Here is a 576,716-nt window from a genome sequence, read left to right as displayed (position 1 = left end):
TGCTCTGCAGAAATGGCGGAACAAGGTGTTGGTTTTGCCACAACATTGAAAGCCCTTAAAGTGACTCTTGGTGTGCGCTGGAGCGCCCTGCTGTGAACGATTATATCAAGAATTGTAATTACATGCCATTGTTGAACAGTGGTAGAAAAATTTACCTTTGGTGGTTGTGGTGCTGGCGCCACAACACTATAAGTCCTCACAGTTACTCTGGGTGGGCACAGGAACGGGCCCTCCTGTGAAATATTAGATCAAGAATTGTAATAACATGTCCCTGTTAAACAGGGGCAGAAAAATTGGGCCTTAGGCGCTGGTGCCACGACACTGCAACCTCTCCCATATACTCTAGTTTTAGTGCAGGAATTAGCCCTGCTGCAAAGCATTGCATCAAAAATTGTAATTAAATGCCCCTGTTAAACAGAGGCAGAAAAATTGGGCTGATGGCATCACCCAGAACCAGAAATGTTCTTCCAACATATCAGCGGAGGAGGAAGAGGATAGACAATCAACATAATAGGACAGTCACTCAGCATCAGCATAGGCAGTCTTGAAGGGATGTGATATTTCAAAAAAAATTATTCGGTTACATCAGCTTCAGGTGCTTGGTAGCTGTGGGTGATCCAAGACTGATTCATCTTGATGAAGGTCAGTCGATCAACTGATTCGGTGGACAGGCGCACCCTGTGATCGGTAACAAAGCCTCCAGCAGCACTGAAGGTGCGTTCCGAAAGAACGCTGGATGCAGGACAGGCCAGTAGCTCAATTGCATACTGTGCAAGCTCTGGCCAGTGATCCATCCTCAAGACCCAGTAAGCCAGAGGATTTTTGGTGGGAAAGGTGTCCAAGTCTGACCTTGCCCCTAGGTATTCCTGCACCATGTAAATCAGACGCTGGCGATGGTTGCTGGAACCGATCATACCTTGGGGCGGCGGACTAAAAAACTTATCTGAAAGCATCGGTCAGACGGCCACCTTCTCCACCGCTCCTTCTGACCGATGCCTCAGCAACACGTTGTCCAGTACCAGGAGTTTGTAACCTCCCAGTCTCTGGGAACGCGTTGCACAGACCTTTCTGCAAGGCCTCCCGGAGATGTCTCATCCTCTGCTCCCTCTGCGATGGCAAGATAAGGTCGGCAACCTTACCCTTGTACCGTGGATCAAGGAGAGTGGCCAGCCAGTAATGGTCCCTCTTCTTGATCCGAAGAATACGAGGATCCTTCCACAGGCTTTGCAGGATCAGGGAGGCCATGCAGCGTAGGTTAGCTGAGACATTCGGTCCGGAGTCCTCTGGGTCACTAAGGGCAACATGATCCGCAGCTACCTCCTCCCAGCCACGTACAAGTCCACGGGTTTCTTGGGACTGTAAATCATCCCTACAAGACTGCTGCTGCTGCTGATGCTGAGTGCCAGCATCCACCTCCATGCTGACACAATCATCCTCCTCCTCCTCTTCGTCCTCCTCATCCTCTTCCTGTGTGATGGGTGGCACAGCAGGAACACTGTCTGGATAAAAGGGGGCCTTGAGAGGCAAGGAAGTCCTCCCCTTCCTGCCTCTGTTCTGCCTCAAGTGCCCTGTCCATTATTCCACGCAGCGTATGCTCCAAGAGGTACAGTGTCACTGATGCATGCACTGTCACTGCTCACCATCCTTGTGGCCTCCTCAACCGGTGACAGGACAGTGCATGCATCCCTGATCATGCCCCACTGGCGTGGTGAGAAAAAACCGAGCTCCCCTGACCTTGTCCTGGTGCCGTAGTCGCACAGGTACTCATTGATGGCCCTCTGCTGCGTGTGCAGCCGCTGCAGCATGGCCAACGTTGAGTTCCACCTGGTGGGCATGTCACATATAAGGCGGTTCTTGGGCAGGTTCAACTCCTTTTGGAGCTCAGCCAGCCGAGCACAGGCATTAAATGATCAGCAGAAATGCACACAGACTTTCCTGGCCTGCTTCAGGACATCCTGTAAGCCCGGGTACCTGCCCAAGAACCACTGCACCACCAGGTTCAGGACGTGAGGTACACAGGGCACATGGGTCAGTTGTCCCTGTCAGAGGGCAGAGAGGAGGTTGGTGCCATTGTCGCAAACCACCATTCCTGGCTTAAGCTGGCGTGGCGTCAACCACCTCTCTGCCTGCCCCTGCAGAGCTGACAAAACATCCGCCCCAGTGTGGCTCCTGTCTCCCCCAAACAAACCAGCGCAAGCACGGCATGGCATCATTTTGCCTGCGTACTTGCATAGCCCCTGGAACGCCTACGGAGCACCGCTGGTTCTGAGGACAGAGCACTGGAAGAGGCCATGGAGGAAGAAGAGGGGGTGGAGGAGAGAGGTGTGTCACAACCAATAGTAGCATTTTGGAGGCGTGGTGGCGGAACAACCTCCAACACTACTGCACCTTGTCCTGCATCCTTCCCAGCTGCCAGAAGAGTGTCCCAATGGGCCGTGAAAGACAGGTAACATCCCTGTCCATGCCTGCTGGACCATGAGTCAGCGGTAATATGCACCTTACCGCTGACCGCCCTGTCCAGCGAGGCAAGGACATTGCTTTCCACATGCCGGTAGAGAGCCGGAATCGCCTTCCGTGAGAAAAAGTGGCGTTTGGGGACCTGCCACTGAGGAACCGCACATTGTACAAACTCACGCAAGGGGGCCGAGTCTACCACCAACTGAAAAGGCAGCAGTTGAAGTGCTAGCAATTTAGCCAAGCTAGCATTCAACCGCTGGGCATGTGGATGGCTGGGAGTGAACTTCTTTCGCCAGTCCAGCAGCTGGGGCAGGGACATTTGCCTGCTATAATCGGACATGAGTGTACTGCTAGCAGAGTGCCCGGAAGCACTTGGCTGTGACACACCTAATTCTACAACTTCATTCCTCTCAGAGCACGTTTCAGAGAGGACTGAAGGTCTAGTGGGGTTGGAGATGCCAGCTGATGAGGAGCAAGGAGAGGTCCGTTTTGTTCTTTGGTGTGGGTCTTTGAGGTACGCTTGCCAACGAGCTGCATGGCAGGTCAACATATGTCTGGTCAAGCATGTGGTGCCCAAGCGGCTGATGTTTTGGCCACGCGAGATACGCTTGAGACATATGTTGCAAATAGCAGCGGTGCGATCTGATGCACTCGTCTCAAAAAAGGCCCACACCAAAGAACTTTTAGAATAATGCGCAGAGGCAGCGCCCTGCACAGGTGGAGCTCTGCGGTGTGATTCAGTCGGTGTGCTGCCCATAAGCTGGCCCCCGGAGGGTATCCTGCCTCATTGGACATGTGCCTCCTCCTCCTCCTCCTCTCTCCTACCATGCACCCACGTGGAGTCAGTGCCCTCATCATCCCCTCCCTTTTCATCGCTGGAGCAAACCTGGCAGTATGCTGCAGCTTGTGGAACATGACTGCCAGATTGCTGTCCTTCTTGAGCATCCCCTCTCTCTGCATTCACGCTACTGCCTTCCTCTAGCTGAGTATCATCATCAGAGCCTACAAAACACTGGGCATCCTCCTGGAGCATGTACCCAACACTGTGCTCAAAGAGTTCAGGAGACTCCTCAGGAGGACGTGGTGGGTCTAGGGAAGGAGTCACTGATGATGAAATTGAGAGGAGGGAAGACGATGCGTTGGCAGCTGCTTTGCTAGTACCCTGAGACTGGGTGAGAGAGGATGAGGAGGATGAAGAGGGCTTGGTCATCCACTCTACCAAGTCGTTGGCATGTTGCGGCTCAACATGTCCAGCTGCCGAAAAGGACAAGCGTGTCCCATGGTCATGTGCTGATGATGACGATGCACCGCATCCACGACCAGCACTGTTGTCTCTAGACACAGAGCCTGCTTGCCCTCTTTTATCGCCTCGCACCTGTTTGCCTCTCCTTGCTGGCCTTCCAGATATGGTAATGGCCTGAAGGGAGTTGGGAAAAACAGCAATTGGGTAGTGTATATTGTGCTGGAGGCACACACAACTTCCATTAACTCCTGCAGATGGCTCAAATAGAGAAGAGCTATGTAGGTGGATATAGCGGTGTATACTGGGTTCAGAACACGCAGACAGCATGCACAAGCTCCTACCGCTGACTGCAAGCTCTATTTAAAACGAGCAAGATAGTTTGCTATATAGGTGGATATAGCGGTGTATACTGGGTTCAGAGCACGCAGACAGCACGCACAAGCTCCTAATACTGACTGCAAGCTCTATTATAAAAGATAGATATATCGCTAGCTATATAGGTGAATATAGCGGTGTATACTGCGGTCAGGGCACGCAGACAACAACCACTACAGAAGAGCAAGAACGAAAAATCGGCCGATAACGATCGGCGTATACTGTGTTGAAGGTACACAGAACACCCACTAACTGCTTCAGACGCCAACACACTACACAAGGCCGCCGCGCTGGCAGCCTTATATAGTGTGGGGCGTGTACTACACAGCCTGAGCTATGATTGGCCACAGGCATCCTGCCTGTGGCCAATCATGGCTCTCCTCGCTGCCGGCGCTGTAATTGGCCAAGCATGCGGGGTCACAGTGCATGCTTGGCCAATCATGAGCCAGCAATGCACTGCGCCATCGCAGTGCATTGTGGGCCGCCACACGAATTTCGAGTCGAACATGAAGCTCATCCCTACTTGACACACAGTAGTTCATGGATGGGATTGCTTGCAGGTATTTAACTTACAGTCTTGAGGTCCCAACACATGTTTGCTTAAATAGGGCAGGAATGATCCTATGAGAAAAAAATTAAAATGATTTAAAAAGGAAAATCTTTAGAAAATGTAAATTTAGAAATGTTAAAACACATAACAAAACAGTGATGGTGGTTGGAAAAATGGCTGGGTGTGGACCAAAGACTGGCACTCATTATCACAAGTCAGGTTACTGCTACTGCTACTGCTACTCGTGGTTCTACTGCCATATGGTCTTTCTTTTCCTTGCTACAGACTGCTTTGTTTCAGGACTGGGAGGTATAGGCATCACCCTAATTCAGCACCTACATAGCTAATCTGTATCCAGCCTTTCCATCAACCTTACTTTTTAGCTGTGCCCAAACATAAACCTGTTACCTGTGAAATAGGTTCATTTATTAGCCCAAGCTCCAGGCAAGTGGATTCCTGCATCTCCAACGTCAACTTATATCTGACTAAGCTTATTTGGTGCCCACCCTGAACTTTTGCGAGTCCTTATTTCTGATATTGCCTGTTAACTGTGTACAGTATTCTGCCCCTATTGCTGGTCAGCTGCCATCTGCATAGATGTACCTGAGGACAGCAGCCTGGTACTCCCACAGGAAAGTTCTTTACTGTTTGCGGGATGCTTTGGTTAAGATCTGGTGGGTGTGCTTAGACTCAGCTCTTTGGTCCTTCTTAGCCCTTGTACACACGGTCGGACATTCCGATGGAAAATGTCCGATCGGACCGTGTTGTCGGATAATCCGGCCATGTGTGGGCTCCATCTGACTTTTTCGCTCAAACTGTCTTGCCTATACAGGGTCACACCAAATTCCAACTGTCCAACTGTACAACACCTACGACGGGACTAGAAAAAGGAAGTTCAATACCCAGTAGCCAATAGCTTCCATCTCGTAGTTGAATCTGAGCATGCGTGAGTTTTGGCGTGTCGGAATTGCATACACACAATCGGAAATTCGGACAGCTAAATTCCGATGGAGCCTACACACGGTCGCATTTTCCGATGAAAAGCTCTCATCGGTCTTTTGCTGGCCAAAATTCCAATCGTGTGTATGCGGCATAAGACTTTATTTTAAAATGTGACTGCTCTCTGAAAAGTTGTAAGTCAGCCATTAAGTTTGGGAGGGAAAAAAGGGCGTCAGTGATGTAAAAAAAAAGGATCTGCATTTGATAATGTATGTTCAGTTGAGCTCACAGTTATCCAATGGATATTCATTTTGTCCCTTATTTGTCAAAACAGACCTTTAATTACGGACGAGAAAAGTAAGGAAGATAGAGGTCATCCTTGCCTTGTACCCTTATGTATTTTTAAAAGGACGCAAGAGAATGCATTGACGTTAAACCTTGAAGCAGGGCTGATACAGAGGGCAAGTAACCAACTCATCATATGAGGCCTGGTTCACACCTATGCGTTTTTTTGTGCTTTTTGCAGAAATGCACTACAGTCCATTTAACATGATTTCCTATGGGACACATTCACATCTACAGTATGTGTTTGTTTTTTGTTTTTTTGTTTTTTTTGTTTTTATGTTTTTTTACAGCTAGTGGGTTTGAAAAAGTCAGAGACTTTTTTTTTAAAAAACACAAAATTTATGCTTTTTGGTTCAATATACTTTATTTTATACAATGGAAAAGCGGAACACTATTTCAATGGTATGGACCCCAAAGCCAAGTGGTCTTCAAATGTTTCTAAACATTTTATGGAAGTGTATGGAGAGAATATGTTTTCCTTTTTCTTTTGTCGTGTGAAGACACCAAAAGGCCCCTGGAACAGGAAGTGTGGTCATTTTTTAGGTTAATGTCCAGAATGCCTTTCATTCAAAATCACAGCTGGGACCTCAGTCTTGCAAGAACCTAGCTGAGCACCATTGTTTTGCCTTAATTGGATTAGGGTGGAAGAGAATTGAGACCCATTTGTCTCGTAATTGGAGCAAATTGTGTTGCAGACAAAATCTACTTGAAGCAATTTTGCAACAGATTTTTGCCCACCTTACTCGCAGAGATCAAGCCAATACATGCATTATTAATCCAATAATCAGCCCAACAACAATACATATATATACTGTATATTATATAAAATAGAGTGTTACGTGTAATCAGTTGTTATACCTCCATTACACCATACAGGACCTGAGCGATACATTCCACAAGTGATAAAAAGCAATAATCAATTCTAATGTGGTAAAGTGCCTGCACTTCATACCCTTCAAGTTGCAACCCAGTGTCTCAACTCAATCAAAAGATTTGATAACGGGTTGATGTTTGGGGCTCTGTATCTTTACATTTCCACAGTAAAATCCTACCATATTGTAAAATATCATAGAGGGGCCTGTGCATAACACATTTGTATTGTAAACGTATTGGTCCAATGGGAGATTTTGTTTTTAACCCATTTAGTAGTGCAAAAATTTCAGTTTGTAGCCAATGGGTTGGTATTTGGGGGTTCTGTTTCTTTAAATTTACACAGTAAAATCATACCATATTGTAATATATCATAGAGGGGGGTGTGCATGACACATCTGCATTGTAAACGCATTGGTCCAATGGGAGATTTTGTTTCTGACCTATTTTGAAGTATTGCAAAATTGTCACTTTGTAGCCAATGGGTTGAGATTTGGGCCTCTGTATCTTTAAATTTCCGCAGTAAAATCATACCATATTTTAAGACATCATAGAGGGGGGTGCGTATGACACATCTGCATTGTAAATGTATTGGTCCAATGGGAGATTTTATTTTTGACCCATTTTGAAGTATTACAAAAATTTCACTGTGTAACCAATGGGTTGATATTTGGGTCTCTGTATCTTTACATTTCTGCTATAAAATCATACCATATTGTAAATGTTATAGAGTGATGTATGTGTGATAACTCTGTGTAACCATTATTTTATATATTACATTATGTTATATATTGTGCTATCTAGCTTTTCCCTGTTGAATATCCCACCAAAAAAACATGTCTGATGCCTTGACCACTGATTTGGAACTGTCTGATGGTTTGACTCCAGTGCAGTGGCGGGTGGCGGTATATTTCTTTCTTGAGGGGGGGGGGGCAGCAAAGAATGTACCCACAAATTAATTTGCTATTGTCACACAACTGGGTGGGCTTGGGGCGAGGTGCTCTGCGTCCTGAGCCCACCCTTTTTTTGAAGCCTATTAGAGCCTCTGACTCTAATCACGTGCTTAAAAAAAAAATTGAAATCCATGCATCCGGCGCCCTGCATGTAGATTAGAAGGCTGGACGCATGGACGGGGGTGCGGCGCCCTGCATTGTGGGCCGCAACTGATGCTTATTGTAAATTCCTGGCACTTTATCTCGCCCGGTTGCTGCATGTTCTAAGTACAGCCTGCCATGCAAGTGAAGTGAAACTTTTGAGTTAGGAAAATAGTTTGCATACATGGGGAAATGCAGAATTCAAAGAAGTATGTGTTTACAAGAGTATGGCCATGTACAACCATTCACTTATATGGCAGGCTGTATACAGCACCTGCAACTCTCCGGCTGAAGGGAAGTGCAGGGAATTTATGCTAGGCATGGAAAATGTCTATAATCTCAGTGTGCATGAACCCTAATTGTCTACCAACACAGTTTTCTTTTAAACTCACATATGCTTATATCTGTCCAAATGATTAGCTTTCACAACAGATTAAAGCCTAAGTGCAGTGAAAATCAAAAACAGAAAAATCAGATGCATACAGATTACAGATAATACTTTAGTAAAACTAAAAGAATGCTGGGAAATGGATTGAAAATTATGAGAAAAAATTGTAGGTTTTAGTAAACCCAAAAATAAAAATAATCTTATTGTGGAAATCTGGAGTAATTTCCTGTCTTATCCAAAGCACTAATTATCATACAGAAATAATATTTAACTATTAAGACAATAAGGTTTGGTATGATGTTCCAGCCCAGGACCCATGTATTTCCAGTTTCTGTATTCAGAGTGTCTTGTTTTATGAAAAATTACATTTAATGAAGCAGAAATGTCACTGCATAATTAGTGCACTTCTCGTCGTCTTAGGGAAACTCATATACAACGAATACGGTAATACAAAGGATCTAACAGGTCATTAGCAAGTGTGGTGAAATATTCAGTAATAAAAAAACGGGCCTTTCTCAACCCAAAATTGAAATGTACATAAATCATTTTAGAACAAGAAAATTCTTATAAATGAACATGTATTGTACATCTTTTTGAGAGCATTTTGATCATTAGATCAATTGTTTTGTCATAACATAAGCAGTACTAAGCTGGAAGTAAAAAGTTGTCTGGCTATAAAGGAAACACCAGCCTTTGTGGACCTGATTAGGAGTATAACTGAATTCCTCTGAGCTTTGATACAAAATATAAACCAGTGCATACACATTATAGGGTGTAGGGGTCTTGGTATTAAAAACGTACTATCCAATAAATCAACAATTTTTAAAAAACGCTTATGACATGAAAAACAGCTTTGATTAAGGCAGAACTATAGCTAAAACGTTTTATTTTTCATTTTCGATAGAGTAAGGGAAGGTTATAGCCCCTGTCAGATTTTTCTTTTGCTATCTGTGTCCCTTTGCTGAGATTTCCCTTCACTTCCTGTCCCATAGTCAAACAGGAAGTGAGAGGAAATCCCTGCAAACTAAAGGAATTCTTTGGGGACCCCCAGGTCACCATAACCAGTGTCCCCATTGTAAGATTCCCCTCTGTTACTTTTCTGGGGACAACTTAAATAATGGGATTTTCTTTTACTTTCACTTTCAGGGATAATGGTAAACGGGACAAATAGTGAGGTTGAATATCCTTAACAGGGGTACCGATAGCAAAAAACACCAGAAAATCAGATTACAACACACACACATACAAAATGGACATTTAAATATTGCAAGGCTATTTAAAACAACTGAACATATTCAGCAAATAAGCAAAAAATATGGGAATTTGGTCACACCACATGGACATATAGTTCTTAAGCCCACTACTGCGTCAAAGTACCCTATTAATAGTGGGTCCTACACTATTTACCTGTGTTATAGGAGGAGTCCTTTAGTTCTCCCATATAGAGGAGTGTATTTCTCCCATGGTTGAGATGCAGGATCTTTCATTCTATGAATAGTGTAGATTCCCCATCTTGGGACCACTGTACCACATATGGTTGAACTGCGAGGAATATCTGGATACACATTATTGCAGTCCATGGGGAGGAATTATGGCATGCTGTAGGAAAATGCACTATATTTGTATGACTATTTAAGATAAATTTTGTCACTCAATTTAGATGGCAGCAATTCAAGTCTGCTATCTCCAGATGAAGAGGACCATGTCCATGAAATGCATTGAGCAGAAAGACTTGCTATAAATCACTGCAGTGGTTTAAAATGACTGTTTTGTAATTGTATTTTATTATATGTTTACTTCTTTAACCACTTAATAACTGCGCCATACTTATCCATGCTCAGCCATCCATCCATATTCAGCAATACTCATCCATCCATCCATGTTCAACCATCCCATCCACCCCCATCCATACTCAGCCGTACTCAGCCGTGCTCATACCCAGCCATACTCAGCCATACCAAGCCATACTCATTCATGCTCAGTCATCCCATCCATACTCAGCCATCCCCATCCACGGCTCATCTAACCCCATTCATACTCATCCATGCCACATCAGTTCTCATCCATGCCACTAGAGTGCCTCACAAAAGTGTAATGGATAGTCAAATTAGATTTGAAACTTATGCCCCTAGAACACCTGATGGTGCTCCCTGCATGTAGGGCCTTTCTATGTGGCCAGGCTGTGTAAAAGTCTCCCACATGTGGTATCACCGTACTCAGAAGAAGTAGGAGAGTCTATTTTGGGATGTACATGCTATGTGTTAGAAATATTGTACAAATGGACACCTTTGTGTAAAAAAAAAATGCGTTTTAATTTTCTTTACTCATTTTCCAAAAACTTGTAGAAAAAAATGACATGTTCAAAAGACTCATTAAGCCTCATAGATTACACATTTGGTTGTTTTCTTTCCAAAATGGGGTAATTTTTGGGGCGTTTCCATTGTCCTGGTGCTCCAGGGCCTTCAGAAATGCAAGAGGTAGTCAAGAAATGATATGTGTAATTTATGCTCCAAGAACGCCTGATGGCGCTCCCTGCATGTTGGGCCTCTGTATGTGGCCACACTGTGTAAAAGTCTCACACATGTGGTATAACTATACTCAGGAAAAGTAGTAGAATGTGTTTTGAGGTGTAATCTGTGCTATGCATATGCTGCGTGTGAGAAATAATTAACAATTTTGTGGAAAAAAAAATCTTGATTATGCTATGAATTGTGGGGAAAAAAATAGAACTTCAAAAAAACTCAACATCCCTCTTACTAAATACCTTTGAATGTCTACTTTCCAAAAAGGGGTAATTTGGGGGGGCGGGGGGGGGGGGTTATTTGTACTTTCCTGGCTTGTTAGAGTCTCAAGAAATTAGATAGGCCGTCAGTAGTCCAGATGTGATCAATTTTCAGAGATTGGCACCACAGCTTGTGGACTCTACAACTTTCACAAAGACCAAATAGCATAAACTGATTTGGGTTATTTTTACCAAAGATATGTAGCAGTATACATTTTGGCCAAAATAAATAAAGAAAATTACTAATTTGCAAAATGTTATAACAAAAACAATTTTTATACAGAATTTTCTGTCTTTTTTTTTCTTTTATAGCTCAAAAAATAAAAAAACAGCAGTGATTAAATACCACCTAAAGAAAGCTCTATTTGTGTGAAAAAAGGACAAAAAAATTCATATACGTACAGTGTTGCATGAGTAATTGTCATTCAAAATGTGAGAGCCCTGAAAGCTGAAAATTGGTCTGGTCTGGTTAGGAAGGGGGTTTAAGTGCCCAGTGGGTAAGTGGTTAAACAAAATTAAATAAAATATTACAAATTTCACTAAAACGTTCTGCCTCAAAAGTCCCATATGTTACAACAGATACTTCTTTGATACACCAGATTTAGGGATGTGGCATGCAAATTGAACTATCTTTGATCGACTTACAGTGTAAACATAATTGTCAGTTAGCAGTACTTTCCACATGCGCTATCACAGGAGAGGAGAGCTGGTAACTGGCAGTCCTGACAGGAGACATGCACACTAATAATCAGGGCACTGATTATCAGTGCAGCTCCAGCGGTGCCAACCAGTGCCATCAATGTTGTCCCTCGGTGGTGGCCATCAGTACCACCTATCAGTGCCCATCAGTACTGTCTATCACTGCCCATCAGTGCAGCCTAACAGTACCCATCAGTCCCGCCTATTAGTGCCCATCAGTGCCGCCTATCATTGTTGGATATCATTGTAGCCTCATCAGTGCCGCCTCATTAATGCTCATCAGTACTGCCTCATTAGTGCCCATCAGTGCTGCCTCATCAGCGACAAATTAATTATTTGCTAAATTTTCTAACAAACTAAGAAAATGTTTTTTGTTTAGTTTTTTCCCAAATTTTGCATTTGTTTAGCAAAAAATTTAAAGAGGGATTTCACTGTGAAAAAAAATATTAAAAGCCAGCAGCTACAAATACTGCAGCTGCTGACTTTTAATAAATGGACACTCACCTGTCCCAGGATCCAGCGATGTCGGCAGCCGAGGCCGATCGATCGCTCGGCTCTCGGCTGCTGCCGCCACCATTCTAGGTGAGGGAATCAGGAAGTGAAGCGCTGCGGCTTCACTTCCCGGTTCCCTACTGCGCATGCGCGAGTCGCGCAGCGCAATAGGAATTGTCCGCGCTGTCTCTGGGACCCGTATGTGTCCCAGCAGACAGCGCGCAGGGACAGGAAGAGACATGGACTCCTGTGGGAGTCTATGCCCGGAAGTGGGTGTAAATACCTGTCTTTGACAGGTATCTGCACCCCCCTCCCCCCTGAAAGGTGCCAATTGTGACACCGGAGGGGGGGAGGGTTCCGATGAGCGGACATTCCATTTTAGGGTGGAATCCCGCTTTAAAAACCCAGTGGTGATTAAATACTACCAAAAGAAAGCTCTATCTGTCTCAAAAAAATGATTAAAATGTCATATGGGTACAGTGTTACATGAGCACGCAATTATCATTCAAAGTGCGAAAACACTGAAAGTTGAACATTCGCCTGGTCGGGAAGAGGGTATAAGTGCCCAACAAGCAAGTAGTTAATAACTACTGGCTTTTTTTAATTTTTTGCTATATTAAGAAATAAAACCTGAAAACGTTGGGGAAAAAAAAGCTTTTATTCGTTTTTCTTATAAAACTTTGCAAACAAATAATCTTTATTTATACATTTAGGTCAAAATGTGGGTATTTTGTTATATTTCCTTGATGAGAAAAAACAAAAAGGTGTATACTATTTAGTCTGTATAAAAGATATAGATTCTACAAATATACAGTATACCGTATATACTCGAGTATAAGCCGAGATTTTCAGCCCTTATTTTTAGGCTGAAAGTGCCCCCCTCGGCTTATACTCGAGTCACCGCCGTCTGCCTACCTGATCAGGCATGTCATGTAGACAGACGGTGGCCAGCGTGTCATAAAAACATACAGCGACCATTCCAGTATTTAAAAGCCGCGCCTCCTACTCGTCTGATAGGCAGAACACTCAATTTCCCAGCAGTCAGTTTTCAGCCTATCACGGACATCCCCTCATCCTCATACCTCAGACGAGGATGAGCGGATGTCCGTGATAGGCTGAAAACTGACTGCTGGGAAATTGAGTGTTCTGCCTATCACAGACGAAGAGGAGGCGCGGCTTTTGAATACTGGAATGGCCGCTGTATGTTTTTATGACACGCTGATCGGTGGCTGCAGATGGGCACACGGAGGCATGCACAGGACACAAAGGATGAAGATTAGCACAGGTAGGCTGCAATGGACACAGGGAGGTATACACAGGACACAGTGAGGTAGGCAGATCTGCACAGGACACAGGGAGGTATACACAGGACACAGTGAGGTAGGCAGATCTGCACAGGACACAGGGAGGCATGCAATAGACACAGTGAGACATGCAGCTGCAGATGGGCATTGTTGACCCTCTTTGCCACTTACAGTAGCTGCTGCATTTCCCACCCCCGGCTTATACTCGAGTCAATACGTTTTCACAGTTTTTTTGTGGTAAATTAGGGGCCTCGGCTTATATTCGGATCGACCTATACTCGAGTATATACGGTATCTGGATATTTATCAATCCTAGTGTACTGACTGCCTATCTCATTTCCTGATGCTATAAAATGCCAGGACAGTCCAAATACCCCACAAATGACCCCTTGTTGGAAAGTAGAGAAGTCAAGGCATTTAGTGAGAGTTTTTTGCAGTTGTAATTTTTTTTAGCACAATTTTTTGTAAAATGAAGAATTTGAATATATTTTTTTCACAAAGTTGTAATTTTAACAAGTTATTTCTCACACAGAGCATAGGCATACTAACAATTACACCCCAAAACGCATTCTGCTACATGTTGGAGACTTTATCACAGCCTAGATGCATAGAAGGGCAAAAAATCCAAGAAGGACCCTTGGGCTTTCAAGAAGCAGGATTTATGCATCTATTTTTCTGACTACCTATCATATTTCTTGAGTCCCCAACGTGTCAGGACAGGAGAAACTCCCACACAATGACTACATTTTGAAAAGCAAATACCCTAATATATCTTCTAAGAGGCATAATGAGTCTTTTGAAAAGGTCATTTTTTTGCCACAGGTTTTTGGGAAAAAAAGGAAAGAACATGAACATGCATTTTTTTTTTTTTTTTTTGCACAAAGTTGTCAATTAATAAGATATTTCTAGCAAACAGTATAGACAAATTTAGAATTTTCACCCCAAAACACACTTCTCCCAAGTATGTTGATACCACATGTGTGAGACTTCTTCAATTTTTGGACTGATTATGTACTGGACATTGTATCTTGGGTATCACAAAAATCAACATGGAAAACAAAATCTACATAGAAAATTTACAACATCTACATAGAAAACAGTTTACTGTAATGGTCGCCTCTGTGTGAGTGTTCAGGCAATATAGCTTATTGTAACAGCACCCATAACAGTCTCCATTCTTACAAGCCAAACAAGCCTAGCTTACCAGTACGTGGCTGATCCCAGGAATACCATGTTACATAGTTAGTCTGGTTGAAAATAGACACAGGTCCATCTAGTTCAACCAATTAAGAACAAAAATAAAAATAAAGAAACAACTATTTACAATTGTATATATACACAATCCTATACCCACAGCTGATCAGATATTCCCTGGATCAACATTACCTATCAATATTAGTATCCAGCTATATTTACATTTAGGAAAGAATTCAGGCCTTTTTTAAAAAGCAATCTACTATGATGGACGGCTCTTGAGGGAGTCTATTCCACATCTTCACAACTCTTACTATGAAGAAGCCTTTCCATATTTGGAGAAGAAATCTCTTCTTCTACAGATGTTGTTACGTACCTGCTGGATGAGCCTGATGTGCAGTGGGAAGGCTGTCTCGTACAACCCCGGCTCAAGGGCCACCAGTGTTGCAGCAGTGGCCGCAAGAGCCTGTGTATGGGTGCCTGGTTCATCTTTGGTCTTGTCAGTTCAGCTGGTGCAGCAGGAAAAAGGAAGCAGGCTGGTAAGCGCAGAGCTGGGGAGACACTGAATACGTAGTCAGACAAGCCGGTTTGGTAACAGATGATCGGATGTAGTTATAGACAACAGGCAGAGAATGGTCAGGATATAGGCAAAGTTTGGCAACAGGATATCAAGCAGTGTAGAGCTGAGCGTGGTTACAAGGCAGGCCAGGGTCAGGATAGCAGAGATCAATCATAGTCAAACAAGCTGGGTTGTCAAACACAGGAAACAGATCGGAAGCAGATCGGAAACAGGAAGTCACGGGAACAGGTATGAGCTGCAGATCAGACACAGTGCTGCTGAGGTGTGTAAATAAGGCAGCCTGTTGCCAATCAATGAAATTAGTTTGCACTTTTTAACATTTTAACCCCTAGGTGGCAGATCCATGACAGATGTAAAGAGTGCCCCCCTTGTCCTGATGACCCTAAAGTGAATAATTGACTAGGACTTGAATTTCACAGGAACATAGTCAGCAGGATGTGCAGATGAGTCAGTTTAGGTGGCAGGCAGAGACGTGGTCTATAAACAGGCTAGGTTAGTACAGGCGGCAGGCAGAGGCAACATTGCACTGGTGTGGCGGTGATCAGAAACACTTTTTTTGGCTGCATTGGTCTGGTGACATTGTTACTGGTGTGGTGGTCATCAAGAACATTGTGACAGGCTGTACTATTAGGCATCCCCATGCAGGCAGTCAAATCTATGTCTACTAGAACAAAACGGCAGACACCACTGCTAAAAAGTGTTCAGGCCTTGCACAGATGTTGCTTCTCAGGTGTATCAGGTGTATGCTTACCTCTCTGACCTTGACCTATTCGATTAAGTGCAGTCTGCTTTACATCCCCTATATAGCACTGAAACTGACTTGGTAAAAATCACAAATGATCTCCTCATGGCAGCTGATTCTGGTCTCATAACTATTTTCAACCTTCTTGGTTTGAGTGCAGCTTTTGATATTTCTCACAACATCCTCCTTAAAATTAGCCTCCATTGGATTCACTGAGACACCCCTGAACTGGTTTAAATCTTATCTCTCTGGTCGTACTCTAGTCATCCAACTCAAACCTTTCAAATCTCAACCATCTCTCCTCTCTACTGGTATTCCCCAAGGTTCTGTATTGGGGCCCCTTCTCTTCATGATCTATCTTCTTCCTCTTAGTCTCATATTTTTAAATTTAACATCCAGTTCCATTGCTATGTGGATGACACCCATCTCTACCTGTCCACTAAACCTACTACTACCCTTCCTCCCAAATCCCTTAGCAATTGTTTACAAGAAATCAAATCCTGTCTCTCTTCCAATTTTCTCATATTGAACAATGAGAAAACCGAGGTTCTCCTAATTGGTATGAAATCCAGGAGGGGGTACTATGACGGGGGTATTGTGACAGGAGAGTGCAGTATGACAGGATATTGTGACAGGGGGGCAGTATGATAGGAGAAGGGTATCTGGGAAGTGTGACAGGAATGAGGAGTGTGATAAGAGGGGCACTATGAAATGAGCGGGGCAGTGTGACAAGAAGGGGCAGTATGACAGGGCATTGTGACAAGAAGAGGACAGTGTGACAGGAAAAGGGTACCTGGGAAGTGTGACAGGAGGCAGACAGTGTGAAAGAAGGGCAGCAGTGTAATAAGAGGGGGCAGTGTGATGAGGGAGTACTATAAAAGGAGGGGTGCAGTGTAACAATGTATGACAAGGGTAGTGTGACAGGAGGGGAGGAAAGTATTACAGAATAGGGCAGTGTGATGAGGGGGCAGAATGATGGAGGGGCAGTGTGACAGGAGGGGTTTAGTTTGCAGGGGGGATGTTGTGACAAGGGGGCAGTGTGATAGGTTGGGGACAGTATGAGGGGGCAGTGTAACAGGTGGTGGGGCAGTGTGATAAGAGGTGGGCAGTCTGAAAGGTGAGGAGGGCAGTGTGAAAGGTGGGTAGTGCGATAAGAGTGGGCATTGTTACAGTAGGACACATAGTTTTGATGATGACTTCTCTCACAGTTCCATATGATACAATGAACACAGCCTTTGTACATGCTGCTTTCTCTGTAGTGTCCATGGGATGTCCCACCAATAGGGATGAGCTTTGTGTTCGAGTCGAACATACGTTCGACTCGAACATCGGCTGTTCGCCCGTTCGGCGAATTCCGAACGTTATGGGCCGTTCGCGCCAAATTCGTGTGGCGCTGATGGCCCACAATGCACTGTCATCGCAGTGCATTGCTGGCTCATGATTGGCCAAGCATGCACTGTGACCCCGCATGCTTGGCCAATCACAGCGCCAGCAGCGAGGAGAGCCATGATTGGCCACAGGCAGGATGCCTGTGGCCAATCATGGCTCAGGCTGTGTAGTACACGCCCCACACTATATAAGGCCGCCAGCGCGGCGGCCTTGTGTAGTGTGTTGGCGTCTGAAGCAGTTAGTGGGTGTTCTGTGTACCTTCAACACAGTATACACCGATCGTTATCGGCCGATTTTCGATCTTGCTCTTCTGTAGTGGTTGTTGTCTGCGTGCCCTGACCGCAGTATACACCGCTATATTCACCTCACCTATATAGCTAGTGATCTATCTTTTATAATAGAGCTTGCAGTCAGTAGTGTTAGGAGCTTGTGCGTGCTGTCTGCGTGCTCTGTACCCAGTACACACCGCTATATCCACCTACATAGCTCTTCTCTATTTGAGCCCACTTGACATCTGCAGGAGTTATTAGAAGTTGTGTGTGCCTCCAGCACAGCACAGTTTACATCTGTATATACCCCTTTATCTCTGGTGTTCTATAATAAAGGCATCTGCAGGAGTTAGTGGGTGTTTTGTGCCTCCAGCACAATATACACCTGTATCTATCCTTTATTGCTGTTCTCTAATAGAGCCATCTGCAGGGCTTAGTGGGTGTTGTGTGACTCCATTACAGTATACACCTTTATCTCTGGTGTTCTATAATAAAGGCATCTGCAGGAGTTAGTGGGTGTTGTGTGCCTCCAGCACAATATACACTACCCAACTGCTGTTTTACCCAACTCCCTTCAGGCCATTACCATGTCTGGAAGGCCAGCAAGGAGAGGCAGACAGGCGCGAGCCAATAAATGAGGGCAAGCAGGCTCTGTGTCTAGAGACAACAGTGCTGGTCGTGGACGCGGTGCATTGTCATCAGCACGTGGCCATGGGACACGCTTGTCCTTCTTTTCGGCAGCTGGACATGTTGAGCCACAACATGCCAACGACTTGGTAGAGTGGATGACCAAGCCCTCTTCATCCTCCTCATCCTCTCACCCAGTCTCAGGGTACTAGCAAAGCAGCTGCCAACGCATCGTCTTCCCTCCTCTCAATGTCATCATCAGTGACTCCTTCCCTAGACCCACCGCATCCTCCTGAGGAGTCTCCTGAACTCTTTGGGCACAGTGTTGGGTACATGCTCCAGGAGGATGCCCAGTGTTTTGTAGGCTCTGATGATGACACTCAGCTAGAGGAAGGCAGTAGCGTGAATGCAGAGAGAGGGGATGCTCAAGAAGGACAGCAATCTGGCAGTAATGTTCCACAAGCTGCAGCATATTGCCAGGTTTGCTACAGCGATGAAGAGGGAGGGGGATGATGAGGGCACTGACTCCACGTGGGTGCCTGGTAGGAGAGAGGAGGAGGAGGAGGAGGCACATGTCCAACGAGGCAGGATGCCCTCCGGGGGCCAGCTTAGGGGCAGCACACCGACTGAATCACACCGCAGAGCTCCGCCTGTGCAGGGCGCTGCCTCTGCGTGGTATTCTAAAAGTTCTTTGGTGTGGGCCTTTTTTGAGACGAGTGCATCAGATCGCACCGCTGCTATTTGCAACATATGTCTCAAGCGTATCTCAAGCGTGGCCAAAACATCAGCCGCTTGGGCACCACATGCTTGACCAGACATATGTTGACCTGCCATGCAGCTCGTTGGCAAGCGTACCTCAAAGACCCAAACCAAAGAACAAAACGGACCTCTCCTTGCTCCTCATCAGCTGGCATCTCCAACCCCACTAGACCTTCAGTCCTCTCTGAAACGTGCTCTGAGAGGAATGAAGGTGTAGAATTAGGTGTGTCACAGCCAAGTGCTTCCGGGCACTCTGCTAGTGGTACACCCACGTCCGATTATAGCAGGCAAATGTCCCTGCCCCAGCTGCTGGACCGGCGAAAGAAGGTTACTCCCAGCCATCCACATGCCCAGTGGTTGAATGCTAGCTTGGCTAAATTGCTAGCACTTCAACTGCTACCTTTTCAGTTGGTGGTAGACTCGGCCCCCTTGCGTGAGTTTGTACAATGTGCGGTTCCTCAGTGGCAGGTCCCCAAACGCCACTTTTTCTCACGGAAGGCGATTCCAGCTCTCTACCGGCATGTGGAAGGCAATGTCCTTGCCTCGCTGGACAGGGTGGTCAGTGGTAAGGTGCATATTACCGCTGACTCATGGTCCGGCAGGCATGGACAGGGATGTTACCTGTCTTTCACGGCCCATTGGGTCACTCTTTTGGCAGCTGGGAAAGATGCAGGACAAGGTGCAGTAGTGTTGGAGGTTGTTCCGCCACCACGCCTCCAAAATGCTACTATTGATTGTGACACACCTCTCTCCTCCACCCCCTCCTCTTCTTCCTCCATGGCCTCTTCCAGTGCTCTGTCCTCAGAACCAGCGGTGCTCCGTAGGCGTTCCAGGGGCTATGCAAGTACGCAGGCAAAACGATGCCATGCCGTGCTTGCGCTGGTTTGTTTGGGGGACAGGAGCCACACTGGGGTGGATGTTTTGTCAGCTCTGCAGGGGCAGGCCAAGAGGTGGTTGACGCCACGCCAGCTTAAGCCAGGAATGGTGGTTTGTGACAATGACACCAACCTCCTCTCCGCCCTCCGACAGGGACAAGTGACCCATGTGCCCTGTGTAGCTCACGTCCTTAACCTGGTGGTGCAGCGGTTCTTGGGCAGGTACCCCGGCTTACAGGATGTCCTGAAGCAGGCCAGGAAAGTCTGTGTGCATTTCCGCCGATCATTTAATGCCTGTGCTCGGCTGGCTGAGCTCCAAAAGGAGTTGAACCTGCCCAAGAACCGCCTTATATGTGACATGCCCACCAGGTGGAACTCAACGTTGGCCATGCTGCAGCGGCTGCACACGCAGCAGAGGGCCATCAATGAGTACCTGTGCGACTACGGCACCAGGACAGGGTCAGGGGAGCTCGGTTTTTTTCTCACCACGCCAGTGGGGCATGATCAGGGATGCATGCACTGTCCTGTCACCATTTGAGGAGGCCACAAGGATGGTGAGCAGTGACAGTGCATGCATCAGTGACACTGTACCTCTTGTCCACCTCTTGGAGCATACTCTGCGTGGAATAATGGACAGGGCACTTGAGGCAGAACAGAGGCAGGAAGAGGAGGACTTCCTTGCCTCTCAAGGCCCCCTTTATCCAGACAGTGTTCCTGCTGTGCCACCCATCACACAGGAAGAGGATGAGGAGGAGGAAGAGGAGGAGGAGGATGATTGTGTCAGCATGGAGGTGGAGGCTGGCACTCAGCATCAGCAGCAGCAGTCTTGTAGGGATGATTTACAGTCCCAAGAAACACGTGGACTTGTACGTGGCTGGGAGGAGGTAGCTGCGGATCATGTTGCCCTTAGTGACCCAGAGGACTCCGGACCGAATGACTCAGCTAACCTACGCTGCATGGCCTCCCTGATCCTGCAAAGCCTGCGGAAGGATCCTCGTATTCTTCAGGCCACTCTCCTTGATCCACGGTACAAGGGTAAGGTTGCCGACCTTATCTTGCCATCGCAGAGGGAGCAGAGGATGAGACATCTCCGGGAGGCCTTGCAGAAAGGTCTGTGCAATGCGTTCCCAGAGACTGGGAGGTTACAAACTCCTGGTACTGGACAACATGTTGCTGAGGCATCGGTCAGAAGGAGCGGTGGAGAAGGTGGGCGTCTGACTGATGCTTTCAGACAATTTTTTAGTCCGCAGCCCCAAGGTATGATCGGTTCCAGCAACCATCACCAGCGTCTGATTTACATGGTGCAGGAATACCTAGGGGCAAGGTCAGACTTGGACACCTTTCCCACCGAAAATCCTCTGGCTTACTGGGTCTTGAGGATGGATCACTGGCCAGAGCTTGCACAGTATGCAATTGAGCTACTGGCCTGTCCTGCATCCAGCGTTCTTTCGGAACGCACCTTCAGTGCTGCTGGTGGCTTTGTTACCGATCACAGGGTGCGTCTGTCCACCGAATCAGTTGATCGACTGACCTTCATCAAGATGAATCAGTCTTGGATCACCCATAGCTACCAAGCACCTGAAGCTGATGTAACCGAATAATTTTTTTGAAATATCACATCCCTTCAAGACTGCCTATGCTGATGCTGAGTGACTGTCCTGTTATGTTGATTGCCTATCCTCTTCCTCCTCCGCTGATATGTTGGAAGAACATTTCTGGTTCTGGGTGATGCCATCAGCCCAATTTTTTTGCCCCTGTTTAACAGGGGCGTTTAATTACAATTTTTGATGCAATGCTTTGCAGCAGGGCTAATTCCTGCAATAAAACTAGAGTATATGGGAGAGGTTGCAGTGTCGTGGCACCAGCACCAGTGCCTAAGGCCCAATTTCTCTGCCCCTGTTTAACAGGGACATGTAATTACAATTCTTGATATAATATTTCACAGGAGGGCCCGTTCCTGTGCCCACCCAGAGTAACTGTGAGGACTTATAGTGTTGTGGCACCAGCATCACAACCACCAAAGGTAAATTTTTCTACCACTGTTCAACATTGGCATGTAATTACAATTCTTGATATAATCGTTCACAGCAGGGCGCTCCAGTGCCCACCAAGAGTCACTTTGAGGGCTTACAATGTTGTGGCAAAACCAACACCTTGTTCCGCCATTTCTGCAGAGCATATATATATTTCAAACATCCAACTTACAAACATCTCCTACTTGCAAACGGAAGGAGACAACAGCAAGTGAGATGAAAAAAGATGGACGACAAAACAAATTATACAGGGGTGATAACCCTTCCCTATGTTTACCAAAAAGCTTTAAAATCGTTTTTTTGACTGGAGCTACACTTTAAACATGTACCAGTTGAAAATTACAAACAGATTCAACTTAACACAACAAACCTACACAGTCCCTGTCTTGTTTGCACCGCCTGTATACTGCTGTTCTGAGTATATAGGGCCTGTGTACGGGGTTCCCGTTAATATGCGTACAAGACCCAAAGGGGCTGGTAATGGGCAGGGAGGGCTACCCATGCCATTTTTCTCAATGATTTTCAACCATATTGCAGGAACCAGATATAACATTAAAACCGCAAGCAGTTTTAAATGATGTTATTTCCGTTTAATGTCATTTTGTGCAGGGACTGTTCTAAACACGGGAAACACGTGGCACTTCACAGGCATACTACAGACACCCCCCCCAGGCACCATATTGAAAGGAATATTTCACTTTTTTTTCACTTTAATCGTCATTAAAATCAGTGCTCCCGCCAAAACGGCCATTTTTAAAAACATTTTAGGCATTGACCCATGTCCCCTGGGGCAGGAGTCAGGTCCCCAAACCCTTTTTAGGACAGTATCTTGCATATTAGCCGTTAAAATTAGCATTTTTAATTTCGATTGTTCGAGTCCCATAGACTTCAATGGGGTTCTAAAGTTCGTACGAATTTGGGGTCCGTCGAAAGTTCTGGTGCGAACTGAACCGGGGGGTGTTTGGCTCATCCCTACCCGCCAACTAGCAGTTCACTTCCTGAGTGTATACAGTGGAGAGGGAAGGGTCCTCTGACCCGAGCAGGTATCAGTAAGCCTGTACAAGCAGACTGACTCACTTGTGCACTGAAACTGATGCATGCTCGGGTCAGGCCCCTTCCCTCTCCACTGTATACACCCGGGAAGTGAACTGCTAGCTGAAGGGACATCCCGTGAACATCACAGAGCTGCCAATCGCCCACCCCCTCCTTGCCCTTCACTGTATGGTTAGCTGCCAGCCGGAGGTACAGGGGGAGATGCCGGGTTACACTTTGAATGACAATTGCGCGGTCATGCAACACTGTACCCAAATTAAATTTTTATAATTTTCTTCCCACAAATAGAGCTTTCTTTTGGTGGTAATTTATCACTGCTGGGTTTTTAATTTTTTGCTAAAAAATAAATAAAAAAAGACTGAAAAATGTTTAAAAAAAAAAAGTTTGTCTTAGTTTCTGTCAGTAAATTTTGTAAATAAGTAATTTTCTTCCTTCATTGATGTGCGCTGATGAGGCTGCACTGATGGCCACTAATAGGCTGCACTGATGGACACTGATTAGGTGGCACTTGTGAGGAGGAACTAATATGCTGCACTTATGGGCACTGATAGGTGGCACTGGTGGGCACTGATAGGCGGCACTTATGAGCAATTCCAGGTGGCACGGATGGGCAACACTGACTGGCATCACTGATGGACATTGATTGGTGTCATTGCTGTATACTGATTGGTGGCACTGATTGGTGGCAATGATGGGGCTACAGTGATAGGGCACTGATGATCAGTGTCCTGTTTACTTTTACACACTTAGCTGCGAGGAGATGCTGCTCGTTGGCTCTCCTCACTTCAAACACAGAGTGTGAAGCATGGAGAGCCAAAAAATTGCACTTCTGTGTTTACACGTGATCGGCTGTGACAGCCGATCACAAGGTTAAAGAACCGAGTCATTGGCTCTTTACCCAAATTAGGGTCACACCGTATCCTAGGAACACATTGCAACCTGCGAATGCTGCGTGCGTGCCCCCCACCCCTGTGGGCGCACAGTAGCAGTGATACTGGGGCAACATCATGTGATGGTGCCCCAGAATGAGAGAGGATCCCGATCGCTGTCATTTTACAATACGGTGGGCAGGAGGTAGTTAATCACATCACTCCTGTCCTTCAGCACCTTCACTGTCTTCCAGAAAAATATCTTAATGATTTCAAGATTCTTATTGATTTCAGGCTCCTATAAATAAAATGTATTATTGTTATTATTATGTCAGATTGGGATCAGTGGCTGGGTCATTGAATCCACTGTATCCCAACAGACATGCATCCCAGCACAGTTAACATGGTCTTCACACAGAGCATGCATTAATATGCCCCATGTGAATGAGGTCTTATGATGACACTAGGACTAATGCTCTGGTCCAGTGACACTGTGGCTGGCTGCACAAAACCTCAAGTTGAGTCACATTTTTACTGCCCATTAGCTGCTTCCCTTTAGCTGGGAATGTAAAGGCCACAATGAGTTAATGAGACCTTTGCTTTTTTTTTTTGCTTTTTTTAAATTATTTTTTACTTTTATTTTAATTTTTTACATTTAAAAAAAGATTTCTGTCACTAGACCAGTGCAGTGTCACTATGGTGGTATTATATTGCTCTGATCAATGATCAGAGACACTGTATGCTGCAATGGCATAAACTGTCAATGATCACTAACCAGAGCAGCACAATGTCACCATAGTGACACTGCACTGCTTTGGTGACAGTGATTAGTGCAGGTTATTGTTATATTTTTTTTCCCTTTTTCACAGTTGATTGATACTGAGCAGAGACTTCATAGGCTGCATTGAAGACTATGTTTACACTGTGATTGTTGTGATTGGCTACAGCGATCACATGGTACAGCAACCCTGTTCCCCTATCTGATATCCGCTGTCCAGTGGACACAGCAATCACAGATTGTGCCATTGCGAGGCTGTGCATGAGCACTCAAAAGGGAAGTATGTATGAGCATGTCCTCCCAGAATGCCACTTGTTATGCCCAATCCAATCTACAGTGGCTAAGCAGAAAGCCGTTAAAGTGGAACTAATTTTTATTTTTTTTTTAAAAAGCCAGCAGCTACAAATACTGCAGCTGCTGACTTTTAAAATAGTGACACTTACCCGCCCAGCGCGCCCGCGATGTCGGCACCCGAAGCCGATCTCTTGATCGTCTCTCGGGTGCTGCCGCCGCCATCTTGGGCATGGGAATCAGGAAGTGGAGCCTTTCGGCTTGATTTCCCGGTTCCCTACTGCGCATGCGCGAGTCGCGCTGCACAATAAGGATAGTCCCCGCTGTCTCTGGGATCCGTGTGTGTTTCCCAGCAGGCAGCGGGGGACTTTCGGAAAGGGGCATAGATTCTGCGGAAAGGGGTGTGCCTTCTGCAGAATATACGCCGGAAGTGGGTGCAGATACCTGTACTGTACAGGTACCTGCACCCCCCTCCCCCCTGAAAGGTGCCAATTGTGAAGCCGGAGGGGGGGGAGGATTCCAATGAGCAGAAGGTCCACTTTAGGGTGGACCTCCGCTTTAAATTCATTAGCCTCAATTCACAAAGCTAAAACACTTGGATAAAGACAGTCATTTAAAAAAAAAGTGACAGTTATTTTTGAGCTTTAGCATTGTGTGAAGATCCCTAAACTGAGCCTATTGTGATAAGATCTGTGACAACATGGCCCTTTGGGTAACGTGTCACCAATTCTTGCCGTAGTAGCATAGTTCCTTGATGTTTTGTTCTTAGAAAATGTAACACCTTCCAAAGAACATGAAGAGTAAAGCAAAGAGATGGAGATTCTCATAACGGCCACAAGTAAGTGGCTGAAGCTGCAAACTCATAAAAAGCATGCCACTGAGGCCTCCAAGAGCTGCATGGATTTAAAAAAAAAAACATAATTTTTAGATGGATGTATTCTTGTTCATTACATTTCTGAGAAATACTAATTGCCAGAATCAATGGTTTGTATCCAAAATCCACATCAACTGTCAAATCATTTTCTTTGCAACAGACAAGCAAAATGTCACTAGAAACAAATAATTCATCTACATTTAATGACCTCCTATGCTTAAGTCTTTTTTTTTTTTTTTTTTTGCTCCGTTCATTACACTCTGCCCTTTAATGTGCATCTTCAACATCTGGAATCTAAATGATATGTTAAAAAAATAATAATTCTGTAGCTCAGCTGCATGAACTACAGAACACATAAATTGCAAGCTTACATTACTCACATTTGAGTTAATGACACATCCGTTACGCCCTGCGCATTATAAAATTCCTACTTTCACACTGTGAGGACACTTGCAGGCACGCAACACACTCTGCTAAATTTCAGTGTAATGGTCTGGAAGCTTTATTGTCAATTGATGCTTTAGTTTATGTTTGCTTTTGGCCCACAGTAGGAGGACAAGCATTTTATCTTCAGGAGTTTCCAACACCGAGCTCAATCAACCAACATCATTCTCCCTGCTGTGATTTTTGTGAAGCAATCTTTAGCATCCTGAATACGGATGTCTATTTTCTTTTATTGTTGCCTTATAATGAAGAAGCAATTGGTTCACAAGAATAATACAGATTTCTAGAATGTAGCATATGAAAGGTGAACTGATTGAAGAAAAAATTGCCTTTAACAATGTATGAAACTTTGGTATAATAGAATATCGTTTATTTTAACATATGGATAAATGCAAGAAAAAAAATGTGTCCTTCCAGGACCTCTTCCGCATGTGAACCCACAACATCATGGACACGTTTTAACTAGTGCTGAGCAAATTGGCTGATGTTTGAATTACACAGAGTTTAGTGAATTTCTCAACAAATTGTGAGAATTTTATCTTTCAGGTGAATTGAAAAAAGTCAAAAGGAGACCGCCTATGCACTCCTGTGCCTACAGCAGGGGTACCCAACCGATTACCCGTGGGTCACATGTGTCTCCTGGTGCCCTCTGAGGTGGCCCACCACCACCTGCTCTTTACTGGTGGGTCGGCAAGCCCAGTGTGCAGGTTCCCGACCCGCCATCCCAGCAGAGCCTCAATGTGAAGAATAGAGCCGGTGGTATAGGAGCATGTGGCTGCAGTAGAGAGCAGAGCCTCTTCTGGTATAGCACCGGGTCCTGTCACAGGCAGAGTGATACCAAATGTACACCTCCTCCAGGGATAGCAGCCGACAGCGATACCCACCTTGGGGGACAGCAGCAGCCACCAGCCATAAATGCCCTGGGGGACAGCAGCAGCTACCAGCCATACCCACCCTTGGGGACAGCAGCAGCCATCAGCCATACCCACCGGGGGGACAGCAGCAGCCCCCAGCCATACCCACCTGGGGGACAGCAGCAGCCCCCAGCCATACCCGCCTGGGGGACAGCAGCAGCCTCCAGCCATACCCGCCTGGGTGACAATAGCAGCCTCCAGCCATACCCACCTGGGGGACAGCAGCAGCCCCCGGCCATACCTGCCTGGAGGACAGCAGCAGTCAGCCATGCTTGCCTAGGTGACATCAGCAGCCAGCGATATATATGCAGGGATCCTGAGGAAGAAGTGACGATTGAGGTCAGTTTTTAATTAGAATTAAACAGCAATGGCGAAATCTGTTCTCTACATTGGTACACTAGCTACACTGGGCTACTTTCAAAATAATCCACAGGTGCAGTGCACTTGCAGGTTACCTGCACTGAGTCATAGACTTCTGTTATTATTACCAGTGGGTTTGGTGTGCTTTCAGAAAGTGCACCACACCTGCAAGATATAATAGGATTCTATGGCAAAGTGCAGCTAACCTGCAGGAAAGCCACAGGTACACTGCGCTGCACCCACAGTGTGGGTAAACTACAGCACATCAGTGTGAAAGTAGCCTTAGGCCCCTTTACACAATCGGTCCAATTGAGTCCCCCTTTTATTTATAGGCAGACTCAATCAGACCCTTAAACCTGCTGCCCTGCAATCCGATATGTTAAAAAAATATATTATGGCAATAATACAAAAACCCAATTCGATTCATACATGGTAATGATACAAAATCAAACAATATGCATGATTGAACATATAAAAATACAATATAGACAGTATAATCTGGGATCTCTCCTAATCCTCATCATTGATGATACACAAGATTATACAATAAGGCAATACAGGGTCCAATGGATCACATACATACACCCATACCCATTTCAAATACTTTATGTGTATTACCTCAGATAATAGGTTCCATGGGTGTCCGTGTCAATCCTTCTTGGGATGTTTTAACTAGTATCTATGATAGGGATCTATGAGGCCCCACAATGGGGCATTATTGTGTGTGTGTGTATGTATGTGATCCATTGGACCCTGTATTGCCTTATTGTATAATCTTGTGTATCATCAATGTTGGAGATTAACCACCTCGCGCCCGCCCTATAGCCGATTTACGGCCTTAGAGCAGGCGCTTTCCTGCAATTGGCCGTCCCTAGACGTCCTATTGTTTACTTACGCAATGCGCGCCGCCGCGGGCGCGCATCGCGGAAGTTCTGTGTTCGCCGTGTCCCCCGGGGACAGGCAAACACAGATCGCTGTAAACGGCCAATCGCAGCGGCCGTTTACAACGTGATCGGCGTGTCCAATGGGAGATGATCTCATATGTAAACATATGAGATCATCTCTCAGCGCCGCTCTCCCTCCTCACACAGACAGCGTGTGAGAGGGGAGAGATGAACGGCTGCAGCAGCCGTCAGTGCACAGAGAGAAAAAAAAAAGTGTAAAAAAAAAAGTGCCATCCTCCCCCAGTGCCATCCTCCCCCAGTGCAATCCTGCCCCAGTGCCATCCTGCCCCAGTGCCATCCTGCCCCAGTGCCACTAACCCCAGTGCAATCCACCCCAGTGCAATCCACCCCACCCCAGTGCCACCTGCCCCCAGTGCTATCTGTCCCCAGTGCCACCTGTTGTCAGTGCCACGTATAAGTGGCATCTGTCATCAGTGCCACGTGTCATTAGTGCCACATAGGGCCATCTGTCATCAGTGCCACGTATTAGTGCCATCTTTCATCAGTGCCACGTATCAGTGCCATTTGTCATCAGTGCCACCTGTCAGTGTCACGTGCCATCTGTTGTCAGTGTCATCAATGCTACTTATCAGTGCCATCTGTAATCAGTGTCACGTGTCATCGGTGCCACGTATTAGTGCCATCTGTCGGTGGCACGTATTAGTGCCACATATTAGTGCCACGTGTCATCAGTGCCACGTATTAGTGCCACGTGTCATCAGTGCCACGTATTAGTGCCACGTGTCATCAGTGCCACGTATTAGTGCCACGTGTCATCAGTGCCACATATTAGTGTCATCTGTCATCAGTGCCACATATTAGTGCCATCTAGGGATGAGCTTCGTGTTCGAGTCGAACGTAAGTTCGACTCGAACATTGGTCGTTCGTGCGTTCGCCGAATTCCGAACGTTTGGGCCGTTCGCGGCAAAATTCGTGTGGCCCACAATGCACTGCGATGGCGCAATGCATTGCTGGCTCACGATTGGCCAAGCATGCACTGTGACCCCGCATGCTTGGCCAATCGCAGCGCCAGCAGCGAGGAGAGCCATGGTTGGCCACAGGCATCCTGCCTGTGGCCAATCATAGCTCAGGCTGTGTAGTGCACGCCCCACACTATATAAGGCCGCCTTTGAGGCAGCCTCGTGTAGTGTGTTGGCGTCTGAAGCAGTGGGTGTTCTGTGTACCTTCAACACAGTTACACACCAATCGTTTTTGGCTGATTTACTATCTTGCTCTTGTGTAGTGGTTACTGTCTGTGCCCTGACCGCAGTATACACCACTATATTCACCTCACCTATATAGCTAGTGATCTAGCTTTAATAATAGAGCTTGCAGTCAGTAGTGTTAGTGCGTGCTGTCTGCGTGCTCTGTACCCAGTACATCCACCTACATAGCTGTTCTCTATTTGAGCCCAATTGCCATCTGCAGGAGTTATTGGAAGTTGTGTGTGCTTCCAGCACAGCACTGTATACATCTGTATATACCCCTTTAACTCTGCTGTTTTCTGGTTATTGTCTGCGTGCCCTGACCGCAGTATACACCGTGATATTCACCTCACCTATATAGCTAGTGGTCCATCTTTAACAATAGCGCTTGCAGTCAGTAGTGTCACTCAGGAGATAGTGCGTGCTGTCTGCGTGCTCTGTACCCAGTACATACCGCTATAATCCACCTACATAGCTGTTCTCTATTTGGGCCCAATTGTCATCTGCAGGAGTTATTGGAAGTTGTGTGTGCTTCCAGCACAGCACAGTATACATCTGTATATACCCCTTTAACTCTGCTGTTCTATAAAAAAGGCATCTGCAGGAGTTAGTGGGTGTTGTGTGCCTACAGCACAATATAAACTACCCAACTACTGTTTTACCCAACTCCCTTCAGGCCATTACCATGTCTGGAAGGCCAGCAAGGAGAGGCAGACAGGCGATAAAAGAGGGCAAGCAGGCTCTGTGTCTAGAGACAACAGTGCTGGTCGTGGACGCGGTGCATTGTCATCAGCACGTGGCCATGGGACATGCTTGTCCTTCTTTTCTGCAGCTGGACATGTTGAACCGCAACATGCCAACGACTTGGTAGAGTGGATGACCAAGCCCTCTTCATCCTCCTCATCCTCTCTCACCCAGTCTCAGGGTAGTAGCAAAGCAGCTGCCAACGCATCGTCTTCCCTCCTCTCAATGTCATCATCAGTGACTCCTTCCCTAGACCCACCACGTCCTCCTGAGGAGTCTCCTGAACTCTTTGAGCACAGTGTTGGGTACATGCTCCAGGAGGATGCCCAGTGTTTGGTGGGCTCTGATGATGACACTCAGCTAGAGGAAGGCAGTAGCGTGAGCGCAGAGAGAGAGGATGCTCAAGAAGCACAGCAATCTGGCAGTCATGTTCCACAAGCTGCAGCATACTGCCAGGTTTACTACAGCGATGAAGAGGGAGGGGATGATGAGGGCACTGACTCCACGTGGGTGCCTGGAAGGAGGGAGGAGGAGGAGGAGGCACATGTCCAACGAGGCAGGATGCCCTCCGGGGGCCAGCTTAGGGGCAGCACACCGACTGAATCACACCGCAGAGCTCCGCCTGCGCAGAGCGCTTCCTCTGCGCGTTATTCTAAAAGTTCTTTGGTGTGGGCCTTTTTTGAGACGAGTGCATCAGATCGCACCACTGCTATTTGCAACATATGTCTCAAGCGTATCTCACGTGGCCAAAACATCAGCCGCTTGGGCACCACATGCTTGACCAGACATATGTTGACCTGCCATGCAGCTCGTTGGCAAGCGTACCTCAAAGACCCACACCAAAGAACAAAGCGGACCTCTCCTTGCTCCTCATCAGCTGGCATCTCCAACCCCACTAGACCTTCAGTCCTCTCTGAAACCTGCTCTGAGAGGAATGAAGGTGTAGAATTAGGTGTGTCACAGCCAAGTGCTTCCGGGAACTCTGCTAGTGGTACATCCACATCCGATTATAGCAGGCAAATGTCCCTGCCCCAGCTGCTGGACCGGCGGAAGAAGTTTACTCCCAGCCATCCACATGCCCAGCGGTTGAATGCTAGCTTGGCTAAATTGCTAGCACTTCAACTGCTGCCTTTTCAGTTGGTAGACTCGGCCCCCTTCCGTGAGTTTGTACAATGTGCGGTTCCTCAGTGGCAGGTTCCCAAACGCCACTTTTTCTCACGGAAGGCGATTCCGGCTCTCTACCGGCATGTGGAAGGCAATGTCCTTGCCTCGCTGGACAGGGCGGTCAGCGGTAAGGTGCATATTACCGCTGACTCATGGTCCAGCAGGCATGGACAGGGACGTTACCTGTCTTTCACGGCCCATTGGGTCACTCTTCTGGCTGCTGGGAAGGATGCAGGACAAGGTGCAGTAGTGTTGGAGGTTGTTCCGCCACCACGCCTCCAAAATGCTACTATTGGTTGTGACACACCTCTCTCCTCCACCCCCTCCTCTTCTTCTTCCTCCATGGCCTCTTCCAGTGCTCTGTCCTCAGAACCAGCGGTGCTCCGTAGGCGTTCCAGGGGCTATGCAAGTACGCAGGCAAAACGATGCCATGCCGTGCTTGCGCTGGTTTGTTTGGGGGACAGGAGCCACACTGGGGCGGATGTTTTGTCAGCTCTGCAGGGGCAGGCCAAGAGGTGGTTGACGCCACGCCAGCTTAAGCCAGGAATGGTGGTTTGCGACAATGGCACCAACCTCCTCTCCGCCCTCCGACAGGGACAACTGACCCATGTGCCCTGTGTAGCTCAAGTCCTTAACCTGGTGGTGCAGCGGTTCTTGGGCAGGTACCCCGGCTTACAGGATGTCCTGAAGCAGGCCAAGAGAGTCTGTGTGCATTTCCGCCGATCATTTAATGCCTGTGCTCGGCTGGCTGAGCTCCAAAAGGAGTTGAACCTGCCCAAGAACCGCCTTATATGTGACATGCCCACCAGATGGAACTCAACATTGGCCATGCTGCAGCGGCTGCACACGCAGCAGAGGGCCATCAATGAGTACCTGTGCAACTACGGCACCAGGACAGGGTCAGGGGAGCTTGGTTTTTTCTCACCACGCCAGTGGGGCATGATCAGGGATGCATGCACTGTCCTGTCACCGTTTGAGGAGGCCACAAGGATGGTGAGCAGTGACAGTGCATGCATCAGTGACACTGTACCTCTTGTCCACCTCTTGGAGCATACGCTGCGTGGAATAATGGACAGGGCACTTGAGGCAGAACAGAGGCAGGAAGAGGAGGACTTCCTTGCCTCTCAAGGCCCCCTTTATCCAGACAGTGTTCCTGCTGTGCCACCCATCACACAGGAAGAGGGTGAGGAGGAGGAAGAGGAGGAGGAGGATGATTGTGTCAGCATGGAGGTGGAGGCTGGCACTCGGCATCAGCATCAGCAGCAGCAGTCTTATAGGGATGATTTACAGTCCCAAGAAACACGTGGACTTGTACGTGGCTGGGAGGAGGTAGCTGCGGATCATGTTGTCCTTAGTGACCCAGAGGACTCCGGACCGAATGCCTCAGCTAACCTACGCTGCATGGCCTCCCTGATCCTGCAAAGCCTGCGGAAGGATCCTCGTATTCTTCGGATCAAGGAGAGGGACCATTACTGGCTGGCCACTCTCCTTGATCCACGGTACAAGGGTAAGGTTGCCGACCTTATCTTGCCATCGCAGAGGGAGCAGAGGATGAGACATCTCCGGGAGGCCTTGCAGAAAGCTCTGTGCAACGCGTTCCCAGAGACTGGGAGGTCACAAACTCCTGGTCCTGGACAACGTGTTGCTGAGGCATCAGTCAGAAGGAGCGGTGGAGAAGGTGGCCGTCTGACTGATGCTTTCAGACAATGTTTTAGTCCGCAGCCCCAAGGTATGATTGGTTCCAGCACCCATCGCCAGCGTCTAATTTACATGGTGCAGGAATACCTAGGGGCAAGGTCAGACTTGGACACCTTTCCCACCGAAAATCCTCTGGCTTACTGGGTCTTGAGGATGGATCACTGGCCAGAGCTTGCACAGTATGCAATTGAGCTACTGGCCTGTCCTGCATCCAGCGTTCTTTCGGAACGCACCTTCAGTGCTGCTGGTGGCTTCGTTACCGATCACAGGGTGCGCCTGTCCACCGAATCAGTTGATCGACTGACCTTCATCAAGATGAATCAGTCTTGGATCACCCACAGCTACCAAGCACCTGAAGCTGATGTAACCGAATAATTTTTTTTGAAATACCACATCCCTTTAAGACTGCCTATGCTGATGCTGAGTGACTGTCCTGTTATGTTGATTGTCTATCCTCTTCCTCCTCCGCTGATATGTTGGAAGAACATTTTTGGTTCTGGGTGATGCCAGCAGCCCAATTTTTCTGCCCCTGTTTAACAGGGGCGTTTAATTACAATTTTTGATGCAATGCTTTGCAGCAGGGCTAATTCCTGCAATAAAACTAGAGTATATGGCAGAGGTTGCAGTGTGATGGCACCAGTGCCTAAGGCCCAATTTTTCTGCCCCTGTTTAACAGGGGCGTTTAATTACAATTTTTGATGCAATGCTTTGCAGCAGGGCTAATTCCTGCAATAAAACTAGAGTATATGGCAGAGGTTGCAGTGTGATGGCACCAGTGCCTAAGGCCCAATTTTTCTGCCCCTGTTTAACAGGGACATGTAATTACAATTCTTGATATAATATTTCACAGGAGGGCCCCTTCCTGTGCCCACCCAGAGTAACAGTGAGGACTTATAGTGTTGTGGCACCAGCACCACAACCACCAAAGGTCAATTTTTCTACCACTGTTCAACAATGGCATGTAATTACAATTCTTGATATAATCGTTCACAGCAGGGCGCTCCAGCGCCCACCAAGAGTCACTTTGAGGGCTTACAATGTTGTGGCAAAACCAACACCTTGTTCCGCCATTTCTGCAGAGCATATAGGGCAGGCCCCTACTTTCAAACATCCAATTTACAAACATCTCCTACTTGCAAACGGAAGGAGACAACAGCAAGTGAGATGAAAAAAGATGAACGACAAAACAAATTATACAGGGGTGATAACCCTTCCCTATGTTTTCCAAAAAGCTTAAAAATAGTTTTTTTGACTGGAGCTACACTTTAAAAATGTACCAGTTGAAAATTACAAACAGATTCAACTTAACACAACAAACCTACACAGTCCCTGTCTTGTTTGCACCGCCTGTATACTGCTGTTCTGAGTATATAGGGCCTGGGGGCCACACGCATTTCCTTTTTTTAATATGGGTACGGGGTTCCCCTTAATATGCGTACAAGACCCAAATAGGCTGGTAATGGGCAGGGAGGGCTACCCATGCCATTTTTCTGAATGATTTTCAACCATATTGCAGGAACCAGATATAACATTAAAACCGCAAGCAGTTTTAAATGGTGTTATTTCCGTTTAATGTCATTTTGTGCAGGGACTGTTCTAAACATGGGAAACACGTGACACTTCACAGGCATACTACAGACACCCCCCAGGCACCATATTTAAAGGAATATTTCATTTTTTTTTTTTCACTTTAATTGTCATTAAAATCAGTGCTCATGTGTTCTAGGAGCATAAATTACACATCTAACTTGTTACACATCTAACACATGAGCACAGTGAGTCAGGTCGCCAAACCCTTTTTAGGACAGTATCTTGCATATCAGCCGTTAAAATTAGCACTTTCCATTTCGAACGTTCGAGTCCCATAGACTTCAATGGGGTTCTAACGTTCGTTACGAACGCGGGGTCCGTTCGAAAGTTCTGGTGCGAACCGAACCGGGGGGTGTTCGGCTCATCCCTAGTGCCATCTGTCATCAGTGCCACGTGTCATCAGTGCCACGTATAAGTGTCATCCTTGCCACGTATCAGTGCCATCTGTCATCAGTGTCACGTGTCATTGTCCTGGTATTTCAAAAGTGTAATAAGTAGTCAACAAGTTAGATGTGTAATTTATGCTCCTAGAACACATGACGGTGCTCCCTGCATGTTGGGCCTCTCTATGTGGCCAGGCTGTGAAAAAGTCCCACACATGTGGTATTGTAATACTCAGGAGGAGTAGCAGAATATTTTTGGGGGTGTCATTTGTGGTATACACATGCCATGTGAGAGAAATAACCTATTACAATGACAATTTTGTGGCGAAAAATAAAAAAAATGAAAAATCTTAATTTTGCAAAGAATTGTGGGAAAAAAATGACAACATCAAAAAGCTCACCATGCCTCTTACTAAATACCTTGGAATGTCTACTTTCCAAAAAGGAGTCATTTGGGGGGTATTTGTACTTTCCTGACTTGTTCGGGTCACAAGAAGCGAGATAGGCCACCAGTACATCAGATGTGATCAATTTTGTGGGATTCGCACCACAGCTTGTAGACTCTATAACTTTCACAAAGACCAAATAATATCCACTAATTTGGGTTATTTTTACCAAAGATATGTAGCAGTATAAATTGTGGCCAAAATGTATGAAGAAAAATTAATAATTTGCATAATTCTGTCACAGAAACAAAGAAATATGTGTTTTTTTTCAAAATTTTCGGTCTTTTTTCATTTATAGCGCAAAAAATAAAAACCCCAGAGGTGATCAAATACCACCAAAAGAAAGCTCTATTTGTGGGAAAAAAAGGACACAAAATTCATTTGGGTACAGTGTTGCATGACTGAGTAATTGTCATTCAAAGTGTGAGAGCACCAAAAGCTGAAAATTGGTCTGGTCAGGAAGGGTGTTTAAGTGCCCAGTAAGCAAGTGGTTAAGAGAGGCCCCCAGATTATATTGTCTATATTGTATTTTGTTATGTTCAACCATGCATATTGATCCATTTTGTATCATTGCCATGTATGAATCGAATTGGGTTTTTGTATTATTACCAAAATATACCCTGGCTATGAACTATTAAATATGAATTTTACTCAATTATAATTATTTACCTTGTACCCACAAGTTTCAAGTAAAGTCCCGATTTCCCCCTCTCCGCCCCCCCCCCCTCCTTTTTTACTTCCCTTATTTCCCAGTTTTCTCAATAATGATAGATATGGAGGTGCTTGACCCCACCAGGCCATTTCCTCATTTAAAGTCCCAAATTCCAATTCCTTTCTTATAATATACAGATGTCTCTGAAATCGCCCCCAAAGTCGGGACTGACATGCGGGAATGAAATCGTGCAAGTTCAGCTGAACTTGCACGATTTCATTCCTGCTGTCAGTGTGAACCTGGGCTGAGACACAGTTGCTAAACTGTGCAGACCTCATCTTTGGGACCCCTGAAGCAGGCAGGAACTTTTGACCCCTTTCACACTGGGACTGCGACACTCGTTTTAGAGCTGTTTAAGCAGCGGTTTTCGACCGCCAGAGGGGCGCGTTTAACCCCAAAAGAAGGGGTAAAAAATGCCCGTGCTGCAGCACTTCCGAAATGCTTTTCAATGGGCGGGGCATTTTGGGAGCGCTGTATACAGCGCTCCCAAAACACCCCAAACATGCTGCGTGCAGAATGTTTCCTAATGTCCTGCAAGCGCACTGCCCCAGTGTGAAAAGACACACTGATATGAATGGGAGGTGGTTTTCAGTCATTATTTAGAGGCGATTTCTAGTGCTAAAACACCTGAAAACCGCCTCAGTGTGAAAGGGCTCCTATACTGATACTGGTGATGAGATGAGCATTTATTACTGTTCCAGAAATTGATGGACTAATTTTGTGAGTATTTCCTTGCTGATGATAAAAAAAATGTAAAAATAAAAAAATTTCTGTTTGCCTGTTTTTGAAAATAAACGTTTGCTGTTACCAATACTGCTACATTATAATTGGGTACAGTTAGGTGTACCATACCTAAGACCACATGGAAGAGGTGGTGTTGGGCATGGTTTACTCAGAACCCGGTATGGTTGGATTCTGTGTAAGAAAAGAGCATTCCTGAACACAACTTTCAAAAGATCACTGAGCATATAAGCAGGGAATGTTGTGGTCTGACTGGCAAAGGTGATGATGTAAGGGTACATAGGAATGTACATAGGAATGTTTTTTTATAGCACAGTGTGAGTGGAGACCAAAGGGAGAGTGTGGAGGGGAAAAAACAAAATCTGGTAATGTTCAGTTCAACTATGTCCACTGTGAGCACACCCTAGTGCAGTGATGGTGAACCGTGACACCCCGGCTGTTTCGGAACTACATTTCCCATGATGCTCAACCACACTGCAGAGTGCTTGAGCGTCATGGGAAATGTAGGTCCAAAACATCCGGGGTGCCAAGGTTCACCATCACTGCCCTAGAGTGAGAATTGTTGACATACTGTGCAGAATACCGCATTGCAAGTCAGTAACAGGGAAAGGCCAACCGCTAGGAGAGCAATACAGGTAACTAGACTTTTGCCCTTTGTTTTTTTTTTGTTTTTTTTTTGCGGGGGGGGGGGGGGGGGAGTGGAACAACCTCCAGGGTTCAGTTTTCTTTAAATCTGTGCATGGTGTTACAAAACCAACACAGACTACACAGACAGCCTCAGCAATAGTATATTTTGGCAGCACGTATTTGCCTTAGAATATACATACTAAATCTTTTCTCCTGTACAATAAATTTTGTTACAAACAGCAGCAGGACCTCAATCTCCTGTTATTTATTATTTCAGTTCAAAGTTTTTTTGTTTTTTTTTGTTCTTTTTTTAGCAGTGACAAGTGTTTTTCATCAAGCAGTACTAGGTCTGCCTAAATAGGCATAATTTGTAGCCAACGGGCCCAAATGTAGAATATGAAGCCATAGGAAAGCCTCTTCCTAAAAAATTACAGCTAAAGCCCTTAGGTATTGGTAAAAATTGACCAGTGACACCATAGTTTGATAGCACACTTTGTGAGCGCTCTTTTTTGACAGCACTGTGCCACATCATTAAAAAAAACATATAAAAAGGTTAATGTTACAGCCATCAAGTATGGTTGTGTTTGAAGGCAGTGCAAATTTGCTGCAGTTAGATCTGGATGCAGCAATACCATGATACACAAAAGAAGATTAATGCTTTCCTTTAAAAATAAAAATCAGCAAAGAAAGAGAGCAGATAAAAATAGCATGTGTGTCTTAAAGTGGTTGTAATTTTAAACCTTTATACTGTATATACTCAATGAGGTGAATGGTTTCAGGTGATACACAGGGTGACAGGGACAAAACATAACCTCCTACATAAGTTGTACCTGTTTATCTGATGTCTTATTTTCTCTACATTCAAAGTCCAGAATTTATAAGCTTGTCTGAGCTGTCAGAAAAAAGGGGGGCAGAGAGCTGAAATGACACTCTGCATAGCTCAGTGAGGAGAGCTCTGAGAGCTGATTCACACCACACAGGGGAACAAAGCTGAGGCTGTCAATCTAGTGGAGATCCCTCCTCTGTCACCATTTTTTCTTGGGCCGCGTACACACGCGGGGACTGTTCGCCCAACTTTGTCCGTCAAACAGTTTCGGCAAACAGTCCGCTCAAAATTAGCATGGACGGACATGGCCACACACGACGGACGAACAGTTTGCTGAAACCGTGCGCGATGACGTGAACGGCACGTACGACGGGACGAAAAATACGACGTCCTATACACTGCATTATAACTTTCGGCGTGTAAATCCTTTCTGAGCATGCGCGGAACTTAGTTTGACGAACAAGCCTACACACGAGGGGACTGTTCGCTGAAACAAGGTTTCAGCGGACAGTTTTTCGGAATTTCCGAAAAACCTTGTTCAGCGGACTGTTCGCTGAAACTGTCCGCTGAAAGCCCACACACGAGCGGACTGTTTGCCGAAACACTGTTCAGCGGACAAAGTTGGGCGAACAGTCCCCGCGTGTGTACGCGGCCTTGGTGTCAGAAAAACTTGTCAGAAGTGATAGCAGAGGTAAGAAGCAGCAGACAGAAATGACACTTAGCACACTTAAAGTGGAAGTAAACCCACTTTTTTAACTTTTACCTACAGGAAAGCCTATAATAAGGCTTACCTGTAGGTAAAAAAAATATCTCCTAAACCTGTACGGTTTAGGAGATATTCCCCTCGGTATGCGCCGCTGACTGCAGCGGCGCATGCGCACAAGGGGGTTCTCTCCACGAAAATCCGGCAGCGCTTGTCCGGCCGGATTTAAATCTCCCGCGCGCATGCGCGGGAGTGACGATATCGCGGCTCCGGCCACTCACAGCGCCGGAGCCGCGATACCCGGAAGAGACGCCAAGGGAGCATGTCGGCTTCCTCGGCGTGGATCGGGCGAGATGTCGGGGCCTCGTTCTAAGGTAAGTATTTCATAATGAGCTAGTATGCGGTGCATACTAGCTCATTATGCCTTTTGCTTTGCAGGTTTTTAAAAAAAAAAAATAAAAATGCGGGTTTACTACCGCTTTAATTGAGACAAGTACATGCTATAGAGGGATATGCTTTGTTCATTTTTCAAGTCTGATGTTTACAACCACTTTAAGTTGGAGATAAACCTATAAACAATTCTCCCTGGCACCTCTCAACATTTTGAGATGGGAATGAGGGACACCTACTAGCAAACGTATGTAAGCATAGGACATGTCTCCTGCCACACCCACTTAAACGAGAAATAACCCCAAAAAAGTACCATATTTATTGGCGTATAACACGCACTTTTTTCCAACTAAAATGAGGGGAAAATTGTGGGTGCGTGTTATACACCGATCCCCCGCCGATTGCAAGCTCTTCTGCCTTTTCTGACGGTCTCAGCAGCTTTCAGCTATTTTCGTCCGCTCTCGGCTATTTTTGGCCGTTCTCGGCGGCTTTCGGAAGCTGCCAAGAACAGCCGAAAATAGCCAAGAATGGCCGAGTGCGGCCGAGAGCTACCGAGCGCCAGTGAGATACACAGGAAATCCACTCTGTATCTCGGCGGTGCCATTTTTAAATGGAAAGCCTGCAAAAGAAACTGACAAGGCTGCAAATGACTGACAAGGCTGCAATGGAAGGCTGCTAATGACGTAAGGCTGCAATGGAAGGCTGATAATGACATGCAAGGCTGCAATGGAAGGCTGCTAATGACATTCAAGGCTGCAATAGAATGCTGCAAATAACCGACAAGGCTGCAATGCAAGGTTGCAAATGACACTGACAAGGCTGCATTGATGGGCATTTAATTGTAAGTTTTTTTTCCTTAAACTTCCCTCCTAAAAGTTTTTATCTTTAAAATTCCCTCCTAAACTTGGGGTGCGTGCTATACGCCGATAAATACGGTAATTAAATCCACAAGGGCTTTTTACCAATACTATTCCATTATATTGTCTTTTAAAATTTACAAATGTAGCAATTTAGATGAAAGGTTTAGCCCTGGGAAACTCTTTTTTTGAAAGATAAAAAGTGCATTTTATATACAATTATATAGATCAGACCAAAAGGAGGGACAAATGAGGGGGGGAGAGGGACAGAGGGACATTGCTCCAAATCAGGGACAGTTCCTCAAAATCAGGGACAGTTTGGAACTATGCTGGCATGCCCCTCAATACAACAATAGAAGCAAAGGGTGGCATTTGGCACTATTCCTCACAGATTCCACCTACCACCAAGCCTGTTCAATAAGAGGATCAGGCAGCCTCTTTACACAGATGAATGGCAAATAAAATTGTCCCCACAAGAAAACAATCCTTTAAAGCATGGGTAGGGAACCTTTTTGGCTGAGAGAGCCATGAACGCTACATATTTTAAAATGTAATTCCGTGAGAGCCATACAATATGTTTAAAACGAAAAACAAGTAAATGTGTGCATTTTATGTAAGACCAACACTTTTAAAGTACAGTACGTCTCTGAATTAAACAATCAGGTGTTCTTTATTTATTAAATCACACAAAGAAATGTGGCAAAGTTGTCGAACATGACATGACCTCTGAATTATTTTTAATAACGTTGTTATGCTGTTGCTAACCAATGATGAATAAAGTACTTCTTACCATTAATGAGACTTCTGGTGCTGCATGGTTTTGCTGGTGGCTTTGTAGTCTGGTTGATACGTGGTGAGGTTAAGCTTCATGCAGGCGTTGAGACTTCCATCCGTTAAACGTGATCATAATTTTGATTAATTATAACTGTAATATCCTCATGTCCCCCGCTGTAATGTCCACATATCCCCCGCTGTAATGTCCACATATCCCCCGCTGTAATGTCCACATATCCCCCGCTGTAATGTCCACATATCCCCCGCTGTAATATCCACATCTCCCCCACTGTAATATCCACATCTCCCCCACTGTAATATCCACATCTCCCCCACTGTAATGTCCGTGTCATCTCTCCCACCATAATGTCCACATCTCCCCCACTGTAATATCCACGTCATCTCCCCCACTGTAATATCCATGTCATCTCCCCCACTGTAATATCCACATCATCGCCTCCACTGTAATGTCCACATCTCCCCCCCCCCACTGTAATGTCCACATCTCCCCCCACTGCAATGTCCACATCTCCCCCACTGCAATGTCCACATCTCCCCCCACTGCAATGTCTACATCTCCCCCCCACTGTAATGTCCACATCTCCCCCCCACTGTAATGTCCACATCTCCCCCCCACTGTAATGTCCACATCTCCCCCCCACTGTAATGTCAACATCTCCCCCCACTGTAATTTCAACATCTCCCCCCACTGTAATGTCAACATCTCCCCCCACTGTAATGTCAACATCTCCCCCCACTGTAATGTCAACATCTCCCCTCACTGTAATATGAACATCTCCCCCCACTGTAATATGAACATCTCCCCACACTGTAATATCCATGTCATCTCCCCCACTGTAATATCCATGTCATCTCCCCCACTGTAATATCCACGTCATCTCCTCCACTGTAATGTCCACATCTCCCCCCCACTGTAATGTCCACATCTCCCCCCCACTGTAATGTCCACATCTCCCCCCCACTGTAATGTCCACATCTCCCCCCCACTGTAATGTCCACATCTCCCCCCACTGCAATGTCCACATCTCCCCCCACTGCAATGTCCACATCTCCCCCCCACTGTAACATCAACATCTACCCACACTGTAATGTCAACATCTCCCCCCCACTGTAATGTCAACATCTCCCCCCACTGTAATATCCACATCTCCCCCCACTGTAATATCCACATCTCCCCACTGTAATATCCACATCTCCCCACTGTAATATCCACATCTCCCCACTGTAATATCCACATCTCCTGCAATGTAATATCCACATCTCCCGTACGATATTCTGCTTGCTTACCACTACACAAGCAGGCAGATCCACGAGCAGTTGAGGCGGGTGATGACGTCAGCACACCTATTACCTAGGCCGCCGCTGGGTGTACCAAGATGGCTGCCCTCCAGAGCTAGGCCGAAGCCATGCCCTTTCCTATGGGCTCAATCCATGGATCGGTACACCACGTGATCCGCGGATTGAGAGGGGAGAGCCAGATGTGGCCATCAAAAGAGCCACATCTGGTTTGTGAGCCATAGGTTCCCGACCCTGGCTTTAAAGTGTATGTAAAATCTCACAATGAACTTATATGCTTATTTTTGTTCTGTTAAAGGTCTTATGTTATATCTGTTTGATACATGCAGGAAAAAAAATCTGTTGATCCTGACAGAAATATTTAGAGCTTGTAACATCCTGTGGTTTCTGTGCATGCTGCACTGTTATCATTTAGAATTGCTTCCAGCTCTCTCTGTACTCTACAGAACTCCCTCTTCAACCATGTTGTGCAAATAAGTAGAGGTGGAGGTGTTCTGTTGTTCTAACACACCTCCTTTCTAGGATGACAATACTGCTCCCCTGTGATACAGTACAAAGATTCACAAATTTTCCATAAGCTCAACACCACCCTCTCCCCCACACCTGCCACCCCTATCCACAACATAACCCTTGGCTGTGGCTACCCTAACTATCAGCCATTCGTGGCAAGGCTCCTACCTGCTCCATTGCCACACTTACCATCAACACCACCAATACCTGGCAATGTCCTTAACATGCTAATACCACATGGCAAGGCCCTCAACATGCTTACACCTGCCTAAGGTGTATACTGTCATCCTGTCATTGTTAGTATCTCCAGGCAAGACGTTAAACACCCTCTCCATAGGTCCTGGTAACCCCTTCATGAGAACAATTTTGTCTGTGTGAGGCCCTTCCATATGCAACAGTCCCTGTCCCATAGCCCCAGAGCTACTGATGGCTGTACTAGCACATTATGAAATACTTACCTTAGAATGAAACCCTCCAGTGGCACGCTGTCACCGCTGACAGGACTTCCATCTTCCCCTGGCCTTTCCTCCAGGCTCGCAGACTCCGGCTGTATGAGTGGCCGGAGCCCCGATTACATTACTCCCGTGCATGTGAGTGGGAGCCCTCGGCTCCGGCACAAACATCCAGAGCCACATGTGCCGGTAACGTGTGCATTCAGGGTTACGTGCACGTTTAGGAGATATTCATTTTACCTACAGGTAAAGCCTTATTATGGGCTTACCTGTAGGTAAAAGTCACAAAGTAGACTTTACTAGCACCTTAATTGAACAAACTGATGTTAGAAGCTATTTGACTACCATGCCCAGCTGCACCAGATTTTGCACTCTCCAGTTTTTGTAAAGCTCCCCCACATTGATCCCTGCTGAGAACACCCTCAGGGTTATGTTATGTGTAAGCTCACCTGCTACCAGTGCACTTACTACCAACTGTTCTAGTCCAATGCTGCTCAACTGGATGGAAGCAAGAACAAGGACCCATCTGCCACTGTGGTGACACGGCTTCTTCTCCACTGTTCTTAGTTCGCATAGAAACAGAGTGTATCCAGAGCAACACCATGGTTATTTTTACTCCTGTAGTAAAATGTGTCACATCAGGGATTCAGCAGGCAAAAAGCTTTTCTACAAATGTGTGGCAATATTTAAATCCAAGCCTCTGTAAACTGTCATCGCAATGCAACAACAATGGGAAACACTAGAAGGGACTGTTGCTGAGATTGGTACTAATCTATAAACATAGGCTTTGGTTTCTTATTTTTATGTACATGAGAACCATTGATTCTCATATCATCTTCTACAACCAGCTCTTGGTGGTCATCTATTGCATACAACAGATTCTCTGGATAGATTAAACAAAAAATTGGGACGTTAATAGAAGTAAATTAGAAAACACGACACTAACTGAAAACAACATTCCACCAAACCAAGCTTCAAGAAGATATTTTTATCTCATGTAGGAACAAAATTGTGTGAATTGCATACTGATAATATCAATAATAAAATTTTTGCTCTTTTTTTTATATTTTGGAATTCATGGATTCTTGTCTGGAGCACTACAGCCACAGAATCAAAGACAGCTTCAGGTCAGTGCTTTCTTTGTTGTATCTGCTATGATACTGATTTCTTGAAGCTCCAGAGGTTATCTTTGTCTGAAGATGAGCCACAAAGGCTCTTACTGTATACATACCATATAACAGCAAGGTAAGCTGCAATCCCTTATATACTGTATGGAAATGGCTTATTTCAAGCATAAAAACACACCTGTTACCATGTAAGCTGAGCATGGTTGAGAAGTGATGTGACTGTCATTCATTTCAGGTACTTATGAAGCGTTTACACAGAGCTTCACTTATATATTGCACATCCATATCAGTCCCTGCACTCAAGGAGCTTACAATATAAGGTCCCTAACTCACATTTATACATACACATACTAGGGCCAATGTTACAGGATGCAATTAACCTACTAATATGTTTTTGGAGTGTGGGAGGAAACTGGAGTATCTGGATGAAACCCATGCAGGCACAGGGAGAACTCCAGGCAGGTAGTGTCGTGGTTGGGATTCACCCTGGCAACGCTGATGCTGCTAGGCAGAAGCGCTAACCACTTAGCCCCTGTGCTGCTCTTTTGTTGCAACTAGTCATGTAGTAATTGTTGTTTCATTGTAACGTTTGGCAGCATTTTTTGCTGTTCATGGAAAATCAACCCCTTCACATGCCCAAAATACAGCAGCAAAATATGCAAATGTTTTGTTGCAAATAGGAAAGAAATCCATTTGCTTGGCGGCATGACACCGCTACAGAATTGGCCATTCTTAGGATTGTCTCTATTGAAGACATTGTGGGAATCAGTATGCTACCCACTTTTATCGTTAAAAAAACAAATCTGAAAATGGGCTGACCAACTGCATGGGTTAACCACTTATTTAGGTCTAGGGGATTGTAATAGCACTTCCCCAGCAGACAGTGCTCCTCCATGCTCTGGCAGTGAGCTGCTCCTCAATGCCCTTATGTCCAATACAGGGCTCTAAAGGCTGTGTCAGACTTGATGACATCAAGACCTTAGACTGCCGAAGCATGAGGGTGAAGACATTGTGGGCAGCGGTCTATTAGGTAATCAGGTTTACACTTCCATGCCCCCTAGACCTACTATCAGTTAAGTCTTGCAGTGTAGGTGCAGCCCCACTGCAAGGGAAATATTTTAGGTTTCATGGAGTTTGGCTTCAAAGTTGATATTTAGGCTTCTTGCACACTAGGAGCTAAAAAAATAACAGAAAAACGCTGGATAAAAAATGCCCAACATTAGCATTTTTTGCCAGTGTTTTTCCATTTTTGTGCCGGCCTCTTGTGGCATTTAGCAATGTATAGCGGTCTGTTTAGGAGCAGACGGTCCCCCACATCCTTAACAACCGATGACTCATCAGCTGTCAACGGGATTCCTGGGGAACCTTACACTCAAAATGTTTTACATTGGCGTGGGGTCCCCCCTAAAATCCATACCAGACCCATACCCGAGCATGCAGGAAATGGGGGATTAGTGAACGCCCCCCTCATGAGCCATATAATTCCACATGCCCTCAACATGGGGGAGTGCCTTGGAGCAGGGGGGCTTCCCCCAAAGCACCTTGTCCCCATGTTGATGGAGACAAGGGCCTCTTCCCCAAAACACTGGCTGGTGGTTGTGGGTAGTCAGCAGGCAGGGAGCTTACCGGAATATGAAACCCCCCTTTTAAAGGAGGCCCCCCAGATCCCAGCCTCCCCATGTGAATGAGCAGGGGTACATAGTACTCCTCATTCACCAAAAAAATAGTAAAAGTGAGTATAAACAAAGACACAGTTTTTGACAAGTCCTTTATCAAATAATAAAAAATAAATTGTCCCCCAGCGTAGATCCAAAGTCAATCACAATGAATGCTAGCTGTGAAAATGGGAGGGGGGGGGGTCCACACTCGATGCTGACTCCTGCCAGTTGAAAGCTCTGCTTCATAGTCCACTAAACATTCCACTAAATAAACGAAGGGGCCACTTTTAAATGTGAGTGCTATGTGGTTTAATAAAATTAGAAACCTTTTTAAAGGATTTTATGCAATGCTGTGATTCTCTTTCATTTCGGGTTATGTCTCTCTGGAGAGATCGATTATATAAAAGTGAAGGAAAGTCGGGAGTGGCTGTTTTCTGAATTTGCAAACCATTGCGCCATGAAAAGGAAAGGAAACTACCTGTTGGACGTCAAGATTAATTACAACTGAGGAAATATTAGATCATCAATCACAGGTCTGAAGAGTATTGGACCCTGCTAAGGGAGAATGCGTGTTTGCTGGTTCCTCATCATCAGCCACTAGCATCGGCGAGTGCTCTCGATCATAAGCAGTGGAGGATACATTACTTGGCATGGAGTTTATATTCTGAAGAATTTGCTACTTACACTTGTAGGCGTGAACAACTACCAGTGACCTTCTTTTTTTGATACATATTGTTATTTTTGACACTTAATATTTTTTTTATTTTTTCGGCATTATATTTTGGGACACTTTATGGGCTTTTGTGTTTTTTTTGGGGTTTGATATAGATATATTCACAGACCTAAGGAGATGTTTATGTGGGTTCAGTTACCCACTCTTTTATCACATGTTGGTGTGGTCGCACATCACTAAATATTTTTCATTTTTCTTTATCACATTTTTTCGATATTATTATCACTGTTGCTAGAAATTTCAGAGAGTTTATAGGATTGTGTTGGGTTAAAATTCCCTTTATTTTTGGATGAATTAGTATAACACACACACACCTGGGCACAGCGCTGTCTTTTTACACACTTTTTCCATGTTAAGATTTCTCAATCAGATAGCAGCAGGACAGGATTAATGAATTAGTATCACCTTGGTGCAGTCTAACCCCTTTTCTTATACCAGATACCACACATTATGACTGACTGCTTATACACTCCTCACCAGTTCTTGGTTAACCGTGCCGAGTTAACCTTTTGTAAGAGCCTTACTTTGTATCCCTTATGTGCTTTACAGGCTTCTTCTGATATGCCATATGTTACCAAGCACCCCTTGAATAACTTCAGACCAGGCTTAGAAGGTTTTAAAGCTTTTACTGAAACTTCTCTTGAGCTTAGTACAAATGCCATTACATCCCTCACTAACTAGCTGAGACTGCCCAGGAGTACCTTAGAAGATATGATCCATAACTGGTGTCCTCCAACCACTTGGCAGATGCTCCAGTGTTCTGTGAGAATACCAAGCGCAGCAGCTCCTCTTCAGTGACCCATGTGCAGCAGTGGCTCAAGACCCCTGGACCCAGCCTTCTTCTTCTTCAAATAAGCGCAGGGAAGGAAAGCAGGACCCAAAAAGCCCAGAAAAGGTCCAAAACCCAGTTAAGCCCTTCCTGGCCTGGGCAGGCTAACTATCTTACTAAACAAAAACCCTCATTTTGTGCAACCTGAACCTACCTATAAGTTGCATATGTACCATAAGTTAATTCAATCACTTCAATCACTTACATAAGCACAAAGTGTAGGAGTTTGAGTTTTGAAGCCACTGATTAAAAATGTTTTCAGGTAAGATAGCAGAGATTAAAAAAAGGGGGAAATCCACACCATAAAAAGTAGTGGAAATGAGCAAGCACAAAACGTGTTGAAACATCTACCTTGTCCCAAGGACCTGTACTTTGAAATGTGTAATCCTGATTAGTTAGTGGTCAATACAGGGCACATATATGGAGCTATGTGAGCTGTACATAAATATATATTTATATGCGATGTTGCCAATGTTTCTAATTTGCTTATATAAGGCCTCTTTAACAAGGGCTGGATCGGTCAGAGCAGAATCCAACTGCTCAGCTGGGGATCTCTCCGCTGATCTCCGCTGAGCAGGCGGATGACAGGTCTGTGTTTGCTCCGCTATGCAGAGCAAACAAGGACAGAGCCCACTCTCCTCTATGGGGCGGTCAGATGGAAACAGACAGCTGGTGCTTTATCGGTCCGGGGGGATGGCAGACAGACCCGACCACAGAGCCCCCTCCCCATCACTCCAGTCCATCAGCCCGCCAGCCTACACTAACCCCCCCGACGCTCGAGCCCACCACCATACACCATTGACAACAATGACCAACTCCCCCGCTCGCCCTCACACCCGCCAAGCCCCCGTCAGCCCTGCACTTATCCCGTGCAGATAAGGGCTGCGGTGGCCGTTTCCCCCTTCCGTCTCCTCAGTGTCCCAACTGTCGCTTCAACTGCTGGCCGATCGGTTCTTTGGACTCCCGGCCAATGGGGTCTTAGAAATCCAGGCCAATGGCCAGGAGGAGAAAGGGGAAGACATTAGCAAATATTAATTTGCTAATGACACACAACAGGGTGGGCTCAGGGCACAGGGCTCTGGGCCCTGAGCCCACCCTTTTTAAAGCCAATTACAGCCTCAGGCTCTAATCATGTGCTTCTACAAAAAGAAAAAAATCCATAGAAATCCACGCATCCGACACCCTGCATGTAGATTAGGGGGCCGGACGCATTGGTTAGGGGGGGGCAGCGCCCGTGTGCCCCTAATGAGCGGCCGCCGCTGTCCGATTGTCATCCGATCTGACCCGCTCGACAGATGCTGAACATATTACCATATGTCTGTTTAAAGCTAATTTTGTTGGATCAGATGCCTGGCAGATATCAGTGGACACATCTCCATTGACATCCGCCACACCATAGAGGACAATAGGTGGTCCGATCGGGTCCACCTGAAAACGGACAGGCAGACCCAATCAATCCGCTGGTGTGAAAGGGACCTAAAGATTTTAAATTGCAGTAATACGATACTGTTTACATTTTTTACATACTGGTCTGTAATCTCATGGCACCCTTAAAATCAAATTAATCTTATTTCCTCTTTAATTTGGGGAATAATTTAAAAATAGCTAATAAAGTTTAACTTGTAACGTGTACCTCAAAAAAGAAAAAAAGAAAAAGCAATAGTGTTTCTTTTCAGGATTCAAATCACATTTATTGAAATATAACCATTCAAGTGTACTGAGAGCTAGTGATGGCCGAACGGTTCGCCCGGCGGTCGTTTCGCGGCGAATTTCCGACATTCGCGGTCCGCACGTTCGAACGCCTTTTTCCGTCGTTCGCCGCGGCGGACTTACGTGTTTAATGTATACAAGAACTTTAACCTTTGGTGACACGTTTATCATGTGATACAGGACAGCCAATTGAGACATGACAGCACATGGACACTTGTACATTCCCCCTAACCTATAAATACACCCGATCCGGTGGCCATTTTACATTCTTTCTTCTGTTACGATAGGGACAGGTTCCTGTGTGGAGTAGGGAGAGATAAACCACTAGCTATTTGGTACACAAAAGTTCTTTTCAGGACTGGTATAGGTGTTAGGTGTTGATAGGTTTGCTGTGCTGCTGATTCTTGCAGCAGCCTGAGTGTCTTTTGTTAGTTTAGAGAAAGGGAAAGGACGGTGTATGCTACAGGGACAGCCAGATTAGTCTTTCATCATCATCATCATCATCATCATCATTAGCTGTTACTATCAAGGTCCACAAAAGAGCTGTTCCAGTAACCACTAATCGTTCTCTTTTTTTGCCAATTTGTATAGGGACAGGAAGGAAGCAGTGTTGTCAGGCAGTGAGGGTAATTTTAAAGACTTGCTGTTATTATTAGTTCCACAAAGGTTCTTTTCAGGACTGGTATCAGTGGTACAGTAATAGGCTTGTACATGTATAATATTCTTTCTTCCAAATATAGAAAGGATATTATACTTGACTGCTGCCCTTCTGCTGCAGTCTGCTAAACATTCACAACTCACTTGTTCCACAAAAGTTCTTATAAGGACTGGTAACTTGGTATAGGGTGCTACGGTACATAGGCTTGAGTGCGGTACAGTCTGCTGTTCTGTAAGGACCGCTATCGGTCCACAATAGATAGGGTTGACGTGCACCACTGCTGACCGCTGCCCTATACTGCAGCAGTCCTTCAGCGGTATAGGGACTGACGTACAGTCTGCTAATCACTAACACACAACCTGCTTGTTCCACAAAAGTTCTTATAAGGACTGGTAACTTGGTATAGGGTGCTACGGTACATAGGCTTGAGTGCGGTACAGTCTGCTGTTCTGTAAGGACCGCTATCGGTCCACAATAGATAGGGTTGACGTGCACCACTGCTGACCGCTGCCCTATACTGCAGCAGTCCTTCAGCGGTATAGGGACTGACGTACAGTCTGCTAAACACTAATACACAACCTGCTTGGTCCACAAAAGTTCTTATAAGGACTGGTAACTTGGTATAGGGTGCTACGGTACATAGGCTTGAGTGCGGTACAGTCTGCTGTTCTGTAAGGACCGCTATCGGTCCACAATAGATAGGGTTGACGTGCACCACTGCTGACCGCTGCCCTATACTGCAGCAGTCCTTCAGCGGTATAGGGACTGACGTACAGTCTGCTAAACACTAATACACAACCTGCTTGGTCCACAAAAGTTCTTATAAGGACTGGTAACTTGGTATAGGGTGCTACGGTACATAGGCTTGAGTGCGGTACAGTCTGCTGTTCTGTAAGGACCGCTATCGGTCCACAATAGATAGGGTTGACGTGCACCACTGCTGACCGCTCACCTATACTGCAGCAGTCCTTCAGCGGTATAGGGACTGACGTACAGTCTGCTAATCACTAACACACAACCTGCTTGTTCCACAAAAGTTCTTATAAGGACTGGTAACTTGGTATAGGGTGCTACGGTACATAGGCTTGAGTGCGGTACAGTCTGCTGTTCTGTAAGGACCGCTATCGGTCCACAATAGATAGGGTTGACGTGCACCACTGCTGACCGCTGCCCTATACTGCAGCAGTCCTTCAGCGGTATAGGGACTGACGTACAGTCTGCTAAACACTAATACACAACCTGCTTGGTCCACAAAAGTTCTTATAAGGACTGGTAACTTGGTATAGGGTGCTACGGTACATAGGCTTGAGTGCGATACAGTCTGCTGTTCTGTAAGGACCGCTATCGGTCCACAATAGATAGGGTTGACGTGCACCACTGCTGACCGCTGCCCTATACTGCAGCAGTCCTTCAGCGGTATAGGGACTGACGTACAGTCTGCTAAACACTAATACACAACCTGCTTGGTCCACAAAAGTTCTTATAAGGACTGGTAACTTGGTATAGGGTGCTACGGTACATAGGCTTGAGTGCGGTACAGTCTGCTGTTCTGTAAGGACCGCTATAGGTCCACAATAGATAGGGTTGACGTGCACCACTGCTGACCGCTCACCTATACTGCAGCAGTCCTTCAGCGGTATAGGGACTAAGAGTTTTGTCACAGGGTCATTTAAAAAATGACATGCAGAGGAAGAGGCAGGCCCTTCCGCAGGGGTGGTAGGGGTAGGGCAGGAGCAACAGGCTTGAGCCAAAGTGGGAAGTTGCAGAAGGTGCGTTCAATTACTTTAAAGGATGCACCAGACTTGGTTGAGTGGCTCGCTCAGCCTTACTCTTCTGCACCCTCCTCATCCTCTCGATCTGCACCCTCTTCTTCACTCTCTGCTATGTGCACCCCCAAAGACACTACCACCAACAACACGACCACCACCACCACCACCACATACCTTCCGCTTGAGTCACTGGAATTATTTTCCGATCCATATCAAGAGGACATTTCTGATGCGCAGCCACTCTTGGTATTGGATCAGGAAGAGGAGGTAGCAACAAGCGCTACTCAGCAGTCTGACGCCAGTACCCAGATCAGCCCAAGGAGGAGGTTGGTCCCCGGTGTTGCTGCCTACTCCGAGATCTCTACTTATAGCGGTGGGGAAGGTGACGTTGATGATGACGTGTCTAGTGATGTCACGTGGGTGCCCACAAGAGAGGAAGAGGAGGGGAGTTCAGAGGGAGATATGGACCAGCAGATAGGGAGGAGAAGCAGCAATGACTTACATTGCACAGCAGGGACAAAGCAGACTGCAAATGTATCAGGAGCGAGTCATCGACCATGTACGGTCACATCTGGCGCTCCCAGGACACCGGCACATGGCTCCGCAGTGTGGGCTTTTTTTAACGTGTCCGCTGCTGACAATAGCGTTGCCATCTGCAATCTTTGCAGTCAACGCGTTAGTCGCGGTAAGCCCAATACTCACCTAGGGACGACCGCCTTAAGAAGGCACATGAGCAGCCATCACCGAGCCCAGTGGGAGCAACGGAACACACAAAGCCACACTGCAGGCTCTCACCGTCCAGCCTCGTCTTCTACTTCTCCTTCTCCTCTCTCCTCACAATTGTCCTCCACTCCACCTTCCATCACGCCAAGCTCACATTTTTCTGCAAAAAGGCAGGCTTCCGTGGGCCTAATGTTTGAGCGTAAAAAAATGATGATGCCGGATAACCCTCTTGCCCAACGGTTGGCGGCTGGCTTGTCAGAACTCATAGCCCGCCAACTACTGCCATATAAACTGGTGGACTCGGAGGCCTTTCGCAAATTTGTGGCCATTGGAACACCACAATGGAAGGTCCCAGGAAGGAAGTATTTCTCAGAGAAGGGCATCCCAGAGCTATATGGCCATGTTCAGCGGCAAGTGAATGTATCTCTGGCACACAGTGTCGGTGCCAAGATACATCTGACCACAGACACGTGGTCTAGCAAACACGGGCAGGGAAGGTATATCAGTTTTACTGCCCACTGGGTGAACCTTCTGACGGCCGTCAAGCATGTAACCCGTGGCACCCGTGTAGATTTGGTTTTACCGCCACGGATTGCATGCAGGCCTGACTCTTCTTCTCCTCCTCCTACTCCATCCTCCTCCCTCTCCTCCTCAGCTGCCTCCTCCTTTTCCGCTGCTAGCGTCTCTTCCACTGCACCGCCCAAGCTCCCCAGAACCTATTCCACATGCCAGGTGAGACGTTGCCATGCCGTGCTGCGTCTGTTGTGCCTGGAAGCAAAGAGCCACACTGGCCCGGCACTCCTTTCAGCTTTGCGTTCACAGGCAGATGAGTGGCTAACACCGCTCAATTTGACAGTTGGTAAAGTGGTGTGTGACAACGGTGCCAATCTGCTTAGCGCATTGAAACAGGGCAAAATCACGCACGTGCCGTGCATGGCACACGTCTTAAACTTGGTCGTGCAGCGATTCCTTGTCAAATACCCTGGGGTCCAGGACATCTTGCGGCAGGCAAGGAAAATCTCGGCCCATTTCAGAAGATCTTACACGGCCATGGCTCGCCTTGCTGACATTCAGCGGCGACACCATCTGCCGGTCAGACGTCTTATTTGCGATTGCCCGACGCGATGGAACTCAACCTTCTATATGCTTGATAGGCTGCTCCAGCAGAAACGTGCAGTTAACGTCTACCTGTATGAACTCTGCGAAAGAAACGGTTCTGGGGAGCTGGGTTTTTTTTCACCGCGCCAGTGGCTGCTCATGCGCGACACATGCAGACTTCTGCGGCCATTTGAGGAGATCACCAAACTGGTCAGTCGCAGCCATGGCGCCATCAGTGACATGGTACCTTATGCCTTCTTTCTGGAGCGTGCATTGCGTCGTGTCATTGATCAGGCTGTGGAGGAGCAGGAGCGGGAAGATGAGGAAGTCGCAATGCTGGATGAATTCCCAGGGGGGGCTACTCTATCTGAGACAAGTCAACAACAGGAGTCTGATGAGGAGTCAGAGGAGGATGGTGCCGGGGCGGATGAGCAGGAGCAAGAAGAGCATGCTTTAAACCTTTCTGGGATCCCTGTTGTGCGAGGATGGGGAGAGGAGAATGAAGAGGACGACATTATCCTGGATGATGAGCAGGAGCCAGGCCACCACACCGCTTCCACTTTAGTGCAAATGGGGGCCTTCATGCTCCAGTGTTTTAATAGGGACCCCCGTATAAAAAGCATGAGGGTCAAGGACCAGTACTGGGTGGCAACGTACTTAGACCCCCGGTACAAACACAAAATGGCGGAAATGTTACCGCCGTCGCAGAGGGCTGTCAGAATGCAGCACTTCCAGGCCTTGCTTCGAGAAATGCTGCATTCTGCTTTTGCGTGCGCTGGCAGAGGAGCAATTCCCACTCCCAGAGAAGGATTTGCGGGTACCAATCCAACAGCGCCTGCAAGAAGAGGCCGGTTTGAAGATGTGTTGGTGACTTCGGATATGAGGTCATTCTTTCAGCCGACCCATCGACAGGTGTCATCCGGATCCAGCATCAGGGAACGCCTAGACCGTCAGGTGTCCGACTACATTGGGTTAACGGCCGATGTGGACGCTCTGAGGAGTGATGAACCCCTAGACTACTGGGTGGGCAGGCTTGACCTCTGGCCAGAGCTTGCCCAATTTGCAATCGAACTGTTGGCTTGCCCCTCATCCAGTGTCCTGTCCGAAAGGACGTTCAGCGCAGCAGGGGGGATTGTGACCGATAAGCGTACTCGCCTAGCTCACCACAGTGTTAACTACCTCACATTTCTAAAAATGAATGAGGCATGGATCTCGGAGGAATTCAACACATGTGACCAGTAGACCATGTATATGTCTATAAACTATTTTTTTAATCAAGCACACAGACCTTCTTAATTCATTTGGCTCACTTCCTTGACCCAAAAAAGCACACCGTACTATATGCCCCTACCCTCCTCTTTGAAGAGGTTGAGCGGTGTCATATTTCTACTGGGGCTGCTTATGATATCCCTGTGCTGTGCTGACTTCCTCCTGGGGGTTCTTATTATGAAGGGATCACACTATCCCTGTGCTGTGCTGACTTCCTCCTGGGGGTTCTTATTATGAGGGGATCACACCATCCCTGTGCTGTGCTGACTTCCTCCTGGGGCTGCTTACGGTGCTGCTGTCAGTGCTGTATGTCACGGTGCTGCTGTCAGCGCTGTATGTCACGGTGCTGCTGTCAGCGCTGTATGTCACGGTGCTGCTGTCAGCGCTGTATGTCACGGTGCTGCTGTCAGCGCTGTATGTCACGGTGCTGCTGTCAGCGCTGTATGTCACGGTGCTGCTGTCAGCGCTGTATGTCACGGTGCTGCTGTCAGCGCTGTATGTCACGGTGCTGCTGTCAGCGCTGTATGTCACGGTGCTGCTGTCAGCGCTGTATGTCACGGTGCTGCTGTCAGCGCTGTATGTCACGGTGCTGCTGTCAGCGCTGTATGTCACGGTGCTGCTGTCAGCGCTGTATGTCACGGTGCTGCTGTCAGTGCTCTGTATTACGGTGCTGCTGTCAGATGCCTCTATCACGGTGCATGTGTCATTCCGGTATGTCACGCTGCTGGTGATCATCTCCTGCACCCTCTTCTTTGCCTACCCTGGTCCCTGACCTTCCCTCTCCTCCATTGCCTTCATTAGCTCCATAGTCCTGAATTGTTAGAACAATTTCCCAAATAAAATAAAAATGCTTGTAGTTATCGATCCCAAATTCACCTCATACATGTATTATGTCATTGTCCAGATGGTGGGACTACGTTTTACCCCCTAATAATTACCACGTGGCCGCAAATTCGACATGAAGGTTTGCAAAGTTCGCCTCCCATTGAAGTCAATGGGGCCCGCGGCGAACGGTCGGTTTCGCGAACGTTTGGGTCCGTTCGCATTTCGCGTTCGCGAAACGTCCCGTCGGAAGTTCGTCCATCACTACTGAGAGCAATGCATTTACATTTTCTTTCTGCTTAAAGCCAGCTTATTAAGGAGGAACCCATTGCTATGGGAGCAATAATTCTGGCTTCAGTCCCAACCACCTATTTTAGTGATTTTTTTCCAGTAAGTACATTTTTGTATGAAGCAATCTTTTAGTGACTTTACCACAGTGTAATTGTCATCACTTAAATGCTGACATTCAGTGCTGACCTGTGGTGCATTATAACAAAGCAGAAATCCATTTTAAGTCTTTCCTTTGGAATACTGTAGATACTCCTCTCTGTTAGTAGTTAGCACAGGAGATAAAACCCAGTGCAGTGGAGAAAAGGTTTTTCATGGTATATGAGAACAGCATACCAGTACCAAGAGAACTAACCATTCAAAATGTATTTTTCTTACTATACATTTGGTTACATAAGCTTATTTGCAGGACTAGAATATTTGAAGAAAGAAAGATTTAAGATACTATACGCAGAAACTTAAAAACCTAAGTGACCAGCCACAAATCTGAGCAGGGAAAAAGTTCTCTGCCAAACCACAAACTCCATTGGGTTCCATTGGGAGTCGAACATGAGAAACCAAAAGTCCCCATTTTGAAGGCTTATATGCAAGTAATTGCCCATAAAAAGGGTATGGGTGTCCAAGTACCGCCCTGGGGGACACTCGTTTTTAAAGGAGCTTAAAGTGAAACAATAAAAATTAAAAATTCCTTTAGGCTGGATTCACACCTATGTGAATTGGATGTGGATTTCACCACATCCAATTTGCATGACAGGAGATTGTGACCGGCTCTCTATGGAGCCAGTTCTTATATCTCCGTTGCAGCCCTGGCGCGGCTTGCACAGGAACACTGTGGGGGTTATTTATTAAAACTGCAGAGTGCAAAATCTGGTGCAATTCTGCATAGAAACCAATTAGTTTCCAGGTTTTTTTGCCAAAGCTTACGTGAACAAGCTGAAGTTAGAAACTGATTGACTACCATGAACAACTGCACCGGATACTGGATAATCCAGTTTCCGTAAATCTCCCCTTTTGTGTCTTTGGCTTTGTTTCAGGGCCGAATTCTGGCAAAAAATGTGGCCCTGATTCATCCCTGAAACAGAGAACAGGGATGCACCGGACCCTTGCTGTGAGCCGCATTGGTATTAGGTCTGAATCCAACCTCAAATATAGTGCCTGGAGGATCCCCTTAGTCTACCTGTAAAGTGGCACATCTGTAGCATGTATAGAACATGCTGCAGAAAAAATGAAATTTCTAAAGAAAAAAACAAGTCAAATTACATTTAAATTGACTCGTGGTTGCAATTGCACCCGGCTATTTAAAATAAAATAAAATGGCGTGGGGTCCCTCCAAAATCCATACCAGACCCTTATTTGAGCACTCAGCCTGGTATACCAGGAAAGGGGGGGAATGAGCCCTCCTGAACCATACCAAGCCACATGCCCTCAACATAGGGGTGGGTGCTTTGGGGCAGTATGCATCATTCAGTGACGTCACTCACTATGCCCCTTAGCTATATAAGAACTATTAAACGCCGCAACCTGCAGTAGGCAGTTAGCCTTCATTGACAGTGGAACGTTTCTTTTTCATTTTTTTTTTTTCAATAAAGAAATTGTCAAAAACCTGTCTACTGTTTCTATTTATTTTTGACACTTTTTTTGGTGAATGGGTAGGGGTACAAGGTACCCCATACTCATTCCCATGGGGGGCGAGATCTGGGGGCCCCCTTGTTAAAGGAGGCTTCCAGATTCCGATAAACCCCCTGCCAGCAGATCCCCACAACCACAGTCCTGGGTTTTGAGAAAGAGGCCCGTGTCCCCATCAACATGGAGACAAGGTGCTCCCCCATGTTGAGGGCATGTGGACTGGTATGGTTCAGTAGGGGGCACATACTCTCTCCCCCTTTTCCTGGCCTGCCAAGCTGCATGCTTGGATAACGGTTTTGGGCGGGACTCCATGCCAAAAGGCCTGGAATGAACTGGGGGGTACCCCATGCTTTTTTTTTTTTACTTTATTATTGCCAGCAATGTTTTTTTTTTCAGCTGTCAGCGGTGAATCCCATTGACAGCTGATGACTCGTCGGTTGTTAAGGACGCCGCGGCCAACTTCCCAGCCCCGCTCCTCAATAACCAGCTATTCACAGTGCCCTGATTGGGCAAAGATTTGCTCAATTAGGGCTTAGAATGCACTATGCAGTGTGCAGTGCTTTGCAGGGCGTTCGGTGGGGCGAACACCTGCCGAACGCCCTGTATATTCAGGCAAACAGGCGATGTTCAGACCAAACTTTTGCTCAGCCTGAACCGTTCGCCCAACTCTAGTTAATATTCCTGGTTTAGAGGGCACCATAAATACCAAGCACTGATGCAACTCCTGCTGGTTTTGGAAGTGCTACCATTTTTGGTCCTGTAAAAACTAGGTGAGGACAAGGTTGCCCTTAGTTTAGGCCTTGTTCACACAGGTTACAGCTTTTCTAAGACCGGTGTGTACCGCAGGCTTTTGCAAAACATTTCTAAGGCCGCGTACACACGGGCGGATTGTCTGCCCAACTAAGTTCGTCAGACAATCCGACAGACAGTCCGTTCAAAATTTGAATGAACGGACTTGACCACACACGATGAGCAGACAGTCCGCTGAAAGCGTGCGTAATGACGTGTACAGCACGTACGACGGGACTAGAAAAACGACGTCCTATACACTGCAATGCAACCTTCGGGCGTGTAAATCCTTTCTGAGCATGCGCCATACTTAGTCCGTCCAACTTGCCTACACACGAGCGGACTGTCCGCTGAAACCAAGTTTGGATGGACAAAACCAAGTTTGAACGGACAAAATTACGGAAATTCCGTAAGACTTTGTTCGTCAGACAGTCCGCTGAAAAAGTCCGCTGAAGCCCACACACGAGCGGATTGTCCGCTGAAACACGGTTCAGCGGACTAAGTTGGACAGACAATCCGCCCGTGTGTACGCGGCCTAAAGCTTTCTTAAAGCTGTGAACAGCTTTGTTGAAGCTTTGCTGTCAGAGCTGTTTTTGTATTTTTTTTGTACGTAGGTTTATAAAATAATTTTAGGCCTAAAATTTACTTAAAACCTCAAAACATTATATATTTTCTGAAAGCAGAGACCATGAAGAAGAAAAAATGGTGATAGTTCCAATTTTTTTTTTTAAAAGATGAGGTTGTGCTGAATAAATAGATATCCAGCATGTCATGTCTTAAAATTGCATGCACCTGTGAAACAGTAACAAACTTCCGTACTCCTAAATCTCTCATAGTTGATGCCTTAAAATACCCTACAGGTCATCAACTTAGAATTAACTGTGAAAATAGGCCTAAAATGATTGCTGCCACTCTAGTTTAATGTAGAATGCAGCCACACTGATTTCAGTGAGCAAACTAAATCTACCTATTACAATACAGCTCCACAAATAGAGTGAGCACACTAAACCTATTTATCTAATCCTAGCACATATCTAGGAGGGTGTTCTTTAATGTGTGTATGTGTGTGTATATATATATATATATATATATATATATATATATATATATATATATATATATATATATTATACATACCCCCATGATAATGGGTTTAGGGATTATTATGTCACAGGCAATGCTAAATATAAAGATGAAGTAATACATTTCTTACAAAAGATCTAAACCATAACTATTACCTAAATGAAAGATTAAGTCCATTTGTGTGGGAAGAAAACAAATCGCACATTTCATCTCTTTTACGATTACATTTCCTCTCCCTCTCCATTAACAGTGCTGAGGAGAAAAGACAAGCAGCTAACATGTAATTTGGATATTGCTACACTTATTTGGGGTGGGCTCATTTTTTGAGTGGCTTGACCTTAATCTCCCCTTGGCAGTTTTATTCCTAACAGAATACTTGCCATACTTGTGTAAGAGCTTGTCTTAATCTGCATGTTGATAAGCAGAGTATGGATTATGCTCTTATCTTCACTTGCATTGTCACAATAAAAAAAACAGAGCAACTGAACAATGCGCTACATATGATGGAAACATATGCAGAATTCACAGCTGAAGAATTGCTTTTTGGAAACCTACATGTTAGAATAAAAGAAGTAATAAATATTGGAAAATGAGGATCATGGAAACACAGCTCCTGATTTGGCAGTTAAACTCAAATACAATGAAGGTAGATGCAAAACAGTGAAAGGAGCAGGCAGTTTTAGGCCTCTTTCACGGGCGACTGGGGATAAAAAACAGGTAAGTGGTCCATGGTTTTATTGACTTCCCCAACCCACCCAACTAAAGGCTAAACAACAGCTGGAGGGGGCTGCTCTACAAATGTTATACAACATGCAAAGTTGACAGGCAGCACCACCTGTCAATCTCTGTAATTACAGTCAATGGAACTGTGCTGCAACCATGAGCTAAATGCCCGACTCATGGTTGAGGTGTATAAACTGCTATTCAGCAGGACAAAAAAAATGGCACCCAGGATGGCAGCAGGATTACCTACTGAACACCTGACATTGCTTAACCACTTTCAGACCGGACCATTTTGCTGGTAAATGACCAGAGGTCTTTTTACACTTTGGCACTGCGCTGCTTTAACTGGTAATTGCGCGGTCATGCAATGTTGTACCCAAACAAAATTTGCGTCCTTTTCTTCCCACAAATAGAGCTTTCTTTTGATGGTATTTGATTGCCTCTGCGATTTTTATTTTTTGCGATATAAACGTAAAAAGACCGCAAATTTTGAAAAAAAATGATATTTTCTACTTTTTGTTATTAGAAAAATCCAATAAACTCAATTTTAGTCATACATTTAGGCCAAAATGTATTCAGCCACATGTCTTTGGTAAAAAAAAAGTCAATAATTGTATATTTATTGGTTTGCGCAAAAGTTGTCACATCTACAAACTAAGGTACGTTTTCTGGAATTTACGCAGCTTTTAGTTTACGACTGCCTATCTCATTTCTTGAGGTGCTAAAATGGCAGGGCAGTACAAAACCCCCCCAAATGACCCCATTTTGGAAAGTAGACCCCCTAAGGAAATTGATAAGAGGCATGTTGAGCCCATTGAATATTTTATTTTTTTGCCTCAAGCGATTGAATAATGACAAAAAAAAAATTTTTTTTTTTTTTTACACAAAGTTGTCACTAAATGATATATTGCTCACACATGCTATGGGCGTATGTGAAATGACACCCCAAAATAAATTCTGCTGCTTCTCCTGAGTATGGGGATACCACATATGTGGGACTTTTTGGGAGCCTAGCCGCGTACGGGGCCCCGAAAACCAAGCACCGCCTTCAGGCTTTCTAAGGGCGTAAATTTTTGAGTTCACTTCTCACTACCTATTACAGTTTTGAAGGCCATAAAATGCCAAGATGGCACAAAACCCCCACAAATGACCCCATTTTAGAAAGTAGACACCCCAAGCTATTTGCTGAGAGGCATGTTGAGTTCATGGAATATTTTATATTTTGCCACAAGTTGCGGGAAAATTACAAACTTTTTTTTTTTTTTTTTTTTTTTAACAAAGTTGTCACTAAATGATATATTGCTCATGCATGCCATGGGCATATGTGAAATGACACCCCAAAATAAATTCTGCTGCTTCTCCTGAGTACGGGGATACCACATATGTGGGACTTTTTGGGAGCCTAGCCGCGTACGGGGCCCCGAAAACCAAGCACCGCCTTCAGGCTTTCTAAGGGCGTAATTTTTTGATTTCACTCCTCACTACCTATTACAGTTTTGAAGGCCATAAAATGCCAAGATGGCACAAAACCCCCACAAATGACCCCATTTTAGAAAGTAGACACCCCAAGCTATTTGCTGAGAGGCATGTTGAGTCCATGGAATATTTTATATTTTGCCACAAGTTGCGGGAAAATTACAAACTTTTTTTTTTTTTTTTTTTTTTCACAAAGTTGTCACTAAATGATATATTGCTCACGCATGCCATGGGCATATGTGAAATGACACCCCAAAATAAATTCTGCTGCTTCTCCTGAGTATGGGGATACCACATATGTGGGACTTTTTGGGAGCCTAGCCGCGTACGGGGCCCCGAAAACCAAGCACCGCCTTCAGGCTTTCTAAGGGCGTTACAGTTTTGAAGGCCATAAAATGCCAAGATGGCACAAACCCCCCCCCAAATGACCCCATTTTGGAAAGTAGACACCCCTAAATTTAGGGGTACACTAGTGAGACTAGGTAATAAATGGCGGGTGCCCTGAAACTATAAAAAAATAACTAACCAACCAGCGTCACCTGTAACAGTTATATGGTGATCACTGGTGAAAGGGTTAACTAGGGGGCAATTAGGGGGCTTTATGCGGTAGTATATGGGGGTCCCTGGCGCTATAAAAAGCTGCAGCGAACCTAAATACCTACCTGCCTAACTAGCGTCACCTGTGACACTAATACAGCGATCAGAAAAACGATCGCTTATTAGGCTGGGTTCACACTGGAGCGATGCGGGAACGCCACGAATGCGCGGCGGGTTCCCGCATCGCATGCCTCCCGGCGGCAGTTCACACTGCCCTATGCGAACTGCTGGGAGTGTCAGTGAAATGTTACTGACACCCCCAGATCAGTTCGCATATCGCAGTGCGATCTGCAAACTCGGATCGCATGGTGTGAACACCCATGCGATCCGATTCTGCTGCGGGCCAAAAAAAGGGTCCCGTGCGAATTTGCGGCGGGTGCGGCGGGTGCGGCGAATGGCTGAACTCGAATCGCACAGAGATCGGATGTGATTTGCACTGCAGTGCGGTGCGAATCACATCCGTTCTCATAAACCGCTGCAATGTGAACCCAGCCTTAGTGACACTGGCGACGGGGGGTGATCACGGGGTTAAACCTTTATTGGGGGGGTTAGGGGGGTACCTTAGAACTAAAGGGGGCTAACCCTAACTGCCCTAACAGTTATTAGTCACAAATGACACCCGCCGGGTGATCAGGGGGTTAAACCTTTATTAGGTAATAAATGGCGGGTGCCCTGAAACTATAAAAAAATAACTAACCAACCAGCGTCACCTGTAACAGTTATATGGTGATCACTGGTGAAAGGGTTAACTAGGGGGCAATCAGGGGGCTTTATGCGGTAGTATATGGGGGTCCCTGGCGCTATAAAAAGCTGCGGCGAACCTAAATACCTACCTGCCTAACTAGCGTCACCTGTGACACTAATACGGCGATCAGAAAAATGATCGCTTATTAGGCTGGGTTCACACTGGAGCGATGCGGAAACGCCGCGAATCCGCGGCGGGTTCCCGCATCGCATGCCTCCCGGCGGCAGTTCACACTGCCCTATGCGAACTGCTGGGAGTGTCAGTGAAATGTTACTGACACCCCCAGATCAGTTCGCATATCGCAGTGCGATCTGCAAACTCGGATCGCATGGTGTGAACACCCATGCGATCCGATTCTGCTGCGGGCCAAAAAAAGGGTCCCGTGCGAATTTGCGGCGGGTGCGGCGGGTGTGGCGGGTGCGGCGGGTGCGGCGAATGGCTGAACTCGAATCGCACAGAGATCGGATGTGATTTGCACTGCAGTGCGGTGCGAATCACATTCGTTCTCATAAACCGCTGCAATGTGAACCCAGCCTTAGTGACACTGGCGACGGGGGGTGATCACGGGGTTAAACCTTTATTGGGGGGGTTAGGGGGGTACATTAGAACTAAAGGGGGCTAACTCTAACTGCCCTAACAGTTATTACAGTCACAAATGACACCAATGCAAAAAAAAAAAAAAATGACATTGGTGTCACTGTGACTGGGGGGCAGGGGTAATTGGGGGGGTGATCGGGGGGTAAAGGGGGGGTGTGAGTGTGCCTGGCATGTTCTACTGTGTGTGTGAGTGTTGGTGCAACTTACTGATCCGCTCTCCTCCGTGTCGGAACGAAAAATACCGACACGGAGGAGAGAATACATCACTTCCTCTCCTGTGTTTACATTACAGGAGAGGAAGTGATGTCACCGGGGATTTCTATTCGTCGGGAGCGATCGCGAGGGGGTGGCCATGAATGAATGGCCGTCCCCTCGTCCGGGATCGCTCCCGTACGAATACCGACCGCCGCAGGCACCGGGCGGGGGCCCGATCGGGCCCCCGACCCGCGGGAGGCAAGGGACGTACATGTATGTCCTTATGCCTGCCCGTGCCATTGTACCGACGTACATCGGCGTGCGGCGGTCGGCAACTGGTTAACTGTGTTCTGAAATGCGAACCATCTCAGAGCTTTGGCTAGTAGGAACCTAGCCTTAGGAATCAGAGTAATGATTTCTGACTAAAAGGAGGCATCAGTGAAACCCATATGAAATATGACCATTGATAGAGGCCTTTTATAAAAATGTACAGTATCTCACAAAAGTGAGTACACCCCTCACATTTTTGTAAATATTTTATTATACCTTTTCACGTGACGACCCTGAAGAAATTACATTTTGCTACAATGTAAAGTAGTGAGTGTACAGCCATTAACGTCTAAACTGCTGACAACAAAAGCATAAGTGAAAATGTCCAAATTGGGCCCAAAGTGTCAATATTTTGTGTGGCCACCATTATTTCCCAGCACAGCCTTAACTCTCTTGGGAATGGAGTTCACCAGAGCTTCACAGGTTGCCACTGCCACTCTTCTACTCCTGCATGACGACCTCACAGAGCTGGTGGATGTTAGAGACCTTGCGCTCCTCCACCTTCCATTTGAGGATGCCCCACAGATGCTCAATAGGATTTAGGTCTGGAGACATGCTTGGCCAGTCCATCACCTTTACCCTCAGCTTCTTTAGCAAGGCAGTGGACACCTTGGAGGTGTGTTTGGGGTCGTTATCACATTTGAATACTGCCATGTGGCCCAGTCTCAGAAGGAAGAGGATAATGCTCTGCTTCAGTATGTCACAGTACATGTTGGAATTCATGGTTCCCTCAATGAGCTGTAGCTCCCCAGGACCAGCAGCACACATGCAGCCTCAGACATTGACACTCCCATCACCATACTTGACAGTAGGCAAGTCACACTTGTCTTTGTACTCACCTGGTTGCCGCCACGCTCGCTTTACACCATCTGAACCAAATACGTTTATCTTGGTCTCATTAGAGCAAAGAGCATGGTTCCAGTAATCCATGTCCTTAGAAAACAGTTTTCGGGCTTTCTTGTGCATCGTCATTAGAAGAAGCTTCCTTCTGGGACGACAGCCATGCAGACCAATTTCATGCATTGTGCAGCGTATGGTCTGAGCACTGACAGGCTGACCCCCACCCCTTCAACCTCTGCAGCAATGCTGGTAGTGCTCATATATCTATTTCCCAAAGACAACCTATGGATATGATGCTGAATATATGCACTCAACTTCTTTGGTCGACCATGGTGAGGCCTGTTCTGAGTGGAACCTGTCCTGTTATACTGCTGTATGGTCTTGGCCACCATGCTGCAGCTCAGTTTTTAGGATCTTGGCAATCTTCTTATAGCCTTGGCCAGAGCAACAATTCTTTTTTCAGATCATCAGAGAGTTCTTTGCCATGAGGTGCCATGTTAAACTTCTAGTATCAGAGAGTGAGAGCGATAACACCACATTTCACACACCTGCTCCCCATTCACACCTGAGACCTTGTAACACTAACGAGTCACATGACACCGGGAAGGGAAAATGGCTAATTGGGCCCAATTTGGACATTTTCACTTAGGGGTGTACTCACTTTTGTTGCCAGCGGTTTAGACATTAATGGATGTGTGTTGAGTTACTTTGAGAGTACAGCAAATTTACACTGTTATAGGAGCTGTACACTCACTACTTTACATTGTAGCAAATTGTCATTTCTTCAGTGTTGTCACATGAAAAAATAACTGTATTTATCGGTATATAACACGCACTTTTTTCCCCCTAAAATCAGGGGGAAATCGGGGGTGCATGTTATACGCCGACCCCCTGCTGTTGCTACCTCTTTCTGCCGTTCTCTGCGGCTTGCATGTATTTTCGGCCACACTCGGCCATTCTCGGCTATCTTCGGCCATTGTTGGCTATTTTCAGCCACACTCGGCGGTTCGGAAAGCCGAAAGCCGCCGAGAATGGCCGAGTGTGGCTGAAAATAGCCGAGAAAGGCAGAGTGCGGCCGAAAATAGCCGAAAACCGCCGTGAACGGCCGAGAACTACCGGCACCATTTTTAAACGGCAAATGACTGACAAGGCTGCAAATGCAAGGCTGCATACGACTGACAAGGCTGCATATGACTGACAAGGCTGCAAATGCAAGGTTGCAAATGACTGACAAGGCTGCAATGGAAGGCTGCAATGCAAGGCTACAAACGACTGACAAGGCTGCAATGGAAGGCTGCAATGCAAGGCTACAAACGACTGACAAGGCTGGAAATGACTGACAAGGCTGCAAATGACTGACAATGCTGCAAATGACTGACAAGGCTGCAATGCAAAGCTGCAAATGACACTGACAAGGCTGCATTGATGGGCATTTAAATGTAAGTTTTTTTCCTTACACTTCCCTCCTAAAAGTTTTTTTCTTTTAAATTCCCTCCTAAACATGGGGTGCGTGTTATACGACGGTGCGTGTTATACACCGATAAATACGGTAATAAAATATTTACAAAAATGTGAGGGGTGTACTCACTTTTGTGAGATACTGTATTTCAGAGTGATCATAGCATTAGACAACTGTGAACTCTTTAGCACAAAACACATGAATAGGAACACAGTATCTGTAACCTGTTTAGCTGTTTAGAACGGACATTCTTTTTAAAGAGCCCATGCCCAAATCACTCTTTTTTTTAAAAATTGCCCAGGTCTCATCTGATACAGATCTTAGGCCGCGTACACATGGGCGGACTGTTCGCCCAACTTTGTCTTCGTCAAACAATCCGACAAACAGTCCGCTCAAAATTTGCATGAACGGACTTGACCACACACGATGAACGAACAGTCCGCTGAAAGCATGCGCGATGACGTGAACGGCACGTACGACGGGACGAGAAATACGACGTCCAATACACTGCAATGCAACCTTCGCCGTGTAAATCCTTTCTGAGCATGCGCGAAACTTAGTTTGTCGAACGAGCCTACACACGAGCGGACTGTCCGCTGAAACCAAGTTTCAGCGGACTGTCTTACGGAAATTCCGAAAAACTTTGTTCGTCAGACTGTCCGCTGAAACTGTCCGCTGAAGCCCACACACGAGCGGACTGTCCGCTGAAACACTGTTCAGCGGACAAAGTTGGGCGAACAGTCCGCCTGTGTGTACGCGGCCTTAGAGAAAACAATGGTAAGAGCATCTATTGGCAAAAGTCAGGCAACCTGATTCTTTGAAATGTTTGTTAAAAACAGAATCCAAATACTTTATACTATAAACCCCGTTGGAAGTTGTAGTTGCCAACAGTGAGCATATCTCCTAAATTTAAACCATTTCCATTACACAAATCAATCAAAAATTAAACTGATGAATCAATCAAGAAAAAGATCACAACTCACATGTGCGTTAAACAAAAATGCAGGCGTGACTTTACCTTTTCCCTTGTAGGCACACTCTTACTGAAGGTCACCTGAGGCCAGGAGATGCACACTGCTGGGGTTAGGAGCGCACCTTCTATGGTTGTGGACCCTTCAACTGACTGCTGCAGATGGAACTCTGGGTGGTTCAGGAAAGCAGCTCCACCTAAACACCGACATGGACCAAACAGGAAGCTAGAGCGTAAGATTCCCCAGGGCATGGAATCTAAGAGCCAGAACTATTTAGAGCTATCTTCGGGCCAGTCACATGACTCGCGGCCACTTTACAGCTCCGGGACAAAGCTTCTGCGGGAGGCCACATGATCTCCCCGGATGACATCAGAGGGAAATCTTGGCCCCTTCCACAGAAGCCATGTATCGATGCTGTAAAGTGGCCGCGAGTCACGTGACCTGAAGATAGCTCTGAATAAGTATCTACAATGCTTGTTTTTAGAAAGGCCTTACATAGTGTGGTATGCCAGCCTCTCATAGAGGGGCTGGCAGTAATTTATAAATTAGACTTAACAAACACTTTAAATGCCCAGGTGTGGGGACATGCTCTCTAAAGCTGAGACACAGACCTGAGAGGTAAGCAGACAGAGTCAGAGCATGAAACATTACTGAAGATTCATGCCTGTACCCCTTCTCTTACAAGGCCACTCCCTCCCCCACTTGGGACTAGGCTTGGAGGAGAACTTCAAATGAATCTTCCTCAGAAGACGAGGCACAAAGACCTCAGATGCAGGAATCCAAGACCTCTCCTCAGGGCCAAAACCTTTCCAATCCACGAGATATTAAAGAACACCTTTACACAAGCGAGAATTTAAAATTTGTCTAACCTCGTATACTTGATTATTCTCAGAGACCAGAGCTGAGATAGGGAGAGGATGGGAGAACTTATTGAGAACTAAAGGTTTCAGAAGGGATACATGAAAGGAGTTTGACATCTTGAGACTTTTAGGGATCTGGAGTTTAAAACAAACAGGGTCCAGCTTGGAAATGATAGTGTAAGAACCAATGAATCTTGGGGCACATTTCAGAGCAAGAACTCGGAGTCTGATGTTTCTGGTGGAAAGCTAGTCTTTTGTACAGCAAAACCCTTGAATTTGTTAGCAGCTGTCTGGAGGAAATCATGAACTTTAGCCCAAATGGAATTGAAGAACAGGTCATAGGACGAGGGCACTGAGGATGTCTTCCATAACCGTGACAAAGGGTGTTTTCTGACCTTAACATGATTATAATGAGAGAACGCTACCTTAGGGAGTAGTGAGGACCAAACATCATGATGAGCCGAGACTAAAGTACTGAGAAAGACTTCTAACTCCTGATTTACCCTCTCCATCTGTCCATTGGATTGAGGATGGTAAAAAGAGGTAATATCCAAGGTAATGTTGAGGGATTTGCAAAAGGCTCTCCAAAAGCGAGAAGTGAATTGAACACCTCTGTCAGAAACATTATGGGAAAACAACATGAGAAGGAGTTCCATGTAGGTGAAAAAAATTTCTAACAAAAATGGAAACCAAGGTAGGAGTAGAAGGGAGACCAGGAAGAGGAACAAAATGAGCCATCTTGGAGAATCGATCAATTACCACCCAAATGACCGTATTATACTTAGAAGGTGGAAGATCAGTGATAAAGTCCATGGCAATGTGAGACCAGGGCTCTTTAGGAATGGGCAAAGGCATGAGAAGACCAAAAGGAGCTTGCGTGGCAGATTTAGACTGGGCACAGTCATGACAAGCCTTAACATAGTCTTTAACATCAGAATGAAGAGTTGGCCACCAGTAGTGGCGGTTGATGAAAAAGAAAGATCGGAAAGCCCCAGCATGACCTGCCACCTCGGAATCGTGACCCTAACAAAGGATCTTAGTTCTTAACTTGGTTGGAATGAAGGTCTTGCCAGAATAAATTTTTGAGTCCAAGGTAGAATGGGCAAGAATGCATGAAGTAGGAATGATTGTCTCAGGTTCAGAGGTGGGCTCCTCATCCCGAATGTCAATTGACCTAGAGAGTGTATCAGCCCACCTGTTGCAGGAACCAGGTTTGTACATAATAGTGGAATTAAAATGAGAAAAGGAAAGACTCTCCCTGGCCTATCTGGGATTCAGTCATTTGCCATTCTGTAAGTACTTCAGATTTTAGTGGTCAGTAAAAATTGTTATGGAATGCGGGGAACCCTCCATGAGATGACGCAACTCCTCCAATGCCAATTTAATTGCAAGAAGTTCCCCATCACCAATAGCATAATTTTTCTCTGCCTAAGAATTTTTTGGGAGAAAAATGCACCTGGTTGATGTTTTACCGCAAAGAATTGAAGAAGACCAGCTCCCACCCCCGTCGAGGAAGTGTCCATTTTAAAAAAAATGGATCCCCAGGGTTAGGTTGCCTCAACAAAGGTTCAGAAACAAAGGCCTGTTTCAAGTTATGAAACTCAGAGACAACTTCAGGAGGCCAATCCTTGGCATTTGCACACTTCTTGGTCAAGGTGATATTAGACGCAGCAATGGAAGAGTAATTCTTAATGAACTGCCTGTAATAATTAGTGAACCCAAGAAAGTGCTGTGTGGCCTTGAGGCTGGCAGGAAGAGGCCAGTTTGTAATGCCCAAGACCTTTAGAGGATCCATACGAAGACCCAAACTAGAGACCAAGCATCCCAAAAACAGAACCTCAGACCATTCAAAAGAACATTTCTCCAGCTTCGCATACAGATTATTTTCTCGAAGGCGCTGAAGTACAATCTGGACATAGTTTCTGTGAACAAGCAGATTTTCCAAAAAGATAAGAATCAAGATAGATGACAACAAATTTATAAAGCAGATCCCTGAAGATTTTGTTGACAACGTTTTGGAACACAGCTGGAGCATTACACATACCAACAGCCATAACCAAGTATTCATAATGCCCATCTCTAGTGTTAAACGCCATTTTCCATTGATCACCCTCCCATACCTGGATCAGATTGCATGCGCCCCTGAGATCCAACCCAGTGAAAATGAAGGCACCTTTCAATCTGTTGAACAATTCTGATATTAAGGGTAAGGGGTATCAAAGTCAATGGCACAGTCAAAAGGCCTGTGAGGAGGAAGTACCTGAGCTGATTTTTTACAGAATACATCCCGGAACTCACTATATGTAGCAGGAAGAGCAGAAGATACTAATGGGGTGGCCACAGGAAGTGTCTCCTTTGAGGTAAGCTTGTGTAGGCAGGATGAGAAACAAGAGGGATCCCAAGCCAGGATCTGCCCAACTGTCCAGTCAATGTGTAAAGAATGAAGCTGTAACCAAGGAAGGCCCAATACAATGGGGGTTGAGGCCTTGGGTATAACAAGAAAGGATATCCACTCCTGGTGGAGTACCCCTACAGACATCTTAACAAGGAGGGTCTGGAAGCAAATAGGCCCCCCAGGAAGAAGAGTGCCATCAATTGCCAAGGACAACAGCGGAGTGGTGAGATGTGAAAAAGGAATTTTTACGGAAGATGCAGTTCCCCTGTCCATGAAATTGTCAATGGCTCCAGAATTCAGGTAGGCCGAGACTATATGATCAAAAGCATTGACACGGAGGAGCACAGAAAGAAGGAGATGGGATGATGAATATCCCATACGGAATATGTCCAATACGCCACCTTCCAAATGAGAAAGCAGGTGTCCCGAAAATGACCTTTGCTCCCACAGTAGAAACACAAGCCTAGAGTTCTGTACCTAGCACATTCTTCAGGGGATAACCTAGTTCAGTCCAGCTGCATAGGTTCCACAGCTGACAAGGGATGCTCCACGTATCAAGGAGAGGGGAGCTTGAGCTGGCTAGGGTCCATGGAGTGTTGGTGTCTTTTTTGCAGGGTTCCCTCCTGGAAGGGAATATTGATCTGAATGCATAGGCAGATGACATCATCCAGACCAGGGGGAATGGTTTTTCCCACCAACTCATCCATTACTCTGTCAGAGAGGCCTTGTAAAAAGGTTGCAACTAAGGACATTATTCCAGCTCAGCTCAGCAGTTATAATGCGAAAGTGAAGGGGATACTGTCCCACTGAAGCAGACTCTTAGTGGAGAGGTAAAAGGACACTAGCCACTGAAGAGACACAACCTGGTTCCTCAAAAATATTCAGAAAGAGCTTCAGGAAGTTAGACAAGCTGGAATCCACCGGATCATTCTTCTCACACAGAGAGGCAGCCCAGGCTAAAACCTCATTTGTCAGGAGGGAAATTATATAGGCTACCTTTGCCCAATCAGAGGGAAAGTTTTGAGGCTGGCGTTCAAAATGAATGGTGCACTAAGGAACCCCCTGTAGGCCTTGGAGTCACCAGAGAAACAAGAAGGAGCTGGTAGATGCTACAAATTTGTGGCAACGGCCATAACCAGAATAGCTACCACCACTGGCTGCAACTGGTTGTTGAACCTGGGATCCAAGAGAGGCCGAAAGCCATTCAAAACAGGAGGCCAAATCTTGCAGGAATTGCATCACTTGGGACTGATTAGACTCCTGTGTTTGGAGTCTGTTGACTATGCCCTGCATCTGATCAACGGCAAGTAGCGGCACATCAGTCAGGTCCATGGCCAAGCAAACTGTCAGGTCACCTGAGGCCAAGTGACAAATGGACACAGCCGGGATTAGGAGCATACCGCTAAGGTTGTGGACCCTTTGGCTGACTGCTGCGGATGGAACTCTGGGTGGTTCGAGAAAGCAGCTCCACCTGAACACCAACACAGACCAAACAGGAAGGTAGAGTGTAAGATTCCCCAGGGCGTGGAATCTAAGAGCCAGCAGGTTTTCACCAGAGCCTCTAGTGGTGAGGATGGATTTGGCTGTAGCTGACTCCAGGTCATGGCCCCCGGGATCTCTCTGCTCTGGCTCATGGACTGGCTCTGGTGGACAAAGTAGAAGCAGCAGTACAGGGTTAAATACAGGCTAGTCAGGAGAACAAGCCAAGGTCGGGGCAACTAGCAGACAGGGATGGGCAGGAAGGCACGCCAAAATCAGGGTCACTAGCGGACAGCAATGGTCAGGACACACCAAGGTTGGTACATGGAAGTCAGATATAAACATACAGCAGGATGCCACACCAAAAGCCTAAACACAAACTTTGCTCGGCAAGGTTGGCTTGCAGTCCGTGGAGTTAAATAGTGTTTCCTGTTGAGAGGCTGGGGTGGAGCCATACTGAGAATTCATACTTAAATGCTCAGGTGTGGGGGCACACTCTCTAGACAAAGACCTGAGTAGTAAGCAGACAGTCAGAGCATAAAACATTACTGCAGATACATGACACTTCCACAGTCCCCAATCCATCTCCTGATAGAACAGAGCCTTGGGGCACTCTGTACATGCTCAGTTTGGCATGTATCGCTAGAGAGTTTTTGTTTTTTTTCTTGGGAGGGTGCATGTGATCAGCACAGGGCCAATCAGCACCTGTGAGACATCAAATGTGGACTTCTGTGAAAAACATTTCCCACACTCAGGGCAGGAATACATTTTTTCCCATGTGTGAGACAAAATCTGATTTTTGTACAAAAAGATTTCCGCATTCAGAACAGGAATATGGCTTTTTCTTTTTGGCTTTTTTTTGTGAAATCTTTGATGTGTGCAAAAGATGTGACTTTTATGAGCATTAAGTTTGGATTTACAAGGGAAACATTTCCCACAGGAATATGGCTTCTCACCTGTGTGAGATTTCTTATGCTCATTAAGACGGTATTTTAAACTGAAACATTTCCCGCACTCAGGGCAGGAATACAGCTGCCTGATTTACATGGATAACATTTCCCACACTCAGTACATGAAAAGCTCTTATCAGTTGAATAGACTGCACCATCCCTCAGTGTCTGAGGTTCCTCAGGATAAGAGGAATACGATGATCCAGCACCGTCCCTCATAGTCTGAGGTTCCTCAGGATAAGAGGAATACGATGGTCCGACACTGTCCCTCATAGTCTGAGGTTCTTGAGGATAAGAGGAATACAAAGGACCATCTACACTGTGTGGTGCCACATGGACATTTGATGTAGCCAGGTTTTCTCCTGGACTATACTTTGTGATGTCCTCATCTTCTACTTTACAGTCTGGAGATAAAGTGAGATAATCCTCAGAAAATCCACAATCAGGGGTCCTACAGCCTCATAGGGCAGTCAGAGGAGAATGAAAACTCCTCCTACAAGCTATAACCAGTGCTCAGCCAGGCACTGATAGAAGTCACAAAACTGCTATATACCGCTGATGAGAAAAGGTATTTAGCAGTTTATTTTTAAAATAATTGCATTTTCATGTTCTGTGTATTGCAAGTGACCAGATATAGTGAATGCAGGGTCCTGTTTTTTTTAAATGTTTATATATCTGGGTGATTTATATCATTGTAGGTGCTAGCATCTGACTTATGGGTAAGATTGACATGAAGTAGTAGATAAATTGTGGATGTGTATGGATTGTTTTTGGAAAATACGGATATCATTTAGTCTCACTTTAAATCTCAACTAATATAAATATGCAATGCATATTGTAAAGCACAATGGTCCTCAAAGTATCAACAAAAAAAAAATTAAGATTATTGTTTATATAACCTTCCCATTATACCAGCAGTACATTCCAGGCATACAAATAAATTCAGAATAGTAGAAGATAAAAGCCATTCATATAATCTATAAAATTGCACCGTTGAAGCTGAAGTTATGTGCATCTCTCTGCTGAGCTGAACAAAAGATACTTGAGGAAATTTAAGTTGCTAGACTGAGACAATTATATTACCTATGAAACAATTATATACCTATTAAGCAGCAATTCATATTACAACCGTTCCACATGAATAAATATCAACCCCTGTGTCCCATCATATCTTCTGAATTCTGCATCATTACACTGGCTCATCTGCCACAAATTAACTGATTAATGGCCAGCTTGACCACTTCCAAATGACCATGGAATTTCTGTCTAGAATTTTTTTTTTTTTATTTAACTTAAACATCAAATGTTAACAAGTACAGAGATTGTAGGCAAGAACATTTCGTCCTGAGGGCTTGAACTTATCAAAGAAACAATTCGGTGCCTCTCATACTAAAGTGGCAGTACTAAGAACTGACAATCAGAGCCTACCTTTAAGATGCCAACAATTTCCAAAGAAGGTTTGAATCTATTCAGGGACCATAGGAAATCACAGCAGTTCTCCAAAGTCAAAACAGAAGTTCACACAATTGCATATCATTTTTATCAATTATTTTTGGAAAGCAAGTATTTTTTTTATTTTTTTTTTAATGGTAAATGCGTCCACTTCCTCTTTCCTCAGCTAGACGAGGCTTGGGTTTCCCTCAGCTGCACACAGCCATATTATTTCACACATACAGGAGCCTTCAGGACATTCTCCCTGCAGTCTTCTAATTTCACGTATGTGCAGTGGCGTCTCAGCAGGGGACCAGCTGTGAGTGCTTAGAAAGTTACAGCCATCTCCCAAATCCAAGATGGTGGTGCAGGAAAAAAAAAAAAGCTGTGACGTCTTTGAGTTTTAAGAAGACAGTACTGGACATTATGAGCTGGTAAGTATGTGTTATTTAAAGTCAACAGCCACAGCACTTGTTTTAATTTGGCTAGGTAAAGATACTCTTTAAATTTTATCAAATAAACAAGTCATAAATCTCAAAGGATTTTGCGCTAGGTCAAAAAACAAATGTGCAGACAACCACTTATCCAACTGTGATAGTGGAGAGTGACAGACTGCCTGCTGGGATCTATTTCTGTTTCTCATAATACAAGTTATGTCAAGGTACTTTTAATACTTTTAAATGAAGAAGGAAGGTTTAAAATGGGCTCTCTATGTTTATGTTTATTTTCTCATCAGTTGCTGAATTTGGAGCTGTTGCGGTGTAGCCATCGTTTGCCTCTGATGCCGGTATTCCATGTGTTTCCATATGCACTAATGACATATTTCATATGTGCACTCAATCATGTTTATATGCAAGTTTGGGCTACATTGAATACATTTAAAAATATTTTCTATTTACTATGTAGGAACATTAATGTACATATATGCATTTCCAACACGTATATGTGTGTGTACATTTCTATGCATGTATTATTTGCTACATATTATTTATGGTCCCACATGCATCCATGTACACCATTAAATACATATTTGATCATATCTACCAATTGATTCATCTGGTTTTGGTGTTATGATTCATACAAAGTCCCACCATTCCCCCCCCCCCCCCTTTTTCTATGATTCAGGGATGGAGACATACAAATAGGGATGGGCAAATGGTTTGGCCCGAGCATAAGTTTGGGCCAAACTTTGGTTGTTCGGATGTTCTGCGAACAGCAAACAATATGTGGTGTCCATACCAGACCCTTATCCGAGCATGCAACCTGGCAGGCCGCAGGAAAAGAGGGGGCGACGAGAGAGTGCCCCCCCTCCTGAACCGTACCAGGCCACATGCCCTCAACATGGGGAGAGTGCTTTGGGGTAGCCCCCTAAAGCACCTTGTCTCCATGTTGAAGAGGACAAGGGCCTCATCCCCACAACCCTTGCCCGTGGGGGTCTGTGGGCGGAGGGCTTATCGGAATCTGGAAGCCCCTTTTAACAAGAGGACCCCCAGATCCTGGCCGCTCCTGTGTGAAATGTTAACAGAGTACAAATGTACCCCTACCATTTCACAAAAGTTGTCAAAATGTTAATAATGACAAGACACAGCTTGGGGACAAGTCCTTTATTAAAAAATAAAAATGTCCCACAATGTCCATTCAACTTCTTATAATGCTCCGCCGACGGACTGAAAAAGAAAAGAAAATCCGCCACCGATCCTCCTCTATGGGAGGATCCCACCATGTGACACTTATTTGCTGATGACAATTCTTATATAACTGAGGTCTGGGCCACCCAGTGACGTACCCGGGTGACCCCACCCCCTCTGCTGCCACAGTGTCAGCGTCACATAGCGGGAGCTTTTCATGGATCCTGAAAGTTTTATTTTGTCTTCTATAAATGGTTGATCTGGCAGGAAAGGGAGGGCATAGTTGAGCTCTCTTGATGAGAGCTCTTTACAGCCTGTTAGCTGTAATAACTCCTCATTGGAACAATGGTCAGGGGCAAGATGGAGGAATATTTCTCCTGAAAGAAGAAGAATTAACACAGGGACACATCTATCATGCTTACTGTAAGTTAAGTCCCTTGTGCTGATATTTCTGTTTTCATTTTAGTTAAACTTAGGCTTTAAGAGCTTCTGAAGATGTAGTTTTATCTTGATATATTAAATACTAAGTTCACATTTATGAAAAAATAATAAATGCACATATTTCTGCAGGTTAATAAAATGTTCATTCATTATTTTTTTCAGGGGTGCCTTCATAGCATTGCACCCACAATCCACTACAGACACTTCCTACAGCTTTGTGTCCATACCTACAGTATGTATGGGCTGTCAGTTTCAGAGCTGTAGGAAGTGGGAATGGACTATATGCACACTGATCAGCATGCTCAAAGTCCACTAAAATGCAGTGGCTGCTGGTAGTTCATTCCTTCCCAGATCCCTGTGAATAATTTACATGGATGTGTGGGATTTTAAACGTGACAATGGTTGCAGGGGAGAGGTACCTTCAATGGTTGGTGTCATTGTGTATATCCATAGATTTGGATGTCATCAGCACATCAGTATGCTTCATTTATTATTCACATATAAAAGTGACTTTTCTGAGCCTACAAGCCTGCCATTGTCATTTCTGAAAAATACTAGTCGTCTACCTGTTATACTGTTATACTTTTCTGCATACTTATTTACTGAACATAATGAAACAAGAGAGTCAGTATATCAGTCAGGCAATGCAGCAGCCTTCATATTTCTCCCAGGAAAGTTTTTCTTTAAAGTGGCTGTAAAGACTCAAGGTCCTTTACCTTCATTTATTTTTTGCATGAAGGTAAAAAAACCTTCTTTTCTGTGTGCAGCAGCACCCTTCTTATACTTACTTGAGCCCTATCTCGATCGAGCAATGTGAAAAAGAGCAGTGGCTCTCCCTGGTCTCTTCCTTCTCTTCTGAGTCAGCAGCAGAAGACATTGACTCCCACAACTATCAATCACAGCCAGTGAGCCAATGAGGAGAGAGTGAGGGCAGGACCAAGCTGAGCTCCATGTGTAAATGGACACACAGCAGTGGCATGGGAGTGAGCCTGCTCGGGTACCCCCAGCTTTCTATGGGGCACTCAGCAGAAAGGGGGAGCCAGGAGCAGAACCTGAGAAGAGGAGGATCAGGGCTGCTCTGTTCAAAACCACTGCACAGAGCAGGTAAGTATAACATGTTTATTTAAAAAAACTAAAAAAAATTCCCCTCACTTTATCTCAGTTGTTATAAATACCCGTTTGCTCCATCGAGCTCTTACCTGTGTGGCCTGTTAGGCCACCACTAAAAAATAAAACTCTCCCGACTGGGCTCTGTTCTGCACATGCACAGAAGAATCTCTATTCATTCCTACATAAGGGCTATTCATTATGACCATTTGTAGAAATGCATAGAGATTCTTTAGCACATTGGTGGGAGAAAAGGTTATCCAGGAGACTTCTGGAGGGGGAAACGTGTCCACCAGACCCCACAGCAATGATCTTAGAGATGCTGGGACAGATAATATCATATAATACCTGGAAGGACATTTAAAGGGTAAGGCTCCATGCACACTGAAGCTCATAAACGGCTGTTTTTGGGAGGTTGAGCATTTTTTTTAATAGCCCATAATCTCCCCTCAATGTTATGGATGTTTATCAGCAGTGGAGTTTATGGGCTGTTTTCTAAACGCCATAAAATCGCGTTCAGGGGTAGTTTTTCTGACCATAAAAACCGCCAAACTCTCAAACGCAGATAAACATCTATAAACGCTCAAAAACGTGGCTCACCAGTGTTTAAAATTTTTGATCCGATGAAAAAAGGAAAAAAAACATTCTTCAAAAAAAAAAAAATGCTAAAAAACGCAAACGTGGAAAACATTAAAAAAACGCTAAAATACTATTGCAAAAATGTTAACCATTGAAAGGCTCCCTGCAAAGCTACGGGCATTTTTATAACATTATTTTAACGTCCAGTGTGCATGGAGCCTAATTGAACAAAGTACCAGTAATCTTTTTTATTGGCATAAAACCCATAGCATAATTAAATAATTCTTATATAATATAATATTTTTTATTTAAAAAATATATTAGCACAAAGCAGTTCAGTTAGTGATATATAGCAACAAAATTAAGTCAAAACCAAAAAAAGAAGACTACTGTAATATAAGAGATAAATCACTATTGCTTGGGCAGCAGTGCTAGACAGCTTTCATGAAAAAAACCTCAGATGTCTTTTGAATTAAACAGTACATGAATCTATCCATGATCCATCATATGCCAACTAAAGCTAAATGCTTAAAGAACAAGCCAGCTTGAATTCTACTTTTTTTTTTCTCTGTCTGTATGTGCTGCCTCGTTTTCTGGGTGGCTTTATTAAAATTGTAATCTTTAGTATAGTAGAATAGTTTCTTGGCAACATCTTCCAATTTGAAAGAACAGGAATACCATCAAAGATTCAATGTGGCAGTAGAGTTGGTGCCCCCCCAAAGCATTTACAGAATATAATGCTCATTTTGTCTAGGAAGAAATTTGAAAAAGATAGCTTAAACACCCTTATTCATGGCACCACAGTCTTGGCATCAACAAGAGGTGCAATGATACAACTGATCAGGATCATGTACCAAGCAGCCACTGCTTATCCTGCATTGTACGTAATGTAGTAGAGGGTCCACCTGACATGAAACACGACTGGAGCCCCAAGTAATGCAGAACTGTGTATTAAAGTTAGTAATCCAGAACTGTGTATTAAAGTTAGTAATCCTCTATATTAGATTCCTCCTTGACAAAACAAGCATTTTATTCTGCATATGCTGGTGGGGAAAGGGAACACACATTTTGTTACACCAATATTTCGTTTTCCTCATGTGAGCCTGTTGTACCATGTACCAGGGGTGGACTGACAACTCATGGGGCCCCCAGGCAATCCGAGATTATGGGGCCACACAGTATACACACACACACAGTATAAAATCACACAGTATACACATACATGTGCACACAGTATACACAGACATGTTTCTATTGGCTGAGAAGGTACTGGAGAGGTAGGGCAGCTGTAATCTCAATTTAGACCAAAGGGATGTCGGTAAGGGACAGTTCTGAGACAGATGTAAAAAAAACACAGATTTTTACACACTGTCCCTGGTTTTACTGAGGCTGACAACCCTGATAGGGGCCCCCTAGTGGCTCGGGGCCCTCAGGCAGTGCCCAAGTGGCCCAATGGCCCCTGCCATGTACTTGTATACAAAAAATCTTGAATGCACGTTCATAAAAAAGCACATTAGAAAGAGAACCACCAGTTCTAAAACAGAAGGCACCGACATACTGCAGTTGTAAACCAACCCTTTTTAGAACTGGAGGTTGCATTACTTCTCTTTTTTCACCCTTGTGATCCAGCCAGTAAGTCTTTTTTTAACTTATTTTAACAGACCAACAAAAGTGGAAGAGGATTGGAAGTGGAGGATTGAAACAAACCATTTAACACTGACAGGGATGTTTACGATGATCAGCTTTTATTCATTTATGTAAAACGTTACCCCCAAAGTCAATAAACTGTTGCTGTAACTGCTTATAAAGTATCGGCCATGTATAGCCAGCTTTAGATGCGCTAGTATATTTTAAATGGACCTGACTGGCCATACATTATACAATTTTCTTGTTCATTTCCTTTGGCTTTACCTTCAATTATAAAAATAAACAAACTGGAAGGGACAGGAACCTAGTGTAAAGACCAGTTTTTATCACCTCAATAACATTTTTGGTAATCCACAAGGTCAGGGATCTGCAATTAGCGGGCCTCCAGCTGTTGCAAAACTACAAGTCCTATCATGCCTCTGCCTCTGGGTGTCATGCTTGTGGCTTTCAGAGTCTTGCTATGCCTCATGGGAATTGTAGTTCCGCAACAGCTGGAGGTCCGATAAATTGCATATCCCTGCACTAGGTGCTTGATCCTTCCTGTTTGTTTTTGTATATTTACTTTGGATTCCACTGTTCGAAGAGGGCTGCATCTGCCAAGCATTTAGATTTGTTGTCCCATAGTCCTATCCAACTGTGGAGGACCTCTTAGCGCTGAAAGTGACTGCTTTATGATGTGTTACCTTCAATTATGTAGTGCAAGGGCGTGACTTATTGCATGCAAAGTGAAAGTGTTTGGATTTGACCTTATATTACATGGTTTTGGTAAATCTAAAGGAAAATTATACAAGAACATTGTATAATGTATGGCCAGCTTAAAGCCTCGTACACATGATCGGATTTTCCGCAGACAAAGCGCCAGACTTTTGTCCCAAGGGTGTGTGCCGTGAACTTGTCTTGCATATAAAACGGTACACAATTGTCGGCCAACAAACATAAACGTAGTGACGTACTACATGGAATTTCAGCTCTTGAGCGCCACCATTTGGGTGCATTCTGCTAATGTTGTGTTTGGGAAGCATTGATCCAGAGCATGTGTGTTTGTACTTTGGACTTTTGTGTGACAGACTTGTGTACACACGATAGGAAAATCTGCCAACAGACCGTTGTCCACCGAAAATTTACTAGCCTGCCATCCAACATTTGTTGTCCGGAACCGTCGGTAGCGGCGGAGGCAATCAGGTCCTGCACACTGTTGGGTATGGAGACGAGTGAGGCTAAGATGGCCCCCACTCGTCTCTATACCACAGGAGGGTGGAAGCGACGTCAAAACGTCACTTCCGTCCATACCTCTTAAAGCAACATTTTTTCAATGTAATTTTTTCAAATACATTTTATTTATTTTTTTGCATTTAAGTCCAAATAAGTCCAAATATGAGATCTGAGGACTTTTTGACCCCCACATCTCATATTTAAGAGGACCTGTCATGGTCTATTTTCTATTACAAGGGATGTTTACATTCCTTGTAATAGGAATAAAAGTGAACCAGATTTATTTATTTTTTTAAACGGTGTAAAAATAAATAAGATAAAATAAAACAAACATTTAAAAAACAATTGGGTTAATTTTACTGTTGTCTTATTTTTTTATTCAAAAAAGTGATTTTTTTTCAAAAAAAAGTGCGCCTGTAAGATCGCTGCGCAAATATGGGGTGAAAAAAGTATTGCAATGACCGCCATTTTATTCTCTAGGGTGTTAGAAAAAAAATACATTGTTTGGGGTTTCTAAGAAATTTTCTACCAAAAAAAACCTGTTTTAAACATGTAAACACCAATTCTGAAAAAGAGGCTCGGTCCTTAAGTGGTTAAGGCAACTTTGTGAAAAGTTCAACAGCTTTCATGCCACTTCTGTTGGCAAATATGACAGATCACATCAAGACACCCTACCACCAAGCTATTTTAAAATGTGTTTAAAGAAGATTTTAGAATTTAGAATTTTAGAAGGCAGACAGTGAGCAAGGGTCTTGTCAGAAGTATTGTGGTCTGTGATCTCCCTGTAGCTCAGGGGTGCCCAACCATTTTAAGAGCGAGGGCCACTTAAGCCACTTGGTAACCAGTCGCGGGCTGCAATGAGGGGAGCGGGCAGATAACAGGTCACGGCTACACTATAGGCCAGGGGTAGGGAACCTCGGCTCTCCAGTTGTTTTGAAACTACAACTCCCATGAGACATTGCAAGACCCTAACAATCACAGGCATGACTCCTAGAGGCAGAGGCATGATGGGATTTGTAGTTTCAAAACAGCTGGAGAGCCAAGGTTCCCTACCCCTGCTATAGGCCCTCCGATCCAATCCACCATGATGGAAGGGGGCAAACTCCCTTCTATTTTTTTTATCAGATTTTTAGGACCGGATTGGAGGCAGGCGGGAGTAAACGGACAAAAGTCTGTTTACATCTGCCGCTCTGTAGAGGTGAATTGAGGGTCCGATTGGGTAGAGCTGATCGTGTGAAAAGGGCCTAAACTGCTTTCACACTGATGATTACCCACACCGCGGGTGCAGGGTAGTGCTGTGGGTTAACTGAACTTTGCCATAGACTCTGCCTGTGGCAAAAACCGGCGCTGTACAGGAAGCATCGGCTTATGGGCTCTGCTCTTCAGCCGTTTTCTTCCTCTACCACCAGCTTCATTCACAACACCGATGCTGTGGTATGACGGGTCGGCAACCTGCGATCTGGGCTTGCTAACCCGCCATTCCAGAGCAGGAGGTTGCGGGCCACATCAAAGGGCTCCACGGGCCACTGGTTGGCCACCCCTGCTGTAGCTGATCTTTCTCACATTACTGACACATGACTTACCATACCTTGTTCTACCATTGGTAGTGGCAGGGTTTTGCTTCTTCATGTCCCCAGAGCCTCGAGCAAGAAAACAGTGGGAAGTACAATAGTGACATCACCATATCCCACACCAAATCTCCTAAGACCAGCAGTCACAGGTCCAGTGCCTTAGATCACACATTGCAAATATACTACTCTGAGGTTGTAGGTACAGGGATGCCTAGGCACCAGGCATGTACTGGCCATTGGGACTACAGGAAGTTTCCCGGTGGGCTGATGGCTCAGTGGGCCGGTTTCAGTGACATAGTAATGGCTGCGAGGCTCGCCCTCAACTTCACGCAGTGATGTGAGAAAGATGAGAAAAATACAGAGGAGAATAAGTGAAATAATAAAAGAGGCTAGTGAGGACTCCTTATGTTATGCTACTTATGTTTTTTTGCACAATTACGTATAGTTTTATATACTGTTTTTGTGCTTGTTTGCAAAATTAAAGTGGGCTGGTCTGGATGAAGTCCAGGGCCAAATTTTTGTCCCAGTCCAGCCCTGCTAAGCACTCTAACAAACTAGGAAGTGCACTGCTATTTTTCCAGAGGAATTCAAGACAATGGGTGAATTTGTCAGGGTATGGATTGGGAACAATTAAAATGTCTAAATACTGTCTAAATACCTAGAAAAATCCTCCAATGTAGCATGCCTTTGCTTTTTGAATTCAGACTGAAAATCACAGAATTGCCTAGTACAAGGCCAGCATGTTTCCATTTGCAAATGATAACCTGTTATTGTAGAAACAATGTATAATGTGTAGAATTAGATATGTAAGAAATGGTTATAAATATAATAACAGACATTATTTTCATACTTTATATTCACAAATGGAAATTCGAGTTGTTTTTAATGGTAAGTTTAATATAAAATATATATATTTATTTAGCTGTTTAGCCCTCAAATCATGGTTATATAATATCATGTGCACTAGAATAGCACAGTATCCACATGACTCTATGCGGTGGTACATTTGACCTTTCTCTCTAATTAACTGCTCAGAACTGAGTAAATAAGCTGAGACCTGTAAATCTGCAATATAAATAACAAGTGTGTTTGTTTCAAGGAGAAAAAAAAAATGAAGGAGCATGAACTTGTGTCTGCTCTGTCTGCTCCACATATATTGATTTCTCATGTACATTGTCGCAAATGAAAAATAGCAAGTCAGAGCTATGTTTCACTGATGTTCAGAGAAACATGGTTGCAGGAGACCGGAACCAATAATGCAATAAATATATCAGTAAAAACAAGCTGAACGCCTGGTACCATGTAAAGTTATTGAACTTCACTGCAATATTCGGCCTTTCCCTTTGAATTTGGACCTGAAACTGAGCCAAAGATGCACAGGACCCCTGTGCAATTTGCTCCACAGCTGCCACGGAGATGTGTGAACCGGCCCCATTGAGAGCCGGACACACTCTCCTGTCATGAGAATTGGGTGCAGTGAAATCCGCATCCAATTCACACTAGTGTGAACCCAGCCTTAAACTCTGCTAGATTTTCAATGCACTCGCTTCATAGAGGTTTTTTGTTTAATATATTGTATATAACACAATACAAGTGGTCCCCATAGAGAGAAAATATCACAAGGTGTTGAAAGTGTCTGTTGTCAGACCTTTCCCTATAGAGTGTCCTGTACAATTAAAACAAAAGGGCAACACTTCTAGATTGTATCAAACGTAGCATGATGACCAATGATTTTGTGCATGTTACAAAACAAGAAACTATACTAAGAAAAGTCAAATTGACATGAAAAAAAATAAAAAATAAAAATAAACAAATTCAGAAACAAAGACAAAAGTGGACATGTTTGCCCATAGTAACCAGATGATAAATTCTTGCATGTGTTTGGAGGAGCTCCTGGTACATAATTTCATCTCACTTGAAGGACCTTTTGAAACATTTAATGTTTCAGATATAGCCAAAGCGTTTCAAGGTAAAAGCATCTCCCTTCTTCAGGGCTTAAGCAGTCGATATTAAAAAAATCACGACAGGATGCACTAAGGGACCTGAATTCACACCTATGCAGTTTTAGTGCTTTTTTGCATTTTGCAGATTTGGACTACAGAACTTGTTTCATAGGAAACCATGGTAAATTGACTGTAGTGCAAATTTTCAAAATGCAAAAAGCACTAAAACTACATAGGTGTGAATCCAGACTTATAGCTTAATGAAGACTAGCATCTCATTGATGGCATTTAAGGCAGTGCTCCCTTTGTCACTCTCAGAGAGGTATTAGCCTAGGATCAGAACTAGGTCCACCCACACTATATTTTATTCACAGAAGTGCTTGTTTGCTATTGATCTGTCTCACTTTAAAGTGGTTCTAAAGTCAAAAAGTTGTTTTATCTTCATGCATTCTCTGCATCAGGGTTGCCAATAAATTCACAGGCAGCTCTCTCTCTCTCCCCTCACCCCTTGCTCTCTTCTCCCTCTCTCTCCCTACCTTAATCTCTTTTCCCTCTTGCAACCCACTTTCTTTCCCCCTCTTCTCCCTTGTGCTTTGTCTCTGCCCCGTTGCTCTCTTTCTTCCCCCACTCTCTTCTCCCTGTCACTCTCTCTTCCCCTCCCCCCACACCCCCCTTGCTCTCTCTCCCTCCCCACACCCCCCTTGCTCTCTCTCCCTCCTTATAACCCCCTCATTCTCCTCTCCCTCTCTTGCCCCACCTTGCCCCCCTGCCATATTATTCTTACCCCCCCCCCCCCGCCCTCTTCTCTCTTTCTGTCTCCTTTCTCACCATGCTCAGTGTTTGCCATTTCTTACATTTTTTCCCCCCCAGGATGCCCTAGATCTTCATAATGCTAGCCATGCTTCAAATCTTTTCAAATTATTTTGACTTTTCAAATCTAAAGCTTGGCAGATAATGTGTTATGGTTGTTGTTAATGTTTACATATTATTTATATTGTTTAAATATAGATTGGTTTTATTTCTAAGAGGAGTTTCAATCACATTTTAGGTTATCAGTAAAAAATGTGCTGTGTCAGTAAATTTTCCCTGTTCTGTAAGTAAAGATGTGGGAGTGGTTTGGCAACCTTGCTCTGCATTAAGGTAAAAAACGTGCTCCCCCTCTTAATCCTTAGAGATGAGCCTTGTCTGTATGCAGTAAACTTTGTAAATAATTGTGCACATAAAATCAAATAAAAACAAGTAATGATAGTGTGCATGTGTGAGAGATCCGAGAGGGCCGGTTGAGCCCTGAGCTCCACATCTCCCCAGACCAACAGAGCCTACAGCTTCATACAGCACTACCTAGGACTGCACACAGAAAGGGGATCGTTCCCCCAAAATGCTGGAGAACACCCCCGGATGATTAAATCGGCCATCAGGCGTGAACCTAGGGCCGCATTGTGAAACCTACACCTGAGCCTGATCTGCTGCAACACAGCCTCATGCTCCCAACATGGAAGGAGCCCCAGAACACAGGCAAGTTCTCGCCCCAGCCAATTTGAACTACACCCCAGTCATTCATGGGAGCTGCCAGCAGGCTCTGACACCCTCACCCACTTCCACAGAATCCCTCATTGGCCGAAATGACCATGATTGGCCTCAGTGACCATGCTTTCTACCCTGCGGGGCCTAATGTTCCCTACTTCACTGATTTTCCAACCTCAGCCCTTCCGGTCCAGGGTCACAGCTTTAATGCGGCTGACCTATATTACAAATTGTCAGCCCTCCTGAAAAGGGGATTGTCAACTACAGCAGCAAAAATCACTGGGGACATGTGATCCGATCTACAAAACATAAGCTCCCAGATGGAAGCAATTGAAAATAAACTGGAGCATACCGCTGCGGTTTCTAACCAAAACTCTGATCTGATCCAAACCCTCCATGAACAACTGGACACTGCATTATTGTGCATAGATGACCTAGAAAACAGATCCAGAAGGTACAATTTCAGGATCAGGGGCTTACCAGAGACAATCACAGATGTTACAGCGACAACCCAATACCTAATAAAAACCCTGATACCAAACAGCACGCAACACCGTCTGGAGCTGGACAGAGCCCATAGAACCCTGGAACCCCCCAGGAAGGATGGTTCCCCCAGAGACATCATAGCCAAACCCCACTATTATGCAGTAAAAGAGTCAGTCATCTTCCGGTTCTGGCACCACATGGAGAGGAGCTAGGTGATTACAGCTGCCACCACGCACCCCCAAATGCTGCATACTGAACTGTCATCGCCCAAGGCAGTGGCGGTGTGTCCATAAATGGCACAGGAGCACCGCCCCCTCTCTCTTATCACCATAGATAGATTCATGCATTGCACCCCGGGGGCTGGCATCGCGTCGATCGTTGTTGCGGTGTGTCAGTCTGACACCCCGCAACACCGATTTAGGTAAAGAGTCTCTGATGGAGACTCTTTACCATGTGATCAGCCATATCCAATCATGGCTGATCACGATGTAAATAGGAAGAGTCGGTGAATGGCTTTTCTTCACTCGCGTCTGACAGATGCGAGTAGAGGAGAGATCCAATCATGGCTGATCACGATGTAAATAGGAAGAGTCGGTGAATGGCTTTTCTTCACTCGCGTCTGACAGATGCGAGTAGAGGAGAGACGATCAGTGGCTCTCCAGACAGGGGGGTCTGTGCTGATTGATTATAACCGCAGCCCCCCCTCGGATCCCATCCAGGACCACCAGATTCCCGCCCAGGACCACCAGGATGGCCATCCACACTGGACCACCAGTTATGCCCCCCTAGACCCCCAGGGAAATTCACATCTGTGCCCAGGCAGCTGACAATCAATGTCCAGGCAGCTGCCAATCAGTGCCCACTGACAATGCCTACCACTGAAAGTGCCACTAGGGATGCCCATCAGTGCCTCATATCAGTGCCACGTATCAGTGCCCAGCAGTGCTGCCTATCAGTGCCCAGCAGTGCCGCCTATCAGTGCCACCCATAAGTACCCATCTTTTCAGCCTCTTAAAGGAGAATTGTACAAAAAAACAAGATTGGTTAAACCCACAAGTGCTTTTTTTACCACTACTATTGCTTTATACTGGCTTTTGGAATTGACAAATGCAGCAATTTAGAAATTGGATGAAAGGTTTAGCACTCAGAAACACTTTTTGATAGATAAAAAGTGCATTTTATTTACAGCTATATAGATCAGACCAAAACGAGGGACAAATGAGGAGGAAAGAGGGACAGAGGGACATTGCTCCAAATCAGGGACAGTCCCTGAAAATCAGAGACAGTTGGACGCTATGCATATTTATAAATAATAACCAGTTGTGGACCGCCTACCACCTTTTTATTGTGGCAGGCAGGGCGGCCCTGCTGCAGCGGATCACATACATGTACGTGAACCGGCATTTCCAGGTAGGGGTTGTGTGCATGCTCCCACCGCCCTGTCTGTGCTCTGATTCGGGTACAGCACAAGCCAAGCAGCCTCCAGAAGCCAATGATTTATGGCCAGGACCTGCTGGTTGCCTTGGCAAATCACAGTAGTGAGCACTGTGTTTATTAAGAAAGGGCTCTGTACATGGTCCAGAGATGTGGCTGGTTTTGAAAAATCAGCCACATCTATTAGTAAAAGCAGCACATAATACACACAACACACTTGTTAGGCACACAGGTAACCCCTTGATTGCCCCTAGATGTTAACCTCTTAGCAGCCAGTGTTATTAGTACAGTGATAGTATAAAGTATTGGCACTGATCACTGTATTAGTGTCACTGGTGACGTCAGTGTCAGTTAGTCAGTTCCCCTCCCAGTTAGGGGAACTGACTAACTGACACTGACATCACCAGTGACATTAATACAGGTAGTGGGACTATCACAGTCCCACTATAAGTCGCTGATCCCCGCCATTACTACAATAAAAAAAAGAAATAAAAATGACAGTAAATATAGCATCATTTGTAGATGCTATATAGCTTTCACGCAAACCAATCAATATACACCTATTGATATATTTTTTTACCAAAGACATGTAGCAGAATACATTTTGACCTAAATTTATGAAGAAATTCGATATTTTTTTACTTTTTTTTATTGGATGTGTTTTTTAACAGAAAGTCAAAAATATTTTGTTTTTCTTTTTTTCATTTATATTTTTATTTTTATAATAAAAAAATTAAAAACCCAGTGGTGATCAAATACCACCAAAAGAAAGCTCTATTTGTGTGAAAAAAATTATAACAAGGACGTTTGTGTACAGCGTTGCATGACTGCACAATTGCCAGTTAAAGTAGCGCAGTGTCGAATAGAAAAAAAATGCACTGGTCATGAAGGGGGTAAAACCTTTTGGAGCTCAAGTGGTTGAACAATTAAAAAAAAAGAAATAAAAAAAAAAATATATATATATATATATATATATATATATATATATATATATATATATATATATATATATATATATATATATATTTAAACATTTTTAGCCTACGATTAAGCCAGAGCAATGTTTGTTTTAATTAGGACAGTGTAGCAAATCACATTCTTAATGTCCTTTAAAAAAATGAAAAGAATTATTTATGTATACAAATTCATTTTAGACTTACTGTCAAGTTAACCAATGAATGCTGACACCACTAAATTTTGACTGGGCATCAAGGTATTAGTGACCCCGATCATGAAAGGGTTAAATCAATACATTTTACAAATCAAGCAAAAGCCCTAATAATAAGCATGGGGATGGGTGTGATGTGTGTCAGCAAAATAAACTCTAGGTGCCTGAGGGATGCAACACTTTTAGTACTGCATGTACAAATCAATATGGCTGCTAATTCACAGCTAAACCAATTATAAGCACAGGACATGTTTCAGCTGCATGCGTGACTTCCAGATTTTCTAATTCCATGTTTAAGAGTAGGGATGACCTGAACAGACAAAAAATGAGTGCAAACACCATTAAAGTCTATGGGACAGGAACGTGAAAAATCAAAAGTGTTCATTCTAAAGGCCAAGTTATTGCCATAAAAAGTGTTTGGGGACCTGGGTCCTGCCCCGGGGGGATATCAATACAAAAAAACAGTTTTTAAAACAGCCGTTTTTTCAGGATCAGTGATTTTAATATTGCTTAAAGTGAAGCAATAAAAATTAAATTTTCATTTAAATTTCATGCCTGGGGGGAGGGGGGGGGGTCCCCTTAGTCTGCCTGTAAAGTTGCACATATTTCCCATGTTTATGACAGTTCCACAGCAAAATTACAATTTTAAAGGACAAAATGTAATTTAAAATTGCTTCCGGCTGTAATGTATTGTCGGATCACAGCAATATATATGGGTTCCCCCCAGTCCATTATCAGACCCTGTGAGTCTGGTATGGATATTAAGCACTTGCCGACCCCCGCACACTGATATATGTCGGCACAATGGCAAATGGGCATCCCTGTACGTCAACTTCAAGAGTCGGAGGCACGCGCGCATTCCCGTCGCGTACAGCATGACCATGCCCGCAATCACCCGTGCTCCCAGTGATCGTGTCACGGAGCCTCAGAACGGGGAAGTAAACAAGGCATTTCCCCTTCCTGTCTTATGATATGACAGAGATCACTGCTCCCTGTCATCGGAAGCAATGATCGCTGTCATATGACTAGTAGCCCATCCCCCCACAGTTAGAATCACCCCCTAGGACACACTTAACCCCTTCATCGCCCCCTAGTAGTTAACCCCTTCACTGCCAGTGTCATTTACACAGTAAGCAGTGCATTTTTATATATGACTGTATAAATGAAAATGGTCCCAAAATAGTGGGCAGCTCGCTGTCATTACTAATAAAAAATAATATAAAAATGAAAATGCCATAAAACTATCCCCTATTATGTAGACGCTATATCTTTTGCGCAAACCAATCAATATATGCTTATTGCTAATTTTTTTAAATCAAAAATATGTAGAAGAATAGTTCTCTTTATATATTTTGGGGGATATTTATTAGAGCAAAAAGTAAAAAATAATGTGATTTTTACAAAATTGTCGCACTTTCTTTGTTTATAGCGCAAAAAATAAAAAATGCAGAAGTGATCAAATACCGCCAAAAGAAATAAAGAACAATAAAAACTGCGCCACCAATAAGTCCACCAAGGTCCACCATAGACCAAAGAATGATGGTTTAAATGTTCAAAAATGAACAGTGAAGACAGCAAATAAAGTTTCTTATATTGGTGTCCTTATTAGGATTGAATGAATCACCACCGTGCTCCACAACATAAGTGAAAACCGCCACCAATTGGAAAGATGCTTACCAGAGGGTAAGCACAAACAGCATTTGGCTATAACCCAGCTGCCGCCTTGGTATCCAAATTAGATCCCTCTAGGAAACCTTCTCAGGGTAATCAGGGTGCTGGACTCAGTATGTCATATGATCTGTGAGATCGCGGGGCATATAAGAAAGAAGGGGACCATAGCGTGATACTGCAACAAAGATAGATTTATTATAAAAAGTAAGTTGTACTTACAAACATCCAGATATTAAAAGAATTGTAGGAAAAACGACGGCCGGCATTCTAGGAGCCCTTCCTCCTTTGGAAATGACGCAGTGACGTCACTGCACGCCCACCTGGCGATGTCCACCGGCCACCCGCGATCGCTCCGGAGAGAGACAAAATAGAGATCGATGTAAACAGACAGATCTCCATTCTGTCAGGAGAGAGGAAAAGATCTGTTGTTCATACTAGTATGAACAGTGATCGGTCTCCTCCTCCAGGCAGTCCTATCCCCCCAGTCCTAGCCCGTGCCTCTGACACTCAAAGCCAATCAGCCTGCTCGGATTGGCAGTGGTTGTTACTCCAATACGAGCAGGCTCTGCATTCATTGATATAATACATTGCTCGTCTGGATTGGCTCAACAGTGTATATTGTATGTACACAGTACTACCGCACATTCAGCGAGCATCCGGAGGGCTGACATCCAGTGGGCGGCTGGTGTATAAGACGACTCCCGATTTATACCCAGCGTATAAGACGACCCCCGCTTTTTGGCCAGATTTTTTTCCTTCTTAAATGCTGGAAAATACGGTACTCACTTTTGTGAGATACTATATATATATATATATATATATATATATATATATATATATACTGTATGTATATATATTAGAGCTGCACGATTAATCGTCAAGAATCGTTATGGCGATCTTCTTGATTAAAGTGTTTCACAATTCTTTCTATGCAAAGAATTTTCTCTGCTCTTCTGAAGCCACAGCCAAAGAGGAAAACTGGGCAGTCTGCCAAGAATCAAAATCATTCTTTATCAGTTGAACTTAAGAATAAACATTGTAACAATTTGTCAATGGAATAGACTTTGTGTGTAAGTGAAAAAAGTTTAACCACTTAAACACTAAACCTTTTTCTGACATTTGTTGGTTTCAAGTTAAAATCACAATTTGTGCTAGAAAATTACTTAGAACCCCAAACATTATATATATATTTTTTTTGTAGACACCCTATAAAATAAAATGGTGGTTGTTGCAATATTTTCTGTCACATTGTATTTGCGCAGCGGCCTTTCAAATACAATTTTTTTTTTTTTTAAATGACTTTAATAAAAAAAAAAAAAAAAACTAACTAACTAGAGATTATATATATATATATATACTGTACTATACTATACTATATATGTACTAGACTGTATATATATCAAATGCACTGCCTATATTGACTTGAATAGAGAGTCTACACTGAATATCTAGTCTACGCTAAATGCAGAGTGTGCATATATATATATATATATATATATATATATATATATATACTTATACAGTATATATATATATCAAATACACTGCCACTAACTAACCGGCCTGCCTAATCTAGCTCAAACTATGTCCATCCACACGCTATACACGGCTGCTATGTAGTCTCCCTGAGCCATGATTGGCCAATTATGGCTCTCTGAGCACAGCGTGCTGTGATTGGCCAAAGCATGGAGGTCAGGTGCATGCTTTGGCCAATCATCATACAGCAATGTACTGCGATCCTGCAGTGCATTATGGGGTGTTCTGCAGCGCTCAAATTTCTCGCGAATGCCCCATATGTTTGGTTTGTTTTAGAACAAACAAACTCCCGATGTTTGAAATGAACTTAGGCTCCACTCGAACTGCGGCTCATCCCTATTTAGGAGCTATCATTGAAATGCATTCTCTATTCATACTGAAAACTATTTTAAATGATACAGCCTTGCTTTAGTCATTATAGTTCTTTATATTTTACATCTTGCAGTGTCACATTCAATCCCTAGATAGGAAACTATTCAGTCAATTACCATTGGAAGATGGTTGACATAATATAAGCGATCTTGTTTTCATCTAACACATATATATCCCCTTGTCTGAACATATAGCAGAAATATTTTTTATCAATAATAATTCTATGTATCAGTAAACTTTTTATGGATACTGCATAACAGTGGGAAATTAAGCAGTAATGTGAAATAAATCAAGTTTTTGTCTAGCACTGGGCCCCTGTTTGTGTATTAGATTTATGACCCAGAAATATTGATTATTGACAGAATGCGTTGACATGTATGTATTTCTCTAGTAATGGGAATGGTTAAATAATGCAATACTAACCAATGCAATAAAAAATATTTAAGCGTATCAGTAACATTCAGGGGGTCAAAGCCTTTCATAAACGAAAGCGTGATGGAAAAAAAAAGAAATACTTATAGACATATTTTCATTTTAATAGGCCATTCAATTACAATTTCAGACTATAACAAGCCAACAGATTTGGACCAACAGTTTTTTTTTTTTTTATTTGAGCCCTTTTATTTATAGGGTATATGAAAGTAAGCAAACAAAAGGTTAACCTCTATGCAAGGAGAAAAAATACAGTAATAAATCCCAAGGACATCAAGCTTTTTTTCCAAATCTGCAAAGAAATTTATTGCCAGGGGTTCAAACTGAATTGTAGACTTAAAAAGCATTTAAGTGATTTCAAAGCATTTCATATATGGCATACTTTCAGCGACAACCTGTCTTAGGGTACATGTATAATATGTTTTTAGCCATTGAACTATCTATCAAAATGACATTTTTACATTTCTAACTGAATTTCACTTGTAAGATGTCTACTTCAGCTGTAGAAGAGCCATGTGGTTTGTGTCATTTTATGGCTGTTTTTACACACCCGACATGTGCCGGATCTTCTTCTGCTTTCATTGCAGGCCATTGAGCAAACTTTATTGCCGCGTACACACGACCCGTCTTTCCGTCAGAATAAACTCTGATGGTTTTTCCGACAGAGTTCAGATGGAGTTCTGCTGAAACGGTCTTGCGTAAACATGATCACACCAATCGTCTAGAACGCGGTGACGTACAACACGTATGACGGGATTTGAAAAAGGAAGTTCAATAGCCAGTAGCCAATAGCTGCCCATGCATCGTTTTTGAAACAGCATACAGACGAATGGTTTTCCCGATAGGAATTGATTCCATCTGAAAGATTTAAAACATGTTCTATTTCTCGGTTCGTCAGAATAAAAAAAAAAAAAAAAGTCAGATGAGGCCCAAACACGATCGTAATATCCGATGAAAAGATTCCGTCAGACCTTTTCTGCCGGAAAGAACAACCGTGTGTACACGGCATATGACTACAATGTGCCAAATGCTTCTCGCTCACCTATTTGTTTGTGTAAACAAAGCAGCAGCACACAAAATTACCAACTTTCATGAATATAAAAGGCCAAAAGTGCTGTGCTAACAAAACAAGCAAGGTGCAATTATAATGAAAAGTCTGAAATAAAATATATATACTTATGCTGTGGTAGTATTGTAGCTGCCCAAAAATCAACAAAATGATGTATATATATTGATATGATCAACTTTTAAACAGTCCACCTAAAGCCTTATATACACTACTACCCCAGTGGGCTGAATGAAAAAAAACTGACAAGGTCAGGAGGCATTTGTTCTCCTTTTAATAGCTGGGAACAGCTCAGGCACCTTGCTTAATTGGGTTCATTTTCCATCCAGGAAACAGCTCCACGATAAATACATGCAGCCCATAAAAGGATACAAAATATATGACAAATAACTCTCTCTCTATATGGAGATCTAAGGCACTTTATTAAAACACTGAAAAAACACTCACAAATTATGATTAAAAGCAAATGCAGAACATCAGTACGCAGAATGGGATCACTCTTGCAGCTCACCGCTCCCTGTGGAGTACAGTTGTCAGCTCTGAAACTTGGTGTCAGAAACCATGAATCAGACTGAGACAGAAGTATAACTAAGGGTCCTTTCACACGGGGCGGATCAGTTCTGATCCGCCCCGTGGATGTCCGTTTGCTCAGCGGGGATCACTCCGCCGATCCCCGCTGAGCAGGGAGATGACAGGTCTGTCTCCGCACACTGTGCAGGGACGGACCTGTCACAGCGCCGCTCTCCCCTATGGGAGATCGGATGACGACGGACCGCAGTGCCCGTCGTCACCCGATCCGATCCGCAGACGGATGGAAAAATAGCTTTTTCCTCCGTCACACTTTTTCGGATCGGAGCGGGTCGGATGTCAGCGGACATGTCACCGCTGACATCCGACGCTCCATAGAGCTCTATGGAGCACCCGTTCAGGTCCGCCTGAAAAACTGACAGGCGGGCCTGAACGGGACGTTAGTGTGAAAGGGGCCTAAATCACACTTGTTTAATAATAATAAAACAAGTAAACAGAGTAAATGTAGTCAAAACATGGGCAGAGTTCAGGAACTGTAACGGATAGTCAGACAAGCCAAAACGTCAGGGAGCCAGAGAACAGCGTAGTAGAACAGCAAACAGGATCTGGAGACAAAAGGAATGTCAGCCAAGTAAGTCTTTAACAGGCGAGCGTGTCTAGAGATGTGACCAATGCGCAGGCAGAGATCATCTGTGCTGGACGGCTTAAGTAGGCAGGACTGACGAGCAGGATATCATCAACAGGTGAGTCACTGTGGAGAGATAAAAGATGGCAATTACCCGTACGTGCCTGCCTTCCAGCGGGTGGGGGATCCGATTGGGCCCCCTCATGCTGGCTGCGGCAGTCCATTTCGCTTCAGGAGCGATCCGGGATGAGGGAATGGCCGTTGGTTTCTGGCCATCCCCTCGCAATCGCTCCTGGCAAATGAGAAGCTTCCCCTGCATGTGTAGTGTAAACACAGGCAGGAGGAAGTGATGTCACTCTCCTCATGGCGGTCTTTTTGACCGGACGGCGAGGAGAGAAGACATCACAGTAAGTGCACCAACACTACACTGACACATAGGTACACATAGGCACACTTTCACCCCCAGTCACCCCCCCCCCCCATCACCCCCCGCCACCCCCCCTCCCAGTCACAGTGTCACTGATTTCAGTGATCATTTATTTACTGGTCACTGCATTTAGTGTCAGTTGTGACTGTAAAAAGTGTCAAGGCAGTTAGTGTTAGGCCCAGGGTAGCCCCCTACCCCCCCATAAAGATTTAACCGCCTAATTGCCCCCAGGTAACCCTTTCACCGCCTTTTGCCAGTGTCACTAAGCAATCGTTTTTCTGATCGCTGCATTAGTTTCCCTGGTGCCGCTAGGTAGCTAGTTATTTTTTAGGTTCACCGCCAGGTTTTTATAGTGTTAGGTACCCCCATATACTACCTAATAAAGGATTTAACCCCGATTGCCCCTAGAGTTAACCCTTTCCCCAGCAATCACCATATAAGTGTCACTGGTGACGCTGGTTAGCCAGTTAGTTATTTCGTTATTTAGGTTCCCCGTCAGGTTTTTATATAGCGTCAGGGACACCATATACTACCTAATAAAGGTTTTAACCCCCTGATTGCCCCTAGAGTTAATCCTTTCACCAGTGATCACCGTATAAGTGTCACTGGTGACGCTGGTTAGCCAGTTAGTTATTTAGGTTCCCCGTCAGGTTTTTATATAGTGTCAGGTACCCCCATATACTACCTAATAAAGGTTTTAACCCCCTAGTTGCCCCTAGTTAACCTTTTCACCAGTGGTCACCGTATAAGTGTTACGGGTAACGCTGGTTAGTTAGTTTGCTTTTTATAGCATCAGAGAACCCGCCATTTATTACCCAATAAAGGTTTAACCCCCTGATCACCCGGCAGGTGATATCAATTAGGTTTTAGGGTCAGATAGGGTCTGCGTCTCCCCAGGCAGTGCTAGGCTAGTGCCAGTACCGCTAACACCCACGCGCAAAGCATAAACCTCCCGTAGTGGTATAGAATCTGAACAGATCAATATCCGATCTGATCAGATCTATACTAGCGTCCCCAGCAGTTTAGAGTTCCAAAAAATGCATTGTTAGCAGGATCAGCCCAGATACCTGCTAGCACCTGCATTTTGTCCCTCCGCCCAGCCCACCCAAGTGCAGTATCGATCGATCACTGTCACTTACAAAACACTAAACACATAACTGCAGCGTTCGCAGAGTCAGGCCTGATCCCTGTGATCGCTAACTGTTTTTTTGGTAGCGTTTTATACAGTCGCTGACAGCCTAGGTGCTTTTTTACCTGTGAATCTCACTAGTGTACCACTAAATTTAGAGCCCAAAATGGCAAAGCGAAGGTACACTAGTGAAGAGGCCTACACATTTATGAGCATGACAGATAGTGAAGAGGAAGTCACTCATCTAACAGATTTAGGCTCAGTGAAATAAAAAATGAATGCCCTTAGAAATCCTGAAGGCAGTACTTGGTTTTTGGGGTCCCGTACGTGGCTAGGCTCCCATAAAGTCCCCCATATGTGGTATCCCCATACTCAGGAGAAGCAGCAGAATGTATTTTGGGGTGTAATTTCACATATGCCTATAGCATGTGTGAGCAATATATCATTTAGTGACAACTTTGTGCAAAAATAATAAAAGTTTGTAATATTCCCGCAACTTGTGGCAAAATATAAAATATTCCATGGACTCAACATGCCTCTCAGCAAATAGCTTGGGGTGTCTACTTTCCAAAATGGGGTCATTTGGGGGGGGGGGGGTTGAGCTATTTTGGCATTTTATGGCCCTCAAAACTGTGATAGGTAGTGAGGAGTGAAATCAAAAATTTGCACCCTTAGAAATCCTGAAGGCGGTGATTGGTTTTCGGGGTGCCGTACGTGGCTAGGCTCCCAAAAAGTCCCACCCATGTGGTATCCCCATACTCGGGAGAAGTAGCGGAATATATTTTGGGGTGCAATTCCACATATAACTATGGCATGTGTGAGCAATATATCATTTAGTGACAACTTTTTGTAAACCATTTATTTATTTTTTGTCATTATTCAATCACTTGGAACAAAAAAAAATATTCAATGGGCTCAACATGCCCCTCAGCAATTTCCTTGGGGTGTGTACTTTCCAAAATGGGGTCATTAGGGGGTGTTTTGTACTGCCCTGCCATTTTAGCACCTCAAGAAATGAGATAGGCAATCATAAATTAAAAGCTGTGTAAATTCCAGAAAATGTACTCTAGTTTGTAGACGCTATAACTTTTGCGCAAACCAATAAATATACGCTTATTGACACAAAGACTAGTGGCTTAATAAATTTTGTCCTAAATGTATGACTAAAATTGAGTTTATTCAATTTTTCTTATAACAAAAAGTAGAAAATATCTTTTTTTTTCAAAATTGACGGTCTTTTTCCATTTTTATCGTAAAAAATAAAAATCACAGAGGCAATCAAATACCATCAAAAGAAAGCTCTATTTGTGGGAAGAAAAGGACGCAAATTTCATTTGGGTACAACATTGCATGACCGCGCAATTACCAGTTAAACAGTGCAGTGTGAAATTGTAAAAAGATCTCTGGTCCTTAGGCTGACAATTGGTCCGGGGCTTAAGTGGTTAAAGAAGACATATTGTTAGGATTAAGTTCGCCTGCTGGTGCCACTATCCTGCTTTGGGCTGTTTGTTGCAGTTCCAGTGTCCACCAGCAGGTGTCACCCATGAGCCAGCAGGCTGGTGTAATCAAGCTAATTAATGTTCAGCTGCCTGGGGGCTACTTAAGGCTTCTCCGCCTTTCCCTGGTGCGTCACGATTCTGGTCCTTTCCTTGCCGGCTGTGCCTAGCTTGCGCCAGTCTGTACCTCTCTGCCTTGCTTCTATTTGAGTACCCTGTTGAGATCCCCGTTCTTGCAACCTTGCATTCCCTTATCCTTGTCCTTTAGATGGTTTTTGTATATAGTTAGTAGTTAGGTTCCTTTGTTATTTGTCTTTTGGGTTTTGTTTATGTTCACATTTACTGTGTGCTGTGTTTGCTGTGTTAATGGTTTGCTGTGTTTCACTATAAATAAATATCACTTTAATATATATATCCTTTGTTTGGTCTCAGTTCCCTTGTATAGCTACGAGTCTGGTCCCCCTAGTCACTAATCCTGACACATATCGTATAAACTTTATGACTTGGCTTGTGCAATGTAAAATTGTATACTTTTGTCTAACTCTGACCTTCTGTATCTCAACAAGCATCAGGGAGGCAATGACTGCAGAAGGTGAAGCTTAACCACTTCAATACCAGGCACTTAGACACCTTCCTGCCCAAGCCAATTTTCAGCTTTCAGTGCTGTAGCAATTTGAATGACAATTGCGCGGTCATGCTACATTGTACCCAAACAATTTTTTTATAATTTTGTTCCCACAAATAGAGTTTTCTTTTGGTGGTATTTGATCACCTCTGCGATTTTTATTTTTTGCGCAACAAATAAAAAAAGACGGAACATTTAGAAAAAAAAACTAGTTTTTCTGTTAACATTTTTTGGAAATAAGTACGTTTTCTTCTTCAATGATGGGCACTGATATGGCTGCACTGACGGGCACTGATAAGGCGGCACTGATGGGTACTGATGAGGTGGCACTGACGGCACTGATGATGGGAACTGACTGATGGGCACTGATATGTGGCACTGGTATGTGGCACTGATGGGCACTCATAGGTGGCACTGATGGACACTCATATGCGGCACTGATGGGCACTCATGGCCAGCACTGATGGGTATTTATGGGTGGCACTGATAGGTGGGCACTGATGGGCAGGGATGGGTGGCACTGATGACACTGATGGGTGGCATTGCTGGGCATCACTGTTTTTATTTTGGTACATGATGGTGCCATTTGTGGGCACTGACTGGCACAGATTGGGCATCATTTGCACATGCGGATGGCTATGGGAAACATACCTGGCCATCCACATGTTGCCCACTTCCCTGGTGGTCCAGGCAGCTTCCCTGGTGGATAAACAATCAGCGCAGATCCCCCCTGTCAGGAGAGCCGCCGATCGGCTCTCCTCTACTTGTGTCTGTCAGACACGAGTCAGGAAAAGCCGATCACCAAGCAGACTTGATATTCTCAGCGTGCCTATGCGCCTTCTGTGACATCACTGCTGTGGGGAAAGGTGTCCTGAAGTCAGTTGTGTAATCGTTCACTGTTCTCATCCCGTGACTTACATGTTCCGCTCACATGCGTTTTGTCAAAGTCCCTCTGGTGCCATTTACATCACACAGGTTGCCTTTCTACCCATCCTGCTGACCACCATCCAGCCGTGGCATCCACCTGGAGCTGGCAGGTTTTGCCAGCAGCCAGTACACTCCCTCTCTGGGAACTTAATTTTCTCCCCTCCATTTACTTGGATGGTGATTGATGTTCAAACCATCTCCAGGCAAGCCTCCCAGATGATTGTTTCCCCCTTATACACTCTGAGGTCACTGGTAACGTTCACTACCATTTATTTTAAACTTTGACTGTTCAACCATTTTTTCACTTTATGGAATAAATAGTATTGTTTATGCATACAGTACTGTGTTGGAATTTATTTGATCTTTCTTTCAGAGAGCTGCATTTTGTGGCTTTTCATTTAGGCTGCTGTACCCATGCAAACATGAAGCACAAGAAATGCTTATGTTTGAACCTAACCTTATTCTTATTTGCATGGTCAACTTACCCCTACCTCCAATCTAACGTAGGCAAGAATGATATGAACCCTGTCTAGCAGCCTCCTGGAAAATCTATGACACATATCTCAGGAGACATCAGTTGAAGCATCACATAGCGCTGGAAGGCAAACCTCATAGCGTCTCATTAGGCGCCAGCTGCAGCCAGAGAGATACAGACAGCTTCTGATGATGTGAGAAAGGAAGATGGCAGTGCAGGTCCAGATGTGCAGCAGCGGAGCAATGGATTTTAGCAGAACACAGTTAGATTTTCCTGCTATGTGAATAAGTTTTTGGAGAATAACCCTCCATAAGCCATAACCCTCAATTACTGGGGACTGCATTTTTCTTTACATATAGTGTTTAGTTCCTCTTTATCGCCTAACTTCACATTTAATATCCCTTTAACTATTTTGTGTGAGCCAAGCTATATATGGTACAAAGCGTTGTGTTATGGCAGTGAGATGAGAATTCCTATCTCACTATCGGAACAAAAATTAGTCAGGATGGGCACTGCCCAGCCAATCGGAGGAAGCTTTGCATTCATTTATTGAATGCAAAGCTTCCCATGAATCGCTGAGCAGCACCCAGATTGACACAATTTTGTTGTAGGAGCGGGACAGGAAGTCCTCATCTCACTGCAGGAACACAGTGCTGTATACTGAATGTACTGTAGCTAGGACTATATACAGTTAATACAGCACTCCCAGAAAGTGCACCTTCTAATGCTGTCCATTGTTTGGACCAGCTGGGCCCAAACACACTATTTAATGTGGAGTTAAGCTTTAAATGTAAAATTGGCACCAGCAAAAAAAAAAAAAGATAAGTCCACTTAATCATTGGGTGTGGTGGCTGATTCATTTTTTTTTTAAAGCTTTTTTCCCTCTCTTTTCACCCGGTCACCTAGCCAGCAACTTCCTGTAGTAGATCGCCCCCACTCTGGATAAAGGAGCACAGGAGCACCTTTGAACAGCAACATTTTTAATCTGGGAGGGAAGGTGGAGTGTTAGATATACCAGCAGGTTTAGATACATTAACAACTTGAAGCCAAACTCCAGCTCACACTTTTTAAGCAGTTACAGCAACAGTTTTTTTTTTTTTTTACTTTTGGGATAAAGGTTTTTATAAATAAATAAAAGTTGATCATTGTAAGCATCCCTGTCAGTGTTAAATAGTTTGTCTCAGCCTTCTAACGGCTACATCTTCAGGACAACTGGTTCTTTTTTAAAACAACATACTTTCCAGCCAGATCACCAGGTGAAAAAAAAAAGAAAGAAAGCCTTAAAAAAAGAAAACCAATGCAGCCATCACATCTAAGAATTGGTAAGCTGCAATATAATAATTGTTTGCTTTTGAGTTTAATACTGCTTTAAAACACATACCTAAACTTGTGTACAGTATGCCAAGGATGGGTCCTGGGTGCCAAGGATGGGTCCTGGACAGGTGCTATGTGGCACCAATATTTGGGTTGTGGTCCCTTTAAGGGAAATGTTTTGGGTACTCAGGGTCTCACCCATCATGAGGAATTCCAGGCTAGTCAAGTAAAGGAGAGGACTGACTCACAGTCCTCTTGGCATTAGTAGTGGCTTATTTGTGACCCAGGATTTGGGAGGTACGGAGGAACATTGGGGTGGGAAAAGGACCTCCATTCCTGACTACGGGGACTCTGGTCCTTACAGGGGAGGAAAGCAGCCGCCAGGAAGCAGCACATAAGGCAGGAAGCTCCTAGTGCTAGGGGGTGGAGTAGTAGTTGAGAGAAGATATGATTGTGTGCTGCATGTGTGCTGAAAACTGACAAACATCAGAAGCTGGACGATGCTTAAAATAAATGTCTGTTGCATGTGATCCCGAGGTGCTTCACCTGACAAAAGATATTTATAGTATCTAACAAAAGTGAGTACATCCCTCGCATTTTTTGTAAATATTTTATTATATCTTTTCATGTGACAACACTGAAGAAATGACACTTTGCTACAATGTAAAGTAGTGAGTGTACAGCTTGTATAGCAGTTTACATTTGCTGTCCCCTCAAAAAAACTCAACACACAACCATTATTGTCTAAACTGCTGGCAAAAAAAGTGCGTACATCCCTAAGTGAAATGTCCAAATTGGGCCAAAAGTGTCAATATTTTGTGTGACCATCATTATTTTCCAGCACTGCCTTAACAATCTTGGCCATGGAGTTCACCAGAGCTTCCCAGGTTGCCACTGGAGTCCTCTTCCACTCCTCCATGAAGAAATCACGGAGTTGGTGCATGTTAGAGACCTTGCACTCCTCCACCTTCCGTTTGAGGATGCCCAACAGATGCTCAATAGGGTTTAGGTCTGGAGACATGATTGACCAGTCCATCACCTTTACCCTCAGCTTCTTTAGCAAGGCAGTGGTCGTCCCGGAGGTGTGTTTGGGGTCGTTATCATGTTGGAATACTGCCCTGCGGCCCAGTCTCCAAAGGGAGGGGATCATGCTCTGCTTCACTATGTCACAGTACATGTTGGCATTCATGGTTCCTTCAATGAACTGTAGCTCCCCAGTGCCCGCAGCACTCATGCAGCCCCAGACCACTCTCACCACCATGCTTGACTATAGGCAAGGCATATTTGTCTTTGTACTCCTCACCTGGTTAACGCCACACATGCTTGACACCATCTGAACCAAATAAGTTTATCTTTGTCTCATCAGAACACAGGACATGGTTCCAGTAATCCATGTCCTTAGTCTGCTTGTCTTCAGCAAACTGTTTTTCTTGTGTATCATCTTTAGAAGAGGCTTCCTTCTGTTACAACAGCCATGCAGACCAATTTGATGCAGTGTAATCTGAGTATGATCTGAGCACTGACAGGCTGACCCCTCACCCCTTCAACCTCTGCAGCAATGCTGGCAGCATTCTTTATAAGTTTACGTAAACGGATGACCCTGCCCCCACTGACAACACAGAGAAAGCCATAGGGAAGTCCCTGTGCGTCAAAAGAGGGCGGAGTCACCTGGGAATGTCATTGCGTGGCTCCGCCCTCAGTTATAAAAGAACTGTCACCTGCGAGCACACGTCATATGGCGGGAGCCTCCCATTGAGGCGGGTTGGCCTTGGTTTTTCTTTTCTTTTTTCTTTTTCGGTCCGTCAGCGGAGCGTGAGAAGAAGAAGATGAATGGACTTCGTGGGACATTTTTATTTTTTAATAAAGGACTTGTCCCAAGCCGTGTCTTGTCATTTTTAACATTTTGACACTTCTCTTTGTGAAATAGTAGGGGTACATTTGCACCCTGTTACCATTTCACACAGGGGAGGCCAGGATCTGGGGTCCCCTTGTTAAAGGGGGCTTCTTGATTCCGATAAGCCCCCCGCCCGCAGACCCCCACAAGGGTTGTGGGGATGAGTCCCTTGTCCCCATCAACATGGGGACAAGGTGTTTTGAGGGGCTACCTCAAAGCACCCTCCCAATGTTGAGGGCATGTGGCCTGGTACGGTTCAGGAGGGGGGGAGCTCTCTCGTCCCCCCTCTTTTCCTGCGGCCTGCCAGGTTGCATGCTCGGATAAGGATCTGGTATGGATTTTTGGGGGGACCCCATGCCATTTTTTTTTTAAATGTTGGTGCGGGGTTCCCCTTAAAATCCATACCAGACCTTCGGGTTTGGTATGGATTTTGAGGGGGATTCCCACGCATTTTTTTTTTAAATTTTGGTTCGGGGTTCCCCTGTGGGTAAATCCCCATGCCGTTTTTATCAATTAACTTTTATGTGTATTCCAGACCGACAATTCATTATAGACGCGAGTAGTTTTAAATTACTTTTTTTTTCCTTTAGAAATGTAATTTTGCTGCTAGACTGTTCTAAACACGGCAAACATGCGACCCCTTTATAAGCATACTATAGACACCCCCCAGGTATGAAATTTAAAGGAATATTACACTTTTATTGTTTCACTTTAAGCATTATTAAAATCACTGCTCCCAAAAAAACGGGCATTTTTTAAACTTTTTTTTGCATTGAAACATGTCCCCTGGGGCAGGACCCAGGTCCCAAAACACTATTTATGACACTACCATGCATATAAGCCTTTAAAATTAGCACCTTTGATTATTCATGTACGTGTTCCATAGACTTTAACGGTGTTTGTGCATTCAAACACATTTTTTGCCTGTTCGCATGTTCTGGTGCGAACTGCATGGGGGGGGGGTGTTCGGCTCATCCCTAGCCATGACCAATGTGACATCATTGTGGCTCCGGCCAATCACATAGGCGGAGCCTGAGAACCAGGAAAAGACTCCTGGAGACATGTCACTGGTCACAGCGGTGTGAGGGGATCGCTGCAATAGCGTTGATCTAAGGTAAGTCTAAGGTAAGTATTTCATAATGAGGTAGTATGCGATGCATCCTAGCTCATTATGCTTTTGTCTTGCAGGTTTTTTTTTGTTTTTGTTTTTGCTTTTTCAGTTTACAACCGCTTTAATACAAGAAAGAACTTTACTCACTTTGGAAACCACAGCTGCTTAATTTTTTTTCAAATAACAAACATGTCATACTTACCTCTAGGGATGAGCCCGATGTTCAAGTTGAACGTAAATTTGACTCGAACATCGGGTATTCGCCTGTTCGTCGAATAGCGAACAATGTGGGGTTTTCGTGGCAAATTCGAAAGCCGCTGAACACCCTTTAAAAGTCTATGGGACAAATCAAAAGTGCTAATTTTAAAGGCTTATATGCAAGTTATTGTCATAAAAAGTGTTTGGGGACCTTGGTCCTGCCCCAGGGGACATGTATCAATGCATAAAAAAAGTTTTAAAAATGACAGTTTTTTTTGGGAGCAGTGATTTTAATAATGCTTAAAGTGAAACAATAAAAGTGAAATATTCCTTTAAATTTCATACCTGGGGGGTGTCTATAGTACGCTTGTAAATGTTTCCCGTGTTTAGTGTTCAGTCCCTGCACAAAATGACAGGCTCTAAAGGAAGAAAATTCATTTAAAAGTACTTGCGGCTATAATGAATTGTCGGGTCCCGGCAATACCGATATAATAAGTCATTGAAAAAAACTGCATGGGATCCCCCCAGTCTTTTACCAGTCCCTTCAGGTCTGGAATGGATACTAAGGGGAACCCCGCGCCAAAATTAGTAAAAAATGGCGTGGGGGTCCCCCCAAAAATCCATACCAGACCCTTATCTGAGCATGCAACCTGGCAGGCACAGGAAAAGAGGGGGGATGAGAGAGCACCCCCCTCCTGAACCGTACCAGGCTACATGCCCTCAACATGGGGAGGGTGCTTTGGTTTAGCCCCCCCAAAGCACCTTGTCCCCATGTTGATGGGGACAAGGGCCTCATCCCCACAACCCTTGCCCGGTGGTTGTGGGGGTCTGCGGGCGGGGGGCTTATCGGAATCTGAAAACCCCCTTCTGGGGGACCCCCAGATTATGGCCTCCCCCTGTGTGAAATGGTAACGGGGTACAAATGTACCCCTACCAATTCACAAAAAGTGTCAAAATAAAAATGATAAGACACAGCTTGGGACAAGTCCCTTCTTAAAATGATGTAAACGGGTGGCCCCGCCCCCTCTGACAACACAGGGAAAGCCATAGGGAAGTCCCCGTGCATCAGAGGGGGGCGGGGTCACCCGGGAATGTCATTGTGTGGCCCCAAGCTCAGTTATAAAGGAACTGTCACCTGAGAAGACACGTCATATGGTGGGAGCCTCTCATGGCCGGGTTGGCCGTGGCTTTTTTTTTCTTTTTTCTTTTTCGGTCCGTCAGCGAAGCGAGAGAAGAAGAAGATGAATGGACTTTGTGGGATATTTTTATTTTTTAATAAAGGACTTGTCCCAAGCCGTGCCTTGTAATTTGTAAAATTTTGACACTTTTCTGGTAGGGGTACATTTGCACCCTGTTACCATTTCACACAGGGGGAGACCAGGATCTGGGGGTCCCCTTGTTAAAGGGGGCTTCCAGATTTCGATAAGCCCCCCGCCTGCAGACCCAAAAAAAACACCGGGCAAGGGTTATGGGGATGAGGCCCTTGTCCCCATCAACATGGGGAAAAGGTGCTTTGGGGGGCTACCCCAAAGCACCCTCCCCATGTTAAGGGCATGTGGCCTGGCACTGTTCAGGAGGGGGGAGCGCTATCTCATAGGATAAGGGTCTGGTATGGATTTTTGGAGGGACCCCCTTGCCACTTTTTTTTTATTTTGGCGCTGGGTTCCCCTTAACCACTTCCCGCCTGGTTTATAGCAGAATGAAGTCCGGGCGGCAGTTCAGTTATCCTGACTGGGCGTCATATGATGTCCTTCAGGATAACAGCCGCCGCTCGCCCGTGGGAGCGCACATTGCTGCGATCGGTGGTGCGGTGTGTCAGTCTGGTAAGCCACTACACTGATCTTGGTAAAGAGCCTCCAACGGAGCCTCTTTACCATTTGATCAGCCGTGTCCAATCACGGAAGATCACAGTGTAAACAGAAAGAGCCGGTGATCGACTTTTCCTCTGATAGACACGAGTAGAGAAGAGACGATCACCTGACAGGGGGGTCTGCGCTGATTGTTAATCAGCGAAGCCCCCCCCCATGGATACCCACCCACGGATGCCCACTCAGGACCACCATCATGCCGCTCAGGACCACCAGGGAAGGGGCAACATGTGAATGGCTAGGTATGCACACCATGGCCACCCACATATGAAAAAAAAATGCACAATACATGCCAATCAGTGTCCACAAATGGCACTGACTGGCAACATTATGGTCCAGCTAAAGAAAAAGTGATGCCCAGCAATGCCACCCATCAGTGTCATCAGAACCAGCCATCTGTGTCATCAGTGCCACACCTCTCAGTGCTCATCCATGCCCATCAGTGCCACCCATAAATACCCACCAGTGCCACTTATGAGTGCCCATCAGTGCCGCCTATCAGTGCCGCCTATCAGTGCCCATCATCAGTGCTCATCAATGCCACCTCATCGGTGCCCATCGTTGCCACCTTATCAGTGCCCATCAGTTCAGCCATATCAGTGGCCGTCATTGAAGAAGAAAACTTACTTATTTACCAAAAAATTTAACAGAAACAAACTAAATTTTTTTCTAAATTTTCTCTATTTTTTTATTTGTTGCGCAAAAAGTAAAAATCGCAGAGGTGATCAAATACCACCAGAAGAAAGCTCTATTTGTGGGAACAAAATGATAAAAAATTAGTTTGGGTACAGTGTAGCATAAAAGTGCAACTGTAATTTTAATTGTGAAAGTTCTGAAAGCTGAAAATTGGCTTGGGCAGGAAGGTGCGTAAGTGCCCGATATTGAAGTGGTTAATATCCATACCAGATCTGAAGGGCCTGGTATGGAATTTGGGGGGGCCCCATGCGCTTTTTTTCATTTTGGTTTGGGGTTCCCCTTAATATTCATACCAGACCCAAAGCGACTCGTAATGGACTGGGGGATCCCATGCCGTTTCTTTCAATTCTTTTATCTGCATTGCCGGGGCCAATAATTCATTATAGCCGTGAGTACTTTTAAATTACTTTTTTTCCTTTAGAAATTCCATTTTGTGCAGGGACTGTTCTAAACATAGGAAACATGCGCCACTTTACAGGCATACTCTAGACACCCCCGAGGTACGAAATGTAAAGGAATATTTCACTTTTATTGTATCACTTTAAGCATTATTAAAATCACTGCTCCCAAAAAAACTGCCATTTTTAAAACTTTTTTTTGCATTGATACATGTCCCCTGGGGCAGGTCTCGGGTCCCCAAACACTTTTTATGACAATAACTTGCATATAAGCCTTCAAAATTAGCATTTTAATTATTCATGTTTGTGTCCCATAGACTTTAATGGTGTTCGCGTGTTCGAACAAATTTTTTGCCTGTTTGCATGTGCCGCTGAAAACCGAACCGGGGGGTGTTCAGCTCATTCCTACTTACCTCCACTGTGCAGCTCGTTTTGCACAGAGTGGCCTGATCCTTGACTTCTGTGGTTCCCCCGGAGGCTCTCGCGGCTCCTCCCTGCATCGTATAACCCCTTAGGAGAAGCACTCTCCTAGGTGGTTATCTTGCGGGCACGCTTCCGAATCCAGCATTTGCATCCATAGACGCAGAATGCCGGACTCGGCCCCGCCCCCGATGCTCCGGCGGCATTGGATTTGATTAACAATGGCTGCACTGCTAGCAATCTATCCAATCAAGAGCCAAGACAACGGGCGGAGGGGAAGAGCGTGTCTTCAGCGTGTGAATCACGGGACTCAGGTGAATAAAATGGGTGGGCTGGGGGGCCGGTCAGCATCAAACGTTTTTTCACCTTGATGCATTAAGGTGAGAAAACATGAAGGTTTACAACCCCTTTAAGCTTATGATTATTTCTTCTTGCACCAAAACTTCCTACTCACCTATATTGCTTGGCAGACTTCTGGCATTGGGGAACAAACACTTTAATTGTGTTGTTTAGCTTGTGTGCCTAGCTGCGGGACAAAGCTTGTGGGGAAAACAGTATTCCCACGGCTCCTACAAGAGTAGCGCTACATTTTGATAAGATGACAAAACGTTTCTGAAGTTGAAACTGTGCAGCTTTATTGCCGGTGCCTGCGGTTTGACTGGCATATTTGTTATTGATGTTTGCATGCGCACTGGAGCCGCCACTCACGGCATATTGCCGTTGACAGCGGTGCGCTCAGTGGGCCTGCGAGCCGCTGTCTACGGCACATGCGCCGTAGACAGCGGTGCCTGTGTTTTGGCAAATATATTTCTTGGACCTACAGGCAAGCCTTAATCTAGGCTTACCTGTAGGTCAAAGTGGTTTGTAAGGGTTTACAACTACTTTAAGAGTGGATAGAACATACTGTACTCAAACCAGTCCGTTACCTTGGAAAAGTGAGGGGGTGAGGAGGGAGGAGCAGAGGAGTGCCTTGCCTTCCTAAGCTATGGGGCTGTGTGTCTTTATTGATGCACACAGTGTAGGGAAACCCAACTCTTGTTCATACATGCAGTCTCTATATGCATCCATAGGATTCTGCAAGAGAAAGCAATCATGGAATCACCTTAAAGGGGCGTTTTAAAAGTCAGCAGCTACAAACAGCTGCTGAATTTTAATAAGGACACTTACCTGTCCAGAGAGCCTGCGATGTCCGCCGCCCAATGCCGAGTCATCCATCGGATCGGCTGCCGGCGCCATCTTAACGAAGGGGAACAGGCAGTGGAGCCTTGCAGCTTCACTGCCCATTTCCTACTGCACATGCGCGAGTCGTGCAGCGTTTTGTGAATAGCCCCGTTTTTTTCTGGGACACACACATGTCCCAGAAGGCAACGGGGCCACTTGCCGAAGAGGAGGAAGCGCCGTGGAATAGGGAGAGGCAGATTAGGAAGACTGCCTAGCAACAGCGGTTTCAGGAAAGTTAAAAAAAAATATTATTTTTTTTTATATTTTTTAGTAAAAAAAAAAAGTAAGAATTTTAATGACATTTTTATGTTAGGGTGGCCCTCCACTTTAAGACAAGGATTAAAATATAAAGAAGCTGCATTCTTAGTAAGTGATTAATTCACGTTTTTGTATTTTTTTTTTCACAATTTTACATTTTTTTTTTTTCACAACATTATGGGAGGGGAGCTTTGGTGAAAGATGTTTGAGAGAGAGAAAGGGACTAAGGATACTGTATATAGAGCCATGAAGGGGATTGGTTGCAGTAATTGCTCTCCCTCGACACTGATCACCCTCCCTGCCCACATCAAATTTCCCCTGCTACCTGGACCCCATACAGGAGGACCAGTAGTACCCACTTAGCGGTGGCCCTACCTGTTAGGGAGATTCACCTTCTCTATTTGTCCTTTTTCTCATTATCACTGAGGATGGATTCACACCTATGCATTTTTAGTGCCTTTTGCATTTCGCAGATTTGCACTACAGAACAAGTTCCATAGGAAACCATGTTACATGGACTGTAGTGCAAATCTGCAAAATGCAAAAAGCACTAAAACTGCATAGGTGTAAATCCAGCCTGAGTGTGAAAGTGAAAAAAAAAAAGACATATTTTGGGTTTTCACAAGAATAGGAATAGAGGGGAAGTCTTCCAATACGGACATTAGTTCTGGTCACCAGGAATGCCCTTTGGAGCGAATTTTGGAGAGAAATTTGGAGGGATTTCCTCTTGTTTTGGCTATAGGATAGGAAGTGAAGGGAAATATCCCCACTGGAACACAGATGGCAAAAAACAAAACAAAAAAAAAACCTGGTTATAATATAAGCCTCCTATATTCAATAAAAATAGTTTATTCTTTAGTTTTACTTTAAATTTAAAGAAGTTAACACACATTAACAGATTTCCCGGGTGTGATTGGGCCCTGCAATTGAAAATGTAACCTCAGCCTCTATAATTATATCATCATTTACTTATGTAAAAAAGATACAGAATTTCGTGATTGTTCTGGTTACTAACCATGATATACATTATGAAACTATGCAGTGATGTAAGTTTGACTTTCATAACACTGAAAAACTTTCAGTGCAGTGATCAGACAAGGTGCAGTCGGTAATTCCTCGGTAATTCCTCCGATGATGACAGCTTGGAGGAGTTCTGTAGGCAATGGAAATCACAAACTTGCTGGTGCTTCAAGGAAACAATATGATTGCATAACATCCTTTTCCTGTAGAAAGAAGCCTTCGCAGGCTCAGTCCATGAGTCACAGCTGTCAGATGAACGTCCCTGGAAAATACACCCATTTCCAGTAGATCTTGTTCTGCAGTACCGACAACCTCCACCTATCATCGATCTCCTTCCCAACCCAAAGCTGGACTGAGAAGTCCTTCCATCAGAACCAATCCTGGGGAGAAGGGACACCAGCACCCCCTGCATCACTGTGTATGTGCTCGTCCCCAACACTTACTACAGAGTGCAACTTCTATACAACATAAGAACAAAAAACAAAGTATACTTCTCGTACTAACTATACTCTGTATTTCTAAAAACTGATGGGTTTTAAAGTATTACAAAAGGCAACATTTTTTATTTTATTTTTATTTTGCATAGAGTGGAGAGGGGTTAGTACATCTGTCAGGCCTTTATAATCTAGGTACCCATTAAGGAAATGCACCCTCTCTACTTGTCTCAATCACCAAACATGAAAGTGAAGGAATTTTTGGTGGTCACCAGAACAGGAATAGAAGGTGTGACCTTAGGAGATGCTGTCAGTGCAAAATTGGCAGTTTGGGGGGGGGGGGGGGGGGACGACACAGGGTGTGCACATTTGCGTAGAGAAAGACTGCAAAGCATAGATGTGGAGTGGAGAAAACTGCTTGTGCAGCTTTCTCCAGGTTTTGGTATTGGGCTCTGTAGTTTTGAGAGTCCATAGTGTCTTGGGTGGGATGGGATCTCCAACCCTGTGTCCATATTTTGTAGATGACCAGCAGGTCTTCATGGCTCCCAGTTGGAGACTGCTGCACCCCAAGAGAGACAAAGGGTCCCCAGGAGTCAGAGGGGCTGCAGGAGGCAGCCAGAACGTGTGTGACTGCAAATAGCAGTAAACGGCCTGGGGACTAAGGCCAGATCGGAGATGTGAGCGCTAAAGTAAAGCCGACCACATTGAAGAATCCTGTGGTCTGTGTGAACAGGATAAAGAGCCAGATGGACTAGTATTTTCTGTTGCATATATTTGCTGGAGAAGAACCCCTACATGAGAAACCTTTATGTTACAGACTTTTATTTGGCTTTTTAATAAAAATGGGCTACCATGCCCTAAAATATAGTTCCTGACTGGCTCGAATCACTGACAAATGCATCTACCATGAGAGATAATGGTCCCCCATGTTACAAAGGGAAATCTTCCAATGGGGACATTAGTTCTGGTGACCTCAATGACAACCACAGGAATTTACCTAATTTTCAGGTATGGCTACAGCAATGAACAAAAACCTGACAGGAGTTCTAACCCTCACTTACACTATCCAAAATGAAGAACCTGTGCCTTCAGTTTCACTTGAACTGTTTAGTGTAAGCTCAGTGTTAGCTCAATATATAGAAAAAGGTTTGCATGTTGTTGAGGAAATATTTAGAAAATTGAGCAACCCTAATGTAAAATGGGGTGCTGTATACTAAGAGACTCTCCCAAAGAGAGATGAAGGCTTCTTAGCTGAAACGCGCCAACGTGTAGCCTGTAAACGCTTACCCATGTAACTAACAAAGTACTTTTATTCAAGAGCACCCGAGTTGTCAGCCTTCCTGATTTAAATCTGCCAAAGAAAAAGTCTCAGACAATCAATCCCAAAATAATAAATTAATCAGCACAACTTCAGTGTATGTTTTGACCTATGATATTACCACACTTCCTACTGATCAGCCCTACTGATCAATAGGAAGGATGCCCCTCCTTTCATTGGTGATCAGTAGGAAAAATGCCCCCAGCCCTAACCCTGGTACATTGGTGATTAATTGGAATAATGCCCCCCCCCTACTCTGGCAATCGATAAGTGGAATGCCCCCCCCCCCCCACACTGATGATCAGTAGGAAGAATACTGCCCCTTAAATTGATAAACATTGGAGATCAGTAGGCAGAATGCCCCCCCCCCCAATACATTTTTGATCAGTAGGAAAAATCCCCCCAGCCCCCCCCCCCCCCCCCTGGTACATTGGTGATCGATAGAAGTAATGCCCTCCCCCTTGCATTGGTGATCAATAGGAAGAATGCTCCCCCTAACATTGGTAATCAGTCGGAAGAATGCTCCTCCTTACACTGGTGATCAGTAGGAATAATGATCCTCCTTACACTGGTGATCAATAGGAATTGTACTTTCAGTGCAATTTCAAGTGCAGTTTGCACTTGCACTTGTAGTGCAAAGTGGATTTGCCTTTTTCGTAAATAACTCCCCTTATGATCATATACATTAGCTCATGAAAAGATACATACAATCACATACATATACACTAATAGGTTAGATCCAATATAAGAGGCATATGCTTGGCCTGTTGTCTGTAAATCAATGCATTTCGCCAGGTGATTGGCTTCCTCAGCACCCGGACAGGTAAGGAATCAATAACATAGAATAGTACAACATTAGTACTAGAATACACACAAAGAGTCAATAAACAACACAATACAAATACTTCTTATATATATATATGTGGAATTGCGCATTCAAACCAGCAAGTACAGAAGCCGAATGTCCACCAAACAACACCTGGGATGGGCACAGGGGTATCACAAGCAGAATTACCCCCAACATATACAGAAGAATGGTGGCAGCTAGTCTGTTAATCTATGTATTCAAAATAGATTGAGTATGTCCATACAGCTCATGCTCATATGATTATCAGAATCATTTGTGTGGACCATGTATATATGACTTACTTAAATAGAAACCTCCCCCAAAAAATAAAAAGGAGATGATGAGAAGGACGCAGCGGGGTGATTGCCTTATAAAGGTAATATTATGCTTCTTCAAAAGGGCCAATCATATAAATCATTCTACGCTGACACTAGAGATGAAAGGGATATATCTTAGTGAGTGGTGTAAACCTCCACATATCAATACTAGCTATAGAAAAGTAGGTATGAAAGGTTACTTACAATCAATTAATTTATCCCAATATATAAGCCAATTTGATCAGGAAATTTAATATGGGATAAGCTACGCCAACTGAAATATTCACTGGATTTTTTTTTTCTCTAAATGATTTGGATGAGGTCATTAACCACTTCAGCCCGGAAGGATTTGCCCCTTAATAATCAGGCCTTTTTTGCGATACGGCACTGCGTTGATTTAACTGACAACTGTATGGTCGTGCGGCGTTGTACCCAAACAAAATGTATATTATTTTTTCTGACAAATAAAGCTTTCTTTTGGTGGTATTTGATCACCTCTGTGTTTTTTTATTTTTTGCGCTATAAACAAAAAGACTGACAATTTTGAAAAAAAAAAAACCTTTATTTTTTACTTTTTGCTATAATAAATATCCCCCCCCCCCCCCCAAGAAAAAAATATATAAAAAAACAATTTTTTTCCTCAGTTTAGGCCAATATGTATTCTTCTACATATTTTTGGTTAAAAAATTGCAATAAGCATATATTGATTGGTTTGCGCAAAAGTTATAGCGTCTACAAAATAGGGAATAGATTTTTTTTATTATTTTTTTTTCACTAGTAATGGTGGCGATTTGCGATTGTAAGCGGGACTAGAACACTGTGACGGACAGATCAGATACTTTTTTGGGACTAGTGACATTTATACAGCAAACAGAGCTAAAAATATCCACTGATTACTGTATAAATGTCACTGGCAGAGAAGAGGTTAACACTAGGGGGCGATCAAGGGGTTAACTCTGTTTCGTGGGCGTGTTCTAACTGTAGGGGGTATGGGCTACCTAGGACAGGACAGAGATTGCTGCTGGGATGACTGGGAACAGAAGATCTCGGACGTGTCACTAGACAGAACAGGGAATTGCCTTGTTTACATAGACATCCCACATAGGCGATCGCAGGTTGCTGGTGGACATTTAGTCCGCGGGACCCGCGGACACGTGCTTACTAGCCTCTCTGCACAAACTGACATACACCTATGGCAGTTTGTGCAGGAGAGCTAACCTGCTGCAGTATGACGGCGGCTAGAGGTTAAAGTTTGCTTATATCAGAAGGGAGAATGCTCCTCTTTCCTACATGCAGAGGGACCATGGAGCACAAATGTAGCCACCTTCTACCAGAAAGTCAGATCACAGGAGTCAGAAAAAAAAATGTAGGAAATTGGAGGGTGTAGATCAGCCTTTCTCAACCTTTTAAACACAGAGGAACCCTTGAAATAGTTCTCTGGTCTCAGGGAACCCCTGCTAAAAATGAGAAATCTACACCTCATGATACATTAGTGTGGTGGTCATTGGGAAGAATTACCTCCTTACAGATAGCTAAAAAGATCAATGGTGTGAGTGGGAACTTATCTGAGAGGCAGAAATTTCCCAATGCTGAAGGAACCCCTAGCAACCTCTGGAGGAACCCTAGTTGAGAATCACTGGTGTAGGGAGTAAGGCTTTCGTACTATGTGCAGAGTGGCTTGCAGCAGGGTGTGGTGCATCCCTGTTCTCCATTTCAGGGGCGAATTAGATCCAAAATTTTTACCTGAATTTGGACCTGAAACGGAGCCAAAGACCCACAGGACTCTTCTGCAGTGCACTCTGCAGCCACCCCAGAGATGTGTGAACCAGCTCCATTGAGAGCCCGTCAGTCTCCTGTCATGCCAATTGGATGTGGAAAAAATCTGCATCCAATTCGCATAAGTGTAAACCTAGCCTAAGCATGGGCTTGGGTGAGTTCGGAATTGAACCCCCCAGAAAGCCAGCACTGCCCACCGCCAATCATAGGCAGTGTGTGTATGTGCAGCTGCTGGTTGGGAAATGCAACACTGCCCATGATTGGCTGCATGCAGTGACGGCTTCCTGGGTTTGATTCGAACGTGCCCAAGCCCATCACTAGTAGAGAGCAATAGAAGGGGCTTTGTTGAATAGATTTTTTTTTTTTAACCAGAGTTTAGGGCAGGAAGTCATGGCAGCTCCTCTTTGGTTGCTTTCCCACTGCGCTGTTGCAAAAACGCATATGCTGTGTTTTCAGGCCTGATTCACACCTATGCTTTTTTTTTGTGCGTTTTCAGTTTTGCAGAAACACACTACAGTCTATTGAACATGGTTTCCTATGGATGTAGTTCACATCTGTGCATTTTATGGGAAGGGACAGGGATTTTTTTTTCTGGTTTTTGGTTCCATACACTTCAGTGGATTAAAAGCGTGTATTGAAAAATGCAAAATGCACCCGGAATATGCAAACTGCAACCTGCATAGTTGTGAAAAAGGCCTTTAGTGAGTTTTTTTGTGTGCGTCCAGTACCCAGCATACACCTGTGAAACTTGGATAGGTGGCTAGAAAAAAAAACTGCAGCGAAAACGCAAAACTGGTGCAATTTTGCTGCATTTCGGCTCCATGCACTCCAGGTTTAAAACAAAAAAAAAAAAACTCCAGTTCCCTTGGCAGAAAAAAAAAATCGCTCAAATAGAGCATTTATGTACATAGTTTAGACGAGTTCAGCGTTTTTTTTTTTTTTTCGTTTTGTTTTTTTGCCAGAAAGCTCCCAGCATAAACTCAAACCAGAAGGCTTTTATTTCCTGCCTCTTAAACGCTGAGCTCATAATATGTCCTAATATGCTCCGCTCCTGTCAGTGTCTCCAGCACACAGCCGCGCACATGGACGAGCAGGGAGCGCGCACGTGTACAGGGATGCCGGGGATGCGGCGCTGGGTGTAGCCGGGGATCCGGGGGAGGTGCCGCAGGAGCGGGCAGAGAAGAGACGAGCAAGGCACAGTAAAGTGGCATGGAAAGTGTATGGGGGACCGGCGGCGGGGCTGCCACTGCCATGTGTGTCCTATGGATGACAGTACAGGAGCTTCCCTGAGCCGGACTGGGTGCTAGAGACCCGGACAGAACGACAGGTAAGAGCACCGTGTCCTAGGGACCCCCTGTGTGTACCTGTGTGCGATCTGTCTGTCCGATCTGTACCTGTGTGCGATCTGTCTGTCCGATCTGTACCTGTGTGCGATCTGTCTGTCCGATCTGTACCTGTGTGCGATCTGCCTGTCCGATCTGTACCTGTGTGCGATCTGCCTGTCCGATCTGTACCTGTGTGCGATCTGCCTGTCCGATCTGTACCTGTGTGAGGATGGACAAGTTCTTTGATCACTGGATTACAGTCCAGCCACTTTCCTCCTCCATACAGCAGGCTGCCACTGTATCATCCCCTCCTCATACCAGGACAGTGCTGTGATTGAATGACATGACAACTTCTAATGACTCGAGCCTCCAATGTGTAACCCTGTCTGGATCAGTAAGGTGTGTGTGTCAGGAGCAGTGACAGGTCAGTTTGGGGAATGAGGAGATTTGTAGTAGGGTGGGATGAGGAATCAGAGGGTACACTATTAATAATGTGTACACCCCTCCTTCCCCTATACCTGTACGATGCAGCATATTGATATCGCCATACAAGCACATTTACCTTAAGTGCCAACAATGACCCAACTTTATGATGTTTGAGTCCACTCTTCCCTCTGATTATATTCCATCAGGTCCTGTGTGTCATGTGTCTGGCTTTGCCTGAGAAAATGCATGGAATCATAAGAACAAATCAGTTATCTTCTACTGGTGATTGCTGTGATGGACTGCTTGTTGCACTCTGTCTCCAGTCCTTCAACATCTCCATCTCCAATCTTTATCCCTAAATGTCTCCAGCCCTTCAACATCTCCATCTCCAATCTTTATCCCTAAATGTCTCCAGCCCTTCAACATCTCCATCTCCAATCTTTATCCCTAAATGTCTCCAGCCCTTCAACATCTCCATCTCCAATCTTCATCCCTAAATGTCTCCAGCCCTTCAACATCTCCATCTCCAATCTTCATCCCTAAATGTCTCCAGCCCTTCAACATCTCCATCTCCAATCTTCATCCCTAAATGTCTCCAGCTCTTCAACATTTCCATCCTTAAATGTGTCTGGTCCTTAAACATATCCAATCTCCATCCTTAAATGTCTCCAGCCCTTCAACATCTCCATCCTTATATGTCTCGGGTCTTTAAACATCTCCATCTCCTATCTCCATCCTTAAATGTGTCTGATCCTTAAACATCTCCAATCTCCATCCTTGAATGTCTCTGGTCCTTAAACATCTCCATCTCCTATCTCCATCCTTGAATGTCTCTGGTCCTTAAACATCTCAATCTCCTATCCCCATTCTTAAATGTCTCCAGTCCTTAAACATCTCCATCTCCTATCCCCATTCTTAAGTGTCTCCAGTCCTTAAACATCTCCATCTCCTATCTCTCATCTCTATCCTTAAATGTGTCTGGTCCTTAAACATCTCCAATCTCCATCTTTAAATGACTCCGGTCCTTAACATCTCCATCTCCTATCTCCATCCTTAAATGTCCTTTAAACATCTCCAGTCCCTGTCCTTAGACATCTCCAGTCCTTAAACGTCTCCCATCCGGAATTGCTGACTTTATTAAAAAAAAAAGGAGCTTGTGTATGGTTGGGGGCTCATTCACAGCATATGCACTGAAACTCCTATAGAAGAAAAATAAATGTGTTTCAAGAAGCTTAGTTTTACACCATCCCATTGCATTCACGTGCATTTACAAAGAGAAAAAAAAAGAATGCTGCATTTTTCACATTGGAACACACTACAGACGCATGCAACTAAAAAAATAAATAAATAAATAAATAAAAAAGCTGTACAGCAAATGCATTACAACACATGTAAAGATGCATGTGGAAAGGCACACTGAACACAGGGATTGCTATGTAAATGAGCGCCTAACCCCTGCTTTTAAATGCCTTCTCTATGCTTTGCGTTGGCATCCATGAATCGTAGCCATTTGTTTAGAGCTGACTTCTCCCCAACATGCTACAGAGAACATTGAGACCATTCACATCGGCCCCTGTCCCTGAACAGGGGTACTGTCTCATTTCCCCACCACGGACACTTCTCTACGGATGTGATGTGACAAGTTTTAGTGTCCCTGGGTTTCTGTGTTGTGCTCATGTCATTTCAAGCATCTTTGGATGATCTGGAATAAAAGGGATCATATGAAGCAGTGTTAATTGCTTTTGCCGTGCATGACTTTTATTGCTCTATACAAGTGAATGCACAGTAAATGCATCTCCTATACATTTCACATGTAAGCCTTTTCTCCTTGCTGCTGCTTCCTTAGCTTTTGAAAGGAGTAAACATCTTTTCTTCTGCCTTGTTTTTGTCTGTATTGGAATAGTTCTAAATATGTATGCTTTCCAGAGAGAACAGTGGTATCGGGGTTCTTTTCACTCATTAGAAAGCACAGAAGACTCTGCATGCTTTATGCCGCTGTCATTAGCCTCTAGGTGCTTCACCTCATTGCTCTTCTGATCTTTTATTCTAATCCAATCGATGTGCAATTTAACCCAAACTATCAGATCTGCAAACTATTGAGAGCCATCACTGCCCTTCTGATCAATTTAGACCCAGTTTTAATCGGATATGATCAAGCTGAGCTGATTGGCCAGAGCAAAATATCAATCAGTTTTGCATCTGTTGGCAGCATTGAGATACTTTGTTCAAGGAAATGATCGTATTTCAATCAGATTACAGGAAAATGATCGTATTTCAATCAGATTACATGGTGGAAACAGAGATACGAATGACATCTTATGATTATGATAAGTTATGATCTTACCTTAACGATCAATCAAAATCCACTTCCCTGTACATGGCATATTGATTAATTGGGTTGTCGACTATAGATCAGTTATTCCTCTCAAGAGACTGATCAGAAAAGAAATCGATCACTTATCAAAGTGTGTCTGGCCATGATTAGGTCTAGGACATACTGCCAGTATTTTTTTTTATTCTGTTTGTAAACAGTAGTCCGAAGGGCATCACGTTCAGGAAATATTTACTAAAACAATCTGACCACCAAAACAGAAAAGGAAAAGGACCTTTTTCATATTTTTTTTTTTTTTTTTTTTTACCAGACCTAATTGGACACAAGGGTAGGCAGGTCATCTGCCTATCAGGTCTACCTGAAAAACGAACAGCGGTGATCGAAACACCCGTGTGAAAGGGGACTAGGGTTTCTTTCACACAGGTGGTAGGTGGGCATTAAAAACAGGCAACTGGGTCACAGTTTCACCACACTTAAACCCCCCCCCCCCCAAGACATCAGTGGGAGCTGTTCACATGCTGCAGCAAATCAATGGGGCTGTATCACAACCACAAGCCAAACGCTTGGCTGACAGTTGTGACGCATTAGCCCCATTAGGCTTGCTTCACATGTATGCAAATTGGATGCACTTTTTTAACCATATCCAATTGGCATAACGTGTGAATTGGGTTGGTTTTCAAGGGATCCGAGTCACACATGTCCAGGGTAGCCGCGGTGCAGTCCCTGTGCGATTTTTGGGTCCGGTTCAGGTGCGAATTCAAGTAAAAATTTGCACCTGAACCGGTAAACAAAACTGCACCGGACTCTGGACTACAAACCACTGCCAGACACGTTGGAACACACACACACACACACACACACACACACACACACACACCATTTAGAAGTTGCCTAGCCTGACGGTGGCTGCTTAGCTGCCCCATGGATCGATTTCAGAGCATGGGTTACTGTGAACCCAGCCTTATGATGGTCATACAAGCTTTGAGAAATTATAATTTTCTTTCCGATCAGTCTCTCCAGAATAATAATAATTGATCTATGGTCGACAGCCCATTGGATCAATATGCCACTCACTGGAAAGTGAATTTTGATTGATAGTTGAATGTTACAATTGAAAGTTTTTTGCATGTCTGTTTTCAACATGCAGTCTCGTAATCAGATTAATTCGCCCTGACCTAGTGATTCAGTTTGATCAAATCCAATTTAAATTGATCAGAAGTTTATGCCTACTTGTTTGTTGACAAAATCGCACATATTAAAATCAAAGCATGTATGGCCACCATTGAGTCCTTTCCAATCCTCTGAACAGATCCCATGCTGAATCGCAGCAGAACAAAACAAATGTCTCTTTTGTTACATCTGTATGTTCAGGTTTTACATCCAGACTGAAACCACATCTATGTTAGGCTGGTCTGTGGCCATATGGATGTAAATAGACTTGCATCTGTTTACAGTTTGGTCCATGGCCATGCAGATGTAAATAGATATGTGTCTGTTTACATCCTTATACCTCCAAAGCGTCACATTTAGGTCCCAAAACAACAGAAAAGGACACAAACCCTTTCCATTTTTTTTTCCAGGCCTAGATGGACTTGGAGGTAGTCAAATGTAAATGGACTTTTGTTTAAACCACCTGACAAACTGACAGGTATATGAAATCAGAATGCTCATCTAAAAGGGCCCTTAAGCCCGTACACACGATCAGAAAATCAAACGAAAAATAGAGATTTTAAAGCGATCGCACAATAATCAGATCGTTAGTACAGAGCTTTTGAGAGCCGTTCATGGCAGTTCAGCCGATATTATTTTATCGGACATGAACGAAAAATGTTTCCATATGATGCCAGGTTGCATAGATTTCGTTTAATCAGTACAGCTATCGTTCAAAAATGCAACACAAATGCATTACAACCCATGACATCGCTTCCCAATTTTTATTCTGTCGTACGAGAATTTTCATGACATTGTATATCTCAATAGCAACACTGGCTCGAGGATATGCACCTCAAGATGCTGACAGTTTGGGGTTGATTTACTAAAGCTGGAGAGTGCAAAGTCTTGTGCAGCTCTGCACAGAAACCAATCAGCTTCCACGTTTTAGGCTGGATTCACACCTATGCATTTTTAGTGCTTTTTGCATTTTTCAGATTTGCACAACAGAACGTATTCCATAGGAAACCATGGTGGATGGACTGTAGTGCAAAAAGCACAAAAACTGCAAAGGTGTGAATCCAGCCTTATTGTCAAAGCTTAATTGAACAAGCTGAAGTTAGAAGCTGATTGGCTACCATCTACAGCTGCTTTAGATTGAGTGAACCATCTCCCCCTTAGGCTACTTTCACACTTTACAGCGCTAAAAATAGCACCTGCAAAGCGCCTGTGAAGCGCGACTCCTCTCTGCAGTGTGAAAGCCCTTGGGCTTTCACACTGGATCGGTGCGCTGGCAGGGCGCTCAAAAAAGGCCTACAAACCGCATCTTTGAGGCGCTGTAGGAGCAGTGTACACAGCTACAGCGGCCCTTTGCGGGCACTTTTAAGCCTTTTTTGGGTGTCAGCGGGTGTTAAAAGCGCCAAAAAGCAGCGCAAAAACAATGGTAAAGTGCTGCTAAAAATAGGGGCACTGTACCTCCGACACACGCTGCCCCAGTGTGAAGGTGCACTTAGTGTCCAGGGCTGTTAGTCCATCCCTGTATGTATGTAAAAAATGCTTGGATGTCCACAGTGTAAAGTCTGTCACTGATTTGTACATGTGACTGTGCGCAACACCAGAAATATTCTCATTTATTTTATGGTGTACAGCCCTCTGCATCTTTGTGAATGAGCCCTTCAGCTATATATAAACTATCCTACTTTTGGTTTATTTAAATGCAGGAAAATTTATCTAGAAGTATTCCTAAACGTTATGCTTCCCAGATCAAGTTCTCCTACGCTTCACTGTGTATGTATTTACATGCGTTTTAGTAAGTTCCTAAGACCTGCATCTAAATTTGTGGTTCTTCAAACCTGCTTTTGACCATTAAGAGGGGCTTTCGCTCTTCCTTTTTCATTTTGAATTTATTTTTTATTTATTTTTTTCTTGCGTATGTTATTGAGAGACATTTTAACATAAAAAGGTGGATGGACCCAGAACTTCCTGGTAAACAGGAGCAGAATTGTGAATTTTGGGCAGGGAGAGCTCGCAGTTTGATTATTCAAAACATATACTGTAGAAAGCCAAAAACTGGCCTAACAGGCTCCACCCATAACCAAAATATCACTTTGTATTGGACCTACATTTTAACTGTACACAGTATTATCCTAAATGTTTGGTAGTAATTTGTAGACCATATGGTGTTTGTATGCGCATGTTTTTACAATATACTGTAGGAAAGCCGTGTATACCATTTTTAATCCTATAGGATACCTGCTTTCAGAGAATAGATGACTTGGTAGTATTTTGTACAGTTTGAATTCTATACTGTTTAGTTTGGTAAGGGTATGCAAAAGTATTAAAATTGTCCTGGAGTAGGAAACATGAGAAGGACCATAGCACAGAAAGGGTTAGTGCCTGTTGCATTAATAAAGTGATCTGTTTTGTACTGTAGACAGTTGTTTTAGTTGCTCTCCTCGGCATTTACATTATCTTTGTGGGGTGAAAATCAGAGTGTGCTAGGAAAAAAATAAAAAAATAAAAGAGAGAGTGTTTTCGGGGAAACCTGTGGCATTCATCAAATATTTTCTCCAGGCAGATGCTTCCAGCTCTGTTGCTTTCAGCAAAGCTGTCTTTTAAATGTGTAGAAACCCTCCCTGGAGAGCCATTGCCATACTACAGTTGTCAGGACACCTCCTTATGATTCTGTGATGGTCTCCCTCTGATGACAGTCAATCACAAACGCAGCAGCATATCATCAGAAATAACATCGCTAGATGGAATAGAAGCTCTGACAATACCACCGTAGAGGCTATAGTCTAAAGACAAATTGCCGCTGTTTCTAGTGGAAACTTGCTGTAGGAAAGTCAATGTCTGCTGCTTGCTAGGGAAACCGGTTATAAAAAAAAATACAGCGGCCACCATTCCTGCTCTCTTTTTGACAATGGTTGTTGACTGGCTGTTATACTAATAAGTAGTATAATACTAAGAATGCAAATCAGGAAAGTTAGGAAACTATCAGAATATTTAATCTGAAAGCTTGTTTCAGATCAGTGACTTGTTGTATTAAAGAGTGAACAAGGCTTATCGCCGAAACGAGTCTGCTGCTGACTGTACTCACTGCGAAGGCTTGAAAATAAATACGCTTAATGGTATGGAGTTGCCGGTTGCTTTTATTCGATGACCGTTTGTCTGTTGGTGTGTGGGAGGACACTTCAGCTTCGACACCCTGACTGCAAACTTCCAAAGTAAGACTTTGTTTCCCACTGCTCTGAGCCATACAATCTTTGATCAAATTAAAGAAAGAGGGTCCGACTTGACAGCCAGGCAACTAGCGACTTAAAGGCAAGCAATACCCTTTATAACAAGTATGTGCCTATCCTTCCTGTCTCTTGAAGTAGGTGACATTTGGAAGAAAATTATGTCAAAAGCACACTGCAGTCAAGTATAAAAAAGACTGTATTTTCCCATTGAAACCCCTGAACACTGGCCCTGACTGAGATCACAATACTCCCCCTGACAATGCCTTATCTCCTGTCCTCTCCAGAAGGACAGCAGTGTCTTTGTTCAGGGATGACCCAAGTTGACCATCTGGACTAGGCTGGGATGCTGGCTCAGAGATAACCCAGTTCATGTGTACTTGGTGCCTGTACATTTTTTTTTTTTTTTTTTTGGCTGTGTTCTCTATCAGATACAGATTAGTTTCGTGTTGTAGCCACTCATCTGTTGATTTGCTACAAAGTTACAATGTTTTAGTCTGATCACTGGGGGAGATGAGACTGAAAAATGCTTCTTGCTGCTTACAGTGGACAGGTGACCTATCCGCCTAGGAAAAACCATCTACCAGCACTTAGTTATATTAAAGTGGAAATCCCATGATAAAACTAAAATCCCTGCATCTATAGCTACCAGCATTCTAACACTAACCTTTCTAGCCCTGAAAATAAACTCCCTATACATACCTTTTCTGCAGGCAATCTGACCCAATCTCCAGCAGTGGAAGCTCTGTAGAGGAAGCACACTGACAACTTCTGTGAAGTGAATAGGAAGTGACGTCACCCATAGAGTTAACTATGGGGCTTCTGTTTTCAGATGTTTCCTCTTTACCCGCCTCTACAGTGAAGCTGTGGCTTACAGATCAGTGTGAGATCAGAGCCTCCGCCACTGGAGATCAGGTCAGATTGCCTTTAGAAAAGGTATGTATAACTAGTTTTTCTTTTCAGGGCTAGAGAGGTTAGTGTTAGAATGTTGGTAGCTATAGATGCAGGGATTATAGTTTTATCATGGACTTCCACTTTAAAGCCTTTTTAAAAAATAACAAACATGGTATACTTGCCTGCTCTCTGCAGTTGGTTTTGCACAGAGCAGCCCAGATCCTCCTCTTCTCGGGTCCCTTGCTGGTACTCCTAGCCCCATCCATCCTGCTGAATGCCCTCCAGCAAGTAGCTTGCAGTGGGGGCACAGAGTAGGCTCCCTCCCATGTTGCGGTTCTGTGTCCGTTCTCTGCCCCCTTTCTCTCCTCATTGGCTCACTGACTGTAATTGACAGCAGTGGGAGCCAATGGCCCCCACTGCTCTCAGAGCCTCCTGCGAGACTAGGAAGAGGGTAGAGAGGCGATTCAGCTGGTCACAACACTGGAATGGGGGAACAACTAGTGGTAAAAAAAATAAAAAATTCTTAATGCAGGGAATGCATTAAGGTAAAAAACTTTAAACTTTACAATCATTTTAAAACCTAACTCTGGGATAAGCTAACAAGAAACAAGAGTCATGTGTATTCTTACCTGAACAATGGTGTGCTTTGTGTATTTTTTCCAGATCTGTGCAGTAATCCAGTGTGAAACGTTGCCTCTGTTCAGAAGCTTCCTATAATAAAGACCGGTCAGTGCTATACTCTCTATTTGTGCAGGGTGACTGGTCTTGTCTCCGCTCTCTCCTGTAGTTTTCTGAAGGCAGCCTGTAGTGGGTGCAGCAAGTAGACACCGCCGCTCGCCAGTGATCTCTGCTTGCTTCCAGGTCCTGTGCTGAGTAGCCAGCCTGATGCATTGTAAATACAGGAGATTGGCCGCTCATCATGGGCACCATTCAGAGAATGCTTGGGATTTTCTAAAAGAATGCAATGTATTCTTTGATTGGATGAGTTAGAAAGTGGGACATCATTGACCTGCTTCTCAATAAATTGCATGTAGATAGCTTGTGTAAATGGACGTTTTCTGCCTACTTGACAGCTCCACCAAACTCTGCGCCCAACAAACTCTATGTGAAAAAACAATGGAGCAAAACTCTGTACAGGAGCCTGAAGGTTTCATAGAACTCCAGTTGAACTAAAGTGCTGCATCTGCTGTTGACATAGGCAGGTTTCAATGGAGGTTGATGTTAGTGAAGGTCTTATTACGTTGCTTCAACCTCTATCTGGCACTGCCTAGGTAAAGGATAGGTGTTTTTTTGAACGTGTTCACAGAGAGAGCTCTACTTCGTTTCCTTTAGCCAGAACAAAAGCGCGTGCTAGCATACGGCCTGTGAAAGCCCATCCACATTTAGCCTGGAGTGGATCAGCCACTTATCTAATAGCACACATGTTATATAGTTCCTAGAGTGCTGTGTAAGCTGGAGAAGCACAAAGACTGGAGTGCATTATTGTGCACTGTTGGAGTCTATGTAAAGCCTTGTAGCCAGTATACAAATGCTGACTGCAAACTTATAATATTCTAGGGTGAAAAGAACCTCTCCTCGATTACACAGTCTGCAAGTCTTCTGCTAGAAATGAGACTGATTTCTGTTTAAAAAAAAAAAAAAAAGAATATCTATCTATCATACAGTATCTCACAAAAGTGAGTACACCCCTCACATTTTTGTAAATATTTTATTGTATCTTTTCATGTGACAACACTAAAGAAATAACACTTTGCTACAATGTAAAGTAGTGAGTGTACAGCTTGTATAACAGTGTAAATTTGCTGTCCCCTCAAAATAACTCAACACACAGCCATTAATGTCTAAACTGCTGGAAACAAAAGTGAGTACAAATGTCCAAATTGGGCCCAAAGTGTCAATATTTTGTGTGGCCACCATTATTTTCCAGCACTGCCTTAACCCTCTTGGGCATGGAGTTTCACCAGAGCTTCACAGGTTGCCACTGGTGTCCTCTTCCATTCCTCCATGACAACATCATGGAGCTGGGGGATGATGGAGACCTTGCACTCCTCCACCTTCCATTTGAGGATGCCCCACAGATGCTCAATAGGAGTTTATGTCTGGACACATGCTTGACCAGTCCATCACCTTTACCCTCAGCTTCTTTAGCAAGGCAGTGGTCATCTTGGAGGTGTGTTTGGGGACATTATCATGTTGGAATACTGCCCTGCGGCCCAGTCTCTGAAGGTTGGGGATTATGCTCTGCTTCAGTATGTCACAGTACATGTTGGCATTCATTATTCCCTCAATGAACTGTAGCTCCCCAGTGCCGGCAGCACTCATGCAACCCCAGACCATGACACTCTCACCACCATGCATGACTGTAGGCAAGACACACTTGTCTTTGTACTCCTCACCTGGTTGCCACCACACACGGTTGACATCATCTGAACTAAATAAGTTTATCTTGGTCTCATAAGACCACAGGACATGGTTCCAGTGATTAATGGTACGTAGTCTGCTCTTCTTCAGAAAACTGTTTGTGGGCTTTCTTGTGCATCATCTTTAGGAGAGGCTTCCTTCTGGGATGACAGCTATGCAGACCAATTTATATTATAATATAATTCTTTATGTGAGCCTGTATGAAGATAGCTGGTATTACACGAACAATTAGGAGCTCATTTAAAAAGCAGCAGTATTTCTGCACACTGCATATTTAAAAAGCTCCCAGTTTCGGGAGTCTTTTTAAAAGAAAAACAAAAAAACAAAAAACAGAGCAGAGCCCATTTTTGTGACCTGCCAAAGTCCCATGACCAGCTCTCCTCCAATCATGGAGTGCTCTGCTCCACTGAGCAAAGTAAACTTTGTTGGGCTTTGCCAGCTATGCACCACAGGTGAGGTGGAATGGGCTGAGGTGTGCGATAAATGCTCTCTAATATAAATGAGCCCCTAATGCCAAACAGTGAATGGCTCACCCTAGATGAGTTAGTGTTGCAGCCTCATGTTATAGAGGCCATCCTTTATTCTTATTGCATCCAGTTTGCCATTGGCTGTATGATTTTGAGGAAGTAATGTCATTGCCAAAAATTGCCAAAAAGGACTGAAGTTCTTTAGAGTTTTACACTTCTGTAGTGTTATGGGCTCACTTTATTATATTAAAGTGTTACTAAACCCATAACAGTAAAAATCAATCTGTTTGTGCAGTAAAGCATGCTTGTTATACTCACTGTGGAACCTAAGGGGTTAGTCCTCTGCATTGTTCAAAAAGCCTGTTTGATCCTGTCTTCTCTGATCCTCCCCTTTTACTCTCCCCAATCCATCTGCTGATAGTACAGCGCCCTAGGAGTCACTCTGCAGATGCTCAGTTTGGTATGTATTGCTAGACAGTTTTTTTGTTTTCTTGGGAGGGTGCATATGATTAGCACAGGGTCAGAGGTCCTGCCATCTCATAGGACAGTCATAGGAGAATGAAAACTCCTACAAGCTTTAACCAGACACTGATAAAGTCATACTGCTGATGAGAAAAGTTATTTAACAGTTTTATATTTACTAAAAGAATTGCATTTCCATGTTATGTGTGCTGTGGGTGACCAGATTTAGCTATTGCAGGGTCCTGGGTTTAGTAACACTTTAATTTTCTATACTTAGTATTATCAATACTTTTGGTACAGACGTCCTTAAAGGAACCTTTTGCTTTGCCGATGTTTACAGAAACTGCTGTCAAATTGGAACCTCTCTGCTTATAAGAAACCCACAGGTGATAACTGGTGAACAAAAACTATACTCTAGTTATTCTCCTGAAACGCATTTATTATTTCTCAGAGGGCCTCCGCCGTGCCTCTTACTCAACACCAAGAAGATGAAATCATAAAGATGAAAAGTGTTGATCACAGACGTCAAAGACATCTCTAGCTATTATGTGACAATCCTTGTACTCTGCAGGGCAGTAAGCATATGACAGCAGCCGAAAGAGGTGTTTAGAGGTGAGGGCTTTGTGGTTAATTTTTGACAAAAAGACAACATTTGCACATGAGCTACAGTGCTCTTTAGTCTGTTTAGGTTGCATGTTTTTGGGAAAGGAGCAGATTTTGAATGTATTACTGTGATTACATGCTTGGAAAATGGAAAGAATTGGGCCTGTTCTGTTATTGGCATGCCTAGTATTCGATCCGCATTACATTAGAGACTATCAGATTGTGTGTGTGTGTGTAAAAAAAAAAAAAAAAATATATATATATATATATATCTATCATAGCTATGGCCAGCCACAGTTTAAAAAAAAAATAAAAAAATAATAAATTAAACGTGGCTGGCGTTTTTGCATTATGGTCGATGGGACCGATTTTGCATTGCGGTCGATGGGAAGCAGCATGCCATTATCAGCACTTTGTTTTTTTCGCAATACACTTATAACCCTTTTTCAGCCCATATATCGTAACATCCCTAGTTTTTGGCATATTGATGTATTACCTAAAGATTTGTATTGTACTGATACGAGAACATATAAAATGTTTCTTTTTTTTGTAAATTTCGATTATAAGAATTGGGCATTTGCCAGTAATGTCTGCAATAACGTTTTATATCTAGATCTTGTCTGTGCAATCACCAATCCTCCTTACATTTCAAGTCTTGCCATTTTTCAAATAGAACGGATCAACACAGAATTAATATTTTATTCCCAGATGTGAGTGATGATTATTGAACTGTTAGCATTACACATATCATGGTTGGTTTGTCACAGCTTCAGTTAGTATCTCCCTAACAGATGGTAGGTGCTGTCATATTACTTTAACAGTAATGTTTTATCACACTGACAAAGTATGAGGCACTTGGTGCAAGGTATTCAGTTTAGTTTCATTTTTAATAATTTTTCAGCTAGAGAGGCCTGCAGTACATTGCAAATCAAACCCGGAGCGATTGATTACAGGGCTCTCTGGCAATGAAACAACCGAACCAAGAGACTTGGCCAAGGTCACTAAATGATTATAGAGGAGTGCAGGAGAAAAAGGGTACTCGCCTCTGCACTGTTATGCCCTGGGTGACCAAATGTGTAAGTTATAGATAAATTCTTTGTTATAGGCTTGTCGGCTAAATGTTTTTTCTCTGTGGAAGGACTAAATGGTCGCTCCAGCTTTGCAGCCACTAATTTCACATTATGAGTAGAACATTAGTGCTAAATGTCATTGGCAATTTATGGGTGGTTATATTTAGCATATGCCCAGCCATTTCACAGCCACTACCACTCCTACCAGTCACTAGCTTGGCCATTACTAAGCTGCTATACAGGCAACTTGTGTTACTGTCCTCTCTTTTTCCTGTCAATTATAAACCTGCTAAGGCTAGGGATTAAATTGCAGGAGAACTGCACTTGGGTCCACCCAGTTGGCATTAGCATGCTTTATCTTAAAGTTGTATCTCGCTTGGCATTATCAGATTGGCGTGCATTTCATCCTGGTGCAGACTAACTGAAAAAACTCCTTGACGACCAGGTTATTGAGAGGTATTTGTGAAGCAGTAGTCATGAAAGTGTATTGGGTTCTGGCAGTTTTGGTTATTTCCCACATAGTGACTGACTTTCCTGTCTTTGCCCCTGTACACGCGGTCGGAGATTTCCACAACCAAATCCGTCGGATTTTGCCAGTCAGATTTTGTCCGCCGGATCTTGTCCGAAACTGTTGCATACACACGGTCGGACAAAGTTGGTGAAAAATCCGATCTTTCAGAACGTGATGACGTAATTTCGTTACGACGGGACTACATTCAGGCTAGTAGCCAATAGCTTTGATGTAGGAATTTGATCTGAGCATGCGTGGCACTTGGTCCGATCAAAATTCTCTACACATGATCGGAGTATGTCCGACCGGCCCAGTTGGTCGGGAAATATTTCCAATATGTTGGAAAATTGGGTCCGACTGATATTCCGACGGAATCAGTCTGATGCATACCACACACAGTCGGATTATCCAACGACACGGTCCGATAGGACACATTCCGACGGATTCTCTGACCGTGTGTACAAGGGCTAAGAGTCAGTTTGGAAAGCAAATTGAGCATTGATTGTGTAGGAAGATCCAGCTCCTTGGTCTTTGACTGGCGCAGGTAGCAAGTCCTTGAAGATTGAACCTTACCTGATTAGAAAGGAGAGTGTTGGCAAAGGTTGGCAACTGGCAGCATATAAAAGAGGAGCGTAGCAGAACACCAGTATGGTCTAGTGTGAGCAGATATGACAAGTCCCAGTGGACTGGGGAAAGTGTGTGTCTTGGGGACACGTTTTCTCTTGTGAGGCCTGTTGTAGATGTTACTCATGCAGAATACACTGTGCGCAGGGCAGGCTGGGCTAATTCTGTTAAAAAGACGTTTGTCCTGTTCTGTAGAAGCAGGATTTGCAGGGAATTCTCCTGTATTGGATAAAAATATAGAGAGCACTGTGCCAAATTGTGGGTGATGGAGAACCATGCTCCATGCTCGTCATCTGATGTTGGTGGCTTGCTTAACATGCTTTTATGCAGGATGGCACAGGTCACTCGGGATAATACCTTTCTGGTCAGGCTTTGCAAAGTCTATAGGTAAGTAATTAAAACAAAGCTCAACTTTTCTACACTGCACCGGGATTTGTAAATGACTGGTCTCTTGACTGCATTGTTAATTTTTTTTAATAATGGTGAGGTAACCCATAAATTTTTTAATTGTGCATCATTCAACTACCTATGTGGTTATATGCAGGTTGGTTAGCGTGGCTCCTGGGGTTTTAAAGCTGGCTCCTAGTTCTGTGTGATATTTGTCCAGGCCTAGGGTGTCTTAAGAATCTTGACAGGCAGTGATAGCCTGACATCAGGAAGGGACCTTACAAAATGGAAAATAAGTGGACAATGCACACATAGATTAAAGTCATGGGTAAGTACGTCAAAGACTATTACTATGCTGTGTTTTTTTTATTTTATTTTTTTTTTATATAATTTTCCAGGATTTGGTGAATCAATTGATAGTGCTGCTATGTAATTCAACTGTCTTGTCAGGGCATCAAAGAAAATACCTATCGATTTGTGGGAGAGACTGTTATTTTAGACAGAGCTATGTCAGAACACAGGTTAGCTCCTCTGCAGCTCTGCATTCCTAGATTTGGTAGTGACATCAAAGGGAATGCTGGACCAGCTTTGCTTATACAGGGAGGATACAATGAGCATCACCCTGTCACTAATAAGCTACGAGAAGGCAATACTATTAGATGCAGAACTGCTAACATTATTGTATTATACTCATTAGTTGTTGTTATTTTATGGTAGGCAACGAGTTAAGTTGTATAAGGGGACATAGTTGTAAATGGGACAATAAATAAACAGAATAGGAAGATATCTGGCGCACTGGCAAATAACAGTACAATCTTAGTATATAGGCTCAGTACATGGATGGGGGCCTGTGAAACTCCAAATGTGCCCAGGTGCTTGATTTAGTGGCTGCTGCTTGCTGAAAAGCTAGAAGGAGCTCTGCATGTGGATACATGAGAAAAGAAGCAGCGCTTTCTAAGTGTAGCATAAAATAACTGCTTTTATTAAAAAACAAAGTGACAACAGTAAAAAGGAAAAGCTCTCATTTAGATCCCAGGTGACCTACCATGAAGTGCTGAGATCCACCAGCACAGCTGAGAGCTTTGCTCCAACTCCACCACAGCTGGACCAGACTGGCTCTCCAAAGCGGTGTTACCAGGGCCGTATCATGAAATCAGTGGGCCTGTGTGCAAAATCCAAAGTGGGCCCCCTGTGCAGTGTGAAAGGAAATGCGAAGCACCCCGCTGCAAAAAGTGGGCTTGGCATAAGTTGTATTAAATATTGGGTGTGGCTTAAAGGGGTGTGGTAAAATGCCGTCTGAGATGACTTGCATAGTTCAGAATGTGGTAATGTTAAATAGCGAGTACCTGGGTCCTGGCCCTGCTGAGTGGAGTGGTGCACATGCTTCTGCAAAGTAGTAGTTTTAAAACGTCCCATATACATTTATCTAGAGATACATTGCACATTTTCATATTGAGGTTGAGCTCAGTCTGGTTTTTATTTCTTTTGTTCTTTTCTCTTATCTACATTAACACTACACAAAACACCATGAAACCAATGGTTTGCTGAGAACCAGTGTGCACCGATTATCAGGTATCTTTGAGAAGAGAGAAGAGAAGTACTGCTTTTCAAGTGTAGCATAAAAGTACTAAAAAAAAAAAAAAAAAAATCCCGTAGAGCTTTCTTCAATCGTCGGTTTGGCATATTTCCCCTGAGGAAGCTAATGGTTTGGTGAAACCAAACTTTTTTTTTTTTTTACAGTTGTGGTTTATATGTGAATTGCTTGGCACCGCAATAATCCCCTGCTTTCCTCTTCCAATTTTTGAATTTATTTTCTTTGGGATGAGGCGCCTTATCTAAAATGGACCACCGCCACTCTCTCTTTTCATAAAAAATACTAACTTTATCAATCACTTGCCGACCACCTTTTAGCCAAAATGACAGCTACAGCGTGGTCATCCAGTTCTGGTAGGGCATCTATTGACATCCTCCTAGAACCGCGCCCGCTGCGGCACACACCTGTTGTGCTCTGTGATCACTGTGTCCTTCGGACACAGCTATTTACAGATTGTGATAGAGAGCTAATCACAGTGATTCTTTACCACATGATCAGCTGTATCCAATAACTGCTGATCAAGATGTAAACACACTTGCTGGTTATTGGCATTCCTTTCCTCATGGAGGAGAGAGCCAGTAACTGGCTAGTTTGAAAGGGAACATCTGCAGTGATAATCAGAGCACTGATTATCAGTTGAGCACATACAGTGCAGCATATCAGTGTAGATTCATCAGTGCCCACCAGTGCCACTTCATCAGCGTAGCCTATTAGTACCCATCAGTGCAGCCTCATCAGCGTCCATCAGTGCAGCATGAATTTTGTTTTTATATATGTATTTTGAAAAAAGCCATAAAATACATTTGTTAAAAAAATGAGTTTTTTTTGTTTCCACATATATTTAAAAATAAAAAACCCAGGCCTGATTAAATACCACCAAAACAAAGCTCTATTTATGGGGAAAAAATTATACAGATTTCATATGGGTACAGTGCTACATGACCACGCAATTGTGATTCAAAAATGTGACAGTGCTAAAAGCTTAAAATTGGCCTGGGCAGGAAGGGGGAAAAGTGCCCAGTAGGCAAGTGTTTAAACAACAAAGTGGCAACTTACAACAGTAAGACGGGAAAGTTCTCATCTAGGTAACACCCAGTGGCATACCACCCATGTGTGCAGGGTATGCGGTGCACATGGACTCCCAAGGCCAGGGGCACCCACAGTGCCCTGTCACACCCTGCCCACATGGAGTAACAAAAATTCAATGTGCACACAGGCGGCCACCGCATTTGCTGGCGCCCAGACTATTTATACAGCCACTGCTGCCCACAGCCACTGAGGTGCCTGGCCAGAGGTGGAGTGATCTGCAGCCTTGTATGGTGCATCGGGGCCCAGGACGTGTCTTCTGACATGGGGAAATCCTGCCCACTGCCCCACCCTTTCGTGAGACATGCTGCCCAGACTGCTGTGGTGGGGGGCTGCCAGGATGACACTATTGTAAGGGGAGAGTAGGGAGGGGCGGCGTATGGTAGCCATGGAGAAAGCATATAGGGGTGGAAGGCTGCAGTCTCCTCATGCTGTGTTTGGAGGACTGGTGGTAGCCCCATCTACTGGGACTTGTAGTCCCCCCTGTGGTGGACTGAGATATGACAGCTTCCTATGCTGGGACTTATAGTGCCCTAGACTATGGGGAAACAGGGGAATCCTCAGCCTTCCAGAGGGCACTACAAGTCCCAGCATAGTGGGCTACCATTCTTCAGTCCTCTATAGTCTAGGGCACTACAAGGTTGAGATGGGGGAGGAGATTTGTGCTTGGAAAGGGGAGGTGGAGGTAAGGGTTTGTACTGAGAGGAAGGATTTGTACTGGAAGGGGTTATATGAGGGTGAGGATTTGTGCTGGAAGTGGGGATTTTTGCTGGTAGGGGGAAGATGGAGGGGTAAAAGAATTTAAGAATGGAAGGGTTTTAGGGGGGAGATTTATCTTGTAAGGGGGGTAGGAGGATATGGGGAGTGAGGATTTGTGCTAGAAGGGGGTATATGGGGGTGAGGAATTTGCCCTGAGCACTGGATATCCTTCTCCTAGCATTGCCATACTCTATAAATTGCAAGGGCGCAGGTGTGAGTAGGGAAAGCTGGGTGCTGACTGGATTGGAAGCTGCTCCAGCTTGTACTGACGTGGTGGTGACTGTGACAGCCGAGAACTCGTGAGTACCTGGTGGCCCTGATGAGTGGAGTGGCACAACACACATACATGTTTCTTTGGTAAGAGAGCCCCCCAACTAGCCCAAGTGAATAGAGTTGCAGTGGGAGTACCTAGGTCCTGGCCCTGCTAAGTGGAGTCACTCAGCAGGGCCAGGACCCAGGTACCCCCACTTCCACTCTATACACCTGGGCTGGGGGTGGGGTCTCTCTTACCAACAGGGCCCCCCATATAATATACATTTATTTAGGGATAATTTGCAAAATTTTTCATATTGAGGTTGAGCTCAATACGGTTTTTATTCCGTTTTTTCTTTTTTCATGTATGTATGCACCAACAGTTCCCTCATAATATAATTGAATATAAGGTCATCATTTTTCAAGTTTTCTTTTTTTTCTCTCATTTACTCTATCTTAAGGACACACATTGTTCCTTTTTTTTTCTAGAGTATTGTAGATAATATCTGGTCCCTGTGATGCTGCATTCTATTTTGTTTAAATTGCTCATCTTGGTGGACACTGGCTAGGGATGGTAAGTATGGAACAAGCCTTAAAGTGTAAGTAAACCCCCCCCCCCCCCCCTATCTTTTTCAGCCAAGGAAGCTGCCATCTTTGCCTCTGTTTAATCTACAATTGCCATTATGCGGCACATGTGATCAGTTATGAAACTAGCTATTGGATGGTTCGATAGTTTGGTTGAGAGCACAACCAATGGAGTGTTACTTTTTCAGCACGTGCCGTAAATGAAACTGTTTTTATGGATGGGTTTACTTCTGCTTTAAAGGAAATCTATGGTCACAACATACACTTTCATTTTATAACATCAGCATTGTAATAGCAATACAAAGAAAAATCATACTCGACAATCCAATATAAGCTTGCTTCGAAAATCCCCTTTCATGTTGTGAGTTCTGCCTGTCTGCTGGCCATCTCTTTTCACAACTTCCTGGATTCCCTGCAATGCTTTGCAGATTCTCTGCTGTTTACATTCAGTTTCTAAGGACTACATATCCCATGGTATCTTGCCTGCTGAAGCACAAGAACAAATAAACGGGGAGCTGAATACAGATATTCTAAGGGTCACTGAAATTATTAATGGGCACACTAGCTCTGGTTCAGCAGCACCCCACACAATGTGGACGCCCCTTAGGAATGGGGGGAAGAACTCGGAAATGAGATGGTAAATGGAAAAAAAAAGAACTCAGAACTGAGAATCCATACACATACAGTCAAATGTAGGGGCCAAACATGTCCAAGAGTCCAATGTTTTTAATGGTAAAATTGGTTCATGGCAGAAAAAAAGCCAATGGGTTTCAGGGGCTAAACAGCCTCCTCATTTTTTCAGGGCTTAATAATTTTGACTGTGTTCAAATGGAATCAAACTGGGCAAATACTACACAGATTTGTGATTTACTGCTTGGAGCAGTTCCAGAAGGGTGTGCTAAGCCAGTGTAATTAAGTACAGCCTTTGCATTTGAATTATGTGACACATTAATGCCTATTCATAGGGCATAGTGAATATTTGTCACTGCCTTCAAGGGAGTAAATGTGTGGGTATATGCAAATAGTTCTCAAACTTCAATATCATTCAGATTTTTTTTTTTTTAAAGTAAGCCTAAAAATATTTGACTTGGTATAGAGTTTTCCAAGGATTCCTTTTCTGGCTGTGCCCTTTTTGTAAAGGAGCTTTTAGAGCCATTTCTTCTTCCAAAAAACAAAATGAAGAGTCAGATGCAGAGAAATGATTGCGATTTGTATGTATGATGGGAAATGTCTCAGCCATAATCTGATAACTGAAGATATTATGAGAGCTGGTGGGTGTGTGTATCGGTGTCTGAGGCCGCGTACACACGGGCGGACTGTTCGCCCAACTTTGTCCGCTGAACAGTGTTTGGGCGGACAGTCCGCTCGTGTGTGGGCTTTCAGCGGACAGTTTCAGCGGACAGTTTGACGAACAAGGTTTTTCGGAAATTCCGTAAAACTGTCCGCTGAAACCTTGTTTGAGCGAACAGTCCGCCCGTGTGTAGGCTTGTTCGTCAAACTAAGTTCCGCGCATGCTCAGAAAGGATTTACACGCCGAAAGTTATAATGCAGTGTATAGGACGTCGTATTTTTCGTCCCGTCGTACGTGCCGTTCACGTCATCGCGCACGGTTTCAGCAAACTGTTCGTTCGTCGTGTGTGGCCATGTCCGTCCATGCTAATTTTGAGCGGACTGTTTGCCGAAACTGTTGGACGGACAAAGTTGGGCGAACAGTCCGCGCGTGTGTACGCGGCCTGAGAGGTAGCTACAACTAACAGAACTATAGCAAGAACAAAGAAGAGATTGATAAATATGCAGTGTTCCTATCCTCTTTGCCAGTACTTGCTTCAAAGCCCTAAGGTCTTTCACAGAATATTAAACCTGTCTCTGCTAGTGTCTTGTTTCTATCTATTCTGAATGAAACTAGCCATTACATACACTGCAGTCAGACAATGGTAAAAGTTCCCCATCAGCAAACTGGCCTACGGTTGCAAAGTCCACTTTCTGGGGGCCTTATTTTTTAAATATATCTAAAGCCCAGACCTCTTTTTTTTTTTTTTTTTTTTTTTTTTTAATAAGGCTAGGTTCACAGTATCGCATCATGTGAGAGAAACATTCTGCTGTTTTAGCAGATGCGCAGGAGTGCCATTAATTCTTAATGGCACTCCCACGCATCAAGCTAACACCCGCATTTTCGTGCATGCAAAACCACATGGTGGTTCTGTGCAGCACAATTTTCAGAAAGGATCTGGGACTTCATTACCTGCATTTCTGCGGGTATGGCAGCCTACTAAAATGGACGAGCTGCCATACATTCAGAATGCAGCTTGCTTCCATTTATTTATTCTATTTGTCTTCACTTCAATGCTGTAGCAGGACAAGTAGAGAGGGTGTACCTCCTTAACCACCTCAATACAGGGCACTTACACCCCCTTCCTGACCAGACCAATTTTCAGCTTTCAGTGCTCTCACAGTTTGAATGACAATTACTCAGTCATGCAACACTGTATCCATATGAAACCTGCGTCCTTTTTTCCACACAAATAGAGCTTTCTTTTAGTGGTATTTAATCACTAGTGGGTTTTTTATTTTTTGTGCTATAAATAAAATAAAATGTAAATTTTGTGGAAAAAAATGCCTTTTTCTTTGTTTCTGTCAAATCATATAGCCGATCACATGGTAAACACATTCTGCTACTCCTCCCGAGTATGGTGATACCACATGTGTAGGACTTTTATACAGCCTGGCCACATAGAGAGGCCGAACATTGAAGTAGTACGTTCAGGCATTCTAGGAGCATAAATGACACATCTCATTTAATTCCTACCTATCACACTTTTGAAGGTCCTGGACCACCAGGACAGTGAAATTACCCACAAAATGACCCCATTTTGGAAAGCAAACACCCCAACGTATATTCTATGAGACATGGGCTGCAAATAGGTACTCGGGTACTCTGATGGCCTGGTGACAGGTACTCGGGTACTCTGATGGCCTGGTGACAGGTACTCGGGTACTCTGATGGCCTGGTGACAGGTACTCGGGTACTCTGATGGCCCGGTGACATGTACTTGGGGTACTCTGATGGCCTGGTGACAGGTACTCGGGGTACTCTGATGGCCTGGTGACAGGTACTCGGGTACTCTGATGGCCCGGTGACAGGTACTCGGGTACTCTGATGGCCCAGTGACAGGTACTTGGGTACTCTGATTGCCCGGTGACAGGTACTTGGGGTACTCTGATGGCCCGGTGACAGGTACTTGGGGTACTCTGATGGCCCGGTGACAGGTACTCGGGGTACTCTGATGGCCTGGTGACAGGTACTCGGGGTACTCTGATGGCCTGGTGACAGGTACTCTGATGGCTTGGTGACTGGTATTTGGTACTCATATGGACTGTGACAGGTACTCGGGTACTAAGATGAACTGTGATAGGTATTTAGATGAACTGTGACAGGTACTCGGGTACTCAGATGGACTGGGACAGGTACTTGGGTACTCAGATGGACTGGGACAGGTACTTGGGTACTCAGATGGACTGGGACAGGTACTCGGGTACTCAGATGGACTGGGACAGGTACTCGGGTACTCAGATGGACTGGGACAGGTACTCGGGTACTCAGATGGACTGGGACAGGTACTCGGGTACTCAGATGGGCTGGGACAGGTACTCGGGTACTCAGATGGGCTGGGACAGGTACTCGGGTACTCGGATGAACCGTGACAGAAACTCGGGTACCCGGATGAACCGCGACAGGTACTCGGGTACCCGGATGAACCGCGACGGGTACTCGGGTACCCGGATGAACCGCGACAGGTACTCGGGTACTCGGATGAACCGCGGCAGGTACTCGGGTACTCGGATGAACCGCGACAGGTACTCGGGTACTCGGATGAACCGCGACAGGTACTCGGGTACTCGGATGAACCGCGACAGGTACTCGGGTACTCGGATGAACCGCGACAGGTACTCGGATGAACCGTGACAGGTACTCGGGTACTCGGATGAACCGTGACAGGTACTCGGGTACTCGGATGAACCGTGACAGGTACTCGGATGAACCGTGACAGGTACTCGGGTACTCGGATGAACCGTGACAGGTACTCGGGTACTCGGATGAACCGTGACAGGTACTCGGATGAACCGTGACAGGTACTCGGATGAACCGTGACAGGTACTTGGGTACCCTGATGGGCCGTGACAGGTACTCGGGTACCCGGATGAATTGCGACAGGTACTCGGGGACCCGGATGAATTGCGACAGGTACTCGGGGACCCGGATGGGCCGTGACAGGTACTCGGGGACCCGGATGGGCCGTGACAGGTACTCGGGGACCCGGATGGGCCGTGACAGGTACTCGGGGACCCGGATGGGCCGTGACAGGTACTCGGGGACCCGGATGGGCCGTACCCTGATGGGCAGTGACTCGGGTACCCTGATGGGCCGTGACAGGTACTCGGGGACCCGGATGGGCCGTGACAGGTACTCGGGGACCCGGATGGGCCGTGACAGGTACTCGGCGACCCGGATGGGCCGTGACAGGTACTCGGGGACCCGGATGGGCCGTGACAGGTACTCGGGGACCCGGATGGGCCGTGACAGGTACTCGGGTACCCTGATGGGCCGTCACTCGGGTACCCTGATGGGCGGTGACAGGTACTCGGGTACCCTGATGGGCGGTGACAGGTACTCGGGTACCCGGATGGGCGGTGACAGGTACTCGGGTACCCGGATGGGCGGTGACAGGTACTCGGGTACCCGGATGGGCCGTACCCTGATGGGCAGTGACTCGGGTACCCTGATGGGCCGTGACGGGTACTCGGGTACCCTGATGGGCCGTGACGGGTACTCGGGTACCCTGATGGGCCGTGACGGGTACTTGGGTACTCTGATGGGCCGTGACGGGTACTCTGATGGGCCATAAAAAGGTACTTGGGTACTCTGATGGGCCGTGACAGGTACTCGGGTACTCTGATGGGCCGTGACAGGTACTCGGGTACTCTGATGGGCCGTGACAGGTACTATGAGGGGTGGTGACAGGTCCTCTTTATTGGGGGGGGGGGCAGTCAGTGTGCTTGATGTGTACTGTAGGCGATAACGAGATGTTACCGCAATCTCCTCCTCACACACGATCGGTGTGTGAGGAGGAGAATCCGGTAACATCTCGTTACCATGGTTTGTTTCGATTTTAGTGATCGGCTGTGAAAGGATCACAGCCGATCATGTGGGTAAACAGCCGGCCAATGTCTGTTTACCAGCGTCGGTGACGAGCAGTGTTCCCGGGGAACACGCCGCCACTGACGTGCATGCGCAGCGCGCTCACGATCGCATGCATGCGCCGTGTACAGTCGGGGTGTGACCATCTGGGATCGGCCGTGACTTCATCACGGCCGATCACGTGGTAAACAGCCATAACCAATGGCTGTTCACCCCCTTCGGTGGCGAACGGTGTCTCTGTGACACGCTGCCACCGAAGAAACAGAGATGCGCGTGCACGATCGCGCGCATTCCCTGTTTAAACGGGAGGTCGTCATATGACAGCCTCCCGCCACAATAGGTGCGCCGCCTGGCCATCATTTGACAGCCGGCGTTCAGCAACTAGTTAAGGAAGACATAGCAAAAAAAATAAAAAAGTTGACAGCAGTGCCAACCCTTCATCACTCTATCCCAGTGGTTCTCGAAACTGTGGCCCGCAGGCCAAATGTGGCCCTTTGCTTGCCTTTATCCAGCCCTTAGGACACTATTTCTCACACTGATACCAAAGATGTGATACTAGTGGACACCAATGATGAGGTGCTATTCTTTCACTGACACTAAAAATCGGACACTGCTCTTCTCATGAGCACCATCAATGGGACACTATTCCTTCCATTAATACCATGTTCTACTCCCACTGGCCACAGTCTGATCTCTTTCTCAAGTCTAAAGGGCAGTAAACTGGTCCTTTGTTTAGAAATTATGAAGGCCCCTGCTCTAACCAAATCTAAAAAAAAGTTTTGCTTTTCATTATAGTTTAACTGCCGGATTAGGTACTTCTCTGACATAGTCAAATATAAAATATATAGTGAAGCATGTAGTCTGATATGTAATCATAGTGGCATGTTTATCCTGAGAGGATATCTCCTTCAAGTGATCTATGTACATTAGATTTGACAGGCACAGATAATGATCATTTTGCCTATAGGCTACCTTTGAGCACCTCCAATGATTTCAAGAGGCTTTTGTGCATAAAAAAGTCAGTTTGGAATGGTATAACTTGTTGTAACCATCTCTTTGGAAGTAATGTTGACTTCCACATTCATAGGACACATCTTGTATTCCCATTTTGGCAGAGGAGCAACTCCTGGCAAACAGCTAAATAAATAATTGAAATAAAGATATATTTAATGAAATAAACAGTGCACTGACCTAGTGTAACATCCTCAATAATACATTAATTTATTATTTTATTGTACTATCAAAAGGACTTGGTGTAACTGTATATCAGAAGTTATCCATAGATTCCAAAATATCTCCAACCAGTAGGCTCAACTCTCCAACCGTTATTGTTTTTTTTTATTACCAACATAAATGCTGGCTCAGCATCCTGGCTGACACATTTTAACCGCTTCCTGCCCACCCTATAGCCGAATGACGTCCTCGTGTTTACTTCCGCAATGCGCGCCAGGGACGTTTTGTTTGCCGTGTCCCCCGGAGACAGGCAAACACAGATCGCTGTAAACGGCCAATCACAGCGGCCGTTTACAGCGCGATTGGCGTGTCCAATGTGAGATGATCTCATATGTAAACATATGAGATCATCTCTCAGCGCCGCTCTCCCTCCTCACACAGACAGCATGTGAGAGGGGAGAGATGAACGGCTGCAGCGGCCGTAAGTGGGGAAATTATTATTATTATTTTTTTAAAGTGCCATCCACCCCAGTGCTACCTGCCCCCAGTGCCACCTGTTAGTGCTATCTGTCGTCAGTGCCACCTGTTGTCAGTGCCATTTGTCCCCAGTGACATCTGTCATCAGTGCCACATAGTGCAATCTATCATCAGTGCCACATATCAGTGCCATTTGTCATCAGTGCCACCTGTCAGTGTCACGTGCCATCTGTTGTCAGTGTCACGTGTCATCAATGTGACTTATCAGTGCCATCTGTCATCAGTGTCACGCGTCATCGGTGCCACGTATTAGTGCCATCTGTCATTGGTGCCACGTATTAGTGCCATCTGTCATCAGTGCCACATATTAGTGCCATCTGTCATCAGTGCCATCTGTCATCAGTGCCACGTGTCATTAGTGCCACGCATAAGTGTCATCATTGCCACGTATCAGTGCCATCTGTCATCAGTGTCACGTGTCATTGTCCTGGTGCTCCAGGGCCTTCAAAAGTGTAATAGGTAGTCAACAAGTTAGATGTGTAATTTTATGCTCCTAGAACACCTGATGGCGCTGCCTGCATTTTGGGCCTCTCTATGTGGCCAGGCTGTGAAAAAGTCCCACACATGTGGTATTGTAAAACTCAGGAGGAGTAGCAGAATTGTTTTGGGGGTGTCATTTGTGGTATACACATGCCATGTGAGAAAAATAACCTATTACAATGACGATTTTGTGGAAACAAAAATTAAAAAATGAAAAATCTTAATTTTGCAAAGAATTGTGGGAAAAAATGCCAACATCAAAAAGCTCACCATGCCTCTTACTAAATACCTTGGGATGTCTACTTTCCAAAAAGGGGTCATTTGGGGGGTATTTGTACTTTCCTGGCTTGTTCGGGTCACAAGAAGCGAGATAGACCAGCAGTACATCAGATGTGATCAATTTTGTATGATTCGCACCACAGCTTGTAGACTCTCTAACTTTCACAAAGACCAAATAATATCCACTAATTTGGGTTTTACCAAAGATATGTAGCAGTATAAATTGTGGCCAAAATTTATGAAGAAAAATTAATAATTTGCATAATTTTGTCACAGAAACAAAGAAATATGTGTTTTTTTTTTTCAAAATTTTCTGTCTTTTTTCATTTATAGCGCAAAAAATAAAAATCCCAGAGGTGATCAAATACCACTAAAAGAAAGCTCTATTTGTGGGAAAAAAAGGACAAAAAATTAATTTGGGTACAGTGTTGCATGACTGAGTAATTGTCATTCAAAGTGTGAGAGCACCAAAAGCTGAAAATTGGTCTGGGCAGGAAAGGTGTTTAAGTGGCCTGTAAGCAAGTGGTTAAGGGCGCACCCTCAAAATGCTTACATAAGAATACATTACTGAGGCAGTGCTTATGTTGGTAGTAAATCATTGCCCGTCAGACACTTATGTTTATTGGTCAGATGTTTTGGATTTTATGGATGACTTTTGATATGCGTTTACACTTACACTGAGTCCTCATGTAAGTACAAAAATGAAATTCAAGTTTTATTGAGGCTCTTCCACTATGCTGGTGTGCTTTCTGTTTATCTTAAAATGTATACAAAGGATTTCTGGAGAGAGCTGCAATGTCATGGATCCCATTCATTATTCAGTTGATCTGAGAAAGACATTTAGGGATATTATTGACTGTATTTGTATCCGTTCCAACTTCAGTGCAAACAGATTTTGTTTTGTTATGACATATACAGTGGGTATAGAAAACAAATCGACCTATTTAAAATAATTGTATTTTGTTGCTTTGCAGCCTGAAATGAAGACAGACACAGTTTGTGTTTTCTCCAGCTGTATTTACTCAGCGCAACTTATTATATCCAAGTGAAATACATAACACCATTATGTCAGAAAAAAATAGAATCGCTGAGTTGGAAAAGGGATCCCCCTTCCTAAAAATGACTTGTAAACTCAATCAGGTGTAGCTAATCCCCTTCTCAATGGCACACAAAGCCATTTGGCTGTGCTTATTTTGATTAGCCCAGCATGAAAAGAGCTTTCCTGGAGCATTTCAGTCCCTAGTTGTGCAACAGAAGCAAACAGTCGACTATAAGTGGCAAGGCACTGTCAAAAGATCTCTGGGATAGAGTTGTGGCCAGACACAAGTCAGGAGATGGATGCAAAAAAAAATAAAAAATCAAAGGCTTTATCAATGCCTAGAAGCACAATAAAGTCTATTAAAGCGGGATTCCGCTGACCTATCCTTTTTTTTTTTTTTTTTTTCCTGTGTCATTGTAATTCGTTTGTCATGTAATTCTAGTACTCACTACTTGTAGTTTTATTCTTCTCGGCTTGCCGATTTCTTGTGCAAATGTAAGTTCTAAAACTTCCTCCCGGCTGTTTCCATTTTGCTTTTGGGCATTTGAAGCCCACAAGCATTTAGTTCCGGGATTCCCAGCATTCACTGCTCGATCCTGTGCATGCTCATTGACACCAGCGAGCAGCGCCGTAAGATTTCGGGTTGCCATCACAACGGCGGCGGAAGTTCCCGCCCTGTTGTGATGGCAACCAAATAAATACTTGCCTGTGTAGTGTCATATTTTGCTCCCCATCATAGAATGCTCCGGAAGTGACGTTGTGGCCAGAAATTTTGCACTGCGCATGCGCGATGTGTTCCAAATGCTTGCACCATGCGTTCCAGAGGATTTCCGACAATGTAGTTCAGTGAAATTGTCAGATAATGTCACGGGAGTGAGGGGAGGTAATCGTGACATTAACTTTAGACAGAGCAGAGAGCGGCGGAGAGAGAGCAGGTAACTGTGGCTCAGGGAGGGGATTACCTCCCCTCACTTCTCTGACATTATCTGACGGTTTCACTGGTCTGCATTGTCGCAAATCATTTGTAACGCATGGCGCAAGTGTTTGGAACGCATGCGCAGTGCTAAATTTGTGGCCGCAATGTCACTTCCGGAGCATTCTATGATGGGGAGCAAAATATGACACTACACCTGCCCACTTCTAAAATGGCTTTTTCTGACACGCCCTCGTCACGTGACCGGCGTCTTGGTTCCGAAATCTCAAGAGATTTCGGCATGACGCCGTTCCCCACTGATTCCTGGGAAGACTCTAACAAAACTCCCAGGGGGCTTTGCGAGGCCGGGGAAAGGCGATAAACACGCCTACTCCCACGGGAGGAGAGCCCGGAAGTCAGGAAACTAATTACTACTAAAAGGTAATTACAGCATTTATTATTTTTTTTAAAGGTCATTTGAGCATCTATGGTACTAAGGGAATTAAATTATATCAACTTGAAAAATTGAGTACAAGACCGCTTTAAGAAGTGGAAGATATTTTTTACACAGACCCTCCCTGAATCAGGCTGTCCCTTCAAACTCGAAAGCCAGGAGGAAACTGGTCAGAGAGACTACCACAGAGGTCTCAAACTGGTGGCCCTCCAGCTGTTGCAAAACTACAAGTCCCATCATGCCTCTGCCTGTGGGAGTCATGCTTGTAACTATCAGTCTTACAATGCCTCATGGGACTTGTAGTTTCACAACAGCTAGGGGGCCACCAGTTTGAGACCCCTGGACTACCAAGAGGCCTACAGCAACTCTGAAGTAGTTGCAGGAACTTATGGCTAATGCCAAGTACACACGAATGGACTTTCCGTCAGAATAAACTCTGACCATCTGGTCTTTCCGACGAAGTTCCGACCGAATGGACTTGCCTACACGCGATCACACCAAAGTCTGTTTGTTTCTAATGCGATGACATGTGACAGGAGTAGAAAAGGATGTCCAGTAGCCATTAGCTGCCCTTGCATCGTATTTGGTCCGTCGGAATACCATACAGATGAGCGGTTTTCCCGATAGGAATTGATTCCATTGGAAAGATTTAAAACATGTTCTATTTCTAGGTCCGTCAGAATTTATGAAGAAAAAAGTCCATTGAAGCCCACACACGATCAGAACATCTGACGAAATGATTCCATCTGACCTTTTCTGCTGGAAAGTCCGGTCGCGTGTACGCGGCATTAGAATGGTCATTATCACAACAATATCACAAATTTTCCACAAATGTGGCTTGTATGGGAGAGTTGCAAGAAAAATTCCATTCCTCAAGAAAGGCCACATGTGACTGAGGTTTGCCAAAAATGCACCTTAAAGATTCCGAGGCCACATGGAAAAAGGTGTTATGGTCAGATGAGACTAATATTAAATTATTTGGCCTCAACACCAAATGATATGTCTAGCAGAAATCCAATACAGCTCACCATCCAAATAATACAAATCATATAGTAAATCATGGAGGTGGAAATATCCTGTTATGGGGGGTGTTTCTCTGCAGCAGGGACTTGGGCACTTGTCAGGATAGAAGGAAAAATGGATGGGACAAAATACTGTCAAATACTTGAGGGAAATCTGCTGCCCTCTGCCACAAAGTTGTCAATGTAAAGAAGGTTTACCTTCCAACATGACATTGACCCAAAGCACACAGCAAAAATTACCACACTGTGGTTGAAGGAGAAAAAGGTGAATGTCCTTGTATGGAATAGTCAGAGCCCAGACTTAAACCCCATTGATCCAGGACGCTGTAAATATGAAGCAGCAAAATAGCAGAGGGATTTTCAGAGGCGTGTTACGTACAAGCTTAGCTTGACAGATTTGCAAATCTTTTGAGGTGTAAAATATTAAACATATTAGTTATTTAACAATTAATATTATGATTTAAATGAAGGTCCCCATGAAATTGTTATAATACTCGATGAGGCCATTTGTTAATGAAAGTATAGCTATGCAGCAATTTTTTTTTTTTCATTTTTTGTTAAAAAAAAAAAATGGTATATTAGACTTGTCTAGTTCCAAAGGGAAATGGGACATTCACACAAACTCTCTCTGCACTTTACTTTCCCATTGTATATGGATGAGAACGCAGCAGTAAGCAACAGAGTATGTTTTGCCATTTATAATGATCGCCATTCATTTGATAAAGCTCACATATGAAATAAACGCAGCTGTTTTCAGCCACCTTTATTGACGTTCTGCATAATCCTTTTCTGTGTGTATTCAGTATTTAGTTGCTTTGAGAGTAAATGTAGTCTTTGGTGGGATTGGATTTTTTTAATAACTGTTTAAAAAAAATCATTAAATATAGCAAATTTAAAACACTGCATGGGATGGAATTATATTTTATTTCCCTTCTCAGTGAAAATAATTATTACCTTTCTTTGTTCATTTTACCTTTTGGAGATCCTAATACATAAAATGTGTGCATAAACAGAAATGTAAGAAAAATATTAAAATTCAAATACAGGCTTAACACTGGATAGCCAGAAACATGCTTATATCGTTGGCATTGTTATGCAATTCTATAATACTTATGTAAAGGTTTTTTTTCTATATATAGTTTGTCCATTTCTGCTTTGAACCCCTTAAAGTTTCTGCTGAATATTGATTGGCATGCTGTTAATTGGGCTCCACGTTGTCCTAGAAGCTGAACATCCAGTGCCCTGTGGGATTGCTTTCTTGGCAGAGGGGCCTGTTAGGGCATTACTTGTATTGGTGGTGGATTGGCCCAATATTGCATATGACTTTCAGCACAAAATGAAGTAGTGAATACAGAAGTGTATACTGGAACATTTGGGTTAGTGCACACTGTTAGATTCACAGATTTAAGGAGGGGATGGATGTGCAGGTGCTTTTGGCAATGCACAAATGCCTGCGATTACCATGTTTTGGTGGTAGAGATATTAATTATGCATGGGGAAAAAAGGAAGTTTAATCACTTGCTAGCTTCCAATATTTGTTAAAGTAACCCGTTCACCATATAATACCTATAAACATGCCCATTAAAAGTTGGTATTCAGCACTTATTCTCAATGTATTGTACCAGTCTGTTTTTCCATTTTCAGTAATGATCTCTGCAGGTTTCTCTCCACTACATTGTGCAGGCAGTCCCATCAATGACTTGCTATCATTCAGTGCCCTTGCTGAAGAAAATAAATGGAAACCTTTGAGTTCCTGAGGTCTGTCTCACAAAATGGTTTCCATCCTACAAAGCTTTCTACTTCCCAACAATACATGAAACGTTGCAGGTGGCTCAGAAGTGCTGATAACTGAAACATGGGAAAACTGATTGATAAAACACAGGGAGCTTCAGTAAGTTCTCAGTGCCTACTTTTATTGGATATGTGAAGACTGCAATGTGTACTGTGGTAACAGGGTCACTTGAAGTCTCTTTCAGTGATTATTCAAATATCACGGCTGCTATACAACTATTATAAGCTGCTTCATCTTTCAAAATGTATGCAATGCTGTCATGTTTTATTTACACACCCCTATCACATTGCATACCTTGTTGGGTAAGTAATATCAGTGTTCAATATTGTGACTGTAGCGCCTTCTTCTAGTTTAAAGTGGTGGTCTGTGCATTGGCGAAAAAATGAAAAACCAGCAGCTACACCTACTGCAGATGCTGGCTTTTAATAATTGGACACTTGCCTGTCCTGGAGTCCAGCGATGTTGGCACCACAACTGATATTTCCATCAGCTGTTGGGTGCTGCCGCCGCCATTGCATTAAGGGAACCTGGCACTGTAGCCTTACAGCTTCACGCTGGGAACCCTACCGCGCATGCGGCTCCGCTCCTCTCTACTACTGGCCCGGCGACAAAGGGAAGAGGAGGGAGCCGAGCTGTGACGTCAATATTCGTGGCTGTGGCTCCCGAAAGTGGGAACAGGATACCTATCAAACACAGGTATCCTGCCCCCCCCCCCACAAAAGTTGCCAATTGTGGCACCAGAGGGGGGAGGAAACAAATGAGCAGAAGTTCCACTTTTGGGTGGAACTCCGCTTTTAATTTTTTGCCTCACTGTAGTGAGTAGAGCAGTAATTGCTTTTGTCTGTTCGGGGTTTCCTAAACAGTTTCATTACTTCCACCTGCCTCTGAAAAAAGTTTCAGAGCACGGGACAATAAGAATCGAATATTTATCATGTCACAACAACCCCTGAAAGGCAGTATTCAGAAGGTAGCTGGGAAGGTGTTAAATGTGTAGGAGGCTGGAGCTGAGTGTTCTTTTCCTTCCTTGATGGTGCTAGTTCTCTTGGGGCTGCTGCTCCTTGATGCAGCTTCAACAAGACAGGAAACTGCAGTCTGGGCTGAGAGCCTGGAGAATATTGGAAGCGAATTGCCTTTGCTGGTGGGCATTGCATTGAAATCCTGATGTGGAGATGGATCTCATTTGTCTCCCTCATTGAGGATCTACCTGCAGATGCTGGGTGGCAGACAGCTCCTGGGATACTGTAAGCAATGACCTTGCTGGGGACTATTAGGTGTGCAAGCGCCAGAAGGGAACTTCCAGAAGTGGCTCTATGGACTGCTGCTGTAGGGTCCTAGGTATACTAACCATTTCCTTCTACCTCCAGAAAAGCTGCATTTTAAAGAGTTATGCCCCGTACACACGAGAGGGATTAAGTCTGACAGACCTCCAAAGGAGTTCCGCCGGAGTTCCGCCGGAGTTCCGACGGAGTTCTGGCGGACTTTTCGACCGAACGGACTTGACCACACACCATCACACCAAACTCCGACGGAGTCGAACGTGATGACGTACGACTGGATTCGACGTAGGAAGTTCCTAGACAGTAGCCAATAGCTGCCCTAGCGTCGGTTTTAGTCCGTCGGAGTAGCACACACACGAGCGGATTTTTCAAAGGGGACCGGGTCCGGCGGAGTTCCGTCGGGAAAATTTAAAGCATGCTTCATTTCTAAAGTCCGTCAGACTTTAGCTTCGCTAAAGTCCGTTGCAGCCCACACACGATCGGATAGTCCGCCGGACTCAGTCCGTCGGAGTTTGGATGTCGAAAAGTCCGCTCGTGTGTACGGGGCATTAGAGATACGTTTTGTCCTCCTCCTGTTGCTACTGGTCGGTTTGGAGTATGTTGTGACCTTTAATCCCCTTTCATGTTGAAGTTCTTTAGCAATAAATACTAAAAATACATCCCCTAGACCAGGGATCTGCAATTAGTGGACCTCCAGCTGTTTCAAAACTACAAGTCTCATCATGCCTCTGCCTCTGGGTGTCATGCTTGTGGCTGTCAGTCTTGCTATGCCTCCATGGGACTTGTAGTTCTGCAACAGCTGGAGGTCCGCTAATTGCTTATCCCTGCCCTAGACTAAGCCTAAAATATCAGTGTGCATGGAACTCAGTTTGTGTGACTGGCAGCCTCTGTTCTACTGTGAGAGACCTGGGTACATTCTCGTGGCCCCTTCGGGGGTAAGCGCTATAGATCTTTGCAGCTTTCTTTAAATCTTGTTGTGCTTTTCTCCCTCTGAGCTGTCTAGCTGTCCAATATGACCGCAACTCACTCTTTTTAGTTATGCCCATGAGGAGAAATAGGCCCAGAAAGGTCTTAAATTCGAAAACCGTAATAGGTTTCCATTCTCTGGCAAGGGTCAAATGGGGATTAACAACAAGGAATTGACCAGCATACAAATTGCTTTGAATTTCTGGTTGGCCAGTGAATAGGGGAAGTACGGGTGCTGCAGAAGTGGTGGGCTCCCAATTAGGATTGGCAAATGCAGCAGGAAGGGCACTATGGGCTTGATGGGCCTGTCTTTGTCTTCTTTGTAGCTGTGGAACACTAGTTGTTGTGCTAGCCACGTCACCAGCTTGAACTGTACTTATGGGACTTGCCACATCACCACGTGATACTGCAGTGCTGGTTTGACTGCAACCAGGGTGTACTGGCTGCTGGTGCTTGCTGTGACACAAATACGGCGATCGATTAGTAAAACTGGCGATGGGGTGAATGGGTTATCTGGGGCACGATCTTTATTATGTGGGTTTAGAGGGGTACCCTAGACCTAATGGGGTCTACTACTAATTGCCCTAACACTTATTTCAGTCACACCAAAAAAAAATCTGAAAACTGCAATTGGCGACACAGTGACAGGGAGTAAAGGGGTTAACTGGGGGGGGGGGGGGGGGTCGGGGACGATAGTGGGGTAGCAAGTGTACCCATGTGTACTGGTGTTAGTGTAGTATTGTGCAACTCATGGTAAGCTGTCTTCTCTCCTTTCACTGGAATCGAAAAGACTCCATGGGGGGGAGATGACGTCACTTCCTCCTGTCTGTGTTTACACTTACACAGGGGAAGTATTTCATTTGTTAGGACTGATCAGCAGGTCCAGACCATAAAACATTGGCTGGGACCTGAGGACTGATCAGTCCTCTAATGAATCCGACTGCCACAGGCATGTGCACCCCCCCCACGGGGATGGAGGGACGTACAGGTACACCCATTTACCCACCCGTGCCATTCTGCCAACGCCAACTGGTTAAAATAAATTAAATTATTATTTAATGATTATATTAAAGCTGGTATAGTTTGTGTGTGTATATGTGTGTTGTTTTTTTTTTTTTTTTTTGTCTTACCTAAAGTCCCACACTTAAAAATAAAAAATAAAAAATTGTCACTATTAGTGCACTGCATTACAAGGCAGCACCTGGCAGCTTGAGAACCCCCAAGAGCAGGGGTCTCCAGATGTGTGGCCTTTTGATAGCCTTTATCTGGCCCTTGGAGCACTATTCCTCCCACTGATATGAGGCACTATTCCTCCCACTGACAGCCAACAATAGGGTAATATTTCTTCCTCTGATACCAATGACAGGATACTATTCCTCCTCCTAATATGGGCAAGACTCCTCCTGTTACTGCTGGGTCCTGGGCATTTTCTGCCCCCACTGGGCACAATAAACTGGCCCTTTGTTTGGAAAAGTTTGAAGGCCCCTGCCCTAGAGGCTTGTGAATAGATTTATAATTGTAACATTGGATTGATAAAATGTTACCTTATGTAGAGCAAAGATGACCTCCTGCACTATGAAAGCTAAGCTCAAAAGAAGTAAGGAGAGGAGGACAAGGGTCCAGTCACCAGTAGACCTGCAGTCTCTCTGCAGCCAATCTTTTCCCTCATTACTGACTTACCCCAACGTGTTGCGCTGTGTTCTTGTATGGAGGCCACCATCTTGTTAGAGGAAAAGGGCTTTGCTTCTTCATGTCAGAGCATTTTCACTGATAATTGGTGACCTGATGACTAGTGAAGTAATGATCAAGAAGCAGAAAGAAGCAGCTCCGGCTTAAAGAATAACTAAAACAGAAGCTGGAATAGAATAGCCTTACAATATAGGTTCTCAGAACAGCTTGCTTTCAAGTAAGCCCTCCAGAGACCTGTGAATAGCACAGTCGTCACATCAACAAACCTGCCTTCAAATCTTATCAGACTAACATACCTTGGATGACTTCATACTACAGAAAAATCGCTTACACAATCACGTCAGGAAAAGCAGGTGTGTAGCCAACACATTACCATTAGGGCTCATTCCCAACGATTAAGTCAGTGAACAAATGTACGTTATGACGTATTTATCTGCTCTTCATTAATGATGCCCAACTATTGGAGCGGGTCACCAATAGACCAAGCCAGACTGAGAATCGGACATGTACCTTTTTTTTTTTTTTTTTTTTTACTCGGCACCTCAAAGCTCAGTAGTTTGGTACCATTCATTGTGGGATGCACATGGGAGGTGCTTTGCTTTATCGCATTGTAGTGCTATTGAAAATAAGTGCCATCAGAATGTACTAATGGGTGCATGGTGTTTTGTCATGCATTGTGGTAACATTTGTTAGCCCTTATAGTTAAAATTTAGTACAATGTGTATACCTAAGGTATAAGACTACTTTCACAGAAGTATTAAAGGAATTAAGCCAATGTTCCTGATTGCTCAAGAGTGCCCCTTTAACATTTTAACACAGAACACATCAGGATAAAAAAAAATGATTTATGCTGTTTAATTTTTATCTTCTTTAGGCCCATTTCAGACACTAAAGCCTCATTGACATTGTTCTCTTCCCCCCTGATTAGAACAGAGTGACACTCGGTCGTGTAAGCACTGGGCGTGCTCCTTCTTCTGTTGCTATTAATGGTTATAGAAAAATTTGTAGAAGCGTGAGGCAAACTCCTCAGTCCCTTATTCCTTTAGGATGGCAATTTACACTATATGGCCAGAGAAGTCATTCATATCAGATTGAAACTGCCTTCCCCAGTGAAGAACTAAGGATGCATCGATACCAAATTTTTTATGGGTATGAGTGCCGATACTTTTAGTACTTGCGAATACCTACCACTACACTTTAGCTGTCAGCAATGGTACAAGGCTTTGAAAAGTTATTTACAAATTAAATAATTTTTTTTTTACTTTTTGCGCTTTTTTCGATGTGAAATGTGTTTTTATATATGTTAAAGGTGTAAAAATATTAACGAACAAACCAAGCAAAAAAAAGTTTTATTTATTAAAAGTTTATAAAAAGAAGTGAAAAAAAAAACAGCAGGAAAATAATAATTAAATGGAGAAGGAGAATAAGGAGTTAGTTAAGGCTGACAAGAGTACATTAGGATTAGGAACATTTTAATTTTAAAAAAACAAAAAAAAACCTGTTTTTATCTTTCTGTTTCAGTGGCTTAACAATGTTGTTGATAAACATTGCCCAGCTTTTTTTTTTTTTTTTTGACAGCTCCAATTGCCTGAACTTCATTTACACTTCAGCTGTCAACAGGGTAACCCCACTGACAGCTGAGTGAGTCACCCAGGGATGCGGCAGCCCCACTCCTTAACAACTGATAATTGCCTGATTTATATATATATATATATATAATTTTATATTTTTTTACTGACAAGTGAAATAACCGAACCTGAACATATCGGTTTCAGGTATCGGAGCACTTGCGTGAGTACCGATACTCATGCAAATGCTTTGTATCGGTATCGGTGCAGCCCTAAAAAAGGAATTAGGCTTTTAGGTACCTCCCTCTCACTTCTCCCTGTATCACCAATGTCTAAATCCTTATTTATGCATGTCTTTATAAGGACACTTTGGTTTCATTATCATTACTTAATAAGGACATTTTGATTTAATTGTTCTGTGTTAGGTAGAGCTTCACAATTCTGGGCAAAATGCAAATCACAATTTGTTTTGCTTAGAATAAAGATCACGATTCTTTCACGATTCTCGCAGCATGAAATCTTTCATGCTATACAAAAAAAATGGGGCTAACTTTACTGGTAATTTTTTATTTATTTTTTCTCATTTAAGTAATTTTTTCCCCAAAAAATTGCATTTGAAAGATCGCTGCGCAAATACAGTGTGATATAAAATATTGCAACAACCACCATTTTATTCTCCAGGGTCCCTACTATATATAGTGTGTGTGTGTGTGTGTGTGTGTGTGTGTGTGTGTGTGTATGTATGTGTGTGTATGTATGTGTGTGTATGTATGTGTGTGTGTGTGTATATATATATATATATATATATATATATATATATATATATGTGTATATATAATGTGTTTGGGGGTTCTAAGTTATTTTCTAGCAAAAAAATAAAAAATTAGTTTAACTTGAAAACAACAAATGGCAGAAAAGGATTTAGTGTTTTTAAGTGGTTAAACTTTCCTCATTTACACACAGAAATCTATTCCTTTGACAAATTATTACAATGTTTAGACTAAACTGTGTAAATAGCTCTCTTTTTTTGCTTTGTAAATGTAATTGGGAAAGGTGGTTGTTTTTATTTGATCATGTAAATGATTGTTATGGCAGACTCAGAAAAGCAAACAAAATTGTGTTAATGCTATTGACAACCTGTATTTTATGTGTCATTTTTATTTTGCCCATAGCTCTACTTTCATTTTCAGTGCTGACTGGAGTGTACCTATATCTACAATGTATTTTTTCTATAAATGTTGCAATAATGTATGGTTAGATCCTGTATTTTTTACTCCAAGACATGTATTAAAAGTATGGCAAGTAATTTTTAGGCTCATAGAATGTAAACTTTTATAGTAAGAACTAATTTCTAACCACAGCAGCATTGACTGACAGCACTCATAACGTTATTCAGCCAACTCTGGGCAAGCCACTTGAGAGGTGTAATTTAAAATTGCATTTAGCAGCTTTTAGCATTTAATAACTTTATACTTCAAGACAATCATTTTAAAAATCAATGTCCTTCATGTAATTGCTTTAAACCCAGTTTAGCCACTCTCCCGGCCTTGGTGTGTGTATTGATGCTCTAGCAGGGAACCTTTTGTACTTTCTGCAGCTATAACTATGTTCTCTAACTCTGTTACCAGAGCCCAATAGCTTACATTTTTGTGGGAATTGTTGTATTATTATTGTGACAAATCATACCAATGTATCTTTGAACCTGGAATCAAACCTCGAGGCTAGCTTTACATTCCCTGAAATTGTTACTGGCAAATGGTTATCAAACTTGTATAGATATTTCAGTATTGAATGAAAGCAGACAAAAATGATGCCATTGTTTTTTTAATAGAATCCCACATGGTTGAAGTATAGGAAGCATATATTGTGTCAGGTGACACCAGATCCAGAAATAATACTAATATATGTGATTAGGTTGTCCGTGCCTGGCAATAGGTAAATTAGTGTAGGGATTTTGGCATTGAAAGGTGACTCTCAAACTAACCTTCCATCATCTGAGTCCTTAGTGCAACCTAACCCCCAAAGTAGAGTAACTTTACCCCTCTTACTTTGTTTGCTGGGTTTATCATCAATATACTCACACCCCTAGCAAATCCAGTGTTGTTCTGATGTCATCTACCATGGCACACCAGGTCCCACGCCACCATCTGCCATTGACATCCTCAGGAGCCGGCTATTTTCTTGTGTTTAGGCAGCCGGCTCCCTAAAGACATGTCACCAGGTCTTCCCTTCTCAAAACCGCTGTGTGGAAGCCCATGGAGCAGGGTTGATGTCCAACCTAGATGAGAAAGGAGGCATGGTGCAGAGCAGAATGAGGCGGGGAAAAAAGGTAAACACACACACACACACACACACACAAAGTAAGGGCAGGAGAGGTTTATAATTATGTAAAGTGCTATTTTGCTGTCAAGGTCTCCTTATCTTTCTCCCTATTATTACACCTTTAAAGCAAACCTAGTGTTATAGATTTTCCAAGTGAAATGCATACATGTTACATAATGTGTAAGAGTAACAATTACAGCTATTTATTATTTTGCATACAAACAATAATACTGCCCCTGACGCCGCCTTCTTTTTCCTTTCTCTCCAGAACACCAGTGCCATCTTTGCATCAGTATCTACTTTTTGTATTAATATGCAGGCCCATAGTCTTTTTATTCTTGGTTACAGTCATGGCCCTGCATTTCTGTCAGATAATTTTTTTGTTGCAATTACTACCAAATGTTTAGGCATTATTATGTTTATTTCTTTTGTTTGTGTTGGTATGACACAAAAAAGTGGAGAAACACAAAGCCAAATCTGACCCTTTCCAAAAACTCAAAAATGGACTGGACAAAATCATTGTCGCCAATTATAGGAAATCATTGCATTCCAAGTTTGTGATGCTCCTGCAATTTGCAATTAAACTCACCTGTAGTGATTAACAGGTGCTGCCAATCACATCGGCAGCCAGATAAAATGGTGAAAAATTGACTCAACCTTTCTGTTGTCTCTGTGTGCCACAGGGAGCATGAAGAAAACAAAGAGAAGCAAAGAATTGTCTGAGTAATTGAGAACAAAAATTGTGGAAAAGCATGGATAATCTCAAGGTTACATGTCCCAGAGGTCTTAAGCCCCATACACACTATCAGATTATCTGCTGAGTTTTTCCTTCAGATTTACCAAAACCATGTAGTAGAAGGGCCTGCCTGATTGCATACACATTGAAACGCCTAAGGTTTATCCTCCTATTATATGGTTTTGGTAAATCTGAAGGAAAAACTCAGCAGAATATCTGATAGTGTGTATGGGGCTTTAATGTTCCTGTGTCCACTGTGCGCAACTTTATCAAGAAGTTTACAGCCCATGGTACTGTAGCTAATCTCCTTGGATGTGGATGAATAAGGAAAAATTGATAACCTGAAGAAGCCAGAATTCTTTTGGGAGGATGTGCTCTGGACAGACAAATCAAAATTACAACTTTTTGGTAAAGCCCATCATTCTACTGTTTGTACTGTAGAAAAAAAAATGAGACCTTTAAAGATACCCCACCTTTTTGGGGTTTCTTTTTGGCTTGAGGCACTGGATCTCTTGACTGTCATCATTATGACATTATGAAATCTGAAGACTACCAAAAAAATCTGGGGTGCAATGTAGGGCCCAGTGTCTGAAATAAAAAATAAAAAACAATTGCTCCTAGGATAAACAGTGAAATAACAAAAACTAAGTGCAGCAGCTGTTTCATCTAGTGATAAAGGTGAAAATGATATCTTACGAAATGGGTTAATCCTACAAACAAAACAGCGCCAGCAAGGTGCCTAATAATATATAGTAAATATATAATAAAGGTAAATGGTGAAATGATCCTCTACAAAAAAGGAATTAACATTTAACAATCCAATCAATATTAACAATGGGTGTAAGATATGTATCCAGTGAAAAAAAGTCCAACAAAAGGCTGATATATGTAGCAAAAAAAGGTGAAGTGAATGTCCTTGCTCAGATATGAATGTGCTCTATATCCCATAGTGAAAGAAACAACAAGGGTTGGTACTCCCTGCCGATTCATAAACAGGTGAAATTCCTACTCGCCAAGTGGAGTTGACCCTTATTACCATATAGCAAGAGAGGTCAAATGCACTTTGTGGTCTCAAAGACCCGTGGAAACAGGAACTGCCCCCCGATGGTAACTGATCCGTGGACCCAAGGAACAGCCCAGAGATGAATCCTCCGCTCCCCTTCACTCTGCAAGGTCCAACCAAAAATTAGATCTCAGAGATCACAGGCTCCACTCACGGACTCCAGCTGATAATTCCCTTCCACTGTCCATGCCTCAGATGGACAAATGGCATTTAAAAATAAAATAAACATAGACTCCACATAGCGTAAACCAGCATGGTTTATTGAAAAACTTTAAATGTGTTTAAAAACAGTTCTCAGCAAAAATGATGGTAACAACAGCTTGCTATAATCACTGATGGGACATAAAGGTCCTTACAATTTCTCCAAACAGTGGTAATTTTACTGCATATCATCTAACATTTGCTGTCAAGCATCTAAAGCTTGCTCCAAGACACCGTATGTCCTAGCTTGACGTGTTTCGCCATAGTAAATGACGTCATCAGAAGCTAAGGTGTGTGATTAACCTTATATAACCTTTAGGTAGAGTTTATAAAGAAACTCCACTACTATACTTTACCCTCATGGATGAATATGACCAAGTGGCTACCTACTAGATAATTCCTAGGTTACACTTCCATTCTTACGTTTTATTTAAAATTGGAAATAAAAATAGGAACATGTAGATGTAGTTTGCCCAAATTAATTTAAAAAGGGATTGGAATAATTGCCTTTCCTAAATGGATCCATACATACCACCGCCATCTAGTGGCGTTAATATATATGACACCCCAAAATTCCTAAAAAAAACTACAAAAAAAAACTCCCTCCATAGAAATCCTCCCAAAATAAATGAGCTCATACAAGGTTTAATTAATTTGTTATATCAGAAATTAACTAGAGCCAACAAATCCTAACTATTATCGCTAGCCTGCGTGCAGTGCGACCAAGATATTGCTGGCCACACGGACAAGCCAGAAGGTAGGTTACTCTGACATGTAATCAGTTTTGTATTGGATATTTTTTTTAAAGTGACATTTGATTAGAATGAGTGAGTGCGTCTAATTCTATTTTTAATCATTCTGCATTTGCCACAGGAATTAAAAAACTTTTTGGTCCAAAAAGGTACAAAGCCTACTAGGTGGATCAGGTACATTCAGCACCAGTCGAATTGGCCAGTGCCTATTAACAATTTTTTTCAAATTGATTATAATTATTATTAAAATTGGTAATAAATACTGCGTCATAATTATTTTCAGTTTTTTTTATTTTATCCTTTAATATATCATCCCTATCCATGTCATAGACTTTTTTTTGCTTTGGATCTTGCAAAGGCTTTTCCTTATAACCTTTCTCCCTAAACCCCTCTAATAATAGATCTGCTTGAAATCTTCATTATCTCTACAGTTACGCCATACACTCATCAATTGTCCCTCGGGTATCCCCCAATCCACTGAGGATGGTGACAATTCTGTGTGGGGATATACCCATTTCTATCAGTGGATTTAAATTGTGTCTTGGTATACAGAATACAGAAAGTTGGGTTACCGTCAGAGGTCATGGGTCTTACAGCAGGCCAATGACCCAAAGCACACGTCAAAAAGCACCCAGAAATGGTTTAAGAAAAAGCGCTGGAGAGTACTGAACTTTCCAGCAATGAGTCCAGATCTAAATACAATAGCGCACCTGTGGAGAGATCTCAAAACAGCAGTTGGGGAAAAAGGAGCCCTTTCAATCTGAGAGACCTGGAACTTGAGTTGGCGAAAGAAGAGTTGACCAAAATCCCAATAGAGAGGTGTAAGAAACTCATTGGTGGTTACAGGAAGCGCTTGATTTCAGTTATTTTTTCCAAGGGCTGTGCTACCAAATATTAAATTGAGGGTGCCGATCGGTTTTATCCAGTCCGTTTTTGGAGTTTTGCATGGAATGTTTCAGATTTGGCTTTTTGTTTCTCCACTTTTTTGTGTCATACCAATAAAAAAAAATAAAAAAGAATAAACATGAGAGAGAATCTTTAAACATTTATAATTGCAACAATTTTCTGTGGGCGAAGTGGTGCATTATCTGACAGAAATGCAGGGGTCCCAATATTTTTGGCCATGAATGTATGTGTGGAAGAGTCTTTCACAGGTCAGCCCCCTGATCTCTTCTTGTTGTAGTGTACAAGCTAAGTAAGGACTAAGTGAAGATTGGTGAAGGAGAGCCTGACAATGGTTTTCCACCTTTAGCATTGCTATTGCTGTATGTGGTATTGTATTAGGAATATATATTTCTGCAGATTTCGAAAATTTACAGTTACATCTTTTATTTTTTATTTTATACACATGTCCTCTCTTTTTTTGACTATATATTTAGATTTGTACATCATCTAGATTCTTTGATTCTTTTGCCTTTACAAGTTATTTCTTCCTTGTGTGCTGTATCGTGAACTTCCCTCTCAACATCCCTCGGTGGTTCAGGGTCCCAGTGTTGGGGTCTTAGCCCAACCCCGGGCCGCAGTGCATTTGTTCCATTTCAATGGAAGAGTCTGCTGGACGATCAAGCAAGTAATTAAAGATGGAGCAGATTGCTTATGGCAGCACAGCTGAATCAATCCCCTCGGGTACCCCCCTCACTCTAATGTTGCGTCTGCAGCCCCTGTTGTCTAGATCCTACATATGGCAGTGAAGGTCAAATAGATGTGATAGTTGGGTGTCATAAGTCCTTTGGACTTGCCTGATAGCTTCCGCATGGACTTGTGAGGTCTTGTCTACGTCCATAAGGCGGTTTGCCACAGCTTGAATGTATGTCTGATTTAAGTACCAATTTGGCAGCCGTAAGTGTGATCTTAATGTCCAGAGCTACTTTTTGTAAATCAAGCAGACTGCGAGGTTGATTCGGATGGTGGCAGTGTGACGTCTCTATCCATTTGTGAGTCAGATCCGCTGCTTGGTGAGCCCAGAGTCAAGCCTGAGAAGCCACATACTTCTCAGAATGCTGAGTCCAGAACAGCGTCCTTACGGTTTCTTTCGATGTGCTGGATTTCTTTCGATGTGTGGGGGCTCTGAGGCACTTCGGTTGGGCTTGCCCATGGCTAGTGGCGGTTAGGGGCTTCTCGAAAAGCAAGATTATATACTCAGTGTGCAGAAGCTCTTGTCTCAAGTGCCCATCTTGGTTCCTGGCTAAACCAAGCCCCCCCAGTAGGGACCTTCTTTATATTGTAGGCTTATTGAGGACAAGAACTGATGTGAATGTACAAGTATGTAAAGCACTGCACACATTGTTGGCACTATATAAATGCATGTAATTACCTGTAATTAATATTAATTATATATTATATATTAATAGTTTGTGATGCTGAAAAATATGTGCTTGTTTAATATGCAGTGACATTTATGGCTTCTACATACCAACAATTTGGCAAGGGTTCAAATTTTTCTAGAAAACACAAACATTTTACTTGGGCATACATTGTCTTTTGGTGGACTTTTATCCAGAGGGTTGGTAATACGTAATTTTGCTTAACGTTTTTTTTTTTTTTTTTTTCTCTTGGATCCTTTCAAAACAGACATTCCTGAAGCTAGGTTTAATGCTTTTGCAGCAGGAAGCTGGCATAACTCTCCTTCTTTGATAGAAAATCTTTACTTTTTAAGTAAGTTGAATCACTCCCACACAGAATCCTTTGACAATCAGCTGGCCATTGTTTAACCTCTTAAGCCCTGATTAAGTTCTACTAAAAACATCATTGTGTCAGAATTTACAAGAAAATCTGTGATGGTATAGAGAAATAACAGAATGTGAAGCCAATTAATGATTTTAAAGGAAAAGCTGGAAATAAATACAATACCTCCCAACTTTCTGAGATTGGGAAAGAGAAACATATTACCAAAAGTATGTAGGCATAGGACAGACACCCATTAAAAGGAGAAGTAATAGACAAAATATGATTGGTTAAAGTAGAACTACAGGAAAAACTTTTTTCATTTTGGATACAGTAAGGTGAGGGTTATAACCACTGCCAGATTTTCTTTCCCAACTGTGTGTCATTGCAGAGATTTCCCTTAATTTCCTGTCCATAGCCAAACAGGAAGTAAGAGGAAATCCCTGCAAATTAAGGGATTTCCTTGCGGACCCCCAGATCACCAGAACCAGTGTATTCATTGGAAGGTTTCCCCTCTATTACTTTTCAGGGGACAACCCAAAATTTGGGATTTTCTTTTACTTTCACTTTCAATGATAATGGTAAACAGAACAAATAGAGAGGGGGAATCTCCTTAATGGGGGCACAGAAAGCAATATGAACTGACAAGCATTCTACTCCCTCTCCATTTTATCCAAAGCGAAAAAAATATTTAGACTTTACTTATACTTTAAATCCACAGGTTCTCTTTTACCACTGCTGTTCTTTTTATAGTTGCTGTTGAAACTTACAGACGTAGCAATTTAGAAATAGGATGAAAGGGTTAGCACTGGAAAGTCTTCCTCGTGGCCATTATAATGAAGTTTATAAATAATATGACAGGACACTTCTACCACACATCTTGCATGGAGCATGACAACGTGCATATGTGCAACACCTGGTGTAGTGTAACAGTAGTGGGGATGGAAGCTCCTACGTCAGCATTAAGGGCTGGTTCACACTATTCCTGAGCGACTCAGTAGAGTGAGATTTTTCAGCCCATTCATTTGAATGAGCTGAAATTGCACTGGATCACGCAAAAAGTATTGTATGCAGTACTTTTGAAAAATGCACTGCACAAAATCGCATGGAATCACAGTACTATGCTATCCAGGGCCGCTGTTAGAAATCATGGGGCCCCGTACAGCCTACCTGACAGGGCCCCCTTCAACCACGCCCTTACCCCCACCCCTGACCCCGACTTGAAGTGAAATGCAGGTTTGTTGTCGTTTACATATGCGTGTAAAGCCAAAACATGTTTGCAATTAGTAAGCATGAAGGAGCAGGGGGCAGTTTACATTTCTTTTTAATTTAATTTTATTAATTACAAATAAAAAAAATCTTACACTGTATCTTTACATTTTTTATTGTCATGTTTGCTTTCACAGGGGATGGACAACATTCCTTGTGATAGCAAGGGCCATAACAGGTCCTCTTTATAAGGAGATGTGAGGTCTTTTAGACCCCATATCTGTCCTCTGGCCTCCAAAGCATCTGCTCAAGCTAAGATCAGTTTGATCATATGCTTGTTCAAGAGCATATCATGATGATTGAGTCTATTATTGATCATATTGAGATATCATCAACCTTCCAATCCAGCAAGGATGGGAAGCAATTAAAGGAGATTGGTTTGGGGGGCAGTAAAAATGCAGCTCCGCTGCACGTTTACTGCTCCTCCAAATTATTTTTTAAAGTAGCATGTTTCTTATTATCATCAGGTTACAATTATCACACAGGCATCACAGTAAGCAGGGGCTCTATCATGAAGTTATCATGAATATATCATGACTTTATGTCACTTGGCTGTTGAGTGCTGGCTTAGTTCACTTATGGCTGTATTGCATATAACAGACTGTAACAGTACAACCATAACAAAGTCAGCACCCAAAAGCAATGTAACACAGAGCCATGACAGAGATGCTGTGCTGCCTGTGTGATGATTGTAACCTGCTGTGAGATATATAATAGGACACAGTGAGTATTCTTTCCTCTATTTCCCACTCACTGTGTCCAGTGCAGCCACGATCTTCTCCTGCTCTTCCCTGTCAGCCATTCAGCTTCTTCACATCTGGGGAGGAATGCAGCCGGGAGCCGAACGGAGAATGACAATATCACTCTGCCAGCCGGGACTAATAAAATAGTGGGGCGGCATGATGTATATGCGCCCCGAAAATAAAGAAATAGTCCCTCTGTTGTGCTCCCCTCCTGAGCCCCTGCATTGACCAGATGAGGCCCAGGAAAACAATTTACCCACTCTGTAAGCAAGTGGAAGCAGGGAAGAGTTTAGAAAATGTTTTTTTTAAAATGCAGTAACAAATTGTTTATGATGCCCGGGCCCCACTGTGTAGCTGATCTGGGCGGGCCCAGTACATCAGGGCTGATTGTACTGCCCAATCAACGGCCCTGATGCTATCTGGTGCAGGCAAACGCACTGAATTTACAATCTGTGTTTTGGGTGTCATTAGGAATATATTCACACTTTCAGCAGATCACCCACCCAGTGTGATTTGAACACAGATTTCCCACTCCATGTTCAGATGTGAATGAGCCCTAAAGTATTACTTCTTTTAGGAACTTATTGATTTTTATATACAGTAGTCTTGCCATTACTCTGAGCACTTTTGTGTTGGGCTTAATGTACTTAGCAGCACTAAATAGGAGACCAACACGTTATCTTGCATACTAGTAAATTTGAATTCTGTACTATGACAACATGTGCTTGCATTATCTTGGGGTTATACTATCAACACTTCTGGAAAACTTCTTGTGCTATTTTATCTTTCAAAACATTTTTATTGAGGCATGAGTATACATCAGATACATTAGATTAATTTATTTTAATGAACAGTCTGTTGAAGGTAAAATAGACATTTAGTTGGAGTGGGTGGTTCTTCTTGGCGTTGAGTTATCCGTCGCAAGGTGGGTATTTTTTGAACACTGGTGTGGGGACAGCCGCCCTTTACGGGCTAAGAAAAAGGTGGTCCTATAGGGGTCAGAGGGGGCGGAGCTGACCCATAGTAGGCTGACATGGTGAGGATCCAGGAAAGGAAAGTTACGGTAAGTATGGATAACAATTTTCCTTATTATTGAGTGAAGTTCAGGTCAATCCATTTTAATGATGGATTGGAGCCTTTCTAAAACTTGATGTAGAGATGGTGGATTGGACAAATCCAATTTTGTAAAATAGTTTTCTTTTTTTTTTTCACAAGAAAAATGTTTATTCCAATCTAGTTTACAGTACAAGCGATGCATAGACACAGTTAGTTACACGTATGTTACGGCATAGGTTGTCACAAGGTAATTGGTTTGTTCACATATACAGGAGAAATATGTTTAGAACTATTGCGTATCATTGCTCTGAAGTACAGGTTTAGAGACAGCAGGCTGCAGCAAAGCCAGTCAAGGAAGTCTTAGGGGTAGGGGTGGGAAGGGGCAGGATGTATGAGCGATGAGGAAAAACCTAAACTTCATGATTGGTTTTGCTTAACAGGAACAGTACATAAATATTCAGGAGATCCTATGAATGGTTCATAATCATGGAGCAGGTACATCAGCAATACCTCAAATGTTGTCTGCTACCTCAGTGCCCCATGCATCTATCCATCCCAACCATATCTTGTCAAATTTTTTAGGGCAGTTGCCATTGGTATATGTGAGTTTGTATAATGGGAGCATTGAGTTCATTGCTAGGCGCCATAACGATACCTTAGGAGGTGTAGCATCCTTCCAGTGGAGGAATATCTCTCTGGAGCGTAGAACGGGGCATAGCTAAAAAACAACTTGGTATATGTGCCCCGTACACTAGGCCTGAAAATATTAAACAACGTCGCCTTGGGGCTATTTCCCACATCTAAGGAGATGATCTAATCCAGGGTATCAGCTATTCCCGACCAGTAGTCCCCTGTGCGGGGGCAGGACCATACCATGTGAAAGGAGGCAGACTCGACCACATCTGGGACAGGCCACTGGGGCACCGGGATTCATGATTGTCAGTCGTTTTGCGGTGTAATAGGCCCTGTGGAGGAACTTGACATGCATAAATCGATCTCTAGCTGATATTGCATTAGTAATAAAGGAGGATACACGTTTCCCATTTGTCTTCTGACAGGTCGGAAATGTCCACGCTCCATTTGTCCAGGGTTTTTTCAAGCTTCTTTGTAGGGGCTATGGACAAATGAAAATATAGAGAAGATATCTATGATCTTGGCAGTAAGTAGTCCCTCCACAGGGTCTGATTCTAGCTTAAGGAGAGGTGGGAACTGTTTCCTATAGGCATGTTGGAGCTGGTAATATCGGAATAGCATCCATCCCAGTAGTGAGTAGGCATCCCTAAGGTCAGAGAAGGTTCCTAGTTTACCACCCACAATGATGTCTTGCAGCTTTACTATTCCCTTCCTCGCCCAGATCTGGGGATCTGGAACAGAATTCATGTGTGGTAGTCTGGGGTTGCTCCAGAGGGGGATAGGAGAGGAGAACATCTAGGGGGGAGCTAAAACGAGTCCTGGCCCTATTCCATACTGTAATTGTCACGCTCATCAATTCCGTAATGCCAGGGTGTGATCTCGTCCCTCTAAACACTACATTGCTGAGGGAGGAGTAGGAGCCCATGATGGCTTCCAAGGTCACCGCTGGGTTATCGTGTGGTTGGGAGAACCACCATTTAACAGTCACCAGAACAGCCACCCAGAAGTAGACCTGAAAGTCTGGTAAAGACAGGCCCCCCTGGGTAATGGGAAGCTGTAGGGTGGTGATAGCCACTCGTGGGGGCCTTCTGTTCCAGACAAAGGAAGAGATTATACTTTTTAGCTTTGCAAAGAATGAGGCGGGAGGGATCAAGGGTGACTTTCGAAAGAGGTATACAAATTTAGGTAAGTATATCATCTTAAGTTTATTCTACCCACCGGTGAGAGGGGGAGGGTTTGCCAGGCTGTACATTTCTGTCAGAAGTTTTTGAGCAGTGGTTGCAGATTCAACTCAAAATATGAAGACAACGGGGATCCAACCCTTACTCCTAGGTATTTGAATTCAGGTGTCCAGTTTAGGGGGGTGCCCATTGGTAGGTTTTAGTGAAAAGATGGCGTGATTTTCCCCAGTTAACCTTGATTCCTGAGAAAGAACCAAATTCATCTATTTGAAGTGCTGGTGGGAGGGAGGTAATGTCTTTGAGGAAAAGAAGAGTGTCATTGGCATAGGGATATTTTGTCCATTATTACCCCTACTTGAATTCCTTGTACAGAGGGGGCAGATTTGATGCGGGTAGCCATGGGTTCCATGGCCAGGGCAAACAGTCGAGGGGAGAGTGGACAACCCTGTCTGGTGCCCCTGAACAGGGGAAAGGGCAGGGACAGCGGGTTATTCATATGTATGCGGGCCACAGGGTTGTGGTACAACAGTTGAACCCATCTAATAAAGCTGGATCCGAACCCAAACTTACGTAGGACAGGCCAGAGGTAGCGCCACTCAACTGAGTCAAAAGCCTTTTCGGCATCAAGAGAGGCTACCACCCCTGGGCCGTCCCCACCCGCCCTGGAAAGGTGTGTAAGGAGGCATTGAATGTTTGTTTATATCAGTCCCCCTGCCTGGCATAAATCCAGACTGGTCCGGGTGGACCAGTGCCGTGATCACAGAATTCAACATCTTGGCCAGTAATTTGGTATCCACATTAAGGAGTGAGATTAGTTTAAATGATGGGAGTGTTTATTTCTTCAGCATGTTTTATAAAATTTGTTAGGGATGCCGTCTGGGCCTGGCGTTTTTGCCATTTTGTAAAGAGGCTACCGCTCGCTGGAGTTCCTCTAATAGGACCAGGCCGTCTAATGCCTCCCTGTATGTGGATTTCAGGCAAGGGAGCTCTACCCCATCAAGGTACAAAGTATGCTGTCAACTCCTCATCCAAGCACCCCATCCGGGAGTTATAAAGCTCTTGATAGAATCATGCAAATCTGCCATTGATATCGGAGGAGTCGGTCAGAGTTGCCCCATCCGAATCACATATGGCAGAAATAGTCACCGGGGAGAAGCTTTCCCTTGCCAGCCATGCCAGCATACTGCCTGTTTTTTCTCCATACTCAAAAATTCTTTGGGACTGGTGTAGGAACTGTTTTTTGTGGCCGATGTGTGTAATAGGAGAACTAAAATAGTTTTTCTACATACTGCGGATAAGACCAAGGTTATTTTTCTTGATATTCTGGAGAATTTCAGGCTATCATGCTCTCTAACCCTAAATAAAGCCTATTTTTTGGTTATTGGAAGGAAATAAACAAAATATGTTGGGAAGTTTTTTGCAGCTATTTGATCCAGTCTGTAGTGTGTGTTGAGTGGTCTTTTGTTTCACAGAAGAATATGTAGATTTCAGCACCTGCTTTTGTCAGATTGTTAGGTGGTAAGGCCTTGCATCTAGAGCAGCAGTCTCCAAAACTGCGGACTCGCTTTCTTTTATCTGGCCCTTTGGCCATTATCCCCCCCCCCCACTCAGAAACAGTGGGGCATAGTTCCTGCCACTGATACAGACTACAGGGCACTATTCCTCTCACAGACACCAATGATGGGGCACAATTCCTTCCCAAATAGCAAAGAGGAGACACAGTTTACTCCCACAGGATGTTTTCTACTGCTGCTGGCCACAGCCCCCCCCCCCCCCCCCCCCATAAAGGTTAAAGAACAGTCAATTGGCCCTTTGTTTAGTAAGTTTGGAGATCTCTGATCTAAAATATCGCATAAAAATTTTGTACCTTTAAAAAAAAAAAAAGTACAAGATAGCAATTTTGTTTCTATTTCAGTGTTGCATTTACTATTGTAAGCATTGAGCTTTGACCCTTCAATAAGGATCATTCTATTTAGGACTAGTTTCACAAGGGGATGGTCAATGTGCACAATGAGCCAGATGAGAAATAGCAGCTTCAGACAGTAGGCAGTTGTCTCCTCGTCCAGTGTTCTCAGGAAGATGTCTGTCTCTCATTGACTATTTTGTACATTATTTAGTTGTATTGTTGCACTTTCATCAGTCCATCATATTTATGGGTGGATGCTGCCATTTTTGATCTTGGTTTGTTACATCTCTCAAGTACCGGAGCTGCAAGATATCCTTACCAGAGTTCCGAGGTTTGCTAGCACCTACTTTAACCACTTTCAGACCGGACCATTTTGCTGGTAAATGACCAGAGGTCTTTTTACACTTTGGCACTGCGCTGCTTTAACTGGTAATTGCGCGGTCATGCAATGTTGTACCCAAACAAAATTTGCGTCCTTTTCTTCCCACAAATAGAGCTTTCTTTTGATGGTATTTGATTGCCTCTGCGATTTTTATTTTTTGCGATATAAACGTAAAAAGACCGCAAATTTTGAAAAAAAATGATATTTTCTACTTTTTGTTATTAGAAAAATCCAATAAACTCAATTTTAGTCATACATTTAGGCCAAAATGTATTCAGCCACATGTCTTTGGTAAAAAAAAAGTCAATAATTGTATATTTATTGGTTTGCGCAAAAGTTGTCACATCTACAAACTAAGGTACGTTTTCTGGAATTTACGCAGCTTTTAGTTTACGACTGCCTATCTCATTTCTTGAGGTGCTAAAATGGCAGGGCAGTACAAAACCCCCCCAAATGACCCCATTTTGGAAAGTAGACCCCCTAAGGAAATTGATAAGAGGCATGTTGAGCCCATTGAATATTTTATTTTTTTGCCTCAAGCGATTGAATAATGACAAAAAAAAAATTTTTTTTTTTTTTTTACACAAAGTTGTCACTAAATGATATATTGCTCACACATGCTATGGGCGTATGTGAAATGACACCCCAAAATAAATTCTGCTGCTTCTCCTGAGTACGGGGATACCACATATGTGGGACTTTTTGGGAGCCTAGCCGCGTACGGGGCCCCGAAAACCAAGCACCGCCTTCAGGCTTTCTAAGGGCGTTACAGTTTTGAAGGCCATAAAATGCCAAGATGGCACAAACCCCCCCCAAATGACCCCATTTTGGAAAGTAGACACCCCTAAATTTAGGGGTACACTAGTGAGACTAGGTAATAAATGGCGGGTGCCCTGAAACTATAAAAAAATAACTAACCAACCAGCGTCACCTGTAACAGTTATATGGTGATCACTGGTGAAAGGGTTAACTAGGGGGCAATCAGGGGGCTTTATGCGGTAGTATATGGGGGTCCCTGGTGCTATAAAAAGCTGCGGCGAACCTAAATACCTACCTGCCTAACTAGCGTCACCTGTGACACTAATACAGCGATCAGAAAAACGATCGCTTATTAGGCTGGGTTCACACTGGAGCGATGCGGGAACGCCACGAATGCGCGGCGGGTTCCCGCATCGCATGCCTCCCGGCGGCAGTTCACACTGCCCTATGCGAACTGCTGGGAGTGTCAGTGAAATGTTACTGACACCCCCAGATCAGTTCGCATATCGCAGTGCGATCTGCAAACTCGGATCGCATGGTGTGAACACCCATGCGATCCGATTCTGCTGCGGGCCAAAAAAAGGGTCCCGTGCGAATTTGCGGCGGGTGCGGCGGGTGTGGCGGGTGCGGCGGGTGCGGCGAATGGCTGAACTCGAATCGCACAGAGATCGGATGTGATTTGCACTGCAGTGCGGTGCGAATCACATCCGTTCTCATAAACCGCTGCAATGTGAACCCAGCCTTAGTGACACTGGCGACGGGGGGTGATCACGGGGTTAAACCTTTATTGGGGGGGTTAGGGGGGTACCTTAGAACTAAAGGGGGCTAACCCTAACTGCCCTAACAGTTATTAGTCACAAATGACACCCGCCGGGTGATCAGGGGGTTAAACCTTTATTAGGTAATAAATGGCGGGTGCCCTGAAACTATAAAAAATAACTAACCAACCAGCGTCACCTGTAACAGTTATATGGTGATCACAGGTGAAAGGGTTAACTAGGGGGCAATCAGGGGGCTTTATGCGGTAGTATATGGGGGTCCCTGGCGCTATAAAAAGCTGCGGCGAACCTAAATACCTACCTGCCTAACTAGCGTCACCTGTGACACTAATACGGCGATCAGAAAAATGATCGCTTATTAGGCTGGGTTCACACTGGAGCGATGCGGAAACGCCGCGAATCCGCAGCGGGTTCCCGCATCGCATGCCTCCCGGCGGCAGTTCACACTGCCCTATGCGAACTGCTGGGAGTGTCAGTGAAATGTTACTGACACCCCCAGATCAGTTCACATATCGCAGTGCGATCTGCAAACTCGGATCGCATGGTGTGAACACCCATGCGATCCGATTCTGCTGCGGGCCAAAAAAAGGGTCCCGTGCGAATTTGCGGCGGGTGTGGCGGGTGCGGCGAATGGCTGAACTCGAATCGCACAGAGATCGGATGTGATTTGCACTGCAGTGCGGTGCGAATCACATTCGTTCTCATAAACCGCTGCAATGTGAACCCAGCCTTAGTGACACTGGCGACGGGGGGTGATCACGGGGTTAAACCTTTATTGGGGGGGTTAGGGGGGTACATTAGAACTAAAGGGGGCTAACTCTAACTGCCCTAACAGTTATTACAGTCACAAATGACACCAATGCAAAAAAAAAAATGACATTGGTGTCACTGTGACTGGGGGGCAGGGGTAATTGGGGGGGTGATCGGGGGGTAAAGGGGGGGTGTGAGTGTGCCTGGCATGTTCTACTGTGTGTGTAGAGTGTTGGTGCAACTCACCGATCCGCTCTCCTCCGTGTCGGAACGAAAAATACCGACACGGAGGAGAGAATACATCACTTCCTCTCCTGTGTTTACATTACAGGAGAGGAAGTGATGTCACGGGGGATTCCTATTCGTCGGGAGCGATCGCGAGGGGGTGGCCATGAATGAATGGCCGCCCCCTCATCCCGGATCGCTCTCGAAGGAATGCCGACCGCCGCAGGCACCGGGGGGGGGGCCCGATCGGGCCCCCCACCCGCGGGCAGGCAGGGACTTATATATACGCCCATATGCCTGCCCGTGCCATTCTGCCGACGTATATCGTCGTGCGGCGGTCGGCAAGTGGTTAAAGTCAAACAGGGAGACCGAGATATCTGTGTATTGACTGTCTCAGGTTGGACTTCAGAGTTTCAATGTATGCAGCCAGTAGGGTATTCATTCTGCTGGTATAACACACACACACACACACACTTACTTTTGACTCCTGGTACTTCAGGTAGTTTTGTTATGATAGCTATCTTTAGCTCATATGAAATATGCCTGTTCATACTTGGCCTATTTGCTTAATTAATTTGGTATTCAGTAATGACTTGCAGTTTGTGGATTAATCGGTGGGCATTTGTTTAAGCAGTATTAAAACGCTGCTCACTTTCAGCATTTGCAGTGTACAAATGGAAGATGACCGTTTCATGCACATAGTGCTGTTCTTGCCATGAAGCAAATACAATATTGTTACTTTGCATTCAGGGCCCCAGGCAGAAATATACGCATACTCTCTACACCCCTTCCTATGCAGAAGGGTTGCTTTACCAAAGGCAAATAGCCTGTTCACATTGCAAGGGAAGTTGTACTTACATTTTCTTCAGAATTTAGTAAATGAGATGAACCTCTGCCTTCCATCATCCAATCATGGGCAGGCAAAAATGCTGTTTTTTACATAAATTTTTCCCTTGATCTACTTTACCTATAAATGTCCATACTCGGTTATATTATGTAAATTAGGGAAAGAATCCAGGCCTTTTTTAAAGCAATCTAACAAGCTGGCCAGAACCACCTCTGGAGGGAGTCTATTCCACATTCTCACAGCTCTTACTGTGAAGACACCTTTCCGTATTTGGAGATTACATTTTTTTCCCCTCCTAGATGTCAAGAGTGCCCCCTTTGTCCTCTGTGATTACCTTAAAGTGAATATCTCAACACCAAGTTCACTATATGGATCACTTATGTATTTATACATGTTGATTATTTCCTGCCTTAATCTCCTCTTCTCAAGAGCGAATACATTTAGTTCCTGTAATCTTTCCTCATAGTTGAGTTCCTCCATGCCTCTTATCAGTTTGGTTGCCCTTATCTGCACTTTCTCCAGTTCCCCTATATCCTTTTTGAGAACTGGTGCCCAAAACTGAACGGCATATTCCAGATGAGGTCTTACTAATGATTTGAACAGGGGCAAAATTATATCTCTCTCTCTGGAGTCCATACCTCTCTTAACCACTTAATAACCGCCCTATAGCCGAATGACAGCTACAAGGCGGTTTCTTAACTCTGGGAGGCCGTCATATGACGTCCTCCCAGAATTCCGCTCTCGCGCGCCCCCTCTCTGTACCGATCGGAACAGCGGAGGGGGAAGAGATCGGTGTCAGCAGCGATGTGGGCTGCATCTGCAGTGCCCACATCGCTGCTCACTGAAAATTAACCCCTCAATTCCCTGCAAATACTCTGCAATACCCTGCCATTACTCTGCATTACTCTGCATTACTCTGCATTACTCTGCATTACTCTGCAACACTCTGCAATGCTCTGCAACACCCACCAATACTCTGCAATGCTCTGCAACACCCGCCAATACCGTGCAACACTCTGCAATGCTCTGCAACACCCTCCAATATCCTGCAATGCTCTGCAACGCCATACTCTGAGATACCCAGCCATAGTCGGTGATACCCTGCAATACCCAGCCATAGACACCCCCCCCCCCCTCCCGCCGCCCTCCGGTGCTTCTACCGACTCGCCAATACGATCAAATCCAGAATCTTTTTTTTTTTTTTTTTTTTTTTTCAGGCTTCCCAGCTTAGAGGTGAGATGCGGGGTCTTATTGACCCCATATCTCACTGTAAAGAGGACCTGTCATGCCATATTCCTATTACAAGAGATGTTTACATTCCTTGTAATAGGAATAAAAGTGATCAAAAAATTTTATTTTTGGGGAAAAAAATGTCAAACTAAAAGAAATAAAGTAAAATGAACAATAATTTTTTTTTTTTTTTTTTTTTAAAGCGCCCCTGTCCCCATGTGCTCGCATGCAGAAGCGAACGCATACGTAAGTCCCGCCCACATATGAAAACGGTGTTCAAACCACACATGTGAGGTATCGCTGCGAACGTTAGAGCGAGAGCAATAATTCTAGCCCTAGACCTCCTCTGTAACTCAAAACATATAACCAGTAAAAAAAATTAAATTGTCGCCTATGGGGATTTTTAAGTAGCGACGTTTGGCGCCATTCCACGAGCCTGTGAAATTTTAAAGAGTGACATGTTAGGTATCGATTTACTCGGTGTAACTTCATCTTTCACATTATGCAAAAATTGGGCTAACTTTACTGTGTTTTTTTTTTTTTTTTTTAAGCACAAAACTGTTTTTTTTCCAAAAACTTCGAAAAATTGCTGCGCAAATACCGTGCGAGATAAAAAGTTGCAACGACCACCATTGTTTTCTCCAGGGTGTTTACAAAAAAAACCATATATAATGTTTTGGGATTCGATGTACCGTATATACTCGAGTATAGGCCGACCCGAATATAAGCCGAGGCCCCCAATTTACCCCCAAAAAAACTGGGAAACTTATTGACTCGTGTATAAGCCGAGGGTGAGACATGCCTGTCCATCCCTGTGTGTCCGTCCATCCCTGTGTGTGTGTGTCCGTCCATCCCTGTGTGTGTGTCCATCCATCCATCCCTGTGTGTGTGTCCATCCATCCATCCCTGTGTGTGTGTCCATCCATCCATCCCTGTGTGTCCATCCATCCATCCCTGTGTGTGTGTCCGTGCAGCCTTGTGTGTCCAGCCTACCTGTGTCCCGAGCCTCCGTCCCGAGCCTCCGTCCCGAGCCTCCGTCGTCCCGAGCCTCCGTCGTCCCGAGCCTCCGTCGTCCCGAGCCTCCGTCGTCCCGTGCCTCCATCCGGTGCCTCCGTCGTCCAGTGCCTCCATCGTCCAGTGCCTCCGTCCCGTCCCGAGCCTCCGTCCTTCAGCCATGCCAGAATCGCCGCTCTTCGTCGGCGCCTCGGCGGCCATTCCTCTGTTCAAAAGCCGCGCCTCCGTCTGTGATAGGCGGAACACTCAATTTCCCAGCAGTCTGTGTTCCGCCTATCACGGACATCCTCTCATCCTCGTCCGTAGTATGAGGATGAGCGGATGTCCGTGATAGGCGGACCACTGACTGCTGGGAAATTGAGTGTTCCGCCTATCACAGACAGGGAGGTGCGGCTTTTGAATAGTAGAATATCCGCCGTCTGTCTGCTCGACACGCTGATCGGGCAGGCAGACGGCGATGACTCGAGTATAAGCCGAGGGGGGCACTTTCAGCCTCAAAAAAGAGGCTCAAAATCTCGGCTTATACTCGAGTATATACGGTAATTTTCTAGCAAATAAATGATGATTTTTACATGTAGGAGAGAAATGTCAGAATTGTCCTGGGTGCTCCAGAACGCCTGATGGCGCTCCATGCATGTTGGGCCTCTGTATGTGGCCACACTGTGTAAAAGTCTCACACATGTGGTATCACCGTACTCGGGAGTAATAGCAGAATGTGTTTTGGGGTGTAATTTGTGGTATGCATATGCTGTGTGAGAAATAAACTGATAATATGACAATTTTGTGAAAAAAAAAAAGTAAAAAAAATCTTGATTTTGCAAAGAATTGTGGGGGAAAAATGACAACTTCAAAAAACTCATCATGCCTCTTACTAAATACCTTGGAATGTCTTCTTTCCAAAAAGGGGTCATTTGGGGGGTATTTGTACTTTTCTGGCATGTTAGGGTCTCAAGAATTGAAATAGGCCGTCTACTTCAGGTGTGATCAATTTTCAGATATTGGCACCATAGCTTGTGGACTCTATAACTTTCACAAAGACCAAATAATATCCACCAATTTGTACTTATTTTTACCAAAGATATGTAGTAGTATAAATTTTGGCCAAAATTTATGAAGAAAAAATTACTAATCTGCTAAATTTTATAACAGAAACGAAGAAAAATTAATTTTTTTACAGAATTTTCTGTATTTTTTCTTTTATAGCACAAAAAATAAAAAACCCAGCGGTGATTAAATACCACCAAAAGAGAGCTCCATTTGTGTGAAAAAAAGGACAAAAATTTCATATAGGTCCAGTGTTGCATGACTGAGTAATTGTCATTCAAAATCTGAGAGCACCGAAAGCTGAAAATTGGTCTGGTTATTAAGGGTGTTTAAGTGCCCAGTGGTCAAGTGGTTAATACAAGAAGGAACTTTGCTCGCTTTAGTAATAGCAGCTTGGCATTGCATGTTGTTATTGAGCTTATGATCTACCAAAAGACCCAGATCCTTCTCCACTATGGATAACCCCAGCTGTACTCCCCCCTAGCATGTATGATGCATGCATATTCTTAGCCCCCAAGTGCATAACTTTACATTTATTAACATTAAACCTCATTTGCCACACAGTTGCCCAATTAAACAGTTCATTGAGGTTTGCTTGTAAATTGGAGACATCCTGTAAGGACATTATTCCACTGCATAGCTTGGTGTCATCTGCAAAAACTGAAATTGTAGTTGAAATCCCAGACCCTATATTATTTATAAACTTATTAAAAAGTAGGGGTCCCAACACTGAACCTTGGGGTACACCACTGATAACCTTAGACTATTCAGAGTAACAATCATTAACCACTACTCTCTGAATTAATTTTTTTTTTAAGTTTTCTGTCCATTTACAAACTGATATTTCCAAGCCTGTAGACTTTAGACTTTACTTTACACATTAGCTGTGTGTGGCAAACTGTGTTAAATGCTTTTGCAAAATCCAAGTATACCACATCCACCACCATGCCTCTGTCCAAGGTTTTACCTACCTCCTCATAAAAAGAAATCGGGTTTGATTGATCAGGTTGAGCAGTCTATTTACTTAAAAAATCTCCCCCAATATAGACACCTGATATCTAAAGCAAAACGAACTGGGCCAAATGAAGCTGGGAAAGAACTGCCTCTAATGGCTTAGAAAAGCTGAATGTAAAAGAGTGCTGAAATGTATTATAGTATAAATAAATAGAATGTATACAGTATTCTTGCAGGTACCAGTATAATGTTTAAAAATATTTTATGTGTAGAGGATAAGGCAATGCTTTCTCCACAGGTGAGAAATCTTATTTTCTAGATGCAGTCTTCACTGGTCCCTTGATATTTTTTGCTCATCTAGAAGTGAATACTGCAAATGCAATAGGCAACCAAGGAAAAAAACTGCATTGTATTCATATCCCTGAGTTATGATTGAATGAGTGTAATCTCATTATATTACTTGATGTTGGAGAAAGCGACAGATAAAACACCTGAGGGACTAACTGATATCAGTGATTTTCTTGTTTAGCTCGTGGTTACAGAATGAAGCAAGACATTGAAATTGAACAAGCTAACTGTAATGAATTGTTGCAGAGAGTCTGATGCTGGATGAATAGGGGGAACGATCACTCAAATTAAAGAGAATATTTTAAAATAGTTGTAATATATGTGAACAGTTTCATCTAAAAAAGTAGTGCAGTTCTGTTCTTGTAATCCAGCCACCCCTGGCAGACAACAGAGCCAGGTCAGGGACCTCACGTTTCTCCCAGCTTGCTGAATAGAGAACACTTAGGAGATCATTTCTACTAGTGTCAGATTTTACAGAACCATAAAAGCCGGATGGCGTCACAGTTCTTCCTCTCTACATCCTTTTAGTTTTCTAGTCCAGCTGTGCAGAAAATTACTGGAAGGAGATATAAAGGCAGATTTAAGATGGGTACACACTATAAAAAAAAATTGTATATCTTGTGTACACAACTTTCGACATCCGACTCAGACTTTTCAAACAAAAATTTCCAAAGGGACAAACTCCAAAAATGTTCTCGTACATTAACAGAATTAATGATTTTTCATTTTAATGTTTACTGTTTTTCGTACAAGGAAAATCGGATACAAAAGACTACGCATGATTATAAACAATAAAAAAACAATAATCAATGCTACAATGTTTCAACATCAAATACAAAAATAAAAAAGCCTTTGTCCCAGAATTTTCATACAATTACTACCATCCATAGAGTTTGACTTGCTTTGAAACTTTGAGGAAAATTGGAGGATTGTTTGCCTTATTTTTCTTATAGTGTGTACCCAGCTTTAGATATTCAGGCTCTGTGTACACTAGCTTAAAGGGTAAGTTCACCTTTTGTAACATGTTACACCCATATTTGAGGTGTAACATAGAAAAGGTAACATGTTAAAGATGCACCGGCCCCTGATCCCCCGTTCTGACGGCCCCCGTTTTTGCACCGCTGTGGAGAGCCGTAGTAGTTTATTTTCTCTTCCTGTCAGATTGTATTTGCTTGCCCATACGGGATGTATGGGTAAGCAAATACAGTGGCAGATCTGCTAGAGACCTGCATGACTTTAGCGATCTACTGTTCACTAGTGCAATGCTTTACAGGCCAAAAGCCCCCCCAAAAAATGCACTTTTTTTTTTACCCAAAAAATGTGCATTTATTATTTTTCCTAAAAAGTGCCCTTATCCTTTAAATAAAAAAAATAAAAATAAATAAAAATGAAAATGCTCCTAGCAGCAGCTTTTGAGCATTTCTTTTTTCTGATCCAAGAAGCAAAAAATGGCATTATCCTATGTTTCTATGCACACTATGTTAGTCTAGCAGTGTTTTTCAAGCTTTAGTTTCTAGAAACAAAATTTTTAAAAAAAAATTTTTCTTTGCGTTTTTGGGAGTGATTTGCCAGCAGAAAAAAAAATGCTGAATGCTGCTAACTGTTGCTAAAAACTGACACAAGAACGTTATTATGAGCTTTTTTATTTTTTTTTATCTAAGTGTTTTTCTGCCATTTTTTTTTTTTTTTTTTAGCTTTTAGTGTGATTGGAACCTAATGCACGCTGGACATTTTTACAGCAGTTGTTTTTGGCTTCAGACATTTTTTCTGCAGACAGTAAACTCCCCAGCATGTTCTGCTACGTGTCCATGCACACACAGGCTGTTATCAGCAGTTTTTGGCAGTGGTGTTTTCTGGCTGGAAAAACCCCCCAGAACTAGTGGGTTTTAAGAGGAGTTTTTCAGCTTTAAAAACACTCTAACTATGATAAAAATACTGAAAACTTGGATATTCTGCATTTATCAGCGTTTTTGAGCCATAAGCTTTTGTGGGAGTACAATTTTACTAACAAACGCTACAGCTAAAAAAAGCTGAAAAATGCTGCAAAACTCATTCTACAGCTGACGCTACTGGTATTTTTTATAATGGCCATTGTGCATGAGACCTTATATTAGCTATGGTTACTCATTTTTAGTAAGCTGATAATGGAAAGTAAAGTGTGATAGCAGGTTTGCTGTGTTATGAGAGGTGCTCTGTTATTTATTACGTGGCAAGTGGACGTGCCATGTTACCAGAAGGCCTACATTACCAAAGAGCCAGTTATTGCAAGGTAAAAAAAAAGCACAGCTTCTACATTTATAGCAGGTTAAATACCGTAGGTGCATTTTAGATGGGCAGTTCACAGCAAGCACATATAGATGTGTCAATACTAGGACATAAATAAAGGATAACAACTAACTGAGAACATTGCTTAGCAAGTGTTTGCCTGAAGCCACAGAGACACAGGAAATACCCCTATTTGACCCTGGCAGATGAAAACTGCTCTTGTGTGCATATCTAACCCAGCAAAGAGAAGATTTAATGTTGCATTACTACATCGCCTTTGACTTGTGATTGACAGGTTTACTGGCTAATCAGGAACTGGGAGGAAGCACATAGAGGGAATGGTGGACTGCAGACCATCTACCTTTTGAGAATAAGGCCTAGCCTTTTGTTGACAAGCAGATTTAAGTGTAAATTTGTCACTACCTAGACACAAATTCCATTTGGAATCCCTCTAATACTCCTCAGACAAGGAAATTACTTCTCTATGGTTAGGAAAAAATATTTTACAGGATCTGTTCTTTGATGTTACACTGATGCATTTTGCAACTTCCACTGTACAATCTGGGTTCTTTAATAAGAACCCAAAAACATAAAGCATCCATTGTGCATTTACTTACAAGGTTACTAGAGCCACTTATATGACCTCAGTCAAATTATACCTTTTATTAACAGCATTACAAATATAATCATACATACCTAGTAGCATCAAAGTAGTCAACAAATAGTGAGCTGGAACTTGCATTTCATCTCTTCCAGTGTGCAAATCTGCACTTGAGCATGGAAAGTGGAGAGCTGGCCCTCCTCTTCTGTCTCCCGACCCTTTATATTGGTCATTGAGATACAGTAAAGTACATTAAAGAGGAAGTAAACCCCTTCAAACCACTTTGACCTACAGGTAAGCCTAGATTAAGGCTTACCTGTAGGTCCAAGCAATATCTCCTAAACCTATATGGTTTAGGAGATATTTGCCCGAAAATGGGCACCGCTGTCTACGGCGCATGCGCCGTAGACAGCGGCGCGCAGGCGCACTAAATGCGGCAAGTCCAAGAATGGATTTGCCTAATTTGTCGACTCCCGTGCGCATGCGCGGGAGTGACGTCATCGCGGCTTCGCCGCTGTCATTGGTCGGAGCTGCGAGACGCCACCAGCAAGATGGATGCGGCGGACTACAGGGATCAGCGGCGACTTCGCTGGCTCCTGTGTCAGGTAAGTGACACATAATGAGCTACTATGCGATGCATAGTAGTCCATTATGCTTTACCTTTGCAGGGAAAAAAAGAGGAAGTAAACCCATCAGGGTTTACTTCCTCTTTAAGGCCTCATGTACACTGCTGCTGCTAAACGGATTTTTAGGCTTCATGCACACTGAATGTTAAAATAATATTATAAAAATGCCGCTAGCTTTGCAGTGAGTCTTTCAACTTTTTTTTTTTTTCAGTTGCGTTTTTTATTAGTGTTTTTTTTTTCAATGGATCAAAAAATGTTAAAAAATGGTGGTGAGACACGTTTTTGAGCATTTATTATGTTTATCAGCGTTTATGAGCATTTTCCCTTTTTGTGGTCAGAAAAACGACTCTTGAACACGATTTTATGGCGTTCAGAAAACCGCCCATAATGTTCACTGCTGATAAACATCCAAAAACACCCATGTGCGCATGAACACACAGGATAACATAGAGGGCAGTTTATAGGCTTCAGTGTGCATGCCCAAACTCCCAAAAATGGCAGTTTATGAGCTTCAGTGTGCATGGAGCCTTAGGAGCTCATAAACTGCAGTTTATTGGAGTTTGGGCGTTTTTTTTTTTTTTTTTTTTTTAAAAGCCCATAAACTCCACTCTATGTTAGCCTATGTGTCCATGCACAGATGGAAGTTTTTTAGCTTTAATGAGCAGTGGAGTTTATGTGCTTTTTTTCTGAACGCCAGAAATTCGCACTCAAAGTGCTGTTTTTCACCGCCAAACAACGAGAAACGTACATAAACGCTCATAAACACGTGTTAATTAGCGTTCGGTGTTCTATTTTTTTCAATGCATTGGGGGAGTTTGGAATGCAAGTTTGGAGTGTCCTCTGTGTATTTTTATTAAAAACACCCATAAACAATAACACTAAAAAACATTCATAAACGCTTGTACAAAACGCTGTTAAAAGCACGTTTTTCAACCAGCGTTTTCTGCCAGCAATCTGGCATCCAGAAAAAGCTTCGGTGTGCATGGAGCCTTAGGAGCAGTATGATCATTTTTTTCAACTGCTCCTGAACTCTCCTTTATGTTATCTTATCGGTACATATACACAGGGTCATTTATAGTAGTTTCTAGGCAGTTGAGTTCAGAGGCCTTTTATGGAAAGAAAAAAAATGAGTTCAGACGCTGAGTTTACAGGCATTTCAAGCGTCAAATGATTCTAAACACCGTAACTCACATTTAGCAGCGTTTTGTTTTACAGGCATTTTCCATTTTTGGCTATTTTGAGAAAAAAAAAAAATCCATTTTTTTTCCCAATGCTTCTAAACGCAAACGCCGCAAAACGCAGCATGTAAATGTGGCAAAACGGACGTTTTAAACGTGGGTTACTATCTGTCAAGTTAAATTGTTCAGGAGAGGTTGTAAAAACGTCCCGTGTATATTAAGCCTTACTGTCTTCCTGAATAAAGCGCAGGACAAACTTATATAAATACATAACTCAGCCTGATTTCTGACCGCCACTGTAGCAGTAGTAACACATTTGGTCATTACCACAACCTCAGCTTGATGATTGGACAATGAAGGAGCAACATTAGACAGAGGATTTAATTGCTCTGCTTACATTGCACCTACCTCTTGTTATTGACGTCTAGAGATGGCTGATATGAAGACAATTTTTTATTGAATGCATATTTGCATTAATTGGTGGTGTTATATACGGTATCTAAAGGTAGTATTAAATACTTTTTTTTTTTTTTTAACCTCTCAGTATATATCAAAGGAGAAGTCCAGCCTGAGTTTGTTTGGCTGTACTTCTCCTATTGGTCACAGGAGTGCAATTCGTTTTGCACAACTGTGACCCGTTTTCAGCAGAGCGGTCAGAAAGTCCACTTTCTGTTGACATCACACAGATTAGTCCATCATGACAATAAAGTCGGGATCCACCTGGTGCCTGGACGGACACCCGTCTCAGCAAGCCACTGAGAGCCTGAGATGGCTTCCTACCCCTCCACAGCTCAGCGATCCAGTGGGCTGGGGGGCGGGGTGCAGAGCGGAGAGATGCTGACTGACAGTGAGCAGCTCTCTGCTCGGGGAGCTGTGAGAACAGAGCCATTGGTTATGTTCAATTGCTCGGTTTTCAGTGTAGAGGTCCTGGGGGGACAGATGCAGCATCAGATCGATGCTGCATCCACCTAGGTAAGTATGATTCTGTAAAAAACAAACAAAAAAAAAACATCTCTTTTTAATATCCCACAGTAAAACACTCAATAAAATATTTATGTGTTAAAGCATTTACACATTTATCACCGTTGCTGCCTCAGGATCACTCAGAAGTGCTTCCCCAAACTTCCTATCGGAAAGCATGTACTGAGCACATCATGTTGTAAAGCGCTGAGCAAACTGTTGGCGCTATATAAAACCTGTATAATAATAGAATATAATATATTAATAATAATAATCAATTGTTTACCTTTGTCAGTTCTACATGCTGTATCATCCCCATCACTGTGCTCCATCCTCAGGAGATCCAGTTAATCCATTACATTGAAAGAGAGGCAGAAGCAGTTGTCTGGGCTTCAGTGCTGCCGGTGGTGTGTGTATGCAAAGGCAATGTATGGTATTTCAGCAGGGAGTGTGTATGTGTGGGTGGCTCCATGGGTCTCTGGAAGGGAATGTAGCCACAGAATGTGAAACACAGAGAGCGCAGGAAGGGTGTTAATGCAGTAAACTTTTTAATGGTAAAAACTGACAAATATCAACGGGAACATAGCTGCTCTCAAAGAATAAACAAATGATAAATCATTTTAACAAGCAGACAGAAAGGAATGACAGACTTGTCAAGAAAGAAAACATTAAACTTGGTAAGTATCTCAGCACAAATAAGTCTAACTTTACATCTATTTATAAAAATTAATGTTATAGCTTGTTATGCAATACTAACGACTTAAGCTCTTTGAATGTGTCTGATACATCCAGGATCTCAAGTGGTTAAAACCAGCTTATGGTTGCAGTAGTGGCGTTGAGCTTGTGTCCTCTTTTTATACAGACAGCTCCCGGCTTTTGCGTAAAAGTGATCTCTTCTACTGTATTTCCTGGACTGTGGTTCACGGGCTCTCCTGCACCTCCATGGATCCTGGGACCACTGCAACATAATGTTAGGAGGAAGAGCAAAAGAAAATGGAGGAACTTCTGTTTCCCGATGTCCTCTGCACAAATGTGAACTGCAAGTGCTCAGCTTTGAGCACTTCTAGTGCAGAGTTGTCAAAATCCCAGCTAGAAAGTCAAGTGAATAGTTATGTACAAGTCTGTGGTTGATCGGTTGGAACAGAGGGTAGGGGAGACATTTGATGTCTCCATAAACCAGGCATGTCCAAAGTCCGGCCCGCGGTCCGGTTTTGAACGGCCCGCCTGGTTGTTTAAACATATATATCTTTTGTGGCCCCCGGCGATCTCCCAGCGCCGGGGCCACAAAAGATGTATAGTCCGGCTGCCTCGGAGGGAGGAGGCGGGACAAGTGCCGTGCACACAGGAGGAGAACTTGCTGTTTACACGGCAGCTGTAATAGGAAGTCCCGTCTCTGCCATTGGACGACTGTGCTGTCCATCAAAGGAGGCGGGACTTTCTCTTAAAGAGGCCATTGTGTAAACAGGAGATTCTCCTGTAAGATGTCTTTGGAACTCGTCCTGCCCTCCATGGCTGCACTGATGGTAATGGTGGCTGCATTCCTGGCAATTGCAATTGTGGAGCTGCATTCCTGGCAATGGTGAGTGAATTACTAGCAATGGTGGCTGCATTCCTGGCAATGGTGGCTGCATTCCTGGCAATGGTGGGTGAAATTCCTGGCAATGGTGGGTAAAATTCCTAGCAATGGTGGCTGCATTCCTAGCAATGGTGGCTGCATTTCTGGCATTGGTGGATGCATTCCCGGCAATGGTGGCAGCATTCCCGGCAATGGTGGCAGCATTCCCGGCAATGGTGGCAGCATTCCCGGCAATGGTGGCAGCATTCCCGGCAATGGTGGCAGCATTCCCGGCAATGGTGGCAGCATTCCCGGCAATGGTGGCAGCGAATTCCTGGCAATGGTGGGTGCATTCCTATCAATGGTGGGTGCATTCCTGGCAATGGTGCCTGCATTCCTGGCAATGGTGCATGCATTCCTGGCAATGGTGGGTGCATTCCTGGCAATGGTGGCTGCATTCCTGGCAATGGTGGCTGCATTCCTGGCAATGGTGAGTGAATTGCTGGCAATGGTGGCTGCATTCCCGGCAATGGTGGCTGCATTCCCGGCAATGGTGGCTGCATTCCCGGCAATGGTGGCTGCATTCCCGGCAATGGTGGCTGCATTCCCAGCAATGGCGGGTGAATCCCTGGCAAGGGTGGCTGCATTCCTGGCAATGGTGGCTGCATTCCCGGCAATGGTGGCTGCATTCCCGGCAATGGTGGCTGCATTCCCGGCAATGGTGGCTGCATTCCCGGCAATGGTGGCTGCATTCCCGGCAATGGTGGGTGAATCCCGGCAATGGCGGGTGAATCCCTGGCAATGGCGGGTGAATCCCTGGCAATGGTGGCTGCATTCCCGGCAATGGCGGGTGAATCCCTGGCAATGGTGGCTGCATTCCCGGCAATGGTGGCTGCATTCCCGGCAATGGTGGCTGCATTCCCGGCAATGGTGAGTGAATTCTCTGGCAATGGTGGCTGCATTCCCGGCAATGGTGGCTGCATTCCCGGCAATGGTGGCTGCATTCCCGGCAATGGTGGCTGCATTCCCGGCAATGGTGGCTGCATTCCCGGCAATTGTGGCTGCATTCCCGGCAATGGTGGGTGAATCCCTGGCAATGGCGGGTGAATCCCTGGCAATGGCGGGTGAATCCCTGGCAATGGTGGCTGCATTCCCGGCAATGGCGGGTGAATCCCTGGCAATGGTGGCTGCATTCCCGGCAATGGTGGCTGCATTCCCGGCAATGGTGGCTGCATTCCCGGCAATGGTGAGTGAATTCTCTGGCAATGGTGGCTGCATTCCCGGCAATGGTGGCTGCATTCCCGGCAATGGTGGCTGCATTCCCGGCAATGGTGGCTGCATTCCCGGCAATGGTGGCTGCATTCCCGGCAATGGTGGCTGCATTCCCGGCAATGGTGGCTGAATTCCCGGCAATGGTGGCTGAATTCCCTGGCAATGGTGGGTGAATTCCCTGGCAATGGTGGGTGAATTCCCTGGCAATGGTGGGTGCATCCCTGGCAATGGTGGCCGCTGCATTCCTAGCAATTGTGGGTCTGCAGATAGACACTGATCCTTGTTTTGCTTCACAGTTCTTTATTTAAAATTTTAAGTTTTTTTTTCCTGAAGTTTTCTTAAAGTGAAGGTGCGTGTTTATACATCAATAAATATGGTGTATCCAAATAATACACTTGAGCTCATCTATTCACCACACACAGCCACAAAGGCAAGAGAATTCTTGTTGGGCCATGTATTAGTGCTCGGATGGACACACTTAGACCGAATTTTAATGGTTCAAAGAATGTCAGGCAAAATGGTCGGCCCTCGCGCATGTTAAGTTCATCAAATCTGGCCCTCTTTGAAAAAAGTTTGGACATCCCTGCCATAAACAGTACCTGTCACCTTCCCAGTGCTGTCACTTGGGGAGGCTTAGCACGTAAGATCTTTCAGTAAAAATGATGTCCCACGCACAGACATATAAACGTGTGCGTAGAGCTCACGTGTACCTAAAGGATTGTGCCAAACATGTTCTATATTACTGGATTGAGAACATTAATTCTAGGACCATCACTTGCAGTTTACTCTAAACTGATGAGCTATAAATTCATGTACAAGTGTCACCTACTGATAATTTTGAATATGGCAATTGCCACCATTTTACAGGCGCATGCAGTTAGGAGGCTTGACATATTTGTCATTATTTGCTCAACACAACCTCATTGTTTATTTTGTGCAAGCAAAATTGAGAATTATTTTGTGTTTGTGTGCACTTAAAATCATATTGGTGTATTTAATTATAGATTAGATAAACCGTTGTTATCGTGCAACATAAGAGTGCAACTACTCTTTTGATTCTACAAGACCTCTGCTTTTAAAATATACATAATCTTTTGGGTGTTTAAAGTAATTTTGAAGACAAAAATGCTGATTTTAACTTGTGGAAATGTGTGAAGAATGAAAAAATTGCTCTAAAGGGGAAGTGGTTAATTTTATACTCCAAAACTGCCTCCTGATTTGAGCATATTTTCCAGTTCTCACGTAGACTTCAATCCCGCAATGACTGTACAGATGGTTGCCATTCATTACTAAATAATGTTTTTTTTTTTTTTCTCCCAGATCCATGTCTTTACACTTGGTCTTTCACAGTTTTCATTTAATATATGATTTAGTTAGGTCATTTGGGATTCGTTTTAAACTGTGTAAAAGAGAGCAATTTTTTATTGTCAGCTCGCTTCCAGTTGCTGTACATCACAATAGTATATCTTGGCTTCTAGCAAATAAATCATAACCGCATGTCTTCTCCAGGGACCTGCTGAAAAGCCAAGTATCTCTTACTATAGATGGTCCTTTTACCATTTAGAGCAGCTTCTGTTAGTTATGTTGAGGTCAGCAGTTTTAACTGATTGTCACGGACTGCGGCTTTAATATGTTCATAAAAGGGCTCGACTGTCATGAGAGAAATCAGCGTGCTGGCTGCTTTCCATGGCTACTTTCAGAAGAATACCCCAGGCTTTGATTGCCTTGCCGCAAAGCTGATTATACCCTATAGAAGCTACTGCTGCTTTTCTGCTTTGCACCTGTTTGTATGTGACATAAAGTACAGCGCTCAGGGTTTCTGTGATCCATGAAGGTGTGAAAAGACACAGCGTGAACCTCTCAGCCACTGTGTGAAAAGAGAAGCTGGCTGACACAATTGCTGTTTTCCTCCGTAGTGGCAGAATTCCAGCAGTGTGGCTGCTGAGCAGAAAGTCTCATAAAATCTTTATTAAATCACTTCACTGCTCTGTATAGTATAATGTATTCATAAAAACATGAACCTACTTCACTAGGGTCAGTTAAAGTGAACAAGGCCTTAATTGTGGTTCACATGGATGTTTGTTTTATGTTGTGCTTCAGAATATAATACTTGCCACATGTAGCGGACCTGATTTACTAAAGGAAACCATTGGAGGAGTAGAGGTAAACTGCTGTAGTGTGCTCGTTTTGCAGGATCACAGGTGGGTGAGATGAGATCTCTAATCATACCTATCAAATCATATACTTAAAGTGGAAGCAAACCCTTTTTTGGCACTTGTACCTACAGGTAGGCATAAAAAAAAGGCTTACTAGTAGGTACAATGAATATCTCCTAAACCTGCACGGCTTAGGTGATATTCACACTGTATGCAGCCAGTGATGTCACCAATGCATTTGCACTGAAGGGACAGTATACATGTGCCATTCCTTCAGAGCTCTCTGCCTCGGTCCGTAGGAGTGACGTTATTGCGGTGTGGCCAATTAAATGGCCGGAGGGTGAGAACCTGGAAGGAAGACCGGGTGAAGATGGAAGTTCCTTATCGGCGCTGACAGCTTGGCGCTAGGGGGCTTAGTTCTAAGGTAAGTATTTCATAATGTCTTTACTTTTTAAGGTTTGGGGAAAAAATTAAATAATTGGTGCGGTTTACTATGGCTTTAATGTTCAGTGCTTGTGGTGCATTCCCAGCATCCCAGCATCCCAATAATACCTATGACATTATGACAGAGTAAACAAAACTCAATTTTTATTTGTTGCCAACATCCCAATATATTATATATTTATAAAGAGAAAGTACCCCCCGGTACTATGGGACTTTAAGGGTGAACTTTTGAAAACACAATATTTTGAAACACGAACATTTTTTTATTGTTGTATTTATCATTTTAAAAAACAATGGTGTAAAACAGCACCATACATGAAACAGTACATATTATACATATAGTTTGAGAAAAACATTTATCCTATGGACCGACGCGTTTTGGGAATTTCAGGGTGAATCCCTTCTTCAGGGGCATGAAGGAGATATTAGTTGGAGATGCTCTGGAATAGAGAAAACAGAATCTAAGGATAAAACATGGCCGATGTTGCGTCAAAATATGGGACATCACAGCCAAAAAGCATGCACATACCAGTTTCAATAAGGTGTACTAAGTAGTATCAGTAAAAAAAAAAAAAATGCATGTTATCCCTTTTTTATGAAGCTATAGTGTTACCTATTTCACTTTCTTTCCTGTCGTTCTGAACTTTTAGGTTACATTCACACTGGTTATTTAGGCCAGTGTGATTTGCAGCGGCATTAATTTACTGATTCGATCTGCTGCTGTGAGCAGCTAGGTGGGGCCACCAGTCCCATTAAAAAAAATGCCAAAAGAACCTAAACTATTTGTGTCTCTCCACATAGCCAGCAATTACTTGTGGTGATTGCTGCTGGATGCACACAAAGTGCTGGCTGCTCACGGCTGCAGCAGCACAAATCAGAAGATTCCTGCTACTGGAATTCGCACTGGCCTACATCACCGGTTTGAATATAACCTTACTGTCAATGTTGTCTTCTTTGATTGAATAGCAAGGCCTAGTTATACTTTTTCTTTTCACTGGGCAACACCAGCCTTTTGACAAGGGCACAGCTGTCACCGGGGGGTGCTTGTCCCCACTCTAAACTTAGTCAGCACTTGTTATGGGACTTGCAGTGGGACATCAGATGTGTCCAATTAAATTATCATGTCCCCATTTAACTTGTACTATTGTGCTGACGCACTATGGTTGATGGGTAATGTGGTATGATTGGCTAAGTCACAAGTTTGATTTTGAATGATCACAGCAATAATATTCAAGCAGTTAAAGGATTCTATTTGCAGAATGTTTATTATATTAATCATTTTGTATTAACCATTTTCAATTAAGGGGTTCTCTCTTGGCTATCAACTTTTTGATGTCCTTAATTGCTTTGTTTGCTAGTAGGGATGGGCGAACGGTTTGGCCCGAGTATATGCTCGGCCCGAACTTTCGTTGTTCAGACGTTCGGTAAATAGCCGAACAAACGGGTCATTCGTCTGTTCGCCCTCCCCCCCCCCCCCGAACCAGCCACAATGCATTGCGGCACTGAACAGTTCATTGCAAGCCCTGATCGGCCGAAGCAGTGAAAGCTTCAGCCAATCAGGTCACAGAGCACTGTCAGAGTCATGACTGGACATGGTCATAATGACTTTACCCAATCATGGCTCATTCCTGCCCCACAGTATAAAAGTATTCTTTCAATGGCAGCCATTCTCTGTGATTTTGGCATGGAGAGAGATGGAACAGAGCGCTGTTCAATGCTATTAGTTAATGTGCTATACTGTGCTATTTTGCTTCAATTGTCAGTGTAGAATATTAGTTTAGTGTCAGTCTAGGGATAGTGTGAGTGTAGTGAGGAGGACCATCATTCAGCTTTGCATAGTGTTCAGCTAGAGTAGGGACAGCTCGGATAGTTTCACTGTAGTGTAGTGCGACTGTGGGGTTATTTACAAAAGGCAAATCCACTTTGCACTGCAAGTGCACTTGGCAGTGCAGTCACTCTAAATCTAAGGGGTAGATTTGAAATGAGTGGAAGCTCTGCTGATTTTATCATCCAATCATGTGCAAGCGAAAATGCTGTTTTTTATTTTCCTTGCATGTCCCCCTCTGATCTACAGTGATTGCTCTTCCAAGTATACTTTTTTAGTGCAATTTCAAGTGCAGTTTGCACTTGTGCAAAGTGGATTTCCCTTTTCGTAAATAACCCCCAATATTTCAAGTTTCACCCACATTTTGACCCAAACACGTTCAGAGTCAAGAGTCTTCCACTCTTAAATTGCTGCTCCCTCCCCCAAACAAACGCACACTTCTGGACTGCAGGGGCCCTTGTCAAATTTGAATGGCTGTGCGTGACTCTGCCTGCTGTTGTACATGTAAGTCTCATCTACTACCGTGGCAGAAGAACTGTGGTTCTCAATGAAGCACAAGTGCCATAATGTCCTTATGATACTTCTTCCTGGGTATGGACTTGAGTTTAAGAAATGATCTGCAGAAACCAGTCATTGATCATGGATGAGTTAAATTAAACAGGAAAATGCAAGCTGAACACTATAGGTTAATCACATCGCCTTCAATGGGTATACAAAATAAAATAATTAGTGCAGTGCAATATGAATAAAAGAGTCCATAGATGCAAAAGAACTACAAGTCCCAGAATGAAAGATGAGACTCCTCATGAGAGAATGGAAGATCCAATACACTGGTGATTCTAGGTGACAGGCTTTCCACCACACAACCAATGCTCTTACAAGAAAAGGTGGACCCCTGATAAACAGAAGGTCAAACACGCTTGTATCCACAATGGGATGATGGTATTCTCCAGCATGGCAGTGGAACCGGAAAAAACAAGGGCAAGTGTAGAGAGACAAGGGGATGCGTTCTAAGTGCTTTCCATTGGTTTATTTTAAAAAAGGATTCTTAAATTGGCATATGGTGAATGGCGCTAATTTCGCGCTACATGCAAGACCAAAAAGCCAGTGTACAACTAAAAACAGAAGATCCGAAGATCTTGCATTTGTGGATGGACTTTCTTTTATTCATACTATGCTGCATTTTTATTATTCAATAATAATATTGCAAATGGTGGAAGTCTCCTTTTTTATTTACAGAAATGTCTTCTAATGCTTCCCGACTCCATCCAAAAAGGATTGGTTTGCTTTATATGGTCTTTTTATTTAAACCAGGGCAGTGTTTAGTTACACAGTGAACTGAAAATCCTTTTGGGGCCTTCTATGTAAGCTTTGTCAAAATAGGTCACATGTAAAGATGTTTGTGACACTGTGATATCATCAGGTGAGTAGTACTTTAAGATAGGACTTTGCTGGCAATTTGAAGTTAGTACATTGAGAATAAACATTACAACTTTACAAGTGAAGGGAGCCAAAGACACACTCCTGGACTCTGCTTCTATACAATTTTACAGTACACATACTCTTGTTATATTATTATTAGGTGTCTTTTCTGTTGTCTGGGTTACTGAATAGTTACAGTACATGTTATATGGAAGCCAAACTGAAGACTGATAACAATTGCACATATATTGTATATATTTTATTATTAGCACCATTCAAAGGCTATTGAGTGCACATTTCATAGTAAACCATAAAATGTCAGCTTTCAGCTACTTGGAGTAAAATTTTGATTTCTGATTGTTAGCTGCAGTTAAAGGGGTTGTAAACCCTCGTGTTTTTTCACCTTAATGCATCCTATGCATTAAGGTGAAGAAACACCTGGCAGTGACCGTCCCCCTAGCCCCCCCCCCCCCCCCCCCCCCCCCCCCGTTTTACTTACCTGAGCCCCTTTATTCCCTTGGCAGGGATGTGCTGTCCCTCTCTCCACGGTGTCCTGGCTCTTGATTGTATAGATAGCAGTGCAGCCATTGGCTCTTGATGCTGTCAATCTAATCCAATGATGTGGGCACCAGGGGGTGGAGCCGAGTCTGGCATTTGTGTCTGAGGACGCAAATGCTGGACTCGCGAGCGTGCCCGCAAGGTAACCCCCTCGGGAAACTGATAATCCTAGGGGGTTATTTGATGCAGGGAGGAGCCATGAGAGCCGCCGGGGGACCACAGAAGAGGATGTTTGGGGCCACTCTGTGCAAAACAAGCTGCACAGTGGAGGTAAGTATGACATGTTTGATTAAAAAACAAAAAAACGATCCTTTACAATCACTTTAAAGCCGACCATTGAAAAATGTGTGAATTAATAAATTTCTTCTTACAGTATAATGCAACTGTATAAATAAAAAAAGTATGTTATTTAAAGCAGTCTTTGATCTCAGTCAAATCTTTCAAGCTCTGCCTGAGAAGTGCATGCCTGAAGAAATTGTTATCCAAGTCTGCGAAGGGCAAGAGGAAACCTTGCCCCAATACACTCTCCTCCAGTTATCATACCAGTCATCAATCTGTGAATTGTAATGATCTGTGAGGTCACGTATGGCCTGTTTCACATGGACTTCAGCTTGTATAAGAGCAGTGTGAGCATCAAGCTTTGTTAAAGCCTTTAAAGGGGTTGTAAACCCTTGTCTTTTATTTTTTTAAGTAACAAACATATCATACTTACCTCCGCTGTGCAGTTTGTTTTGCACAGTGTCTTCTGGGGTCCCCCAATGGTGCTCATGGCCCCTCCCCGCATCGAGAAACCCCCTAGGATAAGCGCTCTCCCTAGGGGTTACCGTATGGGCGTGCTCCTGAGCCCAGCATTTGCGTCCATAGACACAGAATGCCGGACTCTGCCCTGCTCCTGGCACCCATGTGATTGGATTTCATTGACAGCTTCAGGAGCCAATGGCTGTGCTGCTATCTATCCAATCAAGAGCTGAGACCCTGGCCAGAGAGGGTGTATGCGTCTGACGTGGGAACGAACTGGCTCAGGTGAGTAAAACGGGGGGCAGGTCAGTGACAGAAGTTTTTTCACCTTAATACATAGGATGCATTAAGGTGAAAAAACATGAGGGTTTACAACCCCTTTAACCACTTGCAGGCTGCCTGCTCACAATACACTGACCATTCACAACCCAGAGCCCTGTGTTGACAATTAACACCGGATCTGTACAGAGGAAACAATCTCTCTCTTTCTTATCCCTGCAAAACTGGGATAAGAAACAGATCTTTAGTAAAAAGAAGCACATAATACACACACTGCACATTGTTAGGCACACATTTAACTCCTTTCCAGTCAGTGTCATTAGTTCAGTGACAGTGTATAGTATTAGCACTGTTCACTGTATTAGTGTCACTGGTGATGTCAGTCCAATCCCCCCCGCATCAGTTAGTGTCAGGTTGTCCAGCGCACAATTGCAGTCCCATTAAAAGCTGCTGATCACTGTCATTAATAGTATAAAAAAAAACTTATTGGGATTTTTTTTATTTATTTTTTATTTTTTTTTTTACCATAGACATGTAGCGGAATACACTTTGGCCAAAATGTATGAAAAAGTTAGATTATTTTCAAAAATGTTTTTGGATATGTTTATAGCAGAAAGAAAAAACAACTTATTTTTTGATCTTTTTCACTTATATAATACAAAATAAAACAGTGGTGATCAAATCCCATCAAAAGAAAGCTCTATTTGTGTGAAAAAATTATATAAATACTGTTTGCGCACAGTGTCTCGTGACCATGCAATTGGCAGTTAAAGTAACGCAGTGCAGAATAGCTAAAAATGGCCTGGTCATGAAGGGGGTAAAACCTGGAGCTGAGGGGGTTAAAGTACCATTCAATTCCAGTTTATAAATGTGTAAAACAGATCCTAAAGAGAGGGCTGATTGTCACTTTAAGCAAGCTCTTAGCAAGCTTCAGTAGGCTTTCAACAAGCTTCAAGAAGTGCTGAAGCCTACTAGCAGCTTGTTTAAGGTGGATGTAAACCCTATTCATGAAATCTGACCTGGGCACATATATCTTCAGTGTTTACTTATCTCTCTCCAAATCCCTAATTCCCATGTTTTTCTGCTGCTCCGTTCCTCTGTTATCAGCATGATAACTTCTGACAAGCTCTTCGACACAGGAGATAAAATCAGCTGGAAATTTGTGTTAGGGAGGTAACTCAGAGACAGCTTGTCTATTCACAGCACAGCTCCGCAAGTTTCTTCATTCCTCTGCCTATATGGAGATGGGGTGTGTGCCTTTTCTCTAATCAGCTGTCAGTGTATATGCCCAGACTCCACTCCCACTGCTGAAACCGGAAGAAATATTTGTAACGCAATGTAAGAATTCTAAAGAATATAGCAAGCTGAAGACAGCAGATATACATGTAAAACTTATGTAGGAAGATTTGTTTCATCTCTGTGTATCATCTGAGGCTGTTCACTTCACTGGGTATAGGAGAGGGATAACGTCCAATCAGTCAATCAGACAATCAACAATCCCATTAGGATCTGTGTTCAACATTTACAAACTGGAGTTGATTGGTACTTTAAAAGCTTCAACAAAGTTTGCAGTTAACAGTGCTCTTATACAAGCTGAAGCCCATGTGAAACAGGCCTATGACAGGCAGTAGTGGATGGAATCTGTGACCATGATCAGGAAGTAGAAGCAGGAGGGAGCTGAAGTGTGTTTTATAACATGTGCACACACACAAATATAAAGGATTTACTTGATTGTTTGATCTATGGGTCGCAGTCTTAGTACAGGAATAAGGGGATGACTCCCTAGAAGATTCTTGAGCAAAGATTGCCCTTGCCATCTTGGGTGAAAAGAGGATGAGGGCATTTTAAAAGGAAGTATTGTTTTTTGACATACACTAAGTAAATTTAAATATCCCATATTAATTGATGTGTAGCCAATAATACAAAATAATCTGTCGCAAGTTTTTTTTTTTTTTTTTAATCTCAAGCATTTTATGCATTCAGATAAAAAACCTTTTGTATGCAGCAGCTCATCTGAGCCCCATCTCAATCCAGCAATGTTGTAACAGAGTCTCGGCTGCCGGGGACTCCCCTCCTCATTGGCTGAGACAGCAGCGTGGCACCATTGCTGTCAATCAATCAGTCAGTCAACCAATGAGGAGAGAAAGGGGCGGGGTCAGACCACGGCTCCATGTCTGAATGGACACAGGGATCTGTGGCTCGGCTTGGGTGCCCCCATAGCAAGCTGATTGCTGTGGGGACACGCAACACTAAGGAGGAGCCAGGAGCACCGAAGAGGGACACGAGAAAAGGAGGATCTGGGCTGCCCTGTGCAAAACCATTACACAGGGCAGGTAAGTATGACATGTTTGTTATTTTTAACCAAAAAATAAAAAATAACAAGACTTTTTACAATAGCTTTAAAGCTGGCTGACAGATGGTCTTTTCACACACGAGATGGTTCTACAGACATGAGCCTTTTGCAGTGCACATCAAGGTTATTTGGCCTATTGAGGAGAGACTCAAGTGCTGGCTTATTGCAGGGGTGAAACCTTAACAGTCAGCGGGGAAAAAATCCAGCCTGGCCTATTACAGCAAACTAATGAATGCTTTGCCAAGGATATGGGTTGGGAAGGTTGTACAGACCTAGGAGAGTTGCCTGATGTTATTAAAACAAGCTGGGTCAGATGAACTTTCTCCAGACACCTTCATTGCTCGTTATTCAGCAAATGAATCGTTTTTATTCAATCAATGTGATATTTAATCTCTGTATGTATATAAAACTAGTCCACACTATATAAAAAGTTGACTATTTTTTCTTATGTTGCTTAAAACTAGAATTTTCTCAGTAATATAGCATGTTATGTTACTTTTAAATACAAAAGGATCCATTCATCCCCTATACACACTTCATAGTGATATGTCTAAAGCTGTGCAAGGGAGCTTTTAATACTGTCCAGTCATACCTCTGTTCTGTTTGGCTTCAGTATGCAACATATGTTTTCATGGCCATCAACTTGAATTAGTAAAATAATTTCACATCACCATTCAGTCACATCTCTTTGTCTTAATTATGCACTAATTAAACTTCATTGGAAGGCTTAAGTGTTCCAATTATGGTATGTTTTAATCGTAGAAGGTTCTATTCCTTACTAAATAGGTTTATATTGTGGCCTTTTGCTTTAGGTAATTATTTTGCGTTTAATTTACATGACCCTAAAACAACATCACAATTTATTGATCTAATATCACTTGGCATGTTTAGCTAAAGCAGTTTCCTTATGCAATTTATAGCGCAAGTATCTTTTCGTTCAATGTGTTACAGATGCTGGCATTTCAACTACTATTATGGCAATGTATATTAAACCATATTTCCAGTTTCTGACAAAAGCCAAAACAGTATTTAGACATGTGTAATTGATTTTATTAAAGGTAATATGTCACAAAAAAAATCTCTCTAATTTAAACTCTGGCAGAAGCAATCATTCCCTTGACTCCATAAACTAAAAGGTAATAAAAATAAGGTTAAACAGTATTTATACTGCCCAAGAATCCGTGTATAGAGGTGAGTATAATGAAGTGGCAAAGCAAGGTGTGTGGACAAAGTGTATCCTCTAAAGTCAGAGCACTATAGCAGCTTGATAAAGCTGATAATTCCAACAGCAAACAGATTCTTTTTATTTTTTATTTCCAAAAGGGGAGCAAATCTTCCCACTGAGGGGCCTTGCAAAACTGAACAAGCACTTCTAAACTAGTGTGAGAGTGCCCTAGGCTAAAGGCCAGTACACATGTACTGAAAGCTGGATGGTTCAGCAGGAACCGGGGATTTTGGGTACATACGTACTGCTGTCTGTTCAACAGAATCCGGTCTAATGATGAGCTTCTGTCTAACGGTCTTGTTGGAAAACCAGCATTCAATCAGCACTTGCAAGCACAGATTAGTGTATTCTGGCTGGGGGGGGGGGAGTCCCCCGTCCCCTGTCCCCCGTCCCCCGTCCCCTGTCCCCCTGTCAGAATACAACAGCGTCTCATATTGTTGTTTTGATGTGGTAATCGGTCAGTTTCATTTTTTTCTTTATTTCAACCTGCTGGTTGAATGAAACAAAAATGAATGCGTGTACCCAGCTTAAAGCTGAATACCAGGAATTCAGCCACTTTGTAAAAAGTGAATGCACACTATGAGTTAAATCGAAGGAGGTGCATGACATCCCCTGAACTTATCTCTCTTATTTATATATGACAGGTTTATTGCTCTGCTGGTGCATACACTGACCTTGGGGCTGTGAGAGAGGAAAAAAAGGCATACAGAGCAGCTTTGCCTGCCTCTCTACTCTGCTGTCCATTCAGAGAAGCCTTTGTAATTTGTGATTGAGTTTACATAATAAAAGTGCTTCTGTAATTGCGCAGGAGGGTAGGGAGGTACAGCTGCTCCGACTCTAATGTTGAAGATACTTAGACATACCCACTCTTCCCCAGTCCAGGCTTCACTTCCTTTAAAATTGCAGTACTCTAGTTCTCCTAACCATATGTATCTCCCTTTTTAACTAATGAACTGCCTTAATCTGTTAACAAGGTTGACCCATTCTGTGACTATTTTGTGGGTTGTCTGGGGCTATTTGCCACTATTTGTGAAAAAACTATTTTATAGTTGAACTTTCTAAATATAGAAGACATGTATTTGTACTTGAATTTTTTAGTGTACTTTGTGTAGCGTAATCAAACATAAAACGTTGCCTTTATTCAGGAGTTCCCTGTAATAATAAAGACTGGTCACTGTTGCTCTCTCTCTTTATGCAGGGCGACTGGTCTTGTCTCTGCCCTACCTGTAGTTTTCTGTAGTGGGTGGAGCCTGTTGGTCTGTTGGTTCTCTCCCGCAACCCTGCCCACTGCAGAGTAATGTCACTGCTACTTGTACAAGGTTATATCTGGGTTTGGAATGCATTTGGTGCACACAAAATGGATTTACATCCATTTTATAGCTATTGAGAAATATACAGTTAAGTCATATATATTTCGACACAGGTGCAATAATTTTTTCTAGTATTTACCTAAAGATATTCACGCTATAGCTATATAATGGATATGGGCTAAAAGTACACACTCTCAGGTTTAATTTGAGGGTATGTACATCCAAATCTGAGGAAGGGTTTAGGAATTGCAGCTCTTAAGAATAGCCATCCCCTTTTTCAAGGGACCAAATGTAATTGGATAATTGAATCAAAAGCGATTTCATGGCCAGGTGTGGGCTACTCCTTCATTATTTCTTCATCAATTAATCAGGTAAAAGGTCTGAAGTTGATTCTAAGTGTGGTAATTTGGAATCTGTTGCTGTGACCCAACATCAGCTGTCCAGGCAATTGAAACAGGGCATTGTAAGGCTTCAAAAACTAAACAAATCCATCATAGAGATAGCAGCAACATTAAGAGTGGCCAAATCAACTGTTTGGTTTCTTTTGAGGAAAGAAGAATGCACTGGTGAGCTCAGCAACATAAAAAGGCCTGGACATTAACGGAAGACAGATCACAGGATACTCTCTATGGTAAAGAATAACCCATTCACAATATCAAGACAAGTGAAGGACACTCTCCAGGAGGTGGGCGTATCACTGTCAAAGTCTACAATCAAGTGAAGACTTCAGAAGACCAAATACAGAGGGTTCACCACAAGGTGCAAACCATACATAAGCTTGAAGAATAGAAAAGCCAGATTAGATTTTGCCAAACCACATCTAAAAAAAAAAAGCCAGACCAGTTCTGGAAAATCATTCTTTGGACGAATGAAAATAAGATTAATCTGTACCAGAATGACGGGAAGTGTGGTGAAGGCTTGGAACAGCTCATGATCAGAAGTGCACAATGTCATCTGTAAAACCTGGGGGAGGCAGTGTGCTGGCATGGGCATGCATGGTTTCCAGTGACACTGGGTCATTAATGTTTATTGAGAAGAAAGTAGCAGTTGGATGAATTCTGCAGTGTTTAGAGATCTACTGTCAGCCCAGATTCAGCCAAATTCAGCCAAATTCAGCAAAGTTGATTGAACAGTGCTTCACAGTACAGATGGACAAGGATCCAAAACACGCTGCAAAAGTAACCCAGGAGCTTTTGAAGGAAAAGAAGTGGAATATTCTGAAATGGCCGAGTCAATCACCTGATCTCAACCAATTGAGTATGCATCTCATTTGCTGATGGCAAAACTAAAGGCAGAAAGGCCCATGGAGACTGTGTATAAAAATGGTTGCAGTTCCTAACATTTGTACTTATGTTCAACCCCTTGAATTAAAGCTGAAAGTCTGCACTTCAAATTAATTTGGATTGTTTCCTTTAAATTTTATTCTGAAGGCATCCAGAGCCAAAAGTATGAAAATTGTGCCTTTAATTTTAAGTAAAGTTATTGTGCTCAGAGTTCAGCTTTAAAACTGGAATGTGGGTTGCAAGGCAGAGAATGGCTGCATTCATAAAAATCTAACTACACACCTGTTGTGCTTTGTGACCCATAATTGCTTAAAAGGCTTGCACTTTTTCCTGGAACTATATCTATTAAGTATATGAAGTAATTATACATAATTTTTTTTTTTTTTTATGTAGCTATCACAATAATTCACTGACATCACCCCTTCTTGCTTTGCTCCATCTACAGCTACTTTTCTGGTGGGATCCCTAAGGTTTTGGGACAACATGTCCCATCATGCTTTGCACTTGCGTATGCATACTGCTTCACTTATAGCTGCGGACTCGAGGATGAGCAGACTCTCGTCCTCAGCTGAAGAAAGCTCCACCTAACAAGCACGCCTTTTCCTGCCCTACAGGCTGGAGGTGTAGCGTCCAGCAATGCCAAAGTCCATGTGTGTGTGCAGGCACTGGCAGCAGTAGGACATCAAGATGGAGTCCTACTGTAGTGGGCACACTCACACACAGGTGACCCCCATGGTATCAGTTCTAAATAAGGGGGCACTCAAAAGAGGAGACAAGTGGAAACACCACATTTAAAGCAAGAATCATATTTATCTCCTTTTTTAACTAATGAACTGCCATAATCTGCTAACAAGGTAGACCCATTATATGGCTATATTGTGGGTTGATCTTAAAGGCAATATAATAATAGTAATATTAAAGGCAAAAGTGTTTTGAAAAAATTAATAAATAACAAGCCTGTTATGCTTACATGCTCTGAGCAGTGGTTTTGCACAGAGCAGCACTGATCCACCTCTTCTCTGTTCTCCCGCTGGCACAATAGAGGCACCCAAGCAGGCACGCTCCTGAGCTGCTGCTCTGTATGTTCATTCACACACATAATTGTAGCTCTGCCCTGCCCCCCCCCCCCTCCTCATTGGCTCACTGGCTGTGATTGACAGCAGCTGCTGTCTCAGCCAATGAGGAGGGTGAGCCGTGACTTTTAGTATTTAGTATAGGGTTTAGTATTACTTTAAATAGTAGTTTGACACAATTCTATACAGTCATTCATGCTTTACTGGTTTTCCTCTCTCATGTGCTGGTAATGATAAAAAAATCTTCTCGCACATTGTTTTACCAGGTTATTTCCTGTAGTTTTCATATCATAAATGCTAATTTTACTTCCAGTACATGTTTTGCATGTACCTGTGCCTCGTACACATGATCGGACTTTCCGACAGCAAAACCATGGAATTGTGTCCTAAGGTGTTGGCTCAAAGTTGGCTTGCATACACACGGTCTCGCAAATGTTGACCAACAATTATGAATGTAGTGATGTACTAGACGTACTATGCGTTTTTTCAGCTCTTTAGTGCCACCCTTTGGGCTCCTTCTGCTAATTTTGTGTTAATAGAAGTTTGGTGAGTGTTCATGCTTTTCTTTTCACGTTTTTCACTTAGCGCTTTTCAGTTTGTTTCTGAACGGCCGTTCGTCAACCAGCCATGTTGCGGAATCAGAGGAGATAATGTGTTTTTTATTATTGGCTTTGGAGTTTTTTTGTTTTGACATAATTTTTTGGGTTGAATAATGATTTGATTTGGTTTGGTATATGTTCTATATTTTTGGATGCATAGAATGCACTTTTTGGTTAAAGTGGGGTGTCCCCTAAAAAAAAATATTTAAAAGTTAGCAGCTACAAATACTGCAGCTGCTGACTTTTAATAATCAGACACTTACCTGTCCCAGGGTCCAGCAATTCGGGGAACAAAGCCCCCCTCGTTCCACGCTCCGCTCGCGGCGCCGGCATTCTTACTGTGGGCACCCGGCTGTGGCTTCACAGCCGCACGCCGTGATATGCTGCACAGTCATCTGGGACACGTGACAGGTCCCAGGTGACTGTGCGGCACCGAGGGTAAGTGATGTCCCAGCCCGAGCAATGAAGGAGGCAGACGAGGGACCCCCTAACAGGCATTTAGAGGTGAGTAAAAAATAATTTTTTTCCCTATCATTTTTTTTTTTTTTAATTGTTTAATGAATTTTAAGCAATTTTTTATTTATTTTTTTGGTGGCAACACCACTTTAAGTTCTATTGGCAGATAGTTTGTCTAATTTTTTATTTTTTTTAAATGCACAATAAAAAAATGTGGAGAATAATACTTGGCCATGTGTTTTATTTCAAATGACAGTTTGGGAGTAGGCAGTTACATTTTAAAAAATACAATGTAAAATTGACAAGGGACACCAAGGTAGTTGTATCTTTGTTCTTTAAAACTACGTGATAATGGTGTTGTGGTAACTTGCACAAATTAAAAAAAAAAAAAAAAGCATAATAATATTGATATCACTAGAAAAAAAAAAGTCTTTGAATTTTTTTTTGCAATAACTCCATCAGTATCACCAGCAAAGCAGCTTCATTGTTATCCCATTAAAAAAGAGAATTGTGTGCTGCATTTGGAGATTTCATAATTTGCCACGTCACAAATGTTAATTCTCCATTACAAGAACTAGTTTACGAAGTTTCTGATTCCGAGCATGCATGTTTGTATTTTGGACTTTTGTGTACACAAGATCAGAAAATCCACCAACACACATTTGTTGGCCAAAAATTTGAAGACATGCTAGCCAACATTTGTTGGCGGAAAGTCCGACAACAATTGTCCGATGCAGCATACACACGGTTGAATTTTCTGCTAACATCCTGACATCCAAATCAGTGTGTGTGTGTGTGTGTGTGTGTGTGTGTGTGTGTGTGTGTATATATAGTGTGCATAAAGAGTTATAACATAAAGGAGTCATTGCTCTTGGTGACTGTACAAATACTAGGTATTTTCTAACGTAGTTTGGCGGATGGAACACCACAATCTTTCCATTAATCAAGTTTATATACATAAGTCCTAATGTAATGTATTTGATTTTATAGAAGTATACTCGCTACAGTAGGTGGATATGGCCCATTTGAAAATGGGCCCCATAATTTGGGTCCCTCCCTCCCACCAGCGTCTCACATTTTCAGATGGAAAGCTTGGACTGTTATCAGCAACTTAAAGAATTTATGTATGTGCATTATTCTATGTGTTTTTTGTCTGCGGTCATTTTTTTTATGAACAAGTTCACTTTAATGTGCATTGACTGGTTTATTTGTTCCCCTCCTTTTTATACTGCTGAATTAATACAGATAAGAAGAGTAGCTGTGGAGACCAAAATCCTACAGGCAATGACGTAAACTGTGTCCTGCAGTATTCATTGATCCGTCCATGATGATTTACTTGATACAGAGCTGAATAGCTGCCAAAACAATTGCAATATGGATACAAATACAATGAGTGGAAGGATTTTAGGTTAACTGCTACGTAAGAGACAGCTATGCTTCATATTGCAATGTTCTGAAGTGTAGTCTAGCAGCAGCATTTAAAAATAGATTAAACTAAAATGACATCCTTTTGAAAATGTAATTATTTTCTAAGGAAAGGTGCCGTCAGTCATGCAGTAGCAGGTTGCTAGCCAAATTTAAAACTATTTTCTTGAATTAGTGCTCAGAAAAAGAAACCTGAAATAATGAGTTTTCTCATTTTGAACTTCTTACCCCTCTCCAAATATTTTTGTTTAACTTAGAATAAACAATTTCTATAACTTTTTGCCTCCTTTTTTGAAGCATATCCAAACCCAAAAACACAAATTTTATTTTCCAGCTTATCAGTCCTTCCCATGATAACTACGTAACAACGTTCATTAGGACTACAGAACGTCTCCCACTCTTTATCTCAATATCAGTCTATAGAGACAACTCAGTCAGCCTTGAAACATATTACATGTTTCACCCGTATTTATGGTGGAACGTGTAACAAGGTCCATGTTTTGCCCATCTCCCTCCCATCCTGCCATCCTTGTGATCTTGGGTGGGGGTTCTTCTCCCAGCACCTGCTGTCACTTTTTGATAACCGTGTGGTTGTGCAGGGCTGTGCCCACACAGCCATGTCATTAGTTCACAGATTCCTGTGAATAAACTACAAATACCATCAGGGTTGATAATGTTTTACATTTCAGTGCAGCTTAGCTTAATACTGGAAATCAGAAGCTTAATGTGGGCTTACATATACTTTTATATATCAGAACATACTGGCTCCATAAAAGATGATCAGGGGACGTTGGTCACAGACGACAAGGTGAAGGTAGCTTTATTAAATGCAATGTTCTCCTCGGTTTATACAAATGAAAAGTAGGGTTATAATAAATAAGATAGTAATGTCAATAGCCATATATTGAATGCACGCAGCCTTGTGCCTTCGGTGGCAGCATGTCATGGAGACACCGCTCGCCACCGAGGGGGGGGGGGGGGGGGTGGGGGTTGAACAGCCATTGTGCATGGCTGTTTACCACGTGATCGGCCATGATGAAGTTATGGCTGATCACAGATTGTACCTCCCCACTTTGCACGGCGCATGCACGATCACGTCAGTGGCAGCGTGTCCTTGAGAACACTGCTCGTCACCGGCGCTGGTAAACAGCCATTGGCCAGCGGCTGTTTACCACATGATCGGCTGTGAGAGGATCACTAAATGTAAATACAGACCGGTAACAAAATGTTTCCGGGTTCTCCTTCTCACACACCGATTGTGTGTGAGAAGGAGATTGCAGTAACATCTCATTACCGCTTACAGTGTACACCAATCACACTTAATGCCCCCCCAATAAAGAAGACCTGTCACCATCCATCAAAGTACCTGTCACAGTTCATATGAGTACCCGAGTACCTGTCACAGTCCATCTGAGTACCTGAGTGTCTGTCACAGTCCATCTGAGTACCTACCCTTTATTTTGTGGACAATTCCATTGTCCTGGTGCTCCAGCGCCTTCAAAACTGTAATAGGTGGTTGAGAAATGAGATGTGTTTATGCTCGTAGAACGCCTGACGGTGCTACTTCAATGTTGGGCCTTTGTATGTGACCAGGCTGTGTAAAAGTCTCACACATGTGGTATCACCATACTTGGGAAGAGTAGCAAATGGGGTGTAATTTGTTGTATGCATATGCTGTGTGTGAGAAATAACCTGATAAAATGACAATTTTGTAAAAAACAAAACAAAAAAAAACGCAATTTTCCAAAGAATTGTGGGATAAAATTACAACTTAAAAAAAACTCACCTTGATACTTACTTAATACCTTGGAATGTATACTTTCTAAAACGGGGTAATTTTGGGGGTATTTGTACTTTCCTGACTTGTTTGTTTCTCTAGAAATTAGATACAACTGATGTACTAAAGGCCTGATCGGATGTGATCAATTTTCAGTAATTGGTACCATATTTGTAGACTCTATAACATTCAAAAAGACCAAATAATTTACACAAATTTGGGTTATTTTTACCAAAGCTATGTAGCAGTATAAATTTTGGCCAAACTTTATGAAGAAAAATTACTAATTTGCAAAATTTTATGACAGAAATAAAGAAACAAAACATACAAAAAAAAAACCCACTAGTGATTAAATACCACCAAAAGAAAGCTCTATTTGTGTGAAAAAAGGACACACATTTCATATGTGTACAGTGTTGCATGACTGAGTAATTGTCATTCAAAATGTGAGAGCGCTGAAAGCTAACAATTGGTCTGGGCTGGAAGGGGGTGCAAGTGTCCTGTATTGAGGTGGTTAAAAAAAGACTAGAAAATGTGAAAAATTCACCAGCACCAGATCGCCTACCCAAGAGTTCTCAAAGAACTTAGCCATGTTATAGCCAGTCCATTATTTATGGTTTTTAAGGAAAGCTTACTGACTTTACCAATGTTCAAAAAAGGCTCTGAATATATTCCTGGAAACTACAGACCAGTCAGCCTAACATCAATAGTATGTAAACTATTGGAAGGAATGATGAGGAACCATATCCAGTAATTTGCTTTTAAAAATAGTATCACTAATAGTAACCAACATGGGTTCAAAATTCTCATAATTTTTGGTTTCTAGTATCACAAGGGGAGAAGGAATTTCCACTCTCCACAGTGATTGTGATCACAGTGGCTGTAAAGGTTTTGGACTCCACAGTGGGATGGGATTTTTCACAAAAAAGAGAATCAGTCACTTTCACAGAGAATTGCCTCCTAAAAAAAAAACAATACCAGGACTGTAGCTGCAGCCATGATCCTGGTATAACCACCTGAGGCTGTATATATAAATATAGTTTGAATATTTGGAAGGTAACTATTTAACCTAAGAAAACACGCAACTACAAAAGGAATATATAGTCATAATGACAGGGATGGAAATATACGACCTTACCAGGCTGTAATTTCATTTAAAGTCCCAAATTTTTCCCTCTTCCCCCTTTCTCATATTGTATAGGGATGGAAGCACATGGTTTGCTCTATGTTTGTTACTTTGATAATAATAATTTTTATAATTATTCTGCCCCAATTGCTTCTCTGGTAACCTCGCCTGTTTTAATCATTATCTAGTTTCATCAATATTATTATGACCCGTAATGTTTCTGACCCATTTGATCCATACATATTGTTTTTTAAATGTAAGCTCAATGTTCCCCCTGTTGGTTTGTGGTTGGTCGGCCCCCTCCCCCCCTATTTTCTCCCGCTTGATTTGGTGGGGGAGGGGGGAGGGGCTTGCCGACATTGCGCATCGACGTTGCACAACCCGCAGCGGGCTTGCGGCGTGCCATCAGGCGCCGCTGTGCTGCTGTTACCACTCTCGCGGGCTTTGTTGGGACCGCCTAGTCCACCGCCGACATTCGTCGGCCTTTGGCCAGGGCTCCTCCCACCTGTTTTGCTCAGCGCGCGACGTGGGCGGGCTATCATGCGCCTGTATATGGACGCCCATCATGTTATGAGGGAATACGGCACCCGAGATGCACTATTGGGGCGGCTTTTGTCCTTCACCACACCATGCTCTTCTTAAAGCCATATTAGGTAAATAGTATTATTTCAGGCACTTTCACTCTCCGCACCTCTCCACAACTAATTTGGTCCCCCCTTCTCTTTCTCTGGATAATTATCACTTCACCCTTATTACACAGTTCACATTATTCTCCCCCTTTTTTTTCCCCCCCATTTTTGGCTTTTATACCCCTGTTTACACCCCTTATTATTCTATTTGGCACTCTTCCTTCCAAACACACTCTCTTCTCATCCACATACTTGCACACACTTCACATTTTCATTTGCCATCTTCCCCCTAGGGTGCCTCGTGGTCCTGTGTATCCTCGATGGGTGCCTCTGTTTGTCGCTGCGGCGGGGGCGTCCGCCCCAGCTCCCGGTTGCAGTCTTCTTGGATGACTTACCACTCCTGCCCTTCCACCACTAACAAACTTGTTTTAGTGAGTATTCTAGCCCTTCAGGGGATGTATCTGTCCCTGGTGTACCCTTTAACCATAACGACTCATTATATCATTTTAACTTTAGAAACATGACGTGTCTGCTCCTGATGAGTGGTCTTGAACCACGAAACACGTCGAGCTACCAGCCATCTTATATTCACCAATTTCATTGGACAACATATGAATTACTCCTTTAACAGGATTTTTGAGGTCCGAGATTGGGCAGGCATGATCGAGCAATAATTGTTTACCTCATTTGACACTGGTGGTCCTTTGATTGTACCAAGCAATGATATCTGTACCATTTTTATTACTTGTTCTACCTATCTTGCCATTTGATATCATAGTCTGTATGTTTTCACTGGTTATCAGCGTCACTATTCATTCTAGATAATTTGTCAAGTATTAATAGGATACTGTTTTATACCATTGTTTTGTAAATGAATTATTAAAACGCTTATTTATCCACCATTTTGTGTTGTCTTGCAAACCATGTGCTTCATTTAAAGTCCCAACTCCTTTTCTTTCAAATCGCTAGCAATTCGCCCGCGTTTTGAAAAATATATAACTACAAAAGGAAGTTGGACGAGACGTGGTTCAATCTTAAATTGTTTAAATCATGGGTCTTCAAACTATGGCCCTCCAGTTGTTCAGGAACTACAATTCCCATCATGCCTAGTCATGTCTGTGAATGTCAGAGTTTTACAATGCCTCATGGGATGTGTAGTTTCACAACAGCTGGAGGGCCTTAGTTTGAGGATCCCTGGTTTAAATAGTAATAGTTCAGTAAATAGTGTAGATGCATCCAGAAAACCTTTTTTAAATGTGTCTTAGTGTGTGCAATGTATAGGGATATGGAAAGTGGCAGTGACAAAAACACACATACTCAGGTTGAACTGGATTGACTGGTGTCTTTATTCAGTCTGGCCAACTATGTAAATTAACCACATCCATTCTGGCAGTCCTCTACTACATGTAGAAATCATTTTTTTTGCTAGAAAATGACTCGGGACCCCCAAACATATTCTATATATAATATATATTTGTGTTTGTGTGTGTGTGTGTATGTATGTATATATATATATATATATATATAATATATTTTAGCAGAGACCCTAGGGGAAAAAATGACAGCTGTTGCAATTGTTTATGTCACAGTATTTGCACAGCAATTTTTTTAAATGCAATATTTTTGGAAAAAACACTTTCATGAATAAAACAAAAGAAAACACTAGTTAGTCCAAATTTCTCTGCTCTATGGTAAACCGCCAATCGCATGGGCGAGCCGGGAGAAGAACCGGAGGGCAGGGGAACGTTATTCCGCCTGTGAAAGCAATCAAGTGGCTTAACAGCCACTACGATGGCTTTTACTTTGCAGGGAATCACCTGCTAAAAAAAGATATCTGAATGATGTTGCAGTCATCATTCTGTTGATGCTGCAGGCATCATTCAGATATCTCCACTCAAAGTCCAGGATGTCACATGACATCCTACGGGTGGGAAGTGGTTAATTCGTAAAATGCTAGTTCACAATGAATTCTGTAGTCTATTTTTGGGGGAAATGCAATCAACACTAATTTATCACAGGAAATTTAAAATGACTATTTGGATACCTGGGCCAATTGATAAGAGCTCTGTCTTGACCAAACTCTGGTGTTTTTTTTTTTTGAACAAGCATCATCTTTTCTTACATTAAACTATTCACTTTGTGGAGCTTATAGTTATAACGTGACCACACAGACGTTTCAGAATCTGCTCACCCATAAAGCACTTGTCACGACTGAACAACTACTGAACCATGCGGGAAATGCAGATGTCTTGAGGATCATTGCACCACTTCTAAATATCTAGTCAACAGTATTTGCAAAAGGGATTAAATATTCTGCAGGTTACTGGTTTTTCACCTTACTGTTAATAATAAAATCAGTAGATAAAGCTGTTTTTGTTTTTCTAACTTGTCCATGTGCTTATTTAAAAAGAAAATACAGTCATTTAAATGATACCAAGCATTATGTCAACTTATATTTAATACTCAAAAAGAAAAGTTATGTGCAGAATTGGGGTGATTGAAATTTGAGCTAATGATTTTAAAGGATGAGTTCACCCTTGGAACATATTACATATTCCACCCGTATTTATGGTGGAACATATAACCTATTCCATCTCTTGCCCATCTCCCTCCAATCCCGACCTCCTTGTGATCTTGGGTGGGGGTTCTTCTCCCAGCATCCGTTGTAATTTTTTTTTTTAAGCATGTGGTTGTGCAGGGCTCTTTTCACAAAGCCATGTCATTCATTCACAGATTCCTGTGAATAAACTACAAATACCGTCTTTCACTGCAACAGACAGATTTATAGGTTCAGTGGGCTCCAGGGGCACTAATGACTCTTGTAGTCCATTGATATGTCCTCTGGTTTTTAAACAGCCCATACAGAGACATCTTCAGGAGCCCATATTGCACCTGTAATCTATTAATAATTGGTGCAGTGATTTCCAGGCTCTTGCTGGAAAACTATAATAAATACACATTTTGTTTCTGCAAAAATATGTACATTTATTTATTTTTCTGTAAAGGCGAACTTGTACTCTAAAGCTAAGTATCAGAGTCTGGGTTTTACACAGTACTCGGAGGCATGTCTATTTGTGTGCACTTACCCTTGAAAGATAATTTAATAGGCTGATATCCAAACTTCACGTACTCACATGCTAAAGATGAAGGAAGTCTTATGAGGTTGAAGTTAGAAAACCAGAAAACAAGTGAATGTACACTGACTTCAGAAAGTATTCCTACCCCTTGAAATTTTCCACATTGTGTCATGTTACAGCCAAAAATTTTAATGTACCGTATATACTCGAGTATAAGCCGAGATTTTCAGCCTCTTTTTTGAGGCTGAAAGTGCCCCCCTCGGCTTATACTCGAGTCATCGCTGTCTGCCTGCTCGATCAGCGTGTCGAGCAGACAGACAGCGGACATTCTACCCTTCAAACGCCGCGCCTCCGCCTCCGCCTTCGCCTGTGATAGGCGGAACACTGAATTTCCCAGCAGCCTGTGTTCCGCCTATCACGGACATCGTCTCATCCTCGTACTACGGACGAGGATGAGACGATGTCCGTGATAGGCGGAACACAGGCTGCTGGGAAATTCAGTGTTCCGCCTATCACAGGCGAAGGCGGAGGCGCGGCTTTTGAATTTTAGAATGGCCGCCGAGGCGCCGACGAAGAGCGGCGATCCTGGCAAGGCACGGGACGGAGGCAAGGCAAGGCACGGCACGGGACGGGACGGAGGCAAGGCACGACACGGGACGGAGGCAAGGAGGCAAGGCACGGCACGGGACGGAGGCAAGGAGGTAAGGCACGGGACGGAGGCTCGGGACACAGGCTCGGGACACAGGTAGGCTGGACACACACACACACACACACACACACACACACACATGGACACACACACACAGGGATGGATGGATGGAGACACACACACACAGGGATGGATGGATACACACACACACAGGGATGGATGGATGGATGGAGACACACACACACAGGGATGGATGGATGGAGACACACACACAGGGATGGATGGATGGATGGAGACACACACACACAGGGATGGATGGATGGATGGACACACACACACACACAGGGATGGATGGATGGATGGACACACACACACACAGGGATGGATGGATGGATGGACACACACACACACAGGGATGGATGGACGGACACACAGGGATGGACGGACACACAGGGATGGACGGACACACACACAGGGATGGACAGGCATGTCTCACCCTCGGCTTATACACGAGTCAATAAGTTTGCCAGTTTTTTTGGGGGTAAATTGGGGGCCTCGGCTTATATTCGGGTCGGCCTATACTCGAGTATATACGGTATTTTATTGGTATTTTATGTGATAGAACAACACAAAGTGGAAGGGAAATGAAAAACATTTTTCTAATTTTTTTACAAATATATGAAAAGTATGGCGTGCATTTGTATTCAGCCCCCCTGAGTCAATACTTTGTAGAACCGCCTTTCACTGCAATTACAGCTGCAAGTCTTTTTGGGGATGTCTCTATCAGCTTTGCACATCTAGAGATTGATATTTTTGGCCATTCTTCTTTGCAAAATAGCTCAAACTTTGTCAGATTGGATGGAGAGCATCTGTAAACAGCAATTTCAAGTCTTGTCACGGATTCTCAATTGGATTTAAGTCTGTACTTTGACTGGGCCATTCTAACACATGAATATACTTTGATCTAAACCATTCCATTGTAGCTCTGGCTGTATGTTTTGGGTCGATGTCCTGCTGGAAGGTGAACCTCTGCCCCAGTCTCAAGTCTTTTGCAAACTCTAACAGGTTTTCTTCTATGATTGACCTGTATTTGGCTCCATCCATCTTCCCATCAACTCTGACCAGCGTCCCTGTCCCTTCTGAAGAAAAGCATCCGCACAACATGATGCTGCCACCACCATGTTTCACAGTGTGGATGGTGTGTTCAGAGTGATGTGCAGTGTTAGTTTTCCGCCGCTCTTAGCGCTTTGCTTTTAGGCCAAAAAGTAAATTTTAGTCTCATCTGACCAGAGCCTTTTTTTTTTCACATGTTTGCTGTGTCCTCCACATGGCTTCTTGTAAACTGCAAATAGGACTTCTTATGGCTTTCTTTCAACAATGACTTTCTGTTTGCCACTTTTTCATAAAGGCCAGATTCATAAAGGCCAAACTGCAAACAGGACTTCTTATGGTTTTCTTTGAACAATGGCTTTTTTTTTGCCACTCTTCCACAAATACCAGATTTGTGGAGTGCATGATTAAGAGTTGTCCTGAGGACATATTCTCTCACCTGAGCTGTGGATCTCTGCAGCTCCTCCAGAGTTACCATGGCCCTCTTGGCTGCTTCTCTGATTAATGCTCTCCTTGCCTGGCCGCTCAGTTTAGGTGGACGGCCATGTCATGGTAGCTTTGCAGTATCCCAGACTGTCAGTTTAGGTCAGGGTGGATTGATTTAAATCAAGTCAATTTAAATCATGATTTAAATCACTAATAAAAAGGCTTGATTTAAATCAACTCAATTTAAATCATAATTTTTAAAGAGCAACTATCATCTCTGTCCTGCAGCAGCTCCTTCTCCTCTGACCCGCTGTTGACTCACCGACAGTCCCATCCAGTTTAATGGGACGGCTGGTGATGCGGCAGTGACATAAGGTGAGGGATGTGGTGGCAGTAGGTGAGTGGATGCCCGCTAACAGGCGCTGCCATGATAGATATGAAATGACAGGTGCTCTTTAAATGTAAGGACTTATTCTTGCTGGTAGTTAGAATCTTTAATATTTGCAAACAAAATGGTTTCCTATTTTAGAATAATAAGCTGTCAGGTTAGTAAAACAGCGTTATCAGAACTGATTCAATCGTACAATTTGTAGTTTACATAGATTTGCAAAACAATGGGATAAATAAATATTCCTGAACTTTGTTTTATCTCATGGTTAATGTGAAATTATGTGAATGCATCAATGCAGTGCATGGTATCTCAGCTTGCAGAGCTTGGATTCATTGAATGAGTTTACCAAAAATGTAAATATAGCAAAATATACAGCCTCATGCTACATAACTAAGCTTCTTTTCATGCTGAATAAAATCATTTTATAAATGTAACTTAAATAGAAAACTATCTTTAGATAGATTTTTACTCCAAAAGCATTTTATTAAAATAAATTTTAATAAAAATCAAAAAAATGTGATTTAAATAAAAAAAAATCTGGATTTTTTTTTTTTTTTAATCGTTGATTTATATCCACTCTGGTTTAGGTGGACGGCCATGTATTGGTAGGTTTGCAGTTGTACCATACTCTTTCCATTTTTAGATGATGGATTGAACAGTGCTCCATGAGATATTTTAAATTTTGGGATATTTTATAACCTAACCTTGCTTTGAATTTCTCCAACTTTATCCCTGACTTGTCTGGTGTGTTCCTTGGCCCTCGTGATGCTGTTTGTTCACAAAGGTTCTCTAACAAATCTCTGAGAGCTTAACATATTTATTTGTAAAAAAAAAAATTAAAACCATTTTATCATTTTCCTTCCACTTCACAATTATGTTCCACTTTGTGTTGTCCTATCACATAAAATCCCAATAAAATACATTTACGGACACCGCAGATTGCAGATCTCGGTACCTTCACATGACCACAATGTCACCACAATGTCAACAAAGCCTGTTATGAATGACTTTCATTCATAACAGCAGAGTTTCCTATACTGATACTGTGATTGGCCCACGACTATCACATGATAACTGGGCCAATCACAGCACCCCGTATCATGTTATAGCTGTGGGCCAATCACAGCACACACTAGTAAACCACAGATGCTATGAATGTAGCCTATTCATGACAGTTCAAAACCTTGCTGTTACAGTGACCATAACTGTAACATCAAAGTTTAAAAAAATTCCCCCCCCAGAGTAATTCATTATCACTATAGTGACACTGACCGGGTCTGATGAAAGAGAATGTAAAACAAAAAAACAGAAAAAATAAACATACTGTCAGTATCCCTGATCACCGCCACACCAGTCATATGATGTTGCTGTTCTGGTGACAGCATGTTGAAAAAAGTTGTGTCAAAAATTGCAACTTTAAAAAACTCGCCATGCCTCTACGAAATACCTCAGACTGTCGCTTTCTGAAAAGGGCTAATTTGGGGGTCTTTGTTCTGTACTGGCAATGTAAGGGCCTCAAAAAAAGCCATGGATAAATTTATCATTGATTTTTTTTCAAAGATACATATCACAGTTTGTAGAAGCTATAACCTTCACATAGACCAATTCAAGTGGATGTAAACCCGATTTGGTAAATTTGAGCTGGGCACATATATCTGCATGGTTTTGTTATCTCGCTTCAAAGTACTATGTTCTGTAGCTCTGTTATCAGCCTGATAACTTCTCACACGTTCTCCAAGGCAAGAGATAGAAGTGTATGTCGGGGGAGGTTGCTATAAATAAGCAGTCAACTTGCCATCTAAGAGCAGAGCTATGAACATTCCTATCTTTCGTTTGCCTATCTGGAGGGGGTTGCGTGCCTTTGCTCCAGCTAGCTGTCTTGGTTGTATGCCAATCCACTGCCAGTACCAACCGGAAAGAGAAAAACTAACATGATCTGGACTTTCTAAAAGATATACATGGATGAAGACAGCAGATATACATGTAAAACTTGTGTAGGGAGATTTGTTTCAGCTCTGTGTATCATCTGAGGCTGTTCACTTCACTGGGTATATGTGAGGATTTACATCCACTTTAATATACACTTGTTTGGATTTTTTACCCAACAAGTAGCAGAATACATTTTGGGGATTTTTATTAAGAAATTTCAATTTTATTGGATATGTTTTAGAATTGAAATTAGACTTTTTTTTTTCTTTTTTTTTTTTTCCTTCTTGAAAATTTTCAGTCCTTTTTTGTTTTATATCGCAAAATGAAGTGGTGATCAAATACCACCAAAAGAAAGCTCTATTTGTGTGAAAAAAATTATATAAATGTAACTTGCATACAGTGCTGTTTAACTGTGCAATTGTCAGTTAAAGCAAAATGTGGCCTGGTCATGAAGGAGGGTAAAATCTTTCAGGGATCAAGTGGTTAATATAAAAGAGGTAGTAAAGCCTCAGCAATAAAAATAAATAAAAAATAACCCCTGCAGGACAAAGGCATAATGAGCTAGTATGCTATGCATACTAGCTCGTTATGAATTACTTACCTGAGATGGAAGCCCCCGAAGTGGTCCTCGTTCCCCTCCTCCGACGCCGCCATCTATCCCGAAGTGACTGGCCGGAGCCACGATGATGTCACTCCCACGCATGTGCACTGGTGCCGCCACTAAAGGCATGATCGCTGTTAGAAGCGGCACGCTCAGTGCGCATGCGCTGTGGACTTCGGTGCAGCTAGTTCTGCAAATACTGTATCTCCTAAACCAGTGATGGCGAACCTTGGCACCCCAGATGTTTTGGAACTACATTTCCCATGATGCTCATACACTCTGCAGTGTAGTCGAGCATCATGGGAAATGTAGTTCCAAAACATCTGGGGTGCCAAGGTTCGCCATCACTGTCCTAAACCTTTTAGGTTTGGGAGATATTTCTTGCACCTACAGGTAAGCGTTAATCTAGGCTTACCTGTAGGTTAAAGTGGTTGTAATGGTATTACAACCACTTTAAGCTGTCTTTGCATTGCCCTCATGCCTATGGTGGGCTATACACAGCCACATTTAAAGAAGACGTTTACAAACAAAGGTTTGCTTTAGGTTGGCTTTAAAAGGAGGATGGCTGAACTTTTTAGTTTGCACTTGAATCATATCGTAATAATGCAGTATGGGCCATTGAGTCATGATTTAAATTCTTTAACACCAGGCAAGGAGGATATGTGGGTAGAAAAAAATGTTTCAGTCTTTTTCCTTCCAAAAACATAGAAGTAATATAATTCTTATAAGACAGTACCATCCAAAAGAAGCTTTGTTTTTTGCCCTCTGTACTATAAATAATGAAAAGTATTGTCAAGTAAAAAACCACATAACCAAGATGTAAAAATTGTTTGATTCATGAGTAAAAAAACACTAGTTCAACAAGGGAAAAATCTGTTACAAAAGAAATGCATAGTCTACCATTGCTAATTTTGTAAAGCGCTGCACAAACTGTTAGCGTTTTATATATCCTCTATAATATTAATAATAATAATTGCTGGATTTTTCTGGAAATGCTTTTTTTCTGGCTTCCATGGGGTTGATTTACTAAAACTGGAGAGTGTAAAGTCTAGTGCAGCTGTGCATGTTAGCCAATCAGCTTCCAGGTTTTATTGTCAAAGCTTAGTTGCACAAATTGGTTTCTCTGCAGAGCTATACCAGATTTTGCACACTCCAGTTTTAGTAAAGCAACTCCCATGGCTCTGGGGCTTTATAAGTCATTGACAAATATGCAGATCAGAATTTCTAGCTACATTTTGCATACTGCAATCATACTTTTATGTAGTAAATCTTTTTCCATCGTGTACAATTTTTTAGGAATAAAACAAAAAAGATAATGGATATGTTGATGCCATATATGAACTTGATATAGGTCATTATAAGAAATTGTTTAGTATTTTTCAGGGAATGTTTTATGTATTATTTATTAAGAAAAGACAGAAAATTGTTGATAGCAGTTCTCTTTAAAGATATATGAATATGTAACTATTTTGCAGGTGAAGGTAAATGTGTGCTGTTGCGTATATGGAACCTGGAAGAAAAAAATATTAGATTACTGATCTATAGATTACTATTTTTAGTAGTTATATTTAGTAGTTAGTAGTTCTATATATTTATATTTATATAATATATATAATTTAGTAGTTCTATAAATACAGATTTAGCAAACTGCATCACAGACTAGAAGTAAAGATCCTGAATGAGGACTGAACAGAGAAGACTAAGCTAGGATGACAGAGCATGCTCAGAGCCACCATAAGGAATGCAATGCATTTTCTATAGTGTATGTTCTGGAAGTACCTTGGTCCTCACTAGATCCCAAGTTGGAGTACCAGTGCCTTTAGGTAAATTTTGAGGCTGAGACTAGAAACCAGACCACTTCTAGCTCAGGAAGTAGGCTGAGCAGAGGCTGAGCTATTAGTATAGCAGAAGTATAGCCCAAATACATTGATGGGTTCAAAAGTATGGAGCAAACACTGAGCCACAAAATGTAATAAGAGTCAGGAGGTCTTCAAGTAAGGTCAAAACAAATGAGGTCAGCAACCAAAGCCATTCTGCAACTGATTAACGTTTTACTAAAAGAGTGAAATAAGTTACCCTTAAAAATAAAGTTTAATAGGTCAGAACACCTGCTGCTGCATGGGAGTGTTTGGCTACATCCCTGTAGGTGCACATGATGTCTGGAGGCACAAAGGAAGCTCAGGTACACACGTGTGGACACAGAAAAGGAATATAGAGTGTAAAAAGTCCCGGTAAGGGAAGTGAAAGGCCAGTAAGGTATGCAGGAAGTTCACCGGGAGAAATCAAAGCAGAGAGCACTAGGGGTGAGATGCCAGTTGGATGAACCAGTAAGAGTACACAGTATGTAAAAAAACACTGACATTAAAATCAAAATTTGTATACCTTATACTTGTAGCAGCAAAGAACAATCTTGATGCTGCCTTATTGGTTACAAGGTATTTTTTTTATCTATATTGTAAATCAGTCTGTAAAGAGCTGATAACAGTCTTCTGATATTCTTTTGAAGAGCTGCACTGTGAAAGATTTGTTTCTTAATCAAGCATGCTCTGATGTGCTGTTTCTTCCATGGTTACAGTGGAATTACTGTACAAGGCTGTATTGAAGCTACAAACGGCTCTTTCTTTGTTTTCGGGGCCTTTAATTACAGATTTAAATCATGTTCATGGAATGCGGTATTGAGGTTAAAGTTTGGTCATGCAGAACTGGCTGTATTTCTATGGAGTATGCCGCAACAAGGATGTGCTTACAGACTGGCAAATCAAATTTTTATTAATTTTGTTTGCTTTTATGTGAAGGGCTTAAAACTATCCATATACATGTTTGTGCTGTGTACAATGTAAATATGGTGTGTGTATACAAATTATAAGGAGTATGAATATATGATCTGTGGCTTATTGAAATAGAATATATTATGAATCTCTCATCAGAATAATTTCCTGTGTACAGTGGACTTTCTGTGAGTTATATCATTGTACAGTAAACATTGTAGGTTACATACAGGATTAGCTAATCCCATAGGTAGCTGATGTTCGGAATAATAATTAACCTTCCGTTCTTACATTTTGTTTTTGGACCTATAAAAATTATGTATTCACATCTGCTTATTTTTTTTTTTTATGATGACCCCAAAGACTTTCTTGAGGCAAAAGGGTTTCCATATTAAACACAAATGTCTATGTATATTTCTATGCTGCAGTTCGGAAGCATATGGTCTTATTGTTATAAAATTGCAACCTATAAAACTGAGCTTAATCACATAAATGTCCACATTTAGCATCATTAAAGGCCTACAAATCTTTTCATGCATTTCAAATATTACTATTCTGCCTTGGGTACATTGTAGATCCTGTGCTCCAACATTTTAAATTGCCATCATCACCTTTTGGACCGTCACAAACAGACCGCCACAAACAGTGTTACTTAAGAAATGGGTATTTGCCTTCCAGGCCTCTAAAGCTCCAGACCTCTTCCAATCTCCTCTGTCTTCTAACTCAATGCTCCTCTTAGGCTGTTCTTCTCATAAGCTCGCATAGGATCAAGGAAAGCGAAAGCATACAATTAAAAAAAATGTACTAGTAGTGTAAACTTAAAAATTTATGAAATAAGCTTCACAGATACAAACCGCTTTTCTCATTGTCTATTGGCACAGCCTCTAGCAGGAATGTGACCTGTGCACAATATGAAGGCTTGTTGCATTCTGGGACCTCATGGAGGCACCATGAACTTTAACATGTTTGGCCTGTAAAGACTTCCCTACAGGATGGTGGTCAGCTACTTCCTGCTGACATCAGATGAAAGGGCCAATGACTGGGTCAGTGCAGCAAACCAAGGTGTAGCCTGAATTAACAAACTTTATGTACAAACTAAAACAAAGAGCATGATGGTATTTTGCATGGGGAACAGGACCTAGGACTGACAAGTGTGTGTGTTTTTCGAAAGTGATCTTTTTCAAACATGTAAGTAAGCCTATGATGCTTTGATCTAGTACCATTGTTGACACAGGGCATGACTGGTTGCAGAGCTTTTTAGTATGTACTAGAATTTGAAGAGGAGTTTAGCAAAAGGTAGCCTCTGTTTGTTTTTTTATCTCTAAAATTAACACCTCAATTCAGTAAAAAATATCTCATGAGATAATTGAATCATGAGACACATTTTTTCAGATTATCCCAGGAGTTGCTGAAAATGTCAATTCACTATATCTTATAAGGTATTTACCTACAAAAAGCAAAAACACTCTGTAAATAACTCATAAAATGGCGTTAAATTAAGTAGATTAAGTTGTGGTCCAGGCATGAGGTATTTAAGGAATGTAAAAATATAATGGCCAATCTGAAATAGTGTATACCTTTTTAGATCAGTTTCTCAACAGTAATGCATAGAACCCCAAATATGGAAAAACGCAGAATCATTGGGGCTGATTTACTTAAAGTATAACTAAAGGCAAATGTTTTTCTTTGTTACCCTATTTGTCCTGTTTACTGTCATTATTATCATTATACAGGATTAATATAGCAACAACAGTTTGCACAGCGCTTTACAACATGAGGGCAGACAGTATAGTTACAATACAATTCAATACAGGACGAGTCAGAGGGCCCTGCTCATTAGCGCGTAAGCCCCATACATACTATGTTTTTCTGCTGATTTTTTCCTTCAGGTTTACCAAAACCATGTAGTGCAAGGGCCTGCCTGATGGCATACAAATTGAAACTCCTAAGGTTTGAGCTCATATTATATGATTTTGGTAAATCTTAAGGAAAAACTCAGCAAAAAAACTGATAGTGTGTATGGGGCTTTACAGTCTAGGAGTCATTGAAAGTTAAAGTAAAAGAACATTCAAAATGTTGGGTTGTCCTCAGAAAAGTAATAGAGGGGAGTTCTTCCAATGAGGGCATTGGTTTTGGTGACCTGGGCATCCCCAAGGGATTCTTTTAATTTACAGGGATTTCTTCTTACTTCCTGTTTTTTGGTCATGTGAAGGGCTATCTCCCCAATAACAACATTGTGTTTTTTATTGGTGGAAGAAGGGTATTTATATATATATATATATATATATATATATATATATATATGTGTATGTGTGTGTATTTTTTCAACTCTTTTCATCCAATATTTGACATTTTACAAAAATCTTTTATAATTATGTAGTTTAACTTCGTGTTTTTAATACACCATGTGTGTCATGTGAAGGAAGCTTTTCATTGCCTGATATTTCAGTCCTCTATTTTTCCTATTGTACTAATACATATGCTGCAGGGACCAAACTGATTTAGTTTGTTGGCATTATTCTACGGTTTAAATGATTTTACTTCTTTATTAGCAATAAAAACTGACAGAAGTTATAATCCTTCTACACTGTATTCATCTCACTGAATATCACATCATGAGATAAAATATTGAATGGATTTATTAGATAAATACCTCACATTTTGATGAAATAACTGCTTTATTTTAATGGCATTTTTTTTGTGAATTGCAAAATTTACTTTTAATAACACTGAGTTATTTTATCTGATTTTGAAGAGGAAAATACCTCTTCCTGAATTGAGCCCATTGTCAGAAAAAAATCTTATATTAATGATATATTGATATGATATATATATATATATATATATATATATATATATATATATATATATATATATATATATATATATATATATATATATATATATATATATATATATATATATTGATATCATATATTATAAGATATTAGCAGACTTCACTATAGGCTCCTCCCTGTTTTGCTTTAAATTCAAACCTGCATTCCTGTGTGATGAAGGGGGGAGTTTTTCTTCTGAAATCACAAAATAGTTCCAGTATTCGAAAAAGACGAAAACTGCAAGGAAAACCAATGAGATTACATTAGCAGAAAAAAAAAAAGCTATGATTTATAGTGGTTTGCTGTAACCAAATAATCTTCTTACAGATTTCAATGTTTTACAACTGGATTTTATATCCATCCATTGTAATTAAGGTTAGTACTCAAACTTGACGTACATACACACTAAAACCTGGTATGGTTAGGGCATTTATATTTCATGTTATTTTTGGCTTTTTATGATCATGCTTGTGCTAGATTTTCAGATGGGTCAACATCAGCATCAGAATAGAAATGCAAACAATAGTTGTTTTTTGACAATCCAATATAAGCTTATTTAAAAAATCTCCTTTTATGATGTGTTGGCCATCTCTTACCACAAATTCCTGGATTCCCAGCATGCTTTGCAGCTTCTGTGTATTTTCATTTTCTAAGGACTGTAACTCCTCCTCTGTCAGAACCCATGAAATCAGACCGAGACAGAAGTACAGTTAAATCACACTTAATAATAAAAGTAAATAGAACAAACGTAGTCAAAACATAGCCAAGGTTTAGTAACCGGAACAGATAGTCAGAAAGTCAGGAAGCCAGGAACAGCGTAATGGAACAACAAGCAGGATCTGGAGCCAGAAGGGATGTCAGCCAAGCAAGTCTTTCCAGGAATGCAGGAGAGCGTATCTGTGATTTTGACTAAGGCAAAGGCAGAGATCCTCTGGGCTGGACGGCTTAAGTAGGCAGGACTGACGAGCAGGATATTATCAACAGCTGAGTAATTGTGGAGAGCTAGGAGCTAGCAATTAGCCGACAGCTGAGCGGCTAGCTCAGAGAAAGAAGGGCTGAGCCCAGCCCTGACATCCTTTCAGAACCTCTGTAGTTCAGAAGGCAGGCACTGTTAAATATGTGACAAAGCAATGCCTACTCATAGAGCATAGTGTATACAGGCGGTCCCCTAGTTACACACATCCGACTTACAAACAAATTATACTTGCAGAGGGAGACAACAGGAAGTGAGAGGAAATTCACTCCTGCAAGAGTTATTATGGGGAAAAAGGTACCTCCACTGATGCTTTATCACCAAGGCTTGTTTCACAACAACCCAAATTTTTCAAAATCCAACTGTCATTGGTACGGAAAGTGAGGTAAAATCTTCTGAACAGGGGCACAGACCGCAAAAAAGGGTGTTAACCCTTCCCTATGTTATCCAAAAAGCTTTTTTTTGGCTGGCGCTACACTTAAATTTTTTTACCTGTTCTGACTCGTACAAACAGATTCAACTTGAGAACAAACCTACCTATCCTGTTTGTAAATCGGGACCACCTGTATATGTGACAGAATTGAAGGATATAAATGTGTGGGATTCTTTAAAAAGTAAGTTTTAACCACTTACGGACCGCCCGCCGCAGTCTTATGTCGGCTATTTGAAGGAGGATATCATTATGGCAGCAGCTAGCTGCCATAACCCCGGTATCCCCTTCTTCTCTGCGGCGGATTCACCGCGAGATCCCTTTTAGCGGGGGCGGGAGAGGGCACCCCCCCACCATGATCCAGTGCCCTCCGCACTCCTTACCGGAGCTCTCGGCAGCGGTGGAGGCAATTGCGTCTTGTCTCCCTGCTTGGTATGGAGACAAGTGAGGGGAAGATGGCCCCCACCTGTCTCCATACAATTGCTGGGCGGAAGCAACGTCAAAACTTCACTTCCGCCCACAGCTCTTAAAGGGCCAATTTTTTTTTAATGATTTTTTTAAATGCATTTTAGTCTAAATATGAGATCTGAGGACTTTTTGACCCCAGATCACATATTTAAGAGGACCTGTCATGCTTTTTTCTTTTACTATTTTCTATTTATATTACTATTTTCTATTTCTGTTTACATTCCTTGTAATAGGAATAGAAGTGACAATTTATTTTTTAAACGTAAAAAAAAATAAAAGGTAAAATAAATAATATATATATTTTTTTAAAAGCGCCCGTCCCGCCGCAATGCATAAGTGAGTAGCGCTCGCATATGAAACCGGTCTTCAAACCACACATGTGAGGTATCACTGCGATTGGTAGAGTGAGAGCAATAATTCTAGACCTCCTCTGTAACACAAAACATGCAACCTGTAGAATTTTTTAAACGTCGCCTATGGAGATTTTTAAGGGTAAAAGTTTGTCGCTATTCCACGAGCGGGCGCAATTTTGAAACGTGATATGTTGGGTATCAATTTACTCAGCATAACATTATCTTTTACAATATAAAAAAATTGGGCTAATTTTATGGTTGTCTTATTTTTTTTTTATTCAAAAAGTGAATTTTTTCCCCCAAAAAAGTGTGCTTGTATGACCGCTGCGCAAATACGGTGTGAAAAATAGTATTGCAATGACTGCCATTTTATTCTCTAGGGTGTTAGAAAAAAAAACAGTATATGATGTTTGGGGGTTCTAAGTAATTTTCTAACAAAAAAAAACTGTTTTAAACATGTAAACACCAAAATCTCAAAACGAGGCTGGTCCTTAAGTGGTTAATATGTCACTTTGCACAGTTTAATGGGAGTAGGCTAAAATAATTGAAATTTAATATGAAAAATATATCATTTTAAATTTTGATCATAGATATGCTTAGTGCAGCATCTTTGAGTGGAACTTTTCTATACTAGTGTTTTAGTGAAACCCCAAAGGAGGTTTTATACTGTTGTTAATCACAAAAGGATTTAGTGATTGGGTTTACCTTAAATATTTGCTGCCCAGAGGTCATATAAATACAGCCCTGGCAGCAAGCGGTTATACCAGGAAGATGGCTACAGCTGGTACTGCTTTTTTTTTCAGCCGAAAATTGGCTTTCCAATAAAAGTGATCCATTTCGCTTCTGGTTTCACTGCTTTATTTCCCTAGCCAGTACACTCAGAGAAGCATCTGATCAAACAGATCTCTGTTTGATCAGATGATGTGAAGGATAGGGGAGATCTTGGGGGTCTAATAGACCACTGATTTCTCAATGTACCTATCACTGCCCAATACTATCACAATGGGTTTGTTCACCTCTTGTGATAGCAATTAAAAAATAAAAAAAATAAAGGTATTAATGTTTTTTAATATAATATATTAATATATAATATGTAAATGGTGAGTGAACCACACATGTGAGGTACAAACTGAGTGAGAGCAATAATCCTAGTGCCATAGCTCACATTTAACTCTAGACTGATAACCTGCAAAGACTTTTAAACGCGGCATGTGGACGATTTTAGATATTGACTTTTGTTGCCATTTCACGGTCCTGTACTTGTAAGTTTTGGCGATGTACAGTGCCTTGAAAAAGTATTCACACCCCTTGAAATTTTTCCACATTTTGTCATGTTACAACCAAAAACGTAAATGTGTTTAATTGGGATTTTATGTGATAGACCAACACAAAGTGGCACATAATTGTGAAGTGGAAGGAAAATGATAAATGGTTTTCCATTTTTTTTTTACAAATATCTGAAAAGTGTGACGTACATTTATATTCATCCCCCCTGAGTCAATACTTTGTAGAATCGCCTTTTGCTGCAATTGCAGCTGCAAGTCTTTTTGGGGGTGTCTCTACCAGCTTTGCACGCCTAGAGTGACATTTCTGCCCATTCTTCTTTGCAAAATAGCTCAAGCTCTGATTGGATATAGAGCATCTGTAAACAGCAATTTTCAAGTCTTCCCACAGATTGGATTTAGGTCTGGACCTTGACTGGGCCATTCTAACACACGCATATGCTTTAAACCATTCCATCGTAGCTCTGGCTGTATATTTAGGGTTGTTGTCCTGCTGGAAGGTGAACCTCCGCCCCAGTCTCAAGTCTTTTTGCAGACTATAATGCCCTGTATACGCGGTCGGACTTTCCGATGGAAAATGTACGATCGGATGGTGTTGTCAGAAATTAGAATCGCGTGCGGGCTCCATCAGATTTTTTCTGTTGGAATTTCTGACACACAGTTTGAGATCCGGATCTAAAATTTTCAGACAAAATCCGATCATTTAAATTCCGATCGTGTGTAGACAATTCCGACGCACAAAGTTCCAGGCATGCTCAGAATAAATTACAAGAAGAAAGCTATTGGTTACTGGCCTCTTTGTAGTCCCATCATACGTGTTGTACGTCACCGTGTTCAGAAGGATCGGATTTTCCGACAACTTTGTGTGACTGTGTGTATTCAAGACGACAAGTTTGGGCCAAAATCCATCGGAAAAAATCTGACGGATTTTGTCGTCGGAATGTCTGACCGTGTGTACAGGGCATTGCAGGTTTTCTTCTAAGATTGCCCTGTATTTACATCCATCTTCCCATCAACTCTGACCAGCTTCCCTGTCCCTGTTTAAGAAAAGCATCCCCACAACATGATGCTGCCACTGCCATGTTTCAGGAGGGGATGGTGTTTCAGTGTGATGTGCAGTGTTAGTTTTTCGCCACACATAGCGTTTTGCTTTTAGGCCAAAAAGTTAAAATTTGATCTCGTGACCAGAGCACCTTCTTCCACATGTTTGCTGTGTCCCCCACATGGCTTCTCACAAACTGCAAATGGGACTTCTTATGGCTTTCATTCAACAATTTCTTTCTTCTTGTCACTCTTTCTTGAAGGCTAGATTTGTGGAGTGCATGATTAATCACTTCAATACCAGACACTTTCACCCCTTCCTGCCCAGGACAATTTTCATCTTTCAGCCTTGTCATACTTTGAATGACAATTACGCAGTCATGCAACACTTTACCCAAGCTAAATTTTTATAATTTACTTCCCACAAATAGAGCTTTCTTTTGGTTGTATTTGATCACCTCTGGGGTTTTTATATTTTGCTAAACAAACTAAAAAAGACCAAAATCTTTGAAAAATAAAAGCTTTTCTTAGTTTCTATCAATATAGTTTTTTCCTTCACTGACGGGCGCTGATGAGGTGGCACTGATGATGCAGCACTGATAAGTAGACTTGATTGGGCACTGATATGCAGCACTGATGGGCACTGATGGGCACTAACAGATGGCACTGGACACTAATAGATGGCACTGATGATGTACTGACAGGTGTTACTGCTGGGCACTGATTTGCACTGTGATGGGCACTGACTGGCACTGTGGTGGGCTCTGATTGGCACTGTCATGGGCACTGGGATACTTTGAGGAGCACTGACTGGCAGCTATTGGCCACTGATTGGCATCTAATTGGGGCTGTGCTGATAATCAATGTGCTGATTATCAGCACAGCCCCCCCCCCACTCCTCCGATCTGCTCTCCCTGTCAGTGCGAACCGAGGAATGATGTTTACCGGCACATCCTGGTTCACGTGATAATCACAGCTGATCACGTGGTAAGAAACTTCTGTCAGTGGCTCCTTACCATGATTGGAGATGCAGCCTGTCAGAACACTCACGATTGCCATGTGTCGGCATGTTGCCTTGCTGGACGTCATATGATGCCCAGTCAGTATAACAACCACTTCTTGGCCATCAATCCTCTGTAGGCCAGGCGGGAAGTGGTTAATAGTTGTTCTGTGGGCAGATTCTCCCACCTGAGCTGTGGATCTCTGCAGCTCCTCCAGAGTTACCATGGGCCATGGGCCTCTTGGCTGATTCTCTGATTAATGCTCTCCTTGCCCAGCCTATCAGTTTAGGTGGACGGCCATGTCTTGATAGGTTTGCAGTTGTGCCGTACTCCTTTCCATTTTTGGGTTATGGATTGAACAGTGCTCAGTGAGATGTTCAAAGCTTGGAATTTTTTTAAACCTAACCCTGCTTTAAACTTCTCCACAACTTTATTCCTGACTTGTCTGGTGTGTTCCTTGGCCTTCGTGATAAGTTTTGTTCACTAAGGTTCTCTAACAAACCTGAGGGCTTCACAGAACAGATGCATTTATACTGAATATAAATTACACACAGGTGGACTCTGTTTACTAACTAAATGACTTCTGAAGGCAGATGGTTCCACTAGATTTTAGTTAGGGTTATCAATGTAAAAAGGGCCAAATACAAATGCACGCCACACTTTTCAGATATTTATTTCTAAAAAAATTGGAAAACCATTTATCATTGTCCTTCCACTTCACAATTATGTGTCCCTTTGTGTTGGTCTGTCACATAAAATCCCAATAAAATACATTTACGTTTTTGGTTGTAACATGACAAAATGTGGAAACTTTAATGGGGTGTGAATACTTTTTCAAGGGACTGGATCTACAGTATTTACTTGACCCAACAACCTACTTTATATTTTACCAAACTATTGGTTATTATATTGTGTTTGTGTGCACTAAAATGTATTTTTTCATGAAAATTTGCTAAATGGCTATGCAAATATTTTGTGATATAAATATTTAAACAGTTACTATTTTATTATCCATGGCCTCTGCTTTCATAAAATATATAATATATGGAGGTTCTAGGTAATTTTCTAGCAAAAATAATTCAGTTTCTTGCCTCCCAGTAGTCAGTCCAACGTTTCTAAACAAAGGGTCAGTTTAGGGGTCTTCAGACTTTAGGGGGCCAGACTGTGACCAGTGGGAATAGAATATGCTCCAGCATCAGTGGGGAGTAGACAATGTCTCCGGCTTGGGGGTCAGTGGGAGTAAAACATTTTTATAATACCTGTTTAAAGTAGGAAAAGGAATAGTCACCCAACATTGGTATTAGTGGAAGGAATAGTGCCAGACAGTTTGTGTCAGCAGGAAGAATACTTCACCATCAAGTCTTTAAAATGATTGAAAAATTAGCAGGGAACCCCATCACCCTCTTCCCCCCAGCATTGCCTCTTGTTTCAGGATCTCCCTGATATCTTCAAACCCATGATGAGATTAATTCACTCAATCTCTATTGCCATGCATTGGACGATTGCACTAAATTGGAAGTCACCCTCGGCCCCTTGGGCACAAGTCGTATCACGCATAGACCACATGATGATTGCCGAAAAAATCTTCGACACTCTACATGATTCTATCCCTATATTTGAAGCAAAGTGGAACCCTTGACTTTTGTACAGACTTCAAGTCTGACAGTTTTTAGTTTTGTTTTTGTTTTTTTCTTTTCCTGTTTTCCTTTTGGTTTTAATATGAAAATTATGTTCCTTCTTAAATGTCAGCAATATCCTATGGGACTGGATCTCACCGCCTGGAGATATTTGCCTGTCACAGTCTGACAGATAGACATCTCGATGGGCTGTAACCTAGATCTCAGATAAGACTATATATCCTATATCCATTGTTTGAAACTATATTGAAGGATGTTGTGTCTATATCTGTATGAAAACTCTGTTAAATTAAAAAAAAACTTTTGATAACAAAAAAGAATACTTCCCCATCATTGTCAATAGGAGTAATGCCTCATCATCAGTGTCAGTAGGACGAATAGTGCTTGGTATCAGTAAGTGGAACAGTGCCCCCAGGGTTGCATGAGAGCAAGCAAAGGTCCGCAGTTTGGAGACTAGTGATTTAAAGACTAGGGGTAGAAATAATGATATAGAATTTTGGAAGCAATTAGGTATTATATAAGGTAGGTTGCATTTTTAGGCTTTGAACAACTTCAGTCTACTGTGAATTTTGAGGATGAATTGTCCAGAGTGCCTTCAGCTACATACGACCATGAGATCTTGTTTTAATGCCTATTTACTCCATGTTAAGAATATGTAAATATTTGACTATATCAAACAAAACCAAAGAAAATTCCCAGCTGAACTTACCAAGCTGGTTTCAAACAACCAAATTATCCTGTCTAACGGTTTGCGTTTAGTTTGCACACATTTGCAAATATATGCGTAAGCTGCATAGGTCACTTCACGGCACCCCAGTATTATCTGCAGTCCTAACTCTATAAATTTTTGAGAGTCTCCATAGGAGAAGCAGTTGGATAGAGGGCAGGTAAGCCTGGAAGGAGCCCATCCCTCCTTAAAGGCACATAGCACAATGGCACCAAAGGTGTCCAGTGCATCCCCTCACCAGTATTACAACAGTACAAACAAATGGCCACTGCCGCCACCTTTAACTGCTCTTCAGAGAAAATCACACATGGGAGGGTGACGCATGTCAAACAAAGCCAAAGAAAACTCCCAGCTCATCTCACCAACCATAGCCTGGCCACAAATTTACTTTAAATAACAGTTTGATAAATGTGTTTGCCCATTGTGTATATAGCACCACAGGTGCACTGTTTTTTTGTTTGTAATTACAGTACTTGAGGTCCACCAAGCTTTTCTCAGCAAAGTCCCTAGCTTTTAATTAAAGTAGCCTAATGTTTCTCATCCTATGCAGCGTAGCATTATGCATGATTGCTTGAGAATATTAGCCTGCATTCTATCAGTGTGGCAGGTGGGAAATGTTGAAAGTTCCCACCCTGTAATCACAGGCTAATCGTCTTTTTTATATTGTGTATTAATTCACATTTGTCGTTGAGATTTTATTTTTCCCCCCAATTAGCAGTTGACATTTCAGTGACATTAATTTTGGCACCCAGACTGCTTGGGACGTGAGTGTTTATGACATTAAATGCAGGGCGGAAAAATGTGTGCACAAGGTCTCATACAAAATGAGTTTGTGTATTTAAATCTGTAATATTATGCATAGTACCGAAATATATAAATATTTACCATATCTACATGGGTGCACATACTACGTGATCTGGCACATCAATATTGAACTGTTCCATAAAGAGCTGACAAAGAACATTGCTATATAAAATATTTAGAATTTTATAAGCTCAATTAACTATTGCCCTAGAGAGTTTTAGACAAGAAACTTGCAGAAAGTTGCCATGTTCTCCAAAGTGTGTATGTGGCATTATTTTAACTACTACTAAACTTTTTCCAGTTGAAGTCTGCTTTGTGTTTTGAGTACAGTGATCTTAAAATAATATTTACAAATATATTTGTTTACTTACACCAACCAATTTGATTTAATTTCAAAAAGTAATTTTAAAGATGATTTATTTTTTATTTTTTACATTCCTGTCTTTTATTTATTTAAAGGCAATGCAACGAGTTAGGGACCAGTTGCCCTTTATAAAAATAAAATATTTGGTAATGATAAATAATAATAAAAAAAAAAAAAAAAAACTCTATAGTACCTGCTGTTATCTTAGCTGTAGTGCCTTGTATACAAAGAGCCATGTTGTACCAGGGTGTTTGAATTAAATGAGAAGGTTCATAAATGGTATTACCACAGTGCTTAAGGCAAATAACCTTGCGTGTTTGCATGGGAACCTTTATGTTGTGCCTCTGTCATCTAGATCTGCACTCAGCTTTGTTTTCAAGTCAGTTTGCAGTTCGGACCCCTAAATTTGTTGCATGTTACTTCGCTTTATGATTATAACATTTTACTTTGAAACAAACAGGTGAGGCAGGTGACGTATTTGTATTCCAAAATTTGATTCTGTGACTGGCAGATACCTTATGACATTTATATTGGGAATAGTACTTGTACTGTGTGTAAGGGGGTGTAGCCAGTAATGCAGCAATCTCCCCCCCCCCCCCAACACACGCACACACGCACACACACCTACACACCTTTAACCTTTATATCCATACCCCAGTCTATGGAGGTGCTTCAGATAAAAGCAGAATATTAAAAGCCTTCCCATGCACAAAAGTTAATGTTTGGTAGACCTTGAGGCTGCATTGACACATTTTTACCGCAATTTTGCTAGAATTTTGTTCAGGTCACCAATGTAAAAGGCCGCAAATTGCCTGTAATCTGCCCCAAAAAAGCTCAAGTTTTTCAGGAGTTTTGCTTCAGGTGACAAAACACTCAGATGTGAACAGGTACCATTGAAATTAATGGAATTTTTCTTGTTGGGCGCTTTTCAGGCATTTTTTTTTCTGGCGTTTTACAAACGTTTTATGAGCTGAAAATGCTTATGTGTGAATACAGCCTTAAATCATGAAATAAGATGGTGGTGCAGAGACTTGCTTGCCACATTGTATGGCACAATATGTTATACATTTCAAAATCACTGCAGCAGCTCTCCTTGGGCTGTGCTGAGTATCCAAATACTCTGAGATGATGCATCCAGCCGTAAGTTTGCATTGATTATGCACTTCTTAAGTTGGAAATCAATAAACTACTTCAATTTAGGTCAGATTGCTAATAATGATGGCTTCTTTTTTAGGAACTCCTTCACTGACTTTGACAAAAGGTATCGGAACATAGCATTAAATGGAATGGTTATGGGGAAAGACACATTAAATCGGGAGTCCGCCGGGACTCCGCGTTTTTTTTTTTTTAAAAGCCAGCAGCTACAAATACTGCAGCTACTGACTTTTAAAATAGTGACACTTACCTGTCCAGCGCGCCCGCGATGTCGGCACCCGAAGCCGATCTCTAGATCGTCTCTCGGGTGCTGACGCCGCCATCTTGGGTATGGGAATCAGGAAATGGAGCCTTTCGGCTTCATTTAACGGTTCCCTACTGCGCATGCGCGAGTCGCGCTGCGCAATAAGGACGGTCCCCGCTGCCTCTGGGATCTGTGTGTTTTCCCAGCAGGCAGCGGGGCACTTGCGGAAAGGGGCGGGCACTTGCAGAAAGGGGCGTAATATACGCCCATTTCCGCAGAGAGCTATCCCGGAAGTGGGTGCAGATACCTGTACTGTACAGGTATCTGCACTCCCCTCCCCCCTGAAAGGTGCCAATTGTGGCGCCGGAGGGGGGGAGGGTTCCGATGAGCGGAAGGTCCACTTTAGGGTGGACCTCCGCTTTAAGTTGGAAATCAATAAACTACTTCAATTTAGGTCAGATTGCTAATAATGATGGCTTCTTTTTTAGGAACTCCTTCACTGACTTTGACAAAAGGTATCGGAACATAGCATCAAATGGAATGGTTATGGGGAAAGACACATTAAAGCGGGAGTCTGCCGGGACTCCGCGTTTTTTTTTTTTTTTTTAAGCCAGCAGCTACAAATACTGCAGCTACTGACTTTTAAAATAGTGACACTTACCTGTCCAGCGCGCCCGCGATGTCTGCACCCGAAGCCGATCTCTAGATCGTCTCTCGGGTGCTGCCGCCGCCATCTTGGGTATGGGAATCAGGAAATGGAGCCTTTCGGCTTCATTTCCCGGTTCCCTACTGCGCATGCGCGAGTCGTGCTGCGCAATAAGGACGGTCCCCGCTGCCTCTGGCATCTGTGTGTTTCCCAGCAGGCAGCGGGGCACTTGCGGAAAGGGGCGTAATCTACGCCCCTTTCCACAGAGAGCTATCCCGGAAATGGGTGCAGATACCTGTACTGTACAGGTATCTGCACCCCCTCCCCCCTGAAAGGTGCCAATTGTGGCGCCGGAGGGGGGGAGGGTTCCGATGAGCGGAAGGTCCACTTTAGGGTGGACCTCCGCTTTAATGATTCAGAAGTCATAAATTAAAATGCTTAAAATGAATAGATTTTCCCCAGGGTAGATGTTTTGCTGCACACAACAGAATTCCTGATAGAAATCTCGCTGAAGGATGTATTGATAAACTTAATTGTCAGTCCACTCAAAACTTGTACTTCAGTTTTTGGTAGATGCAGAAGAGAGAAACACTTTAAAGCGGAAGTAAACACATCTATAAAACAGTTTCATTTACGTCACGTGCCGGAAATGTATCACTCCCATTGGTTGTGTTCTCAACCAAACTGTCAAATCATCCAATGGCTGGTGTGATAACTGATCACATGTGCAACATTATGGCAGCTGTAGATCAAACCGAGGCAAAGATGGTAGCTTCCTTGGCTGAAAATGATAAGAGTGGTTTACTTACACTTTAAGCACTCTATTTTTGAGATTTCTACATTTTTGTTGCTGGATCTGTAAACTTGCTGTGACCATGTGTGTGGCAGCACCACTCTCCTTATTGGATTTTAAAACTTGGTATTACACAGTAAGTATGCAACATGAGGTGTTGGAACACACAAAGGTGGGTGGGAATAACCAAAACTTCCAGGTATACAGGAAAAATAGCATTTTTATAACAGCTTACCTGTAAAATCCTTTTCTTGGAGTATATCATGGGACACAGAGCCATAGTAGTTAGTATATGGGTTATATAGGCCACCTTTAGGTGATGGACATTGGCACACCCTAAGACAGGAAGTTCACTCATTATATAACCCTTCCCATTACTTATTGAGTACCTCAGTTTTTATAGCAAAGCAATATACGTGTATCAAAAGAGGGGAGGGACCTCTGTGTTCCGTGATGAACTCCAAGAAAAGGATTTTACATGTAAGCTGTTATAAAAATCCTATTCTCTTTATCGTACGGGACACAGAGCCATAGCAGTTATTATGTGAGATATGCCAGAGCAATGCTAACTGAAGGGAGGGAGACACAACAAAAGTAGGGCACCGTCAGACCAAAGGACCTATACTGCTGCCTGCAGCGCACTGCTCCCAAAGGCAATATCCTCATGCCTTTCTACATCTGTTCTAATCTGGTAAATGTATGGACTGGAGACCAAGTTGCAGCCTTGCAGATTTGAGTCATGGAGGCTTGGTGATGCACTTACTGCCCATGAAGCACTAACAGCCCTGGTGGAGTGCACTTTGATTTGAAAAGGTGGAATCTTCCTCTTCAAACCATAAACTTGAAAAATTACTTGCCAAATCCACTTAGAAATAGTAGATTTCGATGCTGCCTGTCCTTTTTCAGGACCTTCAGGCAACACAAACAAAACATACATTTTTAGAATCTGAGCAGTCGCCTTCAAGTAGACTTTGCTCTCGCCACATCAAGAGAATGTAGCAAATTTTCTTCCGTAGAACAGGGTTCTGGAAAAAACAAAGGCAGAACAATATCCTGGTTTAGATGAAAACCCGACACTACCTTCGGTAGAAAGTTAGGATGAGGACACAATACTACTTTGTCCTTGTGAATAATAATAATACACCTCATCCGAAGTTATGTGGGTTTAGGTCAGTTCAGAGATTTAAGAAAAGCAAGGACATTTATTTCACTAGCCGTTATTTTTGATGATCTTCCAGTTTATTGTCCTAGACTATATTTAAGGCTTTTTGATAACGGCCATGTTATCCTAGATATTCTCACAATCGGGATGAAAATTGACATACAACTTCTGTTTTTTGTGGTTCTTATATCGTCCATACCATCCATGTGGTCACAATATGTTTTTGTTTGTAATTGAGGTATTTCTGTGGAAAATGCATTCTAGCGACTAGGTGGTAATGACAGAGCAGGCAAGCAGGCAGGTTAGCTGGCCGCCTAAGGGTGCCAGAATGTAGGGGGCACTAAAACTAGGGGCCGTTCAAGATGTGCTTATGTCAGACGCCAGCCTTGCTCACACAGACTTCTACCTAGCTGAGAACAGGTCAGGCATTTTGCATGGCGGCTGCCAGCACAGCCTTAGGATCTGTGAATGCAATAAACTTCAGTCTCTACCTTTGCTCTATGCAGTAAACTTCTGCTGCCACTCTCCCAGCCCCTCCCTCCCAGATGAAGAGCAGACACCTTTGGTTTCCGCACCTGCTCCTCTCCTGCAGCCCCCACTATGAAGATCAATTTCCAGCAGGGAGACAATCACTGCTGAGCTAAAAGATTGTTAGAGGAGAAGGAGGAGCTGAGTGAGACCAGGGGGAGGGATACTGCAGCTTCAGTGGAAGGTAAGGCAAATTGCTTCGTTAACCACCTGTGTGACTGTCTTATTATACAGCCCTCCGTGCTGATATGTACAGCATGGGGTCAGAGTAGGAGAGATGCACACATAAAGACGTAATGGGGACAGAAAAAGGGACATAAATGGGGACAGAAGGTGATGCGGGCAGTCCGAGAAGAGTACATGGGGACAGAGTAAAGGAGATGGGGGCAAAACAGAACACTTGGTGAGAGGTGGACAGGGCAATGGAGATTGGAACAGAGCAGGGGACATGTGGCAGTTAGAACAGGAAACATGGGGACCGTCAGTTTGGGTTGCTAAAACCCAGGTGGATAGTTTCAGACCATTTGCAAAAAAAGGGTGCTTTTCTCCTGTCCTTAAATGTCCATAGACAGAAGAAGAGCACCCATACATTTTGCGGCTTTTCCCAGGCTCTTTTCTGCACATGTGCAGTTCCAGAGCTGGCTGATTATTAGATAGCTGAGCTCAGCCTGACTAAGGCACAACAGAGTGGGTATTGGAAGCCACCTTAGGGCCCCAGAAGGGAAAGACCCCAGATGTTTGATAACATGGTTCCCTATGATAGCAATAAAGTGATAACAATAAATATGTATTTACAGTATGTGCTCAAAAATTTACCTTCATGTATGTACTTACTAAAAGTGTTTCATAAACCGTTGCACTAATAACATGTAACATAAAAAAAATGGAACTTACAATATTTTATTCTCTAAGGTGTCTGCTTTCAGAAAATATAAAATATAAAATGTTTTTGGGGTTTTAAGTAATCTTCAGGCCTAAAATTATTTTTAAAGTGGGAGTAAACTCCCATGCATAATATTACCTATAGGTAAGCCTATAATAGGGCTTTAAATATAAGCTGACAATGTTGGGCTTACTCAATATAGGATGAACAATATAAAATGCAAATGCACAAGGAAGGTGATTAGATCAGTACACATAAATGGATAATAAAAAACATGCAAAAGTTGCAAACACACCACAAAACTGTATGAGAAAGCAATAATGCTTAGATAAAAAACGTGAGCAGTTCAAAAAATATTAAAATTAATAAAGTGCTTGTCAATAAATCCTTGGTGATAAATGTGACATCAGGTGCAAAAACTTCAGTTCAATTAAGTGATCGTTTTCACCATCCGTAGTACACCAATGGTGTGCCCCAGCCTCTCACCTCAAGTTGAGACCCCTAGAGGTCTAGTAATGCCTCTTATTAAATATCCTTGATGGGCAAGACTCCTTTCCTTGGATCATCCAGCCAGATAAGGTATATTCCAATTGTGGGAAAGGAAACGCCATTGTAACCATTATCCTCCTTGATATCCTTCACTCTCCTCCATTCAAAGCTCACAGAATAGAAAGAGATCTCCATAGTGCAGTGATGAAATACAAGTAGTTTATTGAGCAGCAGCAAACTTGCATATAAAAACGCAGTGTTCAACCTCACATAGATCAAAGACTTCTGGTCTCAGCCACGACCGGAAGTGATGTCACCTGGCTCCTCCTAACAAATGACTTTATCAAGTGTTTGGAGTTGGGTGAACGTAGTCAGAATTAAATACATTTCTTTGTGGTCATGGCAACATCAGCGGCCATTTCAAACTTCTAAAGAGTCAATGTAAACATGATCTTAACATAACCTTGATAGGATGAAGCACATAATGATCCAAACATATTATATAAAGAGGTTCTCAAGTAAAAACATAATTATGGACAATAAAATACAATAATTAAATACAATACTAATTTGAATAGCGACATCTATTGACACATCACTAGAGTAACACCCATTAGCGAATAAAATAATACATTTCCATAGCGACATCTAGTGGCAAATGATGAATAATGTCATAGAATAAATATACTGGAATATAAAGAATATAGTAGATTGAAAATTAGATAGCAAACTATTTAAATCAAAGCCCTTGTTGTACCACAAGTGGACCTACTTATGTAATTCATGGATCCAACGTGATACAGATTGGCTAAGTATAATAATTTTGTTGTCTCCTCTCCAGTGAGGTTTATATTTGTCTATGCCTCAAACCATCAAGGACTAGGGATCCTTGTTATGGTATTGGGCATAGTGCCTCGATAGGGAATGCTTGGGGAAACCTTTTTTAATATTTTGTGTATGTTCCCTTAAATTCTTCCACAGAGGTCTCTTCGTTCTTCATTTTGGGATATGATTACAGTACCTATAGGTATGCCTAGAAAAAGGCTTACCTATAGGTATAAATTACCCAGGGAGGTTTACAACCTCTTTAGGCTAACCTTCACTTAGAATTTTTTTTCATCATAGGTTTATGATGGGTATTTTAAAATGGAATAGGAAACTTGCTTTATAGAATGTTAGAATGTAATGGCTCCAGGAGTTTGACTGATTTGTTTTTTAATAAAGATGTTTCTGGTTTTGGATCATTTTTAACTTTTTTTTTTTTCTACCCTGTATTTCTTCATAGATTTGCATTTTCCAATTTTATACCATATTAAATACTTTTATTTGTATGTAAACATTCTCAATATCTGCTTGACAGTTGGCTTGTGCTTGATTTTAGACTGCTTCCACTTTTGCCATAAATTTTCCGTTAGTTCAGGAGGGAGTTCTGGTGTTTTTTGGCTAATTCTCCTTTATCGCTGTTCTCCACTAATTCTTACCACTGTTTTGCTTTGGCAGCTTTAACAAAGAATGACATGGAGAGTATTTCAGGAGAACTCTAGGTAATCTCAAATTTTAGAATTTTGTCACGGGAACAAGAGTGAGGGTAAATATATGCGGACACCTGTTCCTGTGACTGCTTTTAAAGAGAATTTCCACTCACTTTCGTGGAAATTTCCTTTAGCGTTTCAGGGACAGGAATTGAAGAGAAATCTCAATAGGACACACATATAAAAAATAAAAAATTGTCTGTGTTTTTATACATTGTTCATCCAAAAAATTTTATTTCAAGCACCTTAACAGAATTGAAAGTAGGGGTGAGAGAATACCCAGTACTATATGAAGGTCTCTAGGTTTGTATACATTGTAAAAAAACGTTTAAGGACATGCAATGTATATAATTCATTGTTTTTTTATTTGAGAATTTCATACAACATGCATGGATCATATGTAAAATTGTCAGAATTTCACAAGAACCATGGTTTTTTTAGTTTAGGTTCGTTTTAGTGGATTGTAATTCCTACAGATTTATTTGATCGGTGGTTTACTTATGATGAATAATAAAGAAATGGTGTGTGGTTCTCTCACTATGACTCGCTGGTAAAGAATACCTCTTATTGAATTGGTGTCTATCTGCAATCATTCATGTTATCCTCAGAATCACTAGTTAAGCGTTTTTAAAACAAATTGGCTATAATTAAGTTATGTCTCACCAGAGACCTGAAACCTAATAGATGGCTTTGGATAGTGCCTGTGTTTTTATGTTGGTAATCAATAACCACACTAACTCAGGACCATACTGTAGAATGTATTTCCAGAGATGTCAGCTTAATTCACATAAAGACTACATTTACTTTACCTGTTGCTGATTATATATATATATATATATATATATATATATATATAGAATGATTTGCTCCATGTATGATCTGAAGTAATCAGAATGAAACTGAAGAGCACATAATCTGAAGTGCCTTATCTTTTATCTTTGATTTATTATACAGAGCGGGACAAAGCCCCTGGGATATGGTAACAAAAATACCCATGCTTTCTTCATTTGTCTGGCAGGCCAGTGGCTTATGTTCCCCAGGTTGTATCCCTAATTCTTTTTTTTTTTTTTTTTTTGGTGGTTATGACACTGTTGGCCTAAAGGGATATTAAACCCAAATGCAAACATTTATTATTGTTCAGCTTACCAATTCTTAGATGTTATGGCTGCATTATTTTTTTCTCCACCTAGTTTCTCTCCACCTAAACCCTGCTAGTAGGTGTGTTTTTCAAAAGAACAAACTGTCTTGCAGATGCAGACGTTAGAAAGTTGAGACAAACCATTATCACTGACAAGGGTATTTACAATGGTCAGCTTTTATTCATTTATGTAAAACTTTTATCCCAAAAGAAAAACGGTTGCTGTAACTGCTTATAAAGTGTGAGCTGGAGTTTGGCTTCAATTTGTTAGTTTATTTAAATCTGCTAGTACATCTAACACTAGCCCCTCCCCCCCATAATGACAATTCTGCGGTCCAAAGATGCCGCCCCCCCCCCATGCACCTTCATCCAAAGTATGAGCACTCTAATACGGGAGGTGTGTTACTGGCCAGATCACCAGGAGAAAACAGAAGGAAAAAGACTAATAAAAGAAAACGAATTCAGCCACCACATCTAAATACTGTTACGCTGTAATGTACTGTATTACATTTTTGGGTTTGGGATTAATACTGCTTTAGAGCAGTGTCAAGTCAACAAGATCTAGAAATTATTCCTGATTGCATTTCTGAAATCCGAGATTATAGGATTGCCATCTAATTTGGTGAAATCTAAGGAAAACAGGTCCTAAACACATCTCAGGCACTCTGGTACCTGAACTCAGCATTTCCAGTATGACGGTAACTCTCTGCCAGACATTTAGTTAAACTCTCAGGATTTGTGTCACATAACCCCTGTGCAAGTTTTGTATTTTAATGCAATAAATGTTTTAGTATATACACTGAGTACTGAAAAAATACCAAAAATAACAAAGCTTATGTTCCACCCATAAGCTCCCACAAACATGACTTATGCAGGCCATACACGGTCGAATTTCGAACGAATTTTCTTTTCAAAATCAGAAAATTCGTTTTTTTTGTGATCCGATGATGCCACCATTGATTTTCGAAATTCGGCCGACCAAGCCTTCAATTTCACCTCATGTTGCTACAGAAAAGAATTTTCTTGGCTGGGAATCTTCTTTTCTCTCTGTAAATTTTCTTTTATCTCCGTACATTTTCTTTTATCTCTGTACATTTTCTTTTATCTCCATACATTTTCTTTTCTTATTACGTTTCTTGCACGATTCTCCCATCATTGATTAGAAAATCGTTTGTTTTTCGAAAAATTTCCAACATGTCTGATTCCTCAAATTTTATTTCCGCACGAAAATCGGCTGTTGCTGCAGCCCACTAATGGTGCGAAATTAATACGAAAATTCTTAGATACGATTTTCGAAAGAAAATTCTTTCGAAATTCGAACCATGTATGGCCGGCATTAGACGTTCTTGTTAGACAGGTGAGATGAGCACTTCACATTACTGGTAAGTCTGACCCAACTACTTGAGGATTATTAGGGAACATAAAAACTTGTATATTGGGAACACGCAATTTGTACTCGACAAACTTATAACCCACCATAAAAGAACTCTGCAGTCTTCCCACACCTTAAGCAAAAGGGACAACGAGGCCAACATTTTATACGGTGTGGCAATTGGTTCGCAAGAGGTATAGAAGAGTCTATGTCAAAAGGGGAGGAAGGGGGCTTCTACATCATTTATCACATACATATAATGCCATTTTAACAACCCTATGCTGGCAATTGACAGCATTGGAGGTATCCGATGTCTCCATAAAGAGGACCTGTCACCTGCCTATGCCAGTGACTATTTTGGTAGCAATAGAGTTATATGGAAAAAACATTAAAATGTGCTAAAAGTAATAAAAATAAAAAAAATGAAACACCTCTCCTAGCTCCCATACACATCCCAAGGTGCAGTGTAGGGCACACACGTGTATTAAAGCATAAATTGGGCCATATATATGAGGTTACATAGTTAGGTTGAAAAAAAGACCCAAGTCCATCTAGTTCAGCCAATAAAAAAATAAAAATAAATTCATACAATCCCATATACACAATTCTTCACCCACAGTTGATCCAGAGGAAGGCGAAAAACCCCAGCAAAGCATGATCCAATTTGCTACAGCAGGGGAAAAAATCCTTTCTGATCTCCCAAGAGGCAATCCAATTTCCCCGGATCAACTTTACCTGTAAACGTCAGTACCCAGTTATATTATGTACATTAAGGAAAGAATCCAGGCCAGAACCAGCTCTGGAGGGAGTCTGTTCCACATTTTTACAGCTCTTGCGGTGAAGAAACCTGTATTTGGAGATTAAATATCTTTTCTGCCAGACATGAGTGCCCTTTTGTCCTCTGTGATGACCTTAAAGTGAATAACTCAACACCAAGTTCACTATATGGACCACTTATGTTGATCATACCCCCCCCCCCCCCCCCTTCTTAATCTCCCCTTCTCAAAAGAATACATTCAGTTCCTCTAATATTTACTCATAGCTAAGTTCCTCCATGTCTCTGAGTTTGGTTACCCTTCTCTGCTTTTGCTCCAGTTCCCCAATATACTTTGAGAACTGATGCCCAAAACTGAACTGCATATTCCTGATGAGGTCTTACTATTGAGGTATTGCAATGATAGAGGGCAATAATTATAGATTCATAATTTATAGTTCATTCTAAACTGATAAATGTGAACCTTTAAATGTGTCTCTTATGGAGAACTTTGTTTTTAGTTTTTTTTCTTTTGCAGTTTCCCGACCATATGCAATTTTAAGGCTTGACAGATTAAGCGTTTATTTACAGGACATGAGTCTGTATGGACATCATATTGTGTTTGCACTAAAATTAAATTTAGTATATTTTTTCGTGAAAATGTGTTTGATAAACAGTTGTACAAATGTTTAAGGTAATTTCCAAAAAAAGTGCAGATTTTCAGCACAAGGAGCAGTTTACGACTACCATCTCGATGCAACGAGGGGAGTCAGATTTACGCACTGAATTTTCAGACAAGCAGTGTCTCTCAACAATCCAATATTCCTACAGGGCCTTGCACTGTATTAACCGTTGGGAATTGAACCACAAAATTATCTGACTTTGGTATTTAACCCCTTGCAGTTTGGCAACATTTTATTCAAATCAATCCTCCTTATGCTGGGGATGTGGCCAAGTTATTACACACCCGATGGCAATGTAAGAGTTTGACAAGCTTCTGGAATCCAACATTCCAATTGATCTCTAGACTGGCAGGAATTCTAACCCTAATAGATCCCGCCCTAGCATTAGTTAACATCGGTATTGATAAGTTCCCCACCCATCACCATATTGTAGTCTCCCATGTACCAACAGTGGCACAATCTTTAATCACCAGGTTGTGATGGAGGGACTTTACGCCTAACATATCTGAACTGGTTGCTATAGTTATCTTAAACTACATACGAACGCTGTCTTTCTCTTAGAACCAACTCGTATACCAATCTTGAAAAATCATGGAAGTCATTGAGTGAATAGTCAAGATCCTTACCCTGATTGTTGGCTCTTACTCCCTAATGTTGCCAAGGCAGTCTCCCCTACTGTTTCTTTGGTTGTTATTGTTTACTCTGTTTTACGCCTCTTCTTTTTGGATACCAACAATCCAGTTATGCTTGGGTTATATGGATATATTTACTTCTAATTTAGGTATTATGTAAAATCTTGTCTATGTATATGTACAAATTTGCTTTGCTGGTCTTTGTATTGTCTAAACTCAATAACAGTTATTGTGAAAAAAAACTACGGATTTTTAAAACGTGTCTAAAAAAAAAAAAAAAAAAAAATTACCAGTAGACAAGTGGTTAAACATGTGATAGTTGTGTTTTTTTTTGTTTGTTTGTTTTTTTTTTTAGAAAAAGTTAAAGCCCTTTATTAGACTCTATTAACCCCTCATGCTGTATGGTAGTTCTGGATGACCGTAAAATTTAACTTCAAAATTCTGTAAAATCATGAAATATTAATTCTTTTTACTTTTGTCAGAAATCTGTAAGTGGGTTGCAGGAGAAGGTTTACTTTTTAGATGTATAAGTTACATTCTGACCGATTTGTTCAGTTTAAGTTTTTTTTTTTTTTTAGGCATCAAAGATACCTCAATCAGGGTATTTTTGGCTCTGTTGGTAAACCAAGACTTTAGGTGCAAGGTTCTTTTGTATTGGTCCCACCATGAAGTATTATCAATTTGTCTCAGTTGGCTATCACTGAGAAGGAGGGGGAAATCTAGGATTATTATTACCAGTAATCTTGTTTTCACAACTCCTTCATAACCACCTGTATCTTGCCCAATACCATAAACTGGTGTTTTTCAAACAGCGAAGAGTTGGGATTGGAGCTTTTAATTTTCTCTGTGTGCTTCTGTCTCGATCAGAGGGGAGGATTTTTCACTCAGTTGGAGCAGTCTCATATGGAGGAAGCGTAGAAACTGGATTGCTGGGAGTAATCAGATTTTCCAATCTCTTTAGACACCAAGCCCAGCTCTTATAGAGTGTTTCATAGTTGTATGAAAATGAGCACTGCACACTTCTGCAAAAATGTATTTTTAACGCTGGAAGTACTTCAATCGCTTGGCAGTTGCCTAGGCTGTATCCCTAACTCTTTCAAGCCTGCCCAGGAAGACCATTCCTAGCTCGATTGTGGATAGAAATTGTTATGGCATAGTATAATTATTGTTGGTATGTAGGCTATGCATGGCCTGGCAAGAAATGAGTTAAGCAGCAAATAGTAAGTAAAGAGCAAGGTAAGGATGTGTTATGGCTACAGTTTATATTGGACTCTAGTCTTGTACCAATTACCTTGGTCAGGAAAACTTTTTTTTTTCTTATGTTCTTACAGTTTATATCATTTCTTGTCCTTGTAATACATGTAGGAACCCAAAGAATTGTGATCAAACCTCTGTTTTGACAGCCTGTCGTCTTAGACTGGATTTTATTTGTGGTTCACAGAAAATTGAATTTGCTATCTAATGTGACCTTTACACATTTCACTTTTTTTTTTTTTTTACCTCTCTCTTGACTCCAGTTTTCAAAGATAGCGTATTATGAAGACTGATTTGGATTTTGAAACTAGCTTCATTGATGTCTATTCTGTTAGCTTTGAGGCTTTATGACTGAGATTAAAGTGGTGTTCTGCCCCCCCCCCCCCCCCCAAAAAAAAAATAAAAAAATTAAAAGCCAGCAGTTACACATACTTCTACTACTACATTAAGAATAGGACACTTACCTGTCCCGGAGTCCAGCGATGTCGGCACCGCAGCTGATGTCTCCATCAGCTGTCAGGTGCTGCTGCCCCCGCCATTGCGGGTAAGGGTACCAGGCAATGTAGCCTTACGGCTTCATGCCGGGAACCCTGCTGCGCATGCGCAAGGCCCCGCTCCTCTCTCCTACTAGCCCGGCGACAGGGAGAGCATGACGACGGAGGAGAAGGGAGCCCCGCGGTGATGTCGCGGCAGGGACTCCCGGACGTGGGAACAGGATACCTGTCAAAGACAACAGGTATCTTGTCCCCCCTCCCCCCGAAAGGTGCCAATTGTGGCACTGGAGGGGAAGAGGAGACAAATGAGAAGAAGCTCCACTTTTGGGTGTAACTCCACTTTAAAAAAATACCAAACTTCTGCATATCCAAATGCAATCCACTGACAATATTTGGGTAGCATCTTGTGCGATCATATACCGATTAATGTCTGTTTAATTCACACTGCCCATATTGCAATAATGGGTTGAAAACTTTGTTGTAGCATTTTTAAGTGGAAGTCAGCAGTGTGGATACAGGATTGATTAGCCCATTGCAAGTGCTAACTTGGGTGCTGCCATTGTTAGAGAATTTCAGCCACAGGACATGAACAAAGCCACTGCTTGGGGCTGCTGCTGCTGGCCTGCTGAGGTATGTAGGCAGATGTGTAAGGGAATTTCTAAGCTAAAATGAGTCAGGAGGCTAAGGAAGGGTATAACTGAATTAACTTTTATGGATTGTACTTCAACCCTTTGTTTCTTTCATGAATTCTTAAGAATTGTTAAAGCATGTTATCATGATGTAACTGTACTCATTTGTGTACTACTATCTAGGCCAAGGGTCTACAAATTTTCTACTCAAAGGGCCTGTTTACTATCCTTCAATCTTTATGGGGGGCTGGACTGTGGCCAGTGGGAGAAGAAAATGTCCTGGCATCATTGGGAGTAAAAAATTACCCATCTTTGGTAGTAGAGGGACTAATAGTGCCCCAACATTGGTGTCAGTGGGAGTAATAGTGCCCTGTCATTGGTGTCAGTGGGAGTAATAGTGCTGTGTCAGTGGGAAGAATGGTGCCCCCACATTGGTGTCAGTGGGAAGAATAGTGCCCCCACATTGGTGTCAGTGGGAGGAATAGTGCACCATCGTTTGTATCAGTGGGAGGAATAGTGTCCTATCGTGGATGTCAGTGAGCTGACTAGTGCCCCATTGTTGGTGACAGTAGCAGGAACTATGCCCCACTGTTGCTGATAGTGGGAGGAAAAATGCCCCAAGGGCCAGATAACAGCAAGCACAGGCCACATCCGGCCCCGGGCCCAGTTTGGAGACCACTAATCTAGGCAATTCTAATTTAAACATAGATTTCGTTTGTTTGTGAAAATGTAAAATGAAAACCAGTTTCTTTTTTTTTTATTGTCTCCTTTTGTGAAGTTTTCAATTTATAACCTAAGAGGAAGAGGAGATCTTTTCATAGTAAAAGGACATTCCCTTTCAGACAGTTGTCATTGGAACAAGTGGTTCACATTGGAAGATTTCGTCCTGCCTTCTGTTTCAGTGACAATTGTAAAACTTTGAATATCCCATCACTTTTTGCCCCAGTGTCTATAGTGTCCAGGACAAATAGGGAAAATTTCCCATAACTAAAAACCTGACCGTGACTTGAGCACTTTCCACATTTCATCCAAATCTAAAAATAATTTTGGATTTTTGCACACTTTAAAGCTGCTTGCTTTGTTTACTTTTTCCAGGTCTTTACTGTAATCTAGAGTGAAACTTTGCCTTTCTGCAGGAGTTTCTTTTAAAAGAAGTATGGGATTTATTTTTCCTAATCATCAGTGTCCTTCCACCCCCCCACCCCCCCCCCCCCAGCTCTAAAGCCTCATGCACACGAGACGCAGTTAAACGCGTGTTCAGATGCAGTTGGACACTTTTTTCAACTGCCCCTGAACTCATTCAATGTTATCCTATGTGTCCATGCACACAGTCTAGTTTTTTGCTGTTTTTATGCAGTTGTGTTTAACCTCGTTTTTCCAGAAGCAAAAAAAGGGTTCAGACGCAAAAATTTCCACGTTTCAGACGCAAAACGCGGATAAACGCGGCACCCGCGTTTAGCCGCGTTTGCGTTTATATGCGTTTTTAAAGGAACCCAATTTTTTGGACCTGAAAACTCAGAAATATGATCTGAGAATGACATTTTGTGACCCGACTTTGGGGGCCCATATCTTGGATCTAGCACTACAACATATCCAAATTTGGGGTTGCTATCACCAAGTGACCCCGAGATAGGGGGCCCCAAATTTGGGTCGCAAAATGTCATGCACTTTTCTGCATCAGAGAATGACATTTTGTGACCCGACTTTGGGGGCCCATATCTTGGGGCCAATTATTGCCAGGAACCCCAAATTTGGTATGCTGACACCTTGGATCTAGCACTACAACATATCCATTTAGCATTTCCTGACATATATTCAATATGGGATCCATTTCAAAATATATACCACAGAAAGAGAGGCAAATGCAAGTGTACAACTGCTCTCTATGCTGCTGCTGCTCACTCTGATCAAAATAGCAGAAATAGTTATAAAAACATGCTTTGAGAGCTTGGGGAGGGTCTACATGATTTTATCTTTATAAACGCTTATAAACGCGTCTAAACGCAGCATGCAAACGTGACAAAACGCGAGTTTCTAAACGCGTGTTTCAGCTTTTTTTGAGCAGAGTTTTCACCTGCGTCTCGTGTGCATGAGGCCTAACACTGAATTAAACCTCGCTGATCGCTCGGTTCTCAGAGCTCTGTGAGTCACCATCTCTCTGCTCTGTCCCCTTGCATTCACTACAGCACTGGGCTGTGCGGGGGGGGGGGGCAGAAGTGGTCGGCTCAGCCTCCCAGACCAGTTCATCTTCATGTGTAAAGTGACTGGTCTTATATCTGCCCTTCCATTCATTTTCTGTAGGCAGCCTGTAGTGGATAGGCCTGCTGGGTCCTTCCCACCACTCTTAAAGAAAAACATTCTAGCATGGTTTATTCTCATCTTGGACAAAGACCCGAAGGTGGTGTACAATCTGTTTTTGTTTTTACAAGTGGCATTGATATTACAAGCAAAACACATAAACCGCTGGACCTGCAGGTTGGCTCCCTTAACTTGGTGTATATTTCAAATCAATAAACCAAAGATTTTTTTTATTTTATTTTTTATTTATTTAGTGTAAACTCTGAACCCAGGACTCTTGGAATGGAGAATGTTTTTTGCATGTTAGGGATGTAATTTCTGTGTCAAAAGGATCTGTATTGAATCAGCGAGCTTGTTTTTTCTAACTCTGTATGTGAGCACGCCATTATGATTTATTTAAAGATGCTTTATCTGTGGCTGTATTGGTCCTACTGAACTACTGAAAAAAATAATGAAGCATATATTCCTTCGGGGTAAGTATGGTACGATAAATACAGTTCTTGGCGAAAGTCATAATACTATAAAAAAAAAAAAAAAAAATTACCATTGCCTATTGTTAATAAATATCAGACAGAACAGTGCAATTCAGTATAGTTGACACAAATGTCTAAGGCAATCAAAAAAAACGTTTTACCACCTAAAACATTTTACAGAGGGTATATAGGGAATAGTAAAAGAATAATTATGTAGAAACTCTTACCATTGTAATGAGAGGAGGGAGGAAATTTTACTTGGAGACCCCTGTGCTTCATGCATTACTTGCTTTTGACTTTTGCACTCTGTGCCTTTACATATTCTTGTCCCGTGAATTGTGTGCTTTTTCTATTCCTCACCCCTGCACTCTCTGCCTTTATATACTCCTGACCCCTGCACTCTGAGCCTTACATACCCCTTTCCGCTTCGCTCTGTGCCTTACATTTTCTTTTTCCTCTGCATTTTGTGCATCACAGAATTTTAATGCCTGCACTCGTGGTCGATCTGGGTATTACGTACTTCTGGCTTCTCCACTCTGTATACTATGTTCTACACTATATACTCCCAACCAAAGTTTTCATGATCATAACAGTTGCTGGTTGGTAAATGGTTCCCAACTATTTTAATACACTTATTTATGTTAGGCTCAGAGAAAGTGTTGGCTCTCTGTCTATATTCTGTGTACAGAAAAGCATACGTAAAAGAACGGTTTAATAAAAAAATATTGTGCTGAGGTTTACATACTTTATATAGTTGCAATTTAAGTCAAACTTAATTTATGTAGTCTGCCTACCAAGTCCCTGTAGTATACCATAAATTAATACATTTTGTTATAGTAACATGTCTTTAAGAAAACACTGTTTGCAAAGAGATACAGTGGTACCTTGGATTACGAGCATCATTTGTTCCAGAAGAATTCTTGTAATCCAAAGCACTCGTATATATCAAATCGAGTTTTCCCATAGGAAATAATGGAAACTCAGATAATCTGTTCCAGTGGCACTGCTAGTGTATGCAGTACAGCATGTAACCAGGGGTGGGGGGCACCGGGGACATTCGGAAACACTTGGAGAGGCTCGGGAACAGAGTGTTTCTGAGTGTTTTCAAACGGCTCAGTGTCACTGACCCCCCCCCTGCATCTCTGTCCAAATGCGGTACTGCACACCCCAGAGGATTGAATCCTGCTCGTTTTGTGAGGCAACGCAAACCGAGTCAGGATTTAAAAAAAAAAATTGCTCATATTGCGGAACGCTCATAAACCGCCTTACTCACAATCCGAGGTAATACTGTAATAGGTTGAGTAAATTCCAACAGCAAATCATATTTTGTTTTTTTACTAAGGTCAAATCAATGACTTTGAAATGAATGACAATGACTTTGAATTCTGATTGGCAGCCATGGTTTCTAACTGTTTAACCCTGCTCTTTGCTCTTTGACTTAAAGAATAAGCCAGTGAAATTCTAAATGTGGAAAACATCCTTGTTGCTTATTGAACTCTGTGACAGTGTAATTTATACTTGTTCGTATTTATGGTGCTGACTCACTTCCATCCAGATCCACGCATTCATAATATTGTGATTTAAGCCAAACACATACATAAAGGTCTTCATGCCTTCCATATAATTAGTTCACATAGTTAACACAAAGTATTTTGTATTAGGTGTTATTTATTTTTTTTAACAAAAAGGACACGCACTTTCTGGTTTTGTCTAAAATTCTATGCCTTTCAAGCTTACTTTGTTAAATAAAGCACCTACAAGAGTATAAGATTGAGAATAGAGCAGTGCCTTTGGATACAGGTGAATGGAAATTATTTATTAAAAAAAATGGGCATTGACATTTAAATTAAGTCAGAAGAATGGCTTACCGGTAGTCAGATAATAGAATAAAATCAAAAATACTTTTCCTTTTATGTAATACATTTCCTAGCTTGGGTGTTGCCTGAATTAGGCTTACTTGCTGTTTTACAACTCTGGCCTCTCCTGGCCAGTTTCATAGTAGCATCAACTGTAACCACCATCACCTAGAAAAAAAGCAATTCATATGTTTTTCTTGTGTAATCAGAGAAGGACTGTTATGTGGTATAACTTTGTGACAACACTGGACCATATTTATTGGACCCTTCAGGTGTTAAGTTGCTTCCTCTTTGCGGTTAGTCTCCTGCTAGCTCTACAGTGGTAGAGACACTCTTAAAATAAGAAGGCTTTTTTTTTTTTTATTTCTACTTTCATCCTCTGATAGATATCATTTGATAATTTTAGCCATAACCCCAGAAAAGATTCATTACTTTACTAACGTTTATTTTTTAAAACTACCAATCATCCTGCTAATTGTACTTTGGAATTTTCCTCCGATATTGGCTATTTATACATTTGTGTAGTACATTTGGCACTGCAAAAACTATTATGACTTGGTATCTTTAGAAAAACTACAGCTATTTCTTCATCTGGTGGCCATACCTAGTGTTGCCCATGGTTAGCCTTCAGACATGCACGCGTTTTCTTGTCATGGTGCAGAGTGAAAGCAACATCCGTTTTTCTATAATAAGTTTTGTAAATACATTAGTAGGCAACATGTTTATACAACCCCTTTTTTTCCGGTCTAAAGGGGTCAACAAGTTTTGACTGATGACTGCACTACATTTATTATGGCCTCACAAAATCATGTCTATCTTTTGGTTGGACTCCACCTTCTCAGTCACCAGAAACCACAACATTCCCACAAAATCCAACATGGTTAGTAAGGAAGGTCATGTTTTGATGTCTGTTTTCCATTGTAATACAACCCCTGGCAAAAAAGTATGGACCCACCACTCTTGGAAAATGTTCATTCAGTTGTTTAACCACCTCAATACAGGGCACTTACACCCCCTTCCTGCCCAGACCAATTTTCAGCTTTCAGCCCTCTCACATTTTGAATGACAATCACTCAGTCATCCAACACTGTACCCGTATTAAATTTGTGTCCTTTTTTTTAAGATAAATAGAGCTTTCTTTTGGTGGTATTTAATCACTAGTGGATTTTTTATTTTTTGTGCTATAAATAAAAAAAAGACCATAAGTTTTGTGAAAAAAATGTCTTTTTTTTGTTTCTGTCATAACATTTTGCTAATTAGTAATTTTTCTTCATGAATTTCAGCCAAAAATTATACTGCGACATATCTTTGGTAAAAATAACCCAAATTAGTGTATATTATTTGGTCTTTGTGAAAGTTATAGAGTCTACAAACTATGGTGCCAATCACTGAAAATGTATCACATCTGATCAGGCCTTTAGTACAACAGATATATCTTATTTTTTGAGACACTAACAAGTCAGGAAAGTACAAAATGACCCCTTTTTAGAAAGTAGATATTCCAAGGTATTAAGGAGGTAGCATGGTGAGTTTTTTTTTTTTTTAAGCTGTACATTTTTTCTCCCAATTCTTTGCAAAATGAAGATTTTTTTTTTTTTTTTTTTACAAAATTGTCATGTTATCAGGTTATTAATCAAACACAGCATATGCATACAACAAATTACATCCCAAAATACATTCTGCTACTCTTCCCGAGTATGGCGACACATGTGTGAGACTTTTACACAACCTGGTCACATACAGAGGTCCAACATTTAAGTAGTACCTTCAGGCGTTCTAGGATCATAAATTACACATCTCATTTCATTCCTACCTATCACACTTTTGAAGGTCCTTGAGCACCAGGACAATGGAATTAACCACAAAATTACCCCATTTTCGAAAGCAAACAGCCCAACGTATATTCTATGAGGCATGGGCTGCAGATAGATACTCGGGTACTGTGATGGCCTGGTGACAGGTACTTTGGTACTCTGATGGCCTGGTGACAGGTACTCTGATGGCCTGCTGACAGGTACTCGGGTACTCAGATGGTCTGTGGCAGGTACTTTGATGGGTGGTGACAGGTCCTCTTTATTGGGGGGGGGGGGCAATCAGTGTGACTGGTGTACACTGAAAGCATTAACGAGATGTTACCGCAATGGCTGTTTGCCAGCGTTGGTGATGAGTAGTGTTCCCGGGAACATGCACCGTGCAAAGTGGGGCAGTACCATCTTTGATCGGCCGTGACTTCATGAGGTAAACACCCATGCCCAATGGCTGTTCACCCCCCTCGGTGGTGAGCGGTGTCTCTGTGACACGCCGCCGTTGAAGGAACAGGGATGCGTGCACACGATCGCTCGCATTCCCTGTTTAAATGGATGGACGTCATATGACGCCCGCCCAGAATGAGAGATGCACCTCCTGGCCATTATATGACGGCCGTCGAGCAGCAAGCGGTTAATTGTGTGAAAAAAACTAATCACAGACATGCCTCAAAACTATTTTCATTTAACTTCCCAACCTTCTGGCTTTAAGAAACACATTAATCACAAATCTGCATTGGCAGGGTGATGATGCTGGAACTTTTTTGTTTGGTGCCGTTCCAGTGAGATATATGAAGATGACTGCCTGATGAAAACATGCAAATTTACACAATCATTGATGGTATGAGTTTGCATGTCGGTAGATGACAGTAATTAAATTTTCAATAAATGCACAAGTTTATATTGAGATTTTGGACATCTTTCTTACTAAATTAAAAGGATGTTTGATGATGGCATAATTTTTCAGGATGATAATGCATTTTGCCTTAGGGCAAAAGCAGTGAAAACTTTCCTTCAAGAAAGACATGTAATGTCAATGGCCTGGTCTGCAAATAGTCTGGACCTCAATCCAATTGAAAATCTATGGTCCATGACAAGGCTCCAACCTGCAAAGCTGATCTGGCAACTGCAATAAGAGAAAGTTGGAGCCGAATTGATGAAGAATACTGTTTGTCGATAGTTAAATCCATGCCTCAGAGAATTCAGAGCCAGAGGTGGTGCAAAAAAGTGCTAGTGTTGTACTGTAGTGATTTTTTTTTTTTTTCAAGATTCCATAATATTTTTCTATAATTCAGTGATTCCATATTGCCCTCTGCTTGAGCTGCAAAAACAGTTGCAATTGACTTCAGTTTTCCTTCTTTTTTTAAGGGTTTCTTAAAGCCAGAAGGTTGGAATGTTAAATGTAAATAGTTTTGATGCATGTCTGCAATTAGTTTTTTCTTTCTACACAATTAAGCACTTAAGGACCGCCTTGCGCCGATATACGTCGGCAGAATGGCACGGCTAGGCACAATCGCATACCTGTACGTTGCCTTTAAGTGCCCAGCCGTGGATCACGTGCGCGCTGTGGGACCCGTGGACCCGATTGCCGCCGGTGTCCCGCGATCGGGTCACAGAACTGAAGAACGAGGAGAGGTAAGTGTAAACAAACCTCTCCTCGTGCTTCCTAGTGAGGCTGTCACTGATCGTCTGTTCCCTGTTATAGGAAAAGACGATCAGTGATGTCAGACACCAAGCCACGTCCCCCTACAGTTAAAAAAAACACACACACTTAACCTCTACACTACACTAGTGGTAAACCCCTTCACTGCCAGTGACTTTTTTACAGCAATCAGTGCATTTTTAATCGCACTGATTGCTGTATTAATGCCAATGGTCCCAAAAATGTGTCAAAATTGTCCGGCGTGTCCGCCATAATGTCGCAGTCACAATAAAAATCGCTGATCGCCACCATTACTAGTAAAAAAAAAAAATTAATAAAAATGCCATAAAACTATCCCCTATTTTGTAAACGCTATAACTTTTGCGCAAACCAATCAATAAACACTTATTGTGATTTATTTATTTTTTTACCAAAAATATGTAGAAGAATATATATCGGCCTAAACTGAGGAAAAAAATAGTTTTTTTAATATATATTTTTGGGGGATATTTATTATAGCAAAAAGTAAAAAATATTGATTTTTTTTCAAAATTGTCGCTCTATTTTTGTTTATAGCGCAAAAAATAAAAACCGCAGAGGTGATCAAATACCATCAAAAGAAATCTCTGTGGGAAAAAAGGGACGCCAATTTTGTTTGGGAGCCACGTTGCACGACCGCGCAATAGTCAGTTAAAGCAACGCAGTGCCGAAACGCAAAAAGGGGCTTGGTCCTTTAGTTGGAAAATGGTCCGAGGCTTAAGTGGTTAAACAGCCAGTTAATTCTTCTAAACAAAATCTGACTTCCCGACAGACTGGCAATGATTTATTGTTTGCACTATCTGGTAGTGGAGTCCACATTACACTGTAAACCCAAGCAGCTTTACTAGGATAGGTTTGGACAAGATAGAAGGAAACATCATAAATGTATTGTCTTCAAATAAGCATATAAGTTTGACTTATCTATTATGACTTTTCAGGGAGGGTTTAGAAGTAAAATTTAATTGTGAGATAAAAATACAATGTTATACATTATGCTAACTGAGGGTGCCTATTGCTATTTTCTCGCCACTAAATACTGAGAGGGTATTCCACACCAAATCATGCGTTTTTTGGTCTGTTCTTAAAATGCAGGCCACAGTGTGGTGCCTCTGATGTTCCACTGGCACAGTTTGCTGTCTTCGGGACCAACCTGTGTCTCTGTCCACAGCTGTTCATTTTGCAGCAGTTTGCAGGATCATTCTGTTTTGCACCTAGGTCCCATACTTGATTCATCTTCATCCGTGCAACAGCTTTCTAAATCCCCTGAAAGCTGCCATAGATCCATTCAGAGTCTGTGTGTTTTAGATGTTCTCACATCCCTCATACTGGTTCCTAGAAATATGGGCTGTTGTACACTTTCTTTGAGGTCATATTCAGGATAGCGGTTTATACCTGCTCAATGCACTTACCTGCACAAAGACCTCTGAGTATCTGTCCCCAGGCTTCCTGTTTCAATGCTAATTCCTGTTAACATTTGCCTGTTTCTTGATCATCGTGGTTATACCCTTTTGCCAGTCTTAAGTTGACCATTGTTGTCCATCAGCTCTGATCATCTCTGACCTTTTATCTGTTTTACTATGACCTTGCCTACTGATTTTGTACTAAACTTAATTTCTTTCTGCTGTCAGCTCTCGCCAGTTTGATTGGAACAGATGGGCCACAACCTGGGTGCTGTGTGCAGCAAAGCTCATCACCGGTAAACAGCGGATGGTTCCTTAGAGGGTCTATAGTTGCATGGTGACACAGTCTATCCACTATTTCGGTGGTACCCGCAGAGTTCCATGACTTGACTTGAGTAGAGGCCAGTTACGTGATGTTAAAGTCATGTAAACCTCCACTTTGTTTGGATAACTTGCGTTTAATAAATGCTTTTCTTTTTATATAAAGTAGTGGTGTGGACAGGATAAGGCCTTAACTCCCTTATATGTGACATATAAAAACTTTCTAGACCGGAATAAGAACAGACAAGTGCGCCCAGAGCATCAAACTTTGTATGCAGATGTATGGCTTTTAAAACATGAGATTTATGTGCAGCTTTCGTCTCCTTGCCGTATTGCATACTATTATTTCACCTTTTTAGAAACAAAAAAAGACACTGGATAGTTTTTCACTACAACGCTTTTTTATTTTTTTTAAATGTATACAAAGTCACTATAATTTCCCTTTAAATGTTTGTCTGTGTATACCTGTAACTAAGTAATAGTAATTTGTAGATCAGAAAATGAAAATATTTTTTTTTCCAGGCTGGTCTGGAAGGGCTTATATTGAAGTTATCCAGCATAGCGGTTGCCAACCAGTGGTCCGTGGACCACTAATGGTCCACAATAAAATTTTAGTGGTCCCTAGGGGTTCTGCTGCAAATCAACATTGTGACAGTTGTATATTGCCTGATGTTATTTCCAGTGGTGTTCTTAATGCATGCTGATAAATAATACTGTCAGCGTGCATTAATACCTGATGGCTTCTGTGAACTCAGAGGGAGGCCCGGGAGTAATGCAGAGAGCAAAAGGTGGAGAAGGCGGGTACTACCAATGGCAGCGCTAATCACAGACTGAATAAGGAGGTGAGAATCAATGATCAGTCTGTGTAAGGCAGCAGTGAGATGTAGAGTAATGCCATGTACACACAAGCAGACTTCTCTAGGTACTAGGTCCAACGGTCTTTCCGATGGACTTTCGGCGGAGTTCCGACGGACATTCAGAATTAACGGACTTGGCCACACACAATCACACCAAAGTCCGATGGATTTGAACGTGATGACGTATGACCGGACTAGAATATGGAAGTTCATAGCCAGTAGCCAAGAGCTGCCCTAGCGTCAGTTTTTGTCCGTCGGACTAGCATACACACGAACGGGTTTCTCGGTTCGGCGGAGTTTCGGTGGGAAAATTTAAAACATGTTCTATTTCTAAAGTGCTGCCGGATTTTTGGCAAGCAAAGGTCCGATGGAGCCCACACACGATCGAATTGTCCAACGGACTCGTTCCGTTGGACCTTTGCTGCCAAAAAGTCCGGTCATGTGTACGTGGCTTAATGGGTGTGTATATAAGGTATGTAAAATTCATGTTAGTGGTCCGCTGGATTCAAAATTGTGAGTTCATGTGGTCCATGGGGTCCTAAACGTTGGTGGCCGCTAATCTAGGTGAATATCTGATGACATAGCTTGTTGATTTGGGCAGAATTGGTTGCCAGAAACAAACTCTCTATACTTGATCAGAGCTGCCAGGTGGCCATATAAGTATCTGTATCCAAAGCTGATCTTGCTGTATTTAAAATGCATTGCATTTAAAATTGAATAAACAGTATCCCAGTTAATTAACTGCTCCACAAACTTAGGATAATTAATAGGCATTGGTCATTAAATAAAACTGTTTTGTGCAACTTGATTGTATAGAGGTTTTTTGTTTTAATTGTTCTTGCTAAAGTTGGGAATGTTTCCTTTCATATTTACCTCTGCTGAATGAACATGATGGAGTGCTGCAAAGTGTATGTGTCTTGTCATCGTATAAGCATCTATCATAGTTTTCATGCACACTGTCTTCCACCCTGTCTGAACTGAACTAATCCCAGGTCAGTGCTATGCTTGATAGCTTGCTATTCAAAAACTCATTAATAACAAGAGCATTTAATGCTGAAAACAGCTGAGCAGGATCACTGAGTTTTACAGTTAAAGCATTTACATAGATTAAAACAGGACTATGCAATGGATCGTAAGGGTCATTTATTTGTGGCTATGTCATGGGTTTCAGTATTTAACGTACATTAAATGCATCTATGTGCTATACAAAATGACATTTCTTTTGTGTGCAGTAGAGTACTGTGTCCGTTTTTTCAATTATATTGCAATTCATAGCCACATACATCTCCGCCTTGATAATCTGTTATTCTAGCAATTAAGGCAGTTATACAGTACATAAAAAATCTGGCCACCTACATTCTGTACACATATATCGCATGTCGGCAGAGACAAGCTTCCAGAGCACAAGGAGGGGTTAGTAGAAACATAAATATGATAACAGTACATATTAGCAACCACGGTCCTCTTATGACCTGAATTTGCATTTCACCCCTAGATAACATCTAGATTTACACATCTGAATTTTTGAATTACCCAACCTATCCTTGTAGTAGCCGCTCATTAGCTGCAGCTATTATTACTTCCAGAACAGTCAGAATGATGTATGATTACTTGAACATCTGGATTATACAATTTCTTTTGCTCGCTCTCTACTTCAGGGTATGCTGAAATAGTGATGTCTGATTAGCCATGACCAACACTGCTTTTCTGCTTTAGAAACAGCCAAGTGAGTTGGCTGTTATTTCTAAGCTCCCCCTGACAATGCATTTTGTCTGGATATCTCTGACTTCAGGAATTCCTTTGTTACACTGGAACAAGCATGCAGCCTAAGTTTAATTTAAAAGAAAATCAGCGCAAGGGACATTACTTACAATCAATGTCATGTGTCCAGTTTCTGTCTTACGATCAACGTCATTTTGCCATTTCTTCCTTTAGTAGAAATCTTCCTTCTCCAATCTCTCCTCCACACCCCTGCTCCCATATTCTATCTTCTATGAATCAAACAGGATCTATGAATTGAGGACAGGATGATTAAAAGGTCCACCACCAAAACGGAAACAGCTCAAAGGCTGCAAGATGTAGACTTTGTTTAAATCTGTGATCACTGTGTTTAGTCATTTTTTTCATTGGCTCTGTACAGCGATCACAGGACATGCGTGAGGCACAGGATTGGGAGGACCATTTAATATACCCTCCCAGATCCGGGACAGATTTGTGGCCAGGCAGAGGCAGTTAAAGCGGTATTAACGTCTTCAGATTTGTGCTATAGCCGAGTGATGGCTACAGAGCGGACCTACTTTGCCGGGAGGGCGTCAATAGATGTCCTCCCGTGCTCAAGCAGCCTGTGTGCCCCCTGCAGGGTGCCCGCGGCATGCTCTGTGATCAGCGAGTCAGCGAGCCAATGACAGCTGATCATGTGATGTAAACAGAGCCAGTAATCGGCTATTTTTTCTCCTCATGCTGATAGCGTGAGAAAAAAAAGAAAAAGCCGATCACTAGCAGCTGTCAGAGGGACTTATCTATTTGGTCTCAATCAAGGAGCGCTGCCACCAGCTCATCTGTGCCCACCTGTGGCGCCTACCAGTGCCCACAGTGCCACCCATCAGTGCCCACAGTGCCACCAATCAGTGTGACCAATCAGTGCCTCATCAACAGTGCCACCTACCAGGGCCCATCAGTGCCATCTTATCAGTGCCACCTTGTCTGTCTCCATCAGTGCCGCTTTATCTGTGCTTATCAGTGCCCACCAGTACCACCTCATCAGCGCATATCAATGAAGGATAAAAATTACCTGTTTGCAAAATATTATAACAAACTGATGAAACATGATTTTTTTTTTCCATAATTTTCCATCCTTTTTTTGTGTGTTTTGCAAAAAATAAAAACCCCAGCTGTGATTAAATACCACCAAAAGAAAGCTCTATATGTGTGAAACAAATTATAAAAATATCATTTGGGTACAGCGTTGCATGGCCACGCAATTGTCATTCAAAGAGTGTCAGCACTGAAAGCTGAAAACTGGTCTGAGCAGGACGGGGATTTAAGTGCCCAGTAAGCAAGTGGTTAAACCCAAAACCAAAAAGTTATATATTGTAGCTTGCCAATCATTAAATGTAGTGGCTTTATTAGTTTTACTATCCCCCCCCCCCCCCCCATGCTTTCTCCTGGTGATCTGGCCAGTAACACATCTCTTGTATTAGAGTGTCCCCATTTTGGATGAAGGAACATAGGGGGCACCTTTGGACAGCAGCTTTGTCTGGATGGAGGGGAGTGTTAGATGTACAAGCAGATTTAGATACACTAACAAATTGAAGCCAAACTCTAGCTACCACTTTATCAGCAGTTACAGGAACATTTTTTTCCTTTTTGGATTAAGGTTTTACATAAGTAAATAAAAGTTGATCATTGTAAGCAACCCTGTAAGTGATACAAGAGAGTGTGTTCTTTTGAAACACAACAGACTTATTGGCTCAATCACCAGATGAAAATAGAGGAAATAAAGCTTAAAAAAATAAAACAAATGCAGCCATCATATAATAATTGCTAAGTTTCAAAATAATGTTTTCTATTGGGTTTAATACCTCTTTAAGTTAGGTTATCTTCTCTCCATTAAAATCAAAAACATGTAGCGCTGTCAAACCATGACCTTAATGATTAAAGTGTAAAAAAAATCGAATAAATACAATAGAGATGAAAACATGAACAAAAAGAAAAATTGTTAATAGTCCAAGTGTCCCAATTCCACATCCATAGAGTGAACTCAAAACATATGCTGATCCAATGCTCAATTTGTGAAGACACCCTGTGCTCCCCACAGGATAGATAGGGTAAGTGTATAAGCTTACTAGATTTTTAGATCCCCCAGGGTCTATATGCGCATTAGTGAGCTTTCATCCCTCACAATGGGCTCAACCACATCCACTAACCCAGCCTACTTGGATTCTGCAGATGTATACTTCAGAGTTATCATCAGTCAAGGAAACTTCAGAGTCTGGTCACACATTCATCATATGAAAGAGGAAGATAAACTCATCGTGTAACATTCTTTTAAAAGCACACAGGAGTTTATTAAAAGTCATACTTACAACAAAAATTATAAAATTAGGCTCAAAATGGAAACATTTGTTTGTCCAGCACTCTCCATGAGTCATCAGATGTCACCGATGCTCCGTGCCTAGCCTGACACACGTTTCGTCCAATGGGACTTCTGTGGAAATCCCTGCTTGTGACCAGAATCGCCAGAACTAAAACCCGCAATACAAAATTTCCCCTCCATTCTTGTTCTGGTGACAACCCAAAATTTGGGATTTTCTTTTATTTTATTTGATAATGGTTCCAGGACAAATAGGGTGAATATCCCAAACAGGGACATAGGCAGCAATAAATGCCTGACAGGTATCTGAATCCTTCTCCACTGTGTCCAAAACTGGAAAAAAATATTTTGCCTTTGTATTACTAGTTGCTAGAAGTATACATCTTTTTTATACCCCTGTGTAATATGTCCATGATACCCTTTTATAACCTCTTTTTGTATATATCTACTGTATACCTTTTGTATACTGTTACCAAAACTGTTTGCAAACTAAAAAAAAAAAAAGGTTTGCCATTAGTTATACTTTAAAGAGACAATGAGGGTTATTTACAAAAGGCAAATCCATTTTGCACTACAAGTGCACTTGGAAGTGCAATCGTTGTAGTTGGACATGCAAGGAAAATAAAAAAAAATAGCATTTTTGCTTGCACATGATTGGATGATCAAACCAGCAGAGCTTCCCCTCAGACCTACAGCGATCTACAGTGACTGCACTTACAAGTGCACTTGTAGTGCAAAGTGGATTTGCCTTTAGTAAATAAACCCACTGTCAGATTAAAAAAGTTCAATAAAATACTGTTTTATATAATACAGTCATAATACCACCTACATTGCCTCCCGTCTTTGCTCTTTAGAGAGCTAGAAGCATTGATAGAATCAGTGGCGTAACTAGAATCATGGCCCTGATGCAAGAAACCATGAAGGACCGTCCTGACCCCCGGACAGGACCCTTTTCTCCGGGCCCGGTTGCAAGTGGGTGGTTGCATATTAAGGAACCAATTTGTCCTTTTCCCCCCGCTTCTCCCCCTCTCCCTCCTGTCGGCTTTCAGTGGCTGCAGGAGGAAAATAGAGAGATGAGTTCTTCTATGTTGGTGTTTTTCAATCTTTTTTCAGTCAGGGCACCCTTGAAGTATACCCCTAGGTGAATGGGGCTGCACTGCAACCACCCTGCAACTGTGTGCATTGCATGCAGTTGCAGGACAGTGATGATGCATTTAAGGGGTTAAAACAGGTGGTCAGCAGGGAACATATTGCCTCTTTACCAGCTGGCAAAAGCCTCTGAAAAGCAATCTGAGCATGGATCGCTTTTCAGAGGAACAGCATTTTTTTTGCTGTTCCTTTGTACAAGCATGAAAAAAAATCAGTTCTGATTATACAGTATAGGGGATTAGGATTAAACGCACATACATAAAATGTGCATACACACACACATATATAAGCACACACACATAGTATACACTATATATATATATATATATATATATATATATATATATATAATAAACACACACACACACACACACACACACACACACACATACAGTGGTGTGAAAAAGTGTTTGCCCCCTTCCTCATTTCCTGTTCCTTTGCATGTTTGTCACACTTAAGTGTTTCGGAACATCAAACCAATTTAAACAATAATCAAGGTCAACACAAGTAAACACAAAATGCAATTTGTAAATGAAGGTGTTTATTATTAAAGGTGAAAAAAAATCAAAACCATCATGGCCCTGTGTGAAAAAGTGATTGCCCCCTAAACCTAATAACTGGTTGGGCCACCCTTAGCAGCAACAACTGCAACCAAGCGTTTGCGATAACGTGCAATGAGGCTTTTACAGCGTCCTGGAGGAATTTTGGCCCACTCATCTTTGCAGAATTGTCCTAATTCAGTTACATTAGAGTGTTTTCGAAGAATGAACGGCCTTTTTAAGGTCATACCACAACATCTCAATAGGATTCAGGTCAGGACTTTGGCTAGGCCACTCCAAAGTCTTCATTTTGCTTTTCTTCAGCCATTCGGTGGTGGACTTGCTGGTGTGTTTAGGATCATTGTCCTGCAGCAGAACCCAAGTTCGTTTCAGCTTGAGTACACGAACAGATGGTCGGACATTCTCCTTCAGGATCTCTTGGTAGACAGCAGAATTCATAGTTCCTTTTATCACGGCAAGTCTTCCAGGTCCTGAAGCAGCAAAACAGCCCCAGACCATCACACTACCACCACCACATTTTACTGTTGGTATAATGTTCTTTTTATGAAATGCAGTGTTCCTTCTACGCCAGATATACTTGGACACACACCTTCCAAAGAGTTCCACTTTTGTCTCATCGGTCCACAGAATGTTGTCCCAAAAGTCTTGGGGATCATCAAGATGTGTTGTGGAGAAATTGAGACGAGCTTTGATGTTCTTTTTGCTCAGCAGTGGTTTTCTCCTTGGAACTCTGCCATGCAGGCCATTTTTGCCCAGTCTTTTCCTGATGGTGGAGGCATGAACGCTGACCTTAACTGAGGCAAGTGAGGCCTGCAGTTCCTTGGACGTTGTTGTGGGGTCTTTTTTGACCTCTTGGATGAGTCGTCGCTGCGCTCTTGGGGTAATTTTGGGCGGCCGGCCACTCCTGGGAAGGTTCACCACTGTTCCATGTCTTCGCCATTTGTGGATAATGGCTCTCACTGTGGTTCGCTGGATTCCCAAAGCTTTGGAAATGGCTTTATAACCCTTTCCAGACTGATAGATCTCAATTACTTTCTTTCTCAATTGTTCCTGAATTTCTTTGGGTCTCGGCATGATGTGTAGCTTTTAAGGATCTTCTGGTGGACCTTACTGTGTCAAGCAGCTCCTATTTAAGTGATGCCTTGATTGTGAACAGGTGTGGCAATAATCAGGCCTGGGTGTGGCTAGAGAAATTGAACTCAGGTGTGGACAACCACAGTTATAGTATGTTTTAACAAGGGGGGCAATCACTTTTTCACACAGGGCCATGATGGTTTGGATTTTTTTTCACCTTTAATAATAAACACCTTCATTTACAAATTGCATTTTGTGTTTACTTGTGTTGTCCTTGACTATTGTTTAAATTGGTTTGATGTTCCGAAACACTTAAGTGTGACAAACATGCAAAGGAACAGGAAATGAGGAAGGGGGCAAACACTTTTTCACACCACTGTAAATGCAATGCTAAGAGTAATTCTTTTTCTAAACCAAATCTTTTTAAATGTTTTAATTCTAATGATAGTGTCTGTCTTTTTAACTGAGATTTTTACATTGCCTAGAGTTCTTAAATTGAAATCGCATCGTCGTCATTAGAAATGTCTCAAAGCTTTGAGCAGAAAGAACTTGCATAGTAAGGTGTTACGCTGAGTGAGTTTGTAAGCAGCGACTGACACTCCATTTACAGAAACAAATGGCTAGGTCAAATTAGGTCTATTGAAAGTGTCGAAACAGCTTTAAAAAAGAATTGCAGGAATTGGAAATTCTCAAGTTTCTTCTGTATTCATGGCATTCACGGCACCTCATTCTGCAGCCGGAACACAAGGACACTTTTTTAAACTAATCATCTAATTTTAGTTTGAAGAACCGCTGTGTATCCTGTATGTACTTCTGCTGCCTTGTAATAAAGTGTCATGAAAGTTAGCGCCTAAATATGCTTGAATGAAAAAAAGCCAGACTATATTCTGTAATAATTACTTTTGGCCTATGTGATTTATGTAGTTCCTGTGCAACTGTTTTAAAGTAACTAAAAAAATAAATAAAAATAAAACAACTCTTTTCTACTTCTTCTTGTATATCTCCTCAATGCCTGAACATACCCTCTAACTCAAGGGTAGGCAACCTTTTGAGCACAGTGTGCCAAAAAATGTTTTCAAAGAAATTAAGTGCCGATTTTATCACAAAAAAAATGTCAACTTGACATTCTCAATCACTAAAAGGTTTTTTTTATAAAGTAAATGCTGTAAACTACTGTAGTAGTAGTAGTAGTAGTAGTAGTAGTAGTAGTAGTAGTGAGGAATTAACATCCTGCACTCTCACGCCTCAGATCAGCCCCAATTCCTGCAACTCCACACCTCAGATCACTGTCCTCACTGCTCATCAGCCCCACCACTGTACTACCCTGCACATCTGCCCCACCACTGTACTACCCTGCACATCTGCCCCACCACTGTACTACCCTGCACATCTTTCCCACCACTGTACTACCCTACACATCTGCCTCACCACTGTACTACCCTGCACATCTGCCCCACCACTGTACTACCCTGCACATCTTCCCTACCACTGTACTACCCTGCACATCTTCCCCACCACTGTACCCCCTTGCTTTTCTATACCACCACTGTAACCCCCCTGCTCATCTGCCCTGTCAGTGTACCCCCTTTCCTCATCTGCCCTACCACTGTACCTCCCTGCACATCTGCTCCACCACCATATCCCCGTGCTTCTGTCTCACCACTGTAACCCCCTGTACATCTACCCCACCACTGTAACCCCCTGCTCATCTGTCCCACCACTTTAAATCCCTGTACATCTGCCCCACCACTGTACCACCCTGCACATCTGTCCCACCAATGTTCTCCCTTTGTCTTCTGCCCCGCCACTGTATCTCTCTGCACATCTGCACCGCCATACCCCCTGGTCTTCTGCCCCACCACTGTAACCCCTTACTCATGTGTCCAACCGATGTACCTTCTTTCTCCTCTGCACCCCTCTACCCCACCTCTGTACCCCCCTGCTCCTCTTCCTCACCTCTGTAACCCCCTGCTCATCTGTCCCACCATTGTACCTCCTTTCTCCTCTGCCCCAACACTGAACCCACCTGTTCTTCTGCCCCATCACTGTATCCCCCGATTTTTCTGTCCCACCGCAGAGCCACCTTCTCATCCTTCCCACCACTGTACCTCCTGTACATCTGCCCCACCACTGTACCCCCTTGCTCTTCTATCCTACCACTGTAACCCCCCTGCTCATCTACCCCACCACTGTACCTCCCTACACATCTGTTCCACCGCCTTATCCCCATGCTCTTCTGTCCCACTACTGAATCACCTTCTCATCTGTCCTAACACTGATCCCATCTGCTCATCTACCCCACCACTATAACTTGCTTTCTCATCTGCCCCACCAATGTACATCCTGCACATCTGTCTCACCTCTGTACCCCCCTCCTCTCCTGCCCCACCGCTGTTCCCACTGTTCTCCTGCCCCACCACTGTTCCAACTGCTCTCCTGTCCCACCACTGTAACCCCTTGCTCATCTGTCCCACCAATACACTTCCTTTCACATCTGCTCCACTGTTTTACCCCCCTGCTTGTCTGTCCCGCCACTAAACCCCCTTCTCATCTGCCCCAACACTGAACCCCCCTGCTCTTCTGTCCCACTGCTAAACCGCCTTCTCTTCTCTTCTACCATTGTACCATCCTGCTCTTCTGTCCCACCTCTGAACCCTCCTGCTCATTTTCCCCACCGCTGTACCCTCTTCTTATCTATGATATGTATGATATGTAGAGTGGTGAAAGGAAGCTGAGATAAGACACATCTACCTGTCCTGGCACACTCATCCTGCTGATCCAACTCTCGCATCCAGCCCACGTGCTTGTATGGGATGTATGGCATGTACATGATGTCACATACAAGCATCTGGAATGGATACGCAATTGATGAGCTCAGGTCAGGGGCATTTTCTGAAAAATAGTGGGCCTGTGTGCAGAATCATAAGTTGGGCCCCTGCAGCTGAGGAAAAGTGGGCAGCAAAAGTTGGGTGTGATTTTCATTGTGCTGAATACTAACTTTGGCTTAAAGGGACACAGAGCACAGGGGTTCTGTAGTAAGTGACGCAAAAGTTCAGGAATAATTTCACAGAAGCTTGACAGTAATTCCACAAACTGTCACCTGATTGTGGTTTTTCTCAATCACAGTGAAATCCCTTATTTCCGAGATTGGCAACCAAGCGAGTTGTCTTCCTCCAGATGGTGGACGGGGCTAGCAGGACTGTGATTTGCTTTAGCAGTGACCAATTACAGTCCTCCTTCTCCTGGAAACAGGGACCACCCCCCCCAGCAGAACTGTACCCAATCTCTTCCCCATCACAAAAGCTGACGATCGCAGCTACAACAAAGTTAGAGAACCAATGTTTCCCATCTTTTACAATGTGTTGGGGCACAGTGCCTTCTCCTCAGTACAGGTACGGTGTGGGGTATTCTAAAATTGGAATGCATTAGTGTCTCACTGACACTTCCCTGCGCTGCTCTGCTGATGGGGAGAGAGACGAGTTCCGGAAAAAGAGGCTTTGCGTGCCGCGGGTTGCCTAAACCTGTTCTAGCTGACTCAGGTAAATGAATAAAGGAGGAAGTTATTTCCATATTCCAATTGTTTTCAGATGAAGCTACGAGTGATTTGCATATCTTCAATCTGCGGGAACTAAAATACTTTTTTTTTCGCTTCCTCTTTCATGGACTATTCTTTTCTTTTAGCTGGAGAAAATTAGTGTGATTCATATTACTCACCCCCAGCATCAGAATAACGATTGAGGCTGCCATTGGTCCTTTCAGACACACGCATGCAGAAATTGGGTTATAAAGCAGCATTGTTTTGAATCTTATATAATCTAAACCAGTTCAGAAAGCAATTTAATTATTTGTTATAATTCAAGGCAGACATTTGAAATGTTATAGCTGCTAGCTGATATTGAATACTGTGTTCCTTTTTATGTTCTTTTACAGTTAAAACTGACTACCGTATATACTCGAGTATAGGCCGACCCGAATATAAGCCGAGGCCCCCAATTTACCCCCAAAAAAACTGGCAAACTTATTGACTCGTGTATAAGCCGAGGGTGAGACATGCCTGTCCATCCCTGTGTGTGTGTCCGTCCATCCCTGTGTGTCCGTCCATCCCTGTGTGTGTGTCCGTCCATCCCTGTGTGTCCGTCCATCCCTGTGTGTGTGTCCGTCCATCCCTGTGTGTCCGTCCATCCCTGTGTGTCCGTCCATCCATCCCTGTGTGTGTGTATGTCCATCCATCCATCCATCCCTGTGTGTGTGTGTGTCCATCCATCCATCCATCCCTGTGTGTGTGTGTGTGTGTGTCCAGCCTACCTGTGTCCCGAGCCTGTGTCCCGTGCCTTGCCTCCTTGCCTCCGTCCCGTGCCTTGCCTCCTTGCCTCTGTCCCGTGCCGTGCCTTGCCTCCGTCCCGTGTCGTGCCTTGCCTCCGTCCCGTCCCGTGCCGTGCCTTGCCTTGCCTCCGTCCCGTGCCTTGCCAGGATCGCCGCTCTTCGTCGGCGCCTCGGCAGACATTCTACCATTCAAACGCCGCGCCTCCGCCTTCGCCTGTGATAGGCGGAACACTGAATTTCCCAGCAGCCTGTGTTCCGCCTATCACGGACATCGTCTCATCCTCGTCCGTAGTACGAGGATGAGACGATGTCCGTGATAGGCGGAACACAGGCTGCTGGGAAATTCAGTGTTCCGCCTATCACAGGCGAAGGCGGAGGCGGAGGCGCGGCGTTTGAATGGTAGAATGTCCGCTGTCTGTCTGCTCGACACGCTGATCGAGCAGGCAGACAGCGATGACTCGAGTATAAGCCGAGGGGGGCACTTTCAGCCTCAAAAAAGAGGCTGAAAATCTCGGCTTATACTCGAGTATATACGGTATCTTAGTGAGCCTTTCAGTATGCGAGTATTTTGCCAGACAATGCTACCATGCTATTTCCCTTTCCTTTGGTAACCTATGCATTTGGAATATACTTCTGAGTGAAGTATGTATTTTATTTATTTTTTTGTGTGTTTAATGTACAGCTTCTTCTTGATGGCAAGCCCCAGACTCTAAGCTAATCACCTGTATTCTTAAGCCTTAAGCCTCATACACACTATCAGTTTTTCTGTTGAGTTTTTCCTTCAGATTTACCAAAACCATATAATATGAGGTCAAACCTTAGGAGTTTCAATGTGTATGCAATCAAGCAGGCCCTTCTACTACGTGGTTTTGGTAAGTCTGAAGGAAAAACTCAGCAGAAAAACTGATGGTGTGTATGGGGCTTTAGACCTTGCAGCAGGACCATCTTAGCATTTGGCTCAGGTTTCTTACAGGAGATTGATAGAGCAAAATGAAATTCATATACTAACATTAGCCATGTTTTAGCATCTGAAGAGGAATAATCACATTGCAGCACTTATACAGTTCCCAATGTAATTTGGTATCGTTAGAACCTGTTTTTTTCTCAGAGGAGATAGTTCATTTAAAATAAATGTTTTTTGGCCCTCGCCAAGTCAGTTGTGGGTCTATATCCTTGTATGTCTATGGTAAATGTTCTTTTTAAACTCCTTTTTAAAACAGCCTTGGGTGCTTACCATAGAGACATTTGTTCTCAGCGGGGGATGCAGTTGTCACTACTCACTGACACTTTGTTAAGTAATGGATGGAAAAAAAATGAACATCCAGCATCCTAGATGCATTCACAGCAGGGTAAAGTGTCTGCAAGAATTGGCACTCGCATTCATCAAATAGAATAGTTGTCTTTATGTTGGAAACCTTTACCTGGAATGCCAGGGAAACTACAGAACCTTGATCTCTAAACTGTAGGATTCATGCATATGAGCAAATTCATCTGCACATTTGACACTGCAATTTTAGATACCCCTGAATATGTGCATACTGATTTACATCATCTAAGTCTGCAAATTCTGCTAGTTTGGATTCACAAGCTGCATGATTTTCCTTAGATTGGATAAACCCGCATACACACAATGAGAAAAGCTGAGATTTGCTAAATAGGATCAATTATGCCCATTGTACTTAATATGAGTGGTATCATTTTGCTTATCTCTATTTGCTTGACTCTCAAATACATTTAGGTATAACCAAAAACATTTGAAAGAATAAGGGCTAACCTTCATGTTAGCTAGTTTTAGCTATGTCTGCCACATTCCTTCAGTTTCTGTCCCTGAGACACAACCGGAAATGCGAGAACATCTCTCCAAAGTAGAAATTCCCTCTTAGGCAATTCTCACTAAAATAAAAAAAAAAACCTTGGAAGATTTCCCCTTACCTCTTGTTCTGCTGATAAGTCTAAAGTTTTGGATTTCCCATTGCTTTCTGAGTAGGAGACAATAATAAACTGCACCAACAGGATGAATGCATTCAGACGGTATACAGACAACAATAAAAAGCCTAACATGGGCTCTATCGTTGGAATGTAATCAGTTTGCAAACATGAGATGCAAGACTCTTTCACAAAAGTGAATTGGCATGTATTTACTTATTTGCGATATCCCCATCTTTCTGAGGGTGCAATACTTGTACAAAACTGATAGAGCAATTTCAGCTTAAAGCAGTTGTAAACTGCTGCATAATAGCACATCATGTGAAACTTACCTCAAAACGAAGCCTTCCAGCACCGCCGGTTACGGCAAAGGGCTATTGAAAAAGCATGGGTAGCCGTTCCTTCTGAGCGCATGCGTCAGTGATTTCACTGACTATATATACAATAAATATTTCCTGAACGCTGTACATTTAGGGCCCTAACACTACCTATAGGTAAGCCTTGTTATAGGTTTACCTGTAGGTAAAAAAAAAAAAAGAATTTGAACTCCAAAAAAGTTCTTATTAAAGAAAAGCAAACAAACATACACAGAATAACGTAAAGCACGTTCCAGAGCATGAACATTACGATTACATATAAAAGAATCCCAGTATACATACCATATCCTTCACACGTAAAAAGCAGCATGGTCTCAACATCATATTCTAGCACTAAATTATTTGCTTCCATCTGGATCTGAACTTAAAAAGGGAAGAATTGCTTTGTTACTGGTAATATTTAAAAATGTTAATTGTCCATAAGTAGTTGTTTGCAAAATGGTGAGGTCCTTTTCTATAATCCCTGTGAGAAAAAAATACTAAAAAATATAAACAGTGAAAACCTCTAAATATTTATAAATACGTTTCACTATTATTCACAAGTTGTACATAATTTCTGAATAATTAAGTCCCACATTCTTTGTATAAAACACCATTAGGAGTAATAAAGTCCCACAAGCAAATCCAGAATTTTTACTTTCTTCAAGCTTTTACCAATGTAAAAAAACACTGATGTGTTACCAGTGCACCAAACTCCCAATAACCACTTTGTTTTATTCCACCATGTGTGATTGTTATAGGTGTGCCCTCACATTCATGGATGGACCCTGTATAGAATAATATACAAAACGCTGGTATCAAAAAAAAAAAAAAAAGGTACAAGGATTTAAATTTTGATACTGTGGATCTTATAACAATGGTGGCTTGTTGTTGATTGGTGCCTTTCCTTCCACCTTAAGGCTCATAGGAAATGCATATTAAAAATACTAATAGTGTAGTATATACAACCATTTATTAATGGCATGTAAAAAATCCACTCACATATGACTGAATATCAGCTCTGCAGCATACATCGCTTATCGGAACGTCTCTCTCACTTGCCTAAGCGCTCCAGCCACTGCTTGATTCCTCCAAGATTCCTCCAAGAGCTCTGCCTGGTGTGATGTCACAACCCCACCTACCTCCCTAAGTAGTACCCTGAAAGATTTACCTTTTCCTTGAATTTTTCCTCAAAAAATATCAGTGCGCCTTCTGGCTCGTGAGTGTGCCTAGACACTACTCTACCGCTCTTTGCCTGGGCCCATTTCTCATTAATTGCAAAATGTTTCTGAGAAAGAGCACCTTCTATTTTTTAGACCCTGCCACCCATTGACACTGTCAATGTAATCAGGGTCAGGAGTGGGCAGGACATTTTTGAAACGGCCAGAAGAACAATGTGCCTAGGCACTATCACATGTAGAAGTACCTTGCTGCTTCTGACCAGGAATTATATTCTAAAGGTACTTGTTTATTGATATGTTTTGTCAGATCAAACTGTGCTAATGAAGTCCTGTTGGATAGCTTAAAGGGGTTGTAAACCCTCGTGATTTTTTACCTTGATGCATCCTAGACATTAAGGTGAAAAAACACCTGGCAGTGACCGGCCCCCCCAGCCCCCCCCCCCCCATTTTACTTACCTGAGCCCTAGAACTTTACCACAGGGAAGCGCTGTCTCTCTGCCCGGAGTTCTCGGCTCTTGATTGGATAGATTGATAGCAGCGCAGCCATTGACTCCCGCTGCTGTTAATCAAATCCAACGATGCGGGCGTCGGAGGGTGGCTGGACAAGTCCGGCATTTGGCCTCTATGAATGTCGAATGCTGGACTCTGGAGCTTGCCCGCAAGGTAACCCCCCTGGGAGAGTGCTTCTCCTAGGGCGTTATCTGATATGGGAAGGAGCCCCGAGCGCCGCCAAGGGACCCCAGAAGATGAGGTTCGGGGCCACTCTGTGCAAAACGAGCGGCACAGTGGAGGTAAGTATGATATGTTTGTTTTTTTTTTTTTTTTTTTAAAACCAACCCTTACAATCACTTTAACTTTAGATTTTACATATAGGTCCACTTTTTAATGGGAAGATTGTGAACCACCATTCTCATTTTGTTCATTAAAAGATTCAAGCATCATTCTTAGCTCCTGTCTCTCCCAGACCTAACAATCTTAGACATTGACATGATTAATTTGTAATTTATTGACACATGATCTAAGTACATTAACTTCGTAAGGAGACAGTTTTGCTATGCAGAATGCTTTCACAAAGTACAGCAAACGGAGCACAAACATTTGGCATCCTCTGCTATTTATCATAAATGCTTTGTATAAATGGGTGAGTTGTTTGCCACCAATCTAAACTAGCTCCCGGTGTGGGTGCCATCAGGAGAGAGATGTGCTGTTTACCTAAAACCAGTGGTCTGCAAAGAAAAGCCTTAGACGTGTCAGATCAGGGCTTCTATTTGGAGCCCTCCTAATTACTCTTTTCAGTTGTGTCTGGAACACTAGCAGAATAAATATGGATGTGTTCTGTGTGCATATAAGCATGCAGTATTACCGTGTATAAAACATCACTTTATAGTGTGGACAGAAAGCATTTCATTTTTTACACTGATTGTGCTGCTTTAGGTTGATAACTTGTCACATCTCCCCTATCCATTGTCATTTTTGTTTTGGCATTTCTAATAACAATGTACTCTTATGCAGTTATTACTGCGCTAATTGTGGGAGATGCGTTAAGCTGTTATAAAATATACAAATACATTGCAGTATGGAGATGTATAGGCTGTCACTTTCAAACAGGAGAACGATGTACCGGTAATTGAAATACAGCAGAGTAAATTGATAAAGAGAACAATTTTCATATCTCTATAAATCAGACAGGACATGGTTAGATCTTCATAAACCTTCATCTAGCCATCTGACACCTAGATATGTGCAGAGGTGAGAAATCTCTTTTTTTTCTCATGAAAGCAGGGCAATCTGATGTGCCATGTACATATGTATCTCCGTTTACCTTGACAAGCTCATCTCCAACTGCTACCGTTGACAGAATATAAGCCATGCACTGTTCATCATTAAATCTGTAGGAACAACTATTGATTATGGTTTTCACTCCATCAATACGGAGGCTTCATTTTTACAGTGATTGAAATATTATGTCAGAATAAATATGAGCTGTCAGGGACCACTTGGGGGGGGGGGGGGGGGGGTGAATACAACGGCTAAAATGAGTATTGAACACGCCACCATTTTTCTAGGTGACTATATCTCTGCGCTATTGACAATAAGTTTTCACCAGTAGTCGGTAACAACTTATGCAATCCATACATACAAACAAACCAAAACAAATAAGTTCAGAAATGAACCAGTTGGCGCAAACTGCCATAGCAGTACATCGGTACTTTGACTCTTAATACTGTTGTTATGGCAGCAGCTAGTTGCCATAACCCTGGTATTTGCAGAAACGGGGGGCGGTCTTCTTTAGGATAAAATTGGTCTCTGTGCCGGAGACTATCACGTCCTCTTCCCTGGCAGGCTTTGAGTCGAGTAAGGAAAAGATGGCCCCCAGCTCCATAACATTGGATGACGGAAGCGACGTCAAGCGTCACTTCTGCCCAATGGTCTTAAAGTGGAAAGTTTTTTATTTTATTTTTTTGAAGAAAAACAAAATACTTTTTTTTTATTTTTTTTATTGCATTTAAGTGTAAATGTGAGATCTGAGGTCTTTTTGTCCCCAGATCTTACATTTAAGAGGTCCTGCTTTTTTTTTATTTTTATTACAAGAGATGTTTACATTCCTTGTAATAGGAATAAAAGTGACCCAAACATTTTGTTAAAAGGACAGTGTAAAAATAAAATAATTAAGAAAAATTTTAAAGTGCTCTGTCCCGCCGAGCTCGCATGCAGAAGCAAACACATATGTAAGTCGTCCCCGCAAATGAAAACGGTGTTAAAACCACACATGTGGGTTATTACTGTGATTGTTAGAGTGAGAGCAACAATTCTAGCACTAGACCTCCTCTGTAACTCAAAACTGGTAACCTGTAGAAATTTTTAAATATCACTTATGGAGATTTTTAAGGGTCAAAATTCAATGTCCTTTTTTCGAGCAGGCGCAATTTTGAAGCATTACATGTTGGGTATCAATTTACTCAGAGTAACATTCTCTTTCACAATATAATTGGGCACAACAAATTGGGATAACTTTGCTGTTGTCTAAAAAGTATATTTTTTCCAAAAAATTGCACTTGTAAGACCGCTGCGCAAATATGGTCTGACTTAAATATTGCAATCAAACAACCACCATTTTATTCTTTGGGGCAGGGATATGCAATTAGCGGACCTCCAGTTGTTGCAAAACTACAAGTCCCATCATGCTTCTGCCTCTGGGTGTCATGCTTGTGGCTGTCAGTCTTGCTATGCCTCATGGGACTTGTAGTTCTGCAACAGCTGGAGGTCTGCTAATTGCATATCCCTGTTCTAGGGTGTCTGAAAAAATATTTATTTATGTTTGGGGGTTCTAAGTAATTTTCTAGCAAAAAAAAAAAAAATTTAACTTGTAAATAACACGTGTCAAAAAGAGGCTTGGTCCTTAAGTGGTTAAGTTGTGAATAAAATGGAATGACACAGGGAAAAAGTATTGAATACACTAAAGTTGGTAATGACAGCTTCAAGAGTGTCTTGAAGCTGTCATTACCAACTTTAGTGTATTCAATACTTTTTCCCTGTGTCATTCCATTTTATTCACAACTTAACCACTTGAGGACCAAGCCTCTTTTTGTATGGAGAAACTAGTTGCATGCATTGATCAGGTGTGATTTTGATCCATTCTTCCACACAACGGTCTTCAAATCTTGAAGGTTTTATGGGCCTCTTCTCTGAACTCTGATCTTTAGTTCTTTCCATAGATTTTCTATTGGATTCAAGTCAGGTGATTGGCTGCCATTTTAGCAACTTTATTTTCTTTCTTTCAAACCAATTTAGTCTCCTTGGCTTTGTGTTTGGGATCATTGTCTTGCCAAAATATCCACCCTAATTTCATCTTCATCATCCTAATAGATGGCAGCAGATTTTTATCAAGAATTTCTTGGTACATTTTTCCATTCACCCTTCCTTCAATGATCTGAAGTTTGTCAATACTGTATGCTGAAAAACTGCCGTACCTCATGATGTTCCCACCTCCAAACTTCACTGTTGGTATGGGGGAGTTTTTGGGGTGATGTGTAGTGCTATTTAACCTCCAAACATGGTGTGTATTATGGGATCCAAAGAGTTCAGTCTTGGTCTCCTCTGACCAGACTATTTTCCCAGTATTTCACTAGTAATGAGCCGAACACCCCTCGGTTCGGTTCGCACCAGAACCTGCGAACGGACCGAAAGTTTGCACGAACGTTAGAACCCTATTAAGTACAATGGACGCGAATGTTCGAAATCTAAAGTGCTAATTATAACGGCCAATATGCATGTTATTGTCCTAAAAAGGGTTTGGGGACCCGGGTCCTGCCCCAGGGGACATGTATCCATGCAAAAAGAAGTTTTAAAAACTGAAGTTTTTTCTGGAGCAGTCATTTTAATGATGCATAAAGTGAAAAAAAGTGAAATATGCCTTTAAATATCATACCTGGGGGGTATCTAAAGTATGCCTGTGAAGTGGCATGCGTTTCCCATGTTTAGGAACAGTCCCTGCACAAAATTACATGGATGAAAATCTTTAAGAAAAATGGCATGGCTACCCCATCACCACCACCCCCCCCCCCCCCACACCCCAGCCCATTACCAGCCCCTTTGGGTCTTGTATGGATAATAAGGGGAACCCCGCACCCAAAATATGTTAATGCTCGGCAGATGCCTACGTTGCACAAATGAACTACACAACACCAGCAACAAGGGGGTAGATTCAGGTGTATGCTGTGCAGGAGGCACACTACACCCACTGTAACAGCGCTAGGTTAGGAAGCAAAGCAAAGCTGACACTGTCCCTGCCTATCCTGCTCTCTCCCTGAACACTACACTCACTGTAACAGCGCTAGCTAAAGAAGTAAAGCACAGCTGACACTGTCCCTGCCTATCCTTCTCTCTATGAACGCCGCAACACACTACACAAGGCCGCCGCGCTGGCGGCCTTATATAGTGTGGGGCGTGTACTAAACCCCCTGAGCTATAATTGGCCACCGGCATCCAACCTGTGGCCAATTATGGCTCTCCTCGCTGCCCGCACTCTGATTGGCCAAGCATGCGGGGTCACAGTGCATGCTTGGCCAATCATCAGCCAGCAATGCACTGCGACTGGCGCAGTGCATTGTGGGCCGTTCGTATCACACTAATTTGATGCGAACGGCCCACAAAGTTCTGGTTTGGATGAACGGCCGATGTTCGATTCGAACATGGGTTCGAATCGAACACCGGGCTCATCCCTGTATTTCACAGGCTTCTCTAAATGTTGTGCAGCAAACTTTAAATGAGCTTTAACATGTTTTTTCTTCAGCAATGGAGTCTTATGTGGTGACCGTGCATACAGGTCTTTCTGAAGCTCTCCACAAGTGGTCCTTGGCTCTTGGACAACCCTTCTGATAATTATTTTCACTCCTGTCAGAAATCTTGCGAGAAGCACCTGGTCATGGCCAATTTATGGTGAAATTATGTTCTTTCCACTTCTGGATTATGGCCCTGGCAGTGCTCACTGGAGCATTCAGAAATCCTCCTTTAACCACTTGAGATCCGCGCTATTGCCAAATGACGGCATTAGCGCGGATCTACTTTTTCGGGACTACGTCTATTGACGTCGTCCCGTGTACGAGCGGCCTGCGCGCCCCCTGAGGGGCGCGCGCGGCGCGCTCTGTGATCGGCGAGTCCATGAGACTCGCCTGATCACCGATCCGTGCAAGGGGTCGATCCCGACCCTTATCACGTGATCAGCTGTCAGCCAATGACAGCTGATCATGTGATAGAACGGAGCCGGTAATCGGCTATTATTCCTCCTCGCGCTGACAGCGCGAGGAGAAAAAAAAAAAGCCGATCACCGGCGGCCGTGATCGGGACATCAGTCCCGATCACGGCCAGCAATACAAGCGACCACCTGCCCCCTGCCAGTGCCCACCTGCCCACCGCAGTGCCATCCTGAATAAAAGTAAGTGCCACCCAGCAGTGCCCATAGTGCCCACAGTGCCACCCACAGTGCCACCCACAGTGCCACCCACAATGCCACCCACAGTGCCATCCAGCAGTGCCACCAACAGTGCCACCCACAGTGCTCACAATCTGCCTCAAAGGTGCTGCACCCCAGTGCCGCCCATCAGTGCCCAGCAGTGCCGCCCATCAGTGCCCAGCAGTGCCGCCCATCAGTGCCACCTATCAGAGCCACCTATCAGTGCCACCTATCAGTGCCCATCAGTCCCATCTATCAGTGGTACCTATCGGTGCCCATCCGTGCCACTTATCCGTGCCACCCATCCGTGCCATCTTATCTGTGCCCATCTTTGCCCATCAGTGCCGCCTTATCTGTGCCCATCGGTGCCGCCTTATCTGTGCCTATTAGTGCCGCCTTAACTATGCCTATCAGTGCCCACCAGTGCAGCCTATCAGTGCCCACCAATGCAGCCTATCAGTGCCCACCAATGCAGCCCATCAGTGCCCACCAATGCAGCCTATCAGTGCCGCCTAATCAGCGCACTTCAATGAAGGAGAAAAATGACCCGTCTGCAAAATTTTATAACAAACTATTAAAACATGATTTTTTTTTTTTTTTGCATCTTTTTTTGTTTGTTTAGCAAAAAATAAAACTCCGAGCTGTAACTAAATACCACCAAAAGAAAGCTCTATTTGTGGGAAAAAAATGATAAAAATTTCATTTGGGTACAGTGTTGTATGACCGCGCAATTGTCATTCAAAGTGCATCAGCGCTGAAAGCTGAAAATTGGTCTGGGACTGAGGGGGGTTTAAGTGCCCAGTAAGCAAGTGGTTAACCAATGGCATCAGTATGTTTTGCAACAATAAGGTTGTGAAGGTCTGGAGGGAGCTCTTTGCTTTTACATATCATGAGATATTACTTGTGTGACACCTTGGCAATGAGACACCTTTTTATAGACCATCAGTTGAGACTGAACCAGCTGATATTAATTTGCTACTAAGTATGAACACCGATTGTTCTCCTCCCCTGTTTAGTCCCACCCCCCACAGTTATAACACACCTAGGGAACACCGTTAACCCCTTGATCGCCCCCCTAGTGTTAACCCCCTCCTTGCCAATGACCTTTATACAGTAATCAGTGCATTTTTATAGCACTGATCGCTGTAAAAATCTCATTGGTCCCAAAAATTTGTTAAAAGTGTCCGATTTGTCCACCACAATGTCGCAGTACCCTTAAAAATCGCAGATAGCCTCCATTACTAGTAAAAAAATAATAATAATAATAAAAATGCCATAAATCTTTCCCCCATTTTGTAGACGCTATAACTTGTGCGCAAACCAATCTATATATGCCTATTGCGATTTTTTTTTCTTTTTTGACAAAAATATGTAGAAAAATACATATCAGGCTAAACTGAGGAAAAAAAAAAATTTTTTTTTATTGGGATATTTATTATAGCAAAAAGTAAAAGATATTGGGGGTTATTTACTAAAGGCAAATCCACTTTGCACTGCAAGTGTACTTGGAAGTAAATTCACTGTAGATCTGAGGGGGACATGCAAGGAAAATAAAAAATTGCATTTTAGCTTGCACATGATTTGATGATAAAATCAGCAGAGCTTCCACTCATTTCAGATCTACCCCTTAGATTTAGAGCGACTGCACTTCCGAGTGCACTTTCAATGCACATTCAAGTGTACTTGCAGTGCAAAGTGGATTTGCCTTTCGTAAATAACCCACCTTGTGTGTTTTTTTTTTTTTTTTTTTTGTCAAAATTATCGCTTTTCTTTTGTTTATAGCGCAAAAAATAAAAAACGCAGAGGTCATCAAATACCACCAAAAATAAAGCTCTACTTGTGGGAAAAAAAAGGTTTAAATTTTGTTTGGATACAGCGTTGCAGGACCACGCAATTGTCAGTTAAAGCGATGCAGTGCTGTATCGCAAAAAATGGTCTGGTCAAGAAGGGGGTAAATTCTTCTGGGTCTGAAGTGTTTAAAGAAGTATCTTGCCTACCATTTGTGGAGAGAGTAAGATGCATTGTTGGGCATACTCTGAGTAGTAATAAATAACTATATGTACACTTTATGTTACATACAATTACTCAACAGGAAATAAATATCTGAAAGCTGAGTTTTCTTTAGGATGATATTTTTAAACAAGTCAAAAAGTGCCCAGAGAACCAACTTTAGGCTGGGAATCGTAAATAAGAGATAAATATATACATTGGATTTTTTGTTAACTCAAATAAGAAATATTTTGTATGTTTTTTTTTTTTTTTGTTTTTTTTTTCTGGTTTTAAACATTATTAATAAAAATCTAAATCTCCCGTAGTGACACTGGGATGATAGAGAAGTGATAACTTCTCCCTATGTTGCATTTTAGAGATGTTTTGTTAGATTTATGTCTTGATCATTAGAAAATACTGAGGCGCTTTAGGGCTGGAATATATAAACGTCTACTTCCTCTTCCAGTAGGTAGAAGGGAAATGGTAAATTCATACCTCTGTGATAAAAAGTCAGATTTGTAGTTTTGTGATATTGGCCCGGTAGCTGTGGAAAAGAGTGTCATTGATGATATGTTAGATTTAGGAGGTTTGGGAACCTTTAATTAAACTGTAATTCTGTATGACAGACAGGCAAAATACACAACACTTATCTCCAAATAGGCTTTTGTGATGAATGTGACTAGGACCTTCATTTGCATATTTGAACGCTTTATCTGTTCAATTTCTTATTTACTGTGTTCTCCTTTACCGATCCATTTCACCCTTTTCTTTACCTTGTAATTCAGCTCTGTTGGATGAAAATTGTGATGTGCGTTCACTCTGTTCATTTACGGCTAACACTCTCTGTGATCCTTATGCTTGATTTCATTTTTGTATGAATTTTCTTTTCTTCGGACCACAGGGCTTCTCTGTTGAATACATTCAGAGGATATATTTATGTGAATATATACCCTGTAATGAGAATATTAAAGAAAAACTTTGTATCTGCAATGCTTCCAATTATAAACTATAAGTAGATCTAAAATTTGAATGCCATTAAGCCCAGATTCACATTGTGAGATCTCAAACATCGCATGTGATTCAACGATCAAATGCAATGTCTGTGCAATGCGAGTTCAGCCATACTATTTTATGGCTGAACTCGCATTGCATTAGCAGAAAAAAAGGTGCAGCAATTTTATTTCCCCTGCACTGGAATCAAATCGTGTGGGTTTTCACACCCATGCAATCCAATTCCTGTCCGAATCCACAGTTCAGACCTGCGATCTGTATACCAATCTGGAGGTGTCATTAACATTGAATTGACACCCGCAGTAGTTTGCAGAGGACAGTGAACCTGTGGGAGAGATGACATTGCTCTGGTTACCGCATTGCATATGTGTGAACCTAGGCTAAGTCTGATACATTTTCTACCTCCTTTCAGAGAGAACTGGTGTCTGTTATTAGGGGTGAGGAGCCTGTAGGCCTCGGATTGGGCAGCAATGAAAGCAAGGTTCTGCGATTGTGAGCTTTGCTGTGTAAAGTACATTGTTGTGATAAGTGCATAGTAAGGAGTATAAGGAGTAGCAGAAGAGGTCAAGATTAAGGTCTGTAACAGGCCAGTATTCTAAATTGTGGCAGTTCTCCAAAAAAAAAAGTGCTCAGTGCACATTCTGTTCAATGTATGTACTCCCTGAACAACCAATCAAGGGTGAATACTGTTGTGCACTATGTAAGCAAGTTGTTTGTAAGCCAAGATTTTGGATCTAAAGAATCAGCTAGCAACACTGCTGAGCTTTAAGAATCTAGAAAGAACTTTACCCATCAGGTACCTGCTGAGACCAGAAGTAGGTAGCTGGATTTCAATAAAAAGACAGGGTGGAAGGAAAAGTGTTAGGAGAGGTTAGGTTAGTTCTGAGTCAATACATCCCAATAAATATGCCTGGTTAGAGATTATTGGGGTTATCCATTTAGTAGTAGCATTGCTTGAGAAGAATACCTCCTCTGGCATCCAGGGAAACTTCAGTAAAGATGGGAGCAGATGTATAGGTAAGAGAGAGAGATATTGGTGGTAGAGGACTCCATTGTTATAGACATGGTGATCTGTCACCAGAACTGTGATTGCTGAACAGTCCGCTGTATATTTGTTCCTTGGGTTAGACACATTAAGAATGGGCTTGAAAGATTGTTGGGTGGGGCTGAGAGGACAATTGGCACAAATTACAAGCTTAGAGGAAGATGGAAATGATTTCAGGGACTTCGGTTCTAAGAAAAGGACCTATTTTCAGAAATACTCCGAGCCATACCATAAAGGCAGCAGGATATTAGGAAGCTTAACACATGGCTGAAAACTGGTGTAAGAAGGAGGGTTTGGGGTTGCTGGAGAACTGAGCAAAGTGGGGAAAATTGCATTATCAAAGTCATTCAATACAGGAGGTGCTTCAGAATAAGATTGTAACTCAAGAATAAAGAGCAAGAATAATATACTAAACGCTACTACAAAATGAATGGGTATTTACACAAATGCAACAAATGTAAATAAAGTGGAAGAGCTAAAATTTAATTTTTTTCAGGAATATTTTGACTTGAAAACCCAGTTGGACAGCTTACATGATGGGGCTGCTAATATCCATGGGGGTATACAGTACTCTATTTATTTCAGAGGATTGGTAGAAAAAGTAGAGTGGTATACCTACATGTCAACAATGGTAAAGTGAATATGAGAGCAGATGTTACTAACCAGCTGTGAAGATGCAGAGATACATTTGAGTGCCCACTAACAAAGGATGAGGAAGTGTCAGCTCATTTCAAAGACTGAAATGGGGGGGGGGGGGCAGGGTTTGAGGGCAATGTTATTATTAAGGGGCAGCTTCAGTTATCATAATTGATTGGATAAACTGAACTACTGTGCATATAACAAAGGCTTGTCACTTCTTGAACTTATTGCAGGGTAATCAATTTCCTTATTGGGTAAGAAGTTGAGTAATAGTGAGCATAGCGTAATTACATTTGACGTAGGTTACAGGGAAGAGAGGTTAGTTGAAATGACGAGAGCTCTAAACTGGAAGCAGTATATCTGGCTATTGCTATTGCATTTTGATACTGTACCTCATAAAGGTGGATCACAGCCAATATGCAGCCAACAGAGCTAGCAGAATACTCCCTTGTATTTAAAAGGACATATATTTATGGAATACATCTGTAATTCTGTCTCTTTACAAAATGCTGGTTTGGCTTTATTATGCAGTCCAATTTTGGTCATCGATCCTGTGGAAAGATGTCTGCACTAGAGCAATGTTCAGCCAAGATCATCAAAATTAATAAGGGGGGTGGAGGACCTCGGCTATAAGGAAAGATTGCAGAGATTACACTTATTCACTCTGGAGAAGAGGTGCTAAAAGTGGCAGTAATCTTATATTTTTGGACTTGTACTGCTGGAGGGCTTTGTTCTAAGGTAAGTATTTCATAACGTGCTAGCATGCAATGCATACTAGAACATTATGCCTTAACCTTGCAGGGTGTTTGTTTTTTTGTTTTTTTTCTTAAACATGCTCAAGTTTACTACCATTTTAAAGCCCCATTTTATAGCCCCCAAAATCACTGTGTATCATACAATGGAGAAAATAATTTGATCCCCTGCAGATTTTGTAAGCTTGCCCACTTACAAAGAAATTAAGGGTCTATAATTGTTATCATAGGTATATTTTAAATAGAGGCAGAATATCAAGCAAAAATCCAGAAAAAAGACATGATTTGAGTTATAAATTGAGTTGCAGTTTAGTGAGTAAAATAAGTATTTGATCCTCAAGCTAAACATTACTTGGTACTTGGTAGAGAAACCATTGTTGGCAAGCACAGAGGTGCATAGAATGCATTAAGATAAAAATGTTCTGCTTGTACAACCACTTTAAAGTTTTTTTTGTCTGTCACATGGCAACTTGAAGTTTCAACTCGCTTCATCCATTTTCTATAGGATTAAGGTCTGGAGACTGGCTCTGCCACCTTATTGACCTTGAGCCACTCCTTTTGTGGCCTTGGCGGTATATTTTGGGTCATTTTCATATTCTGGCTGAGGGGGGAAGGTTCTCATCTAAGATTTTCAATACATGGCCCTGTCCATTGTCCCCTCAATGCAGCAAAGTCGGCCTGTACCGTTAGCAGAGAAACAACCTCAAAGCATAATGTTTCCACCTCCATGCTTGACTGTAGGAATGGTGTTCTTAGGGTCATAGTATTTTTGTTCCTCCAAACACGGCGAGTCAAGTTAATTGCCAAAGAGTAGGGATGCACCGATACAACTTTTTTAACACAGAGTATGAGTACCGATACTTTTTTGAAAGTACTCGCCAATTACCAATACCTATGGCATAGGTAAGGGGGTGGTTTGCAGTTGTTGGGGAGCTGGGTGAGGGTTGGGAGAGAGGGGGGGGGGTAGAGGGGTAGGTGATGGCAAGGTAGTTGAGGGTGAGGTGAAATAGGGATTGTAGGGTGGGAGAGTTGCGATGGAAAAGGCTGTCATCACTGTGGGAAGAGGATGGGGATGGGAGGGTCATTGGGAGACCAGGGGGTAGAGATGACAGCTCGTGGTTTGAAGGAGGAGGCAACACAGGGTGGGCACAGCACAGGGGGTTAAGAGGGCGCAGTACAGGGTGTTAGGTACAGACCAGGCTTATACACTGACACCGTACTGTACATTATATACAGACCAGTCTGTACACTGTACTGTACATTATATACAGACTGGTGTGTGTATACCATATAGTATGGTGTTGTACAGTACAGTGTCAGGGTACAGGTCTGTATATTATGTATGGTGTTAGTGGACAGACTGGTCTATATATATTGTACAGTGCCAGTGTAGAAAATTGGGCTTTACCCTGCTGACACTATACTGTAAATACTATACTAACCTATTTGCAGGACTTGCTCCAGTTGCTCCCCTCAGTACTCAGTTATGCTTGCAGGGATGATTCCACAGCTGCCTCACACTATAGAAACATGTGTGCTGATGCTTTGCTGCCCCTTGCCCTTGGTGACCTGCCCACTCTGTCATTGGATAGCAGCCAGCCAGCCTAGCAGCCAGCTCTCTCTGTGCAGGAATGGAGGAGTCATAACATCACCCACCCTCTTCTTGTTTACAGAGGAGGAAGAGGATCACAGCAGACCTATATAATGAAAGAAGACAGCCGGGAGCAGGAGTGTCAGTATGGCCAGCTGTTAGACTGTCCCCACTGTGCTGCTGCATGTTTTTATTGCTTGACTACCATGCACAGTCAGTGCTGAGCGTGATGGGAGCCGGCTCCTCCACCTGTGTAAGTGGCTGAGGATTTTCCCACCCCCTTTCCCCCCAATCCTGGCGGGATATGTACTGCTTCGAACCCCGCTGCCAGATGGGTGGAGGAAGAGGCGTCCCGTCCCTAGCTGACATCACTTCTGGCGACATCACTCCCCGGGTTACTTCCGGGTATCGAGGCTCCGGTGATGAGATTTGGCCGGAGTCGCGATGACAGTACTCCCATGCATGCACGTGGGAGCCGCCTTTAACGGCACACTCACTGAAGCAACGGCACATACATGTCATTGCTTCAGTTTGTTTCAGTGTGCCTGAGCCGATGACATTGGCACATTCAGGGGATATCTCCTAAACCTGCACGGCACGGATATCCAGGGTAGCTACAGGTAAGCCTTAAATGGAGCAAAAAGTGGTCTGTAAGGGTTTACAACCACTTTAAAGAGTTTGTTGGCACAACAAATATATAGAAAGAGCATTCATACAAATGTAGAAAATTGTATCTTTGGGTTAGGTCTACACTGTTGTGGTTTCCTGGCAGCTGCATTTGTGAAAAACACAGGGAGAGGGTCCCTCCACCTTTTCTAAAGTTGGAGCAGCACAGAAACCGCATAGTCTAATGAGTTTCTGTGCATGGGAAAATACACTGTGTTTTCCGCTGCCTGAATGTGCAAGTTTTTGCTGTGGAGGGGATGACACATGGGATTTACACGCAGTCCCGTACCCACATAGATGTGAACCTAGGTGTACAATACTGTGTTATGGCAGCAGACAATACAAAGTAAAACATCACAAAAAACAAGCTCCCTATCGTATGTCTCCTTATTTGTGTTTTGTTGTGGAAATGTAGGGGAAAGATTGTATAACTAAAGCATAATTTGATTCCTGAACAAATATTGGAGAGCAAAGTTTGTGCCATATATCCCAAATGTTTCACTTTTTTTTTTTTTGGCCCTGCTTTGCACTTTGGTGCTTGTGACCTCCTTCAGTCCTTTTGCGCAACTTCCTTTTCTCCTGCACACCCTTCAGCATCAGCTGTACATCATTGTGCTGGACCATTTTACTAATAGCAACAACGGTGCACCATGCATGCATAATGTATGTTAGCAGAGTCACTTCTATGGTCTCAAAGGCCTATATGACAGGATGACAGCACCGTGATCACACTATAACAGCAAGGGCTAACAAGAACCATCGTGACACGATCATAAGGTATTATTTTAGTCAAAGCTGCATGTTTAAAAAGACAAAGTTTAAAATTGCATTTGCATGTTAAAGCTTTTAAAAAAAAATTCTAATTTTTGGCTCAGTCTACTTTAAGGTATCCAAGGTCTTGCACACCCTAGGATCTCCACATGTGCGTTTTATGAAAGTGCACCAAAAGTCCTGCATTCAAAAAACACATGGAAATGTGCGATCTGTGCTACGGCCAAAGCGCAGCAGTCTAAACAAGACTTAAAGGGACTGGCTTATCAAAAAGCCCTCTTTTTTTGGCCCTTCTAAGCATGCTGGCTACCTTTCAATGGTTAAGCAGTGCATTATGGTTTAAAAAAAAATGAATCTGCACAAAAATTTGCTGGGGCTGCGAATCTTGAATATGAAAACACCAGAGAAGCACATACAGTATGGGATAGTTTACATCACATATCACATGGGCGGTTGACATACAGCTTTGCCAAGGTGCACATAGCAGCTTGAATTGGAGGAGTCACTGTCTGCAATGTTTGCACATATCTGCCTTACACAGATCACTGCGCATTATCGTTTTTCGAATACTATTTTTTTTTTCCTCATGCCAGGACCTCTAAATTCCACAGTACGGTATTTCAGAAACTCACTGTGTTCAGAATTGTATTTCTATTTATTGAACAATTGGAAGGAAACATAAAAGAATTGCTAGTTTTTTTGTCAGGTATAGAAAAGAATCTGCACTAGGAGATAAACAAACCAAGGCAAGTTTGTCATTTCGCATCCCCTGTAAAAGGACATCTATCTTACTGATAAGGGTTCCATTAACTGCTATCCTGCGGCTATGGAGAAACGCTACATGTTTGTGCACTCCTATTTTCTATAACCAAAAGTAGTGACCTATATTAGGTCCGGAATTAGTGTGAATCCTTTGTGGTTTCTCATGGGTATTTGGCCCTGACACTCCAGGGCATGGAATGTAATTATACAAAGCTGCGCAGGATGAATCCTGCAAATCAAAACTGCTGTCTGCTTTCTAACGATGCATACACCTTAAAACATTTTTTTTTTCTTTTTTACATCATATGCTGAGGAATGGATATTAGATAGGATATCACAAATGCTTATATAGGCATTGAAAATATTGCTGCTGTTGATATAAACAGAAATCAGTACACATCAGCAGGGTGAATTTGATTTTTAAATCAAGTCGATTTTAAATCACTAGTAAAAAGGCTTGATTGAAATAAACTCGATTTAAATCTTAACTTTTAAAGACCAACTGTCATCTCTGTCCCGGAGAGGCTCCTCCTCTGAAACGCTGTTGACTCACTGACAGTCCTGTTCACTTTAATAGGATGGCTGGAGATGCGGCAGTGACACAACAAGTGACATGGTGGCAGCAGGTGGCTGGATGCCTGCTAACATGGATCTGAAATGACAGGAGCTCTTTAAATGTAAGGTCCAGATACGCAAGGCTATTTTCCTGTCCATGTAACACCTACTGTGAAATGGTACATGGTAAGGGAGAGCTACAAAAGTGATCTCTACTGCTAAACGCTTTACTTCCTCAGATGTGCCAATAGACATAAGAAGGTAAAAGATGTTAAAAAAAAAAAAAAAAAAAACACTCACGTGCATACTTCTATTTTGTGAGTCTGGATGCATATAGTGGGGCAAAAAAGTATTTAGTCAGCCACCAATTGTGCAAGTTCTCCCACTTAAAAAGATGAGAGAGGCCTGTAATTGTCATCATAGGTATACCTCAACTATGAGAGACAAAATATGGAAACAAATCCAGACAATCACATTGTCTGATTTTTGAAAGAATTTATTTGAAAATTATGGTGGAAAATTAAGTATTTGGTCACCTACAAACAAGCAAGATTTCTGGCTCTCACAGACCTATATGTTCTTCTTTAACCACTTGACAACTGGGCAATTTTCAGCTTTCAGCACTCTCACACTTTGAATGACAATTACTCAGTCGTGCAACACTGTACCCAAATAATTTTTGTCCTTTTTTTCATACACATTGAGCTTGGTATTTGACCACCTCTGGGTTTTTTATTTTTTGCGCTATAAATGAGAAAAGACTAAAAATTTGGGGAAAAAAAACACATTTTTCTTTTGTTTCTGTGATAAAATTTTGCGTATTATTATTTTTCTTGAGAAATTTTGGCCACAATTTATACTGCTACATATCTTTGGTAAAAATAACCCAATTTAGTGGATATTATTTGGCTTTGTGAAAGTTAGAGAGTCTTTAAGCTCTCATTTCTTGCGACCCGAACAAGCTAGGAAAGTACATATACCCCCCAAATGACCCCTTTTTTGAAAGTAGACATTCCAAGGTATTTAGTAATGTATAGAGCAAGAGAAAGCGCACGCCTACCCTAGTGTATTATTATTTATAAAAAGATAAAATTGTAACATGAAGTTTGCACTCACTGACATCCAGTGTTTCATAGCATGTACAGCTCCACAATAGCCTCCTCTCCTGCTCCGTACCGAATGGTTGGCTCACTAGGACTTGCAGCATAACATTACATTCAGCATGCCTAAACCTCCTATGTGCCCACACCACTCTCCGTTCTACACACTCGCATGGACCTGCTGGCACTTGTGTGACGTCACACGGGGTATAAGGAAGGGAGAGAGCCAGGATGTGGTTGACACTTCTCGCAAGTTTAAATTCACAATGCCATAGACAACATGTTTAGGAGGCGTGGCCTCGAAGACACATTCTAGATGGCACTTGCCTTGCAGTGAAACATGTGGCATCATACTGAGGTGCCTTGCGACGTTCTGCTAAAAAATGGCTGCCCTTATGTAACAAGCAATAATGCGCATGTGTTTACCCCAGTCCAGTGGACTGAGCTGGCGTGAATGAACTCATGGACTTTGTTATCTGCAGCTACTATTTGGACATAGTAGAAAATTCATATGCAGCCCTTACATGGATGTATGAATTCTTCCTCCTTCCTGTTTGGCCATCTATCTATTGGCCCATGTGATTTTGGACGTTACATGTGTGGTATTGAGAGTTCCAACCTATATGTATTTAACTGCGCACTTGCATTAGTGGATCACACCTCTGAAGACCGCCTATTGGCTGAAATGCATAAGGTGGTCTGCTGATGCCATAAGCATGCTATGGGATTTTTGGACTTTTATCTGTGATTTTTATAAAGACAGCTGTATTTTGCATTGGATTTTAATAAATTGCTCATCCCTACATACTTCACCATGAGAGTTTTATTTTTATGGCGGTGACTCTTTGATCTATTGAGTCTTTTATGATCTGTGAAAACTCTGGACTCCTGTAAAGAGGAGGAGGAATCCTGATGTCCATCCTGTGGCTGTGTTATCTGCCCTGCATGGGAGGGATACCTTGATGCCTGGCTGTGCCTGGCCGTGCAGTTGCATCGTTCTGGTGGATTACTACAATGTTTATGCTGGCTGCTGTTTTGTATTTTTTGTCCATCTGAGACTGTTTTGTTATGGTCTTAATATATTATATTTATTTTTTGTTTACTAGTTGGACATGCATGAAATTAACCTTTTAATGCTAGAGAAATTTTTTTTCACTTTATGCATACATGTTAAAATGCCAATTTTAGACCCAAAACATATATTTTTCTGAAACAGAAACCCTGTAATATGAATTGGTAATAAAATATCACACTATAATTGTGATACAGTTTATCCAATCTACATCTATCTATTTTCAGTATAAAATACACTTTCGTTAATTTTAGTGCTCACAAACTTATTCTGAAGGCAATTTTTTATTTTATTTTTGTAATACTGTTTATGAAAGATTAGATTGTGATAAGTAAACAGATACCAATTAGTATAAGCCTCAAGTTGTGCCTGCCTGTGAAACAGACAACTACCCCAAGTTGTTGTTTGTAGGCGGCACTTTACAAGGCTTGGATGATGAAATAGAATTATTTCTCTCACTCTGGCATGCGTGGCGATCAGAACCAGCCCAAGACATTGTGCTGCCTGGGTCCACAAATTAAATATTGCCCCCTCCCCCCCCCAAAAAAAAAAAAAAAAACATACCCACCTCATACATTATTTTATATCCTGATAATTAAAGCTAAAATTACATTTATCAGGAAGTCAGACTTGTATGCAACAGCACATCATCTATAGTCAAAATTCTGACATACCAGTATGATGCCGCTCCCCCATCTTGGCACCCTAGGCCATTCATAGGTGCAGTGTGTGTCAGCACGGTGGGCCCCCTCCTCACCTCTCGAGGCCTGTGTGCAGTGAATATGCTGCACCCATGGATGATATGCCACTGGGATAGGGCTGTATAGGGGTGGGCAGTACAGGGGCAGGCTAGGGTATTGTATCGACAGGCTATGGTAATATATGAAAAGGCTAGTGTCCATCAGTGCAGTTTATTAATGTTCATCAGTGCCACCTCATCAGTGCCCACCAGTGCAGCCTATCAGGTTTCATCAGTGTCACTTCTTCAGTGCCCATCAGTACCACCTCATCAGTGCTGTCTTATCAGTGCCCACCAATGCAGCCCATCAGTGCCGATGGTACCGATGAGTAGCCTATCGGTGTCCATTAGTGCCCACTAGTGCAGCCTACCAGTGCCCACCAGTACCACCTCATCAGTGTCCATCAGTGCCCATGAGTGCACCCTCATCAGTGCCCACCATTGCAGCCTATCAGTGTGCATCAGTGCCACCTCATCACTGCCCACTAGTGAAGCCTATCAGTGCCCACCAGTGCAGCCTATCAGTGTCAGTGCCACCTCAACAGTGCCCACTAGTGAAGTCTATCAGTGCCTAACAGAGCCCACTAGTGCAGCCTACCAGTGCCCACCAGTACCACCTCCTCAGTGACCATCAGTGCCCATGAGTGCACCCCTCATCAGTGCCCACCATTGCAGCCTATCAGTGTCCATCAGTGCCACCTCATCACTGCTCACTAGTGCAGCCTATCGGTGTCAGTGCCACCTCAACAGTGCCCACTAGTGCAGTCTATCAGTGCCTAACAGAGCCCACTAGTGCAGCCTAACAGTGCCACCTCAACAGTGTCAGTCAGTGCCACCTCAATAAGACAATCCACAGGCAGCCATCACATTGGGGAAAGGACCTACCTGCCAGTCAACTCACTCTGCATCTGATCTGCGCTTGGGGATGTCAGCGCTGCTGCTCCCACTCCAAACCCAGTACTTAGCTTCACAGTGCATCTGCAGCCTCGGCCTTCTCCTCCATGCAGACTGCATCGGACCGGGGTCTGAGACAGAGTGGCGCTCCCAGCCCCACTGTCTGCCCTGCTCCCTGTGGACTACAGGCATTGTGGGGCGGCCCCTAATGTGCAGGCAGTGTGGGCTCCAGGGGCATCCCTTTTGGGCCCCATAACAGTGACTGGGCCTGGGGCATTTGCCCCATGTGAAAGACGACCCTAGTGCCACCTGGGTCCTGTGGCCCTAGCAGGACCCATGGTAGGGCCAGCCCTAATGGAGATGCCTAATATGTATGGTGCTATGATTTTCTTCATATGCATGCACAACAAAACATGCGTTTGTTTGCAAGTTTGGAGCTGGAGGCTTTTGCCGTCTTTGTTATAATTTTTTACATTTTTAAAACTTTTTTTGTTTTTTAACTTTTATTGCTATAACATGGGTGTTGATAACCTCTGCTCTCTGATAAAAGCCAAGCAAGCACCAACTGTTAAAACTAATCAAATACAGATTGACACCTTTAAACCTAGGCATGTTCAGAGCTGACCATGTCTGTGGCCATTCTTCAGGGGAGATTGGTGAACCTCTCTATCCTGCCACCTGCCACGATGGTTCTAGTTATACCAGTTCCTTTTGGATGACGGCTGTCGAGATGAAGAGAACAGTGTCTTCCTGAGCTTGCAGAAGTGATTGGATGGCTTTACAGCCTCCTGGGTCACTTCTACTGGAAAGCTGAGAATAAAAAAATGTAAACTATAACAGCTGGGAGTTTATTTGCATGTCAACGATGCTGCTGATGTAGTAGTTAGCAGCAGTGAAAGGGTTAAACTGCCAGTAATTCGCTTTTTAAATGGTGCAACACCAGACATAAAATGCTAAAAAGCCATGGATAAAACACATATTTCTTGGTCTTACCAGCCAAAAATGAACGGTTCTACTTTTGTGATGTCCAGCCCCTGTTGGAGACTCTACTACTTGGTTTCTCTTTCTCTACAGTAAATGCATATTTTCTGAGCTAACTCCTTGCTGTAAATCCCCCTTAAAGGGAATCTCTGAGGACAATAATATCGAAGCTGCTAACTTGTTTTTAAAGATGCATATCTTGAGGCTAATATTCATACCCTTCTTTACTTTTTTAGTGAGTCACTGACCTGAAAGGCACGTACGTATTAGTCCCAACACCTCATATGCTCATTTTTGTTTCAGTTAAAGCTGACTTCCAGGCACAAAACTTAGAGGTTGAAATCACAGTCATGGAATCTGAGCACATATATCTGTAGTGTTTACTTCTCTCTCCAAAGCTCTAAGTGCCATTTCTCTCTGGTGCTTTGTTCCTCTGTTATCAGCATGAGTCACTAATGGGAAGTTTTCCTGGCACATGAGATAAATTTGAGGCAAAGCTCAGGAGGCAGCTTGTTTATTCAGAACACAGTTCTTCTGCTGTGTGGAGAGGGGTGTGTGCAATCCAATAGGCTCTCACACACTGTAACTACAGCCTCTCCACCCCCTCCTCTGTGCTGCTGACAGATGAATTTTAACATGATCTGCCCATTTAAAGAAGTGTAGGGAAGAGAAGACTGCAGATAAACAATAAAACATGTAATAGTATTTCATCTCCGTGTACCATCTGAGGCTGTTTACTTCACTGGGTATATGTAAGTATTTACAATTACTTAAATATATTTCTTAATATACCTTTTACAAAAAAAGGAATACACAAAAAATATTTGCATTTAGATGATATTTGCTTATGCGGGAGTTCAGCTTTAAATAACTTGCCATATAGAAAAGGAAGGGTAGGGAGGACATCTTAAAGCAGAACTATAGGGGGAACGCGGCAGCAGCTTTTGCCGTAATGTATGCACACTTTGCCCTTTCTGACAGGTTTGTGCTTCCCATCCCTTCCACTTCACTTTGCCTTTTCTGGGCAGCCACTGATGATGTAACATGTTTGCATACACACTGGAGATTCATTACCCCGACACCACTCTCCATTCTCCAAATCTTACAGTGGAACTACACTTAATCTGTGCACCATAAACCAAAAAACACTATTTAATTTTCAATATTCAAAGCAAACTCCCCCATCCATCCATGTGCTTTATTTATCTGGGAAATCACTTTGGAAAATAATCCCGTAGCATTTCTGGCCATGGCCATCTTGAATAAGGGCAGCTGATTCATGTAACATTTACTTCCTGGAATCCCTCTGCCCTTAATTTAGGCATGCATTCAGCAGGGTGTGCTTAGCTGAGAAAACCCCTCCTCCCCTCCTGAAGACTCCTGGGATGTATGACATAATTTGTCTAGGCATGGTAACCAGGAACTAACTGAAGAAATGTTTTTAAAATAAGTTAAAAGAAGTAAATATACAGTATTATACTCTCCTCTCTATTTACTAATGCTAACAACATAAGGATTTAAAATAGTCAGTCTGAGACTGTATATGCACACAGTGTACACAAAAACAACAACAAGCACTGCCCCATCCAATACAAAGATTGCCTTTCTGATACCCCACAATGCTTCACAAAGACCACATCAGCTGCGAAATCACAAACGCCAAAGTCAAGTATATTCTGTGGAGCAGGTTTGTAGAAAATATCATATTCTGAAAATGACACAAATCAAGTATGGAAGGGGAAAAAGGGCATACAATTAAAAATGGCATTGCCTATATTAAAACAGTCAATCACGTTTCTGGACAGATAAGAATAATGAAAGGTCAGTGGTGAAATTTAGCAGCCTGACCATCTGAACTTTCTTCTGATACCAGTGTAACACAAACGTCTTCTGAGGCCATTTGAAATCCAGAGGCACCTGATTTGTGACCTGAACTTGTTAAACTGGATGGTATTGGATGATGAACATCTGCGGTGTGTCAGAATCCTAAATATTTCTGTTCTCGAGTATTAAATGCCAAAGCTTGAAGCTGTATACAGTCTAGCACTTTGGTACGAAGGTCCTTGCAGTGATGGTATGTGTATGGATGTGATACCAGTTACCTAAAAAAAAAGAATTGTTTTTGGTTGGTTGTCCAAATATTATCCAAAGACCAATTGCATTTCTATTTAAATATAAAAAATAAAATAAAAAGATTGGAAATCCACCAAAAAATTGCAACAGTTTTTTAGTATAATACATTATAAGCAACAAAACGAATTTGTGAAAAAATAACTTGAAAAAATGCTCTGTAAAGTTAGACTAGCAATATTGTCATACAGTCATTTTGACTACCTTTTTAATAATTAGGTTTACACAGGACCATGCGCTAAGAAGCAATTTACTGTGAATTGATCCTCGGGCGCTCAGGAGGCAGTCCTGCCACTCTTGTTTGCTTTTTTTTTTTTTGCTTTTTCAACTGTCTGTTTCTGCCGAACCCCTACTGTAAGTGTAAATGGGCCCTAAGTGACACAGCTAGATTTTATGGGTTTTCTGTTTACTAGTGTTCATTAATGCATTTCCACAGGGACAAAACAATATAATGAAAACAAAATACTCATAATCGTGACTAACGAAAAATACAGTTATACAGTTGTTTAATACTGGGCTAAATATTTTTTATTTTGTTTATTTTTATAGGATGAAGTTCGGTTTCCTTCTAACATGTCTATTTCTCATTGCGTTCCCAAGAGATTGCTTTAGTGGTAAGTAATATCTTGACAACTGAATTTCTTGACCTTTTGCAGTCATAGTGTGTTTTAATAAGCCATCATTAGATGAGCATAGTATGGATGTGCTATCTTTTATATTTTATGCAAAGACAAATTTATTTAACTATTTTTGGATCTAGTTCTCATTAAACAGTTCTATTGAGCCTGTAATGTAATACTGAGTAATCTCCCACTAAATTACAAGTTACGGGAATGCCTGGGTACAGATTTTAGTTACTGTCACACAAACTCATGACAGTTTCCAGCTGAACTCTTTATATAGTGTAAGAAAGGACATTGTGCACATTAGCTGCTTTTGTTCTATGCTGCATTCAGTCAGCAGTCTGTAGGGCCAGGAATGCGGTACACAGGATTGGTGTGTAGCATTGCCTTGCTATAAAATACTGCATCCAAAGAGGATGAAAACAGTACAAAAATGGATGGAATAGTACCTGCATTTTGTTGAGCCATGATTAAGGCCTGACGTCCGAAACGTATTGGCTTTCATTTTGAGTGCTGTTCACATGCAATAATAAAATCTATGTTTTAGCTGACTTTCCTGGCACCAGCCTTTCTCCTTTTTTTGCATGGACTATATGGAGGTTTACAGAGACTTCATAGGCTAAGTGCTGTGTTCTTGAGGCTCACCAGGCATTGCACAGGAGGTAACAGCTCGAATGCATCTGTTCCAGTATCTGCATGTTCTCAGTCTGCTGCCTGCTTTGTTGGGAACAGACTACCCAGAAAATATTACTTTGATTGAACCCCAACTTCTGTGTGGTACAACCTAAATACAGTGTCCCATCAGCAGGCATCCACCCAGCTTGGGCTACCTACAGACACTGTGCCTCAGGGGATTGACTCCCTCTATTCACATCTCATCTATGGCTTAATATATATAGAATGTTTTTACGACCTCTCCTGAACAATTTAACTTGACAGATAGTAACCCACATTTAAAACGTCCATTTTGCCATGTTAACAAGCCGCGTTTGCGTTTAGAAGCGTTTGAAAATAAACATATATTTTTTTCAAAATGGGCAAAAATGAAAGACCTGTTTAGCCCAGTTTAGAAGGGTTTGGCACTTGAAATGCCTCTAAACTCAGTGTCTGAACAAATTGTTTTGCTTTCCAAAAAAGTCCTCTAAACTCAACTGCCTAGAAACAACTATAAACGACCCTGTGTACATGTACTGATAAAATAACATAAAGGAGAGTTCAGGAGCAGTTGAAAAAAAAATGCCCAACTGCTCCTAACCGTCCGTTTAGAAGCAGCTGTGTACATGAGGCCTAAGGTCTTCTCATCTAGTTAATGGGATTATTATTATTATTATTAATAATAATAATAAGCATAGAAATGTTTAAAAGTGACCCTTTTTTCCCCTTGAAAAAAGGGGCTCTTAATCTCCTGGAACAATGGTCTCCAAACTGCAGCCCAGGAGCCGGATGGGACCCTTTTGCTTGCCTTTATCCAGCCCTTGGCGCACTTTTCCTTCCACTGATGCAAGACACTATACCTCCGAGTGACACCAATGATGGTGCACTATTCCTCCCACTGACAACTAGGATTGTGCTATATTCCTCCCACTGACACCAATGATGGGACACTATTCATCCCCCTAACGCCAAAGATGCTCTGTTTACTCTCACTGATGCCAGGACATTTTCAACTTCCACTGCCATATTCTGGCCCCCCCTAAAGTCTTGGGGACTGTAAACTGGCCATTTGTTTTGAAAGTTTAGAGATCCCTGTCCTGGAGCATATACTCGCCTGTGCTCCACTCCCCTTCCACCAGGTCACTGGGAGCAAAGTGAACTACCCGACACTTGAGGTCCCTTTCACACTTGTGCGACTTGTCCTGCGACTCGGGACTGCAAAGTTGCATGACGAGTTGTACTCCATGATTTCCAATGAATGTCATTCATATCTGTGCGACTTCAAGTCGCATCAACTTCAAAATAGTCCCTGTATTACCTTTTTCCGACATTTGATGCGAATTGAGGTCCATAGACCTCAAGTTTACACAGGCATTCCCTGAAATCATGTCAAAATCGCATCAAAAGCAGCAGCACTTTAAAAAATAAAAATAAAAATTAGAGCATATGCATTAAAGGTGAATATTGTAAGCAATCCTGGCAGTGTTATGGTTTAACCCACCCTGAGCCCCTGTCACTTTTGCTGGTCATGCTGGCTTGCTGGTGAATGTGAAAAATATAAATAAGGACCTATGTAATACACAGATACCATTCCAAATGCTATTTTACACGTATTAATTGAATGCAGCTATTGGAACAAAAATGTTTTGCACTAGTGGTCCTTTAAGTAGCAGACGTGTCTAGTATTTATTTGATTTTTATTTTGGAAAAGGCAGCACACTTTTTCAATACAGATTCCCACAGGAAGAATGTGTAGAGCATAATGAAAGGATTGCATTGGAAGATGTAGTTTAGTGTGTATTTTTTTTGGAACAATACTGTATCTGTGATTATGTGGAATACGTAGTAATATGTAGGACTACAGATGGTATTTAAGCACTGCAAAGTTTTATAGTAATTTATAAATATGCATGATTGAGCTCCTGACATGTCAGAGTATACAAGAACAGTTTATTAAAAAAGGAAAAAAGAACTAAATTTCAACTTTAAAAAGCAGAGCTAGAAATCAGTCCATGATTTTTCTAGGGTAGGGTAATGTTATTACTATGCTGTAGGCAGTATTCTGGAAGCATTTCCTCTCCCACTAATCAAACTGTGTGTAGCGCCTACCCCGACTTTCCAGGAGCGTGATGGTGACTACCGGGGATAGGGATGGGTGATGAACAATGTAACGGCACCCCTAATATAAAGGGAGTTAACGCCGTTTACGATGTTCCCTCTCCTAGACACACATCCACTCGCTACCAATATCCACAGCTAAACGACCCTTTCCTATAGGAGCCGACCCCTCTGGCAAAAAGACGAGACGCACTCTGTCTCTTCTGTAGTGGGAATGACTTTATTATTGAGAAACATTGTAACTTTATACACAATTCAAGGGACATGCTTTAACATGAACAAGGGCCCAGCTCCACCCACACATCCCAAGACTCAACACCTCATCCTGAAGTCTGCTAGGCTTCAAACGATCCCACCCAATACACATCTTTTCACAAAGGGTTGGCAGCCAGTCTGTCTGGCACTTTACAATACACACAAGGACAGACTTAAATGAACAATAGAAATGCAAAACAACTTAATTCCTCACAGCAATGATACTTAACCGCCATATACAGTATACATCCAATCTATATACAATGTATATACAGCCTTGAATATGGCTATCACAGACCATATCGGGGGTTTCTTTTATTCACCCTGTGTCCAAAGTGACCCCACTGTCACAAACAAGAAAGAACATTCGGCGCTAGTCACTTTTATGCTTTAACCACTTACAGACCGGACCATTTTGCTGGTCAAAGACCAGACCGCTTTTTGCAATTCGGCACTGCGTCGCTTTAACTGACAATTGCGCGGTCGTGCGACATGGCTCCCAAACAAAATTGACGTCATTTTTTTCCCACAAATAGAGCTTTCTTTTGGTGGTATTTGATCACCTCTGCGGTTTTTATTTTTTGCGCTATAAACAAAAATAGAGTGACAATTTTTTATTTTTTGTTATAATAAATATCCCCCAAAAATATATAAAAAAAAATTTTTTTCCCTCAGTTTAGGCCGATACCTATTCTTCTACATATTTTTGGTAAAAAAAATCGCAATAAGCGATTATTGATTGGTTTGCGCAAAAGTTATAGCGTTTACAAAATAGGGATACCGTATATACTCGAGTATAGGCCGACCCGAGTATAAGCCGAGGCCCCCAATTTACCCCCAAAAAACTGGAAAACTTATTGACTCGTGTATAAGCCGAGGGTGAGACATGGCTGTCCATCCCTGTGTGTCCGTCCATCCCTGTGTGTGTGTCCGTCCATCCATCCCTGTGTGTGTGTCCATCCATCCATCCATCCCTGTGTGTGTATCCATCCATCCATCCATCCCTGTGTGTGTGTGTGTGTATCCATCCATCCATCCCTGTGTGTGTGTGTGTGTGTGTGTGTGTGTATCCATCCATCCATCCATCCATCCCTGTGTGTGTGTGTGTGTGTGTGTGTGTATCCATCCATCCATCCATCCATCCATCCCTGTGTGTGTGTGTGTGTGTGTGTGTGTGTGTGTGTGTCCGTGCAGCCTTGTGTGTGTGTCCAGCCTACCTGTGTCCCAAGCCTCCGTCCCGAGCCGCCGTCGTCCCGAGCCTCCTCCGTCCCGTGCCGTGCCTCCTCCGTCCCGTGCCTCCTCCGTCCCGTGCCGTGCCTCCTCCGTCCCGTGCCTCCTCCGTCCCGTGCCGTGCCTCCTCCGTCCCGTGTCTCCTCCGTCCCGTGCCGTGCCGTGCCTCCTCCGTCCCGTGCCGATGGATCGCCGCTCTTCTCGGCGGCCATTCTACAATTCAAAATTCCGCCTCCGCCTGTGATAGGCGGAACACTCAATTTCCCAGCAGCCTGTGTTCCGCCTATCACAGACATCCTCTCATACTCGTCCGTAGTATGAGAATGAGCGGATGTCCGTGATAGGCGGAACACTGACTGCTGGGAAATTCAGTGTTCCGCCTATCACAGGCGGAGGCGGAGAAGGAGGCGCGGCTTTTGAAAATTAATGTCCGCCGTCTGTCTGCTCGATACGCTGATCGAGCAGTCAGACAGCGGCGACTCGAGTATAAGCCGAGGGGGCACTTTCAGCCTCAAAAAAGAGGCTGAAAATCTCGGCTTATACTCGAGTATATACGGTAGTTTTATAGCATTTTTAATAATAATTTTTTATAATTTTTTTTTACTAGTAATGGCGGCGATCAGCGATTTTTATTGTGACTGCAACATTGTGGTGGACACATCGGACATTTTTGACACATTTTTGGGACCATTGTCATTTATACAGTAATCACTGCTATATAAATGCAGTGATTCCTGTGTAAATGTCACTGGCAGTGAAGGGGTTAACCAGTGGGTGGCAGTGTAGGGGTTAAGTGTTCCTAGGGGTGTGTTACTAACTGTGGGGGGGTTGGGCTTTCATTTAGTGAACACTGATCTCTGCTCCAATCACATGGAGCAGAGATCAGCATCACTAGTTGCTAGGCAGAATAGAGAAATGCCGTTTATACGGAATTTCCTCCATTCAGCCGTCCCGTGAGACGATCGCGGGTATGCCCGCGGCGATCGAGTCCGCGGGACCCACGACCGGACTCACAGGGGTCCTGACCGGCACTCGAGCGCGCTCAGGATGGCAGGGCGGCATTGAAGATTGGACGTACCTCGGCGTGCGCTGGTCGGGAACCGGTTAAAGAGAGTGAAGTTTATTTCTTGAACAGGAAAAATATGGGAGAGATGGGAAAGGGCACGGGACACCCTTAATACGATCAGCAACAGGCAGATTGGCAGACTCCTTAGACAAAAATAGGTGAGACTAGGCAGACAGCAGTGCAGGAAAAATATCCTTTAAGCTGAACCAGCACATCTGTACTTTGTAGGACAGGCTGTCTCCTCTAGTAACTGAACTTTTACTCACAGCTTCATACAGATTCCCTTGGATGAGTCCTCTCTAAAGTCCTCCCAGCCACTTCATAGCCTCCAGCTACTGGTTCTTTCCTCAAACTCCATCCCTCCGAAATAATTTCCAGATCTTTGGCAGGCTTTTCTCTGCATAAACTTGAACACCCAGATAAGCCTCAGACAGGCCTAGCAGCTGGAAGCCACCTGCATAGGCTTCAGACCTAGCAGCCAGGAACTGTACACACATCCACTCAGGCCAAAGCCCTGGGTGGGAAGACAGACCCTGATCATCTGACTTCTTACCATTAAATAGATTTTCCCCAGCATGCATCGCAGAAATATGATTAGCTGAGAAAAGTATCCATAACTTGCATATACTATAGCTTATCATACTAATGTCAAAGGCAGCAGTGCCACCTACTGACAAAAGGGAGAAGCCACAATTTAATGGAATTAAACAGAAGTCCGTTTACCACTAAACACTACAAATTAGCCAGGCTGACTACCACCCAACGTAACTAAATGTACCTGTAGCCCTGTTCTAGGATGAGGGTGCTACGTGTGTCTTGGAATTTTGTGGCAAGTCACAATGCGATGGGCTGAAACATCGTAATGATCTGTGTTACATATTTGTGAACACAGACCAGAACTGATCAGACACCATGATTTATATGGCTGTGTCATCTGAACACGTATTTTAGCTGCTTAGATGCCTAAATAATGATGGTGCTATCCTTCTGAAGATGGAGAAAAACAGATGAAGATACTGTGAAGGGGGCACTGTGATCTCTGCGAGATTTTACAAAAATGCCTTTAATTGCTGACCTACACAGTACTAAGCTTGAATACACTTAAAGTAGAATTCCAGGATAACCCTACTTTTAAAACAGTCTCCCTCCGTACAGTCACGTGATCTACCTGCAGGAAAGAGGAGAGGGCACTCTGAAAACAGCTGGTAATGCTCAGGGGGAGTGTGATGTTACAACTAGACTTTATTGGCATATCCGATGTTGGTGCTCCCTCCTCTCCCCTGCAGTGGAGCTGACTGTCAGGGGAGCAAGATCATGTAACTATGCAATTTTTTTATCTTTTATTGCCCGTGTTCCACATTGGTGGTGCGATCACTCCTGCCAGAGATTTTCCTGTTTATTGCCACATCACAAATGTAGACAAGCTCTTTCTGTCCTGAGCCCCCTATAAGGTTGCTTTCACACTGCACACACTGCAGCTTACCCACACCATGGGTGCAGCGCAGTGCACCTGCGGCTTTCTTGCAGGTTAGATGCCCTTTACCATAGATGTCTATTATATCTTGCAGGTGTTGTGCACTTTCTGAAAGTGCATCAAAACCCCTGTATTCAGGAGTTTTGGTGTGCTTTCTGAAATCACATGAAACTCACAGGTAATAAGCCAGTCTATGGCTCAGCACAGGTAATGCACAGTGCACTACACCTGTGGATCATTTTGAAAGCAGTCTAGTAACAATTGCAGAACAGATATCCCCATCGCTATGTATATATTGTCATTATTATAAACTGACCTTTAGTTTAAAGATCCTTCACTTTCTGATCTCCTGGAATTGTCTTTTCTACAAGCAACTGGCTGTAGAAACGTTGCTGTCCCAGGAGTGCATTTGGTATCACTCCACCTGAGACAGAAGCTGGCACTATAGAGGAAGCATCAGCTTATGCTGCTCTTCTCCCTTCACAGCCCCATGCTTCCTTTACCGCCAGCTCCATCCACAACACTGATGCTCTGAGCTTGCTGACCCGCCTTCCCAGCGAAGAAGGTTGCAGACCACATCAGAGGCCTCCGCGGGCCACCGGTTTGGTACCCCTGCTATAAAGCCAAACTTTCATGTAGTAACTAGAGTTGTGTCTCCCTACACTGTGTCCGAAACACACAACCCCATAGCCAAGGATAGCAAGGCACTTCCTTGCTTCTTTCCACTCATTTATTCAAGCTAATAGACTGGCTCAAGACTGTGCTGTCCACTATTAACTTATTCCTGTGAAGACTGGTAGTTTAGGGAAGCAACACTAAGGCCGCGTACACACGGGCGGACTGTCCGCCCAACTAGGTTCGTCAAACAGTTTGACAAACAGTCCGTTCAAAATTTGCATGAGCGGACTTGACCACACACGACGAACGAACAGTCCGCTGAAAACTTGCGCGATGACGTGAACGGCACGTACGACGGGACGAGAGATTCGAAGTCCTATACACTGCAATGCAACCTTCGGCGTGTAAATCCTTTCTGAGCATGCGCGGAACTTAGTTTGACGAACAAGCCTACACATGAGCGGACTGTCCGCTCAAACCAAGTTTCAGCGGACAGTCTTACGGAAATTCCGAAAAACTTTGTTCGTCAGACTGTCTGCTGAAACTGTCCGCTGAAGCCCACACACGAGCGGACTGTCCGCTGAAACACTGTTCAGCGGACAAAGTTGGACGAACAGTCCGCCCGTGTGTACGCGGCCTTAGAGAGCAGAAGCCAGCAGCAGTGAAAGTACTGGGGGATGTTTATTTTCTTGTGATCGGTGTATAAAGTAAAACATTTTGAGTATTTATTACTATTTACAGTATGTACCCAATTTAAGGGTAAAAGGAACCCTAAGCCTTACCTAGGTTACAACCCTGGGGTTACTTCTTAGAAGAGTCAGAGGAACTCCTGCTTGGAGAATTTAACTATTTTATAAGGTATAATGCTTAAATAAATAGAAATAAAAAAAAGTTTTTTATACTTCCCTCTACTGTGCAGCTCGTTTTGCACAGAGTGGCCCCCGAACCTCGTCCTCTGGGGTACCTTGTGGCTCCTCCCCACATCAGATAACCCCCTAGGAGAAGTGCTCTTCCTTGCGGGCGCGCTCTCGAGTCCATCATTCAGTGTCCATAGCCGCCGAATGTAGGACTCGGCCCCGCCCCCTGGCACCCACGTCATTGAATTTGATTGACAGCAGTGGGAGCCAATGGCTGCGCTGCTATCAATCTATCCAATCAAGAGCCGAGAACCCCGGGCAGAGGAAGAGCGTGTCCCCGCTGGATGAAATTCCAGGGCTCGGGTAAGTAAAATGGGGGGCTGGGGGGGGGGGGCAGTCACTGCCAGGTGTTTTTTCATCTTAATGCATAGAATGCATTGAGGTGAAAAAACACAAGGGTTTACAACCTCTTTAACCACTTAACAACCGCCCTATAGCTGAATGACGGCTACAGGGCGGTTTCTTAACTCTGGGAGGCCGTCATATGACGTCCTCCCAGAATTCCGCTCTCGCCGCGCCCCCTGGGGCGCGCACTCGAGAGCATCCGTGACCGCCGGGTCCTATGGACCCGGCGCATCACGGATCATGGTAAACGCCCGCTCATAGCGGCCATTTACCACGTGATCGCTCCGTCAAATGACGGAGTGATCACTTGTAAACAAACCGGCGTCATGTTATGACGCCGGTTCCTCCCTCCCCCTCTCTGTACCGATCGGAACAGCGGAGGGGGAAGAGATCGGTGTCAGCAGCGATGTGGTCTGCATCTGCAGTGCCCACATCGCTGCTCACCGAAAATTAACCCCTTAATTCCCTGACAATATTCTGAAATACCCTGCCATTACTCTGCATTACTCTGCAATACTCTGCAATACTCTGCAATACTCTGCAATACTCTGCATTACTCTGCATTACTCTGCATTACTCTGCAACACTCTGCAACACCCTGCAACACTCTGCATTACCCTGCAACACTCTGCATTACCCTGCAACACTCTGCAACACTCTGCAACACTCTGCAACACTCTGCAACACTCTGCAACACTCTGCAACACTCTGCATTACTCTGCAACACTCTGCATTACTCTGCATTACCCTGCAATACTCTGCAATACTCTGCAATACCCTACAATACCCTGCAACACTCTGCAACACTCTGCAACACTCTGCAACACTCTGCAGCCCTCTGCAATACCCTGCAAAGCTCTGCAACACCCGCCAATACCCTGCAACACTCTGCAATGCTCTGCAACACTCTGCAATGCTCTGCAACACCCACCAATACCGTGCAACACTCTGCAATGCTCTGCAACACCCACCAATATCCTGCAATGCTCTGCAACGCAATACTCTGCAACGCCATACTCTGAGATACCCAGCCATACCCAGCCATAGTCGGTGATACCCTGCAATACCCAGCCATAGACACCCCCCCCCTCCCGCCGCCCTCCGGTGCTTCTACCAACTCGCCAATTCGATCAAATCCAGAATCTTTTTTTTTTTTTTTCGGCCTCCCCAGCTTAGAGGTGAGATGCGGGGTCTTATTGACCCCATATCTCACTGTAAAGAGGACCTGTCATGCCATATTCCTATTACAAGGGATGTTTACATTCCTTGTAATAGGAATAAAAGTGATCAAAAAATTTATTTTTGGGGAAAAAAATTTCAAACTAAAATAAATAAAGTAAAATGAACAATAACATTTTTTATTTTTTTTGAAAGCGCCCCTGTCCCCATGTGCTCGCATGCAGAAGCGAACGCATACGTAAGTCCCGCCCACATATGAAAACGGTGTTCAAACCACACATGTGAGGTATTGCTGCGAACGTTAGAGTGAGAGCAATAATTCTAGCCCTAGACCTTCTCTGTAACTCAAAATATATAACCAGTAAAAAAAAATTAAATCGTCGCCTATGGGGATTTTTAAGTAGCGACGTTTGGCGCCATTCCACGAGCGTGTGCAATTTTGAAGAGTGACCTGTTAGGTATCGATTTACTCGGTGTAACTTCATCTTTCACATTATGCAAAAATTGGGCTAACTTTACTGTGTTTTTTTTTTTTTAAGCACAAAACTGTTTTTTTTCCCCAAAAAAAGCATTCGAAAAATTGCTGCGCAAATACCGTGGAAGTTAAAAAGTTGCAATAACCACCATTGTATTCTCCAGGGTGTTTGCTAAAAAAACATATATAATGTTTTGGGGTTCTATGTAATTTTCTAGCAAATAAATGATGATTTTTACATGTAGGAGAGAAATGTCAGAATTGTCCTGGGTGCTCCAGAACGCCTGATGGCGCTCCCTGCATGTTAGGCCTCTGTATGTGACTACACTGTGTAAAAGTCTCACACATGTGGTATCGCCATACTCGGGAGTAATAGCAGAATGTGTTTTGGGGTGTAATTTGTGGTATGCATATGCTGTGTGAGAAATAAACTGATAATATGACAATTTTGTGAAAAAAAAAAAAAAAGTTAAAAAAATCTTGATTTTGCAAAGAATTGTGGGAAAAAATGACGACTTCAAAAAACTCATCATGCCTCTTACTAAATACCTTGGAATGTCTTCTTTCCAAAAAGGGGTCATTTGGGGGGTATTTGTACTTTTCTGGCATGTTAGGGTCTCAAGAATTCAAATAGGCCGCCAGTACTTCAGATGTGATCAATTTTCAGATATTGGCACCATAGCTTGTGGACTCTATAACTTTCACAAAGACCAAATAATATCCACCAATTTGTACTTATTTTTACCAAAGATATGTAGTAGTATAAATTTTGGCCAAAATTTATGAAGAAAATATTACTAATCTGCTAAATTTTATAACAGAAACAAAGAAAAATTCATTTTTTTACAGAATTTTCTGTATTTTTTCTTTTATAGCACAAAAAATAAAAAACCCAGCGGTGATTAAATACCACCAAAAGAAAGCTCCATTTGTGTGAAAAAAAGGACAAAAATTTCATATAGATCCAGTGTTGCATGACTGAGTAATTGTCATTCAAAATGTGAGAGCACCGAAAGCTGAAAATTGGTCTGGTTATTAAGGGTGTTTAAGTGCCCAGTGGTCAAGTGGTTAAAGTTATGGCCAGTATATAAAGGTAAAATATGTGTTTTGCTGCACTGTGGGTGAATTTACAGTGTGAGTACCCCTGCTGCTAGCCACCTCTGTGTACAAAACAAACCTAAATGAAAATTAAAGATAAATTGTGGGTGCTAGGTACCCTCTAAATGCTATTGGAATGTGATATCCCTCACTGTTTATAGTGTAATCTCTTGTATAACACATCAAATTGTGCTCATGAGTACATAATGTCTGTAAATCATATGTTGGTAATAATCCACTAATTTGCTCAGTGATATATATCCTTATGTGAAAAGATATGCAGATCCACTATGGTGCTCTGTGGTTTGTTCCAATAGTGCTCCAATTATGCATTGAAAGTGCTTTGTGCTGTAATTGTTCATGATCCTATCCACCACTGCGCACACCAACACTCACCAGACTCAAAGACCTGAGGTTTTGTGGGTCAGCTTGCGCTCCAATATACTGTCAGCTGGTTTCTTGAATCCCCTCCCCTCTCCTCTCCTATTCTCAGTTTTAATAAAAAAAATTTTTTACATTGGCGAGAATAGGAATAAAACCACGGAAGCTGAGTCACCAAATGTGATGTAGGAAACCACATAACTACGTGTTTCACCAAGCTTCTAGGTGACGCCATCACATTGAAGCATGTAGAGGCCTGGTTACGTGGTTTCTTACGTCACATTCGGTGACTCTGCTTCTGCTGGTTGGAAAGCACTCAGATTTCCCATGCAGAAGAAGGTGGCCAAAGGACATAATGACGGACTTAAGAGACCCTAGGGAATAAAATGGTGATCGTTGCAATATTTTATGTCACACGGTATCTGCGCAGCGGTCTTTCAAACACATATTTTTGGGGGTGAAAAAGACACTTTTATTAATTAAAAAAAAAACTAAACCGTAAATGTAGCCCAATTTTTTTGTGTAATGTGAAAGATGATGTAACAGTAAGTAAATAGATACGTAACATGTAATGCTTTGAAATTGCACACACTCGTGGAATGGCGACAAACTACAGTACCTAAAAATCTCCATGGGTGACCATTTAAAAAAAATTAACGGCAAGCAGTTTGGTGAGAGAGTGACAACAGTTGGTGTGATTATTCGCGAATGGAAGAAACACAAAATAACTATCAATCTCCCTCAGTCTGGGGCTCCATGCAAGATCTCACCTCAAGGAGTTTCAATGGTCATAAGAATGGTGAGGAATCAGCCCAGAACTATACGGGAGAATCTTGTCAATGATTTCAAGGCAGCTGGGACCATAGTCACCAAGAAAACAATTGGCAACACACTACACCATGAAGGATTGAAATTCTGCAACACCCGCAAGGTCCCCCTGCCCAAAAAAGCACATGTACAGGCCCATATGAAGTTTGCTAATTAACATCTGAATGATTCAGAGCAGAACTGGGTGAAAGTATTGTGGTTAGATGAGACAAATATCAAGCTCTTTGGCATCAACTCAACTTACCATGTTTGGAGGAGGAGGAATGCTGCCTATGACCCCAAAAACACCTGCCCCACCGTCAAACAGGGAGGTGGAAACATTATGCTTTGGGGGTGTTTTTCTGCCAAGGGGACAGGACAACTTCACTGCATTAAAATGACAATTGACGGGGCCATGTACCGTCAAATCTTGGGAGAGAACCTCCTTCCCTCAGCCAGGGCATTGAAAATGGATCATGGATGGGTATTCCAGAATGACAATGATATGAAGAAGCACATTAGGTCCTGGAGTGGCCTAGCCAGTCTCCAGACCTTAATCCCATAGAAAATATGTGGAGGGAGCTGAAGGTTCGAGTTACCAAACGTCAGCCTCAAAACCCTTATGACTTAGAGAGGATCTGCAAAGAAGAGTGGGACAAAAGCCCTCCTGAGATGTGTGCAAACCTGGTGGCCAACTACAAGAAACGTCAGGCCTTTGTGATGGTGAACAAGGGTTTTGCCACCAAGTACTAAGTCATGTTTTGCAAAGGGGTCAAATACTTATTTCACTCATTAAAATGTAAACCAATTTATAACTTTTTTGAAATGCGTTTTTCTGGATTTTTTATTTATTTTTTGTTCTTTTGTCTCTCACTGTTAAAATAAGCCTACCATTAAAATTATAGACTGATCATTTCTTTGTTAGTAGGCAAATGTACAAAATCATTAGGAGATCAAATACTTTTTTCCACTTACTGTATACTGGATTCCAGTAGAGTAGGAGAGGAGAGGGGATTCAACACCCCAGCTGATGGGGATTATAACTGAGCCCAAGCTGACCCACAAAACCTTGGTCGGGTCTTTGAGTCTGGTGAGTGTTGGTGTGTGCAGTGGTGGAGAGGATCACAATGATTTACAGCACAAAGCACTTTCAATGCATGATTGGAACACTATTGGAACAAATCACCATAGAGCACCATAGTGGATCTGTATATAATGTCATATAATAAAAAAAACACTATCACTGAGCAAATTAATGGACTTTTACTAATATATGATTTATGGACCTCATGTACTTATGAGCACAATTTAAGGTTTTATATAAGATTGCACTATAAACAGTGGGGGATATCACATTCCAATAACATTTAGGGGGCACCTAGCGCCCACAATTTATTTTTATTTTTCATTTATGGCCAATAAATGTATACAGGCTAGGTGGTACTTGAGATAAACTGACCCATGTCAAGGGGCACAGGGCAAATATTTGTTGTAATATAGGAGCACAAAATATAAAGCTGAGAAACACTTCCTGGGAATATGCTTTAAATCTGTCTATTGTATAATGGGTTAAGCAATCAGTTTTCAAGAGCGTTCTCTCCAGATTGTTCTGAAAAAAGGACCTGCTTGCAATAAGTATTCTTGAAGTTGATGTGCCAGATCATTGACAACAGATGGACAAGTACCAGGTGAATGCTGGAAATTAGGTCAAGGTGCTGGCACTATGCCAGCTAGGCATTGCAGATGATTGACAAAGGAATTGTTACAGGACATAGTTTTGCATATGTAATGACTGAACAAGCTCTGAAAATGGAGGGCAAATGCTGCTTTGTTTGTAATTCAAGTTAGGTTATCTACTTGTATGGTTGGGTGCTTTCACATTTATATTCATGCGCAATTCGGTGTTTGACCTGCAAATGTATGGCTTATTATAGATGACTGAAAACCCTGCTTATTCTAAAATGATTATCATATGCTGCAGTGTCAGTTGTATTTGATTCTGTCGAATGTTTGACAATTTCACAGTGACATGATTACTTTATTTCTTATGGTAAAAAAAAGCATCAAACATTGATTACAAGGGGTCTACCAACATAGTGGCTATGTTCTTCGACTGACTCTCTTAGAATCATTCTTTCCATGTCCTATATGCGGCCTGGTTGATATTAGTGATGCTCAAATCCGTCTTAATTGCCTGGAAAAATTGCTGCACTATCTGCAGAATTTATATAGAGAATCGTGGACATCCATTAGAAGTCAGTCTCATCCTTGCAAGAAAGGGCGAAACTTGGGACAGGTTATCTGGTATAAAGAAATGTCTGGATGGTCACATTCCAATAAAATCACCTTTTGAGTCAAAAACATTTGACGCTCCATACAGCAAACAGGGGAAGGAGATACAGTCTACAATACAACTAATGCATTTCACACCACACTCTGTGCTTAATCTATGTATGGTATGAAATGCATTAGCTGTATGCTGTATCTCCTTCCCTTTTTTTGACCCCAGATCCAGCAATAAAGAGGCCCTGTCATGCTTATTTCTATTACAAGGGATGTTTACAATCCTTGTAGGGGTTCACCGAATGGGTTTTTTGGTGCCAAAACCGATACCAAAAATGAAAAATACGCCTGGCCGAAACCGATACAAAACTTTTTTTTTTTTTTTTGTTTTTTTTTATATTTTTATACAGGAGATGGTCAGACTGTGGACATGGTACAGGAGATGGTCAGAGACTGGAGACATGGTACAGGAGATGGTCAGAGACTGGAGACATGGTACAGGAGATGGTCAGAGACTGGGGACATGGTACAGGAGATGGTCAGAGACTGGGGACATGGTACAGGAGATGGTCAGAGACTGGGGACATGGTACAGGAGATGGTCAGACACTGGGGACATGGTACAGGAGATGGTCAGACACTGGGGACATGGTACAGGAGATGGTCAGACACTGGGGACATGGTACAGGAGATGGTCAGAGACTGGGGACATGGTACAGGAGATGATCAGAGACTGGGGACATGATACAAGAGATCAATGCAGCCTCACCAGTGCCCATCAGATGCAGCCTGCCTGGTTCCCCATTGCAGCCTGCCTGGTTCCCCATTGCAGCCAGCCTGTGCAGGGGAAGAGAGGAGAGCCGCCGCCGCCTGGTTGATTAGATCGCTGGGAGCATAACAGCTTTCATTTCAATAGCTGCATGTTCCCCACCTGCGCCGTCACATACAGCCCCTCCTCTTTGTCCGGACTCTTTGATAGACCACCCACCTATCTAATCCTGGGACGGGTGATCTGTCTATCAAAGTTCCCCAGACAAGGTGGGAGGGGCTGTATGTGACAGTACGTGCTGGGGAACACACAGCTATTGAAATGAAAGCTCTGTTCCCGGCACTCTAATCAACCAGTCAGTGACTCTTCTCTCTCTTCTGCGCTATAGGACAACCCGTGATGGGTGACACCAGGTGCGCGGGCGGAGCCCCGACCAGTCCCCACCCAATTTTCGCCTCCATTATGGGCCATTTTTCTCTTTCAGCAAATTTCCGAAAAGGCCATTTTCGTCCGATATGTTTTGGTGGCCGAAATTTCGGTGCATCCCTAATTCCTTGTAATAGGAATAAAAGTGATCAAAAAAATAAAATGTAAAGGGTGTCAGAAACCATGAATCAGACTGAGACAGAAGTACAGGTAAATCACACGTGTTTAATAATAATAATTAAAAAGGTAAACAGAGTAAATGTAGTGAAAACATAGCTAGAGTTCAGGAACCGGAACCGATAGTCAAACAAGCCAAAACATCAGGGAGCCAGAGATGAGTGTAGTAGAAGAGCAAGCAGGATTTGGAGCCAGAAGGAATGTCAGCCAAGCAAGTCTTTAACAGGAACACAGGAGAGCATTTCTAGAGATGTGACCAAGACAAAGGCAGAGATCACCTGGGCTGGACGGCTTAAGTAGGCAGGACTGACGAGCAGGATATCATCAACAGTTGAGTCACTGTGGAGAGATAGGAGCTGGCAATTAGCCAAAAGCTGAGCGGCCAGCTTTGAGAAGGAAGGGCTGAGTCCAGCCCTGACAAAGGGATAGTGTAAAAATAAAAAATGAAAAGTAAAATAAATCGGAACATTTTTTTTTTATATTAAGTGCACTGTCCCTCCGAGCTCATACACAGAAGCAAACGCATACGTAAGTTGCGCCCACATATGTAAACGGTGTTCAAACCACAGATGTGAGGTATCGCAGTGATTGTTACAGGGAGAGCAATAATTCTAGACTTTCTCTGTTAAAGCGTCACCTATGGAGATTTTTAAGTATCTTAGATTGTCTCCAATCCACGAGAGTGCAGAATTTTAAAGCGTGACATGCTGGTAATTTATTTACTCTGCGTAACATCATCTTTTACATTATACAAAAAACTGGGCTAACTTTACTGTTTTCTTTTTTTATTCGAAAAAGTGTATTTTTTCCCAAACAATTGTGTTTATAAGACTGCTGCGCAAGTACATTGTGACATATAATATTGTAACAATCTCCATTTTATTCTCTAGGTTCTCTGCTAAAAAAAAAAATATATATATATAAACATTACTACATCATAGTCATTACATGACAGTCAGCTTTGTCTCCATTAGGTTTTTAGAAAGCCTCACTCCATTGATAATTTGTACCCCAGCGTGGGGACTTTGTACTGTACATGGAAACATACTGACCTTCTAAAGACATGCTAGTGTGTACCTAGTGTGTTCCTGTTTAATTAAGAACTTAGCACAGAAGATATTGGGGTGGATTTACTAAAGACAAGTGGACTGTTTCTTTTGCAAGTTGACCTTTGCACAAGAATTTTTCCTCAGAGCTACATGAACGTTGTGAAATTTCACTTTGCAAATGTAGCCCCTTGTCCTAAAACAGGGCTGCAGGTAATTTTACCTATGCTGGGTGGTAGCTAGCCTGGCTAATTTGTAGATTTTATGGATCAAATGGGCTTACTCCTAATCATGTTTCAGCTGTGGTTACTCTTTTGTCTGTAGTTGGCACTGTCGCCTCTGGCATTAGTATGATGAGCTACAGTGAAATCAGGTTATGAATAAACATACCTTTCTCAGCCAATCAGACTGTCTGCTATGCATGCTGGGAGAAGGTATTTATTTGGAGAAAGTCAGGTGATCTAGGTCTTCTCCGTTCAGACTACGGTCTGGATGGCTGTGTGAGGAATAGCTCCTGGCTGCTAGACCTGAAGCCTGAGGCCTATCCAGGTGCTATCCTGACTGCTAGATCTGTTTGAGGCCTATTCACGTGATTACGATTTTGCAGAAGAGAGCCTGCTCAATACCTGGAAACAATGCTGAGAGAGATGGCTTTGTAGAGAAGTACCAGAGGTGACTCTTCATGGACTCTTCACCTTTTTGTCTGCCTGTCTGCTGATCATTACTATTTTTGACTAAGGGTGTCCTGTGCCCCATCCCCTCTCTCCCACATTTTCCTGTTTGTGAGAACTAAACATCTCTTTGTTAAAGCATAAAAGTGACTGGAGCCCATCTTTCTACATTGTACATTACCCACCATGCCTACTAACTTCCACCCTCAGGAGGAATGTCTGCCCTTCCGGCCTCTTCCCTTTAGTACATCAACTGTTCTGTTGGACAGTAAGATTGTAAATGCCTGTCAGACCATTCACTGATGTTTTGGCCCGCGTTAGGCACTCAGATGCAGAAATATCTGGATTCCTCCTCTAACATAAGAAATTAGAGTTTGAATCTATTTGCCAACACCTACACAAAACTGAAATAAGAGTTTTTGATAGAGCAACCTTCTATTAAATGCATGTATTGATTTTTTTTCCTGTATAATGTTTGTGAAAAAAGGCCATTTTCATAGGTAATGAAGACCCTATTGATCATTTCTAAAAATGATTTTTCTATTGTATTTTACCCTTTCAGTTTCAGCATGTCAGCATACATGTCTGGGTTGTAGTCGTGACCTTTTGACTGGTCTTTGTATGGCAGTGTATAAAGTCATTATGACCTGGCATCTGCAATAGTTCTATTGTAGAAAGATGCTGACCAAAAAGGAACTGATTTGCCATCTGGGACTCTGTATCCCATACAATGGATTAACATAGGTGATCAATCTGATAATTAAATGTAATTGAGTGGCTACCTTGTTTACAGTGCCAAATAAGATACAGTTTGTAATAGATATGCCATACCATCAGAAGACCATTCACAATTACAGCTGTATTTTAGAAGTGGTGCTAGAGTAGTAAATATAGTCATTTCAGTCCTTTCCCTTGACTTTCTATTTGGAGAAATACAGGTGAGATATAAAAATGGTGTGCTACACTTAGTAACCAACTGCAGAATATGTAATCAGATTTATCTGTGCTTTCAAATTACTATGATTTACAAAATACTTAGTCTATTTATCTACCATACTGAAGCTTCCATTGCTAATGCATTTTAGTGTGATTATTTCAGAACCATTTATAATAATAATAATAATAATACAGTGTTCTCAAACACAACATTTTATCAGGTTACAATAGCTAAATGGAATAGTTTTCTTTCATATCTGTGATTCTCTATTATGCTATTATCTATATCACCTGCATTACCAGTGTCCATTAAAAAGGTTCTAATCAAAAGCACAAGAATGCTTTCAGGGTTCTGATTAAATGTTTAATTTCAGACATAAGCACCATCCAAACCAACCATTTGTCTGTATTTTCAGTAAGGGGTGGTATAAAAACCTGTGTTATCATTATTGTTACTCTAAGATATACTATCAGTTTCCTTCTTGCTCCTTTCATCACATGCCTAAGGCTGGATTCACACTAAGGCACGGAGCGGCTCACAGCAGGTGTCTGGTGCATCCCTGTTCACCGGTTCAGGTCCGAATTTTAGTCCGGACTTTTGGCTGAATTCGGACCTGAAACAGACCAGAAGACACACAGGACTCCTGTGCAATTCACACCAGAGCCGTTGCAGAGATGTGTGAACCGGCTCCATAGAAAGCCCGTCACAATCTCCTGACCTGCGAATTGGATGCGGGCAAAGCCACATCTAATTCGCATTAGTGTGAACCCAGCCTAACTCTTCCATCACACCTATAGTAGGATAAAACTATAGTATTTGCCCCTGATATGCAATAGTTGTCTCTAGTTGTATGCACAGAGTCCAGTTTCATTTCAAGAGCTCCTAACCTCTAATATACTAACTGCTACTGGGAATGTGCATGTTTAAGCTTCTGAGTTTAATGGCTCCCAGCAATTCTCTAGAAGAAAAGGCACCTGGGGTGCTGCTTTTGCTGCCCAGTGGAAGATTTGATTTTTAAAGGGTTTATCTAAAGTCAGAATATTTTTTTTTGCTGTCTCTACCGCCACTATGGAGAGTCACCTGCTCAATTTGACTTGGTGACTTTCACTAACCCAAAAATGAGTGATGGGAAATTCCAAAATTTTCAGTGTAGCAACAGCTGAGGGGAAACAGAGGAAGCTTGCTCTGGCGACAGCTGTTTCCCCTTTACTTCAGAGAGATTTAGTCATATGATGTTCTCCCAGGATCGCGCCAGAGCGCGATATGTGGGACACAGCCAAAAACAGATCACAGTACCGGCCTGCTGCTGGTAGCATGTGCTCGCTGTGGCCAATCACAGCAGATCACATGACAATTGTACACAATCAAAGGCATTGATTCATGCCTTTCATTGTTTACTATTGTGATTAGCTCTGTGATCGGTCACAGTGATCACATGGTACAGACAGGGCAAATCAAAGAATATTTTTTTTTCAAAACTTGAATTCTTTTTGGTTATTTAGCAAAAAAATAAAAAACCCAGCAGTGGATACATATCACCAAAAAAAAAAAAAAAAAAAAAGCTTTATTTGTGTGAAAAAACTGATAAAACTTGTACTTGTAATTCAAAGTGTGCCAGCACTGAAAGCTGAAAATTGGCCTGGGAAGGAAAGGGAGTAAAAGTGTATTGAAGTGGTTAAACATTAACGCTCAGGTAGGCTGAGCATTCATGCGTGTTTTTTTTTTTCTTTTTTTAGCCTACACGTGGCCAAAATGTACCTCTTTTGCTATCATGTAAGGTCTGTTACAAGCTTCAGTCAGAAGACTTGTAGCTGTACAAATAGAAGAGGTTAATGATGCATCTTGTAACTTCTAGTTCTACTGTGGCCATTATAGATAAGAGAAAAAAAGTCAGGGAAGGAATTAGAACTTAGGCCACTGTACAAAGTAGTGCATATTAGCACACACAACTGAATTATAAAAAGGTATTGTAACCAGCATGCCCCAGTGAACTATGAAATGTAAAATCAAAGCTTACTGTGTAAATTACCATGCAGATATGATTATTTCCCAGAAATGTCTTTGACCATTTCCAAAATTGCTGCCATTTTATACAGCAAACATATTTGCTATTGCTTCAAGCTATTTGCTGCAATTTGTAGGTGTTTAAGGCTTTCTATATATTTTTTTTCCAAGTCTGTACTGATGTTACTAGTATAATTGTATATTATACTAAATAATTCTGTACATAGAACAATGTATTTTTCTTACAATACCTGACAATTGTAGATGGGTGAAATACTTTGTGATATATATGTGATGTTTGTTTTATAAGTGGTAAAGGGTTGGAATGTCTATAAGGGTTTTAATGCTTCTTGCTTTTCCTTGCCAGGGAGGATTCTCTTCAATTGCTGTTCTATACACTACTGTTTTCCATCTGTTACAAGGATAGAAATTGAGGAGAAACTTCAGTGCACAGTGACTGCTGTATATAAAAAAAAAAAAAAAAAAACTGATAGCAAGAATTTATTTTTTCTAATAAATAATAAATATATCTGTATCCCTGTCTAAAGATTACCACTCACCTCTTGCCCTTTGATACATTTTACCAAGACGACAATTAAAGGGAAATCTCAGTGATAGCACAGGCAGTAGGGAAAAACAGACAGGTTCCAACCATTTGGGTATTTGTTCCTTACTTTATTTCACAAGGACAAGACGTGAGCGAACAATAGTAAAACCCCATTATTGCTCTCTTTGGCATGTGTAGCCATGTCTAGGAGGAGGAGCTTTTAAACTAGGGTCTAACATGCAGGATCATTGAAGGATTTACTCTGCAGTGCGCAAGGGTCAAAGTGAGTAGTGGATTTAGAGGTGGGCAAAATTGGGGGGAAAGGAGGCTTAAACCAGATAGCAGGGAAACTATAGTATTCAAGTCCAAAGCTGCTAGGCTTGCTTAATTTAATTGTAAGAGTAAGTGATGATAAAATACTAAACTCTAGTACAAATTTAAAAGGTGTGTGCACAAATGCTAGAAGTAAGACTAACAGAATGGAAGAGCTAGAACTTCTGTTACTTTAGGAGGATTGTGACTTTCTGGGAGTATCGGAAACATGGTTACGCAAGTCACATGGCTGGATTGGCCTTTTCAAGGGAACGCTCATTTCAGAGGGACAGGATAGGTAGAAAAAGGGGATGATTATACCTATATGTCAAGACTGATCTCAAAGTGATCTCACCAACAAGACTTAAGTCAGTGTGAAGTCTTTTTTTGGAGATTCCAAGGATTGAAACAAAAGGTTAATGAATATGGATGTATGCTTTGGGTCCCCCTAACTTCAAGGATAGGGTGATACATCACCTTTTATAGTTGGCAATTGTGGGGAAGCAGGGCAATGTTCTTATTGTGTTGGATTTTAGAGGCATGAATCACACATCTGATTTCCTGACTACCTAACACATTTTTGAAGACCCTGAAGCACTTGGACAATGGAAACACCCACAAAATGACCTCATTTTGTAAATCTAACACCTCAAGGTATCTTCTAAGGGGCGTGGTGAGTCTATGAAGACTTCATTGTTTTGCCACAAGTTTTTCGAAAATGTGGAATGAAAATGTATTTTTTTTTACACAAAGTTGTAGATTAGTTAGCACATAGCATTGGCATTCTTGGAATTAAAACCCCAAAACACATTCTGATACTCCTCCAGAGTATGGCAATACCACATGTCTGAGCCTTTTTCACAGTCTAGCCATAGAAAGGCCCAAAATCCAAGAGACACCTTCAGGAATACTAGGGGCATAAATTACACATCTAATTTCCTGACTACCTTTTACATTTTAGAGGCCCTGGAGCACCCACAAAATAACTACAATTTGGACAGTCAATACCCCAAGGTATTTAAAAAAAGCATTGTGAGTCTTTTGAAGACTTAATTTTATTGCCACAGGTTTTTGGAAAATGTGTAAAGAAATTAGTAATACGATATTTCTCACACACAGCATTGGCAAACTCAACATTCTGGTGGCACTGTACTGAGGTGGTGTTGATCAGGAATGGCTACACTGCCTCTGGTGACACTGGGACTGGTGTGGCTAGCGATCAGGAACATTGTTGCTGGTCTGGGGGCCTTGTCTCTGTTGTGGCAGCTTTCAGAAACACTGTTGATGGCTCACACTGGTCAGGCAACACTGGGATTGGTGTGGTGGTGATCACAGGAACACTGTCTTTATACTCGTCTGACACTGGAGACTAGTGTGGCAGCAATCAGGAACACTGTTGCTGGCTTACTCTGATCTGGTAATAGTGTGAAGATGATCAGGAACACTGTTGCTGGCATTCACTGTTCTGGAGACACTGGGACTGGTGTGGCTACATTCAGGAAAACCGTTGCTGGCTACATTGATGTGTGTGGTGGCAATCAGGAACAGTGTTCCTGGCTACACTGGTGTGGCAGTGAGCAAAGACACTGCGAATGGCTGCCCTATTTAGGCTTGTGGTTAAGCTGAGGTTTAAACTGAAGCTGAGGCCCCCCAACCACTACCCCCCTTAGCTCAGGGCTTGACAAAACCCGGGCGCCAGGTCACATTTGCGACTAGAATTAGGGACCTGGTGCCTGGGGCAGCACAGCTGGGGGTATCCTGTCTCTGTGGACCCCCCTGGCGTAATTGCGTCGGGCCATTTCGCCGGCGGCCGATAATTGAGGCCGCAGCTTTGAGGCCTTCTGCGGTCCTATAATTCCTTCTGGAATCTGGCGCCCTCTTGTGGTGGCCATTGGTATGACAACCAGCAATGCTAATGGAGCTTCCCCTGCCTCTTTTCATTGCCTGCCTATCCCCTTCCCTTTATTTAGAACCCCTAAACATTATATATATTTTTTAAACTGTTTTTTTATGTTGGCTAATCCTCTTGGAGGTTCCTACATGATGGGATTAATTTTGTGTCAACTCTACCTTGTTATCTAACCATTGTGTGATGTTTTGGGTAATATTTTATTTTATTTTTCATGTGGTGACTGCCCTATTTTTGAAGTGTATAAAATCATGTTCAATAAACAGTCATTCCTATGGTTCTTGTCTGTGTGTGCGATGCTTGGGGTAAAAGGGCTGGTATTGGCTCTCGGTCTGCTGGAAGGGCTTGGAGAGCAGGAGGCACTGTTTGACGGAAGCACCCAAGTTTGGTGCCAGCTGTTCCATTGCAGATACAAGAGTGCCTCTTCATTGCCTGTCAAGCTCTGTCTGAAGAGCAATCCAAACGCAGACACTGAACATGTGAACAAGGCCTTACGGCTACACTGGGGACTGGTGTGGTTGTGACTGGTGACTGGTGGCAAAGGTCTGGTGACATTGTTCTGCTCTATCGATGATCAGAAACAATGGCTGACATCTCTAACATAAAGTGATATCAGAGCACTCAGCCATTGTACATGATCACTGCCACAGCATGCAATCTCAAAGTGACACTGCACTGCTCTGGTAACAGTACTTAAAAAAAAATGTACTACTATGGCTATTGATCAGAAACACTGACTGCTGTACCGGCATACAGTGTAATCCATTCAGCAGTGAGTGTCTATGATCAATAGACCGAGTAATTCGCCATAGTGGCATTATACTGCTCAGGAAGGGCATGGTGATAGTTTTTTGCTTTTTTTTCACATTTTGAATGCTTTCTACAGTTCCAATGACAGCTAATTGCTGTGAGGCATGCAGCCTTTGTTTACAGCTGTGATCGCCAAGCTGCAGCAAACAAAGCTAGTAGACTATTATCATGTATTAAGATGGGTATTTACTCAAGAGATACAACTATAATTCTACCACTTTACAAAATTATATTTTGACCACATCTTGAGTGTGCAGTTCAGTTTTGGTCACCAATCATTAGAAAGCGTAATGTATATTGGAACTGAAGAGAATTCAGAGAAAGGCAGCAAAATTAAAGGCTACATTTACATTTAAAAATGATCAGCAGATCGCGGGTGCAATTTCAGGCTCCTGCAGAGACTCCGTATAGATGTCTGCCCATACCTCCCATATGGGGAGAGAGTTACTGGAGAACAGGAAGATCAATGAACTATGAGAGCGCTCACCTGCGCCCTTGCAGTTCATTGAGGCCGCACTGCCAGAAGCTAATTGTAGTTCATTAATTCGCACAGCCACACTTTTTTTTTTAATTGTGACAGCAGGTGCAGGGGAGAGGAACACAGGCAGGTGCTCTATGGTAACATGTTACACTAAATACTAGTGTTACATGTTATCAAAGGTGAACTTATTCTTTAAACAGGGCTAGAAGACCTCAGTTAGGAGGAACAACTACAAAAAATAAACCAGGAGAAGAGGTGCCTAATGGGGGGGGGGGGGGGGGGTAGTGGGAGGGGATTGTGAATGCTCTGTGATCATTGTGTCTTTTGGAGATAGCCGAGCACAGATCGGGATAAAGAGCCAATCGCAGTGGCTCTTTACCATGTGATCAGCTGTGTCTAATCACAGCTGATCACAGTGCAAACTGGAATTGCTGCTTATTGCCAGTCCTCTCCTCACGCACTGTCAGCTCTAAAATGTCCTGGTAGAGGGTATTTGGACCTGATAAAACACAGTGGACCAACACCAGCAGATGGCATGGGTCTCCAAATCATCACTGACTGTGGAAACTTCACACTGGACCTCATGCAACTTGGATTCTGTGACTCTCCACTCTTCCTTCATACCCTGGGACCTTGATTTCCAAATAAAATGCAACATTTTCCATAGTCTGTGATGATTTGGGGAGCCATGTCATCTGCTTGTATTGGTCCACTGTGTTTTATCAGGTCCAAAGTCAGTACAGCCCTCTACCAGGAAATTCTAGAGCACGTCATGCTTCTCTCTGCTGACCAGCTTTATGGAGATGCTGATTTACACTGCCAAAAGTTCCACTACCTGGTTTAATGATCATGGTTTCACTGTGCTTGATTGGCCAGCAAACTCGTCTGACCTAAACCCCATAGAGAATCTGTGAGGTATTGTCAAGAGGAAGATGAGAAACGCCAGACCCAACAATGCAGATGAACTGAAAGCCACTATCAAAGAAACCTGGGCTTCCAAATCTCAGCAGTGCCACGGGCTGATCGCCTCCATACCATACCACATTAATGCAGTAATTCATGCAAAAGGAGCCCCAACCAATTATTAAGTGCATAATATACTGTATGCAAAATAAAAAAGATGTATCTCTGCGATGTGGTGAGGCTGCAGCTGACACAGATAAGTAATATACCAAACTTATAAATAATCTTAAGAAAAGTGTGTAGTGCCAAAAGTAAATGAACAGTGATGAGATGAGAATACTGTGTTATAAATGGACAGCACATTGAATTACAGTGCCTTGAAAAAGTATTCATACTCCTTGACATTTTCCATATTTTTTCACGTTACAACCAAAAGCGTAAATGTATTTTATTGGGATTTTATGTGATAGACCAACACAAATTGGCACATAATTGTGAAGTGGTAGGAAAATTATAAATGGTGTTCAAAATTTTTTATAAATAAATATCTGAAAATTGTGGCGTGCATTTGTATTCAGCCCCCCTGAATCAATACTTTGTAGAACCACCTTTTGCTGCAATTACAGCTGCAAGACTGTTTGTGTATGTCTCTACCGGATTTGCACATCTAGAGAGTGACATTTTTGCCAATTTTTCTTTGCAAAATAGATCAAGCTCTGTCAGATTGGATGGAGAACATCTGTGAACAACAATTTTCACAACTTGCCTAAGATTATCAATTAGATTTAGGTCTGGACTTTGACTGGGCCATTCTAACACATAAATATGGTTTGATCTAAACCATTCCATTGTAGCTCTGTGTATGTTTAGGGTTGTTGTCCTGCTGAAAGGTGAACCTCCACCCCAGTCTCAAGGCTTTTGTAGACTCTTAACAGGTTTTCTTCTAGGATTTCCCTGAATTTGGCTCCATCCATCTTGCCATACATTCTGACCAGCTTCCCTGTCCCTGCTGAAGAACAGCATCCCCACAACATGATGCTGCCACCAACATGTTTCACGGTGGGGATGGTGTGTTCAGGGTGATGTGTAGTGTTAGTTTTCCACTACAAATAGCGTTTTGCTTTTAGCCCAAAAAAGTAAAATTTTTAACTCATCTGACCAGAGCACCTTCTTAAACGTGTTTGCTGTGCCTCCCACATGGCTTCTGGCAAACCGCAAATGGGATTTCTTATGGCTTTCTTTCAACAATGGCTTTCTTCTTGCCACTCTTCCATAAAGGCCTGATTTGTGGAGTGCACAACTAATAGTTGTCCTGTGGACAGATTCTCACACCTGAGCTGTGGATCTCTGCAGCTCCTCCAGAGTTACCATGGGCCTCTTGGCTGCTTCTCTGATTAATGCTTTTCTTGCCCGGCCTCTCAGTTTAGGTGGATGACCATGTCTTGGTAGGTTTGCAGTCGTGCCATACTCTTTACATTTTTGGATGATGGATTAAGCAATGTTCCGTGAGATGTTCAATGCTAAGGATATTTATATATAACCTGACCCTGCTTTAAACGTCTCCACAACTTTATCCCTGACCTGTCTGGTTTGTTCCTTGGTCTTCATGATGCTGTTTGTTCACTAAAGTTCTCTAACAAGCCTCAGAGGGCTTCACAGAACAGGCACATTTATACTGAGATTAAATTACACATAGGTGGGCTATTTACTAATTAGGTGACTTCTGAAGACAATTGGTTCCACTAGATTTTAGTTAAGCTACTTACACACTGAGGCGCTTTACAGGCGCTACAGCGCTAAAAATAGCACCTGTGTAGTGCCTGTAAAGAGCCTCTTCTGTGTCTCCAATGTGAAACCCCAAGGGCTTTGACACTAGAGTGGTGAGCTTGCAGGACGGTCAAAAAACCTCATGCAAGCAAAATTTCAAGGGGTATGAATACTTTTTTAAGGCACTGTAAAGTCCAAAAAGGTGTTAATGTGAAAAAATGCTAAAGTGAAAAAAATATATAGAAGTCCATTCTTGTGGACCGAAATCAACAATAAAAAACAATGTAGTGAAAATTATAGATTTAAAGGCACAGTCCCATGATAGGATCAGCAAAATATATATTACTATACTGTATACAGACATACTTTTCAGTAAGCCAACATTTCTGTATTAACCACTTCAATACAGGGCACTTAAACACCTTCCTGCCCAGACCAATTTTGAGCTTTCAGCGCTGTCGCATTTTGAATGACAATTGCACGGTCATGCTACACTGTACCCAAATGAAATTTTTATCATTTTTTTCCCACAAATAGAGCTTTCTTTTGGTGGTATTTGATCACCTCTACGGTTTTTATTTTTTGCGCTACAAATAAAAAAATACCGAAAATTTTGAAAAAAAAAATGTTTTTTTTTTGTTTCAGTTTCAAAACTTTGTAAATAAGTACGTTTTCTCCTTCACTGATGGGCACTGATGGGGCTACACTGATGGGCACTGATAAGGCGGCACTGATGGGCACCAATGTGGCACCAATGAAGTGGCACTGATGGGCGACACGGATGGGCGACACGGATGGACACTGATAGGTGGCACAAATTGGCACTGATAGCTGGCACGGATGGGCGGCACGGATGGGCGGCACGGATGGGCATGGATAGGCGGCACAGGTGGGCATGGATAGGCGGCACAGGTGGGCACTCATAGGCGGCACAGGTGGGCACTCATAGGCGGCACAGGTGGGCACTCATAGGCGGCACAGGTGGGCACTCATAGGCGGCATCGGTGTTATACTATAGTAATGGATGCCAATCAGTGCCAAACAATAATGCATGCCAATCAGTGATGCCCATTGTGGGCACTGATTGGCATCCATTATGGGCACTGATTGGCACCCATTGTGCTGACTGGCATCCCTGGTGGTCTAGGGAGGATTATGACCTTTATTACCTTTTTCCTGGTGGTCCAGTGTGGGCATCCTCGGGGGGGCTGTGCTGATAATCGATCAGCACAGACCCCCCCCCCTGTCAGAGGAGCAGCCGATCGGCTCTCCTCTACTCGCGTCTGACAGACGCGAGTGAGGGAAAGCCGATCACCGGCTCTTCCCATTTACACTGTGATCAGCCGTGATTGGACACGGCTGATCACATGGTAAAGAGTCTCCGTCGGAGACTCTTTACCGAGATCGTAGTTGCCGGGTGTCAGACTGACACCCCGCAACAGCGATCGCCGCGATGCGCGCCCCCGGGGGCGCGCAGCGGCTCATAATCCTGATCACGTCATATGACGTCCGGTCAGGATTATGAAACCACTTTGCCGCCGTCAATTGCCTATAGGGCGGGCGGCAAGTGGTTAAAAATCCTTTTTTTTTTTTTTTTATTGGTCTTATTTAATAATCTAATTTTCTGAGATACTGAATTTTGGGTTTTCACTAGTTGTAAGGCGTAATCATCAAAATTAAAAAGAAATGGTTGAAATATTCATTATCTCACAAAAGTGAGTACACCCCTCACATTTTTGTAAATATTTTATTATATCTTTTCATGTGACAACACTGAAGAAATTACACTTTGTTATAATGTAAAGTAGTGAGTGAACAGTGTAAATTTGCTGTCCCTCCAAAGTAACTCAACACACAGCCATTAATGTCTAAACTGCTGGAAACAAAAGTTCGTATACCACTAAGTGAAAATGTCCCAATTGGGCCCAAAGTGTCAATATTTTGTATGGCCCCTTTATTTTTCAACACTGCCTTAACCCTCTTGGGCATGGAGTTAACCAGAGCTTCACAGGTTGCCACTGGAGTCCTCTTCCACTCCTCCACGATGACATCACGGAGCTGGTGGATGTTGGAGACGGCCGCAGGGCAGTATTTCAACATTATTGCCACCTCAAACACACCTGCATGACGACCACTGCCTTACTAAAGAAGCTGACGGTAAAGGCAATGGACTGTCCAAGCATGTCTCCAGACCTAAACCCTATTAAGCATCTATGGGGCATCCTTAATCATAAGGTGGAGGAGCACAAGGTCTCTAACATCCACCAACTCCATGATGTCGCCATGGAGGAGTGGAAGAGGACTCCAGTGGCAACCTGTGAAGCTCTGGTGAACTCCGTGCCCAAGAGGGTTGAGGCAGTGCTGGGAAATAATGGTGGCCACACAAAATATTTATACTTTGAGCCCAATTTGGACATTTTCACGTAGGGGTGTACTCTTGTTGCCAGCGGTTTAGACATTAATGGATGTGTGTGGAGTTATTTTGAGGGGACAGCAAATTTATACTGTTATACAAGCTGTACACCCACTAATTTACATTGTAGCACATGAAAAGATATATTAAAATATTTACAAAAATGTGAAGGGTGTACTCACTTTTGTGAGATACTGGTATCACTATGTGTGTAAGGCTGCGTACACACGCGGGGACTGTTCGCCCAACTTTGTCCGCTGAACAGTGTTTCGGCGGACAGTCCGCTCGTGTGTGGGCTTTCAGCGGACAGTTTCAGCGAACAGTCCGCTGAACAAGGTTTTTCGGAAATTCCGAAAAACTGTCCGCTGAAACTTTGTTTCAGCGAACAGTCCCCTCGTGTGTAGGCTTGTTCGTCAAACTAAGTTCCGCGCATGCTCAGAAAGGATTTACACGCCGAAGTTTGCATTGCAGTGTATAGGACGTTGTTTTCTAGTCCCGTCGTACGTGCCGTTCACGTCATCGCGCACGGTTTCAGCAAACTGTTCGTTCGTCGTGTGTGGCCATGTCCGTCCATGCTAATTTTGAGCGGACTGTTTGCTGAAACTGTTTGACGGACAAAGTTGGGCGAACAGTCCCCGCGTGTGTACGCGGCCTAACACATTTATATCAAATATTAGTTTCACTTTTTGAATTGAATTACTGAAATAAAAAAAACATATTTTTTGTTTTTTTTGTTTGATATGACCAGCTTGTATTTATTGTAAGCAGGAAGTCACTTCAATTTTACTGTGTTTTCACTTCAAAGTGAAAGGTCTGTTTTACTAATTCATCAAGAATCATTCTTATGTTCTACTGATCGGATATGCAGCCTGGTCAGAACAGATAAAAGAACAGATCTCTGCTTCCTATGAGCTGCTTGTGTAATAAAACAGTCAGTGCTGCTTCTTATCAATTTTTAACAATCTTAATTAAAAAGTTAATAAGAATCCTACTTGCTTTTGTATAAACCTGAATGATGATAAATATAGCTAAAGTTATGCATACAATTACACAAATATGACTATGTTAAGTTGTATTTTTCATTCTTATAACCTATATAAAAGTGACTTAAACCTAATGGCATGAATAATAGAGCAGATGAATTTACAACTGGCAAGTAATGTATTTGTAAATTGTCTTCCGCAGCAGTGGTGCACAATATATACAAGACCCTTAATAACACACACCTATTGTGTGTGTATAGCTATATATATATAGATATAGATATAGATATAGATATATATATATATATATATATATATATATATATATATATATATATATAGATAGATAGATAGATAGATATGATTTTATTATACACGATTTATATAGTGCCAACAGTTTACGCAGAGCTTTACAATGTATAGGGGGGGACAACACAATTACAGTACAATACAAAAGGTACAGGAGGGCCCTGCTCATAGAGCTTACATTCTAAAGGGAGGGGGTGGTGGATATATATATATAATTGTGTGTACACTGTAAATATACAGCGAGGGGGAAAAAGTATTTGATCCCCTGCTGATTTTGTACATTTGCCAACTGACAAATGATCAGTCTATAATTTTAATGGTAGGCTTTTTTTAACAGTAAGAGATGGAATAATAACAAAAATATCCAGAAACGTACAAAATCATTAGGGGATCAAATACTTTTCCCTCGCTGTACAGTGTATATACAGTATACATACAAGGAGTTAACGTAGGGTGACGTGTAAAGGGCCTGTGTCAAAGAGCTTTGGGCTTTGTGTCAAAGGCATACTTTTGACATCAGTTCAAGAAGCATCTAATATAATCCAGATTTCTTAGACCAGTGCATTTGACCCGCTTCAAGTCGTTTTTTTTTTTTAAGAGGGTTTTGCTTTCCCATAGACTTGTATGTAATACAAAACCTAAAAGTGCTCAAAATCCCATACATTACAATATGACTTTACATTGTCCTTTAGATCTATAAATCTATTCAATAAAGAAAAGATCTATAAAGAACTGCTATGTAGCACAAGGGCCTGTCTGATTTAATACAATTTGACTGGATAGTTTTGGTAGGTCAAATTTTTCAAAGTATTGGTAAATCTAAAATTAACGCTATGAAGTTTGTATGGTTACTATGCAACGTGTGTGGTGAGCTGTATAAAAAAAATACAGCTAAATACAAGTGTGTGTGCGTGTATGTGCGTTGAGTTATTTTGAGGGGAGAGCAGATGTATACTGTTATACAAGCTGTACACCCACTAATTTACATTGTAGCACATGAAAAGATATATTAAAATATTGACAAAAATGTGAGGGGTGTACTCACTTTTGTGAGATACTGTATATATTGTTAGCACAGACCTCCCTTTGAAAACAATTACAACCGACAATAGGTGCTTCTGCACTGATTATCAAAATGAGGAAGCTGTGTGTTGAAATGTGTTGAAATGAGTGAAATGAGTGACTGACTTGATCTCAAGCTCAAAAGTCTTAGGCTAGCTATTTCAACATTTTCAGCAATTTTGATCACAAAGTTTGCTGGTGATCCAGGAATTGGATGCACAGAAAAAGGAAATTGTACTAGTGGCCCGTATACTTGATCTAAAGTTCCCCTTTATAGCAGAGCTCCAAGTAGATATAAAAAAACTTCTAGGTATTATTAAAGCTGAACTTCAATAATTTTTTCAGCTTTCCATCTATTAAATCTTCTGCCCTTGTTGTTTTAACTTTGGATAGTAAAACATTTTTTTTCTGCCAGTAAATACCTTATACAGTCCACTTCCTGTTTCTTGTCTGGTAAAAAGCCTAAGCTTATGACATCATGCACGGCTCTCTCTCTCTCACTTGTGTAAGAGTTTGCCAGGAAGGAAGGGGGGATGAGTTATAGAAGAGCCAATGAGAGCTGCAGAGCTGGAGATGTGCCTCCTGTGTGTCTGTGTAAATCCAGAAAGTGAACAGGCAGCAGCCTCAGCTGCCCAGTTAAAATGTATGCAGTGGAGGGAGATTTCATCAGCATATTTGGCAAGTACAGAATCGCAGTATATATAAAATAATGTTCAAAGTGTTTGGAGTGAAGCTTCAGAATGGCATAGTTGTTTTTATCACAAATTATGTGAGCAGACTGCAGTTCCTTTTTAATGCTTTTTATTTACTGCTAATATTTTAATACTAACGTAACTTAATGGCAGCTTCAGACTGCCCCAGTGTGGGGCTATTCTATTGTGTTCTGTGGTTTTGGTGCGATTTGAGAAAGCTCACCAAAGATGCAGCATGCAGGAGTTTTGGTATGCTTTCTGAAACCGCAGGACCTCATAGAAGTCTATGGGATATGGGAAAGTGTAGCTAACCTGCATGGAAACCACAGGTTTGCTGCAATATAGCAAAAGAGCAGTGGGGCAGTATGAAGCTGCATTAGGCACATGACGTTTAGAAATAGCATATTTCTATTGTATATCCTTAAAGAAGATATTCATTTGAAGAGTCTTGGCCAAACATTACAATGATGCGCGCAAAGTGGATTTATATAGAGGTGTGTATGGATTTGTGTGTCGCCATATAATGCAGGTAGCAAATGAAAATATGCTAATACAACACAAAAAACAGTTGTTCAATGTTGCTTGGGAGTCCAAAAACACCATAGATAGAATCAGTCATGTCAGGTATGACATATGAAGACACATATCCATCTCTTCACCCTTTTAAAGAGGAAGTAAACTCTCTCACTCTGATGCTTCTTTTCATTTAGTCCGTTATAATAAGTTATTATCAGACTATAGCCACTGTAATCCAGCCCAAATTGCATATTACTTACTGTTTAACCACTACAATACAGGGCACTTTCACCCCCTTCCTTCCCAGCCCAATTTTCAGCTTTCATCGCTCTCGCTCTTTCAGTGACAATTGCGTGGTCATGCTACACTGTACCCAAATGAAATTGTTATCATTTTTTTCGCACAAATAGAGCTTTATTTTGGTGTTATTTATTCACGACTCCGTTTTTTTTTTTTTGCGATATAAGCGCAAAAATAGCGGAAATTTGGAAAAAAAACTATATTTTCTTTTTTCTATTTGAAAAGAAATCCAATAAAATCAAATTTTGTCATAAATTTAAGCCAAAATGTATTCTGCTACATGTTTTTGGTAAAAAAAATTCCGTTAAGTGTATAATAATTGGTTTGTGTGATCACGGACATATGTACGCAAATGATCATGTACATATGTGTGCAGGTGATCACGTACATATGTGTGCAGATAATCATTGGGACATGTGATTTTAGTGGGACATATGTGGGGGACATGTTTTTATTATTAGGGACATGTGTTTTTATTATTTGGGGACATGTATGTTTTGGGGACATGTGTGTTTTGGGGACATATGTGGGGACTGTGTTTGTACTGTGTGGTGTGTTGTGTGTGTACACTACACTGATGATCAGTGAGTAAAAAGCTGTAAAAAGCAGCCCATACTCACTGATCATCAGCCGGCTGCAGCGATCTGCTCTCTTCTCCTCAGCGGTGACTTCCGTGTGAGGAGAGGAGAGCCGATTGCCTAGCAACCGGCTGTTTGTTTACATCACATGACGGCCGTGATTGGACACGGCCGTCATGTGATCAGGAGGGCCAATCACAGAGCCCTCCTGCCGATCTGAGATGTGCCGTGTCCGGGTGACACGAGCACATCGGGATCGCGCCGCTGCGCGGGCGCGCGCGCGCGCGATCCCGCTGCTCCTGAATGACGTTCCCAAACGTCCTATCAGGAGCAGGCGGCTCCCACCCGGCCGTATATACGCATTGGCCGGGTGGGAAGTGGTTAAAGAAACTTTAAAAAAAACTTGTTTCCAGGGGTTAGGCAGCGCCATCTTAAAGTGGAGTGCCACCCTGAAAAAAAAAATACATACATTTTTTTTTTTAAATCTGAAAAAAAAATGAATTTTTTATTTTTTTTAACTTACCAGAAATGCCTGTTACTAGGCACATCATCCTAATCTGCCTCTTCCTTCTCCCCTCTGTGCTGCGTCTTCTGGGTAATGGGTTGTGCTGTGTTCTGGGAACTGTGTCTCCCAGAACACAGCGCGCTCCATTCACAAAGCGCTGCACGACTCGTGCATGCGCCATAGGAAAGGGGCAGTGAAGCCGCAAGTCTCCACTGTCTGTTTCCCTTAGCAAAAATGGCGGCGCCGGGACCCGAGAGCCGAGGGACGGGTCAGCCTGGATAGGTAAGTGTGCTTATTAAGTCAGCAGCTACAGTGTTTGCAGCTGCTGACTTTTAATTATTTTATTTTTTTTAAACCGGCCCTCCTCTTTAAGTATTGTTTTCTGAGTCCACAGTGGAGTGTATTTTCGCCCTTACATTGAGCACTTCCTGTACTGTTAACCAAGCCTCCTTCTCATTCCAACGTTTCTGTGGCAACCCTGCTTCCCTGTTCATAGCTTACTTGTTTATTTCATAGTACTTATTTGTGCCGATGTCTGTTTCCCTTTGTCAGATGTATCAGCTTCAGCTGATAAGACTGCAGTAATGGCCAAGTTTAGACTGTATGTGTGGTCACATGGTGTGTAGGAGGAAGCTCTGAGTGATTAGCAGAGTTCAGTGTTGTGCCGTAGGAAGTCCTGATAACAGATAGATAAGCACATAGAGAGTGTTCTGTAAATCAGGGGAGATCTGGGCATGCTTAGTGACTTCATTCTACAGAACAACAAGGATTACAACAATACTAAGCAAGTAAGGAGATATCTACAAGCAGTGTTCATTAGGGTTTTTTATGCTGATTTACATGAGACAAAGTTGTGTTGGAGGGTTTACAACCACTTGTTTAGGTATGACATAATATAAAATCTTAATTCCAACTATTATTTAACACAAGACCCTGGATTTAAGGTGTTAAAGTATGACTAAAGGCAAAACATTTTTTTAAAGTTTTGAATAGAGGGGAGAGGCATTAGAAAACCTTTAAATTTTTAATGCTGTATCCCCATTAGGGCTATTCACCCTCTCTATTTGGCCTGTGTATAATTATCATTGAAATTGAAAGCACAAGAAAATCCCACATTTTGGATTATCCTCAGGAAAGTAATAGGGGGAAACCTCTTCAAATGGGGGCACTAGTTCTGATGACCTGGGTGTGCCCAAGAGATTCCTTTAATTAGCAAGCATTTCCTCACACTTCCTCTTTTGGCTATGGGACAGGAAGTGAAGGTAAATCTCAAAAATGGGAAGGGTGGGGAAAATAAACCTTCTAGGGTTATTACCCTTCCTTACTCTATCCAAATTGGAAAAAAAAAATGTGTTTACCTATAATTCTACTTTAAGGCATGCTTATAGTAGAGGGGGGGGGGGGGGGGGACATAACAGGGAGCATTATTTTATTAATTTTCTTTTATAGCCAAATGAGCAGGCTAAAGATGAGTGTAAATTGTGGTTGTTAACTTCTGATTCTGTATGGTTGAATCGCTAAAAAAAGTAATAACAATGACTTTAGTAGTTAAGCTGGCTATACACTTTATTCACTCAGTAGGTGGCCCTGTCAACTTGCTCCCACCCAACATCCCTCAATTAAAGAAATGAAGAAGCCAGGCAGAAAATTGTTGGGCTATTCGGGTCTGGCAGTCAAAATACGACAGCTGCAGCTGGAAATTTGTTTTTTTTACACTGTGTAGCATGGATGGAGGAATCTGCTGGATTTTTACTATAATTCTACAGGCTTCTATAAAATTAATATGTGTATGACCAGCTTTAGTTCATACCTATGTATTTCTACTTTGTATTGACTCCTATGCTTGAGTTTAGCTGTAGATAGGACTATTAAAACAAAATAGACAAGCAGGACAATTAACTTCTGATAAAATTGGAAGCTGTATTTTTGTGATTTGTCACGTAAATCCTCCCAAAAAGCTGCTTTTAACAGGTTTTAAGAGTGAAAATATATTTTAGGAATAATAGACCTTAATTGGCCAAGTCTTGAGCTAGATTTGGGTGAATTCATAAGTCCCATTAGGTGGATTTTAATTAGCACAGATAACTGAAGCTCAAAGTTATGTAAAGTAATAGGTCTTTATTGAATAAAAGGTCAGAATCTTTTGGTGTCTGGTCTCATAGTGGAACAATGTACGTTTTAGCTGAGCATCTGAACTAAAGGTGCCCATTTTCCAGAGCCGCAGTGCGTGATGTCTCCTAAAAAGAAGAAGAAGAAGAAGAAAAAAAAAACAGCAAAACACGTAGTCAGATACTTGTCTGGTCTGCTGCCTTGGAAATGTCATGGCACAGAAAGCGGCCTCATCTATCATATCTACGTGTCCGACGAATTGGAATATAAGCCATTAAATGTCTGACTTATGGGAACAACGCATCTTCTACTCCTCATTCATTATTGTGTTATTATAACACAATCAGGCTCCTGTGAATTTGTTGATGTCATGCCAAAAAACTAGATGGGTGCAGAAAGTTCATTGGGCTTTATAATGATATTAATAATAATTACTCCTACAAGTTTGAAATACCAATAGACCAAAGTGTTGTTTTACAAGAGGATTACATAGAACAAAGAACAGAAGGAGGAGAAGTTAAAAATTAAATTCACCTGGGAAACCGCTGATGTGCCATGATGCATAATGACCTGCTAAACTATTCAGCTCACATATAGTATTTGGTAATTATTTCAAGTATAGAGATGTGGCTTTGTATCCCAACCGCGGAGCAGGAGCATCATAACTAGATATCTCTGTATGCAGTTCATGACCAAAGCTGAAAGAGCATGCAGTTTAGCAGTAGGGCCAAACTAAAGTCAATGCATAATCTGGCTGCTGCAAGAATAATATTCTCATATCTAAAATGCTGGCATTGAAAATCTGGCAGCAAATATGTTGGTTTGCTGTGGAAGCCATTTTGAAGATGAGAATGAATTACCTTCCTAAACCAATAGCTTTTTTTTTTACTAGTTGCAGTGTGTTTTAGAGTCAACTTGTCAGACAATTTCATGTTTTAAAAGCAAACGTTTGTCTAAAAACAGATACCCCAAGGGTTTAGGTTTTTATTTTACCTTTTATTATTCACTTTATTTATTTTTTACTTTTCGGTTATGTCCTGTTCACTGGCGTCCTCTTTTAAATAAGTACATGCCTGGTGGCCACTAGAATTATGTTATAATTCTGATAGAAGCATGGCAACTGTGCAGTGCTTAGCCCAAAACCAGGAAAATGGGACCCATTAGAAAAAAGAAAAGTGAATGAAGCTTTTCTGGTTAATGGAAAATACATCTTGGATTAAAATGACTGGATGGTCCGCTTAATGAGGTCAAACCATGGGGGAAATTGTGTCATATCCAATAGACCAGGGATCTCCAAACTATGGCACTCCAGCTGTTGCAGAACTACACGTCCCTTGAGGCATTGTAAAACTGACATTTACAGACATGACTAGGCATGATGGGAATTGTAGTTCCTGAATAACTGAAGGGCCATAGTTTGGAGACTCCTGCAAATAGACTGTTACGTATTGGATTAAAGTAGTAATGAACATAAGTGGGATCATTGGCAAATGTCCCACAGGCATCATAAGTTTGTCCCAGAGAATTAAGTGTCCAGTGGTTTTAGAGCTAAGAGCTTAGCTGTGTGCAGCTAATACAGTATATAGTGTGAAATAAAATTACATATTATCTCTTGAGTATCGTGAGAGCTAATTGATGAAAACCAGGCAAATTAGAAGGCAAGCAATGGAAAGCTGTTAAAAAAAGCCCTGCAATGAATATGTAAATATTTGATCTAATATTTTATTAGAAATTGTTGCATGTGTTTCCTTCTTTCAGTACTAACCTATGTTGGATAATGTCACCTCTACCTATTCTATAAAAGAACTGCTAAATTAGAGAAGACTGATAGCTCTTTGATAGTGTCAGAATGCACCACATGGATAACAGAACATGGAAAGAAAGATCAGCATTTTTCATTACTATTAGCATAACTGATATCTTCAGCTTCAACTACTTGGTATTTTTTTATGTGCATGTGTCATTGTATGGAATAGCCACACAACAAGCTTTTACCGCTGTAAATGTTATCCGTGTTCCAATGACAAACATACATATTCTTTGCATTCCTGTAGGTTACATTTGTAGAATTATAATCGACAAGCTTTTAAAATGTATTTATTTGAAAGCATTAAATGGAGCTTACTCTCGATAAGATTATGGTAGATGCCACTGCAGGCTTGTTTTGGAAAGGGCAGGCACAAGAAAAGTCATCCATTTCTAGTTTAGTGTGTCATGGACCTGGTAAAAACATGCAGCTAATGGCAGCTAATATGCACATACTTATTTGCGCTTCAGTGAATCACTACTTGGTCAACCAAGGATAGGAATGATGGCTTCTGTATTTCTTCTCATTTTCCTTTTAAGTAAATGAACATAATAATCTGCATTAGGATGCACTGATACCAGTATACCAATACTTTTTCTCAAGTACTCGCCAATACCAATTACTGATACCTATTTTTAGTGTCATCTGACAGTTTTTTTTTATTTTTTTAGGGCTCGTACTGCAAATTTTCCACCACCAATTGACACTATCCCTTAGTCCTCATTCACATGGTCACTTGTCACACTTGTGTTTATGTGTTTAGAGGACCTTTCTTAATGTATATAAATCCAGGTAATACGTTTTAAATTGTGCCCTTCATACTAAGTGTTTACCAGTGTTAAAAGATTAGATTAAAACATTTTAGTCAACTAACTTAATACCATGTTAGTCAACTAAAATACAACTAAAACTAAAATGGCATTTTAGTCAAACGACTAAAATGGGATTGAAACTAAAATGCCATTTTAGTCAAAAGACTAAAGCCCCATACAGACTATCAGATTTTCTGCTGATTTTTGTCTTCATATTTTCCAAAATCTGTCAATTTGTGCATGTTCATACCTCAATACCATAAATAATAACATATTTGATTTTTCACTCCAGCAGTATAGAATGTGTTTGGAAATTGTAGAGAAATTCGTAAATAACGCATTACAATTTAACTCTAACCATTAGATTTTAGATGACGAAAATGAGTTTAAGTCGACTAAAATTATTTTAGTCTACTAAAATGTTAGATTTAATCGACTGGATAAGACTAAAACAATTGCAGAAGACTTACATGGGACTAAAACTAAAATGCCATTTTAGTCCTAAGACTAAAACTAAATTGAAATTTGCTGCCAAAATTGGTGTTTACCTGTGTTCAGGTGCAGTTAGTTTAGCAGCATTTAGAGAAAATAGAATTCTGTGTGTCCAGGATTTGATTAGAATAACTAAATACATGTAAACATGACCACATGTAAACGTGACTGAGGCCTTAGTGTGAGTCTTTTTTTCAGCTCTGACCACAGTGCTTCTTATCTACTCAAAACAAGAATGGGAAGGTGCTACCAAGGACTAAGCTTTTCTGCAACTGTCACCGGTAGGTTAAAGCTGAATGGATAGAGCACCTTTATCTGAGCTTTAGGAACCAGCATGTTGTTGAGATAGAATTGTCTTTTTTACCCGTCAGCATTTCTGAAATCTAAAAATTGTCCAGCAATGACTTATCTTGAATTAATCTTGAAAAAAGGCTCTTCTGTCTTTTGGATGAGTTTTCTTTAGCTTCATTACAAAAAATTTAACGTAGAGGAAAGTGATGAATGGAATACACACAAGTCTTAGAACCCAATATTCTTTTATAGCTGTCTGGCTTAGGACTTCCTCATTCTAAACCACTCTCACCGTGGGTTAAAGTAACCTCCAAAAAGCAGAGTTTGTTGTATTTCTCTGCACCAGGTGTTTGAGTGAAACAGTAGGCCAGTGGAGTTTCTAGCATTACTTTAGTATTGTCAGCTCTTATGCTCATCAGCACTAATCAGCATAAGAAAGGTCGGGTTCACACTGGTACTACAAACACTCCAAGATTGGGAGCTCATGTCACATGACTTGTGATAATCAATGTTTCCCTATGAGAGCCATCTTTACTGGTCCAACACAATTTGGTCCGACTTTGAAAATGCTCCCTGCTCTACCTTTGGACCGACTTTGATCCTACTTCAGCCCATTGAATATCATTGAAGTTGGATCAAAGTAGGATCCTTGTCCTAACCATCCGACTTGTGACATCTGACATGGTGATTACAGCAACAGTAAAAAAAAAACTTGTCACTCTAGGATTGTTTTGATTGGTCAAAGGACAAGTCATACTATCTCAAAATCAAAGCAAAATCTTAATTTGTTCATGCAAGTCGGATGGAAGTAGGACTGATGTAGGATAGATGTAGCAGGGCAAAGTAGGATGACAGTCGTACAACAGTCCTGTCGTACCAATGTGAACCCAGCCTTAGGCTTCAGTAGCAGTAATGGTCTTAGCACTTTCCTATTATTCAACCATGAGGACATGTTCCACAACACATTTGATAACCGTATACAGTGGTGTGAAAAAGTGTTTGCCCCCTTCCTCATTTCCTGTTCCTTTGCATGTTTGTCACACTTAAGTGTTTCGGAACATCAAACCAATTTAAACAATAGTCAAGGACAACACAAGTAAACACAAAATGCAATTTGTAAATGAAGGTGTTTATTATTAAAGGTGAAAAAAAATCCAAACCATCATGGCCCTGTGTGAAAAAGTGATTGCCCCCCCTTGTTAAAACATACTATAACTGTGGTTGTCCACACCTGAGTTCAATTTCTATAGCCACACCCAGGCCTGATTATTGCCACACCTGTTCACAATCAAGGCATCACTTAAATAGGAGCTGCTTGACACAGTAAGGTCCACCAGAAGATCCTTAAAAGCTACACATCATGCCGAGACCCAAAGAAATTCAGGAACAATTGAGAAAGAAAGTAATTGAGATCTATCAGTCTGGAAAGGGTTATAAAGCCATTTCCAAAGCTTTGGGAATCCAGCGAACCACAGTGAGAGCCATTATCCACAAATGGCGAAGACATGGAACAGTGGTGAACCTTCCTAGGAGTGGCCGGCCGCCCAAAATTACCCCAAGAGCGCAGCGACGACTCATCCAAGAGGTCACAAAAGACCCCACAACAACGTCCAAGGAACTGCAGGCCTCACTTGCCTCAGTTAAGGTCAGCGTTCATGCCTCCACCATCAGGAAAAGACTGGGCAAAAATGGCCTGCATGGCAGAGTTCCAAGGAGAAAACCACTGCTGAGCAAAAACAACATCAAAGCTCGTCTCAATTTCTCCACAACACATCTTGATGATCCCCAAGACTTTTGGGACAACATTCTGTGGACCGATGAGACAAAAGAGGAACTCTTTGGAAGGTGTGTGTCCAAGTATATCTGGCGTAGAAGGAACACTGCATTTCATAAAAAGAACATTATACCAACAGTAAAATATGGTGGTGGTAGTGTGATGGTCTGGGGCTGTTTTGCTGCTTCAGGACCTGGAAGACTTGCCGTGATAAAAGGAACTATGAATTCTGCTGTCTACCAAGAGATCCTGAAGGAGAATGTCCGACCATCTGTTCGTGTACTCAAGCTGAAACGAACTTGGGTTCTGCAGCAGGACAATGATCCTAAACACACCAGCAAGTCCACCACCGAATGGCTGAAGAAAAACAAAATGAAGACTTTGGAGTGGCCTAGCCAAAGTCCTGACCTGAATCCTATTGAGATGTTGTGGTATGACCTTAAAAAGGCCGTTCATGCTCGAAAACCCTCTAATGTAACTGAATTAGGACAATTCTGCAAAGATGAGTGGGCCAAAATTCCTCCAGGACGCTGTAAAAGCCTCATTGCACGTTATCGCAAACGCTTGGTTGCAGTTGTTGCTGCTAAGGGTGGCCCAACCAGTTATTAGGTTTAGGGGGCAATCACTTTTTCACACAGGGCCATGATGGTTTGGATTTTTTTTCACCTTTAATAATAAACACCTTCATTTACAAATTGCATTTTGTGTTTACTTGTGTTGTCCTTGACTATTGTTTAAATTGGTTTGATGTTCCGAAACACTTAAGTATGACAAACATGCAAAGGAACAGGAAATGAGGAAGGGGGCAAACACTTTTTCACACCACTGTAGATAAAAAAAATGCATATAATTCAAGATCTTTGGCCTGAAAATTAAATCAAACGCATATTAAATGAGGCGTACTATACAGCATTTTAAAATTCTACAGGTTGCATGTTTTGCGTTACAGAGTAGGTCTAGGGCTAGAATTATTACTCTCGCTCAAAGAATCGCGTCGATACCTCGCATGTGTGGTTTGACTACCGTTTACATATTTTTGTTTTTGTCGCATTCCAATTTTTCTTTTAGTTTGCGACAAACATACCACTAAGTTCAAACTTTTTTGTGAGTTTTCACATGGGTATATTTTTTTAGTTCATTTATTTTCTGTAGCGCAGCCCACTCTTTTTTTCTACCGTTTACATATGCCGGCGCTACTCACATATGCGTTGGCTTCTATGCGCGAGTTCGTCGGGATAGGGTGTTTAAAAAAAAAAAATTCTTATTTATTTTACTTGATTTTATTTATTTTTACACTGTTTAAAAAAAATAAAAAAATTGATCACTTTTATTCCTATTACAAGGAATATAAACATCCCTTGTAATAGAAAAAAGCATGACAGGACCTCTTAAATATGAGATCTGGGGGTCAAAAAGTCCTCAGATCTCATATTTGGACTTAATTGCAATTAAAAAAAAAATGTAATTTGAAAAAAATTACATTGAAAAAATGTGCCTTTAAGAGGTATAGGCAGAAGTGATGTTTTAATGTTGCTTCCGCCCTGCTATGATATAGAGACGGGTGGGGGGCATCTTAGCCTCACTCGTCTCCATACCACAGACAAGACAGGTCCTGATCGCCTCCGCTGCTACCGACGGCTCCGGTAAGCAGCGGAGGGCGTGGGACAGCGACGAGGGGATGGCACCTCTTCCGCCACCGATAACGGTGAACTCGCGGGGAATCTGCTGCGGAGACCACCATTATTGTACATACGACCAGCGCCTGAAGAGATGGATATTTTTTAATTTGACGCGGGTTTCCCCTTAATATCCAAGTGAATTTGGGGGACCCCCACGCTTTTTTTTTTTTTTTTTTTTTATCAATAATTTTCAATGAGTGTTCTCTGCATTACGGAGCCGACAATTCATAATAGCTGCGAGTGATTTTAAAAGACATTTTTTCCTGCATAAATGACACTTTGTGCAGGGACAGTTCTAAGCACCAGAAACTTGTGCCCCTTCACAGGCATACTATGGACCCCCCCCCCCCCCCCCGTACAAAATTTAAAGGAATATTACACTTTTATTGTTTCACTTTAATCATCATTAAAATCACTGCTCCCGAAAAAACGGCCGTTTTAAAAACTTTTTTTGCATTGATACATGTCCCCTGGGGCAGGACCCGGGTCCCCAAACACTTTTTAGGACAGTAACTTGCAGAATCTTTTCTCTCTGTCAAATCTTTTTTCTCTGTCGAATATTTTCTCTATATAATCTTGGACTAATAGAGGTAAGGTTAGGCACGTTCGTTTTTCGGATTCTGTGCTTTCGTTATCGTTTGTCAAAACGAAAATAGCTGAAATTCAGACGAAAATGCATTCGGACGAAAACAAATGCACATCTCTAGTTCATATAGACTTGAGAATGGTAAAGGTTAAATGTATGAGAATAATATTTGATCATACGTATCATTGTAGTATGACCAGTAAAAATAATACTTTACTCTTTTGTTTTTTTTGTGTGTAATTTTTTATAGAATTGTAAAATAAAATGTATTTTACTAAATGATTGTTTAAATATTAAAAAATATTATATAATATATGGATTTGTGTCCTTTTTTTTTTCATCATAACTATTTGAATATGCAAGTTGAAACACATCCATTCAATAAAATCTACTTTAACTGCCTAAAGATTTGTAGAATAAATGCTCTCCTTATGCACCCAAAGTCCTATATGACTTGGGATGAAGGTGGCAACACTTTACATACCCTGTAGTTTTGTCAGCTTTATGCCACTACCCTACTACCTGTTTGCACTTTAGATTACTGATGAATGTCACCATATTGGTGATGCCAACATAAATAATTCTCTTGCCTGTCAGTCGGTATAAAGCCTAGCCTAAATTCAGCTTTCACGTGGAACGTAGAAAGTCAGTATGAAGACAAAATTTAAACTAATTAATTAAACCATCTGAATTCAGAATTGATTTCATCCCTTTTTCTATACAGATCCCCCTAGTTTGCAAGACAATTTTCAACCAATGCTTGTATTTTTATTGAAGTGGAAAAATGTTAGAATGCTTTATGTATTTATTTACCGTTTACATTTTTAAACTTTTTTTGTGTATCCTCTTTTGCTAAATGACTCTTCAGTTGCTACCCAAGTAACATCCTTAGTTATGTAAACCAGCAAGAAAAGCAGTCGGCTTACTTTGAAATGATTCCCACTAACATTGGTGAGCTTAGTGTGCATGCATCAATATACTGCACCTATGCATTCACATATACTGTACGTATATGTAGCTAAGGTACTCCTAATGAGTACGTGCTATGTGTTTAAATTTCATTTTTGCTCAAAACTCTAGTCAATTCTGGGGTTAATTGTGCTAAATTGTACTTTGGTATCAGTTTGGCTGGGCTGTATAGAAGTTCTGCCTGGTCATAGGTGGGGTTGTACACCTGTGGGAGGCTTTAGAATGCAGTCTGGTTGGATGCATTGGGTACCAATCTCTATCTCGGAGCCAATCAGTGGGCGCATTTGTCTCACTGTGTAATCCGAGAGAGGGTACTTAAGGTGCCGAAGTCATGTGGTTCGGGGTTCCAGTCCAGAAGTTGTTGCTGACTCCATGGTTCTGGGCCTACTGACCAGCCCCCAGGGGCCTTCATGGCCTGGGGTATGGATCCATCCGTTTCCGAGCCTCAGAACTGGCTAGTTCGAGGCGCAGTAACTGGAAGGAGGATTCTAAGGTGTTCTTGTGCCGTCTTGGGTTTGGAGAGGCGCAGCAACTCTACACGCAACCAGGGGAGGACTCTTCAGTAAGAGAGCCACGCACAATGCTGGCTACTCGGTAAGAGCCTGGAAGCTAAGCTGCCATGGACATTGAATCCACAATTCTAACAGTATCGCCGAACCGGCTGAAAGATTCTGGTACAGTAAGAAAAGTCCCTACGTCTACCCTTCCAGTTGTAACTAAGTTTCCTACAAAGTCTGTGTGAGAGACTTTGAAAAGCTGGAATTACCTGTTGGCTGCTAAACCCAAACTTAAGAATTTATCCAACAGCTAAAGAATCCAGTTGCGAGCGGCTGTTCCCTGGATTGTGTACAGTGAGAGAGACTTTTATTGAAGTCAGTAGTTCCAAGCACCTAAGGTAAATTTTACCCTGATACCCTCTATTCCCACTTAGAGACTGAGTTTTTTCAACAGTTTTATGCAAAACGAAAATCCTAACAAGGAATTCAAGTGTCGGTCTCTACAATTACTGGGTTATCAACCCTGGGAACCCCTAGACAAGGACAACGAGTGCGAGCTGGAGGAGGTAATCGGAAAGCCCAGAAAAATTCAGCCGCTCCTTCTGGAGTTAGTGCTACATATATTATTGCAAAGGAGCTCATTTATGATTCTTGTGTTAGAACAGAGTTTTTTGAATGGAAAAGAGCCCTTTATTAAATATTATCAGTGGATATCCATCTTGAATTGTAATCTGAGAGTCAAACAATATCTAGAAATGCCCCATAGGATAATTTCTAAGAGGAAAATCAAAAGCTAGCTTAAAAATTGGAATATTATATTATATTCAGAGTTGTATTCAGTCAAATCGTTTTGAAGTAATTGTTTAAACTGCAAGGGAAAAATCTGTTCTCATTAGGGTTGTGTTAATTTGAAGATCTGGGCACCAAGACAAGCAATATGTTGTTTTGTCTGTCATTAATATTCTGCAACCACCGTTCACTTTAGCCTGTAAATAATTACATGTAGTGGAAACTACACATGAATCAAGTGGCTTAAATGTGACACTCGAAGGTTTACCAGTATACTAAGTGAGGCCAATATCATCCATCTATGACACATCAGAATGAACTGCTATCTCCTACTGTCACCGGCCTAAGAAACTGAGTCAGATAATGGAAACCTGTCAATCGCAGTGCAGCAGAATGAAAGAATTACCCATTCCTTGGAGAGATCATTCTGCTAAGTAACTCCTGTACAGGAGAGGATTTCTTTGCCATCCTGTGATTGATGGCCCTTCTTTGTTTATGAGACTTCACAATCTGCTTGTTGTTTACATATCTGCTAAATGGCTTAGAACAAAACTAATCATATTCTGTGTTAGCCCATTGTGAGGTCTGTTAAACACTAAGGCCTCATGCACAGTGGATGTTCTATTAACGTTATAAAAACGCCAGTAGCTTTGCAGTGTTTTTCAACGTTTTTGCAATAGCGTTTTGTGTTTTTTTTTTTTTTTTGCATTTTTTTTTAAGGCTCAAAATGTTAAATGCTGGTGAGCCACGTTTTTAGGCATTTATCTCAGATAGTCTTGTGAAAATCCACCGCCCTCCACCAGTCACACTATGCGCTCACCTACCGGGTAAAGAAGGAACTAACATTGTATAGTTCTGTAAAGCCACAATTTATTAAAAGATAAAAGTGTTTCCACTCAAATTTGCAAATGCACTAGCCCTGGTGCATACAGGTGATGAGCTCTATACAAAGAGATATGGCCCCTGAAGTCAAAGAATCATCTGCAAGTCCTCGGCCCTGCTTCCCTCATGGGTGATGGTATGCTTTCTGGGTATGCATGATCATGTCACAAGCTCCTTCCTGACACACTTCGATACGAACCACGTGACTTTATCAAAGATGACCCCTTGATAAAGTCACGTAGTTGGTGACAAAACGCGTTAGAAAATGTAAGTGGAAACGCTTTTATATTTTAACCACTTTAGCCCAATTTGACATGTGTGGCGTATGGTCTGAGCACTGACAGGCTGAACCTGCCCATCCTTTTAACCTCTACAGCAATGCTGGCAGCACTCGTACGTGTATTTCCCAAAGACAACCTCTGGATATGATGCTGAGCATGTGCACTAAATTTCTTTAGTCAACCATGCCTGTTCTGAGTGAAACCTGTCCTGTTAAACCAATGTATGGTCTTGACCACCGTGCTGCAGCTCAGTTTCAGGGTCTTGGCAATCTTCTTATAGCCTAGGCCAGTGATGGTGAACCTTGGCACTCCAGATGTTTTGGAACTACATTTCCCATGATGCTCATGCACTCCACAGTGTAGTTGAGCATCATGGGAAATGTAGTTCCAAAACATCTGGGGTGCCAAGGTTCGCCATCACTGGCCTAGGCCATCTTTATGTAGAACAACAATTCTTTTTCAGATCCTCAGAGAGTTCTTTGCCATGAGGTACCATGTTGAACTTCCAGTGACCAATATTAGAGAGGAGTGAGAGCGATAACACAAAATTTAACACGCCTGCTCTCCATTCACGCCTTGGACCTTGTAACACTAACGAGTCACATGACATCAGGGAGGGAAAATGGCTAATTGGGCCCAATTTGGATATTTTTACTTAGTGGTGTACTCTTTTGTTGCCAGTGGTTTACACATTAATAACTGTTGATATTTTGAGGGGACAGAGACTATACACTGTTTTACAAGATGTACACTCACTGCTTTACATTGTAGCAAAGTGTCATTTCTTCAATGTTGTCACATGAAAAGATATAATAAAATATTTACAAAAATGGGAGGATTTCACTCACTTTTGTGAAATACTGTGTGTGTGTGTGTGTGTGTGTGTGTGTGTGTGTGTGTGTATATATATATATATATATATATATATATATATATATATATATATATATTAGTTGTGCTCATAAGTTTACATACCCTTGCAGAAATTATGATTTCTTGACCATTTTTCAGAGAATATGAATGATAACACAAATACTTTTCTTTCACTCATGGTTAGTGTTTGGCTGAAGCCATTTATTATCAATCAACTGTGTTTACTGTTTTTAAATCATAATCACAACAGAAACTACCCAAATGACCCTAATCAAACGTTTACATACCCCAGTTCTTAATACTGTGTATTGCCCCCTTTAACATCAATGACAGCTTGAAGTCTTTTGTGGTATTTGTGGATGAGGCTCTTTATCTTCTCAGATGGTAAAGCTGCCCATTCCTCCTGACAAAAAGCCTCCAGTGCCTGTAAATTCTTGGGCTGTCATGCATGAATTGCACATTTGAGATCTCCCCAGAGTGGCTCAATGATATTGAGGTCAGGAGACTGAGATGATCAATCCAGAACCTTCACTTTATTCTGCTGTAACCAATGACAGGTTGACTTGGCCTTGTGTTTTGGATCATTGCCATGCCGTTGTGCCCCCATACACTTACATAGGCTGTCTTCATGCAGCACCTGGTGGCTAAAACCACATAAACAAACAGCCCATTCAATGTCTATGGGCCATAGGGTCTTTGTGTATGAGACCTAAGAGGGAAGGGGGAAAAATGATGACTGTCACAGCACTGAATTCTTACAATGTGAACTTTAAATAATGTAAGAACTTTGGAATACACCTATTAACCTTCATAATACACAGAACAGAAACATGCTTAGTATTGTCTATGTCCATCTGTTTTGTTTTTCTATTGTTTATGATTGGAAAAGATCAAGAAACAAAAATGACATATCCCTTATTATAGTATATAAAAACACTGTCACAGATTATGCCTTTTGTCTTTGTCTAATGACATGTACTTGTAAATTTGTAAATGTACTTATTAGTACTTAACTTACAGAATTGAGCACTGGATTTGTATAAATGTCAAGTAAGTCCAGACCTATCAAGGTTGTATTCTTCTAGATAATTTTATGAATTACTTAAAGCGGAGGTCCACCCTAAAGTTGAGCTTCCGCTCATTGGAACCCTCCCCCCCTCCGACGCCACAATTGGCACCTTTCAGGGGGGAGGGGGGTGCAGGTACCTGTACAGTACAGGTATCTGCACCCACTTCCAGCGTAGATTCTGCAGAAGGTACGCCCCTTTCCGCAGAATCTACGCCCCTTTCCGAAGGTCCCCCGCTGCCTGCTGGGAAACACACGGATCCCAGAGACAGCGGGGACCATCCTTATTGCGCAGCGTGACTCGCGCATGCGCAGTAGGGAACCGGGAAATGAAGCCGCAAGGCTCCACTTCCTGATTCCCATACCCAAGATGGCGGCGGCAGCACCCGAGAGACGATCGAGAGATCGGCTTCGGGTGCCGACATCGCGGGCACGCTGGGCGGGTAAGTGTCATTATTTTAAAAGTCAGCAGCTGCAGTATTTGTAGCTGCTGGCTTTTAAAAAAAACAAAACGGCGGACTCCCGCTTTAAGAAGCTTATTGACCAGACCAGGGAATGTTTTAACAACTTAACAATAGTTATTGGCATACTCTGGCTCTGGCGGTATATGACCAGTGCTTGTCAGGAAACATTAGTCTGTTGAGTGCTCTACTAGAAGTATTATGAGATGTAAATTTTAAGACAGGGCTGAGAATGCATTTTAGGCTTACAGACCTCCTAAGAAGTGTTTTCAGCCTGATCTGCTGATTGAACCTGATCTGTCGTAAGCTTTTTTGTAGTAGTAGTAGTGCTGATATGAGATTTTAAACCTAATCGTCTGTCACTGACTTACATTTCTTGAAGAAAAAAATGGGTACGCTGTGTTCAGTATAACCTCCATTCTCTTTACTCAGTTTTAGTTCATTGGACCTCATTATTGTCTCCAGCATATTATTAGGAGAGGGGAAAGGCAACATTTAAGTGGATTTCATTTCAACTTTAAAATAAAAGAATGTAATGTTGAACTACAGTGTTAAAAATGGTGAATTATATTGTGGACTACAGAGCACCTCCCTTGTGTTGATAGTGATGAGTGAAGAGCAAGCTGTTCTGTAGTCCTTTTCTAAGATTACAACACTGCTCCTCCATGGATACAGTACAGTGTGCATTTGCATCCTGTGATAGGAAGTGTATTCCTGCCAGTTGACACATCTAAACCCAAGATCACGCTATTTACATGTTCAACAAATGCAGAAAATACTGGTTGATTTTGCCTGAAATGCAATGTCCCTTTCAGCAACGTAACTAGAACCTTCAGGGCCCTGATGCAAGAAACCATGAAGGGCCCCCCTGACCCCCGGACAGGGCCCTTTCCTCCAAGGCCGGTGGCAAGTGGGTGGCTGCATATAAAGGAATGGATTTTTCCATCCCCCCTCCTCCTTTTCCTCCCGCAGGCATTCAGCGGCTGCAGGAGGAAAATTATGGCGAGATTGATTCCTCTATGCCAGTGTTTCTCAATCTTTTTCCAGTCAAGATGTATACACCTAGGTGAATGGGGCTATACTGCAACCACTCCACAACTGTGTGCATTACACACAGCTGCAGCATAGTGATGATACATTTAGGGGGTTAAAACAGGCGGTCAGGAGGCAGCATATTGCCTCTTTACCGGCTGTCAAATGCCTCCTTTTCAGAGAGACAACATTTTTTTGCTAGTACTACGAACATGCGGGGGAAATCAGTTCTGATTGTACACATAGAGGGGGTGAGGATTAAAAGCGCATACATAAAATGTGCATACATACATGTATGGGCGGCACAGTAGTGTAGTGGGTAGCACTCTCACCTAGCAATTAGAAGGGTCGCTGGTTCGGATCCCAACCATGACACTACCTGCCTGGAGTTTGCATGTTCTCCCTGTGCCTGCGTGGGTTTCCTCCGGGTACTCCAGTTTCCTCCCACACTCCAAAGACATGCAGGTAGGTTAATTGGCTTATGTCCAAAAATTGGCCCTAGTATGTAAATGGGGACCTTGGATTGTGGGCTCCTTGAGGGTAGGGACCAATGTGAGTGTGCAATGTACAGGGATGGGGACAATTGTAGACACTCAGGTTGAACTGGATGGACTGGTGTCTTTATTCAACCTTACTAACCATGTAACATGTAAACTCACATGTACACACATACATACACATATATAAACATGCACACATTACACACACACATATTGTATATATCAGCACACACTTGTGTAAACACACACATATATATATATATATATATATATATATATATATATATATATATTATATAAACACAGACACATGCAGTATATAGTATATATAAGTGCGCACACACACATAAACATATGCATACAGTATCTCACAAAAGTGAGTACACCCCTCACATTTTTGTAAATATTTTATTATATCTTTTCATGTGACAAGACTGAAGTAATTACTCTTTGCTACAATGTAAAGTAGTGAGTGTACAGCTTGTATAACAGTGTAAATTTGCTGTCCCCTCAAAATAACTCAACACACAGCCATTAATGTCTAAACCAAGGACATCACTGACCTGGTGAATGTTAGAGACCTTGCGCTCCTCCACCTTCCGTTTTGAGGATGCCCCAGAGATGTTCAATAGGGTTTAGGTCTGGAGACATGCTTGGCCAGTCCATCACCTTTACCCTCAGCTTTTTTTTTTTAGCAAGGCAGTGGTCGTCTTGGAGTTGTGTTTGGGGTCGTTACGTTGGAATACTGCCCTGTGGCCCAGTCTCTGAAGGGAGGGGATCATGCTCTGCTTCAGTATTACAGTACATGTTGGCAGTCATGGTTCCCTCAAAAACTGTAGCTCCCTAGTGATGGCAACACTCATGCAGCCCCAGACCATGACACTCTCATCATCATGCATGACTGTAGGCAAGACGCACTTGTCTTTGCACTCCTCACCTGGTTGCCGCCACACACGCTTGACACCATCTGAACAAAAGAAGTTTATATTGGTCTCATCAGACCACAGAACATGGTTCCAGTAATCCATGTCCTTAGTCTGCTTGACTTCAGCAAACTGTTCTTGTGCATCATCTTTAGAAGAGGCTTCCTTCTGGGACAACAGCCATGCAGACCAATTTGATGCAGTGTGCGGCATATGGTCTGAGCACTGACAGGCTGATCCCCCACCCCTTCAACCTCTGCAGCAATGCTGGTAGCACTCGTACATCTATTTCCCAAAGACAGCCTCTGGATATGACGCTGAGCACGTGCACTCAACTTCCTTGGTTGACCATGGCGAGGCCTTGTCTGAGTGAAACCTGTCCTGGTAAACCAATGTATGCTCTTGGCCACCATGCTGCAGCTCAATTTCAGGGTCCTGACAATCTTCATATAGTCTAGGCCATCTTTATATAGAGCAAAAATTATTTTTTTCAGGTCCTAAGAGAGTTCTTTGCCATGAGGTGACCAATATAAGAATGAGAGCGATAACACCAAATTTAACACACCTGCTACGCATTCACAGCTATGCGTTTTACAGTGTTTTCAGTATTGCAGATACACTCCTTTTCACATGATTTCCTACGGGTCACATTCACATCTGTCCATTTGAACTTGTGTATTTTTTGGAAAGTATGCCCACAGAAGGTTGCATTTTTGGCTCCATATGACTTCAATAGAAATGCAGCAGAAACACATTAAAAATGCAGTGCATGCATTTTTTGATGTATTTCTGCTACATTTTTTGCTGGGTTCTCCCATATGAGAACACACCACTCAAAAATGCAAACGCATCAAAAACACAATAAAAAGCAGCAAAACCATGTGTCAGAAAATACAAAGCACACCGGGAAAACACATCAACCACAATCTGCATAGGTGTGAGCCTAGCCTCAAAGTGACCTCTTTATTTAGTGCAATTACCCTTATCTGAAGCCTAAAGTAGCAGCAAGGAAAGATAATAGTTTCTACTCTGAAACAAACAGACCCCATCATCCAGAGGTGAAAAATGACTGATGAATTTTCTTCTTCTAAGCGTGTTTTGCAGCAAGCACATTTTTCATTAAATAAATAAATTGCAAGAAGCTGTTAATTAAAAAGTAGTTTTATTCCAATCACATTCCTATGTTTCTGGTGGCTTGAAGTGGGTTCTATCCCCTGCCAGGGATTTCTTGCTGTTCAGGACCCCAAAGGGGAGATCTACTCCATGATCTGTAAGATGGTGACAGGCTTTCCTCCTTGGTGGTCAGGTATAGAGATGGTGTCCCACCTTAGTTTTCCTGGTTTTAGTGTACTTTAAGCTTCTGAAATTGGGCAGCAATTGAACTCCTAAAATAAATCCTACAATGAATACTAAAATTACAGTGTTGTAGAAAATAACTACAGAATGACAGGCATCTCTTTTTAGGACTAAGCCTTTTCATCAAAATGACTGCTGAATCATTACTTGTCATAACAAAACTTCGGTATGTTGTAAATGCCAAATAAAATGTATTTATTTATTTGTATTTATATGACAATTTTGAGGATTGTCAGTTACAAAACATGTATGTTTTAAAACCTCATTTAAATGTGCGCCATTGAGTTTACACAACCTCCCAGGACATGGCAATAGGCCGATAAAGCAGAATGCATTGCCACAATTTAGTATGTTTATACAGTACCTTTAAAATATTTTGTAGTAGTTTCCAGCATTAAAAGAAAAGTCCATTAAACTTTTAAATGTATTTGTCTTTTAGAACGATGTGATGACTGGGGAGTAGACACCGTGAAGCTGACCCAAGCATATGACGGGGAACCAGTTCGAATCAGATGCCCTTTGTTTGAAGACTACCTGAAACATAACTATAGTACGGCACATTCAGCTGGCCTCACATTAATGTGGTATTTTACAGCCCAAGGAAAGGACCTTGAAGAGCCAATCAACATTCGTCTTCCAGACAACAGGATTAGTAAAGACAAGGATATACTCTGGTTTCGGCCAGCTGTTCTCAATGACACCGGAAATTACACTTGCATGCTGAGGTAGATTACAGAAAAAAAATAATGCATTGTTCCCTTGATTACTAATGTATATATAATACCTAACCACTTCTAGTCCAAGGATATATAATGGTTTTGTGACCAAAAGTTATTATGGTAAGATGTTTTTCCTGCTGTGTCTTCTTTGCTAAAAAATAAAGGCGAATACTGTATTTTAAGCTGAAGTTTATTCACACAAGTTAATAAGTCAAAGGAATATTAAAGTGGTTGTAAACCCTTACAAACCACTTTGACCTACAGGTAAGCCTAGATTAAGGCTTACCTGTAGGTCCAAGCAATATCTCCTAAACCTATATGGTTTAGGAGATATTTGCCCGAAAAACGGGCACCGCTGTCTACGGCGCATGCGCCGTAGACAGTGGCGCGCAGGCGCACTGAGCGCGGCATTTCCAAGAATGGAGCTGCCGCGCGTGTCGACTCCCGTGCGCATGCGCGGGAGTGACGTCATTGCGGCTTCGCCGAATTACAGCGGCGGAGCTACGAGACGCCACCAGCAAGATGGATGCGGCGGACTACAGGGGACAGCGGTGACTTCGCTGGCTCCTGTGTCAGGTAAGTGACACATAATGGGCTACTATGCGATGCATAGTAGTCCATTATGCTTTGCCTTTGCAGGGAATGAAAGAGGAAGTAAACCCATCAGGGTTTACTTCCTCTTTAAGGAGAAAGCAAAAAAGTTCTAAAGAAATATGTTCTTTCCAGCCTAAGCAGCGCTCAAAACAACAACAAAAAAACATAGTTTTAAAAAAATGCATATGAGCAACCAGCGCTAAAAATATAAAAATTGTGACACTCCAGGTGTTGAGTAATTTCTCATGAGATAGTTCATATCATTGCAGAAATGTTCCATCCCCACACCTTGTGATTCCACTCCCTATAGGAATTGCACTCACCAGACCCCTAATTATCAATGGCCTTAGTGAATCAATCCATTTTTATCTCAGCAACTAAAGGACATCACAGTGCAATTTCAGTAACGATCAAATCGACAGAGATATGGCATCCTGATCCTGAACATTCCAGACTGAACACACCCGCAATCCTCTTATTCCACGCATGCATATAGAAGGAGCAGGAATCCTCATAGTGTGAAACTGCAAACTTTTATTGTCCCAAAAACACCCGACCCTTAAGCTATTGCAGTTATACAAAGACATATTTAAAACTGCATTCAGATATAATATACACTGCTGGTGAAAGCAGTTACGATAATCTCACCACCTTAGAAAGAAACAGATCATTTTCCGGGAGAGACTCGGAACAAATCCCTGGTGCAGCAAGCCGTGTGGTCTACCCATATTCAAAGGTCTCCCCATTCAAAGGAATGGCTACTTACATCATTCGGGTCAGAAAGCCTGAAGGTAAACAACTCTGTTTTACTCTCTTTAGAAACCCCACAATGTTCTGTAAATCCTTTATTATCTTTACATCCTGCATTCAAGTTTTATTTTTCGTACGTTAGGGAACACAGGGTGAAGTAATTCTGGCACACTAGATTATGCTAAGATTGGACGCTGGCAAGCAAAGCTGTAAGACAGCCCAGTATAGCTCCTCCCACTCCCATCATGCTCAGTTTCTTTTTTTGTGCTCCTTATACCTCTACCAATTCTGTGGCCCTACTGCTTCAGACCAGACCTCCCTTCAAGTTGTCACACTGTGCTTTGCAATTTTCCAATCATTTCTTTAGCCACACCACCACCTTAATTTTTTTTCACTTGGGTTCCCTACTGCCTTACAGTGACAAGGTCACAGCTGGCATTACCCTTCCTGCTCTAGCGGTGTTTTGTAAGTATCCAGCCATCCTGTGGGTCTTGCCAGCTTATGATCCTCAAACTTTTCCAGGGTAGCTTACAGTGTGCCTCCAGAAGGTGCTGAAAGCCTTCCTGCTATTTTTCATCCAGTGAGAAATTCTCTGCTATTTTGTCTGAGTTGACAGGGAATAGTTCAGACATGTTGGTTGACTCACAATACATGGGCCATAAGTGGGCACCTATGCCCTATCCTCCAGTATTTATTGCTGATTTCCCTGTGGCTCTAGCTGCTTCTACTCAATCAGCTGAGGATAAGGAGGAATGTACCCTATCCTTGTTAGATGAGTTGGTACACGAGGAGTCCGATTCTGTTGCCATAACTCCTAGCCTTAAAGATACTTTTGCTATCCTTATTGATACAGTATCCACAACATAATCCCCCCTCCACCAAATGACTTGAACTAGTGGACAAAACAAGGTCCTGAAATACATGGATGAGTGAGTTTGGGGTGGAGGAACTTGACTGGCCTGCACAGAGTCCTTAATTAAGAAATTAGAGTGTAGATTGTGAGCCAAGCCTTTTCCACAAAATCCCAAAAAGATTTCCCTCCACTTTGTGGATGTGATACACATTGTTCATTTCTATCTCTCAACTACAGCTTCCTGTAGACAGTATGACTTTTTGAAGATCCCAGTAGAGGACAGCCAACTTCTCATTCCACTAAATCTCCAGGTGGATTTGGCAATTCACTATTCAAACCTTTAGACGGTTCAACAGGGTTCCAACTTTACCTGTCAAAGCACACTCCTCTAGAGTGTTTGTATATTTTTACCTGGTGGATGTTCAGACCTCATTGGATGCCAGCTTTAGTGTTCTTCAAGTTATCCTATAGGTCAGTGATGGCATACCTTGGCATCCCAGATGTTTTGGAACTACATTTCCCATGATGCTCATGCACTCTGCAGTGTAGTTGAGCATCATGGTCAATGTAGTTCCAAAACATCTGGGGTGCCAAGGCTTGCCATCACTGCTATAGGTGCTATTGAGGCACCTCTGGTAACCTGTTATTCTTGGGTAGGTTACCATTTTGTTTGCGGTGTTGCCTACCCATTAGTTGGACTGTTTTTGGACGTCCCAATGTAGCAGAATTACTTTATCCGTTGCCCTTCGATGTATGATTAAGAAAGCAGGAAAATCCCTTTCTTGAAGTACATTAAAGTGGTTGTGAACCCTTACATATACCTAGTGAAGTGACTGGCCTCAGGTGATACACAGAAGAAACAAATCCTCCTACGTAGGTTGTACATGTTTATCTGCAGTGTTCTCACCTCTGCCGTTCAAAGTCCAGAATTTATAAAGCTTGTCTGAGTGTTCAGAAAAAAGGGGACAAAGTACTGAAATTACAGTCTGCAGAGCTCAGAGGGGAGAGCTCCGAGAGCTGAGCAGAGGGGAGGGTACCCTTTCCCTTCACACAGCACACAGGAACAGAGCTGAAGCTGTCAATCAGCTGGAGGTCCCTCCCCGTCAACATTTTTTTCTTGGTGTCAGGAAAACTTGTCAGAACGGATTTATGCTGATAGCAGAGAAATTAAATGATGCAGCAGATGAAAATGACACTTAATTAATTGAGATAAGTTATACACACTATACTTGGACATGCTTTGTTCAAATTTCAAGTCTGAGGTTTAAAACGGCTTTAAGGGGCACAGGTCCATCTCCTTTGTTCTTATGTTCCTTCTACTCCTGCTATGTCTTTTTCACAACATTGGAGCATTATGGGCAAGGTAGGGGTTTTATTGGGCTTTCTTACAGCTTGTTTGCCAGTTTCTAATCTCCTGAAGATAGCAGCATAACAAAGTACTAGAATTGCTTCACCCCGAGTTCCTTAATGTACATTAAGTCAAATATCCAGATTTTTATATAAATAGTACAAAAATAGATATAAAACATACCGTACATTTAAAAAAAACATACGCTGTTAAAACCCCTTCATAGAGAAAAACTGGCTGCAAATCACTAGTTTTCCTTTTAAAGCAGTGCCAACAGATTAACCTGTGGAAAAATGAGATGGTATACGTTAATCTGTCATTCAGCACCTGTAGTGGTAGATTTAAAATAATCTTGTGTTGTACCATCAAATATGTTACATAAACATATACTGACACATATATATTGTAACCTGGGGGACAAGTAGCAGGTACAAAGCTCCCTGGGATGAGCAATTTCTCCAAATCCAGGGATGTAGTGACAAACAGTGCTGTGTTTATTTGTGTTATATACAAGTCCATATACAGGTGCTGTACAGTGTTCCAGAAAACAAAGGAAAAAAAATAGCAAAACACAAATCCTAGCCATGTCTCGGCTCTAACTATACAATATGCTGCCCTCACTACCAGGCAGAACAAGCCTACTGCTTGTCAGTCTCTACATAAACTGCTAAACAGCTTTTACCAACCTTTTCCTCTTCACAGACCAACTTTGTCTGTGTGTCCCAGGCAGAGAGCAAAGGCTGTCTGCTCAGGTGAGCTTAAATTAGCCTGGGGAAGAGGACCAAGACCCGAACTGGATCATGGATCAGAGATTTCTGAATGTGTATGAGAGGAGCCAGGGAGACGTATAAACCCCAAACAGGACTTTTCCTGGCTCTCTCAGGGACGCTCTGCTACAATTTTATTTATATATATATATATATATATATAATGTATAATGTGTGTATATATATATATATATATATATATATATATATATATATATATAAAATGTATAATGTGTATATATATATATATATATATATATATATATATATATATATATATATATATATATATATATAATGTATATGTATATATGTGTGTGTAAAAAAATTCAGAAAGTATCAGCTAGTTTCCTCATGTTAATTGTTTGGACAAAAAATGTGCATTCTTTTTTCACCCCGACAAATCATTTTAATAACTTAGTAGAGTAACTGGTGTGGTGTAGGAGGAAAAGCCAAGAAATGTAAGATTTAAAGGTCTTGAGACATTTGGCCTCATATTACTTTACAGTAAATTTAGCCCACAGCCAGTGTTCCCTTCCAAGCAGTAATTTTAGTTGCATCCTAAAATTCTCAGCCTTGTCATCGTGCTCTGCTGTAGAGCAATCTGGAGCTGGAGGATCACCAGCATTCCCCAAGCTATCAAGCATTTTATAACTTTGTAATATAGTACTAAATAAATTATGACTGTGCATATGGATATTAAACGTAGCTCATTGCATTTAGTATGAGAGCAAAACCAAAACTTTTCACGTTGCAATGTGTTTCTAGAGCAGAAACCTTTTCTCTATTCAAATGCCTAGCTTAGTGGTCCTTGTGATTTTTACAAAAACGGCTTCCAAATACAATAGCTTATGTATAAACAGCTCCCTGGTTCATAATCCGTAAACAGAAGCTGTGCTCCAGCCTGTTCCCAGGAACCCGGTTATTCTCTGGTTGGGTGCCGCCAATTTGTCTTTCATTCAGAATAGAAAGATTGCACCTTAAGGACACCTCTGTCCTTTCTGTGGCAGTTATGTGTTTTTTTTTTCTTTCTGCATCAGCAGCCATGGGCAGTGGTTTGAGTTGGAAATGAGGGGTTAACTTTTGATATTTGACAAAGTCCATATTTTCATATCATTTGCAATGCTGTTTAGTCTCCTTAGGCTGCTGTTTTTGTGGAAAGGAGGACTTTTTTTTTTTTTTTTTTTTTTTTGGAACAGCTCACAGAGAATACTATGAAGGCATCACTATGTTTACTTGCTTAAGGGATAGAAAGATCCAGTTTAAAGAGCAAATTGCCATTAGATATAATTAAATGTAGAATACTAGAAACGCCAGTGGTGATAATTCGGCACAAGCTTTTGCCTCACTTTTTCACACAAAGACATTGTTAGGGTTTCACCTGTTCAGGTATAGAGCTCAAATGTTTGTTTTTTAATTAAACAAACAAATCAAGGCTTTACAAGGCTTTACAATCACTTTTGGGTTTCTTGGCTGTCGCTTGACAACTTGAAGTTTCAGCACACTCCATAAATATTCTGTAAGATTAAGGTCTGGAGACTGGCTGGACCACTCCATGACCTTAATGTGCTTCCTCTTAAGGCAGTCCTTTGTTGCTTTAGCGGTATGTTTTGGGTCATTGTCATGCTGGAATACCCATCCACGACCCATCTTTAGTGTTTTGACTGAGGGAAGAAGGTTCTCATCCAAGATTTTACAATACATGGGCCCATCCATTGGGCCCTCAATATGGCAAAGTTGGCCTGTACCTTTAGCAGAGAAACAGCCACAAAGCATAATGTTTACACCTCTGTGCTTGACTGTAGGTAAGGTGTTCTTATAGTCATAGTCAGCAATTTTCTTTCTCCAAACATGGCGGGTCAATTTAGTGCCAAAGAGACCAATTTTGATCTCATCTGACCACAGCACTTTCTCACAATCCTCTGAATCATTTAGATGTTCATTGGCAAACTTCAGAATGGCTTGCAAATGTGCCTTCTTGACGAGGGGGGCCTTGTGGGCACTGCAGTATTTAAATCCATGGCGGTGCATTGTGTTACCAGTGGTTTGGTAAACGTGGTCCCAACTGCCTTGAGATCATTTACAAGCTCCTCCCATATAATTCTGGGTTGATCCCTCTATGTTCTCTATGTTCTCATGATCATCCATACCCCATAAGGCAAACTTTTGCATGGAGCTCCAGACCGAGGGCAATTAATGGTTAATTTGTATTTCTTTCATTTGTGAATAATCGCTCCAACAGTTGTCTCCTTCTCACCAAGCTTCTAGCTGATTGTCTTGTAGGCCATTCCAGCCTTGTGCAGGTCTACAATCTTGTCCCTGACATCCTTTGACAGCTCTTTGGTCTTGCCCATGATGGTGAGGTTTAAATGGACGAAAGAGATTCTGTGCACAGGTGTCTTTTATACACATAACAAATTGTTCTTAGGAGTACCTTCTTAAACTGGCAGGACTAATCTGTGTATCACATGAGCACATACTGTAGCCAGTGTGCGAGAGCCAGAATAATTGTTGGTTGGTAGGGAATCAAATACTACTTCACTGAACTGCAACTCAATTTGTATCATGTGATTTTTCTGGATTTTTGGTTGATATTCTGTCTTTATCATTTAAAATACACCTATGATAACAATTATAGACCCTTCATTTCTTTGTAAAGTGAGCAAATTTATAAAATATGCAGGGGAGTCAAATAATTATTTTCCCAACGGTATACTGCATACTGCATATTAAAACTTTGTTGCCATTAAATATAACAAGTTTTATGTTCAGTTGTCCCCTTCCAACACTTATTGGCCATTATTGTCATACATTGATCCGTAGTTAACATTGTACATTATATTATACTTTGTTATCTTATATATATTTCAGTTGTGTTCCTGAAGAAGCGGAATATAATAACCATGAAACACATTGAAGATCTCCTTTCCATGGCATCTAGTTTGTACTATATTAGGTTGGTAAGAGCCAATAGGTGTTAGAAGAAGATATCTGTACAACTGAACATACACATTGTTCTATTTGATGACAATACGGTTTTAACATATTTTAATATGACACTAATACAATTGTACCATCTTATGATAAGATGTGTGTTTTAGGTTTTTGGGAAGTCCTTTTTTTTTTTTTTTTCTTCCACAGATGTACAGCTTGCCAATTATCTTTTAACTTCACTAGAGATAATCCGTTATGATTGACATCATCTTTTGACTGGTAGGAGGCTGATGGAGTTATCTAATGTGGCATTCCCATGAGAAACAAGCAACTAGCATGTGATTTTAACTTTCCAGAAACATCACAGATCTGTAGTAGCGTTTATAGAAAACGTGTCAATAAATTTGCTTCAGTAGATTCAGTCACTTATTAAGAAAAAATATGCCATTAAGTCCTTCTTAACCCTTTCTAAGTTGCATACCCAAACAAATCATTAATTTAAGCTCCTATAAAATAAGCTCCTGTTATGCCGCGTACACACGTAGCCGACTATCCGACGGACTTAGACTGGCGGACTTCCCGCCAGACTGTCCGTCGGACTTTCCGAACGGGCTACTTGCCCACACATGGCACTTTTTCAGCGGACTAATACAGCGTACTAAGTCCGCAGTACTATCCGCCCTACTTTTGAAATGAACGGACTCGCCCACACACACGGAGGAAAGTCCGCTCATTTTGAGCGTGTCTCCAGGTAGGCGGGCCCGCGAAGGAGACGCCGCTGGCCCCGCCACCAAATCGGCGTGGGGTCCCCCCTAAGTCCACAACAGACCCTTGTCCGAGCACGCTACCCGGCCGGCCAGGAAATGAGGGGCGGGGGGCTTATCGGAATCCGGAATTCGGTTCTTCTGCCGGGCCACCGCGCCTTCTTATAGCTCTTTTACAGGCGGTGGCCCGGTCTTCTGTCGCCGCCGCCGCCTTCCGTTCTTCTTCTTCTCCTGGAGATTTTGACTCGAAGTTCTCTCCGGCCGCAATGCCAGGGACAAGGGGCGGGGTCATCGGTTGATGTCACATGGTGACCCCGCCCCCTTACGATGTCACAGTCCCAGAGGATGCTGGGACTGTCGCCATGTGACATCAACCCATGTGACATCAACCAATGACACCGCCCTTGTCCCTATATAAGTCCCCACGCAGCGCGTCCCTGGCATTGCGACCGCGCGGCCCCCCCACCCCAAAGCACCTTGTCCACATGTTGATGAGGACAAGGGCCTCTTCCCGACAACCCGTTGGTTGTCGGGAAGAGGCCCTTGTCCTCATCAACATGTGGACAAGGTGCTTTGGGGTGGGGGGGCCGCGCGGCCCCCCCCTTCCCCAAGGCACCCCCCATGTTGAGGGCACGCGGCCTGGTACGGCTCAGACGGCCGCTCGCTCGTCCCCCCCTTTCCTGGCCGGCCGGGTAGTGTGCTCAGACAAGGGTCTGTTGTGGACCTGGGGGGACCCCCACATCGATTTTTTTCGGTGTTGGGGTTCCCCTTTAAGTTCATACCAGGTGGCGGGGCAAGCGACGTATCCTTCGCTGGCCCCGAGCGGACTTTTCTCAGAGCGGGAAAAGTCCGCTCATTGCAAAAGTACGGCGGACTGGCATATACACGGCGGGATTGTCCACCGAAATGCGAGTCCGGCGGGAAGATTGGAGTGCAAAACTACTTTCGGGTCAAAAAAGTATGCCGGAGGCTACACACGGGGGGGGGGGGGGGGGATTGTCCGGCGGACTTGAGTTTGCCGGACTTTTCCACCCGATTGTTTGATCGTGTGTACGCGGCATTAGAAATGTTCAAAAAATTGTATTATCCAATGAGTTAAATGTACCATGTGCCATATATGCTAAGAAGTGAAAAAATACAATACAATCATTAGTAAGACCTTATCTGGAATATGCAGTTCAGTTTTGGGCACCAGTTCTCAAAAAGATATCATCAAACTGGAGAAAGTGCAGAGAAGGGCAACCAAACTGATAAGAGGCATAGAGGAGCTCAGCTATGAGGAAAGATTAGAGGAACTGAATGTATTCTCTCTTGATAAGTTAAAGGGGGGGTATGATTAACATGTATAAATATATGTGGTCCATATAGTGAACTTGGCCTAGACTCTAGAGTTATTCACTTCCAGGTCATTACAAAGAACAAGGGAACTCTCTAGGTTTGGAGCAAAAGAGGTTTCACCTTTACATAAGCAGAAAGGTTTCTTCATTGTAAGAGCTGTGAAAATGTGGAATAGACTCCCTCGAGAGCTTGTTTCTGGTCAGGTCAGTAGAAAGTTTAAAAAAAGGGCTGGATGCATTCCTAAATGCACAAAATACACCACTGTAGGAATTGGATAATGCCTTATTGGAGATTAGTTTGCCATCCTCTGAATCAACAGTGGGAATAGGATTGTGTATATATATATTTTTTTTTAATTGGTCAAGATAAATGGACTTTTCTATGTAAAATAATACAGCTATTGTTTATTTTTAGGACAGAGCTTTCTTTTGGTGCTATTGACTTGTAAAAAAATATTTATTTATGCAGTTAATGTACAAAAATGTAACAAATTAAAAAAACATGTTTTTCCAGTTTGACCAGTCCCAGAAGATTGCAGGGATGGAGGGGGAGAGGAGGCGTTGCCTATCCGGTGGGAGCTGGGTACCTCTCAAAACTAGATACCTACCCCCCCACAAAATGACATGCCAAATGTGGCATGTCAGGGAGACCGGAGTCTTTAAAGCGAAAGTTCCACTTTTCGGTCGAACTCCTCTTTTAACTGACAGCATAATATATAGATGGCTCATACCTGAAACAGAGTAAATCCAAAAGTAACAATGTTTCTTTGAATTTCTCTATCTTGATTCTGCGCGGTGTTTATAAACCACAATTCCTGGCTGTCATTTTGACAGCTGGAAATCACCAGCAAATACAAGGATAGCGGCCATGGGGGAGAAGTGTGTGGAGCATGTCTAATATCCACAACTGGGTCAATCCCTAAGCAAACATACTAGTGTTTTCTGCACTGTTTTCATTCACATTCTGCCTATTAGTACATTTACAGTGTGTGCTACATTCAGGGCATGCCTTGGTGATGACTGTTGTTGTTGTCAGTGTGTGTATATGTCTGCACTGAACTGAATTTTCAAGTCCTCAATCGGCTGGTATCACAGATAGTCATGAGTGCAACACCATGGCAATTGCAAATCTGAATAGAAGCTGAGATGGTGCCATGCTTATCAGAATGGAGGATGGGAGAGTTTAGTTTCACCTTCATATAAAAAAAAAAACTCCTCTAATTTATTATCTGCTGAGAAATGCAAAAACTTATAACAAAAGGTATAAATGTATTATTATTTTTTTTATACTGTAATTGCATCTGATAAATATTGTGGGTAAACTGCAGCACAGTGCTATCTAAAGGCATTAGCAAGCAGCATCTGCAGGCTGGTTTATTTTGTGAATAAAGCTTTTAAAGGAGAAGTTTGGGATTATAAATAACATACATACTTACCTACCTGTTGCAGCATCAATCCAATGCAGCATGCTTTCCCCCACCAGCTCTAAGCCCAAGAACTGAGTGATCACGTGGCCACTGTTCACTCAGTTCATGGGAGTGCTCTGCCCCTCCAATGTTCACTGGAGAGCCAGATAGGAGAGGGAGCCGGAGTAGCTGGCTCAGACTCTTAGCGGTGCATTTAGACGCTGAGGCAGCTGCCTGTGACACATCCGGGTGAATCCTGGCATTATTGTCGGGAATTCTCCCCAGTCTGGAACAGCTCTGTGATATCAGCCGACAGCAGGCCCTGGGGTCACAGGAGAGCACAACTAAGTGCACTCCTGGGATCCACTTGAGAAGTATGGGCAAAAGAGCTTTGACTATACTTGTTTTCCAAGCCTGCATGTGTTTACTAAGTAAAAGCTGAAACCATTCTGATTGAATATCAATCGTTAGCGGGGACCAAAGCTGTTGGTAACAGTCTTATTGGTAGCTAACTGTCAAAGGGTAGATATAAAAGTGAACTTCTCCTCAGCTTGGGAACAATTATTAATCAGATCTTTCTTAATACAGATTTACTTAAATATGTATTTTCAGAAATGTGTTTTACCTTTTTTGTTTCTGCCATTTTTGCACAATTACAGGGTTTGGTACCTGTTCTTTTATTTGATTTTGTCTTGCTTTTACATGATTTGACAAGCTTATCATTGTATGCTTTGGTGAAACTAAGATTTCTAGACTTTGCTTTGTAATTGCATCAATACAAGTGTCATCAATTTTCAGTGTACATAATTCAGTATTCTCGTCTATTATTATCCATAACAACATGCAGCTTTTCATAGTGTCCTAGATATGACCCACCCTGCACTATGCACTACTTTTTATATTCCTATACATTTCCAGAAACTGGTGTCCATCCAAGACCAGTTTGGCTGGAAGCTGCAGTCTTTCCCAGGACATTGGAGTTTTTACCTTGTTGCACAATAGAAGGATCCCAAGTAAGGGAGATCGCCAGCTTTGTGCAGAATGAGGTTGATGATATAACTACTTTATTATTTATCTAACATCAGCTCTCTGCACCTTTTTAGGTAATGGTTCACATGGCTTCTTAATATAGCGATCAATTACTTTTACTGCAAGCTAGTCTATAGTACTTGTGACTAATTTGTAAAAGCAGCTGACACTCGTGAATTGGCTCATAAAGTCCCAATACTGGAAGTGAAGTGCCACTTGCAAAAATGCAGATGCAACAGGAACATTAAACACTGAACACTGTGGAAAGGCACAACTGCATTCATAAATGGAACCTTTGTGATCTTTGAGTGATTTAAATGTCTAGGCCAGTGATGGCGAACCTTGGCACCCCAGATGTTTTTGAACTACATTTCCCATGATGCTCATCTACACTGCAGAGTGCATGAGCATCATGGAAAATGTAGTTCCAAAACATCTGGGGTGCCAAGGTTCGCCATCACTGGTCTAGGCTTTTGAATTTCTGGCAACAGCAGATTAACTTTTTAGAGGAATACTGAAGTAAAAGTGGTTGTAATAGCAGAACTTTTTTTTACCTTGATGCATTTCCTGTTTTTAGCTCCCCCCCCCAGCCCCCTTAAATACTTACCTGAGCTCAATCTCAATCCAGCACTGTGCCTAAGAGCAGTGGCTCTTTCCCTTCTCACCTGATGTAGAGGCAGCAGCGGGAGCCATTGGATTTTTCTGCTATCAATCATAGCCTGTGCGGAAGTGCTGTTTATCGGTTCTCCTCACCTCACACTGACAGAGTTTGTGGCGAGGAGAGCCGATCAGCGGGATCTCCTCACAGGACAGACCAGGACTGGTAATAGGGGCACTGATCATCAGTGCCCTGATTAGAGTAAAGCCCAAGCAGTGCCCATCTGTGACCCCAATCAGTGCCTATTAGTGATGCCAGTCAGTGCTGCCCATCAGTGCCCATCAGTACGGCATATTAGTGCCTCTTCATCAGTGCCACCTCATCTGTGCCCATCAGTGCCGCCTTAACAGGGCACATCAGTGAATGAGAAAAATTACTTATTTTCAAAATTTACTGACAATCTAAGAATTTTTTTTTCTTTTTTTTTGTGAATTTTCATCAATTTTTTATTTTTATTTTTTATAAAAAATTTAATAAAAAAAACAGCATTGATTAAATACCACACAAAAGAAAGCTATATTTATGTGAAAAAAATGATAAAAATGTAATTTAGGTACAGTGTAGCACAATTGTTGTTCAAAGGGTGACAGCGCTGAAAGCTAAAAATTGGCCTAAGTAGGAAGAGGTGAAAGTGTCCTGTTGACAAGTGATTAAAAAAGAAATCCCTTTATTAATGTGAATCTGGACAAAAAGATACTGGTTAGCAAAAATTGCTGCAAAATAGTAGTTTGTGCTTAATAACAGCATGCCAGCATTCGTGAATATTTTTTTTTAAATTTATATGTTTTTTGATGAATTTTTATAGTACAGAAACTGAGAATTTTAAAAAGTATATCTAGATCAGAATTATTGACAAATGGCCTGCTTTATGGCTTTTTTATAAGAATGAAATATTTTTTAAGCTGCACACTGAATGATTTACAGCACAACAGTGACTGTGCTGTTTTATAGAGCAATTTCGAGTAAGAACTACATATTGTCTAAAGGGCAGCATTTGTTATCTCTGCTTATGTGTCACTGCTTATTAGACAGATCAGTGTTTTTCCTTGTTAGACAAGGGCAACATTTTCATCACAGTCTTTAGTTGAACAAAAAAAAAATAGACAATATATGCATCTTTGCTGGGTTCAATGTAATTGGGACTTAGTCTTTGGCATTCTTTGTAGCTAATTGTTACTGATCTGGCAGTTGGCAAACAGGATCCCAATTATGTGGGTAATGTATAGCAAAGATGGAAACACACATTAGTACCAGTAGAAAGTCTTTATTGCATTTTAAGCAGGATGAAGCCAGATTCAAGGCCTTGCACCATGAATGATGGCAGTCTGAATGTGTTTTGAAACAGGTCTTATGTTTTCTTTTATTTAGAGGGCGTTTGTTTGTCAGAATATCTTTACATGGAACTTTAAAAAAAAAATGTTTAACTGTTTCATTAGAGCAGTTAGGTTTAGTAATGTCTGTCAGGTTTTTAATATCAATGTCCCCTTGTTCCCAGAACAACTGTATTGGCAACAATTGTGAAAGGTGGCATTTTGCCTCACAATGGGAAACTTTGCGCTCATTTCTTGCCAGTCTGTGGGGCAGAAATTGAAGGACAATCTCCCTATTCAGGACAAAGTAAACAGTAAAAACCTGTAAAAAGAGTTCCCCGTATGATACAGTAGGCATGCTGTATTGAATGCAATGTACAAAATGAAGATAAAAGTACGGGAGTCACCATTATGGACTTTTTTTTTTTTTAAGGTGAATACTTTAACTGGAACTGTTATTCTGATCCTGGATGCATTGCCTAATGAGTCATTGCCCTCTTTCAAAGATATGCAAAATATATTTCCAAAAAATTCAGACCATGAATCGCATACCACAAGCTTCAAAGATATCAAATTATAATAATGTAACATACAGTCACTGCAATTACCATGGCTTATTGTAGTGCAAGTTGTGGCTAGTAAACACAAGAAACAGAGATTCTGGCTAGGTTCACACAAGCTGCGGCTGCGGCTCACTGCAGGGGGTCCTATATGTGTACGTTCACCATTTCAAGTGCAAATCGGGTCAGGATTTTTGGCTGAAACGGACCAGAAGACGCACTGGAACCTTCTGCAATTTGGACCGCGGTCCCCCCGGAGGTGTGCAAACCAGCTCCATTAAGAGCCAGTCACACTTTCCTGTAATGCGAATTGGATTCAGGGAAACGCACCTCTAATTTGCATGTGTGAACCCAGCCTCAACATTAAAGATATAGCCTAGTTTGTTCCATCTATTCCTGTGCCATGCCTTACACTGTTCCCGACCCAGCTGCATCAAAGGAAGGACCAGGCCAATATCGTGCCCCTCTTGTGGCCTTGAGCAGTGGACTATTGGGCATTGGAAAATTTACGAGCTATTACTTTGGAATCATGGACCATGTTATGGGTTTATCTGGATGATAATCTTAAATATATCTGGACTCAATGCAGATGCTCACTTTCCTTATTGTGATGTTTTATCCAGATTTGATAAGTATACTGGCTGTTTAATCAATGTTTGAACTGTCCATATGCACAGGATTGTAATGACTATATTTTTGGGGGGACACTGGTCAAAGAGCCCACAATTCTACCATCAATAATTTGGTATGTGCACAATACTATATGACACTGCTTTTTATTGTGCTAATGTGAGAATCATCTTTTGGTGATGTCAGAAACCATGAATCAGACTGAGACAGAAGTACAATTAAATCACACTTGTTAATAAAAAATAAAAGGTAAATAGAAAAAAGCGTAGTCAAGCATAGCCAGAGTCCAGTAGCCAGATCGGGTAGTCAGCCAGTCCAAAGTTCATTAACCAGATCAGGTAATCAGCCAGGCCAGAAGTCAGGGATCCAAGGAGAGCAACCGCAAGCAGGATAAGAAGCCAGGAGGGATGTCAGCAAGCCAGTCTTTAAAACAAACTGCAGGAGATGGTTCCTTGTGATGTGACCAACGCGAAGGCCAAGGAAAAAGTGAGCTGAAAGGCTTTAAATAGGCAGGTCAGACGAGCATCATCAGGAACAGCTGGTAACTGTGGAAAGAGAAGAGAGCTGGCAATTAGCCGACAGCTGAGCGGCTATCCCAGAGGAGGAAGGGCTAAGCCAGCCCTGACAGGTGAAAATAACACATTTTTAATATTGGACATGTGGACAGTATGGTTCAGTAGGAGACTTTGTTATTTGTAACCTTTCTGTTACTGCACATGAGCAGACACTGTCTGATGATATCCAGTGAACTCTAAATTTGAGTACTTTTTGGCAGGTACAGTTTGTATGGCTGCTATACTCAACTTTTCAGTTGGCACCTTGTATCTTGAGATCGTCAGTGCATACTATGTGTCATTTTTATATCTTCTATAAGAGCTATACCTCCTTACATTGCGTAGGTACAAAATACTGGATTATTTAAACTCTTGCGAGCAACTAATACTTATTCACTCCTCACATTTTTGTAAATATTTTATGTGAGTGTACAGCTTGTATAACAGTGTACATTTGCTGTCCCCTTAAAATAACTCTACACACCATTAATGTCTAAACTACTTGAGTACAGTGAAAATGTCCAAATTGGGCTCAATTAGCCATTTCCCCCCTGGTGTCATGTGACTCATTAGTGCTACAAGGTCTCAGGTGTGAATGGGGATCAGGTGTGTTAAATTTGGTGTTATCGCTCTCGCTCTTTCATACTGGTCACTGGAAGTTCAACATAGCACCTGATGGCAAAGAACTCTCTGAGGATCTGAAAAAAGAATTTATGCTCTACATAAAGACGGCCTGTAAGATGGCTATAAGAAGATTGCCAAGACCCTGAAACTGAGCTGCAGCATGGTGGCCAAGACCATACAGCAGTTTAAAAGGACAGGTTCCACTCATAACAGGCCTCGCCATGGTCGACCAAAGAAATTGAGTGGATGTCCTCAGCGTGGGAAGGTAAATATCTTTGATTTCTGGTTCACAATAAGTTGATTGTCTGAAGAACCAGTTTCTCTCTATTCTTGTTTTAAGTGGTTTCAGAAGGAGAACAAAAACAGGTAAATATCTTTTGGTTTTGTGAAAAGGGGCACTATTGTTGAAGGTGACTTTGTTTCAATATAAGGTTTGTGTATTGACCACCGCTCTCCATGTGGAAAGGAATATTCACTCAACCTTTTCTGGTGGGCGGGTGGGGCGCTCCTCTGGTATGACAACTCCTTAGCTGAATGTTTCATGAATTATGAATGTTTTTTATATATCCCGGCCATTACAGTAATAACACATGTGTGATGGAGTAAGAAGGCACATTTGGATGTTTGAGAAATACAGCACCTCATTTAAGTACTTAATATTTGGACTGCACATTCTTTACATTGGAAATGTTTGTCTACATATATTTGTTGTATTGCAGTATTGTATATCCAATATATTGCACAACTTTATTGCACAGCACTTTATAATTAAGAATCATATATGTTTTTGCATCATGATTAATTAGTAGATTTGAATTAATTTGATTAAGCAGATTGGATTTATATCCAACCAGTGGCAGGGAAGTATTGTATCAATTTTGGCACAGTTTCGCTTTTGTAATTTCTAGTGTTAAGTTTGACTATTTCATATTGGAATTACAACCTAGAATCATGTGGACACTAATTGGCATATACCTACCTCACTGTCTACAGAATGTATTTGATTTTTTTTTTGCAGTTTCATACTTTCTTTTCTTTTTTTTTTTTTAAATTACTGATGCACTCTCAATAAGAAAAATGTTTGTTTTTGTGCTGATGTAAATAGTATAACATTAATATAACCTGTGCTTTGTGTGCCCTCCTCAGACTGCTGTTCTCTAAGTGAAATTGGTTCATCGATGGGTGGTATATATCCGTAATATGGGTATTTTAATTTTACAATTATGTAAAATGTTATATTTTGCATGTTTGTGGTAGGCGATTCACGGTCTGATAAAGAATTTTTTGGAAGAATGTGTTGGATAGGTTTTAAATACAGGCTCTTTTATGTCCATACTGTTTTGGGTTTTTGTGCTTTTTAGGTACTTTTAATGTGTTTATGTACATTTTACCTGGAGTTACTTGAGGATTTTGAACAGAAGACATATATGTCCTATAAAAAACTTCGACAGAGTTTTTAGGATGCATCTTTTACGTCCTGCATTATTACCAGCAATTTCCAGCTGTCAAAAGAACCACGGGAGTTACTTTGTATTACATAGCTTAAATGGCAGCTGCTCCTGTGTAAAATGCTACTTACAGTCTACAAGTGGCATTGAATAAATACAATAAATCCATGTAATATTTAATTGTATTTACTATTTCATTCATACATGGATCAAAGGGACATCAGGTAAAGAAAACCTTACACGTTGTTTTAAATGAAATGTATTCCTATGTAATACCTTTTAACCCTTTGTTTACCCTAGATGGCCCTAATTAGCTTTTTACTATTTGTTACCTTTCTTAGCGTATCTTAACAAGTAAGCTGGCAAATTGAAAATAAAAAGAGGAAAAGAAAAAGGGAAGTGTAGACCCTAGCGCTGTTAAACCTTTTATTATAACTAAATAAAGCATAAAATCATTACACTCAAAACTGGCAGAAAGTGCACAGGCACATCAATAATTTATGTAGTCCGGTGAAGAAGTATGTTCTCTGTATACCGATTGGCCTCCCACATGTGCAAGCTTGCTGTGAGGCTGACAGATGTAATAGAGCCAGCGATCCTGCGCCTGTCCATAGCGACGCAGTGCCTGTGAACCGGAGTATGCTGATCAGCCCAAAGAACACTAGGATATATGCAGCATATATAATCATAAGCAACATGTCAGGCTGCTGAAGGAGGCTGGCTGTGCTTGAGGCTTTGAGAAACCTCGGGTGGCTTTTATACTAAAACCATCATTTTAGAATAATTTTAAACAAAACAAATTTTAGAATAACATGTATATTTTATTTACAGTAAAATTACTTTTTTTTTTTTAAACAAACATTGGTCAAAACAGAAAAACAAATTTTTTTCCCCTTTTTTTTATTTATTTTTTGTTTATTAATTTTATAGGAAATAAATTTGCAATTGGCATTTGTATTTTTTTTTTGTTGTTGTTGATAATATGATATATTATATGATACATACATGTCAAAATTATTTGGTGAAGGTGGGATTATGGCGTGGGGTTATTTTTCAGGGGTTGGGCTTGGCCCCTTAGTTCCAGTGAAGGGAACTCTTAAGACATCAGCATACCAAGACATTTTGGACAACTTCACGCTCCCAACTTTGTGGGAACAGTTTGGGGTTGGCCCCTTCCTTTTCCAACATGACTGCGCACCAGTGTACAAATGAGGTCCATAAAGACACGGAGGAGTGAGTCGGGAGGGGGGGGGGGGACTTGACTGGGCTTCAAAGAGTCCTGACCTCAAGCCAATAGAACACCTTTGGGATGAATTAGAGTGTAGACTGAGAGCCAGGCTTTCTTGTCCACATCAGTGCCTGACCTCACAAATGCGCTTCTGGAAGAATGGTCAAACACTCCCATAGACATACTTTTAAACCTTGTGGACAGCCTTCCAAGAAGAATTGAAGCTATTATAGCTGCAAAGGGTGGGCCAAATCAATATTGAACAGACTAAGACTGGGATGCCATTAAAATTCATGTGCATGTAAAGGCAGGTATCCCAATACTTTTGACAATATAGTGTATATATAGCAATTGAGTGAGTTATGGGGTTATTAATAACAGATTTATTTTATAGTTGTCTTTGTAGCCCCACACATATCACAGTGATACTTTATGGCTGGTGCAAAGCGCATTGGCTTAGATTTTGCTGGAGTTTTGGTTGAGTTACACACCTGAAGGCACCATATTCTCTTTGTTCTTGTCACAGATTCCCATCACTTTCTGTAAAGTCATGAGGACATTAAATAAGGAGCCTGAGAAAGATGCTAAAAAAAAAAAAAAAAAGGCTTATGGTATGAGATTTTTCGTTTTCAACCTTTACTGTCATCATATTGTGGAGGAGCAGTAGTCACACTGATTTAAAAAATAAATAACAAATCTTCCTCGTGTGCGGCCTCTGAGAGCTAAGAGTACTCCATAATTTATTTTATATAGGACTTCAGTCCTTCGCATGAGGAATTAAATGCACACAGGCAGCCAGCACATATTAAAGTAGAACTAAAAACCAAAAGCTTTTTAAATCTTTATTTTTATTTATTTTCTATGTTGGATAAAGTACAGGAAAGTTATAGCACCTGTCAGGTTCACATCTGTGTTCTATTCTGGAGATTCTCTTGACTTTGTTTCATAGACACAACATGAAGTTAGAGAACATCCCTCAAAAGTGAGGGAAATCCATTGTTGTCACCAGGGTCACTAGAACTAGAGTTCTCATTGAAAGATTCCCCCTCTATTCCTATTCTTGAGACAACTCAATTTGAGATTTTGTTTAACTTCCAGTTATAACGGTCCCAAGGAAAAATGTGGAGAGGGTTAATTGGCCCAACAGACAGCAATGAAAACTTCAAAATAGTAAAGGTCTTACGAGTTACCAAATCAAAGTTTCCCTATCATATAATAGTATAATGACAGCTGCTAGCACTAATCACGTCCCATACTAACTTGTGAGACTCACAGATAAATAATGAATCATGTGCTGCCCTATCCCCTTAATGATCTGCTGAATCTGCAGCAAAAACCTAAAAAACAAAATTGTTAAAGTGATGTGCCTATAAATCAAATCCAAGAATAGAATATATAAACGACCAAAGTCATCATTCAGCTTTCAACATCATATAGCGTGACTGTACACACATCATAAAATATAAATATTGATACAAAAGTGATCCATAAAGTGCTCAATTGCATATAAGTCTGTGATACTCTGACCACCCAGGATCAGTTTTCCTGTGTAATCACTGCTGCAGATCGCTATAATTACTAGTTGTAATTACTGTGAGAAAGTTGTAAGGAACAAAACGTACGTCGGAGCGTGACTGGACAGCAACCAGAATCATTGCAGTAACATTGTGAGAGCGATGGGCATTTTCTTGGATAGTCTTCAGCCGGCATGGAGGTGGTGAGACTGAGGGGGATCGCTTGATTATGTCAGGAGCTATACAATGTTTGATACAAGATGTTTTACTTGTGAGTGGATTGGGTATTGTTTTTAGATTAAAGATTGAGCTTTACAATATTACACTAGTGGAGCCTTTCTTTTTCATGTACCCATCGATATGCACCTTTTCCACAAGAAACTGTGGAGAAGTGGATTGGCTTATCAAGGAATCTTTGAATAACTGATTCTTATGGCTTGCTTGCCTAACAATGAGAGTGGTAGGAAAATAAATTTGGGGAGTTCCCCCCTGATGGGAGTGGGTCTGATGGGACGTATATGGTGGTGGACATCTTACGGTGTTTTCTCTTAATTAGGACATCACTGAGATTATCATCACATTTTTTTTCATTGTTTAACCACTTAAGGACCGGAAGATTTTCCTCCTTAATTACCAGGCCGTTTTTTGTGATACAGCACTATGTTGCTTTAACTGACAATTGCGTGGTCATACGACGCTGTACCCAAACAAAGTTTAAGTCCTTTTCTTCCCACAAATAGAGCTTTATTTTGGTGGTATTTGATCGCCTCTGTGGTTTTTATTTTTTGCATTATAAACAAAAAAGTTTGAAAAAACAAACAAACAATATTTTTTACATTTTGCTATAATAAATATCCAAAAAAATACACATTTCTTCATCAGTTTAGGCCAATATGTATTCTTCTACATATTTTTGGTAGAAAAAAATCTCAATAAACGTATATATTGATTGGTTTGCGCAAAAGTTATAGTGTCTACAAAATAGGGAATCGATTTATTTATTTATTTTACTAGTAATGGCGGTGATCAGTGATTATTTTTAGCGGGACTGCGACATTGTGGCCGACAGATCGGACACTTTTGGCACTTTTTTGGGGGAAACTTGTACAATGACAAGTGCAATAAAAAATTACCTGATTACTGTATAAATGTCACTGGCAGGGAAGGGGTTAACACTAGGGGCAATCAAGTGGTTAATTGCGTTCCCTGGGAGGTGTTTCATGTTTTTTTGTTTTTTTTCAATCTATTGAATTTTCTTTGTTTCTTATAAAAAAAAAATTATGTCCTACAAATAACCAATCAAAGTTGGCTTCTAAACAAAATCTTCATCAATTACAGATAACCTCATCTCATTCCTCATCTCAATATCATTCACCTGTCTTCCTAGTTTCTCTTCCCATTTACCAATGTATGGCGGTCTTTCCATCCCACTTCCTTCCACCAAGATTTTATATATTGAAGAGATCCCTTTCCTCCTTACTGTAGTCAGCCAAAGTTTCTCCATCAGGAGCAAATTATCCACTGACCACACTGGTTGGGGGAGGGACTGAAAGAAATGTTTCAGATAGAAATACCGCCACTCATCTATTACCATCAAATCTTTTTTTTTATTATTTTTTTTTTGTTTTAACTCCTGAAACGCAAATTCTACCCTTCACCATTACCTTTTAATTGTGCATTCTCTATCCTGATCCAATTCCCAAATAAACTACTTTTCCCCAGTGGAAAAAAGAAATCTGTGTCTAAGTGGAATACACTGAGAGTTATAGCCCCAATTTTCTTTTTTATGTGTCAAGTCCAAAATCTCTAGTGCTTTCTGTGTCATTGTATGTGTATTCTCCCCTAGGTTCCTTAAGTGTGCGAGAATTCATATTATTTTCCCCCAAAGCAGTCTTATTGTACTTTCCATCTCCACCCATCTTTTATCTATATTACTTTTTGCCCAGTCTATCACCCGAGAAAGGAGAACCGCCTTATGGTAATTTTTTTTAAGGTCTGGTACCCCCAAACCCCCCTGTCTTTTATCTCTGATTGACACCGATATGTTAATCCGTGGCTTTTTTCCTTGCCATATAAACCTTAGGAGTATCGTATTCAGAGTTTTAAAATACACTTGTGGAAGGGGGATCGGCAGCATCTGGTACTTATACATGATCTTCGGCAAGAGACTAATTTTAAAGATATTAATTCTCCCCAACCATGACACATGTCTTGATGCGATTTTACTCAGTTCTAGTTTAATATGTTTAATATAATTTAGTAGTGGCAAGAAGTTTAATTGATAAAGCGTATTCAGGGCGATAGTAATCTTTACACCTAGATATTTTAATTCTTTTTCTCATCAGATAAATGGGAACTCCTCTTAGTAGGTCTAAATCTCCTGTAATGGTACATTAATGTTTAAGATCTCAGATCTAGCTGAGTTGATTTTAAAATTCGATATTTTCCCATATTGTTTTAACGTTTTCATTAATTTAGGAAGAGTTATTCTAGGATAGGTTATGAAAAACAGAATATTGTTGGCATATGCGGCAAACTTGTGTTCCTCTTCTCCTGACCTAATCCTATCTTCGCCAAGAGCAGTTCAAGAGACAGCACAAACAGGGGGGACGGGAGACAGCCCTGTCTAGTACCATTATACATCTTGAAAGACCCTTAGCAGACCCATTTACTTTTACACTTGCTGTGGGATACTTATAAAGCACTTTGATCCATGCATGAATCTAGGGCCCAATCCCATTGCCACTAAGGTGTCTTGCATGAACCCCCAGTCTACCCTGTCAAATGCTTTTTCAGCATCTATTGACAGGAGCAGACTGGGGGTCCTAGTCTGTTATTTTATGTAACACCAGGAGTGTTCTAATTCCATTGTCCTGGGTTTCTCTTCCTGGGACAAGCCCAGCCTGATCTACATCTACAAACTCATTCATTACTAATTTCAACCTTACTGCCATTACCTTCGCAAATATCTTGTATCGACATTGAACAATGATATGGGTCTATAATTGGAGCAGAGGGAGGCATATTTTCCTTCCTTTGGTTTTATAGTTATAGTTGCCTCCAGTGCCTCCTACCTCATCGCCCACTTCATTCCTATCCCATTTGTGTATGAAGAGAACTTGGGGATTAAAATATCCTGGAACTTTCTATAATATAGTGTCGTCAGGGTTCTTACCTAAGGGATTCTCATTCACAACCTCTTCCATCACTCTCATTTGATCTTCTGAGTTTGTATTTAGGTCAATCTCTTTTAAAAAAAAAATCACTAGTTTTAGCTTTTCTTTTTTTAACCTGTTCTATTGTTTTGTCCTTATTAATTGCATATAGAGGCACATAGTGTTCCTGAAATATTTTAACTATGTCTGATGTTTTATGTTTCTGCACTAGTTTGTATTTTCCCTATAAAATGTAATGCTGGTTTCTTTTTTAGCAATACTATAAAAAATGCACTGATTACTGTATAAATGTCACTGGCAGGGAAGGGGTTAACACTAGGAGCAATCAAGGGGTTAAATGTGTTCCCTGGGAGGTGTTTCTGGAGGGGGGGGGGGCGTGTATTGACTGAAGGAGTAGTGAGATTGCTGTTCCTATTCACTTGGAACAGACAGTCACTCTCTACTCCCCTGACAGAACGGGAATCTGTTTACGTTGACAGATCCCCGTTTTGGCTCTCTGTGGAGTGATCGCGCGTGGCCGGCGGACATCATGGTCACTGGCCACGTGCATCATTTCTCCCACTGTGCAGCGGGCATGCACCTGCTATAGCTGTTTAAAGGGCCGATGTACAGATACTGCGTTTTGCCGGAACGAGACAACCTGCCACGGTATAATGATAGAGGCTGGTTGCAAAGTGGTTAAAGAGGACTGCTATTGGACTCTTGTTTTGTTTTTTCTCTCTATGACATTTTTAATCTATTATCCTTTATATTTTTTTTATATTTTCTTTGCATGTGGAATATGATATATATTGTATTATTACATTTTTGTACTGGACACTGAATTAATTAGGTGTTATTGTTGTGCTGCTGTGAATTTTGCTATATGTGCACTTCGGTGTGTGTGTATATATATATATATATATATATATATTTCATTTTCACTAGTTTTGATAATAATGTAATACATGGCAGCCTTTCAGTCCTTAAATGTGGTGGCTGCATTTCTTTTCTTTTTTGAGGGTCCTTTTTCCTCTATTTTCATCTGATAACCTGGCCAGTAACACACTTCCTGTCTTGGTGTCTCCATCCTGCTTGGAGAAAGAGTGGAGACACCTTTGGAACCTAGCATTATCTTTCTGGGGAGATGGTAGTGTTACTTGCACTAGCAGATTTAGAGGGACTTCAAAGGGGTTGTAAAGTCAGATTTTTTTTTTTTTTTATCTTAATGCATTCTGTGAATTAAGATAAAAAGCCTTCTGTGTGCAGCAGCCCCCCCTAACACTTACCTGAGGTCCCTCTTTGTCCAGCGATGTCCACGAGTGTCTCAGCCATTTGAGATTCTCCCTCTTGATTGGCTGAGACACAGCAGGAGAGAGAGGGGGTGGATACAGGGAGCTGTGGCTCGGCTCAGGTGCCCCATAGAAAGCTGTTTGCTGTGGGGGCAATAAACAGGAGGGCCAGGATTACAGAAGAGCGACCCGAGAAGAGGAGGATCTGGGCTACTCTGTGCAAATCCACTGCAACAGAGCAGGTAAGTATAACATGTTTGTTTGTTTTTTTATAGGGAAAAAAATTTGACTTTACAATCAATTTAATAGCAAATTAAAGATGAACTCCAGCGAACGCTTTTTAACCACTTGCAGACCGGACCATTTCGCTGGTCAAAGACCAGACCACTTTTTGCAATTCGACACTGCGTCGCTGTAACTGACAATTGCGCGGTCGTGCAACGTGGCTCCCAAACAAAATTGATGTCCTTTTTTTCCCACAAATAGAGCTTTCTTTTGGTGGTATTTGATCACCCCTGCGTTTTTTATTTTTTGCGCAATAAACAAAAATAGAGCGACAATTTTGAAAAAAACGCATTATTTTTTTCCTTTTTGTTATAATAAATATCTCCCAAAAATATATAAAAAAACATTTTTTTTCCTCAGTTTAGGCCGATACATATTCTTCTACATATTTTTGGTAAAAAAAATAGCAATAAGCGATTATTGATTGGTTTGCGCAAAAGTTATATCGTTGACAAAATAGGGATAGTTTTATAGCATTTTTATTAATAATTTTTTATTATTATTTTTTTTTACTAGTAATGGCGGCGATCAGCGATTTTTATTGTGACTGCGACATTGTGGGGGACCCATCGGACATTTTTGACACATTTTTGGGACCATTGTCATTTATACAGTAATCACTGCTATATAAATGCAGTGATTCCTGTGTAAATGACAATGGCAGTGAAGGGGTTAGCCAGTGGGTGGCAGTGTAGGGGTTAAGTGTTCCTAGGGGTGTGTTACTAACTGTGGGGGGGTTGGGCTTTCATTTAGTGAACACTGATCTCTGCTCCAATCACATGGAGCAGAGATCAGCATCACTAGTTGCTAGGCAGAATGGAAAAATGCTGTTTACACGGCATTTCTTCCATTCGGCCGCTCCGTGAGACGATCGTGGGGATGCGATCGAGTCCGCGGGTCCCGCGACCAGACTCACGGGGGTCCCGGCGGCGCGCTCCCGATGGCAGGGCGGCATTGAATATTGGACGTACCTGTACGCCAATATGCCTGCCCGTGCCATTCTGTCGACGTACATCGTCGCACGCTGGTCGGGAAGTGGTTAAGAAGTTACAGCATTCATTTTTTTTTTCTATTTCTTAAAGGTTTTACATAAATGAATAAAAGGTGACCATAGTAAGCACCCCTGTCAGCGTTAAATGGTTTATCTCAACCCTCTATCTGCCACTTTTGCTGGATAGCTTGGTCTGTTAAAGGAAGTTAAAAAAATAACAGATTTCCTGATTGGATCACCAGGTGAAAAAATAAATAAATAAATAAAAGAAATCCAGCCAATACATCTAAGAATTGTTAAGCTACAATACCGTATAATATATTTTTGTTTTTGTGTTTAATACCTCTTTTGTTTGCTAGACATCATCCAAGAGTTTTTTTGCCATTTTCTGATTCTGATATGTAGTTCTGTATCACTCAGTAAACATGTAGAGTAGCTTAATATGTGCTGGATTTCCTTGTGGATCTGAGAGCATCAATGTTTGCTTTATTAGTTTAGGGGTAGACATGCACTTAAAACACAAATGATTCCTAAAGACACATGGTATTAGCAATATAGGGAAAGGTGTTCTATGTAATGTTTACTGCCTATCGCTACACTGTAGGCTTTACCATAGAATCATCTATCAGACTTATTTTGCAAAGGCCAATTCTTTGTTTTCAGTCCAGTGTGTACAACATTATGCAGGTTTTGACAAGGTACAATTTTAAAATTCTCTGCTGCTGCAATAAAGGGAATTGTTTTTTCAATTTGGTAAACTTGTACAGATTCTTATTGATTTGATATTCCATTTTTAATCTTCAAGGTACCTGGGAGAAGTTATTGCTTTTATACCATAGCTACTAAACTTTATTAAACTGTGTATCAGTGTTCCAGATGAAAATAGAGAGCAATATATGTGTTATCTGAAGCATGTGCTTTTTTTTCCCCCACAGGAACACCACCTTTTGCAGCAAAGTTGCCTTTCCCTTGGAGGTATTCAAAAAAGATCAGAATTCATGTGTTAGTACTGCCAAAGCATCAGAGGAGAAGTTGTTAGAGCTGGGAGACAAACATCGTTTGACTTGTCCAGATACGCAAGGCTATTTTCCTGCCAATGTAACACCTACTGTGAAATGGTACATGGTAAGGGCGAGCTGCAAAAGTGATCTCTACTGCTAAATGCATTACTTCCTCAGATGTGCCAATAAGACATAAGAAGGTAAAAGATGTTAAAAAAAAAAAACACTCACGTGCATACTTCTATTTTGTGAGTCTGGATGCATATAGTGGGGCAAAAAAGTATTTAGTCAGCCACCAATTGTGCAAGTTCTCCCACTTAAAAAAGATGAGAGAGGCCTGTAATTGTCATCATAGGTATACCTCAGCTATGAGAGACAAAATGTGGAAACAAATCCAGACAATCACATTGTCTGATTTTTTTTGAAAGAATTTATTTTTAAATTATGGTGGAAAATAAGTATTTGGTCAATATCAAAAGTTCATCTCAATACTTTGTTATATATCCTTTATTGGCAATGACAGAGGTCAAACATTTTCTGTAAGTCTTCATAAGGTTGTCACACACTGTTGCTGGTATGTTGGCCCATTCCTCCATGTCCTCCATGTAGATCTCCTCTAGAGCAATGATGTTTTAGGGCTGTCGCTGGGCAACACGGACTTTCAACTCCCTCCAAAGGTTTTCTATGGGGTTGAGATCTGGAGACTGGCTAGGGCACTCCAAGACCTTGAAATGCTTCTTACGAAGCCACTCCTTCATTGCCTGGGCGGTGTGTTTGGGATCATTGTCATGCTGAAAAACCCAGCCATGTTTCATCTTCAATGCCCTTGCTGATGGGAGGAGGTTTGCACTCAATCTCACGATACATGGCCCCATTTATTCTTTCATGTACATGGATCAGTCGTCCTGTTCCCTTTGCAGAGAAACAGCCCTAAAGCATGATGCTGCCACCCCATGCTTCACAGTAGGTATAGTGTTCTTTGGTTGCAACTCAGCATTCAATCTCCTCCAAACATGATGAGTTGTGTTTCTACCAAACAGTTCTACTTTGGTTTCATCCGACCATATGACATTCTCCCAATCCTCTTCTGGATCATCCAAATGCTCTCTAGCAAACCTCAGACAGGCCCAGACATCTACTGGCTTAAGCAGGAGGACACGTCTGGCACTGCAGGATCTGAGTCCCTGGTGGCATAGTGTGTTACTGATGGTAGATTTTGTTACGTTGGTCCCAACTCTCTGCAGGTCATTCACTAGGTCCCCCGTGTGGTTCTGGGATTTTTGCTCACCGTTCTTGTGATCATTTTGACCCCACGGGGTGAGATCTTGTGTGGAGCCCCAGATCGAGGGAGATTATCAGTGGTCTTGTAGGTCTTCCATTTTCTAATTATTGCTCCCACAGTTGATTTCTTCGCACCAAGCTGCTTGCCTATTGCAGATTCAGTCTTCCCAGCCTGGTGCAGGTCTACAATTTTGTTTCTGGTGTCCTTCGACAACTCTTTGGTCTTCACTATAGTAAAATTTGGAGTGTGACTGTTTGAGGTTGTGGACAGGTGTCTTTTATACTGATAACAAGTTCAAACAGGTGCCATTAATACAGGTAATAAGTGGAGGACAGAGGAGCGTCTTAAGAAGAAACAGGTCTGTGAGAGCCAGAAATCTTGCTTGTTTGTAGGTGACCAAATACTTATTTCCACCATAATTTGGAAATAAATTCTTTCAAAAATCAGACAAATGTGATTGTCTGGATTTGTTTCCACATTTTGTCTCTCATAGTTGAGGTATACCTATGATGACAATTACAGGCCTCTCTCATCTTTTTAAGTGGGAGAACTTGCACAGTTGGTGGCTGACTAAATACTTTTTTGCCTCTCTGTATTTGACTACAGAGATATATAGTGCCATCTTTAAAGAGGAACTGAACTCTGGAAGTTGTCCACAAAAAGGCAGGCAGCAGGGCTGGGACAAGGGGTGGGCAGAAGTGACAGCTGCCCTGGGTGCATTGTGTATTGTAGGGATCAGGGCACCGCAAGTTCCTTCTACTATGAGGCTGACAGGAGTAGTGGCAGCGGCATCACTACTTCTGTCAGCTCCATGCTGGAAGCGGCAAGGAGAGGAGGAGAGAACCAGGAGGAGGTGCAGGCTGTGCTCTTTCTCTCCCCTTTCTACCTCATAAGCTTGAACATAATGGAGGGGGGCGCAGTTTATCATCTTTATCCTGGGCCCTGGGTGATCTTGTCATGGCCCTTTTCACCAGCATTGCCTGTGGTCTCCCTATAGCCCATTCTTCCTATTGCTGACTTATATTGCCCTGTTCTAAACTGTGTGAAGGCAGTTATCTCGGTAAAGGCAGAGTTTGCTTCCTCTGCCAGAGCCTCCAGCTAGGGGAACAGTAATTAGCACAGTAGTAATATCTGCAAATTTCAAATCTACTCACTCCAAATCTCCCCAGACAGAGGCAGCAGTGCCTTAGATCTCATCCTGTAGAGGAACAACACTGAGGCTGTAAGCAGAGGAGTGTTCATATACCAAGAAGTGCACTGCTGTTTTTCAATTGAATTGAATTTGAATTGAATTTCAGACAAAAGAGATATTTTCCAGGGTAGTGTTTAGCCCAATTAATATTTCTAAAAGTTCTTAAACATAGCAAATCTTAGCTTTTTGAATTCAGGTCCACCTTAAAACTAGTTTTATATGCGAAACAGATTTTTATGGGCAAAACATTTCCAAACAACGCTTTAAAAGGACTAAGGATGCCATAGATGTCCACTGGAAGTTCTATTTTAATAATGAACATCTGAATACTAAACATTCCGATCACCTCTTATCTGGACAGAAAGACATTTTAGATTTTCATGTTTCTGTTTTAACAATTTTGCCTCTTTCCCACTGTGCACAGAGAACTTAAGGTCTATCTGTATTTTTACGTAGTAAAATTCAAACTCTCTCCCGTTGGCATTTTCCTGCAGGTTTGAATGTGATTGCTGTAAGGCAGTACACACTGTTCTTATGAAAGACGATTTGATAAATGTTGCTCAATATGTCATTGTTCTGTATGGGTAGTGTATTATTTACAAGCTTCTGTTTGCAGCCATAATATCCCTTTTCTGGGTGCAGTGCAGTATGCCAATCCATTTGTAAACCCGTAATTCTACTAATGATATTATTCACATAACAAATAAGGCATAAACACAATGCCTAAGAGGATTACTCTGCATGACAAGCTTTGTTATTCCAGTCAGAATGCCGTTCTTCATGTAGATTAGCATTCTGTTGTTAAGCAGTATTCCCTATGTTTCAAATTTAAAAAATATATTCATAAAGTGTAGCTTCCTAAACAGGATTATTGTGCAATTTAGAGAAAAAGTCACAAAATAAGATGTGTATGATGATCTCTGCCTATATCTGCTTACTGCTACAGATTTGTCAACACAGCAGAGGAGCTTGGAGGAGATAGGGAGTTAAAAAGAATAAATTGCATTTTGATGACTATCTAAAGGCCTGCCGTGCAAAAATAGCATTACCCAAAAGCCTTTTTTTTTTTTTTTTTTTGTTTTAATGTAGAGGCTTTTTTGCATACATTTTTTAGGTAGGGCTTTTTTAATATAAACAAAAATAAATATTTAGCAGATATACAGACTAAATATAAAAGTGCAGGCTGCTGGCAACAGGACCAATCGTAATAAACGTGAAACAATAAAAAATGTTGTTGCGCTAAACATAGATAATGAATAAACAAGTGTCCATAAAGTATGAACAACTAGTGATGTTCTAAATAGTGCAGATGAATTCCCTGATGAACATTCAGTAACAGTGAGTATACTTGATGTGCGCTTTGATCACCCAAGTGTACCTCCACCGATATTGATAAAAAATTCCTCCTTACCAGAGGTCTAGACTATAAATAAGAGTCTAAGGCAGTGATGGCGAACCTTGGCACCCCAGATGTTTTGGAACTACATTTCCCATGATGCTCCAGTACACTGCAGAGTGCCAGAGCATCATGGGAAATGTAGTTCCAAAACATCTGGGGTGCCAAGGTTCGCCATCACTGGTCTAAGGTGTGATATGCAAGCATAGAAGATCCAATCATCTTCCTCTATTATATTGCAGGTGGTGGTACTGTCATGGCTGATGGTAAAGTTTACTCCATAGTAGGGCCCATGAAGGAAAGATAAAACACATAGAGTAAAACTGCTTGACAATTTATTAAAAGAAATCAGTGCTAAACACTTACAGAAATCTGGTATAAAATGAGCATTAATAGATCCAAGACATCCTAGAAGTCGATCTACCAGTATACAGGATTGGCGTGCATGGTACTTCATGGACATGGACTCCACAGAAATTAAAGTCCTCTGGGGTAAATTATATATATGCTGGGTCACACAGTCTGGCAAGAGTTTGAAATTGTTATGAGAATTTCTATATACCTGGAGGCAATACGATTGTGTCGATTAACTACATAAGCACTGGTATTCACCTGTACAGTGGGGAAAAAATTTTTTTTGATCCCCTACAGAATCTGTAAATTTGCCCATGTGCAAAGAAATTGAGGATCTATCATTTTTATCATAGGTGTATTTTAAAAAATACGATACAAATGTTATAAATTGAGTTGCAGTTCATTGAGTAAAATAGTTATTTTATCCTCTACCAACCGCCAATAATTCTGGCTCCCACAGATTGGCTACAGTATGTTGTCATGTGGTACACAGATTAGACCTGTCAATTTAAGAAGGTGTTCCTAACAACTTGTTATAAAAGACACCTGTCCACAGAATCTTTCTTCCATTCAAACCTCACGATCATGGACAAGACCAAAGCGCTGTCAAAGGATATCAGGGACAAGATTGTAGACCTGCACAAGGCTGGAATGGGCTACAAGACCACCAGCAAGAAGCTTGGTGAGAAGGAGTCAACTGTTGTAGCGATTATTTGCAAATGGAAGAAATACAAAATAACCATCAATCAACCTCAGTCTGGAGCTCCATGCAAGATTTTGCCTCATGGGTTAAGGATGATCATGATAAAAGTGAGGGATCAGCCCAGAAATCACAGGAGGAGCTTGTGAATGATCTCACCTTAGTTGGAAACACAGTCACCAAACAAACCATTGGCAACAAAATAAAACACCATGGATTGAAATCCTGCACCACCCGCAAGGTCCTCCTCCTCAAGAAGGCACAAGTACATGCCCATCTGAAAGTTGCCAGTGAAGCTCTAAATGATTCAAACAGGCAATAAAAGGAGAGCTCTGACAAAGAAGCACCACATCCCAGAAACTATGAATGAATGAAATATTTGTATAGCGCACAATGCGAACTGAATCGCCTCAAGGCGCTGTGACGAGCTTTGATCATCAGCTAGAAAAGGAAGGTCTTGAGTTTTTTCCTAAAAGCCAGGTGATTTTCTTCCAGGCGGATGTTGATTGGCTGAGCATTCCATAGCCGGGGACCTTGGACAGCGAATCTCCGATCCCCCCTTGGATTTATACCGGGCTTTGGGCACGAGGAGGAGGTTTTTGTTGGCTGATCGAAGACTGCAGTTTGATGTGTAATGATTTATTTTCTCCATTAGGTATTGCGGAGCTTCTCTATGCACGCATTTGTGGGTGAGGCAGAGGGTCTTGAATGTGATCCGATTTTTTTACAGTTAACCAAAAACTATAAATATACAGTTAACTATAAACAAGACAGGAAAGGACACTGTGGTTTTGAAACAAAACCCCGGGACTTTTAAGGTGCTGAAACTATATGGTTGGTTAGGGTCACACAAGCACTGTGCTCAAACTAAAATAATTTTTTTATTTACCTACAATAAAAACACTGATATTATCAACATAATAAATACAGTTCATAATTTCATTAGAATGGTGAAACCATAAAACAACTGATCATTCCATAATATACCACTCTACGTGTTTCGCTTGTTCAGCTTCTTCAGGAGTGTTTATGGTATATGAATGAACTAGAAAATACATAAAAAATGTATAATCAATAAATGTGATTACATTAATATACACAAAAACATGTGAACAGTGTGTCAATTACATATGTCAGATATTGACAAATAAAGTAAAGGATGATTACATCAACCATACACAATAATACATAGAAAAATCTTTTGATATATTCGTTATTATAATTATCGAATACTGTATAAGTCCCACAAAAAATGGGTCAAGAAAAGACTACATATATAGTAGATCTGCAAAGAGTCTTACCAAAAAATGCAGCTGGATAATGTTGACCAAATGTTTGAACCAACAAAAATAGTGGTCAGCAGATGGAATCCCAGTATCAGAGTCCCCAAACTATAGTGCACTCACACAAATATGGACCACAGGAGGGCTAATAAGATGGATAAATGAATAAACCTAATAAAGGGAAGATAGTAGATCAGAACCAACTAGCAAAGGAACCAAATAAATAAAGTAATCAGGTCTGACTGAGGCATAGTTACCTCAAATGCCACGAGTGACATGAATTAAATCCGAAAGCTCAAACTCAAGAGGATGTAAAATCCTCAGATTTGTACTGATAACACCTTTAATTCTAAATGATTCAGAGGATTGGGAGAAAGTGCTGTGGTCAGATGAGACCAATGCTGACTATGAGCCTAAGAACTTCATCCCTACAGTCAAGCATGGAGGTGGAAACATTATGCTTTGGGGCTGTTTCTCTGCTAAAGGTACAGGCCAACTTTGCCACATTGAAGGGGCCAATGGACAGGGCCATGTATTGTAAAATCTTGGATGAGAACCTTCTTCCCTCAGTGAGAACACGTGAGGACACTGAAGATGGGTTGTGGATGGGTCTTCCAGCATTACAATGACCCAAAACATAACACCAAGGCAACGAAGGAGAGGCTCAAGAAGCACATTATGGTCATGGAGTGGTCTAGCCACTCACCAGACCATGAATCTATAGCAATTTTATGGAAGGAGCTGAAACTTCAAGTTGCCAAGCAGCAGTCAGGAAAGGATTTAGAGAAGATCTGTAAAGAAGAGTGGACCAACATCCCTCCTGAAATGTGTGCAAACCTGGTAACCAACTACAAGAAACGTCTTACCTCTGTGCTTGCCAACTAGGGTTTCTCCAAGTATATATTTTGCTTGGGGAGCAAATACTAATACTACTACTACTACTACTTATACGCCACCTTCAGGTGATGGACACTGGCATAATTACAGACAGGAAGTCCCCCTCCCTATATAACCCATCCCACACAGGGAGTACCTCAGTTTTTTTGCCAGTGTCTAAGGTGTTGGTCACGGTAAGATCTGTGCTAAAGAAGCTCCCTGGAAAGGCCTGTCAGGGTCAAGGAGCTTCACAATCGGATTCATTCAAAGGCTAAGGTGGAAGGTACCCGAGCCTTGGTACGGAAGAACAAGGTTTTGCCTGTAATGCTTCTGTTTAGAGAGCTAAGCCCTGGAATCCAGTGCCTTGGTCACATTCTCATACCACAGGTTTGTCCTGGCAGGGCGCTATATGGGTCCAAGGCAGTGGACCCTACATTTAAAAGGGGACCCCTTCCTTGAAGGTCTGGCCTGACTCCAACCCACTGTGATAGGTGAATTTTGGGTCACTGAATATTCCAGTTTGTACCCTGTGGTGGAAATGGTAAGTTAAAGAAGATCCTGGGACATTCCTGTGGACTTCTTTTGAGTAGATGTTGTCTTGCCTGCTTTTATATTTCCAACCAATAGAGGGTTTTGTTGACATATGTAGTGTTAAACATCTCATGCTAACCTCTATGGATAGTTATGTCAGCAGTACCTGTGGAGGGGTTTGCTTTCCTAGGCTCCTGTCAGCAGCCACTCGTAGGGGGGAAGAATGGGGGAGAAGCCAGGCATCAGTGTACTCAACCCCTTCCTCCACCCGGGATTTCCGATGTGTACCGATGCGAGCGCTCTGCTCCTTCACAGTTTTGTGGATTGAGAGGTTGCCACAAGGGGGACTCGACACGGCCAGCGTGCACGTGAATTGCCGTTCACTCTTTCTCAAGGTGCAGGCCCGGCCTGGCGGCTTTGTATGAGCCATTGCTGTGAACAGAGTGCTGGCTGAATGAGGGACACAGGCACCGTCCAACAGCATGTAAGAGCTGGGTGATTGGCTACAGGCAATTCAGACACATCTACTCAGCATCTTGCTGGCATTTGATAGTGGTATATTAACCATTGCTAAGACTGAGCTCAGCAATAGGTGTATTAGATGTATGGTAATAGTATCTCTGCTGTGTGCTTAGGACTATGTATTCCCAAGAGAGGGACCAAAGCAGGTACAAGGGGAGTAAAAGCACAGCAGTCAGGGTCTGAGCACCCTAGTCATGCCTCCACAATATCCTCTTCTGAAAGTCCTGAAGTGGCTGACCAGGCTGAGCCATTGGAACCGTCAGGCATTGTAGCTACCTCCAACACTTCAGTCTCTGCATACATCACTAAAGACGATTTGGCTACAGCCCTGGCTGGTTTGGAGGGAAAGATAGCTAGTTTGCATGCAGCCTCCTCCCAGGCTGGGATGAAGTGCGAAAGATCCCCTTCCCCTGCCCTGGACCCGGCATCTGCAAATCCGGAGTGGGTAGAGGATTCTGATGTGCCCCTGGGGGGACCACTAGAGGGGCAGGAGGATGGTTCCTCATTGCAGGACTCTATCACGGAGGATTCGGTTTCAGCTTCACAGTCGCAAAGGTTGCTAGTTCAATCACTCACTGAAACAGTGTGTTTTGGTTATAAGTTACCCTAAGCAGAGACGGCTGAAGCACCTTTATTCTCTTTGGGTTCAATGAAGCCTCCTCAGGGTTCAAATGCTTTTCCTATGCACCTGTTGCTGGAACAGATTATTTATGCTGACTGAGATCATCTAGATAAGCATTTTATCCCTACTAAACGATTCTCTCTAGGCTCTATCCTATGGAGGAGAAATTTACTAAGAAATGGAGTGTGCCAGCAGTAGATTTGGCTGTTTCTTCTCTGAATAAGAGTCTTGCTTGTCCAGTAGACAATGTTCAGGTGTTTATGGATCCAGCAGATAAGAGACTGGAGACATTGCTTAAAGCCTCAGTTGCACAGCCTGCAATGGTGGCAATTGGAGTCTGTCAAACTCTTAATGACAAAGTAAAACAAGTCATAAAAGGGGAAGAGGTCCCGGATTTGGCAGAATTGCCCAGGGCCCTTTGTTTTGCAGTTGACGCTGTTAAAGATTCTATACATCGGACATCTTGCATTGCCCTTCTGTTGGTTCATATGTGCAGGGTTTTGTGGCTAAAGCATTGGTCAGCAGAGTTGCCTTGTAAGATACTGCTGACTGGTTTTCCCTTTCATGGGGAATGTTTATTTGGGGATGATCTAAATAAATATATCCATAAGATCTCTCATGAAAAAGTACCCTTCTTCCAGTAAAAAGAAAGAGTAAGCATTTCTCTTTCAAACGTTCTGCCTCTCCATCGCCAGGGGTAATGGCCTCCAGACAGTTACAACAGCCTCCGCTGTCAACTCCAAGAAGGCGGCCTCAGAACCAAACGCAGGTCCTGAAAAGGTCTGCAAGGCAGAGTCCCAAGGCCTCCTTATGAAGGGGTGCCCCCGTTTGATCAAGTGGGGGGAGTTCCAGCAGTTTTTAGGAGTCTGGCGGGAGGAAATCCAGGGCAGATGGGTCATCGCCACAGTCTCTCTGGGATCCAAACTAGAGTTTCGTGAATTTCCACAGTCACGCTTTCTAAGATCGAGCGTTCCCAAGGACCCAATAAAAAGAAAGTCCTTATTTCAGGCACTAGACCAGCTGCTATCACAGGGGGTGATCATAGAGACTCCCTTAAGAGAACAAGGGTTGGGGTTTTGTTCAAACCTCTTTACGGTGCCGAAACCAAATGGAGGTGTCAGACCCAATTTAGATCTCAAGGGTCTGAACCAATTCCTAAACATTTGCTTGTTTCACATGGAAATAATTCACTCAGTAGTATCCACCCTTCAGGGAGAACTCCTAGCATCAATAGACATCAACGATGCATATCTCCATGTTCCAATATTTCCCACTCATCAGAGATTCCTGCGATTCACAGTAGAACAGCAGCATTTTCAGTTTGTGGCCTTGGTCTTTGGAATGGCCCAGGGTATAACAGTAGCGGCATACCTCTGGACGTTCTGCTGCTGATAGATCAGTCCGTAGCAGGGCTAGATCAGAATGTGATAAGCACGGTCAGATATCTGTAACATTTAGGTTGGGTTCTCAACCTAGAAAAATCATCCTTGCGACCAGTAAAAGGCTGGAGTACTTGGGTTTAGTCATAGATACTACCCACAAGAAAGTGTTTTTATCCCCAGGCAAAGGTTTGCACCATAAGAGAATTGATGCTCACGATCAGGACAAGAGTCCTTCGGCCCGCTTTGCATGAGTTTGTTAGGGAAGATGGTATCCTCATTCGAGGCAGTTCCCTATGCCCAATTCCATTCAAGGTTTCTGGAAAACAATATCCTGGCTGCCTGGAGCAGGAAAAGCCAGGATTTGGATTGTCCAATGGGTTTGACTCCAAGTGTTTCTTCAGAGTCTCAATTGGTGGTTGTCAGTGAAAAATTAGCAGAAAGGGAAACTCTTCATACCTATCACTTGGAAGATAGTGACGACTGATGCCAGCCTTTTAGGCTGGGGAACAGTCTTGGAAAAAAAACACTGTTCAGGGGAAATGGTCGGATTCTGAAAGGTTCCTACCCATCAACATTCTTGAAATTCGGGCGGCACGTCAGGCCTTGAGAGCCTGGACAGACAGACTACGAAACTGTCCTGTCCAGATTTAGTCCGACAATGCCATCGCAGTAGTCTATATCCACCATCAAGGCAGCACCAAATGTCGTGCCTCCCAGAGAGAGGTAAACCATATTCTATCTTTGGTCTTGCCCTGCCTATCTGCGGTATTTATACCAGGAGTGGAAAATTGTCAGGCAGACTAATTGAGTCACCAGCAGTTGCTCCCAGGAGAATGGTCTCTGCACCCCGTCTTTCGGGTCATAGGACGTAGACCTGTTGGCGTCCAGGTTCAACAAAAAGTTGGACAATTTTGTGAACAAGGGATCCCCTCACTTGCAGAACAGATGCCTCAGTAACTCCTTGGGATCAGTTTTCATTGATCTATGCATTTCCTGCAGTTCACTTACTCTACGCAGATTAAAGCGGGAGCGGAAACTAAAAATCCTAGTGGCTCTGGCTTGGCCCAGGACTTCCTGGTATGCGGAGATTGTGAGAATGGCAGTAGGGGATCCTTGGACTCTCCCGCCCCGCCCAGATTTGCTTTCGCAAAGGCCAGTGTTCCATCCTGCCTTGCAAACACTAAATTTGATGGTTTGGCTGTTGAGACCCTCATTATAGAGCTTCAGGGACTTTCAGGCCCAATAATAACTACCCTGATTAATGCAAGAAAACCAGCCTCTAGAGCTATCTACTGTAGGGTCTGAAAGGCCTACATCTCCTGGTGAGAGAATAGGGGTTGGCATCCTCGCAAGTGTGTCATAAGTAGAATTCTCTCCTTCCTACAATCAGGGGTAGAGATGAAACTAGCCGCGAGTACTATCAAGGATCAAGTCTTTCGGCTTTGTCAGTTTTTTTCCAAAAGTGTCTTGCTTCTCATTCCTTAGTTCGGGCCTTTATACAGTGAGTATTGCATATAAATCCTCTGGTCAGATCACCTCTCTGTCCATGGGATTTGAACCTGGTCTTGGCATTCCTTCAGGAATCATCTTTTGAACCAATATGTGATGCTGCATTGGTCCTTGTGACAACATTTTTTTTATTTTTAGTTGAAATAACCTCCACAAAAAGAGTTTGAGTTAGCAGCCTTCTCTTGTCTTTCGTCCTCGCACATCCTTTTTACCTAAGGTAGTATCCAGTTTTCATGTGAACCAGGATGTTTCTCTACCTTCATTTTTTTACAGGACCACATTCTGCAGAGGAAAATTTTCTACACTCCCTTGACATAGTAAGAGTGGTTAAATTCTATCTGGAGGCAACAGCTCAGATACATAAAACTGATGCTTAGGCCGCGTACACACGCGCGGACTGTTCGCCCAACTTTGTCCGTCCAACAGTTTCGGCAAACAGTCCGCTCAAAATTAGCATGGACGGACATGCCCACACACGACGAACGAACAGTTTGCTGAAACCGTGCGCGATGACGTGAACGGCACGTACGACGGGACGAAAAATACGACGTCCTATACACTGCATTATAGCTTTCGGCGTGAAAATCCTTTCTGAGCATGCGCGCAACTTTGTTTGACGAACAAGCCTACACACGAGCGGACTGTTCGCTGAAACAAGGTTTCAGCGGACAGTTTTTCGGAAATTCCGAAAAACCTTGTCCGTCAAACTGTCCGCTGAAAGCCCACACACGAGCGGACTGTCCGCCCAAACACTGTTCAGCGGACAAAGTTGGGCGAACAGTCCGCGCGTGTGTACGCGGCCTTAGTTTGTGCTACCAAAGGGTCCCAGAAGAGGACAAGAAGCGTCAAAATCAATTATTTCTAGGTGGATCCATCAGGTCATTATTCAGGCATATGATTTAAAAGAGAAAATTCCGCCTTTTTGTCCTAGGGCACACTCTACCAGGGCAGTTAGTGCTTTTTGGGCAGTTCCTCATCAAGCCTCCATGGCTCAGGTTTGCAAGGCCGCAACATGGACATCAGTACATACATTCACAAAATTCTACCAGGTGGATGTAGGTCAACAAGAGTGCCTCCTTCTGGCACAGTATTCTGCAGGCAGCAGTATGGGTCCTCGTGTCTAATGGTGGTCTGCATTGTTTTTTGTGTCTCCCTCCCCTCAGATGGCTTTGCTTAGGGACATCCCATACAGTTGTTACTGTGGTGCTCTGTGTCTCATGATGTATGAAAAAGAAAAGAGGATTTTTATAAGAGCTTACCTATAAAATCCTTTTCTTGGAAGTACCTCGCAGGACACAGAGGTCCCTCCCCTCTTTTTTGGGATATGTGTATTTTGCTTTGGTACAAAAATGGAGGTACTCCATGTGCGGGAGGGGTTATATAGGGAGGGAGACTTCCTGTCTGTAATTATACCAGTGTCCATCACCTGAAGGTGGCGTATAACCCATACATTTAATACTGCGGTGTGCTGTGTCTCCCATGATGTACTTCCAAGAAAAGGATTTTACAGGTAAGCTGTTATAAAAAAATCATATTTTTACTCGCTGAACTGCAACTCAATTTATAACATTTGTACTGTGTTTTTTTTTTTCTGGATTTTTGGTCATCATTTTTCAAAAGCAAAATAAAGTTGCCATCTGATATTTTGCTGTGGACAGCGATGCTTTTTTTTTCTTGGCTTAAGTTGGTATAGTATAGTATGGGTATAGTGTGTGTGTGTATGTATGTATGTATATATATATATATATATATATATATATATATATATATATATATATATATATATATATATATATATATATATATATAATATGGATATATATATATATATATATATATATATATATATAATATGGATATAAGAAAAATATTGCAGATCCATCATGACAGTCATAACAAGTATGGAGTTGGCTTTGCTTGTGTTCTCACAAGACTTGTTTACACATTATTTACACTTTCTTTACTCCTATGGCGAAATTCTGTGCCTGTATAGAACAGCTTAATTTATTTTATTTTGTAGTCATAATAACAATGGTATTTTTTATATACAGCTTGTATATATACCTGCAATTTTTTTTTTCGTTTTAGCTGCTTCCATCTAATAATTAGCAGTATTCAAACAGGACAGGTTGGACTAGCTTTAAACGACAATATGGCTGTATTGCACTTTAATACATTTCTTTAGAATTCTTTGTTCGTATTATGTTTGGAGCATTTCTGTCACAGAATTAAAACAGTCTGATAGCTCACTGTGTGTTGCCAAATGCAAAAAAATAAATAAATAATTGATATACCTTAAAGCTAGCAACTGTAACTTTGACCAATTGTCCTAATATATTCCCACTAGTGCATCTCATTACAACATACACTTTTCTTCAGTCCTGTTGCAGCAATCTTCACTGTGTGGCCTTGCTCGGAGCTGCATGGCCTTTATCTCAAAAATAATTGTTCTGTACTGCCCATGCATGCTGCAGCTCCATTCACTTATACAGAAAAGTTGTGCTCCAAGTAACTGCTGGAGGTTGCCACAAGTGGCTTTCACATAGGAATTATTTGGGCCAGAGTCTGTATGTGCACTATGAAGCAGCCATTTTCAAGAGGCTGAGCAGCTCCAGTATTGGTCACAATGTAAAGAACCCTGGACCTGGGCTAAAGGTACATTTTTGTATTAATAGGATGCATTCAAGGGGAGGAAGGCACTTATTAAAGGTAGTTTTACAATCAATGGTCCTTCATTTTTAAATAATATGGATCTAAATGCCCACTCGAATGTGAACCTAAAATCCACTCTTCATATAAGGAGAAAAAAAGAAAAGGCTCCAATTGCATAACTCAATCTTAAAATTCCAAATAAAATGCCGATACATCTCTTGGTATAAGTGCACTGAAAATCATTTAAAGACATACCGTACCCCAACCATTTTAGGATGCCCCTTGAAAGCTTCTGAAAGCTCCCAGGTGGCACAGTACCTCTACTATGTGATGATGTTCAGGAGAGTGGAACATCATCGCCACACACTAGAGGTACTGTGCAGATTGGTTGTTTCTCCACAGTATGCACAGTCTGAATAGCTATGTATATGCAGCAACTTACGTTAAACTGAGTTCTAGAGGTCAAGTAAATGAAGCAAATCTCCCAATGGAAACTTTTTCCAATATCTAATAACAATATAATTTTCTTGTGCTGCATGATTAATTCTGCTTATTATTCCTACCTTCTTAGAAATGTTATACATAGGTCACACTTCCTTGTGGGATTTTCTTTCAAATGGTAGCTTGTTTTAGTCTATTCAAATCTAATCTGATGTCTAAGTCCAGATGAAATTACATTTAAGCTTTAAACTTGCAGACTATAAAATATAAATTAAAACTTTCATATTTCTTTACTAAAATCCTTTTGTTGAGCTGGTACATGGCTCAATAATCTCTTAAATGTTTATTTTATTTTAGGACCTGAAAGATATATGTACATTTGTGTTTTGAGGTTTGTAAACATAAGTCTGTTTTATGATTTGGAAGTTGTGTGGCTGTTAAAGTACTTTTTTTTTTTTTCTAGGACTGTAAAGTAGTTCATGATTTCTTTAACCGAATTGTTATAGGACCTGATTTAATATTTTTAACCATGTCACTGCCGTTCCAAGGAAACTACACATGTATCGTGACATATGAGGATAGTGGGAGGATTTATAACCTTACTAGGACTATGCGCATTAAAGCAATAGGTAAGAAAAGCTAAGAATAAGGTATAATCTGTTTTAACTAGTTAATTTTTTTAATTTGTAATTGATATGCTGAAATGTCCTTGCTTTTAAAATGTTTACACTGGATTAAGATTTAAAGTGTAACTCCAGCCAAAAAAAATATATATTTTGGTTTGAATAGACTGGGTGAGGGTTATGCCGTGTACACTCAAGTGGTTTTTCCGTCGGAATAAACTCTGAAGGTTTCACTGCCGGAATTCCGCTCAAGCTGTCTTGCATACACAAGGTCAATCCAAAGTCCGACTGTCAAGAACATGGTGGCATACGACAGGACTAGAAAAAGGAAATTCAATAGCCAGTAGCCAAAAGCTTCCGTCTCGTACTTGCTTCAGAGCATGCGTCATTTTTGGTACATCGGAACAGCATACAGACTAGCGGTTTTCCCGATAGGAATCCATCAGAAATATTTAGAACTTTCTAGGTCTGTCAGAATTTTTTACATAAAAAGTACGATGGGGCAAACACAAGATCGGAATATACGATGAAATGCTCCTGTCAGACTTTTTTCTGTAGGAAATTCCGCTCGTGTGTACACGGCATGAGTGTCTCTGTCTGGTTATTGAGCCTGTCTATAACCCTATCAGTGAAATTTTGGATTTCCCCCCCACTCTTTCTCCTTGTCAGAATGGTCACAAGAACAAGTAGCAAGGATAGATATCCATAACAGTGGTACAGATAACCCTGGATTAAAGCACCTTTGGAAAGCATATTTTCCTGACTCCAGCATGGACCTCGGATGGAGGTCTACTTTATCAATATCTGCTCTAATTGTTGTAGTATTACAAGCAGATTACAATACATTTTCTTAATGCACACAATTTAAATTTGCCATGGGTGTACCCGACGCCAGTTTCACAATACCTTGCACATTGGAAAATTAAAGCTGTACAGGCACAGCTCAGATTCTGAGCTGTGGGTGGCCCAGCCAATGGCAACTGGCTTAATAGATTTTGATTAAGTAATTGAAGGCTTTGGGCAGAAAAAGTTGACCGAATTGTGACTGCAGCCAATCGGCTGTCATCAGCGTTTGAGTATTCTGAGAGACGCAGGTGTCAGCTGTCAGACTGCAATAGTTGACAGTGGGAGATTTGTTCATCTATGCTGTTTAGCATGAACGGAGGAATCTTGTAGATTGAACAAAATAAATATTTAACTGTATGGCCAGCTTAAAGACCTAAAAGCAGACATGTATTATATTGCAACCTGTTAAATCTTAGATGTGATGACTCCATTAGTTTTCTTTTCAGGCTTTCTTTCCTTCATTTTAACATAGTAATCCAGCCACTGTGTCTGCTATTTTTTTTTTTTTTTTTTAAGAACAGCTCTTGCAGATTATGTCATTTATGGGGATGAAATAAGCAATGTAACACTGGGAGGGGTGCTTACAATAATCAGCTTTTATGTATTCATGTAACACCTTTATCCCAAATTGAAAAAAAAAAGCTGTTTGCTGTAACTTCTTATGTGTTAGCTGGAATTTGCCTGCAATTTGTTCGTGTATATAAATCTGTTAGTAAATCTAACACTCTCCTCCCCCCAGACTGACAATGCTGCTTTCCAAATGTGTCCCCTGTTTTCAATCATGCAGAGGGGGTGCACTCTAAGCTTCGGTTCACACCTATGCCGTTTGCTTTTGATCTGTTTCTGCAGTGCATTTTACGTTTTTGCACATGCTTTTTATTCGTGTGTTTTTTGATGCGTTTTGCATTTTTTTTTATGTTATGGAGGGGTTTTTTTGACAATTTTTTGTTGCAAGGTTGAAAAATGTAGATTGTGGCAAAATTACGACAAAAAACACACTACATGCTTTTCTGCAGATTCTCCATTAAAGTCTATTAAACCAAAAACACTGCTTTGCTTTTAAAAAAGTCCCTGACCCTTTCCAAAAATGCAGAGGCTTAAAAAAAAGCATAGACATGAGCGTGTCCCATAGGAAACCATGGTAAATGGACTATAGTGCATTTCTGCAAGAAGCAATAAATATGCATAGGTGTCAACCAAGCCCAATACAGGAAGTGTACTACTGGCCAGTTGAAAACAGAGGGAAAAATTAAAAAGAAAATGAATGTAGCCACCACATCTAATAATTGGTAGGCTACAATAGATTACATTTCTTGGTTTTGGGTTTAATACCACTTTAAGTCACTGGATGCAGGTTGTATGAGGTTGCACTGTTACATGTATTGTGTCCTCTGTAGGATGACTGTTTAAAGCTTGTGTGAAACTTTTTATGACAGGGTTGCTTACCAATAAATTAACAAGTGAGATGTTTACAAATGAATTGGCTATCTTCCACCTTGTGGCCTTCATGCTTACTTGATAAAGTGAGTAAGACACTGGACATGTGTAAGTTGAATAAATATTGCTTATTGAAGCTTTCAGTTCAGGAGAAAGCGGTGGCAGTAAAATTAGAACATGGTCCTTGAACATCTGCAAACAAACACAGAGAACTTTCCAGCTCAAAGAATCAAAACGCCAAAGTCCTTAATGCAGTTCAGCACAGCACAATTGCATGGCCTACTGCTTCTGCCACCCCTTAAATTGGCTCCCGTAGCTTTTAGAGAACTTCATGGTAGGCTTGTTTTTATTCTCTGACATCGGCCATCTGTGTGAAGAGGACCTGGTGTTTGCAGGTCTAGAGGCCTGATCACAAGATGAATTGATGAGTTGCTGGTGCAGCTTTTACTTTCCTACACGTCCGGCAAAAAAAAACCCCATCCTGTCAGCATTCCCACAGCTCTGGACAAAAGTGTGGAACTGTTTTCCTGATATCCAAGGGTTTTACTTTTTCTGTGCAGTGCACTGTCTGTAAGTATTCAGCACAATACTACCTCCCACCCAGGCTTGAGGTAAAGCATGGGGGTCACCTGCACAGTCTTTAGGAAAAGTCACCTGAAAAAGTGGGTTCAGAGGGTACCCCTTCTCACAGAGACATGTCTTTTTTTGGGTGTATAGGAGCATGTTTCTGTTACAGCTTAAGGTGAGCTTAGCCTTGAACACCAGCAGCAGTTTATTTTTATTTATTTTAAGCACAGAATGTGCATTTTATTCACTGTCGTCGGTTAAGGGCAATCTACTATTATGCCCCGCACACACATGTGGATTTTCCGTCAGAAAAAACTTGGATGTTTTTTCTGATGGAATTCCACTCAAGCTTAGCTTGCATACACACAGTCACAAAAAACGTTCTCTGAACTTTCGACCGTCAAGAACACTGTAACGTACAACACTACGACAAGCCGAGAAAATTAAGTTCAATGCTTCCGAGCATGCGTAGGAATTTGTACAGACGATCAGAATTCCTGATCGGAACTTTTTCCGACTGAAAAATAGAGAACATGCTCTGTCTTTTGCTGGCTGGAATTCTGACAGCAAAAGTCCGATGAAGCATACACATGGTCGTAATTTCTGACCAAAAGCTCCCATCCGACATGTCTACGGGGCTTTAGAGAAGTATTGGAGCTGCTATTGGTCTCTTACTGAAAATTCTAGCCTGGCTCACTCTGTTATTACTTCTTGAGTCATAAACCTGAAACACGGTCAGGGACCCGACATCCACAAAAGGAGAGGTCAGCAATGGAATCTCACATATACTTATCCAGATTACATTTAAAGCTGAATTCCAGCCTTACCTTCAATTGTATCTATAGGCAAAACTTTTTTTTTTCCATTTTGGATAGAGGAACGGAGGGTTATTTTTCCCCTCTTTGTCCCATTAGGGAGATATACATTCGCTTCCTGTCCCATAACCAAAACAGGAAATAAGAGGAAATCTGTGAAAATTAAAGGGATCTCAGAACTAGTGTACGCATTGGAAGATTTCCCTTCTGTTACTTTTATGTGGACAATCCAAAATTTGGAGTTTTCTTTTACTTTCACTTTAAGGCGTCATGCACACTGGATGTTTTTTGACGTTTTTACAGCAACTGTTTTTGACTGTAGATATTTTTTTTTTACAGGCATTAAACTCTCCATCATGTTATTCTATGTGTCCATGCACACATAGGCTGTTATCGGCAGTTTTGGGCAGTGGCATTTTTGAGCAGTAGAAAAAACCCAAAACCAGTGGGTTCTGAGAGATGTTTTACAGCTGTAAAACACTCTAATGCTGATATCATCGCTAAACACTCAAAAACGTCACACATCAGTGTTTTTTTTTTACATTTTTGATCCCAAAAAAAAAGTTTATCTTAAAAAAAAAAAAAAAAAAAAAAAAAAAAACGCTAATACTAAAAGATGCTAAAAAAAACTCTAATATACACTAAAAAACACTATTGCAAAAACATTGAAAAAAGTTGAAAAACTCACTGCAATGCTACTGACGTTTTTATAACGTTATTTTAATGTCTAGTGTGCATGAGGCTTAAATGATAATGGTACACAGGACAAATGGGAACATACACAGCAATAAAAAATTACAGGTTTTCTCCCTCTATCCAAAAAGAAAAAAAAAGTTTTACTTCTATTTATACTTTCACTCTTGCACAGTCCTCTAAATGTACTAAAATGACTTACTCTGATGTCACCTCACACTGTGCACTTTACACAACATAGGCAGGCCATAGATTATGTGATTTTCTTTCCTTCCTCCACGGATGGAAGGAAAGAAAATTGCCTGATTTCCCTATCAGCACAGTCTGCGTTGATGGGAAAATCTCTCCTGCAGCACTATTGGGTTCTGTTAGCGGGGAGTCATTCCTGCTGACAGTACACAATAATTGGTGTTGTGGCTATAGTCAGCGGTACTAACCATTCAGGAAAAACCCAACAGGCTGGTTGTACATGAGTCTATTGGTTAACCAGGGAGGGTGAATTCTAAACAAATCTTCAGTTTTTACGTCCGTATTCTGGGATTTAATATATACTGCATTCTGCTTTTTTTCCAGTGTCAATCCGAAATTGTAACGTACAAACTCTTAACACTAAGTTCTTCTGTTATGTTTGTTTTCAGCTTCCTCCGCAGATGCCAAGCCACCTGAAATGCATATTCCGAATGATAAATTAAGCTATTCATTTGCAGTAGGTATGTTGAGCTAAATTAAAATAGTTTTATAATGTTTGAATCTTCTACAACATTGTATTGTATTTGTGATTGGTCATACTTGGAATACTTAATTAGCTCTCCATGCTGCAATAACACGTAAATGGGTATCACACACATTCTGTGTTTCCTGCTTAACTGCTTAATATACGTCGTCAGAATGGCACGGCTGGGCACAAGCACATACCAGTACATTGCTCTTTAAGTGCCCAGCCGTGCCCAGGTCCTGAGCTCCGTGACCGTGGCCGCGGGACCAGCGGACCCGATCGCCGCTGGTGTCCCGCGATCAGGCCACAGAGCTGAAGAACGAGGAGAGGTCTGTGTAAACAAACCTCTCCCCGTGCTTCCTACTGTGGCTGTCACCGATCATCTGTTCCCTGTTATAGGGAAAGACGATCAGTGATGTCACATGCCAGGCCACGCCCCCCACAATAAAAAAAAACACATAACTTCACACACAACCCCTCGTCACCCCCTAGTGGTTAACTCATTCACTGCCAGTGTCATTTACACATGAATGAGTGCATTTAAATAGCACTGATTGCTGTATAAATGACAATGGTCCCAAAAATGTCTGAAAATCGCTGATCGCCGCCATTACTAGTAAAAAAATTATATTAATAAAAATGCTGTAAAACTATCCCCTATTTTGTAAACGATATAACTTTTGCGCAAACCAATCAATAATCGCTAATTGCGATTTTTTTTTTAACCAAAAATATGTAGAAGAATACGTATTGGCCTAAACTGAGGAAAACATTTTTTTTAATATATTTTTTGGGGATATTTATTATAGCAAAAAGTCAAAAATATTAATTTTTTTTTCAAAATTGTCGCTCTATTTTTGTTTATAGCGCAAAAAATAAAAACCGCAGAGGTGATCAAATACCACCAAAAAAAGCTCTATTTGTGGGCAAAAAAGGACACCAATTTTGTTTGGGAGCCACATCACATGACCGCGCAATTGTCAGTTAAATCGACGCCGTGTCGAATCGCAAAAAGGGCCTAGTCATTTGGCTGCAAATTGGTCCGGGGCTTAAGTGGTTAATAATATACATAAATATAATATGACTTCCATGTGTACAGTAAGCTAATTTTGCTTCTTTTATCATCCTTGACTTGGCAAAATTCATTTTCAGACACAAGTAATACAATCACACGCAGTTCAGCAGGATGGATACAGCTCACAGCTGACCAAAGAGCAGCAAGAAATTAGATGGCAAGATTTTTTTTTTTTACAGGATTTATATAGCGCCAACAATTTGCACAATGCTATACAGAATAAAGGGGAAGAGTATGATTACAATACATTTGAGGATACAAGGCTTAGAGGGCTTCTGCATGTGAGCGTTTACAGCCTAAAGGGAAAGGGATGTTCTACAAACGGTGGAAGTTGCAAGGGGAGAAGTTGTTCAAAAGTTAAATTCAGTTTTCAGGGATTCCCTGAAGGCAGACAGAGTAGAAGATAGACATACAGGTTAGGGTAGGGAGTTCCAAAAGATGGGAGAGGCTCTTAAGAAGTCCTGAATGCGAACACGGGTGGAGGTAACAAAGGAGCTAGAGAGCAGGAGGTCTTGAGAGAAGCAAAGTGGGCATAGCGAAGTGGACGGATTGATTATGTAGAGTAGGCTGGCTAATGCTGTCCAAGCATCATGGAAGCTGATTTATTTACTTTCAGACACAAGACAGCCTTACACAATTTAGCTAAGTGGACTCGGCACACAACTGGCCAATTGGCAGCGAGGGATTACTGTAGATTGAATATTATATAGTGTCAGCTGGCTGATTCTGTTCACATATCATGGGAGATGATTTATTTCCTTTTGGAACAACTGAGTAGTTATGTACGCCATGTTAGAGAGATGATTATTATAAATGTAAAGATCTTGTCAGAGGTTTGCTAAGGGTTTGTAAAGTGGTGTCTGTGTAAAACATGCACAATGTGCTTCATTACAGTGCACTATTACTGTTTCTAAATTCTATTCATATTCACTCGCTATTGCTCAATAAAAGCAGATGTCTGGAATATTTTGGGGAAAAATGCTACGCAAGTCTTTGTAAGTCCCAGCACTTGTGTTTTGGATGGATTTATTTTTATTAATATAAGAGAGATGTACAAAACCATGATTGTGGATAAATGAAATAAAATTGCTGAGAAGCAGCCCACATACTATTAGATATAAATAATACATACACATGCAACTAAGACCGTATTGAGCTATTCAGGATATCATATCACATCACAGAAACCTTAAATAAGGCGCTAACATAAATATATGTAAAAACAATTAAATTAATATAAGTGAATACATTTTACAAATAATTGTGATTTAAATAGAACACGTGCAACATAAACAAAATACATAAAAATAAATTCAGAATTCATGACGTATACAAAGTACCATGTGTTATCATAAATATATGAAAACATTGAACTTATTCCAAGTGAATACATTTCAAAGATCACTGTGTATAAAATATCATATATATACTGTCATATAAAATATGCTACATTGAAAACCATTAAAATAATAATAAACCCAAAATTCATTGATTTAATGTGTTGCATAACATACAAAAAAATTAATCAAAGATTGTCCTCCACCAAACAATAAAGAAAAACGTTTTTCACAGATATCGTGCTGTTATTGGGATTGCAATAGCCCAAAATGGTGCAGAGAATACATCCCTCACCACCCACCAGTGCTCCGCCACCATACTGCACACGGAAATGATTACTTGAACACTATGACTTTCTACTACAGAGAAGTCATAAAGTGCTTGTTAGTAGGACAAATCCTGATACTGCTAAGGAGAATGGATCCCGGTGTTCACCCCCACTTCTGATACTTAATCATCTCCGGCCATCCAATACATAATCAAAAGAGATACAAACAAGTCAAACACTTCACATAGCACAAAACCACTTTTATTAAAATAAATTAAGCCACTCACATTATAAATGAATAATGGTGCTGTACTAAAAAGAGATCTCAGTAATCCACGTCCTTTGAGCTGAACTCCATGATGCCACCGCGTACGAGGAAGTGGATTACTGAGTTCCCAGAGGCCTTTTTTTTAGTACAGCACTGTTATTCATTTATCATGTGAGTGGCTTCATTTATTTTAATGTAGCCATGGTGTTGCAGCTAATAACAAACAATCCGCCAAATCACCCCACTGCCAGACTTCATACATCACTTCCAGAGACATCGAACAGTCATTTGCTTCATTTGTTTTTATTGGGGGGGGGGGGGGGGGGGTACAACTTGGATAGGGAATAGGAATATGGGATGCCCATAGGATAAGGTATTGCCATCACATTTAAGGATTTAGTACATTCTGAATAAAGTTAGAGCCAGAAGATTCAATTTGCAAATTGAATTAAGTACGAATCTCCTCCTGTATCTCCATGCAGACTGTTGCTTCTCCTGCGGGTCAACCTCGGCAGACTATTCCATCTAATGCCACGTATACATGACCGGACTTTTTGACAGCAAAGGTCCGACGGAACGAGTCCGTTGGACAATTCGATCTTGTGTGGGCTCCATCGGACCTTTGCTTGCCAAAAATCTGGCGGACTTTAGAAATAGAACATGTTTTAAATTTTTCCACCGGAACTCCGCCGGACCCAGTTCCTACCGAGAAATCCGCTCGTGTGTATGCTAGTCCGACAGACAAAAACCAACGCGAGGGCAGCTATTGGCTACTGGCTATGAACTTCCTTATTCTAGTCCAGTCATACGTCATCACGTTAGAATCCGTCTGACTTTGGTGTGATTGTGTGTGGCCAAGTCTGTTCATTCGGAAAGTCCGTCAGAACTCCGCCGAAAGTCCGTCGGACCTAGTCCCTCGAAAAGTCCGGTCGTGTGTAAGCGGCATAAGAGTTCTTAGATGGAATGGCCGTGTGGTGACAGAGACATTATTAATGACGGTGTAAAAGCAATGTTCTTAGATCTCTTTCACCTTCTGCTCATAACTTGTTTCCTCCTGTACACTTGGTTCCTCCTGCAAAAACTTGAAGTTAGTACTAGAAATATGACACATCCTCTTCTATTGAATAGTAGGGGTCCACTCTGAATAAGCCTCCCTACTGTGGCTGTGGTTACTCACTGCCACTGAGGCTTGCAGAACCTATCCCCAGAGGCCCAGTGGGTTAAAAGCATATCTTCTAGGAAATATGGACTACTGTTCCCAGCCAGCCCATCTTGCAAATCATGAGCCCGCAGGCTAAATTGAATAGATACAGATCCCCACAGTCTCTTTTCTGATTCAGGACCCCCCATCATTCACCGTGTGTTTAATGAAGACTCCACTAGTGCCCGCGTACTAGCATAATTCCCCCACAGACTCATTGGCACCTCCAGCCCCACTGTGGTAACACTCACCAACCCTCTAACAGCCCTGAGTGCTTGGTGAGGAACCTGGACTGGACCATGCGTACCGACAGTTTCTCCTGCCCCTCTGCTCCAGGAGTTCCCTGCAATCCGACCATGTGGTGGTGAAGACATTGCTCTCCCCGGGCCTTCTCCTGCGATCGGCGAACCCCCCGGATGGGGATGGCCTCCTGCAAATGTCTAACATGCCATTCTTCACTTCACCCAGCTGACTCTGACCCCCAGTGGCATATCGCCTCAGCTTATTTATGAGGCCCGCCCCCTGCCAATACCAATTGGGGATTGGTCAGGGCTCACACACACACTGCCTGCCACTCCAGTTCCAGGCCCAGACCCTTTTCTAGAACATCAGAAACAGGGATGGCGCCTCTGAACTGATGTGTAGGTGGTCACACCCACTGCTACTCTGACCACTCCCAGCCCCCAGATCAAAACAGACAGGTCTAGCATGCAGCATAGGCCTGCCTAAATTTGCCTGTGCTGGCTAACCTAGTAAAATAAAGCTTACTAGCACCTACCTGTTGGTAGAGGGTGCTACATTAATAAATGTTTATTGGCGGTTTTGATGTTTTTGTGGAGTGTTTGGCTTTTTTTTTATTTCTCTTCATTAAGTATTGGATGGCCGGAGTTGATTAAAGCGTACCTTCAGTCATTTATTCAACTTTCCATCTATTAAATCTTCTGCCCTTGTTGTTTTAACTTTGGATAGTAAAACATTTTTTTTTTCTGCCAGTAAATATCTTATACAGCCCAATTCCTGTTTCTTGTCTGGTCAGTAGCCTAGGCTTATGACATCATGCACAGCTCTCTTTCTCACTTTCTTGAGAGATTGCCAGGAAGGGAGGGGGTGAGTCATAAGAGGGCCAATGAGAGCTGCAGAGCTGGAAGTGTGTCTGTGTAAATCCAAGAAGTGAACAAGCAGCAGCTTCAGCTATCCACAGCTAAAATGATTGCAGCCAGACTCAGTGGAGGGAGATTTCTACAGCACATTTGGCAAGTACAGAATCACAGTATATATAAAGTAATATGCAAAGTGGTTGGAGGGAAGCTTCAGAATGGCAAAGATGTTTTTATTACAAATTATGTGAGCAGACTGCATCAGTAGTGAAGGGGGAGACCAGGATCCATCCTCATTAGCAGTATTGGGATTTGTCCTACTAACCAGATCTATATGACTTTTCTGTAGTAGAGAGTCCTAGTGTTCTGGTAAGCCTATATGTGTGAGGTATGGTGGCAGAGCAGTGGTGAGTCATGGAACATATGTGAGAGATGGACTGCACTATTTTGAGCTATTTTCATTTCCAATCACAGAATGATATCTGTGGAGGACTTTTTATTAATTTTTTTGTTGTTTGGTAAAAGACAATTTTCTAACTAATTTTATGTATGTTATGTAACACATTGCATCTATGAATTTTGGATTTATTATACATTTTTCAATGTAGCATATTTTAGATTTAATCACAGGGATTTGTGTAACTGATTCACGTTGAATAAATTCATTGTTTTCATATATTTATGTTGTCACCTGGCACTTTGTATGCTTCATGAATTCTGAATTTATCATTCATTTATTGTTTTAATGTTGACTCTGTTAACTATGACGTTATAGGAAGTAGTAGGCCTTGATCAGGCTGAATTGCTTTACCTGCAGTAGAACTAAGTAAAGTTATAACCTGGCTATGATGTATGATGGGGGTACCTGTATTAACAAGAACAAAACTACAAACTTTTTGCTGGTGAAGCGGGTGACGTAGTAAATTTCAATTGTGTATGTTTCATCTGTAAATGTAGCTGTTTGCCTACCCATATTCTTTAAACTGTGCCTTTACCTGCTATCCTGGAATTTACCCAGCTCTGCCAGGCTGAAGGCCTGATTTTTGTCTAATGCGGTTATATTCTAGAGCTAGGTCTTTTTCTTCCCTTCAGCCTATGATCAGACAGAAGAAGAAACTGGTGGATGAGCTCATCTCTTTATTACTATGCTCACTCCTCCTCTCATCATTTTCCTTGTTTATGAGTGCAGTTTAGCCATCAAAACTTGATAAAAAATAATTTTCTTTAAGAAAGCACATACATTCCACATTAATAATTATGCTACCAAAATGAGTGTGTTGTAAATTGCCTCCAGGATTGCACCTGCTTCTTTTTTTCTGGAGGCTGCCATTTTGTTGAAGCCCAGAGCCACTTGAACAGCAGTAAATCATAAAGTGGAACTAAACACATAGATTTAAGGCCGCGTACACACGCGGGGACTGTTCGCCCAACTTTGTCCGTCAAACAGTTTCGGCAAACAGTCCGCTCAAAATTAGCATGGACGGACATGGCCACACACGACGGACGAACAGTTTGCTGAAACCGTGCGCGATGACGTGAACGGCACGTACGACGGGACGAAAAATACGACGTCCTATACACTGCATTATAACTTTCGGCGTGAAAATCCTTTCTGAGCATGCGCGCAACTTTGTTTGACGAACAAGCCTACACACGCGGGGACTGTCCGCTGAAACAAGGTTTCAGCGGACAGTTTTTCGGAATTTCCGAAAAACCTTGTTCAGCGGACTGTTCGCTGAGGCCGCGTACACACGGGCGGACTGTTCGCCCAACCTTGTCCGCTGAACAGTGTTTGGGCGGACAGTCCGCTCGTGTGTGGGCTTTCAGCGGACAGTTTCAGCGGACAGTTGGACGGACAAAGTCTTTCGGAAATTCCGAAAAACTGTCCGCTGAAACTGTGTTTGAGCGAACAGTCCGCCCGTGTGTGGGCCTGTCCGCTGTACTTTCGAAATGAGCGGACTGTTCCCTCTCGGAAAGTCCGCCCATTTCGAGCGCGTGTACAGGTAGGCGGGGCCCGCGAAGGAGACGTCGCGGGCTCCGCCGCCTGGAATGGGCTTAAAGGGGAACCCCAACGCCGAAAAAAATCGGCGTGGGGGTTCCCCCAAAGTCCACACCAGACCCTTGTCCGAGCACGCTACCCGGCCGGCCAGGAAAGGGGGGCGAGCGAGCGCGCCCCCCCTCCTGAGCCGTACCAGGCCGCGTGCCCTCAACATGGGGGGTGCCTTGGGGAAGGGGGGGCCGCGCGGCCCCTCCACCCCAAAGCACCTTGTCCCCATGTTGATGAGGACAAGGGCCTCTTCCCGACAACCCTGGCCGTTGGTTGTCGGGGTCTGCGGGCGGGGGGCTTATCGGAATCCGGGAGCCCCCTTTAAGAAGGGGGCCCCCGGATACCTGCCCCCCACCCTATGTGAATGAGTATGGGGTACAATGTACCCCTACCCATTCACCTGTGAAATAAAGTACAAAAAAAAACACAACACGGGAAAAATATTTTATTGCACAGCTCCGGGGGTCTTCCGTCTTCGGGGGTCTTCTCGCCGGACTCCTCCGCTATGTGTGTGTAGCTCTTTTACTAGCGGAGGAGTCCGGCTTTCTTCCTCCCCGCCGCCGGCCTCTTCTCCCGACTTCGGGGGTCTTGTCCCCCTCTTCGTTTCTTCTGCCGGGCCACCGCGCCTTCTTCTAGCTCTTTTACAGGCGGTGGCCCGGTCTTCTGTCGCCGCTGCCTTCCGTTCTTCTGTCGCCGCCTTCGGTTCTTCTGCCGGGCCACCGCGCCTTCTTGTAGCTCTTTTACAGGCGGTGGCCCGGTCTTCTGTCGCCGCTGTCGCTGTCGCCGCCTTCCGTTCTTGTTCTTCTTCTTCTTCTCCAGGCGATGTTGACACGTCGCTCCCTCCGGCCGGAATGCCAGAGCCGCGCTGTGCGGTCACTTATATAGTGACAATGGGGCGGGGTCACATGGTATATGTCACATGGGTTGGTCACATGGTGACCCCGCCCCCTTACGATGTCATAGTCCCCATGTGACATCAACCCATGTGACCAACCCATGTGACATATACCATGTGACCCCGCCCCATTGTCACTATATAAGTGACCGCACAGCGCGGCTCTGGCATTCCGGCCGGAGGGAGCGACGTGTCAACATCGCCTGGAGAAGAAGAAGAAGAACAAGAACGGAAGGCGGCGACAGCGACAGCGGCGACAGAAGACCGGGCCACCGCCTGTAAAAGAGCTACAAGAAGGCGCGGTGGCCCGGCAGAAGAACCGAAGGCGGCGACAGAAGAACGGAAGGCAGCGGCGACAGAAGACCGGGCCACCGCCTGTAAAAGAGCTAGAAGAAGGCGCGGTGGCCCGGCAGAAGAACCGAAGAGGGGGACAAGACCCCCGAAGTCGGGAGAAGAGGCCGGCGGCGGGGAGGAAGAAAGCCGGACTCCTCCGCTAGTAAAAGAGCTACACACACATAGCGGAGGAGTCCGGCGAGAAGACCCCCGAAGACGGAAGACCCCCGGAGCTGTGCAATAAAATATTTTTTCCCGTGTTGTGTTTTTTTTTGTACTTTATTTCACAGGTGAATGGGTAGGGGTACATTGTACCCCATACTCATTCACATAGGGTGGGGGGCAGGTATCCGGGGGCCCCCTTCTTAGAGGGGGCTCCCGGATTCCGATAAGCCCCCCCGCCCGCAGACCCCGACAACCAACGGCCAGGGTTGTCGGGAAGAGGCCCTTGTCCTCATCAACATGGGGACAAGGTGCTTTGGGGTGGGGGGGCCGCGCGGCCCCCCCTTCCCCAAGGCACCCCCCATGTTGAGGGCACGCGGCCTGGTACGGCTCAGGAGGGGGGGCGCGCTCGCTCGCCCCCCTTTCCTGGCCGGCCGGGTAGCGTGCTCGGACAAGGGTCTGGTGTGGACTTTGGGGGAACCCCCACGCCGATTTTTTTCGGCGTTGGGGTTCCCCTTTAAGCCCATTCCAGGCGGCGGAGCCCGCGACGTCTCCTTCGCGGGCCCCGCCTACCTGTACACGCGCTCGAAATGGGCGGATTTGCCTCCGCCTTACGTGGGCGAGTCCGTTCATTTCAAAAGTTGAGCGGACTGTTTGGCAAACAGTTCGTTGAAACAGTCCGCTCGTGTGTGGGCAAGTCCGCTCATGCAAATTTTGAGCGGACTGTTTGACAAACTGTTTGCCGAACAAGGTTGGGCGAACAGTCCGCGCGTGTGTACGCGGCCTGAAACTGTCCGCTGAAAGCCCACACACGAGCGGACTGTCCGCTGAAACTTGGTTTCAGCGGACAGTTTCAGCGAACAGTCCCCGCGTGTGTACGCGGCCTAACAGTTTCAAAAAACAGTTACATTCCTGTCAAACTGTCAAATGACTGGTGTCATAACTGATCACCATAGCAGTTGCAGATCAAACAGAAGCCACATCCTTGGCTGTAAAGCAGAGGAGGGTTTAATTCTGTTTTAAGGCTGTCTGCAGGTTGGTCTCTACAAACTCTGCAGTGCCTAAAAATAGAGAGCTACTGAGCATGTGCAGTGCAGGGGGAGACAGTGTATTACTGGATTTTAAACAGTATAGGCACTTATTTGTAATGTTTTACATAGTTATACCTGCAAAAGGGGGTAGCCTGAAGTGATCTAGTAGGATTTCATTTTCTGACTAAAGTTCCACTTTAAAGCGGAGTTCCAGGCTAAAATGAAACCAGATCTTAATCGCTCGATTACTCCACCCCTCAACAACTACAGTATTTGTAGCTGCTGACTTTCATTTTTTATTTGGAACTACCACTAATGATTGTTATCCCATATCTGGCTTCTGCATTCAGTACAACTCTTTACTGTCTTGAACCCTGTATACCACTATAAGCACTGAAATTCCAGTGCCAAAATTTACACTTGCAGCTTTATTATAGTTCTCATTAGTGGGCTGCTCGCTCCCTGCCGCCATTCATAAAATGTCTTGTATTCTTTTCATAGTATACAAGGCCTTTGGTGATTTGGACAAGGTGACATTAATCCACCCTCCTCCTTTACCAGAACTCCTTGTATTGAAATGAATACAAGACATTTAATGAATTGCTGAGGTGAAAAGCTATCAACCCACTATGGGAAGTGTTCCAGAGCCGTGACTGTAAGGCAGGCCATACATTATGCAATTTTCTTTTCTTCAACCAACGGATTTCGATTTGACTATGGCCGGCTTAACCACTTAAAGCGGTTGTATACTCATTTTTTTTACTGTTACCTACAGGAAAGCCTATAGTAAGGCTTACCTGTAGGTAAAAAAAATATCTCCTAAACCTGTACGGTTTAGGAGATATTCCCCTCGGTATGCGCCGCTGACTGCAGCGGCACATGCGCACAAAGGGATTCTCGGCTGAAAGTGGCCGGACCCGGCCAGGATGAAATCTCCCGCACGCATGCGTGGGAGTGACGATATCACGGCTCCGGCCACTCACAGCGCCGGAGCCGCGATACCCGGAAGAAACGCAGAGGGAGCATGTCAGCTCCCTCGGCGTGGATCGGGCCAGATGTCGGGGCCTCGTTCTAAGGTAAGTATTTCATAATGAGCTAGTATGCGGTGTATACTAGCTCATTATGCCTTTTGCTTTGCAGGTGGTAAAAAAATAAAAATAAATAGTGGGTTTACTACCGCTTTAAGGACCAGGCCTCTTTTTTAGACGTGTTGTTTACAAGTTAAAAACAAAACTTTTTCTGCTAGAAAATTACTTTGAACCCTCAAACCTTATACATTTTTTTCTAACACCCTAGAGAATAAAATGGCGGTCGTTGTAATACTTTCTGTCACACTGTATTTGCGCAGTGGTCTTTTTAAAAAAAAAAAAAAGACAAAAGTAAAGTTAGCCAAATTTATTTTATATTTATTTTGTGAAAGATAAGGTTATGCCGAGTAAATTGATACCCAATATGTCATGCTTCAAAATTGCGCTCGCTCGTGGAATGGCGACAAACATTTACCCTTAAAAATCTCCATAGGCGACTTTTTAAAAAAATTCTACAGGTTGCATGTTTTGAGTTACAGAGGAGGTCTAGGGTTAGAATTATTGCTCTTACTGTAACGATTGTGGCCATACCTCACATATGTGGTTGACCACCCTTTTCATATGCGGGTGCTACTCACATATGCATTCGCTTCTGCACGCAAGCTCAGCGGGATGGGGCGTGTTTAAAAAAAATGTTTTTTATTTATTTTACCTTTTTAGTTTTTATTTTTACACTGTTTTAAAAAAAAAATTGGCACTTTTATTCCTATTACAAGGAATGTAAACATCCCTTGTAATAGAAAGGAAGCATGACAGGGCCCCTTACATATGAGATCTGGAGTCAAAAAGACCTCAGATCTCATATTTACACTAAAATGCAATAAAAATAAATAAATTGTCATTTAAAAAAATCATTTAAAAAAAATGTCCCTTTAAAGAGGAAGTAAACCCTGATGAGTTTACTTCCTCTTTCATTCCCTGCAAAGGCAAAGCATAATGGACTACTATGCATCACATAGTAGCCCATTATGTGTCACTTACCTGACACAGGAGCCAGCGAAGTCGCCGCTGTCCCCTGTAGTCCGCCGCTCGAATCTTGTTGGTGGGGTCTCGCAGCTCCGCTGCTGTCATTCAGCGAAGCCGCGATTACGTCACTCCTGCGCATGCGCACGGGAGCTGACACGCGCGGCAGCTCCGTTGCTGAGAATGCCGCGCTCAGTGCGCCTGTGCGCCACTGTCTACGGCGCATGCGCCGTAGACAGCGGTGCCCGTTTTCGGGCAAATATCTCCTAAACCATATAGGTTTAGGAGATATTGCTTGGACCTACAGGTAAGCCTTAATCTAGGCTTACCTGTAGGTCAAAGTGGTTTGTAAGGGTTTACAACCACTTTAAGAGCTATGTCATGGAAGCTGGTGGGGGTCATCTTCCCCTCATTCGTCGCCACGCAGGAGACCAGATCGCCGCTGCCAATGACTCCGGTAAGTGGCGGAGGGCACTGGAGCGCAGTGGGAGGTCCCCTCTCCCGCCACAGATAAAAGTGATCTCACGGTGAATCTGCCGCAGAGACCACTTTTATCTTGCAGTGGACTGCCGGCCGAACATGAGGATACCTGGGTTATGGCAGCTAGCTGCTGCCATAACAATAATATCCGCCCTCAAAGTGAGGACGTATATCGGCGGCCCGGAAGTGGTTAAGATTCAGCGACGGAGATTTGGGGATTCATAACAGTAATGCCGCGTACACACGATAGGAATTTTGGTCAGAAAAATCTCTGATGGTTTTCCCGATGAAATTCCAACGGGATTTCACTCAAGCTGTTTTGCATACACACAGTCACACCAAATTCTGACCGTCAAGAACGCAGTGATGTACAAAACATATGATGGGACTAGAAAAAGGAAGTTTAATAGCCAGTAGCCAATAGCTTCCGTCTCGTAGTTGAATCTGAGCATGCGTTTTTGCGCATCGGAATTGTATACATGCGATCGGAATTTCCGATAGAAACTTTTTCCGTCGGGAAAATTGAAAACTTGCTCTCAATCTTTTGCTGGCCGAAGGTGCATACACATGATCACATTTTTTGTCTAAAGGATCTCATCGGTCTTTTGCTGGCCGAAATTCAGACCGTGTGTATGCGGCATTAGAGTTTTACCAAAGCAGAAGACAGATATGGGGCAACAATTGTTAGAGGTATTTTATTTTTACAAAGCTACTGTCAATATATTGTTTTTTCCCCTGAGTTCAGCATTAATCGTTTTTTAATAAACACTAAGCTTCATAAGTTTTTTTTTTTTTTTTTTTTTTTTTTTTATATCTGTTCAACTTTAAACTTCTGACTACGGACCTAAGAAATCATAGCAGCCAGAATGCGTGAAGGACTAATTTTCATAAGCAGCAGAAATGTTTTGATGTCATGAAAATATATTTTTTAGAAAAGACAACAGTCGCAGATCATGTTTAGGGCATTTTCCTCAACTAAAACTCTGCATAAAGTATGCAAATGTATAATGAAAGTATGCTTTTCGTTATGTGTTAATGACAACAGCAGCAATTAGAATGAGGCAGGGAAAATCCAGGACTTGCTAAAGAGGTTGGGTTGGCTCATTTATTGCACTATAATCTGAGCTGTACAAAAACAAATTAGATTCAATATTTAATCCGATTGTAATAAAAGACAGAATTTTTCTTACACTATTACACAGTACAAAAATAGGAATTCATTTTCGCTTACAGAAAAAAAATCAGACACTGTAACCCCTACTCCCAGCTGAAATGCTTTCATATGAACAGGCTTTTAAAATAACATAACTGTCAAATTTGACAAATAAGTATGAGAAATACATACAGGGAACACAGCCTACCTACCCAGGGTATTTGTTAACCAATGTTAGCTTCCCTAGCTGCCACAAAGCTGGTAATATGGGATACAGTATCCTGTAGTTCTGTTGGCAGAAGATAGCCAACCAATGCACACCCCAATGAAGTCTAATCACTTTTACTGTCAGTCATTCAGAAGGCGACTGATTCCCCTGCTTTACCAATACCAAAGGATGCATTTCATTTAAGAAAATTTCAGATCTGCAAAAAAGAGATTGCACATTACTAATAACTGGCAATAGTCCTGCCCAGAGTCCTTATTTTAAATGAGAAGACACTGTAGTATAACTTGAAGTAAGGTGCTCCCTAAAGGGGTTTTCCATTAACTTCCATCAACTAACTTCTGTGAATCTTCCACCAAATCAGAGTTCACACTCTTCTTGCTGGCAGAAAATCTGTCTTAAAAAACAAACAAAAAAAAAACACATGTAATGGCATGTAAAGTACTTGCTTATGTAGCACTGACCCCCGAAGGAGCGGCTGATTTAATTGGGCTTACCATTACCTTCTTGGCCTCATGTGTGTCTAGGGGTTTCCCAAGGTAGATGGCCCAAGAACTGCAGAGACTGACACCAGATCCCCTTAAGGGATTTTTATTTGCAAGAAGAATAAACTAAACACAGTCTCTCAAAGTAGGTTTAGAGGGTTTAGGTAGGAAAGTCCAGGTACTCTTGGAACTAAGTCAAGTAGAAAAGAGTCTCTCACTTTAGGAAATCCAGAGAATAGCCATTCACAGCTGGATCCTCACCCTTATCGGATAGTCCTTCTCTCACTAGGCCCAGCAGCTGATAGTGCTCAAATAAAGTGAAGCCTCTGCCACAGACTTGCTATAGGACACATGAATAAAGTCTCTGCCACAGACTTGTTGTAGAACACTTGAATAACTGAAAGATGTAGAACCCTCGTACGGTACCAGTGTCTTGCAGACGGTCCGGCGATACCATACGAGATCAGATTCGCTTGGGGTCTTTCAACTTAGCCTCCAGGCTCCTGCTGAGAAGCCAACCTTTGCGTGGCCTTCTCCCGAAGAGTCCTCCTCTGGATGCTTCTACAGTTGCTGGGCCGCTCCACAAACCAAGACGACACCGGACCACCTCAGAATCCTTCCTTCAGTTACTTTGTCTCAGGCCAGCCAGCCCCAGGACTTGAAATCAGTTGGATCCACATCCCAGGCCATGAGAGCCCTGGGGGCTGGTCAGGAGGACCAGGACCAAACAGACAGAACTTCTGGACTGGAACCCCGAAGCTTGTGATGTCAGCACCTTAAGTACCCCATCCCAGAATGCACAGCAAGAGTGACACTCCCACTGGGCTGGTTCCGAGAGAGAACTGGCACTCAATGCACCTAACTGGACTGCGTTTCTGGCACCTACCAGAGATGACAGTGCCGCCTATGGTCAAGCAGAACACAATGCAATCCAGCCAGACTGGTACTGAGACCAAAATTTAGTGTAATTCAACCCAAAACCAAACTGCGGTTCCTGGAATATTAAATGACAAAAACACATAGCACATGCTCTTCAGGAGCCGGAGCTACACTTTATTGTGTAAATGTGCATACAACATTTAGAATCATAGGAATTTTTTTTTTTTTTAACAACTTAGATTTACATGCTCAAAGACATATATTATGTGAAAATACTCCTCATCTTGAATGCAGGATTTAGGCTTTGTTTGACATTGCTTAATGCTGCTCTGTATTATGAAGCTAAACGTCACTAAGTGCATGGACACATTAGCGACTTCTACCCCATAAGCTGAGAATGAGGATGAAAAAGTATCCTATAATTTAATGGTAGAGTTTGGTACATGAGGAGGCTCAGTCTTCAGACATAACTTCTGTGCTTAAAGGAGCCATCTCAGACCTTATTCATGTAGTTCACGCTATTAGAAATATGTGTCATCTGTTATAATTGTTTTCTTTGTTCTCTTTAAGTGTTATCAAACCCACAACAGTAAAATCAGTCTGTATGTGCATTAAATCATGCTTGTTATACTCACTGTGGAATCTAAGGGGCTAATCCTCTGCATTGTGTAAAAAAAAAATGCTGTTTGATCTTACTAGCGAGTTTTTATTTTCTTTGGAGGGTGCATGTGATCAGCACAGGGCCAATCAGCACTTTCCAGACAGAGGGTCAGGGGTCCTGCAGCCTCATAGGATAGTCAGAGGAGAATGAAAACTCCTCCTACAAGCTTTAACCAGACACTGATAGAAGTCATAAGACTGCTATATACTGCTTATAAGAAAAGGTATTTAGCAGTTTATATTTACTATATTACGATTTACATGCATTTCATGTTCTGTATACCATGGGAGACCAGATATAGTGAATGCAAGATCCTGGGTTTAGTAACATTTTAAGAGCCCCCAGCCTGTTGTAACCTTTCCAGCACTTTCACTATTACTTGGTGTAGTAACTAGCCTAACCAGAAAAGATGTTCCCCCTCCCAAGTGTTTTGCCCAGCAATACCATATTTAGGAGGAAATCCTTATTAATGGACCCTCTCTCTAGGGCAGGCATGTCCGAAGTCCAGCCCGCGTTCCAGTCCCACTGGTAATTCCATTGGTAATTTGGATATATATTTTTTTGTGCCCCCCCCCAACGAATCCCTGAGCGGCGCGCATATTTATTGTTCTGGCAGCCTTGGAGGGGACAGGGAGGGGGGCGGGATGAGTGCCATCAGATTACATACAGGAGAATCTCCTGTTTACGCGGCTGCCTCTGTAATAGGAAGTACCATCTCCTGGGCTGGCATTGGCCAACTGTTCTGTCTATCATAGGAGGCAGGACTTTGTATTAAAGAGGCCACTGAGTAAACAGGAGATTCTCCTGTAGGTAATATGTTGGCGCTTGTCCGGCCCCCCTCCCTGTCCCCTCTGAGGCTGCAGATGGGCATTGTTTAGGCTGCACTGATGGCAATGGCGAGGCTGCATTCATGGCACTTGTGATGAATGGATAATGGACAATCCGCAACTCCATACATGCTCTTTAAATCAGTCCGAATTTGTTGTATCTCCATAAAAGATAAAAATACAGCAGAGGTAGGCACGTTTCTGCTGCAACGGCCTTGTTCACAACATTAATGTACAAAAATGGCACAAAATATATACTTGTAAAAAAAACACTCCCTACCCCACCCCTTTCATTGGTCAGAGACACCAATTAGCCTCTTAATCCTCACATTAATACAATGAGACCAGAAGGAAAGGAGGATTGAAAGTTGTTCTTTAGGAATGCAAACCACAGTAGGAATAGAAAATAAAGATAGAATGTAATGTAATTCATAATAATAAAAATTATATATTAATACTACATTATAACTAGCGTAAATGTAAATCCAGGTCCCACCTGAGGTTCAACCCCAGGGGGACTCTTGTTTGAATCCTAAAAAAAAATCCACCACGCTTCTCTATTCAAGAGTCGCCTACCCCTATCATAGAAATGGTGAGGCTTCATTCAGAGGCTGCATTCATGGCAATGAAGAGGCTGCATTCAAGGCAATGGTGAGGCTGCAGATGGGCACTGATTAGGCTGCATTGATGGGCACTGGCCCTTATTTTGCTTCACAGTTCCTTATTTAAAATGTACGTTTTTTTTTCTCCTTAAAGTGTTATACGCCGATAAATACGGTATATCCAAATAACACGCCCAGGCTCATCTTTAGACTCTTCACCACATATAGCCACAAAGGCAAGAGAATTCTTGTTGGGCATATTAGTTCATTTGCATTTAATTTTAATGGTTCAAAGAATCTTAGGCAAAATGGTCAACCCTCATGCATTTTCACTTCATCAAATCTGGCCCTCTTTGAAAAAAGTTTGGACAACCCTGCTGTAGGGGATCCAGAAATTCCTGTCCTTTCAAGACCTGGCTGTTGCCGTGGGGCATGACCAGATCAGGAACAGCCTTACAAGGAAAAACTATTAAAAAAGGGAATAAAAGGGATTTATAAAAATGTAAATAGTTAAATAATGTGCACAAAATTGCATTGGGTATAGCCTCCAGACTGCCTTTATAGTTTGCCCATTAAAGGACAATTTGAGAGAAGGCAGCAGGCTATGGCTATATTGATTCTATGCTTCACCTTTTGCCTTTGCCCTCCCTTCCCCCAGGCTGTAGAATTCCCCCCTTCCATTTGCTGCTGACTGTGTTTCATCAGATTAAGCAACCCGTCAGATTTTGAAACGGAAGCGGCGTTCCGTTGCCGCCATCTTGCTACACCCCTCACTCGTCCACAGTAAGGCTACAGTGAGAAGTTGGCAAGGGGACATCTTGTTAAACCCACCTGAGACTAGCATTTCACACTTATTTTTACCACTAAACAGAGCTTATATAGTGAAATACAGTATTTGGAAATCTGTGTGACTGCTTTGATATTGAATTGTAAAATCAGCGGTGCTCTGTCACCAGCAAACCTGTGAGATCAGCAGGCTTGCCGCTGCTTTTACAATTCAACATCAAAAATCAGACAGATAAAAATACTGAATGTCATTATATAAGCTCCGTTTAGTGGTAAAAACAAGTGTGAAATTCTGAACTCTGGTGGGTGTAAAAAGATGTCCGCTTGCCACCTTCTCACTGTATGCTTACTGTAGACGAGTGCGTGGTGTAGCAAGATGGCGGCAACAAGACGTTACTTCCGTTACAAATTCTGACAGGTCGCCGAATCTGACAGAGCACCTGCCTTTTCGCCTGCATTATGGAGATTGCCCAATTTCCTTTCTCTCCACACCATCATCACTCCTCTGATGCCTCCTGCTACTTCAGTGTATTCCACATGCTGGTGGAGGGTAGTGATGGCCCTCTGAGCAAAATAATGGTGGCTGTGAAAGGGGCTTCTGGGCAAAATAATATCAGCTGGGTACCTGCCGCTTTGGAGTAGCACAAACCACAAACTTGTATGATGGAGTGATTCCTTGAGCTGCAATGGAAGCAGCTGTGTAACTGTCATTAAGATACTGAGCATGTCGGGAATATGGGGATATTTTTCTTTCCTGCAGCGGATATGTTAAAAAAGGTCCATATTGCAGACATCTGTAGAATCTGTGAGACTTGGGAAGGGCAGTGGCTTCTAATTCCACTAACTCTTCATAGCTACTGTAGTTTGCATTGATTTGATAAGATTTACAGAAGAGGAGGAAAATTGTGCCTTAACAGGACTTGCAGGCATGTGGCTGCTCTGGAGTAGCAGGGTAGGAAAAAGTATGCACTTTGGAGGTAAAAAAAAAAAAACACCCTGTCAAAATGAAAAAACAACAACATATTTTCCCTAAAAAAAAAAAAAATAAAAACCCTAATTTAGGGAGGGGCTGTAGGATTTAACACCATTAAAGTGGTATTGAATACAAAAGCAAACTTCTATTATATTTAAATATAGTGATAACAATCAATGCAAATAAACCCGCTAAAAAATATAAATATATACCATGTCACAACAATAAATGTGAAAAAGTATGCTGCACAGCCAAACATTGTGTAAGTGATTCCACAACACTTCTTAATAGAATAATCAAAGTATATCAGTGTAGTGCAGCAATGTTAACAAGAAAAGTCCAAAGAGTCCCATAAAGATGTGATGACATACACCTCCAAATTGCAGATATATTGTGAATGAAAAATAAAATCCAAAACAATGTGGATGAGATCTTCTGTGTATATGTGCACAAAGTCAACTACAGTATCTCACAAAAGTGAGTACACGCCTCAAATTTTTGTAAATATTTTATTATAGCTTTTCATGTGACAACACTGAAGAAATTACACTTTGCAGCAATGTAAAGTAGTGAGTGTACAGCTTGTATAACAGTGTAAATTTGCTGTCCCTTCAAAATAACTCAACACACAGCCATTAACCACTTGACCACTGGGCACTTAAACCCCCTTCTTAACCAGACCAATTTTCAGCTTTCGGTGCTCTCACACTTTGAATGACAATTACTCAGTCATGCAACACTGTACCTATATGATATTTTTGTCCTTTTTTCACACAAATAGAGCTTTCTTTTGGTGGTATTTAATCACCGCTAGGTTTTTTATTTTTTGCGCTATAAATCAAAAAAGACAAAAAAAATTGGTAAAAAAAATAAATTACATTTCTTGCTGCGTATTGGTGGATTATTGGCGGAGTATTGGCAGAGTTGCACAGTCTAAACCACTGGCAACAAAAGTGAGTATGCCCCTAAGTGAAAGTTTCCAAATTGGGCCCAAAGGTGTCAATATTTTGTGTGGCCACCATTATTTTCCAGCACTGCCTTAACCCTCTTGGGCATGGCGTTCACCAGAGCTTCACGTGTTGCCAGCGTAGTCCTCTTCCACTCCTCCATGATGACATCACAGAGCTGGTGGATGTTAGAGAACTTGCACTCCTCCACCCTCCATTTGAGGATGCCCCACAGATGCTTAATAGGGTTTATGTCTGAAGACATTCTTGGCCAGTCCATCACCTTTACCCTCTGCTTCTTTAACAAGGCAGTGGTTCTCTTGAAGGTGTTTTTGGGGTCATTATCATGTTGGAATACTGCCCTGTGGCCCAGTCTCTGAAGGGAGGGGATCATGCTCTGCTTCAGTATGTCACGTATATGTTGGCATTCATGGTTCCTTCAATGAACTGTAGCTCCCCAGTGGCGGTAGGACTCGTGCAGCCCCAGACCATGACACTCCCACCACCATGCTTGACTGTAGGATGAAAGCCTGAGTGCTTTTTCACACTGGAGCGGTGCGCTGGCAGGACGTTAAAGTCCTGCTAGCAACATCCTTGGAGAGGTGAACAAGCAGTGTGCGTACTGCTCCTGCTCATTGAAATCAATGGGGCAGCGTGGCTATACCGTCAGCAGTGTTTTGCGGTGGTTTTAACCCATTTTCGTCCGCTAGCGGAGGTAAAAGCGCCCTGATAGTGGCCGAATAGCACCGCAAAATTGACGGTAATGTGCCGCTAAAAGTGAGCCTTTACCGCCGATGCACCCACCGCCCCAGTGTGAAAGGGGCCTAATGGAGTGCTGATCATGCTCCATTCTTCTCTGGCTGCAAGGCCAGGGAAAGTGTTACCAGAAACTGGTAGTGACATTTTACATGTCGCATCCAGGTTACAGATTTATACTAGCTAGGAGAGATCAGCAAATGTATGTTCGCTGGTCTCCTGCCTCTCCACCCAGCGTTGCCTGCTCAGGTCCTAAAGCTGCAGGTGGGACAGTGAAGCCCAGGAAAGCATAATAGGCGGGCCTCGCACCAGAAGAGGTATACTCCCGAGATTCACAGAAAACGAACAGCAGCTGTATAGATGCAGGATTGCTTTCATTAGATAGTAAACAGTCAGCTTTTGGCGTGTATACACACTCCCAGCAGCTGCAGCCAATATTTAATTTTTTTATTTTTAATGCAGCTAGTGTTAGCACCTCAATTCAACATAGCATCAGCCGCTTGTTCTTTGTTATACAGCAGCAATTAGACCTCATGAGATCTATGAGGGGCAGCACTGGGAGTCAGTTAAGTAGCTACAGCCAAATGCACTGACACGGATTATACTGGTAGAAGGAAAGAGCAGAGAGAGAAGAGATTTATACAGTCTGTCAGAACTGTGTAAATCTGAGGACTGAGGGGTTAGAAATACAAGTTCTTTATCTGGTAAGGCAGCATCAGAAACTGCATTTATTCTGTGTATTTCGCTTTTGATTTTGGTACAGTAATGCGTACACACAACCAGACTTTCCGGCTGAAAAGGTCCAACAGTCTTCCCGACGGAGTTACGACGAACTTCCTTTCGAAAGTCTGTTCATTTTGAATGTGATGACATACGACGGGACTAAAAAAGGAAGTTCAATAGGCAGTAGCCAATAGATGACCTTGCGTCGTATTTGGTCTGTCAGACCAGCATACAGACGAACGGAATTCCGATAGGAATTGAGTCCATCGGACAGATTTGAAACATGCTCTATCTCTAGGTCTGTCTGAATTTTTTAACGAAAAATGATCGGATTATCCCACACACTATCGGAATATCCAACAGAATGTCGGACCTATTCTGCCAGAAAGTCCGGTCGTGTGTGCGCAGCATAAAAGTGTGCATTTTTTAAACATACAGTATGTATAGCCACAGTTTCTTTACTTATTTCATATACAAAATTAATGCCTTATATTATAATATTTTAAATGGGTTCTGCAACTGTTTATATTGACATACACTTATAGTCCTATTAAAATGTGTACCCTTGATATGTTTGTTTATTTGCTGATTTTTTTTATTTAGGAGAAGACATGGAACTTACCTGTGAAGTATATTTCTCTTATGTGCAAAACTCTAGTAATGAGATTTGGTGGACAGTACATGGGAATAGAAAAGACATTGCTGATCCAAATGTTACTAAAAGGTAATTTGCTTTATTGATTATCTGACTACTGGAAACCTGTCCTAAATGAGATCCAAGTTCAGTTTGATCTGGAACAGGGTCTCTTGACCCTTTGAGCCCCTTATAAAATCTATTCACCAAGGATTTCTCTAGGGAGTGCAATTGTGCTATACGTACTCCAAAGGTTGATTTATTTTTTCTCTCTTTTATTCATGTGTTCTATATTTATGTCGATTCTTTTTTTCCAGGCAAAAGTGACATGTTTTGAATGGACAAAAGATGCTGGAACTTGTGTATAACTGTGTTACCTTATCAACACATGGCAACTGAGGTTTAATGTAGAAAAATGTAAAAAAAATGGGTTTGGGTGGCAAAAATTGAAATGCAATCTATACACTAGTGGGAGAATCTCTGGAGGAATCTAGGATGGAAAAGGATCTGGGGGCCCTAGTAGGTGATAAGCTCAGCAATTGCATGCAATGCCACTCTACAAGATTCTGGTCCGGCCGCACCTGGAGTATGCTGTCCAGTTCTGGGCACCAGTCTTTAGGAAAGATGTATTGGAAATGGAGTGAGTACAAAGAAGGCAAAACAAAGCTAATAAAGGATATTAGTTATGAGGAAAGGTTGTGAGTACTGAACTTATTCTCTCTGTAGAAGAGACGCTTGAGAGGGGATATGATTTCAATATACAAATACCATACTGGTGACCCTGCAATAGGGATAAAACCTTTTCGAGGAAGGGAATTTAACAAGACTCGTGGCCACTCATTAAAATTGGAAGAAAAAAGTTTTAACCTTAAATTGTGTAGTTCACACACATAGGTTGGACTTGATAGACTTGTGTCTTTTTTCAACCTCACCTACTATCTGTGTAACAAATGTAAATCAGTCATCGTAGAAACATGAAATAGGAAGTCTGAGTGCTGTTTTTTATTTTTATTTTTGTTTTAAATCTCTGTATGAGTATTTACTGTATTTGGGCTACTCAGTATATAAAAGGACATATATTTCTGGGTTCAGTTTACCCCAGGAGCCAGGTAACCATGAACCAATAAAATGACAGCATCTGATTTGTTTGATCCTTTCTGTTAGTGGATGCCTGTAGAGTCAAAGACTGTAAAAAAATGGCTTCTGAATTCTAGATTAAAGGGATTGGAACCTGGAAAATCGTTAACAAGGGAACATGAAAGAAAAAAAAATCTATATATTTTTCCAAATTGTCCAGGAATTCCCAGACTTAAATATACTGTACTGTACTTCCTTTATCAGCTGGAGAAGGATTATTATATTGAGTATATATTGAGGGTATTATATTGAGAAGGAAGCTAAGCCACTCTTTGAATAATTGAAAAGGGGCAACCTTGATTTTTCTTTACATGTGCCTATCTCTGCTGCTATTTGGAGCTACAAACATAGTAAACTTTTCAGCTAACTTTCATTTTCATTTAATTTACGTCTCCTTATTTTGCAGCTAATTGTTACAGAAATCCAGTACATACAAAGAGATGTGCTGCGTCACAGAAGTTAAATTAGAACTATGGTCTCTCATTTAAAAAAAAAAGTGCTGCAGGTCTTCATTATAAGTGAATCTACACTTATCATTTTTTTACCGACTCCTGCAAAGTCTCATGAATACTTGTTGATTCTGCCAGTGAAGTCCACCCAATGCAGCTTCTTGTAATGCAGTGTTTTCCAAATTCAGAGCAGAATTTACATATTCATGTAGGCAACCTGGGGTCCTCCAGCTGTTGTGGAACTACATTTCCCATGAGCCATTGCAAGGCTGGCTGTTACAATTACTCCCATGGGACTTGTGGTTCTGCAATAGCTGGAGGGCCCGAGGTTGCCCTACTTCTGATGTAGGCTGTGCCCAATAAATCTAAAGGGCGATGGTAAAAAAAAAAATATTGCAGAGGCATGGCTATCAGAATGTCACTGTTGATTCACAATTTTGGAGGTCATCAATCAACACCTGGCCACACCCAGTCCTGACCATTGCTTTCTGGATTGCCAGCAGTGACTCTGTTGCTGAAAGCTTCCCACTGTGTGTCAGGGAAGCAAAGGAAATGTTTAATTAAATTATGAGGTTTGTACATCCTATAGTAATTATTGAATAGATTTGGGATTTGTTTAGACTATTACACGGGGGTCTTTAGTTTTATTGGAGATACGACTGCTGTATTAAATTTCTTGAGATTAATTTATGCAGAAAATGGAGCTGGATTGACAGGAATAGAGGAACAGAAAACAAAAATAATGCAATAGTTTTAAAAGAAAAGATAATGGAAGCCAAAGCATACATATGTAACTAAATGAAAACAAATCACACCATAAAAAAATACATTATTAAACGATAAGTTCACCTTTGGGAACATGTTAATGGCTGCCCTTTTTAGGGTGCAACATGTAACATGTCCCCAGTGCTACAGCCATCACCCGTTGTCCCCTTCCTCCCTGTGGCAGCAGTACAGGGAGAACTTCCCTGTACTAGCTGTCAGTTTTTAAAAGCAACACATGACTTTGCCCGCATGGCCATATCATTCATACACAGAGCTCTGTGTATGAATGACTTGCAAGTCCCACAGCCTTAGTGACTGTCGGCTTGTAGTTCTCAAAGAACTACCAGGGCATTGCGGAGCGCTGTAGTAGTTCATTGAGTCTTCCTGTCAGCGTGTATCAGCATACCCATACGGGATGTATGGCTAAGCAGATACACTGACCGCGTGGAGGAGACCTGCATCGCAATGCTTTATAGGCTCCTAATACAAAAAATAATAAATGCACATTTTTTTTACCAAAAGCAAAAAGATGTGCATTTATTTTTTGTACAAAGATGAACTTATTCTTTAATGGTCACTGTCAGTGAAAACTGTATGTCAAAGCAATCGGTACATCCAAAATATTAACTGATCTCAAAATTTCTTGTGAAGTCAGGCTTGGCACCACGTTCCAACATCATTATTGGCCTTTTAATTTAGGGGCAATCCTGTTTACTAATAAGGAGACATAAGGCAGGGTATATATCTGGACCTTTTGATAGCTTTGACGTGCAGTTCTCACTGGAGCGAAACGCTACTGTTCTTCCATCACTGTCTCCATTTGATTTGGCTATGTTTGTGACAGGTTTGCTGTTAAGCTTCTTTTATAGATAGTGCCCCATCTGTTATAAATGCTGTCTGATAATATCATCATGCTATCTGATACATGATATGTGAAACACTGCTTTACAGAGGTGTTGACATCTACATTACCTTTAACTAAATTCTGGTTCTAGGGTTGTACTGCAAAAAAGTGATGACACAATACAGATTGCTACAGTACTCTTTTCTGTTTGCTGCTTTAGGTTCTGTGCGTAGACACACAGGCCACACTCGGGTACCTTTACTTTCAAGTGAACCTATATAAGCATTTGACACAGGAGTCTGCTTTTCTACTCTGATAACCCCCCCCCCCCCCACCAAAAAAAAGAGATCCTGGTCCCTTTAAGCGGATTAAACAGCATAGTGCTTGTGCTGTGCAATCTGCCCCCCTCTAAACTGTAAAAAACCTCCCTGATCCTGCCACTCCTTGTATCCCCCTCTCTGCGCTGACCACAAAAATCAGTGCTGACCACCTTGGCCCTGCTCTCTGCTCACCCCCCTCACCCCCTCCTGCCTGCCTGTCAGCTCCGTGTCTGTGTCTCTGACTCCACCCCCCCCACCACCACCATTGGTACAAATAAAAAATGATAAATGCTCACTGCCAGTATTATAAGCAGGCGTAGCACACTGTATAAATCTTTTATAAAAATTAGGCTTGTAAATACAGATTTAGCGTGATCTTCAGGTGGTCACGTGACTCTCAGACGGTTTCCAGGGCTACTGCAACATGGGCTGAGCGGCCATGTTACCTCCCAAGCTGACTTCAGAGGGTGATCTTGGCCCCTCCAGCAGAAGCCATCCATCAGAGCTTTAAAGCGACCGCAAAATATGTGACCGGCCTGAAGATCGTTCTAAAATGTTATTTACAAGCCTCATTTTTATAAAAGACAGGTACAGTGTTTCTGTGCTTGCCTATAATAAAGGGGCTGGTGGTGATTTATAGATGTGGGTTTACAAACACCTTAAGTCACATACATCTGAAAAGTAATTTCTTGTGTTCTTTTTTTTTTCAGTGTTAAATTGGATGAGATGAATCCTGGAGCTGAAACCATAACTGAGAAATTATACATCAAAAATATCACTCCAGATGACCTCAAGCACAACTATACATGCTCAGCCAAAAACCGTTTAGGGTCCGTCTCCAGGCAAGCACTGGTCAAAGAGAAAGGTGACTACACTTTGCAAGGCAGTACACCATGAATTCATACGATTTGTTACCACAATGTATTCATTTATATACATCATGCACTAAAATATTTGGGTCGAGAATCAAGAAAACATGTACATCAGAAAGGAAAATCTAAAACTGTATTGTCTTGTGCGGTAGAGAATATGTTGACTTTCTTTAAATTAAAAATAATAATTGGGAAAATTAAACTAATGCAAATACCAATTTGGATTTTAGCAGTGACAAGTGGATTTTTTTTACTGTACTTAGATCCCCTGGAAATTTTTAATTCATTTGCAAAAAATAGTAAAACTTCATCTTAATTTCAACTTAAAACCATGATTTTCCCCTAACTTTGTGGCTTGTATATTTGGATTCCAGTCTGTTTATTTACCACTTTTAAAATAATTTTAAGTAGATTTAAATAATAACTTCACAATGTCTATTTAGCTAAAGTCATGTGCATCATAAACAATTGCCATGGCATTTTTTTTTTTTATAGAATTTGCTGATGGTCACTACAAGAGGTCATTCTGACATGCATTGTGCGCCATCAGGAGGCCAGACTGGAGGAATAGCTAGTAGTTAATCCCATTCATCTGAACCTTTTTTTATGATGATAAAGATGTTTTGTTATGTATCCAATCAGTGTATACAGTTCTAATATCTCAGCATTTATATCCACATGGGCAACTTGGTCATCTTATTCCAATTCCTATGAAATGTATCAAGACAGATGTTGATTTATTCCAAGAACATGATTGGTGTGAAAATCTTGTAATACTACCCTGATTATCATCTTCAAGGAAGGAACAAAGGAGGGAGATGGAGCCATGCAAAAAACAAGAAACACAAGCCTCAGAAAAAAAACATTTTAAATATAAAGGAGATTGTCTCCTGCACACCTGTTTATTTTTATAAGGATCATTAGACAGGCATGTGAAGGCCCTCAACAAGGGCCAAAGAAACTTTGAGGACTCCATGATGGTCAAAGAAAATAAATCACTTGTTAAACCTTTACTAAAGTAAAATGCAAGCAGTCAATGTAGAGAAAAGAGCTTTATCTTTACTCTATATTACGTAACAGTCACACAAATTTTATTTAAATATAATGAGCAGATTTTAACCATCATTTAAAACACTGTGTTATTTTAAATGACAATTGCGCACTGTACCCAATTAAAATGTGTGTCCTTTTTTTCCCGACAAATAGAGCTTTCTTTTGGTGGTATTTGATCACCTCTGCGTTTTAAACAATAGACTACCGGCAATTTTGAAAAAAATAACATAAAAAAAACAATATTTGTTTTTACTTTCTGCTCTAAAACACATCCAATAAAAAAATGTCTTGCTAGAGTTTGGGCAATATATATTCTGCTACATATTTTGGTAAAACAAAATCCCAATAAGCGTATATTGATTAGTTTGCACAAAAGGTATAGCATCTACAAACTATGGGATATTTTTATTTATTAATTTATTTGTTACTAGTAATGGCAGCAATCAGCAATAACTTATAGCAGGACTGCGATGTTGTGGCGGACAAATCGGACACACTTTTGATGCTTTTGTGGGGACCAGTGACATAATTACAGTGACCAGTGCTAAAAATATGCACTGCCACTGTACTAATGACACTGGCAGAGAAGGGGTTAACATCAGGGGCAATCAAAGGGTCAACTGTGTGCCTAGCTAATGTTTCAGTGTAGTGGAGGAGGTGCTTTTACTAGTGGAAGGCATGGATCAGTGTTTCTGCTTTACAGAAACACAGGATTCATTAATTCTATACTGACAGAACATCAATCTGCCTTTTGTTACGTAGACGGACTGCCATTCTGTCAGTGTACCGAACGATTAGTGAATGCCCGCAGATACAGCTGGAGCAAGCCACCGTCGGCGTGCACTAGGGCCCAATACCTAGGAGTGCAGGATCACGTATATATGTGTGATCCTGCGCAGAGCGGCCACTCTGAGGCAGTAAATCTGCTATAGGGCGGTCGGCAAGTGGTTAACTATATTTTGCGGTCAATATATTGTATATGAGGGTGTGCAAATAAAGTAAGTGTTGCATTGAGAATAATTACAAGAAATACTCATTTTAAATGTTTACAATTTTTACCTAAAAAAAAAATAATGAATCTAGGGAAAAAAAATCTGTTTTCAAATTTGCTACTAAATGAAACCCCTATCAGTCCTTAAAAAAAATAAAAAAATAAAAGTTATATAGTACATTAAATTAGACTGCAAGCACTAATGTGCTGAACCGTGACCTTGCCAAAATTATAAAAATGTAGGGCAACTCTAGGGTATTTATGCCTAGGGAATCAAGAGGTTAAAATATGATTTTTTGATTACATCCTGTCCTTCGCTTACCATATTTGTAGTATTAACTACAAGAAGGTAATATTCTCTAATAACAGTATTTTGAAAGCATATACACATTTCACCAGTAATATTTATGTTGTGCTTTAAAAAAAAAAAAAAAAAAAAAAAACATGTTCTTACTGAACTGAGCCATGTAGTATAATTCAGTGAAAGTGCACATCTAGTCGGTATAATATCAAGGCTTTGGTTTGATCGGTATTCTGATCTGGTTTGATCGGTATGTTTGAGTTTGCACTCATTTGACATAATTTGACCTTCTAATCATTATCAGTCTTTATGTAAATGTGTCTGTGAACTCTTGACACTCCTTTATTGCAAAGCAAGCTGGTCAATTTCTCATCAGAAAGCACAGCATCCTATCTTCCTGTTTAGGCTGTCTGCTGAATAATTATTGACATCAACGGGAATAACAACTTGCTTCAACAAGTCACCGTTAAATGCACATGCACAATATATTGGAATTGCTTTGGACAGCTCATATTATTATGAATTTTGAATTATTCCTGTTTACCGATAGAAAATATGTGGCTTGACATGTGATTTAAAATGCATTATGTTTTTGTAGACACTGTATGTCATTATAGATGTATTGAGTATTGACATGTGTTGTAAGGACAAATGTTCATCTATTTTAAGGCTCTTTTCTGTGTAACAAGTCAATGGAGACAACGCAGCAGTTAATTTTGAATGCATTATGTTTTTTTGGTGCTGACATATGCATCATAATGATAAGGTAATCACTATTATAATATTTTTTACAGTTGGCACTCCACGATACATCACTGAATTGGCATGTGGACTGGGAGCAACAGTGTTTCTTGTCATATGCTTCATTGTTGTGTATCATGTCTACTGGCTGGAATTGGTGCTCTTCTACAGGGCTCATTTTGGCACTGATGAAACCATTGGCGGTAAGATACTGTTAAAAATGTGTGTGGGTCAGCATGCGGGTGGGGTAGTGAGAGTGGGGGTTTGAGGCCTGTCAGACACTGAGCAGGGGAGAGTAGTGTGGTGATGGTAGGTCCTCAACAAAAATGGCATCCTTTTTATAAAAAAAAAAAAGAGTAGCTATTACCATCACTTCCACCTATTTTTTTTTTTTTTACAAATCTTATACCTCGTACACACGATCAAACAATCCGGTGGAAAAGTCCAGCGGACTCAAGTCCGCCGGACAATCCGCCCGTGTGTAGGCTCCGGCGGACTTTTTTTACCCAAAAGTCCGGCGGACTAAGAAAGTATTTTTGCACTCCAATCTGTCCGCCGGACTCGCATTTTGGCGCACAGTACAGCCGTGTGTGTGCCAGTCCGTTGTACTTTTGAAATGAACTGACTTTTCCCGCCCGGAGAAAAGTCCGCTCATTTTGAGTGCGTCTCCAGGTAGCCGTGGCCAGCGAAGGAGGCGTCGCTGGCCCCGTCACCTGGTATGGACTTAAAGGGGAATCCCTACGGTGAAAAATCGGCGTGGGGGTCCCCCCCTAAGTCCATATCAGACCCTTATCCGAGCATGCTGCCCGACCGGCCAGGAAAGGGGGTGGGGACGAGCGAGCGCCCCCCCTCCTGAGCCATACCAGGCCGCGTGCCCTCAACATGGTGGGTGCCTTGGGGAAGGGGGGGTGCGCGCCCCCCACCCCAAAGCACCTTGTCCCCATGTTGATGAGGACAAGGGCCTCTTCCCGACAACCCTGGCCATTGGTTGTCGGGGTCTGTGGGAGGGGGGGCTTATCGGAATCCGGGAGCTCCCTTTAATAAGGGGGCCCCGGATACCGGCCCCCCACCCTATGTGAATGAGTATGGGGTACAAAAAAAAGTAAAAAAAAAACACAACACACAAGGGTTAAAATAGTTTATTGCACAGCTCCGGGGGTCTTCTTCCGTCTTCGGGGGTCTTCCCGCCGGACTCCTCTGCTATCTTCTGCTAGCGGAGGAGCCCGGCTTTCTGGAGACGTGCTCAAAAGGAGCGGACTTTCCTCCACGTGTGTGGGCGAGTCCGTTCATTTCAAAAGTATGGCGGATAGTCCGGCGGACTTAGTACGCCGTATTAGTCTGCTGCAAAAGTACCGTGTGTGGGCAAGTAGCTCATTTGGAAAGTCCAGTGGACAGTCCGGCGGAAAGTCCGCCAGACTAAGTCCGCCGGATAGTCTGCTATGTGTGTACGTGGCATTAGACATATTTATAATTGTCTAACTCACGCATTTCAAAAAAGTTATACATTGATTTGCATTTTAATGAGTGAAATAAGTATTTGGCCCCTTCGCAAAACATGACTTAGTACTTGGTGTTAAAACCCTTGTTGGCAATCACAGAGGTCAGACGTTTCTTCTAGTTGACCACCAGATTTTCAGACATCTTAGGAGGGCTTTTGTCCCACTCCACTTTACAGATCCTCTCCAAATCATCAGGGTTTTAAGGCTGACGTTTGGCAACTCGAACCTTCAGCTCCCTCCACATATTTTCTATGGGATTAAGGTCTGGAGACTGGCTAGGCCAGTCCAGGACCTTAATGTACTTCCTCTTGAACCACTCATTTGTTGCCTCCGCCATGTGTTTTGGGTCATTGTCATGCTGGAATACCCATCCAGGACCCATTTTCAGTGCCCGATCAGAGGGAAGAAGGTTCTCGCCCAATATTTGACTGTGCATCGCCCTGTCCATCATCCCTTTGATGTGGAGAAGTTGTCCTGTCCCCTTAGCAGAAAAACAAAATGGTGTTCTTGGGGTCATAGGCAGCATTCCTCCTCCTCCAAACACTGCGAGTTGAATTTATTCCAAAGAGCTTGAATTTGGTCTCATATGACCACAACACTTTCACCCAGTTCTCCTCTGAATCATTCAGATGTTCAGTAACAAACTTTAGACAGGCTTGTGCATGTGCTTTCTCGAGCAGTGGGACCTTGAGGGCGCTGCAGGATTTCAGTCCTTCACGGCATAGTGTGTTACCAATTGTTTTCTTGGTAACTATGGTCCCAGCTGTCTTGAGATCATTGACATCTTCCGTGTAGTTCTGGGCTGATTTCTCACCATTCTCGTGATCATTGAAACTCTATGAGGTAAGATCTTACATGGAGCCCCAGCCCGAGAGAGATTGACAGTTATTTTGTGTTTCTTCCATTTGTGAACAAGCTGCTTGGTGATGGTCTTGCAGCCTATTGTAGCCTTGTGTAGGTCTAAAATCTTGTCACTGACATCCTTGTACAGCTCTTTGGTCTTGGCCATGGTAGAGAAATTGGAATCTGATTGATTGCTTCTGTAGACAGGTGTCTTTTATACAGGTAACAAGCTGAGATTAGAAGCATTCCCTTTAAGAGTGTGCTCCTAATCTCAGCTTGTTACCTGTATAGAAGACACCTGGGAGCCAGAAATCTTTCTGATTGATAGGGTGAATCAAATACAGATTTTTCACTCCTTAAAATGCAAATCAATTTATACCTTTTTTTTTAATGCATTTCCTGTATATTTTGTTGTTATTCGGTCTCTTACAGTTAAAATAACACTACCATTAAAATTATACACTGATTATTTTGTCAGTGGGCAAACGTACAAAATCAGCAGGGGATCAAATACTTTTTTTCCCTCACTATATATAAATCCTGTATAATAGTAATAATGAAGAACTCTCTACCAGAAAAAGTGTGTAATATGCTCGCCGTTAGAATCTACCACCCTGTATCCATCAACTTCCAATTTTGGGCTGAACAAAAAAAGAACCCAACAGATTCTTCCATTACATCGATCAATGTGGATGAAGAAATCTCTGCCCAAAAAAAGTGAAAGAAATATATGCATAAGTATAGAAGCGATTTGCCCACTGACCACCCTAAGCCCCTCATGCTATGTACTTTTATGTACTGCGGATGAGAAATCTCCTACTGCCGCACTACAGTCACTGACCCTGTTGCTGTCGCAAAAAACAGATCAGTGCTGCAGCTGAATGGTGTTCCTGAAAATAAAACAAAAATGGTTGTAGTGTTTCACCCAAAAAAAACATTCCTTTAAAGCATGTTATACAGCAGATCAGTGCAGCTGAATGGCGTTCCTGCAAAGCAAACAAGAACTGTTAACAAAAACACACCGTAACAATACAATATTAACTTTTTTTACTTTTACTTTAGATTTAGATTTTTTTTTAGTTCTTTAAACTTTTTTGTAACTTATAAAAACTGTAACTGTAAAATTTCCAGGATGTGATTTTAGGGTCTCTCAAAATGCAATAGCCAGTTTCCTGACTAACATCTTTCAAGACCATTGTGTCCCCTAAACTGTGCTGTGCTCTACTGTATACTAATACTCTACTAGTGTGTGGTAGCAACAAAAACATTCCTTGAAGCAGAGACTAGTTTGGCCAGGAGAGGAGGGACAGGAAAAGCAGGCGTCTCGTCTTATTCCTTGCCTGCTACAGACAAGACATCTTCTTTGGGGTGACCTTTGGTTTTGGGCACCAGAGAGCACACCAGGCAAATGTCTCTCATGCATCTGGCTCACTGCATCTGGATTTGGTGTTTGGGCCACAGCCCCTTCTGGATACTAAAGTGATGATCTCTTCCTGAAATTTTATCCAGTTGCATTCTAAATTACAAAAGGGTTATATGCAACCAATTGAAATAGATTAACCACTTCAGCCCCAAAAAATTTTACCCCCTTCCTAACCAGAATATGGCCCCTCATAATTTATGAGGGGCCATATTTTATATAGTCGATCATATTGTTGACATTATCGTCTCATCTATGTCTGGGCATTGCAGCAGAGAACATGGGCATATGATAAATCGGGTCTCTGGACCAATATAACCACAACTCATTCTTGTTTGTAATGCTGATGTTGAGGATTAGGACAAAAAAGTCCTAAATTTGGATATACCGATGGTTTCCATGAGAATTGTCTGGAAAGAGTTGAATTTGGGTGGGCGTCAATTATTGATCAGCATATAAATAGCTTTGGCCCATAATAAAATTATAAAGATCTTCTATGAAAAACAGCAAAAAAAAAAATCAAGGGGATGTTTCCACCTTAATTCCAGGATGTGCAGTGAATGGGGGAAATACAGGTGCTGCTGAATCTGTGGGATGCCAATCAGGATTTGCAAGCACATCCGGAAGGACACTATGGGCTCTATGGGCCTATTTTCAAATTCTTGGTGGCTGCGGGACACTTCTAGTGCTAGCTGCCACACCAGCTTGGACTGTACTTTTTGGACTCACCAAGTGATAATCTGCTGGTGCCTGCCAGTTCACCAAAAAGTAGTGCAGCACTAGTACTTGGACCCTGCTGCATATGAGACAAGTCATGCCTTTCTAGCACTTCAGCTACCTGGGGTCGGGTATGTCTGATCTTAAGAGGGTCCTCTTCTCTATCATCTGAGCTACCTGTCAGGCTTACGCTGCTCTCTACAGGTTCGTCTTTTGCGGCGCATTCTATCAGAGAGGTTTCCCCTTCACTCTCATCTGTTCACTGGTTTACCTTTTTTTTTGGAAATTTTGGGTACTAAATTTACAGGTACCTAGTGCAACTCCTGGGCAAAAGAGCACCTGGCTGTCATAAATTAAAATGTACCTGCTAGTGCTAGCAGAGATCTGATTCTGCCAATGCTGGGGTTTTGTGTGTAGTGCTACACACAAGTTCTGGCAGCAGACAGGGCTGATCCTGCTAACGCTGAGTTTTTGGGGACACTATATTAAGAGGGCACTATATTGATCCATACAAACACTATACGCAATCATGTGCAGGCAATCTAATGCTAACTGACCCTTGCTGGGAGGGATGCTAACTGACCCCGATGCTATCTGATCTGGCTAGTGACAGTAATACAGTGTTTAATAAAAAATACTGACATTGTATTAATGGCACTGGCTGGGTGACAGGGGTGATCAAAGGATTAATTAGGGTGATCAAAGGGTTAAACGTGCCTATCTAAAGTGTGTGTGTGTGTGTGTGTACTCACTGTGTCTCTCTCTTCTCTTCCTGGACAAAAAGGTTCCAGGAAGAGAAGAACCAGCTAGATCCTGTGTCTATATTTACAAACACACGCATAAGACTGCTTCTCCATTCACTATGGGAGATCAACAGGGTTCCCAGGCAAAATCATTGGCTGGGTCCTGCTGATGAACTGCCCCTGCAACGAATGGCAGCAGGGGGGGCACACACGTGTGCTCCTAACCCAGAAGAATGAGCGCTGTGCAGGTACATCGCTTTGCCCAGATCCGCCACTCATCCACAGTACATTGCGGGTGGGTGGATGGCCTGTCGGTTTGCAACTGGTTAAGATTTTAAAAAGGAGCCAAACAACTATGTGATAATAAATGCCTTGATATGATCACTATTCTCATATAAAAGACAGTTTTTTTTTGCATGATTATCCATGTTTTAAATTTAATAACCATATCTTCATGCTTTCTGCCTAAGTATGCAAACTTTTGAGCATAACTTTAACTAATATGTATGATTCTCTATTCCCTTCAACTTTAAATGTTTAATAATGGCCAGCAAAAATATATGCTCTGGCGCAGATACACCGCAAATAAGAACGTGGATTTATGTTGGTCATTAAGGGATTACTTTTTTCTTTTCATTTACTACATGAAAAGTGAAATATTTACAATGTAATAGAACCCTGTGAAGGACAAGTAAAACCCATCCTGTTCTTTAGCATTGCACTGCTTTTTGAACATTGGTTTTCAATCGTGTATTTTGTTTGTCTATACAGTATCTGGTTTACATTTGTTGATTATTGGCAGATGGAAAGGAATATGATGTGTATGTTTCCTACGCAAGGAATGCAGAGGAAGAAGAGTTTGTTCTGGTGACTCTGAGAGGAGTTCTGGAAAATGAATTTGGATACAAACTGTGCATCTTTGACAGAGACAGCTTACCTGGTGGAAGTAAGTCACATTTTCACTTTCAAGTATCTGTCTTGATGAATTTAGTTTGATTTGTGTGAGTTTGTTCTATTTAGCGGATGATAACAGCTTACCTTATCTGGCCAGTCCAACAGCAAGCTATTTTTTATTTATTTTTGCAATATGGCCAGAGTCTTTAAAATGACCTTTCGTTAGGCTTCGGGAAACCATACTGTATCATCTATTTTTAACTCCATAGAGAGGCCTTGTAAGACGATACCGTTATTCTTCGTAAGTACTTGTTCTTATTTTTAGTGGGAAGCATATGTCTAGTTGCTGTGACCATCTGGTGTAATGACTATGTATGTAGCAGTTGAGGAAACTGTCTAGACTGTCATGTGATTATAGTTCACTGTAAGAAATTGTTGCATTTCAGTTTAACATCATTAAAGCAAAGTATGCCTAGAACCTTGAACGTTATTAATATTATTAAACAATAATGTAATAATTAGTTGTAACACAAGATGTGCAGATTCCCTGAGTTCTTCATAGTTGTCCACATCAGAGCTGTATTACCCTTTGCAGGAATACGGTTATTCTGGGGAGGTTTCACATATTATTCCTGTACCTGTAGAGGCTCTGTTCACTCAGGACATTCCAAATGCACATAAGTAATTATAGCATTTCTGATGTATCATGATTTAAAATGAGCCAATCACTTAGCTGTACTGGGACCCAATGAAAAAATTCCTGACAGCATTTATAGGACTACATAATAAAAAAAATATTCCTGCTAATTGAATTTTTAACAACCTTTTCTCTAGAAATACAGTAAGAACTCTCGAAACACTAATATTTTCCTTTTTTCCCACCAGTCATTACAGATGAGACACTGAGCTTCATTAAGAAAAGCCGACGTCTTCTTGTTGTCATTAGCCCAAGTTATGTCCACCAAGGTACCCAGGCCCTCTTGGAATTGAAAGCCGGCTTGGAAAACATGGCTTCCCAGGGCAATATCCGACTTGTGTTAGTTCAGTATAAGGCCATTAAGAACAAAAAGACGGTGAAGGAGATACAACTAGCTCAATCTGTTCTCAGTGTAATTAAATGGAAAGGGGAAAAATCTAAACATCCAGGGAGTAGGTTTTGGAAAGAGCTTCATGTTGCCCTTCCTGTTAAGAAAACCTATTTTACAAAGAACACAGGTAGCTTTCAAATGCTCACTCATAATTCGTCCTTCACTACAGAGGGGCTCTGAAATTGACATGCTGATCTTGACAGACAATAGTAAATTGACTTGACTCTTTGATATTTTCAGAAAAGTAACACAAGGGGAAGATAACACCACATTTAATTAAGTTGCTTAAATCCAGATTTAGAGCTTCTCAGATGCTGCAAGCTAAGAGGAATCACGCTGAAGTCCTGTGTTTAAGATTGATATTTTTCAAACATCTCTGGAAAGTATTAGGCCATCCCAGTTGCATTTTACTTGACAAGAGTGAATGTGAGCTGCTTGTTGTAAAGAAGTTCTAGATACCTTTAACCAAAGACTCAAGGACATAGAAAGGTGGGAAAGTTAAAAAGAAATGAGTAGCATTCTGGATGTAGACGTTGGATGGAAAAAAAAATTCTGATGTGATATAAACAGTTGTGGAAATTGGATGTGCTACATATGCCCAAAAAAATTTATCAATTACACAGGGCCTGCGTGTTAAGCCTTGTCCTTCTTCCCTGCTGATGCTCCCTTTCCCAAAATGACAGTCAGGAGTTGCTGTGTGCTGCTGTCAAAAAAGATACCTTCTGACACAATATTTATAAACACTGTTCATAAGTGAGATAGAGATGCAAAGTAACTTCGATCTGCATACAAGGTCAGTTAAAGCAACCTGACAATTAAAAATAAACAACTTTTTTTTAATTAAATTGCTGTTTAACCCCTTATTAACCCTTGGTTACACTTTTTAGAGTTGCTTTAAGAAAGTGCAAAATTAAATAAAAAAGCCTTTTTTTGTAATTCCTTTTTTACTATAATCATGCTTTTAATGCCATTTTAAACAGGACGGGTTTTGTTACTTTTTTGTCTATTTTTGTAATAGAATATTTAAAAAAAAGTATTGTTTGGCCTAAAAAGATATATGTATTACTTAGGTGTTAGAGCTGAAGTGTTTAAACATAAAGCATTGGGCAAAACATTGTCACACATAGCAGCCAGACAGCTTTCATTAGCCTGGCTTCTCTGTATTAAGGAGAGGTAAATGCTGATTGATTGTTCAGTCTCTCTCTTACTTCGCTTTGACATCATCGTTACCCTTTGTACATATTTTTTTAACCAAACAGTGTTGTGTGCGCTGTTTATCTTCTAAATGCCTAAAACTTAAAGTTAAAGCAGCCAGCAAACACGTGCATGAAAAATATGCTTACAAAACATTTAGCAAAGGAAAACATATTCCTGTATATGTAAAACACCAGATGAAAATTTATACACTGCAGTAATGTATGCAGTATTTGGTTTTTGCTTAAAAAATTGAATTGCTTTATTTTAACAGCACGGGAACTGCTTTAATGATATATATCCGTTGAAGCAGCACATATAATTGCAGGTAGATGGTTGCAGCAAGCATGGTACTTAATTTATTAAACACCCTTTGCTTGGCTAACCAGTGTTTGAGTCTGAGAAACCCTGGCACCAAGCACCAGGCAATTCTCACCTGTTTTAAGGTAATAACCATTACTGTTAATGGCACTGTTACTACTTGCCTTATTACATATTAAAAGCTGTTTAGTACACATGCTTTGGGAAGGCAACAGGTGCTGCTTGAAAAGCCACAGAAACAGTGCCATATTAATGCAGTTTAGATTATTTATCATTGCACATTTTTTATTACTGAAAGTACTATTTATAAAAAAAGGTCTTTAATAAGACTATTTAGGTGTTTGTACTAGCTTGTATTTCATACATGCATTTAATATGTTTGATATGTTAAAAGAGATCTGGGAATTTTTTATTAGTTTTATTTGGAATCATACTTGCCTAGGTGGCTACAGCTTCTGTCCCCCTCTGGCTCTAACCCTGAAAGCCCTCAGTTCCCAGTGCTCCCATAGCAAATGACTGTCAGTCACTGGCTTTCTGCTCTGCCCCACCCCCCGCTGGGCTGGAGCGCTGGGCTCAGACTCTCAGCAGCTTGTTATCTTTCCCGAGCCTGGGCTGGCTCTGTGACATCAGCCGACAGCGGGCTTCAGCCCATTGTCTGCTAAAAATGGTATACAGGAGTGCAGAACGAACTGCCCTCCTGTGGTCCACAGTTGAAGTACAGCCAAATGAGCTTTGGCTGTTCCTCTCGTTTTATGTATTTGTTGTTATGGAAATTAAAGTCTTATTTTAAAGTGGACCTGAACTGTGGAAATTCCCCAAAAAAAAAAAACAAGCGAAGGGCAAAGGACTAGTCACCAGTATTGCCAGTGGTATCTCTGCATCTCTGTTGCCATTACTGAATTAACATTTCTGTTAACGTGTAGAGAGAGCTATCTTGGTAGAAGAGCTTGACTTTGTCATAGCTGCCCACCATGACTTGTGATCTGATGGCTGATTGGCAAATATTCAAGAAGCAAGAAAGGTGTAGAAGGCTAAGATCTACAAAATATATGAAGCAAACGTCAGGGAGATGCTTGCATGCAGGTCTTTAGGTATAGCTTTCTCTCCAAGAACAATGAGTATAACAGTAGTGACATCCCGAAATCTCACTTCTGAGAATAGCAGTCAGAGGCAGCAATGCCTCCCACTGTGTAAATAAACAGCTATGAAACTACAGAATAGGAGTGCCTAGGTACAGGAAAGTACTGCTTTATTACAGGAGGCATTCAATGCAAAATAAAAACTATTTGGGGTACTGTTTAGAAATGGATAACATTACTAAATGTAATGTAAGTTAGCAAATCCTAATTTCTTGAGTGCCGGTACACTTGCACAAGCAATCTCACTCATACATTGTATGTGTATATTCTAATAAATATTAGCAAGAGATTAAGGCTTTTTTTTAAATATCACAAGTAAGAACAGAACCATGGCTTATGCATGTTACTTATGTTCTAGATTAGTTCCTTATTGTTGACACTGTAGAAAACTATTAGAATGCGCACTGAATTATAATGCAGTGCCCACAGGGGAATTACATCAGATCCTTGTTGCTAACTGCAGACAGTAAAAGTAATTCATGCATACCGTATACTTCTGCAGAAATTGACACAGTTTTTTATGACATGTACATTTAAAAAAAAAAAGACAGGTTTTGCTTTAGATGGAGCATCGGGTATTAAATGCCAAGTTTTACACATCTCTAGTTTATTCTCAACATACAAAGGTGTATAACAAAAGCTGCATATGCCTGCTCTTTTACCTATGATAAATGAACACATGGCCTTCTTAGATAACTACTGCTTATCACAACAAAGAGTGTTCACTATGTGTTCACTTTGTAGGAAGCCCCCTTGAAGCTATATTGGACTTCATACATATGTTGGGGCACTGCCATGCTGTATGTATCAGGGAGTTGAATTGTTAGACACTTGGCTATATAAGCGAATGACAAAAAAAATGATACTGTGTAAATGCCATAGTATTGTTGTACCATGTTGGCCATCCATCTGTGTGGAAAGGTTACAGTCAAAGTGATTCCCTTTAAGACTAGCTGAAGTTTAATGTAGATCATAGGTCAGCAACAGGTCAGTCGCAATTTACCTGTTGATCACAGCCATGTGACAAGAAGATTTGTTGTCTGTACCTATTACTCCTGCTCGTTAACATCCAGAGGCATGAGCTGGACTGGTGTGGAGCAAAGTAATAAGAGGAGTTGCAGGTTGCATCCTCCTTTTCCAGGAAAGACATTTTAATTGGTCAGAAAAGGAAAAAAGTAACAGCCACCTTATTGGTTGGATGTGGGTGTTCTGTGTTGCTTATGACATCTGCATCCTAGGTAACCAGAATAATTATACAATAATGTTTCAGAAAATCACATACTACTACCTTGTATAATTATTAAATATTAGGATTCCCAGCAATTCCTGGTCACAAGGAGATTAGTATGTCCAGATGCATATTGGGAGAATTTTTCCCTTATCTAACTCGTCTAACTTGTGTCTATAATGTATGAGCAAAACAAACTTTTTTTTTTTTTTGTCATGTTCCTGTTTTTTGGGGTTTTTTTTTTTTTGTTATATATTTGGGTTTCCGAAACTAGTGCAATCAATACTATACAGAAATGTGTATTTTGCCTAAGCTGGGCTGATTAGGTAGGATAAAAAAAACTGGTATGCAGTTGGTGTTTTGTGGTGAAATAACGGTTTGAGGATGAGACCGCATCGACAAAAGCACCCAATAGTGTCAGAAATGTTGAATGCTAAAGATGAGGGTACAACAATGAAATAAGGCAAGTGTAGGAGACATGGGTAGCTAGAGAGGTTAGTATAAAAATTATTTTGTAGGAATATATTGCTTTTTTTTTTTTTTTTTAAGAATTTACTGGGTCATCTTAAAATCTTTACAATACTTTATACATTCAGCATAATGACAGGTTCAGAATAAGCATTTTCAAGTACAGTATTTTTTTTATGGTGCTTGCTATCTTCTTTTATTTACATAGACATGTCCTTCTGCAGCACTCAGTAAATGCTATTTTTAAAGCTGTACTCTGGGCAACAGAAATAGTATAAAGCTTTCACTCCTACCACATTTAGGGGTGGTTTACACCACCATTTTTGCATTCCAGATGCATTTCTTTATGAAAGTTTTTGATGCATTCCGGTGCATTTTTTACACATTCCAGATATGTTCCATACAGAAAAAAATGCAGCATGTTCTACTTTTGTTGCCTGCACTGGAACGCACTTCACTGCTGAGAACTTGGGCCCTTGGAACACATGGAAAAAAACACTGTGTTTTTGATACAAATTAAAATGCACTGGACTGCATCTGGTGTGAACCAGCCCTTAATGGAGGAAAACCAACTTTCTCCCTACCTTGTACTATTCTAGATATATTCTAACTTCTAGACCTAGTAATGTCATAAAAGGGACCCTTCTCAGATGTATCCCTAGCTGGAGCCAGTGTAAGTACTTGGCTGAGAACCTCACTTGTTTTTTTTTTTTTTTTTGTACACAGATAGTGCATACATGTAGAGCTTGTGTGGGCGGGACTGTAAGCAGCTGCAAGAGGGGTGACAGGGGAGCAGAGAACTCTGCTATCGCCACTGTAAGATTTTGCAGTAGAGGGAAAATTTAAGCTTCATTGTTAAAGTGACATAGGCTCTACCTCTGCACATGCAGCACTGGCAGGCATATATATGTTGAGCAGGGTAATACAGCAGTGGTGCTGCAGTTTCCTGCTCACTTTCCCTTTATGGCAGGTACAGTGTGGATAGAAGCAGTTAGCAGTTTTGCACAGTGCTATCATGATTTAAGAAGCTAGAGGAGCCTTACAGCTATGAGCTTGGCAACAAATCATAGAGTTTCTGACCCCTGCTCAGTTTCCCCTTTAATCCCTTTATGACAGACACTGACACTTACAAGAGCCTGATAGCACTGATCAAGGCTGCAGTGTTTCTGTTCTCTATATGGCTGCTGTGATTGCGAAGTGGCTGGTTCGATAATAGCCTGACAGCTCTGAGCCAGCAAAATAAGTAGCTGTCATGCTCACCTCCCTCTACCTATTCTGCAGGCGCAGTGGGTGAAAATTAAACAGAAAGAGGTAGGGAAAGGTGAGTGGTAAGCACTATACTGTTGCCTTGCTTGCTGTTATTGTCTAAGCAATTGCACTGAAGCCACAGCTCCAAGCTGATCACTTTCTACTGCCTTCTTCCGCCCACCGCCAGACTGCTGTTCTGCAGCATAGGCAAAAAATATTCATGCAGGTATAATATGACTGATTCAAAGGTGAAGCACAGAACAGTGAGCAACCGATTGGTGGTGCGCCAAATGGTTGTCCATTAAATAGGAAGCAGGTTGGACGATTGGATGCATGGATAGGAAATAGCTGTCTTATGAATTTCAGAAGGCAATCTATTCAATAGATTTAAAAGCTCCATGAAACACAGGATATAAGAAGAGCACATTTAGGCTTCATATAAACTACAGCTCCTAAACTCGAGTTTAGGAGCTTTTGTCTTTTTTTTTTTTTCCCAACGCTCCATAAAAGCCTATGTGTTAATGGACACACGGGCTTTTAGCAGAGTTTAGGAGCTGCTGCTGCCGTTAGGGGAGCTTCAACCTCCCTCTCCAGAATGCCAAAGAATCGCATTCATGATAGTAAAGTTTTGACCCCCAGCTACCTGATATTGTGCCGCAATTTTGCAGCGGTTTACGTTTTCTGGTGGCCGGCGGTCAAAGTAGGCTATGTGTGCATAAAGCCTTAGTAAAGTTATGCAGATACACTGTATACATTTCTATCACAAATTAGTTGTGCCCGGAGTTCAGCTTTAGTTCAGTTTCCCATATCACTCTTTATTAAATAGCCATTAATGTGAACCAGTAAAAAAAAAAAAAATACTTAAAATCTTTTAAGGAACCTTTATCTTTATGATCAATTAGTCTACTTTAGTGCCGTAAGACATATTGCACTTGTGCAGGGAGGTTAGCCAGTGATTGTGTACAAAGTGTTGCCTTGCAATGAAATTGTTAACCTATTTTCTCAGCCTATAAAGGTTAATGCAACTTTTCTGCTTTAAGGCATATCAGTGGGGGCTATTGTGTAAATATATGATGTATGTCCCCTAACAGTGTGATGGCCGATGAGAACCAATGTCTCAGTGCAATGAAACATAGCCAGTGACAACTGGCTGGCTCGTAATTCTTTTTATATTGCTAAAATTGTTACTCATTTTTTTACAGCACTGAATTTCCTTTATGTTGCCTTATGTTTGTTTTTGCCTTTGTTACATATTACATGAACAAAATAAAGAACTGCCTTTTCTATACACTATGATTTATGTTCATTAATACGTTTTTTTGTTTTCCACTTTCTTTTGGTTTGTATTTAAATGATTGTCATTTTTGTTTATACGTTATTTTCATGAGCTCTTAGTTTTCAAGCTGTGCTAGGAGTGCAATAAAATCAAATCATTATACGGCAGTATACAATCAATTGAGATGGTCCTCATGTTTATTAGACTATTAGTTAACTGGTCCTGAATTGCTCAGACACTGAGACACCCACAAAAATATATCCCATACTTACACACACATGGGCCAACTCTTCTGTCAGCTTGTCATTCCAGCATAGCCTAAGGAATGAGCAAGAGACAGTATTGTTGAGCAATCCTACTGATCAAATTTTAGTAGCGATTCCTCAATACAATTTTTCTTAGTAATAGAATTATGAAAACCTTTAATGCTTTAATTTCCGTCATTAGCAGATATGTTTTCCTGGCAATGTGGTAAAGAGCCAGAAAATACAACATATACACTGGCTAAATCTCTTGTAAATGGTTTATTTATGGCGAGAGACTGGTATAGGATCAGAGTTTATTATACTATAGCACTTGCAGCTTTATGTACTGGAATAATTAGCCTTGTTAAAGGAAGCATTGTGCCTGATTCATGGCTATACTCATCTAAAATACAATGCACATTTTAAAGAAAATCTATACAATTAACATGGGAAATGTGAAGCAGAATGAAATTTGCTGCACTGGTGATAAACATGTAGCCAGTGCTGGAAGAAGGCCACGTCTTAACAAAAATGAATCTTTAATTCATTATTTGAATTAAATAATGAATATTTCACTATTTATCCCTGAAGGTGGTGTGTTTGGATAAATATTCAATCTTATTTGATGTTTGCCAAATGACCAAATATTATTTGCGTGAATATGTAATATACAAATGTCTAGTAAAGGAGACCTTGCCCCTATTTCCCTAATTAAAAAATACTCTTACCTCTAGCTTCATGCTTACAGCTACTTTGGTGTTTGGCAGTTATACAGAGAAAATTAATAAGATGTATCATCTCAAAGTAAAACAAAAAAGGATTTAAAGAGACCCTGTCACCAGATATAACATTTCCTTTTAAACATTTTCATAAATTGTGCATATTGAGTATTCACATCTTTGGCAATAAATCTTCAAAACAATTTAAAGTATATGTTTAATTCTATAGCAAACCAAAGTTTTGTAGGGATCCAACACTTCCAGGAGAGTGTAATCCATTTCTATAATGGCCTAATTAAAATCGGAGCTCCGCCCCCCCCCCCCCCCCCCCCCACCAAATACTGTAGCTGCTGACTTTTAATATTAGGACACTTACCTGTCCAGGGATCCAGTGAAGTCAGCAGCCCAGCCAATTTTTTAATTGGCTCTCAGGTTCTGCCACCTCTATTCCTTGTAAGGTAAACTGGCAGTGAAGCCTTGCAGCTTCTCAGCAGGTTCCCTATTGTGCATACGAGGTCTCCCAGAAGTGGGGAATGGGTACCTATCAAAAACAGGTACCCGCTCCACCTGAAAGGTACCAAATGTGGCCAGGGTGGAGAAAACAGGCAGAGCTTCCCCTTTTGGGGCCCTATTTCATCTCCCTCCTATGTCTCTACAGTGTGCATGCTTCTCCCTGCTCAGTGTTGTTCTATCTTCTGTGACCCTGTTCAGGTTGACAGTAGGAGCCTGCACAGAATGACAGAACTAGCAGTAGCGCCAAGAGCTGGAATAAGGCCAGTATTTATAAACTAGTATAGTGTTGACAATGATACCTCAGAGTACCAAAGATCAGTGAGCATGGGCATATGACTGCAGTTGCTGTATTACAATCAGCTGCTTAGCCATTGTCCAGTCGTAGAAGCATTGGGAACACATGACCAAACTCATCAGTGGAGATTGCCCCTGTATGCACCAGGCCTGGTGTGCATTGGGCAATGCACACATACTGGAATAATGTAAAATGACAGCCCTGTGGCTGCTGCGCTGCTGCTGTGGGATCAAGATGGGGTACAAAGCAGTAGTATGCAGCCTTCTTACTATCAACCTAAATGAGAATTTTTCAAGTACAATCGATTAAATACAGTTGATTTAGCTATTAGACTTGAGACAAATATTTATTTCCTGTTCCCTCAGACACTAATGGCTTAACTATTTATTTGGTTACTTTTCTTTAGTAGACAGCAATTAACTGATGTGTCCATATATTCTTCCGCAATGCTTACAGTGCCTTGAAAAAGTATTCATACTCCTTGAAATTTTTCACATTTTGTCACGTTACAACCAAAAACGTAAATGTATTTTCTTGGGATCATGATAGACCAACAAAAAGTGGCACATAATTATGAAGTGGAAGGAAATTAATCGTTTTCCAAATTTTTTGCAAATGAATATCTGAAAATTGTGGCGTGCATTTGTATTCAGCCCCCGAGTGAATACTTTATAAAACCATCTTTTGCTGCAATTACAGCTGCAAGTCTTTTTTGGGTATGTCTTTGCCAGCTTTGCACATTTATAGGGTGAAATTTTCATCAATTTTCAAGTGTTGCCACAGATTCTCAATTGGATTTAGGTCTGGACTTTGACTGGCCCATTCAAACACATAATTATGATTTGATCTAAACTATTCCATTGTAGCTCTGGCTGTATGTTCAGTGTTTGTTTTGTCCTGCTGGAAGGTGAGCCTCGGACCCAATCGCAGGTCTTTTACAGACTCTAACAGGTTTTATTCTATGATTGCCTTGTATTTGGCGCTTTCCATCTTCCCATCAACTCTGACCAGCTTCCCTGTCCCTGCTGAAAAAAAGCATCCACACAACATGTTGCTGTCACCACAATGTTTCACGGTGGGGATGGTGTGTTCAGGGTGATGTGCAGTGCTCGTTTTCTGCTACACAAAGCATTATGCTTTTAAGCCACAAAGTTCAATCCTGGTCTCATTTGACCAGAGTACTTCTTCCACATGTTTGCTGTATCCCCCACGTGGCATCTCGCAAACTGCAAATGGAACTTCTTATGGCTTTCTTCTTGCCACTCTTCCATAAAGGTCAGATTTGTGGAGTGCACAACTAATAGTTGTACTGTTGACAGATTCTCCCACCTGAGCTGTGGATCTCTGCAGCTCCTCCTGAGTTACCATGGGCCCCTTGGCTGCTTCTCTGATTAATGCTCTCCTTGCCTGTTCTGTCAGTTTAGGTGGATGGCCATGTCTTGGTAGGTTTGCAGTTGTACCATATTCGTTCCATTTTGGGATGAAAGATTGAATTGTGCTTTGTGAAATGTTAAAAGCTTGGTATATTTTTTTATAACCTCACCCTTTTTTAAACTTCTCCACAACTTTATTCTGACCTGTCTGGTGTGTTCCTTGGCCTTCATGATGCTGTTTGTTCACTAAGGTTCTCTAACAAACCTCTGAGGGCTTCACAGAACAGCTTTGTTTATACTGAGATTAAATTACACACAGGTGGACTCTATTTACTAATTAGGTGACTTCTGAAGGCAATTGGTTCCACTAGATCTTAGTTAGGGGTATCAGAGTAAAGGGGGCTGAATAAAAATGCACGCTACACTTTTCAGATATTTATTTGTAAAAAAAATTGGAACACCATTTATCGTTTTCTGACCACTTCACAACTATGTGCCACTTATGTTGGTCTATCACATAAAATCCCAATAAAATACATTTACGTTTTTGGTTGTAACGTGACAAAATGTGGAAGATTTCAAAGGGTATGAATATTTTTTAAAGGAGCAGAAGGTTTTTTTATCTGAATGTATTCTATGCATTAGGATAAAAAAAAACCTCTGTGTGTAGCAGCACCCCCCTAATTACCTACCGAGCCCCTTCTCTCTCCAGCGTTGTACACAATCCCCTCAGCCATCCAGTACACTCCTGATTGGCTGAGGCAGAGCAGTGGTGCCATTGGCTCCCACGGCTGTCAAAGTCAGTCAGCCAATCAGGGGAGAGGGGGGCCAGGTTGGGGCTCTGTGTCTGAATGGATGAACGGAGCTCTGACTTGGCTTGGGTGCCCCCTGTAGCAAGCTGCTGGCTAAGGGGGCACTCAAAGGAGGGAGGGGCTAGGAGCAGCAAAGAGGGACCCAAGAAGAGGAGAATCCGGGCTGCTCTGTGCAGAAGCAACTGCACAAATTTTGAATCAAAACTACTTTCTAAGTCCGCCGGACTTTTGGGTAAAAAAAAGTCCGCCGGAGCCCACACATGGGCGGATTGACTTGAGTCTGCCGGACTTTTCCGCCGGATAGTTTGATCGTGTGTACGCGGCATTAAGCTCACTAGCAGATCACAAAGGCATAAAAAGAGAATTTGGAAATTGCTACACTTATAAACTGTAGATGAAAGAGCTAGCATGAAATAAGCCATCTGAGTTATATAAACAAAGAGGCACAGATGAGAAAATCACACAACTTTACTGAAAATTTCAAATGTAATAACAAGTAAACAAAAGTCTCTAAATAGCTTCATTACTCTTTTGGCATACTATTTCTATTGCTATAGAATTGTATAATGCCTGCTTACATTTAAAAGTTCTTAGATAAGGACATGTATTGGACACTTGGTTATATTTTGGACCATGAAGTCCAAAAAGCAAACAATAATTAAAGTAACATATTTAACATCAACATGTAGTATGTGTGTATTCCTTGTTTTACCTATGTTTCATAAAACTGTTTGGATCACCCAGAATGCTCTATAAAAATAAGCAGCAAGTGTTTTTATGTAAGTCTAATCATAAAGAATCAATTTCAATTTCTGGTTAAGGCAAATGTCAGGAGAATAGGTTGTCTTGTGTTCAGCTGAGTCTGTCACTCTAAATTTGAATCAAGATGGGAAATTAGAATACAATAAAGCAGAATTAACTCTGGAAAACTCAGAACAAACCAGTCCCATTTGGCATACAATATTGAATATGCATATTTACATCAATATTCAGTGAAAGAGAAACAATTAGGAGGAGAGAGGCAATGAACAAGATTAATGATGTCCCTGACTTCCATTTTAGTAGTGCTACACTGTAAAATTATATATTCCATAACGGTCCTCTATACCTTTAAACTCAATTAACTTCCTTATGTTCACCCAAAGGAAATCCTCTATCAATTCTTTATAGATCATTACCCATAGCAAAGTTTACAAGCATCTGCACAACACGTGTCAGCTTCTAAGTAGTGTATCTTGCAAAGCAATTTCCTAGTGCCTGACACCCAAGGAACTGTCACTGATAAAAGTGCTTAATATTTGCAAAGGGATTTTGCAGTATATGTGAAAATGCCCCAGGAATATTCATGAGAAGCAATATCCTATTCAGCCAAATTAAAAAAAAAATCCAACATTACTGTGTGATGAGAATTTAGTCAGAATCATTTTTCCATGTCAAAAATATTTTATACAATAAAAATATACAATGTATAATACAGATATATAATTTGTAATGGCAAATACAATGTTGTTCAGGGTTTAGAAAATGTATAAAGCGCATAAACAATCAATGAATAGTTATATATATGACTAGATGTATCGCTAACAACCTGTTAGTGTGTGGTCATTAATAATTAGAAAATTCCCTGAACAAACTAGAGTCAGTGGGGTGTCTATAGGTTCCAAAGCTATAAATTGTAATTATGTGAGCTTCAAAATCTCAAAAGAGTAAGGAGGGGTCCATCCGGGTGATCCAAGATTCTCAATCAGGCATAATACGATCAATGTGATTTCAAACCATCTACCACAGCATTAGGACTGAGCCGTTAAAAGATGGCGATGGGTAATGTTTAATCCAAGGCTGCCATAATTTATGAAATTTGGGAACTTGGTTATGTTCAATAGCTACCATTTTAGCATGTATCAGCATTATTCATTCTTTGTTTTGTCTCAACCAATGCCAAAGAAAGAGTTTTCCAAGCCTTTGCCACCGTTTGTTTAGCTGATGTGAGAAGATATATAAAAAGTTTGAATTGGGCATGAGTCAGACTATCTGGTTTAAGGTTAATGCCGTGGTGGGATTAAGTTGCAGGGTTACTACAAACATTTTGGAGGCGTATGTAAATATTTATTTCCATAATATCTGTACTATGGGACAGGACCATCAAATATGCATATGCTGGAAAAAAGGAGAAAATACTGTGCTAACCTAACAGAAAAACACAAAATTAATCTAAATACTCAAAAGCAGCGATTATTCTGGTGTGATACACACCCACAAAGCACATAAAACAAAAATTACAACCGCGCTCTCCCATATAATAAACCCCAGTGGAACTCAGCCACCATCTACTATGACTGACAAAAATAAATAATGGTGAACAAATAAAAATCAATCGTGATACATATACATAATTAGTGCATATACAGTGTAAACAGTTTCGCTCAAACAAATAAATAATTAGAAGAATTCATTGAAATAAAAATAAATTAAATATAAACATAAATAAATGTATACTGTTAAATAACTTATAAAGTGCTTGAAAATAGAAATGTTCAAACGTCAAATTAAAAAACATAAACACATGTGCCCAATAAAGTGTTCTCAGATAAACGAAAAATAAGTGCAACAGTCCATTAAATTGAAGATATTCCTCCAGTTAAACTCAGTGTAGAGTATAGGCTTCCTTCACCACCACTGTGCTGGTTAACAATCTGAATGCGCGCTTACCAAACCATAAAGAAAACCATAAAAATCAATCGTGATACATATACATAATTAGTGCATATACAGTGTAAACAGTTTCGCTCAAACAAATAAATAATTAGAAGAATTCATTGAAATAAAAATAAATTAAATATAAACAAATACATTTAATGAATGCGCGCTTACCAAACCATAACGAAATCTGGGCATATATGATTAAGATTCCCAAGGGACCATCAAATCAGGACAGCATCACACCCTTCCAAACGACCTCCAATGGTAGGATCACTCATAGAATGTAGATAAAAACTCCCATAGTGTAAATCAGTATACAAAATGTTTTATTAAATCATAAAAAACATACCTACAAAACCATTAAAACAGCGCTAAATGCCGGCTGGTAAAATGAGCGCCCAAAAGTCACGTGATAGCACGTCGAGACCACCCTACATCCGTTTCGTCATATAGGACGTCGTCTGGGGTATGACGTCATTGTGTGTGGACTCGTTTTTCCGGATGGCATTTAACGCTGTTTTAATGGTTTTGTTTGTGAGTATGTTTTTTATGATTTAATAAAACGTTTTGTATACGGATTTACACTATGGGAGTTTTTATCTACATTCTGAGTGATCCTACCATTGGAGGTCATTTGGAAGGGTGTGATGCTGTCCTGATTTGATGGTCCCTTGGGAATCTTAATCATATATGCCCAGATTTCTTTATGGTTTGGTAAGCGCGCATTCATTAAATGTATTTGTTTATATTTAATTTATTTTTATTTCAATGAATTCTTCTAATTATTTATTTGTTTGAGCGAAACTGTTTACACTGTATATGCACTAATTATGTATATGTATCACGATTGATTTTTATTTGTTCACCATTATTTATTTTTATCAGTCATAGTAGATGGTGGCTGAGTTCCACTGGGGTTTATTATATGCGAGAGTGCGGTTGTAATTTAAAGTGGTTATAAACTCAATTTTTTTACTTTTACCTACAGGAAAGCCTATAATAAGGCTTACCTGTAGGTAAAAAAAATATCTCCTAAACCTGTATGGTTTAGGAGATATTCCCCTCGGTATGCGCCGCTGACTGCAGCGGCGCATGCGCACAAGGGGATTCTCGGCCTGAAAATCCGGCAGTGGCTAACCGGCCGGAATGAAATCTCCCGCGCGCATGCGCGGGAGTGACGATATCGCGGCTCCGGCCACTCACAGCGCCGGAGCCGCGATAACCTGGAAGAAACGCCGAGGGAGCATGTCAGCTCCCTCGGCGTGGATCGGGCCAGATGTCGGGGCCTCGTTCGAAGGTAAGTATTTCATAATGAGCTAGTATGCGGTGCATACTAGCTCATTATGCCTTTTGCTTTGCAGGTTTAAAAAAAAAAAAAAAAAATTTGCGGGTTTACTACCGCTTTAAATATGCATATGCGTTCCGATATTGCACAACCTCTGAAACATTGGTCTGAGTTAGTAGGAATATATTTCGCTATTCTAGCTGGTACTAAGTACCAGCGGGTTAGTACTTTATAATTGGTTTCCGTAGCTATGATATTAGGGGAGGATGACTTAGTTGAAGCCCAAATTTTTGACCATTCTGCATTATCTAGGATGTGTTCCAGATCCTCCGCCCATTTCTGAGTGTAAGTTGGTTTATCTGTATCAGAATTATCTAGTAGTTGGGAATAAAGGGAAGAAATTAGTCCCTTAGCATGTGGGTAATTTTTGCAAAAAAGATTTGAAACTAGTGAAGTGATGTAGGGGTACATCAGTCAGAATTATTTTTCAGGAACCGCTGTGCTTTTATTTGTTTTCCTTGGGATACTCTGCCTTACATATGTAAATGTATTTCATTGCTTCAAGTGCTTTTCCACTGAATGTTTGAAGCTTTAATCTATAACCACCACTTGTTTTAGCAGTATGTTGTTTTCTGGCGCAGGTAGTCCTTTGCACAGGACTACTGGTTCCAAAAGCAAGTGGGAAAAGTCAGTCACTAAGATACAGATCTTCTTCCAGCTGGCTAGCTTGGTAAATCTTACATTCTCTGCATTCCCATCTGATTGCAGCCTTTTACTAAAATGTGACCCCCCACCACCCAACAGTGTGCCCCGCCTGTGACTGATTCTCCCCATGTGTGGTATCAGACTATACCTCTTCCCCCACGCTCTCTGTGCCCCCCATCCCCAAGGCTCTCCCGTACCTCTACCGGCCTCTCCCCCTTCTCCCTAACCTCCTGTCAGTGGATTGCACCTGGGTGAGTATCAGGTATCCCAAGATGGTGACTGGGGGACTGGTAAGGATGTCACTCACATTTACAGACCCCCTGAATGAACATAGGAGTGCTCAGTAGTAGCGCTTAAGTGTTCCTCCGTTAGGGATAGTAAACTTTAATGGCAAAGGAGAGTGTGGACTGCATCCTCTGTCTATTTCTGTAGCTAAAAAGTGAACATCAGGGGATCTGTTTAGATTCCTGATATTTCTCCAAAGACTCCTGGTGACGGTAATGTAAAAAATAAATAAATAAAACAACCCCACATATTACACACTATCCCCATGTAGCTTCCCTCTAATGCCCCCACCATCCCAAATGCATGCTCATCTTCCCTTTTCTCCCTCTCTGCTCTATTTGGCCACAAGGAGAAATACCTGTTTATTTAGGTATGGGGAAAATACAACCTCCAATCTTCCCAGGATGCTATGCTGGGTGCTGAGCCACCAGACGCTTAGCTTGGATGCTGTTAAATAGGGGCAGAGAGAGAGCTGTGAGCTCTAACATGACACTTATACAAGGCTTCTTCTCTTGGCTCCCACAGTCAAGTGGGGAATGGAAATTAAGAGCATTGTAGGGACCATTTTAGTAATCCTCTTGCTTTGTCCTTCATAGGAAAAGCACTGATACACTTTTACACTTAGCTTGACCCCTAACGCTTAACCCTTAACCTTATTTTTAATTAACATTTAACCTTAACTCTAAAACCAAATTTAACACACAACCCCCTAAATTCAAACCTCAGCAAGTCCTTGTGCCTAGATATACCTGCTCCCAGACTTCAGCACCAAGATTAACTGCATGTGAATGTCTATCATATCCTTTTATTTTTTTCCTGACAGGTTATGTTTAAGCTGTATTTTTTAATTCAGAAAAGGTGTTACAAAAGGTCAAACAAGGCATATCAGAATCTGTGATTTTCATTCATGCTTTTATTTGTTGTGAGAATGGCAATTTAACTTTAATTTTAAAATCTTTAGAATGTGATCCCGAAGTTTACAATGTGGCCTCTAATTTGTCATTATTTATTGCACTGCCCATGATAAGTGTACATATCTTAGTGTTGTATAAACATAAAATATTTTCACAGAGAGGGAAATGGGGCAGGGACCCCTCAGGACTGAGACAATGCATATAAGGGGTGCTGGAAGTGTTAAGCAACCATAAATTAGGCAAACTATAATTTATTATGGACCCATATTGCTATTACTATGGCAGGGTGCGCTGAGTTACTAAATTGCTTCTGTGGTTAAATTTGAGGATAAATTGCCCCACATTGCCTACAGTTACAGAGATCAATAACTTGTTTCAAAGATGACCTTTTGAGATTATATAAAAACTTAAATGTGCATAGCTCAGCCAAAAGTACACATACAGCATATATAAGTCATAATTTCTGGTAATGTTTTTGCTGTCTTTGCATTCATATTACCCGTTTTCTAACCCAATAATTATTTCCTGCATGAAAATGCTATTGTTTTGTCTCACTTGTAACTTTCTTTTCTCCGTCTGATTCCTCTGCCATTTCACTTTTCCCTGCCATGCTTTCCCTTGTATTCCATAGATACAGTAGAGGCAGTTTTTGAATTCATTCAAAGAAGTCGAAGAATGATTGTTGTCTTGAGCCCTGACTACTTAACAGATAAGAGTATTAGTATGTTGGAGTTCAAACTTGGCATTGTGTGTCAAAATGCTCTCTGCACTAATCTCATCATTGTGGAATATAAGCCACTCCATGGCACGCATACCACCATTTCAAAACTCAAGGAGAGTATTCCCTGTGTTCGCTGGGAGGGTGAAAGTTCCAGGCGCAGCAGCTCAAGATTCTGGAAGGCCTTAAGATTGGTATTACCTTTGCGCAGTCTAAATACAAGGTCAAGCTGGAATGAAAGCTGTTCTTCTCAATCAGACATCAGTCTTGACCAGATTCAGAAGAAGAAGAGACGTTTAAAAGGAACCTCTCCTGTACAGTCTTCTAAAGCCAGTAACAAAGAAAACAAGGCATCTTTGGGCACAGTTAAAGTTAAAAATGGTCCTAAAGCTGGCAAGGCCTGTCAATGTTGTGTGACATATTGCGAGAGTGACAATAAACTTAGAAATAAATGTAAGGCAGGTGCAAAACCCAAGTGGGAAACACACTTATGCAAACCTTTGACATATGGAAATAAAACACATTGGGTTCCAAATGGAACAGTCAGCCAGCAGACACCTGCACCAGCCCCTGTAGCATCGTTCAGTCTACAGCAGTATACGGATTTATCCAACAATAACAGTGACTTTTATGTCCTTTAATATTGAATGCAAGGGCCAGCCAAATTAATTGATCAAAAAGATTTAAAAAGGACTGTTTAAAGTCAAAGCAAGTCTGAACAAAGCATCTGAATCCCTAAGAGGTTCATCTTTTAGTCCTCTCTGTTACAGAATTGGAACATAATTGTGTGCTAAGAAGCGGAATGTATCACCAAATCTCCGCCTGGTTAAAAAATAACTTTTTTTGAACTATAAAGTTAAATTAAAATATTGGATTTTAGGTAATAGAGCTTTTTGATGAGTTCTTGTGAGTTTATATTTGGATATTATAAAGAATTCAATTTGGATATCAATATCTGGAATTTAATTTATTGTTTTTAAGCTAAACAATACATTTTTTTGTGTGTGGACTGTGGACATGTTTTTTTTTTCCCTGCTGTCGCCAAGTATTGGTTCACTTAATCTCTTCTGCCATCGAGTCACTGAAGGGACTTCTGTCTTCCTCCACAAAAACCTGATCTAATGTAAGATATAATAACATGATAAATAAATCTGTGCACACTTGCCAACCCCTTAACAGGCATTTGTAAAGAAAATAAATCTACTACAGTGTCATCTTATCAACATAGATATAACAAATCTGTCAACAAAATGAGTAATTGTAACGGGCACTTTGGCTGACTGATTGCTTTGTGTGTACTATTTCATGATTACATATTTTTGCTAATACAGAATTTTCTTTCCATGGCAAGTTGAAAGTGTCTGGATTTTCAATTTGGTTAAAAAAAAAGTATATTATAATGGATTGAAAATTAAGTATGAGATATTGTTTAAGTTGAACATTTTTATATTACAATGCCTAGGCATATGGGAACCAAGACAGGTGGTACCTTTGAGTAAAAGGTAGAGTATATACAAAAAAAGTGCTTATTTAATTAGGCAGCGGAGTCCCCAATACATGAAATTAGATTCTTTATTCTATAAACCAAAATTTGTAATCTTTATTCTGTAAGCTTTTGCTTTTTTTTGTTCTTCCCACTATGTTAAATACCCTCAAAGGAATTACCTACAGCTGTATTTTTTCTATTTTATTTGTATAAGTTGCAGCTGGAAATATCTTACGTTGCAGTTCAAACATAACTGTTATAAGTAAATGATTGGTTTAGTAACTCAAACTTGATAAGTAATGCCGCGTACACACGTAGCCGACTATCCGATGGACTTAGACTGGCGGACTTCCCGCCAGACTGTCCGTTGGACTTTCCGAATGGGCTACTTGCCCACACACGGCACTTTTTCAGCGGACTAATACGGCGTACTAAGTCCGCCGTACTATCCACCCTACTTTTGAAATGAACTGACTCGCCCACACACGCGGAGGAAAGTCCGCTCATTTTGAGCGCATCTCCAGGTAGGCGGGGCCCGCGAAGGAGACGCCGCTGGCCCCGCCACCTGGTATGGACTTAAAGGGGAACCCCAACGCCGAAAAAAATCGGCGTGGGGTCCCCCCCAAAGTCCACAACAGACCCTTGTCCGAGCACGCTACCCGGCCGGCCAGGAAAGGAGGGGCGAGCGAGCGAGCGCCGCCCCCCTCCTGAGCCGTACCAGGCCGCGTGCCCTCAACATGGGGGGTGCCTTGGGGAAGGGGGGCCGTGCGGCCCCCCACCCCAAAGCACCTTGACCTGTGAAAAAAGTACAAAAAAAACCACAACACAGGGTAAAAATAGTTTATTGCACAGCTCCGGGGGTCTTCCGTCTTCAGGGGGGTCTTCTCGCCAGACTCCTCCGCTATCTTCTTCTAGCTCTTTTGCTAGCGGAGGAGCCCGGCTTTCTTCCTCGCCGCCACCCTTCTTCCGACTTCGGGGGTCTTGTCCCCCTCTTCGGTTCTTTTGCCGGGCCACCGCGCCTTCTTCTAGCTCTTTTACAGGCGGTGGCCCGGTCTTCTGTCGCCGCTGCCGCCTTCTGTTCTTCTGTTCTCTTCTTCTTCTTCAGATGTTGCCTCGCCGAGTCCTCCGCTCACAATGACGGGGACCGGGCACGCAGCGACTTATATAGGGACATCCCGGATGATGTCCCCGCCCATTATGGTGTCACAGTCCAACAGGATGCTGGGACTGTGACATCATAATAGGCGGGGACATCATCCGGCGATGTCCCTATATAAGTCGCCGCATGCCCTGTCCCCGTCATTGTGAGCGGAGGACTCGGCGAGGCAACATCTGAAGAAGAAGAGAACAGAAGAACAGAAGGTGGCGGCGGCAGCGGCGACAGAAGACCGGGCCACCGCCTGTAAAAGAGCTAGAAGAAGGCGCGGTGGCCCGGCAGAAGAACCGAAGAGGGTGACAAGACCCCCGAAGTTGGAAGAAGGGGCGGCGGCGAGGAAGAAAGCTGGGCTCCTCCGCTAGCAAAAGAGCTAGAAGAAGATAGCGGAGGAGTACGGCGAGAAGACCCCCTGAAGACGGAAGACCCCCGGAGCTGTGCAATAAACTATTTTTACCCTGTGTTGTGTTTTTTTTTGTACTTTTTTCAAAGGTGAATGGGTAGGGGTACATTGTACCCCATACTCATTCACATAGGGTGGGGGGCCGTTATCCGGGGGCCCCCTTATTAAAGGGGGCTCCCGGATTCCGATAAGCCCCTCGCCCGCAGACCCCGACAACCAACTGCCAGGGTTGTCGGGAAGAGGCCCTTGTCGTCATCAACATGGGGACAAGGTGCTTTGGGGTGGGGGGGCCATGCGGCCCCCCCTTCCCCAAGGCACCCCCATGTTGAGGGCACACGGCCTGGTACGGCTCAGGAGGGGGGGGGCGCTCGCTCGCCCCTCCTTTCCTGGCCGGCCGGGTAGCCTGCTCGAACAAGGGTCTGTTGTGGACTTGGGGGGGCCCCCACGCCGATTTTTTTTGGCGTTGGGGTCCCCCTTTAAGTCCATACCAGGTGGCGGGGCCAGCGACGTCTCCTTCGCGGGCCCCGCCTACCTGGAGACCCGCTCGAAATGAGCAGACTTTTCTCCGGGCGGGAAAAGTCCATTCTTTTCAAAAGTACGGCGGACTGGCATACACAGGGCCGGATTGTCCGCCGAAATGCGAGTCCGGCTGGAAAAGATTGGAGTGCAAAACTAATTTCTAAGTCCGCCGTACTTTCGGGTCAAAAAAGTATGCCGGAGGCTACACACAGGGGGATTGTCTGGCGGACTTCAGTTTGCCGGACTTTTCCACCCGCTTGTTTGATCGTGTGTACGCGGCATAACAGTGAGAGACAGGTCCTACATTTCCTGGACCCCTGTCTGGACACCTGTTTAGGCCAGCCAGGTTCATTCACTAGCTCTTTGCAAAATCCTTTGACATATTTAGGTTGGTCCAAAAATCTACTAGCATACATGAAAGCCATTGATAAATGTACGCTATAAGTATGTTCTAATAACATTTGCTGTGTCATAAAATGCAGTATTTTATTAACCAGCATGTCCACAATCTAAAAAATGAGCATGTTTCCAACACTGTTCATCCTACTTTAAGAAGTTACATCTGGTTAGTCTGGTTGAAAAAAGACACCAGTCCATCCAGTTCAACCCACAGAGAAAAAAGAAAAATGCACACACGAACCTCCATATACACAATCCTATACACACAGTTTATCCAGAGGAAGGCAAAAAAAAAAAACACAATAAAGTATGATCCAATTTTCTCCTGTGGGGGGAAATATTCTTTGTGATCTCCCAAGAGGCAGTGGTATATTTCCTGGATAGACTTTAGATATAAATATTAGCATTACTTTGACAAGTGGAATCCTATTTAAAATGTTTAAAGCTTAACTCCAGTTGATGGAGGCGTGTGTTTGTTAAAAATCATTAGATGCACCTGTATTTTTTAAAAATAAGCTAAGTACATGATTATTACTTGAAATCCACTTCTTGCAATCCTTTATACAGCAGAGTTTAGACTAGGAGAGGAAGAAACGGCTTGAGAAGTCAATCCGTTGTACTATAGTTCTGATGTGTGAACAGAGAACATGCTGATAGTAGGAGCGAGCAGAGAGATTGCTTTATCAGCCTTCTCCTTCTCTGTCCACATAAAGGCTGGGGGCAGGCACAAGACCGGGCATTATGACCTAACTGCAGCAAAGAAAATACAGGTCTCCAAGCTGACTGTGCTTTGTGGTAGGGCTGTGCAAACCTTAGGGATGAACAGAAAAACAAGCCCCTGCCAAGTTACACCACTCTCGTATATGTATTGTAAATCTAAACACAAAATCTTATTTTACACAGGGCAATACACAGTATAATTTAAAAAGACTGCTGTTCAGATTTCCTCACGTAAGTGGTACAAAAGCAATACTAAAAAATTACAGTAGATTTAACAAACCTTTGTTTTTCTGAGTCCTCCTGTGGCTTTTTTTTAACCTGTTGATCTTATTTTAGTTTTCACTTTCTTTTCACAGACAAAGTTGAGCATCAAAAGTGGAAGTTAGAGGGTTGAGGTGAACCATTTACCACTGACAGGGCTGCTTACAATTGCCAGCTTTTGTTCATTTAGTTAAAACCCAAAAGGGAAAAAAAAATGTTTTGTCAGTGCTTAAAAAGTTTTAGCTGGAGTTAGACATGTTAGTTTTTTTATGTAAAGTCCAACATCTACATCTACCGTCTAACACTACCCTTTCCAAGCAGTGCTGCTGTCCGTGGGTGTCTTTGTTACTCCTCCATAGCTAGAGGAGTCACCCTAACACAAGAAATTATTACTGGCTGGATCACCAGATGAAAAAAATATATAATGCCACTTTATCCAAGAAATGGTAAGCTTCAATATATATATATATATATATATATATAATATACACACACACACAGTACTGCACAAAAGTTTCAAGGAGATTTGAAGAAATGCTGTAAAGTAAGAATGCTTTCAAAAATGTATATTTTATTTTTATCGATTTACAAATTGTAAAGTTAATAAACAAAAGAAAATCTAAATCGCAATATTTGTTGTGGCTACCCTTTGGATTTGAACCAGCACCAATTCCTACACTTGCACAAAGCCATGGAGTTTGTATGATTAACCAGTTATACCAAGCAGATGCTAATGATCATTTCATATGTAGATTGATTCCACGTTCACACTGAGGTCAGGTTTAAAATCTTGCAAGTTCAGCTAAACTTGCATGATTTCAAACCAGCATTTCAATCTGACTTTGGGAGCAATTTGACAGACATCTGTGCGGGGTTCATGTACAGATGTCTATTGAAATCGCCCAGAAGTACTACTTTTGGTAATTGGTGCATGCCAAATCGTCCCATGTAAATGTGAGCTTAAACAGTCGTTACACAGAAACAGCTGTGTTGGAGGCTTAAAATTGAGTGAGGAACAGCCAAACTCTGCTATTAAGGTGAAGTTGTGGAAGACAGTTTCTTGTCACAGGTCATACACCATGGCAAGATTGAGCACAGCAACAAGACACAAGGTAGTTATACTGTTTCAGCAAGGTCTCTTCCTGGCAAAGATTTTAAAGCAGACTAGGGTTTCAAGATGTGCTGCATAAGCTCTTTTGAAGAAGCTCAAAGAAATGGGCAACGTTGAATACTGTAGATGCAGTGGTCGGCCAAGGAAACTTATAGTGGTTCTAAAGGCTCAAGGTTTTTTCACCTCTATGCATGAAGGTAAAAAAACTTCTCTGTGCATCAGCCCCCTTTTTTACTTACCTGAGCCTCGTCATGATCCAGCACTGTGCATGAGAGCCTTGGCTTTATGGGGACTCTCCTCATTGGAAGAGATATCAAGTGGGGAGCAGATTAGGAGAAAGAGGGGGCAGGGCCTGACCGCGGCTCTGTGTGTGAATAGACACGCAGAGCAGCGGCTCAGGAGCAAGCCTACTTGGGTGCCCCCATTGCAAGCTGCTTGCTGTGAGTGCACTTGGCAGGAGGGAGGGGCTAGGAGTGCTGGCAGGGGACCCAAGAAGAAAAGGATCATAGCTGCTGTGTGCAAAACCACTGCACAGAGCAGGTAAGTATAACATGTTAGTTTTTGTTTTTTAAACCATTGCAATACAGGACACTTTCACCCCCTTCTTGCCCAGGCCAATTTTCAGCTTTCAGTGCTGTCGCATTTTGAATGACAATTGCGTGGACATGCAACACTGTACCCAAACAAAATTTTTTATAATTTTTCTCCCACAAATAGAGCTTTCTTTTGGTGGTATTTGATCACCACAGTTTTTTTTTTTTTTTTTTGCTAAACAATTAAAAAAAACTACTGAAAAGGTTAAAAAAAAGTTCTTTGTTTCTGTTATAAAGTTTTGTAAATAAGTATGTTTTCTCCTTCACTGATGAGGCTGCACTGAAGGACACTGATGATGAAGCACTAATATGCAGCACTGATAGGAGGCACTGTTAGGCAGCACTGATGAGCCACTGACAGGCATTATTGATGGGCACTGATTGGCATCCCTAATAGGCACTGAATGTCATCATTAATGGCCTTGGGGTGGTCTCTAGTGGGCATCCCTGGTGCGCTCTAGTTGCATCCTTGATGGGTCTGCACTAATAATCACTGCACTGATTATCAATGCAGACCCCGCTGCCAGGAGAGCCGCCGATCGGCTCTCCTCTACTCGCGCCTTGTTAGCTAGAATAGAGGAAAAGCCGATAAATGGCACTACCTGGTTACGATGTGACCAGCTTTGATTGGACACAGCTGATCACATGGTAAAGAACCTACGTCATATGTATTTTACCAAGATCTGAGATGTGGTGTGTCAGAGTGATGCACTGCACCACCGATCGCCACTCTGCGGGCCCTCGCGAGTGGCTTATCCTGCTGGATGTCTTATGACCCCAGTCAGGATAACACAACCTATAAAAGGTAGTGCAGTACTAAAATGGAAAATGATAAAATATGTGAATCTGTAAACGTTCATTTGTGCAGGTAGGTTCCCAATGGGTGTTCACTCGTGATGCAAAATATTCATGCAGGTGTAGGACCTCCACCACTGATGACACTCACCTTATTGCATGGACCCCTGTAATAACAGTCAGGTCAAATTTGCTTTCCCATATAGGGTCAATGAAAGCCTCTCCCTTCAGTCAAGATCACAGACAACACTGAAGTGCTCCACTCGTCCTGATTTCCTCATGGGGGTCAGCAGAACTCGATACAGCTAGATACATGGAATAAAGGAACATATATAGTGCTCTCTGCATCCAACTTAATTTATTGAATAAAAGAGTATCACTTACAAGCAAGGCACTATACCCTAGTGCAGTGATGGCGAATCTTGGCACCCCAGATGTTTTGGAACTACATTTCCCATGATGCTCAACTACACTGCAGAGGGCATGAGCATCATGTGAAAAGCAGATCCAAAACATCTGGGGTGCCAAGGTTTCGCCATCACTGCCCTAGTGCCTGGTATGCGAGCGCTCTGTGTACTAAACACAATGGTGGCCGCGAGTGTCGTCACGTGTTCCTTACATTCCGTATGCATTGTGTCCTGTAGGCGTGACTTCATCAGTAGATATGGGATTGTGTCATACCACCTTCCTATTTGTATTGTTGGCCAGTACGCCAATTAAAGAGGGCCCTGGAAGTGACATGGGGACAGTATGTAAACATTCCTTGGATGTGATACATCCTCTTCCTCTGTATTTCAAAGGACTCCTCCTTTGTTTATATGCATCCAAAGAGACACGTTCCTGGTGTACACTTGGCTATGGCGACTCCACACTTAACCAGCAACTCCAGGAAGTGTATCGCTGTGCTTATTAACTGTTTATAGTGTGTTAGCCCACCTTTACATTTGCACCAATTGCACACACTATACCCAGAGAAACTTGGGAAACTCAAAGTATACTGTGAATAGTATAAGTATACATATGAGATAAAATTTGAATAATGTACCATCCGTGGCTGTCACTGCACTCGCTAAAAACACAGATTGAATACCATATATACTCGAGTATAAGCCGATTATTTCAGCACAAAGCCCCGCCTCCTCCTCGTCCGTGATAGAGGAACTCTGATACAATGCTGGGAAACTGTATCAGTGTTCCGTCTATCATGGATGAGGAGGAGGTGGGGCTTTGTTATAGTGGACGGCCGCCGAATGGACTGCATGACACAGCGGGAGACCCCCGTCGTTTAAGTAATCAAAGGTATAGCTGCAGATGGGCATGACAAAGTGGGAGACACCCGCTGTTATATTAAAGATACAGCTGCAGATGGGCACCGTGAGGCTGCAAATGGGAACTGATAATACAGGTGGGCACAGTAAGGCTGCAAAGGGGCATTTTTTACCCAGTAGCTGCTGCATTTCCCACCCTAGGTTTATACTTGAGTGAATACGTTTTTCCAGTTTTTTGTGGTAAAATTAGGCGCCTCAGCTTATATTTGGGTCGGCCTATAATCTAGTATATACGGTACATAATAAAATATAAATATAAAACTACAGATGTAAAATACTAACTATCAGATATAAAATAATTAAGATCAAATTCCACATTTAAACCTAGTTGCACAGACACTCTAGTTTCATATATCCAATACAATTCTCTATGACTACGCTGCCTGATAAACTTCCCTCCCCTCCAGTGTTCATTCACTTTTTCTATGCCCCAAAATTTCAAACACTCTGGATCTCTATTATGGAAGAGTCGGAAGTACTTGGATACATTATGGGTAATAAGACCCCTTTTTTAAATTTTTTTATTATTCACATGTTCATCAATACGGACATGGAGGGGCCTAGACGTCCTTCCTACATATTCTAAGCCACAGTCACATTCTAACATATAAATAACCCCAACGGTAAGATCCTTAATGGGGTGTGGTATATTTTCTTTGCCTGGGCTATGAATGCTTTACATTTTTCCCCATTTTATTCTTGCATGTTGGCAGGCCGTGCATCGGCAACACGCATGAAACCCTGATAGGAGGGAAAACAACTTATTGTCCAACTGCTTAGGTTGATCCACAACACCCGATGCCAAATGATCACATAATGTCGGAAGCCTTTCTTTATATAAACTGTGGACGAATAGGTAGCACAGGGCCCAATACCCTGGCTTGTTTTAAAATAAATACCAAATATAATTATAATTGTGCTACCAAAAGAATGTGAGAAAATATATGTAGCAGCCAGCATCAACAATGATACAATTGCATAGAAAATAGTGAACAAAAAATGCAGCGCTAAAATAAAAAATTCCCCCCACAGTGAATAAAGTAATGAAGTGAAAATTACAAATCAGTGGCGTAGCATGAATTAAGCCAAATATATAGCGATAGTGAAATAAACACAATTCATATAAATAAATAAGTGTAAAAGTCCATATTAAACATATCACGTGGATCAAAGAAATACGATGGATAAATAAATAATGTCTATAGCCTGAAAATAGACATAGACCACATAGAAAAACAAATGTCCCTTTAACAACGGATGGTCACTTCTAAGTGGCAAATAGCAGGAAACAGCAGCAGTGCTGAACATCCAGTGCCTAAAATGTAACGATGCAGACACCTCCGAATCAACACCCAATAGAGTTTCTTCATAAAAATACCAAGATACACAGATTGTATAAAAGGAAGGTAATGGGTACTCTTACCCGAAGGTGTGGACCCACACACGTTGGTGGTGAGTCATTCAGCCATCAAGTTGCAACTGGCAGCAATCAATCCTCCCGTGGGGGTAAAGTAGACGTCAGCTGCACCGAGCAGCTCTCCGTATTCTCTACGATCAGGATGTCCAATATAGGATATCACCGCCTTGAACTCCAAAGAAGTTACATATATTCACACCTTGCCTCTGAGCCACATCTCAGTTCCTTTCAGCCTGCTTTCCAGCTTTGCACAGTTCTGCATAAGATGTGGGGGCCCACAGGAGTGGCAAAATACAGAGGCCGTCATATGACACCCACCCAGGATGGGAGATCCCATCTGTGGGCGTCATTTGACTATGGCCCGGTATTGAAGTGGTTAAAATAATAAACATGTTATACTTACCTGCTCTGTGCAATGGTTCAGGAGTGCTAATCCCCAGAAGAATACATGAAGGTAAAAAAAACCCTGTGCCTTTACAACTACTTTAAGAACTATCTTCAGTGTAAAGAAGAACAAGGAGTCCTGGATGTGATGATTTGGCTCCTGATCTCAACATCAAGTCTGTCTTGAATTACATGAAGAACTAGAAGGATTTGAGGCAGCCTACATCCACAGACGATCTGTGGTTGGTTCTCCAAGAGGTTTGGAACAACCTACCTGCCAAATTCCTTCAAAAACTGTGTGCAAGTATATCTAGAAGAATTTATGCTGTTTTGAAGGCAAAGGGTCACTCCAAATATTGATATGTTTTGGATTTCCATTGCACTTTGCTAATTGATGAAAATAAACTATTAACATTTCTATTTCTGAAAGCATTCTTAGTTTACAGCATTTTTTTCACACCTGCCTAAAACTGTTGCACAGTGGTGTGTGTATGTATATATACTATTTATTCATGTTGGTTTAGATACACTTTAATATGTTCAGCAGAATTACTTCTTTTTTTTATTTTTTTTACTTGCATTGTAGTAAAAAATTGTGAATTTCAATCACAGACCAAAAAGCTATTATAGCAAAAGACTGGCAAGTTCCTCCACCAGAAAGGTCCCATACCATCTTGGTTTGTGATCAAAGTTGGATTTACATAACTTGAACATGAAAGCAAATAAATGTTTTATGTAACCTTCATTTTATTATATTAATAAATAAATTATTGATGGCCTTCAGGCTGTATTTGGATAAAGATGCATGACTTCCTTTAGGCTTGAGTTACAATCCAGTAAGTGATGACGAGGCAAACACAGTCACTGTCACTCAAAAAATAAGACTTCCCTGAAATAAAGAATACTGTCATGCAACCTGTTGAAGTGTTGAACCAGGTAAGGTTTGTCCCTTGATGTTGGGTGCAAACACGAAATAATTTTTTGGAAAGCAAAAAAAAAGCCACCAATTGTAATTAGGAAACAAGAACATCAAAGAAGACATCTGCTGTTGTAAAGAACTATACTATAACTTAATACTATAACTGAAATTGTGGGTGCAAGAGGTGAATATTAGAAGTGTCACACAATTCTACATTGCAAGCTGTAAGGCCAACTCTTATAGCAGCAAGTCTATTTTGCTGGATCCCAACATTAGGCCTACAAGTAAGTGAAATCTATTGAGTGCCATCAGTTTCCAGCGAAACAAACTTAAAGTGGTTGTGAAGGCAGAAGGTTTTTTATCTTGATGCATTCTATGCATTAAGATAAAAAGCCGTCTGTGTGCAGCTCCCCCCTCAGCCCCCCTAATATGTACCTGAGACCCCTTTCGATCCAGTGATGTCGAGTGCCTCGGGCTACTGGGACCCTACCTCCTGAATGGCTGAGACACAGCAGTGGTGCCATTGGCTCCTGCTGCTGCCTATCAAAGGCAGTTAGTCAATGAGGAGAGGGATGGCTCAGTGTCTGAATGGATACAGGGAACTGCGGTTTAGGTTGGGCGTTTCCATAGCAAGCTGCTTGCTGTGGGAACACAAACAGGATTAAGGGGCCAGGAGCCGAGAAGAGGATCCGGGGTGCTCTGTGCAAATCCACTGCAACAAACCAGGTAAGTATAACATGTTTGTTATTTTTATAGAAGAAAAAAAAGACGAGACTTTAGTATGACTTTAATTATTGTTGCACTCGAGGTAAGTGAACTAAAGTTATTACTACATTGTCATATATGTTTTCTACTAGCATCTCACGTCTCACATTCCATGACAACATTTATCACCTCTGATCAGTCTATCGGCAGTATATTCTTGTTTTCCAACAACAAAATGATTTTATTTTGTTTAACATTTATCAGCTGTATTTGCAGCAGCAATTTAAATTTACCATTCATCCATTGCAATAATGTAAAAAGCAGTACAACATAATAAGTGCATAAATTTAAATAAATGTTAACTTGAGTGAGCAGGTGGAGATGATATTGTACTTGCCTGTATAATGTTAAATTGGTTATAAAGCCAAAAAATTGTGTGAAATCCAATTATGCTCCAACTAAGCCTTTTGACAATGTTTTCTGAAGTTTAAGGATGGATTTGGCAATTTCAGCCATTAAAAGATTTTACTTTTTTAATGTAACAGTGAGTGGAACATACTTGAAGCAAAGTATATAAATATCAGTAAATTAAAGGGCAGTTCTAAAGTTATGGGCCATGTTTTGTCATGTTTTATTTATTATTTATTGCCAAAATCTTTAATACTTAAATAAAATAATCATTTAAATTAAGATGCAAACATCTTTTATCATATTCATGACAAATACAAATGCAGAAAACGAAAGCATACAGAGACAAAAACTATACACTGCATTTTAGTTTTCTTCTTATTTTTGGTGGCAAAACGTTATAATCAGGTGCAAATCATTACCATAACAGAAAGTATGGCTGACTATTCTGAGTGACAAATCTGGCAATACAAATCGTGATGGAAAACCAGCATTTGATCAGTGCTTGCTACCAATGATCATTGTATTCTGGCAGGAGTGGAGTCCCCCCCCCCCCCCCCCCCCCCAGTCAAAATACAATAGCTCAATGGGATAGATCCCTGCATTAAACATTGTTGTGTTGATGTGGGGGATCTGGGATTTTTTTTCATTCAATCTGCTGGTTGAACAAAGAAAAATACATTAAATGTGTACCCTGCTTAAGTCTTCCACTCTCTAACCAAGGCAACAAAAGTTTTTGTTGGATTTCCACTTTCTTTGCAGGGTGTTTATGGTGCAGCCTCATTCACTTGATTTGCCAGTGTTACTGAACATGGCAGGGGGTTTCATTTTTGTCCGAGCTGCAAATCAAGGCATCACCTTTCCTGCAAAGTAAAGGAATAATGTGCTTGTATGCATCAAATGTGTGCTGTGTTCAGGGTGATGTGCAGTGTTAGTTTTCCACCACACAAAGCGTTTTGCTTTTATGCCAAAAAATTACATTTTTGTCTCATCTGACCAGAGCACTTTCTTCCACATGTTTCCCACATGTTTGCTGTGTCCCCCACATGGCTTTTTGAAAACTACAAACAGGACTTCTTATGACTTTCTTTCAACAATGGCTTTCTTCTTACCACTTTTCCATAAAGGCCAGATTTGTCGAGTGCACGACTAGTAGTTGTCCTGTAGATCTCTGCAGCTCCTCCAAAGTTACCATGGTGGGCCTCTTGGCTGCTTCTCTGATTAATGCTCCCCTTGCCTGACCTGTCAGTTTAGGTGGACGGCCAGGTGTGCAGTAGTGCCATACCCTTTCCATTTCCGGATGATGGATTGAACAGTGCTCCATGAGATGTTCAAAGCCTGGGATTTATTTAAATTTTTTTATAACCTAATGCTGCTTTAAACTTCTGCACAACTTTATTCCTAACCTGTCTGTTGTGTTCCTTGGCCTTCATGATGCTGTTTGTTCACGTTGGTTCTCTATTAAACCTATGAGGGCTTCACAGAACAGCTGTATTTATATTGATATTAAACTACACATAGGTGTACTCTATTTACTAATTAGGTGACTTCTGAAGGCAATTGGTTCCACTAGATTTTAGTTAGGGGTATCAGAGTAAATATGAAGGGAGCTGAATATAAATGCACACCATATATTTTTTTTAGAACCATTTATCATTTTCCTTCCACTTCACACTTATGTGTCACTTTGTGTTGGTCTATCTCATAAAATTCCAATAAAATACGTTTATGTTTTTGGTTGTAACATGACAAAATGTGGAAAATTTCAAGGGGTATGAATACTTTTTCGAGGCACTGTATTTATAGATATAAATTTAAACAGGGAGATCAACATCTTTAGGATTGCATATTGGAACGGTTCATACTTCAAAATATGCAAGCCTTATATTTGTTCTTTTACCACTAGATAATTATATTTGGTTTAGGGCAGTAAACTGTTTATGATGATGATATTTAAGAGTAGAGCTGCTTGTTGAGAACTGAGAGATGTGGGTTATACAATCGGTGTAAGACCTGGCAGTGTATGGTCAACATAATTCTTTATCTAGCATAGCTTTTCTTTGGAATAGTATACGTCTGCTATATAGTTTCAAATTTCTCATATGAGTTAACTTTATGTTGACTATATAGCACATATAGCCCATATAGCACAGCTGTTCACAAGGACAATGAAAATTTACTAAGGATTTATATAAATTCCTGGAAGGAACACTATGCTTATTTTTTAGACTACTTAGGGCAGTTAATGACTGTGAAGACATCATTCTGTTCAGTGTTATCAAAGCAAATAACACAAACACATGATTTATCGATGTCATATCTATATCAGACATGTAATTAACGTTATTAATGTAGATGTGCCATTATTTATACTTACAGTGATTAATGTATGTATCTTTTCATACTTCAGTGTTCATCTTTACGTTTAAATGCTGTGTTAGCACTGACTTGCTTTTTCGTTAATATAAACCCATTGGTTGCATTACCTAAACGTATTTCAATTTAATGATGTGCGAGGCCACATATAATACTTGGCAGGTTAGGCTTATTTAGTATTGATTTTTAAGGTTTATTAAATGTCCATAATATGTTGAATATTGTGTCTTTTACAATATGAGGACCATATCTAATATGTAAACAAATCAAAAATATTTAGGCATTTAATAGAAATTTCCTGATGTTTATTGCAATGTAAAATCAGATGAATAATATACCATTCCCTTTTGTATGATTTTACTTTGAAATAAATGTGTAATTTGACTATAACCCCACAATGTAGCAACTCAATTCTACATTCACTCAATGCACTCACAGCAATAGAAACCTGACAAGGATTCTATGCTATCCAAAATTAGGAAAAAGGTTTTGGTTATAGATGCACTTTAGTAATGAGGATTCCTTGCAGAAGTTTCATACTAATTGTAGTACTGTGAAGAAATAGTATATGCTATAGTTTTTTATACGTTTCCTGAAAAGCATTAAGCAGAAAGGTGGTTTTCTTCCACAGGAACTACTTAGAAATAACCTGTCCTTTTTATTTTACCTTTTGAAGATCACAGTTGCCATTATCTTCTCAGTCCTGAGTATCATGTGTATTGGTAGTCTTTTACGAGTAGCTCTAAAACCATAAAAATATAATTTCCTGCGTTGTTGGTACTGGCACAGCAAATTTGAATAACATACTATACCTTGAGTAAATACCTGCTACATTATGCATTTCTGATATCTACAAAGCTATAAGATACCCAGATATGTTTTTAATATTTCCTTAACCTGGTTGACATTGCAACTTTCACTTTTTCTGGAAATTTTCTTTCCATGACTCATGGGTACTTTTAATATCAAGCATGGCTCATGAACCGAGGCAAGTTTTATATAGTTGTAAATGCGGTTGGTGGTGTTGCGTGAAATTATAAAGTCGTTTCTGCATGATCAGTAAAGACAAATATTGTCACTTTGATCCACATTAGATCTAACAGCAATGTACAAGGCACTACTTTAGAGTTTTCCAGCAATAAAATTTGCATTTTTTAATTAATTCTCTGAATTTTGCAATCCCTCCTGAAGCTGCTCTGAGAAACAGCTGTTTCACTTTGTTTCATTACTGGCACACCCCTGGGTATTCTCCAAAGTAACTGTGTAAAAGAAAAGAAATACATGAAATCTTAAGAACACTGATAAAAAGTCAATGATGAACATTTGAAATTCTGTGGCCATTTCACTGGACAGAAGGATACAATTGGGCCTATGTACTGTACATCAATTAAGTAAAGTCAGGAGGAAAGAAGTGAAGGAGACATGATTGGACAAACAAATGCCCACTGCCCCCATCTGACCTTTGCAGCAAGGAGCACATTGAAGAGCGAAACATGTTAAACAAAACCAAAGGAAATTCCCCACTCAACATGCCAACCAGCCTGCAACCAACCAAATTATCTTGTATAACAGTATGTATTAAAAACAGTGGTTTAGTTTGCACACATTTGCAAAAACATGTAAGCTGCAGAGCCACTGGATGACACCCCAGTATTATCTGCAGTGCTAACTCTTTAAAATGATGCATGTATTTGTAAATGTGTGCAAACTAAACCCCTGTATTTAACACATAATGTTAGACAGGATAATTTGGTTGGTTGCAGGCTGCTAAGTTGAGCAGGGAATGTTCTTTGCTTTTGTTTGACATGCCTTTCCATGTACTCCTTGCTGTGAGAGCCAGTTATAGGTGGGACAGTAGCCATTTGTTTGTACTGTTGGAATACGGGTGATTGGACGCACTGGACACCTTTGCTGCCATAGTGCTATGCTATGGGTGTCCAGGGCTCCCCTGTGCCTTTTAGGAGGGGTGGGCTCCCTCCAGGCTCACCTTCCCTTTTACCTGTTCTTTATTAAGTATTTGCTTCTACTATGGAGGCTCTCAAAAATGTATAGAGTTAGGACTGCAGATAATAGTGGAGTGCCGTGACATTTGGCTGGCTGCAGGATGGTTGGTAAGTAGAGCTTGGAATTTTCTTTGGTTTTGCTTGGGGACATGATTGAAACCTTTAAATACGTCAAGGGGGTGAATAAGGTTCAGGAGGGCAGTATTTTTAATATGAAGTAAAGATCAAGTACCACATGCACATGACCTAAAACTAGCAGGAGGGAAGTTCAAAACTTATCTTAGAAAGTATTATTTTACTGGAAGAGTAGTAGATGCTTGGAATTAATTCTAAAATAGTCAATCAACAGTATATAGATTCTAACATGCTTGGAACAAACAGAGATCTATACTCATACAAAAAAGTTAACCAAAAAATATAAATGGAAAAAAAAAAGTGGCATACTTGATGTCTTTTTTGTGCCATGGCATTTCTATGTTTCTATGTCTATATAATGATACAGATCATTTTATTGTGCACCTTGCATGGTCTGTTCGGTGGAAATTGGTTATCAGATCAGCAGACAATCGTCTGAACTCATATGGACAAGCACTACCAAAGTACAATAAAAGATTTTTGGGAAGTGGCCTTTCTAACAGCCAATGGCCTACATTCCCAAACAACCGCATACAAGAAATATTTCCTCTTTTGTAGTATTCTCATTAGATTGCAGTATTGAGATATGGGTTAATATATTTTTAACATTGTACAGATTTTCTGCTCTTTTCTCTCCAATGTTGTGAATGTTGTGAATCTTGGATGAATGAATGTCCCTCTTTGACTTTTGCAGCCACTATTCAGCCAACAATTTTCCATCTGGTTACATCAATTTTTCAATCAAAGGATGTTGGTTGGGGAGGGTATCAATAGGGCCACCCAACCAGACCAAATTTGCATAATGTATGGGCAGGTAAACTGTGGAAACCTATTGCTAGACTCCTTACATACGTTTCTTTAGACACTTGGGGGGGGGGGGGGGGGGGGGTATTTATTAAAGGCAAATAAGCTGTTCACATTACAATGGAAGTTGTGATTGGAAGGGAATTATTCCCAGACATGAGTAAATGAGATGAAGCTCTGCTGGCTTGCATAGTTCTATGTGTATGAATACCATATTGATTTCCAATATTATAATATGTGAGACATTTGGGAGTAATACCAGCCATTGTTCTAATTTATAAAAAAAACATTAAAATAACTTCTAAGTGTAATTGAATAAATTTTTATGTTGGCACCAGCTTTATATTGCATTATTCTTGTGGCTATAAAACAGTCTAAGCTGTACATTTCCAGCTTTTGACATCTAGGATTGGTACTCCAAGTTGGACTTCACTTAAAGCAAACCTTGCATCAAAATGCAATATATTGCTATTTCGTGGATCCCCCACCATGTAAAACCCTGTAAAAAAGAATTAGAAAAAAATAAAACATTACTTACCTCATTTGCTGGCTTGTGGCATCTTTAAATAGGCACAGGCAATGTTCCTCAGACTTCAGTTGGAACCTGTGAAGGTTAAGCATTCCAAATCTCATGAAAATGTGCACCTGCACTGTGAAAAAAGAGCATTTTCACAAGATTTGGCATTCTCCCATATATACCATCAGTTTTTCTGCTGAGTTTTTCCTTCAGATTTACCAAAGCCATATAATATGAGGTCAAACCATAGGCGTTTCAATTTGTATGCAATCAGGGTGGCCCTTGCACTACATGGTTTTGGTAAACCTGAAGGAAAAACTCAGCAGAAAAACTGATAGTGCGTATGGGGCTTTAGACTTCCTAGGATCCCACCAGAAGTCTGAATAGTATCATTAGTACCTAGAGTTGGACGCCAGAAGCTGGGATATAAGGTCAGAAATGTTTTTCTTTTTTTTTTCCCTAATTTCTTTTTTTTTCATGTTCTTGTTGTAGAATATTAGCTGGGAAGTGGGGTCTACTAAATCGTAGTACTTTGCATTTCTATGCAAGGTCCACTTTAATTATTGCTTTTGGGCTTTTTTATTGTGCTACTACCTACAGCCACAAATCTGTTCCCCCATAATGTAGTGTGTAGTATAGAAAGTTTTTAAGTGATACCATTTTTTTTATATGTGCAGGAAAATGTTAATGATCTTTACTGTTTCTCCATTGAATGAAGCAGTGCTAAAATTAAGAAACAAAGGACAGTCTGCTTCCCTAGACGACAATCTGTGTTGCCCTCTCACAAATTGCAGTTTTTGCATACTAAAGTAGCTGTGAGCGCATTTTGACTAGAAAATTGGAAATTTGTGGAGGCAGTGCTTGGATGCAAGTCAATATTCGACAATAAACTTGCTTGATTTCTCCATATCTACAGATAAAGCAGCTGTCTCTGTTTTTTTCTTGGACCCTTCTATGGAACGGTGTGAAAAGACAAACCTAAAAGCAATTAGATTAAAAAATGAATTAGTTATAGAAAATAATTCCATAACACCAAGCACTTTCTTTTTCATCGTGTTCACTAGCCCTTTGAGATGGCATTTTCTGCTCCCTCCTTGGAATGATCAATGAGTCTTGGGCTAATTTATGTTTTTACTAATAAGCACCTAAACTTTAAGGAGAAAAAGAGAACTACAGTTAACCAGGAGAATGTCATCTCATTAGTGAACGTCTTATACTTATAAGATTGCTTGCTTTCCTTCCGCCTATTTATAAAACATACAGAACATCCTGGTAGTATATATTAATTTTATTACAATAATCAGTAAAATTGTCTAAATTAAGCCATTTATATAAAATTAGCAAGCTGCTTGTTTCCATTATTGTAATCGTGTCGAAAACTGTTCATGTCCTGTACCTGCAGTTATGTCTGCTCTGTGTGACTCCCTCTCAGGGGATTAACATGGCAGATACAGTTAAAACCCAACTCCTGACATTTTTTGGCTAGAGCAGGGAAGAGTTAGAGTTTATGTCCGATTTTTATTGCCATGTGCGTCCCTAATGGGAAGATTTTCCCTCTATTCCTGTCAGGACAGGACTTGGTGGGAAATCTCTCTGACAACAAAAATACATTGAAGGTGATTCAATAAAGAATTTACTACATATTTCTGGTACTATGGCCATATTAGAAATTTCTTAACCAAATCCATGAAAGCAGTGAAACTATTTTCTTGCTATTTCCGACACTTGAAACAAATCCAGGTAATTCTTGTGTAACACTTTTACAAAATTCTTAAAAGCAGACCTTCACCCTTAAAAAATTACGTTTTTCCTTATTTGTTGCCCCCCCTCCCATCCATAATTGGTGGTTGTCCCCTCAACTCTGCAAACTTTTTTTTCTTTAACTCTTCAGTGCTGCGACCTAGCACTTCCTGCTTTCTTGCCTAGTCAAGAATGGTATATAGCCCTCGCTGCCTCCTATATCACACATTCCAGGAGGTAGTGTGTTTCTGAGGGGCTCCTGCATTCTGCAGTATTTTGTGCATGCATACATGTGCCACCAAGTCCTGTCAGGTATCTAGCAACTGGAGGAGTATCCAGCAGCATATCTGTACATATGTGGCTGCTTTTTGGCACACGTATGCACATGGCTTACCTCCAACCTTGGGAATCCACTGCATGCATGTATAGATGTGCTGAAGGTCTCTGGGGACCTGAAGACCTGACAGAGTCCTTCAGCACATCTGCTTATGCACGAGACACTAAATTATGACAGGGCAGAAGAGGAAAGCCTGGATAATGATTTCAAGTTTCTTTTTAAGAACTTCCGCCATATTGATGATATGTGAAGTGTAAATAAATAACACCTCTTCCATGTTGACATAAATTGTATAGCATGTATGAGTCTGTTCTGAGACCAAATTCTGTCTGAGGCATTAATTTGTGGCAAGATGTGCCATTTGTTGCATGGACAGGAGACAGATGTCTAATGAGTGTGTACAACAGTCTTGGTGCTTTCCTTGCCTGGTGACTACCACATCCCTCATTATTTGCACAGGTGTCATAAAAGGCATATATTGTTGTAAGTGCCATGTCATGGGAAATGTATGTTGACAACTTTCAGACAAGGACAATACATGTAGGTGGGTAGGGATTTCTCATAAATTCATCTATGTCCACTGTAATTGCCACATCTAGTAGCTTCTCCTCCCTTACTTCACTGTGAACCTAACCCCCTCCTACATCACTGCTACATACTGAACAAGCTGATGGCAGAGTGGGCAAACTCTCTTCCTCAGACAGGATAGTCTGGTTTAGTCAGCTATAAATAGACCTACAAACATGCAGGCAGGCAGTGCTGGGCTTTCTATAGAAAGCCTAGTAAGTGTCAGTGACTGTGAGAGATGAACCCAGCATTAAATGTATCTTTTTAAAATGAAAAAGATGTACAAATAATTAAAAAACAAACAAAAAAAATAGCTTATAAACTTCTAAACATTAAAATATGTATTCAAAACCCTTGTGCTTTACCTTTGATGGAAAAAAAATGTTGATTGAAAAGCCCATAGTGCATTCATTGATTTTCTATTTAAAGAGGTTGTAAACCCCCCTTTATAAGTTGTACCTATACAGTTGTGCTCATAAGTTTACATACCCTTGCAGAATTTATGATTTCTTGGCCAGTTTTCAGAGAATATGAATGATAACACAAAAACTTTTCTTTCACTTATGGTTAATGTTTGGCTGAAGCCATTTATTATTACTCAACCGTGTTTACTCTTTTTAAATCATAATAACAACAGAAACTACCCAAATTACTCTAATCAAAAGTTTACATACCCCGGTGATTTTGGCCTAACATGCACACCACTTGACACAAAGGGGTTTGAATGGCTATTAAAGGTAACCATCCTCAGCTGTGATCTGTTTGCTTGTAATTAGTGTGAAATAGAGGACTCTTTGAAAACACGTGGTGTGGCTGTTTCAAGATGCACAATAAGGAGGCGCTTGAAGAAAAATGGGCTGCCTGGTCGAGTTGTCAGAAGAAAGCCATTACTACACAAATGCCACAAAGCATCCCACTTACAATAAGCTAAACAGCACAGAGACCATCCTCAAACCTTCTGGCACAAAGTAATTTGGAGTGATGAGACAAAAATTTAGCTTTTCGACCACAACCATAAACGCTACATTTAGAGAGGAGGCAACAAGGCCTTTGATGAAAGGTACACCATTCCTACTGTGAAACATGAAGGTGGATCGCAGATGTTTTGGGGATGTGTGAACTACAAAGGCACAGGAAATTTGGTCAAAATTGATGGCAAGATAAATGCAGTATGTTATCAAAATATACTGGAGGAACATTTGCATTCATCAGCCAGGAAGCTGCGCATGGGACATACTTGGTCATTCCAACATGACAATAATTCAAGACACAAGGCCAAGTCGACCTGCCATTGGCTACAGCAAAATAAATTGAAGGTTCTAGAGTGGCCATCTCAGTCTCCTGACTTCAATATCATTGAGCCACTCTGGGGAGATCTCAAACGTGCAGTTCATGCAAGACAGCCCAAGACTTTACAGGTACAGGAGGCTATTTGCCAAGAGGAATGGGCAGCTTTACCATCTGAGAAGATAAAGAGCTTTATCCACAAATACCACAAAAGACATTGAGGTATTTGTCATTGATGTTAGAGGGGGCAATACACTGTATTACGAACTGTATGTAAAACTTTTGATCAGGGTCATTTGGGTAGTTACTGTTGTGATTATGATTTAAAAAGAGTAAACACAGTTGACTGATAATAAATGGCTTCATTCAAACACTAACCATGAGTGAAAGAAACATTTTTGTGTTAGAATTCATATCCTCTGAAAAATGGCCAGGAAATCATAAATTCTGCCAGGGTATGTAAACTTATGAACATGACTGTAGGTAAGCCTAGAATAAGGCTTGCCTATAAGTACTGTAAATATCTCCTAAACGTGCACTGTTTAGGAAATATTTACGGTTTACTGCACCAATGATGTTATCGGCGCATGCACTCTGAAGGAACGGCCACCCTTGCTGTTTCTTCAGGTGAGTGTGCCATGACTGATGGCTCATGCATACATGAGTCTGTGGCCCTAGAAGGAAGACTGGCGAAGATGGATGCGGACTGCAGTGGGGACGATGTGTGCTTCATTTGCAGGTAAGTGTCACATAATGTGCTAATATGCGATGCATACTAGCATATTATACCTTTACATTGCAGGGAATTAGAAAGGAAGAAAATCCACCAGGGTTTACTTCCTCTTTAAATACAGTTATATATATTTGATTTATATAATATATATTCATTTTGTTATTTCTGAAGTCACAATGTCCTCTATATTAGTGTGGCAGCAGCCTGGCTCTTCTGTATCTGACAATAGATCACCTCTATCTTGTCTAAACTATAAAAGCACACCAAATTGACAGTAGCTCTTACACCATATATTTTTTTTTTCTTCCATAAAAGATTTTATTGAAAAAAAATGCAAGACATACAACTGTGCAAGTCAGAAAAACATCATAAACACAAAGTGCTGTCACGATCCTATCTACTCGTAATACAGATAGCGCTATTACACTTTTACATTGGTCGTGACTAATAGGACAGTGCTATACAGAGGCACAACTTGTTAGCAGACACATAACTAATGGGAACCAATCATTTAAAGAGGCGTACTCAAGTCGTGCCAGGTAGTGTTGGGCCTGAGTACCTAGCCCGCAGGACTGGCATCCTCCGGTCCCGCTAGGATGTGTGGGGTAACGTAGTTCCCGGCACTCGTGACCGAGTGGGAGAGCAAACGACTGCTATGTTGCAGTCCTATAGAATAGAATGTTCAATGTCTGACTGGGAGAATGTGGGGGGGTAAAGGATTGAGGGGAGGGGGGTAAAGGGACAGAGAGAGTAAGGGTATAAGGGAAGGCAGAGGAAAAAGGGGCGGGTAGGTGTCCCCCCCAGCCCCCGCCGACCAAGCGCCTCCCTGGTTTATACATGTAGTGGGAAGAATGTCTTGTATTGGTCTGTGGTTTGGAAATGTTTCCAACATGCCCAGATGATCGAGAATTTCTGTAGTCGATCTTGAGTGGTGTATATCAGCTCTTCCATCTCCTCTATCTTAGCGACTCTGGTCAGCCATTCCCTAATGGAGGGAATGTCGGTAGATCGCCAGTGTGTTGGAATACACAGCCTGGCCGCGTTAACCATATGCATGGCTAACGATTTAAGATAGGTCCGTTTGGGTAGAGTCGTAAGGTGGAGGAGATATTGCGCGGGGTTATAGTCTAAGGTGTAGGTGGTAACTCGTGCGATAATGGAGTGGACTTCCTGCCAGAAGGGTTGTATCAAGGGGCATTCCCACCATATATGAATCATTGAACCTATCGCTGTCTGGCATCTCCAGCATGTGTTGGGAGTCGTAGGGGAAAATTTGTGTAGTCTAGCAGGGGTCCTGTACCATTTGGTGGCGATCTTGTACCCATTTTCTTGGATAGCCACGTTCATCGAGCCTTTATGGACGTAAGTAAATATGTCCTCCCATTGTTCGTTGGTAAGGTGGACCTGCAGATCCTTTTCCCAAGAGCTGCGCGAGGGAGTCCTTAGTGCCTGGTCCGACTCATCATGCAGAAGTACATATATGCTCGATATTAAGTGTCGCAAAGGGGTGGTACTCGTGCAAAGGCGCTCAAATGGGAGAAGTTGTCTGGACCACGTGGTCGATGGGTGCACTGAGGCGAGGAAGTGACTCAGTTGTCTGTACGTCCAGAATGGGAAGCTTTGGGTCGGGGAGAGTGCCACTAGGTTTTCATAGGAGCGTGGTCTATTTTTGTGAAAGCAGTGGTGTGCTAAAACCTCCGCGTGAGGCCACTCTCTGCTTAAAAATGTAGTGCCTTCTCCCGGGCTGAACTCCGGGTTGTTGCGTAAGGGTGTCATGGGTCCTGGTCGCGAGGAGATTTTGTATACACGTAAAGCTAGGTTGAAGGCCACCAGAGTAGGAAAGATAAAGGGGTGTATCTTAATAGCCTGGTTCCAATGGGTCGGGGCAATCCAGGGGAGGGAGTGGAGCACTCTGTCAGTAAAATACTGTTCCAGAGCAAGCCATGCCTTTCTGTCCTTGTGGATCCGCCAGTCAACCACTCGGGTTAGGTGGCAGGCTAAATAATATTTGGAAAGGTCAGGGAGGCCAATCCCCCCCCCTGTTTTAACCCGAGTTAGGCGGGAGTATTTGATACGCGGGATCGAGTTCTTCCAGATAAACTGAGTACAGGACTTTTTATACATTGCAAAAAAGGAAGGAGGGAGGTGAATCGGGATGGTTTGCATCAGGTATAAGAGCCGGGGGAGGATCATCATCTTTATCAGTGCCGCCCTGCCGAACCAGGAGACATTTAAATTGGTCCAATCTGCTAGTTCCGTTTGGATTTTGGAAAGCGCGGGTAGAAAATTTTGTTTATATAGGTCAGAAGTTTTCTTTGTGATGTGGATACCCAGATAAGGGATGCTATCCATCTGCCATCTAAAAGGGAAGGAGTCTTGACAGTGAATAGCTTCTTGCGGGGGAAGTGAGACATTTAGGGCGTATGATTTTGAGTAATTAATCTTTAAGTTTGACAATTCACCGAACTGTTTCAAATCACTGAGGAGATTAGGCAAGGATGTGCGTGGGGACTGCAGTGACAGTAAAATATCATCCGCATAAGCTGCTACCTTGAACTCTCTATCGCCCACCACACAACCTTTTATATCAGGGTTGGCTCTCAGTCTGTTGAGTAGAGGTTCAAGTGTCAGGACAAAGATTAAGGGCGACAGGGGGCAGCCCTGTCGCGTCCCGTTGCTGATGGAGAAGGCGCCCGACAGGAGGCCGTTGACTTTCACTTTGGCAGAAGGATTCGCATACAAGGCATCAATATGAGTGCACATACGTGGTAGGAGTCCAACTCCCTTCAGTACTGCCCGCATATAGTCCCAAGCCACCCTGTCGAACGCCTTCTCCGCATCAAGGGACAAAAAGAACCCGTGGGATAGGGTGGAGGTAAACCAGTGGTGTAGGTTCAGTGTACGGATGGTATTATCCCTAGCCTCCCTGCCGGGGATGAAGCCTACCTGGTCCGTAGAAATGAGGCCAGGAATGAGGGGGAGTAGTCTATTGGTGAGCATCTTTGCATAGAGTTTAATGTCTACATTAAGTAGCGAAATGGGCCTGTAGTTGGATACCTGCGTTGGGTCCTTGCCGGATTTGGGAATGACTGTTATGTGTGCCTCCAGCATACGGCCTGGAGGGGTGTTGGGGTCTGCTAGAGTGTTAAGTGCCCGCAAGAGGGGGGGTGTCAGTTCGTCTGTGAAGGTTTTGTAGTATATAAGAGGTAAGCCATCCGGGCCCGGGCTTTTACCCACTTTCATTTGTTTAATTGCTAATAAAAGTTCCTCTGAAGAGAGAGGGAGTTCTAAGGCTTGCGCCTGTTGAGGCGTGATCGATTTCGGGCAGTATTGGGAAAGGAAGTCTGCGATTTTGTCACTACGGTCCCCTATAGTATGCGTCTCTGTCCTGTCTCTCTGCAAATTGTACAATTTAGAGTAAAAGAGTTCAAATTGTTTGGCAATGTCCGTGCTTTTAGCGAACACATTGCCCTTGCTGTCCCGTATCTGGTGTATAGTTGTCTGGGATTTGGCTGCCTGGACCGTGCGGGCCAGTAGTCTCCCGCTTTTATTTCCATGTTCGTAGAAAATTTTTTGACCTAGGACGTATCGTCTCCTGGTGCGTTTCCCTAACTCATCTAGAAGCGTGGAGCGGGTTTGGATGAGGTCCTGGAGTGTCAGTAGGGAGGTGGTCCGCTTGTGCGCTCTCTCAAGTTTTTGGACTTGTGCAATAAGGGAGTTAATCCGTTCCTGACTCCTCCTTTTCGAGGCGGTTGCAAGCGACATAAGTACCCCCCTGAGGACACATTTGTGGGCTTCCCAGAGGGTAAGAGGCGATATGTCAGGGGATAGGTTTTCTTTAAAGTAGAGTTGAATTCGGGAACGTATTTGTTGGAGAGTCGCCGGGTCTTTCAAGAGGGAGGGGTTCAGTCTCCACATCTTGGACTTGGGAGTCGTGTCCGCGAAAGTGAGAGTCATCGTAATGGGATGGTGATCCGATAGAAACATCGGTTCTATAGATGCTTGGGAGAGGTAGGTCAGGTCACGTTGAGATAAGAAAAAGTAATCCAGCCTGGAGTACTTTTGGTGCGGTGCGGAGAAAAAAGTATAGTCCTTAACAGTGGGGAATAAGGTTCGCCAGGAATCGTGTAAGGTCAGGGATTGGAGTTGCAATTTAATTTGGCGTAGCGCACGGTAGGGTAGGGATGACGTCCCAGTGGAGGAGTCTAGAAGGGGATTCATTGGGGTGTTAAAGTCCCCCCCCAGTATAACTACGCCCTCCTGAAAGGACGCTAACTCGTCGCAGATCGTTCTGAGGAAGGATAGCTGACGTTCGTTGGGGCAGTAAATATTAGCCAGCGTAATTGGCTTAGATGCATATATACCCTTAATAAAGAGAAATCTCCCCCCCGGATCCACTTTGGACTCTTTAAGTTGAAAATCAGCGTGTTTGGCAATAAGGATCGAAACCCCTTTTGTTTTGGCATCGGAGTTGGTGGAGTGCAGCGACCTGTTGTAAATGTGATTAGCTAGTTTGGGTACAGCATCAGTACGGAAGTGGGTTTCCTGCAAGAATAGAAAGTGAGCCCTATGTTTTGTCAAAGCAGTTAGAACCTGAGACCTCTTCTCTGGGAGGTTTAAACCTTTAACATTTAGCGATAGGCATTTTAGAGTTAGTTGCTTTTGCATTGTCAGAGAGGATAGTATGCTAAACCAGGGAATAAAAGCCTATGAGTTAACAACGTCAAGGAGCCAGCCAGCCGGCAGACCACCTACAGGTCCGACCGACCTAGCAGCAGGCTCGTATGGCGCACGGGTGGTCGGCGGAACAGCCGGCAGATCGGCAGGGGGGGGCACCCCCGCCCCGAAAGAAGAAGAGGGGTGAGAGGCGGGCAGACAGAAGGGGGGGCGTAGGGGAGGTTGAAGAGAAAAAAGAGGGGGGGTGGGGGGGGGGCTGGGTGGGGTGGGAATAAATAGTGTATGACAGGTCCAATAGGGCACAGACAAAGTCTGTGGACAGAACTACCGGAGGTGGACGTGGAGGTTTCCTGTCCACCTAGAAAGAAAACTGGGCCGGGATGTCAGCTAGGGCCCGTGGGGGCAGCTGTAGGGTGGACGTAAACCCTAGGGGGAGCGAACGCTCCAACATCGGAGAGGGCGATCTGTGATCATGAGCCAGTACTGAGTGGGGGCAAAAAAAATCCAAATCGGTTTCCTGGTGAGGGTATGGGGCTGACCGAAAGGCGGCCTTAATGTGTCGGGTACAACCTCCCCGAGGAACCAATAAGCTGTTAAAACAATGAACTGGGTAGAACAACTGAACAGTATAAACCCTTGCATAAGATAACATAATCGAAAAACCAAAGGGAAAGCCAGACACAGTGCTCTGCGACACACAGACAGCATACAGTAAATTCTGCTTATAGCATCGATACTACGGATTAGCAATTTAGTACATCATTAGTGTATCAAAACGAATAGTCAGGGGTGCTAAGGGACCTGGTGAGCGCTCCGGACTCATGTGCTTGAAAAAGCCAAGACGTAAGGTCAACTAGTAATCTGCTGCTATAGGAACAAACGGTATGCTGTTCTGCAGAGCCTAGCATCCACTATATATGATACATCATACCCCTGAGCTGCTTGGAGGGGGCCGGGGCCCCCACCGGGGGGGGGGGGGCGGTTACGCTCGGCCTCCCCAAATGGCGCATGGAGCGCGAAGAAGGGAGAAAAAAAAAAAAAAAAAAAAAAAAACCCCAGGGAGGCCACCCCCCGACGGCCGGAGCCCCGGTCCCCCCCACCTGTCAGCCCTCCATGTGCAGTGCATATCCCCATTCAGGCAGAAATATGGAACCAAAAACATCAGAAGTCACACAAAAAAAAAAAAAAAAAAAGGGGGGGGGGGGCATGGGGGGAGGACAGAGTCCAGGCTCCCCTTCCCCCCGGAGGATCCTTAGAAAATGTCATAGCAAGTGTCCGTGGGTGGGAGAAAAAAAAAAGGGGGGGCTCCAAAGGGTATGAGTGTCCTGGCCAAGATGTAGTAGGGGTGAGAAAAGTACCTGACTCCACGTTGACAATGGGTTTGTAGTACCTTGAGAGAGTTCCAGAAGTACACCAGGTCCCTGCGGCCTCTTGGCGGCGATGAAGGCTGAATTCCTGTGAGGGGAAACTAGAGAACGGACAAGAAAAAGAGGCAGAAAAAAAAGAAAAAAGAAAACCAAAAGTATATCAAAGATGACCGAGTTAGGCTAGTCTGTGTGTGCGCAGAGCGATCTGCCTCTGCACCGTCTTAAGACAGAGGATGGTTCCGTCGCGGGGTGGCCGCCGGACCCGGGCTGCGGAGTGACGAGTCTCTGCGAGAGGGCCTCTCTCCAGGTGACATGGGTTCGAGTCTGCGGCGCCTGGAGCGGTGTCTTTGCGCCTTAGGCGATGCGTCGTGCGAGACTGGCTTCCAAGGCTCTGTAGGAAAGTAGAAGGAGTACCATTCAGGCAGATCCACTGGAGGCAGGTCCAGCTGCTCACAGAAGGAGGGCAGGTCCTCAGGCGTCCGAAGTAGTGCGGTGCGACCTCTAGTCGACGCTGAGAGACAGAAAGGGAATTTCCAGCGATATGGGATGTTGCGAGTGCGGAGCACTTCCAGCAGGGGGCGCAGGCTGCGCCTGTTCTGTAAGGTAATCTGTGACAGGTCCTGAAAGAGTTTTATCTCAGCGCCGTTGAATAGTATGCGCCCTCTGTCTCTAGCTTTTCTGAGAATTTCTTCCTTGAGGGGGAAATTCACAATGCAGCAAACAATGTCTCTGGGAGGTTCCGAATCCCGAGGAGGGGGTCTTAATGCCCGATGTAGTCGTTCCATTTCAATGGGAGAGTCTGCGGGCCGGTCAAGTAGATCATTAAAAATAGAGCAGACCGTTTGAGGTAGATCGTTCTGGTCTATCCCCTCCGGGACTCCCCTCACCCGTACGTTGTGCCTGCGTCCCCTGTTGTCGAGGTCTTCTACTTGTCTGTGTAGCTCGAACATGTGTGGCAGGTGCAAGTCATAGGTTTTCTGAACCTGCTTGATCGCTGTGGCCTGCATCCGGGAGGTCTCCTCCACCTCAGAAAGCCGGTTGGTCATTTCGTGAAAATCCGCTTTCAGGTCGGAGATCGCCTCTGTGAAAGTGCGCTTCAGGTCTAGGGCCACCTTTTGGAGGTCTCTTTGGATGTCCAGGAGACTGGGGTGTGGGGTACCGGGTCCAAAGTCATCCCCGTCCATGGTCGGGTTTAGGGGGCCACTGAGTGAGGCCGGGGATGCGGCTCGTGAAGCTTGGGACGCCTGCGCCACTTCGTGATGCGTTGTTTGGCGTGTGCGAAACAGCTCCGGGATATTGCCAGAGGCTTGGGTACCCGGGTCTCTGTGGGTGCGGGGTGTGGAGGAGCTCTTGGTGGATCTGCCCATGTTAGTGAGGATTTACTGAAGTCCCCTGATGTGCGTCTGTTCGCCCTCCGGATGCTGGAGCTGGCCCTTTACATGACCATTGTGGGGCCCCCCAGGGTCACTTCCCCTCTTGGGATGTCAGCGTGGTCTGGAGGGGGTAGACTCTGGCTCTGGAGGAACGCGGGGCCTACTGGGGGGTTAGGGTGTACCAATATGGCCGCCTCCTACCTCCACTCCTGGAGCTTGGATGTTGCGTGGGTGAGGCCGGATGCCTCCAGGCACCCTCTGTCTTCTGCCCAGCGGTCTTGAGGATCTCTGCTGGGGCTGGGAGGGCCTCCGTTTCCGCTGTCCGCGGCGGCACTCGGGTGTGGAGGATCCTAGGGCCTCGTAGGCCGCAAGATGGCGGCAGGGCCTCGTGGGTGACACCGACTTCAGGCCTGGCTTCGGAGGTAGCTTCGGGTCCCCGCAGCGGCCGGGGATGTCGCCGCCTGCGCTCCGACAGCTAGGTGGGGTGCGTAGGAGCAGACACGCTCGCCGCCCACGGCGGTAATTCAGTCCGGAGGATCCCTGGCTTGTGTAGGCCGCAAGATGGCGGCCGTAGCCTCGCGGATGGCGCCGGCTTCGGGTCGCAAAGCAAGAGATGCCGGCTGCCGCTGTGATCCAAAACGGCCCGAAGGGGAGCCGCTGATGATCCGGGCGCTGGTAGCGGGGTCTTGGGGTAGATATCCGATGCCCCGGAGTAGGATGGAGCTCGATTCGGCGGAGGTCAGCGGAGCTCAGGCTCGAAGCGTCCGTCCTCCTTCACGTCCGGCCACGCCCCCTTACACCATATATTTATGTTAAATTTATTTACCTTGCAGAGTAAAGCTGTAAATTGAAATTCGGCCACTTCAGCAAGAACTTACCGAATTTTGATACATGTACAGGCATGGTGGTTGCCAGCTATAGCCAGCAGCGCTTATCAGTGAATTCTGATGGCAGGGAAGTCTCCCTGCTGTCAGAATAGAAAGGCTCAGTGTGGAGGATTCCTTCATCCACGTCAAACGCGCGAATGATGGATTTTTTTTTTCAACCCACTAGTTGTGCAAAAAAAAATGAATTGTCTGTGGATTGCCTTATGTTCTGTTGTGTTGTATCAATAACTTCCAGCAATGAGCTCTATTTTAGAGTAATGATTTCTTCCCAAAACCGGAATGGAGTACTCCTATTAGGCTGATGATGAGTGAGCAAGTGAAACATCACCCATTTGCATTTCCAGTGTATAATGATTTGTGTCTATCAACAAATCATCTACTGTTAATAGCTGTATTTTGTATAGGTCTTATAATTGTATTGGTCTAATCATTAAAAATTATTTTGCGTATTGGACGGAGGCCACATAAGCTTTTTATACAGTGCTTGGAGAACTGTATCATTTGGCAGAAATGATAAGTGCATCTCTGACATAATTCACATTTTCAAAGTGTTTGAATAAATTATTGGACTGAAAGTTGCAAAAATATGGCAAGTAACCACTATCAAGTGTAATTCATAGTCCAACTTTCAGCCTCCACATTGGCATATAGGTGCAGGAGGTATTCTAAACCCAATCCAGGAAGCTTTAATAAATTAGAGCTAATGAGGTTGGTGCAAGCACTTTCTTTCAACAGTCTACACCAAAGCTTGTCCCTTAATTTATGTAAAGGTTTTTTTTTTATTATTATTATTGAAATTTTTACGTTTTGTTTTAAATAATTGCCAAACAGACATAAAAGAAAAGAAGACACACTTATCACACAGATTACCATATTGTAACATGGAGAACATAGAAATAAACAAAATAATAAATAACATTTATAGTCACGCCAAATATAGTTCAGAGTAACCGTAAAAAAGGGCATGTTCCAAGAAAACATGGTAAAAAGAGTGGAAAGTACAACTAAATTGTGGTAATGGGTTCACAGCATAGGACACAATAATATAAATTTATCTTGGAGTGGAGGAGGGGGGAGGTTTACTCAGATGGAATGGTATTGTTTTAGCTGAACTATAGATTTGTAAATATAATGTTCCATAAGAATCAGAGAGTTAACCACATTGATCCAAACTTATTTATTAAGGGGATGTTAAAAATCCTATCTTAAAACAGCCTGATGGAAATTTTATTATGCAAATCCTTCCACAGTGCTGTTCAGTCACCTGGGAGTGAATCATTTGGGCGCTGAACTGAACTATGGAAGAATTTGCACAACATAAGGATTGGGCTTGCACATGATATACAGTACATGTGCACTTATTTCATACTGAAGCTTTGCACATAAAATTTGCACAATTAATGTATTCTTATTTAAATTTGGGTGAGTCTTGGGGTGATTTAAGATGGTTCTAGAGACCTTGTTGAGTACAGTGGACCAGTGGTCTTCAGACATTGTACCAATATCCGCTAAGCATTGTATTATTTATTTAACATGGTTCTAGAGACCTTGTTGAGTACAGTGCACCAGTGGTATTCAGACATTGTACTAATATCCGCTAACCATTGTATTATTTATTTAACATTATACAAAAAAAGTCACTAAGTAAGTGCAGATACAAACTAGAAACTGAGCCCTTGTTGAAAGAAGCAGATCGGTTTTCCTCCACCAGTCAATATTGAGTGATCTGTAGAGGAGTATGAGCAAGATGTGATTGTAGCTAGGGATGGGCAAACAGTTCTGCCAGAGCATAAGTTTGGGCCAAACTCTTTGTTCAGTTGTTCGACGAACAGCCAAACAAACGGGTCATTTGACAGTTTGTTCGCCCCCGCCCGAACCGACCACAATGCATTGGGGCGCTGAATAGTTCATTGCAAGTCCTGATTGGCTGAAGCAGTGAAAGCTTCAGCCAATCAGAGCACTGTCAGAGTCATGATTGGACACTGCCATCATGACTTTATCCAATCATGGCACATTCCGGCCCCACAGTATAAAAGTATTCTTTCAATGTCAGCCATTTTCAGTGTGATTTCGGCATGGAGAGAGATAGAACAGGGCTTTGTTCAGTACTATCAATTAGTGTGCTATACTGTGCTATTTTGCTCAATTGTTTAACGCCATATAGTACTGTGTGCGTTACTGCCAGTTTAACACCATATCGTTTTGTGTGTCACTGTACTTTTGGCGTATTATATTGCAGTATATTATAGTGTATCCGTGTAGTGTGAGTACTCAAATTAAAGTGCACCAAACAACTCTTTACATTGATTAAAGTGCATCTGCATACGGATTTCAACTTTTTTTTTACATTTGCTTATAAGCACCGCCCCCTCCCTCCCGATAATGTTTGAGAGGACAACAAGGAGGGGACAGTTCCCTTGGCACTGTAAGGGGGCCAGCAACAAATGTGTCCACAGGCAAAGGTGGATGTGGTGGTCAGTTCTCAGGCAGGGCATAATTTCCTCTGTTTAGTGAGTTTGCCCATGCTATCCAGTCACAGTATCCAGAGGAGGTGGTGGACTGACTTACTAAACCTTCCTCATCCTCTTCATTCTCTGTCACGCAAGTAGAGACAAGTGTGCAGTCCCCTGCAGTTACAAGAGTGGATAAATCCTATATAAACATAAAGTGAGCGCTGGAAACCGAAAACAATGTGTGCCTCCAACCTGGTAGCTCCAGGTAGAAAAATAAACCAAAAGATAAAACGATGCAACAATAAAATGTGTAATATTAAAAACGCTGACTTAAAAAAAGTCCATACAGTTTCTGTGGGTATGCAGCATTAGAAGGCAGCCCAGTTGAATAATAAGAAGCAATCTTCTGGCATGGCTGGGAAAGAAAGGTGCCACTCTAAGTACAATAGATCAAAGAGATGTTTAATATCAACTGTACTCACAAAAGTACAGTCATGACAGGCATGTAGGCATTTAATGCTGGACGTCCAAGAAGTGTATGGGCAGGGGAGGGCTGTCAGCCTTAGGCCTGAGGGGCAAGTCCAGTCAAGTGGCCCATTGAACCCCAGAATCAGCTGACCATCCATCTACACCACATTTCCCGTACAGAGAGGCAGGGAGACTGTTCCACATTGCCCCAGAGAGAGAGAGCGAGACTGCTTGACACTGCCGGTCACTCTCTGTGCAGGCAGTGTGAAGCGGTCACTCTCTGTGCAGGCAGTGTGAAGCGCTCACTCTCTCTGTGCAGGCAGTGTGAAGCACTCACTCTCTCTGTGCAGGCAGTGTGAAGCACTCACTCTCTCTGTGCAGGCAGTGTGAAGCGGTCACTCTCTCTGTGCAGGCAGTGTGAAGCGGTCACTCTCTCTGTACAGGCAGTGTGAAGCGGTCACTCTCTCTGTACAGGCAGTGTGAAGCGGTCACTCTCTCTGTGCAGGCAGTGTGAAGCGGTCACTCTCTCTGTGCAGGCAGTGTGAAGCGGTCACTCTCTCTGTACAGGCAGTGTGAAGCGGTCACTCTCTCTGTACAGGCAGTGTGAAGTGGTCACTCTCTCTGTGCAGGCAGTGTGAAGTGGTCACTCTCTGTGCGGGCAGTGTGAATCGGTCTCATTCTGTGTGGGCAGTGTGAAGCGGTCACTCTCTGTGTGGGCAGTGTGAAGCGGTCACTCTCTGTGTAGGCAGTATGAAGCAGTCACTTTCTGTGTGCAGGCAGTGTGAAGCAGTCACTCTCTATGCGGGCAGTGTAAAGCGGTCACTCTCTGTGTAGGCAGTGTGAAGCAGTCACTCTCTCTGTGCAGGCAGTGTGAAGCAGTCACTCTCTCTGTGCAGTCAGTGTGAAGCAGTCGCTCTCTGTGCAGGCAGTGTGAAGCAGTCGCTCTCTGTGCAGGCAGTGTGAAGCAGTCACTCTCTGTGTGGGCAGTGTGAAGCGGTCACTTTCTGTGCAGGCAGTGTGAAGCAGTCACTCTCTGTGCAGGCAGTGTGAAGCAGTCACTCTCTGTGTGGGCAGTGTGAAGCGGTCACTTTCTGTGCAGGCAGTGTGAAGCAGTCACTTTCTGTGCAGGCAGTGTGAAGCAGTCACTCTCTGTGCAGGCAGTGTGAAGCAGTCACTCTCTGTGCAGGCAGTGTGAAGCGGTCACTCTCTCTGTACAGGCAGTGTGAAGCGGTCACTCTCTCTGTGCAGGCAGTGTGAAGCGGTCACTCTCTCTGTACAGGCAGTGTGAAGCGGTCACTCTCTCTGTGCAGGCAGTGTGAAGTGGTCACTCTCTGTGCAGGCAGTGTGAAGCGGTCTCATTCTGTGTGGGCAGTGTGAAGCGGTCACTCTCTGTGTGGGCAGTGTGAAGCGGTCACTCTCTGTGTAGGCAGTATGAAGCAGTCACTTTCTGTGTGCAGGCAGTGTGAAGCAGTCACTCTCTATGCGGGCAGTGTAAAGCGGTCACTCTCTGTGTAGGCAGTGTGAAGCAGTCACTCTCTCTGTGCAGGCAGTGTGAAGCAGTCACTCTCTCTGTGCAGTCAGTGTGAAGCAGTCGCTCTCTGTGCAGGCAGTGTGAAGCAGTCGCTCTCTGTGCAGGCAGTGTGAAGCAGTCACTCTCTGTGTGGGCAGTGTGAAGCGGTCACTTTCTGTGCAGGCAGTGTGAAGCAGTCACTCTCTGTGCAGGCAGTGTGAAGCAGTCACTCTCTGTGTGGGCAGTGTGAAGCGGTCACTTTCTGTGCAGGCAGTGTGAAGCAGTCACTTTCTGTGCAGGCAGTGTGAAGCAGTCACTCTCTGTGCAGGCAGTGTGAAGCAGTCACTCTCTGTGCAGGCAGTGTGAAGCAGTCACTCTCTGTGCAGGCAGTGTGAAGCAGTCACTCTCTGTTTAGGCAGTGTGAAGCGGTCACTCTCTCTGTGCGGGCAGTGTGAACCAGTCACTCTCTCTGTGCAGGCAGTGTGAAGCAGTCACTCTCTGTGCGGGCAGTGTGAACCAGTCACTCTCTGTGTGGACAGTGTGAAGCGGTCACTCTCTGTGCAGGCAGTGTGAAGCAGTTACTCTCTCTGTGCAGGCAGTGTGAATCAGTCACTCTCTGTGCAGGCAGTGTGAAGCAGTCATTCTCTGTGTGGGCAGTGTGAATCGGTCACTTTCTGTGCAGGCAGTGTGAAGCAGTCACTCTCTCTGTGCAGGCAGTGTGAAGCGGCCACTCTCTCTGTGCAAGCAGTGTGAAGCGGTCACTCTCTCTGTGCAGGCAGTGTGAAGCGCTCACTCTCTCTGTGCAGGCAGTGTGAAGCACTCACTCTCTCTGTGCAGGCAGTGTGAAGCGCTCACTCTCTCTGTGCAGGCAGTGTGAAGCGCTCACTCTCTCTGTGCAGGCAGTGTGAAGCGGTCACTCTCTCTGTGCAAGCAGTGTGAAGCGGTCACTCTCTGTGCAGGCAGTGTGAAGCGCTCACTCTCTCTGTGCAGGCAGTGTGAAGCACTCACTCTCTCTGTGCAGGCAGTGTGAAGCGGTCACTCTCTCTGTGCAGGCAGTGTGAAGCGGTCACTCTCTCTGTGCAGGCAGTGTGAAGCGGTCACTCTCTGTGCAGGCAGTGTGAAGCGGTCACTCTCTGTGCAGGCAGTGTGGAGCAGTTACTCCCTGTGGGGGCAATCATTTTGGAGCAGTCTCCCAGAGAGAGACTGCATGATTGCCCAGAGAGACTGAGAAAAAGAGCTTGCCCCTTCCCCAGACCCAGTACAAAGACCAATAAGACTGCAGGAAGGTGAAGACTAAAGACTGTTCTGTCACTGCCGCCACACTAAGTGCTACCTGTGGAGTCTGGAGCTTCTCTGGTGAGTGAGCACCACACCACTGGGCAAGCCAAGCCAGTAAAGTAGCTGAGAGTCACAGCGAGTTCAGCAGGCTAAACATGCAAGTCCTGCTTTCTCCCTGGCATGACCACCATATTCACCAGGGTGCAGGCTCCTCCTGTGTCAATTGCGGGTAGTGAGAAAAGCACATGCAGGTGCACACCCTGGGGCACCAGCCAGATTAAGGGCATTGTGGGCCTGGTGCTGCAGTGGAGCAGGTTTAGGAGTGGCAGGAATATGAGGCAAGTAATGTCATATCCCAGCTCTCCTCTTACTGGCCACCCTTCCCATGTTTCCAGGAGCCTGTGCTAGCTTGTGCCCAGACTTGGTCGCAGTCACACAGGTGTAATGCTAGGGAAGCCTGGCACTTGATTTACTAAGCATCCATAAGAGCCGTGTGTGGGTGTGTGCTCTGAGGTGAAAGTTTTCAAGCCATCAGAATACAGAATACAGTGATTGCTGCCAGCAGCTTAGCAGTCAGCAGTGATCACAAAAAAAAGAAATAAAGACAAGCTGGTTGTATTGTCAGTTGATAGATCGAATTCTGTGCAGCCAGTCTGCACATAGATTGATTGAAATTTCTGCTGAACAGGCAGAATTTCAATCTGTCTATGGTGGCCTAAGTCCACCAGTCTCTGTTTAATAATATCCTCAAATCTTCTGAAAGGAGCGCTCCACTTAGGTGTAGAAATTCACTTTGAACTCCACCTTATTTCCAGAACTCTTTTTAGGGTCCTTTCACACTGAAGGCGCTTTACAGGCGTTTTAGTGCTAAAAATAGCACCTGTAAACTGCCTCTCATGCCACCCTAGTGTGAAAGCCCCGAGTGCCCTCACAATGGGGCGGTGCGCTTGTAGGACATTCTGAAAAGTCCTGCAAGCAGCATTATTGGGGCAGTTTGGGAGAGGTGCCCTGTCCACTGAAATGAGCAACACAGGCGGTTTTAACTCTTTCTTGAGCTGCTAGTGGGTTTTAAAAGTGCCCCGCTAGCGCTGCTAAAACGAGCAATGCTTTACCACTACTGCCCACACCGCTAGGGTTGCCACCTGTCCGGAATTCACCCGGACAGTACGGGTTTTGAAACATTTGTCCGGGTTTCTGCCCGCCTTTGACCCGGGCACATTATTCAGACCCGCTGGTGGCTCCCTGTGCAGCGTGCCTTGTCTACACAGTGACAGACGGCCTGCTATTTAACTTCCCCGGTAATTCATAGTAACGGAATGCCTGCTGCAGCTTGTGCGGGTGATCTTCGTTCCCGTACGCCGCCAATGAGGTCCATTGCCTCCACATTTCATGACAGGGCAGAGCCGACATGTCTCCCCGCTGTCCCCAGCTCCACGGACTAGTGCAGAGAGAGTGCTGTGGAGAGAACTGAACCCGCCCCTCCTCCTCCTGCTGTGTTGTTTTCCTGTGTACACAGAGGGGGAGGGGGGGAGAAGGCTCACCACGCTGCCGACAACGCTGCTGGACTGAGTTCATCTATCAACTAATCCACACAGTGAGTCTTCCAGAGGTGGGGGGCATGAACAAGAGGGTGAGGGGGGAACTAGCCTGCAGTTCACCTTGTGTGATTGGGGGGGGGGATATCTTCTAGGGGGCACTTAAGTAACTGCTACAAGGGGGCTTGGATATGAAATCCACCCCCCTTAGCACATATCCCTCTCCCAATATTAAAGAGATGATATCTGCCACAGAGGGGGTGACCCTTGGCACCCCACAAGAGATGTGGAAAATTGCTCCAGGTGCCCATACTAGTCCCCCCCCCTCCAGGCAAGTTAGTGGAGCAAAGTGTGGGTTCCAGCACCAGGGCAGGTTCACACTTTGATAACACAGGAACGCGATGTGCGATTCACGTGATACCCGGGTGCAATTTCAGCCCAATTATATATGCAGTCTCTGACTCTCCTGTAGTATGTAGGGATGAGCTCAGGTGTGTTTGCATGGAACATGTGCAGAGCCCGCCAGGAAGTCGGTGCAGCGCTGCGCTAATCACAGACAGTGAGACATTGTCCCGAAGTGCGGCTGCAGAGATCAGGCAATGTCTCACTGCCTGTGATTAGCGCAGTGCTGCACCGACTTCCTGGCGGACTCTGCACGTATTCCATGCAAACACGCCTGAGCTCATCCCTAGTATTATGTCTGCAGTCTCTGACCATCTCCTGTACCATGTCCGCACACTCTCTAACCATCTCCTATATCATGTATGCAGTTTCTTAACATCTACTGTACTATATCTGCAGTTTCTTACCATCTCCTGTACCATGTGCTCAGACACTCTGACCATCTCCTGTATTATGTATGCAGTCTCTGACCATCTCCTATACTATGTCTGCAGTCTCTGACCATTCCCTATACTATGTCTGCAGTCTCTGATCATCTCCTGTATCGTGTCTGCAGTCTCTGACCATCTCCTGTACCATGTCTGCACACTCTCTGACCATCTACTGTATCATGTATGCAGTTTCTTAACATCTACTGTACTATATCTGCAGTCCCTGACCATCCCCTGTACCATGTATGCAGTCTCTGACCATCTCCTGTATCATGTCTGCAGTCTCTGACCATTCCCTGTACTATGTCTGCAGTCTCTGATCATTTCCTGTATCATGTATGCAGTCTCTGATCATTTCCTGTATCATGTATGCAGTCTCTGACCATCTCCTGTACCACGTCTGCACACTCTCTGACCATCTACTGTATCATGTATGCAGTTCCTTAACATCTACTGTACTGTATCTGCAGTCTCTGACCATCTCCTGTACCATGTGCTCAGACACTCTGACCATCTCCTGTATTATGTCTGCAGTCTCTGTCCATCTCCTGTATCATGTCTGCAGTCTCTGAACATTCCCTGTACTATGTCTGCAGTCTCTGATCATTTCCTGTATCATGTATGCAGTCTCTGACCATTTCCTGTATCATGTATGCAGTCTCTGACCATCTCCTGTATCATGTATGCAGTCTCTGACCATCTCCTGTACTATGTCTGCAGTCTCTGACCATCTACTGTACCATGTCTGCACACTCTCTGACCATCTACTGTATCATGTATGCAGTTCCTTAACATCTACTGTACTATATCTGCAGTCTCTGACCATCTCCTGTACCATGTGCTGAGACACTCTGACCATCTCCTGTATTATGTATGCAGTCTCTGACCATCTCCTATACTATGTCTGCAGTCTCTGACCATCTCCTATACTATGTCTGCAGTCTCTGACCATCTCCTGTACTATGTCTGCAGTCTCTGACCATCTCCTGTACTATGTCTGCAGTCTCTGACCATCTCCTATACTATGTCTGCAGTCTCTGACCATCTCCTATACTATGTCTGCAGTCTCTGACCATCTCCTATACTATGTCTGCAGTCTCTGACCATCTCCTGTACTATGTCTGCAGTCTCTGACCATCTCCTGTACTATGTCTGCAGTCTCTGACCATCTCCTGTACTATGTCTGCAGTCTCTGACCATCTCCTGTACTATGTCTGCAGTCTCTGACCATCTCCTGTACTATGTCTGCAGTCTCTGACCATCTCCTGTACTATGTCTGCAGTCTCTGACCATCTTTTGTACCATGTCCGCACACTCTCTGACCATCTACTGTATCATGTATGTAGTTTCTTAACATCTACTGTACTATATCTGCAGTCTCTGACCATCCCCTGTACCATGTGCTCAGACACTCTGACCATCTCTTGTATTATGTATGCAGTCTCTGACCATCTCCTGTATCATGTCTGCAGTCTCTGACCATTCCCTGTATCATGTCTGCAGTCTCTGACCATTCCCTGTACTATGTCTGCAGTCTCTGACCATTCCCTGTACTATGTCTGCAGTCTCTGATCATTTCCTGTATCATGTATGCAGTCTCTGATCATTTCCTGTATCATGTATGCAGTCTCTGACCATCTCCTGTACCACGTCTGCACACTCTCTGACCATCTCCTGTATCATGTATGCAGTCTCTGATAATTTCCTGTATCATGTATGCAGTCTCTGACCATCTCCTGTATCATGTATGCAGTCTCTGACCATCTCCTGTACTATGTCTGCAGTCTCTGACCATTCCCTGTACTATGTCTGCAGTCTCTGACCATCTACTGTACCATGTCTGCACACTCTCTGACCATCTACTGTATCATGTATGCAGTTCCTTAACATCTACTGTACTATATCTGCAGTCTCTGACCATCTCCTGTACCATGTGCTGAGACACTCTGACCATCTCCTGTATTATGTATGCAGTCTCTGACCATCTCCTATACTATGTCTGTAGTCTCTGACCATCTCCTGTATCATGTCTGCAGTCTTTGACCATTTTTTGTATCATGTCTGCAGTCTCTGACCATCTTCTATACTATGTCTGCAGTCTGATAATTTCCTGTATCATGTATGCAGTCTCTGGCCATCTCCTGTATCATGTTTGCAGTCTCTAACCATCTCCTGTACTATGTCTGCAGTCTCTGACCATTCCCTGTACTATGTCTGCAGTCTCTGACCATCTCCTGTACCAGGTCCGCACACTCTCTGACCATCTACTGCATCATGTATGCAGTTTCTTAACATCTACTGTACTATATCTGCAGTCTCTGACCATTCCCTGTACCATGTGCTCAGACACTCTGACCATCTCCTGTATTATGTATGCAGTCTCTGACCATCTCCTATACTATGTCTGCAGTCTCTGACCATCTCCTGTACCATGTATGCAGTCTCTGACCATCTTTTTGTACCATGTCCGCACACTCTCCATCTCTTGTATGATGTATGCAGTTTCTTACCATCTCCTGTAGCATGTTTGCAGTCTCTGACAATCTCTTGTATTATGTCTGTAGCCTCTGATCATCTCTTGTATTATGGCAGCGCAGTCTCCTAGTCTAATATAGGATGAAACGAGAGCCACCAAGCTGGAGCTCAGAGAGGACCATCTGACTGAGCCCTGCATGGTGGACCTGAGTGGTGGTCAGTGACAGCGTAGCAAGGCCTGTCTGAGGGGGGTCACTGATGTAGGGGGCAGTGAATACAGTAAGGTAAAGGGGCACTGATATAGAGGTTACCCCTTATATCAGTAGCTCCCCCCCCCCAACCTTACCTTATTGCATTCACTCTGCAGAAGGTGCTCTATGGTGACCAGAGTCACTCCCCCCCCCATACAATACGCATACATACTTAGGCTCATGTATCATGCACCGCCAATGCCTTACAGGAAAATTACACTGGGAGGCTCCCCACCAAACATTACACACTACATATACACTATATTGTACATTACACACACCTGCACTATTTGCAATTGGCTACACCCACAATTCAACGCTGCGCTTGCTGCGTTACTACTTCCCTAGGGCACACAGAGGTGTCCCAGGTACTTTACAATCTCATAGTCTATGCTACACAAAAAATGCTAAGCCCCGCTGAAGTGTTCGGGTTTGGCTTGAAGAAAAGGTGGCAACCCTACACACCGCCCCAGTGTGAAAGTACCCTTGGATATTAGATGTGCAAACAATAAGGTGAGAGCACATCTAATACCTACAGAGAGTAATAGAAATGAGGTGGAGTTCAAAGTGAACCGTATAATTACCTGCAGGGATTGGCATTTAGAGGGTTAAAACAAGCAGGGATGAAATGTAATATCAACTCCTCACTGCCTGTCAAATGCCTCTGAAAAGTGACCTGAGCATGGATCACTTTTTAGAGGAGTGGCTGCTGCAAGTGAATACAAGCCTTTAGTGTGCTGCAGTGCGAGTGTACTGGCGGCTTTCACAGTCCCCCAGACTTCTTTTAGGTTGCACATTTTTGCTGCATTTTCTGGAATTGCACCAAAGATGCAGCATACAGGACGTTTTGTGCACTTTCAGAACATGCAGTAAAAATGTGCAGCCTCTATGGGACCAGGGACAACATGCAGGAAGACTGCCAGGACACCAGCACTGCAGCCAAACCGCAGCATTCCAGTGTGAGCCCACATCATACCACCTAGAAGGTATTGCTCAGGCTGCTAGGAAAAAAGAAAAAAAACTCTTTGGCTGCAGAGTGGGGGAGGGAGGAGGAGTTCACTTACTTGGATGGTCTCAGCCTCCCAGGAGCCTCACTGGATTCCAGCCGACTGCTCAGATTGAACTTTCCCGCCCACACATCCTCCTCACAGACAGCACACGGGCTGCCTGGAGTGTGGGCGGGGAAAGAAGCAGGTCCTGCCTCTGCCAGCCAATGGTGTGGAGGAGGGAGGGGCTGGGCGGGGCTGTGCTGTGTAACACAGACTGTCAGCCCTGAAATGAAGACATCGCTGGATCACAGTACTGGACTCGGCCAGCTCAAGATCTGCGCATGTGTGCTCTTGAGCTGATGGCACAGTAGCCTTTGCCACAGCATATCAGAGCAGCCCAGGGGGCAATTGCATCCCTGCACCCCAGCCCAGCCCTCCCCTGTGTATGGGATCCGTTGGCTGGATGGCTGCTGTGTCTAGGAACAGGCTGTGCCGGTACATGCTGACACTTCCTGTCTCTTGAACGCACGCTGGGAGCCAGGGGGATGAGGTCACTTCCAGAATGTTTAGCCAATAGGCGATGCATTTACGGAGCTATGCTCCTTCAGGCCAAACGGAGGCTGTGATAGGTGGAGGCTGTGATAGGTGAAGGCTTATATACCCAGCAGGCAGCGCTGATAGGTCCTTACGACTCACAGCTTAGTGGATATTACAAAAGACAATCATAGCATATGAAACCCCAGCACTGTCTGAATACCATGCAAACGATAAACGAATTACAACACAGTGTAAACAATTTAAAAACTCACACAGAATGAACTATTTTATGAAAAAAGTTAAACGGAATTAAAATTACAATTTCATGGCATTAAAATTACATATATATATCTGCATGTGTGAATATTGGGATAGAATTATAAAATTATTAAGGCCTCTTTCAGATGAATGATCCATTCAGGTCCGCCTGTCAGTTTTTTAGGCGGACCTGAACGGATGCTCCATAGACCTCTATGGAGCGTCGGATGTCAGCAGTGACATGTCCGTTGACATCCGACCCTCTCCGATACGAAAAAGTGTGACGGAGGAAAAACCTACTTTTCCATCCGTCTGCCGATTGGATCAGTCTCAGACTCTACGGTCCGTCGTCATCCGATCTCCCATAGGAGAGAGCGGCGCTGTGACAGGTCCGTCCCTATGCAGTGTGCAGAGACGGACCTGTCATCTTCCTGCTCAGCGGGGATCAACGGAGTGATCCCCGCTGAGCAAACGGATGTTCACGGGACGGATCAGCACAGATCTGTCCCCTGTGAAAGAGGCCTAAGTATGCTGATGACTGTGCAGTGATTTATAATCGGTTAAAAAAAATTCAATATGAAAAAATGGTGAAAAATAAATGTAAAAAATAAAGAAAAAGAAAAATGAAACCTTACATATTGAGAATAATGAAAATGATATATGTGGTCAATAACAATGTATACTATCAGTGGCAGTTCACACCAAATGCAGTTCCGTTCAGTGCTGTCTTTTTCTATGCATAAAATGCATGCACGGTGTCTTCCATCTATTGCAATGGCTCCAGTTCACACCATGCAATCAGTTTACGGTCAGTTTCTGCACTGGAAACTTACCAGAAACTGACCGGAAACTGACTGCGTGATGTGAACTAGAGCCACTAGAATACATGGAAAACACTGTGCATGCATTTGTAGTGCAGAAAAAAGCGCACGGAACTGAACGGAACTGCATCTGGTGTGAACTAGTACTAAATTATATTCTTGCTGAACACTAGACTGAAAACTTACGGCCCTGTGATGGGATTGTTTAAAAACGGGGGCCTGAATAATTATAAAAATATTGTGAATACCCAGTAGTAAGACTTACCAGGGTGGGGGGGAAAAACACACGGTAAACACATACACACACATAATATATACATACGCATACACATGTGTATATCAACATAATGACAAATATACAATTGTACATATACCTACATGAACACAATGTTATCTCATTATATATTAACTATAAAAGAGGAAAGTGAAGGGAGGGGAGGAAGTGAACAAAATGTGCCTCACACATCCAGATCTATATCATATATATATATATATTTATGGTATGGAGCCCTCTGACCGATACGGTTAAGGATGACAAACAAGGTTAACATAAACTCGCTTACTTGAAATGGACCTGAAAGTGTGCCCTGGTCTAACGTACGGTATACCAAAATAAGGGGGCATACCCTAGATAGAAAGTGGGTGATAAATGAAATGAATATGAATGGGGAGAAAAGAGTACTCTCATGAGGAGTATGATGCTTGAGAAATGCCCTGAAAAGGGGGATGGGTGGGTGGGTATCGCGCACCGGAACCGACGAGGAGGACAGGCGAATGGGCTGGTTATATATTCCACCGGGCTCCTCCCATAATTTCAGGCCAGCATACTGGCCTTTCTATTTATGGTATGGAGCCCTCTGACCGATACGGTTAAGGATGACAAACAAGGTTAACATAAACTCGCTTACTTGAAATGGACCTGAAAGTGTGCCCTGGTCTAACGTACGGTATACCAAAATAAGGGGGCAAAATCATTCAGGTAGGGGTTGTATTTTATTGATCCAAGTTTGTTACTGGGTGCGCTCGACAAAGGCCTGGGTCATCTCCGCTTGCGGATTGGGTATGTAGCGGGCGAAACAGGTGGACCTCCATCTGCCCCACTTCTTGATAATGTGAGTAGGACAGAGGTGAAGGACACCCGGGAGTATCCTGACACGTTGCACCGGGCAGCGTTCAGGGGTTTAGTGAGAAATGGCAGAAGAGGACTAACTCCTGGTTGATCAGCCAAAAGGGGCCGACAGGCGCGTGAAAATGGCGACCGGGTACCGACGGTTGTTGGACTTATAGCGGTGTATGTCCGAACCCGAGCCAAGCTGCTGCGTCTTGGAGACTGCTAAGTGTAAGGCGAAATGGTCTTTGTATCGGACCAGGTGGTGCTGGTACAGCATGCGTGCCGTGAGGCTACAACAAGTAAACTTGCTTGGCCGTAAGAAGCCGGGGAAGGCGAGGTGTATGGCTGCTTGTAAATGACACCAACGTGGAGACCGAAAAGGTGAAGTAGCCAGGAAGTCTGACGTATTTCTAAACGTCTCCTGTGATAGGCGGTCGTTTTGGTGCCGGTCATCGGCTGGCGCTTCCTGGATACCGCGCGTAACAGCCCGAACGGCGTGGTAAAATAGGAAGGGTACGGTAGGGTCCTGGAGGGACGTAAGATGTTGTACACCGGTCATGTATAGCCGGATCGTATTAAAGGATGACGCCAACTGCGAGTGACAGTAGGAAATGAAGGCTGTGACTTGCTTGACACGGGACGTCTCTGTACTGTGACACGTGACGAAGTTGGTTAAAGGCCCTCCAGGCTGATTGATAGGCCTTGAGGGTATTGCGGGAAAGGGAGTGATCAAACGAGTTGGGTAGCCGCTAGGAGGTGAGGGGCTAACCCAGGGTCAGTTGAGACCAGTCCGGGATAGCTGCTGATGTTGGTCCGGCTCCGGGTACCTGAATGAAAACGCGACAAGGTTAAAGCGGGAGAGGGCGTCCGCTGCCTGATTGAACTTACCGGGGATAAAGGAAGAATGGATGTTGAACTGAAACAACAACAAGAGCTGGACCAGTTGACGTAGGAAGTACATACCACCAGAGAGGCGCCTTGGCGCAGCCAGGAATTGCCAGTAACTGGGGAGGCCAGGGAGCTGCGAGCCAGAGGTGGCCAAAAAATCAGCGGCAAGCCCGTGGAGGCCGCTGCGTCAGTCATCACCTGGGGAGAAAGGGAAGACGCGAAGGGAATGAACAGAGAGACGTCACTCCCAGACGATAGGAATTCCTCCCGCATAGCAAGGACTGCTATTGCCGCGGGGACCCGGCTGAGGACTTGCTCCGGATCCTGTGAGAGAGACAGTAAGACCAATCGGCGTGACACAGAGGCGCGACCCCTGAGGGATGACGTGCATAGGGACGCTCGACATACCGTGAAGGGACTGTAGGTGTCTCTTGGATGACTAAACTGGGGAATCTGCGAGGGTATTATGTGTCCGTAAAGATGGCAGTTGTAATGGGCGAGCATTGGCCGAAGATTATGGGCTGATGCCTCTGGACGCATCGTAGTGGGGATCTTGCTGTATGGGCTGTAACAACAGATGGTTCTCCGAGCATGTAAGAATAAGAAATGTTGAACGCTGGCTAGAAATAGCCTGGGCGTGCTACGGAAGAAGCCAGTCGCGTGTGACAACATGATCCTGGTGCGGACGGAGGTTGAACTCAACTGTCCCAAGGAAGAGACAGCCGGACAGGCGACAGTGAGTGGCTTGTAAGAAAGGCCACAGGAGACGAGTGGCCAATTAAGTGCTGCTGAAAATGAGGTGTAGCCAGTTAGCGTACCACTGAGAACGTGCTTGCAACAAACGATTGCAAGAAGTTATGCTAAGTCGCGAGCCTTGGCATGAGTAAAGGTTGTGTTTGTACGTGTGCTTGCGACAATTGCCCGGGAGTTTGTCGGAGGAGATGTGTACGTGGTGACTGCGAGCAATTCGCGTTCCGCATGTGCACTGCGAAGAGTGCGGGAGTTATGCTTGCATGTATGTTAGGACGCGTGCTTGCGACGGTTGCAAGATGTTACTCAGTATGCGTGCTTACCATGATTGCAAGATGTTATGCTAGGACGCGTACTTGCGACGGTTGCAAGATGTTACCCAGGATGCGTGCTTGCCATGATTTGCAAGATGTTATGCTAGGACGCGTGCCTGCAGCGATTGCAAGGATTTACAGTAGGCTTCGTGGGTAGCCAGGCCGGAAAAGACAGAAGTCCATCCGGTCCAACCACAATTGAAATAATAAGGTATCACACCACCCGACACCCCAATTCTACGCCCGCAGCTGATCCAGAGGAAGGCAAAAAACCCCAACAGAGCATGGCCAATTTGCTACAGTAGGGGAAAAAATTCCTTCCTGACCCCTCGAGAGGCAATCGGATTTTCCCTGGATCAACTATGCCTATAAGTATAAGTACCCTGTAATACAACGGACATTTAGGAAGGTATCCAGGCTTCCCCCAAAGCAACCTATTGAGCAGGCAGAAGTGCCTGCCAGCAATGATTGCCATAAGTTGAGCCCGGACATCAGCTTGCAATGATCGCAAGAGGCTTATGCTTGAATGCGTGCTTGTCATGACTGCAAGAGGTCTACGCTCGAATGCGTGCTTGCAACGATCGCTAGAGGTGTATGCTCGAATGCGTGCTTGCGACGATTGGAAAAGGTCTATGCTCGAATGCGTGCTTGCAACGATTGCAAGAGGTTTATGCTCGAAAGCGTGCTTGCCACGATAGCAAGAGGTTTGTGCTCGAATGCGTGCTTGCAACGACCGCAAGAGGTTTATGCTCGAATGCGTGCTTGCAACGACTGCAAGAGCTCTATGCACGAACGCGTGCTTGTAATGAGTGCAAGAGGTCTAGGCTCGAATGCGTGCTTGCGACGACTGCAAGAGGTCTATGCTCGAATGCGTGCTTGTAACGAGTGCAAGAGGTCTAGGCTCGAATGCGTGCTTGCGACGACTGCCAGAGGTCTCTGCTCGTATGCGTGCTGGTACAATGATTGCGATTAGTCTATCTCTGGATGCGTGCTTGCAACGACTGCAAGAAGTCTGCGCTTGGATGTGTATTTACGACGATTGCAGGAAGTCTGCGCTTGAATGTGGAGAAAAACAACGCAACACGCCTAAACGAAGCTGTTTTCCTTTTGAGGCAACTTTATAATGAAATGAGGCCGAGGAGCAAGGCCCCCCTGGTAGGCATCCAGACCGCATGTGATAGTGAGATGAGAGAAGCTGCCATGACAGAGATCCGGATCGCCATGCCACAACTTTGCGACTGAGCACGAAACGGATTCTGGAGCATGTACTGAAATGAGGCCGTTCCTGGGGCACGCCGAGACGAATTTGGTACACCGAAGTGACTATTCGTACCGGAACGTGATAAGGTGAAATGAAATGAAAACCCATGACAAAGACAAGAATCAGAGGACGAGGCCCTTGAACCAAACGGATGAATCCTGTCCTTGGAGCATGTACTGAAATGAGGCCATTCCTGGGGCACGCCGGGATGAATTTGGTACACAGATGTGACTATTCGTACCGGAACGTGATAGGTGAAATGAAATGAAACCCATGACAAAGACAAGAATCGGAGGACGAGCCCTTGAACCAAACAGATGAGTCCTGTCCTTGGAGCATGTACTGAAATGAGGCGTAACAGCTGGGCGCACCGGAACGAATCGGTGCATAAATAAATGCGACAGGATTCGAATCGGAGCGTAATAAGTGACCGAAATGATATGCCATGACAGAGATAAGATTCAACGACTGGACTGATGGTTACAACAAAGAATCCGACTCTGGAGCATGTACTGAAATGAGGCGTAGCAGCTGGGCACACCAGAACAAATCGGTGCATAAAAGAATGCGACAGGATTCGAATTGGAGCGTAATAAGTGACAGAAATGATATCCCACGACAGAGACAAGATTCAACGCCTGGACTGATGGTAACAATAAAGAATCCGTCTCTGGAGCATGTACTGAAATGAGGCGTAGCAGCTGGGCACACCAGAACGAATCGGTGCATAAAGAATGCGACAGGATTCGAACTGGAGTGTAATAAGTGACAGAAATGATATCCCATGACAGAGACAGGATTCAACGACTGGACTGTAGGTTACAAAGAATCCGTCTCTGGAGCATGTACCGAAATGAGGCGTAGCAGCTGGGCACACCAAGACGAATCGGTGCATAAGAGAATGCGACAGGATTCGATTTGGAGCGTAATAAGTGACAGAAATGATATGCCATGACAAAGACAAAAATCAGGGATCGTGCGTGAACCTGCGAGTGATTCAGTCTCTGGAGCATGTACAGAAATGAGGCCAAACCCTGGGGGCACTCCAAAGCGAATCGGTGCACCAGAGGTGCAACAGGATTCGCGCCGGAGCGCGACTAGTGACAGAAATGATTCGAAATGGAAGAAATGACTGGGAGTGAAATGAATTGGAATGAGATCGAATGAAATACATAACATAACTGCATGAATGAAGGGATATTCGAATTGAAGCAGGGCAAGCGAAACGTGCGGACTGCTTGCCTTGTCGTAACAAGCAGTTGGCTGTGAGTCGAACGATTCGACCGATACTAAAAGAAATGCTCGGGCAGTCGAACGGTTTCGAATGCCGTACCTGCGAATGAATCGCCTGACGTGGCGTAATCGAACGTGTCAAAAAAGTGATAACGACTGCATCGAAAGTAGAAAATAGCGACATGCGTACGAGGGCCACAGAAAACATTCGATTTGAAAGCAGCGAGCGGCTCGTGAGTACAGGGAATGTTGACGGTACATCGAATACATGAATTGAAAAAGGGGGTGCCGAAGCCCTACCTGCGACAGCCAGCCCGACGTGCAACGACAAATTCGACGGGTACGGCGACACTCCGACGGCGAAACCGACGGACGCTGCTGAACGGGAAGACGAGCTGTCAAGACGGGGACGAGAAATGCGGGAACTGACGAACGGGCTCACTGCGTCTGGTCTGAATGGCCGGCGCTTGATACCTGACGTATCGGGTATCGCGCACCGGAACCGACGAGGAGGACAGGCGAATGGGCTGGTTATATATTCCACCGGGCTCCTCCCATAATTTCAGGCCAGCATACTGGCCTTTCTATATATATATATATATATATATATATATATATATATATATATATATATATAATATATGTGATTTTAATGCCATGAAATTGTAATTTTAATTCCTTTTAACTTTTTTCATAAAATAGTTCATTCTGTGTGAGTTTTTAAATTGTGTTTACATTGTGTTGTAATTTGTTTATCATTTTCTTGATATTCAGACAGTGCTGGGGTTTCATATGCTACGATTGACTTTTGTAATCCACTAAGTATCCACTAAGCTGTGAGTCGTTAGGACCTATCAGGGCTAACCACCGGGTATATAAGCCTTGACCTACCTATTACAGCCTCCCTTAGGCCTGAAGAAGGAGCGTAGCTCCATAAAAGTGTTGCCTATTGGCTAAACATTCCGGAAGTGATCTCTGTCCCGTTGCTACCAGTGTGCGTTCCAGAGACAGGAAGTGTCAGCATACACTGGCGCAGCCTGTTCCTAGACACCGCATCTATCCAGCCAACGGATCTCATCCACTTCTCGGACGTCCGGCATTAAATGCCTACATGCCTGTCATGACTGTACTTTTGTGAGTACCATGTTTACAGTTGATATTAAACATCTCTTTGATCTATTGTACTTAGAGTGGCACCTTTGTTTCTTTCCCAGAGTGGATAAACCTGCCTCCTTGTCCATATCTATTCCTGCCATAGCCCCAACATCAGTTATTGTGGAGTCAGCTGAGTTATTTGACCCCCAGCGTCAGCCACTTGCTCCTTGATGATGCCCAGCCATTACCAGACTCAGATGTTGGTTCTGAGGTTGAGGATGACAGGAACATGAAAAAATTGGCATTCATGTTCCCCAAGCCGCAGCGTATTGCCAAGTTGTCACCAGTGGTAATAATGAAGATGGAGATGATGATGATGAGGTCACTGATGCGACTGGATGCCAGAGCAGAGGATGAAACTGAAGGTGAGGTGGAACAACCCCAAGGAGGCCGACATCAAGAAAAAGTAGAGAGCAACCACCCTATTTCATCACATTCTGCAGCTGTTATGTCCCGGCCCACTCCCCAAAGCTCAGCCGTCTGGGCCTTTTTCAGCACATCTGCAGCAGATTGCACTGCTGCTATCTGCAAACTGTGTCTCAAGCACATCAAATGTGGCAAACACACCAACCATTTGGGTACCACATGCCTAACAAGGCCTTTAACATCCAACCACTTAGCCCATTGGCAAGATCACCTAAAAGCCACATAAAAGGGGCACAAATCTGTCTCTCTGTCAGAGAATTAGTAGACCAGACTGTATGGACTACACAGAGGAAACCAGAAACACATGTAAGTGAAAAATAATGGTGTTTATTTACATAGGTGAAATGTAAGTGAATATAATAGTGCACAACTAACCCCAAACCACATACAACAATGATATATACAAATATTGGGGAATACCAGAATCGTAACAAAAGCCAGGCCGAGGTCATACACAGGGGGGTCAGCAGATGGGTAAGGATGGAGAACCAACAGGACAGAGCGAGGACAGATGGATGGATGGGCTGTAGAGGAGGGATCCAAGGCAAACAGGAGGGACAGGTCCAGGATGGGGTCAGATACAGGCTCAAGGTCAGGATCCAGGGAGAAAGATACCAAGGCAAGCATGTGTGGGCTTGCTGGGTATTTATAAGACTGCATTAATTGTCCTCAAGTAACACCTGAGTGCAGGAAGTGTTGCCTGCTCCCTACTGCCAGGATCCATCCACTGGTGGACGCTAGTACTGTGGCCCAATGATGACATAACACCAGCAGGGAAAGTCTCTCCTGACTAGGGATGAGCTTCGAGTTCGAGTCGAACTCATGTTCGACTCGAACATTGCCTGTTCGCCTGTTCAGCGAACAATTTGGGCTGTTCGCAGCAAATTCGAAAAGCCGGAACACCCTATACAAGTCTATGGGAGAAATCTAAAGTGCTCATTTTAAAGGGTAATATGCAAGTTACTGTCCTAAAAAGTGTTTGGGGACCTGGGTCCTGCCCCAGGGGACATGGATCAATGCAAAAATAGTTTTAAAAACGGCAGTTTTTTCAGGACCAGTGATTTTAATAATGATTAAAGTGAAACAATAAAAGTGTAATATTCCTTTAAATTTCGTAGCTGGGGGGTATCTATAGTATGCCTGTGAAGGGGCGCATGTTTCTGGTGCTTAGAACTGTCCCTGCACAAAGTGTGATTTGTGCAGGAAAAAAAAGTCTTTTAAAATCACTTGCGGCTAAATTGTCGGCTCCCGTAATACAGAGAACCCTCAATGAGTGTTCTCTGTATTAGCTGACAATTCATTCATTCATTGATAAAAAAAAAAAAAAAAGCGTGGGGGTTCCCCTAAATTCAATTACCAGGCCCTTCAGGTCTGACATGGATATTAAGGGGAACCCTGTGTCAAATTTAAAAAAAAATTGACGTGTATCCATACCAGACCCTTCAGGTCTGATATGGATATTAAGGGGAACCCCGCATCAAATGTAAAAAAAAATTGACGTGGGGGTCCCCCTAAAAATCCATACCAGACCCTTTATCCGAGCACGCAACCTGGCAGGCCGCAGGAAAAGAGGGGGGGACGAGAGAGCGGCCCCCCTCCCTCCTGAACCGTACCAGGCCACATACCCTCAACATTGGGAGGATGCTTTGGGGGTCTGTGACCCCTCAAAGCACCTTGTCCCCATGTTGATGAGGACAAGGGCCTCATCCTCACAACCCTGGCCGGTGGTTGTGAGGGTCTGCGGGCGGGGGGCTTACCAGAATCGTGAAGCCCCCTTTAACAAGGGGACCCCCAGATCCCGGCCCCCCCCTGTTTAAAATGGTAAGGGGGTACAAAAGTACCCCTACCATTTCACAAAGAAAGTGTCAAAATGGTTAAATAAGACAAACACACTTTTGAAAAATTCCTTTATTAAACATAAAAAAAAATAAAAAAAACATTCCAGCGGTGCTAATCCACTCTTGCTATCCAGCGACGAATCTCCGGGGTCCAGCGATGGATGATCATATCCAGTGACGGGGGATCTCTCAGTCCAGCGCTGTCCATACATCCTTCTTCTGTCTCCACTGCGGAGACTGCAGAGATCCCAGCACTGACGTTTCTTATATTAGGAGGGCGGGGGCCACTCGTCACCTGACCCCGTCCCCTCTGACGCTGGTGAAGGGAGCCAGGGGTTCCCCAGTGACGTATGGGTGACCCCGCCCCCTCTGATGTAACGGAAACCTACGTTACATCAGAGGGGGCGGGGTCACCCACACGTCACTGGGGAACCCCTGGCTTCCTTCTCCAGAGTCAGAGGGGCGGGGTCAGGTGACGGGTGGCCCCGCCCTCCTAATATAAGAAACGCCAGCGCTGGGATCTCCGCAGTCTCCGCAGTGGAGACAGAAGAAGGATGTATGGACAGCGCAGGACTGAGAGATCCCCGTCGCTGCATATGATCATCCATCGCTGGACCCCAGGGATCCGCCGCTGGATAGCAAGAGTGGATTAGCACCGCTGGAATCTTTTTTTTTTTTTTTTTTTTAATAAAGGAATTTTTCAAAAGTGTGTTTGTCTTATTTAACCATTTTGACACTTTCTTTGTGAAATGGTAGGGGTACTTTTGTACCCCCTTACCATTTCAAACAGGGGGGGGCCGGGATCTGGGGGTCCCCTTGTTAAAGGGGGCTTCCAGATTCTGATAAGCCCCCCCGCCCGCAGACCCTCACAACCACCGGCCAGGGTTGTGAGGATGAGGCCCTTGTCCTCATCAACATGGGGACAAGGTGCTTTTAGGGGTCACAGACCCCCAAAGCATCCTCCCAATGTTGAGGGTATATGGCCTGGTACGGTTCAGGAGGGAGGGGGGCCGCTCTCTCGTCCCCCCTCTTTTCCTGCGGCCTGCCAGGTTGCGTGCTCGGATAAAGGGTCTGATATCGATTTTTAGGGGGACCCCCACGTCAATTTTTTTTTATTTGATGCAGGGTTCCCCTTAATATCCATATCAGACCTGAAGGGTTTGGTATGGATATTTAGGGGGACCCCCACGTCAATTTTTTTTTAATTTGACACGGGTTCCCCTAAATATCCATGTCAGACCTGAAGGGCCTGGTAATTGAATTTAGGGGAACCCCCACGCTTTTTTTTTTTATCAATGAATGAATGAATTGTCGGCTAATACAGAGAACACTCATTGAGTGTTCTCTGTATTACGGGAGCCGACAATTTAGCCGCAAGTGATTTTAAAAGACTTTTTTTCCTGCACAAATCACACTTTGTGCAGGGACAGTTCTAAGCAGCAGAAACATGCGCCCCTTCACAGGCATACTATAGATACCCCCCAGCTACGAAATTTAAAGGAATATTACACTTTTATTGTTTCACTTTAATCATTATTAAAATCACTGCTCCTGAAAAAACGGCCGTTTTTAAAACTTTTTTTTGCATTGATCCATGTCCCCTGGGGCAGGACCCTGGTCCTCAAACACTTTTTAGGACAGTAACCTGCATATTACCCTTTAAAATGAGCACTTTAGATTTCTCCCATAGACTTTTCGAATTTGCTGCGAACAGCCCAAATTGTTCACTGTTCGCTGAACAGGTGAACAGGCAATGTTCGAGTAGACGCCAGCAAAGCATAATAACGAATCACCTCTAAATTCATTTCAGCAAAGCAACCTGAACCAAGATGGTTCCTCTGTGTAGCCACTTCTGGTCAGGGATGGCCTTGGTATACTGTCAGAGAATTAGTAGACCAGACTGTATAAACTGCACAGAGGAAACCAGAAACACATGTAAGTGAAAAATAATGGTGTTTATTTACATAGGTGAAAAGTAAGTGAATATAATAGTGCACAACTAACCCCAAACCACAAACAACAATGATATATACAAATTTTGGGGAATACCAGAATCGTAACAAAAGCCAGGCCAAGGTCATATACAGGGGGGTCAGCAGATGGGTAAGGATGGGGAACCAACAGGACAGAGTGAGGACAGATGGATGGATGGGCTGTAGAGCAGGGATCCAAGGCAAACAGGAGGGACAGGTCCAGGATGGGGTCAGATACAGGCTCAAGGTCAGGATCCAGGGAGAAAGATACCAAGGCAAGCATGTGTGGGCTTGCCGGGTATTTATAAGACTGCATTAATTGTCCTCAAGTAACACCTGAGTGCAGGAAGTGTTGCCTGCTCCCTACTGCCAGGATCCATCCGCTGGTGGACGCTAGTACTGTGGCCCAATGATGACATAACACCAGCAGGGAAAGTCTCTCCTGACATTTACAAACTGCCAGGAGACACCTGCTGGTGGACCTCAGCACTGCATGCCAAATGATGGATCTTATCAGCGGACGGACCCTTTCCTGACACTCTCCTCCTCCTTGCCCACTTCAGTCTGCCCCTGCGAGTCATTACCTTTCAGCAGCCTCCACTGACAGGTATTATGGTATAGCACAGGGTGTCCCAGGTTCTAGCAGCACACCACCCGCTGTAGAATGTAGCTGGAAAATGTATTTGTCCCATCTGCTGCAGTGGAAAAAAAAATACAGTCCCTGACACCCACATGCCCAGCATCTGAATGCAAGCTTGTCAAAGCTGTTGGCTCCCTAACTTCTGCCTTTCAGTCTGGTGGATTCTGCCCTTTTCCATGAATTTGCACAATGTGCTGTACCACAATGACAGGTTCCCAGTCGATACTACTTTTCACGTAAGGCAGTTCCATCTCTCTACCATCAAGTGGAAGGGAATGTTCAAAGGCTATTCTCAGAGCCAGGCTAAAAGGTGCCATGCAGTGCTTCAGCTGTATTTAGGGACAGGAACCACACTGGAGCAGAGATTCTTGCAGCTCTGGAGGGACAGGCCCAGAGGTGGTTCACACCACGCCAGCTGGAACCAGAAATGGTGGTGTCCGATAATGGCTCAAACCTCCTGTCCGTCCTTAGACAGGGAAAGTTGACAAATGCTATGCCTGGCACATGTCCTCAATTTGGTGATGCAGTATTTCCTAAGTATGTACCCAGGGCTGCAAGATGTACTAAAACAGACCAGAAGAGTCTGTAGCCATTTCAGGTGGTCATACACAGCCAGTGCTTGGTTGGCTGCAATTCAGCAGGAATTCCACCTGCCCTTAAAACGCCTGATTTATGACATGCCCACCAGGTGCAACTCAACTTTGGGAATGATGCAGCGGCAATAAATGCAGCAGAGGGCCATCAATGAGTATCTGTGCTAGTACGACACAACGACAGGCTGAGGCCGCCTCAGCTTTTTTCTCTCATGCCAATGGCTGATCATTAAGGGTGCATACACTGTATTGTCACCATTTGAGGTGACCACAAGAATCTTGAGCAGTGACAGTGCATGCATCAGTGACGCAATCCCTGTAAAGTAGCAGTCTTTGCTTTGCTGGATCCTTGGGGATCCTTGACCTTAGGAAGTGAGATGGTGAAATCTCCTGGAACTCTAGCTTGTAGCCCAGAGATCCTGAGGAGGTTACCCATTTGTCCCAAATCTCTTCCCGCCAGACTTCTGCAAACTGCGCCCCTTCACAAGGAAGCTTTTGGGCTCTGCTTTTGCCCCCAAGTCTTTTTCTGGGCGTGACCTTGGGCCTTTCCTCTAGAGGGAGGTTGGGAAGGCCGTCGCCACTGCTTAGAGCTTGATTCTCGGGGAGAAAGAGAATGCCTAAATGATGGACGTTTGTTCTTTTTGATTGGTAAGAGAGTAGATTTACCCCCTGTAATCTTTTGGACGAATTTATCCAAGTCCTCCCCAAATAAGCGTTCCCCTTTAAATGGGAACCCAGTCAAATATTTTTTACACGATAGCTCAGCTGCCCAATTTTTGAGCCAGAGGGACCTTCACATGTGTACCAACAGGAGAGACAAACGAGATGCTTGTTGGACAGAATCCAAAATCACATCAATCATGAAACACAGAATCTGAGGAAGTTCTGCATAATTCTCCACTTCCTCACTGGGAAGGAGGCCAAGCATCTGCTTAACCTGTTCCTTGAGGAACTGACACAACCCCACAGTTGCGACTGTAGGTTGCACTACAGCGCCAGTCATGGAAAAGGAGGCTTTCAATAATGTTTCCAGCTTCTTATCAGTTGGATCTTTAAATACCTCAGCATTATCCAACGGACAGGTCAGGTTTTTATTCACACAAGAAACAGCCGCATCGACAGATGGGACCCCCCATTTCTTGGTGAAACTTTACCCCAGAGGATAAAGCATTGAAAACCTATTAGGAGGAGAAAACTGTTTATCGGGATGCCCCCAATCCTCATACAACTATTTATCCATTAAGGGATGAATTGGAAAGGAAAAGGCAGTCTGTGGGATTCTCCTGACCCCCAGGGAAGAAACAGAGGATGTAGCGGCCTCAGCAGTGGGCATTCTGAAAGTGGTACGCACCAATTCAGTGTAATATTGAACCTGCTTTTTGAGTGCCTGAGAGGAGGAGACTTTTTCCTCTTCCTCTGATTCATCCGACTGCTCTTGATTCCTATCCCATGATAGGGATCTCTCCTCATTGTCAGAGGTGTCATCTGAAAGAGAATTTCAGCAGATGGAGGGGATCTACCCCTTTTTCTGCTATCTTTTAGGGAAGCTGAAATAAAATTCATAATTCTCCCTTCAAAACCCTCCAATGTAGCCTTAAGGGAGTCTTCAGTGACATACGCTGGGGCTAAAACATTAGAAGAGGCTGCAAAACCTGACAGGGGCACTGACTCATCCTGTGAGGCTGGCTCCAGTCTTGCAAAGGGGATGGTAACCTACAGGCATCTTTAGGACCCCTAGACCTAGGCGGTGATTTTCCAGTGCCCTTGTTACCTCCCCCTGAGACCCTCTTACGAGGAGACATAGTCCTAAGCTACAAAGCAGAGGTACTAGTACAAAGTGCAATCACTGTTGTGCTACAAGTCTCACAATATACATATATGCTTAAACTGCACAACCTGATGCTGAGTAGGTGTCTTAGGATTGCCTGGATCCGACCCCTTAGGATGCTTACTCCCTACAGCTCTGTGTCATCCGCTTACAGATCCCTGGCATTCTGGGCTCTTTAAATTTGGCGCCTGCGCAGTGAAGCACCGTGCACGCTGGTGTGCATGGCCCCGCAACCACCCCCCATTCCGTTTTGTCACAGGAGCGTGCCCTTTGCGCGTGCATGCGCGCTCGTACACGAGGACTGTCAGCGTCTGAGGGGGAGGAAGAAGACCACCTGCTGAGCTGCACAGGACCCCCCCCCCCCGAGACTGTGGGACCTCTCTTTTAGCTTTTGTGTGGCAGAGCCTGCAGCAGAGGATGTGAGCCGTCCGGAGACTGGCTTCACTGAGCGTGTATCCTGGAAAGGCATGTAAGTATACACCAGGCTGCTACTACTCTCATGAAGAAATCCATAATATATGATTTATATAGGATTAACTTCTCTTACCTTTCCCCACCACAGGAACTGCTGAAAACAGACAGTTTCCAATCTTCACCCATCACGGCGGGCAGAGTTGTGGTAACCTTCAGGATTTTTTGGGTTCCTTTTGGGACCTCTTACCTGGACCTTGTAAAAGACTCTGCCAGAAACTTTCGTGCCACTGTTTTAATAGTACACCAAGTCTGGTTTGCCCAGTCTTCCAAATGAGAGGACTTACAGGCAAAACCTTGTTTCTTCGGATAACAAGGCCGGGTGCCATATCATCCTGGGAGTCAAATATCGGCCCGAGATATGGATCCGGTTATCATAGCTCTTAGACACCTGCAGGGACCTGCCTAGAGCTTTCTTCATAGCACATGGTTTGCGTGACCAACCACCTTAGACACTGGCGAAAAAACGGAGGTGCCTCCCATATGGGAGGGGTTATATAGGGGAGGAATTCTCCTTAATTGGGGTTAGCTAGTGTCCAATCACCGAAAGTGCCTATCTAAATCACTATGTGATTAAAGAGGAAGTAAACCCTGATGGGTTTACTTCCTCTTTTTTTCCCTGCAAAGGTAAAGCATAATGGACTACTATGCATCGCATAGTAGCTCATTATGTGTCACTTACCTGACACAGGAGCCAGCGAAGTCGCCGCTGATCCCTGTAGTCCGCCGCGTCCATCTTGCTGGTGGCGTCTCGCAGCTCCGACCAATGACAGCGGCGCAACCGCGATGACGTCACTCCCGCGCATGCGCACGGGAGTCGCGCCTCGCAGCTCCGCCGCTGTCATACGGCGAAGCCGCGATGACGTCACTCCCGCGCATGCACACGGGAGTCGACAAATTTGGCAAATCCATTCTTGGATTTGCCGCATTTAGTGCGCCTGCGCGCCGCTGTCTACGGCGCATGCGCCGTAGACAGCGGTGCCCATTTTCGGGCAAATATCTCCTAAACCATATAGGTTTAGGAGATATTGCTTGGACCTACAGGTAAGCCTTAATCTAGGCTTACCTATAGGTCCAAGTTGTTTGGAAGGGTTTACTTCCTCTTTAAGCTTCTGTGTCCCGTGATGTATGATCAAGAAAGATGTTTTTCTTATTTACTTTATCTTTTATTTTTTTTATTTTTATACTGTATTTTTTTTTTTTTTTTTTAAATGGTGTCACTTTTATTCCTATTACAAGGAATGTAAACATCCCCTTGTAATAGAAAAAAAGTGTGACAGGACCTCTTACATATGAGATCTGGGGTCAAAAAGACCTCAGATCTCATATTTACACTAAAATTTAAAAAAAAAAAAAAAAAGAAAGAAAAAAGTCATTTAAAAAAAGGGCCTTAAAGAGCTATGGGCAGAAGGGACGTTTTGATGTTTTAACCTTTTTGTTTCAAAACTTTCGGTCTGTTTTCATGTTTAGCAAAAAATAAAAACCCAGTGGTAATTAAATACCAAGCTCTATTTGTATGAAAAAAGTTATAAAAATGTCATATAGGTGCAGTGTTGCATGACCGCGCAATTGTCATTTAAAGTGCGACAGCGCTGAAAGCTGAAAATTGGCAGGAAAGGGGAAAAGTGCCCCATTAGGCAAGTGGTTAAGCTACACACAGATATATTACCTTCATAATGTGGCTGGTTCCCTTCACTGCTTAATACATCATGGACTAAATAGTTCACAAATTATATACAGGACACAACTTTAATTAACCATATATGGGGTAGATATAAAGTGAAATGAGATGAAATAGAGCCCAACAGGGTATGCAGTAGATATGATTGAACTTGAGGTTAAATAAATTAAAGTGATATAAAAGCTTTGTTTTTGTTTTGTTTTTCTTAAATAACAAGCATGTTATACTTACCTGCTTTCTGCAGTGGTTTTGCACAGAGCAGCTCCAATCCTCTTTTTTTCAGTTCCCCCCACGGGCGCTCCTGGCTCCTCCCCCTCGAGCAGTGCCCCCAGAGAAAGCCACTTGCCTTGAGGATTGACTAACCTTAGTAATACATCGCGAAAAATACCCAGGTTTACACTCATCTTTCTTTTCCACCCTTATAGCAATTTGCAGCATGATCTGACTAAGTTATGTCAGTGATAGAATACCATTTATCAACTACAAACATGTCTATGTGCAAATAGAAATGATGCCTATGGGAGAAGACAGTGTAGTGCCCTCTGTTAGCATGTTGACAATGCCATACATCTTCCAGATGAAATAAAGCCCGTAGTGAAGGGATGCGACCCTTGGCCAAGGAGATAAAATCTATCTGTGGGTACACTATGAGGTTGCATCCACCACACACAAGATTTCACAAAAAAATTCTAATTACAAAAAGTACTCTCTTTTAGCAGGAGCAAAGGTCTTGAAAACATGAGGAAATTATTTTGCAGCTGCATTTATGGGTGGCATCCAATTGAAAGTGGGTTCCTGGGCACAGACAATATCCACTAGTAATTTACAGGCTTCTTGCTGGGTAGTTAAGGCCCCTTTTACACTTGTACGACTTGTCCTGAGACTTGGGACTGCAAATTTTTATGACAAGACATTCCGCGTGATTTTCAATGACCACCATTCATATTAGTACGACGTCAAGTCGTGGTGACTTCAAAGTAGTCCCTGCACTACTTTGGTTCAATTTGGATCCTACTTCAGCCCATTGAATATCACCAAATTCAGATCAAAGTCGTAACTGATCCGACTTTGGCATGCGACTTGTGCTCTGATGATCCTGAAGAGGAACTTCACGATGAATTTAAAAAAAATGGCATGGGTTCCCCCTCCAAGAGCATGCAGGCCCTTCGGTCTGGTATGGCAGACAATATCCACTAGTAATTGACAGGCTTCTTGCTGGGTAGTTAAGGCCCCTTTCACACTTGTACAATTTGTCCTGTGACTTGGGACTGCAAAGTTGTATGACAAGCAGTTCCCCATGATTTCCAATGACAACCATTCATATTAGTATGACTTCAAGTCATGGCGACTTATAAGTAGTCCCTGCTCTACTTTGGTCCAACTTTGATTCTACTTCAGCCCATTGAATATCACTGAAGTTGAATCAAATTCGGATAAAAGTCTTAACTGATCCAACTTTGGCATGCCACTTGTGCTCTGATGATCTTGAAGGGGAACTCCACACCAAATTTAAATAAAAAATGGCATGGTTCCACCTCCAAGAGCATACAGGCCCTTCGGTCTGGTATGGATTTTAAAGGGAAACCGCACACTGAAAAAACTGTGTGGGGTCCCCCCCAAATCCATACCAGACCCTTATTGGAACATACAGCCCAGAGGTCAGGAAAGGGGGTGGGGGCGAGTGAGCATCCCTCCTCCTGAACCGTACCAGGCTGCATGCCCTCAACATGGGGGGGTGGGTGCTTTGGGGCAGGATGGGCCCTGCCCCCCACCCCAAAGCACCTTGTCCCCATGTTGATAAGGACAAGGTCCTCTTCCCGACAACCCTGGCCATTGGTTGTCGGGGTCTGCAGGCGGGGAGCTTATCAGAATCTGGAAGCCTCCTTTAACAAGGGGGGGCAGAATCGGGGGTCCCCCCACCCTATGTGAATGAGTATGGGATACATTGTACCCATACCCATTCACCTAACAAAAAGTGTCAAAAATAAAACACGGTACACAGGTTTTTAAAGTAATTTATTAGGCAGCTCTGGGGTCTGTTCCGACTTCTCTCCTCTCTGGCTTGTCTCTCTCTTCTGGCGACATCTTCTGTCTCCTCTGCTGATGTCTTCTGCCTCTGCTGGTTCTCCTCCCCTCTCCAGGTCTTCTCTGCTCTGTCCAGTGTCTTCTGCCTCTGCCATGTTTTCTTGCTCTTATTCTGGGTCTTCTCTGCTGTCTTCTCCCTCTGTTCTTCTTCCGATGTTGACTCAACGCTCTCTGCCACTCTAATGCTAATTATAAAATACAGCTATATACACCATCTTCTTCCTTCCTGTATATAGAGACTCTCTATATACACACACACACACACACATGACATCAGAAATAATCCCCAAAATAAAATGCCCCTGATGGCTCCAGTCCAGCCGTGCATCGCGATCATCCGCCCTGGCCTGGCTGGGCCCAGTCTGAATGGAGAATTCAGTCAGCACTGCACAGGGAAGTGTGTGCGGAACAGAGGGGCGGCTAGCCTAGATCTCAGAGAAGAGTGCAGTTCTGTGATCAGAAGACTGTCTGAGCCTGAGGCCCGTGACGCCAGCACTTACTGTTACTCACAGGCGGGCCATGGCTCAGCCCTTCCTCAATCCACCGCACCCACAGTCAACTCCACTCACAGCACAGCATTGAGCAACTATTTGTCATATACAACGTTACGCAATTTGACATTCATGTGCAATAAAAAATTCTTTACTTTTATGTTGTGTTTGAGCCTGCCTCTTATAAAGTCCCATACTAATTTATTATTTTTTGCACTCACAGCACAGGGACTCAGTAAATGGTGGCTGAGAAACCGGAAGTGACGAAGCGGTGCCGCAAAAAGCACCACCCACCGTCCTCAGGTCCCCGCCAATCAAACACAGACAAGGAGCCAAAGGAACAAATGAGTGTAGAGTGGGGAGTGTTCAGGGTGCATCACCTACACACGGAGAGTATAGCTCGTGGGGGGGGGGGCACGATACCCGTGCGTCTCCTATGGATGGGCCGCCACTGATTCACATATGTGTTTTTTTGAGTAAACAGATTGCAGTGATGCTTTTCCCTTTTACTGGCACACAAGGGGAATGCAAAATCATTTTTGAGTGCAAAGCTTTATTTTTTTAATTTAAGATATTGAAATATAATTTCAGAAAACAAATATCTATAGAAAACACAGAATGATATAATTTCTGAATTAATCATTGAGTTCACAAATGTAAAAAAAATGATAATTGCAGCATTAATGTATTTTGATGATCACAAAGGAACACATCTTTGTTCAACATTTGTCAGTATTTTTCTTGACAGTTATAGTGCAGTTTTATATATTGTAATTGTTTTTATAATTAACATGAGCTTAGCTTATTTATCAGACACAATTGTGTTTAGGCTGTTGATGTTTCAAGAATCTTTGGAGATCACAGCTTGCAGCCGCTTGGTACTTGGTAGATAGGAACCTTGCTATATAACAGCACAGTATTTATCCACGATTTGTGGCCCTTTTAGATTTCCACAATTTTAGATTTGTTTCATTAATTATGCAGATACCATCTTATATGGTCTGTTTTTCATAACCCTTTTAGGTACATACCAAAAGGCTGATTCACACATTAGCTGCTTATATTTCCCGAATTAAAAAAATGTTCACCAAGGCATACAGCAGCCAATTGATGGTCATACAGAGTCTTGGATTAAAAAACTGACAGTACCTGGAGGCTGGAGCCTCATGGATGACACAGGGAAACCCAGCACAAAGCCGTTGGACAAAGAACACAGGAGTACCGCTGGTGGGGGGCCCGTCCAGGGCCGTAAGGCCAGGGATCCAATGAAAGGGGAACCAAACTGCAGGCACAGGAACTGTTGGGGCTGGTATATAGCGGCCACTCGCACTGTGTACAATACCTGGGAAGATATGTGAGATAACAGATATGGGAGATAACAGTGGGGTTTGTAATTCACTTCTTGATATTTACTGAAAAAATTGCAGTGCGGAAAGTGAATAATACTACAATCTATTTGTTGCGAGAGAACAGTATTATTCAAATCTCTGCCACTTCTAAAGGAATGACTGGGGAAGCAGTTCAGTTTGCTAGGAGAAGTTAATAAAACACCAAAAATGTGCCTCTCCCCAGTTGAATGCAGATTTCTTCAAAGGACATGGGTGGGTGAAGGAAAGCCATGTGGTCTGGCAAGTGTGTAACACCCCATTTCTTGGAAATTTGGGTCTGACTAGCTGTGATCTCTTTTGGTGGTTGGCTGTGCCCGCTTTTGGCTAGTTGTTTGTGTAGTCCGTAGAGACGCACAGATTTTACACAGCAGGGATTGTTAGTTTCCCTGCCTACTGTATACAGGCACATTTGTTTCCTACTCGTGTGCCACCCATAAATGGCACTGTTGAGTACCTGAGTGGTGCTGGCCTGTGTCTTATGATGAGGTGGACAGCCTTCTTTCCCTGCCATCCCACACACCAGCTAGCAGGTGGCGCTGCCCCTCTGTTGCTTCCTGTCCCCTCTCTCTTCTCATATTGGTGGTGATGTATGTGAGGGCAGGGAGTGTTGCATGCCATCTAGGATCTCCTGTTCTTCACCTTGTGGGCCAGCATGCATGCTGCTGATTCGACTGGCGTCCCCCCCCCCGAAGTGAAATCATGTGATGGTGTCATTTCCAGGGTAGGAGAGGTATATAAAGAAGCCTTCGCTGGCAAGTCTAGGGAATCCAACCACCTGGAGGTTATCGTTTTCCAGTAAGTAGTTACAGGACATTTTGTCTGACCCTGTTTGTTTGAATGTCTCTGTTTTAATTCATGTGGTAGGATATTATCCTATCTGAGGGTGTCCTTGTTGCAATACTTATGTCTGACTAGCATGTACACTAGCTCATAACTGCAAACAACTTTTCCACCAGCCATCACTTGGCTGCTATGTGGCCTCTTGATATGTGCAGCCATTAGTATGAGAAGGAACATGGATGGACTTCCCAGTTCAACACACCTAACCAGGGAAGGGTGAGATCATTTTTTTTCATTCTGTATGGGTGATCAGAGGCACCAGCTTACCCTCCTGGGTGTTGTTTGTAAACTTTTTATTACAACTGACTGACAGAGAGTTATGCTGGCGGGCGGGTTCTGTCTTTACACTACGGGGCTACTATCATGTTATAATAATTCAGTCCTATTGGAGCATACCGACTTGTGGATACAGTGCTCATAAGTGTACATACCCTGGTAGAATTTATGATTTATTGGGCATTTTTCATTGAATATAAATAATAACACAAAAACTGTTCTTTCACTCATGGATAGTGTTTGGCTAAAGCCATTTACTATCAACTGGGTTTACTCTTTTTAAATCATAATCACAACAGAAACTACCCAAATGATCCTGATCAAACGTTTTATACCCCAGTTCTTAATACCGTGTATTGCTCGAACAGCTTGAAGTCTTTTGTGATATTTGTGGATGAGGCTCTTTATCTTCTCAGATGGTAAAGATGCCCATTCCTCTTGACAAAAAGCCTTCAGTTCCTGTAAATTTTTGGCTGCCTTGCATGAACTGCGTGTTTGAGATCTTCCATTGAGTGGCTCAATGATATTGCAGTCAGGAGACTGAGATGGCCACTCCAGAACCTTCACTTTATTCTGCTGTTGCCAATTACAGGTTGACTTGGCCCTATATTTTGGATCATTGTCATATTGGAATGTCCAAGTATGTCCCATGCACTCTAGTATTTTTGGATAACATACTGCATTCATCTTGCCATCAATTTTGATCAAATTTTCTCTCTCACATCCCCAAAACATCAGCGATCCACCTCCATGTATTAGGTAAACTGGACCTCCACCACTAAAAGTCCAGTGCGGATACTTGCTCATGCTCGTACACATTGCACTCATGCTAATATTCATAAGCAAAGGACTAACATAATTTCTGCAATGCCAGTTCATCGTGCACGGATATGTGCACGTGCCCACATCTATGCATGATCGCGAGGATGTGCGTACGCACACCAACTAGCACTTGGCGCCCAGTGGCCTATTTAGACTGCTCTGCCACTGTAAACAGTGCTGGATGATCTTCAGTTTCTTCCTGACCTACCAAGACCTGATCTGCTGCTCCTGTTTGTTTGTGTATGACCCGGCTCGCATTTGAACTTCATCTCTGCGTGTTCCTTTACTCTGTTACCTGGGATCCTGACTCTGGCTTGTTTACTGGACTTGATATGCCTACTGATTTGGTACCATGTTGCCTGGCTGTTCCCAACCCTGGCCTGCCTTCTAGACTTGCTTTGCCTGCTGATTCGGTACCCTGCTGCCTGGTTGTTGCTGACTGCTGCTCTTCTGGTTCTGCTCCTGTCCATGCTCTGGTGCCAAGCTGCTTCTACTTCCTGCTCCAAGGGCCATGACTGTTAGCTCTACCCACCTACAGAGAGGACATCACCAGCCAGCTACCGGGCACTCATTCAACTCCTTTCCTTTACACTTTCTGTTCCCACCTTCAGGGGTGTAGGAGGGAGGAGCAAGGGAGGCCTCCATCACATTCTAGTCACATTCTAGTCTCCACCAAGCATGTGATACTGTGTTTCACAGTAGGAATGGTGTCCCTTTCATCATAGGCCTTGTTGTCTCCTCTCCAAATGTAGCATTTATGGTTGTGGCCAGAAAGCTAAATTTCTTGATCATACATCACGGGACACAGGAGCTCATTACATAGTGGGTTATATAGGCACCTCTGGTGATTGGACACTGGTTAACCCCAATTAAGGAGAGTTCCTCCCCTATATAACCCCTCCCATATGGGAGGCACCTCAGTTTTTTCGCCAGTGTCTATGGTGGTTAGTCACGTAAAACATATGCTATGAAGAAAGCTCTGTGCAGGTCCCTGCGGGGGCCTAAGAGCTACAACAAACCGGATCCATATCTCGGGCCGATATTTGACTCCCAAGATGGTATGGTACCCGGGCCTCGTCATCCGAAGAAACGAGGTTTGGCCTGTAAGTCTTCTCCTATTGGAAGACTGGGCTCTGGGAAAACCAGACTTGGTGTACTGTTTACACATGTGGCACGAAAGTTTCTGGCAGAGTCTTTTACAAGGTCCAGGTAGGAGGTTCTTCTAAGAACCCCAGAAAAACCTGAAGGTTGGCAAACTCTGCCCGCCGTGATGGGTGAAGGCTGGAATCTGTCTGTTTTCAGCAATTCCTGCGGCGAGGACAGGTAAGGGAAGTTAATCCTATATATAATTATATGATGGATTTCTTCATTTGAGTAGTTGTATGTCTTACCTGGTTTCCACCACTAGAGGGAGTAAGAGCAGCCTGATGCATACTTACATGCCTTTCAGTACACACGCTCAGTGAAGCCTGGTTCTCCAGAGGTCTCACGTCTCCACTGCAGTCCCTGCTACAATAAGGTAATACAGGGGTCCCACGTAGTCTGGGGGTCCCACGCAGCTCTGATGAGATTCCTTTTCCCCCCCTGGATTCCGGCGGGCCTCATGCACGCGCGCCGAGCGCGCTTCCGGGCTAATGCAGGAGGGGGGGTGTGGTTGTGAGCCGTGCACGTTGGTGTGCACGGCGCTGGACTGCGCAGGCGGCAGTTTTAAAAGCCCAGAGCATCAGGGGGCTGTAAGTGAGAGACACAGGGGCTGTGGGCAGTAAGCATCCCAGGGGATTGGATCCAGGCAAACCTTAGACACCTACTCAGCATCAGGTTGTGCAGTATTAAGCATATATATTTTATTGTGAGACTTTTAGCACAACAGTGATTGCACTTTGTATAAGTACCTCTGCTTTGTAGCTTAGGACTAAGTCTCCTCGTAAGAGGGTCTCAGGGGGAGGTAACAAGGGCACTGGTAAATCCCCGCCTAGGTCCAGGGGTTCTAAAAATGCCTGTAAGTTACCATCCCCCCCTGCAAGACTGGAGCCAGCCTCACAGGATGAGTCAGTGCCCCTATCAGGTTTTGCAGTCTCTCCTAATGTCACAGCCCCGGTATACGTCACTGAGGACTCCCTTAGGGCTACATTGGAGGGTTTTGAAGGGAGAATCATGAATTTTATTTCTGCTTCCCTGAAAGACAGCAGGAAAAGGGGTAGATCCCCTCCCTCTGCTGAGATTCCTCTTTCAGATGATTCTTCTGACAATGAGGAGAGATCCCTATCTTGGGACAGGGATCTTGAGCAGTTGAATGAATCAGAGGAAGAGAAGAGAGTCCCCTCCTCCCAGGTGCTCAGAAAGCAGGTGCAGTATTATACTGAATTGGTGCGTACCACATTCAGAATGCCTGCTGCTGAAGTTGCTACGTCCTCTGTTTCTTCCCTGGGAGTCAGGAAAATCCCACAGACTGCTTTTTCCTTTCCAATTCATCCCTTAATGGATACAATGAGGATTGGGGACATCCCGATAAACTGTTTGCTCCTCCTAAAAGGTTTTCTATGCATTATCCTCTGGAGGAAAGTTTCACCAAGAAATGGGGGGTCCCATCTGTCGATGTGGCTGTTTCTTGCGTGAATAAAAGCCTGACCTGTCCGTTGGATAAAGGTATTTAAAAATCCAACTGATAAGAAGTTGGAAACATTATTAAAAGCCTCCTTTTCCATGACTGGCGCTGTGGTGCAACCTACAGTCGCAGCCATGAGGTTGTGTCAGTTCCTCAAGGAACAGGTTAAGCAGATGCTTGGCCTCCTTCCCAGTGAGGAAGTGGAGAATTATGCAGAAATACCTCAAATTCTGTGATTTATGATTGATGCGATTTTGGACTCTGTCCAACAGGCATCTCGTTTGTCTCTCCTGTTGGTACACATGCGAAGGGCCCTGTGGCTAAAGAACTGGGCAGCCGAGCTATTATGCAAGAAGCATTTGATTGGGTTCCCATTTAAAGGGGTACGCTTGTTTGGAGAAGAATTAGACAAATTCGTCCAAAAAATTTCAGGGGGTAAATCTACTCTCCTTCCAGTCAAAAGGAACAAATGTCCATCTTTTAGGCGTTCTCTCTCTCTCCCGGAGCATCAAGCTCTAAGCAGTGGCGAGAGCCTTCTCAACCCTCCTCTACAGGAAAGGTTCAGGTGCCGAGCCCAGGGGCAGAAAAATACTTGAGGGCGAAAGCCTGCCAAGCAGAGCCCAAAAGCTTCCTTGTGAAGGGGCGCCCCCGCTCGGCCGAGTGGGGGGAAGGCTTCGGCAGTTTGCGGAAGCCTGGCGGGAAGAGATCCGGGACAAGTGGGTGATCTCTTCGGTATCTCTGGGCTACAAGCTAGAGTTTCAGGAGATTCCACCTTCTCGCTTTCTAAGGTCAAGGATCCCCAGGGACCCAGTAAAGCAAAAAACGCTATTTCTGGCCTTAGATCATTTACTATCCCAGGGGGTGATAGTAGAAGTGGACCCAAAAGAACAGAGTTCAGGGTTTTACTCGAATCTCTTCACCGTTCCAAAGCCAAATGGAAGTGTCAGACCTATCCTGGGTCTGAAGGATCTGAACCGTTTTTTACGCATCCGGTCCTTCCGAATGCAGTCCATTCGCACTGTGGTCTCCTCCCTGCAAGGGGGAGAATTTATGGCATCAATAGACATCAAGGATGCATATCTCCATGTGCCAATTTTTCCCGCACACCAAAAGTATCTAAGGTTCGCGGTAGAGCGGCGCCATTTTTAATTTGTGGCCTTGCCGTTCGGGCTCGCTACGGCCCCTCGAGTCTTCACAAAGATTCTGGACCCTCTCTTGGCAAACCTAAGAGCTCAGGGTATAGCCGTCATGGCTTATCTAGACGACTTGCTTCTCATGGAGAAAACAGTAGCGTTCCTGAACCTCAGTGTTTCCAGAACGCTAGAACACCTGCAGCGCCTAGGTTGGATTATAAACCTAGAAAAGTCATCCTACAGCCTGCTACCAGGTTGGAATACCTGGGTATGTTTTTAGCGACGCCGCTCAGGGCAAGGTGTTTCTTCCAAGGCCAAAAGCCTTGGCCATTGGGGATCTGGTGCGCCTAATTCTGGGCAGGAGATCTTCCCCCATTCGCTTGTGCATGAGACTGTTAGGGAAAATGGTCGCCTCCTTCGAGGCCGTTCCATTTGCCCAGTTCCACTCAAGGCCTCTGCAAAGATGCATCCTTGCAGCTTGGAACAGGAAGCCCCAGCCCTTGGATCTTCCTATGCGTTTATCCCCAAGTACACGCAAGAGTCTCGTCTGGTGGTTACAAACCGAGAATTTGCTGAAAGGCAAAACTTTTCTTCCTTTTCCATGGAAGGTTATTACGACAGATGCCAGCCTGACAGGCTGGGGAGCAGTGTTAGAGGAGACGTGCTCGCAGGGGAGATGGTCTGCGATCGAGAAGCTATTGCCCATAAATGTCTTGGAGATCCGGGCAGTTTACATGGCTCTCATAAAGTGGTCTTCCAGACTACGGGGTCTCCCTGTTCGGGTTCAGTCCGACAATGCCACAGCAGTGGCCTATATCAATCACCAGTGCGGTACCAGGAGTCTGGTTGCGTAAAAAAAGGTGAATGGCATACTTGTCTGGGCAGAAAAGCATGTTCCATGCCTTTCTGCAGTCTTCATTCCAGGAGTGGAAAATTGGCAGGTGGATTTTTTGAGCCTCCAGCGGTTGTGCCCAGGAGAATGGGCTCTGCACCCCGACGTGTTTTTGGACATATGTCGCAGGTGGGGTACTCCAGACATAGATCTGTTTGCGTCTAGGTTCAACAGAAAACTGGACAAATTCGTGTCAAGAACAAGAGATACACTTGCTCAGGGGTCAGATGCTCTGACAGTTCCCTGGGATCAGTACAATCTTATTTATGCCTTCCCCCTGTGCCCGCTTCTATCGCGGTTCCTGGGAAGAGTCAAGAGGGAGACAAAATCGGTCCTTTTGGTAGCCCCAGCTTGGCCCAGGTGACGGTGGTATGCAGAGATCATGAAGTTGGCAGTAGGCAGGCCATGGATCCTCCCTCTCCGGCCAGATTTGCTCTCACAGGGTCCGTTTACCATCCTGCTTTACACAGTCTGAATTTGACGGTTTGGCTGCTGAGACCCACATTCTAAAAGACCATGGGCTTTCGGGGCCAGTCCTTTCTACTCTGGTTAATGCCAGAAAGCCGGCCTCCAGGCTTATTTACTACAAAATCTGGAGGACATATGTTTCCTGGTGTGAACATCCTAGAAAGTATGTCATTAGCAGGATCTTGGCCTTCCTCCAGTCAGGCTTAGAAATGAATTTGGCCGTAAGCACTATCAAGGTGCAGATTTCGGCCTTGTCAGTGTTTTTTCAGAAGCCACTTGCATCGCATTCCCTGGTGCGGGCTTTCATCCAGGGGGCTATGCGGATAAGGCCGCCAGTCAAACCTCCGGTATGCCCATGGGATCTGAATTTGGTTCTCTCGGCTTTGCAGGGGCAACCTTTTGAACCTTTGCATCTGGCTTCATTGGTTCTTTTGACCAAAAAATTGGTTTTCTTGGTAGCCATATCCACGACTAGAAGAGTGTCAGAGTGTCTAATTGTTCATAAGGACTGGGTGGTCATGCGCCCCAACAGGTCCTTTCTACCTTTTTCGGGATTCCATTTGAATCAAGATGTAATCCTACCATCCTTTTTTCCGGACCCACAGTCCGCAGAAGAAGAATCTTTGCACACTTTGGATGTGGTTAGGGCAATCAGTATCGATCTTCAAGCAACTGCTCAGATAAGGAAAACTGATTGCTTACTTATTTTGCCGGAAGGCCCTAGGAAGGGCCAGGCGACATCAAAATCCACTCTCTCAAGGTGGATTAGACAGACTATTTCTCAGGCCTATAGTGTTAAAGGGAAAATCCCTCCTTTTCAAGTGAAGGCGCACTCTACTAGGGCTGTAAGTGCTTCTTGGGCAGTGCTTCACCAGGACTCCCTGGCTCAGATCTGTAAGGCTTCAACTTGGTCATCGGTCCACACATTCACCAGATTATATCAGGTGGATGTCAGAGGGCAAGAGGATATTGCCTTTGGGCGCAGTGTACTGCAGGCTGCAGTTTAGGTCCTCCGGCCCATGGCGGTCTATAATTATCTGTGTCTCCCTCCACTCAATCTGAGCATTGCTTTGGGACATCCCACTATGTAATGAGCTCCTGTGTCCCGTGATGTATGATCAAGAAAATAGGATTTTTATATACAGCTTACCTGTAAAATCCTTTTCTTGAGAGTACATCACGGGACACAGGGCTCCCGCCCCTCTTGGGTTTTACGTGGTTTCCTATTGCTTTGCTACAAAACTGAGGTGCCTCCCATATGAGAGGGGTTATATAGGGGAGGAACTCTCCTTAATTGGGGTTAACCAGTGTCCAATCACCAGAGGTACCTATATAACCCACTATGTAATGAGCTCCTGTGTCCCGTGATGTACTCTCAAGAAAAGGATTTTACAGGTAAGCTGTATATAAAAATCCTATTTTTGGTCTCGTCACTCCAAATGACTTTGTGCCAGAAGGTTTGAGGCTTGTCCCTGTGCTGTTTGGCATATTGTAAGTGGAATACTTTGCATAGTAATGGCTTTCTTCTGGCGATTCAACCATGCAGCCCATCTTTCTAAAAGTGCCTCCTTATTGTGCATCTTGAAACAGCCACACCACATGTTTTCAGAGAGTCCTGAATTTCATCTGAAGTTACGTGTGAGTTTTTCTTTGCATCCCGAAGAATTTTCCTGGCATAGTTAGTCAGGGGGAAAAAAAGACACAAGTCCATCCAGTTCAACCATAAAAAACAGTTGTGGCTGAAATTTTAGTTGGTCTACCTGACCTTGGTTTGGTTTCAACAGAACCCCTAATTTTCCACTTCTTGATTAGAGTTTGAACACTGCTTATTGGCATTCTCAATTCCTTGGATATCTTTTTATATCTCTTTCCTGTTTTATACAGTTCAACTACCTTTTCCCTCAGATCCTTTAACAATTCTTTTGCTTGCCCCATGACTCAGAATCCAGAAACTTTGTATAAGGAGAAAGTTTTGGGACTTTAAATGAAGCATGATAGCTTGCCTCCATCCCTGGTTCAAGAAAACGTAGAGGAGGTGGGACTTTGCATGAGGCAAATGAAGGGCAATAAATGAAAAAAACAAAACATATTTATTAACAGTGATTGTAAACATGACAAAATTGAAAACATCTCATATATTTACATGTACATAGGATAAATAAACTGCACATGGATATGCATTCACAGAATTGGAGACAGCTCATTAAACAAGTGATCTAAACAAGGTGGTAATTGCTCCATGAGGTAATGAACATCAAGATTAATATGATATTGTATATCCAGTTAATAAAAACATAAATGCATCACATATTGCTCTACGCATTTCCTGGTCACAGCCATTTCCTCTGGAGCGGATGCTTCATAGTATCTGGAAAAAGACATAAATGGCAGTTGAAAAAATCTTGGAATGTAAAAAATATCATCATGTGGTACTGGGAATAGGGACTGCTGGATAAGTCTGTTCTGGGAGCTGTGGTGACTTGATTGGCACGCAAGGTGGATGCACGCAAAGTGTCCCCAAAAAGTGACCAATTCTCTGGGTAATAACTTTAAACCTATCTGTAGAATTAATGAGTTGTAGAAACTCAGATGTATGGACTAATCTAAGTAAATATAAATCATTGTACCATGGAGAATGTTAAGTATAAAGAGAAAGTAACCATGTGCAGTGAAAGGGGGGTGCATTAGAGCAGTGAAAACAGATCACTGTGTTAAAGAAACCAACACAGTGGTGTGTGGAAATATTGCATGAAAGACTTCATGCGGATAACCAAGAAAAAATGACCAATCAGTGAGATGAAGTAAAAAAATGTGAGCCAGAATAGACCCAGCTTGATACCCTGTGTGTAGAGATCATGATGAAATCCACATGTAAAGTGCATCATGTAGAAGCCACAGTGGGGCTACGGCAACGTGTGGTGTTTATGCGTGCCTACAAGGCACCCGCCCACCCATCAGCCCCCAGCGTCACGCTTACAGGACATGAAGGGGAGGAGCCACCAATCAAATGGGCGCGAGCGTCAGAAATTGGCGCCAAACTACCCCAGTGTCAGCAATCCTGAAATGTCAGTTCAGCACTGGATGGAAGATGCAAGGGTCTGTCAGCAGTCCAGAAATGCATTGATCTTTTATACACACACACCAGATCACAGGTGAGGATAGTTACCTTTAATAGCCATTCAAACCCCTTTGTGTCAACTTGTGTACATGTTATCAGGCCAAAATCACCAGGGTATATAAACTTTTGATCAGGGTTATTTGGGTCGTTTCTGTTGCCATTATGATTTAAAAAGAGTAAAAATTGTCCATTATAATAAATGGCTTCAGCCAAACACTAACCAAAGTGAAAGAAATGTTTTTGTGTTATCATTCATATTGTCTGAAAAATGGCCAAGAAATCATAAATTCTGCCAGGGTATGTAAACTTATGAGCACAACTGTATATGACTGTAAAGTATAGCCGGTATACAGCAGGTGTTGCCTGAATGCCTCACTATATGTCTGATTGGCTGAGCGTTGTAATGGCTTGTGCTATCTGCATACCACAGCACTGCAATCATACCACAGCGTATGGTGCCTTTGTAGCATGATGGCCTATGGACAGATGGTCATATAGTATAGCCAGCTTATCAACAGGGTGCATACCCAATATGTTATTGTGTAATGTGGAGCACCTACAGGGCCTACTTTCAAGCAGAGGTTAATAATTCAACAACTGAACATGGACTACACAAGATTCATATGGAATTAGTAAGGCATCTCTTCTAACACACAGCATTACCAGATCCTAGTTCCTCATCCTACACGTACAGTGTTATTTTACTAGCGCAACTGTGTTACCATCTGTAACAAACCTAGTCGCCGCTTATCCTTTGTTACGTATTTGAGGACTGTTTACCACATATTATTATATTCCTTTGCATAGAGTTTGGGGTTATCCATATGCGGATGTCAATTTATACACGGCTCAGCCTTGCCATCATGAATAAGTTATGTGTGGATGGGTTCAAACTTTAGCTGATTTTGTATTCCTTTGAAACTCCTGACCCAGAGAATGCATGTCCCTGGTAGACTTTTTGCATTACACGTGATTGTCTGTGATTTACACAATCATTAGGAGGCATAACTGATACAGTTATAGTGGCTTAAGTGCAGCACAAGTACCAGGGTTAAGCAAGGTAGTTTTAGGCAGGGATTGGTTGGGATCTTCGGGGGGAGGATGTGTGCGGGGAGGTAGGGGGAGAGGGAGATTCAGAGGTGACGGGGTGCCGCATTAGGTTTTTTTTTTACCCTTACTTGATATTAACCAATAAAATGTATATATATTTTTTTTTTTAACATTTAAGCTTTAAGTTGGTGTGTCACCACATTTTGTAAGCACCCCTCTGTGTTTTGTAAGCACCCCTCTGTGAATGGCATTCTCCTTGAGCGTAACACGTGAGTGACGCTTTTCTAGATTCTCATGAAGGTAAACACCAAGATTAGTGCTGAATTGATTAACCACTTGAGACCCGCGCTATAGCCGAATGACGGCTACAGCGCGGACCTCCTTTGCCGGGACTACGTCTATTGACGTCGTCCCGTGCACGAGCGGCCTGCCCGACCCCTTATCACGTGATCAGCTGTCAGCCAATGACAGCTGATCATGTGATACAACGGAGCCGGTAATCAGCTATTATTCCTCCTCGCGCTGACAGCGCGAGGAGAAAAAAAAGAGCCGATCACCGGCGGCCGTGATCGGGACATCAGTCCCGATCACGGCCAGCCCTGCCAGTGCCCACCTGCCCCCTGCCAGTACCCACCTACCCCCTGCCAGTGCCACCTCATTAAAAAATAAGTGCCCCCCATCAGTGCAACCCAGCAGTGCCCATAGTGCCACCCAGCAGTGCCCACAGTGCCACCCAGCAGTGCCCACAGTGCCACCCAGCAGTGCCCACAATCTGCCTCAACAAAGGTGCTGCACCCCAGTGCCACATATCCGTGCTCATCAGTGTCATCTACCAGTGCCCATCAGTGCCGCCCATCAGTGCCCAGCAGTGCCACCTATCAGAGCCACCTATCAGTGCCACCTGTCAGTGCCCATCAGTCCCATCTATCAGTGGTACCTATCAGTGCCCCTTAGTGCCACCCATCCGTGCCATCTTATCTGTGCCCATCTTTGCCCATCAGTGCCGCCTTATCTGTGCCCATCGGTGCCACCTTATCTGTGACTATTAGTCCCGCCTTAACTATGCCTATCAGTGCCCACCAGTGCAGCCTATCAGTGCCCACCAGTCTAGCCTATCAGTGCCCACCAGTGCAGCCTATCAGTGCCGCCTCATCAGCGCACTTAAATGAAGGAGAAAAATGACCTGTTTGCAAAATTTTATAACAAACTATTAAACATGATTTTTTATTTTTTTTGCCTCTTTTTTTGTTTGTTTAGCAAAAAATAAAACTCCCAGCTATAATTAAATACCACCGAAAGAAAGCTCTATTTGTGGGAAAAAAATGATAAAATGTCATTTGGGTACAGTGTTGTATGACTGCGCAATTGTCATTCAAAGTGCATCAGCGCTGAAAGCTGAAAATTGGTCTGGGCAGGAGGGGGGTTTAAGTGCCCAGTAAGCAAGTGGTTAATGCTTGTACCTGTTTTTGTTTTTGCACATTCGATTATTGTCAAATAGTATTTCTTCCAGAAGAAGCTCATTATGAAATGTGTTGAACAAACTACTTATTACAATTTCATCAACAATTGTATTTTTTCACAGCGAAGTTAAATGAAAAAGTTTATCTGACAATATAAGGTTATGCCATCAATCTATTTACATGGGATTTGTTACAAGCATCTATGTACCCTAAAAATTGTTTATTTATACAATATTGTTATTGTAATAAAGTGTTTTTTAAGCATTTTTTATGTGTTTTATTCAATACAAATATAAAATCCCATTATTTATAATGAGTTATTTATATGTTTAGTGTTATGGGGAAATGGTGTCCAAGTGACTTCCCATAAAACTTTATCTACATTGTATCAATAAATGCTATAATTGTGCCTAATGTCCTAGTGTATACAGGCAGGCATTTTTCAAAGGACTACGTGTTTTCTTTTTAGTAAAATAATTTTAAACCTAAAAATAAAGGTGAAATCACCAAATTGGCTGCAGGTCAGGTTGACCTTTTAATATTGTTCCCTTTTCTTTTACTCTGTTGTAATACTGTAGTTATACTTGTTTTTTATACGGTAAAAGCTGAAGCTATAGCAGTAAAAAATTGCAATAATGTTTATTTTTCCAGGAAATGGAAAATATATTGAGGTATTAAAATGTCCAAGCCTACAAATTTGCTCCCCAGAAATGGACATTATTGCAATTATTCATGAAATGATATATGTATTATTCAGTGCTATACAATTCCATTAAAAGCATTTGGTTCATACACATGCAAAAATATCAGTGTTGTTTGGTGTTTTCTTTATTAAAGCATTTTTAGCAGCTAAATTACTTCCAGAGACAAAGTGGAAAGTCTGCAAACTAAAACTTAAACCACTTCATTCTGCTGCCTAATATCCAGTCTGAGGCCGCGTACACACGGGCGGACTGTCTGACGGACTTGGTCCGCTGAAACGTGTTTCAGCGGACAGTCCGCTCGTGTGTGGGCTTCAGCGGACTTTTTCAGCGGACAGTCTGGCGGACTAAGTCTTTCGGAATTTCCGTAATATTGTCCGTCCAAACTTGGTTTCAGCGGACAGTCCGCTCGTGAGTAGGCAAGTTGGACGGACTAAGTATGGCGCATGCTCAGAAAGGATTTACACGGCCGAAGGTTGCATTGCAGTGTATTGGACGTCGTATTTCTAGTCCCGTCATACGTGCTGTACACGTCATCGCGCAAGCTTTCAGCGGACTGTCTGTTCATCGTGTGTGGTCAAGTCCGTTCATTCAAAAGTAGGACGGACTGTCTGTCGGATTGTCTGACGGACTTAGTTGGACGGACAGTCCGCCCGTGTGTACGCGGCCTGAGCATGATGCTACAATGTTTATATGATGTATTATATAATTAATGTGTATTTACTTTGATATACATTAAAAACAACCAATTTTGGAATATGGCATGTGCATTGTATAATATATATGTATGTGCACATGCCCCCTTTAAATGCAATCACAAAAACGAAGGCAAAAAAACATAAACATGAATAATAAGAGCAAGGCATAAATACATATTTGCCAAAAAGTCCAAAAATCATATCAAAAGTCCACCAGTGACTCAAGGTGCTTTAAGTGACATTAAAACGAATATAAGTGCTTACAGTGTTCCCCCATGCACAGCCTCTTAACAGAAAAAAGATCACAGAGCACTTTGAATAATACTCGGGGTCCCAGCAATCAGTTTCAGTATGATATCAACAGAGGATATCTGTTTCCTTAGCCCACAATGGTCAGTAGGAACCAACAATACACAGCGCCACCACAAGACCAGCTGGCATGCGAGTTGACACCACAGAGCAGCTCCACATGACACATTTCCCCCCAAACAGGCATTCTCAGCAGTTTGAGACAAATTATTTAACATAAGGGTGCTTACAACATCAGCATTTATTTATTCAGGTAAAACCTTTATCCCTAAAGGAATAAAACTGTTGTAACTGCAGTGTGAGCTGGAGTTTGGCTTCAATCTGTTAGTGTATTTAAATCTGCTAGTCCATCATACACTCCTCCCTCAAGACTGATAACACTGCTGTCCATAGCTGCCTCTGTGCTCATTCCTCCAGAGTGAGGGCACTCTAACATTGGAGGTGTGTTGCTGGTCAGATCACCAGGTGAAAACAGAGGGGAAAAAAGCCTAAAAAATTGAAAACTAATGCAGCCATCACATCTAAGGATTGGTAAGCAGTAATATCTTATATTTTAGATTTTGGGTTTATTAGCACTTTAACTGCATGCTGGCCACAGGTTCAGCCTACAGTAAACACCATGAACTACAGAGAACATGAGTTGTATTAGACCCAGATGAGTGAATTGTGGGAAACAGTGGAATAGAATAAATCGCCAGGATACAGACCAGAGGTCTGGGATGGCTGTAGACATACTGTATATAACCAAAGTATGAGGTCAGGTCAAGCAGCGGGAAAAGGTAACCAGGATATCAGCTAGAGGCAGTGCTGGATTTAGACATTGGGGGGCTTGGGGCACTTCACATTAGGGGGGCCCTTAAAATAGAAATTAAATTATATGACAAATATAAAAGTGAACTAAAATAACTGAGGAATTGCAATTGGATATATATATATATATATATATATATATATATATATCTATATATATATATATAGATATATATATAATAGGTTCCAAAGAAGAACTTGTCAGTTTTTTTTTCTCCATTTTATTGACTTTAAGAATACACATTGCACAGTTAATTGGAACTAGCATGTCATACATCCCAGTAATGCACCACAGTACAATATTTCTCTGTAAACCTCCCATTTCTTTTTGCTGAGTGGACAGTATTGTCAGGCGCACAGAAGGTGGGGTGTTTACATCCACAAACTGAAAGGTTCGGGAAATGGAAAATCACTTGTGGGAAGTCTGGTTCTAGGTTTCGAGACACGGAAAAAACCCACTGGCTAGGAGTCCACTTCATTACTACACTCAAGTGTGGCAAGACAGTAAGCTGTTCCATATCCTGACGCTCACACACACTTTGTTATATATTTTTTTTTAAATAAAACAAATTTTAGAATTTTTACATTTTAATATAAAGGAAGTCCAGAGTCCCCTCTGGCAGGGGGTCCGGGGGAATTGCCCCCTTATAAACACCCCCTTATAAAAGCATTGTCTGGGCAGTGAGACAAAAGCTGTTCCAGGTATAATTAGACCTGGCAGAGGAAGAAAGCAATTGGATGTGAGGATGACAGGGCAAACAACAGGATGAGACTGTGCTGCTTCTGATGGGATGCGCTAGTGACAGGGCATAGAGTAGGTGGATTCTACTTTGCTCTGATTGGATGTGGCAGTGACAGCATTCAGGAATAGGGATGAGCTTCAAGTTCGAGTCGAACTCATGTTCGACTCGAACATTGCCTGTTCGCCTGTTCAGCGAACAGTGAACAATTTGGGCTGTTCGCGGCAAATTCGAAACACCCTATACAAGTCTATGGGAGAAATCTAAAGTGCTAATTTTAAAGGCTAATATGCAAGTTACTGTCCTAAAAAGTGTTTGGGGACCCGGGTCCTGCCCCAAGGGACATGGATCAATGCAAAAAAAGTTTTTTCAGGAGCAGTGATTTTAATAATGATTAAAGTGAAACAATAAAAGTGTAATATTCCTTTAAATTTCGTACCTGGGGGGTGTCTATAGTATGCCTGTGAAGGGGCGCATGTTTCCCGAACTGTCCCTGCACAAAGTGTAATTTCGCAAGGAAAAAAAGTCTTTTAAAATCACTTTCCATTGTCGGCTCCCATAATACAGAGAACACTCAATGAGTGTTCTCTGTATTAGCCGACAATTCATTCATTGATTAAAAAAAAAAAGTGTAGGAGTTCCCCTAAATTCAATTACCAGGCCCTTCAGGTCTGGTATGGATATTAAGGGGAACCCCGCATCAAATAAAAAAAAATTTGACGATCCGAGCACGCAACCTGACAGGCCGCAGGAAAAGAGGGGGGGACGAGAGAGTGCCCCCCCTCCTGAACCATACCAGTCCACATGCCCTCAACATTGGAAGGATGCTTTGGGGGTCTGCGACCCCTCAAAGCACCATGTCCCCATGTTGATGTGGAGAAGGGCCTCATCCCCACAACCCTGGCCGGTGGTTGTGGGGGTCTGCGGGCGGGGGGCTTATCAGAATCTGGAAGCCCCCTTTAACAAGAGGACCCCCAGATCCTGCCCCCCCTGTTTGAAATTGTAAGGGGGTACAAAAGTACCCCTACCATTTCACAAAGAAAGTGTAAAAATGGTTAAATAAGACAAACACACTTTTGAAAAAGCCCCTAAATCTGATGCAGCTGTGCATGGTAGCCACTCAGCTACTAACTTAAAAAAAAAGGAAGGGGGGGGACTCTGCAGTGAGTACAAATATAGCTGCTAGCACAGAAGGTCTTGACCCTAAATAGCAATCGATATGGTAAGTGCAGTACTTAAAATGTATCACAAATAAAAAATCTGAGCATGATCAGAAATATCTTAAAACATAGAAAATAACAAATGATTGCCTGGATCTATCTTACATTTGATAAGTAAATGTGAAAACACTTTTTTGGGGAGTAATTGCATACACCTTCATCCACATGAACCAAATAAGATGTAGTTCTGGTTACCCTATCAAAAAAAGAGGGCAAAGACAGAACACTGTGGTGAATACAAACTTTATTAGTACAAAATTTCACAACTAACTAAATTAAGGCGGGGGGGAAAGTTCAGATAAGTGTGTAGCGGCAGCTCCTGAAGAGCATGCGCCATGCGTTTTTTTTTCAAAGTTAAAATTGCCTAAACTGCAGTTTGGTTTGGGTACAGTTATCTAAATTAGACTTCAGCATCAGTCTGACTGGACTGTTAAATGTTCAGCCTGGCCACAGGGGGCACTACTGTCTCTTCTGGCAGGCATGGAACTATGGTCTGGTTGGGTGCTTAAGTTACTCTCTCTCGGAGCCCGCCCAGTGGTAATGGCGCTCTCGCTGTGCTTTCTGGGAGAGGGTATTTAAGATGCGGATGTCACGTGGTTCGGGGGTTCCAGTCCAGAAGGATGTACTGACTTCATGGTCCTGGTCCTCCTGACCAGCCCCCAGGAAGGCTGTGGCCTGGGGTGCGGATCCACTCGATCTTGTTGTCTCGGGGCTGGCTAGCCCGAGGCAAGGAAACTAAAGGAGGATTCTGAGGGGGTTGGGTGCCGTCTCTGGTTTGGGAGAGACCCAGTGACTTCAAGCATTCCAGGGGAGGACTCTTCAGAAGAAGACCACGTACGGATTGGTTTCTTAGTAAGAGCCTGGAAGGGCTGAAGTACCTGAGAGTATCAGGGCTTGTGGATATCGCCAAGCTAGCTGTAAGATCCAGGTATCCTACGAGTGTTTTCAAGCTTAGTTTCCCTACGTGTTCTACAACAAATGTCTGTGGCAGAGACATTATCTTGTACGTTCTACAACAACGTCTGTGGCAGAGACTTGTTCATGAGTAAGTACCTTGTTGGCTGCTAGACCTTGTGAGAGAAGGACTGTCCAACCTGAGTGAACATCCAGTTGCGAATGGCTATTCTCTGGATGCAGTCAAAGTAAGCAAGTTCTTCAACATTTTGACTTTGATACTTAGCCCTTGTACACGCGGTCGGACATTCCGATGGACAATGTCCAATAGGACCGTGTTGTCGGATAATCCGACAGTGTGTGGGCACCATCGGACTGTTTCCGTCAGAGTATCCGACGGACCAAGTTTTCCAGCTGGGCTATAAAATTTTCCGACAACATGATCCGATCGGACTTTGTCCGATCATGTGTAAAGAATTTCCAATCCGACAAAGTGCCACGCATGCTCAGATCAAATTCCTAGACCAAAGCTATTGGCTACTAGTCTGAACATACTGAAATAACGTCATCACGTTAAGTACGATCAGATTTTCTGACAACTTTGTCCGACTGTGTGTATGCAACAGTTTCGGACAAAATCCGTAGGACAAAATCCGACGGATTTGGTTGTCGGAATGTCCGACCGTGTGTACAAGGGCTAAGAGTACCTGAATTCCCGATTTGAGAGACTCGTTTAACAAAATAGAGCATCATAATAAAATGGCAAATTTGGAGAATAGAGATAAATGACGATCTCGGACCTACATTGAAAAATGGGAAAGTTGGGAAAAATGTAAATCCTCAGAAAAGTATATAGAGAAGATGGTAGGCAGAGGAAGGTAACCTAGGGGAGAACACAATGAACATAGATGGGGGGGGGGGGGTAAGGGGGCTAAATTAGGTGGCAATGTGCCTTGTTTTGTAAGTAAGTCAAAAATGCCAACAAGTAAATATATTAAAGTATAAAAATGTAACCCACAATGATGTGAAAAGGAGATGAGACCAAAATTTTAACTGGGAAGGTTGAAATAAGTCTCTCGGGAAATTTCGCTGAAGTGAAAAAAAAAAAAAAAAAAAGGAGTACCTGAATTCCCTTTCCAACCCTCTGATCCCAATTTAAGAGACTGATCATTGTCCACGTTTAGCAAATAAAATCCATTCAAGTGGATCTGTTGTCGGTCTCTCAAGTTACTGGGCCGTTACCAACAAGGAAGACAGAAGGTAACGGTAAGCCCAAATCTAACCAGCAGCTCCTTCGGGGGTTAGTGCTACAAGTAGTTGACACAAACGCATTTAAAAAAATTACAACCTTGTCATTTTTTTAAAATCTGTGCTTTTTATCCCCCTCCTTAAATTAATTAGTTTTTAAACTTTGTACTAATAAAGCGAGTTTGTATTCACCACAGTGTTCTGTCTTTGCCCTCTTAGGAGAACTTTATTCTCTTGCATTTTTTTTTTTTTCTTATAAACATAATCGTGAAAACAAACAAAATTAAAATAAGTGAAATACATCAAAGAAATCATTCAAAAATAAATATTGCGTATTTAAACACATGTGAAAGAGTTCATAAATATAGGAAGTCCATGTGATATATAAAACTTCAATTGAAATGGTGATAAATGCTCAAATAGTAGAATATGGAAAAAACCTCCAACATTCAATGTGCTCTGATAAATGAAATGCACCTTACCAGAAGGTGAGACCACCTATGACGTATGGTCAAATATGCCTTATTTGTATTCCATGTGGCATTAGAATCAGCAGACCTCCAAACAAAACTCTCCTTATAAGATTCAAGATGTTCGTAATGGGTCAAAACAGGAAGAGAAAAACTCATGGTACAGTATTTCTTAAGAATCAAAAAATGTATTTAAACTGTGACAGGGTACTCACAAAGCCAATGTAAAAACGAGCATCATGGAATCAAATTATGTAATGATGCTGATAAGAACTTTCTCCCTCTTGTGTAACATCCACGTCCGGGTCCTGGCAGACCCAATCTCATCACTCTCATAGGTCCCATACGACGCATTTTATCACCACAGGTATCATCAAGGTGAGCATGAAAGCATGAAAATACAAGAGTCATGCTATAAATTAATTTCTAGGTGGTGTAAAACCCTTGTTAAAATAGCACGTTTGTTTCCAGGGTCCACCCAAAACTATTGGAGGGGCTGTGCTCAACCAGGATTGTTTATGCACTTATGGTGGCATTGTCCAAAAAAAATAAAAAATACTGGGGTGATATGCCACTATAGGTAAATAGAATATCTCCCTTCCCAATTCTTAAAGATCCTCTCTGTCTTATGCCTTGTTTCTAGAAGACCGACATAATCCCTACTATATCCGACTGGAGATTGGGGTGGACAGGATTATGGAGGCAGAACGCTGGGTTTATACTGTAAATGTAAAGAGAAATATGACAAATTTCAGAAAATGTGGGCCATGTGGATCCATTGCTCCGTAAAAGATGTAAACTTGTGAGCTGTCATATGATGATTCCTATACATCACCAATACCAGTCTTTAGTCCTTCACTGAGGTAACGGCTGCTACGAGCGGGGCAGCCCATTTCCTAGGCTGCCTTATATACCCCCCCCCCCCCCCAGGCAGAGAGTGACGTTTATGAATAATTAAATTTTTATAATCCAATGAATATGTTATGTCTTTATTTTTAAGATTCGGGATACATAGTAGTATTTATGCCTAACCCTCTATTTTTCTCATAATATGTATAATAATCACATTCTACCTTCCCTTAGAGGTTGATTGTCTGGATATACACGTTTAATAGCTTTTGCATATTTCCTGTATTTTTTCTTTTTAACTTTTTTGTATGTTTTTATAAGCTTATATAAAGAAAAAAATAATCAGTAAAAATATATTAATGTAGCGCACTGCTCCTAATGGGCAGACGCTATTATTTTTCAAATTTAGTTGTCTGAAGCTGCAGTTGGGCTCAGGCTAATTTTTAGTAAAAGTTCTGGTTTCTGTGCCAGTCCAGCTGGGTTGCACTGGTTCCCACTTGACCGTAGGTGTCGATGTCACCTCCGGTAAGTGTGGAAATGCAGCAGCCTGGATGTATTGAATACCACCTCTTGCTCGGGAATAGCTCAGTGGAAGTGGCTTCCCTGCTGTGCATTCTGTTAGAGGGTATTTAAAGTACCAACTTCATTTTTTGGTGGTTCCTTTTCCGGGGTCCGCTATCCCGACCTCATGGGCCTCCTGGCCTGGGGTCTGTGTCACATGGTCCAATGCCTCAGGGCCAGCTGGCTCGAGGCTTTGCATCTGAGAGGGTAGATCCAGAAAAGTCTTGGGGCCTACTGATCCAGGGGTGGTCCTGTGCTGTCTCACCTGCAGGGAGAGGCCAAAAAAACTGGAGGATCCAGGGAAGAACTTTTCTAGTAGAGGACTGAGCACAGGGCTGGTGTCTCTGGAGGAGCCTGGGGACTCAGTTGGAGGACGCAACCAGGATCAACACCCATACAGTATCGCCGGGTCGGCTGAAAGAAACTGGTACTGTATGGTAGTTCTTAAAAACTCTCAAGATTTCTTAGTTTAATTGACAAGTCTGTGGCAGAGACTTTGTTGAGCATCTCATCGGCTGCTAGGTCAAGTGAGAGGGGCCTATCCGATGGTTTCTGGATCTACTCTGTGGAGCTGTTTGTCCTCTAGATTTTACCAATACCTCTAATCCACAATTACTAGGTGCCTGAACTCCCCCTTTATCATTTGACCCTCTTTTGAAGGACATTTGTGCTTATCCTGAATAAATGTTAAAAAAGGACTAAGTGTCGGATTCAACATCATTTGGGCTAATTTCCAACGGGACCCTTGTGACGGAGAAGAGAGCAGGTGAGGTAACGGTAAGCCCAAATAAAACCAACAGCTCCTTCGGGGGTCAGTGCTACATTATTTTATAATATTAAACAAAATGTGCCCCTAAGAACAAATTTTGGTAAAAATGGAAGCCTCTTTTAACCTGATGGAGAATTCAGTAATTAAGAGCAATGGAAACTGATTCTTTATGGTAACTTTTAAGCCCCAATAGTCAATGCATGGCCTCAGAGAGACATATTTAGTGGATGGGAATGGAGTTTTGTGATTGAATATCAGTAATATACTATGACATGGCCTTGGATTCAGAGACAGATAAAGAATAGATAGAATCCCCAGCCAGAGTGGCTCTGGAACTGAGATCAATGAGACCGTTGAAAGGTCTGCGGGGAAGGGAATACCTCAGCTGAATTTTTACAAAAAAAAATCCCAGAAGTTGGTGTATGCGAATAGGATGGAGGTTGAAGCTGTGGTTGAGGTGACAGTTTTTTTCCCATAAGAACTTGGTAATGCTAGTTGAGAAGCAAGAGAAATCCCAGCCCGAAACTAATATGAGGTGAACTAAGCTGGAAACAAGAAAGGCTCAAGATGATTACTGAGGTCTTGGGTAACACAATGAAGCATATCCATTTGTGATGAAGTACCCTCGCTGATATTTTAAAGAGAGGCGTCTGGAAGTGGTAGGCTGGCATCATCAATGGCTGAGACTAGAAGAGCCCAGAGTTTCCTGGACAAAAGTAGGCAGAAATCATGAAAATGCCACTTAACACCACTACAAAGAGATACACCCAGATTTCAGTCCCTTGAGCATTCCTTGGGAGTGAGTTTTTTTTTTTCCTAGCTGCATAGGTTCTTCAGCAGGAACTTAGTCACCGAAGGTTGTTCCATGGATCACAGCAGCCTAGGCTGAGGATGACATGGAAAGTAATGTCGCTGGTGTGACTTCCCCTGTAAACTAATATCAATCTGGTTACAGAGAAATAATAATTTATCTAAATTTGTAGAAATTATTCTACTGGATAATTCATCTTTCATTCTGGCCTTGTAAGGCCTTGTGAAAAAGTATTGGCCTTGTTGTTCCCATATAACTATGCTGCAGGGGTCCAAAACTGGAGAGTAAATTGACCCAACGTAGAGGACTCTGTGTCAGAAACCATGAATCAGACTGAGACAGAAGTGCAGTTAAATCACACTTGTTTAATAATAATAAAAAAGGTAAACAGAGTAAACGTAGTCAAACATAGCCAGAGTTCAGGAAACGGAACGGATAGTCAGACAAGCCAAAACGTCAGGGAGCCAGAGATGAGCGTCTCTAGAGATGTGACCAAGGCAAAGGCAGAGATCATCTGTGCTGGACGGTTTAAGTAGGCAGGACTGACAAGCAGGATATCATCAACAGCTGAGTCACTGTGAAGAGATAAGAGCTGGCAATTAGCCGACAGCTGAGCGGCAGCTTAGACGAAGAAGGGCTGAGACCAGTTCTGACAGTACCCACTCCCCCTAGGAGGAACACCGGACTTGAGGGGAAAACGTCTATGGAAATCATGGAGAAGGACAAGGGCATGTACGTCCGAGTATGAGACCCAAGAGCATTCCTCTGGACTGTACCCTTTCCAATGCACCAGGTACTGTATGTGCCCACAGAACCTATGGGAGTCAACAATGGTCTGTACTTCATACTCCTCATGTTCTCAACATGTACAGGGTAAGGAAGAGGCACTGAGGTGGTAAAGCGGTTGCAGACCAAAGGTTTTAATAAGGAGACATGAAATACATTTGAGATACGCATATTAGAAAAAGGTCTAATGCGTAAGCCACTGGGTTAATCCTGTGAAGAATACAGAAAGGCCCAATAAACCAAGGTGCGAACTTCAGAGAGGGAACATGAAGTCGAAGTTTACAAGATGACAGCCAGACCCTATCCTCAACCTGGTAGGAAGGCGCAGGCATGCGTCTACGGTCAGCATGGAGTCTGTACCAATCATTAGCATGTCCCAAAGCCTCCTGGACGTGAGCCCAAATGGAATGAAGACCACGGAGATGCTCCTCTAACGCAGGAATACTCTGCGGAACAAACAAGTCAGGCAACATGGAAGGTTAGAAACCATAGTTTGCCATAAATGGGGACAATCAGGAAGCAGAATTCAAAGCACTATTGTGAGCAAACTCCGCCCATGGTAAGAGGGTTGACCAATTGTTATGATGGTCAGAAATATAGCAACGTAGGATTTGCTCCAAGGACTGATTGTCTCTTTCTGCGGCCCCATTAGACTGCGGATGATACCCAGAAGAGAAAGCAAGCTGAATTCCCAACTATGAACAAAATCATTCTTTATCTTTTTAACGGACATGAACAAAAGGCTCGCCAGAACCGAGACACAAACTGACTACCCCTGTCCGAGACAATCACCTAGGGGTAGCCCATGTAAGCGAAAGATCTCCCGAGCAAAAATGGAATGGAAGCCAGTTCCTTAGAAGTGGGGAACTTATTAAGTGGAAAACATAAGGATAACTCTGTTGCCCTGGGAGTTGGGTAACTCCACAATGAAATCCATAGACAGGTGGGTCCAATGCCTTTCTCCATTGGGTATGGGTTGTAGGAGGCCCACTGGAAGGTGTTGTGGAGTCTGACTCTGAGCACACACGGAACAGGCAGCTATGAAGACAGTTACATCAGCACATAGACTAGGCCACCAGAATTGTTGGGAAATGGCCCAAACAAGTTGATTCTTCCCAGGGTGGCCAGCAGCCTTGGAAGAATGGTAAGTCTGGAGCAAGGCAGTATGGAGACTCTCTGGGACAAAGCAGCGGTCACAAGGTTTCTCAGGAGGAGCATGGACCTGAGCAGCACCCAAAGGAGAAGTGAGACTGGTGCAAACTGTAGCCAGAATATTATCAGGAGGAATCACAGGAACTAGGAACCGACTTCATCTTAGAAGTGGAGGAAAATTGTCATGACAAAGCATCAGCCTTTACATTCTTAGTGGCAGCTGCTGGTAAGAATGAGACAATATAGATGAAACTAGACAAGAAAAGAGTCCATCGCACCCTTCTGGGAGCGAGGCGTTTAGCCTTAGACAAGAATGTGAGATTCTTATGGTCAGTAAGAATGAGAACCAGCAGAGTGGTACCTTTGAGGAGATGGCTCTGTTCTTTCAGGGCTAAAATGATTGCTAACAGCTCTCTGTCACCAATCTCATAATTGCACTCTGCAGGTAACAATTTCTTGGAAAAGTAGCCACAAGCATGCATAGCGCTCTCAGATGTAGGACACTGAGACAAAAGAATGCCAACTCCAGTCTCAGAAGCATCAACCTTGAGGATAAAAGGTAACATAAGGATCAGTATGTGCCAACACAGGAGCAGAAACAAAGGCAGCCTTGAGACTCAAAGGTCTTAATGGACTCCGGAGACCAACTCTGTGGGTTACCGTCCTTTCTGGTCATATCAGTCAGGGGCTTGACCAGAGACGAGAAGTTTCGAATAAACTTCCGATAATAGTTGGCAAAGACAAGAAAACGCTGCAGAGGACGGAAACCCACGGGTCAGGGCCACTGTAGGACTGCTGAAAGTTTCTCTGGGTCCATCAAAAAACCAGCAGTGGAAATGACATAACCCAGGAATTTAACCTGTTCACCATGAAATATGCACTTCTCCAATTTACAAAATGCAGTGGTGACAGTATTCAGGAGGCGAAAGTTGTGCTGATTTGGACATATCTACAAAAATTTGTGTACAACACAGAAGTACTTACAAACACTTGTTATAGAAGCAGGTGCGGCACTGGTTTGAGGAAAGTAAGTAGCACTAACACACAAAAAGGTAACATAACTTTGACCTGTCACCACAAAAAGTCACAAAAGGATGGAATTGACCGACTTGACTCTAGAAAATACAACATATGGTACTAACTCACTTAGACTATCTTAAAAAGATCTCAAGAAATGAAATTCACGATCTTCTGTGTTTTATAAAGTCTAACCAGATAGAAAAGTACAAAGCCTCCTTTGTTTGTTTTTGTTTTTTTATGATAATGCCACATGGGACTGAAAGCTTTGTTTTTCTGGCTACCGAAAACCGTTAACATTTTAAATCATGTTAATGAGATGGAAAGGCATTAAATTAAAATAAACTGTCCTTTCTGTCCTGATAGATTAGCAAGAGGATATAATTTTTAGGTTTATCCAAAAGAGAAAACATCTAAAGTATACTTTTTTTAAATTTTTGTTTATCTTTAACCAATCACTTTGTCAAGACTTCGACCCCCACTTTTTGATAGGACATAACAAATGTATATTTCAAATAGAAGACTGGAAGCTGTCTGAGAGAGAACATTATTATTATACGGAATTTATTTAGAACTGACAGTTTACGCAGCGCTTTACATCATAAGGGCAGACAGTACAATTACAATACAATTTAATACAGAAGGAATCAGAGAGCCCTGCTCGTTAAAGCTTACAATCTAAAATCCCTGTTGTTAGCTCCTTCAGAAAGAAAAAAAAAATCTGCTTAACCTATATAGTAATAATTCAAATAGCATGTAAAAAAACAAGCAAAAATTTTTTAAAATACAGTATTCAATAATCCATGGGTCAATCCATGTGGTGTAACGGATTCCTTATGCAACGTTATAGTGATTAAAAATAATCCATGTTGTTAGTGAGTCCAAAACTTAAGTCCAAATCCTATTATAAACTGATTAATTAGCAATATAATTTATTTAATCAAAATTAAATCTTCAAATGCTTATTGTTAGGTCTGCAGCATGAGGATTTTAAAATAGTGGTTAAATAGTTGTTATAATCTTTAAGATGCAACCATGCAAAAATGATAAAGATAATAAGGATAATAATTTAAAGTAAACCACACAGTTGCCTAGCTTATGATTTTTCATGAATAATATTCTAAATTGTATGTCCTTTGTAATCCTTAAAGGATATTTACACTTTTGCAGTCAAATTTGAGAAAACTCAACTATTTGTTTATTATGTGTTCTCATTCACATGGCATACCTAAAAAATATTTTACCTTTTAGATGTTCCTAAAGGGAAGGTGTTATGAATGATTCTAAGAATTTCTGGAGTCTAAAGCCTGGTACACACTAATATATTTTTTTTGAATGTAACAAACCTGACAGCTCCACTCAGAGCCACTGTACTAACAATGTAATGTTAGTACAATGATCTCCCTTGCTGTTCTATTGTGTTTTGACAGATGGACGACTTCTTCTGCCAGAACACTCCGGTCAGCACTCTCAGCCATTGGCTGATCAGCAGACCTTTTTCGGTCATGCCCCTTCAATAGAAACGGCCTGGCTGCAGTGCTCACGGGCCGAATGTCAGCGGGTTTCTATTGAACCAGTTGGTGCTGCCTGACATTCGGCCCACGTGTGTTAACAGTGGCTGTGTCCTGTGCAGGAGTGTGGTTACCAAATTTCTAACCATTTGTTAGGACAGACAGTGTTAAAATCTAGTTTACAGCTGGACAGCTGCAGAACTGGGTTATTTATGTGAAGCATTACTCCACAACACCCTCCTAAACAACACAAAACAGGTAGAGAATGTAAGGACTTTTAAAAGCTTAGTTCACTTTTCTTTCCCTAAAATGTAGCTCCTCTTTGTAATAATAAAGTACCTCGGTTGCAGAAAAATACAAACTTTCTTTGATTTTGAGAACAAGGCCTTACCTTAGCCCTTGCTGTATTTCTTATAAAGCTTCATCACATCCTGACATTGGATGCAGGATGGAGAAACCAGTAAGTATACCAGCTGATCTCTTTAGCATACCTTCATCCATCAACTATGTTTTCACAGTATCCCCGGCATCTCCCCACACGTGCATATGCCTGGTCCTCCTATTATATAGTTTTGATAAAAACTACATAATAGGTAAACAGAGATTGTACAATCAGATACACCATTTTGTGCAATAGAGCCAACCTGCTTCAGTAAATATGCGGTAGGCGGACAGCAAGAGGTTAAAGGCACCCCAAGTGCAGCAAATGCAACAAAAACTGTGGTAACACATCATGCTCCACTCCAAAAAGAGCTCTGGAACTTCTCTGGGGTGATTGTTGTGCATAGGGTAGTCCATTCAAGTGAATGTTCTGCCCTGTTTGTGACAAGTGAAAACACTCCAAAACACCCAAAACAAACGCATGAGGATATGTGAGTTTTTGCTACGTGGAGATGTGAATGAGGAATGACAACTGCGTGTCTTCGTCCACTCTCTCCTATGTACTTGTATAAAGATGGCCATACACTATGTAATCTGACTGTACAATCTCTGTACACTTAACCACCCACCTAACCAATTCATTCACTACATAGCTGATGGGAGATCTAAAGGAGATTATACAATCCGATTCAATCAGAAGGAAGTGGGTGGAAGGTGGTATTCTAATAAGAGAGGTATGGTCCAGAGTGGTGAACACAGCCTATCGCACCCTCTTCTGTGATGCAACAAGGAAGTGAAGGCTTATGGGAGATGGCCTACTGGAAGTGAATGCTGAGAGAATCTACAGGAAGTGATGGAATCTGGAAATCATTTTAAATTAAATGAACCAATAAACTGACACGATTTTAAACCTCCTGTGGCTAAAGTAAGTGAAAGAAAAGCACACTGGGCCAGAAATGGCATTGAAAAATGCTTATATTTATTACGAAAAGTGAAATTGCCCAAAAAGGTGAACTTACCCTTTAAAGCAGACCTTCACTTAAAAGGGAAAGCACTGCTAATATGCCTCCCCCAATATATTTGAAAGGTTGATTTTTTGGGAGACATTTTCTGACAGGTATCCACCCTTACTTTCACAATTCTTTAGGCAAGAATTCTAGAAGTTTGGCCTGCCCTGACCCCACCCTCAACTTCCTAGGACATGTCCCAAGAAGCTGCAGAACCAATCTGAATCTCGCCCATGTGCAGTGGGGAGCCAACTGTGAAACAGCAGGAAATTGCAGCTGGCTCCTTCTGCCAAGGTGTTAGTGGTGGGGATCCAAAGGCAGGACCAACCAGGATGAAAACTGGGCTGCTGAGTGTCTGGTTCTTTATTTATTTTTTAATCCTTGAGTTCCTCTTAAGCAAGTAAAATGTACTTGAAAGGTAAGCATCAATTTCAGATTTTTTTTTTTTGTTTCTTATGCTATGTTAATAGGAACTTTTAACAAATATAAAGTAGGTGTTATCCTCCAAATACTCTAATGCCGCGTACACACGACCGGACTTTTCGAGGGACTAGGTCCGACAGACTTTCGATGGAGTTCGGACGGAGTTCTGACAGAGTTCTGACGGACTTTCCGAATGAACGGACTTGGCCACACACAATCACACCAAAGTCCGACAGATTCGAACGTGATGACGTACGACCGGACTAGAATAAGGAAGTTCATAGCCAGTAGCCAATAGCTGCCCTCGCTTCGGTTTTTGTCCGTCGGACTAGCATACACACGAGCGGATTTCTCGGTAGGAACTGGGTCCGGTGGAAAAATTTGAAACATGTTCCATTTCTAAAGTCTGTCAGACTTTTGAAAATCAAAAGTCCGCTGCAGCCCACACACGATCGAATGGTCTGCCGGAATAGTTCCGTCGGACCTTTGATGTTGAAAAGTCCGGTCGTGTGTACGCGGCATAACAGTACATCATTGAAAAGATAATTAAAATAAGCCAAACAACTCCATAATCCAGATATGTTAACACATAAATGATAAACTAACAAAAACAAACATTTATTCAAAGATGTTCTTTAAACCTGTTAGGCCCCTTTCACACATGGGGACAATATGTCCACATTTCATCCATCCGTTTATGGATGAAATACGGACATACATGCATCTCCGTTGACACCCGATATCATCCGACTCCACTATGGTCCGATTCTGCAGACAGAGGGAAATCCTGTTTTTCTATCCGTCTACAGAGCGGATTACCACGGACAGACGGCCCATGTTCATCCGATCCCTCATAGAGGAGTGCGGAGATCTTACAGGGCGGTCCCTGCACACTTCCCTGCCATACGCTGGCTCAGCGGGGATAAATGGAGCGATCCCCACTGAGCAAGCGGATCATCACGGGATGGATCATTACGGATCTGTCCCTATGAAAGGGGCCTGTCTGTCAAGCTCTGCCTCCCTCAGGAGGATTGACCATTTTTGCAATTTTTTAAATTTTTTTGTTAGTTTCTACAATTTTTTACATATGGCTTTGAAAGTTAGTAAAATACTTCACAAACCATATACAGTATCTCACAAAAGTGAGTGCACCCCTCACATTTTTGTAAATATTTAATTATATCTTTTCATGTGATAACACTGTTACAATGTAAAGTAGTGAGTGTACAGCTTGTAGAACAGTGTAAATTTGCTGTAACCTCAAAATAACTCAACACACAGCCATTAATGTCTAAACCGCTGGCAACAAAAGTGACTACACCCCTAAGTGAAAATGTCCAAATTGGGCCCAATTAGCCATTTTCCCTCCCCGGTGTCATGTGACTCATTAGTGTTACAAGGTCTCAGGTGTGAATGGGCAGCAGGTGTGTTAAATTTTGGTGTTATCGCTTTTACTCTCTCATACTGGTTACTGGAAGTTCAACATGGCACCTCATGGCACAGAACTCTCTGAGGATCTGAAAAAAAGAATTGTTGCTCAACATAAAGATGGCCTAGGCTATAAAAAGATTGCCAAGACCCTGAAACTGAGCTGAAGTATGGTGGCCAAAACCATACAGTGGTTGAACATGACAGGTTCCACTCAAAACAGCCCTCACCAAAGAATTTGACTGAACATGCTCAGCGTCTTATCCAGAGGTTGTCTTTGGGAAATAGACATATGAGTGCTGCCAGCATTGCTGCAGAGGTTGAAGGGGTAGTGGGTCAGCCTGTCAGTGCTCAGACCATACGCCACACACTGCATCAAATTGGTCTGCAGATAGAAGCCTCTTCTAAAGATTATGCACAAGAAAGTCCGTAAACAGTTTTGCTGAAGACAAGCAGACTAAGGACATGGATTACTGGAACCATGTCCTGTGGTCTGATGAGACCAAGATAAACTTATTTGATTCAGATGGTGTTAAGCGTGTGTGGCACTAACCAGGTGAGCAGTACAAAGACACGTGTTTCTTGCCTGCAGTCAAGCATGGTGGTGAGAGTGTCATGGTCTGGGGCTGCATGAGTGCTGCCAGCATTGGAGAGCTACAGTTCATTGCGGGAACCAGGAATACCAACATGTACAGTACTGTGACATACTGAAGCAGAGCATTATCCCCTCCCTTAGGAGACTGGGGCGCAGGATTCCAACATGATAATGACCCCAAACACCTCCAAGACGACCACTGCCTTGCTAAAGAAGCTGAGGGGTAAAGGCGATGGACCTGGCCAAGCATGTCTCCAGACCTAAACCCAATTGAGCATCTGTGGGGCATCCTCAAATGGAAGGTGGAGGAGCGCAAGGTCTCTAACATCCACCAGGTCCGTGATGTTGTCATGGAGGAGTTAAAGAGGACTCCAGGGGTAACCTGTGAAACTCTGGTGAACTCCATGCACAAGAGGGTTAAGGCAGTGCTTGAAAATAATGGTGGCCACATAAAATATTGACACTTTGGGCCCTATTTGGACATTTTCACTTAGGGGTGAACTCACCTTTGTTGCCAGTGGTTTTAGACATTAATGGCTGTGTGTTGAGTTATTTTGAGGTAAAAGCAAATTTACATTGTTATACAAGCTGTACACTCACTACTTTACATTGTAGCAAAGTGTAATTTCTTCAGTGTGTCACATGAAAAGATATAATAAAATATTTACAAAAATGTGAGGGATGTACTCACTTTTGTGAGATACTGTATTTTGTGAAAGCATGGGGCCTGTAGAATACAGATTTTAATAACATTTTATTTTATGTACCATAATATTTGTTCAACGGTTCAAATCTGTATTGCACTAAATCAATATTAGCACACACAGGGCTGTCTTTAAAATTGATTGCGCCCTGGGCAAACTTTTTCTTGCCCCCTACGTACAGTTTTGTTCTCCACCTGCTCTGAGTAATACAAAAAATAGCAGTTTACTAAATCAGATCAGGCAGCGATTTGTTGCCAGAGATTACAGTGTATCATTACCGCTCAATGATAGCTGCTAGATGTTCACACAATATGCCTCAGTAATTATTTGCTAGAGGTTACAGCACATGTCTTCTGCTTGTTGATTGGTTACTAGAGATTACTGCACATCAATACTACTCGTTGATTGGTTACTAGAGGTTACTGGACATCCTTACCACTCACAAATTGTTTGCAAGAGGTTAGCGCACATCATTACTGTTCACTGATTGATTGCTAAAGGTTACATCATCTCCTCACTGCCTGCACACCATGGACTGGGGAGGTGGGGGGACCCATCAATAGACAGAAAACTCCTAGGGATACTAGGACTCCTGGGAGCAGTGGCAATGTTGGGGGGGGGGGGAGGGTGATCAGTGGCAATGCTAGGGGCTTGATGGGATCAGTGGCAGTGGTGGGGGGATGGAAATAGTTAGGAGGCAGCACACTGGCAAATTCGGAATCATATAAAGCAAAGCTGGAAATATTTGCTAATTATATAGTGGTGGATTCTACACTGACCACCAATGTAATGGGGAATTTACAATGACCACCAATGTGAGGGAAAATTTACCCCGACCACCAATGTGAGGGGGGATTTACACTGACCACCATATACAGGCGTACCCCACTTTTAAGTACACAATGGGCTTTATTTACTAAATCTGTAAAGTGAAAAATCAGGCTCACGTCTGCATAGAAAACAATGAGCTTCTAGCCCCAGCTTGTTCAATTAAGCTTTGGTAATAAAACCTGGAAGCTCATTGGTTTCTATGCAGAAGTGAGCCTGATTTTGCACTTTCCAGCTTTAGTAAATAAACCCCATTGTGTACTTAAAAGTGGGTTATGCCTGTAATGGTGGATTTTACGCCACCCACCAATATAAAGAGGGATTTTTACACTGACAGCAATGAAATAGGAACATTTACACCAACCACCAGTGTAAGCCCTTGTACACACGGTCGGAGAATCTGTCGGAATGAGTCTTATCGGACCGTGTCGTCAGATAATCCGACTGTGTGTGGTATGCATCGGACTGATTCTGTCCGAATTTCCGTCCGACCCAATTTTCCAACATGTTGGAAATATTTCCCGACCAACTGGGCCGGACGGACCTAATCCGATCATGTGTAGAGCATTTTGATCGGCCCAAGTGCCACGCATGCTCAGATCAAATTCCTACATCAAAGCTATTGGCTACTAGCCTGAATGTAGTCCCATCGTAACGAAATTACGTTATCACGTTCTGAAAGATCGGATTTTTCGTCAATTTGGCCCGACCGTGTGTATGCAACAGTTTCGGACACAATCCGTCGGACTAAATCCGACATGCAAAATCCGACGGATTTGGTTGGCAAAATCTCTGACCGTGTGTACGTGGGCTTATTCAAATGCTAGCAGGGGTTAAAAGCGCCCCGTAGCACCCAAAAAGTGCCGCTATTACAGCGGTAAAGCGCTGCTAAAAAAGTATGGACATTTACACTCACCACCAATGTTAGCGGGGATTTACACTGACCACCAATGTAAAGGGGGATTTACACTGACCTCCAGTGTGAGGGCAATTCTGCACTTACCACCAATGTAAAGGGAAATGTATACTGATCACCAATATAAGAATTTACACTGGCAATCAATGTAATGGGGGATTTCTACAGTGGCCACCAATCTAAGGGGAGATTTACACTCACCACCAATTTAAAGGGGGCTTCTACATGGACCACCATTGTAAGGGAGGATTCAAAACTGACCACAAATGCAAGTTTGGATTTGTTTTACTGATATAAAGAGGAGTTTTTACACTGGCCACCAGTGTAATGGTGATTTACACTAACCCCTAATGTAAGTATCACATGCACCAAAATGCTCTGTCACCATGTTATTTTGAAAAAGAGTTCCACCTCCAATTTGCTTACCTTTACAGAACAGGCTGATGTTGGGCTTAATGACCATAGTTGAAGACAGGACTTTCAAGCATGCCCCTTTACCTCCCCAGTGGGCAGCATGGTGGATATGACCTCAGGGGGGCATGATATACATATGAATGCCAGCTCTATTTACATATCAATGCCACAGTTTTGCAGCTATTTACATATCAATGCAGGTTATTTACATATAAACACAGGGTCTGCATATGAGTCATCTGTACACAGCAATAGAGCAGAGCTGGGCAGCATTAGTAACAGAACTTCACATTGAGATATCGGGAGGCAGCACGGGACTAAAACTTAAAAGGGATAAGGGATAGCTGGGAGAGTTGGCAAGTATGAGACAGCTGCTTTGGCCCCCACAACAACGATGTGGCCACTATGACAACCAATCAGTGGTCACATGAACAAGAAGCCCAGGTAAGTAGTTGAGCTAAAGACCTTGTGTTGCCGTGATTCTTAATGTGGAACCTCACTTGCCCAATCAACATTGGTTATTTTTCATTCTCATGTTGCTAGCATTAGTTAACAGATAGGGAAGTATATTATGTTCACTTGTTAAAAAGTTTTTTTTTTTACATTTCTTCAGTTACTTCCTGGTTTTCAGGCCTAGGCAAATTATGATGCAAGTAAAGGCGCAGGAAAATAGAAAAACATATCCCACAGTGTTTTGTATAGGCATAAGAATCAATAAGCATAGTAGTCTGTGCAGAAAAAAGTAAGGTGACAATAGTCCATGATTATTAAATCTTTTTTGACAGTCTAATGACCATAAAGGATGGTAGTGGAGGGTCCAACACTCAGGGCTGCCATCATATGGGAACAGAAACCATGTTCCAATTACATTGAAAGAAACATAACTCCTTGTGTTTCTAGGCAAATTATGCCATACATTCCAGGAGTCTTCTGTTCCACCACCTTTGGCTCAGACCCTTTGGTGCCTGCTCAACACATTCACTTGTAAATACAGAAGTCTGGTTTCTGTGTTTACAAGTGACAGCTCTGCACTCTGTGTGTGGCCCCCATAAACTCTGCACGCTGTATGTAATGCAATTCTGATATTTAATGCCTTTTAAGACCCATCTACTGTTTATGAAATATGACCACACCCACTATTTAAAGTGATTTGGAGGGTATGTGTGGGGGGATGGGTTTTGGGGGGTCATGGTTGAGTTCCACCACCTATTGTTTGAGGAATAAAAAACCCTGCCTATATACAGTCTCTATATACAGCTCCACTTCTTCCTCTAGCACACACTTGAATTAGAAGAGGGAAGATCTGGACAGCGGCACTCCAATAAAAATGCCTTTAGTGTGCAAAATAACAAAAGTACAAACCACAGCAGTGTACAGGAAATAAAAAGCTGACACGTTTCACACTCTCAACAGTGCTTAGTCATAGCTAAACACACTTGCTTGCAGAACTCAGCTGGATCACTGTGCAAAAAGGCAGGCAGTCAGATTAAACGCACTGGTTAATTACAGGCAGGAACCCGAGGCCCATTGCTTGTGTAGCAAAGTGTCCAGTGTTCAGATTGTACTCTTCCTTCTGTGGCTACTGATCCCAGTACCACCTCTTAAGGCGCTGCCAACCCACCTGGCTGCAGCTGCCCCTTTACTAGCCCTCCAGGCTAACTTCTCCACCACAGTCCTCTAGACTGACACTAACCAGTCCACCCAGTGGAATTCTCAGGCCATCTCCCAGTAGTGCTGACCTGCTCCTGCTGACCTCTCTCCTTGCTTCTGGGAAGGGCTTCCTCCATGTGTTATGGCAGAATCCTTCCTGCTCCTGAGGCCGGCCCAAGGTCAACCCGCCCCAGTTTAGGGGGCACCCCTGAGGGCCACGACAGCCTCTTCAGCACTCCATCTTCCACCCAACTCCCCTGCTGGCATGACTCTTGCCTATTTATGAGGGGGCCTGTCCCCTGCCAATCCTTTACTGGGGATTGGCTAAGGCCCTCATAAATATTCCAAACAGCTCCTCCTAACCTCCTCCCACTATGTCTAGAACATTCTCCAATGCCCCGGAAAACAGGGGGTGCACCAGAGAGACTGCTAGGATGAGCCATCCCGCCCTCACAGAACCTTGACACAGATTTACAGCTCAGGCTGAGCTGAATAAATGTACCTACACTAACAAGCCTACTCTACAAAAGAAAAACCTGGCAACCTGGCAGGCCGCAGGAAAAAAGGGGGGGACGAGAGAGCGGCCCCCCTCCCTCCTGAACCGTACCAGGCCACATACCCTCAACATTGGGAGGATGCTTTGGGGGTCTGTGACCCCTCAAAGCACCTTGTCCCCATGTTGATGAGGACAAGGGCCTCATCCTCACAACCCTGGCCGTTGGTTGTGAGGGTCTGCGGACGGGGGGCTTATCAGAATCTGGAAGCCCCCTTTAACAAGGGGACCCCCAGATCCCGGCCCCCCCCTGTTTGAAATGGTAAGGGGGTACAAAAGTACCCCTACCATTTCACAAAGAAAGTGTCAAAATGGTTAAATAAGACAAACACACTTTTGAAAAATTCCTTTATTAAAAATAAAAAAAAAATAAAAAAAAGATTCCAGCGGTGCTAATCCACTCTTGCTATCCAGCGACGGGTCTCCGGGGTCCAGCGATGGATGATCATATCCAACGACGGGGGATCTCTCAGTCCAGCGCTGTCCATACATCCTTCTTCTGTCTCCACTCCGGAGACACTGCAGAGATCCCAGCGCTGACGTTTCTTATATTAGGAGGGCGAGGCCATCCGTTACCTGACCCCGCCCCTCTGACGCTGGAGAGGGAAGCCAGGGGTTCCCCAGTGACATGTGGGTGACCCCGCCCCCTCTGATGTAACGGAAACCTGCAGATTTTTTTTAATTTGATGCGGGGTTCCCCTTAATATCCATATCAGACCTGAAGGGTCTGGTTATGGATATTTAGGGGGACCCCACGTCAATTTTTTTTTTTAATATGACACGGGGTTCCCCTTAATATCCATGTCAGACCTGAAGGGCCTGGTAATTGAATTTAGGGGAACCCCCACACTTTTTTTTTTTTTTTTATCAATGAATGAATGAATTGTCGGCTAATGCAGAGAACAGTCATTGAGTGTTCTTTGTATTACGGGACCCGACAATAGCCGCAAGTGATTTTAAAATACTTTTTTTCCTGCACAAATGACACTTTGTGCAGGGACAGTTCTAAGCACCAGAAACATGCGCCCCTTCACAGGCATACTATAGATACCCCCCAGCTACGAAATTTAAAGGAATATTACACTTTTATTGTTTCACTTTAATCATTATTAAAATCACTGCTCCTGAAAAAACGGCCGTTTTTAAAACTTTTTTTTGCATTGATCCATGTCCCCTGGGGCAGGACCCGGGTCCCCAAACACTTTTTAGGACAGTAACCTGCATATTACCCTTTAAAATTAGCACTTTCGATTTCTCCCATAGACTTGTATAGGGTGTTCCGGCTTTTCGAATTTGCTGCGAACAGCCCAAATTGTTCACTGTTCGCTGAACAGGCGAACAGGCAATGTTCGAGTAGAACATGAGTTCGACTCGAACTCGAAGCTCATCCCTAGTGATGACATATGATGGGACTAGAAAACTAGACAGACTTTCGGCGGAGGTCCGAAGTTCGTTTTGAACGTGATGACGTAAATAGGACTAAACAATGAAGTTCAATAGCCAGTAGCCAATAGCTGCCCTTGCGTCGTATTTGGTCCGTCGGACTAGCACACAGACGAATGGTTTTCCGTTTTTTAGTCCGTCGGACTTGAGTCCGTCGAATAGATTTGAAACATGTTTTATTTCTAGGTCCATCGGACTTTTGGGGAAAAAAAGTCCGCTGGAGCCCACACATGATCTAATTGTCCGCCAGACCAAGTCTGCCGGAAAGTCCAATCATGTGTACGCGGCATTACAGTTGCACATTTTTTTGGGCATGTCTCTACCAGCTTTGCACATCTAGAGAGTGAATTTTTTGCCCATTCTTTGTTGTAAAATAGCTCAAGCTCTGTCACATTGGATGGAGAGCGTCTGTGAACAGCATTTTTTAAGACTCGACTTGGATTAAGGTCTGGACTTTGACTTTGCCATTCTAACACATGAATATGCTTTGATCTAAACCATGCCATTGTAGCTGTGGCTGTATGTTTACTGTTGTTGTCCTGCTAGAAGGTGAACCTCCACACTAGTCTCAAGTCTTTTGCAGACTCTAACAGGTTTTCTTCTAAGATTGCCCTGTATTTGGCTAAATCCATCTTCCCATCAATTCTGACCAGCTCCCATGTCCCTGCTGAAGGAAAGCATTCCCACATCATGATGCTGCCACCACCATGTTTCACGGTGGGGATGGTGTGTTAAGGGACAATGTGCAATGTTAGTTTTCCGCCACACATAGCATTTTTCTTTTAGGCCAAAAAGTTAAATTTTGGTCTCCTCTGACCAGAGCACCTTCTTCCACATGTTTGCTGTGTCAAACTGCAAATGGGACTTTGTATGGCTTTTGTTCAACAATGGCTTTCTTCCTGCCACTCTTCCATAAAGGCCAGAATTGTGGAGTGCATGACTAATAGTTGTCCTGTGGACAGATTCTCCCACCTGAGCTGTGGATCTCTGCATCTCTGCAGCTCTACAGAGTTACCATGGGCCTCTTGGCTGCTTCTCTGATTAATGCTCTCCTTGCCCAGTCTGTCAGTTTAGGTGGACGGCCATGTCTTGGTAGGTTTGCAGTTGTACCATACTCTTTTCATTTTCAAATGTTGGACTGAACAGTGCTCCATTAAATGTTCAAAGCTATATATATATATGTTGTTTATAACCTAACCCTGTATTAAACTTCTCCACAACTTTATCCCTGACCGGTCTGATGTGTTCTTTGGCCTTCATGATTCTGTCTGTTCACTGAAGTTCTCTAACAAACCTCTGAGGGTTTCACAGAATAGCTGTATTTATACTGAAATTAAATTACACACAGGTGGACTCTATTTATTACCTAGGTGACTTCTGAGGGCAATTGGTTCCACTAGATTTTAGTTAGGGGTATCAGAGTAAAGGCGGCTGAATACAAATGCATGCCACACTTTTCAGATTTTTTTTGTAAAAAATGTTCAAAATCATTTTCCTGCTACTTCACAAATGTGTGCCAATTTGTGTTGGTTTATGACGTAAAATCCCAATAAAATACATTTACGTTTCTGGTTGAAACATGACAAAATGTGGAAAATTTCAAGGGGTATGAATACTTTTTCAAGGCACTGTATATTATATTAAATTTTTATCAAACGCTTTTTTAATTCTATTTACACATCTTTCATAATGGAAGCTTTGATATTCTCATACACTAAATTGCTCATGTTCTACAATATCAATCCTCCTTTTGCTATGGTGTGAAGCAAATTAGCAATTTTCTGGTCTTCTGGGTATTTACAAGCACCAGTTGCAGCATGATATAGCTCTAGTTTTTGTTTCTATCTCCTCCAGTTTTTGCAAACAAAGGATTTGGAGGATTAAATTTCCCCATTCTGTCATGCACACTCTTTGTGTAAATGTCCTTTCTTGTAAAGAAGATCTTATTGGGATAGAAACATTTCTGCTGTCCTCTGTGTACAGATTTCTGGCTGCAGATGTGACACCAGTTTGACATAATGCTTTGTCACATTGCTCTGTTTTTTTCTCTGCTTGTATACCACACAAGGGGCTTTGCAGTATGTGGATTCTAGTCAGCCAGTAACGCGATTTGAATGACTTGAAGATAATCATTTACTCATTGCTCAACACAGAAACAGATAAGCAGGATACACATGACAAGGTAGCCAGATACCTTACTACGCCAATCCATACATGTACACCCCCTTTTATACCTTTTCTTATAAAAAATGACACAGACACCTGCTGGATGTAAATGGCCTTTCCAGGCCTTTATTTAAACAATAAACCAAACTAAAACTTTTTCTTTAAAACTTCTGTAACCATTTTATTTTACCATATATTTTCTTGTAACCAAAACCAGCTCATCAGATAAACAGTTGTTGATCCCTGACGACCCCATTTCAACTTGAGCCTGTAATCCCAACTTTTTATGGCATTCGTCCCCAGCCGCCAACTTGCCTCGGGGACTTACCAATTGACCACAGACCCCCAACTTATTAGCCCGTCAGTCTGGCCAGCCGCCAGACCACCCGGGAGGACTCCATACCCATGATGGGTCCTAACTTTACCAAAACCTAATTTGGAACAGATAGATTGCATACCAGCCGTCAAGGACCCTACCGCCACGCGTACTCATGGTCACCCCATATCCAACCAACCCTCCCCATTAACAGGGCGGGCGGGCGGGTACGTTCCTCCTGACCTGCTGCTCCAGACTGCTGACCCTCCTAGACTCACGTGCCTTCACATCAACTCTACTCCACCCCCTCTTACACCATCCTCCAATCAGGTAAGCCTTGTAACATTCTTAACCCCTCGTACCATTCCCCTGCGTAAGCCTTGCACCCTGTCATGTATGTCCTACGCTTACGTTGCACTACAGCTACGTACATGTCTTAATGGATCTTTTACTTGGCAGTCACCACTATTATTTTTTTATTTTTTTAATGTATGCCGACAATTTGATGCAGCACATTACATTATAAACATTCACACCAGTCCCTGCCCTCAAGGTAGTGCTGCCAATCCCCCATAGCTTTTGTTACTGACAAAACATGGAAAAGTTGCTCATGGAGTACATTTTTTACTGACATCTGGAAATATCACAGAAATTCGATAATTAAACAGTAAAACAATATGTAAACATTAAAAATACTCATAACAAGTACTCTGACTACTGTCTGACTTTGCACATAAAAACTCAAAACAGAGTGACAAAATGTGAGGCACCCTGGGACAAAACAGAAAAATAAGTTCTGTGGCGTGCATACAGCATGCATGGCCAGATATTGCCTAACAGTATAGGGGCTTAAAAAGGGGATGATTAAATAGAATCTGTGAATATCAAGGTGGTAGTTATGGCACTCTCCTGTGACAGTGCATGAAATGCATACTACATATGAGTTGAAAACTGTTCCAGCCTTCTTAAATTGCTAATACTACATATGTTCATATGTGTTAAATCCCAGTGCAAAAAATATCTACAAATTACTGAAAAAATGTAGAAGAAAAAATATAGAAAAATAAAAATATTAATGAAATTAACAGCTATGTGCAATCGAAAGTGCTTACGTGCTATAGTGCAAAATATGTGCATATGGAGCCTATAGAGCTTATATCATCTTCACACAATAAAAAATCATTTCAAAACATAAAATAAAATCCATTTGAAATTTTTAAAGAAAAAAACTGAAAAACAGAAAAACAAAACAGAAAATCTTCAGGAAATTTTTTTTTCAGAAAAAGTTTTTTTCAGAAAAATTCCACAAAAGTTCAATTAAGGTGACTTGTGCTCAGTGCCTGGTGTATTCTGAATCACAACCGGTGCGTTTTCCGTGCGTAAAGCAAATTACCACACTCACCAGCTCCCCTGCCCCTGCAGGGGTTAACTCGCCTTCACAGTGTGAGCCCTTGTGCCGCTGTATAAAGCTGGTCCGGTTAGTGTTAAGTTACTCCTCATTTCCTCGTGTTTATATAAAGAAATATAAAACATCCACAGTGTAGTACTGTTTAGAATTAGCGCCTTTATTACATTCAAAAAGTGGCTACTCACATAGTCAGAGGTTAAAAATGTTCGTAAAATACAAAACACCGCTGCCGCCTTGTAAGAGAGAGTGTGTACGTTAGGCCACGCCCTACGCGTTTCGTCATTGGACGTCGTCTGGAGCCAAATAGAATCTGTGCCTAGTCGCTATATACACTGCACCATATAACATATTCCTTGTACCCACAAAATACTCCTAAATACTGTACTACAATGGACAGCCTCACAGACACAAATAAACCTCAGGACAAAGGATCATTTTTAAAAATGAAACATTTCCATTAAATTTAATGTACACAAAAAAATACCATTTTGTTTGACTGAGGCTAACTTAAAAAAACAACTTAATTAAAACCAGAAACTGTTGAGACAATGAACACATTTGTCAGGACTATGTAATATACAATATCATGTATAGAGTGCAGGAGTCAGGAGTAAGCAACATACAAAACAACATACTGTATAAAGTGCAGCAGTCAGGATGAACCCTCTGTTCACATCAGTCTCCCCTTACATCAAAGTCCCAAGCATTCCATCCTTACATCAGAGTCTGCAGAATCCCCCTTACACCAGAGTCCTCCCTTTTATCAGATTGCTCCATAGACTCTGTGGGGTAGTCAGTCAGTCTGTTACTTATACAGAAATCACACAGGCAGTTCTAGGATTCCACCAGAAAATGTTCCAGACCATATTTCCTTTAAAGCCAAGAAAAAGCAGGAACCCCATAGTGCAGTATCATTACTAAACAATTTTAATAAATAGCTATTGTACTTACAAAGCGTAATAAGCGGTGTACGCATCCACAAAGCATGGCCGCAGGACCAGTAATAGGCATCCTCTGAGAATGCCTATCTTTAGTATAGATTGTTAGCTTAAGCCTAGTCCTTACTGTTAATCACTTTCTATGCTAAATTGTGTTATTGCCATTATTAATCAATTTTATGCTTGCCTACCAACCATATTGTGTTTTCTTTGATGTAGGACTACTATTGGGTTCTAAGGTAATACTTTCAGTGAATTTCTGTGATATTGTATGTTTTTGCACTCCACCTGGTATGTCAGAGGGGCTGAAGTCCTTAAGAACGTCAAGGCAAAGCACAAAGGACCCCTTCTAACCAGCGGCTCTTACAAGGGTATTGCAGCAGACGCAGGAGAAATCACACTTGTGTGAACAGGGCATTAAACTAGCAGCACGGTATAGTACAATGCACATTTGTGCTTGCTGTTTCAACAGCAATAGAAGAATATTTATTTACCCCCGAGAAGTGATCATGGCAGTCTAAAAAGGCCCCATGGAATGGGTGAAAAAGTGGGCCTCAGCAAAAGAACAGCTGATGAAAGCTTCTGATTTAGCACTGTCCTGTGGCAGCCTCTAGCTGGGGTAACATTCTCATACTAACCAACAGCCAAAAACATTGACTGGAGGTTAAAGGTCCCTGAGGATGTTTAAATACAGAAATTGGAAGGAAAAAAAAACTGGTGATGCAAGTCAGTGCCAGATTAAACTCTGCGGAGGGCCCCTAGGTACTCGATACCCTGGAGGCCCCCTCACAAGTTTCTGGAGGTTTCTCCCGCATGCGCTCCAGTGGGATAACATTGAACTAAGTAATGTGCACATCAGCCACTAGATGGAGATGACCATCATTACTTTACATTACACATACATAGGATGCACCAATTTTTTTTACAAACTGACAGCTGAAAAAAAATGAGCTTTTAAGAGACAGCCTGTAATGTAAACCTGATGTCTATGGTTTATGTACTTTAGGTTGTTATTGGGTACATTAAATTTAATACACATTTTTTTTTTCTATAGGGTTTTTAGCGCAACGTTTTAATTTGTTTGAGTTGATTCCTTTTTTCTATCTTTTGTAAACAATTTAAGAAAGCTTTACTGTAATTTTCTTTGAAGATCAAATCAATATTATTTTGATGCTATTGTCACAGGGCCCTTAGATGGCATAGAGCCCATAGGCTGGTGCCTCTTCTGCCTATGTAATCCAGCACTGGTGCAAGTACACCTCAGAGAGCATACAATTCTGTAAATGATGATAGTATTCCCAGATAAAGGTACTACGTCATTTTATATTTACAGAGTAAATTGTGGGGTGATAGTGAACTCCAGTATGGGAGATTAGAATGTCAACACCCATCAAGCTCCTTTTTAAGTCACCCTGAAAGTGTCGCTGTGATCTACAAAGTAATAAACAGGCTCTTTATTACTAAAACAGCACTAATATATGCCAACTTGCTTGCTTAATATTTAAGGCAACAAAATGTTCTCCTTTTCAAACACATTTTCACTTACATGTTTTAGCTGCTTCTATCTTTAGTATTTTTATCCCATGCCGTGGCCTTTTCCTGAATGTGCAGGAATATTGTTCCACAAGAAACTATTGTCTGCAGCCATTTAATTAATTTTGTGCGTTACACCCTGTAAATCTTGTTCTTATGAGAAATGAACAAACTAGCATGTGTTATTAAATCTGCTCTCAATTTATCAGGAAGCATACACAAGGGAAGCCACTCAGCAGTCAACATTATCATTATTTATGGTCTGGGAGGTGGACATCTTGCCAAATTCGAGGTTTTACTCATTGGCAGGTGATAAATTACAAAGTTGTAACTTGTTCACTATTGGGTAGAAAATCGGTCACCCAAACATGGACAGCTCTAAATAAAATATTCATGATTATACATGGAAATGTCATTACGGTTCCATGATTGCACTCTCATGCATAAATAACACTTTTAGTAACTAAATTACTGGCAAGAGTTGAAACTTATAAGATGCGGTTGGAAGAGTATCCTTTATTACTCTTGCACTGCTGTCATAATAAGGACGCCCCTGATTTGTGACCGAAGTTATGGATTCATATGATGGTTATTTAGAAAATGTTGACATTTATTTAATTTAATTTGTGTTTTAAATAGTAAAAGTGAAAATAAATGTATTCCTTTGACTGCTTTCTGAATTGTATGCAGCTAGACTGATCACATGTATACACGGTAAGGGTCATATACTGTCAAATACTATAGGGGTTATTTACGAAAAGGCAAATCCACTTTGCACTGAAAGTGCACTTGGAAGTGCAGTCGCTCTAAATCTAAGGGGTAGATCTGAAATGAGGGGAAGCTCCGCTGATTTTATCATCCAATCATGTGCAAGCTAAAATGCAGTTTTTTTTATTTTCCTTGCATGTCCACCTCGAATCTACAGCGACTTTACTTCCAAGTGCACTTGCAGTGCAAAGTGGATTTTCCTTTAGTAAATAACCCCCTATGTGATTTCTGGTGGTGTCTGCCAGTCCAGGATGTACAGTTTGAGATGCATCCATCAGTGCAGGGTTGAGACTACATGTGTTTGCAAATTCTGATAGAAGCTTGGGGTGGTACACTGATTTACTGCAGGAGTTGAGAATGGTCACACATACAGTAAATATTCACGTAACTTTACCAATCACATGAACAGCATCTGCAGATAACTGGGTATTCAAGGTGAACACAATTTTTCTTTTCACATGATTGGCTAATTGAAGTGAATAGTCACAATTTTTTTCAGTGAGGATTTTCAACTTTTTTTTTAAGTAAATCATCCTCTCTGTGTTTGGTTATCATTGGTGGGTCAACTACAGGAAAAAGATCATTACATGGATATGAGTATGTATAGAATGACTGGTGATTTTAGAATCGTTTATGTGAGCTGAAAACATCTCATCCTAGTAATCTGTTGTTAGAATCCACAGCAATGAGGATGGGCAGAATGACAGCAGGGCTGCCTATAGGAAGGTAAAGAGTGATCACCTGGCTGGCTATTTATTTTTAGAGATGAAAGCCACAGCACTCGAGGGCAAAAAAAAAAGGTTGCATGTGCGTGGGGCTTAAGGTGCTCTAACGGGGACACTATGGAACTTCACTCGCTAATGCCTAAACCTAAGGCAGGAGCTGCAGTCATGTGAAATCAACATTAAGGCCGGACTCCAAACTTAAAGCAAGGGGTACACTTGCACAGTTACACTTTGCAATTCATGTCCATACTTCTCACACTGATAACACTAAACACTTCGGCCACAATTTCTGTTAGAGAACACCTCTCCCTTCCAGTATAGAGTATTTCCAAGCTGGTACCATGGAGCTTGTATCGATCTCCACCAACTCAGCAGTCCTGTCACCTCACGCTCAGTGACAATGTTCCATGTGTTACTATTGGATACAAGGAACACACTTCTCTATAACTGCATGCTTGTTCTCCTTACCGACCCCCCCCCCCCCCCATACCTTTCTTTCTCCCTTTACTCCAGGCTAGGTACTTTGGGGTGCTGGGTTGGTGTCAGTAAGTGGGGAACTGACCAACCAAGGGGCCAAGCATAAAACCTTTTCCCTACCAGAGTAACTGTCACCTTTGCCATGTCACTCATTTCCTGGCTGATTGGCTTCATTAGAAAGTGACACAAATATGGTAGTCATTAACAACATCACTCTGGACATCATTCTGCTTGTTAGACCTCTGTACTGCATCTTTTCTAACGTCAGACCCATTGTTGTAAGCCCTGTTCATTTGATGCTTCATGCATGCATCCCTTTATAAACTTCAGACCAGGCAGGTTAGATGAACAGATAAAGATCTTTTACTGCTGCAATTGCAGGTAACAAGTACCAGTTCTCAAAACCATCTTCCACACACTTTTCTATACAAAGTTCTCCAGTGCACAATGAAGTGTCCATACAGTGGGCAGATGGCTATATCCATAAAGAGTCCTTCTCAATGCAAGAGACCATAATAGGCAGTGATCCAAAAGAGGTAGCAAGCAATCCCTTAAAAATCTATGATTTGGTAAATATCCTCACAAGGCAATAAGTCCATGACTGATATGTTCATAGATATCTATGGGCTCCAGACCCCACTTGGAACCCCGACTGGCCTCCCTGCCACATTATGGCAGACTTTCCCTGAACCAAACTTACAGGGCACCAATAAGCCCCTATTTATAGGTCACAGGTCAATCTGGGGACACATTGCAACATTTATACATTGTAACAATTTGCAACATGGTTGACCTAGTTAACCATGCATGAATACAGCAAAAGAAAACTGTTACCCCTTCAGTACCCTTTGGAAGCACCTGCCTCAATGTGGGCTGCATGTGGGTAGAGGGATGTAGCTTGTTCTGGGATTCTTCTAAATGTTTAAATAGAGAAAGAGAAGGTTATAACTCCTGTCAGGCTACTGCTATCTGAGGGGAGATTTCCATTCACTTCCTGTTTTATGGCCAAATCAGGAAGTAAGAGGTAATTTCACTGATGCTAGGGAATCCCTTGTTGTCACCAGGATCACCTGAACTAGTTTCCCTATTGAAAAATGTACCCTGTATTACTTTCCTGGGGGCACCCCAAAATTAGGGATTTTCTTTTACTTTCAATTTGGGTGACAATAGTAGGAAGACATACAGAGGGGTTAAATCTCCCTAATGAGGGCAGAGATGACAATAACCTCCTGATAGGAATTCTAATCCCTCTTCACTCTAAAAAAAAAAAATCCTTTAGTTATACTTTTAATTATTTTCAGGTTGATTTGCTGGGGTGCAAAGAACCAGCCCCCAAGAATTTCTCAATGGATCCTGTGATGAGCCAATCACCTTGAGCAGTACAAATATCTTTGTGTTAATGCTTCAATCTGATTTTAAAAAGCAGATTACGATCTTGTTTCATTTATTGTTAATATGTTGAAAGAGGATCACAATAAAACAATACAGCAACAGAGGTAAGTAGTCACACAAAAGTCACTACAAAGCCAGATTCATCATGTATTTGTCTCACAGATCCCAAACTAAAGAGATTTTATACCTTTGAGCTAAATTCTGCTTCCACTGAGACAGAAAATGTATGCATAAATATCTGTGTTCAATTGAAATAATCTGCTAGGTTTGGAGCCAAATATTAACCCTTATTTCTCAAATGACAGCAAATTCTATATTTCACGATTTGCATTTTTCTTTATGGAATAAACACAATTAAAGAATGAAGGTGATGTGTATATATATATTACTATTATTATTAGAAGAGCTTGAGAACTTACAATCTAATACTATATGAAGCTGCCAGTGATTTAGTTATTTACAGTATATAAAATAAAACTGCACACAAACTCTTCAGCAGAACTGGATTCTGGAACAGAATAAATATTAGCGAATTGGTCGTCTTCTATTTGCTGGTAAAATTTGCTTGTCTCATATACATATGTTCCACCTGTAAAATATGTATAAGGGAAAATGCCAAGAAGTATTCAGCACACAGTTTTTCAAATAAAGGCTTATTTCCTTATTCACCAAAAATACTCCATACACATCCAATATAGCCCTAGATGGCCCTGTAATCACTTTTACATTTAATTATTTCTTACTGTGTTATTTCTGCCTCTTTTTTTACATCCCCAGTAAGCTTTTGAACCTTTCCGTTTTACCCTCACTTCCGGGTGTGAAACAAGCAGTGCAAGTTAGTTGTGGTCATATGCACTGCTGTATACACATTACAACCCCATTCACACTGGGGCATTTTTTAGGCACTTTTGGGTTAAAAATAGTGCCTGTAAAGCGCCTGAAAAATGCCTCCCCTGCAGCCCCAATGTGAGAGCCTGAGTGCTTTCACGCTGGGGAGGTGTGCTCAGGACATTAGAAAAAGCAGCATCTACTGGGAGTGGTGGAGGAGCGGTGTATAGACCGCTCCTCCACCGCCCTTGCCTGTTGAAATTAATAGGCACCGCTGCCGATTTGCTTGCAAAGCACTTCAGCAGCGGTGCTTTACGGGCGCTTTTAATCCTTTATTCGGCTGCTAGCAGGGGTTAAACGCAACTCGCTAGCAGCCAAAAATTAAGGGTGCTTTACCACTAACGCCTCCACCCCCCCCGCCTCAGTGTGAAAGTAGCCTACCAGTACCATACTCTATAGTCTCTAGTCCATCTTGGGAGTGAGCAAAAGAGGGTAGCTATATAATAACATATAGTAGGACCTTGGAGAATGAATGTAACAAAGTCTGATGACAGCATTAACAAAAAAAAAAAGGATTTGGAGATTTGGAGGAGGCTGAGAGCAATAAAAGGTACTTTTTAAATCTAAAATTTCTGTCACTTTAAGCAATACTAAAGGTACAATGATAGCAGGGTAGAGGCAGACATGCAGATTATTTACCCTTCCTGTTTTAAAGTTTTCTCTAACTGTACACTAACTTGAACGCATGAGCATTGCAGGGTGAAATCCTGACATCTTACAGTATCAAACAAAAGGAACTTAAGTCAGTACTGTCTAAGTCCCAAGCCCTGATGCATTTCACCATTAAACGGCTTAATCATAAAGACCTATTATGGATTAAACAAGTCAGCGTTTATGGACCTAGGCAGAAGTGTGCTGTCTTCATTTGGTTTAATACATGAATTACCAAACACTGTCAATGATGCGTGGCTACAGCTACTTTTTGAGAAAAGCTTGGAGTCAGACCTCTTTCTACTTTAGATTTTGGATGAATCCTCTGCACACTGCTACACCCTTTCCTGCAAACTGTGCAATGAAAAACAGGGATTTTAAGCTCACACATATTGCAATATATGTTTAAGCTAGCCAACCTTTTTGCTGTGAGGATACAGAGGTGTGCATATCACTGCTCCCGTGTGCCTATCAACCTGCTACAAGCCTAACAAGTGTAAGGACTAGAGTTATTCAAGGCAGAACCAGAAGTGAACATTGGGATTCCTGTTGCTGTATCACTAGGACTGAATTTACTGGGACTGTACTCAAGTGCACCAACATAAAAACTAGACCCCAACACTAACCGACTGAAGCTCTAGGGCTTAAGACTCAGATTACTCAGATAGCTGCTTCACAAGAACATTGCCTATTAGCCATTGTAAGAAGAACCTCTTAAATGTCATCACTGCCATTCATATAAAGTACACTCTAACGTGGATATAAGTTACTGGTTATAGAGGAGTTTTCACAGTTTTTATTATCATTGATGTTACTGTTTTGTAATGCTAGTCCTTATTGCTGATTTTGTGGATTACTAGGTTTACTCTAATTTAGCTGCATAGAACTCCATTCTATGCTGCTATAGCCTAGTGAACTTTGATTGAAATCCTCTACTTATTCATTTATGTGCATACTGCTATTCACTGCAACCTGTGATAATATATTTGGTTAATTTACCACTAACCAATCTGATGTTTGCTTTTTTGATACTTAACCTTAGTTGTGTGCAGGGTATATATATATATATATATATATATATATATATATATATATATTTGTGCTCCCAGTAACAATGCAGCATCCATTTTGCTTAACCAGGTGTGTTAGTGGGGCTGAGGTTAGAGTCAAGGTAGAAGAACAGAGACCCCAATCTACCAAGCGGCTCCTAAGGTGTAATGTTACACAAGTATAGGTGAATGACGTATTGCAAGGATTCATCAGAGGGCTGAATCCAGGGTTTCAGCCAGACGAATAATGCCTTAAAGCAGGCTGTTTCTGTTATGCTCACTCTTATCTCTATTTGTACATATTCCCTTGAATAGATTATAGGTCTGTTTGTAGCCTGTGTTAAGAGATTTCAGTAAAAATCAAATGTGTTCTGTACAGTGCAGAAAACTGTATTGGATATTTCAAAGCATTTGTTGCATTCTATACTGTCAAGTCAACACAGCACAGGCTACATAGTGAAATTGCACTTTCCAAACAATCAGATTGATCCATGCTTTTTGGGCACCCCATATTTCATGCTCCTTCATCTATCGTATACCACTGCATATCCTGTGGCTGAGGATCTGTAAAATATAATAATGCTTAGAGAACATTTGACAGCATCCTGGGACTCTTCGTATATCTCCGTTGAAGGGGCAGAGACAGTTGTGCAAGATGACATGTCATAAATCAGACCTGCTGCAAACTGGGGCAGACAACATTCAATAAGGTCAGTAGACTGGGTAATTGTTTTGCTGGTATCTTTTCCATTTACAGTGTGTCTGAAATATAGACATGCTGGGCTGTAAATCTCAAATGGGAGTCCCTGCAGAGATGACAGACAAATATGTATGTGATATGGAGCAGTGGACTAAATAGACCAATTTAAATCCAGACTCCAAAGAGCAATGTACAAGACAGTCACACTGGGCAGCAATAATGCACAGACATTGTAGCTGAAGTAAACTCATTTTATGCAGCCTTCCTTAAAGACACGCATTTCACACCAGCACATATCAACCATGGCTGAATTTTGTAGATCAACAACTGTTATTTCTGCAGTACCAATGTCTCATATATGCATCTTATCCTGCAATGGACAAGAGATCAGATTAAATTTTTTTTTTAGGCTCAATATTTCATGTAAAATAAAAAATGGAATGTAAACTAGCAGAAGTGAAGTCTGTGGTCATTTTTGTACACTTGGTCAAGGTAATACCTGACTGGACTATTCATTTTTCAGTTTCCCTTTGGTAAAAGAGACCCACTGCTGTTCACAGTAATTACATTTTGCTACAGTAAGTGTAAAGTTTTGCCTTTGTCTCTGATTACATGAATCCTCTCCTAGAGTAGTCAACAAAGTCTAAGATGCACATAAATAAAGAAATAGAATAATGGTTTCACTGCAGCATATGTCATAGTACCACTACCTGCTATAAATTCCTTTCCCTGTTTGGTCTATATTCATGAGAATCCCAGACTCCATATATTTTTACTAACTCCTAGGAAATCTCCCCTTTGCAAAGCAAATTACATTCCATTGATTTATACTCTTACTGCTTTTGACCCGTTACCTTGTGACAGTTGCAAAATCTAGAGAGACAAGAATACAGTAGGGTCATGGGTATCAAACAATGTAAAACATGCCTCTAAACAAGGCACAGGTACAATGACTATTTACGTATATTATTTCAGGTAGTACTATGCAATCTGCATAACGTGGCTGAAATAGCGGAAAAGACATGCTTGTCTGGTATTTCAAATGGGCCAAGAAGAGTAGTTCCATTGCTATAGTCCTTGGGTGCCAAAATGGACATGACGATTTAAGTTTATTTAGGAAATGTCTACATTATAGCGAAAATAATTCTCATAAGACCTGACACTTTCATACATCTGTCTCGTTGAAGCCAATTCACTCCAACATTTTTTCTTTACAAAAACTGATGACAGGAACCAACAGTGTATGTAGCAGCCCTCCTGTAAGGGGTAGAGGTACAGACTCATTTACATCAGGGTGAATGCATTGCCACAGTGGAGAGCATCACATGACAATGAACTGTGCCAATCATTTGTTCAGTTTTATTGCTCCAGCATCACAGTGAGAGAGGGTTAGGTCTCCAATAGCAACCAGGGCTTCCAGACTGAAAGGAAGCCCCAAGATCCTTTGAGGGAGGACATCAATTCCCCTCTAGCAGACATCCATCGGGGTCTTCTAACTTGGAAGGCATGTCCTCCTTGACCAGGCCACGCAGCTGGAAGAATCCTGTGCTAGGTCCCATAGGACCCCCTGCACAGCGCAAACACCTGCACACATTCTGCCCCACGCCAAAGCTTGGGGGAAAGAGAGCTCACCAAGCCACTCCCCAAGCCCTTATAGCCTCCCAAATATACGCCACTGGCAGGAACTACTAGTGATAGTCAGAGGGGACATAAAGGCTCAATAGCATAAGATTTCCTATGATCCCATAACTATGACCCTAAGTGCCAGTGACATCTAGTGGTGGTAGTAGGGTACTGTAGCAAACTCAATGAGAAACTACAAATTGTGCCAGGAAAACTGCTACACAGGAAAGGTAAATATACCAGACACTCCTAAAATACAAGGTGGCAACATGTATAAACAGTTATATACCATTCTATTAGATGGGTTTGTTGATGATGTCGTTTTGCCATTGCAATGTTTTGAACCATTTATGAAATGGGGGTTTGCCCTATGCCAATTGAACCCATTTCATGTTGCACAAGATAAATATTTTATCTTTCTTTCAGTTAGAACTTTGCTACTCATGTTTTATTTATAGCAGCCAACTTTGCCAAGATAACTGCTAAACAGTTATTTTCTACGTGTGGTAACCGAAGCCTCCTGCGGAACAATTATTTCTCTCTATTGTTCTATTGATTTGTGGCTTTTTGTCCTTCCAGACAAAAATAAAATACAGCACACAAGCTAATATAAAATGTCATGAGAGACATCATGAAAATTGTTTGGATTCTTTTCTACGTTTATTTATGCCATCCGATATGTACTGTATATTTAATTACAGACATTAAAGTATTGTGATGATTTAAAATGAAGAACCTTTATTGGAATTTCTTGACAATGCATGGAAGAATGTGACAAAAACCAATGTAAACAGGATCTCTAGTCAATATAGTGAGTACACGTGCATAGTTTGAGTATTTACTATTAAATAATTCAGGAGTGAGAGAGAAATATGATAATAAATAAAATGAGAAGGCAACAATAGGAATAACATATAAGTTCTAGGTGATTTAGAGTATGCAGGGTAATAAAAAAGTGGTTCTAAAGGCAATACATGTTTTGGCTTAGTGCATTCCTTGCATAGGTAAAAAAATATCCCAGTAGTTGTATCTCCCCCCAACCTCCCCAAACACTTACCCCACTTGTCTCTCTCCATCCTACCTCTTCTTATAGGGCACAGAATCAGCAGTGGGAGCTGTTGGCTCCTGCTGCTGTCAATCACATCCTATGAGGGGGAGCAGGGGTGGGGTCGAGCCATGTTGTGTGTTTCTATGGATGACTGCAGCAGCCATTCCCCAAGACAGGTCCCTTAAATATGACAGAACCTTGAGGAAAAGGTCTGGCAGAAGCCGCACACCAAGAGGTTTGTGGCCCATCATTGCACCTGTCCCTAGTGCATAAATAATCTCCCAAAACATGTAAAGGGCATCCTCTAGCAGATCCCCCACCATGCATAATTGCCATGAAACACCAGACAAAATGGCCACAGTGACATCATGTGCATGCACAGCGGTAGCATGGGGCAGCCATCTTGGATTACAAAGTTGCATTCCAGACAGCAATAACTAGCCAGACCTGAAGGGAGTGGGGTGTGGGGGTGGGACAGGGTCGAAATCCACTATCTATAACCAGGCCAGTGGGAAAAAGCCCCGGCCACCATCCGCCACAGAGACTGCACCATGATCCCCCCTACCCTCAAAATACCAGAGAGCGGTTCAGAAGATGGGGGCTACCCATGCCAAGTGCCATTCAACTAGGCATTCTTTCACCCAGGCTAAAGACTCAGTTCGATGCCCCCCCACCCCGGAGAGAAGTTTTCCATCCATATACTCCCAACCCTCTGCCCAGCAAGGGATGCGCAATAAATATGTAGATAATCATAGGATGGTAATAATAACAGTTTTGGTAGGGTTACCACCTATTCTTCAATCCAATTCTGAACACTTTAGTGACACATACAAATTTAAATTTTTTTAGTAGCATACACTATGGGATTGTAAAAGATCTGAGACACCTTTGGGTGGCCCATTGAGAGCAGCAACGTGGTGTGCAAAGCATACAAAATTGTGTTAAAAGTTGGAGGGGCCCATAAAATATACTAAGATTACTAAAACAAATGTCTCTGTAAAAATATGAACTTGATCTACCTTATAAGTTGACAGTGTCATTCTGTAGATCAGTGGACAGTGTGTTTATAGTGTCAGCAGGGCAGTGGAAAGTGTGGACAGTGTCGGTTAGGTAGTAAATGGTGCGTGGACAGTAGGGATGAGCCGAACACCCCCGGTTCGGTTCGCACCAGAACTTTCGAACGGACCGAAAACTCGTGCGAACTTTAGAACCCAATTGAAGTTTATGGGACTCGAACGTTCGAAATAAAAAGTGCTAATTTTAATGGCTAATATGCAAGATACTGTCCTAAAAAGGGTTTGGGGACCTGGCTCCTGTCCCAGTGGACATGGGTCAATGCCTAAAATGTTTTTAAAAATGGCTGTTTTGGCGGGAGCACTGATTTTAATGATGATTAAAGTGAAATATTCCTTTAAATATCGTGCCTGGGGGTGTCTATAGTATGCCTGTGAAGTGCCACGTGTTTCCCGTGTTTAGAACAGTCCCTGCACAAAATGACATTTAAAAGAAAAAAAGTAATTTCAAACTGCTTGCGTTTTTAATGTAATATCTGCTTCGGGCAATATGGATGAAAATCATTGAGAAAAATGGCATGGGTAACCCCCCTGCCCATTACCAGCCCCTTTGGGTCTTGTACGGATATTAAGGGGAACCCCGTACCCATATTAAAAAAAGGAAAGACGTGGGGCCCCCAGGCCCTATACACTCAGAACAGCAGTATACAGGTGGTGCAAACAAGACAGGGACTGTGTAGATTTGTTGTGTTAAGTAGAATCTGTTTGTAATTTTGAACTGGTACATTTTTAAAGTGTAGCTCCAGTCAAAAAATCTATTTTTAAGCTTTTTGGAAAACATAGGGAAGGGTTATCACCCCTGTATAATTTGTTTTGCCGTCCGTCTTTTTTCATCTCACTTGCTGTTGTCTCCTTCCGTTTGCAAGTAGGAGACGTTTGTAAGTTGGATGTTTGAAAGTAGGGGCCTGCCCTATATGCTCTGCAGAAATGGCGGAACAAGGTGTTGGTGTTGCCACAACATTGTAAGCCCTCAAAGTGACTCTTGGTGGGTGCTGGAGCACCCTGCTATGAACAATTATATCAAGAATTGTAATTACATGCCATTGTTGAACAGTGGTAGAAAAATTGGGCCTTTGGTGGTTGTGGTGCTGGTGCTGGTGCCACAACAATATAAGTCCTCACAGTTACTCTGGGTGGGCACAGGAACGGGCCCCGCTGTGAAATATTATATTAAGAATTGTAATTAAATGCCCCTGTTAAACAGGGGCTGAAAAATTGGGCCTTAGGCACTGGTGCTGGTGCCAAGACACTGCAACCTCTCCCATATACTCTAGTTGTAGTGCAGGAATGAGCCCGGCTGCAAAGCATTGCCTCAAAAATTGTAATTAAACGCCCCTGTTAAACAGGGTCTAAAAAATTGGGCCTTAGGCACTGGTGCTGGTGCCAAGACACTGCAACCTCTCCCATATACTCTAGTTGTAGTGCAGGAATGAGCCCGGCTGCAAAGCATTGCCTCAAAAATTGTAATTAAACGCCCCTGTTAAACAGGGGCTAAAAAATTGGGCCTTAGGCACTGGTGCTGGTGCCACGACACTGCAACCTCTCCCATATACTTTAGTTGTAGTGCAGGAATGAGCCCGGCTGCAAAGCATTGCCTCAAAAATTGTAATTAAACGCCCCTGTTAAACAGGGGTTGAAAAATTGGGCCTTAGGCACTGGTGCTGGTGCCACGACACTGAAACCTCTCCCATATACTCTAGTTGTAGTGCAGGAATGAGCCCTGCTGCAAAGCATTGCATCAAAAATTGTATTTAAATGCCCCTGTTAAACAGGGGCTGAAAAATTGGGCCTTAGGCACTGGTGCTGGTGCCACGACACTGCAACCTCTCCCATATACTCTAGTTGTAGTGCAGGAATGAGCCCTGCTGCAAAGCATTGCCTCAAAAATTGTAATTAAACGCCCCTGTTAAACAGGGGCTGAAAAATTGGGCCTTAGGCACTGGTGCTGGTGACACGACACTGCAACCTCTCCCATATACTCTAGTTGTAGTGCAGGAATGAGCCCTGCTGCAAAGTATTGCATCAACAATTGTAATTAAATGCCCCTGTTAAACAGGGGCTGAAAAATTGGGCTGGTGACACTGGTGCTACGACACTGCAACCTCTCCCATATACTCTAGTTGTAGTGCAGGAATGAGCCCTGCTGCAAAGCATTGCATCAAAAATTGTAATTAAACGCCCCTGTTAAACAGGGGCTAAAAAATTGGGCTGGTGGCATCACCCAGAACCAAAAATGTTCTTCCAACATATCAACGGAGGAGGAAGAGAATAGACAATCAACATAACAGGACAGTCACTCAGCATCAGCATAGCCAGTCTTGAAGGGATGTGATAGTTTAAAAAAAAATTATTCGGTTACATCAGCTTCAGGTGCTTGGTAGCTGTGGGTGATCCAAGACTGATTCATCTTTATGAAGGTCAGTCGATCAACCGAGTCGGTGGACAGGCGCACCCTGTGATCGGTAACAAAGCCACCAGCAGCACTGAAGGTGCTTTCCGAAAGAACGCTGGATGCAGGACAGGCCAGTAGCTCAATTGCATACTGTGCAAGCTCTGGCCAGTGATCCATCCTCAAGACCCAGTAAGCCAGAGGATTTTTGGTGGGAAAGGTGTCCAAGTCTGACCTTGCCCCTAGGTATTCCTGCACCATGTAAATCAGACGCTGGCGATGGTTGCTGGAACCGATCATATCTTGGGGCTGCGAACTAAAAAATTGTCTGAACGCATCGGTCAGACGTCCACCTTCTCCACCACTCCTTCTGACCGATGCCTCAGCAACACGTTGTCCAGGACCAGGAGTTTGTAACCTCCCAGTCTCTGGGAACGCGTTGCACAGACCTTTCTGCAAGGCCTCTGGGAGATGTCTCATCCTCTGCTCCCTCTGCGATGGCAAGATAAGATCGGCAACCTTACCCTTGTACCGTGGATCAAGGAGAGTGGCCAGCCAGTAATGGTCCCTCTCCTTGATCCGAAAAATACGAGGATCCTTCCGCAGGCTTTGCAGGATCAGGGAGGCCATGCAGCGTAGGTTAGCTGAGGCATTCGGTCCGGAGTGCTCTGGGTCATTAAGGTCAACATGATCTGCAGCTACCTCCTCCCAGCCACGTACAAGTTCACGGGTTTATTGGGACTGTAAATCATCCCTACAAGACTACTGCTGCTGCTGATGCTGAGTACCAGCCTCCACCATGCTGACACAATCATCCTCCTCCTCCTCCTTGTCCTCTTCCTGTGTGATGGGTGGGACAGCAGGAACACTGTCTGAATAAAGGAGGCCTTGAGAGGCAAGGAAGTCCTCCTCTTCCTGCCTCTGTTCTGCCTCAAGTGCCCTGTCCATTATTCCACGCAGCGTATGCTCCAACAGGTGGAAAAGAGGTACAATGTCACTGATGCATGCACTGTCACTGCTCACCATCCTTGTGGCCTCCTCAAATGGTGACAGGACAGTGCATGCATCCCTAATCATGCCCCACTGGCGTGGTGAGAAAAAACCGAGCTCCCCTGACCCCGTCCTGGTGCCATAGTCGCACAGGTACTCATTGATGGCCCTCTGCTGCGTGTGCAGCCGCTGCAGCATGGCCAACGTTGAGTTCCACCTGGTGGGCATGTCACATATAAGGCGGTTTTTGGGCAGGTTCAACTCCTTTTGGAGCTCCGCCAGCTAAGCAGGGCATTAAATGATCGGCGGAAATGCACACAGACTTTCCTGGCCTGCTTCAGGACATCCTGTAAGCCCGGGTACCTGCCCAAGAACTGCTGCACCACCAGGTTAAGGACGTGAGCCACACATGGCACATGGGTCAGTTGTCCCTGACGGAGGGCGGAGAGGAGGTTGGTGCCATTGTCGCAAACCACCATTCCTGGCTTAAGCTGGCGTGGTGTCAACCACCTCTCGGCCTGCCCCTGCAGAGCTGACAAAATATCTGCCCCAGTGTGGCTCCTGTCCCCCAAACAAACCAGCGCAAGCACGGCATGGCATCATTTTGCCTGCGTACTTGCGTAGCCCCTGGAACGCCTACGGAGCACCGCTGGTTCTGAGGACAGAGCACTGGAAGAGGCCATGGAGGAAGAAGAAGAGGAGGGGGTGGAGGAGAGAGGTGTGTCACAAGCACTAGTAGCATTTTGGAGGCGTGGTGGCGGAACAACCTCCAACACTACTGCACCTTGTCCTGCATCCTTCCCAGCTGCCAGAAGAGTGACCCAATGGGCCGTGAAAGACAGGTAACGTCCCTGTCCATGCCTGCTGGACCATGAGTCAGCGGTAATATGCACCTTACCGCTGACCGCCCTGTCCAGCGAGGCAAGGACATTGCCTTCCACATGCCGGTAGAGAGCCGGAATCACCTTCCGTGAGAAAAAGTGGCGTTTGGGGACCTGCCACTGAGGAACTGCACATTGTAAAAACTCACGGAAGGGGGCCGAGTCTACCAACTGAAAAGGCAGCAGTTGAAGCGCTAGCAATTTAGCCAAGCTAGCATTCAACCGCTGGGCATGTGGATGGCTGGGAGTGAACTTCTTTCGACGGTTCAGCAGCTGGGGCAGGGACATTTGCCTGCTATAATCGGACGTGGGTGTACTGCTAGCAGAGTGCCCGCAAGCACTTGGCTGTGACACACATAATTCTAGACCTTCATTCCTGTCAGAGCAGGTTTCAGAGAGGACTGAAGGTCTAGTGGGGTTGGAGATCCCAGCTGATGAGGAGCAAGGAGAGGTCTGCTTTGTTCTTTGGTGTGGGTCTTTGAGGTACGCTTGCCAACGAGCTGCATGGCAGGTCAACATATGTCTGGTCAAGCATGTGGTGCCCAAGCGGCTGATGTTTTGGCCACGCGAGATACGCTTGAGACATATGTTGCAAATAGCAGCGGTGCGATCTGATGCACTCATCTCAAAAAAGGCCCACACCAAAGAACTTTTAGAATAACGCGCAGAGGCAGTGCCCTGCACAGGTGGAGCTCTGCGGTGTGATTCAGTCGGTGTGCTGCCCCTAAGCTGGTGCCCGGAGGGCATCCTGCCTCGTTGGACATGTGCATCCTCCTCCTCTCTCCTACCATGCACCCACGTGGAGTCAGTGCCCTCATCATCCCCTCCCTCTTCATCGCTGGAGCAAACCTGGCAGTATGCTGCAGCTTGTGGAACATGATTGCCAGATTGCTGTCCTTGAGCATCCCCTCTCTCTGAGCTCACACTACTGCCTTCCTCTAGCTGAGTATCATCATCAGAGCCTACAAAACACTTGGCATCCTCCTGGAGCTTGTACCCAACACTGTGCTCAAAGAGTTCAGGGGACTCCTCAGGGTGACATAGTGGGTCTAGGGAAGGAGTCACTGATGATGACATTGAGACGAGGGAAGATGATGCATTGGCAGCTGCTTTGCTAGTACCCTGAGCCTGGGTGAGAGAGGATGAGGAGGATGAAGAGGGCTTGGTCATCCACTCTACCAAGTCTTCGGCATGATGTAGCTCAACACGTCCAGCTGCCGAAAAGAAGGACAAGCATGTCCCATGGCCATGTGCTGATGATGACGATGCACCGCGTCCACGACCAGCACTGTTGTCTCTAGACACAGAGCCTGCTTGCCCTCTTTTATCGGCTCGTGCCTGTCTGCCTCTCCTTGTTGGCCTTCCAGACATGGTAATGGCCTGAAGGGAGATGGGAAAACCAGCAATTGGGTAGTGTATATTGTGCTGGAGGCACATAACACCCACTAACTCCTGCAGATGTCAGATGGCTCAATTAGAGAAGAGCTATATAGGTGGATATAATGGTGTATAGTGCAGGAAGAAAGTGCAGCCAATCCGTTCTAGCAAACGGCACCCCCCCCCTTCCCTCCTGTTCAGGTCTGACTTCAAGGCAGCAAGGAAGTAGTCTGAATCCCCGGGGGCCGGATCCTGGTTCCCCTGTGATCAGCAGTAGTGCAGGCTCACAGAGCAGACGATGGTGTGAATGCAGCTGTAAAATGTAGCTCAGTGGCTCAGCATGTTCAGTCCAGCCCACAAATCCCAGCTAGTGTCAGCACTGCACACAATTTGGCACCCCCCTCAAGTCGGCACCCGGGGGATGTGCCCCCCCCCCAGTTTTGGCTCTGCATCCAACACACCTCCCTCAGAAAACCCCCCAGTGGAGCAATCAAGGGAGGACACAGATAATGTAAACGGTATGTATAAAAACAATGCAGAGAGTCCACAAATTATTAATTAAACCTCAATACATGCAAAAGATGCAGGTACATATATAAGTAGAGATATATAACATACTATATTAACAATAATCACAAATAATATACAATAAACCAACAACTTAATTTGTATTTGTGGGTTTCTGCTCACAGAGGAGAATCCTTAATCAATTTTGGCATGCTTTTTCATTTTGGAGCAATACCCTTCCAAGAAGTGCTAAAGACTCACAGCCTTATTTAATCCAAGAGCCTCTGTTGCTTTTAATCTATGAATCCAGTGCAATTCCCTTTGTAGTAGTGCCCTATCCCAATCTCCCCAATGGGGATTGGGGTGTATCTAAGGCACACAAATAAATATATGGAAAATGATATTGGTAGACCTGGGCCACATGCCTGCCCAGCTGAAGATATACAGTAGATTTTCAATTGCCATAGCATAAACATGGCGGGGAATTCTTTTCCACTATTGTCTCTTAATTTTCCCAACATAGAAGCTACCACAATCACAAAATAACAAATATACTGTAGGACACCCTCGGTGAAGCAGTTCACAACATTTCATGGATTGTATTTATCACCATTAGGTATTCTAGAGTTACAATTCCTACAACAGGAGGTGCCCAGAATTTCACATGGATTCTTTCTATAATCTTTAATAAAAGAGGCTCAACGATATGTGATCTCACCGCAGGATCAGTGGTGAGGAGGTGCCAATGTTTGGCCAGTATGTCCCTAACTTGTGTATGTTGTCTCGTATACGTCGAATACTGGATAGTTGTAAAGTTTTTGTCACAATGTTCAGTGCCCCTCGATGCGGGATGCTGCTGTAAAGCGCCTCCACTTAAATTGTGAATAACAAAACTCCTTGTAGAATAATCAATTCATCAATAACCCTAATGCCGCGTACACACGACTGGAATGATTCCGGCAGACCATTCAATCGTGTGTGGGCTGCAGCGGACTTTTGATTTGCAAAAGTCTGACAGACTTTAGAAATGGAACATGTTTCAAATTTTTCCGCCTGAACTCCACCGGACCCAGTTCCTACCGAGAAATCCGCTCGTGTGTATGCTAGTCCGATGGACAAAAACCGACGCTAGGGCAGCTATTGGCTACTGGCTATGAACTTCCTTATTCTAGTCCAGTCGTACGTCATCACGTTCGAATCCGTCGGACTTTGGTGTGATTGTGTGTGGCCAAAGTCCGTTCATTCGGAAAGTCCGTCAGAACTCTGTCAGAACTCCGTCAGAACTCCGTCGAAAGTCTGTTGGACCTAAGTCCGGTCGTGTGTACGCGGCATTAGAAAATTAATTGTATCCTTAAAGGGATTGTAAAGCTTAGTTTTTTAATATTCTAAATAGGTTCCTTTAAGCTAGTGCATTGTTGGCTCACTTAACTTTTCCTTCCATTTCCCTTCTAAATGTTTTTTTTCTTTGTCTGAATTTCTCACTTCCTGCTTCTCCTCAGTAAACTTCACACCATAATCCGAGCAGTGTTTAGTCAGCCAGAACAGCTTACTGAACAGCTTACTTAGGAGGAACAGGAAGTGAGAAATTCAGACAAAGAAAAATTCTCAGAAATTGATCCCTAACCCGGTACGATAGGCCTACCAGGGAGATCTAACAGTTTCTTGTTCAACTTTGGTAGGGCATACAGCACCGGAATTTATAGAAATTTGATACAGACACATTTCCAAACAGTTTTGGAAATAGTCCTCTGCTCAAGTCATTTATAAGATTTGTTTTTCAAGCAGAAAAATGTGAATCTTGCTCAAGATTCTCTTCCACATTAATTCATATTGTTAATTATCCATCATAACTGTATCCCCACCCCCTTTCCTCCCTCATCAGCCAGATTCACTGTGATATTCAAGTTATTTGTTCAATGCCGTCAAATGATTTAATTAATAATTTGGAATTTATGTGGGTTTTAGACCTAGGACCCCCACCCTTTGCAATTCTCACCAGTTCCGGATCATTTATGTTCCAAGATGACTGACCCATGCTGCTGCGCACTCATTTGACATCACCATGGCAATTTCGGCTGGGGCATTATGACATGCATGCACAGCAGAGAATCCTCTAGCAGGCATTTATCCTGTGTTCCAGGAGATTATTTGTGCACTAAGGATATGTACACTGGCAGGCTGCAAATTTATTGTTGCTCTGCTCCTGCGGGGCCTTCTCTAAGGTGCTTTGCCATATTTAAGGGGCATCTGCTGGGGCATGGCCACTGCTGCTGTCCTCCCTTGTGTGGCCGTGCCGCTGGAGTGTTCTCTCATTCTTTTTGATGCTGAGGTCAGTTGGATTTAATATATGTTGCTGTTAATCTCCTCTCCACCCATTGTCCTCTTTTCTTTCTCTATTATTATTGAGATGTTGGCACCATGCCTAATCTCAAGTCACACTA

At 42.6% G+C, this 576,716-nt stretch overlaps 1 protein-coding gene across 3 annotated transcripts; it reads left to right on the top strand.

Annotated features, from left to right (window-relative positions):
- The first annotated feature begins 117,143 nt into the window (after nt 1-117,143).
- IL1RAP (interleukin 1 receptor accessory protein) lies at nt 117,144-450,236 on the top strand. 3 transcript variants are annotated; one of them, XM_077487541.1, is made up of 11 exons: nt 117,144-117,368; nt 292,416-292,480; nt 347,124-347,409; nt 374,370-374,559; nt 389,641-389,806; nt 394,797-394,868; nt 416,741-416,861; nt 420,997-421,151; nt 424,298-424,447; nt 430,269-430,412; nt 448,800-450,236. In XM_077487541.1, exons 2-11 carry the CDS (start codon nt 292,417-292,419, stop codon nt 449,525-449,527), a joined length of 2,076 nt encoding a protein of 691 aa, XP_077343667.1. In that variant the 5' UTR covers nt 117,144-117,368; nt 292,416; the 3' UTR covers nt 449,528-450,236. The 3 variants fall into 3 exon arrangements, with proteins under 3 accessions (XP_077343667.1, XP_077343670.1, XP_077343669.1); XM_077487544.1 differs by lacking the exon at nt 448,800-450,236 and adding an exon at nt 431,246-438,334 and having other exon boundaries at nt 117,154-117,368; XM_077487543.1 differs by lacking the exons at nt 117,144-117,368; nt 292,416-292,480 and adding an exon at nt 354,587-354,671 and having other exon boundaries at nt 347,276-347,409.
- Nucleotides 450,237-576,716: the final 126,480 nt, after the last annotated feature.

This window comes from Lithobates pipiens, unplaced genomic scaffold (genome assembly GCF_037356315.1).
Source record: "Lithobates pipiens isolate NorthernLeopardFrog02 unplaced genomic scaffold, aLitPip1_a1.2 Scaffold_18, whole genome shotgun sequence".
Classification (NCBI taxonomy): Eukaryota; Metazoa; Chordata; class Amphibia; order Anura; family Ranidae; genus Lithobates; species Lithobates pipiens.
The sequence above is the reverse complement of the archived record's forward strand: the minus strand, read 5'-3'. Positions and strand labels throughout refer to the sequence as shown.

Excerpts from the sequence above, each read along its gene's own strand:
- IL1RAP (XM_077487541.1), top strand. The coding sequence starts at position 292,417 with ATGAAGTTCGGTTTCCTTCTAACATGTCTATTTCTCATTGCGTTCCCA. Across the intron at positions 292,481-347,123 it reads CCCAAGAGATTGCTTTAGTG|AACGATGTGATGACTGGGGA; the intron begins GTAAGTAATATC and ends TTTGTCTTTTAG. Across the intron at positions 374,560-389,640 it reads CTACTGTGAAATGGTACATG|GACTGTAAAGTAGTTCATGA; the intron begins GTAAGGGCGAGC and ends TTTTTTTTCTAG.